The 576,716-nt window shown below is 42.2% G+C and overlaps 4 protein-coding genes across 5 annotated transcripts; 2 read left to right on the top strand and 2 right to left on the bottom strand.

Annotated features, from left to right (window-relative positions):
- Positions 1 to 44,953: 44,953 nt before the first annotated feature.
- On the top strand, positions 44,954 to 47,831 carry Rpl34 (ribosomal protein L34). 2 transcript variants are annotated; one of them, XM_038311352.1, is made up of 5 exons: positions 44,954 to 45,005; positions 45,989 to 46,062; positions 46,143 to 46,242; positions 46,503 to 46,606; positions 47,707 to 47,831. In XM_038311352.1, exons 2-5 carry the CDS (start codon positions 45,998 to 46,000, stop codon positions 47,789 to 47,791), a joined length of 354 nt encoding a protein of 117 aa, XP_038167280.1. In that variant the 5' UTR covers positions 44,954 to 45,005; positions 45,989 to 45,997; the 3' UTR covers positions 47,792 to 47,831. The 2 variants fall into 2 exon arrangements, with proteins under 2 accessions (XP_038167280.1, XP_038167281.1); XM_038311353.1 differs by lacking the exon at positions 44,954 to 45,005 and adding an exon at positions 45,023 to 45,193.
- Positions 47,832 to 70,021: 22,190 nt separating this feature from the next.
- Ostc (oligosaccharyltransferase complex non-catalytic subunit) lies at positions 70,022 to 86,070 on the top strand. Its single transcript, XM_038311398.2, has 4 exons — positions 70,022 to 70,229; positions 73,873 to 73,966; positions 77,515 to 77,712; positions 85,522 to 86,070. Exons 1-4 carry the CDS (start codon positions 70,091 to 70,093, stop codon positions 85,538 to 85,540), a joined length of 450 nt encoding a protein of 149 aa, XP_038167326.1. The 5' UTR covers positions 70,022 to 70,090; the 3' UTR covers positions 85,541 to 86,070.
- A 41,589-nt stretch (positions 86,071 to 127,659) lies between these two features.
- Positions 127,660 to 147,165, bottom strand: Etnppl (ethanolamine-phosphate phospho-lyase). The gene is made up of 13 exons (XM_038311168.1): positions 146,998 to 147,165; positions 144,024 to 144,142; positions 143,639 to 143,798; positions 141,860 to 141,934; positions 137,908 to 137,998; positions 136,593 to 136,709; positions 134,257 to 134,339; positions 133,526 to 133,751; positions 132,464 to 132,618; positions 131,336 to 131,425; positions 130,878 to 131,008; positions 129,101 to 129,168; positions 127,660 to 127,950 (listed from the first exon to the last, which is right to left on the bottom strand). The coding sequence occupies exons 1-13, from the start codon at positions 147,051 to 147,053 to the stop codon at positions 127,831 to 127,833; spliced, it is 1,491 nt and encodes a 496-aa protein (XP_038167096.1). The 5' UTR covers positions 147,054 to 147,165; the 3' UTR covers positions 127,660 to 127,830.
- A 29,117-nt stretch (positions 147,166 to 176,282) lies between these two features.
- Col25a1 (collagen type XXV alpha 1 chain) lies at positions 176,283 to 551,544 on the bottom strand. Its single transcript, XM_038310855.1, is given in 38 exon segments — positions 176,283 to 176,336; positions 178,374 to 178,451; positions 183,068 to 183,121; positions 184,149 to 184,175; positions 185,596 to 185,649; positions 192,158 to 192,211; positions 193,905 to 193,940; positions 198,120 to 198,146; positions 200,182 to 200,232; positions 200,830 to 200,892; positions 201,944 to 202,024; positions 204,325 to 204,369; positions 208,239 to 208,283; positions 209,063 to 209,086; positions 216,255 to 216,332; positions 217,359 to 217,403; positions 219,369 to 219,413; positions 220,162 to 220,230; positions 223,304 to 223,366; positions 234,400 to 234,444; positions 240,007 to 240,042; positions 240,447 to 240,479; positions 247,671 to 247,715; positions 249,512 to 249,538; positions 251,603 to 251,656; positions 265,379 to 265,423; positions 267,395 to 267,421; positions 283,201 to 283,236; positions 286,278 to 286,385; positions 287,060 to 287,131; positions 316,230 to 316,256; positions 316,405 to 316,431; positions 338,228 to 338,245; positions 367,890 to 367,897; positions 370,015 to 370,059; positions 550,196 to 550,240; positions 550,243 to 550,264; positions 551,248 to 551,544. Coding segments are annotated over 38 exon segments (2,010 nt in total).
- Positions 551,545 to 576,716: the final 25,172 nt, after the last annotated feature.

The raw sequence follows: 576,716 nt of genomic DNA, 5'->3' as shown, positions 1-576,716 counted from the left end.
TACTATGTAATGTAGCATGATTAACAAAAAAAAACTCAGAGACAGATATTGGGGTTCAACCTGAAGGTCAGAAAAGCAAAACAGTCAGTCACTGGCTCTTACCTCTACCTTAGTCCAAAATGGCGATCCTACCTCCAGGAATCTCAGAATGAGACTGTATGTGAGAGCTGTCTCTTGTCTTATATTCCTCTCTAGTCCTGGGATTAAAGGCCTGCACCACTACCACCGATCTCTACGGCAAGCTAGTGTGGCTACTGGGATTAAAGGTGTGTGTCACTACTGCCTGGTCTATAAGATTGATCAGTGCAACTGTTTTACTCTTTGAACTTCAGGCAAGCTTTATTTATTAAAATGTAAATCAAATATGAGTGTAATGTAATATCCGTCAGTCTCTCTTCACGCCCATGCCAGCAGCAGTCAGGATGTACCCCCATCCTGCCCCACCTGCTCCTTCCTCTCATCTCCTTGCTGTCCTGCCCATCATCACCTCTAACAGCCACTGCCAAGATCCTCCACTCAGCCAGGCATCATAGGGGAGCCAAGCCTCGGCTCCCAGAATGAGGTGGGAAAGGGAGCACAGGGTAGGGGGAGAGACCACACGCCACGTGGCTTGCACAGGCAGCCGTGGCATACCCATTCCTCCTGCTACTTACTAATCCAGGCATGGACAGACGGTGGAATGCTAACCGTCTAGGTGTGAGAAGAAGCCAGCCTTTGCCTGAAAAGGATAGGGCAGATAAGATTCAGAAGCCTCAAGCAAGCAAGATAGTTCAACTCTTAAAGGTGCTTGCTGTGAGCCTGAGGACCCAAGTTCAATCCCTGAAATCCACATTGTAAAAGGAAAGAATTGACTCCTGGGTGATGTCCTCTGACCTCCACACGTGTGCTGTGGCATGCATGCCTCCACCCCAAATAAACATAGAAAATGTAATGTATGTAATGTCTGTGTATGTATATATGTATGTATATATATAGTAAGCTCTTGGTGGCTATTAGCGCTAGGTGTGACCCTATGTGCTAGGTTGTAATGTGTTCTTTTCTTAGCATGGTACTTTGAAGTATATATATGTACTTATATATATTTGAGAACATATATTTATTCTTTTAAAAAGAAATCCTTTTCTCCCCACTGAATTTTATGCTATTCGCATATGAAGGCTAGAATCCTGCTGCCCTCTTGCACCCCATGGGGAGCTAACCGAAGAAATGAAGAATGACTGAGAAGGGGCTGAACTACTGAGTTAATAATGCCTCCCCCTACTGTTACAGAATGGTGGGGTTTCTCTGTGACAGTTGTAAACAGTCTCCCTGATACACAGGCAGTGCCTCTCAAAGGCGGATACATTAGACTTAGCGCAGCTCACTGGATTTTCACAAACCAGCTATGCCTATGTAATCAGCACTGAAATAAAACCAAACTATATTTTAAGTTTTAAAAAAAGAAACAACTAAAACTTACTTTGCCTAACAAATTGGCAATGATGAAAGTCTGATGGGCAATGCTTACATCATTTGCCCAAACCCTTTGCTACCTTTGTAAGACTGTTTTCATCCATCAGAAGCTACACTGACAGAGTGGGGGACAAACACTCTGCACAGCTCTAGAAGGGCAGCCTGCAAAGCGGCAGCCTCTTCAGGGTCCCTCCTGCCTCCTGCAAGGCAGTGACCCTCATCACTGTATTTCGCTGACTAGATGTAGGCATGGCTTAGGTAGGACATTGGAGCTTTGTGACAATCACAAAGAAACCATAAGAATCATAGGCAGACCAGACCTGGTGGTCCAGGCTTGTAACCCCAACTACTCAGAAGTTGAAGCCAAAGGATTGTAAGTTCAAGACCAGCCTGGGGAATTTGGCAAGGCCCTCTCTCAAAATAAAACTAAGGAAAGATCTGGGGCTGTAATTCTGTGGTAGAGCGCTTGTCTAGTGTATGGGAAGCTCCTGTTCAATGCCCAGTACAGGAGAAGACAATCTAGCCAATTATAGAAAGGATCTGAGAAGCAGCCTTCACTTTTACTTTTATTAGTATAGACCAATTACACACAGTAGGTTTCAACACGCCATCTTTGTACATGTATATACTTAGTCATCCCCATTGCTCTCTCTTATTCCCCTACCGTTGATCGATTTCCTCTTCCCAATTAGTCCCTCCTACTTTTACATTTGTTTTGTTCTGATGATTCAATGAAGTCCATTGCAGTTACTTACAGTAGCATGGCTGAGGTGTGGCATACAGCACCATAGCTAACATAGCACGGGTTACATCATTGAAGAAAATGTCTCTCTATCTCCCAGCAACTAAGAATTGCACAGAAATACTCAGGAAATGGTGGGCCTCATTAGCCCCTTTCCCTCCCATCAAAGGACGTTGGCAGGTGCCTTGTTGTGGAGGTGACCACAGTTGCTCTGATTCTAGGGTGCAGTGGCTTTATTGACAACAGAACTCAGCCTTCCATCCCTCCCTCTTCCTCAGCTCTTATATTCTTTCCACCCTTTCTTCTACAATGTTCCCTGAGCCTCAGAGGTGGTGATGTGGTGTCCCATGTACAGCTAACATTCAGCCATCACTTACTCTCATTGTGATAACCAGAGATCCTGTTACCTCGCTGATTGGTAGTATTGCTCACAAGGTCAGCAGTGAGCAAGACTTCATGACAATTCTCACCTCCCCGAACCGTCTAGCACCATGAGGGCTACCCAGCAAGAAGGAAGCCTCTAGCCTAGTTCCAGCTTGATTTATTTATCTGCGCATACTCAGACCAACACTTGTGGTGTCTTTAGCAATCCACTCGTACCATCTGATTCTGGTTGCCAGTCAAAAGCAACTAATCTGTGCTGGAGGTGGGGGGAGATGACCACAGGATCTCCCTAACCAACAACTCACAGGGTGGCAGTCCACGTTTGGCAATGGGATTTTCATTTAATAACCTATGGCCTCGGAAAATCTACTGATGCAGGATACCTCTGTCCAAACCCTTCTACTTTATATTACTTTTTAAATTAGCGTATCAAGTATCAGATTTCCTTTGTGGCCTTGGCACGCATTGTTAGTTTTAATTGACCCCTTGTCCTTTCCCCAATCTTTCTGTCCCTAACCCCACTAAAACCTTCTCATGACTAGTAAGCAATAGAAACTTTTGTGTTCTTATAGCTCACTATGAGAGGTATAACCTTGACTGTTTTCTTGGGATCCTAACTCTATAACACTAGGAAAAAGTGTTACTCCAAAATGATAGGAATGCCAGTGAGTGTGGAGGGCTAGGGGTGAGTGTGGAGAGTTAGGGGTGAGTGTGGAGAGTTAGGGGTGAGTGTGGAGAATTAGGGGTGAGTGTGGAGGGCTAGGGGTGAGTGTGGAGAGTTAGGGGTGAGTGTGGAGAGTTAGGGGTGAGTGTGGAGGGCTAGGGGTGAGTGTGGAGAGTTAGGGGTGAGTGTGGAGAGTTAGGGGTGAGTGTGGAGAGTTAGGGGTGAATGTGGAGGGCTAGGGGTGAGTGTGGAGAGTTAGGGGTGAGTGTGGAGAGTTAGGGGTGAGTGTGGAGAGTTAGGGGTGAATGTGGAGGGCTAGGGGTGAGTGTGGAGGGCTAGGGGTGAGTGTGGAGGGCTAGGGGTGAGTGTGGAGGGCTAAGAATGAGTATGGAGAGTTAGGGGTGAGTGTAGAAGGTTGGGGTGGGAGAATTGAGTAGGTGGAGTAAAGAGGGTGTTTCAGAGCCAGGAGATGATTACAATCATACAGTGATGAGTGCCTTCCACTAATTGATTTAAAACCTACACTAAACAGCACAGAGGCAGGCATATTGTAAACTATGAACTTTGGGGTGACAAGAAGAACATCAATTTTTGACATGGATGTTGTCAAACAGATCACTGCTACTGCAGGGAGACCGTGTGTGTGTATGTGTGTGTGTGTGTGTGTGTGTGTGTATAAATGAGTGTCTATAGATGTGCGTATGTGTGTATGCACATGTGTGTATGTATGTGTGTATGTGTATGCATTTATGTATATGTATGTGTGCATACATAGGTATGTGAGTATATGTGTATATGCATGTGTATATGTGTATATGTATATGTGTGTATATGCATGTATGTATGTGTATGTATGTGTATGCATGTGTGTAGGTTGGGAATATGAAAGAATGTCATACTTTATTTCTTGTACTTTATTACAAACTTAAAGCTGCTCTAAAAATAAGGCCTGCTTTTTAAAATATTCCTTTAACATAAAAATGTTATTATGAAACAGGGCCTTTTATTTATTTCCTGGTAAGATTAATGGGTAAGAGCTTAAATTGGACAGGCTCAAACTCCTGGCTTTGTCATAAGCCACTTAGGACCACAATAGCCTAAACGCTACCACATGCGTCTCTTACTAGATGGTTTCTTTCTGGCCACAGCCTACTTAGAGGTGAGTTTTTATCTGAAGCCTCACAGGTCCAGGCAAAATCAAACAGAGATGGCTTCAGTCACTCGCAGTGCTTGAAATATGTATTAGCCTTTCTGTATCCACAGGTGCCAGGCTAATTACTTACCAAGCAGGTGGAAATGATGCCCGTGAGGTGGTGGTCATGACAGAATGGATACATCAGTCCGGGAATGGCTGGTTGTTAGCCAGACTCTCAGAAGCATCTGGGGTGGATGGCTGCCTCACTCTCCGAGAAGGACTGGACCATCACGTTACAAATGACACATTTGCTACTGGAAAGATCAAAGGGTGTGTGAGGGCTTCTGCAGCTGGTCCCCTAGTTGATTTTCTGAGCATCGTTAATGAGCTGCAGGGAGAAATCTATCTTCTCTAGGGCTAGAAGGTCCCCACACGGAAAGGTTCTTGGAATTCCAGCACAGAGATTTAATGGAAGTGAGATTACTGGGGCTCTACAGGGACCTTCAAATTCCCCAGTTGAAAGGGGTATTTTTTATTGGCAATGATAGTGATTTTATGAGTTTTGCTAATTAGAAGACCAATTAAGACCTGCCTTAAACATTTTCAGATAAAACAGTAACATCTGGAGGTCAGATTGGGGTCTCTTGCCATCTCATTCCTCAGACGTGATGGTTACACCCCAGAACTTCCTATGCATTCATACATCTATGTAATAACAAGTTGCTTGTTTATACATTATGCTGCGATAGCCAGCTCTTCTTGGAATGCTTACTCGATGACAGAGAAGACAGGAGATGCCACGAAAAACAAACATCCGGGACTACAGTCAACCCAAGAAGTTAGAGTCTGATGTCGTAGATGTTCGATGAACCACAACCCTTCTTTTCCTGGGTCTCTCCGCTTTCAGGAGTACTTTGCTCCAGATCATCACAGTAGCCCATCTGAACTGCATCCGAACCTCATCTGATGAACCGCTGCAGTAGCCCATCTGAACCACTGCAGTAGCCCATCTGAAGCGCTGCAGTAGCCTTCTCATGATCTCTCTGCCTGTTACCCACGGAGCAGCTAGAGAGTTCGTCTAAAGACATAAACCTAACACCGTCATCCACTTATCAAGGACACCCCATAGCACGTGAAAACAAGACGGAACTCCTCACATGACCTTGAGTCGATGAGGATGTCCCTCTGTTTCCTGCTCACTCTCAGCCCCTCTCTCATGTCCCAGGCACAGCACTCAGCTCTTATGAGGCCTGGAATCTTCTTCCACCCTCTTCTTCACCAGGTTGATACCTCTATGGTCTCCAGCTCTCTGCTTCATCGCCGTTTCTTCAGGGTAACGTTTTCGTGTCTAACTGTACAAAACGTTGAGTTACTGCCCCTGTCGGCTGCCCCGCTGCAGGCTACACATCTGCTGGTCTGTTTTACTACCTCGTTTTCCCAGAAACTGACAATGCGCAGGCCCCAAGGCAAGAAGAGCTCTAGTGTTCTTGCTCTGTCAATTTATTTCCCAATAAGGAGACTTAATTTGCTAATAATGAAAATACCAGTGGAAGTGAGCCTTCTTGGCAGCGTTCTAATGCTCTAACTGGGAAAAGAAACATGGGCTCTGGCCCCTGGTAAAGGGGAGAAACAAAACGCTTCCCTGAACTTCACAGACTGCCTATATACACCACACCCTGGCTTTCCTGGGGACTCATTCTTCAAGGCCCAGACCTGGAGAGACAGAAATCACAAATGTGAAAAGGACTGACATCCTCTCTGTGAGATAAAAAGGTGACTTTTCAATCTTTTCTTTCTTTCTTTTTTAAATAGGATTTTAAGCCAAAGAAATATGCCAAAGCGTCTGTAGTTACTTTCCCATCCTCTGGCGCCCTCTATTGACAACTCGGTTGTGTGACCCCTTTCACCGCCCACAGAGGCAGGGTCTTTCAGTAGACCCACGATCATGGCAGCTTTAGTCTTTGGGGAAGTCTTATAGCTTTGCATCCAACCTGGTACAAGCGATTTCCTACAAGTGGGCTGTTATCCCCACATCATTAGGTATCTGCATTGGAGCCAGTGTTAGAATGCAGATAAAATCGCGCTAGACTTTCTAACTCTCAAAGTCGTAAGACAGTCTAGATGCTGTCTGCACAGCACGTCCTGCATAGAGCTGCTAACTCGGCTATTAAAGCCTAAGCAAAATCTAGAAAGAAAGGCAAGTGTAATATCCGAATGTAGTGTTCGTTTAAAAGGATTAGCATTTTCCAAATATCTTTGTTACAAACTGATCACTTTGTTCCAAACACATGACCCACTTCTCAGAGAAGAACGAAGAAGCCATTCTGTAAAGGTAAATATGTATGATTGTAATCAGAAATGTAATCGTAGTGCTAGAGACCTAATTTTTAAAAAAAGTTGAAAAACAAATCAAAGCAAATAAAATTATGAAAAATGACCTAAAATGAATTAAGTATATGAATCACTTTTTAGAGCTTTTTTTAAAACAAGAAACTCCCAGAACAGAACACAAGAGCCTTAAGACTGACCACTTTAAAGTTTTCCATGAGCCAAGGGAATTCTCCCACCGCCTGTGATGAGCAGCCACATCGAATCAGGAACTTGGGTTCCTAAATCTGAAATGCAGCCTATTTGGATGCTGAGATCTCCTCAGGTGGTAGAGAGTGCTGGGGCCAGAGGTTCTGGAAGCAAAAGTCAAGCTTCAAACTCACCCACTCCTGCTGCTAGCCTTGAAAGTGCCATTTCCTGGAAGTTTGACTTTCTGCAAGAGTCTAGCCCTCCTCAGGCCCAGGGCCCTCCCCGTCCACTGAGAGAAACTGCGGGGAAGGTAAAGGAATACTGTGTCTCATATGTCCAGTGCAGCGCTGACCAATCCAAGGATAATGAAAACACAGACAGCGTTTATACGTCTCTCTCCTTCCCTCCTCCTCCTTCCTTCCTTCCTTCCTTCCTTCCTTCTTTCCTTCCTTTCTCTTTCCATTCCTTCCTTCATTTCTTTCCTTCTGTTAATAGCTTTGCTCTGTTTTTTTTTTTTTTTTTGAAAAAGTGTCTCATTCTGTAGCCAGATTTGTAGCAATCCTCTTGCCTTGGCCTCTCTTCCAAGAGTTCAGACTACAGATTACAGGCATGAGCCAGCACCCCAAATGAAAGAGTTCTAGTTCTAGCAACTATGTTAGAAGATAATAGGAAGAGTAGGTGAGTATAATCTTAACATTTTGACTTTTCTTAATCTAGATATCCCATGATTTCAGTATGCAATCAATACAGAAATTACTAACAAGACATTTTATCTTTGTCAATCTGTCTTCAACATCTGGTGCGTCACTTAAACCAACAACGTGTCTCAATTTAGACACTGAATTGTGATGGAAGTGAGCATGACTCCACAGAAGCAATAACATTGGCTTGAATAGAAAAAATACCTTCTACCACGTTGGGTTTTTTTTTTTAATGAAAATTGAGTGAAATTTCAGATTCAGTTCTTTCATCTCTCACCACATTTGAAGCGTTCACTTGCTCCAAGAGGCTAGCAGCTGCCATGCTGGACCCGACAGGCCTAGCATGGTAGCTCACCTGGGCCTGCTTCCGTGAACGCTGGAAAGATCTCTCTGCTCTGGCTCCATTCCCCAGTAGGTACGTGACCTTGACAAACCATCAGCCTCACTGGATCCCGCATCTCTCCTCCAACTGAGATCCTTTCTCCTCTTTCTGTTTGCATTTCTCAACCTGCTTCACCACCCTTTAGTCCAGCCTCCTGCCCCAGTTTACAGGAGTGGGGGCACCCTCTGGATCTTTCTGAAGTATTAACAGCCTGAAGACTTAAGGGTACAGTCAGCACTACTAGCCCTGTCCCCAAAGAAGCTCCTAGACAAAGAATAAACTGTATAATGGGCTGTGTTTGAGCAAAGACTGTGAGACCGTATTGGACTTGTTATTAAAACTCATTATTAAAACAGTTGCTTTAATTTAGCCAATTCAGTTAAAAGTTCCTTGAGCCACCTGCTTGGCATCAACCCAATAGTCTATAACTAGAGAACAGAAATGGATCTATGCTGTGGGTTTCACTTGGGCATGGCCTAATGCCCTGGAGCAGTGGGTTCAAACTCACTCACCCATGCTTTGTGAATCAAGTTCTTAGTTATCAAAAAAATCAGCTAAGGGCAACGTGCTCACCTGGATACTTTTGGAGAACTGCAAAAACTCAGTTCTGGCTGAGGTGTGCCAGGCAGATGCCCACCTCTGAGTTGAAAGTCTATACAAAGCAATTTCCAGAGGAGGCAACGCAATCACTCACCTGATCTAAATGTTGCCCGTGGTCCTCAAAATAAACCGTTTCCACCTCAGTTACTAAGACCTAAAATTCACCTTTATTGCCCTTTAACTCTGAGAACCCAACCTCACTCTGCTAATGGTGGCCATAGACCTGTCTCTCTCCAAACTCCATCTAATAAATAAAGCCCTGGAGGACAAAGACATAGCTATAAATTTCACTAAGCCCTGAAACTACTTAGGGTTTCTCAAAATGCTAAAGTGTTTTCTTTCTGCCCCACATAGAAGCTATTCTCTGCGGTGAAACGGGACAGCGTCTCGAAGAAAGCATTTGATGAGCTAGCTGGTAAAAACACAGACATGATTAAAACAGAGGCAAAGCATCCACATATTGCTATTACCTTAATGATTAAAACATGCAGCTCATTAATTTAATCTGACAGTGGACCCTTTTGTGGGCAGACGATTCATATGTAAAGTCTTATTGCAGCTGAAGAGGCTTGGCCCATGCCAAGCCTGGCTCCCCAGTTTCTTTTATTAGCGAGAAGCCACCGGTACAATCCAAAATGATTAAAGCAATAGAGATTGAATTGCAGACAAAAAACTTCAGACTGGATCAGGGAGGGAAAATAAAACCCCAAACAAGTACAGAGCTCAAGGGACTCACGATCAAAACATTCAAGCTCCCATTTTTTTAAAGGCTGGAAAATTCAACATTCTCATTTATAACATGGTAGGGAAGACAAACTGACATCATCTATTAGCACACTGGTGCTATTTCTCTGGGAAGAATTCCTCCAGGGTCCCTAAAAGAGAACCATATCATCCCCGAATCTCAGTGCTGTAAGGGAGGCTAACAAAGATGCTCGCTCCAGTTCTCCTGAGCCATCGTTATTCTTTTTCACAATTTAAGACAAAAATCTTAAGCATTGTATAATCACCGGGTGATAATGGCAACTAAACATCTAATCATGAAACGAGCAAAATTACCGCAGCACAAAAGTTACGTGATAATTGTAAAAAAAAACATCAGATCTGTTTTCTCCATACATCTAATCGACTACAGGAATTTTTCTCAGTATTACTGTGCTTTTCTACAAAACAAAACAAAAAAAAAAATCCAATCCATCTTTCTCCTCAAGAATCAAAGAAAGTATATTCTTGGGCCAGTAATCTTTGTCTCCTTTGAAACGTCCATCTCAAACCATCCCTCAGTCTTCAGTAGAGCCTTGTCCGTTAAAATAGAGCTAATACTTTAGTGGGCACTGGACATCTGGTGAGCACGACATCAGGATCTAGGCACCCTCTGTCAGGCAACACCTTCACATCCCGCCCATCCACATGGAACTTCCTTAATCTAACGCTTGATAGAGAAAAACCACTGAGTGAGGGGCACAAACTTTATGGCATTTTTTTTTTTGATGCATCTTAAAAATGAGAGTAGGTCATATAAAAATAAAGCAACTTTTAACTGAACGGGACATTTCAGTCCTCAATGTTATGACCTGTTCTTTCCATGGAAAGGCAACCGTAACAAATGCAATATTAATTAGTCAAAATTATCTTACTACCGGTAAAAAGCTAGGTCTGTAGCTCAGCGGCACAGCTCTTGCCGTGCATGCAGGAGGCCCTAGGGTCCACCACCAATACTGCCACCACCTCAACCAATTTCATCTCCAGCAATAAAGAGATTAACAAAAATCTGCCAGTGGACTTTGTCTAGGGTCACCCTATGCTGTCTCTGTGTTCGTATGTGAGCTTTGCTTCTTCCAAGAAAAAGAAATAACTAAATGCCGACTCCATAGTCATTAGGTTTTTTAAGTTATAGGAGGGGTCTATCTCCTTCATGTGTCTCTGTGTGAGGACGTCAGATCCCCTGAAACAAAAGTTACAGACAGTTGTGAACTACCATGTGAGTGCTGGGAATTTAACCTGGGTCCTCTGGAAGAGCAGTCAGTGCTCTTAACTGCTGAGCCATCTCTCCAGTGCTCCATCAACACAAAAAATAATAGCTTTTTAAAAATATATTTAATTTTATTTCATGAGTATGGGTGCTTGTGTGAGGGTGTCAGATCCCTTGGAACTGGACAGCTGTGAGTTGCCATGTGGATGCTGGGAACTGAACCTGGGTCCTCCGAAAGAGCAGCCAGGGCTCTTAACCTCTGAGCCATCTCTCCAGTCCCTAAGAGTAGTGTTTAACACAAACACCTGTCACTGTTAATGACATCTTCACTGAAACATTCCTTACCACCTGCTTTTTAAGCTGTTTTACAATGTATTTATCAGGCCAGGCTTAAAAATTGGAACTTTTCATCGGGGACTAACAGAAATAGTTCAGTTACTGAAAATAGTGACTTCTTCATGCTGTACTGCCTGGGTATTTAAAAGACTTCAGTTAAACAAACTGTCTCGCTTAGCCTCCTTGGCAACAATTCAGCTTGCTCTGAGATGGTCAGAAGTCCCTAGAATGCTTTCGGTATGCTCTATCATGTGAGCTAAGTAGGTTGCCACATGCCACACAATCTTACAGTAATCAACCACTTTAAAAACATTTGAAGCTGCCTTGTGTTGTAGACCCAGCACAAATTGCCCTTATTTAAGAAGTAGCTGTCAATGTGTATTCAAAAATCCCATGAATTCTGTCATTGAAATTTACTGTAAAAATGATGTGTGTGTGTGTGTGTGTGTGTGTGTGTGTGTGTGTGTGTGTATTTTACCCAGTGTAACTTAGGACTATTTGAAAGTACATTTGCCCATACAATTTTCATCTTATTACTCTATTTTTTACATATAATAATAAAAGGAGTCATATAATAAATACCACAATTTAAAGAATCCCCATTAGCTGGACACAATGGTTTATATCTGTATGTCGTTTCAGCCCTTTGGGGGCAGAAGCAGGAAGATGGCTACAAATTTGAGACCAGCCTGGTCTATGTAGTGAGTTCTAGGCCATCCAGGACTACATGGGGAGACTATCCCCCAAAACAAAGAAAATTCAGATAAAAAAAAACTGAAAGTTTGCTATTTCATGTGACTGTGCCTGATATTTTCTTACCCAGAGGAGTTAGTGTGGGAAGTTTCTTCACAAGCAATTTGTACACCATAAACTACATCAGGATACAAGACATTTTGTACACACAACAACTACATCAGAACACAAGATGTTTAGCACACGCATAAACTAAATTGCTGATAGTGTTATCAAGATGTTCTTAAGATAAACTGAAACTCATTATTTCTATTGAATATTTAAATACCTTAAGATAAGTTAAATGCTTAAAAATGGGTCTTGGGCCGGGCGGTGGTGGCGCACACCTTTAATCCCAGCACTCGGGAGGCAGAGGCAGGCGGATCTCTGTGAGTTCGAGGCCAGCCTGGTCTACAAGAGCTAGTTCCAGGACAGGCTCTAAAAAAGCTGCAGAGAAACCCTGTCTCAAAAAACCAAAAAAAAGAAAAAAGAAAAAAAATGGGTCTTGGGCACTTTTATATATTATGACAATACCATATAAAATTGAGATAGGTTTTTAAACTCAGGGACTGGAGAGAGAATTCAGGGTTAAGGGCACCGGCTGCCTTCCAGAGGACCTGGGTTCCATTACCAAAACCCACATGGCAGCTGACAATTATCCATAATTCCATGGAATCCGACCCCTTCTTCTGGACTCCAAGGGCATGCGGCACACACGTGATGTACAGACATACACGCTGGCAAGACACCCGTATACTTAAAATAAAAAATATACAAACCTATAATATTAATTTCTCCATGTTCCTATTACAAATGGAAATCTGAACATTTTTATATTGCTGAAACAACTAACTTTTTAAAATTAAATGTTTGTTCATTTAAATATAGACAATCCAGTCATTGGCCATAACAACACAAAGATCAACTGACTGAAATATCAACTGGCTTATTGCGGAGGTTTTTATGTGTTTTTCTGCACAGGCTCCCTATGTAGCCAGCCTAGTTTTGAACTTGTGTCCTTCCTGCCTAGGCCTCCTGAGTTCTGAGATGCATTGTACACTTACATACCTAGGCTCCCAGCTGTGCTTAGAGCAAGAAAGATAACAGCCGGTCTTAGGCTGAGAACCTATATGGAGTCTATTTAGTAGCACAGAACTTGCTTCACCAGTCTGAAGAAGAGGGGTAAGGTAATCAGTAATTGTCTGTGTGGTGTGATGGGAAGAGGGTCCAGATCTCACCCCATCGAGCCCTGGGGGTTATTTTTCCATCAAATTCTCTGAATCCCTACGTGTTGAAAGCACAGTTCTTCTCTACCCACCGAGATGTTAAAAATGGCAGATGCTAACTTTAACTTAACTTTAATCCTGAAAGCTGAGGTGAATCAAATCAAGCATTACACAGTTTTTTTTCCTTCTTCTTCTCCCTGGCCTGTGTGACCTGAACCAGTTTTCAAAAGAACATCTCAGGAACCAATTTGAAGTGAATGCTCTGGCTTTTACTTTTTAAGAAGCTATGTATTTTTGAACACTTGACCCCACACAAAGCCTCAGCGAAACATCTAACGAGTCTCTGAACTGATATCTCATTCGCTTTAAGTTCAAGGCAGAAGTCTGACTTCCCACACCCTTGTTAATTATGAAACTTCGCTAACTTTTTTCCAGGACCCCAAGTACAAAAGGAAAACCCACCCACTGTATTACAAGTCTCTAAGGCAAATTTGAAGCAAACAAGGACCTAGAAAACTCAGCAGCCCCTTGCAGAATGACATATATCTCCTAAGCACCATAACTCCTAGAGCAAATCGTTTTAAATACCGCAGCCCGACAGCAATTGAGAGGCAAGGCCAAAGTAGAGCAACTGATAGGCTTAACGGCCTGTGGCGTGGCGGAAAAGGAGAGGAAAGCTAGATGAGATGCTCGCTCCATCCCGACACAATGCTGGGAGCTGGACAGTTACGAGATCTGGTTTCTCTAATCCTGCCCTGACTTCAAGCCTGTTACCGACGTTTCCGTTACTCCTCATGGCTCTTTCCCGTTCAGATGGAGGATAATAATAAACGGGCCTACTTCTCCCCCTGGGCTGAAGGTGGCGTCTAGCTGGCTTACTTCCTGTCTGGAGGGTATCCTTCAGCCAGGCTTCTTGGGAAGATGTGTCCATTAACTTTGGGAGATGAGAATATCCTTCTTGTCGGTTTAGTTAAAGGCTAAAACTAAGCTGAATACTTAAGTCACTTAATAGAGAGAAGCTTCTAGAAATAAAAGAACTTGGGAAACTGCTGCTATCTTTTAAAACGGAAGCTTTGCCAGGCTTTTGTCAAGAGCCTTCTGCGTTATCTAGCGACGCTTCTGGTTAGTAATTATCATTGGAAGCTAGTCATTTGATTTGATTAACCTGCATTCCCTCCCTTCCTTCTGACTTCCCTCCTGCTGGCTCTCCCTTCTGTCTCTCCTTTGCAGTCTTGTTAGACAGTCCATGCTTTCTTCATACCTGCCAGGCTCCAATTGCAGCCTCCCAAGTGCTGGAATCCCAGCCATGTGCCGCCATGCCCGGTTTAGACTGTATTTCCACACATCTTCCGTGTGGTTTTAAGGGGATACCAGTTATTCCTTTTTGACAGCTGCAAGTATGTGGTGATGTTGGAGCAGATGGCGCCACTGGTACCCAACTGCTCAAGGTAGACGCTCAATGAGTTAGGCAGGACTTGACTCACCATAGTAGATATGGGGCAATTTATTTTGTTTTGTTTTTCAAGACAGGGTTTCTCTGTTGCTTTGGGGCCTGTCCTGGAACTAAGTCTTGTAGACCAGGCTGGCCTCAAACTCACAGAGATCTGCCTGTGTCTGTTTCCTGAGTGCCGGGATTAAAGGCATGTGTCACCACCACCTGGCTATATGGGGCAATTTTGATGCCCAACTCACCTCCCAAATACTCATCTCTGTCTAGCAACAAGCATTTACATATGCTGAAATGTCAGTGGATGCTTCTCATACAGCATAGATGTGGCCTCAAACTGTTATATTAAAAATTAGGACTCTATAGCCGGGCGGTGGTGACGCACACCTTTAATCTCAGGACTGGGGGAGGCAGAGGTAGGCAGATCTCTGTGAGTTGGAGGCCAGCCTGATCTACAGAGCGAGTTCTGAGACAGGCTCCAAGGTTACACAGAGAAACCCTGTCCTAAAAGAACAAAAAGATAAAAATATAAATAATTAAAATAGAAAGTAGGTCTCTAAACAATAGTTGTCAATCTAACAGCCACTAGGATGTGCTTCTACTACACCTGGGCTGAAATACGGATGGAAGCATTTTTAGATGAAAAAGAAGCCCTGAAGACAAAAAGAAAAACTCATTTTGACTATTCATTTTGATTGTCTCTGTCTAGAGACCAGGGGAAAACACAATTAAAAGGAATTACAATTATCTGTGATTAGCATAAGAGAACCAAATTAATAAATCTCAATTGTCTATCTCAGAAATTAAGACTTAAAAGGGTATGCTGTCTAAACATAACATTTCATAGGGATACAAAAAGCCCAAGATTCATTTGAAAATAAAACAGGGGGAAAAAAAAGTCCATGGCAGACAAGCACGTGCAAACATAAGTCTGAAGGTTTAACCATCACATCTTTGCTCTCCTCTGCGCCCACACAGGTCGGATCTGAAATAGGCAAGAGGCAAGAAGTGACCCGGACTGCTGAGCTGGAGAGAGAAAGAGAAAAACAAAATCCAGACACAACCAATTCTTTAATAACTGATACCTGCTAATATGAGATTTTTGGTGACTCGCATATGAAAGCAGCCTCGGCGCTGAGGGGAGAAGAGGAGTAAAAATAGCGGCACGGCCAGCTTACAGGAAATGCTAAAAATATCACAAAGGGAAATCATGAACTAGAGAAGAGTGTGCCCCCACAAACACTTTGACTCTCGGGTAAAAGACAAGACCTCCGTCTGTTCTTTGTCTTTGGCCACTAACATCCAAGAGAAACATCACAGTGCATAAGACCCGCCAGAGTCAGATCAAGTCCAAGGCCAGTTTGAGCCTAGGCAAGACACGTGACTTCTCTGTGCCTGGGTCTTCTTCTCTGTGAAGTGTTGATGATGTGCTATCATTGTGATGCCCTGAGAAGGTTGAAATGAGCCGATAAATCCAACATCTAGAATAGTTCACAAGTAAGGAGCACACTTGAGAATCTGCTGTTCTTTCTGTTTGCTACAACTTGCTATAGGTCAGACTTAAAAGGAGTAGAATATTAAAAAGAAAACTAGCAGGGCGTGTTGGTGTGTTATCAATGTGTTTGTGTTTAAAACACTTTTTGAGAGTGTACTGATTTAATGTTGTAGCTATATTTCCCCAGACTTAGCAGCAGAACCAACACAAACCCATTTGCTTACAGAGGTGGAGGTCCAAAGCCCTAACTGGGTCTCACGAGGGCATTCCTTTTCATATAAGATAGAATCAATTTTCCTGCCCCTCCTAGCTTTTAGAGCGGTGGTTCTCAATCTTCCTAGTGTTATGACTCTCTAATATATTATTCATGTTGTGGTAACTCCAGAATAACTACTCCATATAACTGCCATTTTGCTACTGTTATGAATCATAATGAAAATATCTGTGCTTTCCCATGGCCTTAGGTGACCCTGTTGTTCGACCCCCAAAAGGATTGTGACCCACAGGTTGAGAACCACTGTTTAGAGGCTACCACATTCCTTACCTAGTGGCATTCTTTCATTGACAAGGCCAGCAAGAGCTCTCTCTACTGTGTAGCTCCAGCTCCAATGTCCCTGCAGGCAGCTGTACTCGCGCGCTCAGACTCACACAGAGACACACGCATATACAAAATTAAAAATACAAATAAATCTTCCAAAAAATAGCACCCATTCTTGAACTGAAGATCCTAAAGAAAGATATTTCTTCACTTTTAAAATTTACTTTTAGAGAGGAAAAAATACCCATCTTAACCAGCTTGAACTACTAAAAAATTAAGCACTCTAAGTTCAACGACACCAACTAGCTGTGCAGTCAAGGGCAAGTCTCTGGATTTCTCTTTACTTCCTTTTCTTAGTGTGGGTTCACTGGAGTTCAAAAGGAAAATGAGGCCCAGCCAAGTGAGAACAGGCAAGTCAAGAAGGAATCGGGAAAATGTGAGAAAGTTGAAATCCATGTACTATGAAGTTACTCTGAATCAGGTAGACCGATTATTGGTTTCTTTCAACCTGTCTAGGCATGCCAGCAGTTAAGAAGATAAGCTGGTCCACCGGAAAGAAGTTGGTAAAATGTAATACCAAGAGGAAATAAGTGGGCGTTTATTGTATTTTTCGAAATGTGCTGATCAAACCTGTCTTCACTTTCAAGTCTTTATTAGCAAATGATGACAAAACTCTAGGTGGTTCATTCACCCAAGCTCGAGGCTGCCGAGGCACCACATACAGGTTTACTTTCTTAGAATCGAACCTGTTTTCCCTCTTCCATCTTCTCCTCAATCCTTCTGGCTGCTGTGACGGCGAGTGTGACCTGAGAGCAGTATGGTCCACTAGGGATTCTTTGGGCTTATCCTATCCATTGTGCTTGGAAACTTCAATTTTTACAGTGCCACAGTGAAGGTCCTGGGAAGAAGATGCTTGTCTGCAGCAAAACCATTAGCAGATCACGAGCAAGGAAGCAGCTCTTGGATGAAGACAAAATGTGTCTAATAGATGAGAGGGAACACGAATGGCGTACCTGTCCCATGGAAGCTACGGCGCTGGAACAGTTAAGGCTAGAAACCAAGAAAGGGCGACACAAGGTGACTCTACAGTCACAAGCAGAATAAGTTCTTTCCTCTGCCTTGTCTTTATCTGAGTGGTTCATTGACAAAACTTATGTATTAAGAAAAGAAAAAACAAAGCCGGGCAGCAGTGGCATACTCTTGCAATCCCAGCACTTGGTATACAGAGTGAGTTCCAGGCCAGCCAAGGTTAATATTATACAGGAAAACCCTGTCTCAAAAAACCAAAAAGAAAAGGAAAAAAGCGCTTTCTCGAAGGATAGTATTAGAAAAAGAAATCATTTATGTTATTTAGCTTATTTTCCTGAGGTGGGCGTGTACAGCTGTGCCTCATGCAGACTGGTGAGGTCAGGGGTGGGTTTCTTGTTCAGATGGTTCGGGTGTGATCTTGGCCTTCAGAAGGGAATACTTTGCTCTTGTGTGTTTCATATACAGCTCCCAGTCAAAGCCTCCTTTATCTCTTTGCATTTGTTGAACTTTGTTGGACATCTTGTTCTCCAATGTTAAATGCTTACCTTACTATCCAAAAAAGGCGATTAGTCCGAAAGCCTTTTGGATAATAGCTAGAATAGAATTTAAAATTTTTTGGTTTTTGCTTTTTGATTGTTTCGTTTTGGTTCTTTGAGACAGGGTTTCTCCGTGTAGCCCTGACTGTCCTGGAGCTTACTCTATAGTTCAGGCTGGCCTGGAACTCACAGAGGTCAGCCTGCCTTGGCCTCCCAAGAGCTGGGATTAAAGACGGGCACCATTACCACATGACTGAAACTAAAATTTTCAACCATTAAGAGTTATTTAACAAATGGTCTAGGGAGTGGGCTCTGATGGGAAATGACTTTGAGTGTGACCCCCAGAATCCATATTTTAAAAAGAGGGTGAGGGATGAAAGGGTAAGCATGGTGTGCACTTCTGAACCCAATGCTGGGAAGCAGAGGCGGGAGGATGTCTGGGGCTCCTTAGTCCCCCAGCCTAGCCAACTTGTCAAGCACTAGCATATGAGAGACCTTGTCTCAAAATAAGATTGATGGTGATGTGTTTAATTATTTTTATCAATAAAAAGTCAGGAGTCAGACATCAGATTAAGAACCTGATTGAGCAGAGAAATAGTAGACCCACCTCAGTCTTCCCGTTCTTCCATCCTCCATCCAAAACAAAACCTGAGATCCTCCCTCAGCCCCTTACTACTTCCTGTTCCCTATCTGTCCTCAATCCTCCAAAGCCTCTATGGTTAATTTTGATTAGCTAGTGGCTAGCTCTGCACTCTGGCTCTAAGCAAGCTTTATTGTCTGAATACGATCAAAATATCATACGACAATGGTGCCTAAGTGACACACACACACACACACACACGCACACACACACACACACGCACGCACGCACGCACTCACACACAGATTTACTTAACAAGGAAGTGGTTTTTATCTCAAGCTTCATTTCAAAATCATTTTAAATTATTAGCTGCCATTGGTTTGTGTTCTCATAAAAGAAAGTATAACACAAGTACTCTAATTCAATCCTTTTTTTAAAAAAGTGTGTTGTGGGCTGGAGAGAGATGGTTCAGCACTTAAGATCACTGGCTGCTCTTCCAGAAGACCCAGGTTCAATTCCCAGTACCTCCATGGCAACTCACAGCTGTCTGTAACTCCAGTTCCAAGGGATCTGTCACCTTCACACAGACATACAGACAGGCAAAACACCAATACACATAAAGTAAATTTTTTAAAAAAAATCAAGTTTATTATTATGATAGTAAAGATTTTTAGGGTATCAGGATACTGATTTCGACAATTTGGACCCGCATGAGCATGTACTGACCTCAGAACTTGCTTTCTTGCCGTAGAGAGCACTGGTGCTTACATCTTACTAAATGACTAACAGGTATCCTCGCTTTAAATGATTTTTCTCCTGAAAGCCAAGGATAGGAGCATATTCCAGTTAGTTCATGGCTTCGTTTAATTGAATTCCACTTAAGGGAGCTTTCCGGCAAGTTTAAACGAACTGTGAGGCTCATTGGTGACAAAGTTAACCCTGGGGCCAGAAGGAACCCAGGCAGCGGCACTTTTCACAGTTGTTCCACTCGCTCACTGTCTGCCTGTTTCCAGGAAACCTGATTCCAAGCATGTCCTTTTATGTCTAAGAACCCAGCTCTGATTGTTGTCGGTGCTTTGGTGATAGCCTGGTGGCTTCTTTCAGTTGCTCAGAATTTCTCAAAAGAAGTTGCAATTCCCCCGAAGGGTTCAGTCTCTCCTGTCCACATGTGGGTGGGGCCTCCTTCTCTGAACAGTCCTTCTGATCCTTGGGCCTCGGCCTGAGTTACTGGGCTTGGCCTTACAGAAAGACTGTGTTTTAGTTCACTGGAAATTGGGTGCTCAGTTGCTTTCTTGTTCTTTTCTAAAAGCCAGCAAAGGATAGCTCAGAAAGCAAATTCGAGAAATTATCCCTCTGCTTTTAAATACTTGCTTCAAGTAGACGAGGTAGCTGGTTCCTCACAATATGAAATGCTCCTTCAATAAAAGCAAGAGACAGAAAAGGTCTCAGAACTGTCTTTGTCTGGCTCAGAAGCCCCCCCCCCCCTCTTTACTCCCTGGCTTTTGAGAAAGAGTATTTGTTCTCCTGCAATCTGAAATGCATGGGCCTAATTGGAATAAGATGTACTCCTTAAATGATGAAAATAAACAGTGATCAAAATAGATTTTTGTTATCCTGTGGGCATTGGGAGCTTAAATGCAAACTGCATGGCTGCAGTGTGGGGAATTAATTATTGGTAATTGAAGTTGTAAGCTTAATTCCCTGCTCACTTCAATGAAAAAGAATCCTTCTATTTAATATTGAAATAAGCACTGCTAACCCCATGATCCAGGACAGCACATATATTCAGCTATTGAGCAACGAGGATTGTTAAAACAGAACAGAATGGAACAAAACAAAACAACAAAAAAGCCTTTATCTTTTAAACACTGAATTGTAATTAGATAAAAACAAAAACATTGGGGAGAAGGGATAAACACATTAGCAAATACTATAACAGATGGCTCTGGCTACTCCTGAATAGATCCTGTTAGAATCTGCCAGTTAGAAAACCTATTTTGTATTCTAATAGGGATTTAAACCATCAAGAATATATAAGTACTTTCTGAGAACTTGTCATTGAAATGTACTGTCATATTACCGCAGAATGACCTGCTGGGCCAATAAATACTAATTCCCCTGTTCCAGCCAAGTGTTTCTGCTATCAGGCATATTCTTTTCTTTCTGAGATATGAATTGCTTCTTGCCCCATGTACTCACCTCCCCAAGATCTAGCCTCCAAGAAACGCCTCTGAATGCTCACACACGTGGCAACTTAGGTTGGAGGTCTTTTGTTACGACCATCTTCTGTGGCCACTTATATAATGATCAGAGGCTCACATAGCTGAGATGGAGGCAAGCATCCCTCTTCCACAGGTTTCATGGGTGCTTGTCTGCCAGAGCATAAACCCCAAGACAGCAGACAGTGTCTGTCTGGTTCCTGGGCAGCCTGGCAGAAAAGTTACTTGTCTTATTGCTATGATCAAATACATGGAAAAAAGCAGCTTAAGGAAGGAGGGGTTCATTCTAGCTCACAGTTTCAGGGTACAGTCCATCACGGCAGGAATGTTAGGGTAACAGGACCCTGATGTGGCTCATCACATGGTGACCACAGTCAGGAAGCAGAGAGCCATAAATGCTAGCAGCACGTACTTGCTTTCTCTTCTGGAAGGGGACCTGTACAATTAGGCAGTTATCTAGGTAATCACTCAAGGAATGTCTACAGACTTGTCTTTTTAGTGACTCCATGTGCTGGTTTGAATAGGAACAACTCCCATAGACTCTAGTGTTTGAATTCTTGGACCACAGAGAGTGGCACTATTAGGGGGTATGGCCTTGTTGGAATAGGTGTGGCTTTGTTAGAGGAAGCGTATCACTGAGGAAGTAGAGATGTGCTTTGAGATCTCAGACGCTTATGCCAGGCTCAGTAGCTCACAGATCTTTTCCTGTTGTCTGTGAATCAAGAGGTAGAATTCTCAGCTCCTTTTCCAGAACCATGGCTGCCTGTATGCTGCCATGTCCAACTATGATGATAATGGACTAAACCTCTGAAATTGTAAGCCAGACCCAATTAAATGTTTTCCTTTATAAGAGTTGTCATGGTCATAGTATTTGTCACAGCAATGGAAACCTTAACTTAGACACTCTGGATCCTGCTAAGTTGGCAATCGTTGTTAACCATCACACTTGGCATACAAAACTGTTGCTAGAGCCAAGTGTTGCCACCTCTCCCACTTATAATACTATCACTCAGGAGTTCAAGGCCAGCCTGGACAGAGTGAGTTTCAGCTCACTTGGGCTACAGAGCAAAATTCTGTCTTAAACAGGCCAGGAGGTGGTAGCACACACCTTTAATGCCAGCGCTCAGGAGGCAGAGGCAGGAGGATCTCTGTGAGTTCAAGGCCAGCCTGGTCTACAAAGTGAGTCCTGGGACAGCCAGGACTCTTACACAGAGAAACCTTGTCTCGGAAAGAAAGAAAGAAAGAAAGAAAGAAAGAAAGAAAGAAAGAAAGAAAGAAAGAAAGAAAGAAAGAAAGGAGGGAGGGAGGGAGGGAGGGAGGGAGGGAGGAAGGGAGGGACAGATTTTTTTCTTTCTGACTATTTCCAGGACACAGAATGTACTGTGGTCATATTCATCCACCCATCCTCTCTTCCCCCTCCTACTCCTGGTAGCCCTTTCTTACCAACTGTCCGTGACCTACTTTTATAGCTTACTTTTGTTTCTATGTATCTATGTAACTATCTATCTGTCTGTCTGTCTGTCTGTCTATCTATCTATCTATCTATCCATCCATCCATCTATCTATCTATCTATCTATCTATCTAAGTATCTATGTATTTATATGTATTTATCTCTACTGTGTGTGCCTCTGTGTGTGTGTGTGTGTGTGTGTGTGTGTGTGTGTGTGTGATGTATGTCACAGGTATGCATGTGACTGTGGAGCCCAGAAGAGGTCCCAGGTTTGTGAACTGCTTAACATGGATGCTGGGAACTGAACTCAGGTCCTCTAGAAGAGCAGTGAGCACTCCTAACCACTGAGCCATCTCTTAAGCCCTGTTATTTTTTTTTACTCTTAAAAATGATTGAGAGTAGTGTCATATGACTCATTGTTTCCTGTAGTTTGCATACGTTTTGGAGGCACCTTCCCTCTGAGCAACACATGGAGCCGCCTCAATGACGAATGACCACATCCCAGCCCTTGGAACGCTGGGGTGGATTCGTCACATATCCAAATCTAGCCTGCACTAAACTTTCCTTCCCCTGAGTCTAGCCTGCACTAGACTTCCCTTCTTCAAGGGCGGGGGTGGGAGTGGGGAGCAACACAAGAAAAATCTGTTGGAAACTTAGCTTTCATGTTATTTAACATTTATTTAAAAAAAAAAAACTTGGACATTGAAGTTCCCACAGCTGAGGTGGTATGAATTTATTCTCAGTGTAACCCATCACTTCTGACTGGTAACAATAATAAAATACCTTCTCTTTAAGTAGCCAGCCTCTGTGTCCGCAATGAGGCCCTGAGTGCTGGAAACCCACTATGGGTGGGCTCTGTGGGTCAAATACGAGTTATCAAACTTCAAAATCCCATACCAATTGTAAGCCCAGAACTTGAGTGAATTTTTGCTCCCTTCACAATCCTTTCCCTGCTGTCATGGGTAGAGGTTAAAGAAGACAGAAGAATCCTTCAGTTTTTACCTCTGTGTCCCAAAGCCTCTGCTTTGTTTTTCATCTTAAAAGATGCAAAAGTCAAAGTAAATGGCTTCCTGGATGAAAATGATTGGCTAAACCATGCATCTAATTTGCTCCTCTGCAAAATTCCAAGAATATGTGAATAAGGAGATTTTCTTTGAAAGGGATAAAGCCACGTGAACAAGAATACTGGAGTGCCTGACCTCTGGAAACCGTGTAGCTGATGGGCAGCGGCACTATACACCCAGTAAATGGTGCAAAGGGGAGGTTGATCATTGAAGAGGCTGAATAAGAGGGGTTAGAGGAGAACTGTTTCCGTAGGCTGGATCTCCAAATCTCCACTCACACTGTACAGAACTGGACAACTAGCCTTCCCACTTCCTTGGTATAAAGGTTTATTCTTAGGAGTAAGTACAGCAATGGACCTCGGGGCTGCAGGGCATAAGATGCGGTTGAAGGCTTGCACACTGTTTACCACCCCAAGCAGAAGAGCGAAGGATATTCTGTGTTAAAAGCTCTTATCCTTCCCCATCTCGCTCCAAGAATGTCAGCAGCCTGACTGTTATTTCCCTTTAGGAGATGGAAAGAGGCTGTTCTAGGAAATATATCAGCCCAGGAAGGGTTTTTAAATGGTGACTTCAGAAGAGTAACAACCAATAACCCTCTGCCATTCATGGACAGTGGCATTCAAAGTGGAAGAAGCCTGTATGTTCGGAGCAGTCAGCACCACTGCAGTCCAAGTGATTTCAATCCCTATCCACTTTATCTATTATTAATTTTTTATTTTTTGTTTATTCTTCTCTCATACATTACATCCTTGAAGAGTCCAAGAATAAGAAAATAAAAATGTAGATTCAAGAAATAGGAATGTAGAAATAAAGAAATGTAAAGTCATAAGCCTAAGAGAAAGAGAACAGACTGTCAGCAGCTTTTTCAGTAGCTTTAGGATTAACTATTAACAGTGGGTTATTCCGCTTTACAACCCATAGCTCTATTTACAAGGCCAGCAGATCTCTCTGCAAATGGAGAGCTAGCCTACAGATATGAGCAGAGTCAACTTTTAGATATACGAACTCTGTGTTACGCATTATCCCTATCTATGCAGAATACAATCTGTATGTATCTAAAGAACCTAATTAATCCAAAATAATAAAGAGTTCCTAAAAGTTTAAAGAAAGAAAACTGGAGTCAAAACTCAACAGAGTTATTGGAAGGTAAAGTTCAAAAAAGACCTAAAAATAAAAAAAAGACCCAACCTCTGAGCAGGCACTCCAGCAGGAACACACAGAAAAGAGTGGAAAACCACCAATAATCAAGTCAACCAAAACTGTGCAAGTGAAAGAGACGAGTTGCCAGATGGGAGAAGGCTACCAAGTGCCCCCAGAAAATGAGTTCAAAGACATCACTGGGGTGATCAAATGCTGAGGATCCATGGAAAATGAAGGGGGAGAAAAAATTACATAGGACCGAGAATCAGAATGCCTTTGGATCTCTCAACTGTAGAAAGACAAAGGAGATAAAATCCCCAAAGAAATAGGTTTAGTCAAACTATTAAATATATATGCTGAAAGAATAATATTGCGTACAGGAAAGAATGTAATTCCTATATGCTTTATTTTAAAGAACAAATGGACAAAGCAGTGAGAACTGGGCATGGTGGCACTTCCCTGTGGTCAGTCCCAGCACTCAGAAGGGTGTGTCTGAAGGACTGTGAGTTTGAAACCAGTTTGGCTTACACAGTGAGTTCAAGACAAGACATTGTTGAGATCCCACCCTACTCCCTGCAAAAAAAAAAAAAAAGCAGAATAAAAAAAGCATCAGATGCTACTGGTGAGGCTATTCTTCTGCCAAAATGAAATAACAAACAAACAAACAAAAACATTAAGCACTGTTATAAAGCATTAAACATTGGTTTATTGAGCACTTTGTTTCTGCTTTTGAACCTGTGTGGGAGAAGGCTGACTCTATGGGATACACTAGAATCACATGCCTAGTGGTTGTGTTCGACCAAAAAGAGCCACCAGCAAGAGATTCAAAGCCAGTGCGCCAATGATAGCCTAGGCAGTGTGGGATTACAAGATTCATGAGGCACTCATTGCATCCTTCATTTTTCCTACAGCATGCTTACACTCCTGATATGGGATTCCCCTCTGTATGCTGTGAATACCATTGGTTAATAAAAAAGTTATTTGGGGCCTATTGCAGTATAAAATAGGGCAAGGCAGGAATTCCAAGCAGATAGAGGAGGAGAAAGTAGGCAAAGTCAAGGAGAAGCCCTGTAGCTGCTGCAAGAGACAAATGCCCAACATCAGACAGAACCTTACTGGTAGGTTACAACCACATGGTGATACACAGATTAATAGAAATAGATTAATTTAAGATATAAGAGCTAGCTAGAAATATGCATAAGCTAATAGGTCAAGCATTGTTTTAATTAATGCAGTTTCTATGTGCTTATTTTGGGTCTGGGTTTCTGGGAACGAAGAAGCAGCCTCTGCCTACATCCCTTCTTCCCTCCCTCCCTCCTTCTCTCCTCTCCTTTCTCTATTCTTCCCCCTCTCTCTTTCCCCCCTCCCTCCTTCCCTTTCTCTCTTTCCCTCCCTTCCTCTATTCTTCCCTTTCTCTTTCTCTCCCTCCCTCCTTCAGTCCCTCCCTCCCTCCCTCATTTATCACTGGACCTCTCTTTGCTTTCCTCTTCCTATCTTTCAGTGACCAGTTTTTAAAGTTGTCTCCAAACCTGCATGCTGGCTCGGCAGGAAAAGGTACTTGCTGCTAAGTCTGATGACGTGAATCTGATCCTAAAGACCCATGCCATTGAAAGAACGAAGAGACTCTCACAAATTGTCCTCTGATTTCCACACTCAGGCAATACATAGAAATAAATAGATTAGTAAGCAAAGTTATTGTTTCCAGGGCTAGGGATGTAACTTAGTGGCAGAGTGCTAGTTTCACAAGTGTGAGACCCTAAACCCAAAGTCTAGTACTGAAAATGAAACAGAACAACCAAAAAATCTCCACAAAAAAGCTCACCCATGAAAAGGAAAATTGTGTCTAAAGAAAGACAATATTCCATATGAACTGCGGAGTTAAAAAAGTGTGTCCAAATTCTAGCTTTGGCACACAGTGAGTCACAGGCTGAACTTTCAATAACTGGTACATGCACTGAGGATAAACGAAAAACAAGATCTATCCAAGGAGATGCAGTAATTAAATTACTTTCAATTTCCCACTTCACAGACATAACCCAAAATACTGCTAGGTGGCCTCTGGAGAAGACTGGACCAGCCCCTGTTCCTCAGCACACCGTAAGGCTGCACATTCTACCTGTCTGCTTGTCCCTTGAAGAAAGCTATAGCTGGGACACTAATTTGAGCAAGGAAATGTGAATTGTATTGACTTATATTTCTTCAGTGTGAAAGCTTAAAGAGTCAATGTAAAATTTTATTTAACATTGGAAGTACTGGTGAGCCCCTATCTTTGAATTGGCTGCTTCTGATCTTATTCTATCTGTGTGTTTGTTTGTTTGTTTAATTTATGGACAAAGTCTCACAGTGCAGCCCTGACCTGGAACTCATAGACAAGGCTGGCCTCAAAGATCTGTCTACCTCTCCCTCACTGGAGCTGTAAAGACAAGTATCTCAATATAAGCATTCTTATTATTATTTTAAATTGTAGTTGTTTTTGCTATACCAAATGGGCTTGGTTTGTGGTTACTGAAAACGTGAAGTGAAGCTACCAAGATAGATAAATGGAAATTTAATCTAACTTAAAACTAAAGCAACATTTTAGTAAATTTATAATTCATATTGTTTTATCATGTAAGAGGTATTATTTTGCTATGGTGCAAATATAATTTATCATATTATTAATAAACACATTGTAGGAGGAGGGTCCGCTTGTTCATCCTGGCCGCCCAGCTAGCTTAGCCCAGAAATAACCACACAGAAACTGTACTAATTAAATCACTGCTTGGCCCATTAGCTCTAGTTTCTTATTGGCTAAATCTTATATTAGTTTAACCCATTTCTATCAACCTGTGTATCGCCATGTGGCAGTGCCTTACTGGGTAAAATTCCCAGCATCTGTCTCTGGTAGATCCACGGCGTCTCTCTGACTCTTTCCTTCTCCCAGCATTCAGTTCTGTCTTCCCCACCTACCTAAGTTCTGCCCTATCAACAGGCCAAGGCAGTTTATTCATTAATCAAGAAAAGTAACACACAGAGGGGACTCCCACATCAACACATAATCAGTGTATCCAGTGTTAATGGGTTGGTTTACTTGGATGTTTTTCTGGGTACTTACGTTATACTGTAAATTTATTTGACAATTGTGCTGGTTAGTTTTTGGTCAACTTGAGAGAAACAGATAGTATCTGAAGAGAGGGAAACTCAGCTGAGAAAATGCCTCCATTAAATTGCCCTGTAGGCAAGCCTGTGGAGCATATTTTAAATTAATAATTGCTATGGGAGCCTATTGTAAATGATGCCAGCTCTTTGTAGGTGGTCCTGGCTTGTACAAAACAATCAAGCTGAGCAGTTTATGGGGAGCAAGTCAGTAAGCAGCACCCCTCCATGGTCTCTGCTCCAGTTCCTGAATGCAGGTTCCCACCCTGAGTCCCCTCACCAAGGGGTAAGATGAAATAAACTTTCCTTCCCACGTTTCTTTTGGTCACGGTCTTTATCACAGCAATAAAAATCAAAGCAGGACAATTATTTGGGTAAAACAGCCTGAATTATAATGGTACCTATTTAAGCCTCAATTGAAAGGAGATTCCCTCTGCTGATCTCTGCTAAGCTTAAGCCTGCTGTTCACTATTTGCTCTGTCCTTGTTTCTGTTTCCCTTCCCTTGCTGTTGTGTGGCTGTCTTCTCCTGGATGAGAGGGAGGCTCAACAGGCCCACGGAACTCCTTAGAAACACAAAGACCATGGAAGAACCTCCCAGAGACTACACTGGCAATAGACAGCTGCTGAGGGAGATGAGGGTCTTCAGGGGCATGACTGCCTGCAGGCTGCACCGTGGCTTTTGTGAGTTATCATCCACGCTGTGGTGGGCTTTCCAGTGATGCAGGTACCCAACTCATCCACGTGCCTGGAACTAAGCACCTCCATGCTTCCCTAAAGAGCTCCACTAACAGCACTGGTTCACTAAGTCAGACGTGAACGGAATAGTTCTTTTGGTCTATCGTTGTCTTCTGTACCTGGGGTGTTCAGAAAAAGTCTACCATGAAAAGTCACACAATACCTGCCTTCCTGTGTCTGGGTTACCTCACTCAAAATAATGTTTTCTAGCTCCATCCATTTGCCTGCAAATTTCAAGATGTCATTATTTTCTTCTGTGTGTCTCCATTGTGTAAATGTACCACATTTTCCTTATGCATTCTTCGGTTGAGGGGTATTTAGGTTGTTTCCAGGTTCTGGGTATGACAAACAAAGCTGCTATGAACATAGTTGAGCACATGTGGCACGATTGAGCATCCTTTGGATATATACCCAAAAGTGGTATTCCTGGGTCTTGAGGAAGGTTGTTTTCTAATTTTCTGAGAAATCACCATACAGATATCCAAAGGGATTGTACCAACTTGCATTCCCACCAGCAATGCAGGAGTGTTCCCTTTACCCCACAACTTCTCCAGCATAAGTTCTCATCAGTGCTTTTGATTTTGGCCATTCTTACAGGTGTAAGATGGAATCTCAGAGTTGTTTTGATTTGTATTTCTCTGATGGCCAATGATGTTGGACATTTCCTTAAATGTCTTTCAGCCATTTTAGATTCCTCTGTTGAGAGTTCTCTGTTTAGGTCTGTACTCCATTTTCTTTGGATTATTTGTTCTTTTGATGGCCAGTTTCTTGAGTTCTTTGTATATTTTGGAGATCAGACTTCTGTCCAATGTGGGGTTGGTGAAGATCTTTTCCCATTCTGTAGGCTGCTGTTTTGTCTTGTTGGCTGTATCCTTTGCCTTACAGAAGCTTTTCAGTTTCAGGAGGTCCCATTTATTAATTGTTTTTCTCAGTGTCTGTGCTACTGAGGTTATATTTAGGAAATGGTCTCCTGTGCCAATGTGTTAAGTGTACTTCCCACTTTCTCTTCTATAAGGTTCAGTGTGGTCTCTATGTTGAGGTCTTTGATCCATTTGGACTTGAGTTTTGTGCATGGGAATAGATATGGATCTATTTTTATTCTTCTACATGTTGATATCCAGTTGTGCCAGCACCATTTGTTAAATATGCTTTCTTTTTTCCATTTGATATTTTTTACTTCTTTGCCAAAAATCAGGTATTCAAAAGTGTGTGGATTAATATCCAGGTCTTCTATTCAGTTCCATTGGTCCTCCTGTCTGTTTTTATGCCAATACCAGGCTGTTTTCAGTACTGTAACTCTGTACTAGGGTTTGAAGTCAGGGATTGTGATGCCTCCAGAGTTTTTATTGTAAAGGATTGTTTTGGCTATCCTGGGTTTTTTGTTTTTCTATATAAAGTTGAGTACCATTCTTTCAAGGTCTGTGAAGAATTTTGCTGGGATTTTGCTGGGCATTGCCTTGAACCTGTAGATTGCTTTAAGTAAGATTGCCATTTTTACTATGTTAATTCTACCTGCCCAAGAGCATGGGAGATCTTTCCACTTTCTGGTGTCTGCTTCAATTTCTTTCTTCAAAGATTTAAAGTTTTTGTCATACAAGTCTTGCACTTGTTTGGTTAGAGTTACTCTGAAATATTTTATGCTATTTGTGGCTATTTGAAGGGTGATATTTCTCTGATTCCTTTCCCAGCCCTTTTATCATCTGTGTAAAGGAGGGCTGCTGATTTTTTGAGTTAATCCTATATCCTGATATATTACTGAAAGTGTTTATATGTTGTAGAAATTTCTTGGTAGCATTTTTGGGGTCACTTATGTAAACTATCATATCATCAGCAAATAGTGAGAATTTGACTTCTTCCTTTCCAATTTGTATCCCCTTGATTTCCTTTTGGTGTCTTATTGCTCTAACTAGGACCTCAAGAACTATATTGAATAGATATGTAGATTGGACAACCTTGTCTTGTTCCTGATTTCAGTGGGATCACTGGGAGTTTCTCTCCATTTAGTTTGATGTTGGCTATTGGCTTGCTGTATATCACCTTTTATGTTTAGGTATGTTCCTTGTATCCCTGCTCTCTCCAAGACCTTTATCATAAAGGAATGTTGAATGTTGTACTTTGTTGAAAGCTTTTTCAGCATCTAATGAGATGATCATGTGGTTTTTATTTTTCAGTTTGTTTATATGGTGGATTATGTTGACAGATTTTTGTATGTTGAACCATCCCTAAATCTCTGGAATGAAGCTGACTTGATCATGGTAGATGATGGTTCTGATGTGTTCTTGGATTCAATATGCCAGTATTTTATTGAGTATTTTTGCATCGATGTTTATGAGTGATATTGATCTGTAGTTCTCTTTCTTAGTAATGTCTTTATGTGGCTTGGATATCAGGGTAGTTTTAGCCTCATAATAAGAGTTTGGCAGTGTTCTTTCTGTTTCTATTGTGTGGAACAATTTGAGGAGTATTGGTATTAGTTCTTCTTTGAAAGTCTTGTAGAGGGGCTGGAGAGATGGCTCAGAGGTTAAGAGCATTGCCTGCTCTTCCAAAGGTCCTAAGTTCAATTCCCAGCAACCACATGGTGGCTCACAACCATCTGTAATGGGGTCTGGTGCCCTCTTCTGGCCTGCAGGTATACACACAGACAGAATATTGTATACATAATAAATAAATAAATATTTTTTAAAAAAGTCTTGCAGAATTCTGAGCTGAAACCATCTGGTCCTGGGCTTTTTTTGGTTGGGAGACTTTTGATGACTGTTTCTATTTCTTCAGCAGTTACAGGTCTGTTTAATTTGCTTATCTGGTCTTGATTTAATTTTGGTAAGTGGTATTTATCCAGAAAGTTTCCATTTCCTTTAAGTTTTCCAATTTTGTGGAGTACAGGTTTTCTTTTTTTAAAAAAGATTTATTTATTTATTTATTATGTATACAACAACATTCCTCCCATGTATGCTTGCATGCCAGAAGATCTCATTATAGGTGGCTGTGAGCCACCATGTGGTTGCTGGGAATTGAACTCAGGACCTCTGGAAGAGCAGTAAGTGCTCTTAACCTCTGAGCCATCTCTCCAGCCCGAGTACAGGTTTTCTAAATATAACGTGATGATCCTCTGTATTTCCTCCATTTCTGTTGTTATGTCCCCTTTTCATTTCTGATTTTGTTAAATTGGATATTCTCTCTGTGCCTTTTGGTTAGCTTGGATAAAGGTTTGTCTATTTTGCTGATTTTCTCGAAGAACCGACTCTTTCTCATTGATTCTTTGTATTGTTTTCTTTGTTTCTATTTTGTTGATTTCAGCTCTCAGTTTGTTTATTTACTATATATGAAGTTCCATTACACAGATCTAGACTTTCCATTTTATTCCATTGCCTTGTTTCTACATAATATTCCCTTATAATAGTTCCACTTATTCCTCAACCTTATGCTAACCTAAAAATAGCAACTAAAATATCATATCCAAGAAGTTTTTATACTTTCCTCTTCATCTGCTACTTGGGTCTGGCTTTTTAAGTGGCATAAAAATATCCCAACCAAAACTTCTCTGGCTGCCTTTTCCCTAAGAGTGCTGTTCTTAGCAAAGCTTGAAGCACCGTGGAAGAGTGAAGTCTGCTGTGCTCACATCTGTGCTCTGTGGGAGTGAGCAAACCTCTGCCCGGCACCTGCTGCCACATCCACCGCCCATATCAGAGTGTTCTGCCCTCCACGGGAAGAGTCAGCTGAAGACAAAAGGCACAGTTTAAGAACCACACACTCTGAGCTACTAAGGCTTTATGACTGCCTTCAGTTGTAGGTTATACAGTTTGGTCCAGGCTAGCCTGAACTGCGCTGTGAGACCCTCCCCTTCCCTCCTTACCAACCCCCACCCAAAAAAATAAGAACCAGAACCAAGACAACTCTTCATTGAGGGAACAGGGGTTAGGTTCTCCAAGGAGAAGGGCTCAGCTGCAGTGGACTTCCTCTTTGAATCACTCCACTCGTGAGCCAATCTCTTTGTGAGCAGAAGTTCTACTAGCCCTGCAGGGAAGAGCCTGTCTCTCCTGCTTGTCACCCTTGCTTTCCTGAATCTCACCACATTCCATTGCCTATCCTCCAAGCAGTCCCACGTAGTTCCCCTTTGTTTCTTACACAAAGCTGACTTCTACTGTCTGCTACTAAGGAACCACAATACGCTTTTCTTCGTCTGGGTTGGTTTGTTCATCCCTCCCTGTCACATGTCACATGACACAACACAACTACTCATTGTTTGTTTTGGTTTGGTTTGGATTGAGTACTTACGGCAAACCTAAAATTAGAAGTGTTTAAAAGTTGTCGTTTTCCCCTACGTTTCGTAGGGCGTAAGAGTTAAGCCTGAAAATTAGGGCAGGCTAAAAGAATGAAACCTGCCAGCAAATAAGGCAGACAGGGAGGAATGACTGGAAAGAACATTTAGGGAAAGAAAGAAAAAAAAAAAAAAAAAAAAAAAAAAAAAAAAAAAAACCTGGCACTGTCAAATCTGGAGGGCTGGAAGAAACTTGGGGTGGGAAAACCATAGTGAATGGTCAAGACTTTAAGGATTCTTAATGTTTTTGGATAGGAGAATGATGGACTCAGCCAGATACAGCAGAAAGTCCCTCGAGAGGCCCTGCAGGAATGCTGAGGGAATGGAAGTTGGAGCATAAACAGCACAAGGAATTAACAAGACTAGTTTGATTTATTTATTTTATTTTATTATTCTATTGACACAAGGTTTCTCTACATATCTCTGGCTGTCCTGGAACTCACTATATAGACTAGGCTTGCCTCAGATTCACAGAGATCTATGTGCCCTGCCTCCCAAGTGCTAGGATCAAAGGTGTATACCACCATGCCCAGTTCTAGTATTTTGATTTCTTTAGAAAAAGTTAGTAAACTGGGAGTGGTGGTGTGTGCCTTTATGGTGTGCACCTTTAATCCCAGCACCCAGGAGGCAGAAGCTCAAGTCCAGCCTGGTCTATTTAGTGAGTCTCTTCTGTATAGACCAGCTATATGGTGAAACCCTGTCTTAAAAAGAAAAAGTAGAAAACATGAATAAATTATTACTTAGGTAATGTTTATTTGGAGTTGGAGTTAGGAGACACTAACGTGGTAGGGCGGGAATGAAAGCACAGGGAATTGTCAGCTCTGAGAGCCAAGGCATCTGTTGTCTTGTGGATAACCAGCCACTGGCACTGCCCTGATTAAAAACAAACAGACAAACAAAAAAGCCTCGAGTGCTTATGAATAAATGTCCAGACAAAGAACTGAATAAATTAAAGTATAAATTAGAGTAAGTAAGTAAGAGTGAGCTCTTAATTAAGGATTTCGGAAATGCTACAGACTTGCAAGCCCTACGAGAAAGACTTCTTCCTATACAATCTGTCAAAATGAATTTTCCATTAAGTTCTGCATTGAACTTGGAAATGATAAAACACATAGCACAGTCTCCACTCCTTCAGAGCATGCTGACTTTACCCACAAATGGGGTAAATCAGAGCACTAATCACATAAGATCGAAGATACCACATGGCAAAAAATAGATCAAACAAGCTGGATCTGATGGCAGCCACCTGCAGTACTAGGGAGGATCCGGCAGGAGGAATGCCCTGAAGTCAAGACTAGTCCAGGTAACAACGTGACCCAGGTCTGCCTGAGTCTCAAAGTGAGTCTCAAAAAAAAAAAAAAAAAAAAAAAAAAAAAAAAAAAAAAAAAAAAAAAAAAAAGAGTCTGTCTCAAAACAAAATAGGAAAGAAGAGAAAAGTAGACAAAACTAGCGGAGTATAAGAGAAGCTTTAGAAAAGCCACTTCTCAGGGAGTGGAAGAGTCACCAGCTCCGAAGATGCAGCGTGCACAACAGGCCTTGAGTTGCTGGTGGACTTCCCAAACTAAAGCCATTACCGGACGTGGGGAGCTGTGAACCCCCCAGATCCTGAATTTCTGGTAAACAGCTTGTAATGCTTGCAGCTACTCTGAGCACGAGACCCTCGGATGTTCCTGAGTGGTTTCTGGTGGGTTTGGCTCGGGCGTGGCTATCAGTTAAGGATCTCTTTCAAGGATGACCCGTGTCTCTGTCTCTCTGTCTGTCTTTGTGTGTTTCAATCTCCAGCCCTTGCCCAGTCCACAAATGGTATGGTAGCGCATAGAGCGCAGATGGGTGCGGTGTGCTACAGGATGGGAAAGGTGTGCAGGCACAGGGCACACTCGGGAAGACAGTGTGGTTCGATGAACAGATCTTGTGCTGGTGGGATGGCCCAAGTCAAGCAAGGCAGCACTTGCTGCCAAAAGCCCGATGACCTGAGTCCAATCCCTAGGACCCCCACATGCAAGGAAAAAACTGATTCCTAAAACCTATACCCTGACCTCCACACTAAATAAATATATGTAATCCAAACTATTTTTGAAAAGGACCTGGAATGCCAAGAGAGGATGGTGAGTATAGACAAGTCTAGCGTCATTGGAAAGATGATCCTCCGCTCAGGGATTATCTAGATTGGGTTCATTAAAATGGAGAGACCCATTGTAAATGTGAGCAGTGCTCCCATGGAATCTGAGACAGAAGAAAGAAAGAAAGAAAGAAAGAAAGAAAGAAAGAAAGAAAGAAAGAAGAGAGAGAGAGAGAGAGAGAGAGAGAGAGAGAGAGAGAGAGAGAGAGAGAGAGAAAGAAAGAGGGAGGGAGGGAGGGAGGGAGGGAGGGAGGGAGGGAGGGAGGGGAGAGAGAGAGAGAGAGAGAGAGGAGGGAGGGAGGGAGGGAAGGAGGGATGGAGGGAGGGAGGGAGGGAGGAAGGGAGGGAGGGACGCCAGCCTTCATCTCCTGCTTCCTGATTGCAGTTGCCATGTGACCAGCTGCCTCAAGTTCCTGCCGCACTGACTTTACGCCATGATGGACCACACCCTCTGTCCTCAGGTTTCTATTGCTGTTCTAAAATATCATGATCCAAAGCAACTTGAGGAGGAAAGAGTTTCTTTCGTTTCATGGTGTGTAGTTCATCATCCAGGACAGTCAGGTGAGGAATTCAAGGAAGGAAGCTGGAGGCTGGAGCTGATGCAGAGGCCATGGAGGAGTGCTGCTTACTGGCTTGCTCCTCATGGCTTACTCAGCCTGCTTTCTTACACACCCGGGGACCATCTGTTCAGGAGTGTCCCCAACCACAATGGGCTGGGACCTTTTATATCAATCATCAATTATTTGAAAAGATGCCTCAAAGGCCTGCCTATAAACCTTTTATAAATTAAGAGGCATCTTCTAAATTAAGATTAACTCTTGCCAAATGTCTAGGTTTGTATCAAGTTGACAAAGGACACTGACCAGGACACTGGGAACTGTGAGTCAGAACAAACCCTTCCTTCCTTCCTTAAATTGCCTTTGTCAGGTATTTGTCCCCAAAACAAGGAAAAGAAATTAATATACCCAGTTAATAGGAATCTGTGGTTAATTCTAAGTTTTTGAGGTCATCTAAGATTTCCGAATGGCAGTTACACAGCTAAAAACTGTTTGGGGGAGATAAGTTGGCCCATTTTGTCTGATATTGTCACACAAAACAGCCAAGGACCAGCAGCCTGGGCTCCCTCAGGATCTGACTGGAGATGCAGAATTATAGGCCTGCTCCACACCCATTGTCCCTGACCTAGGAATGAGCAGGATCTCCAGGTAGTTTTCATATTAAAATTCAAGATGCTCTTGTGTGGGATACTGTGGAGGGGAAACACCTGACCTGAGGAGACATGTGACAGGACTAAGGCACTTGGCGCGGAGAAGGTACTGAGGACACATGAAGACTCGGAGAGAGGCCAGAAAAAGTGGTCTCAAAGGACCCAGGGCCCCACAGGCATCTGCCACACTAACTCTTCCTGATCCCACTCTCTTGTCCATCTAGGCCACTGTTTCTTCCTGTCTCTCCTCTTCCTCAGCAAGTGCTGCTGATCTCTGCAGTCACCAGGAAGCCGGTGGGAAACCTGAATGAGGTGGGTCACGGCTTCTGTGGCGTCTGTGGCTGGAATAAAGAAATCACTACAGGGACGTGAAGAAGGACCAAAAGGAAAGTGCCTGACCTCTGTTACCACCGAGAGTGTCCCTCTGAGTGGAACAGGAAGCGAACAGGTGTGCGTGCAGGCGAGTGTGCAAACGTGGCTTCCCCAGCGTTTACTCTTCAGCTTCAAGAGAAGCCAGAGCTCTCCGAAGGGGGGAAAGTAAACAGCCGAGCACTGTGGCTCATTTACACTTCAAATATACTTTGAATCAGTTATTCCTCAATTAATCAAATAGCCGGCGCATTCCTAAAGTAGTATAAAGTGACACACTGTGTGAAATCAATTTTTCTTTCCAAAATCATTAAATCCAGTAGCCTGTGACTCTATCCCTGCTAATTCTGGTACCCATCCTTTCATCCTCCATTAACTTTGGCACGCCTAACAGGCTGTCAGGAATAATTTCCCAGGACGTAAATAATTCAGAAATTAAAAATTAATAAATAATAACAGAGAACTACTGGGAAATAGGCTGGGTCAATTAGCGCGCTCCACATTCTGTTTCTTCGCAGCAGGGGGGACAGCCACATTCGTTACTTGAATCTTTCCTTCGATTCCGAGGTCTGATTTACAGCTCTTCATTATTGGATCCAGTCAGACGCAATTACCTCCATCACTATCTCGGCTCCTAACTTCAAAGAAATGAACGTTTTCTCGTCGGCTTTTTTTCTCCTTGCAGCGGGCTCAGCTTGACATCCCTGGAACTTCTTCCACACAGACTAATTAATAAGTCTTCCACTTATCATATTCACTTCTCTCCTTTGATGTGCTACCTTAGTCAATCATCCCATTTAATTAGAATTGCAATGATAACTTTACTTATCTGGTGGCGAGATGTAAATTAAAATAACAGGACTTTAATTCTCTTTTGGATGAGGTTATGGCATTTTGGAAGAAAAAGTTTCAACACAAACATGATATTATGTACTTCTTCGTGTGGGGGTGGAGGAGCGTTCTGCAAAAATTATTTGACCTTTGTAACAAAATAGTATGGCTGTTGAGCAAGCAGCAGTGGAAATGAAGGCATGAGCGTCTTCTGCTGCAGCGTCTCCCATGAAAACAACTACCTTGATTTCCATAAAAAAAAAATTAGGCAAAGACACAGGTCTTGCTTTCCCCAAAGGCAGTGACTATTTCCAGGAGAAACGTAACCTCCCAAAGCCCAGGCTCTGCTCCATCAACACTCTTCCCCTGTTTACTGTGGCTGTGACTCTGCTAATTCCCAACATGATAGATTCTATGGTGCTTCCTTTACTTAGATGCCTCCAAAAAAGCCCCCAGGAAATGAAACAGAAACATTTGCAACAAGATATGATCGGGAAACTTGAAGCTGGGCAGTCAGACAGACTCAAAGGCAATAATCTTTTTCTAGATAACAAGCTAAGGCCAGAATTCATAGCGCACCTACTATGTGCCGACCTCGGTCTATGCCACACCCATCGTTCTCACAGGACGTCCACGATACAAAAGCGTCCACGCTCCAACAGAAACATAGACAATCTGTGAGGTTAACTTGCTTTCCTAAGGACACAAGGGTAGCACGAGAAGAGGAAGAAACTGAATCCATCAGCAGGAGAAAAGAGTTAAAGCCGGAGCACATACATTGAAGCTGTTATGCCCAAATCCGCGAAGTCCCCCAAAAGCCAACAAGGAGGCCGAGTCCTGTATGTAAAAGCAAAAAGCCTTTATTTTATGCAAGCTTGCAAACTTGGTCTCTCTGCATGCCCGACATATTGGAGTAAACAGAGAGCCCCTAGCTCAGTTAGAGTTGGCTTTTCATAGTGGTAAAGGTGGGGGTGAGGGGTTTCTGAGGTTCAGGACCTTTGATTAGCTGGCATTTGTCTAGGGGTGTCCTGGTGTGTGCTGGCAAGTGATTCTATCTGTAGTGGTTGGAACGTTAGGCATTTTTTTAGATGGTCTGTTCTTGGGTGGTGCTCAGGTAATCTTAATTTATGGTCCTTTCTGCAACCAGGTATTGCTTCAGGCTAAACTATTGAGTCTCAGGCCTCTATTAAATTTATTGATGGCTGAGTCCTATACTGGCAGGTGATAATGGTTGGAAGTAAAGAACTTCCTTTGGGTGATCTGTTCATTTTTAGCTTATCATGGCTGACTCCTACAGAAGCCTTCCATGATCTGCTTCCAACTCTTGGCCAAATTCCTGCTCTCTCTGGTATGTTAAGCCATCTGAAAGAAATCTCCTGGCATTACCACACATTGGCTTAATACATTTCCAATGGTTTAGAGACACAGGCAAAAATCTGGCATTGTGACATGTTTGTAAAATGGTCATGTGATTTTAACTAGCACACATCCATTTCTTATAAATAACAAGTAGAAAAAAAAACAAACAGTAGCCTGTGTGTATGTGTGTGTGCGCACACACACACACACACACACACACACACACACACACATACACTTTGGGATATGAAAATACAGTTTTCCCATGTTTTCTCAAACTGTTCTCTTCCAGGAAATAAAAATTTTATTTGCCATTGTTGGCTATTTTTTCTTAAGTTACTAACAATAGGAACATCAATGCGAAGTTTCCCGTAACTCTTCCATCCTTGTTCCTTCAGTCACCCCCACCTCCACTCTCTGTGACCATGTCCAGTTAGACAACAAACAGAGGTTACAGCGACCAACAGAAGCATATTTCATTAGCAAGAGACGAAACCATTGCACCAATGCTGTTTTGAAGCTAACCTTTGGGGGATTTCATACAGTTGTTCACTGACAATAGGACTTGGTTCATTTGCTACTTAAGACATGATTATTTAAATTAAAGCTAATTGGTTTCCTTACTCCCCTTTAGGGCTTTAGGCTCAGAAACATTTCTATTAGAAAAATCTAATTTGCTCTCAAATTTATATTTCTAAAACTTAGAATATTAAATGCTGGGATATTTTAACCCTTCGCAGGAAAAATGATCTCTCAATTCCACATTCCGGTACAAGCTAAAAAAGCCGATTGCATTAAAGACACAGTAACGCTTTCAGAGAAGGGTTCGACAAGGATCAAGAGAAGATTGGACCTCTCTTTGATAATATGTTTGAGAAAGAGAGAGAGAGACAGAGAGAGGGAGAGAGATTCTCAGTGTAACTGCCCTGGCTGTCCTGGAAGTAGCTGGCCTCAAAATAACAGTGATCAGCCTGACTCCGCCTCCCAAACACTGGGATTAAAGGTTTGCGCCACCACAGAAACTGTGCCCACACGGGTTGGGTGACACATTAGGCTGAATAATGTGGAGAGGTTGAAATGCTGCAAATCCTGAGCCCAATTATCTCAGAGCATCTTTAGCCCCCTTAATGGCCATTTATTTTCTTTCTCCGTACCTGACCTATCATCTTTGTGACCATTGGGTAAATCCTCTGTAATGTACAAACAGACCCCCAGTATCCACCGACCAAAGGGTTAAGAATACTGTCAGATGGTATCAGAGGCCTACAAGTCTTCCCCACATGCTGTCACCTGCCTGCCTGCCCAATGTGCCAACCAATGTGTTTGAAAAGCATATTGTCTTTGTTCTTTGAAAAGCTCATGTAATTGCTAGTTCAATGGAATGTGAACATTTGCAGAAATCTGCTGTGGCGTAATCTTTTTGTACACTATGAATATGCATTGCTCTCATTGGCTAATAAAAAGCTGTTTGACCAATAGCTGGACAGAAATAGAGTGAGTGTGACAACCAGACTAGGAGAATTCTGGGAAGAGGAAGGGCGGAGTAAGAGTCACTGGCAAACAAAGAGAAGCAAGATGAGACTATGGTACTTAAAAAAAGTACCAAGCCATACGGCTAGACACAGATAAGAATTATGGGTTAATTTAAGTGTAAGAGCTAGCTAGTAACAAACCTAAGAATTTACAATATAAGCCTCTGTGTGGTAATTTGGAAATGATTGCCAGGATGGAAAAACTCCATTTACAGAAACGGCATCCATTTTCTTACACTGTGCGCACTCATATTCGGCTCCAGAATAAGCCATCTCTTGTTCCTCTGATGTGAGAGCTGTTTCTTTCATCGATAGGCTCAATATGCTTTAAATTCTTTAAATGAAGATGTGCCAAAACAAGATCATCAAACTAATGACCTATTTTTAAATGATTATGCCCAATCAATTCATGTTTTCAACACATAAAATGTAATGCAGTAACATAACTGGCTACCCAGAAACAACCACAGTTACTAAAATAATGCACAGCTCTATGGCACACTACAGATGCTGGGCCTGTATTGGTACAAAAGGAAAAAGGTTCTACACTGAAAACTTTCCAATCTCCCTATCTCAATGAAAATAAACACAGTTCTACTTAGAAATAACATTAAAAATTTTATCTGAGGCTTGTTTCAAATAAAAGGCTCAGTTTTATATGTTCCCTCTCACCTCGCCTTAATTGACTCGATCACAACCCAGTCATTCATTTAAGAATTAGTGTAGGCCAGATGGAGAGCCTATGTCTTTTATCCTGCCAGAAGCAGGTAGATTGCTACAAGTTAGAGGCCAGCTTGGTCTATATACAGCTGCTCAGAGGAACTCTAAACAGTGATAAGAATAAAAAATAAGCTAGGTGGTGGTGGTACATGCCTTTAATCCCAGCACTTGGAAGGTAGGGGTGGGTGGATCTCTGAGTTCGAGGTCAGCCTGGTCTATGGAGGGAGTTCCAGGACAGCCAAGGGCTACATAGAGAAACCCTGTCTGAAAAAACCAAAATGAAAAAGGAAAAGGGAAAAAAAGAAAAGAAAAAAGAAAAATATAAATAAATAACATGAATGAATCTTACAAACATTAGGTTGAGTAAAAGAATCTAGGTAAAAAGAGATGTCATGTATATAAATAAGAGAAGGGGTTAGAGTCAATATCGTGTTGTCTTTGGAGAAAGAGGAAGGAAGAAGAGGCAGGGACACATTTGGAGTGTTGATCTTATTGTCTTGATGTGTGCATCGAAGTTGAGAATTTTCATGAAGGAACCTGCTTACTACTCATGTAAACATTTAAAGTTATTGCTTCTCCATAATGTTAGAAGACAAGGCTGGAGAGATGACTCAGCAGTTACAAGAATATGCTGCTCTTCCAGACGACTGGGTTCGATTCCCAGCAACCACATGGTGGCTCAATCCATCCCTGACTTCCATCCTAGGTGATTTGATGCCATCTTCTGGCCTTTGTGGGAACCAAATATGCAGACCAAGCACCCATACACTTAAAATAAAATGACCCTCAAGGGCTGTTTAAAGAATCTTCATATAAATTACTAGAGGCTATAGAGCAATTCCCCAAGATGACTGACAGTAAATATACAACCAATTACAATTCTAAATACAAGCAAAAAACTAGAATTAGTAAAGGGTACCATTAGAAATAAAGTTATTGATTACAAAGTTAATAAAATGTGGGGTGGATAAAGCAAAGATATTTGGCCATTGGACAGAAAAGAAAACCAGATCATAGATCAGTAGATGGAGGTAGCTTTGGCTGAAGACAAAGGTTACATAGTCAATGCTTGCAGTAAATATGCCATAATTGAAGTAGGAGAACTAAGAACTACATGTTGTCTTAGCTAAGGTTTCTATTACTATGAAGAAATACCATGACCACGGCAACTCATATAAAGGAAAAACATTTTATTCAGCGGCTCACATTTTCAGAGGTTTAATCCATTATCATCATGGTGCCACATGGTGGCATGCAGGCAGACACGGTGCAGGAGAAATATCCTACATCTTGGCTTGCAGACAACAGGAAGTGGTGTGACTTGTGCATATGTGAGACCTCAAGGCACGCCTCCGCAGTGACACACTTCCTCCAACAAGACCACACTTCCTAGTAGTGCCACTTCCTTGGGGATCATTTGCCTTCAAACCACCACAGGTGAAAAAGTTATATCCCTAGTCACTCTATGTAGAAAGAAAGAACTCCAAATGAATCCATGAATAGGTTTTATTGTATTTTAAAATAAGGTCTCAGGCTGACCTCAAATTTAGACTCCTCCTGCCTCAGCCTCAGAAATGCTGGAATTACTGGCATATGATTCCATACTTGGCTTCTATAAGACATTACATTATTGAAGATACAGGTGAAATACATGTTTACTGCTACATTATACACAACAGCCAAGATAGGAAAAGAACCTAAATTCCTCTAATAGATGAGTGGAGAAAGAAAGTGTGAGTGATACACACACATACACACACACACACACACACACACACACACACACGTGTCTTATTCAGATGTAAAGAAGAATAAAGGTACAGTATTTGCAGGGACATAAATGGAACTGGAGATTATATTAAGCAACATAAGCCAGAGTCAGAAAGACAAATATCACAAGTTTTCTCTCATATGTGGAATATATAATAAGGAAGTAGATAGGAACTAAAGGAAGGGGACATGAAAAGGTTATAAGGGAAAAGAAAATATTGCATATTTCCTTCCGTATGCAGAGTCTAGATGGAGTCATGTCTATACACCTGTTAAGAAAGCATAAGTTGGGAGGAAGGGGGCCAACAGAGGTAGGAGAGGGCAGGGCAGTGGTGGAACACACCCTTAATCCCAGCACTTGGGAGACAGAGACAGGTAGATCTCTGAGTTAGAGGCCAACCTGGCCTACAGGGTGAACTTCAGGACAGCCAGGGCTACGCAGAGAAACTCTGTCATGAAAAAAACAAAAGCCAAAAACGGGGGGAAGAAAGAAAGAGAGGGGCTGGAGAGATGGCTCAGTGGTTAAGAGCATTGCCTGCTCTTCCAAAGGTCCTGAGTTCAATTCCCGGCAACCACATGGTGGCTCACAACCATCTGTAATGAGGTCTGGTGCCCTCTTCTGGCCTGCAGACATACACACAGACAGAGTATTGTATACATAATAAATAAATAAATAGAGAGAGAGAGAGAGAGAGAGAGAGAGAGAGAGAGAGAGAGAGAGAGAGAGAGAGAGAGAGAGAGAGAGATGGTAGAGGAAAGAGGGTAGTTAGAGCAAAAATTAGTAAGGTACAATAGCATTTATATGAAATAGCATAATGGACCTATTATTTTATATGCTAACAAAAATTAATTTGATGAATTAATTTGAAGACGTAGGTGGTTCTTTTTTACTTTGAGACAGGGTTTCTCTGGGTAGTCCTGGCTTTCCTGGAACTCACTCTGTAGACCAGGCTGGCCTCTACTTCCTGAGTACTGGGATCAAAGGTGTGTAACATTACTGTAGTCCCAGCATATTTTAAAGAGGTTATACAATGTTTTTGTTTGTTTTTCTTTTTGTTTTTTGAGACAGGAGTTCTCTGTGTAGCTTTGTATCTTGTCCTGGAATTTGCTCTGTAGACCAGGATGGCCTCAGACTCACAGAGATCTGCCAGCTTCATCCTCCTGAGTGCTGAGATTAAATTCACCACCAGGCAGGAATTCTTTTTTTAAAAAAATAAGACACAAACTGCTCAAGTTCAAAGAGTGTTGAATTTGATTCCATTAAAATTAACTTTTATCAAAACCCCTTAAAAATTACACTAAAATATGTTAAACCCCAAATGTCCCACAGTCTGAACCAGAAAAGTATTTTAGATTCATCTTTTAGTTTTACAAAAATTGGCCGGGCGGTGGTGGCGCACGCCTTTAATCCCAGCACTCGGGAGGCAGAGGCAGGAGGATCTCTGAGTTCGAGGCCAGCCTGGTCTACAAGAGCTAGTTCCAGGACAGGCTCTAGAAACTACAGGGAAACCCTGTCTCAAAAAACAAAAAAAAAATTATAAAATAATATAGAGTAATTAATGCAGAGATGAGCAGAGAACTAAACAAATGAGATTAATAAAAAACAAATGAGGGTCTTTTGAGAATTTTATTAAGATTTTTGTATTTTCAGCAAAATTGATCAATAAATATGCAAATATAGATTGCAAGAGAAGAAAACTCACATAATAGGGTTAAGTATAGCCTGGGAAAATTACAACAGCAAGACCATTTTCTACTGCGATGGAAGGGCACTCACGGAGCTATATTAACAACGCGCCTTGTACAATGTAAGAGCTCCCACGGTACTCTGCCCAGCAAAGTCTCTCTAGAAATAATGAGATGGGATCTTAAGGAAATGTATTCTCTCAATAATTAATTCAAAAACTACGCTTATCTCTCTACATCAGACTTTATCTGATGCCTGCCACAGGGACAGATGGGACTCCTGAGTCTGAAGAACCCGGACGACAGGCTGGAGACTTATTTGAGAGCCAAGGGAAGGATAGAAGCAAGGGCACTTCATAACATTTTCCGTTTAAGAGACTTACGGACCTGCCCAAAATGATAGAAATTAGCAAATGCTCGCTTCAAAGTCTGTAAAGTTTGTGCTCTGCCTAAACGACAGAAGGAAGGGTTGAAAACGAGAAGGGCCCAGGTCACCTATGGGACGTGAGTAGAGTTTTACACCCAGGTCTAAGCACTCTAGGCTAAATGTGCCATAGCGCCCCTTTCAGGGGCGTGGGTCGGAGGACTGGGGAGGGGGGGTGCTCCTCTGTCTTTGACTTTTGCTTCCACAGAAACGCTCCATCTAATTTTTCGCCGGAAGTTCCTACGTAAGGCTAGAGAATGTGCCGCCTTGGGAAACCGCTCCAAACGTTCCCGCCCGCACAGCTTCCGCCGCGTCCGCGTCCGTACAACCGTACAACATGGTGGCGTCCTCTCCGACACGCCTGTTCCTCTGACACACTTCCTGTCCTGCGCAGTCCTACTTGACCTTTGCCCTCGCCCTCCCCTTCCTTTTCCTCTTCCGGGGACGGTGCTTAGAGGTATGGTGGCTTGTTTCTTCTCCGTGATGCCCCTGTTTACAATCCGCAGCCATCGGAGGAGTTAGGCGGGCGGGACGTCCAGGGGGGACAGTGCCGCAGCTGGCGTGAGGCCGAGGGGCGAGGAGAGGCGTGTGGCGGGCGCGTCCTCGGCTCGGTAGTAAAGCGCGCAGCGACGGCGGAGCCCTCGGGTAGGCGGCCGCCCCCCGGTTGATGTCTGTCCTGGTGGCTGATAGCGAGCGAGACACGATAGCAGGGATGGTGGCGGAGGCTGCGTTGGTGATGAAGACAGAGCTCAGTTAGCGGCCGTTTACATTGCGTTTCTGTGCGGGTTTGGGTCCCTTTAATGTCGGAAGACAGCTTAGCTTGGCTGATCTCGGCGGGCCGATGCCTGTGTTCCTTGGGGTAGCTCACTTTAGCACGAAGTTGCGTGGGCTTCTGCTGTTGCTGGTTGGAGGGTCGTTTATATACCGTGAACAGCTCGGAAACGGGGCCCACTAATAGATACACTCCTCGGGGATGCTGCTTTGGAACAGGACCTAGGTTCCCAACAGCATGTGCCAGTACCGAGGAGGGTGAAATGGTTGATGTTTTAATCCCAGCGGTAGCTGTGTGAACTAGGGGGAAATACGGCCTTAGAAGCCAGCAGCTGGCTCTGTATTGCCGAGGATTCACCTCGAGGGTCTCACTTGCTCTCACCCTGTAAATCGGTGTTTCTCCAACTTTCCTGGTTAATATTTTGCCTAGACACCAAAGAAACCGACTCTTTGAGGAAATGGGTCCACGGTCAGGGCTTAATCAACTCCGTACTTGATTCTCATCAGTAGGAAAGCCATTGATTAGTGATCTCTAAATGGATACAGTTCTTAAATGTGTAATTCTTTAGAATGCATGAATGTGTAAGTATGTAAAATGTGTTATTTGGTGATGCTTTCTAGTTGGACTCGGGTTTACAGTGAAAAGTTGTTTTTTGTTTTTAATTTTAGGCACTCAGAATGGTCCAGCGTTTGACATACCGTCGTAGGCTCTCCTACAACACAGCCTCCAACAAAACTAGGCTGTAAGTATTTTCTTCCAAATTTAAAATACCTGTTGTCGCCTTCTCTGTGACACTGAGCTGCTCACACCCTTCCTTCCTAGATCTCGAACCCCTGGCAACAGGATTGTTTACCTTTACACCAAGAAGGTTGGAAAAGCACCTAAATCAGCATGCGGTGTGTGCCCGGGCCGACTTCGAGGGGTGAGTGCCCTTCTGAGAGTTATAATACCTCGACGGGGAAGTGACTGTAGACAGCTAACTACTGAGATGACTGGGAATTGTTAAGTATCACACCTGCTGAAGACATAGGTCATTTTCTTTAATAACCAATGTGAGAAGTAGCTGAAGTGCTTTTCGGGGAAAGCAGTGGTCTGTTCCCTCTGTAGCCTAGTTTCCCACTTGTGGAAGTGTCTGTTTTTACTTAAGCACCCCAGAGTAATTGCGGTCATTTCATTACCCAGGTTCGTGCTGTGAGACCGAAAGTCCTCATGAGATTGTCGAAGACAAAGAAGCATGTCAGCCGGGCCTATGGTGGCTCCATGTGTGCCAAGTGTGTCCGTGACAGGTGAGTGGGGTATCTGAGCCACTTGTGTTTCTGTCGTACCGTGTGCCAGCCGTGGAGTCTTCCCTGGCCGCTGATAGATAGGTGTTAAAGAAAACACCTATATTCGGGTTGTGTCAGAATGTGGGGGCATCTATAAAATAGCTTTGGTTATTAGAGAAAAGACAGGAAAGAAATGGTGAATTCGTATTTGATAGTGGGCAGCTGGGGAGGAGACGGAACAGGTGAATTTAGCAAAGCTAAGAATTATTTAATAAACCAGAAACAGGCTACAACAGAGTAAATGGAAGCCATTCATGTAGCAAGATGAGGGTTTTTATAGGGGGAGAGGAAATGTGCTTGCTAGCCTTGCTTGCCTGATGCTGGCTGGGGGAGGGTTTGCAGGGGAGGGGGGACTAAGTCTTGGTTATTAGAAAGACTCTTGAGTGAGGGTGGTTGGAGAGCGATGATTGCTGAGCACGGGCTAACATGTGCACCTGGATGAATTTTCTGGGTGGGTTTTGGTGAAGAAACCAGTACTTGGGTTCAAGTTCAGATGCCTGGAAAGGGGCAGTGCCCTGAGTACCTGTAGAAAGACTGAGAAGATTGGTGAGGGGGATTTAGGGATGGGTGGAGTTTAAAAGAGAAAATTCATGTAGTTGGAGAAACTGGGGTGGCATTTGATTCCAAATTCCAAAACTGAATTACGGAAACAGAAAGGATATTCAAGACTGCTGTTTGACCTGGTACAGAAAGGAGATGGTGGCCTTGGCTCTGCTCTTTACCCCTGCATTCTAGTTTCAGCAGCTAGCTAAATTTTTATGGGAAACGTCATACACCCAGGACCACCACCTCAGGGTTGGCACTGCCTCAAACATTCTTGATTGAGCTTCCTTCTTCCTAGGAATAAGTTGTGTATGGGTTGGCTAAAACTAGCCAGCACCGCCCATTTTATTTATAGTTACTGTGAAGCAGGCAAGAGTAGGAATTAGAATTGTTATCTATAAAATGCCCGTGTAATCTCAAGCTGTGGGTGTTTGTACATTTCTCTAGGCTCTTGCTTTGCTCCATCTTACAATGATAATTTTCCGGTGTTAAATGATAATCGAAGTTTTTCTTCATAGGATCAAGCGGGCTTTCCTTATTGAGGAGCAGAAAATCGTTGTGAAAGTGTTGAAGGCACAAGCACAGAGTCAGAAGGCGAAATAAACGTGCGGCTTTTTTAATAAAGGTCAAGGCTTGGTCTGTGCTTCTGTTACGTGTGATTTGTTTAGCGGGAGGACTAATTTATACTTGGATGCGCTCTTTAAGGGAAACAGTACCTGGACTGGATGTCATGGTTGCTAGACTCTTGGGTAGTTCCGATCATTGGGAGTGGCTTGAGAATCGTCCCTCTCAATGCCACTTAGACCATTTCGTGGTATCTCTCACCCCACCAAACCAGAAACTTCTACCTGTAGACTATTTGGAGTGAAGTCTTTTAAAACTACTTAAATCCTCTTTTTAAAAAAGTTCTGGTATGGGCACTTTGAACACCCACTTCTACAAAAACCCTGAATAAATCTCAGATTTGAGTTTTTGTTGGATTTATAGTTCAGGTTTGTACATTGAAGTATGAGTTGCTAATGCTGGTTTGAACAAGTTTTTGAGGCTCTTAAATGCTAAGAGAACTAGCATGGGTCCAAGAGCCATACAAATCCTTTGGATTTCTTGATGTATTTCTTTTGTGTTGCCTATTGCCTCGTTAACTGGTGAGGTAGCAATATATCTACAGAGGGGTTTTTCATGGTAACTTAAGGTAAAAGACGGATCTGCCGCGGAGAGATGGTCACCATTTATGGGCAGTTGCTGTTCTTGAAGAGTTACTTAGGTCCCAGCACCCTCCTGGGAACTTAGAACTGCATCCAGTGGCTGTCATCTCCTAGCATTGGGTGCATGGGCTGCAATTAGAAACATCACTGCGTGGTGGTGGTGGCGGCATATGCCGCCTTTAATCCTAGCACCTGCAAGGCAGAGGTGGGTATATCTGAGTTCAAGGGCTACCAGGGCCATGCACGGAGACCCTGCCTCAACCCCTATCCAAAAAAAATTTTTTAGTTGAAATAAAATTATATAACTTCCCTCCAGCTCCTTCTCAAATTACCCTCTAGATAAAAGGGCAAGACTGAGCCACGCAATGGTGGCACACACCTTTCATCCCAGCTCTCAGGAGGCAGACAGGATCTTTTAAGTTCAAGGCCAGCCTCGAAAGCTAGTTCCAGAACAACCAAGGCTGTTACACAGAAACCCTGTCTGAAACCACCACCCAAAAAGAAGGCAGGGCTGGAGAGAGAAATGCTGTTGTAGAGGACCTGGGTTCTGAACCCTGCTCTTGGGGAGGTAAAGCTCATTAGCAGTTTGCAGACCGTTAACTGGGATCCCAGGAAGCTGACTTTTGAACAGAGTCTAAGGAGAGACCCCTTGGCTGTGTCTCCTTGCTGACAGTCCACCATTTTCCCTGACAGGTTCTTTCTCACCATCTCAAATGATGGGAACAAATACCTTTGCTGGAGTGTTTGGAGATGATGTTCTATTTCAAATGTGATGGGCACTGAGTTTGAGGACAGCCTGAGCTACATAGCAAGAACTCTGGAGCAGTTTGGGGGTGGTCTGGATCTGAGTGGCTTGAACGATAAGATAGCATAGGGTTCATTATTACCAATGTCACAGATAACAGATCCTTCAGATGCCCCAACTACCAGTTCTCAAAGCAGTTACCATGTATCAGAATTAGGACCTCTCAGTTTGAGACGTGGCTCAGAAAGTAAACTAGGCATGGCCTGAGAAGCCCTAGCACCAGTAAAAGCCAGACAATCTGATTTCTGTAGCCCCAGTTGTGGAAGCAGGAGGGCATGTGTAACTAGTGGAGAAAGATGCCAGAGGCTTATAGCCAGCCGGCGTAGCTAAAACAGGCTCCACATTTTAGCAAGTGGCCCTGTCTCCTGTGTTGGACAACAGCAGGATAATAGTATTAAAAGTGCACACAAGATAATTTAAATGAGAATAGAATAGCCTTGGCCACAGCTTAACTCCTCCATTAAATGTTTAAAGTTGATCACTTGTTCATTCATTTACAGGATAGTTTTTAAAAAGATTGACACCCAAAGTTCATAAACACAAGAAAGGAAATCCTCAGTTTGCTTACTGTCCAGAATCCATTATTCCATGTTAGGCTGAGCAATGTGACTGAACACAGGCTTTTTAAAAATTTTATTTTTAATGATAAGTTGGTTGGGGCAGGAGTATGTACATGTATATTTTCTGGCCTCAGAGCCCAGAAGCGTTGGAGTTATGAGGTGGGTGCTAGAAATCAAACTGAGCAGTACTAACCCTAACCCTAGTAGGTCCTGTCAAGGTCCAGCCAAATAAATAAATGGGTTAACAACTTTGAGTAAGTTACTGCATTAAAACACATAGTTTACAAGCGATTCACTTCACCTTTTCTAAATTACAAGTATTTATACTTCAAAACATCTTTGTAGACAGTTTGGAAAGTATGGGAAACGAAACATCTTTTTTGAGACAGGGTTGCTGTATTGCCCTGCCTGTCCTGGAACTCTCACCTGTAGACCAGGCTGGCCTTGAACTCACAGAGATCCACCTGCCTCTGCCTCTTAGGTGCTGGGATTAAAGGTGCGCGCCATCATGCCCCTGGAAATAAATAAATACCCTCTTATTTCAGTACTTAGATATTAATAGTGGATTTTTACCCTTCCATTCTGTTTGTAAGACAAACAGGATAATGAATAATTGAAAGCATAGTATGTGTGTAAATTTTCAGTTCTTTTCCACACAGAACTCAAATAACTGTTGAAATGCATGTTAGTGTCTTGGTATGGCCATAATTTAAATAATCCTTTTAGAAAATTCAAGCTAGTTGCAGTTTTAAAATCTGAATATTCATACATATTTAACTTTCTCACTTGAAATATCATACGTAAGATATCGTGGTGTAAATGGAGTACCAACGCTATCCAAGTCACCGAAGTGGATTTTTAACTGCTGTTTCAATTTGGTGGGGGTGGAGAAGTGGGGATGGGAAATCAAGTTTTTATTGAATCCAGTTCTGCGTGTGACAAAGCAGTCTTGACAGGCCCCTAAGAGGACATGTGAATGTAGTCAGTGGTTTTCTTTTCAAAGTCTAGTATTTCTCCTTCCGTTGAATTGCTTATAAATTCCATCAGAAGGTTGAGGGGGGTCTTTTACCCTTAAAAGCAGAGAAGTCTCCATCTGCTTAAGCAAATCAAGGTTGTTTTCAGCAGCTAAATATTAGTAACATGCCGCTGCCAGCCTACTGATTAGCTTGACAATGGCGACCAAGAGCCGCTTTGCTTTCCAACTGAAGCCAGTCACAGTCTGTGGGTTAAGGTGCTGCTTAATCCTGAATGTTAGTTTTTCTCTCGTGTGCATTACTTGGTCACTATTTTATGATGATTGGCATCATCACTGCCTCATCTTGGCTTGTGAAAGCAGTTGTGTGTCTCTGTCTCTGCAGCACTGATGGCAGTGTGAGTATGAAGACCCGGACAATGGCACATCCCACAGCCCTGGAGAGCTGGGTGAGGAGCATGGCACACCGCGCTGTCACCGGGTCTGTTACCAGTTTACAGAGGATGTGCTTAGATGCTCTGTTTCTTTGGTACTTACTTGAAAAATACATGCCCTTTTAAAAGGTGTAAATAGTTATTAATAACTTAATTCTGTAAATCTCTAGGTTTCGTTTTTTTTTGTTTTTTTTTTTTTTTTTTTTTTTTTTTTTTTTTTTTTGAGGGAGAAGGGCTATTTTGTTTTGTTGAGACAGTGTCTCACTATATAGCCCTGGCTATTCCCAAACTCAATATGTAGACCAGGCTGGCCTCACACAGAGATCATCCTGCATCTGCCCCCTAAGCACTGGAATTAAAGGTGTACACCACCATGCCAATTTTGAAAAAAGTCCCAAATTATTTCTTGAGTCTAGTTCTGTGTGTCTAAATGTAGGGGACAATAAGTCTCAGTTCTCTTTAAACAACAAATATTCAGTGTGGTGAGTGTTTGCTCTGTAAGTCAGGAATAGAAGACTTTACATTTTCATGAGTTTTTAATTCTTACTTGGTTTGGGCTGCTGGAAGAAGTTACCACATACCGGGTAATTTAAACAACAAACATTTGCTTCTCAAAGTTGAGGCTACGAAGTCCAGGGTGGCAGCAGATTTAGCATCTAGGAACCTTTTCTTCCTGGCTGGGTAATGGCCGTCTTTTTGCCGTCTCTGTTTGTAGTCAGAGGCTCATCCGATCTCTGTGACCCAGGTTCTCTGCATAGCTCGAGATCCTGACTATCCCTTTGGAAGTCTATTGAACACACACACATTGAGGACACATAGATACCTCAGCCTGTAATGCCTCCCAAGTTAAGATTTACAATATGATGCCGGACGGTGGAGGCGCATGCCTTTATTCCCAGCACTTAGGAGGCAGAGGTAGTTGGATCTCTGAGTTCGAGGCCAGCTTGGTCTACAAAGAGAGTTTCAGGACAGCCAGGACTGTTAAGAAAAACAAGAAAAAAAAAGATTTACAATATTGAATCAAAAACTGCTCTGGTCTTCCCAAATCCCAGCTGCCAGTCATAGCAGGATTTCTTGTGTTATTCTGGTGAGCATGAAGGATTATACAAATGGTTCCCACTTTGTAACCGGCCTTGGTGCGCTCGTTCGATTGACACCTAATAACTGCTAAGTGCTGTTGGGTAAATACTAGCACAGTAGCTGGTCTCGCTCTCTCTCTCACACATGCAGGAATGAAGGGAAAGCCCTGCTATATAACTAAGGAGTTCAATGGACAGGCAAAAGGCTTTTCTAAGGAATTGATATGTAAGTCCATGGTGAGAATAAGTAGTTACTAGCTGTGAGCAGAGCATCCAGACAAAGGAACTGACCTAGGCCAAATACCAGGAATCGAACAGCTTGCATAGAGATACAGTTAATTCAGGGCAATGCTATTCTTTCTGTGTTTACAGCTCCACGCCTGAAATGTGTGAACATTCCCAGTTACTAAGAAGAAACATGCCCGTCGCCATACAGAGTTTAATAAACGGCCACATCTGTAATGCTTTTTCCATCCCAAAGGAGATCAATGAGAAAAAACCTTGCTATACTGCTTATTTTAGCGAGGACAAAAATCCCCTTTGCGTTAGGGAATATTTAAATTACAAAAAGCCCTGGGTCATTTCCACAGTGGCCTCCTACAGTATGAAGGAGGGAAAGGATCAAATGTATTGACTGAATTCCCCTGCTGCTCCTCCCGCTTCTGTATGCCTTGGCCCGCGCCAACAGCCTGAGGGCTCAGCTCTCTCAACTCTCTTTAGGCTTGGAAATAAGCTTACAGCTTGACAGGCCCAAAGAACAAATGGACTTGAAGAGAATTCAGATATTAACTGCATTGGCGTTTTAGTCATGCAAAGACTGTCGGGCACATGGTGTCTCTCATACGTTTCAACTCTTCCATTGTAGAGTGAGAATAGCCATAGATAATGCATAAATGAATGGGCATCGCTGTGTTCCAATAAATCTTTATTAGCAAATGTGTGTAAGAATGGCCCACAAGTCACAGTTTGCGGGCCCCGTGACTCTGTGATCCTACTTCTAGTCATAGCTACTATCTGACATGATTGTCATAGCAACTGCATGATTGATTTCAACAGTCATAGTCTTGTTAGATCTCATCAGTCAGGGGACAGCAGAAATGAAAGGACTTCTTGCTTTCAGCCTTCTTAGCTTTTCAGGAGTCTTTGGAGTACACAGCACTGAAACAGGGGTGCAGCGCAATGACCAGCCTTCTTTGGCTTGCATACTCCTCACAACATTTTTGAAAAGTATTTAGACCCTGCAGATGAATAGAATGTCATCTAAAACTTCTCATTAGGATTTAAAATTGTGGGCTAGAGAGATGGTTCGGCGGTTAAGAGCAATGGCTGCTCTTCCAGAGGACTCGGGTTCAGTTCCCAGCACCCACATAGCAGCTCACAACTGTCTGTAATTCCAGTTCCAGAGGCAATGCACATGGTGGCAGCTTGAAAGACAATGGCACCCAAAGGCAGTGGCAGTATTAGGAGGTATAGCCTTGTTGGAGGAAGTGTGTCCAAGATTGTGTGGCTGTGGGGGCAGGCTCTGAGGTCTCTTTCCTCAAGTTTCCCTCGCTGTCAGTCAACTTCCTGTTGCCTGCAAGATGTGGCACTCTCAACTCCAGCAGCACATCTGCCTGCATGCCACTGTGCTCCCCATCATGATGATGATGGACTGAACCTTTGAAACAGTAAGGGAGCCCCACCCCCAATTAAGTGTCTTCCTTATGAGTTGCTGTGGTCATGGTGTCTCTTCACAGCAGAGCCAATGTTTGAACAATTTTAAAGTAAACCATTCCACCAAACTTTTATTATATCGAATAAAGCTACATAGTGTCTAATTTTTTTTTGTTTGTTTTCCAGACAAGGTTTCACTGTGTGGCTCTGCCTGTCCTGGAACTCACTCTATCAGCCTGGCCTCAAACTCACAAACATTCACCTCCTCCGCCTCCGGAGTGCTGGGATTAAGGGCCGCCTGGCCGTACTGGCTGTTTTTAAAAGATAGAAATGGACGGGCAGTGGTGGCGCACGCCTTTAATCCCAGCACTCGGGAGGCAGAGGCAGGCAGATCTCTGTGAGTTCGAGACCAGCTTGGTCTACAAGAGCTAGCTCCAGGACAGGCTCTAAAGTTGCAGAGAAACCCTGTCTCGAAAAACCAAAAAAAAAAAAAAAAAAAAAAAAAAAAAAGAAAGAAAGAAAGAAATGGACAGTTGTATATTATTCCCTTTTTTCAGACATACCACCATGGCATTTCCTCCCATAGAGTGTTAGCTGGCATGATTGCAAATTTCCTCCTCAGTAACTTTCACAGACAGGAGAATTAGAGAGCCACTGGGTCTTACCCACCCTGGTCCCATGGACAGAGGAAAGAATCACTGCCTCTTGGACTGGGTTCTTTCTGCTTCAGTCTCAAGGAACTCCTCAGAGTGACCCATTTCTTTGCGATTTGAGTTGGTAACAGTGGTGGGGATATTAAATGAAAATTATAGTCTCTCTCTCCCTCATTCTTCATCTTGCGTGAATTCGAAGGATCCTCAGTGTGAGCCAGGATAGCCTGCTGTGGTGCCTAATGTTTCTCTTCTATGTCAGACAGGGAAAGACAAGCTCTACCAGCAGCTTTTCCTTTCTTCACAATCATTCAGAAATTATAAGTGAGCCGGGCGGTGGTGGCACACACCTTTAATCCCTGGATTTGGGAGGCAGAGGCAGATGGATCTCTGTGAGTTCGAGGTCAGCCTGGTCTACAGAGTGAGTTCCAGGACAGGCTCCAAAGCAACAGAGAGAAACCCTATCTCGAAAAACAAAAACAAACAAAAAATTATAAATGATTGTGGGTTAACAATATAGACAAAAATCTCCTTAGCAGAGATTTCATGTCATTGGGGATTGACAATGAATGAAAAGGTGGGATAAATAAAATACATACTTCAGCCCACAAATGCTGTGGAGAAAAACGAAGCGGGTAGAGGACATGGAACAGAAGTGCAAGCATGGAGTTGCTGTCTAAGTGGGTCCACCTGGGACGGACACATGCAACCTGCTGGGCACGAGGAAGGAGCCGCAGTTCTAGCAGAGAACTGCCGGGAACAAGATGGCGCCACTTGGCTGAACTGGAGGCAGAGAGCGGTGAAAATGAGGTCACAGAATTCATAGTTCATAGGTGCTGGATTGTATTGGTCCTTAGGATTCCCTGTTAGGACCTACATGGCCTTCAGTCCCGGTTAAGAAAGCCTCTACTCTAGTTCCCATGCTTTAGAGGTTTTAGTTTTCTCCTGGACATACCTCATCCTGTAATCAGAGTCCAGGACACCCCAGGTTGCTGTGTGTTCCCTGTCTAGGCATGACCCCAGAAACTCCTGCCCTGGTCTCCCCAAACCCCTTCATGGTGTATCCTACTTCTCTGGAGTGTTACTCGAGAGGCTCGTGTTGTTGATGTCCTCACCTGAAGCCTGCCTGTGTGTGTTCGAGGGAGGTTGAAGGCATGCGGGTGTGTGCTAAACTATCCACACATCTGCAAATGAAGACCTTCGAGGTAGAAACCACCAGAGGTCTGGGAAAGTCAGGGCTACACAGGGAACAAGCTGCATCTATAACGCCATGTTTGGACAGTGAAATCTAAAGAGTTCTAGAAGTCTAATGCCAGACCCACCTTCAACACCGATGTCCAAGTGGTAGGCTGGAACTTGTCTTTGTGAACCGCTCATTGGCATGATTTAATGTAAGCATTTGACAGAAGGTGTTGTCCTGTATTTCCTTGCTCTGAGTCCCGCGGATGTCAAGGCAGGCCTGGGTTCTGGCTCCCGAATGGATGGGAAGCCATAGCGCCACATTGCCTGGAAGCAGCTGTCCTGATCCTAGATGCAAAGTTATTCATGCGCTGCCCTCAAACTGTGCGTCTCCAGTCAATTCACCACGGACCGTCAGATAATCTGCGGTTTCCTTTCTTCTGGAAAATAGAAGGAAAGTGGAATGGTCGTGAAACAGGCGATGGGAAGAAGAATTAACGCCATCTTCTTGGGGGAAACCAGTTTTCAGAGATGCTTTGTGGAATTTGAAAATCTAGAAATTGCTTTCTTTGAAACTGATAATCCTCCAGGGTCCCTTGGGCTATCTTAAGATAACCTGGCAAAGATAGTAGGTAACCCCACCTGAAGGACTCAGCTAGAATTAAGATAGTGATTACTCGAAGTTCGAAGGCCTGGAATAGAGTGTTGGCTCTGCCCCTGTTTCTGTCTGCTCGGCTGAGCCCCTCGTCCTGGCTGTTTGGGGTAGTGATTCCCAGCTTCCCATGTGTGCAGCCCTTGATAAATTTTACGGACTTGGTGGTGAATTGGATGTCGGCTGTGTCACAAGCACTGTCAGGGGCTCCAAGCTTTGACACAGAACCCCCTGGGAGTTCAGGTCTAGCTCCTGACAGATTAGCTTAGCCAGCGGGTCCAGCTAGGATAGCACCTGTGACACATTAGGGACATGTGCCAGACACTGATAGAATGTATAGTCAGTCCTGCTGGCCAAATTGTCCTGAGTCCATGACTTTCCAGCACCCAATGAGCTTTCTATGGCTGCTGTTTATTACCCAGGCCTTGGTAGACGCTATGTAAATAAAGGCACACAAAGAATTTTCAGAATGGTTTTAATAAATACTTAAATTTCTAAGAATGCAACCACTATTTTAAACTGAGGGAGATTATGGCTTTTTTTTTTTAACTAAACATTAATCTGGAGAAATCTAACATGTGGGGAAAAGGTAATAGTCCCTAAAACTTTGATCTCTTGCCAGGTAATCTGAGATTCCCAAATGTAAACAAATAAAATAAAAATGTAAATGCTGATTTGCATTTTAAAAAATTCTTTGGTGCTAGATATTGTTTTCCCAGAATCTGATTAATGATAAATTTGTTTGTAGCAGAATACAAACGTCTACCATATTTCGCCAAGAGCATCATGACCTGAGTTTTTTGCTTTTCTACAAGTTTGTGAACCTCTACTGTTGGCGACTGGAAAACATCAAAGGGTTTTAAGCCCATTTAAGATTTAGAAAGTTCCTTTGATGACTGAAGTGCTCGCTTTCACTCATTCAGCGAACATTGACTGCAGACTGGGGTGTGCGCATGCGCGTGTGCGCTAGGCACTGTGTTAGCACCTCTGCGGGGTGCGGGGAGAGGTTGGAAGCAGGCGAAGCCTCACTTCTCTCCTAGGTCCCTGGGTCCCCATGGTGCTCTGCTTCCACGCACTCAGGTACGGGAGGGACACGGTGCAGTGGTTAGAGCACAGGCTCCCTTTGCTCGCTCATCTGGCCTTGAGAAGTCACTTCAAGTCTGCGTTTTATGAGAATCCCAAATGAAAAAAAATTTTTTTCCAAGGTTGTCATAAGAATACTTGCCATCAGTTGGTAGTTCATAGATGTAACTTCTGGTTTCCCGGTTCCTTTGCCATCTCTCCTTAAAATCCTAAACTCAGAACACCCCTGCCATCAACATGTGTGAGTACGAGCCCGTGTGCTGCCTTAAGGACTGTTTACATTTCTAGTTTTATAAATCCTAGTGGTGGGGAGGGTGCTGAGTCTCTGGTAGAGAAGAGCGGAGCAGGTGAGGCTGGTAAGTCAATCGGTTCAAAGCCCGGCACCGCCTGTTCATAGAGACATGGGCAACAGAAAAGATGGACGCGCATGCATGAACATGCCCATTGAAGTACAAACAAAAGACTGCCCAGTGGTTACAAGCACTCGCACACTGCCTAACAAGTGCCTGTAACTCCAATTTCAGGGGATCCGACCCCCATTTCCAACCTCCATAGCACATGTATACACATAGACAAAATGCTCAGAAAACGGAAATGAATAAAATCTTTAAAAATAGATATCAGGGTTCAAGTTCAGAAGGACCACCACCTGAACTTCCGTTTTCCATTTCATAAATGTGAGCTTGACTATGTAGTCTGCAGTTTCACGCTTGGGAGATTGACTTTAGGAAATCCCTTAAGAGATGGTTGAACAAGATACATCTATATCCTCCCATCTAAGGCTCAGGGAAGAAGGGATGGAAAGAAAGAGGAAGGAAGGAAGCAAGCAAGCAAAAAGAAAGAAAAGGAAGGAAGGAAAAAGAAAGGAAGGAGAGAAAGAAAGAGAGGAGAGAGAGAGAGAGAGAGGACAGAAGAGGAGAGAGAGAGAGAGAAAGAGAGGAGAGAGAGAGAGAGAGAGAGAGAGAGAGAGAGAGAGAGAGAGAGAGGACAGAAGAGGAGGGGTTGTGAAAAGCTGCTGTGTGGCATAAGAGCCGTTACCATCATGATTCCACAGCAGGTGAGTGATCTTCCCTAGGCCTGTACAAGGCTGGGTGGCCACTAATCCTGGAAGGACTATGGAGCCCTACCCCTCCCTGCTGAACTGTTGGTGGATTCTGGAGGAGGAAGAGTCATTGCCTTCAGCTATGCATTCATATGGTGAGCCCATCAGGCACCCATGGACAGTTCCAAGCTCAAAGTCCATAGAAGCCCTGGTTAAACTCCGTGGTCACTACACAAAACAGATAACATGGATATAAAGAGGGGACTTGTAGGGAAGAGGGGGACTAACTGGTGCAGGGGAGAGAGGGAGGCTCGAAGGCGGGAGTAAACTGAGTGTAGACAGACACGTGAAATTGTCAAAGACCAAATTAATATGCATCATAGTTAAAAGAAATCAGACTCCAAGCTGGGCGCTTAGTGCTTTAACCCAAGCACTCGGGAAGCAGAGGCAGGCAGATCTCTGAGTTCAAGGCCAGCCTGGTCTACAGAGCTAGTTCCAGGACATCCAGGGCTACAGAGAGAAACCCTGTCTTGAAAAACCAAAAAATAAAAAATAAAAAAATAAAAATCAGACTCCTGGGCTAAAGTAAATCAATCAGAATCTCTAAAACTGACATTTGAACACATTCTCATCAAAGCTGGACCTTGGGCTGTCCTTCCACAAAGAAGGGAGTACGCATAGTTGTTTGGTGGAGATTTTCATCGCTTTTAGGCGATTCTGAAGACGGTTCTTACGTTCTCTGTCTCCGTCATCTGACCTATAGCTAAGGAGGAGATAATGAGGATTTTGGTGAAGCGGCTTCTGCTGTCCAAACCTGAGCTTGTGTGGTCAGGAGTTCTCTCTGTCATGATTAAAGGAACGTGACCATGTTGGAAATAAGCAAAAAGTCAGCTGATACCATCCAGATTCTGTGTCTTTGTGAGGGACTGTGGAAACACCACACACATACACACACACACGCGCGCGCGCGCGCACACACACACGCACACGCACACACCCACACCCACCCACACACACACGCACACACCCACACACACACACACACACACACACACACACACACACATGCACGCACACACGGAGTTGAAGTGCCAAGCTGTATTTGATTAGTTCTGGGCAGAAGCGCATTATGGCATCTGAAAGCCACGACTGGAGACATCTATTCTGATGGGCCTAATGTTCTGCGGGTTTCCTTTCAACTGAACTTGAGGGAAAGTACTTTGATATAATGTACATATGGAAATATTTTACGGCATTCTTAAAAAGTTAGATATTTCATTTAACATATATATAAAACATACTTTTCCTTCTCAGCGTGCCTAAGCACAGACAAATCAATGCCTTAAAGGGGCCTTCGTCATTTCAGCCAGCATAGTTTTGTTCTGTTTCTCTCTGTTGCTAAATAGACTTCAGTGTGTTTGGAAGGACTGGCTGACAGCCCTGGAGACAGGGTCTCTGCTCGAGGCTCCTGGCCGTCAGCAGCATCAGCAGCTGCTCAGATGCACCCCAAATTCTTACCTCTAGGAAGGTCTTTTCTGGAGGCGAGAAGGCGCTTTGATTTCCCGGCATCTCGGAAAGGTGCTGACGAGAGCGGCTGTGAGCGTGGCCTCCCCTTGGCAGGGACTTTCTTGTGCTGAGGCCGTTGTCATATTTCACATGTGCAGTGAAATTGCAATCTGGGTTTTAGTTCCAATTCTTTGAAAAGATTAAAGACTGTTCATTTAGATGCTCTTCCTAACCTTGGGGTAAAGTACGCCTTGGAAAGATAGCACTCAATCAAAAGAATCCATTATGCAGATGATAGGAGATGGCCTTCACCGGTCAGGTTTTTATCGTGTGTTTTAATGACTTTTTAAAAACACTTATTGTGTGTCTGTGTATGTCTGCATCTGTGTGCAAGTCTGTGAGCACACGCATGCCACAGCATACCCATGGTTGTCAGAAGACAACTTGTAGCAGTGGGCTCTCTGCTTCCACCTTGTGGGTTCCTACATATTAATTAAAAGATGTATTGTATTAAAAGATTAATAGAATTAGTCTTTGTGAAAATATTCAGTTGGCCAAAATTCGCCAAGCCCATTTTTAACATTTCATAAGTATATATGATTTTCAAGGCAGCTAGATAGATTTTTAAAAAAATCCTGGGTTTGATATTTTATTCATCTGAAAATGATGCTTTCAGGAGATTTTTCTTTCATCTTTAAAGGAGTAAACCATTTGCATTTTAAAGACAGACTTGAATGCCCCAGGAAGCAGCCTTTTCTATTTATGTTATGTTTAATTGCACTTATTTGATCACAGTATCGAGGCAAGTTTTTTAAAAATAAGTTTGCCTTTTTACTATGCTTGTGAACATAGTTGATGAATCTCAGGGTATCAAAAAATACGTTTGGCCAGAGTTGAACTGTGCATGACCGAGTCCTCGAAAAGAGAAAGCCTGCCCCACTGTGGCCAAAGAGAGGAATTACAAGTGGGACGTTCAAACGGTTGTTTGAATTACACCGTATGTGAGCACATATTTAAGTCTAAACTCTGAATGCTATGCATCAATACATTCCTCTCTTGACACTCCACTCTTCTCTCCTGCGGCGAGCGAACCCTGACCAGCAGGGAAAGATCACCACCGACACAGGATTCTTCTCTGATCACACTTTAATGAAGCGCTGCTTGGTTGAGGGAGAGCTGGAAGCAGGGGGCCCCGAGCCGGGCTGGGTGGCGGCTTATATAGAGGAGGACGGGGCGTGTCTACTGATTAGGTGACGTGGCAGAAAAGGATTGGTGGAAACCTGTTGCCAGGCAGATGTGGCGCGAAAAGTTCGCGCCACATACTTGTTTACTTTAGCCCTCGGCGCCATCTTGTAATGGCGAATGTAAGTGCGGCCGCCACAGTTCCCCCCTTTTAATTTTATGAAATTTAAAAGACAGTCAAGGCTGAGGTCAGAGGACCTTACCCTGAAAATGTAGACATGTCCCGTTTTTCTCAGGGATGGGAAAAATAAGCGGGACTACCCATATGCATAAGGTCATGATCTCCTGAGTGGATCTACTCAGTGCACTCTTAGGTGCAAAACCTCCTGTCCAGGACAACACATCCCCAGATTCAGGGGAACCTCATCGATCCCTCTTTCCGAGTGCAATGGCTCAATGGCCTTCGGGTGCAAAAGCAGGGATTAGGGTCAGGAGTCCTGTAAGATGCTGATCCAAGCTTGGGGGGAGTTACCGGCCTCCAAGGCTGCGAGGGCACGAGCAATGGCCACCTTTTCCCGTTTCCTTACCCGAATCAGCCTTAGAATCAGAAACAACGCCAATATCACTCCCGAAGTTAATATTAATCCTAGCACGCCAACCCCTGCCCATTCCTTAATATATGAAAAGGTATCTACCAGCCAATCTGTAAATTCCCCCAGCGAAACCATAGTCGCCTGGGTTTGATTCAAATTTTGTTCCTGTGCATCCACCTTTTTGCAAACTAAGTTCAATTGGCAACTATCAACAAAAAATTGTGGCAATATTGTGGACTCATTGTGAACAGGAATTGGAATGGGCCATGTACGGGCCACAGCCCAGAAATAAGATTCTTCAGATTCAACTGGAACCGGCAGGTTCACCAACAGGATCAGGAGCAGCAACATCTCCTTGCTCTTCGTCAGGCTGTTCCAGTGTTGTCACGATTCTTGTCAGTCTGGTAGGGATCCACACCGGATCTGGCCGATTCTGAGGAAAGACACAAACAGCTCCCCTTCGGGGAATCGAACCCCGGTCTCCCGCGATTAAAGCAGGTACCTGATCTTCCCTGCCCCCTGGAGACTGCTAGCATAGCAGCCGCTAGACCAGCATTAGTTAGAGGGCCGCCTATCTCTCGGCAGGCCTTAAGCCAAGCATCCAGTCCTTTATTTTTCCACGGCATGATGGCTCTCTTACATTCTTTAGTAGCCTGTTCAAACACTAACTGCTGAACCAAAGGCATGGCTTCTTCGGCTTCACCAAACACCTTCCCTGCGGCTTCCATCATGCGAGCCACAAACTCCGAAAAAGGTTCAGTAGGGCCTTGAATAATTTTAGTAAGGTTGCCCGTCACTTCACCTCTTTTTGGTATCATTTTCCATGCTCTTGTGTAAATTTCATTAATTTGTTGATATACCTCCACTGGATAGGCTGTTTGATTAGCCGTCCATTGCCCTTGCCCTAATAACATGTCTGCATTCCAGGGAGCTCGATTTGGCGTTTGCGCATTTACTCGAGCCTGAGTGTGAGCAGCTTCTACCACTATAGATCTATAATCTAGATATTGACCTGTAGAAAGGCATGCTCTAGCAATTTCCCACCAATCTGTTGGTGTCATAGCTCTGGTGGTCAACCGAGTCAGTAATGTGCGGGTATACTGCGCATTAGCTCCATAAGTCTTTGCCGCTTCCACTAAATCTTTTAACTCTTTATAAGGGACTGGCTCATGATATCTTTGTTGATTTTGATCCTCAAAAACAGGAAATACCACCACTGAAGGTGGATAATGCACAGCTAACTGCGCAAGAGTGCCCCTGTCGATGAAATGGCAGCTACTCCTGGGCTGCACGTAAGGAGGGGGAAACTCTCTAGTGGGCGCTTTTAGAGCTGGCCCATATCTCTCCTCCTCATAACGTGCATCTTCCTCCTCTAAGCTCTCCTCCTCTGCCTCTACCAGCTCTTCTTCAGCCAGCCGCAAGGCTGCGAATTCATCCAGCACTGGATACCGGGGAGGTGCTGAAGGTTTATTTATCTTAGGATCCTCTTTTTCTTTTATATCTTTCTTTTCTCCTTTTTTGTTCCTTATTACCGTGCACTTTTCTTCTGTATCCTCCTCTGTCTTTGAACCTGCTTCTGAAAGGCTGTCCTGGTGTCTTGCCAACATTTTCCTTCCTTCTCTTAACTCCTCTACATTTTTTCCGTCTTTCAAACAGGAGTGTACTAATCTCCAAAAAGGATAAGTCCCCTTCTTTAATTGCCCCTGTTCCTTTGCTGCCTCCAAATCTTTGCCTAGCTTTCTCCAGCAATGCAGATTTAGATCCCCAGACACCGCAAACCACGGCGCCATGCGATCAATATCCCCGACAATCACCTTTATGGTGGATTTCGAGATTTTCAATCCTCTCTCCTGTAGTAACCGCTGTATGGGATCTACAAAATCGCATACACTGGAGACAGACTGATCGTTGCCCATCTTTGCTCACTTTTCTACAAGAGGCTTACAAAAGGGCAGAAAAATCGCATTATCTGCTACGGACTTACTTTCGCTTTAGATGTTGCAGCAGAGACACTCCTCTCCTGGTCTATGACAACGGATAAAAATGCAAAAGGCATAAACCACTACAGCAAAAACAACCACTGCTAGTGCAAACCACAAAGGACTAATTCCTCCAAGAAGCATACCTAAGGATACTTACCGGCGCCGACCGCTTCGTGTGTAGAGTTCTGAATCCTTTTCGGCCCCCCGTGTGTGTCCGCCGAAGTTCCCGGGTTTCGGCACCAGCTGCGGCGAGCGAACCCTGACCAGCAGGGAAAGATCACCACCGACACAGGATTCTTCTCTGATCACACTTTAATGAAGCGCTGCTTGGTTGAGGGAGAGCTGGAAGCAGGGGGCCCCGAGCCGGGCTGGGTGGCGGCTTATATAGAGGAGGACGGGGCGTGTCTACTGATTAGGTGACGTGGCAGAAAAGGATTGGTGGAAACCTGTTGCCAGGCAGATGTGGCGCGAAAAGTTCGCGCCACATACTTGTTTACTTTAGCCCTCGGCGCCATCTTGTAATGGCGAATGTAAGTGCGGCCGCCACACTCTCCCTCCCAGGAGCCAAGTAGGACTTAAAAACACAGAAACTCAGCTTTGTACTTGGGCAGTTCCCTTTCTCTATTGAGAACCTTAGAATGCGAATGTCCGTGAGGCACAAGGGAAGGTCTCAGCCGCTTTTGGCCACGTCGGCATCAGCATTTTGACCATCCTTATAGGTTAGAAATCAAGCCGGGCGGTGGTGGCACACACCTTTAATCCCAGCACTCCGGAGGCAGAGTGGAGCTCCTGGACAGCCAGGGCTATACTCAGAGAAACCCTGTCTCCAAAAACGCAACCTGCTCCCGGGAATGACTGGATGGCTTAGATAGATAATATAGCACGGTTCCATGCACAGTGGACGTAAACACTGGTTGCCCTAATACCTCTGATTTTTCTGCTCTTTCTTTTTCTAAGCTGGGTGTGTGTGGTAGCACACTTGGGAAGTCTCAGCTACTTGGGAGCGTAAAGCAGAAGGATCAAAAGTTCAAGGCCAGTCCTGGCCACTGTCCTTACCTTGTCCTTATCTTGTTTCAAAAATTAGAGTGGGAGGGCTTGGGATGGCTCAGTGGATAAGAGCCCTGCTTTTCCAGAGGACTTGGGCGTCATTCTTAGCACCTATGCCACAGCTCACAACCGTTCTAACTCCCATTCCACGGGATCCAAGGGACACACATAAAGGCAGGCAAAGAACACGTATACACATAAAACAATATTTTAAAAAATTTAGAGATAACCCAGTGGGTAAAGACACACAGCACACATGTACATGTTTGCTCACACAGATAAATGTAAAATCAAAACTAAGAAGAATTTTTAAAAGGCTTGGGATGTAATCTCAGTGTTAGGGCCCCTTCTCTAGTATGTGGATAGCCTTCTCTGGCTGTGTTCAATTCTCAGTACTGCAAAATAAAAATATAATTTTCCAAGATAAATTTCCTCTTCTGGGTTGTGCCCCACATTTGGCTTTTGCCCTAGCACTGTGCAGTTACTTAAACCCTTCCTTCCCTCTTTTCAGACATCTTTAGTCTTTTCTTTTTTTTTCTTCTGTGATCATCCTTGAATTTATAGAAACATATCCAAGGCTTTCATCCTTAAACACCCCTCTCTGCTACCACTTCCGCTCTCTTTATTTATATGTACATACATACATTATACACATGTGCACACATACACATCTGTCTCCAGGTGTCATGAAGTCCATCATTATTTCAATTCATTTTTGCTTGTCTGTTTTTGAGGCAGGTCTTACTTTGTAGCTCAGGCTGGCTTTGAACTTTTGATGACCCTGTCTTAGCCTTGCGAGTGCTGGGATTACAGGCATAGGCCAACCACATCTATATCACTATCATCATTTTTCCCCTTTTTGTGAGACAGAGTTTCTCTGTGTAGCCCAGGCTGTCCTAAAACACTGTAGACCAGGCTGGCCTACACTGTAGACTCGGGGATCTTCCTCTCTGCCTCTCATGTGCTGGGATTAAAGGTATGTGTTCACTATCATTATTTTCAGTGTTCCCATCTGTCTTTTCCCATTCTGCAGTCTGGCTTCTGTCACCGTGCTGCTGACACTAACAGGTGAATTTACCAGATATTTATGCACACAGGGCACCTATGAAGGATTCAAATCTGTTTTCTAACTATTATAATACTGTGCACTTGGCATGTTCAATGACTGATGGTCACCAAGAGTGTTTTGTCAAATGCAGTAGCTTCTTTCTGTTTCACTTTACCTGATGTGTGGAAATTCTCTTCTGCGCCTTCTGCATGTCCGCACCTTTGGTAACCTTGTACTTTGTAGTGTCTTCCCTCCTCATCATGTGGGTGAGTCCCTCGGCGTCCGACCGTTGCTCTTTTCCTTCTCTTTTTAACTTTAGTCTGTGAACTTCCTATAATAATACTCCACATTGGGTAGATGTGTGTGGGCATTTTTTCCCCCCGGGAAAAGAGGTTTTCTTTTGTTTTTGTTTTTTTACCAGCTTCACAAGGATGTCTATGGCCCTTCAAAAGAATAAAACCAATCAAAACAAACTACCCTTCCAAAAAAGGCCAATGTGGTGGCACACACCTTTAATCCTAGCAGGTGGGAGGGGGAGGCAGGAAGATTCCTGAGGTCAAGGCCAGCCTGGTTTACAGAGTTCCAGGACAGTCAGGGCTACATAGAGAAACTCTGTCTCAAAAAAATCAAACAACCAAAAAACCATAAAAAATAATTTTAAAAATACAATAAATGAAAACAAAAAAGCCACACCCTATGCATCAACTCTATGTGGGTTTCTTCCTGTGCTAGTACAACCGCTGCTTTGGCTGGCCAAAAACTCATGATTCTCCTGCTTCAGCCTCCCGAGTGCCAAGAATACAGGCCACTGCACATGGCTGCAAAACAGTTGTTGCGGGCCAGAGTCATGTACTGGTTATCTTGGAGCCATCAGCACACACACATATACACACACAGAGAGAGGGGGAGGATGTAGGATGTTCTTCTGTATATGAGTTGCTTTTTTGGTTGATGAATAAAGCTGCTTTGGCCTATGGTAGGGCAGAATAAAGCCAGGCAGAAAATCTGAACAGAGATATAGGGAGAGAGTAGGCAGAGTCAGGGAGACACCATGGAGCTGCCAAAGGAGAAGGATGCCTACCAGTAGGCCACAACTTTGTGGTGATACATAGATTGATAGAAATGGGTTAATTTAAGATGTGAGAGTTAGTGAATTAAGAAGCCTGAGTCATTGGTTGAACAGTGTTGTAATTAATATGGTTTCTGTGTGATTATTCGAGTTGGAGCATCTGGGAAACGAGCGAGCATCCTGTGTCTACACCTAGGAGAGAGCTTGTCTCCAATACTTCCCCCCAAATGTGTGTGGAATGTATGGAAGAATAAATGGCGAACAGCACACCACCCAACCCCAGTGACCCCAGCTCTGGAGGGATGGAGAACAAAGTGTATCAGATCAGGCCAGTGTCTTCAGAGCTTGCTGGCAGTTTCCACAAAGCAAGCACCCAAATCCGACAAGAAGATGTAAGATACAAAGAAAAGAGACCAATGCCTACAACTCACTCTCCCATTCTTATCCAGTTACTTACTTCTCTCTAGATTGATGGACATTATGAAATTTGTTCAGTTTTGTGGAAACAGGAATATGGGGGGACCCAGAGGCAGGAGATGTCATCTCTGGACTAGTGATGGCAGAGATACAGAGCATGGGACAAACCGTGGCACATCAAGGAAGCCCAATCATTAGATGATACGCTGAAGGGCCCAAAGCTGTAGAAAAGGCTCGCTGACTGGTTCATTCAACACACAGGCCTACTCTGTGCCCGCCTGTGGAAAGTCTTGAGAATTCATTACGAAAGCAGACATTGTCCCTGAACTTAGAGGGACTGTGTTTTTGTTCGGAATAAATATCCACCCTCACTTGGCTATCAGCAGACCTCTACTCTACTGTACGATACTGTATCACGATACAGCCCACCTGTTCCTGGCAGACACAGCATTTACTCTCCAGCGGATGTGCTAACGTTAGGACCAGAAAGAGACCGCTATGTTACAACCTAAAAATTTTAATGCAAAAATTAACATGTAAATTACAAACAAACTAGGCAATACTTGCGATTTTGGAAAAAGCATAATTTATAATTTCATCAACGTTTTTGAACAAACGTTCAAAAACATTTGTTTTTATGTTTCTTGAGAGCAGTGTTTCCCAACCTTCCTAATGCTGTGACCCTTTAATACAGTTCCTCATGTTGTGCTGACCCCCAACCATGACGTTATTTTCATTGCTACTGTATAACTGTAATTTTCTACTGTTATGAATTGTAGTGTAAATATTTGATATACAGGACATCTGATATGTGACCCTGTAAGAGGGTTGAGACCCTCAGGTTGAGAACCATTGCTTTAGACTTTTTTTTTTCAGTGCACAGTGCCTGGAAAATCCATACAACCAATGAGTCAGTTCTCCACCCTTCCCCATTTTTATTTCAACCTTGTTGTGAGATCTATCGATTCCAGGAAAAATGAACTTTTATGGCATCAGATGTAGAGGTTCTATAGTATTACTCTGTTGACACTTCACAATACATTTAATCTATCCATTTTTCATAGTCTTTTAAAAATTGTGCTGACTAGGCTTTTCCTTTCAAAAATATGTTTTTAGATTTATTTTATTTGTTTTTGAGTGTTTTGCCTGTATGTATGTCTGTGCATTACATGCATATGTGGTGCCTAAGGAAGCCTCCATGTGGGTGCTGGGAATTGAACCTGGGTTCTTTGCAAGAACAAGTGCTCTTAACCACTCTTAGCCAACTCTCCAGCGCAATCCATCCATCTTCCTTCCTTCCTTCCTTCCTTCCTTCCTTCCTTCCTTCCTTCCTTTCTTCTTTTCCCTCTCCCCCTTCCTCCCTCCCCCTTTTGTTTTTTTGAGGCAGGTTTCCCTGTGTAGTCCTGGATGTCCTGGAACTTGCTCTGTAGACCAGGCAGACCTTGAACTCACAGAGATCCACTGCCTTTGCCTCCCAAGTGCTGGGGTTGAAAGGCATTCGCTAGCACCGCCCAGCCAATCCATCCATTTTCAACGAAGAATTATTAAAGTTTTAGAAATAAAGAGCAAATGGAAGTTTATTTCCTAGCTTAAAAAAATAATGTCTCTTAGAACTAATGATGCTTTTTGTGGCCCATACTAAAAAGCTTTGCAGAGGGCTGGCGTTTTAACTCAGTCTAGCATATGCGATCACTAGATTCGAGCCCAGCACCTAATAAAAAAGTTGAAGAAAGCAAAAATAATTCTGCAGTGAAAAGAATCTGTGCAACGTGACCCCAGCTTTGTGAGTTACTGAAATACAAGTAGACTACAGCTTGACTTCGCATCTATGTATACGTTTTAAAATAACATTTAATTTCACAGCAATATCATGCTTTCCCTAGAAATGCAATCCTCCTTTATAAAACTTAAATTTGCTTCCCACCCCCAAAGAGGAAAATAACATGTTCATTTTTGGGTGATAATCATTTTTTTTCCTTCTTTGCTATCTAATAAGTAGTGAAAGGCTGAATGTTATCAGCAAATTTTATTTTACATATTATAGAGGAGCAGGAGGCAGAAAGAGAAAAACTACTGCACAAACTGTGCACATTAAAATAAGGAAGAATAATGGGGGTGGCGAAAGAACTACATACAAATCGTTCAGAATGTAGTTTGTTCTGCCACAGTTTACGGTAGAAATGGACTGGATTTTTAAAAAATGGATAAAATACGACTCCGGCAATTATTGACAATTGTTACTATTGTCAGTACCGCTCTACTGCGAGTTGGGCTTTTTTCAAGCCCTAAGGGGAACCCCCAGTCTTAGAAAGAATCAGGTTCCTAAACTTTCCCATTCACCCTGCAGCTCTGGGACCCTAGAGCTTCCAGCAGCCAATCAGCTCCAAGTGTGTCGTAAGCAAGTGGGCGTGGCAGTGGGATGCGACTCCTCGTCTCTAGCTCGGCCACGTAAGACGCCTTGGATGTCCTGGAAGATGCATAATATCTAAGCTGTGTTTTTCAGCAAGAAAACGGAGTCTGACACCCTAATTCAGATTAATAAGATTATAAATTTTATTATATCCTATATATACCTTAGTAGTCCATTGTAATTTTTTTTCTTGAGTGGATGGTATGTCTACTTCTGACCTTTGCGGACCTGCGGTCCTCAACTGACGCACGCGCGAGAGCTGGGGAAGGCGGGGCGTGTTTCCGGGCAGCACGGGAGCCTGGAGGCCGGAGGGCTGGCTGTGCTGCCGCCGACATGGAGACTCTGTACAGAGTCCCATTTTTAGTGCTCGAATGCCCCAACCTGAAGCTGAAGAAGCCGCCCTGGGTGCACATGCCGTCGGCCATGACGGTGTACGCCCTGGTGGTGGTGTCTTACTTCCTCATCACCGGAGGTAACTCGGCCGTGATGGGTCGGGTGGGCGCTGCGGAGGCGCGTGGCGGCCGAGCCCGGCTCCGGCCGGGAAGGCAATGCCGAGCCCACGTCGGCCTGCAGGCAGAGCGGAGCTCTCTGCACGTCCTGCCCCGGAGAGAAGTGCTCTTTTTCTCTTTGCCTGCCCTCTCCCTCGAGGCTCCCATCCCGAGAGCCGAGTTGAATATATTGTCAAGCCCAGCTTGTTCTTTTTATTACTTAACTACGTCGGGCTCTTGGGAACATCATAATCGATTCCACTGTTTCCGTGGTCGGTCAAAAGGGTGTGGGACTTTGAAACTTCTCTCTTTGTGGTCCCTGGGACCTTGGAAGTGATCTGACGGCCAAACCCCAAGGTCTGGGGGTTGCTTTGTTTCCAGTCACGAGAACGAGAAAGCAATGTTATCGAAGCCACAGTTTTTGAGAAATGCATGAGATTGCAATTGAGGCTTGCAAAAAGATAGTACGTTTCAGAGGGCAGAAGTTGGGGGCTCAAGGAAAGCACCGCTTTTCGGTTTTCTGTCACCCAGTTTCCTCTGAAGTGGAAAATGCAAAGGGGTGTGGCCTTGCCTCCTGCTGAGTTGGCAGTCTGCTGTCTTCTGGTAGCCTTTGGATCGCCAGTTCCAGGATTTACTCAAGAGTGTGCTTTTGGAGTTTAGGGAATAGTGTACTTAGAAAATTAGAAAGATCTTAAGTTAGCAAGAGTAGTTCAACTTTTTGGGGGTGGCGGTGACAGTATGATTGCCATTTCATACCTACTTGTCTTTGAAGAGGTAGGAGACAGCCTTCACCTGTAAGCCCTGCCTAGCTTACGTTAACAGAAATGCTAAATGCCACTTTAAACAAGTATTTTTATAATTTATTTAACTTTATTTTATGCACTGGTGTGGAAGGGGTCACATCCCCGGGAACTGGAGGTAGAGACAGTTGTGAGCTGCTATGTGGGCGCTGGGAATTTAACTTGGGTCCTCTGAAAGAGCAGCCAGTGCTCTTAAACCGCCGAGCCATCTCTCCAGCCCTTGAACAATTTATTTTTTTTAAAAAGACATCTGGTGTGTCATTAGCATTAAGTTTTGCTCAGCACATTAAACAGTGAATACTGAATAAATGAAACAAAATGCATTTGGCTTTAAAAAAATAGTTTTCATTCTTGCCAGTCTGTTTCCTAATCCTATTTCCTTGGAGTGTTTTTTTGTTTTTCCTCAGCTTTCCATTGACTCTCATTTTTGTTATATAAATAGGGTTAGGGGATTCTTTGCTCTAACCACTGGGTCAGTGCAGAAAGGACACTGGTAGTGGTCAAGACTACATCTTGTACATTTACTGTTTGACCCCTGGAAAAGACAGTCTTCTGAAAACTGAGTATACCTCTATACAGAAACAGTGTTGCTGAGAATGGCAGGTGTTAACTGAGTTTCTGTTAGCTCATCGCTGGGGTAATTACCCTTCCCTCCCAGGGATGTAGTAGAGACATGTTAGGTGCCACACAGTTGCTTCCTCCTACATGGAGTGTCACTGAAGAGAAGAGTTGGAAGCGCCATTTCCATTCCGGTGTGTTTGCTGAAGAAATGGCCGATAAGCCTGAGTTTGAATGTTGGAAAGGGTTTACTAGGAAAGAACAGAAAGCATGGACAAAGTGTGGGACCAGGAGACCAGTGAGGTGGTTTCTGTTTACTTACATCAGGGCTTCCTAAACTTTCCCTCCTTTGTGATCCATTTGTGAGAAACTTTTGCACAACCCTGGTTGTGTGAAATAGGTGTTTAAAATAGACACACATGCCAAACTTTTACTGATAGTAACATAAAAACTTACTTTACACAAATAGTTTGGTAGACAGACAGTTGCACTGCTTCTTAAAACTGAAAGCAAACTCATATACTAATGAGATGGGTGTACTTACTTATTTTCACATAGAGAACCAAACCTTAGTTGAGTATTTGATCCTGGAGGATCTAGAGCATCTCCAGTGTCCTTCAGAGTTTAGTATTTTGGGTTTATAGTTGCCAGTGCTGGGAACATGTAGTGTGAAATGGAAAACGTGTTTAAGACCATCTCAGAAATTGTTGGGAATTCTGCCCTAATCTGAAGCTAAAGCTCATTTAACAATTTTTAAAGAAACTTAAACAGCAATATTAAAGACCAATACACAATACAGTCCGACAATACTAATCTGATACTTAGCATCATGCTTTAGGAGAGCAAACTTTGTGTTTATAATAATATATAGTAAAAACAACTGTAATCCACAGGGCACAGCAGTCTGGAGACCAAGCTCGGTTGTTTCAGGCTGTGCTTTCTGTCATTGCATAGTGTGGAACGTGCTTCGTGTAAAGTGCCTGTGCTGTGTTCAGAACCAGGGTTGTACGCACATGTGCAATTTAGAGCTCATCTTTGAGCTCACATGTCCACAAACCTTCCACTAATGGCATTTTGTCTGTTTCAATCCCCACTATTGTGTCTGTCCTGTGTTATAGTCCACAATTTAAGAGCTGTAGCTTAGGTTATAATGCTGGGTTGGGTAGCAGTGGTTTTAATTAGTCTTTTATCTGTCCAGTTTTGTTTTGTTTGCCTTTTAGCAAGTGATGTTATAAAATGGACCAGGTGTTTCTGGAAAGATGGTGACCGAACAGTTGTGGGACCAGGAGGCCACAACCCAGAGGTCATGGGCAAACTCAGCACTGTCGGGGGTGGCAGAGCTGGGCTAGATAGAGGGCTAGTTTGCTTAGTTCTTCCCAGGACTGTGTATTTAAGAAAGGCAGAAAGAGAATGTTAGGAGACTAAAGGAATGAAGAAGGATTGATGTAGGGAAAGAAAGCTTGGTAAGAGGGCTGAGAAGAGCTATCCAGAGAAATGAATGACCTTCCTGAGAAGGTGAGCAGGGGTGCTGTGAGGGAGGGACTCCTCATGTAGCTGAGTGAAAGGGGCAGTGAGTGTAGGTGCCAGGCTTTATAGGTTTGCCAGGGAGAAGGTAAGAGAATTGTTGATGCTTCTGTCAGCAGGGAGACAGGCCTGCTATTTCATAAGAAAAGCTGGAGTTGAGGCTTCGTAAGACAGAGTGTATACCCACAGTGGAAGTTGAGAATGTTACTGGACATTAGTGGTCATGATTAAATTGTGAGGTGCTGGGATTGACAGTAATGATCACTGGCTGAGAAGTCTATGACCCAGCACTCAGGAGACTGAGGCAGCCTGGGTTACACAGTGAGTTCAATGGCAGCTTCTACTACAGAGTGAGAACTCCTCTCAGCTAGCCGAAGAGAAAGAGCTAGAAGATTTCCTTAGGCCTCCCTCAGTTTACAGAAATAAATTCATGGATATGTGGCCGTATTTTGTGTGCTAAAGTAGATCCTTAGTATTAAATGTCCCTTCCTGTGCAGTCATTCCAGAGTATTAGCAGGGGTTCCTAAGTTCCCTTCATGAAACTGGCACCTCTTTGAGAGATAATATTGTTTAGATGTTCTAAAATGGTTTATCCAAAGATTAGAAGGTGAGGTGGATCTGATTTGATTATAATAATATAATCAAAGCAGCCTTATTTATGTAAAAATAATAAGCCCTATTTAAGTGTAATTAGAGGCAATGAAACCTGCAATCTTTGTTTTTCAAACTGTTGTCTTCTTTTTAGGAATAATCTATGATGTTATTGTTGAACCTCCAAGTGTTGGCTCAATGACTGATGAACATGGACATCAGAGACCAGTAGCTTTCTTGGCTTACAGGTAAAAGATAGCTGATGAACAGCTTGATGATGGGAAAGAAGGTTGCTGGGGCATGCTTAATTATTCAGTGCGAGAAAAATGAGCATGGTGGCACGTGCTTGTAACTCCAGCAGAGGTTCTCTGGTTTGGCAGCCTGGACTGCAGAGTGAGCTTAAGTTAGTAGTGAGACTCTGGCTCTCAAGAAACAAAAGTAAATAAAAATGAAGTACAATGAAAATGCTGTGGGACTTATCTGCATTTAGAAACACCTGTTTTGCTGAGGAGTGGTGGTGCATGCCTTTAATCCCAGCATTCAGGAGGCAGAGACAAGAGGCTTTCTGTGAGTTCGAGGTCAGCCTGGTCCATAGAGTGAGTTCCAGGACAGGCTCCAAAGACGGGAACGAATGCCTGTTTCAAAATGTGGAGTTCTTATGACAAAACTAAGCAAGAATGTAACAAAATAGAACTGTATTATTCATCTATTAGGTAGTTACATGTAGGGATGGCAAAATGGCTCAGCAGTTAAAAGCATTGGCTGTTCTTCCAGAGGTTCTGAGTTCGATTCCCAGCAACCACATGGTGTCTCAGAGGGATCTGATGTCCTGTTCTGCAGTAAAGGTATACAACATGCAGACAGAGCTCTCATAAATAAACCTTTAAAAAAAAAGTCAAGTGTATGTTATTGATTGGTATATCACCATCCTAAAGGACAGTTTAGAATCAAAATGACAGACTGTTCTAGGGTCAGCAAACCACAGTCGTTTTTTGGTAAGATTTTGTTGGAATTAGCAAATCCATTTATAATTACCATATAAACACCACACACTAATTGATTGTACCACTGCATTTGCTTATTTAGGCACTGGACACCAAATCTGGGGCCTCACATATAGGCAAGGAATGGCTGTTTATGGGAGTTATGTGGACATTTTAGAAAAGACATTTATAGACCCTGAATGTTACCGTTAAATAAGAAATATTATTTTGAGACCTTGTGGATTCCATTTCATCAGTGAAACAGCATTCTAGCTGAATCTGGTGCCAAATTGTGTTTTCTTTCTTTTTTAAAAGACAGTATTATCTTTTCAGTGAAATCAATTAGTTAATGAAAAATATCATATATGTTTTCTATAATACCTATTAATAACCATCTCTTTGGCAGAAAATTACTTTCTCTAAGAATTCAACATAACCATATTCCTGAAAAGTCAGATGTGAGCTATTGAGGTGGCTTAGCAGGTAAAGGCACTTGATGCCAATTTTTTTTTTTTTTTTTTTTTTTTTTTTTTTTTGGTTTTTCGAGACAGGGTTTCTCTGCAGCTTTTTTAGAGCCTGTCCTGGAACTAGCTCTTGTAGACCAGGCTGGCCTCGAACTCACAGAGATCCGTCTGCCTCTGCCTCCCGAGTGCTGGGATTAAAGGCGTGCGCCACCACCGCCCGGCACTTGATGCCAATCTTAGACGTGAGTTCAGTCCCCAGCACCCATGTAGTGGAAGAGGAGAACTGACTTCAAGTTGTCTTCTGACCTCCTCACGCATGCTATGGCACGTGCACCCCTAAACACATACATACATACACACACACACACACACACACACACACACACACACACACACATACACGGAACAGTAAAATGTTTAAAGAAAAGAAAAATCAGATATAAGCATATACACAAATTGACATATAAGGGTTTACAGATTGCTAGAGATGTTGTTGGGGTCATAGCATTAGTTTAGAATGTATGCCTTAGCTGGGTGGTAGAGGTGCACGCCTTTAGTCCCAGCACTTGGGAGGCAGAGACAGGTGCATCTCTGTATTCAAGGCCAACCTGGTCTATAAGAGCTAGTTTAGGACAGGCTCCAAAACTACAGAGAAACTGTCTTGAAGAAACAAAAACAAGAATTGTATGTCTTAAAAAGACCTTAAAATGAGAGATTTGTTAATTATTATGACTTCGAGAAACACAACAAATTCAAAATTTCTTTGCAGTTGATAGAATATTATTTGCTTGTAGGCAGGGTCTCACTGTTCAGTCCTGGCTGGTCTTGAATTCATAGAGACCCACCAGCCCCTGCCTCCTAGGGCTGGAATTAAAGGTGAGATTGTCAGGAAGTTGTGTGTACCCTTAATCCCAGAACTTGGGGGGCAGAGAGAGATACCTCTTGTGTTCAAGGCCAGCCTGGTCTATATAATGAGTTCCTAGACAGCCAGAGCTACATAGTGAGACCCTGTCTTGAAAACCAAAGTGTGATACAAGTTTAAATAGCATAACTTTGAAAAGTTAAAGTTCATTATGTATAAGGTGTTCAGCTTTTAAAATAACTAAATGTGTATTGATTTTCTAGACAGTTTTGTTAGTTGATTTTTTTTCTTTTCTTTTCTTTTTTTTTTAAAATATTTATTTATTTATTATGTATACAATATTCTGTCTGTGTGTATGCCTGCATGCCAGAAGAGGGCACCAGACCCCATTAGAGATGGTTGTGAGCCACCATGTGGTTGCTGGGAATCGAACTCAGGACCTTTGGAAGAGCAGGCAATGCTCTTAACCTCTGAGCCATCTCTCCAGCCCCATGATTTTTTTTTTTTTTTTTCCGAGACAGGGTTTCTCTCCAGCTTTAGAGCCTGTCCTGGAACTAGCTCTTGTAGACCAGGCTGGTCTCGAACTCACAGAGATCCTCCTGCCTCTGCCTCCCGAGTGCTGGGATTAAAGGTGTGTGCCACCACCACCCGGCTAGCTGATTTTTTTTTAATATTTATTTATTTGTTTGTTTATTTGTTTATTTATTATGTATACAATATTCTGTCTGTGTGTATGCCTGCATGCCAGAAGAGGGCACCAGACCCCATTAGAGATGGTTGTGAGCCACCATGTGGTTGCTGGGAATCGAACTCAGGACCTTTGGAAGAGCAGGCAATGCTCTTAACCTCTGAGCCATCTCTCCAGCCCCTGATTTTTTTTTTAAAAAAAGCCCTGTATCTTACTTATTTTATATATTCAATGCTCTATCTGCATATACACCTGCATGCCAGAAGGGGGCATCAGATTCCATTATAGATGGCTGTGAGTAACTATGTGGTTGTTGGAAATTGAACTCAGGACCTCTGGAATAACAGCCAGCGCTCTTAACCGCCGAACTATTTCTCCAGCCCCTGATAGTTAATATTTTAAAAACTCTTTAAGCCAGTAGATGACCAAGTTTTATTTTTTTTGATTTTTAATTTTTTTGTTTGGTTTTGTGATGCCTCGGTTAAGCCTTAAGTGTGCCTGTGCTAGCAAGTTCTGCCACTGAGCTATATTCCCAGCCAAGACAGGATTTTATCTATTTTGTTCATTGTTGTATTCCTAGAACCTAGAATGATACTTGATGGGATAAACCTATCAATAAATAACCTGTTGAATGAATGAGCAGATGAATAGCCAGAGGCATAATAAATAATTGTAAGGGTAGAATAAAATGTTAACAAAACTGTTTTAGCATCAAGTAGAAACAGGAATTTCAACCTAAAGGGAAAAACATTAATTTTCTAGTAACACTCGTTTGCTGTGCTGTGGTTTTCTTTTGCAGAGTGAACGGGCAGTATATTATGGAAGGACTTGCATCTAGCTTCCTGTTTACAATGGGAGGTTTAGGTTTCATAATCTTGGACCGTTCCAATGCACCAAATATTCCAAAACTCAATAGGTTTCTTCTTCTCTTCATTGGCTTTGTTTGTGTCCTGCTGAGTTTCTTCATGGCTAGAGTATTCATGAGAATGAAATTGCCGTAAGTAAAATAGTTTGTATAATAAGCGATTTAACTTTTGTTATGAATTGGTATAATAATTAATTAGATAGTATAAATTCATAGATTTAATTTAACACTCATTTAAAGGTGAAAAGTGTCCAGAACACTGATTTTTCTCAAGTTGTAACTATGGTTGTAACAAACTGAGATCAGTAGGTCTTCTTGGCTATCCCCATGCACATTCATGAGAAAGTCTAGTTCTGTTGCCTTAGCTGCACTGACTGGTGGTAGCTAGTTTTTCTGTGATGTGCCTTTTGGTTACTATGTCAGATTCCAGTAGGATTAGTGACAGTACGGATTTTCAAGCTACGGGTGGCTGCTGCTCTTTCATTATTGGTATAAGTTGCTTATTCCTAACCTGAAAAGCTAAAATTGTTGACAGCCAGCATGATAGGATGGTGGAAAATGCTTTATTTCATGCACAGAATTTGTATGAAGTTAACCCTTTGGATACATGGACAAGATACTTAAGACATAAATGATCAACCGGTTTGGTTTGGGCTTAAAGTTTTGCAGTGCTCGAGATCAAATCCAGGGGCATTGTTCATGTTAGGCAGTGTCTTACGGTTACTGTGCTGTGATGACCACAGCAACTTGGGGAGGAGAGGGTTTGTTTCACTTGCATATTACAGTTCACTGAGGGAAACCAAGGCAGAAACTCAAACCAGGCAGGACCTGGAGGCAGGAACTGATTACTGGCTTATCTCTCATGGCTTGCTCAGCTTGCTTTTTTATAGAACCCAGGACCACCAGCCCAAGCATGGCTCCACCCACAATGGTCTGGGCCCTCCCCCATGGATCTCTATTAAGAAAATGCCCCATTGGCTTGCCTACACTGATTGTATGGAGGTGCCTTCCTTTCAGATAACTCACTTTGGCTTGACATAAACTAGCCATGTCAGACAGGTCCTCTGCTGCTGAGCTACACCAGTTCCTATAGATGAATTTTATGTTTAGATTTAGATTCCCTCCCTAAGATATCTCTTTATATATACAAACATTAAACAGTCTGAAGTCTCAGTTGGGGAGGTGGCTCCACAAGGAAAGTGCTTGCTCCGGAAGTGAGAGGATTATGCCCCGAGATAACAACACACAAATTATATTCATTTAAACAGTGCTTGGCCCATTAGTTCCAGCCTCTTATTGGCTAACTCTCACATCTTGATTAACCCATTTCTAATAATCTGTGTAGTACCACGAGGTGGTGGTTTACCGGGAAAGATTCTAGCCTACATCAGTCTTGGGCCGAAGAATCATGGCGTCTAACTTACTTCCCTTCTTCCCAGCATTCTGTTCTGTTTACTCTGCCTACCTGTGCTCTGACCTATTAGGCCAAGCAGTTATTTTTTATTAATTAACCAATGAAAGCAACAGATAGATAGAAGACCCTTCTACATAAGACCTGCGTTCATCTTCTGAATCGCCATGTGACGAGCTGGGACGAAGACACACGTCTGTGCTTGTGATGCTAGGGAGGCAGACAGGCTGACATCTGGAGCTTATGCTGACTAGCCTTTCTGAGTTTTATACCCATGTGTACATGTGCGCACACACATAGGTACATACACATATGCCATACACACACTAAACAAAAGAAAAAATACCAAACACTTCTGGACCCAGGTGTTTTGGGTACAGATTTCAGCCTGCATTAAAACAGACAAACCAACCGAAACCATTAAGCCTTAGACAGGAAAGAAATATTGTCCCTTAAGATAGGAGAAAGGATTGCATTTTTAAATGTAGTTTCATTTAAAGATTTTTTTCCCTTTTCTTGAAAGTATTCTTTTCTCACATGTGTCCTGAAACAGTGTCCCCTCCCTCCTATCCAGATCCCCTCCCTTTCTGTCTCTCATTAGAAAAGAGCAGGCTTCTGAGAAATAATATTAAAACTAAAATAAGATAAAACAAAAGCTGTACACATTGAAGTTGTACAGGACTGACCAACAGAAGGAAAAGAGCCCAAGTGAAGGCCCAAGAATCAGAGGCCCGCTCGTTCACACACTCCCGAAGCCCATAGACAACTAAACTGGAAGCCGTAAAGACTGTAACTCAGAAAATTTTAAATGTTTTTGGAAGAAAGGTAAATTGGTTTTGTAGAAATATAATTCCAATCGAGGTTGTTAATTTGAAGTTTAGAAAAGTTTGCTAAAGAAACAAGTAGTTCAAGTTTAATTTGAAGTTGATAGAATTTTTCGTATATTTCGCTTTTACCTCTGGCAAGCCAAACACAATGATCTATTCAGTAATTTAACTTATTTTTTAATGAACTATATTAGGCATCTGTATTAGTTCCAGTTCTATTGCTGTGATAAAACACTGTGACCAAAGTAGTTTATGGCTCCAGAGGGTTAAGAGTCCCTGATGGTGGAGCATGATGGCCAGAGCAGAGAGCTGAGCTCAGATCAGAGAGCAGCTGCAAATGACACTGGTCCTCAGTGATGCGCTCCTTCCAGCAGGGCCACAGGTCTGAATACTGTTGTTTGTTTAGGACCAAAGTGTCCAAATGCCCACGACTGTAGGAGACATTTGTCATCAAACTCTCACAGCATCATGTATCAGCCATTCTAATTTTTAGTGTTTGAATTTTACAAGTTCATTTGTCCTGAGGCTTAATCTGTCCTCTGCCTGGAACATGCTTATCCTGGAGCCATATTCCCATGCCCTGCCTCTCACAAGAGTCTTTGCCAGCCGAGTATCTGTGCGGCTTGCAGTAGTCTCTGCAGGCTTCTGTCTGACTCCAGTCAAAGGGAACATTCTGACCACCGCCACCTTGTGGGAACGCTGGGCAGTTCAGCTTGTTTTTGTTCTTTTTTCTGCCTCTGTTAGAAATAATTGGCCATAGCCTGGTAGAGTCTGCTATTTATGGGAGAGACTGCTGTTTCCCATAGTATCGAGACATTTTTTTTCTAACCTTGTTGTGTTGGTGCACACCATTCTAGTACTTGAGAGGTAGAGGTGGACCAGCAGAAATTCAAGGCCAACCTCAATTATAGAGGTTTGAGGACTACCAGGGCTACCTGGGACTGTTTCAAAAAACAACAACAAAAATCTCAAAATCCTTTCTAAAGTGCTTAAAATTTATTGTTACCTTAAATATTTACACTCAGCAAATACATATTTTTTTTCATTTCTGAGCTATAATCTCAGTGTGTTAGCCAAGTTGTTTATAAGCTCATGAGCCTGAGTAATCCTCGTGCCTCAGGCTCCTGAGCTACCTGGAGTGCTGGCATCGGCTACCGCGTCCACTTTGTATCTGTTACTAGCAGGACGTTGTGAGCATGGGCTATAATTTTGCCTTTGTGCCTTGGGATGGTTTTCTATTTGTATTTATATGTAGTTCTGCTTTTTTGCTTTTCCTTCATGGCTTCTTTGTGAACGTCACTTCTCTTTGTCACTAGTGTGCTCCTATTTTACTTTCAGTCATTTTCCTTTTTTTCTTTTTCTTCTCTGCAGCTTTGGAGCCTGTCCTGGAACTAGCTCTTGTAGACCAGGCTGGCCTCGAACTCACAGAGATCCGCCTGCCTCTGCCTTCTGAGACCTGGGATTAAAGGCGTGCGCCACTACCGCCTGGCTTAAAAGTTTTATTTTAACAGAGACAGAGTAAATTGCACATATTTACAGAGTCCAGTGCAATACACACGCAGACACCTGTGCTGACACAGACACGTAGACATTGATGCTGACACACATGCAGACACTTGTGCTGACACACACATGCAGACGTTGATGCTGGCACACACACGCAGACACCTGTGCTGACACACACGCAGACACCTGTGCTGACACACACATGGACATACACATGCAGACGTCGATGCTGAGGAGTTATTAGGAGTCGCCAGCTGCCCTCTGTACTGGTCAGTCATACTCTCCACCCCTTCCGCACCCACACCATTTGGACTGCCATTTAGGTCGATCCTGGCCTAAAGAAAGTGTGGGTCTGTAGCCAGCCTTTTGGGTATTTAGGGTCCATGTCATTTGCTTCCACAAGTGGAGCTATGTCCCACAACCTAATGCTGTAAGAAGTCTGGCATGCAGGGCATTTCAGCAGGTAGAGTCTTGAGTCCAGTGCTCAGCTTTCACAGATGAGAGGAGACACTGATGACACAGGGCATTTGCATTGTTGTGATGGCAGTGCAGCGGAGGAAGCGGCTGGGGGATTCGCATCCTTTTGTGGGCTTGTCGCTTACCGGGTCTCAGAACTTGTTTCAGATCCCAGATCTACTCAGTACAGTTAGTAATGTACTCTAGGGACTGTCGGACTAAGGGGGAAAGTGTTTGATGTGCTTTGTTATTGGGAACAACCTAAGAGTTCTATTTCAAGTTGGAGTTTGACCTGTGTCAAAAAGAGATTAAAAAAAAAACCATTACTGCCTTTCAAAGGGAAGTGGGACTGTTGCCAGTACTCTGGAGAAGACAGTGGGATAGACACGGAGGTGCTGCTTAGTGCTGCTTCTGCTTCTGTTCTTTCTGGTGAGGTGATTTGGGCCGATTAGCAGCCCCATACAGCCTCCCGCTCTTAGCTATAGAATGAGAGTAGGACTGGCAGGACCGCTTAGCAGGTAAAGACTCCCTTGCTGAGTGATGAGCTGAGCTCCATCCCTGAAACTCAGTAGGTAGAAGGAAATAGAGGAAATAGTTCACCCCTTTTCGTTTCCTCTGACCTCCACATGTGTGCCATGGCATACACGCACACACACATGATACACAAATACTTGTGTGTGTGTGTTTGTTTTTGTTTTTGTTTTCCAAGACAGGGTTTCTCAGTGGCTATGGAGCCAGTCCTGGAACTTGCTCTGTAGACCAGGCTGGCCTCGAACTCACAGAGATCCGCCTGCCTCTGCCTCCCGAGTGCTGCTGGAATTGAAGGTGTGTGTGACCGCATGGCTAAGTTAAGTACTTTTTAAAATGTAAAATGAGAAACCATTTATTGTTGACCCAAAGCCTCATTCATATGTCTAGGCAGATGCTCTCTACTGAGCTACATCCCAAATTCAAAACCCTTGTAGGACTATTGCAAAGAAATATAATCATGTCATACTTTTGAAAACTCCTGTTAGTGCTAACATAGCCTAGTGCCTTCCTTAACACACACACACACACACACACGGGACTTAGTGACTGTTGAAATAATGGCTCCCTGAAGAGAAAAAAGATGCTTCTGTATTTTTAAAAAAATAAATTTATTTGTGTGTGTATGTGTGTATACATAGGGGCCTGTGCCATGGTACATGTATAGGTCCAAGGATAGTTTGTGGAATTGGTTCTCCCCTTCTACCCCGTTGGTCCCTGGGGTTGAACTAAGGTCATCATACTAGGCAGCAAGCTCTCTTACCTGTTGGACCATCTTGTTGCCCCCATCTGTTGTTTTTACTTTGATTGTATTTATCTGTAGAATTCTTATTTGCCTGGATATAAAAACTAAGGATTACACAATTATTTGGTCTGTAAGAAAGATCAGATAATTCTAGGAGTGGCCATGTAGTAAATGCATTCTAAGTTATTTATTTAGATTCTCTACCAAAACATACATAATAGTGGCTTATATGTTTTTCTAACATGCTATTTTTAGAGTATTTTATATTTCTTAATGTTCCCCATTTTTTAAAAAAGTTATTATTTTATGTGTATGGATATTTAGCCTACATGCATGTGTGTACCACGTGTGTGTCTGGTGCCTGTGAGGACAAAGGAAGGTGTTGGATACCCTGAAACTGGAGTTCCATGGTGGTTGTGAGCCACCATCTAGGTGCGGGAATAGGTTCTCTAGAAGAGCAGTTAGTGCTCTCACTGCCAGGCCATTTCTCCAGTCCAGCGCCCCACGCCCTAGTGTTTCTTAAGGTTTATAGCACACAAGCCTAGGCCACACGCTGCCTTCAGGAAGGAGTAGCACAATATTTAACTATCACCAGGTGGGGCTTTGAAGTGCATATTCACATCACACGGCAGAGGACAGGAGCCGGTCTCTATGAAGAGCCCCGCAAGTGGAAGTGGGTGCTGAGTGCCTTCCTGTGTCAGGTCCTCATGCAACCCTTCTGAAAACCATCCCGAGCTTTTCTGTGCTGTGAAAGTTACTTTCTTGTTTCTGTTTGAAAGCATCAGGCTCTATGGTAATGAATCAGTGTGGATACAAACTCGGGGCTCTTTTTATGTTATTCAGTCTGAGCATGTGTGGGGAGGGCTCTCAGTAGATTGGCCGGGCAGATCCTGAAGGAGGGAAGAGTGAGGCTTGCCTAGGTTGCATTGACTGCACATTGATCTAGAGTCATCAAACCCTTAGGTGTTGGTTGTGTGCACTGTAGTAAGCCTTCGTGAGATCTAATGCCTACTTTACAGGCAAAAATAACTCAACATGCTTGATGCTAGCAGCCTCTTACCAGGAATACCCTGTGCATCATAAACGCTTTCCGAGAGAATCCTCAGGTCTCCTGCAGTAACTCCACTTTATAGTTGAGGGGACTGAGTGAGGGTTAGCCAGGCTTACCCAGTGAGTGGTAGGAGCGTGTCTCATAGGGGTAGGCTCTGGAGGCCTCAGTGAGTGCAGGGTGTATTCAGTCAGTTGGTGGTGTGGGTAGTGTGTGTGTGTGTGTGTGTGTGTGTGTGTGTGTGTGTGATATATATATCACAGTCTGTGACTGCTTTCTGGAGACTTCCCACAGGGGCAAGACACCTCTGCAGTGGGGGCTCAGAGGCTCAGCTCCAGGCATGGTATCCCAACTCTTCCAGTGCCTTCTTTAGTAATGATGAGGGGCTTTGCAATTCAAGCCAGTTTCCATAAAAAGGTTTGTTTTTTGTTGTAATTTTGAGAGTCCAAAGATTGATTCTGATAGTTAGCTTTAGCTTTTATGTAGTTTTTTCATTTTCCTATCTTTTAGTATCTAATTAGTTTTTTTTTTTTAACCTCTATGGGGGCCTGCCTCCCAGCTCCCAAATTAAATACATGGAAACTAATTCTTCCCTATAAATGCCCTACCTTAGCTTGGCTTGTTTCTAGCCAGCTTTCCTTAACTTAAGTTGTCTCATCTGCCTTTTAAAGCCTGTAGGCTTTTGCCTTTCTTTCCTTCTTCCTCCATGGCTGCCTGTGTGCCTGGGTGTCTGGTCCCTGGTGTCCACCTCTCCTCCTTTTCTTGCTCCTTGCTCGCTGTTCCCTCGAGGCTAGATTTCTCCTCCTATTTATTTTCTCTGCCTGGCAGCCCCACATATTTCTCTCTCCTGCCTAGCTATTGGCTGTTTAGCTCTTTATTAGACCAGTCAGGTGTTTTAGGCAAAGTAGCACAGATTCACAGAGTTAAACAAATGCAACATAAAAGAATACAACATGCTGGGCGGTGGTGGCGCACGCCTTTAATCCCAGCACTCGGGAGGCAGAGGCAGGCGGATGTCTGTGAGTTCGAGGCCAGCCTGGTCTACAAGAGCTAGTTCCAGGCCAGGCTCTTAAAAAGCTGCAGAGAAACCCTGTCTCGAAAAACCAAAAAAAAAAAAAAAAAAAAAGAATACAACATATCTTTGCATTATTAAACAAATATCCCACATCATAAACGAATGTAACACATCTTAAACTAATATTCCAAACAAATTTTGTGTTATTTTGTGTATTGCTTTGTGATGTTAAACTTTGAGAGGGAAGAGTAACGGGAAGTTTGCCTATTTATTAGTGTGAACCAAGGGCGATGGTGAGTAGCAGCAGTGAGATTTGGGATTGTCATTTGATTTGTAGGAAGGAGGTGGGCTTTTTTGAATTATTGCTTTCTAGTCACTTTCTGTGTTTATGATTTATTTCTGCAGGGGCTACCTGATGGGCTAGTGCCTTTTGAGAAGAAACCAGTGAATCCTGGATTGGCTCCTGTTAGTGAAACTTTGAAGGCTGAGCCACCCCTTGTGCAGTGTGGAGAGGAGTGAGAGCTGAACAGCGCTGAGTGACAGACACCCTAGCAAGCATATGACAGCTAGGACTGGAATTGATGGTATCAGACAAGTTCATTACAGTATTTTTCTGATGACCTATTCTGATGTACCAACTATGTTAAGTGGCATTTTCTTCTTAGTTTTTTATTTCCTAAAGAAAATAGACTCCGTTTCTAAAACTTTGGTATTGAATAAAGTGATTATTTTTTACAATCCCCCTATCATTTTTTGGGCATGGTATTTCCGATTTTCAGAAATTAATACAAATCGAGAAGTATATCGTGAGATTGGACGACTGGTCAGTTCCTCCAGCGGTGCTTTGCCTTTAAACGGTGTGTGTGGTACTTTGCCACTTCAGACACATACGGGAGACTTTCCTGGACAATATGATGTACGAAAGGAGCATAAATAAATGATTTTTCTAATTAACATTTTATAGTGTGTGGTTTTTTAAAATTATTATTATTTTTATTACGTATACAATATTCTGTCTGTGTGTATGCCTGCAGGCCAGAAGAGGGCACCAGACCTCATTACAGATGGTTGTGAGCCACCATGTGGTTGCTGGGAATGGAACTCAGGACCTTGCTCTTACCATTGTGCCATCTCTCCAGCCCTAGTGTGTGGTTTTTGTTGTTTTGTTTTTGATACAGGATTTCACTATGTAGCTCTGTCTGGCCTGAAATTTTTTTTTTTTTTTTTTTTTTGGTTTTTCGAGACAGGGTTTCTCTGTAGCTTTGGAGCCTGTCCTGGAACTAGCTCTTGTAGACCAGGCTGGCCTCGAACTCACAGAGATCCGCCTGCCTCTGCCTCCCGAGTGCTGGGATTAAAGGCGTGCGCCACCGCCGCCGGGCTTGGCCTGAAATTTTTTATGTATATCAGTCTGCCTCTTCTTCCTGAGTGCTGAGATCAAATGTGTGCCACCAGAACCAGCTTAATTGAATTAACTTTTTGGTCTTTAAGTCCTTAAGTCTCATCTTGTGCTGTTCTTTAGTCATGCCCCAAATCTCTAACTATATTGTTAGCTATCAGTTCCAAAGGGTACCCTTATCCCTTTGACATGGGCAGTCAGCCTGGACTATAGGAGGATTTCTGGCAGTTAGATAAAAGCCATTCTTCCTCAGGAAGCTGTGAAGCCTGTTTCCATCTGCCAAAAAGAGTCGTTTCCCTGACCTCTTGCAGAAAAACATTTGGATCCATTAATAGAAACCTGAGGCTGGATATCAAAGCCCATACCAGCCTCCAGGCTCTCCGAGTCCCCAGTTCACAAGGACTTGTTACACATTTCCTGATCTCCTGTCCCCTGTACACCGCCCTCCTGTCAGTCTGCCTTTCTCTCAGTTTTCTCTCTTGCTCTGTTCTATTCTCTATTCCTTGTCTGCACTCTTTCCTTCCATGTTCCCACTTCCCCAGCCCTGCGTGTCCAGTCTTTCTCTGGATTCCTGCAGATGCCTCTGGGTGTAACCTTACCTCTGAAGGGTCTTTCTGGCTATTCCTTTACTGTGCCCATCGATAGGAGCATCAGGGTGCTCCCGAGGGAACTGTTCTACGTTCCCACAGATGCGCAAGCATGCTCTCGTCACGGCTGCGCAATGACAGTTCCCGTCACACACTGGTTTTCAGTACCTCCTGGAAATGGATGTATAGTTTTTCTGACCAGGTCTTCCAGTTCTCCAACAGGGCATGGCCTTTACTTCTCTCATAGCTCAATCCATTCTAATAAAATCTCTAAGTTTACACTAAGGTTTCTCCCTCAGTCGAGTCTCCCATGCCTTCCAGTTCCAAGGGTGGTCACTGGCTGTTCGTAAAGATGCATTCATTTATTCAGAAAACTTTGAGCACAGGATGAGTAAGATGGACAAAGGCTCCGCCCTCCAGAGCTGGCATTCAGTCATCAGTAGATCATAGTGTTTATGAGCTGTCAAGTACGCAGGTGCAACAGCAAAATTAGCCATGTGGACCAGTGAGGTGCGCAGAGGCAAGGGTGCCCGTGCTTTTAAACTGAGAAGGGAAAATGACCCATTGGTACCGATCAGAGTTCAGACCTGACTCGGAGTAGATGTAGTTTCTGTTTGCATGAGTCTTGGACCATCTCTTAAAACTTTAAGTGAGGTGGACAAAGTGACAGCAATACCAGGACCCCTTTCACCTACTGATGGAGTAATACGAGTTCCTACTATTTGCCACTAGGTGGTGCTACACTGTTGGTATATTTCAAAACCAACCCTTTCCGGGTAATTTTTAAAAAACGTACGCTTTTTTAAAGACAAGCTCTAGGCAGCACCGTGGTTGTTTCTGCTACATGCTGCAGTCTTTCTAGTGCGATCAGCCTGGACATAGAAGACTTATACATTTATTGAGTCAGAAAAGCACGTGCCAGGTAATGGACGATAGGAGGTGAAGAGGAAACCCTGCCCGGGCAGAACTTCAGTCTAGAGCTTGCCCAGGTTGAGATGCCTTGCTTCTGGAGCAAAGTCTGCTCTTTAGCGCTCCATAGTATCTTCCCTGAAGTTCGGAGTGTTAAAACACTTGGCAAAAGCGACTTACCTGGCTTTTATACTTGGGCTCTGCATTTCAGTACTGTGAGTTATTAGTCAGTGGGCCTGTATTTCAGCTCTTCCAATGACCAGCGTGCCACCTTCAGCAAAACACTTAGATTCTCCAAGCCTCATTTGCTTAGGGAACTGAAGAGCGTCATAGGGTGCTCTAAGAATTAAGGAAAGTGGTGCACACTTCCTGGTTGTGTTAGACGCTCTTTTAATACTGGTTCTGCGCTTCCCTGGAGCCAGGCTCCTCCTTGTTGCTATCCTTTTATTTAATATGTTTGTGCATTCTCCTGTGGAGGTGGGCACGGTGGAAATGTGCACTCACAGGCATGCGCGATAAATATGATCAACGGTAGAATGTCAGCTCTTATTCTTGCATGCCAGAAGAGGGCACCAGATCTCATTATAGGTGCTTGTGAGCCACCATGTGGTTGCTGGGAATTGAACTCAGGACCTCTGGAAGAGCAGTCAGTGCTCTTAACCTCGGAGCCATCTCTCTATCCCCCAAATATTTATTTATTTACTTATTATGTATATGTATACAATATTCTGTCTGAAGACCAGAAGAGGGCACCAGACCTCATTACAGATGGTTGTGAGCCACCATGTGGTTGCTGGGAATTGAACTCAGGACCTTTGGAAGAGCAGGCAATGCTCTTAACCGCTGAGCCATCTCTCCAGCCCTGCTCTTATTCTTATGCCCACCTAACAACGTTTTAGAGATTTATGCAGAGTGGGAAGAGTCTCTAAGCAGTGTGACACCACTTGACTTAAAGCCAAGGGCTGCCTGGTATAACGGATGATAGCCCCTCTTCACAGAGTTTGTCTTTGGAGCCCCTGTCAAGGAAGAACCTTCGCACATGCCAGCAAGCTATGGTTTGGCCACCGGTCCACCTCAGGACATTGTCTGCTCCGAGCAGAGGGTGAGCACCAGTCTAAACAACACTCAGGGTATGACCCCGTAAGTGCGCTGGAGAAGCTGTAATCCACTGTTTTATTTTAACCGGGATGATTATTGTTTCTAAACATCACTGTAACAATAGCTCATACCCACATGGTTTATACAAAGCAACCATCCTGATTCCCCTAGCTAGTGAAGTGTGCTTGCCCAGTGACTGATTTGATGAGAAGATGGGAGAAGTGTCGCCATTGTCAGTCCTGGGTAGTTTAGCAGACCTGGCAGCTTCTGCTTCCTGCCTCTTAGAAAGCCACTTCTCCGGATGTGCCCTCTGAAAACGCAGCTTCGAGATCATAAGAATCCCAAACCGCAGGAGAAGCCAGATGAAGCTGCTCCTGTCGACACCAGCCAAACTTGGAACTGACCGGCCCTCAGCTGCTGGTCCCAATGCCCGCACACAGCTGTCCTCTGACTGTGGCTGCGTGAGAATACTCAAGGGAGGATTGCCGAGTGGAGCCCAACTGGCTTGCAGAACTTGGAGTTAGGTTTAGGGGTGGCTTTTCTGCAGTGAGAGATGACAGGTGGAACCATTGCTTTGGCTTTGGGACTAAGAGGTGGTTGGAAAGTGGCAGGATCTTGAACTAGAGATGAAAAACAAATGGGAAAGACTCCCAGAAGACCGTTAGGGACCTGGAAAGACCTTGTGGGAACTCAAGGGCTGAGGATGGCGAGGAAAATGACCCTGGAGGCTGGAAGTATGGACCTTTGTTTTGCTAACTCTTTCTACCTTTGTTAATGTGGGAAACAGCTCAGAACTCGCTGGTCCAGTAGAAGAGTTCTGGCAGAAAGCACAAAGGGTAACTTTCTTCTAGATGAATTTGGTGGAATTTGAAAAAAGAGATGAGGTTAAGGAAGGGGTTTCTCTCTGTGCACAGAGGCGCACACCTTTAACCCCAGCACTTGGGAGGCCGAAGCAGGTGAATCTCTGAGAGTTCAAGGCCAGTCTGGTCTACATAACGAGTTCTAGGGCAGCCAGAGCTACTTAGTGAAACCCTGTCTTGAAAACAAACAAACAAACAACAAAAAGAAGTTGCCCAATTCCTGATTGTAGAGGCCAAGGTCCAGAACAGTCTTCAGGCCAATGAATTCACACTATTTTTCAAAGACTTCGTTGTTTAGTTTGTTGTAACTGTTGGCGCGCCACCATTTCTGTGTCCAACTCATGATGGTTCACGGGTCCTGGTTTCTTAGTCTCTTTCAGCGTATGAAGAACTTTGCTGTATGTTGTCTAGATTCTTCTCCCCACCCTGCTTCAGTGAGAGAGCCCCCACTGCTGCACAGTACCACAGGTGGTCACAGTCATCACTCCTTCCTTTCCAGCTGCAAGATGCCTACTGTTGCCTGGCTTGATGCTTTCGGTAGGTTCTCTCCTCTCTGTGTGGTGAAGTATTATGATTCCCTGTAAGGAACGAGCGTGTTAAACCAGAGGCACAAACATTAGCCATACTGAAAACACCCTTGGATCCTTCCTGTCACTCCTTGTCCTTTGCTTTAAGGAGATAACTAATATTATTATTTATTATTATTAATTTTTTTTTGGTTTTTCGAGATAGGGTTTCTTTGTGTAACAGTCCTGGGCTGTCCTGGAACTCTCTTTGTAGGCCAGGCTGGCCTCTAACTCACAGAGATCCACCTGCTTCTGCCTCCTGACAATAGCTAGCAATTTTTAAGCTGGAATCTTCAATAGGTGGATACTTTCATCTTACAAAATGCCAGTTTCATTATCTGTGTTACAGTCAATATTTTTCAGACTTTTTAGGGCTGTGATGCGATACTGGTTTGTCACTTTTGATCTGTAGATGACAGAAGTGACCCTGCCAATCTTTGTACTTATTTATTCTTCATTTTTTTTAACCAGGTATAGCATTTTCTGGTTTCTGTTTGCTGATGAATTGGCTTTCTACATTTTTGGGGGTTGTAAGAAGTTTGCGCAAGTGTAAAATCAGTGTGTTAGCTCAGTCGGTCTTTAATCTTTAATCTTTCCTACTCTCCTGATGCATCTGTTTTTCAGATGTTGCGGCTCAGTCCCATTGGACCAGCAGATGGCGCTCTTGACATCCGAATAGAATTTGAGTCCTATGGGGGCTCTTGATATCTGAATAGGTTAGGGGAGGCGGTTACTGATTGCTTACTGTGCACATTAGACTTTGACCTAGACATGATCTTTCAGCGGGTTCATATTTATGTAAGTATGTTCTCGGGCTCACGTCAATGATTGATTCTATGTGTGGGAAGGACTTCCTTGACACATTTCACCGCACAGGAGAAATGTCTCCATGGCGAATGAAACAGACAGTGATAGAGATACAGCCCAGGGTTAATTGTCAGTCTGATTCAGTGGCCCATGCATTCCAGGATCTCCTAGGAGATGAAACTCATTCTTCTAATCTGTAGAATTTTGGAACTGGGAAATACGTCTTATAACTATTATGATCATAAATGGGACACAGGAGCCAAGGAAATCCAACACATTTTAAAATCACATGTAAACTTATAATACTTACAGATGTTATCTTAAATATGAACACCATTAACCCATTCCACAGGTACCTTATATAATGCTTCCAAATGCAGATTTAAGGACCCTCAAACTTCATTTTCTCTGCTTTTCTCAATATTCCTGGTGGCTCTCCAGTATTGATTATTCTTCATAGGTAGCCACGATCAATTGTAAGGTGTGGGGCTATATTTCTGCCTAGGATTTCCAATAAATGCCCCGAGAGCTCCATTGAAGCTTCCAGCCCCACTTCACGGTGTTTTATCAAATGAAAACCAAGTCAGACGCTGAAGGTTCCCCCAAAGCTAGGGCAGGAATAACGCCCAGCGCTTGTTTCTAAACTTGGACGCATCGTGTTTCCCATGATGTCTGTCTCTTCACTGGGTGTCCAGAGGTTGAAAGGAACCTGTGCCGGTTGTTTTAACATATCCATCGTGTCTAGCCCCTGAGGGCTTCACGTCTAGCTGAGCACTGCACCTGGGCAGTATTTGGAGTAGACGGCAAAGACTGAGTATCCTTACAGACAGGCGTGCCTTTTCTTTCTTCCCCCACTGCCCGGTCCTCCTCTGCGGAAATGTCACATACCTGGTGTAGCTAAAGCAAAACTTTAAGAAGCGAATTTCCTTAAGAAGGCCGAGTGTTTCCCTCGTGCTGTTTCAAATTCATGCTGGACGTTTTCCTGGGAGCGGGTTAAGCAGTCCTTCGGAAGCCTGGGTGAATCAAGAGCAAAGCCGCCAGTCTTTCTTTGCATGGCGGAACCTAACACATTAAATGCAGAATTCTTCCTTTTTAAAGGCTTCATGGCTGGAAAGTTTTTTTTTTTTTTTAACTTTATTTAACTTTATTTCATGCGCATTGGTATAATGATGTCAGATTCTCTTGAATTGGAGCTACAGACAGCTGCAAGCTGCCATGTGGGTGCTGAGAATTGAACCCGGGTCCTCTGGAGGAGCAGTCAGTGCTCTTAACCACTGAGCCATCTCACCAGCCCTACTGGAAAGTTTTAACTTCTGTTTTAGGGTTACTATTGCTGTGATGAAACACCATGATCAAAGAAACTCGGGGAGGAAAGGGTTTATTTGGTCTAGGCTTCCACATCACAGTTTATCATCAAAGGAAGTCAGGACAGGAACTCAAACAGGGCAGGATCTCTACATCTGAGGCCAGTCTGGTCTGCACAGCAGGTTCCAGGCCAGACAGGGCAACATAAAAAGGTCCAACCTCAAAATAATAATAATAATAATAATAATAATAATAGTCAGTATTGAAGTAAGGTCAAGTGAAGGCCACCACCATTGTGGTTAGAGCAAAGACTCTGGGTTCAGACTGTAGCAGGATCAGATGCAGAGGCCATGGAAGGATGCTGCTTACAGGCTTGATCCTTGGGTTTGCTTAGCTTGTTTTCTTTTCTCTTTCTTTTTTGTTTTTCAAGATAGGGTTTCTCTGTGTAGTCCTGGATGTCCTGGAACTCTCTCTGTAGACCAGGCTGACCTCAAACTCAGAGATCCTTTTGTTTCTGCCTCCTGAGTGCTGGGATTAAAGGCGTGTGCCACCACCACTTTGCTCGACCACCAGCCCATAGATGGCACCACTCATAATGGCTATGGTTCTCAACCTTCCTAATGCTGTGGCCCTTTAATACAGTTTCTCATGTTGTGGTGACCTCCCCACCCAGAAAATTATTTTTGTGGCTACTTCATATCTGTAATTTTGCTATTATGAATCATAATACAAATATCTGTGTTTTCTGATGGTCTTCAGTGGCCCTTGTGAAAAGGGTCATTCAACTCCCCAAGGGGGTCATAATCCACAGGTTGAGAACCACTTCATAATTGGCTGGGTCCTCCCACATTAATCACTAATTAAGGAAATGCCATATGGGCTTGGCTACAGCCCAATCATGTGGAGGAATTCTCTCAGAAGACTTTAACCCGTGTCAAGTTGACCTAAGACTAGCCCGTTGAGGAAATGAGGCTCAGACAGGCTTTGTGATACTGTCTCTACTACAGCTACAGTCTGAACCCAGAGTCTTTGCTCTAACCACAATGGTGGTGGCCTTCACTTGACCTCACTTCAATACTGACTATTATTATTATTATTATTATTATTATTATTATTATTATTATTATTTTGAGGTTGGACCTTTTTATGTTGCCCTGTCTGGCCTGGAACCTGCTGTGCAGACCAGATTGGCCTCAGATGTAGAGATCCACTTGGCTCTGCCTCCCAAGTGCTGAGATTAAAGGCATGTACTACCATGCCAGCTTTGGTACTGATTTTTAAAAAGTCCACCAGAATGGAAAGATCAGTGTCTGAATCTGTTTTTTATTTAAAGTTCTACAAGCTTTCTCATAGCTCACTTCTAGCTATATCTCCATATTTACCCACTGTGCTGCTTTCTGTCTTTTATCATTTTGGTCTTACCCCTCTTTGCTTCTAAAAACACACCCAATGCTTAGTGTATAACACGGTGCTATATCTCCTACGTCTTAAAGCTTGGGCATTTAAGGTAGAATAGCTAGTGTTGACAGCTATAAAATTAACATAGTATGTGCCTGTCGATCTTCTCAGTACAACTTAGGTTTAACAATGGCCTTTATTTCATTGAAATTAAGAAAATGTTTTCATACAGTTTTCCTCTGAAAGCATGCTTGGTACAACTTAGGTTTAACAATGGCCTTTATTTCATTGAAATTAAGAAAATGTTTTCATACAGTTTTCCTCTGAAAGCATGCTTGGTTGAGTATAGAAGATGGCATTTACATACATGGGTTCCATTGCATAACAAAGCACCTATGCTGTCTTCAATAAGTTGAGGCACAACTAAAACAATATGCCTTTGAAGGTGGTTCATGTCTTCAACCCATGGACTTAAACTGAGAAGCTTTTTATTAAATAATGAGAATCCTGAACTAAGTCATTGCTATCTTAGATGATAGGCCAAGATTCTGCTGAGATGCTTGGGAACACCCAGCTCCCAGGCAGGTTTGGGTGTGAGCTCAGGGGATGTGTTTACGTCTATGGCAGATGGTCCACAGGGGACCAGAGCATAGACAGGGTAGGTCTGCTTGAACTGTGAGAGAAAAATCTCTCAAGCCAAGGTTCCCACACTCCTAGGATAGGCAGCCAGAAGACTGGCTTGGAAGGTGATTTCCAGAAAGGTGGAGCATCCCTCAGGCCCTTAGACATTGATAGGATCTCCTAATTCCCAGCATTTGAGCTTGAATCACCAATGATCTTTCATTTTATTGGTTAAGGTTTTGCACCTCTGGTTAATATCCTTCAGATAAAATCCACAGGATAAAATCCCAAGCCAACACTGCCCCCGTCTGCTCACTGCACCCACAATTCCAGTCTGGAGGCCTCACTCTCCCTCTTTTCCTGGATGGCTCATTCCCTTTCCTCTTTCAAATATTTGTTCAAAGAAGTAGTTTCTCGACGAGGCCCTCTTTTATCTGCCTTTGAGAAGCAAGACTCTTGTATTTCTCTCTGTAGCACTTGCCCTGCTTTCTTCTGCTGCAAAATTGGCTTCTTTATGTCGTTCATCGAGATTAAAACTGGAACCACGTGGAATCAAAGGTGCAGCCTAGTGTGGGGGACACAGTATGCACTCAGTAAATATTCCCTGCACGGCCACATTAAACTCCTCAGGGGCTGGTTAATTTGTTGAGGAGCCCAGGCTAGTTGGCACCATCTCTTCTTTGTGGTTTGATGACTGTCTTACTCACAGTTAGCTCCCTCCCCATCTAATGCTGGCAGTTGAACCTGGGACCCCACATGCTAGGTAGGTGCGCTACAGTTTCCTCATAAATTCTTGAACTGACTCTGAGTACCTGCATCCTCGATTTGATCTGCACAGCTCATCCCGCGGATAGCCTCTGGTGGCTCTCACATGTTTTCACTGTCTCCTTTATGTAGAGATGAGTGCAGTCGGTAGAGAAGCCACGGCTATGCAAGCCCCATACTAAACCAAGCCCCATAATAAACCACAGCACACACATCACTAGGTAAGGGCTTCTTTCTTCATCCAAAATGCTGTGTCATGTGAGATTTGATTTCACAGTAAACACGTTTTCAATGGATGGATCATCACCTACATTACTAGAGTCCACAAACATTTAGCGAATTGATGGACACACTGGTTTTTGTCACTGTTCGTGTTTTGTTCCGTTTTGTAACTTGGGTAACTTCTAAAACAGTGCCCGTCTCTGGAACTGCACCCTGTTTGCAAGTTAATAAGTTGGTCTGTTACTGTTTCATGGGTATTGGCAGAAAACTTGAGACTTCTGGGTCAAAGACAAAGGACTTTGTTACAGGGGAGTGAGCTGCATGGGGTTCCTGGCAGCAACACCCTCCTAGCCCCGCAGGGTTGAGATAGATGCTGTACACACAGGGCGATTGGTTCACAGCTGCAGAACCCTGACTTTAGCAATGCGCCCTTTCATGGTGAATGGGAGGCTGGGGAGACAACCCCACCTTTTGTCTGCAAGGAGATGTTATCTCATTCTTCATCTTGGTGGGCTGCGGACAGCAACCCTGAGAAATGGCCTGGGGGAAGAGCAGCCATGGCTTTACATGCCCAGCAAAAATGTGCAGGGCCCCTCAGAGGCTACAGCTGTCGTCTTTCCCTGTTAGACTCAGATAATTAGCCCTGGCATTAGTTCGCTCTTTGAAACCAGGCGGGACAGGCTCAAGTCCCTGCTGTATCCTTTTCTAGGGTGGGAATTTAAACAAATCTCTTAAATTCCCATCTATTGTCTCTTTTATGGTCCCGTTGATTGGTGGAGGATGACGAGTGCGGAGGGGCTGAGGTTATCCAGAGTTTTGAGGTGCCTGTCACCCCGACTTGCTCTGTTTACTGGGCTGCTTTCTTTTTCTTTTTTCTTTTAATATTTATTTATTTATTATGTATACAATATTCTGTCTGTGTGTATGCCTGCAGGCCAGAAGAGGGCACCAGACCCCATTACAGATGGTTGTGAGCCACCATGTGGTTGCTGGGAATTGAACTCAGGACCTTTGGAAGAGCAGACAGTGCTCTTAACCTCTGAGCCATCTCTCCAGCCCCTGGGCTGCTTTCTTGAACACTCATGTTGCTTCTCTTGGTGGGATGAGGGACACTTTGTGGATCCTGTGTCACAGGTTCCCAGGGGACTAGGTTTATCTCTTCCAAAGGATTCTGCTAATTGTGAAGTACTCGCCCAGGTGCAAGTGACAGGACAGAAAAAAATAGAAATCTTTATCTTTGTGGAGATTATATTTGAGATGAGGAGTTGTACCTCAAATCGATATATAATAGGAGTTGGGCTAACATTATGAAGAATCAGGTAAGGATATGGTGAGTGGAGGTACACCCAGGTCAAGCTTTTGACAAACACTGTGTGCTTTTGGGGTGAGTCTGAGCCCAAGGAGTGGCCATCCATGGCGTAGCTTAGGAGGAGCTACCTCACTGAGAGGCTTGGCATGAATGATTATGTATTTCATAGGAAGTGATGGAATATTCATGTTAAGTTATGATTTGATGCCACACCTGGGTGAAGCACTTTTCAGTCCTTCAAAGAATTTCTCAAGTCAAGGATGTAAGAAGAGCCCCTGAGGGACTGGAGAGATGGCTCAGTGGTTAGGAGCACTGACTGCTCTTCCAGAGGTCCTGAGTTCAATTCCCAGCAACCACATGGTGCCTTTCAACCATCTGTAATGAGGTCTGGCCCTTCTTCTGGCCTGCAGGCATACATGCAGACAGAACACTGTATATACAATAAATTAAATCTTAAAAAAAAAAAGGAGCTCCTGAAAAAAAAGGTGCTTTGCTGACTTCACACCTGTTCGTAACCCTTGTTCTCAATGTGACATTTCTCAGGGATGTTTTTTTCTCATGGAGAGATTCAAAGAGACCAAAGAGTTTGCAAGTGTGTACTAGATGAGCCATCTGGGCTTCCGATGACACCCTTCCCTTCCAAGAGAAGTGAGCACAGTCAAGTCTTAGCACCAAGGTCTCCATGTTCTGAATTCTGTAGTTCAGATGCTCTGATCTGAATTTATCCGCACGGGCTCTCTAAGGCCAAGGCGGCTCTGCAGGGACTGATGGGCAGCTTTTATCAAAAACTATCAGAAACAGAACACCTTTGGCTGTGTAAAATGAATCCACCATGTATGTGTTTAGTGGCAGTTGGCAGCAGCAAGCGAGTCAGAGAGAGAGAGTTCATAAAAGCTACAGACTCAGTGATGGGAGACAGTGGAGGTGACACCAGAGATGGCTGGGTGACCAGCCTACCATGTCCATGCTGAGCCTTTCACAGGGCTGATGAGTTTGCTGCTTGACTGCTAAGAACACTTTCTCCCTTTTCCTTGGTAACCAAGGCAACTTGATCACGGAGGCTGAAGGAGCCAAAAGTCCAGACTGCATGATGCTGGTATACTCCTGACTGAACAAGTCCTCTACAGTCAGGTCAGGTCAAGGACAGGAGCAGAGCAGAGACTGTCATTCTTTCCATGTTCTTTGTTCTAGGCCAGGACAAACCCTTGAACCTAGCTCAGCGAGGACTCCCCTGAGAATCATAGGAGCCCCCACTGTTGGGAGGCAGCGGATCTGAGCATTCCAGCAGACTTAGGTTTGGGATTTGATTCACAGCCCTGGAAGCTGCTCTGGAGCCTCTTTAAACAAAAAGCTTAAGGCTGCCTCCGAGATTGCTTTAGACATGAGAGAGTGTCCAGCTCAGGTTCCTGGCATGGCTTCTTCTGGCTGCACAGACCCCTTTGTAATTGAACTCACAAGGGAGAAGGAGGGAACAGGATAGAGTTGTGTTGCCCAGTTCTAGTCTGGAACTAAGTAAGACTGGCTTGTATTAGACAGGGAATAAATTATAGAAACTGATGTATTCTCTTGATATGTCTTCCATTTAGGTCCCGTTGAAAGGCAGGGTGACCTAAGTCAGTTTGCACACTTGGGAAGTGCAGCTACCTTTCCCGGCCATTGGCTTCCTCAGCAGCATAGAGGGTCAAATGTGGCCTCTGAAGTCCCAGTGGCAACAATCCCAGCCAGGGACTGCCACAGGGGAGAGGTCCTCAGGATGGATCAAATGTCATGAATATGAAACATTATATAAAGTTTATATAAAAAAATCAAGTTTTCACCAGAGTCTTGGAACACTGCTCACGTTCAAAGCAATCTAGAGGCAGCTCTCATTTTGAGATATGCTGGTGACCAGGGACCCTGCAAACAGGAGCAGCTCTTTAGAAGTTTTGAGGAGTCTAGGCTGCCATTTCAGAAAGCAGTTTGCCATTCTTAAAATCTCATTTCTTCTTGCCCATCTCCTTACTCTCTCCTCAGTGTTTTTATTACTGCTTGTCCATCATTGGGTTTGCAGTATTATGTTGAAATAATCTGCAAGTCTCTCTACTCTTCTAAACTTTGATGTCATCAAAAACAAAGCCTGGGCCACGTAACACGTGTGCACCCATCACCCTGTGCAGGGACCACATAGTTTCTATATGTTTGTTGAGAGCCGAATGATATGTAATTTGAATGTTGATGCTTACACTGACCCTAAGAGAGAAACTGGGAAGGAAGAGACTCACAGTACAGCCAGTTCTTTATAAACCTGATGAACTCCAATTAGAAATAAATGATCCATTGTCTATCAACTGGGGTTGGGTACAAAACAAAGAGACGAAATCCAGTCAAACTGATATCTGATATTGTTGGCTATCAAGAAAGGGACAAAATCCTATCTGCTTCTGTCAATTAGTTAACAGTGAGATTGGCACACATCCGGTGGGGAGCCAGGCTTCCCTGAGTTCATCCCCAGCTTCTTCAGGAAAAGATGTCAGCACATGATGCTGAAAAGCTGGACAGAGGGACGTCTAGACAGAGGGACATCTAGACAGGCTCTTCATCAACACTGCAAACCTGTGGGCCGTGGAGGTGGCCTAACCCGCAGCAAAGACAGACTTCAATACCACCAGAGGTTTCTGTTCTTTTAGTATCATAGCAATTATAATAGGCTCATCTATTATATTCCCATGTATTTGTTCACCTATTTAGCAGGTATGCACGGATTGTTTACTCTCTACCAGACACAGGCACGAGAAAATGAACATAGCTCACGCTGATTAAAAATGATCCTGGGCTGGAGAGACTGAGAGATGAAGTGCTTACATCGCAAGCTTGAGGACATGGAGCTCAAACTCCAGAACCCAGGGAAAAGTGCCAGGTGTGGTGCTCACCTGTACCAGTATTGGGGAGGTAGACCGAAGATTCCCAAGGCCGCCTGGACAGCTAGGCTAGCTTAGTTGCTGAGCTCCAAGCCAATGGGAGATTCTGCTTCAAAGGAAGCAGATGATATATTTTTTTTTCAGACAGGGTTTCTCTCTGTATCTTCTTCTGTCCTGGAACTCACTCTGTAGACCAGACCAGGCTGGCTTCAAACCCACAGAGATCCGCCTGCCTCTGCCTCCCGAGTGCTGGGATTAAAGGCGTATGCCATCATGCCTGCTGCAGATGACATCTTTCAGGTTGATACCTGGGGTTTCCCTGGGTCCTCTGCATACATGCACACACATGTGTGTGCACACACATGCACCTGCACATCTGGACACATAGAACAATTTGCTATTTTCATGAAACTTAAGGACAAATAATAAAAGAATGAAACTTGAAGAGGTATGATATGTGCCATAGACAAGGAGAAAAGGGAGGTTTGAGCTGGGGAAAGCAAAGGTTTCTGATAGGTGGTGGGAGGTCCATGACAGCCTTATGGAGAAGGGAACTCCCATGTAAGGGAATGAAGAAAGGAGGGAGCTTGGTTTGGAGCTATTTGGGAGTGAAGGAGGAAGAGGGAATCAGTGTGGCCTAGTGAGGACAAGCCAAGGAACAGGGAGGAGGCCAGCGTGGCTGGAGTTGTGTGACAAGGTGGTGAGTACAGAAGAGAGAATCCAGGATCCATGACAGTGGTCTGGCAGGATATAGCAATGACTGGTTTTTGCTTCAAATGTGAGGGGAGGCCTTGGAGTGTTTGAACAGAACAACTCGATGCATGCTCTAATAGTATCGGCTTGACTGGCCGTGGGAATATCCTGCAAGAGTGGTTGTGGGAGGCTAGCTGCAATAGCAGAAGTGAAAGCTGATAGGAATTTGGGCAAGGCAAGGGCTAGGAGGCAAACCAGAAGTGATCTATATTAGAAAAGAATCAATAAAGGAAACTTAGTTTGAATAGCTAGAAATTCGGAGGAAACCCAGGCAACTGTGATGCTCTGGAAGCCAAGTGGAGAAAGTAGGGAGGGGAGACTGAGCCACCATGTCACCTCCCCTGCCAGGTGAAGTAATATTGGGGCTGAGAAGTCACTAGGGTTATCAATGCTTATCAACGCTGCTGCAATCAAACTGACCTTAAGGAAGGCTGTTCCAGAATAGTGGAGGCTTAGGAGCGGAGGGAATACGTGGAATGGAATAGCAATACACGGAATGGAGTGGCAATACACGGAACGGAATGGGAGGAGAAGCTGGATCCATGACTCTACAAAAGGCTGTCAAGGACTTTTGCAAAAAGATGGAGAGAAATGAGTGTGGGCTTGAGGGGAGGGGAGGTTTAAAGAATTGTTTCTAGATGGACAAACAAGCAACACACATGTATGAGGGGACAATTGGACGGTACAGGTGACAATAAGAAAGGGTGAATGGCTCACCTGTCAACAGAGGGAGGAATAGGGGCAGAGTTCATGGTGGTGCAATTCTTCAAGAAAACAGGAAGCAAGCCTGTCTGCTCGGAAGGATGGAGGAAGAGCCGAGATTGCAGATGAAAGGAGACAACATCACGGAGCCTTTTCCTAAAAAAAGCAATAATCTCCCACTGGTGAAGAAGTTTAAGAACGGAGGAAGAGATGTAGGTAGAGATGGATGACAGTTGCTGAGGATTTCTTAGTTGGCACCGAAATACCAGAATGAGGGTAGAGCGATGGCTAAGGTTCTGCTATCAAACCTTTGAAAATTTCTGGAAACTAAAGACATTTTTAGAAATAGAGAATCCTTGTTATGGTAAGTATAACTATCTAAATGTAAATAAATATAGATAGTTGAGTTTACCAATTCTAACTTCTAGAATTCCATTCATCAAAATCAACAAAACGCTTACCAAAATGGGGATGATGAAAGAAACTGAATTCAAAAATTTTGATCTGAAAAATCAAAATGAAGAATTCTTATCTAACACACTGAGGGGAATGTCCGCTATTTTATAAGCACTGGAAGTCCTCAGTAATCATGCAATAACAATACTCACACGCTCTCAGCACTCCAGGAACTGCTGGGAAATTGCCTCATTAACCTTTATATTACCCTTGTGGGGTCGGCAAGAATTTGATGAGATTTCCATGCTCTACAGTAGGCAAATGGAGACAGGCAGATTTGAGGAACACTGTAGACATAGCTCAAATATAAATAAATCTTACATTGAACCCTGTGAGAGTCGTCAGCTTGGAGTATAAGAATGAGTTCAAGTCTATTAATCACGCCAGGATGAACCGGCCATTTTTAACCTGAAGCTTAGATTGCGAGACCGGAAGGTCACGTGAGAAGAAGTGGTGGGAGCAAAGGGAAAGGAAAATAAAATCTAGTGAGTGCTGTCTGTTGGGTCTTTTAAAATTGTCTGCATGGGGGTGCTGGAGAAGCCAGGACTCACTCCTGTAGTGAGGGCAATAATCAGGAGAACAATATGCAGACCGCGAGCCGAAGTTGAGTTCTTCAGTGGCTAAAACGAAAGGAGGGAGCGATAATCAGGCAGGGCCAGAGGATCTCATGTGAGGTACACAAGGGAAGTAAGGAGCCCGGATGTGCTGACTCCACGAAAGCTTGAGCTCGCTGGAAATCGTGTGGTCTTGCATTAGAGCGAGTTTGTGTTGGGCGGAGGAGGCTTAGGGAAAAATGATAACCTTCTAAAAACCCACTCAGTTGGACACACAATTGGCCGTCCACTAAAATGTGGCAGCTAACATTTTCTGAGAACGGGCTGTGTTCCAGACGCTCTTTTTTAGCTCCTTACCTGTGGCCACACAGTCCTTACTGTCTGTGAGCTGAGCCTACCACTCTTTGGTGCCGATTAATAAATGAAGGCATGGAAGTAAAGTGCCCTGCTCAAATTCGTTCTAATAATGCAGACCAACCATTTATACAGCACCTAGAAGACACCCAACAGATGCACACTCTCTGTTGAATCTGTAAGTAGACAAACAGCCTGGCATGGACCAGTGCAGGGGCGAGACCTGGACAGTGCTCACAGTGTTTGTTACGGTTTGGGTATGAAATCCTCCGCCCCAGACCCAGGCATCTGAGCCTGTTTTCCCTAGCTGGCGGCACTGTTTTGGGTAGTTACGGAATCGTTATAACTGTGGCTTAAGCAAGGAAGTGGGTGTGTGGGGTTGGGCCTTGATGGGGATATCTGCTTCCGCTTCCGGCTGGCACTCTCTCCTTTCTGGTCTACCAAGACGTGCAGAGCGGCCAGTGCATGCTTCAGCCACCAGACACGGAGCACCTCAGTTCTCATGATGAATAGATGGGATCCCCTGAAGCCAGGAACCAGAGTAAACCCTTCCTCCCTTGGGTTGTGCTGTCAGCTGTTTGGTCACAGTGGTGCCAGTGACTGATGCTGTGCTCAGGAATCTGATGAAATGTTCTACCATCCCTCACCCCTTTCTATTTTGTCTTTTTGAGACAAGGTTTCTCTGTGTGTATCACTGGGTGTCATGGAACTCACTCTGTAGATCAGGCTGGCCTCGAACTCACAGAGATCTGCCCTCCTCTGCCTCGCAAGTGCTGGGATTAAAAGGATGCACCACCGTTCCTGGCGCTCTGCCTGCTCGCACATCATCTTTCTTCCTCCTGGACTCCCCTTAGCTGCATTTCCATTGCTTCCCTCACGGCCCCGACTCCTTAGAGGTGGGTGCTTTCCAGTCTCTAAAACATCCTCATCTGTCCCTCCACCCACCAATCCTCAACCTTTCCATTCTCTCTTTGCCTAAAGGATCAAAACTATTAATAATCTTTCTTTAGCTCTTTTGCCCTCCAAACCTGCAAACTAGACCAATTCTTTTGAACAAAGATCAGGATTCCTTTTTTTTTTTTTTTTTTTTTTTTTTTTTTTGCACCTTACGTGGCACTTAAGCCATGTTTCCAGGGATCCTCCTTGGTTGCTGATTTTTTTTTACCCAGTTGGCCCTCTCTGTTACAGCCTTTGAGTAAGGAAAGGTGTTTTTGATTGCTTTTGGTGTGCACGTGTGTGTGTGTGTGTGTGTATGTGTGTATGTGTGTCTGTGTGTATCTGTGTATGTCTGTGTGTTTGTACCTTAGGTGCTGGGAGAGAATCTCAGGATCCACGCCTGCTAAGGCAGGTGCTATACACTGAGGCACACCCCTAGCCCACACAGTATGTGTGTGTGTGTCTCTGTGTGTGTGTATGTTTTTGTACTTTAGGTATTTAAGTGCTGGGAGAGAATCTCAGGATCCTTGCCTGCTAAGGCAGGTGCTATACACTGAGGCACACCCCTAGCCCACGCACAATGCTTTAATGAGTACTTTGTAGTTTGAAGATCTGGAAGGGGCTGGAGAGACAGTCCAGCAGTTAAGAGTGCTCAATGCTTTATTCTGAGGACTGGCGTTTGGATCCTGGTACCCATGCTCACTTGTTCAAAAATGCCTACAATTGCAGCTCCAAAGGATCCAGCAGCCTCTTCTGGCCTCCAAGGGCACTTGCACACATATGTGTGCATACACGCACACACATAAGTCATAAAAATAATCTTAAGAAAGAAAATATAGACAGAATGGAAATTCTAAAATTCTGTGGTAGAAATCTTGTCGAGATATAAAATAGCCATACAAATGACTATCCATAGATTTAGGTAGAGATAGAGTTTTGCTTTTTTTTTTAATATCTGTGAGACTAATAGCAATGACTTATTTACCTCCTCCTATTATGGTCTAGTGTGATTCTGCTAAACACTTTATTATTATTATCATTATCATTATTATTATTATGCCATTTATTGCCTCCAATGACCCTGATAGACAAGAAATCTGAAGACGAGTAGGTCCTTTGACGAATACAATAAACAAGCAGAGAGTCCGATGATTTCACCACAAATCCAAAACTGGAGCTTTCTGTACTCCAGCCAGTAACCATTCACTTTCTTCTGGTGAGAAAACTGGAAACGCTCCCGCCCAGTTCTCCCTGGGGGAGATTTCCCAGCAAACTCTGTTCTGACAGCAATGAAAGCCTCATTCACCCATTACAGTAATTATAACGTCTATTTCCTGGAAAGTTTGCAGCAAATTGAGCCCCACAGGCCCTGGGGTAAGATACATCTGAGTTCCGGAGGGCATGGGGGGAGCAGCACTCTGGCCTCCTTAGTACTTCTTGCAAACCAGGGATCGTGCGGTCTCAGGCCAACTCTCCACACTCACAGCCAGTGCTGGGAGGAACATGGGCATCAGCACACACCCCAACACCTCCCTGAACTCTGGATTTTAATCACCAGCATGGCTTCTGTGTGTAGATCAGCTCCCCTTTCTCATCGTCACAACGGCAGCCTCCTGCTTCGTAAAGGTAGGTCTCATTCATTTTGTCCCAGCAAATACCTTTCAAATGTCCCCAGACTGACTTCTAAGGGACAAGAGACATTGACTTCCCTGGTCTTGTTGGATGCCCAGCACCTAACTCTGTGCCTAACGCACAGTAGACGCTCAACATCTGTTGAAAGACTAGGTCATCAAACAGGAAAAACAACGAAAGGCCTTAAAGCATTGGCTCTGGTGGGTTTGGGAATTTTGCAAATATAAAATTTTAGACTCTGTCACAGATATTCAAAATAGACGGCCATGTCTGGGGTTGGGGGAACATACTGGCTAGTTTTATGTCAACTTGACACATGCTCCATAGAGTCACCTGAAAGGAAGGAGCCTCAGTTGAGAAGACGCCTCCACAACATTGGGTGCAGGCAAGTCTGCAAGGCATTTTCTTAATTAGTGATCCACGTGGAAGGGCTCGGGCCATCGTGGGTGGGCCTATCCCTGGGCTGATGGTCTTGGGGATATAAGGAAGCAGGCTGAGGGAGCCACACTAAGCAAGCCAGTGAGTAGCCGTCTTCCATGGTCTCTGCATCAACTTTTGCTCCCAGGTTCTGCCTTGTTTGAGTTCCCGTCCTGACTTCTTTCAGTGATGGACTTCAATGTGAAAATGTGAGCCAAATAAACCCTTTCTTTCCCAGTTTTTTGGTCACAGTGTTTTACCCCAGCAATGATACCCTAACTAGAACTGAAATTGGTACCAGAATTGTGGGGTGCTGCTGTGGCCGACCTGACGATGTTGTTTTGGGGAGGACTGTTGGAAGGACTTTGGAACTCTGGTCTAGAAAAGTCAGTGAGAGTTGAGAACTCAGTAGAATGTTCTGTAGGAACTTGGAAGGTAAGAACGTTGAGAGCCATGCAGATGATAGTGGCCTCACGGCTTGTAGGTTTCAGAGGGAAGCATAGACACTACTGGGCCGTATGTGTGAAAGATGCCATGGTGTTTGTTCAGCCGGAGCTGAAGAATCGGCTGTGATTAGCAAGAGATCAGAACCACTGAACTAAAATTGCTTTGCTGGGACAATGGATGCTGCTCAGCTGGGGCTGAGAATTATCTGGGATTAAGATGAGACCAGCATCGTTGAGGTGAAGTCTCCTGGGAAGTGTTTCCTCAGGGTCAGCACACAGGAGCTGTGTTCCAGAGATGGCCAAGGTTGTACCTCCTGCCGGCAGCTGAAATCGGCCACGTAAGAGTCATCCAGGTGGTTCTGGTTTTGAAGCATGAAGGGGTCGTGGAGGGCAGCTGCGCCTTGGCACTGCGTGGCAGGGCTGGACTCCTTGAATAAAGCTCGGGAGAGACTATTGGTGAAAGCACAGCTTAAGTCGGTGCAGAAGACCCCAGCATTTTTGAGATGGCATTACCGTGGGACAAGCACCAAGGACAACAGCAGGTGTGGCGTGGAGATGGTCCCAGCCTTGGAGCCAATCTGTGTACAGTAGAGGGAAGAGTCAGAGAAGTGACCCCAGCCCTTTGGAGGAGCCCAGAAGAGCATGGTGAGTGGATTCCAGACATTGGAAGCTGAATTACTTACAGTTTCAAGTTGGGTTTTGCTTTGATTTGATTGAGACTGTGCCCTGGTTCTTCCTTCTTGGAGTAAGACAGTATTTTGCTTTTTTTTTTTTTTTATTTTATAGGAACCATAGTTGATATTGTTTTCTAAAGGACTTTGAATTTTATCTATTTAATTTTTAAAAATTCGTGTATTTTTATGTTTATGGGTGTTTTGTCTACATACAGAAGAGGGCATTGGATCACATGGGACTATAGGTATAGATGGTTGTGAGCCACTATGTAGGTCCTGGCAATTGAACTCAGTACCTCTGGAGGAACAGCCAGTGATTTTAACTACTGAGTCATCTCTTCAGCCCAAAGACTTTGGATTTTGAAAGAGACTGGATATTTTAAAGAGACTGAATATATATAAAATATTGTTTTCTGAGATAGGTTTCTCTGTGTCATCTTGGAGGTCCTAGAACTAGCTCTGTAGACCAGGCTGGCTGCAAACTCACAGAGATCCATCTGCCTCTGCCTCCTGAGTGCTGGGATTAAAGGTGTGTGCCTCTACCACCTGGCAAGAAATAGAATTTTAAAGTTTTTGAATTTTTAAAGACTGTGGGACCTTTGAAACTTAGGTTGTACTGGCTGGTTTCATGTTAATCTGACACAAGCTGGAGTCATCAGAGAGAAGGAGCCTCAATCAAGAAGATCAGGCTCTACGCAAGCCTGTAGGCCATTTTCTTAATTAGTGATTCCACGGAGGAGGGCCCAGCCTATTGTGGGTGATGCCATCCCTGGGCTGGTGGTCCTGGGTTTTATAAGCAAGCAGGCTTAGCAAGCCATGGGAAGCAAGCCAGTAAGTGGCACCCACTCGTGGCCTCTGCAACACCCCCCTACGTTCCTGCCCTGTTCGAGTTTGTTCTTTCTTTAGTGATGAGCAGCAGCATGGAAACCTAAGCCAAATAAACCCTTTCCTCCCCAAGTTGCCTTTGGTCACAGTGTTTCGTCATAGCAATAGTATCTATCCATAACTAGGACTGGGGTTTTGTTTTTTAATGTCGGTGGAACTCGAAGGACATGAGGTCCCACGTTCTGTAGTTCACTGCCTTGGAGACAGGAATTGGTAAGGAGGAAAGGTTTGTTTCCAGTTTTTGTTGAAACTGGGGAGAGACGCTTCCCTTTCTCTGTAGCACTGTTGCAACTACAGAAAACTCAGCGTCAAGCTTGGGAAGCGAGCTCGCTCCTGCAGAGTTAGCCGAGAGTGCAGGTATTCAGCCCTGGGATACGGAGGGTACGGTGCGCCAGTGCCAGGGCCTTGGCTGTCAATCACAGCATGTGAGCACTGTTTCAGAGCCAAAAGAACTCCAGACATTTCTAGTAGGAGGGAGATCTTGGAAATGAGGCCCTGGGGGTTGGAATAAATACACTTCAGTACATCCTCCCGTGGGCCGATGGTTTTTTATTGAGCAACTACTGAAGTATTTCTGAGTTGCTGCCAAGCAATTATCCCTCCCCAACCCCCTGTACAACATTGCTTATATTGCTTCCAGGCTATCTGTAGGTTAATGCTCCTTTCATTTATTCGTATATTTGTTTGTTCATCTGCTCAACAAACACCTATTAAATGTTTATGATGGGTCAGTTGATCTATGTAGGTTTTTTTGGCTGGCTGAGGGAACGTTCCCTGCAATTACAGCCCTGGCTTGCTGGTCAGCTGTTTTCACTCAGCGTGACAAGCAATTTATGGTGATGGTAGAGGACTAGGGAGGAAGGAAAAGCAGGAAGAGGTGAGACTTGGCCCCTTGTCAATATTATGATACAGCTCTGCCTTTGGCAGTGTGCGAGCTCCGAGGGACTGTCCAGACTTCATTGCTGGCCATGAGTGTGGTTGGATAAAGTATGGTGTACTTTACTGGGGCTTAGGACTTACAATTTTTTTCCATGTATTTTTTGGTGGGGGTGGGTGGTGGGAAGGTGGGGGGTGAGCAGTATTATAGAGTTAGTTGTATCTCCTCCATTTTCACACATTAAAGGCTTGTTTGCCACCATGGAAGATGCCTGCCTTTAGACACTTTCTGGGGGAGCAAAAATTTCATTGCTTCCCACTTTAGCTTCCCAGCCACCATGAGCTACAAGGAGCACCTCCTTAGCCAGCTGCTGCCCACCACGATTCTGTGCCTCACTATAAGCCCAAAGACAACACGGCCAAGGTTCAGATGGACCCCCCTTCCCTCAAGCAGGGGTTCCTCTCTTTAGTGTGAGTCTTCTGATGATGGCCAACGTAAGGAATAGCCTAATTTCCAGTGCTTGCTTCCTGCTTCTGTGGGAAGACTCGTTTTGTCTTCATTACCCATTTGCCCTTGCCACCCTCCCCATGACTGCGTCTTTGTGTACAGCCCCTCTTGTTGGATTGCGCCATTATTAACCACAGTAAAGACACTAGCTGATCACAGGCTTTTGACCCTTGGCAGTTATCTGTGTGTGTGATAGTTATCTAGTTATCTCTGTTACTGACTTGGTTGGATTGGTATTCTCTAGGAGATACACCTCTGGTGGGTCTGTAAGGGTTTCCACCAGGCGGTGGCGGCTCATGCTTTTAATTCCAGCACTTGGGAGGCAGAGGCAGGGGGATCTTTGTGAGTTTGAGGCCAGCCTGGCCTACAGAGCTAGTTCCAGGACTGTCTCGAAAAAAACAAAACAAAACAAAAACAGATTCCAGAAAGGATTAACCCAGGAGGGAAGGCCTACCCTGAACATTCATTTTCTGTCTTTTTGTGTCTGTGTGTCTTTGTGTGTCTGTGTCTGTGTATACGTAACAACACTGTTATTGAGCATCAGTGGTTTATTTTTTTCCCTCAGGCGGGGGGTGGGGAAGAGAGCAGGTGGCTGCTCTAACCATTCCAAATGTTGTCTTTCCTCCTGTTCCTTGCTTTGCTTTTGTTTCTGTTAAGAGAGGGTCTTTCAATGTAGCTCTGGCTGGTCTACTATGCCACGTGCATTTCTGCTGGCCTTTAACACCCAACAATCCTCCTGTCTCTGTCTTCCGAGTGCTGGAATTATAGGTGGGCACCATCACACTCAGTTATCCTTTGCATTTGACAAGGATGAGTTCTAGCGTCCACACTGTTGATCGTAGAGAGGCTCTAGCGCACCTGAGCAGGAGACCATTAATGGGCCTCGCGAGAACTGTGATCGAACAACATTTGGACGGTCAGGGGAGGTTTACACAGGACAGGGCGCATGTGCCCACACTGGATAAACCTTTGCTGGAGGACTGGCAAGCAAATACTGAGTTATCATTAAGAAAAGAGGTTTGCTATCTATACTGTCCTTTAAGGAAGGAACAGAGACGCCAGGGCTGGTGTAGAGCTCTCTTTTGATTACTTTATATCTTATGTGGATGGGTGTTTTGACTGCAGGTATCTCTGTGCACCTGGTTCATGCCTGCTACACACAGAGGCCAGAAAGAATATGTCAGAGCCCCTGGGACCAGAGTCACAGAGAGAGCTGTCAGGTGGGGTGTGGGAGTCAAGTCTGGGTCCCCTGCCAGAAGGAGTACTCTTAACTGCTGAGCCATCTCTCTAACATCTCACCTTTATGGTGATACATCAGTGCTTGTCAACTGGGGGAATCATTACTCGTTCATTCTGAAAGGTACCCTTCAGCCTTAGACAAATTACACACACAGGATGGCCTACTAGCATTGTGACAGTCATTCACGACAGAACTATAAGGCATGGCACGCCAGCCTGTGTATGCGTGAATGCATGTCTATTCACATTTCTAATCCATTCTGTGGTCCTGTACAAGCTAGATACACACGTGTTTCCACGGTTTACTAATTGTGGTACAGGAATAATACATAAATGGGGAGAAAAATACTACTTATCATGTGACTATAACGAAGCAATAGATTTGAAGTACTTAGAAAAATGACCAGGAGAGTTCATAAAGACCCAGGATATCTTCACTTTCCTGTTTTATTACTAAGGAGCCAGACTTGGTCTCCGATGTTAACATCTGCAAAACTCTCATACATGCATACATACATACATACATATATATATTTAGTAAAGGGATCTCAATTGAGGATGAATTCTTTTTTCAAAATCTTCTCTCTTCACCCATTACCATCTACCAGGGCATATTAGAGCCACGGGCCACAGGTCCACTTTCTTTAGACTCAAGGACTGGGAAGGGGAGAAAGCCCTTTGCCAGTGTGGGACTCTGGCAGCAGGCTGGCTAAATGATAAACACTGAGAAAACTTCACTTTGCCCTACACCTAAGGTGATGAAACTAACAGATGGCAGGACATAACCTCACTGATGGTCAACATTGCTTGTGTACAGGACAGAGTGTGAGTACACAACCAACTGACCTGGATGTTGTCTCTCCCCTCTGGCTCTGACTCTAGGAAAGGGGGGGAAGAAATCAGCATTTTCTGATTGTCTGTCATAGGCAAACACTGAACCGTGTGCTGTTTGCCATGTTGTGTTTGCCATGTTTGCCAAAGTTGGGTCTGTAACACAGATATTAGCTCTGGGTAGATGTGGGAAAGTTGACGCTTAGCATTAGCTAAGGGGCTGGCGAGATAGCTCAGGGGATAATGTGCTTACCACACAACCCTGATGACTGCAGTTCAGACCCACAGAACCCACATAAGAGTCAGGCAAGCATCGTGAGACCCTCTGCTCCCAGCACTCATGAGGCAGAAATGGAGTCCCTGGGACACACTAGCCAGCTAGAATGGCCAATAGGTGAGCTCTGGATTCAACTGAGAAACCCTGCCTCAACATTATGAAGTAGAGAATGACTGACAAAGACCCTCACTGTGAACTTGGAGCCTCCAAATGCTTGTGTACACACACATCAACACTAATGCACACATACACATGTAAAAAAATTCTAGAAATCATATAGAACATTAATATACATCCTCATAAGTAATTCCTAATGTCAACCATCTAACTGCAATCAGACAAATTAAGCCAAGACTCTTTATTTATCTCACTTGTAGTCCTCCAAATCACGATTCCTTACTTCTCCTTAGCAGTGACCATGCCTCTGTCTTGTAGCAACCAATTTCTTGCTGCATTAAAGATTATCAACCCCCTTGGGGAGCCAAGGGAGCGCTGAGTGAACGTGTAATGAGTGGGTGAAATCCTGAGTGAATGTGTTTTGTTGACAGGGGCACAGCCATGTCAAGGGCCGATGCTTCAGACTCACGGAAATAACAAAGTCTTTCCTCTGGCCCAAGTTTGCCCAGTGTATGTCAGACTCCACCTGCAGCTTCTCCCTCACAGATGACTGCAGCCCAAACCCACATAAAAACCAGCCCGCATTGCTGGCAGCCTGTGTTCCCAGAACTCAAGAGGCAGAGTCCCCCTCTGACCCTCTATCAAGATTAGCTAACTCCTCCTTGTGCTGTACATAGTAAACCCACTGAGGTTCTGGGTTGTGGGGTAGTAGGGACCACTCCATTAGACTGAACACAGACCAGCTTTCTGTGTCTGTCTGTCTGTCTGTCTGTCCTAGCTTCATTCCTTTCCCACATAAGGCAGGTTTCCAAGCCTAAGCCATGTGGTGAGCCCCTAAATACAAATAGGTTAGTTTGTCGCTTTATGTAAATAGAATCATACTGTATCCGAACACACATGCGGCTTAGGCACACACATTCCGCCATTTCTCTGAAAGTGGATTTATACATTTAAAGTAAAAATCCTGCTGATGGACATTTGGACAAGGCAATTGTGAAACGTCTGCAGAAATGCAAAGGGCAGAGAATTGGTGAGATGAGGTAAAACATTAATAGAGTAAAACAGCCAGTCCTGCGTGATAGAAAACTTACGAGCCTTGCTAAGACAGCGCGGTGTTGTCTTAGGGCTGTGCAAACAGCCCAGTGGAACAGAATAGAATCCGAAGAAGACAAGTCAATATTCATATTTGATATGATACTACAGAGCTCCGGAGAGAAGAGGCCTTGTTATAAATGTTGCTTGGATGGCTCACAGGGAAAAAGTCCCTAATATGCAAAAGTCAGTCTTAAATGTAATACATATCCAAATGTGAAATGCTGTAAAGCTTTAAGGAAATATACTGGAGGGTATGTGCATGCGCGTGCACACAACACACACACACACACACACACACACACACACACACACACACACACACACACACACACACACACACACACACACACTGGGATCAGTGATCCTGGCTCTCTAATAGAGAAGCCACAGTACCCGGGAAGCTCAGCACACTCATTATATGCAGTTGAACAGGGAGACAGGTTTATTGCATACAGCTGAACAAGGAGATGGAGTTATAGCATACAGATGAACAAGGAAGCGGGGTTATTATATACGAATGAATAAGGAGGCGGGGTTATTCTATACAGATGAACAAGGAGGTGGGGTTATTCTATACAGATGAACAAGGAGGCAGGGTTATTCTATACAGATGAACAAGGAGGCAGGGTTATTCTATACAGATGAACAAGCAGGCAGGCTTAATTAATCTCAGTAGCAGCAGCCTCTGTAGTGGAACAGTCTTCAGGCCATCAACGTCTCGGGGAAGAAAGCTTTGGTGCACATCTTTTGACACACTATCAATATTTGCACAATGGCCAGGGGAAGGCCTTGCTATTTCCCATGGGCCTATGGCACTGGAGATCCTTGACATGGCTGTGCCCGTGTCAAACACTACACATTCACACAGGACTCCACCGACTCCCTACATCTAGGTGTGTGTATAGGTGGCTCTCTCTACCTGTGGTTCTACATCCATGGAGTCAACCGACCACAGATAATTTGGAAAAGGTTATGACTGCTCTGTTTAACCTTGGCTCTTAACATATTTCCTAAACTATGCAAGATAACAGCTAGCTGCAATGTAAATATAAATTTACATTGTATTAAGTGTCAAAAATAATCTTGAGATGCTTTTCACTAAGCAAGAGGACATCTACATGAAAAGACAAGGGCCACGATTATCTTCACATCTTGGAAGAACTCCCTTTGGATATCAAGGGGGTAACTTCATGATCCGAGGTCAGACAGAAGAGAGAAATTTTTCTCAAAACCAGATTTGATTGATTCCAAAGTCTTTGCTCTTTTGACTCCAACATGATGTCCCAGGACAGGTACCTCTGACCCACTGTGACATGCTTTGCGATCTGATTGTATCTGTGGGAGAAAACTAAAACAAGCCTATTTCTTCAGAGCAGATGCCCTCAGCATCATGACCATGAAATCCTATCCTCTGACTGTGAAATCATAGAGTACACTCAGTTCTGCTTCTTGAAGCTCAGTGCAGACGCACGGTGCCTTTGACATAATCCTGGGACTTGCCACGGTTGGTTGCAGGGCCCTGGGCCCTGTGTGTGGTTTGTTCTATTTCACATTGGATAATGTTCCAAAACTCAGGTGCAATTGAGACAAGGAAAAAGTACACAGAAAGTTGCAAAGATTTTTGTGAGCATGTTAATTGAAGATCCGCCAATTGATGTGACATCGAAGGGGAGCCTAGGACTTTGGGAATGCCAGTTTGCTTTCTTAGGTGCCTATTTTTTCCTATATCTCAACAATTTAACATTTCTGAGGTTGGTGGCCCTTTGTGGCATTTGTAGAACCCAACAACCATCTCTGGTCACTACTGGAGGCATCTTATAGATGTTTTTAGAAGGACTCTTCCATCTCCAGTTGACTTGGCTTATATTGATTCTGGAAAATAGATACAGACTAGGGGACCATGAAGGTGACACAGGGGTCATGAAGGGAGCTCATTTTGAGCCACTCTGTCTCTTTCAACCTCAATGCACAGGAGAAATTGCAGAAGTCCTCCAGCGAAGAAACACAGGACCTGAGAAAAAGAGGCTCCGTTTCCCTTCCTAGCTATGTAAATATGCTTTACCTACCAGCCAAAGAGCAGTAGATGGCTCACTGGCTTTAATGGTGAACTTCATCCTAGACAATAGAAACAGGCAGAGTAAATAAATAACCTTTTTGGCCAGTCACACTCTTTGAGTCCCACCCATCTTCCTAGTGTGTGCCCTAGTGTGCCTTAAGTTGTTGTGGTACACTGGTCAAGGTCACGTTCTGCCTTAGCTTTGTCCAAAGAATGAACAAGGCGTTGAAGCTGCCCCCTTCTCTCCAGATGGCTCTGACTCCAGAGCTCTGGGATCTCCAAGCTTCTCCCACTACTGCCAAACGACTATTTTCAGCAGGACAAACTGCTGCTGGCCTTTGACAACAGAAAGTCAAGCATTGCCATGTCCCACGATCATCCCTAGGATCCCCCGGAGACAGACAGAGAATCTATCCTGACACGAATGGATGAGCGCCCATTTTCTGAGCCCCGTGTGATAGTAATTGTTAAGAATAAAAGCGCCACGCTTCAGAGCCCTTCCTATTTTTACAACTGGTTCTTCCCGTTTTCTCAAGCTCTGCTGTCAGATGCCGTGGGGGCTTTTATATATGGAGGCCCTTAGCTGAGGGGGGCTCATGAAGAGAGCTGCAGGTGGCGGGTTAGGCTGCAAATAGGCCATCAGTTCTCAAAGTTCCCAAGGCAGCAGGCTTCCCCTCACCGCCTACTCTCTACTTATGGCCCAGTCCTTTAGATGTCTCTTACTCTGCTTCCTCCTGCAGTCCCCTCAGTGTAATGGAAAGGAGAAGAGGGAGCGAGATTTTCAGAAGGTGAGGATGCACACTGGGCTGTGGCGGGAGTTGAGGTCCTTACCTTCCACAATCCAATGCATATATAAATGCATAGCATATTTAATATGAAAATGATGCCACAATAATCTTAGCCCACTAATACTTATTCAGCACCTGTTTCAGAATAGTATCTGAAAATAGTTTTTAAAAAAGAATTTTTACGTTGTAAATTTCTCACACTTTCCTTCTTGGTTTCTAAATTGCCTGCATTCATGGTCATATTTGGGAAGCATTTTCAGATGGAGACATAGCTTAGTGTTTCTTGTTTGTCACATACAAGGCCCAACATCCACTCTCCAGCACTGCAAACACACAAACACATTTATTTGTTTATTTCTTTTTCTTCTCTTTCCTTTTGTTCACCTCCCCCAAGATTTCATTCTTTTTGTTTTGTTTTGTTTGTTTGTTTGTTTTTCGAGACAGGGCTTCCCTGTAGTTTCTAGAGCCTGTCCTGGAACTAGCTCTTGTAGACCAGGCTGGCCTCGAACTCAGAGATCCACCTGCCTCTGCAAGATTTCATTCTTTTTGACATAAACTTAACCAGATGTAGCCTGCAGATCCTAGTTTATCCTCCAAGAGACTTTGAAATTCTCCCAACATCACTAAGAAATAATCCACCAATTATGAGCAGTTTAAAAGCTAGATAATCAGATTCTATTTATAAATTTTTGAATGAAATTGCCAGCTATATTTTATATTTGTTTACTTATTTTGCAACTTGCTCTTTTTAGAAAAATTATTGATTTTATGAGTACAGGCATTTGCCTTTATGTTTGCTGTGCATCACAACTATGCCTGTTGCCTATGCGGGTGAGAAGACAGTGTCAGACCTCTGGAACTGGAGATACAGATAGTTGTAAGCTGCCATGTAGGTGCTGGGAATGAACCCTAGGTCCTTTGGAAGAGCAGCTACTGTTCTTAACTGCTGAGCTATAGAGAGTGTTTCTCTGTCCCACCAGCCAGCTCCCAAATAACAACATGGAGACTTATTGTTAATTATGAAACTCAGCCTATAGCTTCTCCTCCATCTGGTGTCTCTTCCCTTCTTCACAGAGTTCTCTCTGTCCACAGAAGTCCTGCCTAACCTCTTCCTGCCTAGCTATTGGTTATTCAGCTCTCTATTAAACCAATCAGAAGGCGCTTTGACAAAGACACACCTTCACAGTATAAACAAATATTCTGCAACACTGAGTGCTCTCTAACCTCTATCTCTCCAGCCTCCAAGTTTATTCTTCTTTTATTAAGAATTCCAAATATACACACAATTGCTTTAGTCAAATTCACCTCTCATTCCCTCCTTTCTAATACCACCCTATGATCCCCCATACCTTTCCATCCCTAATTCATGTGTTTCATTTTTAAACTCACTGAGTCCACTTCATTTGCCTGCATGTGCCAGGGTGTCGGGCCACCTCCTGGGGTGTGGGTATCCTCTTCTACGTCATGTCTCTGGAGCAAACTGACTTTCCCTTCCCCAGAGGTCATCAATTGCCAAGAGTGCCTCAGCTAGGGGTGAGACCTCATCTGTGCTGGGATTTTGGATGCCAGCTCTATTTTAAATTATCCCAACTGGAGAGTCCAAATTAGGTTTATATGCATACTATATGAATTATTTGGAAAGAAACTTTCTAATATGCTTGGTATATTTATAGTTATGAAATTATGCCTCTGAGGAAATGCAGAGGGGAGCTAGGAATAAAAATTAGCATATAGTTTAAATATTTAAGACGTACACAAAAAGGCCAATGATATTTTAATAAAAAGCTGTGATTGTACTTTCTTGCGAAGTCAGTGGAGTGATGCAGATGAAGGCAAGGATCTGGGGAAGAGATCTTTTTTATTCTGAAAGAGGCAATTTTGGAGGGACTCCCTCAGGTCCTTGTGCAAGTAGCTTAGTCCAAGCTGCTATTCTGCAGGGACGAAAAGTGCTCAGTTCTCTGCCCTTTGGAGCTGGTAGAGATGGAATCTCTGACTTGGTGCTGTGAGGAGGTGCTGGACACAAGAATGGGCAGACTGGACCTTCATTTTCTTTCCTTAAAGACACCTCTTTTTGACTACTACACATAGAAACAGGAAGACACCTCTTTTTGACTACTACACATAGAAACAGGAAGACACCTCTTTTTGACTACACATAGAAACAGGAGGTGAAGCTGGGACTTTTCAATTCTGCCGTTGATCTTATCACTTTCCGTTTACTTATACTAAATGATTTTTGAGTCAATTTGTGAACAGAGGAAGATAACTGAGAGTGGTCTTGGCTCCCTCTTTGTCAGTACCCCCAAAAGCCAATACTCAAACATAGGAAAACTTAAAGAAAAGTAAGAGGCTTTCTTGTTAAAACTGCTGGAGACCAAAACCCTCCTCTTCTTAGCAGTCTCGTGGAGAGTTTTGTCCTGCAAACCTTCCATGGAGGGAATCAATTGCTTACTATCTCGTTTGATATTGATAGCCCTAAGATTGCTACCAGATTTGCCCAACTTAGCCAAAGCTCAGCAAAGAAAAGTAGACACTTTGGAGAGTTCAGCTTAAAAGATGTTAGTTCAAGAATATTTCAAGTATCATGAAGAAACATGCTATAATGTGTTTCTCACTCATTTATTCACTCATATTTGTGCAATGATAGGTAAGTGTGCACCTATTAGGAAACACTGCCTTGCCCACTTCTTACTAGTTTAACAAATACAAAAGTTATCAGCTCATTTAACTGGAAAGTCCAGACAGATGGTAGGTTTTAGGGTTGAATTCAGCAATGCACTTTTCTTTATAAAAGTGTTGCCTTTAGCTTCTTGCTCTCTGTCTATGGAAGCTGCAGATACACACCCTCCTATCCCCGAGTTCTCACTGTGCCTTGTTCGCTTGGCCTGGACCAGGTGAGGTCAGTGGCCTGTGCACTATGTTGCAAGGAATGGAAAGTGCTGAGTGGGGAGGGGGAGGAGGAGGGGGAGGGACGAAAGGAAAGGCTGGAGAGATTCTGATGGTGCAATCGAAAGGCTCGTACTTTCAGGATGTGGGAAGGAGGAAGGCATACTGGATCAGCAGAGGGCAAATGCCCTGTAGAATGTCTTCCACTGTGAGGGAGATAAAAGCGTGACTCAGAGCACCTACTGTTTCTAAAGGCTCAGACAGAAAGTCTGGGGTTTCCCCAGTGACCGACTATCAGGGCTCTTCCCTCCAGCATCACCTAACTTTGAGGTCGTAATCAAAGCTCATGAAAGAGAGCGTTGTGGTGCTCTTCAGGACGCCATGACCACTACAACCTTGGAATGACAGCACTTACACAATGGGGGGCGGGAAGAGCACAATACATGTACTGAAACATGGGGGAGTGGAGAAAACCCAAAGCATCCCGAATGCTAACTCCTTTCATGGGAGTCCATTTGTTAACTCCATTCCTAACAACCTTCCCATTCTGCACATGGAAAGAAAAAAAAATAAAATATTATGTTCTTCTTTCCTAGGGTTCTCTTGTTTCAAGTTAGTTAGTCCTGTTTTTTTTTTTTTTTTTTTTTTGGGGAGGGGACATTCATTTGACTTGTCTGTTTCCTGGAAGCTATCACTGTGGTAGGATGAATAATGGCTCCCCAGAGATAGCCTCATTGGGAACCCCCAAACTGTGAATACTACACTATAAGGCACAGGCACTTCGCAGTTATGATTGACTGAATTAAGGATCTTGAGATTATCTTAGATTAACCTCCTGGGTCTAATATGGTCCTGGAAGTCATTATAAGGTAAGGCATGAAGGCCAAAGAAGGAGGAACTGGGATGGCAGACGGGGAAACTATAGCCATGACCTTTGGAGATGGAGGGAGTGGACCATGAGCCAAACTCCTCAGGTGGTCCGTCAGTGCTGGAAAAGACCAGAAAACCAATTCTCCCCTTGGGTCCCCACGAGTCAGCAGCCCTGGCAATTCCTTGCTTTGGAACCCCTTAGGATTCACTGCAGCCTAACTAACCTCTAGAATGCTCAGAGAACGGATCGGTATTGGTGGAAGCTACCCAGTTTGTGATCATTTGTGATAGGAGCAAAGGAAACTGGCATAATCCCTCTGCCATTTCCAGGCTTAGGTTCTGAGCTCTGCAGCTGCAGCAGAGGAATCTCTACAAAATGCCAATCTGTCTACTCAAAGCTTTGCACAAGTCCCTAACTCATCCAAAGGTAGTGGCCTTCTTTTATCTATTGAACTCTTTTTGGCGGGTTCGAGACAGTGTTGCTCTGTGTAGCTCTGTGTAGTGACATTTTGTTTGTATCTTAATAAAGCTTGCCTGAAGTTCAGAGAGTAAAACAGCCACACTGATCAGCCTTACAGACCAGGCAGTGGTGACACACACCTTTAATCCCAGTAGCCACACTAGTTCGCCACAGAAACCAGTGGTGCATGCCTTTAATACCAGCACTAGAGAGGAATATAAGATGGGAGGAGACAGCTGTCAGGCTCAGTCTCATTCTGAGATTCCCGCAGGCAGGATTACCATTTCAAACTGAGGTAGAGGTAAGAGCCAGTGACTGGCTGTTTTGCTTTTCTGACCTTCAGGTTGAAACCCAATTTCTGTTTTTTTTTTTTTTTTTTTTTTATTATTATTAATTATGCTACAGTCCTGGCTATCCTAGAACTCAGTCTGTAGACCAGGTTGTTCTCGAACTCACAAAGCTCCCCTACCTTTGCCTATCCCCTTCAACCCCGAGTGCTGGAATTAAAGGTGTGCACCACCACGCCTGGCTTCTCTGGAACTCTTCCTGCACCTGTTTTCCTCTCTCCTCTTCTTCCTTTGCCTCACATTCAAGACCCTGGAGTCTTTTGTACCTGCTCTTCTGTCTAGAGAGGGTGCCTATTCCTCTCTTTCTAGGGAATTCTCACTTCCCCGACATCTCCTGGACTATGAAGACTTCAGGATGAGTTACTTGTTCCCTCGTCAAAGTTCCTACAACATCTTGATGGTGTGTAGCACGTGCCACTCTGTGTTTCCACCGCGCTGTTCCCATCTGTTTCTCCTGGCAGGAGTGGAGACTCTGCAAGGGTCCAATCAGTATTTGCTGGAGGCTTGGATGATCGTTCCATGTCACCCCATCTTGTCTCCAGGTTTCTAGTCCGCCATGCCATTCTTCCTCCTCTCCGCTAGCATCACATGGTAGGCTTTGAAATGGTTTCTCAGGGTTGCCTTTCACTAATTGGCCTCCACCCCTGTCTCGGATTTCCATCTGGAGAATATGTTCCAGAGGTTTCTCATGGGAGACTCGGGCACGGAATGCCCACTTGGATCACAACCCTCGTATGTCTACATATAGATGTAGCAACAGCAGCAGCAGGGGCAGTCTCACTTGGTATTATTTTAACGGTGAAGATACAAGCATTTCAAAGCATGAGAAGTTAAAGTGAACATTGAGCTTTTATTATTATTATTGTTATTATTTTCAAGACAGGGTTTCTCCGGGTAACTCTGGCTGTCCTGGAACTCACTCTGTAGAGCAGGCTGGCCTCAAACCAAGAGATCCACCTGCCTCTGCCTCCTAAGTACTGGGGTTAAAGGCGTGCGCCACCACTGCGCTGTGAACATAGAGCTTTTTAAGTAATGATCTCAAAATACTTTCCAAAGAAAGCTATGGAAATGATCTGGTCCCGGGGCGCTTGTTGATTCGCAGCTGTCTCCAGTCCCGTCCCCCCCCTTTTTTAAATCTGGTCACTGAGGTTGTCTTTGGTAGCATTCTTTTGTCTCTGCCTCGTTCAGCTCCAGCAATCATCAAAATGGAAACCAGAAACACCAAGAAAGAGACGAGTCTCAAGAGTCAGAAATCAAAAGGGAAAAGTCTGTGTTGGGATATAGCTCAGTTTGTAGAGTCCCTGTCTAGCCTGCACAAAGCCCTGGGAAGCTAGATGTGTGTGGGCGTGTCTAATTCCAGCACTGGGGGACGCTGGCAAGAGGATCAAGGTCACTCGTCCCTGTAGAGGGAAGATGAAGAAGGCAGGACTGGACTAGAGAACCTGTCTGACAACAAAAGGGAGAATTATTAATTCAAAGATTGAATATTATCATGACGGGCTTCCAAATCATACACACAGGTACCTAGTTACACTGTCAGGTTTGTGAATCCTAAACTTAGTCTTTGAGGGAAAAAAAAATAAAAACTTTACTTGGTAATTTTAGAGAAACAAATGAACCTGGCTTGGGCATCACTTCTTGGTATACCTTGTGCAGGGTCCAGAATGAGCACAGATGGCTTTTTCATCTTCCTCCTTTCTATAACCCTAGCCCCAGGGCCGGAACTCAAGCGGGCTTCTACTATTGACAGTATCCGTGATGCTCTTTGGATCATGACTTGGCTGTGAAGGACCCTTCAAATGCTTGTGCTCTATAAAAGTTATAAATTTGATTGAGTCTCATGTCTCCAAGCAGCATGGTTGTGACAACAGCATCGGTCTCGCCTATTAAAGCAGATGCGGCTTCATCAAAAAGCATTAATTTGTTGGCACTTAGGCCTATCTACTTAGATAGGGCTATGGGGGAAACCTAGACTTGGCAATCGGTTCCTTTGAACTACTGAGCGCTCCCCGGGACTGTACACGTGGGCTTTGGGAGCCTCCTCTGATGAAAGCAGATCCAGTGAGGAGGTATGAGGGCTTGCATTGACATCCTTAAGGTAACTCTCAACCAGTGGGGAGGGTGAGGGATTCGGGATGGAGAGTAGGGAGGGTGGGGATGGGGGAGCAAAGAAACTCTCTACCTTGCCTCTCCCACAGTGGCTCAACTCCACAGAATTCGTTAGACGTACTCAGTGCTCCAGGGGATTTCACCCCACGATGGCCCCCTTCTTTCTAGCCTCACTTTCTTCACCTCCTTCCTTCTGTTTCCTGGGACTAGATCCAAAGCAAACCCTCTGCCCTAGGTTTTAGCTTCAGGATCTGCTTTTGGGTCAGCCGAGACTGTTTAAAACACATGGCTGCTCATTAAGGAAAATCAATACTGTTGTGTCTTGATTACGGGACAGAGAGAAGACAACTTTGTGCTCTACCATCATTTGGAGCCTTACAGACTGTCTTAATCACCTGGACACTCTTGGTTCTTCCCTCCCTGACTGGCAGTCTCCCGGTCTCCAGGGACCATTTCCATTGTCTACACTCCCTAACTATAGCCTGGAGACTCAGGATCAGACAGAACAGTCGTGGGGCGAGGTGATGCAAGCCTGCCATTGGTGGGGGGTGGGGGGAAGAAAGATTATTTTATTTCACTCTTGGATCGAATGGGGAAGCTTTAGAAAGACACATGGAAACAATTGAAAGCCAAAGACTTTATGTCTTCTTGGAGCAATGCATATTTATTCAAATTATAGTTGGATCCCATCATGATACAGGATTTTAGGAAAAAGTCTTGGGTTTCATTTTCAAAGTGATAGATTTCTTATATTGTATAGTTTTGGACAGAAACAAAATGACCTAGTTTGAGGGTTCAGTTAGAATTCTGTATTCTTCACAGAACATTTTCCCTACTGAAAACAGATTGATTCTTTTGTCCAAGGATCTCCACAGTTCTTGTTAACAGTGGTGAGTTCTTACATTTTCACGTCAAGACAGGCCTCAAGTGCATCACCCCCTACTAATACTTTAGGCTTTCTTTTCATCTATCAGCATGGCCTTGTCTTTCTTTTGTTTTTAACTTTAAACATCTGAAAAAAATCATTAACTTGACCTTCCTTTTGAATTAGCTTCGCCAGGGCCTCACTGCTTAGAATAAAGAGATTAAATTGATCTTGAGTTTGTCAAGCAGACTATGAACTTCAAATGCTGGGAAGGTCTGTCTTGCCTGAAGGATAGAATTTTCTGTACTCAAGAAGGTTGAGACTGAAGAACATGGACTCTCCAGTCGCTCGCTTTGACCTGAACAGGACGTAAGAAAACACCTAGCTCCACATTGCTCCAGTGAGGATTGGTTATGGGCAGAGCTCCTGAACGCCTCTGTACCAAGCTGGGATTTGCTGCCTCAGCCCTTCATAGCCTACATGGAGGTCTGAAGCTTTGCGGCAGAAACATACTTTATGAATATACTATGGACTGAATTAAGTATTCCTTCTAACTTTTATGCTGAGCCCCAATCTCTAAAGTGATGATATTTGTGAGGACTCTGAGAGATAATTGCGTCTAGATAGTCGGGAATGTGGGGACCCGTTGAAGGGATCAGTGCCCTCGGAGAAGAGCTTGCTGTCACTGTTTGAGTGAACACAGAGCAAGAACACAGCCATCAGTAAGCAAAGGGGAGCACATCCACCAGGACCGGATCTTGATGGCACTCTGTCTGATCTTGGACTTCTAGCACCCACAACTGTGAGCCAATTAACTGCTGTCAATTCTGCTTCCAGTCTGTGGTGTTATAGCAGCCCAGACCAACACACAAGCACCACTAGGAGCAAAGGAGGACTCAAATATTATCCTTTTTCCCTCGGAGCTTTTTTGACTTACAATTCTCCTGACAACTATAGTCCCTGGAACCAAGCATATAGGGACAACATATAAGAATGAAAAAGTTTGGGTTGCTTCCCAAATTTTTATGTTTGCCAGTTATGAACTATACTATCAATCTGTAAAGTCCTAGGGGAGTGGATATTTCTTTCTATAGTTGATACTTCAATAAGCCTGAATAAAAGAAAGAATAGCAATGATTGGTCGACAGTTTTCCACAAGAAAAGCTTGCCATTTGTTGGGTTTATCTAGTTTCAGAAAAAAATATTTAGAAGTAGCTTAATGTTTAAAACCCAGATGTCTGTTTCTTACCTCCCCTTTACAGTTGTTTTGGTTCTTTGTATTTAGTAAAGAGGAAAAAAAGAGAAAAAGGCCCATCCTTGAGGCTTTTACTTGGAAGTGGGTTGGTGCGCAATGGGTTTTGACATAATTCCCTAAGAGGGCTGTTGATCTGCCTAAGCTTAGTCTTTTTCAAAACTGCCAGACTGACTTTTGCAGAAATATATATTTATTCTTTTAAGTGTGCAATAGGTGCACACAAGAAATGAACATACACCCCTACACATACTCTAATCCATCTCCTAAGGGTCATTATAAATTCTTGCAAGCGATACAGACTAAATATATATATAAAAAGAGCGACTTTCCTAATGACTCATAATGTTATGGTTTACTCTTCCCACAATAAAACTGGGCAATAAACCCACCCACTTGGAATTTTTTTTCCTTCACCAAGCCACTACCCCTTACAGGCAGTTTCCTTTGACACACGATTCTCTTCCTCCAGTCTTTAACCCTGTATTTGTCAAAATATCAAGCAAGTTATGTAGGATGACGGTTAAGGATCTAGATACTTGAAATGAATATCTAAAGGGAACCTAAGATGTTCAGGAATCCAGATGTATACAACACTTATCGCTACTGTTGCTTCTGTAAAAAAAATACCAACTTCACCCACCAAATAATTCCTTGTTTCTCATAGATCCAATGTCTGACATTTACATAGATCTACTTTTGAGCTCTTTATTCCATGCCACCAGTGAACTGGTCTACCTTTGTGCTAGAGCAACCCTTGTCAGTGGCTAGAGCTAAGCCCGGGTTTCTCATCAGGCATTTTCCATCTTTTTATCTATGAAATGCTGTATAAGAACCTTGCTGCATTAGTTACTTTTGCTGTAACTGTAACAAAGTATTCTACGAAAGCTACTTCCTGAAAGAAGGAAGTATCTAACTTGGCTTATGGTTTAGGGGGACACAGTCGAGCATGGCGGTAAAGTTATGGCTGTGGATTGTGAGGCAGCTGGTCACAGGATTCAGAAAGAGATGAATGCTGGCATTTTAGATGGCTTTCTCCTGTCTCTACTTTTAAGTTTGATCTGAGGTCTCAGCTCATGGGGTTGTTCTGCCCACATGCAGGGTAGATTTTTCTTCCCAGTTAAACCTCTCTAGAAATGCCCTTCTAGACATACCCACAAATGTGTCTCCTAGGTGAGTCCAAACACAGTCAAGTTGAAAATGAAGATTAAGAACCCAGATATATCACTTTAAAAGATAACATTCCATACCTGGCCCCTAAAACCTCATAACAACTCATCTTATAAAGCAATACACATTTAGCTCATCTTGAAAAGCCTTCCAATCCTTAGTAGTGGCAACACCATTCATAAGCACAGATTCTAACAATCTCCTCTGGGCTCCAAAGCAATCTCTTATCTATGAGCCCACATAAAACACAATCAATTAGTTACATCCTATTGATGTTCCGTAGCACAGAATAGACGTCTAGCTCTCAAATGGAGTGATGGGGTGGGGGACTAGCAAGGAAATCAACAAATCTTACCTGTTAAATCTCACCTGTTGCTTCAGTGACAGGAGAAGCCCTGAGTGGCTACTAAGCAGTCTCCACCTTCAGTTCAACGGAACGAACCATCGTTGTGCCCCTTCCCACACAGCAGGAGAGTTGTTACCCTGGGACCAAGACTTCTTTATTAGTAGTGCCCAAAGTTGCAGTCATAAGATGCAGATGTTTTTCTAGTGGCTCAGATTAGTAGTGAGAACTGCCATTGTATTTGCACCCACTGATATTCACCCCCATGAATCCTGGCTACGGGAGAAATCCATACCATCACATACTGGTTACTGACTTGGGTCGTGCACTTACACCTAGAAGGTGTTTCCCCTGCTATGAAAGATGTTGCCCTCTAGCTGATACCGTAAAGGAATCTTCAAAAGTCCATTTCACTGTCCTTGCAACCAAGTTAGTTCTAGGTGATGAGCACAGGCCTTTTCTACACGTCACTTGCCGTGACCAGGTAACTCCTTAGCTATAAACAGTATAAATAGTGCATGTAAGATACTGTGCCAATGGTAACCGCAAATGGTAGCTTTAGTGGAAGAATTGCAGACAGGAAAAGAAAGGTCACAGTCAGAGTAACTGTCTCCTTTAATAAAACAAAGCTCTACTTTTGGTATAGTTGGAGGAGTGAACTTACTAAAGCAGCCTGCTACTAGGGCTCTGTCTGGTGCTGCAGGGAACTGTCAGACAGCGGATTAGCACTAAACTCCTAGCTTTGCTGGCTATAGCCAGATTGACTTTAGTGAGTGGAAATCCTAATGCTTAGCCTCCACATGGTCTGCAACCCTGCCATCGCTGTGTTCAGGAGCCTATTGGGCAAGGATAAAAGTGCCCAAATGATTGGTTTGGAACTCTGGAAACTGGTTTCTAGAAGAGCAATCTGTATGATGGAAATTCCTGAAAAAATTTTAAAGTTATTTTACAATATATTTTGTGTTTTTCCCCTCTCCCAATTCCTTCCAGACCTCCTCATCTCTCTACCCACACAACGTTATGCTCTCTCTCTCTTTTCACAAAATAAACAAATAAACAAAAACAACTCACACATACACACACACACACACACACACACACACGAAAATCAAGCCGGGCAGTGGTGGCGCACGCCTTTAATCCCAGCACTCGGGAGGCAGAGGCAGGCGGATCTCTGTGAGTTTGAGGCCAGCCTGGGCTACAAGAGCTAGTTCCAGGACAGGCTCTAAAGCTGCAGAGAAACCCTGTCTTGAAAAAAAAAAAAAACAAACAAAAAAATAAAAGTAAAAATAAACAAGCAAAAGACCAATAAGGAAAAAGCCAAAACAAAGCAAAATGGAACAAAAGGGTTTCAAAAAAAAAAAACAAAAAACAAAAAAACCCACTGAGTTCATCTTGTGTTGGCCAGCTACTCCAGGGCATGGCCCTGCCCTGGGCTGTGCTTAATACACCCAATGACACTCTCCAGGAGAAAGCTGACTTTCCCTTTGCCAGTGGGTATCAAGTGCAGATAGCTTCTTGGTTAGGGATGTGACCCTGTGTCTACCTCCCCCTCTCAGTGGACCCTGTCTGGCTTGAAGCTGAGCAGGTCTGGTACATGTTGCCACAGTCTTTATGAGCTCACATGTGTATTGGTCCCATATGTGTATTGTTTCTGGAAAGCATTGCTTCCTTAGAGTTGGCCAACTGTTTATTTTGATTTTCATTTAGAGTAACTTAGACTTGGCGTGTCCCATTTCAGTTCCCCCAGGGTGGCCAGTGACCAGGTTTCTCGGGGACCACTGACCTTTTCCTCCGCGCTCTGTGGTTCCTTTTGGAATGACTTTGATTTCATACTGATCTATACTGCTCGCTGCATTTTATTTTTATTTTTTTTTCTGCTTGCTGCATCTTATAGTCATCATCTTTGTTTATATCATCTTTTATTTTTATTAAAGTCCATATATTTTATATATTAACCAATTTAGAGTATTTCTCATGATTAAAATACTTTAATTACAGGATGACTAAGAGGTGGGATGCATCCACTCGCTCTCTTTATCCATGGATGTTTATCTGCCGTTTAATGCTCATCCTTCACCTCTTGAGTCTTTTGCTGAGCAGCGTGCGCTGATCTGAGCATACACCATTTCTTTTTCTGCTGTGGTTTTCCCTGGACTCGGTGGCGCCATGGTTGGGCTGTTCCATGTGGACTTCCTGCAAGACAGGCCCACAAAACTTCGGTGGACGTCCCCCTCTGCTATCAGCCAACCCCCTTCGTCTGAGTTAACAGGACACCCCCACCCCTAAGAAAACCCCAGGCATTTGAAAGACGATGGCGACATGGATTCCGAGACTCTGGACAAAATTTTATGCACGTGCAGTAACTCGACTGACTGGCTTCAGGGTGCCACTCCCTGCTGCGAACTCTTGTTTGTTCAAGCTGGTCAGTGAGTGCAGAGTGAATCCATTTTGCAACCATTATTCTGACCCAGATTTGATAAACTATTCCTGCCCTTTCAATAATAATGGATCCCTTGACTGGTTTGTGTTGTGTGAGGAGACAGAGGGTGTCTTGTTAGAAATTATTTGCTCTCCTTCAAACACCCCAATTTTTTTTTTTTTTTTTATAACCATGAAAAGGTCTTTGCTGACTGCGCTGGGTGTGCAGGCAGGTCCTGGGCACTGAATGTTCCCTTGCCATCTGAGCTATAAACAAATAACAAATTATGCAACAAAGCCTCTCAAGCTTTTGCTTTTCTGTTTCCAGGCCCGGGTGCTCTTTCTCACACCATGGGCAGCTCGGGAAGAAAATGGAAAAGCTTTCTGCTGGAAGCGCATCAAGAGCAGAAACTAGGCCACTCGGTGTCAGTGATTCCCCTGGGCTGCTGGCTGTTGTGGAAGCTTCCACGTGGCTCATTTCAGAACCAGTTCTTGTTGTTTCAGAACTAGGTTGCTAAGGCCTGTGTAGATGGTGAAGAGCATTGTGGGAACTGAATAGCATCATGGGAACCAGAGGCCATTGCAGGTGGCTTTCTGAGCCAACAGGAAAAAGCTCAGAGCAGATTAGTCTCTCCCTGTTTTTGAAATGAAATCTTTATAGGCCAGAAGAGGGAGGTCCTTTATTTATTTATTTATTTTATGTGAGAATAAACCTGTGAGAATGGTAATTTGGTTTCATTTCTTGCAAACGATACACCATTGGCTCTAGGAACTTAATTGTGCTCTCAGAATTGCAGTGATAACCTTAGTTTAGCAAAGCTGCTTTTGTTCTTAATAGTCCTTGTGCATTAAACAGAGCCATCCCATAATCCCCCAATGCTCTAAGCTTTTTCCTGAAAAAAAAAAGGGGGGGGGCACCTCTTACCTTTGTTCTGCAAACCGTATTCTCAGAGATCACCCCGTCACTCTTGGTTTCTGTAACTTCTTCTAAAACTAAATTAAAGAAGATACAGAGTTTGACCAGCATAATTAAAAATAGTGTCTAGGAATGTCCTTAGGAAGGAAGGACTGGAGAGGCAATGTAACGCGCTTAACAAATGTTACTATTCCAATTGCTGGCTTGCATCTTTTCAACCTTCTTTTATTGCGATTATTTCATGTGTATGGGTGTTTTGCTTGTGCATATGTTTGTGCACCAAGTATGTGCCTGGTGCCCTCAGAAGCCAGAGGGTGATGGATCCCTTGGAGGTTGGTGTTACAGATGGTTGTAAACCACTGGCTGGGTGCTGGAAATTGAACCCTGGTCTTTTGGTAGAGCAGTGGCCGCTCTTAACTGCTGAACCACCTCTCTAGGTCTAGTTTATGATTTGATTGTAGTTTTTTTGCTGTTAATTTGTTGGGGACATGCCACTGAGATTGCTTTACCTGTGTCTGGTTTACATAGTCAAGTTCTTCTGGGCTGCTAGTTATAACAGTTCAGTCTGAGTAGGCTCAGACTTGGTGACAGAGGGTTCTACTCTGTACTCTTCTACCTGATGCTGTGGGACCACAGGACACACCAGTTTGTGAAGATGTTTGACAGCGTTGAGTATGAGTGCGTTCTGAGTCCAAGGAGAGACCCTACTATGAACAGTAGGATGATATAGAAGTTTCCAAACATTACCGACCTACGATGTGTTGACTTGTGACTTCTCATTGTATTTTAATCCCAATGGTTGGGAACTGAGCAGAGAGGCTGAATACATATCTATATAATATGGAAAAAACTAAACAGCAATAAAAATGGGCTTACTATTTCAATAGTTCTAGGATTTCAACACTGTTTTACAGTGATTATTTACTTTCCAATACAATTTACATTTATAACAGAAAATAAATTAGTTCAGTTTTAGAATATGAAAGAACAGAAGATGAAATGCCCACGGTGGGTCAGAGATCTAGATGATAAATGTTGAAACCATTTTGATATTTGAGGATTTCTTGAAAACAAAAATAATTCAAAGTGAAATGATTCAGCATATGGCCAAAATTTGTTCATCTATACCTTGTGATTTTTATTAAAAACATTTCAGATCTCTTTTGTTTCCTTGGTTTGACTTTATTTGAACTGGGGTCTTTTCTGTGCAATCCAGGCTGACCTTGAGTCCCTTGCCTCACACCCTGTCATCTGAATGTTAGTTAGCTCGGCTTGTGGATGGGACCTCCCAGAGCAGGCTGATGCGTCCTTATCTCAATGGCTCAATGTGAAACCACGCAGTGTGAGCCCAGTGCAGACACACAGTTTGAAAAGCCTACTTATTGTCCACAGGAAAGAGAAATGGTTAACAAAACAGGGCGAGCTGAGCGTGATGGTGTGCACCTGTAATCCCAGCAACTCACAAGGCTGAGGCAGGAAGATCGTGACTCTAAGGCTAGCTTTGGCTACACAGTGAGACCTTGTCTAAAAAGCAAAACAAGTGCTGTTTCACAATTAACCAAACAAGCAATAGCAGCAATGTGCTAATTTACTAAAAACATACTTGGAGTTGTGTGACTATATAAATGGGAATGTTTGATTTAACTAAGGTCTACATAAGTTACTTCTGCAGTTACCTGATTCTAGTTTGAAGAGGAAGTTATCCATTTTATATTTTTCCTTGCGCCATGATCCTGCTGAATAGGAGGGAAGGGAAGGGAGAAGCATCTTTAAGATAGTGACCAACCTGTTAGGATGCCATCAAGGTGGTCCACCATGAACTTGGCATCTTCTTCTGTGAAGCACATGGGTGGCTTGATTTTGAGCACATTCCTGTGGGGGCCATCGGCACTGAGAAGCACCCCTTTTTCCTTCATCCTAATCAGTGGAGGAAAGGACCATGAACACATGCAGTGGGGATGAAGGGCCGTGAACACATGAAGTGGGGGTGAGGGGCCATGAGCACGTGCAGTGGGGGATGAGGGGCAGTGAGCATGTGCAGTGGGGGATGACGGGCAGTCAGCACATGCAGTGGGGGATGACGGGCAGTCAGCACATGCAGTGGGGATGACGGGCAATGAGCATGTGCAGTGGGGATGAAGGGCAGTCAGCACATGCAGTGGGGATGAAGGGCAGTGAGTACATGCAGTGGGGGGTGACGGGCAGTGAGCACATGCAGTGGGGGATGAGGGGTCATGAATTTACTTATAGATGACGTGTTGGGCTTCGGCTGTTGCAGGCGTCCTTTTCTCATGGTCTTTCACCAAATCAATGCCGATAAAAAGGCCAACACCCCTGAAGAAGAGAAAAGAGTCCGTATGTACTCTCTGAGCCCCGCACTATCACCAAATGACATTTAATACCAAACTAAGTTTGACATTAAGTGGAAATACAACTGATTTTAAGTAGCTCAAGATGCCACTAGTGTCACAGTTGCTTCTCATGTTTGAAGCAAGTTTTACCATCAGAGATTTCCTACCTCACTTAGTTTTATAAGAGGATCATACTTTAAACAATTGTGTTTATATGCATATATGTGTGTGTAGGGAATGCATGTGTACACAGGCATGTGTGTCCATTGCCTATGATGGCCAGAGGCCAGCCTCGGTGGTGTTAGTCAGGGGCCATCTCTCTTAACACAGAGCCTCTCCCTAGCCTGAAGCTTGCTGATTTAGATAGCCTGTGTGCACTACGGTTGCATGTGAACACCACTCACCTGCCGTGGTAATGTAGGTTCTGGGGACCGATTTTTACCTACTGAGCACATTCTCCAATCCTCAAACAACATTTGATGCCATTTAATTTCTCAGGGCACTCATTGCAAGTTTTTATAACTATCTATGAAAAATACCCAGCAATGGAGATAGCATTTTCCTCCTTATCCACAGATACTTGGAATCATCTGTTCTTTCTTCCTTTCCTGGGCTTAAAGTTATCCTAACTTTACATAACAAAAGCCTGCAATTTTAAAAAATATTTATTTATTCATTATGTATACAATATTCTGTCTGTATGCCTGCAGGCCAGAAGAGGGCACCAGATCTCATTACAGATGATTGCAAGCCACCATGTGGTTGGTGGGAATTAAACTCAGGACCTTTGCAAGAGCAAGCAATGCTCTTAACCACTGAGCCATCTCTTCAGCCCCCCAAAGCCTGCAAATTTGAGGAAAGATATGTACCCCAATGTTGCCAGGGTGGTCCCTGAGTCCTGGATTAATACCAACCCTTGCTCTCTCTGTTTCTCAATGTTCTAGAAACTTGAGTTCAAGCTTCCAAGTTTACAAGATTGTTATGGAGAAACAAATACGCACATGACGGTCGGTCAACCCACCTGATATCCCCTATCAAAGGGTGCTTAGCTTTCTGTGCCTTCAGTAGCTCAGTGAGGCAATTCCCCACTCTGACAGCATTTCCCTGAAGGTTTTCATTCTCAATTACATCCAGCACAGCCAGCCCAACAGCACAAGACACTGGATTTCCTCCATACTACAGACAAAGATGAGAAAACAACAATGGAATTGGTGATATTTCTTCATTCATGAGAAATTTGGCATTCAACATATGTCTGAAAAACAAAACCTATTTAATGCCTTCAGCAGTCCCCACAAAGGTTATTAAAGAGAAGAATGCTTATGTAAATGCCATGTATGTAAAATTTTTAACTATTTTCTTTTGTAATACTAACCTTTCAGGCTTAGACGACAAAATGATTTTATTCTGAGTGAAAATTTGCTTCTGGTATATTCTCTAGGATATGTTATCTAGTGTGAGGAACTTTAAGGGGTTTATTGGCTCATCCAAATAACAAGAGAAAATATTATATTGTGAATTAAAGATTCTGAAGTGTGGTTCAGTAAGGGAAATCAGTGTTTTTATCCTTAAAGAGCTGAGAGAAAACGGCTAAGCAATATTTTCTCTGCAAAACAAACTCTTTCTGTGCTTGGACCCTTGCTTTTGCTGCTGTGCACACGACAGTGACTCTTCCAACCTAAAGCATTTACTTCGGAGGATAAAGCCAAAGACAGCTTTCCAAGGGTCAACACCGAGTCTCTCTTATGAGAGTTGACAGACATTCACGGTACCAAGTCATCTAAAGCCTTCAAAGTGTTTGAGGAATTTCAACACAACACAAAATAAGGAAGATCATATCATCTGTTAATGAAACAACCCCCAAATATTAGCAGGAAATCTATCCTGACAAAATCTAAAAAGAATGTTATCAGAAGAGGAAAAGCACAGGGAAACAGTTCACAGGGAATCCAGTCTGTTGTGACTGAAGTCTGACAAGAGTATTAGAATCTAGGTATGCTGGTATCACGGAGCCCTTTCCTTTATTATCTAAGAATTATGCATTAATTTCCCCTCAGAATTAAAGCTGTGAACCAACACTTACTGTATTGAAATACTCTACGCCAGTGCTGCTGAAGGTTTCTGCAATTTCTTTGGTTGTCACCACACAGGCCATGGGGTGACCGTTGCCCATAGGTTTCCCCATGGTGACGATGTCTGGAATGAAGTCTTCGCCGTGCATTTGGAAGCTCCAGAAATGCCTCCCAGCTCTGCCAAAGCCTACTTGAACTTCATCAGCGATAAACACGCCCCCTGCCCTGCGAACATGTCTGAAAAGCAAAGATATATGCGGATGAGTGTCCCCAGCACTACCCAAAAAAGACTATTGAAAGCAGAGAAGTATTAACCCAAAGCCTCCGTCCGAGGACTCAAAACCATGTAGCAACATTACAGGCTAATCACAATTTCTAGACTAGATTTACCCCATATGGGATGTATGCTACTTTAAAGTAAGCTGTATTGCACATTCCACTTGGAGAGAGAGTTGGAGAAGTAGCTCTTTCCAGGGCTAATCTTCATGTCTACTAATTGACAAGGTGTAGCTATGGGCCAATGAGACAGGATGCCCAGCAGGAGCTGGGGTATACTTCTGCAGGCTGGACTATGTTAAACCCTGTATCTGCTGGATCTTGGTTAAGATCAGGGACATCCTAGAGTCCCAAGGCAGCAGGCAGACAGCAGCAGTTTTTTTTATCAGCTAATCTGGAAGTATGACCTTGTAGACTTGCCACAGTACCCTCAGTTTGACCAAGGATGCCCAAGTCAAGTACATACTCAGCCACTTTCTGGAAGTAGCCAGCTGGAGGAATAATTTGTCCACCGCAACTCTGCATGGATTCAGCAATAAAGGCGGCAATCTATACAAAAGAAGATGGGGGTCACAATCTTTACAAGATACCTACCCCCTAAAAAGTTTCCTATACGACAGGTTTTTATTTTTAAAGATTCATTTTTATTGATGTGTACGTGGGTGTTCTGCATGCCTGTTTTCTATGTTCTATGTACATGCAGTGCCCAAGGAGGCCAGAAGAGGGCACTGGATCCTCTGCAACTGAAGTTACAGAGAGTTCTTACTCTGTAGGTGTGGGAACCAAACCTGGGACTTGAGAGAACAAGCACTCTTAATGGCTAAGCCATCTCTACAGCCTCAAGGGCACACTATGGTAAAGAAGATTTATCTTTAACTTTATGCATGTGTGTGTACTTGTGTGCAGGTGTTGGAAGGCAATGAAGCCTTCCCCTCCTCGAGATGGAGCTGTAAGTAGCTGTGAATCATTTGGCTTTGGTGCTGGGAACCAAACCCCGGTCCTCTGCAAGAGCAGTGTGTGTTCTTGACGGCTGAGCCATCTTTCCAGTCCTTCGAGTAGGTTTAAAATGGCTAGAAACAGACCTGTGGTGAGTGCTACACAGTCTGCTATTTAAAAATAAAGGCTGCCTGTGGTGGAAGAGCGGTGATCTAAGTGAAGTCCTGGAATGGCAGGACCCCCCTGGCCCCACTGGCGGAAATGGAGGCGGTGTGAGGGGAGCCTAATTAAGGGGCAATCTTTTTTGTCAGGCTATGTCGAGTAAAAGTGACACGAACCTTTGCAAACTGATCGAGGTTCAGAAGGCATGGCCTTGGTGCCCGTTCCCTAGTTAGTAAACTAGGACGGCTTGAGGCTGGAGTCTGCACCAGGGGGAGCGGGCACACAGCCTGGGGCTCCACATGAGTGCTATGTTGCTATACCTCTAGGTCTGGATTTGAAGCAGGCTTTCCTCAAAAGTTAGGCCTCTCAACAGAAACTAGGGGAAGCATTCGGAGAAGGAGAATTTCAAAGAGGCAATCACTGACGGAAGAAGAGAAAGCTCAAAAAGGCATGAGGAAAGAAATTTAGAAAACCAAGTCTGCCTCCAGACTCCTACCAGCTGCCCGAACTGGGGTAAACTCTTTACTTCAGAGTTTAGTGTCTTAGCTCTAAAATGAGGCCGCTGGAGTCCAGAAATTTCTGTTCTAACCTTCCATGACATTACAAGCACAGCCAATATTTACAAGTGTATACCCCATATTTATTTTTTCATAGCTTTCAGCATTGGTAACACAGTGCCATCAAGTCCCAAACTGTGTAGCACTGATATTGGCAAAAACAAAAACCAAAACAAAACAAAACATCAAAACCCAACAATCACCTAGACCCTCCATTAGCAGCAGAGTCCATATTATTTTGCTGAGGCAATTTTTTTTTTTTTTTGAAAGCATCATTTACCATACGGAACCGCAGGGAGGAGACTTGGAAGATTCTATGGAAGGTAGAGCTTTAGGCTCATTTGCAGGAAGATGTCATAAAGGACATGAAAGGAAGGCAGGGGTGAGGGTGGCAGTGTGGAGGTAGGGGTGAGGGGTGGGAGAGCTATAGAAAAAAAGAATGGATCTCCTGTCATGAAGGCAAAAGAATTTTTTAATTCACTGGAAAAGGCAAATCATTTTTATTTAATGAAGTATTTGTATCGTCACGTCTGTGCCAAAAACCAGTTTAAAGGCTGCGTGTTGTCTAGTTGCATCTAATCTGCACCTGAGTAGCCCTGCAGTGGGTTAAGACTACAACACAAATCTGCGGACAGCGGGGTGAAGACCAAAGCATGAACTTCATTCCTGCCCTCGACAACTCCGGTGCTGTCTGGGAAGTGCAGGCCCTGGCTGGCAGAAAGGCCATTTTTTTCTGCCTTGGCATAGTGAGGAGGCGAGCCTCAGTTCTGTGGTTCCAGGAGCCCCCTAGCTCCAACAGCACCATCGCTCCTCTGAGGATCTGAGAGCTGGGACTGCCCCCGACACTGAAGCCCCTCTGCTGCTTTGCTTCCCCACGACCCTCACAGTTGGGAGAGCCTGGCTCTAGGAACCAGACCCTGTGCAGAACGTGGAGGATCAGAATTAGCCAGCAGCACTGGAGAAGTAGAATGGTTTTATATCTAAGATAACATTTTTCACTATGACAGTGTAACACCCAAACCAAGTGAAGATGTAACCGGCAAAGAACAGAATGGAATTTTCGATTTAATCCTTTTTCTTTTCTGTAGAGAAAACTATTATAACTATTTCCGTAAAAGATGTTAAAAGTGTTTCCCATAGTGCCCACCTTCCTTCCTTTGCTATGAGCGTCTTCAATGATTTTCTTCACTTCGTCTGCATAGGCTGTGGCTGCGTCTTCGTGGTCCTCTCTGTATTTCCCTCTGTAAGTATCTGGAGTTGGTGCCTAGAACATCAGATGATACAGTTTCTCATAATTTGCCTCTTGGACAAACTTGAAAACCAAGAGAGCATCTATTCTCCCCGCCCCCAGGGCATGTTGGAGAGTGGTTGTGTTGACCCAAGAACCCCCAGTGATTTTTATCTCTGTACATTTCTGAAGGCTCCGAAGAACTGACATCTTTGAATTGTGAGCTGGACCCAGACCCTCTAAATCAAAAATTTATTCCTATTCACATAGAAAGCAAATACAGATTGGCAGGTGCAATTACATTATATAAAAATAATAAGTGGAGACTGTACTAATGAATGTTTGTGAAACAAACTCAGGCTGTTAATTGTATCACAAACTATGATCACTTAGGAAACTTGGGTACCCTAGTGCTTATTCTTAAAGCCTTGAAATAATGCAGTGAGGTCTCTAAGAGCCCACTGACCCTCAACTAACACAACCATATGCAGTGAATTTCACTGTTTCCACAACTTGTCTGGCTTCTCTAGATGATGTAATATACCTTTAAAACAATTCATATTATTTACATAATTATGATTTATATAAAAATTTTAAATTTGTTTTTTAAAACATTTTGGTCATTCCTTGTGGATTTCATATCATGCAATTCTAATCCCACTCATCTCCCCATTTTTTCATATCTACCCTCTGCCCTTGCAACCTCCCTCCCCCAATAGAATAAACTTTAAAAGAAAAACAAAAAGCAAAAACAAAAGCAAACAGAACAAAACAAAGTCTTGGCGTGTGTGCCACGCCAAGCTGTAGCATGACACAGAAGTCACACAGTACACCCTGTAGCCCATAAACTTCGAAGTATTTATTGCAATGAGCCATTGGTCTGGTTTGAGGCCTCTGCTTTCTGCTTTCTGTAAATTATTTTTATGATAGTCGTAGAAACTCTTAGCTCTGGGTGTTGATCTAGTACTAGTAATTGGAAGAGTAAGTGAAGACCAGTGGGCACAAGAATAAAACAATAGCTGAGAAAAATCTCATCTGCCACTAAACTCTCCGTCACGATTCTCAGTGTGAGCCACATGCTGCCAGCACGTGGCCCTCTGAGGTCGGCACGTTACATGACCGCTCTAATTCTTAGTTTCTCTTCCATGGTTCCACTCTGCTCGCGAGGGTTGGGCTGGATGACAACAGACATTCTAGCCCCAGCATTCTGATGATAGGACTTGGGGATATTTACCACATGTACAAATTCCTTCTTGACATCTCTGCCCTTCTGAAACTTATAGGGACTGATCTCAATTAACGATGTCAGGTGACCATGGTAAGCACTGAAATGGAAAAGAAAAGCAATGGAAATTGTTCCAAGAAAGGTGTTTTCCATATGAAAGCCAGCATTGTATACCACTCTGTATTCGTCGTCTGGGGAGAATTTCCTTGCTGGCGCCATATATAACTGTATGACTGGATCTAGCCTTTCCTGGCATTACCAGGCTTTTGATATGTCCATTTTCTCTTATACATACAATGAAGTACATGAGAAATCTAATGTGTCCTCATAGGCAATTTTTTTATTACAGTAGGAAAATAAACATTTTTTAATTATATTGCTAAATTAGATTCTCTAAATTTGAGTGCTTTCATATCTTCATGCAATCCTGTGATTTGAGTTTTCTACCTTCTTTTTTGTTCCCTCCTTCCTTCCCTCCCTTCCTCCCCTCCTCACTTTTTCTTTTTTTGAGATGGGGTTTCTCTGTGAAACAGTCCTAGCTATCTGTGGCATTTTCTTTTCTTCTTCTTCTTTTTTTTTAATTTTATTTTTACATCCTAGCCAAAGATTCGTCTCCCTCCACTTTTCCAGTCCCCTGCTTCCCCCCATCCCCCATCCACTCTTCTTCCCCTGTTTCTCCTCAGATACAGGTAGGCATCCCATGGGTATCAGTCAGCCATGGTTTATCAAGCTGCAGTGAAAGCAGGTACCCCATCCTCCACTAAGGTTGGATGAGGCAATCCAGCAGGAAGAGTAGGTCTCCAAACTAGGCCACAGAGCCAGAGACATTCCCTGCTCTCACTGCTAGGAGCCCCATAATTATATACCGAAGCACTGACTATGGCTTTCCATTGGGATGCTGTCTGGTGGATGGTCTGTTGGAGACACTAAACTAACACTAGTTTTCTGGAAGAAAAACTTGGATTGAGTGGTGACTGAGTAGCTACAAAATACTTTTCTCTCCCTTAAGGCACAAACGGTGATGATATTCTTCTTTCTATTTCTTGCCCAGAAATGTAATCAGCAGATGTGGAGAGAAAGGTCTAAAAACCCATCCACAGATAATTCCAAATAGAGATCCTCTGGTCTAGGCCGTATAGGAAACTGCAAAAGCAGCAACAAAAGGAGGAGACTCTCATACCTGGAAAAATTATAAAGAATACGAAAAGGCAACCCCAAGGAATGATAACATCATAATTTTTTTGAGGAGATTCTCAAATCAACAGTGCCAATTAAGATACTTTACACCCATTGGATTAGCAGTTGGGAGAAACAGAAAGCTGGGTAGTATTGGGTTTGGTTAGACTTTGGAGAGGGGACCTTTCTTGTGCTGTGTCTGGAGTTGTAACCACACTGGAGACAAATATTAAAACCTTTAACAGCACTTTCATATACCTTGCTGCCCAGCCATCTTGTTTCTGGAATTTATCCCTAGGGAATTCTCAGAATGTCCTGTGGAGGATCATGTAGAAGGATTTCTGCTGGTGCTGGGAGCAGATGAAGTCAGTGCCTGTCACTGGGGGTGCTGCCCAGTGAGAACAGCACTGTTATAATACTGGAAGGCAACTCCCCACGTGGAGCCATGGGCATTGGCAGCATCTCAAGTCTGACCTGAGATGTGCTGTAGTGTAAAACAGACGGTGGACTTTTGATACTCAGTGAGAACAAAAGGAATGGAAGATATGTCAATGTAGTTTTTATGCTGATTACACATTAAAATGACAGCATGTTGGCTACCCCAAACTACTGGAAGATTTAAAATCCCATACATGGCTCACATTATGTTTCTATTGTCAGAACTGAGTTAGAGGAATGGAATGCATTTCAGGAATTCTGTTGGGATGAAACATGAAAAGAGAGATTGACAGTAACTTTGGTAAAGTAGATGCATGTAAGATAACATGTTTTACATGATGCAAAAAATGAAAGGACGTGGAAGTACATGTGTAGGTGTGTCTCTGTCTATCTGATAATTTCATTGGATAATTAATAAAGAAACTGCCTGGCCCATCTGATAGACCGGCCCTTAGGTGGGTGGAGTAGACAGAACAGGAAGAAGGAAGTGAGGTAGATGGCTCAGTCAGATGCCACGCCTCTCTTAAGTTAGGCAGACCGCCGTGCCTCTCCTCAGAGAGATGCCAGATGCGATGAAGCCAGCCACCAGGTCAAACATGCTGGATCTTTCCCGGTAAGACACCACTTTGTGGTGTTACACAGATTATTCGATATGGGTTAATCAAGATGTGAGTAAGAGGCTGAAAATAATGGGCCAGGCAGTATTTAAAAGAATAGTTTGTGTGTAATTATTTTGGGGCATAGGGCAGCGGGAAGCCGGCCCACAGCTCATCACTACATACATGCTAGTTGGGAAGAGGAAAGGGATCTGTGGAAGTGGGAGGGAGACAGGAGGGTAATGGTGGAGAACATGATTGGAAAACACATGCACATGTATGAAAATGTCATAGTGAAATCCATTATTATATATAGAGTTAACATGTACTAATAAAACATTTCAAATAGCATAAAATAGATTCTAAATATATTATAGTCTTCCATAGGTCCACAAGTATATAAATAAGTAAATAAATAAATATATGGTAAATACATTATTATATTTGTCCATAGGTGATGGAGGATGAGAATTTTATAAAAGAAACACCCCATCCCAAGTATGTTTACCTCCTATATACTGAACCTAAGAATATGTTTCATAGCAGAGGTCATTTTTTAGGTGTTTTGAGGACCACTCAATGAGGGCATTATTCTAGATCATCTGGGAGGATCCCACATAGTAACAAATGTCCTATAAGAGAAAGTAAGAGGCAGGAGCATGATGGAGATGTGGGGATCGAAGCAGAGGCTGAGTCAGGTGATGGCTGACTTTGAAGGTGAAGGCCTGGACTACAAGCCATGAGACACAGACATAAGACATGGGAGAGCCAAGAGTTCCCACAGATAACCCTGCTTTTAGCTCAGGGAGTCATTTTAGCTTTCTGACTTACAGAAACGATACAGATCACTGTGTATTATTTGAACCCATAAGTTTGTAGCAACAAATGAAGAAGCAACAGATAATGAATAATCCCATTAAGAGGAGTCTACATGAGGTCTGTATTTAATTCCTCTCTGTAGATTTGTGGGCATAATGTGAACCCATATGTGGCGGTGTGGAGGGGTATAAGGGGCAGACAAAATAATTTTTAAAATATTAGTAAATATGGATGCCAAATATCTTGTTTAAAAATTAGCAAATTCGTGTTCGAGAGGTAATAAGATCATTCGTAGCTATGAGCGAATAAAAGTACTAAAGTTTTAAATTCGCTATGAATTGCTGTCTTTAATATTAAGTACAGTGGATAATCCCAATAGTGAACTGAAGCAAATGTTTGGATTTTAAAGAAATTATTCTTACTTTTTTTTTTTTTTTGGTTTTTTTGAGACAGGGTTTCTCTGTAGCTTTGGAGCCTGTCCTGGAACTAGCTCTTGTAGACCAGGCTGGTCTCGAACTCACAGAGATCCGCCTGCCTCTGCCTCCCGAGTGCTGGGATTAAAGGTGTGCGCCACCACCGCCCGGCTTATTCTTACTTTTTAAAAATTTTAAAAATAATTGAGTTATGTGGAGGCAGCCGCAAGTGCAATTGTGTAAAATGTCAGCCCGGTTTTACATCAAGCCCACAAGGCTGCAGGCTTCAAGACGTGCAGGAAAGTCTCCTGCATTTTCAGGGGCTTAGAAAGCAAAATAGCCTCCGGACTCAAGCTAAGTTCAGCACCTTATTGTGGAATTTCAAACCACTGTTCCATGACTGCTCCATGACGCCCTCCTCCACAAGTGCCTGTGGTTTAGTATAGACAGGTTCGGTACAGATTGGCACACTTCTGGCTCTGAAGGGAAACCCTTGGAAACCCTGTGCCTAAGACTTACTGGTCAAGAGTGATCACATCCTGGTGGCCTCGGAACTGCCGTGCCAGGCGTAAGGCTAAGTCATTGGCTTCGGATCTATTGAGATAAGACAGAGAAGGGACAAGTGATAATCTTTTTTTAGTAGTTACGAAAATTGTAAGACGACCTTTATCCAGAAAAGCATAATGCAGAATTGAAGTTTCTTTCCCACTCCTTCTTGGTCACCCTAAGTTTTCAACATCATTCTCTCTCTCTCTCTCTCTCTCTCTCTCTCTCTCTCTCTCTCTCTCTCTCTCTCTCTCTCTCTCTCTCTCTGTGTGTGTGTGTGTTTGTTTTTGTTGTTTTTGTTTTTCTTTCAAGACAGGTTTTCTCTGTAGCTTTGGAGCCTGTCCTGGAACTAGCTGTTGTAGATCAGGCTGGCCTCAAACTCACAGAGATCTGACTGCCTCTGCATCTCGAGTGCTGGGATTAAAGGTGTGCGCCACCAACGCCCAGTTCAATGTCATTTTCTAACACACGTGTCACAGCCATGAAGGACTAAGACACAGAAGAAACCCAGAAAAATGACAGCCATGCTTCCCACTTCATGTAGCCGTACCAGTGATGACTAGTTTTTAAGGATCCTGAAAAGCCCATTGTATATCCTATCTAGGAGGGATGGAAGACCCTCTAGCCTGGCTGCCAATCCATGTCGCAGGGACTCATTATTTGATTAAGGAAAGAACATCATCGCGTTAGTCTACCTAGTTTAAGAGTCTAAATATACTCTCCTTACTTGGATAAACATCGCTCAAGGATTGCTTGTGATCAGCTGAGCATTTGCTTCTGTGTATTCTCACAATAATGCTGCAAGGCAAGTATTGCCATCTCCGTTTCTATGGGAACCAGAGCAAGGTTTACAGCTGATTGGACATATGGCCAGGATTTAAACAGACGCCTGGACGACTTTGAGACTATTATTTTTTTTTTGCAGGAAGTGTGCAGCATCACATGTGTTCTCTAATGACAGTGCTGCTTGGCACCCATTTCTCTTTGATAGTCTAGGATTCTCTAGAGATGACAAACACTATGCTTCACTTATAGAAGGCAAGAATGACTTCTAACAATACAGGAGATCTTCAAAGACCAACCACCTCAGTTCTTTCTAAAACAGCTCATTATAAAATACCGTATGGAAAAGTGAGTCACAGAAAAATCACACAAGCAGACATTATAGCTTTCTAAATAACAAATTCAATACATTTAGCCCTTTAAAAACAGGAATGCTGTATACTGCTTTCCTCAAACATAACTTCCAGCTCCACACATCCTTGGGCATGCATCTGTATACCATACTTTCTGATACCTGTAGAGTTATCCACAGGACGGGTACATAACCATTTACGCTTACAAAATTTAAAAGTTGGAATGTATCTTCACTTGAATTTCCTGATGTTTGTGTTAGGAAAATATGCTAAATTATTGTAGGAAAGCAAGGTAGTAAAAAAATCTTATGAAATTACTACTTGTTTAGTAGGGTCATTTATTTGCTGAGATCTGCATGTATGTATTCAAAGGACTATGTGAGCCTGCCATTTATATTGCACACTTTACTGAGTGACAAGATGATGTCACTCTATCCTTTTATGCTCGGAGTCTTGAAATAAACGATACAGAAAGGTTGGCTCCTAATCAAGGTCCCTTAATGAGTGGCAGAATTACCTTAATTTTTTTCTAGACATCTGTGTCACACCACGCATCAAAAGGAAAAGATATGCAGGCATAAACGGGGAGTGAGGATGCCAGAAACCAGACACGTACCCCGAATTTGTAAAGTAGCAAACGGAGAGCGTCTGTGGCAGGGTGGCTGTAAGGCGCTTGGCATACTCCACCATGTTGTCGTGGAGGAAGCGAGAATTCGTGTTGAGTAGTTCCATCTGTTTCGTCGCTGCTTTGACCACTTCTGGGTGGCAGTGTCCCACTAAAATGTAGGACATAAAGGAACAGTCAACAGCCCTAAGAGCTTGGGAGGAGAGGGGAATTTTGATGGAAAAGGAGAAAGGGGTTGGGTTCCTTTCTCCCCTCATTTTGCGGAAGCTTTCCCCTTTTAGGGCGACTCAGCCGAGGGACAGCTGACGTGAAATTTCCCGAGATGAATCAGGCTCCACAGGCATTTTCTCCAATGCTCTGCGCGCAGGTTGCTTACCGTGAGCCACATTGTTGATGCAGTCCAAGTACCTTTCGCCTTTCTCGTCAAACATGTACTGCCCCTGGGCTCGCATTATTTTGATGGGATCCGCAGCAAAGAAAACCTTGCAAGAGGGCCTAGACATAGGCAAAGGAAATACTTTGGTCCGGTCAGACAACGCACTATTTTTCCTTCTCCGTGGAGGTCAACCATCAGTTGAAAATTAAAACACATTTCAATTATAAGGGAAAGGGAAACAGAGCCCATGTGACCGCATCGTTTTTTCATTCTATATTAGTTTTGAATCCTTCCTCTTAATTTGCCGCTGGTGTTACTGCTCACATTTCTTTGTTAAAATATCCACAATTTAACAGCTCTGTTTACAGGTGCACGAATCAGCCTACTTAAAACTCAGCTTTCTTTGGGACATTTTATTCTACTGGAACAAAGTTGACCACCCTCACATAGGGTGATAACTATTAATTTCCTTATAATTTGGAGAAAGAGAGGAGGGGAAATAGGTGGTCTTACATGAGATAATATTTATTAACAGCAGTTTCTGACATCTCCTGAGAGCCAAGGTGGAAAGTACCTTTAAAAGGCACAGAGCTCTCTGCAGCCTGCAGCTCAGCTCTCAGTAAGACCCAAGGTTCTCGGTGTGCCTCTTAACTTGTAGATACAATCTAACTGTTGAGTTTAGGTCAGTAAGAGTTCTCCCTCTCTCTTTTTTTTTTAATTTTAGCTGATGCTGAAAAACAATATAAACTAGTCTACTGGTGGTGCCACATGCCTTTAGTCCCAGCAGTAGGGAGGCAGAAGCAGAAGGATCTCTGAATTCAAGGACAGCCTGGTCTACAGAGTGAGTTCCAGAACAGTCAAGACTATACAGAGAAACCCTGTCCTAGAGACAAAACAAAACAAAACAAAACAAAAAAACAACAAAAAACAAGAAAAACCTACATAAACTAGGAGATGGGCTATAGCTTTCTCATGAACTGCTTCTCTAACAGACATAAGTGCTAAGATCTAATCCTTAATATTGTACAAAAACCTACAGCAACTTTTACCATAGCTGTAAGTCCTTTTAAAGTTTGAGGTTACTCACTACTCCTGATAATCAAAACACTTTTAAACAGTTGCACATCACCTTAATAAATGTTGCAAAATCTCCACAAACCCCTAGGATATATGCAGAGTTCTTTTACATATACAAAAGCACCAAAATAAAAAGCATAGTTTTAGGCTTAAATGTCCATTGAGCCAAGATCAGAAACCTCAGTAACATTTGTGTTTGGCCATATATTATGCCATAAATGTTCATTGAAATAACCAAGAATTATGGGGGCTTATTTTGCTCACCAAAGCATCCCTGAACAAATGAATTTAAGTATTTAAGATGGGAAAGCCATTTATTTAATACAGGACAAATGCCACTCCAAATACATAAAAATCCTCTTTGTAGTATCTAGTTCTAAGTTATTTATAGTTAGTTATTAAGTTCCTTATAATTTGGAGAAAGAGAGAGAAGGGGGAAACAAGTGTAGGTATTACATGAGATAATTATTAAAACATTTAGCTGTTTCTGATATATCAGGTGTTTTGTTTCTGTTTTGTCTGAGACAGGGTTTCTCTGAACAGTCTTGGCCGTCCTGGAACTCACAGAGATTCGCTTGCCTCTGCCTCCCTACCGCTGGGACTAAAGGCATGCACCACTACCAGTAGACTAGTTTATACTAGTTTATATTGTTTTTCAACATCAGCTAAAATTGAGAGAGAGAGAGAGACAGAAACAGAGACAAACACAGAGAGAATTCTTGTGGACTCAAACTCAACAGTTAGATTGTATCTACAAGTTACAAGGCACACAGAGAACCTTGGGTCTTACTGAGAGCTGAGCAGCACGCTGCAGAGGGCTCTGTGCCTTTTAAAGGTACTTTCCACCTTGGCTCTCAGACTGTAAAATTCTCCCTTATCCCATCAATCCAATACTACTCTTCTCCTTTCACAAACTGCCATTTTCCCTCAGAAATTATGTTTCCAAATGAATCTAGTTTAAAATAAGGTGTCAATCAGTGAGTGGGGGAGGAACTTGGGCCACTGTGAGAGAGGTCTTCCTCTCCTAGACCTTTTAGAACCCTCCTGATGGAAGGGAGGAACTTTTGTACCAGAACCTGCTCAGCATTTCTGTCAGGACCACATTGCTTCTTTCCCTTATCACTTGGTCTGTGCATTGGCGACAGCACCAGGTACATGCGCACTATGGATAGCTGCTTCCACAGTGTTAGGGCACAGTCCGTATTGCCCTTAAAAAACCCATACACAAGATTATTATCTCACTCATTCTCATTTGCTCCTGGATTGCTGATACCATGACTTGACAGGGATGAATGAGCACGACACCTAGCTGGGACCAGAGTTCAGGCCAGTCTTTTATACACAGTTCTATTATTCACACATAACACGGACAAAACAAACGCCAGGAGAAGACAGTATTTAAAAATCGACGCGAGGACCCAGCTTAAGAAGAAGCTATAACGTGCCTGCGAAGCCCCTGCGTTTTATATAGGGGGTTTAAGTTTTCTGCTAGCTGCTGAAACTCTTTATTGCCTCACCAAACACACGGAAAAAGTTCACTTTAAACAGAGGCTGTCAGAATGTGTTTGTTTTCGGAGCCATCATCACTCAAATGATTTCTGAGTTCAGCTGTAGAGTTGATGAGCACGGAGGCGTGTTCTCCCCAGCCGGCTCGCTGCGCTCTTTTCCCAAGGCTGGACACCCGCTTTCAGGAGAGTGTGAGTTGGAGGAGCCAGCACCTCCAGCCACCTGCTGCCCCACCTCTGGGAGCCACAGAAAGCTCAGGTTGGGGCTTCTAGGAGTACGTCCTGGGCAGGCAGAACTCTCCTTCCAGAGCCCGGGGGTGTGGCGCTCTGTCTCTCCCACCCAGCTCCAACCGTTTGCCCTCTGCCCCTTTCTGCCCACTAAGGCTCCTTACCCGATGTGCTTGCCCCGCAGGGCCAGGGTGTCCTGTTTGCTATACAGCTCGCACATTGTCCTGCCCTTCCAGTGTGCCTGCCTCCGGAGGAGCCTGGGACACAGAGGATATATTTTCCTCCTGAGGTCTACTGCCCTGGGCGTCGGAGGTCACCGGTGGCATTAACCATCTAGGGTCATTCCCCTTTTAAATGTTCCCTGTCTTTGCCCTTCGCCAAGTCCCTCCCTCTCTCCCGCTCCCCTCCTCCACCTGGTGCCTGCCCGGCAAGTCAGCAGCCGGCCACCTCCGCACCTCCCAGTCGGACTGGCTCCAGTCCCTTCTCTGCAGGAGTCCCCTGCCCCTCCCCACCTTGTAATTCCATTTACCTTACCTTTTGTTTTCCTAACTTTGCCTGCTTCTGCTTTTCTTCCTCCTCTGCCTGTAAATTCTTGCTTTCTGCTTTCTTTTTAGTGTACTTGTATATTATCTTGTGAATCAAGCCTACCATTTACTGTACACAAATAACAAACAGGTCTTACACTCCCTTGTCACAAGACTGGGACTCAGCCTGTGCCTCAGATGGGGAGTGGTAGATCTGGTATTCTCAACATCTACTCTTTTGCTGTTGTTGTTTGTTTGCATTTGTTTTTCCGAGACAGGGTTGCTCTGTGTACTGGAACTAGCCCTGTAGACTAGGCTGGCCTTGAACTCACAGATCCGCCAGCATCTGCCCCACAAGTGCCGGAATTAAAGGTGGGCTGCCACCACTGCCCTACTCCAAACATCTACTCTTAGTAGTTCCAGGTAGACACACATTCAATCTCTGAAGTCAGGCTATTTCTTATCCCACATTCCCTCAGTTCCCAGTAGTGAACTTGGTACTCTTTCCTGCATCCCCCACCCCTAGGATGGTTTCTCATACTCATGGAATTTGAAGTTAAATACGAAGATTGATTGAACCTTAATTAAAAGTAACCACTGGGTCATAAATGACTTTTAGAACTAGAGGTTACCTTGTAGGTTCTGTTGATAAGAACCAAGAGGCCTTTAGGAAAGGAGCCAGCCTGTTCAAGGTTACACAGCTGCTTAGCCTGAAGCCAGGCTGTGGAGTTCCAGTTAATTCTGTGCTTTGGGAGGCCAGCAGAGAAAGCCTAATTTGTTTTAATTCGTCTAATAATCATTTGGGGAAAGATATTAATTTATACTAAAGTAAACCTAGGGCAATTTATTTTGCTCTCTTTCTCTTTCTTTCTTTCTCTTTCTTTCTTTCTTTCTTTCTTTCTTTCTTTCTTTCTTTCTTTCTTTCTTTTTCCTTCCTTCCTTCCTTCCTTCCTTCCTTCCTTCCTTCCTTTCTTTTTTTGTTGGTTTTTCAAGACAGGGTTTCTCTGCAGCTTTAGAGCCTGTCCTGGAGCTAGCTCTTGTAGACCAGGCTGGTCTCGACCTCACAGAGATCCGCCTGTCTCTGCCTCCCGAGTGCTGGGATTAAAGGCATGTGCCACCACTGCCCGGCGGCAATTTATTTTTCTAAGATAGGTGGAGGAAAGGAGCAAAGAACACCAGGGTATTTGGATGAAATCTCATGTATAATTTTGCTGTAATGTTGAAAGATGTTGCCTACTGGAGGCCACACCAGTAGAAGCCTTGAATGGCCATGCCCTTTCTGCGAACCTTAGGTTCCTTGATAGTCTCCATACTGTAAATCACGTTCTTTACACAATCTCTCAGAGTTTTGGGTTCCAAGTCTGGCTCATTCACGAGCTGGCTGAGCTTCTTCATATTTGGGGATCATATTTCTTAGTGTAAAAAAATGATCTCTCTCGGCTTTAAAGTAATGCAAATAAGTCTTAAATGAAGTCAAGACTTGGTGTATCGGAAGGAGAGTCCCAAGCCCCTTCCTTTTTGGTTACTTTGCATTCTTTCCCAGTGATCTGATGATTCTTTTGGCTTTTGATGTCAGCCATGTGCCAAGTTTACATCTGTCTGCCTACCCTCCCTGTCTGCCAGCTCTATGCCTTTCTTCTCAGTCCCAGGCTCACCCACTTCCTTTTCTGGCATCTTCATGTCTCCTAGGCATATCAGTCTCAGCTAGCTCCAAATGAAAGCTTTGTTCTACCATGCTGGGAGCTATTTTGAAGTCCTAACCATTGCTTTGGAAAATCTTGCTTTATCGGGCCTTTATTGGCTCACTTACTATCTAGCAAGAGCTCACCCTCGTCCAGAAATGATGTCCTGGAGGTGGGACGGTTAACCAGAGGGAGTAGCCCTGCTACTACTCTCAACCCCCTCCCTCCCCACCCGCAGAGGCGCCCTCACTCCCAGGGATTCAATAGCTCTGGCTCTGCTCTGTTCAGTGTACAAGCAGTAGACACAGGTAGTTACAGATTGACGTATGGGGCAGTCTGAGCCGAGATCTGCTGTGCCAGCATACAGCTCACACCTTAAGTTCACCTCTTTCTTTCCCCCTTTTTAATATGTCCATGAGCACATTTCAATTATGAATATAAACTTGGCTTGTCTTTCTATTAATTAACACCACTGTTGAAGGACAGAGTGATGAATAAATAATAAATTATTTAACAATGTCATAGCTTAAATGGCTTCAATTAATGATAGATGACCCCAAAGAATCAGACCAAGAAAGTGTAAAGAGTACTAGAAAATTCTGCCCCCATCCCATTCCTATATCAAATCATTTCCAAGCCATATCAAATGCATTTCAAAACCCTCTGCCCATGGCCACCTGCTGAAAATGCATCTGCATTTCTGTAATTTCCTTCCATGATTCCCTTCCTCTTCTGCATGGTGGTGGTGATGTCCCCTTCCTTACACCCCCCAGCAACTGCCAGTTTGCTTCTCCAGGCTCCTCTTGGACCGTTCCACACGAGTTTTAATGACCCTTTGTCAGCTGAGGACTTTGCCTTGGCTTCAGATTTCCGTTTAAATGTCACAGACAGCCTGAGAGAGGTCATTCTTGATGACCAAAGCCAGTTCTCAACCAATTAAAAAACAAAACCAAGGGTTCCCTCTCCCCTTTCCCTGCCATGGCCCAGGCTCTTTCCTCTTGATGGGTGTTGTTTTCTATTGGACCCCACTAGCACAGAGATTCCAACACAGTAGGCTTTGGTAAATCTGTATTCACTGACTGACTGAATGGATACACATTCCAATCCTTATAAAATAAAAGCGATTATGAGCCTCTACTTGTCCACTGGTCGTTTCTCAATACTTAGATTCATTATCTCTTATGAAGGGATACTTCATAAACTGTTGCTTTAACACACCATCATTGTTTAACTTATTTCACAACATGGAATATATAATATTAACTAAGTACAAAGGCCAGTCTCGAATCAAGAGCCAGCACAGAATGCACCCAAATCAAGGTGGATGAAAAGAGAGAAGACATCCAACCTCTAAAAAAGCTCTACCCAAAAGAGATTTCGTTTTGGGGGCACATTTCCCACCGTGTTTGCCAGGAATGCATGTGGCGATGCTCTTCCCCTCTCCAGGCTGATGATGTTAACCTTACTTGGGTCCTGACTGTGTTGGTTGACTGTCCCTATTTTTGAGTGAATCCTGACCTGAAGGTCACAGATTTCTCAATAGCCTAGGCTTGGCTAAATCAATTGTACATGTGTTTGAAAGGAGGGCTAGTCCGCCAAGCAGGAGACAATCAAAACGCCATTCAGCAGTCCGAGTGGCAGGTTTAAATTTTCATCTTGGTAAAAATATGCAAAGGTGGGTGAACCATTTGTGCGGAACAGCAGATTCTCTGGCATGTGACACGAGCCTCGCAGTGGAATGTGGTCATCCAGTAGTTCCTTGCCATCTCCCTTGACCTGCCTGGCCCTAACCTCTCTCTCTTGCACAAGGATGTGTCCTTTTGAAAACTGCCTATCATCTTCAACAAGTGCTGGGCGTGGTGGTTTCCTGGCGTGGCACACTTCCAGAGGGTCTTATGGCTCTGGGTAGCACACTGCAATTTGTGGGTTGTCTATCCAAGCTCTACCTGGCGTGAACATGGAAGTTACCTTGTGACTGACTATATTGCATAGATATGCCTGGTTCAGATCAGGAGGTGCCGGATAGATCAAAACTGTGTCCTACCCCTGGGAGCTCTGTAAAGAGGATATTCAACCATCAGTAGCATATATACCTAGTCCTATCAGTACTGGTTACTTCTTTTGGTTCCATGATCAAAATACGTGGATAGAAGCAATGGGGGGCAGGTTTATTTTAGTTCAGGATTTTGGTCCATCATGGTGAGGAAGCCTAGCAGTGTTCATGGCGAATGGATTGTGTGGGAGAGGGCCTCCTATTCTGGAAGACAGAATCAGGGCTTAGGATAATAACTTTCAAAGGCTTGACCCTAGTGAGCCATTTCTGCCAGTTACCCCTGACTTTTTTTTGTTTTTGTTTTTTTGTTTTTGTTTTTTTTTGTTTTTCGAGACAGGGTTTCTCTGCAGCTTTAGAGCCTGTCCTGGAACTAGCTCTTGTAGACCAGGCTGGTCTCGAACTCACAGAGATCCGCCTGCCTCTGCCTCCCGAGTGCTGGGATTAAAGGCGTGCGCCACCACCGCCCGGCTTACCCCTGACTTCTTAATGGCTCCACAGCCCTCAAAGTAGCAGCATCGTCTGGGGACCAAGTGTTTTAAACCGTGGTCCGTGGTGGGTTCAATCTAGATTCAAAACACTTCTTTTTCACCCCCTAAAACTGCAGGAGCCTGCCAGACTCGTGTGTAGGTGGTGCGGTTTGAGAGTCTGTAGGAAGGGTTATATTTTAAATACCGCACGTGTACCACGGTTCCTGATGGTGCAAGTTGCCTACCTGAAAGCCACATGCAAACTCCAGAAACAGATTGCTGGAGCCTCTGCTTTTCTCCAGATGAGACTGGGATCTGGAGGATAGAGACTACTTCTTGTACCAAAGGGGTACAGGATAGAGCACCGCAGTGAAAGTCGATTTGAGCTGAAGGCGTTTGAGAGTCGACAGAGGCCAGGACTTCCCTCACTGGCCAAAAGCAGAGCCTCCAAAAGGAACCCTGCCACCACACACTTCTCCAGGACCTTAGGACTAGAGAAGATCGACTCTTGTCCCTGCTCCTGAGAAGTCAGCACCAGGACCGGAGCTCTCAGGAGAGGCACTGTCACAGGCCATTGTATGTCCCTCCTGTCCTAAGGACCTATCATGTTCTCTATGGTCATTACCCATTCTTTTCTCTTTTTGTCTCCCGTTTCCTTTCTGCAATGTACATATATGAATGCAATTTCCCTCTCCTTTTTGTCAGTTTGATTCAAAGGCCCAAAGCACTAAATCTAAATGGGCAGAAGGAAACGTTTTCGTCTGTGACAGACAGCATCAACTTTTTAGAGCACAGGCTGGTAACCAGGACCTGTTTTTATATGGCCTATGAGCTAAGAATTATTTTTGCTTTCTTAGATGGTTAAAGAAATGAAATCGTATAAAATTCCGATGAAGTTTCATTGGAAGATAACCATGCTTCACGGCTTGTGTAGTGTCTGGCTCGCGCTGCCTCAAGTGGCATAGCTGGGTCATTGTAGCCTGCTAAGCTGGGAATCTAAGAAAGCCTACTTCTGCCCCATCAGTCCGCTCCTCCAGTTTCTCGAGCCTCTTCTGCTGTCCTGATTTCCATCTCGCTGTTTTGTCTGTACCCATTAGAACTAAGGTCCCAGAGGACAGAGCCCTTCTAGCTTGTTGTCCACCAAATCACTACCCTACAACATCACAGATAACAGCTGCTTGGTGTAAAGCAGTGGCCAGTATGTCTGTTCATTAAACACTTACCGTATGCCAATCACCCACGTCGAATCTTTCCATCCTGGCAATCACTCTGCGCTGGATTGTACCATTTGTGGCGTGCTTTGGTTTGCCCCTCCTCTGTTCGTATGTTGCAATTTTAACCCTCAATATGGATATGAATGTGACAGTGCAGATCCTTTTGACGTGTGAGGGGCTTATGTGCCAATCTTAAACTGACAATACTGTCAGTCAAAAATGGGTGGGGCATCCTTAGTCTATCAACATCACAGCTTAGCAACGCAGTGCACTGTGGGGTGTGGGCTGGTCTCTCCTGCCTGATCGCCAGGCTGTCTGGAAATTTCAGCTCGCTGTTGCTGTCTTCTTTATTAGGCAGAATGAACTCATATATCGCTAACTGGGGAAAACATGGCAATTCAGCGTACAATTTCTATTCAGTTGTCAAGTTGAAAATTTTTACTCTGTGCCACAGTGACTCAGGGCCTGTCTGTGTTGGAGACAGAGTCTTTACAGGGGTCAAATGGGGTCAATGGGAAGACTACTAATCTGGTCTTACAGATCTAGAAGACTTAGACACGGGCACACAGGAAACACCACGTAAACACACAGACAACAACCACCTTCAGGCCAGATTAGACAAAAGTCAACATGACCACACCTTGACGGTCTCAGATTTTACGAAGCCACAATGTTAAGAAAATGGGTTTCTGGCTGGGCGGTGGTGGTGGTGGTGCCCACCTTTAATCCTAGCACTTGGGAGGCAGAGGTAGGCAGATCTCTGAGTTTAACCTGGTTTATAAGAGCTAGTTCCAGGATAAGTTAAAAAAAAAAAAGAAGAAAGAAAATTGATTTCTATAATTTAAGTCACCCAGCCCATAGCATTTTGTGATGTTGGCCCAGCAAATAAATATACCACTGTTCAGTTTCCTTCTTCAGATGAGAAAAGTGGAGTGTATAGAGATGAAGTAGAACCTACAGTTAGTGCATAGAGAGCTAAACCTTGAACACTGGGAATGTGTCTCTTGTTTCTTAAAATCCATGCATCATGCTGCCTCTATGGAGGAGTAGACAGGAGTATGTCTGGGTGAGTAGATACACCAGGTAGATACAAACTTTCCTTCCCACTGCAGAATGTGTAAGATTCCCAAAGGACACAGTTAGATCACACCATGGTCCTCCTCCTCCTCCTCTTCCTCTTCCTCCTCCTCTCCATCCTCCTCTACCTCCTCCCCTCCCTCTTTCTCTCCTTCCTCCTCTCTATCCTCCTCTCCCTCCTCCCCTCTCTCTTATTCTCCCTCCTCCTCCCTCTTTTTCTCTCTCCTCTTGTACTTCCTCCTCTTCCTCTTTCTCTCCCTCCTCTCCTCCCTCTTCCTCTTCCTCCTCTCCCTCTTTCTCTTTCTCCTCCTCTCCCTCTCCCTCTTCCTTTCCTTCCTCCTTTTCCTCCCCTGCTTCTTTCTCCTTTACTTTCTTCTCTTCCTCCTGCTCCTCTTAGTGTCTCAATATTCTGATTGCAGCACAAGGGAGAACAAGGGTGCCATTATGAAGTGGAGTACTATGTACATATACTCAACAGCTGGGGCAATGTGTTCCCAGTCTGCTAGGATATGCATAACCAAATGAAATCTCTTTCAAAATCTGCCCTTTTTTTTTCAAGACAGGATTTCTCTGTGCTCTGTAGACCAGGCTGGCCTTGAACTCACAGAGAACCACCTGCCTCTGCCTCCTGGAGTGCTAGGATTAAAGAGGTCACCACCTTAAGTTTTATTTGTTGTATTTTTTTTAGTTAGTGTAAAAATATTGCTTTATAGCCGGGCGGTGGTGGTGCACTCCTTTAATCCCAGCAGAGGCAGGCAGATCTCTGAGTTCGAGGCCAGCCTGGTCTACAAGAGCTAGTTCCAGGACAGGCTCTAGAAACTACAAGGAAACCCTGTCTCGAAAAAAAAAAAAAACCAAAAAATTGCTTTATTGTTGTGATTTCATATACATGTCAATTTATTTTGTTTTTATTAATCTGTTTCCTTGTTACCCTTCCCCACCTTCCTCTGCCCCTTTTCTTTCTTTCCCACAAATAGTGTCTCCTTCTGCTTTCATGTATAATACTGTACTTCACAGTGTGTGTGTATGTGTGTGTGTACATGCATGTGGAGGTCAGAGGTCAACCTGCTGGAGTCATGTCTTTCCTTCTACCATGCAGATCCTGGGGCTGAATTCAGATCTTCAGGCTTGGTGGCAGGCTCTTTTCCCCTGAGTCACCTTGCCAGTCCTAGTACTGTACTTTGCAATGCTTCTTATTTTCCTTAGTAATAAAAATCCATGAGCATGCATGAGACCTGTGACCCTTATACCTCTTTCCCGCTTCCTGTTCTTTGTCGCAGTTCAGCCACACCAGCCAACAGCTGCATTCTCAGCTGTGAAGTGCTCTTGGCATCTCAGTCCCTGTCTCCATTGAATTCCATACCCCAGGCATCAGCTTGACCGAGGCTTGCTCATGGTGCCTTCACAGCACTATGGTACACATTGCCCTTCCTAAAAAGGTAGCACTTTTCATGGCTGGGGTTGGATAATAAATTACCTGCACCAGGGCTCAGTGATAGGATGTTCCAGGCCATCCATGAGTTTGATCCCCATCCCCAGCATCTTTCTCCCCCCCCGACAAACACACACACATATACATTCACACAAACATATACATACACTGACACACACACACATACCCACAATACACACACATGCATACACATACACACTCACACACATACACACATACCCACACATATACACACATACACATGCACATACCCACACATACCTATCATACACATACACGCACACACACATATACACATACACACATGCATACTCATATAAATATACACATTAACTCACATAATCTTATCATTAGTTGTTTATAACCAATTTTTTTTTTCTGCCTAGAACTGAAGTTCTACAGATCACAGACTGGGTCTGATCTTTTCCCATTGTATCCATGGTTCAAGTCCAGAGTCTGCCAGATCATAGATACTTAGTTCAGGATCCCAGTGTAGCGTTGTGCCTTTCTCAGGGTAAGCTTTTTTTATTTCTTTATAAATAATCAGGGTGCGCTATTAAACGCCAAAAGCATTCCCTGAGTTGACATGCTTAAGCTGACAAGAACAGTTAGCCAGAAGCAGAACTACATGCAGTAGGCAAAAAGCAAAGTTAGTCTATTTAGAGACTTTCCCAGACTTTGATAGATTAGGTATTTGTTTTCACCATGGCAGGTGATGCTGTCTCCGTGCTGAGTTGTATGGCCTGAATGGTACTTCCATCATGGAGTTAGTTGTGCTAAGGTCTGGGGCCCTGATAAACCATCTGCCTGATTGCTTTGAGTGACTAGTTAGTCTAATGTCCACTTGATATAAGCAATAGTCATTTGAGAGGAGGAAACCCCAATTGAGAAAATGCTTCCTGAAGATCATGCTGTAGACAAATAAGCTCATAGGGAATTTTCTTAATTCGTGACTGATGGAGGTGGGCCCATTCCATGTGGGTGTGTTAGTCTTAAGCTCTACAAGAAAGCAGGCTGAGCAGGCCATGAGGAAACAGTCCTTAAGAAGCATCCTTCCATGGCCTCTTCATCACCCTACCTCCAGGTTTCTGCTCAGTTTAGGTTCCTGCCTTGGCTTCCATCAGTGAACTGTGATTAAGGATATGTAAGCCAAATAAACTCTTTCCTGCTCAAGTTGCTATTGGTCATTGTATTTTATCACAGCGTTAGAAACCTTAAGATAGAGGTGTTCCTTATCTTATTGCTTACTGTTTTTCCTTTCTCTCTTCACACTGCCCAGTGAGTCTGCTAGCACTGGATATAGCTCTCGGTAGGTTTGAGGATACAAAATCATTTCTTTTCGGAAGAAGTCTATATTTGGGTGTTTTAGTCACATTGGACATTTTCTTTTTTCTTCTGGTTTTGGACTTTTTTTTTTTTATTCGTTTTAAGATAGGGTCTTATGTCATCTGGCTGACTTGGGGCTCAGTATGGGACGCAGGTTGACTTGGGACTTCCTATATGGTCCAGGCTGACCTTGAGTCCATGAACTTCCTGTCTAACAAATTCCCTTATTTTTGTGTTCTCCAGGTTTACCTAGTGCTTGTTTTCATCCATTTAGGTATAATGCATAAGCTCTTGGGAATCTGAATCTTTTTTTTTTTTGTTTACAGTGGTAGTAACATTTGTCCAAAATACTGCATAAATCTCTTTTCTGCTATTATAGCCAAGTACTAGAGGATCAATACTGTCTTAGTTAGGGTTTCTATTTCTGTGAAGAGATACCACGACCATGGCAACTCTTCTAAAGGAAAACATGTAGCTGAGGCTGGCTTACAGTCCAGAAGTTATGTCCATTGTCATCATGGTGGGAAGCATGGTGCTGAGAGTTTTACATCCAGATCTGAAGGCAGCAGGAGAGACTGTCACACTGGGCATGGCTTGGGCATCTGAGACCGCAAAGCCTGACTCAGTGACTTACTTCCTCCAACAAGGCAACACCTTCTAATAGTGCTATTCTCTTTGGGCCTATGGGGGCCATTTTCATTCAAACCACCATACATATTGTATAAGGAAAATTTTTATTTTAGCTAACAGCCCTGAAGGTTGAGGGACCACCTCTGGTGATGGATGGCCTTCTGACTGTGATGGTTGGGATGAGAAATATCCCCCATAATCTCAGACAGTGGAATACTTGGTCCATGTTTGGTGGCACTGTTTGGGTAGGTTTAAGAGGTGTGGTCTTTCTGGAGGAAGTGCGTCACTAGGGGTGGCTTTGAGGTTTCAAAGCCATGCACTCTTCTTGGTTCACTCTCTCTGCTTCCTGTGTAGTCTTTAAGATGTGAGCCGTATCAGCTTGCTGTTCCAGCAGCTGTGTCTGTCCACCGCCATGGTTCTCCACATAATGGTGATGGACTTGTATCTCTCTGGAACTGTAAGCCCAAATAAGCTCGTCCTTCTTGGTCATTTTTGATTACAGCAACAGACAAGTTACTAAGACATTGTTAGAGTCCCAGGCTAGCCCAGGGCCTCGCCTGCCAAGGAACAGTATGGATTTATCCTGTATGGATAGGCCCTGTGCTAGCTCCTCTTGGGTGCTCATATGTTCCAGGAGGACTCTTAGGTACTGGGATCCTCCTCCTTAGCATCCCTCTGACCTTGAGAGTCACCATGGTCCAGAGTCGTCCTCAACCTTAGGCTCAGGGGAGCCCTGAGTAACTGCTCTGCCAGTCTATCATTAATGCATCTTCGTCCCATTACCGTTACACAGAGGATTTAAATATAAATCACCCACTTACATAGACAAAACTCACCTGAAAGTATACCACAACATCTGTTAAACTCTAGTCAGAAAGTGGTCATTTGTTGAGGAAACTTCAACTCAGGGCTGAAATACCATTTTCTTCCATTTGGTTTTTCGAGACAGGGTTTTTCTGTAGTTTTGGAGCCTGTCCTGGAACTAGCTGTTGTAGACCAGGCTGGCCTTGAACTCACAGAGATCCACCTCCCTCTGTCTCCCAAGTGCTGAGATGAAAGGCATGTACCACCACTTCCTGGCCCTATGGTTGATTACGTTTTTGCAGATGGTGAGTACCTTGAAGGCAGGAACTGTGTGTCATTGGTCATACTCTGACATAATACATCTGCTCCAAACTGAGGAGTTTTCTACTCATGTAAAATAGAGAGTAAGTGGAAGAAATAGATAAAAACATGAAACAAATTTCATGTTTTGAAATCATTTATTTCAGGTGAATTTTTAGATCTTTCTGTCAATTTGATAATAGCGACTTTTATTGACATTATTTTTTAAAATGTATGAATATAATTCATTTAGTTTGGAACATTAAGGCTTCAGTAACCCTCAGGCAAGTCCTTCCTGCTAGCTTGACTGGGACACATATTTGTTTGTAATTTATTCATATTTAAAGCTTTAAATTGATGTACAAATCTTCATTTTAATTACTGCCCAGATTTCTGGATTCTATCAAGAACACTTTCTCCCTGAATTATGTACATATTAAGTCATATTCTAGTCTTGTTTTACTTGTACCTTGTTGTAGATACATTTTTTAAAATATATTTCTTTAGGGCTGGAGAGATGGCTCAGAGGTTAAGAGCACTGGCTGCTCTTCCAGAGGTCCTGAGTTCAATTCCCAGCAATCACATGGTGGCTCACAACCATCTGTAATGAGATCTGGCGCATCCTCTGGCATGCGGGCATACATCGAGGCAGAATGTTGTATACATAATAAATAAATAAATCTTTTAAAAAATATATTTCTTCAAAAACAGAGGATATCACTTATAAGATGTATATGCAGTGGAAATATATTTCAAGTGAATTAGATTCAAGGTCACTAGCTTAGCAGAAGAACTTGAAGATGTCCCAGCCCTGACCCCTATTATTTATTATGTGTAAGCTTAGGACCTCAGGCTCAGAGACTTTCAAGAATGTCCAGCTCCTCAAGGCATTCAGGGTCTGCCCTCTATTGGTAATCTGTGCACAGAAATGCTGCTTGTGGGCCGGGGAGCTAACTTAGTGCAGTGCTTGCCATGCAAGCATGCGGGTGGAGTTGGATCCTAGAACCTATATAAAAATGCTAGTCATGGCAGTGAGTGCTTGTAATTCTAGAGAAGGGGGAGTCCAGGGAGTCCTTGGACCTCACTGGTCAACCCACCTAACCAGATTGGCAAGTTCCAGCCAGCGAGAGACCCTGTCTCAAAGAGCAATGTGGATAGTGTTCAGGAGAATGACACCCAAGGTTGGCTGCTGGCATCTACATGCATACATATATACACACAGGTGCACACGCACAGGCATGTACACACACACACACACACATACACACACATACACCACGCACACAATATGCCATGTTTTAAAAAAATGTATTCTTTTAGAATTTTGTAGTAAGTTGAAATAAATTTTATAATAAATTTTATTGATTGATTGATTAGGCATAGTGTATGTTCAGAATAAGACTGTGTTGTTTCTAGCGTGAGATTTATAGTTAACCCAGGATGGGACTGAGGTGATGCAAAGCTCAAATAGAATAATCACGGGGTGTTTTCAGTTTTAGAATTAAGAGAATATTGTATTAGTGCTTCTGAAAATAGATCCCTGTAACCAAAACACCTACTATATTGTAAGTTAAAGAAGTGTTTCTTTGGGGCCACTGTTTCAGGGGTACAGCCTATGGTTGCCCGACCCCATGCTCTTGGGCACAGATCACTGTGGCAGAAGTGTGTGGTGGAGGAACTTCTTTTCCTCTTGGCTACAGAGAAAAGGGGTAAGGGCAACAGGAAGGGATACAGACAAGACATCCCCAGGGTGTGACCCCAGGGACCTAGAGCCCGTCTCTTGCAGGTTCCAGAATTTCTCAAGATAATGTCACCAGCATGGAGAGCAACCAAACAAGCATGGAGCCTGTGCGGGACATTTATACTCAAATGATTGCAGAGGTCTACTTGAAAACTCAAGCAATGGATTGGGGATTTTAACTGAAGGAGGAATAAAGTTCACCCCGTTTTTTTTGGTGTATTAAATACCTATTTTCATTTTTCTTAAAGGTGTTTCATCCTTTTCCTATGTGAAAACTCTCTAAGAATAGGTGAGTGTTGTTGTTAGCCATTAATGAGACACTGGATTTATTTATTTTTTAATTTTTGTTGAGGGAGAGAAAGTTATTAGAGCTCAAACCCAGGTCTCATACGCTGAGCTTGCCCTCTACCACTGAGCTACAGGCCCAGCACAAGTCTCTAAAATTTTTGAGCTACACAAATTTTTAGTTTATTGTGGATACACCAATTTTTATTCATTTCTAATTTATTAATTTAATCATAAATTTGTAATACAAGGTTATATGTTCATTGAAAGATTAAAATCTAGGTGAAATCCCTAAAATTAATATGCAAATATTTTAATTATGTACTTGACTTTTTATTTGTTATGATTTTTTTCACTTGGAATTAACTTATGTGCAAAGTCTTAGTGAGGAAAAAAATTTCATGTCTTTCTTCCTATGTAGAAGAAAACCAAATTTTAATGTATTTCTCTTTAGGAAGTAAATGGTTCAAGAGGGGGCTGCAACTCCCAGCTGGGTTTTATGTAGATATTTTCATCATTTAATAACTGTCTTTGGTGACCTCAATTTAAAAAGTGACTTACCTGCTTATCTGTTCTGGTTCATGGGCATAAACCTCGGTACAATCTGAAGGAAATGCATGTATCAGCTATATAAAATTTCTCATTAATCCAAGTGAGTATATAATTCCCTTTACTAGAAATCTCCAACTTTACATTCTTTTTTCAGTATGGGAGGTCAAACCTATGGCTTCACAAATGTCAGATGATCGTGTTACCACCACTGACCTATCCTATATATCCTATATATATCCTATATATATCCTATATACCCTTAGCAGTCAACACCCAGCTTTGTGGAAACACGTGTTATATGTTAAGCCTTTTGCTTTTCAAGTGATGGTTTAATCCCTGGACTGTTGTTATTCCAAGCTTCATGGCAGTTGGCTGGGTCTCATGATTTGGGAGTCAGGAAATCAAACTTCCCAAGGTGATTCTTGTGATGTCTCTTAGTTACTTTTACATTACTGTGGCAAGAGCCCATGACACCTGGACCAAGGCGATTTATCAAAGGAAGCATTTCGTTTGGGGCTCATGGTTCCAAGGGTCAGAGTCTGTGATCATTTGGTGAGGAGCATGGTAGCAGGCAGGTATGGTGCTGGAGCAGTGGAAGAGAGCTCACATCTTAGTCTATAAGCAGGGGGCAGAGAGCTAACTGGGAATGGCTTGGCCTTTTCAAACCCAAAGACTGCCCCAAGTGACACTTCTCCTTCACCAAGACCATATCCCCTGACCGTTCCCAAACTGTTCCAAGTGTTCAAATACATGACCTGTAGAGGCTATTCTCTACCAAACCACCACACCCACACCCCTACATTCTACTCTTTTTCCCCCTTCCTGTTATGAGTTAGATTGTGGTCCCCCTTCCTCTAAGATTTTTTGTTTTTTGTTTTGTTTTGTTTTTGGTTTTTTGAGACACGGTTTCTCTGTAGCTTTGGAGCCTGTGCTGGATCTAGCTCTTGTAGACCAGGTTGGCCTCAAGCTCACAGAGATCCACCTGCCTCCACCTCTTGAGTGCTGGGATTAAAGTTGTGCACCACCACTGCCCGGCCCTCTAAAGTGTTTGGAATGCTAATCTTGGTCATTAACTTGAATACTTCTAGCAGCAACTAAAACCCAAGCAGTTGAGGATTCCTTGGAGGAATATTTTGATTATTTGAGATATCATAAGAGCATGGTAAATATAAAAGTCACACCTTGATTATATAATGAGTTGTCTCCACTTTTCATTCTTAAACACACACACACACACACACACACACACACACACACTGAAAACAGGATCTCATTTAGTGAAGCTGACTCAGAACTCAGTACATATATGAAGATTTCTTTGACCTCCTGTTCTTCCTCCTTAAACCTTTAAAGATCTAGGGGATTGCAGGTATACTAGCAGGACTAGCTCTCCGTGTGTAGTTTAGAATGCTGAGAACATGCTTCTGTACCACAAGAGTGGTTCTTGCTGTCCCAAGACACAAAGGCTGTGTGTCTATGGGTCTTCTCCCACAAAATATTTACGTCTCTACATTATTTCACTTAATATTTATAAGTATATATATTTCCATAGATATTCAAATTTAAATGTTATTTGTATGTGTGTGCGCATGTGTGTTGGAAATGGAGCCAGAACCTCTCATCAGGCCAATGCTCTATCCTGAAGCCCCACCCCTATTCTGGTCTGTCTTTCAACTCTCAGTTCCTCTTGGAGGTACTGCAAACCAAACCTGGCCTTCTGCAAGAGAAGCAAGTGCTCTTAACCATGGAGCCATCTCTCTAACCCTGCATGAATCCCTTTGTATCATAGTTATACAGAGTGCAGCAGCAACCTTCACTATTAACTGCACAGACTAGGAAGATTTTGGTCATACAGTATCTACATTGTTTAGGCAGCAACCTTCACTATTAACTGCACAGACTAGGGAGATTTGGGTTATGCAGTATCTACACTGTATAGGCCTAAGTAAGTTAGACATGGTTCATTTGCTGATTACTTAAATTCATGCCACCAGTCTCAAAGAACAAGCAAGTTTTCTTTCGTAGGGTCTTCGGGAGGGAGGCAAGGCGGAGGAAAGGAGGAGGAGGAGGAGGCGGAGGGAGGGGGAGGGAGGGAGGAGGGAGGGAGGGAGGAGGGAGGGAGGGAGGGAGGAGGGAGGGAAGGGAGAGAAGAAGCCTCTCCGGCCTCCTCCTCCTCCTCCTCCTCCTCCTCCTCCTCCTCCTCCTCCTCCTCCTCCTCCACCTCCTCCTCCTTTTCACTGGGAACCTATCAGTGGTATTAGAAAAAATAAGCTAGCTGCATACAAACTGAAGGCACTACCTTTGGAGCGGGGATAGTGCCTGAGGGTTACCTAATGACTATGCGGCCCTGCTAGCTTTGCTTTAACCAAATTGCACATGCATTTATGAGATGTCAACCGTACTCTGGATTGCTAGGAAGTTATGGGGAGTCTTGCAGTCCTCTGTGAAAACAGTTTAGGATTTGACCTGCATTGTATATTGACAAAATTCTGTTCTATGGTTCAATAAACAACCAAGTCAGGAGAAGCTCATGACCTTGAGCTAAGTGATGAGAAACTTTGTCTTTATTAGTATCACAATGTGCAGCCCATCATCGTGCTGGCACTGTGATGCTGGGGGTTCTGGGAGGGTTCCAGCATGTGCCATGGCTGGAGTAAACTCTGGGAACTGGAGCTTGGCTCTGGCTGTGCAAGCAAGCATGTGGAGTGAAATGCCACAGGAGTCTTCTCTCCCAGCAGTTGGTTTTCAGTACAGCTGTCTTTGATAGCTTTTGCCTGAATCACTGATCCATGGCAGGCTTCTCTTTCTCCTACCAGTGGCTTACCAGTTTTGTATAATGAAGACTGTCAAGTGTCTTGGGAGGTAGTAACGTTACTTTTGAATTCAAGCTATTAGAAGCAAACTTGCTTACTCATTATACTGCGTGTCAGTTGTAGGGCTTAGCTCATTTACACAGTGTACTTGGATACCATTGGAGTAGGGATGGACTCAGTGAGATGCAAGGAACAGCATTCAGCTTTTAACGAGGGATGATTCTTTCTCAATATAGAACTTTTGCTTACTGCAAGAACTCTACTAAGGGGCTGGAGAGATGGCTCAGTGGTTAAGAGCACTGACTGTTCTTCTGGAGGTCCTGAGTTCAATTCCTAGCAACCACATGGTGACTCACAACCATCTGTAATGAGATCTGGTGCCCTCTTCTGGTGTGCAAGCATACATGCAGGCAGAGCTCTGTGTACATAATCAACCTTAAAAAGAAAACTCTGCTAAGGCTATATTTTGTTCTAAAGGCAGTAAAAGGAGCTGAGGACGTAGCTCAGCGGATAGAGGGCTTGTCTAGAATGTGTGAAGGTCTGGGTTCAATCCCCTAGCACCTTATAAACCGGGTCTCATAGTGCAATATCTGTAGCCCCAACCTTAAGAGGTGGTGGCAGGAGAATCAGAAGTTCAAGGTCATCCTTGACTATATAGCGAGCTCAAAGTCAGCCTGGGACACCTGAGAGAGAGCCTGCTTTAAGGGAGGAGGGAGAGAGAGGAGAATAGAGAGAGCTTGTGACCCTCTTCTGCACTAAGCACATATTTGAGCTAACCCATTGATATTTGTGTTCCATGCCACCTTGAATAAAGTAATTTCTTCATTTTCATTCTGTAAATGTAAAAATTGAAACTCATTGAGGTCAGGCAGATTGTCTTAGTAAGTGACGGAATAGCGGTTCAAACTCAGTCCCTTGGATTCTAGCGATGACATTGAAAGTCTGCTGGATGACAAGAAACTTTGCAAACATCAACTGAGAAGATTCTAGAAATAATTTATAACTAATATGAAAAGGGGAAAAGAAAGCTTACCTTAAAAGAAAATGATAAAAATTTAGAAATTTTCTTGCCTGAACATCTCAGAGAAAATCCACATTAAAAAGACTTTCATATCCAATGATGTTGGGATGAGAGGATAATGTTCTCAGACTTGGAAAGTTCTGGTTTCACAGTCTGCTATAAGAGTCATGCCTTCTTGGCTCTGTCACTCCTCCTCTCTTGATCTTTTCTCAACTGAAAATACTGACACTGTTGTTCACACCATCCGGATATAATAAGGTCATAGACAGGGTCGATAGAAAATTATTTAAAAAATAACAACTGTTAGAGAAAGAAGTTGATATTATTTCTCCTTGTCCCCAGTCATGGACGGAACTGCACGATCTCAGAACTGGAAGGAATGTGTTTGTTACAGTTTGGATCTGACGTGCCCTCCCTAAGGCTCAGGTGTTGAAGGCTTGGTTCCAATAGCGGCATGGTTCAGAAGCATGGCTTTGGGGAGGGGCTCTGTGTCAGTGGGTCAGTTAATCTATTTTAGAGAAGGCTTTGTCTGTGAATGGATAAGTGTGTGTGAATGAAGACATAAGGAGCAAGGCAGACAACCAACTTTCGTTCCCTGGGTCAGGTGGATGCAGTGGGAAGGAGCTATGAGACAATGGTCTCAGAGGCGCAGGCCAACACAGTGACAAGGCAAGAAATTATTGTTCTCAATAGAGGAAAGCTGCAATCTTTGCCTTGGGACACTTCAAGTTACTCAGGTCATTAAAGACAAAGGAGAACAGACTGATAGTTCTTCCAAGGGTCGGCCTTGGACCGAGTTCATGACTACCGCCTAGGAGCTATGAAAATGTAAATTCTCCAATTTCAGACCTACTGGGTCAAAAATGAAGCCATTTCACAAGGTCTCCAGTGATTCTGATGGATGAACTGGAGACATAGAGTGGGTCTCGAATTAAAGGAGAGGATGGCGACTAGAATGCCCAGTCTGTGGTGTTTGAAGGGATGGCGACCCTCACACACTGAGCAGAGATAGACACTTGTACCAGAACCAGTTTGTTCTAAGCCTTGATGGCCTCTAACTCACCCAGCAACCACCCCAAGCTCCTGATCCACAATGCACTGGGTCGACATGAGTATCGTTACTCCAGAATCTTGGCATCCAGATTGGCCTCTTCAAGAGGCAGATATTCAATTCCCAGGAATTGGAACCCTAACTCAAGTGAAACAAAGCACACGGTGGGTTGAATGCATATGGCCTTAGCCTTCCTTTCTGTCCTTCTGGCCTTAATTGCAAACTTTTCGTCCTCTCTGGCATCTTAGATGATGGTACACCAGCTTAGTGATATTACCCCAGCTGCATAGCACGTACTTGGACCTAGGAACAGTCATACCTTGTCTTCTTTTTTTTTTTTTTTTTTTTTTTTTTTTTTTTTTTTTTTTGGTTTTTCGAGACAGGGTTTCTCTGTGGCTTTGGAGCCTGTCCTGGAACTAGCTCTGAAGACCAGGCTGGTCTCGAACTCACAGAGATCCACCTGCCTCTGCCTCCCTTCCTTTAGTTTTAGGAACCACATCTATGTGGTTAATGATTACACATGTTAAATCCATAAACTACGCATGTTAAATCCATAAACTCCAGTGAGATTTAGCTTTGTTACTTTGGGCCTTATTTTTCATTTGTTGCTTCGGGTTCAAGCTCCCCCCCCCCCCACTATTTATTGGAGGAGACAAAGATATAGTCACTAGAAATTCAAAATGTGTTAAGTGGTGATAAACACAAGAGATGACAGGAGCACGGGAGTATCTCATCTTGGCAGGAAGGCCAGTTCCGTAAGTCGATGAGCAGCATGTCTTCTTCAGCTGGATCGCGGGCATGGGAATAGGGACAACTCCAGGCTCAAGAGCAGTGAAGGAACTGTTGACTAGTTTGTCATGGGAAAACTTTAGGGTAAGTGTTCCTGACCTACAAGACAGGATGCTATACACAGTTAGGCATGTGTGGTCACGTGGGCTTCAGAGTCTATACACAGGGTCCGCAAGAAAATGGGTGAGTACCGGAGGGTTTCACGCAAGAGATGGAGGGAGCGCAGCTAAAGTTCCCTGCAGCGCTGTCTCCAGCAAAGTTGCTTGAGCCCATGCTCTTGGGTTATAATGAGTTGCACTCTCAAAATTACAGCTCATTTCTAATGGTTTATATTTATTTATTTAGCGTGTATATGCCCACGCCACGGTGTGCGTGTGAAGGGCAGAGGAGAGCTTTTTGGAATTGGTTCTCTCCTTCTACCATGTGGGTTCTAGGGACTGAAGTCAGGTTGCTTAGGCTTGGTGGCAAGTGTCCTTCTGTTGACCTATCTCCCTGGGCTCTGAAGTTGTAATGGCATGGGGGTCGTCCAAAAGGCAATGGTCATGAGAAATCTCAGGTGGCTTTTTTTACACTTTCTTTCAAACATTACCCTCAAGATGAGACAGTATGAAACAAAGGGAAAGGGGTTATTAGTCTCAGGGGGTCTGCTTGGAATAGTCTTCTAAAGGACAGGAGAGGGTTGAGTAGAGTCTAGACTGAGTCTGTGTGTGTGGTGGGGGATGGAGAGAAGGGGTGGATCTGAGATTCAGGAGTTGTAGCATCAAAGCACAGTGACGGGATAAGCCATTGTTCCAAATAAATTAGCAGAATGGGTAGGCTACAAGAAGTGGGCATGTCCAAAGTGGCTGAAGTTTCCATCTCGTTTGCCTGGGTGGAGGGGAAAGTGGCTTCATTTCCTAGGATTTGCGAGTCTGGAAGAAAAGCAGGGGTGAAGGCGAATAGAATGAGCGCTTGTGGGGAGTCCAGGCAGACTACACAGCTACACGGCAGCTGGTCAGGAAGAGCTGACTCGCTCGTTCTTCATCCTGCAAATGAAGGAGCACTTCCAGGGAGAACAACCGGAAAAAGATGGAGATTGGAGCCTGAGGGTGGATAATTCGTGAGCAGGTGGAGGAGGAAGACCTAGCAGAGGGCATGGAGAAAGGGAAAGTAGGTGGAGAGGACAGGAGCACGGGGACTTAGTGTGTTGAAAAGGGCAACAGCAAGAAAGGAGTACCGGAAGGGCTTTGGCTTTTCAAATCACCGGTGCCTTGTGCAGGCATCCAGTCACGGGCCACGTGGTGCATTGGTGCCTCGTGCAGGCATCCAGTCACAGGTCACGTGGTAATGAGTATGCTGTGAAATTATATACTACACTCTGATGTGGTGATAGTGCAGGGTGGGGAGGGGAGGAACAGGTAACCCAGTGTGAGGTAACGTACATCATCCAGATAGGGAATTCAAGAACAAAGTGACTTTGGAGTGGAAGCTGAGTTTGGAAGCATTATTACATGACCCAGAAAGCATTCGTTAAAAAAAAAAAAATCGCCACACTACGGTGTGGTAAGAAAAGTAGTCAACTGTTTTGTTTGTCGACTGTTTCTAAATAAAAGAAAATAGGACAACAGTTCTCAGGAATATCATTAAAACTTTATAACAATACAATTTATTATTACTGTTTGGGTTAATATTGTAATAATTACACACTTTTTACATTATGAAAATAAGTCATAAATAGTGTAAAAATAATTCCGAAGATCAACTTCTCACAAGCTAGGAACCCTGAAAACAAGTTTTAAAAGTAAATTAAAAACAAATTAGAAAATGAACCCAAAGTAATTATCTCCAAATTGCAAATCAGAACCTTCACAGGCCGTTGAGTCAATAATGACAGTTGGAAAATTACAATTGAAATAAGAAATCAAATGGGAAAAATTCAATCTTTTAAATATTTACACTACCAAGACAATCAGGTTTGCACCATATATACAGTGAAAAGATACAACACATTATTAGAATAACCGAGAACATGAGACTGGCCCATGAAACATTGAAAAGCAAACCTACAAGGCAACACTTGTCATCCTACAAATACTTGTCCTTTTTTCCCATTTCCCTCTTACGATGCATTTATGTGAGTTTTTGGCAATATAAAAATAGCTGCACATAGAGATGAACTTTAAAATGTAAAAAATACAAATAAAAAATATAGTATTTCCAAAAGATAAATCAGATACATACATCTTTTTTAAATGTCCACCTTAATGAAACATTTACAACACAATGAAGAACTCCACCCAAACACCAACAATATGTGTGATATTCTTCAGGAACCCGACTCATGAGTGTTTCTGAGATATGTCAGAATATCCACTTATTTTGAGAAATGTTGGCATTTTCTTTGTTGTCAAGAAGTCAAGCATAACACGGTCCATCCTCTGTCTCCAAAAGTCTGCCAATAAGCGGAGTAGGCAGCTTATGCATGTAAATGCATTTTAGTGGAAAAAGAAGCCATTAAAATGATTGTTATTATAGAAGTAACCAAAACCCTAAATAATTTCACCAGCAACCTAAATTAGAGGAGTGCCTCTGGGTGAGAAGACGCGTTCAGAGAACAGAAGTAGGGACAGAGAGCCTTTATGTCCGAACACAGGTTGGCGGAATTTTAACTGGTCAGACCTCTCAACCCCTCGGAATCACAGCTAGCCATTTTTAGATTTTTGGAATGATAAGGCTCCAGGGAACCTTATGAGATAGTAGGACTTTTTGTTGTTGTTGTAAAAAATCATTAAATTCTATGTTTTGGTAAGCATTAAACATTAAAATAGTCCGAATACCATCAAGAAAGGGAGAAAATCAAAGTTTCAGATGTCAGCGTCCAAGTTTCCCATGACCACTTTCGAGAAGATGCTGAACTCTCAGACAAATATAGTGGGAGGGGGATTAAAATGTTATTTTTTTATGTTAAAGAATTCTTGGCACATTTCCTAAGTGACAAAAATACTAAGGACAGTTTCCCTAAAAGTACAGAATGGTGATCTGACCATTTTCTTAAGATAGCAGATACACACACAAAGTACACATATGCATACTGCCCATGAACACATCAGATACTCAGAGTATAAATCTAAAGCCAAGAACTCTCTATTGGTAGGAGTGAGAGACATTCCAATATTCTCCATAAAATAACAGGAAAAGGGAAAACCCTCCAAGGCTGCATTTGATAACGGGAAAGGAAAGCTGGGAGGGATTCAGGCATACGTAGGTACCCTACGTGTCGCGTGCAGACTTCTCTAGCACTGACTGTGCCAGGCAAGCTTACAGTGTGTAAGCTGAAAAGTGAGGGAACTCAAAAACAAAGGGAAATGAAAAGCGATAAAGGCATATGGTATATATAATGAACACAGGATAAGGGGCACCACAGAAGGCTGTTTTACATGAGGAAAGGCTAGTCACTGAACCACATTACAACAGATTCATGAACTTCAAAAATAGAACCACACAACAGCAGTGTAGGAATGCCATTAAACAGAAATAAAATTGCCCACAGTAGAGGTCGACTATCCATAGAGATAAAAAGGAAGGGTATTTCCCAGCAGCAACCGAGGCTAATGGTGGAGAGAGGCACCATGACAGTGGCAGCCTTCAAAGACGTTTGTCGTCTCTGAAGTCAAACCTGACCTTGACGTATTTCCAGTGAATGTCCCATACCCTTTTTTCTTCATTTCCCTAAAGAAGTCTTTACGAAAAAGAATGCAATCTATAAACATATGTATCAACACAATAATTCATTATTGATTCCTTTGGAAATTACTTGGTTTGATGACAAATGGACGAGCAAATATGTTTTCATAGTCCAAAGCTCAAGGTTAATTCATGGCGGGTAACCTAGCAATCCACCGAGCACAGGGAACTACCATTATCCTGTTGTTTGTTCCAAGGAAGTACAGAAATAGTTTACACGTTCCTTCAAATGTGCCTTACAAGGAAAACCCCAGTGCACTCACGCTGTGCAGTGTTTTTCTACAGGGGTCTGTCCAATACTTTAATGAAACTAGTTCAACAACAAAACCATCATTAGAATCTCTCTAAATTTGAAATAATGATCCCTCTCAATACCTCTTTCTAGTGGAGAAACAGAAAGGAAGATAGGAGGAAATATAGTCACCAGATTGTCTTCAAGATCCTATATACAGTTACTTTGTTTTTTGTTTCTGAAGGTAATGTGTCATCTTGGGCTCATTTTTTTTGTAACCCAAATGATTTAAGACGAATTGTTTCATTTATTGTGAATACCTTACCCTAAACGTATCATACAAGAAATTGTTAGAAACACTCTTCACTAAAAAAAAAAAAAAAAGCTGAATTGGCTTAGGAGTGTGGAATGTTATTAGAAGTATCACTAGATAGTCTGATCTACCATTTAAATTCTAATCTCAAAAATGACAAAGAAAAAAATGACATCATTTTGTATGACTGAGCATTTGGTTTCACGATATGAAAGACATCTTAAGATCTGTTTTGAAATTGTATCTTCATTGTTGTAAGCCTAAGCGTGAACTAATTTCCCTTCTGGTGGTGAAAATCTAAGCACTGAGCTCAAAATATTCCCAGAAAAATGACATTCAATCACCGAGGGAAATGAAATTCTCTAAGGGGCTGCTAGGATCACCGCTCCCACGGATGGTGCTTCTCCAGACTACCCTTCCACTTAGAATAAGTAATTTCAAAACATGCCACAAACTCAGCAAGGAATTGCCCAGTCTAAGTCTGCGTTGGTATGCTTTGAGCAAGTCTGTAAAAACAAGACCTTTTCTGGCAACTATATTGCAGGGTTTTCTGAGATCTCAGATTTGGTCTGTGGATAAGACAAACACTTAGAAATGTAAAAACAAAACTCGAGAAATAAACTTCAATATAGAAAAAAAACCTAGAAGAAGCAAGTTCATGCTATCAAATGTGATAAAATCTTGACTTTAACGTTGATAACAAATTTGTCAACGTCAATCAAAAAGTAGTGAAAATGCTTAATTGTCATACTTTATAATGAATTAAGTTAAAAAAAATGAAGACTTCCTATAATCTCTTCAATTATCTTAAACAAAAAAATGGAGATGGTAAAGGGTTATTTTTACTATTGGATTCAAATCATTACATGATTTGAAAACTTTTCTTAAAAATAACGTTTAAAAACCTATGAGGCCCAAAGTGAAGCAAACAGTTTCTGTTCCTAAGAAAACAAAAAGTATGAGAAAGAATGGAAACTGCAGTTTGTTTCTGGAACTTGTAAAAAAAAAAAAAACGATTGGTATGTGTCAACCCCAGAAGGAAGGGAGAGACGGACACTTTCTGGCTACCTTTGGTAGAGCCAGCACTAAGGATTCCCTGGCATTTGTAACTCAGCTTATTCTGTCCGATCCCTTCTCGGGACACGGTCTCTTCAGCAGCCTGAGCCCTGATGGCAAGTCTGCACCTTTCAATCTGCACGAACAGGGGCTTCCATTCCAAGGCTCTGCTGTCTCTGAAACACAGCTGCATTACCTCTGACTTTTTCCCAAAGTACCGAGATCAACACCCCTGGGAAGTCAGTTCATCTAGAAAAACAATTCCTGCCCCTCTGGATTTTCGTGGTTATAAATCTCCTTTCCAACTCAGTCACACGAAAGATAGCGCAGGATGCTGAACCGGGTCCTCTTCCGATGTCTTCACTGCCAAGCGCAGCCCAAGGAAGACAAGTGGCAGTAATCCACTTAACCCTTTGGTTCTTCAACCAAGGCGGTCACAGGAGCCCGCATTGTTAGGATCTGTGGATCTGACTGCAGCTCCCTCAAAATATAAGACCAACTGTGTGTGTGTTCTCCAGCAACTTATCTCTTTTTGGCAATGAGCCACGGTGTAACCCCCTTGAGATGACAAAAGGAACAAAGGCTCAGCTGTAGTCAGAGAGCTTCTGAGGCGGCATGCAAGCGTCTGAATTTGCACAAGCAGGGTTGTCACAGGGTCATGCTGGTTTTAGTCAGTTTCAGTAGGTGGGGTGGGCGCGAATGGGTGTTCCTAGGGAATGTGTGCTACATGTTCATAGCTTTGAGTCCGTATTTGGTCACGATTTCATGTAAACTATTTTATGGCACTTTCTGTCTATGCAATCAACAAGCTCCAAATAGGAAACTAGTGAGAGCAATCATTCTTTGTCGCTGATGTCCCTATAAATACGTATGTTCACATAAAACAGAGACACTGAGCTATACTATTTCCTGCGGCCTCCTCACTTCCATACACTGCCTAGTTTCAGGTGTGAGAAGAGATGGGCGTCTGGACTACTGTGAACAGGGAGAAACAGTGCTGGGGGAGCAGATCCCACACTTGGAAAATCTGTGAGTCACAGTTTTTCAACTATAAATATAACAGGTGGACCATTATATACACAACTTCATGCTTGGAAGGTTAGATTCATCACTGCAGAAAAACAGACAAGAGACATACGTGGAGTTAGTGTTTTTTTTGATAACGATTCCAAATTAACGATTATTTTGCAAATACTGGAAGAACCCTGTAGTCTTTTCTTTAGGTCAGCAAGCCAATTTGATCATCTGATGTTTCTCATATCATACTGTTTAAAACTCCAGTTTACCACGATTCTCATCTTAATTCCAACTCCCATTTTCCGATGGCCAACCAAGAACTTTATGAGAAGTGATTGTATTAGTCACTGTGCTGGGAAAGCAGAACACTGTGATTTTTATTACCGGTATGCTTCCATTACTATGCACGATGTCTCCAGGCATTGCAACATAACCTAATAATGGCCAAAGGGTCTAAGCTCAAAGGCATATTAACCTACAGCTTCCTGCATATAACACACGTGCATTTCCTAGTCATGGTCCCTTTGCCCTATAACTAGCCTTGCCCTGAAAGGCGCCTGACAAGACAAACCTGCCCGCTATCAGTTCCACTGTGACCAAAAAACACAAAACAAAACAAAATTCCCCCGAATCTTTGGCTCCTCATTTAGAAGGTCTTTCCAGAACCGCCATCAACTCAGACTAAGAAGCCGTTTTCATTGGGCAATTAGGTTACAGAGCAGATCTTAGAGACTTCTTTAGGATTTTGTATCATTTTGCTTTTTTTTTGGGGGGGGGACAGGGTTTCGCTGGATAGCTCAGGCTGGCCTTGAACTCACAGCGCTCTGCCTGCCTGCCTTCTGGGAGCTGGGACTAAAGGCATGTGCCACCATGTCTGGCGCTTCCTTTAGTTTTACTCAAAGAAAAATCAATGAGAAAAGTTTAATGCAGAGGGATGCGGGGTGACGGCTGCCTTCTGGCCCGACCTCCACAGCTAAGTCGCCCAGATTCCTCAATGAGTGCATTAATAACACTTTTTTTTTCTTTTTGTAAGAAAAACTGCGTAAGAATGAACCTGTCAATATTGGATCACGGGGGGGGGGGTCTATATGCAGTTGCTGGTTGATGGGGAGACATTGTTTTAGGTCTAGCCACTGTTAAGGTGCCCATCCTCCTGTGAACAATCCTGTAACTATGCTTCTCTAAGTGACCTAATGAAATTCATTAGACCATCAAAATAGCAGGGGGACTAGTTGGAAAGGAAATCAATGGGAGGAGGGGAGAGACAGGGGAAGGTAACGGGTGGGCGAATATGACCAAAATATACTAGATACATGTATGAAAATGTCATAATGGATCCATTATGTGTAATTAGTATATGCTAATAAGACACTAAAATGCCACAAATGTGTTTATACTGGATAGCCCAAATAAAACAGGACTAGCCAGAAGCCACCTACATGCTTTATTTATAATATATAAATAAAAAATTACTTGACTATTTGAGATATCTAAATTGTCTATCTAAGAAATCTGAGAAAATTTCCTTTTTCTGATTGTTTCATTGATATCAGGAGAGGGGAGATGTTGATTGGAGTTTATATGTTCTGTGTGGAGGTTCTAAGCAATACCAAAGTTTTATAATTGGGTTATTTTTCTTTGTAGAAGACGTCAGATTCATGAGATTCTCAATCTTATGTAGAATATAGTACCTATTTAATAGAAAGCTGAATATTTCTATGGACAATTCTAGTTCAATTACAGTATTTGTGTTACTACTGGGTTTTCATTTCAGGGGCTAACAAGATGAAAAAAGCCTTTTGCTTGTTCTATCTAGTTCGTCCTTACATCTATCTCTTTATGGAAAAGAAAATGATTTAGAATTGTCCCAGACCATAAGTGACTCCAAGTTTTAAGTGGTGCCCAGTGTAGGGGAAATGAACTGTTGGCATTTCTGGGTGCAGTGTGCTAATGACCAGCTTTAAAAAAATCTAAAAGATTTAAAAGATTACTGAATTACAGCGGAGAGGATAGAGAGCAAATGGCCATCCCTGCACAGGATGACATTACAATGTCTGTGCACAGCAGGTAAGCCAGCAAGAGGCTAGGGAAGGCTCTGATGAGGGGGATCTCTATCCAGAGACCCTCTTGACCTCAGATGCAGCTGAGTTAATTATCTGATAGGCTCAAAGGAGAACTGGGGAAGCTAATAAATAAAAAACGCTGCCACGAGAGAAGGCGTTTTTGTCCCCAGCTAAGTGTGTGAAGTTAGTTGAGAAAGCAAATTACAGATTTCCTGATGGTTGAGTTGCTGACTTGAGAGGCAACCAAGAACCCAATGTCTCCTCATGTTTCCACACTCTGGCTTACATAGTTTGTTCTAATTTTGCAAATGACGTGTGGCTGGCTACAATTACTGGATAAGCTACAAAGTATTGGAGATAAAATTTCAGAGCCATCGAAGCACCCTGGATGCTTCCCTTATCACATTGCTCTTTCTAGGCATTTCTTTGCCCTCCAGTGACCTGCACACTGGGGTCACAGCATCACTGTGTAAAGCGTCTTCACTCCCGGGGCAGTGCAGAATGCACAGAGTTCCATCTGTTTGCTTGAGATGCTACCGCTACTGCCTGATGTTTCTCCTTCCTAGCCTTGCTACCTACCAGCTTGTTGCTCTTGGAAGTTTCTTCATGTTTCCTAATTTCTATTACTCATGCGTGCACTACTGTACGGATTAATTAACACAATAGGGCATGGCATTTAGCCTTTGCGCACAGAAGGTTCTCTGGGTTGAGCCATTTGTACTGAATACATTCACAGTGATGATGGGCAGTCATATGATGAGGATTAAACAAACCAATATAAAGGATGCCAGCATAGACTTAAGCAGACACTACTAAATAAATCGAGACATGACTGATAAGTGTTGTGTTTATATTTTCTGCTTTCCCAGTTGTGTGACTCCTATGCACAGGGTTCGACCATATATTTGCATATTTGTCAATGCAACAGATACAGGGAAAATCACAATTAAAATAATTTTTAAACAATAGGAGGAAAGAGTTGATTGGCAGAGAGCCAAACAATCTTATCCTATATCGCGCCTTCCCATCACAAACAATGACTTTGAGGTTCCAGATTATAGTTTACCAAGATCATAGTTTGTTTTTGCCTATTGGTTTGGGTAGAAACCAGTTTAAACACATTCACCTAAAGATTGGCCAGAGCTGGCATATTTGCTTTGAAATACCCGGTTTTCAATAATGTCAAATGTAAAAGGTCTGTTTTGCAATGGAAAGGGCCTGGTCAAGATTAGGGTTTCTTTTTAGAAAAAAAAAAAAAAACCCTTAAGGCCTACCTACCTTTTGCCAGCAGCCAGGCATGGGTAATCCATCAGGTCCCTGGTTTTGAAGGGAAGAAAAAGAATTCCTTAGGCTCTTATAAGTAATCAGATGTAAGTCGACATGCCAAGAGACTTCAAAAATTGTTTCTATCAGGTGGTTTCAGTCATAGGCATCTTATACTAAGTAGTAGCTCATGATATTTTACCTACTGTTAGTTAAAATGAATGTAATTCAAATGCTTTCCAGACTGAGCACACCTCTAGAAAAGACGTGCGTACAGAAGGGCAGTGTCTAATGTTGAAAACAGAATGTACAAAGCGTAGTTGTCTCATGTGTTGCTCACAGGTACAGCTTTAGATAACACATCTGCACAGTGCATGGCACCTCTTAGTGCGCTGCTCACAGACAGAGCATTAGATAACACATCTGCACAGTGCATGGCACCTCTTAGTGCGCTGCTCACAGGCACAGCTTTAGATAACACATCTGCACAGTGCATGGCACCTCTTAGGGTGTTGCTCACACGTACAGCTTTAGATAACACATCTGCACAGTGCATGGCACCTGTTAGTGCGCTGCTCACAGACAGAGCATTAGATAACACATCTGCACAGTGCATGGCACCTCTTAGTGCACTGCTCACAGGCACAGCTTTAGATAACACATCTGCACAGTGCATGGCACCTCTTAGTGCCATCAGAACATCTCACAGTCATCTTTGCCAAATAAATCAGAGCATCATTTCCTTGGGGTCACTATGGACTATGGTTCGTGGCATTGGCAATCAATGGCAAAGCATTTCTATCTGAAGTTTATAGCTCTCCGTATGCCAGTGCACATTACAAAATATACTCATTTGGAACACGGCAGTCTGTCTGCATATTAAAGTACATGCCATCCATTGTGTTTATCAGCGCTTCTGTTGAGATTTTCAGAAGCCGGTGGACATTCCGAATGAAGGTTTCTAAATACTACAGAATGCATTTTAAGGTGGAATAATCTTCAGATACACATGAGACTGGAAGATGTGACATGTCGAAGGCATGCATTTCCCTCCGATGAAGGGGCTTATAAAATGTGGCTTATCAACACAAGCAAACAAAAGACAGAGTACTCTGTATTAACACATTCTAATTATCACAGTTGACTGAATAATATTTTTTCTATACACACAATCTCTTTAAAGACTCACAAAATATACATTTCTCTTTAATGAATCATGCTTATAACTGAAGAATTATGTGAGGTCATGCAGACCAAGTGGAACACGATGATAAAATGCTTTCTTTATACTCCTCAAAATATAATTACACTACCCTTTTTATTGTAAAAAAATCTAGCTTTGTAACATATTTGGGAGAAATTGGTGATGCCAGATTGGTACAAGGAAAAGGATCAGCCAGTAGAATTTTAGATTTTAGTATAAGGAGGATTTTGAGTTCATGCCAATGAAGGAGGGAGTTCTGTCTACTTCGGGAAAGTGAGTTTAACAGGGAGAGACCATTACATCGAAAAGGTTATGTGACAGAGAGGAGAGTTTGGGCTGCAGTCATTGGTCATCCTTAGATATGCAGGGCAGCTGCTTTCTTTCCTATGGTCTTGTAATAACGTTGCTTTGGATTGGTTAACTCCTGACTACAGAAGCTTCGTTATGTAGGTTTGGCCTTGTTTATGGCCCTGATAAAACTGTAATGGGAGAGACAAAACCATCTTTATTTCTTTCAGAGGAAAGGAACAAGTTAAGCAGGGTAATCGTCCAAACTTCTGGCCTACCAGTGCTTTTGCATCATGTATTTTTATCTAACTCATAAATAATCTCTGAATATTTATTGGATAAGTTAATATTCCAAAGAACATGGAGATGGACACGTCAGTAGTGAGAACAATGTTAGAAGATTAATTTACATTTGTTGATAACACATGCTTGCTCTCTCCCCTCTGCAGAGCCCAGGGAGAAGCCCGCTCATGCACATGCATGTAGTACGTTTATCATGTAAAGCTTACTCCAGAAAGAAGCACTTTACACTGATACAGACAAATATATAGTAAATAAAGGAATGGCATGCAGGATGGTAGGAAAGAGAAATACTGTACCAATTGGCAAGGGGCATCCAGCCCATCCAGGCCAGGCTGGCCTGGCTCCCCCTTTTCCCCCTTAACGCCACGGAATCCCTGTTTGTAAAGATTAACTCATAACGTTACTAATCCAAGAAGTCATTGTAGGCAAAAATCTGCTAAAAGAAGCAAGTAGAAGAAAATGTTGGGAGAGGAACAATTTAGAAGGACTTAACATGCAGAGATGGTTCTCATCATCATGACGAGGCCTTGTCAGGAGACCATAGCCTCCTCTGTGGAAGGGTATGCAATGGTGTTGGCCCTTCTTCACATCCTAGTCAGGCTCTAGCCTGTATGAGAGTTTAGAGACAGAGTAGCGAGAATGGCCGGCAACAAGATGAGGCACATCTGTGCATCCTGAGCACCCGTCTGCAGGTCCATGTTCAATGGCCCTCCTGGGAAGCTGCTGATACTGGTCCCTCTGGCCTGTTCCTCTCCCATCTCACCCCTCACACAAAACATCTGGAGACAGTTGCACGAGTTAGACATACCAACGGGCAGGGTGCATCTAATCCAGGAGCGCCCTGTTCTCCTTTCTCCCCTTTAGGCCCCTTTTTGCCTTTCTTTCCCTTTTCCCCCTGTGAATATAAGGGTTTAAATAAAAGACAGATTTTATTTGGGTGGGGTGTAGAATAAAAATGATTCAAAATATGGTTTAGCTAAGAATAGTCTGGAAGGGCATTTACCATTGTTTTCTGACAGAGAAGAGTGATACTATAAAAAAAACCTGCCATGGTGACAGTGGATTCTGGCAACAGAGTGGATCTATGGATCTGTCTGTCTGTCATCCATCTATCTATCTATCTATCTATCTATCTATCTATCTATCTATCTATCTATCTATCTATCATCTATCGATCATCTATCTATCTATCTATCTATCTATCTATCTATCTATCTATCTATCTATCTATCTATCTATCTATCTATCTACTCTAGTTCAACAAGAAGAAGGAGACCAAAAGGGCTGATGCATCAGAAAGGCAGATCAGTGCTGAATTTGAAAAAATGAAATTTATGCCCTGGCAATGTCGAAGCATGCATGGGCAGCCATATATATGGCAATTCTGTTGAACTTGTCCATATTGGGTTTTATGGTCAAAGTTGATGAGAATGACTGACCAGGTCTCTTCCTCAAGAGGGCACCAGATCTCATTACAGATGGTTGTGAGCCACCATGGGGTTGCTGGGAATTGAACTCAGGACCTTTGGAAGAGCAGGCAGCGCTCTTAACCATTGAGTCATCTCTCCAGTCCCAGATCAGTGCTGACTGCCACAATACTGGAGTAAAATGTGAATTAGGGATTTGTGCTGTGGATCTGGGAAAGATGGCGGGTATCAATGGTATGAAGCAGGTGGAGTGGGCGGTAATGGATACTCCACCTAACTGTGAGTACCTTTCAACTTGCCTTTCCTCTACTTATTTGTTAACACATGTTATCTGCACAGACTCAGAGGGAGAGAAGTTTTCTGTCTCTCCCAGGGATGTTCAATCAAACCCTATTTTACAGCTCTCAGTAATACCAGAACATTTTCTGGTATTAAAATGGGCTTTCATGGGGCTTCACTTTTTTCTTCCCAGCAAACATAAAAGAGAATACTCGACTTATTGAAAGTTTCAGGTGCTAATCCTCGGCGGCAGTGCTGACTGGAGAAACGGATATCTATAGACCTAGGCGGTCTTCTCCCATCTCTTGTAGACCCTGTGTCAGTGTTCACAGTGGTAAATGAGTTTCCAGCTCATAGTGCTGCAGATAGGAAAAGCAGTCTGGGCTCATTAAGATGAGGTAGGCAGGATAATTATACAGTGGGGATGTAGCTGTGGGAATTAGTATTTGGGAATCAAGGTCAAGGTTGTGGGGTGTCTGCATGGATCATAGGGATGGAGGAATTGAGGAAAGGAGGCAAAAGGAGGGGAAGGAAGGAATGCACCCCAGCTGTTTTACATTAACGTACACATCTACAAACATATAGACAGGGAGTTGGCGCCGTGCAGAATGCAGAAGATGATACATAGATACACACTTAAATGAGAGCATTCGCTCTACAGCCTGGATGGCAGTTACAATAAAACCGAACAGTCTTTGAAGCAAGCGGCATGAATATTCAAAGAGAAAAGACAGAACAACCCACACCACAGACATGTATGAGACGCCCATTCAAATTAAAGCACTCATTGTGACAGCGCGAGCCGAAGCTCCTCCTTGTTCCTCTCCCGTGTGCCAAAAACTTTGCGGCAGAAGGCTGGAAATCGAAACCACTTGGGCTTCTTGAATATAGGGGAACAAAACTCTGTGTGGTTTAGCTGTGCACGATGGAAGACAAAGACGTGACAGGAAAAGGTGAAAAAAAAAAGCAGGTATGGAAGAAATGGGTGATGCCTTCAGAAGCCCCCATGGAGACTCAGTACCATCCACCCCAAGTTGCTTCCAAACTATGACATGAACTGAAACTTTTTGCGTGTGCTCTGCCCTCTATGGAGCCATGGACCCATCTTTGAGTAGGTCTAACTGAGACCAGGCGTGTTGGTTAAGTGGAATTCATGATTTGATTGGCAAATGGGTTTAAGGTTAAATTCCATGATAGCAATGTTATATTTGTTGTTAAAAGTTTAGTGAGCAGCAAGCTTTGTGAAAGAGAGATACTAAAATAATACAATGTCAGTGTTATCAATCAACAGCTTGTGATGAAATAAAGTGTGTATCTATGTACCTATCACTGTGTGTATGAGCAGTTGAAATGTGATAATTATTGTCAATTTTTACTTCTTAGATCAAAGAAAAAGATACACAAACTTCTTAACACTTCAGAATCTGATTTTCCTGAATACAAATCTTCTAGGCATGGGAATATTTTCATATGGGCGATTATGCATTTTTCTGAGGATGGGATTGTGAGTTTGCGCTTTTATAAGCCACACTGATGGGAATTTCTCTTCTCGTGCACACACTCCTCCTCTTCAATGCAGGGCCGGGGAATGAACTCAGGGCTCTGCACATGCTAGATAAGGTCTGTACCATTAAGCCAATACTGGTGATTTCTAACTTCTTTAAAGATCATAAAATTTAATACCACGTGGTATTTTTTTGAGTAAGATTTTAGATTTGCACTACCCACTAGTATAAAATAAGTATAAAATAAGCAAATACACATAGCCTCTAAGACAATGTGCCTTGTGTCCAATGGTCCCGCACAAAACTGATCTCAAATCACATAAAGTTTGTAGCTGGGATTTATAATGTGAAAAAAAGAGAGAACTTTTTGGGCATACTTTTCCTTGTTTGTGAAGTGGGGAGGTAGGATGGTGGTATGAAGATGTCAAGGGTTATCATGTAGAAAGCTCTTGGGGAAAGGAATGCACACATGCTCAACATATGTGATGCCGTTGATGGCGGTGCTTTGGGATGACCGCTATGTAGACTCTTATCATTGAGAAAGTGAGAAGCTGAGTAATATAACTCTTTTTTTTCCCTAAGACAGGGTTTCTCTGTAGACTTGGACCCTGTCCTGGAACTAGCTCTTGTAGACCAAGCTGGCCTCAAACTCACAGAGATCCACCTGCCTTTGCCTCCTGAATACTGGGATTAAAGTCATGCGCCACCACCACCCGGCTGAGTGACTTAACTCTTAAAACATACGCAGTGGCTGCATGCCCTTTCTTTAGCATACCTCTTTTGGTCTTGCATCATAATCGGGAAGAGACTGTTCAAGAGAGTTTACTGGGTTTTAAAAAACAATGCATCGCTAAGTATATCAGGGTATGAATTAATTGAAGAAGAAGATCTGGTTTAAACTGGAATCATAAGGTACATAGTCAAACACATTAAGCTTTTCATTATTGAGTTTTTGTTGCTGTTTGTTTCATCCAATATAAAAACGTATTTGATTTACTACTAGATTAGAGACGATAGCAAGGAGAGAGAGAGAGAGAGAGAGAGAGAGAGAGAGAGAGAGAGAGAGAGAGAGAACAGAACTAAAGAGAAATGGAGAAAATGATGTTTAAAATTTAAAACCCAAACTTTTCTTTGGTTTATAAAATTATGTTGTTTGATATGGGCCCCGCTAACCTATGGAGTTGACTGATGGTTCCAAGAGATCTTCAGTACAACCCATTGAATAACCAATGTCTTCACTCAGAAGCCTACAACTATTGGCTTTACAGCTAACAGAGCAGCTTCTGCTTAGCGGGCATACTGTGGTCTCTGAGGCACAATGCTTGCCTTCTACCTCTGAATTTAAAAAATCAAAAGGTCCCATGCAGCAGTCTCTCTCCTAGGAATATCATGCACATAAATGAGATACTGGCCTGCAGGTGAGATGAAAGGGCCTTTGCCAAAATATCACTGGGGTTTGTGTGATGTGATTTTACTTCTGTGAAAAAATTTTCAATCCCCCTAGACATTACATTACAAAAATTGGGGTCAGGAAGTTGAAAGAATGTAGCTTTGATATCCAGGGGTTAGACTTTTCCTCCTATGCTGGATGTGCCCTCATTTCTAGCTGGGTAGCCTTCTTGAGTCCTCTTTGAAGACCCAATTCCTTAGATCAGCCATCTGTATGTTTTTGGAACACAGGACTGAGACAAGAAAGGTGTACGATGGGATCACACAGGTTCAGCAGCAGAGCAGACAGTGCTAGCAGAAACACGCAAGGTGCATGCTGGGAGAAGTCACCTTTTCTCCCTTTTCTCCCAGGTCACCCTTCTCGCCTCGAGGACCAGGGAAGCCCTAGGGGGTGGAAAGCAAACTCAAGTTATCCATTGGCGTGACTGTGGCAAGATCATATCAAAATCAACACCGCTGCCGCTACCACCACAGTGCACTGGTCTGCACTCAGATATAAGAAAGAACATGTCAATCTTTAGACTTACAAGGAACAGTAGCACTTAGAAACAGTACTCCCTACCATCTCAATGAGCTATGCAAGTAGGGTCCTTGCTTTTTTTTCTTCTCCTAACAACGCAGGAGAAAGAACACATGAATGCTAATTTGGATCCTGGCACAATTTACTGACTAGTGTGGGTTTGGGCAAGTCACTTACCTCTGCCCTTTAGTCCCTTGACTATAAAATAAGGTTCATGACTACCACACAGCTGTGGTGGATGCAAAGTGTCAGAACGTTGCCTGCACATAGCAGGTGCTCAATAAACGGCAACTACTGTAACTTCGTTACTCACTTGGTACGACAAGCAGCGACTGTTCCTAGGGGCATTTACTTTAGACAGTCTGTATTGTTATACAATCTTTTGGCATAAGAGAAAATGCACGTAGAGACTTAATGGCAAAAGAAAAAAGAACACCACATAACAGCTTTGACAAAACGCCATTCCCCAAAGGCAGCATATGAGAGGCAGACTGACTTGATACGTGGTTATTTTTTCCATAACTGGGTCGTACTGATGCTAAGCATCCTTAATTTAGGAAAGGATTTTGAGGTACCACTAACCAGTGTCAGGCTACTAATTTTATTTTAATTATTTTTCCTTTGTTTATGTTGTGCAAATACTAGTATATTTTATATTGCTATCTATGTGCACTATATATATATATACACAATATATATATATATATATATATATATATATATATATATATAGTATGCGTGTGTGTGTGTGTGTGTGTGTGTGTGTGTGTGTGTGGACGTGCATAACACATGCACAGACAAAATATTCTGTATTCTTGGTGTTCCCTGATGATGGAGACCATTGAATGTATCTCTTATAATTGGAGGACGTTTGCTGTGTAGATTACTTACATCAAGACCAGGCTCTCCATTTTTACCCTGCCAAAGAACCATAATAGCTACATTAGTGTTCCTGTGTTTCATCAGTAGGTTCTTGTTTAAGGCTGCTCTGGGCATGCAACATTAGTGTTAAAAAGACTATGCTAGAATTGTGGAAAAGTCTCCTTGATTAGTCAGATTTCTTCAAAAAAAAAATCAAGTGAGGGGACTGTTAGTTGAAGTTATGGGGCATGGGGGATTTAAATTCTTTACTGGGTTAAACAAGTAATTTTGCTCAAATTCTACGCTTGGTCAGACTTAGCTGATTATTAAGGAACTGCAAAACAAAACACAACAAAAAATGTTTAGTTGAGTTAAAAAGCACACCAACACTAATGAAAAATGTAAATCAATGTTCCTTTAGTTTGATAACTCAGTTAGCTTTTCAATTAATGGAGAACCTAAAAACTGTTTATCATTAAATATAGTTTGAATTTGGCTAGACAATCACCTTAAATATAAGGAGTGTGACCATCACAACTTCAGAAGCGGTTTATATTCCGAAGCTTTATAGGAGAGGAATTCCCAAGAGGGTTGGTCTGACTGTTTACACAAGAGGGTAACTTCACCCTAGCATGGTGGGAATGCGGGATCAGCCTATGCTCCGCCCAAAGTTCCCAACAGCTAAACTCGTTCCATTAAGTACACTTTGACATCTATTTCAAAGCGAGCACCTCGTTAAGCCCTGACATGATTGTGAATGAAGTTTGTTATCTGAGTTAATAAAAAGTCCACGGAAAGTACAGACAGGTTAAAAACCTAAAGGCAATACATGATACTTTGAGTCCTACCCTACGCAACTGACTGGAACCACAGTGCAGGTCATTTCTACAGAAACCTGCGGCCTCAGTTTGCTTGTGCAAGGTTCGGAATTTAGAAGACAAAACACAGCCAACCTTCTATGTTCTGAAGGCCATCTGTCCTCTCAGGGATTTAGACAGATCAGAAACACTGTCATCAGGAACAGCAATTCAATTTGGATCATAATTTCCACTTGCAAGATAATCTTTTGCTAATAGTCTATGGGAATAGACAAGAAATGAAGGTTGCTCTAAACGAAACTTTCCCATCCAAGTGACGTGAGTGACCCTTCAAGGGAGTGCCAGTTATGGATGCCCACTCAGAAGGCAAGGGAAGGGTGCCATCTGTCCGGCAGAACCGTGCTTTCCAGTTAGTTTTCTTTAGCCCCTTGTCTCTGATCTTCAATCATATGACATGCTTGGGTGTGTGTCTAAGTACAGGGACCATTTGAGACTGAGGATGACCTATCTGCAGTACAGAAGTCTCTGTATTGTGACTACTTGTTGAATTGCCTTTGCTCCTATAATGAGATTAGTGTGCCCACTAGGGAAGGGTTAACCATGTCAGTGGCAGGTCACAGGAGCATGCTGATGATGGCAACCACATCATATGAACTCACAGGCAGCCCATAGGGTCCTCTGGGTCCAGGTTCTCCCACAGCTCCCTTCTCTCCCTAAAATGAAAAAAATAAAAAGTTCCAATCATACACAGACTCTGACATCCCCATATAGCTCGCACAGAAAGCTGCCATTTAAGGGTTCTAACAGAATGTCAATGATTCGTACTCCTTTAAGATTGTAGTGACAGTCACCCACCATCGCAGATTTTACCAGATGACCATTGACAGGACAGGAGGAAGCTGCCACTGCCAGGTACGCTAAAGAATTCTTATGTGTAGAATGCTCTGCTTGGGTTCCTCTGCATTGGTGGAAAGTATTAATGTTTGTTTTAAGCTTAAGCTGTAGGTGCCTATCCCTCTTGAAATGTTTAGGGGTAGAGCTGACTTTGGATTTGATTGTTTGGGGACGAGGCACCACACAAACTAGAAAATACATTTATTTTAGACATGAATCCTGTACACACACCCTACATGTTTATTTTATACAGTATTATTTATTGTGCTTGTGTTTCTACTGCAATGTGTCATATGAGGCCAGGAGTAGAATTCCCATCTGTGTTAGTGCTTGAAGGGTTTTGCATTTTAGAGGATTCACAACTTGGACTGTAATGCCTTCTTTTTCGTTTTTTTAAATGTAACATTTCTTAAAAATCAAGTCTCTCTGCTCGGAGAAGCCCTTCTTTGATGACTCTGCCCATCCCCACAGCTGTCCGTCACTTCTGGCCCTCGCACTCTGTGAGGCACATACAGATGTTACCGTGATTTTCTGTCTGTGGTTCCAGCTTTGTTCCTATCAGTCACGTTTTAGAATAGTGCTCAGCGCATTAGTAAATCTTAGCTGAAGAAATTAACCACATTGGGTCAGGCATTGTTATATACATCTTGTTTTCTTTTTGAAAAAAAAAAAAAAAGATTGAACATTCTTTATGCCTTCAGTGAGCCCTTGGTGGGTAGACACATAGATATCGTCACCTACCCTAAGTGTGCGTGCGTTTAATATGGTAATGGTAAGTGATAATTTAGAATGCCTGTGAGGAATCAGGGTTATTGGAGGTGCTCTGTGAGTAGAAATAGCTTAATACAGATACAGATACAGTTTTCATTTAAGAGTGTTTTTGTGCTGCTTCTTCCAGACTAAGGCGCGTGTTATCATGTAGCACGAAAATGTCAGAGACAATGGTGATGCTTGCACCAGCACCTCTGTAGAAGGTTCTATCGCCCGTCTTTTATTGTGCCATCGGAGAGGCTTAAAGTTCAGTCCATATTTTTTTATGCGTGTGGCAGCCAGGTCTCCCTGAGAACTCTAGCAGCAGAGGCATGGGATACGCTTTTCCTTTTCTGTTCTCAAAGTTTCCATGTGAACAGATAGCAGGAATTACTAGCATTTTTCTTTTAAATTTCCGGAGTTGGTGAAGCCACTAACATGGTCAGCAAAAAGACACGCAGATTATAATAAGATCACCAGAGACGGACATCTTTAAGAATCTGAACTTTCACGGTCAACAAGGCAAAACGATAGCCTCCAGAATGGGAAAAGATCTTCACCAACCCCACATCAGACAGAGGTCTGATCTCCAAAATATAAAAGAACTCGAGCCAGGTGGTGGTGGCGCACGCCTTTAATCCCAGCACTCGGGAGGCAGAGGCAGGCGGATCTCTGTGAGTTCAAAGTCAGCCTGGTCTACAGAGTGGCCATTACAGCTAGGACTGATACACAGAGAAACCCTGTCTTGAAAAACAAAACAGAACAGAAAAAAAAAAAAAAAAAAAAAAAAAAAAAAAAACCACCTCGAGAAATTGGTCATCAAAAGAACAAATAATCCAGTGAAAAAAAAAGAAAAAAAAAATGGAGTACAGACCTAAACAGAGAACTTTCAACAGAGGAATCTAAAATGGCTGAAAGACACGTAAGGAAATGTTCAACTTTCTTAGTCATCAGAGAAATGCAAATTCTATCTTACACTTGTAAGAATGGCCAAGATCAAAAACACTAATGAGAGGTTCTGGGGTAAAGGGAACACTTCTGCATTGCTGGTGGGAGTGCAAGCTGGTATAGCCCCTTTGGATATCAGTATGGAATTTTTTTAAAAAATTAGGAAACAACCTTCCTCAAGACCCAGGAATACCACTTTTTGGGTATATATCCAAAGGATGCTCAATCGTGCCACAAGGACATGTGCTCAACTATGTTCATAGCAACATTGTTTGTAATAGCCAGAACCTGGAAACAACCTAAATGCCCCTTGATCAAAGAATAGATAAGGAAAACGTGGTACATTTACACAATGGAGTACTACACAGGAGAAAAAAAATCAACATCTTGAAATTTGTAGGCAAATGAATGGAGCTAGAAAAAAAACCATCATTTTGAGTGAGGTAACTCAGACTCAGAAAGACAATTATCATATGTACTCATTCATAAGTGGTTTTTAAACATAAAGCTAAGAAAACCAGCCTACAAACCACAATCCCAGAGAACCTAGACAACAATGAGGACCCTAAGAGAGACATATATAGATCTAATCTACATGGGAAGTAGAAAAAGACAAGATCTCCTGAGTAAATTGGGAGCATGGGGACCATGGGAGAGGGTAGAAGGGGAGGGGAGAATTAGGGAGGGGAGCAGAGAAAAATGTAGAGCTCAATAAAAATCAATAAAAAAAGAATCTGAGCTTTTCTTACTATTTTGTGTTTGCTAATAATGAAACAGCAATTGGCACTCAGGGCACTGGCCAGGCTGTCAATAAATTAGATTTGAATTTGAATTACACTTCTGACTCTTTCTGGTGGCAAGGCCCCCAGAACTTCAGGAACTGTCTCAATCCTTCTGTGCTTAGGTTATATCAGTTATAAGATAAGATAGTGATAAATATTCTATGAAAATTGTCAAGAAGATTAAATGTGACAGTAATACATGACATTATATAGTGTTAAATGATAGATGTCACAAGGGCTAGCTGCTATACAATTAAAGGGCATAATGGAAAGGGCTTTAAAGTATGCTAATTTAAAATAGACTTCTTTCTGATAGACTTGGCAGTGTTATTTATGAGTTTTTAAATGGTGTGTGGGTGTTATGTGTGTGTGCACACATGGGAGTGCATTACTGGTATGTTGGGAGTGGAGTTTAGAGGCAGGTTCACAGAAGTAAGCTAACTGGACATAGACTGGGTCTAGTCTAAACATTGCCATCAAACTTCCTTCCTACTTCCTCCCTGCCTCTACTGAGAACATTGGTTGCCTCGTTTTTAAAAGGAACAACACACCGTGGCTTATGTAAATGGAGTAAGCAGTCACAGCAGTACTTGGCTGCAGGCTTTCTCTTCTTGACTAGCCTGTCCCTCATAGCAGAGTACTGTGAGAAGGGGACCCAGTGAGCCCGTGCTGGTCAAGGAGGCTCTGGGGACACTCAGCTGAAAGTTCCTTGGAAGTTGGTTCCCATTAGAATTATTTCCCTTGTGAGGAGCCCTGTCCTTGGTACAAGTCGCCCTGAGTGACACCTGGACCAACAGCTAGGATTTTGGCTGGGTAGAAGCGAAGCTCACACTCCTCCTATGGCTTTTTGGTTATATGAAAGGCACATTTCTTTCTTGTTCAAGCCACATGGAGTTTGGATCTTTTCCTCAGCACCAAAGCACCAACCCCAGCAGTTGCATCTTGGACACCATCAGAAATGAAATATTAACCTAAGGATTTGAAAGTATAGTGTCCTCCCCTCCCCCATATTAAGGGGTTCCAAAAGAACATTTGATCCTCGCACACTTAAAACATTACAGAATTCTAAGGCCAGAGGAAGAATTCAGTATTCAAATCAAAACCACTAGTATGCTTTCGGCTCTGGAGGACAGACCCAAAGTGAAGTGGCTTGGAGGAGAAAGTGTGTTGTTTGATGTAACAGGTCAAAGAGGGCTCTAGGAGGGGCTTCAAGGGCCCGTCCTTTACCCAGATGAAGAAATCAGTGGAAGGCAGGGGGCACTGGGAGCTGCATACCGATGTGTCAGTCATGTATTAAGAAAGCTTGCATGCGAAATGCTTCGTTTCCTTTAGGCTGGCCGAATTTCATCCAGGCTCTTCAATTTGCATATCAGTACCACGGACTTGTTCTAGAATGCCAGCCTTGCCCATCCTTTCTGCTTTCAAATCGGAAACATCTGCAGGAGCTAGCCTCCAGATGGCACCTCCATTATCGGCGAGACCCACACTACGGTCTGGCTCTCTGTGCGCGAGGGCACACGTGGCATACTGACACACGATCCCGTTTGAGGGGACACAAGTGTGGCACTTCACACCGCGTGCACCTGGCTTCAGCTATGCCTTCACAAATTCTTAGAGATTTCATTTGCTCTGCTGGTTCATTCGGCACCAGCGCGGAGACCTGATACCCTTGAGACACGGCTAAGCTATCGGAAGTAGCAGCTGATTTACCAACCAGCAATCCCTCTTGAGCCCCAGGGCGCTTTGCCAACAGACCGCCTGAGCTTTGCTGCTCCAATTTTAGGATGGACCGAGTTTCTTCATCCAGTGCCTGGAAATGAATCTTTATTGCCAGCAGGACAATCTTAGCTTTGAAGTTTTTTTTAATGAAGCTGATTATCGGAAGTTGTTGGTTTGATCTTAGAAATAACAATAGTAGATTCAGATAATATATTCTTAGGGACTCATCTTTCTAGAACTTTCCTTGGATAAGGTCAGTCTTCACTGGGGAAGAGCCCATATATTTGTATTGGCTTTGGTCTTGTTCTCTGGCTATTTTTTTGCATAGATTTCTCTGTAATATAAACTCTTCAGATGAATGGAGATAGAGGTTTTCTTACTCAGCCATAAAGGGGAGGTCTCCATTAAACCCCTCCCCTCAGAAAACAGGGAACCCCATGGAAGAGGAGGCAGAAAGGGTGTAAGAGTCATAAGGGATGGAGGACACCAAGAATACAAGGCCCTGTAAGACAACATGAGCAGAGCTCATCTGAAGCCAGAGACTGCGACAGCACGCACAGGCCTGCACAAAGGTCTTTTGCATATATATTATGGCTTCCAGTTTAGTATTTTTATGGGATACTTGAGCATGCAGATGAGTGGGTCCTTGATTCTTGTGCCTTCTCTCGGGCTCTTTTCCTTCTGTTGGTTTGCCTTGTGCAACCTTGTTGTGATTGTTTTTGTTTTATCTTATTTTTTATTTTGTTATATTTTAGTATCACCTCTTAAAAGCCCATTTTTTTTTCTAATGAGAGATAGGAGAGGCTATGAGAAGGAACTGGGTGGAGTATAAGGGAGCAGACACCATAATCAGAACATATCATGTTAGAAAAGAATCTTTTTTTCTTCAATATGAGAAAAAAGAAAACAGTTGCTTCCGCTGCAGCATTATTTATATATTATGCATATACTTATGATCATTAATAAGAGTCTCTGCGATGATAAATCAGTTATAAGGCTATAGTCAATGTAGCAGAGCAGCGAGCAAAGGGGGTTTCTTTAAGTAGAAGTGTTTCTTTCACTCCCGAAGGATTGCATTGTGCACAGTTGCATCTCATAAGCAATTATTGCATGTATGAATTTACTTTACAGAACACAGGACTGGGGAATTAGGAGGCATGTCAGAGATATTGCTACTTACCTGGTCCTCTCTTTAGAAATCGAATTATCCTGGACTGATGAAAACTCTCATTTTAAGAAGACCACAAACTTGCACCATGGCAACATCATGCAATGCTCACATTCAGCACCCTTTCCTCACCTCGTAGAGTGTGTGGTAGGGAAATTGCTGGCAATTTTACACACATACATACATACAGACAGACAGACAGACACACGCACGCACGCACACACACAGACACACAGGCACGAGTCTTCCAAGGTGAAGAAAAGAAAAAGTGGGCTAAAAATTGAGAGAAGAGGTTCTAGACACACGAGCAGCTGCTGAGGCCGCTGCACATTTTTGTGTGTCAGATATTCATCTTCCCCTGAACGTCTATCTTTTTTTTCCTCTCCAAAGGATATGGAAGCATAGACTAGAACAGTGGGGTTAGTGAAAGGGTTTCATTTTATACTGCACTGAAATCATTTCCTTATGGCTATAGGAAAACAGGTCATTCTTTCACTCACAAAAGAAAAATGAGAGCACCGGTGACCGTGTGGAGAAGAATATTTAGGGAAAAATATGAGAATTTACTTGGAATGAATACAGTAGCTTTGTATTAAGATTATCAACCAGAATATGTAGTTCTAGAAATTTTAACTTCGTTGACTTTAACTTTCTGGATGAAGGCCCAATGAAAATATCTTCCTTATGGGTTAAGAAGGACTAATGGGAGCTATTTATTTTAGCTATGTAAATGTATGCATTGTTTTCATTAAGGCAGACTGATTCCATTTTATGCTGTATGGTTTTCTTCTCGTAGTCTTAGGACTCTGAATATAGCTTTGAATGGGCAATATTTTTTATTGAATACTAGATAGCTCCCCCCATCATTCCTGGACAATGAACAGTTTGAGATCATCTTGAAGCCATGATTTGTTTCCTCAGTGCTAAGCTTTAAGTGTGATAACCCAAAGAGAGACTTACTCTTTCTCCTTTGGGACCTGCAGGGCCATGGGGTCCTATGGGACCATCTGCACCCTAAAAAAAAGATAAAAATAAAATACTATGAGACCAGTGAGAGACAAGGATTGCAAGAAGAGGAATTCTGATTTACTCTGACTTATCTTAGAGAATAATGTCTTCAGATAACTTATCTGATTCTACAGCACTTTATTCTTGATGGTTTTTCATGCCAGTTATTTTTGAGAAATTCATGCAACAGGGATGAGACATCTAACTGCATGCTTCCACAAAGAGTATACACAAAATCTATATTTCATTCTTATTTATTTTATTTTAATTTATTTTTATCTGATGAAGCATCTTCATTTTTCTGTCATCATTTTTTTTACCAAATTTATTTTTTATTTTATGTGTACGTGTTGTGAGTACTTGCATGTATGTAGGAATATCATGTGTATGCAGTTTCCATGGAGGCCAGAAGAGGGCACCAGATCGCCAGAGCAGAGTTAGAGCTGTGGTGAGCCACCATGTGGGTGCTGGGAACTGAACCTGGGTCCTCTGCAGGAGAAGCCAGTGCTCATAACTGCTGAGCCACCTCGCCAGCCCTGCACCTCCATAATCGTAACCAGGAAAGTATAACCATCCTTTCTTTCTATGGTCTTTTCCCCAGGTCTGTTCTCCACAGTCACTGACACCCATGGCCAAAGCCTCAAAACTTTGTTTTTTAGTAATTTAAGTGGAAAACATATGAATGAGAATAGTGTTTAACTTTCGAAACAGCTTTCTGCAGCTCTATTGGGACAGCAGGGGCTCGTGAGGTATGAGGGTTGTTCTAGACTTTGCACATCAGGCAGGTCAAGCTACTCAATTGATATTATTTTTTTTTCTGCCACAGAAACCAATTATATCTGAAAGAATGTAAAAACTCTGGGGTCCAGTGGAAAATAATAACTGCCTGAAGAGTTGTAGAACTGAAAATTTTGATTCTTAAAAAAAAGTCATAAGGGTTATTTGCTCGATTGTCAGGAAGATCATGCTAATAGCAGTAAAGAGTGCAAAACAGTGTTCGCACATCCAAGGACTATTTCATTTCAGCTTGCCTAGCGTATTTCCATGGCTGTTCTGGCAGATTGTAGATTCTGATAGAATGTCTGGATAGGAACGAATTCAGAGTTTCAAATTCATTCTCTTGTTGGTGAATTCTTATTTATCTTAATCATGCTCTTATTGCTTCATCTCAAAGTTCACCTCCGCAGGGCTTCTAAATACTGACTGACTATGGCAAACATGTAAAAGCTGTGCTGCCCAAAACAAAAACAAAATGATAAAAATGATGGAGACACATGATGAACGCCATGAATAGGGACTTGGAGGTTCATTTTAAGGAAGAAATTATAATTTGAAGACGAACATAAATGTAAAGGAAAAACAAGTTAAATTCCTTATTTTCCCCATGCCATGGGGTTACAGGGAAGGTTTTATGAATTGTTTTAGGTTGTTAAGACACTGAAGGCAGTGGGACCCGGCATTCTTCTCTCTTAGTAAATATCCAGACTTGAACTTCTGAAGATGACCTGGCAGCTCACGCTATACTTTCGGGTTGCAACCCGTTCTCTGCCCCTCTTTCTCACTTCCTACCATCCTCATCTGCCTTTCCCTAGGTGACCCCTCAGCATCTGAGAAGACCCCAAGGAACGAAGGGGTCTTCCCCAGAGCACCCGATTCACATCCATGAAGCACGTGGGAGCAGGACGCGGGGCTGACTCACCCGGGATCCTGGCTTTCCGTCTAAGCCAGATGCTCCCTGTGTGATTGGGTTGGTGTCAGGGTTGGTGGGTGTGACACGAATGACAAGAACAGAGATTAGTACGAGGCACTGATGAACAAATGCAACACGTCAAGCAACATAATACACAGTCACGGGATTCTGGGATGAATATCACATCGCTACACATAGTTAGTTTAATAAAAATCACATGACAGTACATGCCCCCAGAGATGATGTCATTCTAGTGACATTTCTACCAGGAAATTCTCATCGAGAAATCTGGTGAGTGAGGTTTACACAGTGGGCTACAAACTCCTTGGGGCTCCTAGCTATGTGGCCACATGAAATTCATCTTCTAAAGACTATTATTCATGATATGTTTCTTTAGATTCTGAAGAGAAAGTAGTGGGAATCTCTGAAGACAGGGCCCCAGAGCTCTGACTACACTTGCTAACATGGCTTTATGGATGAAAATGCTGTGCTTTACTATATTGGGATGGTTTGATTTTATATGGATGCTATTTATGTTGTAGACCCAAAGTTCACATTAGTCGCCACTAGAGGGACTTCTAGGAACAAGAAAAAAAATGTGGGCTCAAGTTAAAATAAGTCCCAGTTTGTTCCTCAGTTTGATTCAAATAATCTTTATATATCTTTGATGTTTGCATGAGAAATGCATTAAAACATAATCTTCTCAGATTAATGCATGCTTTTCTTTATTTTCAGTTGAGGGCTACCCATCGGGGATGTGTGTGTGATACAATGGTGTGTGTGTGTGTGTGTGTGTGTGTGTGAGATACAATGGCACTTTCTCTGTTTGTTGCAAGAGTATCTGATTCTTCTTAACTAGGCTCTTATATAGCAGATCCCCAACACTCGTTACTTCAAAGATACAGACTATGACATGAACATTTAAGAAGATATTGTGTTAGCGCTTTCGAGTCTCTTGGCCAGGCTGGAGACCTCTCGCTCAGCTTCATATCTCAGGAGTAGTTAATAATAAAAAACGAAAGAAAAAAATCGATTCCAGGTGCCAGCAATGCCAACACATACATTTGGGATATTTTTAGTTTTTTTTTTTTTAAATTTAAAATTTCCTTCAGTATGATCCTGTCATGATCAATGCTATAACTACAAAATAGAGCTTTAGGTAGCAATGGTTATAAACAGTAGGCATTGTTGCTGCTTAATGATAAGCCCTTTCTGACTTTGTCACTATTATAACATTTGAAGATAGATGTTAAAGTGATATTTATATCTAAATCTTAATGGCATGTTGAAAAAATGGTATTTATAAAGATCACAAGATTCTGTATCTAATTGGGGTGCAGAGCTAATGGCTTTGTGAACATCTTGTGCTACGATCCATTGATCCAACTGGAACAATTTAACTGAAATTATAACAAAACTTATACGATTCACTTAGTAAGTAAATGTGTACAAAGCACTTGCTACGTGCAACTTAAAAGTCATGGGCTTTTGAGTGGACGTTAGTACTGAATGCACAGTACCCATGGGAATAATGAGATAGGTGACCACCAACGTTTTTATCTCACATCTCAAATATAGAACTATTTTCTGTTATTGGTCGTATGTCATATTTTATAAACATAACCTACAATATTATTTACTGACACTTATCTTCCTTTACTGAATAAATAACGCATTAAAAGCCCCAAATGAATCCAGTAGCTTCAATGATAATTTCAAAAAGTCTTTCAAGTTTTTGTGGGAAGAATATTGGCATAAAGTATATGAATGGGTAAAAATCCTTTTCATTATGAATGAAATCTTTACAATAGCAGAATACTTCTTCCATGCTATCTACTATTGTCCCATGAATCTCATAGCAGGGAATCTCCAAAACGGACAACACAAAACATACAGAACACAATGTGGCTGATTAATGGAAGGAGTCACAGCACTGACCTCGGCAATGGCCAGTTGCATACCTGCCACCAACCGAGAGCTACAGTTTCCAGAGACTCCAAGAAGATGAAAACAACGGAGTGAGGGTCTTACTGTATTAGACCATAAAAGTGTTTGGGAGAGATTTGTGAAATGATAAACATCGCTTTTGAGAAGAGACACTGGCAGATGTTGTCTGTCGGCCCCACAAGAGCAAGGTTGGCATGTATGGAATTGACGAGTGACAGAACATTTGTGGTGGTGTTTGTTATGGGGTCACCCTGAGACACGAGATCAAGACATCAGGGAAAGCGACACTGGGCTGTGCTCTGCTCTGCCATCCTGTGTGAACGTTTGAAGGACAGGACTCTCAGCTGTGAGCTAGCCACTGAGCAAACCAGCACTGTCACTTAGGGCAGAAATACAAATCTGAGATTTGCACCGAAATGGAAAGTTTTCTTTACTTACTGGAAGACCAAGGGGTCCTCTGTCACCCTTTTGACCTGGTTCACCCTTCAATCCTTTAACACCATTTAACCCTGGTTCACCCTAAATGCAAAAGCAAATGCCAATTTTGGTTGCTATCATGGGTGTTTAAACTGTGAGAGAAGAGACCCAGTCTCCGAAACCCCTGCAGATTCCAGTTTTAGGTGACGGCAGAGTGAGGCCAAGCTGGTGGTGCATCAGTTAATCACCTAAGCCAGAGTTTAATAAACTACAGATGGCAGATAATATTCCAGAAAGCAACGAAACTCAAGAAAGAGACGTGTTGAGTATCCCTAGAAGATGTATAACTGACGTCATGGATTTTGGAGTTCCAACTCGAGGAACTTAGTGTTGCATTGTTTTGACTTAGCAAATCAGAGACAATCAGAGCCGAGGATGCTGATGGGATCCGCCGGAAAACCCCATTCTGCTGGAATTGAAAACTGGAATCTGCAGGGCAGTGTTATAGACAGACATTTTAAGCCTTTAAGCATTTGAACTGAACACGGGAGATGCTGACGACCGATGTGATGCCGTGCTGGAAGTCCCCATTCCCTGACACTGCCAAGTCAGGTCCCTGCATGGATTAATCAATAGAGTTAACCACAAGCTGACAGTCCCAGAAGAGAATATGAAGATCACAGAACTTGAACATAGTTCCCCTAACTGTCTGCGCCATGTTAGAATGAAGGAAATAGAGTTTAACACGGGATGACATTACAAGAGCCCAGGGAAGTGGTAAATCCTCTTGACTCAGTTTAGGAAAAAGCCAGGGATATATAGCATGCTGATGGCCGTCAGCAATCACACGCTAGAGACGGAAAGTTCGGGCATGGCACTTTTCATTTGTCTGGAAAACATGGAAAGACTTGTGAAAGGAAGGTGACCTCACTGCATGAAGGTCACGCTCACATTGGCTGAAGGGAATTTTAAGTTGCGAAGTACTATCTGATCTGCCTGATGGTGAAAACCAGCGTGCTGCTAATTACGCAGAGTCTAGTGTCTCCTAACAGCTGCCTAGACAAGGATGCTCACCAGAAAACTCTGGGAAAACTGAAGTGGATGCACCCATGAGGCCATGCTATGCATTTGAACTTTCAGAGGCCCCCCACCCCCCTCCGGCCATTGTCACAGCATAGTAGATTTGAAGACACGAGTCTGTAGTGTAGTCACACTTGACCAAGTCTAATCCCGAGGCCACTGTGTCACTATCAGCAATGCACTGGGGGCCGAGGCTCAGTGGTCACTGTTCTAAACTTGAGATTCATGGCTTTGCACATGAGCGCATTTCTAGTGTGTGGTTTTAAGATGACGAGTAGGCAGCGCAGATTCGCGTGAATTTTGTGACATCATAGCTGACATAGCCCATCTTATTCTAGATAATGATCCACGGGAAGTGAAACATTGGAATGCTGGGTAGCCAAAGCAGGCAGGTACAGCAGTCACGTGTGGCAAGCAAGACCTTCAGTTGACAGAAAACACAGAACTACTGCCACCATAAAGACAGAGAGCTCCTGGCTTAGCCCGGGAATTTCATCAAGAGGCTTGTCATTGGCAGATTTTAATATACCACGTATTCTAAAAAACTTACATAGTGACAAGGGCAAAAGCAAAATGAGGAATGGTTTGTTTCCGGGTGATAGCATTTAAACTCATTCTGAGTCATGTTGCACTGTGAGCGTTAAACATCTGGATGCTTAAAGGCTTAAAGACTATCAACATTACTTGACAAATAAATAAGACAGGACAGACATGCTTCCGTCATGCTTGCCCATGACCATCAGGAAATAGAAATCAAATAATCAAGGGATTTGCTGGTACCTTTGGTCCAGGAAGTCCGTGGGGTCCCTAAAAATGGAAAGCAAAGCTTTAATTAAAAACTGACTCACCGCTTCCTTGTGGAAATGAGAATTATATCAAGTATAAAACGAGATGTAAGACAAGAATCTTCTTGTTTGTGCTATAGCCAGAGGCAGGTCAGTGGGATGTTATTTATTACCTACCAAATGTTCCTTCCAGCTCTTGGATTGCTCTGTAATAGGAAATTCATTAAGAGCAATTCTGTCTGTTAAAAGCCTATGAGAAGGGGGAAAGCTGCTGGGGTTTCCATGGAAGAAAAATTAGGCAAAAAAGAGAAGCCCTGTTTTGTCGTTACATTACAGGTACATCTCAAATTTCCATTTTATAACCTGGTGGAATGCTTGAGATGATTCATGAATTTTTATGGAATAGAGGTAGAATATAAAAGCCAAGAAAATTCAGGAAAAAAATTCTCTACAGTGTGAGTAGCAAGGAAGAAGAGATCTTTGTCCTGAAGTCCTCATCACCAAGGTGTTGAAGAACCTAAAGGAGACAAGAAGATGGCAGCCAAGCCTGGGAATCTGGAAAGTTATTCATCCAGCTTAAGATCAAAGAGGGCAAAGCGATATGATTTGGATTGCATTTATTGTTACAGAAATGAATCCTTTACAGCCCTTCTAATATTGTTTATCAAAGAAAGGACGTCATAATGGATGTATGAATCAGGTTAAAAAGAAAATTGTTTGGCAGAAAATACAAATATAGAAACTAATTATCAATTTAAATGAACTGAAGGTTATTGTGGATTGCTTTGAACTTTGAAAGAGATTCTAATAAGCTATTTGGGGAGATGCATATTTAAATATCCACCAGTGAAATAAAACAGAGGGAAAAATAGCTGTCCATGTTCCCTGAGCTATTTGTTACATCTGTCTACATTCGAGTAATGTTCTCCCTTTTGATAAGTTGCGGATAAATGTTTCCAGAAATGGGTTCTTATTATTGAGTATTCTTATCTCAAGATAATAATGGTCTAAAATTCCTTTGAGCTAATTAACCTTATCATTTGAACAGGATGTAGCCTTTTTAAAATTTAGCCTCTAACTTAAAGTGAAAAAAATATAAAAAGGCAAAAATCTGCCACTTGATTAATTCTTAATGTACTCTTTGGTGTTAAGAGAACAAGGTTAATGGAAGTTGTTTACCAAAGAAAGGAAGCAGTTAGCGAGACCTGGGTGACCAGGCTATCCTGTGGCTGGGATCCTACCCACCATGCTCTCTCTAGAGTGCAGCTGGAGTGAAGAGTAGCCACACTTGCTTTCATCTCCATTATTGATGTCTTCCGGTTTATGAGGACACCCGAGAGACGGGTGTAATGTTATAGCCTGCCTCGTTCCTCGCTGCGTCAAAAGCACTCGAAGCACTCTGCTGCCCACATTCTAGCCTAAGCAACTGTTGGTCCTCCAGCACTTAAGAGAATCACACTTGCTTCATAGCTGCCTTTCCCACTGGCAGCTCTACGGGGTCAGGAATGCTGCTTCCCCTGCCCACTGGGAGCCAACTGCAGCAAACACGGCCTGGCTCCATGAATTACCAGAAGAGTCATTAACACGGAAGGAGAAAGCTCCAACACTCTACGTTATCTGTGGACGCCAGCTTCCGTCTTTATCACAGTTTTTTTTTTTTTTTTTTTTTTTTTTTTTTTTTTTTTTTTTTTACAAACGTTCTAATTGGAGTGTTCAGGGAAGGTTCTCAAGCATCAAAGCTGCTTGGAAACCCTCTTCACTGGCTCGGTTAGTGCTTTTACTTGCTATTAACAGCCTACAGCAGTGACTGGATAAGACGATTTGCCATGTTCGTGAAGCATTGGAGTAAAGCTTGCCAGACCTGTCTCTCCTCGGCGCTTCATCTTTCTAACACACGTGTTTAGGGGAATGAAAGACAGCGCCGTAAAGCGGTCAAAGCACCTCACTTCTGTTCATTCCCCAGAGCGCAGTGCCAAGCAAAAGCCGGTGGTGTTCATCTTTTCTCCAGTAGCACGTGCACAGAGAAATGACCACATTCCAGGGAGAAGAAAACTTACCATGGGGCCAGGTGGGCCATGGGGACCTGGCGGGCCTGGTGGGCCTATGATCTGTGTGTCCAAAGAAGAAACACGGGTGTGGTTACTTCATATCGCTAAGGCAGTACAGCATGGGTCCTGTTCTAGGGCTCTGCTAATGCCATCAATAGTCACAGGAGAAAGGACCCTGAGAGGGGAGCTGGGCTTGATTCTCTGGCTTTAGAAACCCCTCTATGAGAATCAAGTAATTTCAAATACTACAATTGTTCTACAAAAACCCAGAGTAAATCAAAACAATATTAAAAGAAAAGGAAGCAACTGATTATTGAGAAATGCTATAATGCTGTGGCCGCTATTAAACCCTCGGTTATTTCACTAAGCACAAATGGGACTCTGGAGAAAAAGAGAATGCAAGTTCTTATTTCACGAGGCTTTCCCTATAAGCATTATGGGAAACCCATTGATTTTTTTTTTCTCCCGAGAGCTCTGAAAAACTGCTTCTAACTCAAACTTCTGAGATACACTGTCTCTTACTGTACCAGACCAACACGTATCAGTATAGTTTGATCCACCAAGTGAATGACTATTTCTATTACCCATTAGGCGTCTGGCACAGGGGGATCTAGGCAAATAATAATTCCATGTGAAGGGTCAGCCCCATGGACTTACAGAAGGACCCTGCGGCCCCGGCAACCCAGAGTCTCCTTTCTCTCCTTTTACTCCATTGGCACCCTACAAATAACCAGGAAGCAGATTTAGCAGGAAAGTTATTTCCAAGGTCTAACAGACAACTGGACTTTGGCTGCCTTGAATTTTTATATTCTGCAGATCATACATAAGAAGTTTTATCTTCAAGCACTTTAGTCCAAAGTGGTAAATATACTAAAATCCCTAGGATTATGAGTGCTATATAAAGCAAAATACAAAGTAAATAGAAACTAGGCTGAGCCTGATTTCACAGTATTAAATATACAGGATTATAAATGTTATTTTTTTTAACAGTGTGCTCACTTTAAATAGCAAAGGTGAGACTTTGGTTCCACTGACATTTATCTATAGTTTCTTCTTTAAAAACAGGTCAAAGATGCAGGCCTGGTGGCACAGGCCTGAGATCTTGGTTACTAGGGAAACTGAGGCAGAAAGATCAAATATTCAAGGTCGGCCTATGTTTCAGAGTGTGTTTAAGGCAGCCTATACAACTTTTTAACATAGAAAGTAAAAACAAAAGGATTTGAAATATAGTTCAGGGGTAGAGGGGCTCAGTTGGCAAGTAAGGGGCCCTAGGTTCAATCCCCAGTATCGGGCATAGGGTGGAAGAGGGGGGAGGGTAGGGAAACCTCTCTACTTTTTTCCTTATATTTCTATATTTCCCTAAAGTTTCAGAGAAACAGTAAGTCAGGGGGAATAAGCACTACCCCAAAGTATAGACATACAGACTAATCTATTCTTTAATGGTTCTAAAGCTTGAGATTTTGTGTTCTTTTAATTTCTTTATTGTTGCTTACTTTATGATAATTACTTGATTATACATATTGAAATTAAATGGCCAATTCTATTTGCTTTATTACTTTCTAAAGAAAATGATTCAGGAAAGAAACCATTTACTTTTTAATGTGGTTATACTTTAAAATTTTAGTGTCCCACTTGGAGAAAAACTAAGCAACGACACTTTGTTATTACAAAAATGAAAACAGTTTGGAAACCCCCGGCTGGGAGTGCAGATGAATGTACAATTCTTTCCTAGCCACTTATTTTAAGCAGAGCGCACAGAGTGTGAACATACCGGCAATCCAGGAAGTCCAATTCCTCCTTTTTCACCTGGCATCCCTGGGTCCCCCACATCTCCCTTGGCGCCTTTGAGACCCTACAAGTGACAGAGTTGGCAGGTGAGAAGCATAGTGACAGACTGATAGGCAGATCCTGGGGCCAATGGGATTCCAGATAAATCTGCCGAGAGGCCGATGCCTTTTGTTTTCCGGTATTCTTCTTATAGCCCCCTATACTGGATTTCCCCATGTAACAGGATGACGTTCTAGAGACCGCTTAAATACGAAAAACATGAACTTGGGATTTGGCACGATTTCTCCTGGTTTCATAAATTTGCTGGACAACTAATTGTATCCTACTAGTCCAGAAGACAATGTCATGACCGTAATTCTTAGCAGTACAGAAGACATGTGAACCAGGACTTAGTGTTATTATAAGAACAAAGATCCAAGTAAAGGTTCCCAGTTCCACACAGCCCTTCATACCTCTCTATTGTGTGCATAAGTTCTCTCTGCCATCAGTTTCCAGCACCAGTATGCAATCAATGCTTTAACACACTCAGCTTGCTCAGTGTTCCCTGTGCGGTTCTCATGACATCTCTACACGGTGAGCCAAATGCGGTTACTATTCTTTTAGAATGAGGGGACAGATATGTGGGTTTTGAATGCTAACAAATGTGAGTTATGGAACCATAACACTGAAATTAATTAATATTTTTCAGCATTTTCATCCTGGCAACCTTGTGGCAATCTGACCAGATGGTTGTGGTTACCATGGTAGGGGATTCACAAGCTGCACAGGCCTGCTCATCTTAGGAACAAGAACACATATTAATTTGTTAACCAGCTTTATACTGAGTTCAGAATCACATACTGGGGGAGTGGGGCAGTACCAGCAAAGATAAATATATCCTGCTGGTGAATCAGCAAGGCCAGTTGCTTTTAGGGATCTTATGACAGGGAAAAGCAACAAGGCCAATCCAAGAGGCTTAGTGGGAGAACAGGATCTTGCAAAGACAATAGAAAAAAAAACCCAGCTACTGTATATATTGTATATTTAGGTATATTCAGTATGTTATTATACAAGTCTAATTTGTTATCTTTAATTACTAACAATGGAGAAAGATTATCATCAATGTGACCTGATTGTTGTGGCAAATTGACTAAATTACCCTTTCTGTAATATTTGTTTAATGTGACATTATATGATCTCAATATCTAGCTCTGTTATTAAAAATAACTCTTCTCCTAGAGTTAAGTATTTTTTTTCATCTCATACTTTCTCCTGAAGAGTATATGATTGACTTTGTATCAAGAATTCCTTTGATTTCTTATCCATTAATTCAAGGTATTTCTTAAATATATTCAACTGCATTTTTTTCCATTCTCTGTATGGGCCTGAATATGACGATGGGCATCACATGTATGTTGGTGCTTGTGGAGGCCAGAGGGGGGCACCTGACACCCTGGAATTAGAGTGACAGGTGGTTGCGAGCTGCCTGGTGTGGATGTGGGGAACTGAACCCAAGTCCTCTGCAAGAGCAATGAATGCTTTCAACCAACAAGCCATCTTTCCATCCCTTGAGCCATTTTTTTTTTGAGAAAACAATGGAAGTCCATATAACCTCAAAGATTTTGAAACTAATCCTTGTGGTTTGATTCCTAATGCTGTCTGCATTCTCTTAGCAAAACCCTTAAAAGGCAGGGATGCCAAGCCGCAGCCGACATGCCAAGTCCAGTCTAGGGACTGATTTTATTTATGTTGAATTAAAAAAGTAAGACATGTTTAAAGAAAAGGACTCATGAAAGAGATAATATGCACCCACAAAACCTAAAGTATTTATATCACATTTTATAGAAACTTTAGCAGCCTCTGTGTTGAGGACACTCTGAAAGATATTGCTACAGTGGACAAAGCTTCACTTTTGTCTGATTTTTCAAAAGCTCTAGAAAATCAGGGGAAATCACTAAACAGAAAAAGGAGACATTCTCAAATGACTGTAGATAAGCAATACTATTATTTGTGAAAACTATGGCCATAGATTTTGATATTGAATTGCTTATATTCACCGAAAAAAAACCCAAAGTCAAACCTGAAGCTGTTCTTACTAATGTAGTGATTTCAGAGTCTAGTTACTAGACTCCTTTGAGGCAGATTGACAAGTCAGTAGTATCAAGCACAAAGCAAGAGTAACACATAGCTTTACATTTCTACCAACAACATTTTTATCTAATTTAGAACCAGTTGTACTTTTGGTTTTCAAGTGGAACAAATGACAGAAAAAAAGAGAGGGCATGCATCATCTATCAAAAGACATGACTTTTGGCTTTAAACCTATAGTAAAAGTAGTGATCAATAATGGTGCTTTATATAACTGTATAGATCTTGGAAAATTACCTGTTCTCCATCAACTCCGGGAATTCCTGGAGATCCTTGCTCACCCTGACAAAATAAAAAGGAAGAACTTGCCTGCATTTGTCACTGCTACAGAAGTCACGCTAGTTGGTAAAAGTACAGTTTGACTTTTAGCAAATACATTTTAACCCAAGAACGTGCTGGTACAGTACATATATCTACGCTAAGTGAAGGGATGATCTTTGAGAACTGTGTGTAATAATACTTTTGGTAGCAAGTAGTGACTGTCTTCACCTTTCTTCCGGTGTCCCATCAGTTCTATACGATTCAATGGCTGCCCACAGCCTACAGCAACACTTCTATGACTGTGTTACTATGTTTTCCCATAAGGGAGGAATCAGTATGGATTCTCTAATTTTCAGTAACCATCAAAATGTAACAGTCAAACCAAGAAAGACTAAAAGGCAAAGTCTGGTAAATTTATAGCAATATTTTAACTGGCATAATGTGAAACGTTCGTAATAGCTGTGAGTGTGCCCGGCCCAGAAAAGCTCCACTGGAGGATCTAAATAAATCAGATATCTTAATCCCCATGAAGTGACCTTCAGACCCTTTCCACTTCCTATACTCTGCTAGAAATGAAATAAATGAACTTTTAATAGTATGATTTAGTAGAATGTTTGACAAACTCAGAATACGGAGATTTATTTTTTTAAATGGAAGATGTTTAATTTAAAGCAAATCTAAACAACATGCGAGAGATTATTTAAACAATACATGCTTAGTCATTTTTTTTTTCAGATTTGAAGGATAACAGAGCAAAAACCCTTTGAAAGGGAAGGTATTTTTTATACCACTTAACTATCCATGTGGATGGTATTACAAGCCCCCATTTACCCTGTGCTAAGTGTGAAGACAGTTCTGGGTGTGAGCAAGTCCCTCACGGAGGGGTTTTCCCAGGTGCAGCCCCGAGGCTGTGTTTTCTAGGAAGGGTTTTTTGGTAATAGTGTAAAACCACAACCTTCCATCCGCTAGAGTTCCCTTTCCTGGGGGGGAAAAAAAAAACTTTTAAGAGCTGTAGGCCACAGCATGAAACCTGAGCTTTCAGTGTTTAAGGAAGGCAGGATCTTGTGGTTTCAAAGCAATGAAATAAAAAAAAGACCTTTTTTTTTTCGGATTTCCGGTTCTTTGTGGCAGTAGCAAAGTTTATTTTGCCACAAACAAGTCTGCTGAGGTTGGATGCACCCGGCTGAGCCCCGGCTTCATTCTGAGTCTGGATATCTGTCAACACTCTAGTCCAATCATTATAGCTTCGCTGAACTGTTACCTTTACACATGTGGACCAGGGAGGCTAAAAGAACAACCAGATTCATAGGTCTTCCATCACTCAAGTGTGGTTTGTAAGAGTTTTTTCATGTATGAAAAATGAAAACACCTTTTATTTGACACTGGACGGAGAAATTCCAGGTGACTAGACTACTGCCAGTCTGAGCCGGTGAAGTCCGGAACTGGGGATAAATCCTATGCTCGCCTCAGGGCATGCTGTGCTGTCTCCTAGTGACAGACACACCCACCTCAGCCATCCCAACTTCCTCAAGAAGGGGTCATGGGAAGTATAAAGGCCTGTCACGTCACACTTTAGTGCTAAGGCGCAGGGATGGGCGGGCTGAAGATGGCAGTATGGTGGGCAAGATGTCAGGTAGCGGGCAGGAAGTGGATGCGTCTCTGTAGCGGGCAGGAAGTGGATGCGTCTCTGTAGCGGGCAGGAAGTGGATGCGTCTCTGTTACCACATGTACCGATTTCCAGATGGGTACCGTCTCCCTGTCTTTCTTCAGTTTCCCCTCAAACCCATCTTGGACTTCCAGACTTAGAGGCCATTCCTATGCATATCCACCCCGCGGACTCTTTTTACAAAAAGATTTATTTTTATTTGCCTGCATGTATGTCTTTGTGCCGTGTGTGCCCCTGGTGTTCTCAGAGGTCGGGAGAGAGTGTCAGACACCCTGAGACTAGAGTAATAGATGGTTGTGAGACACCGTATTGGTGCTGGGAATGGAATCTGGGTTCTCTGGAGAGAGCAGTCGATGCTCTTAACCACTGAGCCATCAAACCCTAGCCCTCATCCCACACACTCTTCATCAGAGCGCTTACTCTATTAGCGGCCATGGCTTTAGGAGCCTGTCTCACACTCTGGGTTCTAGGTTCTTACTGGGATCTCACAGGTTCACATTGCAGGTTCAAAACCATATCAGAAAGTGAAGGTTCATAATTACCTCCTGGGCAACTGAATTAACAAGTGATCATAAGCGGGGAGATGAAAGGTTTAGTGAGACAGCGTTTTTAGCTGGGTAGCCCTTTTCATTTCTTTAAATCAAAACATGGCTGCCTTTGCTAGGCCTCGGTGCTGCAGAGATATCTTAGAAGCCTTGTGGGAAATGAAGTATGTATTTAGCTTTGGGGAAAATTCTGCTTCTTGAGATTTAGTTATGAGAGGAGATGAAGCAAGAAATTTCATCGGGTTTGATGCTACACGAAGGACCAGAGAGTCGCCAGGGCTCCTTCTACGTCTAGCCCAGATCAATAGACTGTTAAGGAAAGGGATCCAGGCAGAAGGCTCATCAGAGAGAAGCGCATTGAATGACCTATTTGGTGCTGTGCTTTCAGGGACAAGACTATGTAGAAAACTAGTTTAAAAAGTTTCATATCATACATTAATGTAATACGTGGAACATGATTCTGTTACACAAAAATATTTTGGTAATTAGGACCTATGCCCTGAATACATCTCACAAGGACAAGAACCTCAGAAATAGTTTACTTTATAGTCTTTCCATAGAGAAATAAACTTCTCTAACACCGGACATTTATTTTTAAGCATCCAGAGAAAGCACAAAAACTGACGTGTGCATGAATGTGTGTGTGTGTGTGTGTGTGTATGACAGGCCCAGCAAATAAACCAACCTAAGAAGCATAAATAAAAAATGAATTTCGAAACCACTTGAATCTCCTACAAGAATCCAATGACGAAAGTCGTATTTCAACACGCGTAGCTCAGCTCTGCAAAGCCAGAATCCCTGGACATGTGTTAATTGATCAAACATGGTTGAATGGCAGAGCTTTAGTTTGGGGGCGGGGGAGTAAAGCTAATACCACCAACAAAGCTGATGTATAATCAAGGACATTTCAGACTGCGCCGTTTGTGATCAGTGTGTTTCAAAACGTGTGACAGAAAGTCTGAATGCATGTAACAAAGAGAAGGCGTGTAAAACGTCTCGAGAATGACTCCTAAACCTGCCAGTCACTCATGAATGCATCATGGGAAGGCTCTCCTTGTCCTCCTCTTACAAAAGAATTGGACAAAAAGGTCTTTCTTAGTGGTAAGACTAAACGCGCATCAATCCTCACTTGTTTGAATATTTATCCTATCCTCTAAGACGTGTGGAGTGCTTCTTTACCTTTATAACTTTTATGAAACTTGGCCTTCCTTGTTTAATACTCTGTACTTTTCTCAGTGTCCTTTCCTAAATCTGTGTCATTCCGTTTCTCTCCCTCTTTCCTCATTTTCCCTCCTTCCTTTGGAGCTCTCCTTCTTCCTTTACTGGAGACTCCAATACTGTTTCTTTGTCCTCTCAAACAGGGTTTCTGACCTTGTTTCTCTAGGAATTTGGAAGACATATTTTATAAAGACATACATTTTTTTTTGTTTTGTTTTTCGAGACAGGGTTTCCCTGTAGTTTCTAGAGCCTGTCCTGGAGCTAGCTCTTGTAGACCAGGCTGGCCTCGAACTCAGAGATCCGCCTGCCTCTGCCTCCCGAGTGCTGGGATTAAAGGCGTGCGCCACCACCGCCCGGCAAGACATACATTCTTAAATAACTAAAACGCCATAAAATAAACAAAATAAAAACGGCATCTCTGCACTGTACATGATAAAGAGAGACAAGTAAGGAAGGATAACCTTTGGCCCTTGTAGTCCTTGAGGTCCAGGAGGTCCAGGGGGGCCCTGAAACAAGACAAGACACAGTTGAAAAACATAGCAAATATACACGTTAAAATGTCAGGCTTTAAAAACAACAAGCACACCACACAGCCCCATCATTTCTATCGTCATCAGATATGCCTAGATATTGACTCTCAGCATTTCATCAATTTCATGATGATAACAATTGCCAATCTGAGTTCTGAACTATCGGCACACTCTCCAAGTAACCGTACTACAGAAAAAGCTTTGGATTTGACAAGACAGTTGAATTTGCTGCCCTCTGTTCTGCCCACAACTTATGACTTATCTGATGTCACCTTCCACCCTTAGCTTCTCTCTCTCTTTCCTTTTTTTCTTTCTCTTTCTTCTTTTTTCTTTCCTTCCCCTTCCTACCCTCCTTCCCTCCCCCCCCCTTTCTCTTTCTTTGTGTAGTCCTGGCTGTCCTTGAATTTGCTCTGTAGACCAGGCTGGCTTTGACCTTACAGAGATCCAGCTGTCACTGGGTTGAGAGTTCTGGGATTAAGGGTGTGCACCACCATGCTCTGCCAAAGCTTTGATTTCTAAGCCACAAAAGATCAAACTACCTTATTCACAGGAGGTTAAAGTCTTAGAAAATGTAATTTTTTTTGACTTTCCCACAGAACAGACAGTAATTTAACTATGTCAAATGTTTTTAAAAGGTTAATAACATAAAGTAAACGCCAGATCAAACCAATTGCTACATTAGTACTATCTTGACCTGCATGCATCCGTACTAAATTCAAAGTCACGAACCACAGAGATCATGCAAAAGGAGTTACCGTGACAGTTAAGGTGGTAATCCTCTGTTGGGAAAATGGATCAACAAAGACAAGAGTTATCTATTTTGTATGTCAAAATAAGGTGACAGATTTCTGAAAAAAAATCCACTTCTAAAATATATTTTTGGCAAGTTAAGTGTCTTTTAAGTAACAGAGAAGCTACAGCAAAGATAATATCCTTCTTCAATACAGCATACCTATAAAGGGTTTGGAAACATTTTATTTTAAAAATTATAAGAAAACAAGGCATAAAAATTTTCATTTGCCTGATTTTTAAAAATTGACATAATTAAAAATTATATAGTTAAGTACATATAGTATATATAAGTATATAGTAGTGCAAAGGGTTGGTCAGTCTGGTTGTGAACTGTGAAATTTGCTATTGGTAAAAGCTCCATTCTAGATAGGATTCGATTAGGGAAAAGAAAAGTATCTTCTCTCACTCTGTTGTTCACTTTTTACATTATAATTGACCCCTTCTTATGTGCTATAACCAAAGAAACTGACATTGAGCTAATCTAGTGTGTTGAAGTGATAAATCCTTTAACAAAATATGTTGTCTCAAAGCATGGACTTCTAAAACATGATTCCTATTCTGTGATTTTGGTTATGTATTTAATATTTTATCATTTACATTTTGTGCCAAGAGCTCCACATGGCTTATTGAAACAATAGAAAGGAGTCATTTCTCTTTAGGGCTTTTGGTTACAGAGAGGCATTGTCTGGTGATATGTAAACCTGAGGGGTCAGTTTTAATGCCATCCCTTTGTGTTCTAATCTCTGATTCAAATCTTTGGTGCCGTTTTTATTATTGTTGTAAAAAATAAACTTTCACATTATCTATTTCACTCTAAATATCTTGATGATTCTTTAGTGACATAGTCACTAATGTCTGTTTGAAAACCCTGTGCTTGTATATGTGCTAATGACTCAAATTTGTATTGTATGATAATAGCAGCCAATGTGATTACAGTTTTAGATCATGCAGTAAAAAAGTTTGATGTTTCTGAGACAAAGGCAAAATGTCAACAAACTAAGAGCAAATTCTTATATCTCCCCAGAATTTTATGTTATCAGATGTATACAATATAAAATCATGTTTATGCTGTTTTAAATAGGTTTCTCTTGACACAATTGGATTTATAGCCCTGAGAAAGCTGTTTTGCTCCTAGGATGTAAATTAGTCATTTAGCAAAACAAAGAAATTACAGAGTAAAAAGAATTTCTTCACCATTGCCCTTTAATCATGTATTCTATTTTTAACTAGAAAGCAGAATTAATGAATTTTATGAAGGTCATCAGTTTTACAATTTGAATTCTCTCAGATTGTCTAACAGGGTCATATATAAATTCACATCCTCCCATAAATAGACACGTCTCACTTGTCCTTTTTCTTTAAAATGTTAATGCTAACACTTTTTAAAAAAATAACGAGCTGTATAATGAAAGAGTATCATCAGTGGCAAATGAGCTACTGGAGGAAGCAGAAATGATGTACCAACAGCTGCTTGAGAGCCCTCGACATTGTGAAGGTTCCATGTAGTTCAGAAGGGAGCAAGTGGTCACAAAAGTCAGCTAAGTTCACCAGCACACCACTTTGACCTCCTCCTGGAAGCAGCCATGCGAAGCTCACAGAGTCATCCTATGAGGTTGGCTTTTCAACGTTAAGGCTACATCATCCCAGCTGAACTCCCTTGTGAACACCAGTAATGATTTGAAAGCCAGAATTTTAGGAAGGGATGGAGAAAGGCCTGATATCCCAGGGAGACATGGTCTGAGATGAGAGGCGGGAGCTAACTGTAAATGTCCATCTTGTGCTTTATGCTTCATTTGGGGACGTTTGTATGAAAATCCTGCCCAGATTATAGGTTATTCTTCACTTTTCATGATGACGGGAGCTTAAACTCCCCTTTACAGAAGCAGACCATTACAGAAAGCCACGACTCATCAAATTGCAGAGCCCAAGTGGCCATCATGGTGGCCCAGCCCCAACTGCTACATATATAACCCAATTCTTTCACTTTAAGGCTCGGCAAGCAAATATCGACAAAGAGGGGACAGAAAGACTTTGAGAGGCAGGGGCCCTGGAAGCCTTCTGTGGAACTGTTCCTTCTAGCTATGACAGGGAAGCAGCACCTGTGAAATGTCAATAGCAAGGCTGCCTGAACAAGACCTGAGCAATTCCAGTGGTTGACAGCCCACTGAAGAAGGGAGAGAAACCCCAGGGCCCTCCTCTCCCAGATGAGGCAAGCAATGAACAACTTTCAAGAGAGTAAGAGTTAGCATTCCTCAGAGATACACCCCTGCTGTGGGACAATCTTTGTACACTGTAAATACGCATCACTCTCATTGGCTAATAAAGAGCTGACTGGGGGTGAAAGAGCCAGCCTAGGATGACACTGGGAAGAAGAAGGGTGGGGTCTCAGGAGTTGTGAGCAAGGTGCAGAGGAAGACAGAGACAAACATGGTATACTGAGATAATGAGCCATGTGGTAGAACAGAGATAGAAATAAGGGTGAATTAAAGTTGTCAGAATTATTAACAACTTCAAGCTACTGGCTGAGTATTTATAATTATTGTTAAATTTCTGTGGTTACTTGGGAGTGGCTGGTGGGACAGAGCTGACTGGTGATCCCAACCAAAAACTCTGTCTATAACCCCCTCCCAAGTGGTTCTCCTATACCAAGGGATCAACAGGCTGTGTTTATATTCATTCCTTTACAGGTAACAATAATTGTTAAAAAGAAGAGGCTGTGAATTTGGGAGGGTTTAGGAGGGGCTGTGGAAAGAGAAGAAATGGGAAATGATGCCAGTGTCTTTTAAATATATAAAATGAATCATGATCACAGTAAAGACAGTGTCACAGGTAAAAATCTTTAAATCTGACCTAGGAAACAGCTGTTTTTATTATTAATTGTGAATCTGGAGCCACCGCGAATCAACACAAAAGGCTAAGGCAATGCTTACACAAACCACATTATCTTTTCTTTCTATGGACCAACCTAATCTAACCATCTTTCCAACAGAATAAACACAAAGGAGTTATTTGGAAACAAGAACACAGATAGCACATGTTGGTGTGGGAAATGTGGACATTTCCCTGTGGGCAAGACGGGACTGGGAAGTCTGAGGAGTGCTGGGCAGGGCGAGAAGCTGGGTCAGAGCAGTTGAGGTAAATTCTCTTTTATGTTGCTTGGTGTCAAAAAGAAAAATCATGAGATGTGTTAGGTTTTAATTTTATGCCATAACTTCAGCTCCAGTCAAAAGGATGTAATCAGCAGTTTGTTCTGAGTATAAATTTTCTCATTCAACTACAAATGAATGGGTTAAAATTATAAATACTGAATTCAGAATGTCAATTATCTTAGGTACATAATACGCATAGTGCTTCAGCTATTTTATCTCCCACACTGGATACTGGCTACAGAGAAGAATCCAATTAAACTAGTATTGATATTTTTTTCATAATCTGAACTATTTCCTAGAATTACATAGTTCTAGTTTGAAGTTGCAACTGTAATACATTCATACCCATGCAGTCATTCTAGAGTGTTAGACAAAATGTTTTTTTAAAGGGCACAATAATAAAATAAGCATCGTCCATCACTGGTTAGAAATTGGGGAGAATAAAGGTTTATCAGTTCTTCCTCTAATGCCTTTCTGACTTAATTGATTGATCTTATTAAAGACTCTTAATCCACTAGAGTACTATGTCAGGAGGAGGATGAACAGATAGACATCAACTGAAAAATGACTCTAAATTCTTTAGAAACACAGCATATGGTTGACCCAACTGTAATATATCATGAGGTTTGGAGACAGTATAAAGTCATTGACGATGATGGATATTAACTGGATACTGTTTACAGTTGCATAGAACGCGAGATGGAAAAATAAAAAGACCCTGGAGGTGTGTATCCATTCATTTCAAGGAACAGCTGTCAGATGTCTTTCCCAAAATGTACAGTGCTTTCAGGAGCTCTTAAAAACCACCCTAAAGATAACACTGGATTTTATGAGCTCTCACATTTTGCAGACAAGGTTAGTGAAGCGTAGATATCTACTACGCTTTCCCTAAAATGACCCCGCTCCTAAGTGGTAGAAGGAAGAGTGAACCAGAAATGTCCACTTCAGTGTAAGTGTAGCCCATATGCTTCTTCATGCAAAAAAAAAAAAAGTGCTTCAAAAACCCTTCAAAACACTGTAGAAAATGCCGGTAATATGGGAGCATTTCTTGGCAGGGTAGAAAGTGGGTGCCCTTGTGATAGCTTAGATGAGAAATGTCCCCCCATGGCCGGATGTATTTGAATGCTTGGTCTCCAGTTGGTGGCACTATATGGGAAGGTTCTAGAACCTTTCCTAATGGTGGAGCCGTTAGGAGGAAGTACATCACTAGAGGAGGGCTTTGAGGTTTATAGCCCAGCCCAGCCCACCTGCATCCCTGTTCTCCCTCATTCCTGGGTATGGACACAACACTAATAGCATTGTCCTGCTCTTCTTTCATACTGTCATTGCTTTCACCATTTTTACCATGTCTGCTCTATCATGATGGATACCATCCCACTGGAACTATAAGCTAAAAGTTTCCCTCTAAGCTTTTTTTTGGTTTTGTTTTTGGGTCAGGTCGTCTACACAGCACCCTTTTCAGGTGGAGACAAGACCTATAAGGCACTGGAAGTAGTTTCGGTGAAATGTATAACTTTGCTAATAAATTTTGAGAGCTGTTCCTGTTTCACTATGTAAGTAAGAATTTTGAAAACATGTGGGTCCAAAAAAGCCTGCTTGTTCCTTGTCTCTGGCCCTCCGTATATAGTTACCAACTTGTAGGGGGAAAGGAAAACATTTAGAAAATTGGCTCAAGAATTTGACAATAACCCCAAGGTTACTGTTTATGTTTAAGCCACTTGTAATGAGGAATGCTAAATCAGTCAGTTGGCTGAATACACCATCCAATCCACATTTGTCCAAATAGGAAAGATAGAAATACAAAAGGCCAGTAGTGGTAGCAAAGCCCACAGAAAAGTACAGGTCTATGGAAATTAGACCACATTGATGACATCAAGAGGCTAGACATATTAAACTAGATATAAAATAGAGGAACTTAAGTATTTAGTTTGTTTTTAAGCCAAGCAATGATTTGTACATAGAAAGTACAATCATTCATCCAAGCACTAAATGCTAACTGTTCATTGCACATTTACAAATCTAGGCAACACAAACCTAAGACATATTTTCTGTTACCAAGAAACTTACAACATGGTAATGGAAAAACTAAAACCAATTATGTGATTAGAGAGTAATCGTATGTCACACTATTGGCCCCTGACTTTGAGGAAGAAGTCAGCTGGTGATAGCAGTATATTTATGGATCAGATTCAATGAACAAAAGAAAGGAAAAACAATAGGATGATCCTAGGCAAAGGCGATTTGTAGAGATATGATAGGAAATTTGTATTTCATAGGAAATGCAGAAAGTATCCCGGCAGAAGAGAGAGTACCAGAGAGCCTTAACTGATGACAGATGGAGGAGTTTGGTCTTGATTGCGTAGGCAACAAGTACTCTTGAAGAGATTTGAGGAAATCAGAGCAATCAAAGTAATGATAGCTTATGAAACATCAGCCTTAGAGACGTCTACTGGTTAGATTAGAGGGGCCGGAAGACAGCAGGGAGGCAGCATTGGCCACAGGACCCATACAGGATTAGATAGGAAATCACCAGGATGTGAACAGAATGAGCAGTGCTGAGATGAGTTTTGAGGAAGCTCCCGGCACGACACTGTAAGAGGGACTAAGAACAGTCGTGAGCTGCTCCTAACCTTCCGTCTCGAGCAATAGGAAGAAACACGGCATCATCAGTCGGTAGAAGTTAGTAAGATGTCAGCTAGAAGGTGGGAAAAGCACTAGTAGAACCGGGCATATTAATGGAAATCAGTAAGAAAAGATGTGGCCGTGGAGGAACTCTTCCAAACAGCTGGAGCCATACACAGGCTAGACCCCAGAAATGACTGAACTGTCAGGAAACAATTGCTACAACACAGACGGAGTAACTGGTCTACCTAAGGAAGATCAGAGACTTTAGGCTAGCAAAAAAGTCAGGATGCATAAAAGTGTGAAATACCAAAATAGAATGACTTCACTAGAGGGAAAGAATGAAAGAAATTAAAGCAGAAGGCCAGGTAAAGCATAAAGATTTTTTTTTTTAAAGGAAGGCAATTTGGTATACGTGACAGGAAAGTTAAGGGTGAAGATTATCATGGTCACCACTGGGTGACGAGAGATACTATACCACATGTGTATAAGCATGGGAAGGATGGCTAAGAAGCGAGAGTCACAAAGCAAGCCGCATGGACTGTTTTGTGAACTAGGTTTCACGGAATGAAAAGAAACAAATTGAAACATACAAACATATAGAAGGCCACTATTTGCCAAGGACTCTTCAAAGCATGAGTCATATCTTTAGCCATTTGCTACAGCAACCGGTGAGGTAGCTACTGCTAGTATCTTCATTTCAAGCAGGGAGAAAGAGAGGCACATGGCAGTGAAAGGACTGGCCAGGTCACATTTCTGGTGAGAAAGACAGTGGAAATCTGGACTCAAGCAGTTCCTGCTCAGCTCTGTAAAGTCCCCTGTTAGAGCAAGGAAGCAAACATTTGCCTAATCTAACACAATGTTTATACTTGATAAGGTTTAGGAGAATTTAAAATATAAGGGAAACAGAAAATCAGCAGTTTAAATTCCTACAAATTAAAGACAACTGGGGCCGGAGCTCAGAACGTGAGTGAGTAGGGAATGATGAAGAAAGAACGCACAGCGATGAATTCATGGACCCCTTGTGGTGGTGGCGTGAATGAGAATGCCCCCCCACCCCGTAGGCTCAGGCATTTGAACATTTAGTCCCCAGTTGGTGATGCTCTTGGGGGGCAGGGTGCTGAAGCCTTGCTGGAGAAAGTACACACTTGGCACATAGCCTCACTCCACTTCCGGTCTGCTCTCCGCTTCGTGTTTTCAATGGAAGATGTGAGCGCTCAGCTTTCTGCTCAGGATGCCATGCCTTGACGCAATTATGAACTCTGGTGTTTTGAAACCATAAGCTAAAATAAACTCTTTCTTCCATAAGTAGCAACAGAAGACTAATACACTTATCTCTGTGTGTCATACTCTGTGTGGCTTAGGGCAGAGGCTAGTCACTTGCCTGTAAGGCCTCGTGGAGGTTGCCATTGTAGTCTATGATCTCAGTAGCTCCTGGATCTCCCTTTTGCCCAGGTGGACCCTGTGACAAAAAACAAAGCAAGGGAAAGTCACGGGTGTGTTAGTCTCATCTACAAGATGGTGGCAAAAGAGGAGCAGCTTGAGTCCTCCCTGGCTGCTGCATACACATTTCATAATAATAATTAGGTTTAAATTTTGTCCATATTGTAAAGGAGAAAGATTACTTCTAACTTTCTGTCTATGTGAAACCAACTCCAAACACACCAGTTGATCTTTGTGTCTTGTGAAATACTATTGACTTTCTCCATATTTATTAAGGTAACCCTTAACCTCTTTTTTTTTGTTTTTTCAAGACAGGGTATCTCTTTAACTTTGGGAACCTGTCCTGGAACTAGCTCTTGTAGACCAAGCTGGCCTCGAACTCACAGAGCTCCTCCTGCCTCTGCTTCCCGAGTGCTGGGATTAAAGGCATGCGCCACCAGGGCCCATTCCCTAACCTCTCTCTACTCATCTACATATCATAGGTTGCTTCCTCATCCTCTAAGAAGAGAAAGCAATGATGAACAATGTTCTGTGGGGAAATTCTTGGCTTTCCCCATAAGAATCTTATCCCATACGCCCCAACTTATCTAAAACTAGAGGAAATGGAAGACCAGAATATCATACACCCACAAATATACCTCCCCCAATCCAGATCACAAGCACACTCACATCTCTGCATAGTATAGACTTTTATTCTCCCATTATACCTGCTGGCACAATTTCCATGACCTGTGTCCTAGTCCGCTGACTTTTCTGGAGAGTACAAATGTACAGACTAGCGCCTTGACTGAAAAATGGAAGTCTTACTAGCTGGGTAGCTGTGGGTTTCACACTGCTTTTTTTTTTCCCAGAATAAAGTTTGTTTATTGTTTGGTGAGAATCTCTACATAACCTGTGCCTGAGTAAACAAATAAGGACCAAGGGGAAGGCTATCAGCAGGAATAATCCCAGTCTACCAATAATGGCTGTGACTGTCCATTCAGATGCTTCTCACAGTTGCACCAACACGACCTCAAATCTGAGTTTAGACAAGAGGAACACTCACCCGGGGTCCCAGAGCTCCAGAGTCTCCTTTGTCTCCATGATCACCCTTTGCCCATGAAAAAAAGAAAAGAATGAATCAGCATCAGGGCCACCGCTGTAGGAATCCGTCACACCTAATGAGCTATTTGTACCACACAGCCGCGCTTTAGACACGAACTGAAGACATATGAAGCAAACATCACCACCACACTGTAAATGCCTCCTAAAGATGCCGCGGATGGGTAGTTAAATGTCCTCCTCAGAACACAGGGTGTGTTGGAACAGACAGGCTATGTACTCTCTGGCTAGGCTTTGCATAAGCAAAGCCAGTGATTTCTAGGGTACCCAAAGTAATATTTATCTTCAGAGTGAGCAGGGTTGCTTTCCTTTGAAGGGATGTGAATGAAAGGAAAAGGGCCAAGCCACTGTGGCATCTGTCCTCACGGAAGAAAACAGAGACAACTGGGACAAGAAGGAATGGAGAGATCATTTTAGGGAGAATGGGATTGTAAAGTCAGGCTAGACCTCCCTCTGATGACAATAGCTACCGGTAGCTACTTTAACACTCTGTGGGAGTTGACAGCAGTCAGCTAGACCAGGCTGGCCAGACTTCCTTTATCTTATCTCTCCCCTTCTCCTTCTCTCTGTCCTCTCTTTTCTGCTCTTCCCCATTTCTACTTCAAAGCAATAGGAAATCATCTCTGGAGTTTTATTTACGGTGTCATAACCCCACCCACAGAGACACCAAGAATAGACTACACACTCTCCAAATGATCAGAAGTCGAAAATGACAAGAGAAAAAAGTACTTAAATCTGTGTATATCTAAAGGTTCTTTAAATTAGCCTGAAACTAGAGCCCCCTTTCGATACAGAACTCACGGCATCTGTGGCTCTACATAGTTACATAAAACGGATAAGGAGCAGTGAGGATAAGGAGAAAGGGAGGTCGTGATTTCTCCCATGCAGGTCATACTAGTGGTATGGGCCATAACAATTAACTTCTCCGTGGATAGGGAATTAACAGCCTCTAATCTCTAGTCCCATTTTGTACCCTTCCATGCTATCAGCTAGTGGCATTTTTCAGTGACACTATATATGCTATTTCAGATAGTATAAGCATCATGACGAAGGGACAACTGCTATTGGTGGTGACATTTTATTTTGGTTATTATTTAATGTGTTTACATGTGCCTGCACTGTCCCAGCGAGTGTGCAGGGATCAGAGTACACCCTCAGGTGTCGGTGCCTGTCTTTCACTTAACGTGAAACGGGGTCTCTTTGTGTTTTCCACTATGTAAGCCAGGCTAGCCTCTGGGGGATCCCTTTTCTTTCCTTCTATCTTCTTTCAGGAGTGCAGGGATCACAGATGCTTGAGTTATTTTGTGGGTTCTGGGCACTCAAACTCAGAGCTTCACATTGTATAGTAAGAAGTTTTAGCCATGTTCTAGTCCTAGGGTATTGTTCTAACTCTCTGAATGGAGTCGCGTGACAAACCAAAGTATAACAGGAGCATTCGTCAACAAAAACAAAAACAGGGAATGAAAAATAAGAGTAAACAATTCATAAACTGTCTCTTTTCCCAAAGAAGCTAATCTCAGGAAACAGGACATACACCACCTCTTACAAAATAGTCTGAGGGTGGCTGGTGAATGGCTCAGCAGGCAGAGGCACTGCCACCATGCCTGAATACTTGAGTTACATCTCAGAACCCAAATGGTGGACTGAGAGATCTGACTCCCACAAATTACCCTCCAACCTCCATATTGTGTGTTGTGGCAGAAAGCACACACACACACACACACACACACACACACACACACACACAATATGTTAAAAAGGGACAGTCTTAAGGATAAGAGCAGACAACAACAAGGAAAAATAAGCCAAGTGTCTTGAGTTATAATCACAGGGACAAACCAAATGTAAGCCCTGAAGGAAAGGTTTCATCTACGACAGAACTCTTTGAGGAAGAGGCAAAAGACACATATCTTGAAGGCCCGAAGTCACATCAAAATGGTTATTGGTTACTGACCTTTGACCCCTTTGGGCCTCTAGCTCCTGATTCACCTTGTTTCCCCTATTGTAAGAGAGTATGAAGATGAGAAAGAGAATGACAGGGAAGATAAGAACAGTGGCTCAGAACAAAGAGGATCACGGACACACTTTATCTTAACAGCCCGTCACAGTGCCATATTATGCTGGTTATTTTAACACAGAGAATACGCGTTGCTGCGGCAGGAGCTCACTCCCTGGTCTCTGTCAATCTCTACCCGTTATGACTCTGAAGACTCTTTCCCATCAGTGTCTGGGGAGAGCTCTGTAAGTGACTCTCTGAGTCTCAACAGTGCTTCTGTGCTGAGAGTTCTTTCTCATCAGAGATTACATCACCCCTGTCTCCGAGAGGGGCTGGTTATTAGAGTATGACCACGTTAGTTTGCATAATGTTTAGGTAAATGGAGCTTGCATAGGCAAATAAATCCTTAGCACTAATATTTCCAAGGTGTCACACGCCATCAAGTTACCATGGAAACAAACACAGCCCTGGGCAGCGAGGGCTTTTCTCAGCCGGCTGTAACACACATTGAGCGATGGTGTGTTATATGACAGCAACTCTCCCTTTACGTTCAGATATGCTATTAAATTTCTTCACTGAGCTGCACAGAGTAAACAAGAAGAGTTGAACTGCAAAATTACTAGCCATCAGTGTGCATTTCAATGAGGTTCTTGTGATTTGGGTCGTTTCAGCATCGGTTGAAAGATTCTACAGCAAGAGGCATGCACCCCCAAACTAAAGACAGCTCTTCTCCAATGTAAGAAAAACTGACCTTTGGTCCTGGGGCTCCCGGGTCTCCTCGTTCACCTCTTCCAGGAGGCCCTGCCTCTCCACGTTCACCCTGTCACAAATTGCAGAATAGGTAAATAGTAGCCTCCCCATACCTGTTCCCCAGAGAGGAATACCGGAGTTCAAGAAAACCGAGGTAAACAGAGAGCCACTGCTCGTTCACAGCGGTACTGTGTTCGTCTCTGAACATGAATGACCCCATTCCATACACAAAACACTCTAAGGTTAATTTTGGTGCCATCTTGGGTGGGCTAAGGGGCACGTATGGGACTGCAGAAGCATTCTTAATGTTTTTATCAGAGTGTTTTCAGAGGAGATCACACAATGGTCAGTGACTGAGTCGATGGACAGAGAGGGGAAGGTTTACCCTTCAAATATGTGATTGCTGCCCATGTGGCTTCAGGATGGATAGAACAAAAGGCAGAGAACAGGCAAGCTATCTCTGTCCCTCTGGAGCATCTTTAGCTGCTCAGAACACCACAACCAGTTTACTGTTTTGAGGGCAAGACTAGCACCAGGCGCTGCATCTCAGACCTTCACCTTCTGCCAAGGAGTTTCTGTACCAGCTTCCATGATTCTGAAGCCATCAGACCTGGACTGAGCCATGCTACTAGGTTGCTTTTAGCTTGTACATAGCTGGCTTCTGTGGGACATCTTTGCCTCCGTAATCACATGAGCCAATTCTCCTAATAAACCCCTTCCTTAGCCACACACACACACACACACATACACACACACATCATATGGCATATATCTGACATATACATGTGGCATATATATGGATGCCATATATATATGGCTAGGTAGGTATATATGGTAGGTAAATACTCTCTCGCTGATGTATGTTCTGAGTCTCTAGAACACCCTGATATAAATATGTAATTCTGCCTTCTAATCCCCATTTTATAAATATGGAAAGAGTTTGATGAATGTCTGTTAGGTGGCTATGCAGATAAATGCAAAGACTTTAAAAGGATATCAGCATGGCTTCCTTGTCTTCTTCTTCCTACTCTTACTGCTCCTCCTCCTCCTTTTTTATTATTGAATGGACATCTATTTACATTGTGTAGCAAATTTTAAGAAATTCCAGGAAAATACATAGCACAGTGGGGAAGTTCCATACTTTATACTCTGACATACTGTTTTTTTTTTTTTTTTTTTTGTACTCTGACTGAAATTCAGTTTTTCTAGGCAGATGTAGCTTTGACGGCACCAGGACAGGTCCTTGGAACACGCCATTTCTACTACAGATTCTTAAGTGCCATTAGTCTCCTTCCTTAGGACATGTCTTCACTGCCCTGTGAGTTAGACACACCATTTTATTTTTCAGATCTCTTGTTAGGGGTACAAATTCAGACCATCTACAAAAAAATGGTAAAAGACCATTGTTGGGTCAAAATAGATCTTCAAATTGGAAATTTCCCCTTAGGACACAACTCTTGTTGAGATAGGCAATCCAGCTAACAAGTTTAGGATATTGCTAAAACTGGCTTTCTGTGGATATGCTTGCTTGTAGAAAGGTCACAGGGGCATCACATCTCCTCCTTCTCCAGAGTAAAGTATTTGTTTTCTAGAGTCATGATGAGGCCGTCATAACAGCCATTACTCTCAACTTTGTGGCTCTATGTCTGAGTCTCTCTCTTTGAAACTATGGAATAGTTTAACAGTTTGCTATTTAAAAAAGTATTTAGGGCCAGGCAGTGGTGGCGCAGGCCTTTAATCCCAGCACACAGAAGGCAGAGGCAGGAGGATCTTTGTGAGTTTGAGGCCAGCCTGGTCTACAAGAGCTAGTTCCAGGACAGGCCCTAAAGCTACAGAAAAGACCTGTCTCAAAAAACCAAAAAAAAAAAAAAAAAAAAAAAAAAAAAAAAAAAAAAAAAAAACCACCACCAACAAAAAGTATTTAGAGATAAATATCTCTACCAGCTGGGTTTCTTTTTCTTCCCCTGTCTAGCAAAAATATTCTACAGATGAAGTTCCCAATGGCTCCCCATGCTAGGACCCACCCTCCCTGTGTGGTAGTGGATATACTCCTCTGTCTGGCCACCTTCTCCTCTCTCCTGGCTTTAAGGCGTCAATCCCAATCAATATAACAGTTCTCATGTCAACAGACAATTCCTTTCCGCTCTGTCTCTGTATTTCCCTCTCAGAAAGGTCTATCTTGTGTGAATTTGTTCAGGCTAAAACAGAATTTCTTTAATGGGCTTGATAGCTTATTGTGTGAAAATGGGATTTCTTTGGAAAACAATTTTGCATAATCCTACAAGTTCCAGTCCCCTTAGGCAATGGATAGTTTCCGCTAGGATAAGAGTTATTTTCACTTGACCAGAGCAGAAATGAGGCCTACTCCATCTGAATAGACCATGACATATTTCTCTAACTATTGGAAATCACCCCTGGCCTATTTCTGCTGAACCCAGAACTCACCGAGGCCGAGTCTGCTGTGGCTTAAAAATAAATGAGTATAAGTGGGTGCCACTTTGTACCTTTGATTCACGGAGTCTGTCCTGAGCACAACTCCATCACCATTTATGTCTTACTGGGCAGACCAAGGGTGAACTCTGGACTTGCCTCTCTGTCTGCAGCCCTGTATTCTTTTTGCATGGCAACATACAGCTTTTGCTTTCAGGGTCCACTTTAAGGTTGCCAAATAGGACACTCAAAGATGGTTTTCATTACAGAATACTTCTGCACACATCATTTGGGGCAGATATGTTTTTGGAGTGAAGCATTTAAGAAATCTCTGTGACATCCATGGGGATGGGATTAATGTCCGATTTGCAAGAGCATCCTGGAATGGATGAGGAAGGGAAGAAGGAGTTGGTGAGCTCTGGCCCTCCTTTCTCTCAGCCACCTTTCCCTGTCACGGGGAAGCCAGTGGCATCACACTTAGGAATCCAGAGGGCAAACCTGAACGACAACTATATTCCACCCGCCCTTGGATGTGCTTAGAGCTTCCGGGATATAACTTCAAGCTACATGCCATTAATAGGTAGATCATGCTGCCTTGGTTCTAAGGCAAAAATATATGGCCATCCAAACAGTGGAAGAGTCCTCCCACTTTTTTTTCCTGCAGGGATGGCACAAATGTCAGAGAAAAAGGAGGGGCATAAAGGTCTACTTACTTTTGTTCCTGGTAACCCTGGTAAGCCTGGCTCTCCTTGAGGACCAATGAAGCCTGGTTCTCCCTTAAAAAAAGATGGGCATACAAGGCATTATTTATTTGACAGCACGCTCAGTTTTTCCTACTGTGGTTCTACTTCCTTGATTGCATACAAGTGTTCCAGCTGAGCTCAAACTACTTACTCTATGACGGTCATCAATGAAAAGAGTGGCGCTCCAGAGACGCTTTAGAAAGTGATGAAAATGTCTTTGTAATAACTCCTTCCCTCATCTGTCTGGTGTGTCTTGTCATTTAACACACAAAGGCCAATTGTGTTTGGGTGGATGCGGAGGGGCCTATAAGATGCCCTTCCTGTGTCCACAGCCTTGTGAATTCTCTTCCTCTTGAGTCAAGAGTGGATTCCCTATGTAAACCTGGTGAATAAGATATTCTGGGAATGATAGGATATTACATCTGAGTCTAAGCTGTAAAGAGTGGCTTCTTTCTGGGGGTGGATCTTTCCTGTATCTTCTCACTTGGACCACTGACTTTGAGGGGAGCAAACTGCCCTGCTTTGGGGTAGCCCTGTGGAGCTACCACAGTGTGAGGACTGAGGTCTGTCAAGAACTCAGCGAGGGAGCTTGGGAGTGGATTTTCCATCCCCTTAGAATCTTCTAAAGAGGACACAGCCCTGGATGCCTGCCTCATGGCAGTCTCTTCAGGGACTTAGAGGCAGAGCCACCTGCTCTGCTCAAATTCCTGCCTTTCAGAGACATAAGCCAACAGTTTTCAGCAGCTATTTCTAGGGTAAGGTGGTAGGCAATAATACATAGCTGATACAATGAATATGGCCAGGCGAGAGAATTAGTAATATTCAACCTGAAAGGAAAAGTCCCTCTTCTTGCCATACCTCTCAAACATTGTCTCTACTACCTGGAGGAAATTCATCTGTGGCGTAATAAAAGGTGCCCTGGTCTCAGGATAGATCTGTCAGGCCTTAGACTCCTTTGGGTTACAGGAATGCCAAGGGACTTCCTTTGTTGCTCGTAACTTGTCCCTTCCAACTACACATGAATTGCTACAAACAGGAGACACTAAGTGAGTCACTAATCTGATGGCTAGAAGGCTGGAATTTTCCATTTTATTTCATCACTTATGGGACAGGGAGAATGGCTGGAGGCTGAAGTCAATCACTAGAGGGTAGCCATTCATCAGTCATGCCATGGAATCCCCATAGAAACCCTAAATGACAGAACCAAGTAGACTTTCCAAGTCAGCAGACTCAATTACATGCCAGGAGGGTGGAGCGTTCGGATCCACAAGGACAGAGGCTTTTGTGGCCAGAGGTCTTCTAGACATTGCCCTATTCAGTGAGCCGTTTTCTTCAGCCTTTAGAATAAATGACAAGGGCAAGCGTGGCACTTTGTCGTCCTGAACTGTGACTCATTCTAGCCAATTCTTTAAAAAGGTTGTCCCGAAAAGTCCTAAATCCATAGCCATTTCAGAAAAAGTAGAGATAATCCCAGTCCCCTGAGAATTTGCTGCAGGCCACTAAACTGAAGTTAGTCTTGCAAGGTTGGTCCTGCAGACCTGTGACATCTGAGACTATGAGGGACAGCATCAGAACAGGACTGAGCTACGGCCCAAATTCAGTTGGCTTCTGAACCAGAAAGGTGGAGCCCTGGGGTTTGAAAAGAAAATACCTGAACTAGTGTTTACATCATCTTGATTATCCACCAAGTTTTATTTTCTTTTTAACTAGTCAAAGGAAACAAGACATATGGATTTAACCATTTAAAATGTAAAATACATAACAATTTAAAGCAAATCTCACAATGGTTCTGTTCTAATGCTTCCTGTTTTGTTTATGCTTGGACAATTTCTGGAAGAGTTATCAGTTCAATTGATTTCCCTCCAAATCAGCTGTCATGAACCTGTTTCATGGTGCTTGGAACTAAGCAGGAAGGCGTAGAGAGAGTGTTCTGAAGGCATGTTAAATTGTCTGCATCTATGTTTCGAACATGTTATAGAAAAGTTAGCTGGGAATTGAGAATAGAAGGATGTCATCACCGTGAAAGATTTCAGGTGACACACCACTCAGATTTAGTCTGACTTGGGCATCCCAAGGGTAAGGAAGTGAGGGTTGGGTCTCAGAACTGAAGTTGAGGGTAAGGTTATTTCCTATAGTCCCTTTTCTACTGGGTACCACAGTCTACCTCCTCCTGGAAGGGAAAACCTAGCAAAGGTGTCATACCTCAATATTTCAAAATAAAATTCTGAACTCAATTCAGAGAAATCATTTATAATTCTACCTTTAGCAAAATGATTTGATGTGTTATTTTATAAACAAAAACATTTATTTATAACTAAAACATTTAGTCCAATAGGGTAATATTTGACATGAATAGGTGTCTTCTCTCCACTTTCAAGAATGTGAATGAATGTTAAAGTCATTGGTCATGATGGATGTCCCAAAATTGTAATGTAGAGGTTGAATATTTACTTGTCAACTTGAACTCTTTATACATTTTCAAGCAAAAATAAAATGATCTCTTTAGCCAGTCAAGTGGAAGCTTCATTAAGCATACTAATACAAAGCAGAAAGGGAAGAAGACACAGAAATACAGTCCGTATTTGAGTTAGTGCTTAGTTTACGAAGAAGTCAAGCATGCGGTTGCATTTTCCACAAACAAGTCTTTGTTATCTCAGCAGTTAGATACAGGCATTTTTAATCTTCCTTCTAAAGATACATTAAATTCCCTTTAATAGATGATTCAGGGCAAAATTTATTTAGTTTCAAGAGATAAATTAAGCTGCAGACTTGATTTTTAGCACCGTTGTGCTTATTTATAGGTTTCAAAAGACTTTAGTACGATTAGTCTCTCATGACCACCACTCTAAGAGAGTATCTCTTGACACACCTCGTGTTCCAATGCGCTCAAGGCAAACCCTGCAGCGCTAGCTATAGGGCCTCAGGTTTGTGTCTACTTCCTCTGAGAGTGCCCAGTCATTTTAGGGCCATTGCTCCATCTTCCCTATCTTGTGGTGCAGTGGGGTGGGGACACTTACTGGTCTCTTCTCTCTCTCTCCCTTCCTCGCCCTTTCTCCTTTTAGTCTTTTGAGACAGGGTTTCACTGTGTAGCCCTGGCTGTCCCAGAACTTGGTCAACCAGGCTGTGCTCAAACTTAGAGATCCACCTGCCTCTGTCTCCCAGGAGCTGGGATTAAAGGCGTGTGCCACCACCTTCTCAAGCCTTTTAAGCTTACTTGTCTCCTGAGCTTATACTGGTTCTGACAGTTTTGGTTCCAAAAGTTTTTCTGGGAGAAACCCCAGCTCTCTCAGATGGTCTGAAGAGGGCTTAAAGGTCGGATGGTTTCACAATAGGCAAAGACATTTTGTTTGCTGTTGGCCTGAAGCATCTGAGTGTGAACAGCTTGTGATGTGGCTTCCAATTTTGGGTGGAGTCTAACCTTTAAGACATAAGCCACTCATGGAGCTTGGAGGTTATAGCATAGAAAACTAGCAACTCTATCTGAACAAGTTGTTAAAATAACCTTTCGTTGTACAATTGCCTATCTGAGATGTGTTAAATACTTCACACCGAACAAAAAATTGAGAGGACTGAATCTAGACGTGGAGAAGAGAATCCAGCTATAGTCTAAGCCAGGCATTAAAGAGATTTTTGGGGGAAAATCTTTATATACCAATATCATCCTTCTTACATATATTTCTGATCTTATTTGAAAAAATTCAGTTATATTTCATAAAACACACAATCTACAGTTTAATTTTGAACAAGAGATATTTTTGGCTGAAGTCAGTTTTCTTCAACTAACCCACCAATACCTATCCACCCCCCCCCCCCAAATAACCAACTCAAATATCTCAGTGTAACAGCAACATAAATGTGGAGTCTTCTGGATAAAAGTTAAAGAGCGAACAGACTAAGGAGCCGCATTAGCCTCTCCAGTCCTGTCCGCCAGCCAAGACACAAGGGCTCCCTTCTATATTATGAAAACACGAAGCAGAGCTGGCAAAAGCTTAGGAACGTGGCTTTTCTCAATGACTGCTGAAGATTTCATGAGGTCTTGGGATTCTATAATAAAATCTTAACTGACTTTCTAAGCACAGCAAGGGAATACTTCAGACAGTCTCTCCCTTCTAAATGGTCACTGTGATAGCGTTCAAAAAGGCGAGAAGAACCGGCACATACTTAGCAGGGTCGCTAGTTCAATGAAGGGAAGGAAGAAAGGGAGAGAGAGATAGAAAGAGAGGCAGTTTCATTTTCACAGAGATGGCTTTCCAGATGTTTCTAGATAGACTTCCAGAACATTCCATCCCTTAGGCAAAATGGTGGCCAGAAACTCCTAACTGATTAGTTCTTGCTTGTAGAAAAAATATCTGGCTTTTTATTTACTATTATTAGTTTTATTTTTATAAGTCATTATCAGTTAAAGAAGTGACATCATTTTCTTAACCTAAAACTTCTCTCTAGATCGAGTCTTGTTTTCTGTGATTTTTATTGTTTCTGAACAGATCTGATTTTCATTGTCCCCAAAAATAGTATAATGGAGTTTGAAAAATATGTGCTGGTTTGCCTGGGTGCTAAAAGCACCCCAAAATGTTGATTAATGTGTCTTGACACAGAATACATTAGCCATGCACTGTTCTTTTTGCTTAGAGGCTAATTAGAATTCAAGTCAGCATGATACCTGCTTTTGAGAATTACAGCAGTAACATTTATTATACCAAGAACTGTGTAAGGCAGTCAGTTTTGGTAATGACTGATTTCTAAAATTATTGAGGAGACAAAAAATGAGAAATAGTTTGTCCCGAAAACACTTATTACTCATAAGGATACAATATGAGTATAAATTAATACATTTTAAATGTTCTGTTGAAAATGAACTAAATAGTGAATTGATTTAAAACCCAGAAAAACCTGTCTTTTGGAGATTTTGTTTGTTTTTTTTTTTTTTTTAACAGAATTGCATCATGAAGGATATGCAGTGTAATTGTTGGAAGTTTCATTATGGTTGCTAAAACTCTCTGATTTCTTTTGCATGAGTTTCCTAATTGGACTCAAGTTACCCATGTCTTCAGGTAGTCTGTGCCAGCAGGAAGTAGTTACAAGCAAAAATAACACAGTGTGACCTGTCTGCTAAGGCTGTCTTATTTCCTTTCCTCTATGAATTAATTTTACATCCCTCCATCTATCTCTGCCAGTTTTGAGAGATGCCAGTGTTTCTGAGGACTGAGCTGCATTCATCTTCGTCAGATTCTGAAGACGCATTTGTTACTCACAGAGGACCAGGCCAGCACTCAATCCTGAGAGTGTCAAGTGAATGTCTCTGCCTCCTGTGAAAACAGATTTCAGGTCCGAGGGGATTTCATATGATGTGGGAGAGATGGTTACCACCTTAGACCCTTCTGCCTCTTTAACTTCTTGATCTGAATGTCAAATTTTCACTAATGAGGAAACCAGAGTAAAACCATTAAACTTCAAGGAATGGGAAACCATTAAAACATAGCTGCGACTTAAATAGCTTTTTATGATTTGATGTAATATCTGCTGTTAATATATCTCCTCCCTCCCACTTTGTTTTGTTTTTGAGACAAGGTTTCTCTGTGTAGCTTTGGAGCCTTTTCTGGAACTTGTTCTGTAGATCAGACTGGCCTTGAAACTCACAGAGATCCACCTGCCTCTGCCTCCCAAGTGCTGGGATTAAAGGCGTGCGCCACCACCGCCCAGCTAAAACCTGACTTCTTAATTTGGTAAAATCAGCTACTTCTATCCTTTGAACAAGAAAAGCAAGCACTGAAAATCTGAGAAAAGTATCTTGAGTTAGGCAACACTGACTAGAAAGTTCAGAACAGTAGCAGGATACAAAATCAACTTGCAAAAAGTCAGAAGCCTTCCTATATACAATATACAAAAAGTCAGTCTTCCTATGTACAAATGCCAAACACTGAGAAGGAAATTAGGAAAACAATACCATTCCCAAGAGCCTCAAAATATCTTGGAATAAGTTTAGTCAAAGAAAACAAAGACCCATACATTAAAAACTTTAAGACCCTGAAAAAGAAATAGAAGAAGATACCAGAAGATGGAAAGGCCTTCCATACTCATGGATTGGTTGGGTTAATATTATCAAACTCCTACAAAAAGCAATCTACAGACTCAATGAAATGTGCAGCAAAATCCCAATGCAATTCCTTATAGATACTAAAAAACATCTTAAATTTCATATGGAAATATAAAAGACCCAGGATAGTAAAATTAAAAAAAACAAACAATTAAAAAATACTGCTGCTATATCAGCACCCCGGATTTTACGTTTTACTATAGAGTTACAGTAATAAAAACAGCATGGTATTGGCATCAAAACAAACATATTGATTAATGGAATAGAATTGAGGACCCACAGATAAACCTAGACTCCTACAGTCAGATGCTTTTTTTTTGACAAAGAGGCCAATAATACACATTGCAGAAGAGGCATTTCAACAGATGGGCAAATACTGCTACTCAAACTGGACAGCAAGACATAAAAGAATGAGACTCAATTCTTATTTCTCACTCTCAGAAAACTAAACTCCAAATGGATCAAGGACTCCAGGATAAGATGTGTACCCTGTAGAAAGTAGTCACAGGAAAGGAATTTCTGAATATGATGCTAATGGTGCAGGCATTAAGACCAACAGGTAACACGGGACCACATGAAACTCAAAAGTGACTTTACGGCAAGAGATACCATTATTTGAAAGAGGTAGCCTAGAGAATGAGGAAAAATCCTGATCACCTAGACATCTATCAGATGGTTAGTATCTATAACATACAAAGAACTAAAACAGAACCCCTAAACATCAAGAGAACAAACAACCCAATTAAAAATGGGGCCTGGAACTATACAGAATTCTCAAAAGAAGAAAGATAAATGGGAGACTTAGTTTTGAAACTGTTCAACATCCTTAGCTATGTAAAAATACAAAACTACTTTGAGGTTTCATCTCACCCTAGTCAGAATGGACAAGATAAAAGGAAAACAAATGGTGACAAATGTTGGCACGGACAGAGGGGAGGGGAGACACTGACTCACTGTTGGCGGGAATGCAAACGGAAGTCAGTGTGCGTATTGCTGAAAAAGCTGGAAGCAAATTTACTACATGATCCAGCCGTACCACTTTTAGGCATTTATCCAAAGGACTCTAGAGTCCACTATGGAGATGCGTGCTCATTCCATGTTCACTGCTGCTTCATCCACAAGAGCTAGAAAGAAGACACAGTCTAGATGTCCATTAAGAGATGATGGATAACAGAAATGTGCTACATCCACACAGTGGAAAGTTATTCAGTCATCAAAAAAAAATTTACAGGGCTGGAGAGATGGTTCAGAGGTTAAGAGCACTGACTGCTCTTCCAGAGGTCCTGAGTTCAATTCCCAGCAACCATATGGTGGCTCACAACCCTCTGATCTGGCTCCCTCTTCTGGCATGCAGACTGAACACTGTGTAATAATAAATAAATATTTTTAAAAATTATGAGATTCTCAGATAAATGACCGGAACAGGAAACTTTATTCTGAATGAAGTAACCCAGGCCTGGAAGGACAAACATCACTGTGGGATGTGTCAAGTTGTCCTCTGGCTTTTCCCATGAACAGTCAGGAAGAAGGCTCACACAGCTTCTCTCATCTTCAAGCCATGTGCACCCTTGCCTTTTGCTCCTGGAATACACTCAGGAAGTAGGGAAAGTGGGTGTCCTTATTGTTTTTAACGGTCTTATTCATTCATCCCTTCAAAGAGGGATCCATAATTTGTATCTATGTAAAGCATGGCTAGATGTATATTCTCCAGGTTAAAATTATTTACACGAGGAAAGACTACCTTGAGCGGGTGCATAAGCAAAGCTTCCAGTATTCTGAGCTGTCCCACGAGAAGCAGTAACAGCAGTCATTTGCCATATGCTGGGGGAGATTTCAAGAGCTATGCACGCATTTGTTCATTTCATTCACACAGTAGAACTCTGTGCTCTGGTCACTGTTGGTTCTCATGAGAAAACCAAAGCACAGGAGAGATTCCAAATCTTGCCCTGGGTCACAGGACCAGTAAAGCTATGGTTTGGTTTGTTCTAGGGTTGTTAGTCAAAACTGCTTATTTATGAGGGAAATGGAACCATGAGAATGGGTCAACAATATATGTATATTTTTCAAAGTAAGTGTCTAGAATAAGATTTTCAAAAATAATAACCTAGAATCTTATGTTTTTATCTGATATCAGAAAAGGTAGGCACAATGCTTACTATCCTCTAAGATACTTGAAGGGAAAAAAAAAGACTCTTAACGTTTTTGAAAGCTTGTTCATAAAACTAATTTTCTAAGCTCAAATCTTACTCCAGAAGATCAACTTCTGCATGGTACATTGTACATAATTTAATTTTCCCAGCTGAACATCTTGACACTATATGAACCATGAATGCATGAAATAGGAATTCCAAATGCCTTCCACATGGCAAGAGGACTTTCAAATAGTGCAGGAAGCCTAAGAGCAACTTGAAATGAAGTCAGACCGGGTCCCAGTGACTTCCCCTATGCTCGCCTACAGTAATAGCACTTTCCTCAGAGTGGGCCGCTCAGGTGAGAGACAGATGGGTCTGCTGTCAGGGTTTAGGCACTTGGTTCATTTCCTGAGAGCCAGAAAAGGCATGTGGGGGGTGCTCATTAAGTTTCCAACTATTCCCCAAGAGCAACAGGTGGCGAAGCGAAGCATCTCTGGTACGTAGTGACTGCTTTCCTCTGTGTCCTAGACATAATGGCCAGCATGCGCATGCGCACGCGCACGCGCACAGGCTCTGCAGTCGTGGCAGATAAGGACACGAGTAGCAACAGGAAATATCTCCAAAGCATAAACATACACCCAGGCTAAGATCATGGCTGATGCTTTTGGTACCTCACGTCCTGTAGGTCACACAGAAGGGTTTCAATTTTTAAATCCTGGCTGCAACTTAAACCATGAAATGAGAATCAACCATCCTGTCATTTGCTACCTTCGCAGGAACGAAGCAAATTAAATGAGTAAGGAGCATCTCAAGTCAATGTACGGCCATCAAATATAAAATTTTAAGTCTATATTTATGAATAGACAATGAATACTAACCACCTTAAAGTGGCCTTAAATTGTTTCCCCCCAAATTATTTACTGATTATTATTTATTTATTAGTAGCACTTATTATAGTGTAAGGAAAGCTTATCTTTCATTTGAATTTGAGTGAGAAGACAAAACTTATTACACCAAAACCAGAGCTCATGATTTTGTCTTCAGCTCCAGACGGTGACCCAAGCATGGCACTGAGATGACCTAGAGAAACATCTCTAGTGAATGATGAAGGATTTTTATCAACTGGCAGTTTCTCAGCTCAGTCACCAGTCAGGCACGGGAGGGCCATACCAGAGCCCCACCACCTCAACAAAGGATTTCTAGCACTTCTCAGGCTGTGGGAACTTAAGCATTTCCTAGAGGTGGCGACTTACAATTAACCCTCCCAACCTGAGAACTCATGACCTTCTGAACAGGTCACGGGTGGCTGAAAAGATCATAGGAAAAGGCCAAGAGTCAGTAATGATGTAGAGTCAGCAGAGACATACAACACTGAAGTAAGACCAGGATCACAAATACAGTAGCTATCAAAAGCATTTATGTTTATGTGTATATTTATTTGTATTGTACTTGGGGAAAATAATGCTTTCATTCTTCTTTTCTTTTCATCAAGAGAGTGTCTAAAGCTCAGGGGAAGGGACAAGTCAGTTTCAGAGCACTGAGGCTTTCTTGAGCTGAGCCTACACCCTGATAGCCAGAGTTCTTGCTGTAGGGACTTTCCTGTCCTTCCAATGTCCTTTGTCTCAAATGTCTTCATTGTGACTTGTAACACCACCAGCTTCTCATTAACACCCAGCAGCATGTCCTTAAATCATTGAAAAGTTTATGATCTTGTCATTTATAAAAAGCTGTCATTTTTATGCTTGGAAGTTACTAAAGAGCAGTCATAAATTAACCCCGTAATATGCACTAGGATGTCATTCTCGCTAAGCAGAAAATGATAGGTAAGTGAATTTGACTCAACAAATATGTTTTAGAGTGTACTGTCTACCAAAGAGCCAAAGCATGCATTAAAAGCAACCTGAACTTTTTTTATAGTAATCTAGAAATAGCCAACAAATATTAGAACCAGAGTTTCTGACTGCCGACCTAGAAGACATGGTTTTTCTGTGTGTATTGATGACCTATATAATATTATAAGCACCCTAGGCATTTAACATTGTAGAATCATACTAACTTCAGTTAACACATTATAAAGTAGCACACAGTACTAAAGTATGAGCACTATTTTTAGAATAGAAGATATACTTGATTGCTCTCTTGTCTCTTCTGGGATATATATGAAGCTTATTCTCAAGGAATAACTATAGCTAAGATAATAGAGCATTAAGTCTTGTTGCTGTCATGGGAAAAGTCTTTTTTTCAAACAAAAACCATTTAAGTGGCTTAAGAATCTTTAAATCTTAAAACAATGTTTTAATCCTAAACCGTAAGCAACTATTTCAAAAGATGCATCCAGAGTTTATGTGGAAAGTGTTTGTGGCAGATCAAAACATTTTAGCAATGTGGTTTCAGTTTTTCAGCGGGACTGACTGACAGGAAGGGACAGCATGAGATCTTTAAGGGGCTGTGATAATGGTGAACCACATCCATGGTTGCCCAAGTGTGTGATTTATAGGTGCGCTAAGATGAATTCTGGTCAAAATTTGGTAGGACCTTAGGAATGAAGTCAAAAGTTAAAGGTAAAGAAACATCCTTTCTAGACTTTTAAAAACTTTGTATGATTTTACTTGAAATGCCATTTACCCTTATCTAACGGGCATAGTAAGGACGACAGTGAACTGTACAACCCGGATGGCAATGACCAACCTTAAACACCTGTGTGCAATTTGAATTTTAAAAACAAACTAATCAATTGAGATACATTCAGAATAGTTAATGACCAGTATTCACTCTTCCCCCCATTTTCCTCCAATGCGGGATACTCATAGTTCCATGAAGGTGGTCAGTGGAGTATTTACCTTGATCCCCGGGAGTCCAGGTAGTCCAGGCAGCCCTGGCTCACCCTACATAGGAAAATCACAATGCATTACAGAGCAACATGCACTCAGTCACAGGATCAGAGAAATACATGGCAAATGTCCCAGCTGAACAGTTTCTGCTAAGAGGAAATATAGACAACAGACTGTGGAGGGGAAATGGGTCTGCTGAGACCACTCAACTTGGGTCAACTCTCCATTCCAGAACTGTCTGACCACTTGGCAGATTTCTTAAGACGACTGGCCTTTTCCTGCAGTTCGCTGCCTACTGGCATCTCTATCAGATGGCATGAGAGAGTAGTGCAGGAGGAGAGACTGCATTTGTGACTCCTTTGGCCAAGGATTTGCTGGAGCTGCTTGCTTCAATAATGTGTCTTCTCCCAGGGCCCTCCCTGCTTAGATAATCAAGAGACTTGCATGAACAGATGGCCCCAGGAAAGAACACACATTAAGCATGTTGCTCACTTAAAAACATAGTAAGATTTCCTTTTCATTCCTGAAGGACGAGAAGACAAGCAAATGGTTAAGAATATGCTTCAGTCCAGCCTGTGTTCCTCACAATTGCTGGGTTAGGGTGACCTTGCTTAGCAGTGTTGGGCTAATGGTACCGCGCAGCTGTTCCTGAACACAGGTCAGAGATTAAGGATGCCTTGGGTAGGCACGCCGGAGACAGGCTAAACCCTCTCATTTTCACAGAATTGTCTCTGTTATTTTAAGCACAAGAGATTGCATTGCTTAAGAAATTCTCTTCAAGTCTACTACAAAAGAATAAAGGGATCAGGAGCAAATATGTTTGCCATGAAGTGTTGCCTGTTCTCTGTGGAAGCGACACAGAATCTAATACAATCATAGGGTGTTGTGATGGTCAGTCACGGAGATGGCAACCATTTCCCCAGAGGGAGCGGTACCAGGATGGTGGGAGGGGAGGCACGTTCTGTAGCCTAAATGCTCCCATAGTCTTTAATTTTTAATTACTTCATCACCACTGTGCATGCGTGCATGCCTACCACAGCTCCCGTGTGAAGGACACCTTTGTGGGTGTGGCTCTCTCCTTCCATGTCCGTGTGACTTCTGGGGATCAAGTGCAGGTCGTAAGGCTTGTGGAGGAAAGCACTTTGACCGCTGAGCCATTCTGCTGGCCTTTGAATAGGCCTCAACCCAAGGAACACCTACTGACAACAAGTGGATCTTCCATCTCCACTATCTGCCCCTTGTGATTACCAAGGGCTAGAATTTCTTCTCCATTATAACATTAAGCCTTTAGACATTTTATCAAGCTGAGTGATTAGACAAAGTGGGGGAGGCAATGGCTCCCTTGCTTCTTGTTAAAGGTACTTCAGGAATGCAAAAGAAAAGGCAGTCTGTGCAGAAGTGTGCATTTTAAATATGGCTACAATGAAATCAAATTAGAGAAGAAAGGAATGCTAACTTGCTTGTTATTCCACCCCAAGACCAGGTGCCAAGGTATATTAAACTTCACAGGGTTACACCACCATACATTGCCTTTCCTTTGTGCTTTCTCTTTTACCCTTTAATCAGTAACATTAAGAGGACCTAATAGAAAAGGATTTAATCCACATTTTACTGAAGGTTACCTTTTGCTTAAAAATAGTATAGTTTTTGAAAACACTAACTGCCTAATAATAATATTCAACCAATAACACTTGGGATTGTTTTTATTTTAAAAAGTCTCCCCCAACTCTTATGGTGATATTGCATCTGAAGCATGTGTGGAAATAAATAGGTTATAATATAATTTTCCATTAAGAATTCTTACCACTCAATTCTCTACCAACATAAAAGGACCACATAGATACTTTAAAAAAGAATTGATATGTACATGTATGCATGATTAACACATACAATGTTTTCTAATGAGAAAAATATTAAAAAGACATTACAGGATGATATATAAGATAATGAAATGTGTATGTCTGCATGTGGTTGGTCATAAATGTATGATTTGGTTAAATATCTCAGATATATATATATATATATATATATATATATATATATATATATATATATATAGCTATAGTGTTGAATGGTTTGTGACTTTTAACGTTCCAAATTTGTATTTACTTTCTGCTCTTAGCTAACATAATGAGAGATGGTAATATTATTAGTGCTCCCCTATGGAACACCTCTTCACAATTTTAGTAAGACATTTCTTTCTGCAGAATTCTTTATATTGTAGAAAGCTTGCCTTCCAACTAAGAGAAAGATTTTAGTTAACTTGGGCATCCTTGTCTACGTCATGGCTCAGGAGCCTCAGGAGCACAGTTAATGTGTTAGATGAGTCATAATTAAGCGTCAGCTTGTTATTTTATTATTTTATTTTATTCAAAGGGTTCTTGTTCAAGAGTTTCAACTGTACAGTTACATTATATATCTGATTTAATTACTTTTCCTTTTAACTCTCTATTCTCTGGTATGAGAAAGTCTTACTCCTCGGACTCTGTTAGAATGTTCTGGGTATATACAGAGCTCATTGGCAAGGGTCCCTTCTGATGGGGAATCAAGTGACAATGTTAAAATGTATACTTTAAGAGCTGGGGAAAGGTTAGAAAGGCAAGAACTATGTAGTGAAACACAATCCACACTTTCCAAGTCTATAGTGTCTCTACAAGCCTCCATGTAGCCCTACTGCTGAAGCCACAGAGAAAGCGTGATGAACTGAATCCTCCACTACTGTATCACTCCGGAGGAACACTGGACACGATCTCAGGCGGAAGGCCCGCCACTTGACTTGAGCCGTGTTGCACTTTGTACTTTTCTGGGAACACCCCTAAATTCGGGAACTAGTGTGCCATTGAACACTACTCACAGCTCTGCAGTGGTGCCAAAGACACCAGATGACATCCAGCACTGACTGTAAGCCAGGGTCAATTTGTCAGTTTCGACTCTAAGCAAACACGGAAATGCTGTTTCCAATGTTGGGGGAATTATTATCAAAATCTGATGTAGACAAAGGAAGTCAAATAATCGTAGGAAGGTGGGATTGTGTCAGAAGGTAGAATCTGAACTAAATATTAATAATAAGGATGCTGTTTCGGGCCATGTATTTGCCCAGATGAAAGCTCCTTTTGATGTCATTTACGTCTACTTTTTGATAAAATGTAAAGAAAACCCAGTGTTTCTGCTTCCAGGCTATACATGTCCATAATGAATCTAAGTTATCTTTATAATAATTATGATAATTCAATCTTATGCTAAGCAACTGAAGGTCAATTTGGTTCTTGTACTGTGGAAACAGTAGCACCTACACAAGTTTACTGAGATTTATTTTGGCTTGTGTTTTAGAGACACTTTGCAAGTGAATCCCCTCCTTTGCTTTAGAAAAAAAGACTGCCCATTTATTTATTCATATTCTCTCTCTCTCTCTCTCTCTCTCTCTCTCTCTCTCTCTCTCTCTCTCTCTCTCTCTCTCTCTCTCTCTCTCTCTCTCTCTCTGTGTGTGTGTGTGTGTGTGTGTAACTCAGAGGGCAACTTACAGGATTCAATTTTATTCTTCCACCATGTGGGTTCTAGGATCAAACTCAGGTCATCAGTGCTGGCAGCAAGCACCTTTACCTGCTGAGCCATCTCACCAGCCCCTCCCTTCCTTTGACTCTTGTTATGTAAGGCAGGTGGGTGTTGAATGCCAGGTCTTTCAGCTGCAGTTCTGAGTTCTGTGTTAGAGGCACATTCTACCAAGCCTGGTCCTACTGACATATTTCTTTCAGCAAATCACAGATTTGGAGGGCAATTTAAGAAAAATCTCTATCATCTAAAATCACATCATCTAAGATCAGTTGCTTTTTCAAAAGAGATGATGGCTCTTTTGTTTTTAGTAATTGCACAATTCTTCTTAAAAGGCCAGAGAGGGCTGTCTGCTATGATGCCCGTGATGAAGCCTGGGAAGAGGAACAATTAGAAGGTTCAGATATTCATCTTGTCAGTGCTTATCCTATAAGAGAAAAAAACATCACACATGCTGACAAGTTTGATTTTCTCAACGAAAAAAATCAGCACGAGGGGAAAAGCTGGACATGTTTGTGGGAAGCTGTTACCACTTAGAGGAGCCACAGAAAGAACACTGTGACTTTCTTCCAAAAGGTTTCTTTCCAAAAGGTACTTGAACTATTTCACTGGAACACACTGAAGAGTAATCTATGACTGACGTACGTATGACTGACGTACGTATGACTGACGTATGTATGACTGACGTACGTATGACTGACGTACGTATGACTGACGTACGTATGACTGATGTATGTATGACTGACGTACGTATGACTGACGTACGTATGACTGACGTACGTATGACTGACGTACGTATGACTGACATATGTATGACTGACGTATGTATGACTGACATACGTATGACTGACGTATGTATGACTGACGTATGTACATATGTGCTACTGACAAAAGGCCGAGAGGGCTGTTGCTCTAGATTAACTGGGAAGTAGAGGAAGAAGGCAATGCTGCAACCTATTTATCTAAAATATGTTCTATGGATTCTTGAGTTAAACTCGGAGCCTGAAGACCAAGAGACAGATCAGAGAAGGAGGAGTTGGACGAGCTCTGCTGGGCTCTCGTCTCACCTGCAGCAGAGCTGATGAACCAATACTCTGAGATTCTCAGTCTCAAGAGAAAAACAGTCATCCAATTAGAGAAATGTTAAAAGAACATGCAAACCTTCTCAGAAGTTACTTCCATCCAAGTGCTGAAACACAAGTTCTCTCAATGATGTCAAGAACACGGACCATACAGTAAGCTCTCAACTTTAGGTTCCAAACTACCTAATAGGGTTGATTATCTTTCTCTCTCTGCTAATGAGCTATGTTCTGTGTCCTAATTCGTATTTCTGTCTATAACATCAGCTACCACTGGACAAAGGAAAGGCCATAGTTTTAAGGACTGTGGCCTAAGGAATTCACATTTTCTTGTTGACTACAGTTCATCTGTTATGTAAGGTTCAGCTGTATTGGGCATTGAGACCCTGGTGCTCAGTTGAGACACTGCTAACATTTGTTTCCTGCCTCAGACCCAGATGAAAAATGAGCATAAATGCTCAGTGAAGAAGCACAGATGATAAATTTAATGTACCCGCAGCTCAGTTAGTGAAAGTGGTATGTGTAGCATTGCTAATTAAAATTTAGTTCTTTAAACAAATTTAGTTTCCATAAGGCGACATTCATGACACATGTTAGCAGGAAAGCATTGGCAAATTAATGGAGGTAGAGGTATATTTTAAAAGAACTGTCCATCATTCTCCATTGAGATTGTTTAGTATATACTTATTTTCTTCTCATGAAACACAGAAAATACAGAATACATTTAAGCATGCAAGGCAATGAGCTGGCATTCCAGTTCAGCTGAGATTTGCTAGTTTCAAACAGCTGAGTACATATAGACAGTGTCTGCTTTCACACTGCTGTGCACGGAATCAAGGCCTTTAAACAAGGAAAGCAAACAGCAACATTGTGCAAAGCATGAAACGTGTACCACAGTGTGACAAATGTTTCCATATTAGATGACAACGACGTGAAATACCGATCATAGAGAGATGCAAAGGACATACCTAGGATAGAGAGACATTACCTTTTGTCCTGGACGACCAGATTCTCCAGGTTCTCCCTGGCCAAAGAAAACCAAAGATGAAAAGGGCAGTCTTAGAAGAAACCTAGAAAACCACTAGGCCTTTGGCAGTTTGACAGTAATGATCCAACTGCCTACTTGATTACACACATTTTGTGTGCACCATTTCCTTGCTCTCCACCACACTACAATAAGGACACTGTTGTAAGTATTGTCTAGAACCCACATATAAAGATTTTATTTCTTGGAAACTAAGGACACATGGAAGAGAAAGTAAGCCCTCCTACTAAGACTGCCCGGGATTTCCCTGTTGTGTTTGGAAGCTGTTGTCAGGGAATTGGACCAGAGCTATAGCATCAGTGCTGCTAAACTGAAGAGACAGGGGGCTCATATAGTCACAGCCATGATTTCCAGGGCACAAACATGCACAAGGCTATAGTTACCTTAATTCCTGCAGCCGATGATCCTGGGTCACCCTAAAATGAAACCCGGGAGAGATTATGCCATAAGTACCGAGGCAACAATGCAAACGCCTAGGCAGCCATTACCCACATGGATGCTCAGAGGAACTCTATGTATGACCAAGGGACCTAAGTGTGGCCCCCAGTTCTTTGTCAATCAATAGGCCCAGCCATTAAATGATAACATCATGTAAGAGAAACCATGCCTTGCCTCAAATCATGGGTTTACTTTGAATACAAACCATGAAAAGATTATATTTCTTGAAGCAACTGAAAATACACAAACACGAAGCTATTTCCTTAATAGAATGCTAAAAATATATTCTGAGACGATGAATTTTAATTTAGGGATTTGAAGCTTTCAGTTTTCTTAGCTTCTGGGATTTATTAATGTCACGGGCTCTTTACAGGGAGTTCCTGCCCTTCTTGGTCTTTGGAAGGTCAAGGGACAACAGATGAAGTCAAAAGGTTAATGATGTTGAGTTGGCAGAAACCATGCTGTAGATCAGTGTGTCGCCACCATGAAGCAGGAGCATGCCTTTTCCTGCTTTGCCCTCATTGTACCGTAACTCAGTCACAGGATGACTAATGACTTCTGGGCAATGGGAATCCATGGAGGGGCTAAGAAAGTCTTGAGAGAGAATCTGACTTTTAACTTTTTAAAGAGATTAAGAGATTGTTTTTCCTTTGAGTGACTGTGGTCCAGGAGAACAGATTGGGGTAGCCCCAATTTCATGTTTCAACATGGAAACAGTTTCACGAAGTCTTATAGTATTACAGAGCAAAGAAAGTCATCCATCAAGGCAAGTTTAAGATGGACTGGTGGGTACATCAGAGAGGTGGCTACAGCAAGATGGGGGAAGCTTTTCTCAAGACCTCGGGTGCTACCTGACGACACAGTCTTAGCTCTGGGGCTGGTAGAAGGCACTGGTCTGCTAAGTTGATAGGTTCCAAAATGTTTTTTATCTGCAAGTCACAGGATGTTAGTTTTGAAATAGAGGTGGGGAAGAGATGGCCATTAGGGGGGAACCTGTCATTTTAAAAGACTGGGTTTGTCCAGATTTCATGGAGGATGGCTCCACTCCTAGAAACACACCATCATAAGGATAGGACCAATGCAGACCAGAGCACAGAGAAGAGGTGAGACTGTTACTTGTTTGTAAATGAGGCAGCAAGAGGCCTAGATTCTCAGCCTCATTCCAGCCCTCTCCCACCTAGGAACATGCAGGAAGGACTAAGAAAAGGAGGGGACTTAGCCATTTGTGACTGTCACGAAAACTGAAGGAGGGAGGCTAGAGTTGAGAGTCCCTAAGCTCTGTCTTGTGTACAAATACTCAAGTATCTCCAGGGCTCTGTTCCCTTGTTCTAGAGTCCAGAAGCTGCTCATCAATCTCTTTTAGAGACAGACACACAGACAGAGGCCTCAGGCCCCTGTGCACTGACCAGCACCTGACTCCTATCTTCATTTCCACTCCCATCCTCCCACGATGGTACCTCAGGTCTTGCTTTACATGATTCTCTCTCACAGAACCGTTCACCAATTCTCCCCATGGGGCCCACCGTGAGTACATCCTACTGTGTAGCTGTATACTTCATTTGTGTCTGGCACAGCTTGTGCTGTGATTGTCATTGGCGTTGCTTGTATATCTGTCTGTCCTGTTAGCAGACAGACAGCTGCATGGGAGCAGACTCCACATCCTGACCACAGCAGATGCTTTACACACACACACGGTGAACGAGTGAATGACCGTCTGAAAAACAATGTTTTCAGTCGGGTCAGCAGTCAAGGATCAAAATGAAAAGAGGCTTTCAGGAAAGGGGAACCAAGGGCTTAGGAAGAGGAGGAAATAGTAAATTTAGTTGGTTGAGGAAAGGAGTGCACATGTGAGTTTCTTTGACATCTGTAATTGCTATTACCCAAGGAAAAATTAAAACGTGGCTAAACAAAGAAGCGAGCTCTAAATATTGTATGAATGAGCCTGCTTGTCGCAACCATTAACATTCAAATGAGTTCCAAATGAGGGGTGAAATAAACGTGGTGAAGAAAATAATACTTGTTTCTATTTCTACTAAACTGAGTCTGGGAGCCATCAACATTAACGAACCGGTTTGCAATATTATGGATAACATGACCTTTATATTCATAAAAGCAATTTGACTTTGCAAAGCTCCATCTGTCTTATTTATGCCTTAAACTCCCATGCAGGGAAGGCTTTGCTACTTCCACTTAGAGGATGAGGAAACTGAAGTAGCTACAAGTGGAGCGAAGTGTGTGCTTCCTCAACTGTCCTTTTTTTTTTTTTTTTTTTTTTTTTTTTTTTTTTTTTTTTTTTTTTTTTGGTTTTTCGAGACAGGGTTTCTCTGCAGCTTTTTTAGAGCCTGTCCTGGAACTAGCTCTTGTAGACCAGGCTGGCCTCGAACTCACAGAGATCCGCCTGCCTCTGCCTCCCGAGTGCTGGGATTAAAGGCGTGCGCCACCACCGCCCGGCTTCAACTGTCCTTTTTATTAGACTAAGAAAAGGATTATTGGCTTATATCATTTTGACAAAGGGCCCTAAAGGCTAGAGAAGACAGGTAAATTAAAGGTAGTTCTTGTATTACCTCCAAGTTCTTAGTTAACTGCTTGTAGTTTATACAAGAGTGTTTGGCCAGCCTACTATATGTGACTAAAGACTAGGCTTTGTCCTCGGAGCAAGTGGATAGGAGGGAAAGGTCCACCATGGTTTATTTGTGGGAATATGAGAGGCTTAATTTGATGGACACCGCATACATTTATTCTCTCTTTAAAGATTCAGAACTGTGAAATCCCCAGGAATGTCTACAACTTTTAAGAGCAAGGCAACTTCTGGGAGGGATAATGTTCCAAGCAGCTGAAATCAAGCAGGGGATATTTATAACCCTATCCCCAAAGTTTAAGAGACTATAGGGTTAATGTGGGAAACAGCCTTCCGGCAATGGCTTACGTAGATGCCTGTCTTCATCAGTCAGTGGAGTAAGCCACAGATGGAGAAGTTCTGTGAGATAAATGAGCTGGGCTTTGCTGTTTTCTTGTTTTGTTTGGTTTTTCTCGAGACAGGGGTCTCACGATGGAGACTGGTCTCGAACTCAGAGAGATCCATCTGCCTCTCCCTCTGTCAAGTGCTTGGATTAAAGGCATGTGCCACGACATGGTGACTTTACTGTTTTTCACTTTTGGTCAAACACTGGTTTTGTATGCAATTGTTTTCAAATGCAGTACTCAGCGAGTAATTAAATATGCAGATGTTAATAAAGACAGAAGGAAGGATTGCAGGCTATCGAAACGTCCTGCCATCCAGTGAAAATATGAAGTTGTTCAAGATAAAAAAAAAAAAGGCTTTCCAAACAGTATTTATTATCTTGTAACAATGTTCTAAGAACCTGGATTAGTGCTGGGACTAGAACAGATTGGTACCATCCAAGCTGTTCGGTTGACTTTGGAGACAAGGGATGGAAATAAAAGCTAAAAAGTGATGTGCCCGGTGTCAGATTGACAAGGGGTGAAGCTGTGATCGTTAATTTTGTCAACCTGACAATACAGAATGGCCTGGGGAAGGAGTTTCAATGAGGAGTTGTTGAGATTAGGTAGAGTTTTCTTAACTGGGTTGAGGTAGCAAGACCCACCCTGGGTGTGGGCCTATTTCATGGGCTAGGCCTTGGACTACTCTAAGTGTGCATACACTAATTCATTGCTCTCTGCTCTTGACTGCACATGGAATGTGACCTCCCCACAATGGTGTACTGTAACCTCAAATTATGAGGCAAATAAACCCCTTCTTTCTCACTTTTGTAAAGAGATTTTTTGGGGGGAGGGGGTTCAGGGGATCTTATTGTACTAACTAGGGATAAAAGTAGGCAGTATCCTATGGGTTTGTGCATGTTTATTCCTTTGCTAGTGAGCTCTGTGTCCAGGTAATAAAGAAATTACAGTACAGAACAGTTAGGAGACTAAAGAGCTTCCTTCTCTAGGAAATGACTCGTAAATCCAAACTTCAAAAGATTGAAGAGTGAACAAAGCCAGAAAATGAAGACGTGGAGCTGGGAGGGGGAGGCCAGAAAGCAGGCTTCTAAACAAAGAATAGCTTGGGGCAGCGTTGGAGAGGACCAGGCGCTGACTGCCCTGGAGTGTCCCTTGACACAGTCCTCCAGGTGTGGTCTGTAAGACAGCTTGGTTGGTAAATGCAACTACGACATGCCTGGTGAAAGGCCAGATGCTTGAGTTCAAGATGGCGAATGAGAAGGCAGGGCATGCATAGGAATGAAGTCATGGGAACACAGGGAGGTAAGGGACAGGCAATCTGTGCCAAAAGCGTGACGATGGAGCTCTTGGCTCAGCCGATAACACCACACGGGGTACAGCAGTATGGTCCACCCATTCAGTGAGCTGTATAGATGCCCACTTGCAGTGGCTAAGAAATCTATTTGAACATTTGTTGGCGGAATTAACACCCCAAAGACTAGAATACAAAGCTTCCATAGGAACTTTCCATGTGATTGAAATCAGTCTTTGGCAGGTTATTCTTAAAACTGAGTGTACGGTTTTGCTGGCCACAGAGAAGCCCTCGCCCAGTCAGTGGTTTTATAGTTCCCAGCATTTCCAGACGACCAGCCTGGAAAGCCACAGACTGTAAAAATTGCTTTACCATCGGAAGGCGCTGAGTTGGATCAAAAGGGGAAAAAAAAGTCCATCTAAGTGAATCAGTCAATGACGTAATTTACTACATCAATAGCAGAAAAGAAGTTTAATTTTTTTTTTTTATTTTACTCCTCAAAGTTGGAAAGTGATGAATGAATTTCACATACTGACGACAAAGGCCACAAGAAGAGTGTTTCCAACATGCTGGGAACAAATTATATGACAGGAGCAGGAAATGTTTAAAAAACACATCAAAAAATATATTCCAATCACTACATTCTTGGGATGAATGCCTTGGGTCAGATTACATATTATACACACTACAGATTGCTATTTACAGCCCCCTGTTTAGGCCTACTGAAGGTTTATAGAATCGATTTCCGCTCTCGCTGAGGCATTTCTTGTACTTAATTTCAGCTGAGCAATAAAACTTTTTTGATAAAAAAGAAAAGAAAAACAACCATGTCGTTGATTTCAATTTCCACATGGTAGGAAAAGTTAGCATTTATTGAGAGTTTATGGCGTGTGAGTCAGTATGGCAACCGATTCGCATTGTGTATGAAGCCGAAACAACCTTCCTAGGAGACACTTGGGTCCTTTCAAAGAAAAAAAAACATTGTTTTACTGTTGCAAAAGTAAATTTCAAAACCCACGTGAGTGAAGAAACAATTGCTGGCCTATGTTCCAAAAACGAAGTTAAAAATAAAAAAATACAGCCTCTAAGGCATAAAATGCTCTATTTAAATTTGCATAGGTACAGTTCCCATTTTATATGTTTTTGTTGTTGTTTGAAGAAGCTGCCTTCTGTGTACAGTAGTTCCTTTGTTTTAAGCAAAGTTGGCTACTACCGTCAAATCTTGCTGTCTATTTGCAAGATTGGGCCAAGCATGGCTTTTATATTTTTAAATGGTTAAAAAAATCAAAATAACAATAATATTATATACAGGCAGATGACATAATATCAAAATCATCTTGCCCAGAAATATAATTTACTTTAAACATGGCCCTACTGATTATTTTTGTGTGTGTGTGTGTGTGTGTGTGTGTGTTGTCTGTGGCTTAATTCTGCTGCAAAACAGAATCATAGAGTTGTGCCAGAGACTACATGATCCACAAAGCCAAAAATATTAATTTATAAAACAAGCTTTCTTATCTCTGCTTTTAGAGAAAAAGATTTAAAAGATTTAGGCTAAATAAACCATCATCCAGATTCACATACCCAGGGGTTCAAACCCTGATCTGAGACCAGTCAGGAGTATCCACGGTTTTATTTCATGAGATACTTCCATGTCGTGTTTGACTACAGCTCGATATTTACACAATTACTACATCTCGATATTTACACACTTACTACAGCTCGATATTTACACATTTACTACAGCTCGATATTTACACACTTACTACAGCTCGATATTTGGAAGACAAAAAGGATGTAGCTTCAGCAGAGTTTCTGAAATAGGGATGGTCAGGGTAGTTCATAGAGCATAGACTTGCCAGCCAGCTCATGATGTAGATGAAGTTTCTGTTGTCTACACCACGGTGAAGAGTTATCTGGATCACACTGTCAATAGTGCTTAGGCCAACACACCCTGGTCTATAAGAAACTGAGACTCTGTCCTAAATTTAAACTGTTTCTTAAATACAAACAGTTGCTACTTAGTGACATTAATTTGTTTCTACCCTTTATGCCATATTTGTATTAATATTGATGAGACTGAGAAAGATAAGTTTCTATATATTTTATGAGCATGTTTTTATGACTACCCATTATCCATCTGTACAGTCATAATTTTCAAAGTGGATCAGCCTCACCCTCAACTGCCAGCCTGAGTGAGTTATCTTCCCATTCATCAGGTCCCTTGCTTGGCTTGCACTAACATCCACCTGCTCTGATTCTGTCTTCAGCTTCTAAAGGGGGATTTCTTCCCAAATCTGAACACATTACATAGATGCAGGAGAATACCTTTTGATGTCACCGTGTCATGGAGTCAGGGCTGTCAAAATGCAAACTTGAGCAAACACCATAATGACAGACTGGTTGAGACAAAAGAGAGGACACAGAGACAGACCAGGATGCATGCGCTATAAATGCTGATCAGTGTTCCAAAGACCAAGGAGGGAGGAGACAGAATGCAAGGGCTGTGGTACCCAGAGTTTTCTACATAAGCACCGCAATCAAGTGCTGTTAACTCGATACTAAACTTTTAAACTTTACCCTTGCTCACCATACACTTCCTTCTAAAACTAGGACGGACCAAGTCACTTGAGGGAGTCCCCTTCTAGGCCTCCCTATTCACACTGCCTCGTGAATAGGTGTGCTTACTGCTTGAGAAACCTACAGTTTTCAAGTAAATTTGGCAAATCATTTTGCTCTCAGAATATTTAAATTTGTGGATAGGATGTGGAACAGTCGCTTTTTATGAGACAAATATTGAACTGTTTTCTAGCTTGGGAGATTTCTCTGACCCGGTCTTCCAAAACTCCCAGCTTCATGCACAGTCAGTAATGTCCTTGCTCAAGCACACACCCTTCTGCATTTCACAAGACTGTACCTTTTCTCCTGCGTCACCTTTGGGGCCATTTTCTCCAGCATCTCCCTGAGAAGAGGACAAAGAGAGGACAAAGGGATACACTTAGAGATATATTGGTGACTTGAAACAGAGAGCAATCTCCTTTAGACACACTCTTGTTAAAAACCAGTGTAAATGTTCACAGAGCCAAAATACGTCTACTCGACCCGCTGACTGATGGCAATGCAATTACTTTTCTTACAATGAACATGGCTGAACACCTTTAACCACCATGCTATCAATACAAAGCTGTGACTTTCTGGTTAGCCATCTCATGGTTGATGTGGACACCAAGCTTTCTTCCTGCAGTCTCATTTTCCCCTCTGCCTGAAGGGCCCCATAGCAGGGCTTTCCTGGCACTTGCCTCGGGATGTCATGGCGCATCTGTTTGCTACTTCTGTGCCCTTCTTCATGATGTACAAGCCTGCCTCTTTTCTCCTCCTAGCTGTATAAATTCTACTTGTCTCCAAACCAACCAAGGCCCCAGGGCTTCCAAGTGAATTCCATGGTCTGCAAAGTCTATGGACTGTATATTTATCTACTTGGGGCTCCATAGACAGCAGTCAGAAAAAGGAACTTTTATATTTTTATTAGATATATTCTCTCCTAACTCACAGCAAACCGAGTTAGGGGAATGTGTGCTGCTTTGGTTACTTCCCTGCTCCTCCGGTGACATCTCCTTCCTGCCCACCAGGCAGGGCAAAGGGGAAAGGTTTTATCTCTGAGCTTTGCCCTGCTATACTCTGAATGCTTTTAGGCCTTATAGCATGTAAGAGAGGAAATGTCATGGATTTCAAATTCAGTAGAACAGAGTCCAGCCAGCCCTGGCACTCATGAGGCAAATGCAATGCTCTTTCTGCTGAGTTTCTCCTGGGTCATGGGAGGATAAGGGCACACTATGCAGCTGTAAGAACCAAGTCCCGTACCTCATACAGCATTTCAAATCATGCCAGCACAGTCTGAAAAACAGTCCTGGCTGTTGGAGGTCCCTGGGCCTCCGTGTTTGGGGCATTCCTATGCTGGGCTGCTCTTCTCTCTAGCTTTAGAGGAGATCATTTTTCTATCATTTCAACACCTCCACAAAGCTTAAGAGAAAAACCATTAGTGTGGTTTCTCAAGATTGAGAAAGTAGAAGAGATATATTCACTTTTCCCTCTAAAGTTCCATTTTCCATTTCAAATAAACATGAAATTAACCTGTCCAGGCTCCTGTTCACAGTGGCCAGCCAGGCAGCACCCCATCTAATGAACCTGCGATGGGTGCTCACTGGCACAGTTCCCTCTCCCTCCCCAATTTCTTCATGAAACAATTATTTACTGACTAATTTCAAGTTAGTTACCATGAACTGATTTGATACCCCAAAGCATACTGCGTCACATTACATACTCCAAGGCTGTGTTGATAGACAGAGATTCTTTATGGTATCTTTTTTAGACAACTGCTGCAGGTAAACATCTGTATCCCTTGACCTTTGACCCAGAGTTCCCATAGTTTCGGGATTAAAGGTGTGCGCCAACACTTCCTGTCAGAATGGGCTTTTACAGGGCTACGGGTTTCTGAAAGCCACTGTACAGCCTGGCATGCAGTGTTTGCCCTTCCCTTCTTCCTTCCAACCCCAAACTCAAAATTGATACAGAAGATAAAATAATATTTTCTCTTTCCACGATATGACAGTCTGAAAGACAAACGAACACTTTCCACTTATAACTCTCTGTCCATCCATCTGTCCGTACACCCACCATCCAGCCTCTCAGGCATCTAGTTCAGCTTGGGTGTAGCTCAGGAGAAGAGGGGAGTAATAAACAAAGCAGAACCATCCTTACCTTTTCTCCTTCTTTTCCAGGTTCCCCCTGAGCACAAAACAGAGATTGGGAGATATCAATGAAGAGCTAATAAAGCAACAGCCAACAAAGCAGATCCTGAACATACACAGACTGTACCAGGTGAAGTATAAAGGGCATTGTCTTTGGCTTTAGTTTCTATATGAAAACAAGTTGCATAAGTATCCAGAAGAATTGAGTACAGATATCAATGCCAACTTTAATCTTAAGTCATTTCTTCTATAAGGATAATGATATGTGCAGTAGAAATGGTCATCCAGGAATGGCTTGGGACATTAAGGGGGCACAGTGTGGCAACTCGTTATCTGTCTATACTCAGAGTCAATAAGGTGGGTGTTAGCAAGTCCTTCCATAAAGCTGTCTATTAAAGTATGTCCTGAAGCATGGTTATTTTAGGGCCAGCCCTTGGTATAGTTCTGAACTCCTTGGACATGATCATAAACCCTCAGTGCATAACTTAGACCCCTTGGCAAGATCATCAATTCTGTAACTGGTAGCAACTAATGGTTGCAGACCAAGATACCAGAGTGGAGCAGCCTTCATGAGTAAGGTTCCTGCCAGAAATGATGACCAAGAAAACGCAAGGCTTAAAATAGGAAACTATTATCTGAAAAGAATTACATTTTTCCCTCTCTCTAGGAAAGGGCAGGGGCCAATAGGGGATGCTCTAAAGTCCATACACCTTATGATGGTATTTCCTGATGGAGAGCTTGAGTAAACGTTGCCATGAGACCAGAGAGCTTAAAGTGTTTTAAGGAGGTTATTGTGGGAAAGAAGAAAACCAAAGTAAGAGAATGCAATTTAGAAGTCAGTTTGGAGACAAAGTTCTTTCCATTCTCTGGAATCAACTTGACCCCTTGGCTTTCTACATTTTTGGAGACCTTAACCCCTCAACATCTGTCCTGGTGGCCACATCGCCAGGCAACACAGGAAGAGAACTATGGATGCTCATTGAGAACTACCTCCTACTGCTGAGCTTTTTAATAAAGTGTAAGAAGAGGGCTGGATTCCCAGGAGGAATACTTTCCTTCTTCTTTAGGACAAGAAAATAAAAAGGCAGGTCCCTGAGTTTTAGGTCTGTCCGCAGCACCTAAACAGCAGTGCGCCGTGTAAAATCAGTTGACAGACATCTGTGGGTACAGACTCAGACTAGCACAGTTGATGGGATTAGACATCAGTTTTATACTTCAAGGGGTGTTCACTCATCAAAGGATTTGGGATTTGTCTGACTGCTTGGTTTAAACTAAACTGTCACCAATCTCTTTTGATTTAACGGATTCATTTGTTCTTCAAGAAACCAAGAAAACAGGCATTCCAAAAAATATCCTCATTACATTTTTTCCTTATTTAGTAATTCAAACTATATCCATTTTTAAATTCTAGACACACCACATCTTTATTCTGTTCTTCGTCTGACTAACTGGCCATGTTGTAGAGAAGCTGAAGGTGGCCAAACCTTGAGAAAAAGCTGTCTTGGCTGTATGAACATTATCTGTAGTGGGGCTTGCTAACATGTACGTTTGAGGAAGTATGACCATGACCTTTGTTTTCACAACTTACTAAGGGGTAAAATGTCAGTAGTCATTTTGAGGGCTTTCTTGTGCTATTTAATTATCTTACAAGAAATAGTTTTAAAAATTATATTATGGGTGTTTTCCTTGCATGTGCGTGTATCTGTGTACCCGTACCGTGTGTGCCTGGTTTCCTTGGAAGCCAGAAGAGAGCATGCATCTTCCGGGACTGGAGTTTCTTATGGAGCTATTATTGGGTGTCAAGAATTGAACTCTAGTCCTCTGAAAGAGCAATAGGTACTTTTAACTGCTTAGCCATCTCCCTGACTCACAAGAAAGATTTTAGACAATCACATCCCATTTCTTTTCTGCGTGTCTAATGCTACTGACAATCATGAGCATAATTTAGTCATTAGTTATAAAGTTCTAAGACTGCATATTATACCCATGACAAAAAGGTCTACCCAACTACAACCAGAAAGATAACTAACAGACTGTGGCAGCTTAACACTGTTTTGAAATTATGCAGTGGGTGACGGTGCTTGGCTTTATCTGTACCAACCTTTGGTCCTGGGAGTCCACTCTGCCCTGCTTCTCCAGGTGATCCAGGCTCACCCTCAAAAGAGAAGGCACACATTACTAAGCAACAGAAGCCAACCTAGCACACTGTAGAGATAATGAGAGGAGTTGGTCATCCTAGAATGTGCCAGAAAAACAGAGTTAAGGAACTATTAGAATAATTAGTCCCAGTGAGGTCCAAATTTTTACATACTTGAGAACAAAGTATTTAACTGGATTATTTTGTGTGTGTGTGTGTGTGTGTGTGTGTGTGTGTGTGTGTAGTCTTTTCATCATTAAGAAAGCTGAAGTGAGTTATCAATGGGGCTAAAAGCTAATATGGTTCTGGGTGTCATCCAATTGGTGCTTGTTGAAAGAATAAGGGTCCCTTGGCAGTGATAAACTCTCTTGGTGGAGAACTTTAAAGAGACCTATCAGCTCAGTGAAATAAAGACTAAATCATTAGATTTTTTCTTATTAAACTTAAAGTAGCATTTACAGATGTCTATTTTGAAAATACATATCCTTAACACCTACCTATCTGCTAATACACATTTGATAAAAAGGCAAAAATTAAAAATTAAAAATTGTGTTACAATGTTCTTGTGAAAGTAATGAAAACAACCAGACTTACTCCTCACAGTTGTACTGAAAGATTAGCTTTCATGAGAAAAGTAAGGGCTGTTGGGCTAGGAAACGGCCCTCTTTTAGGGGGATGGCGGATATAGCATCCTTCTGAACCAGTGATTGTTTTCCAAAAAGGGAAACAAAAATGTAACAGAAACAAGAGCAAAAGAATCCAAGCCCTGTGAAGTGCCCAGAAACAAGACACCGCGCCCCCTTCTGATGCTCCCATGTGGCTCACACTTCCATCCATCAGAACTCAATTTTCATCTATGGAACATTTCCCAGTGTCCTTCACTATGTGATTGACTTCCAGGCAGTTTTCTTCTTTCCACAGAGAAAAGTAAAGTTGCTTCTTAGCTGACTTCTTAAAGATGATGTTTATTTTCAGAGCAGTTTTGGGTTCACTACAAATTTAACTGATTTTGAAGACTGTTTCCCAAGTAACCTGAGGTCATTTTTGTGTTTTTTTTTCAGATCCATGTACATTAATAACATTAATAATAAATACTTCTACATTTGATTGATCTCATTGAATGTGTGTATGCATGTGCAAAGGCATGCACGCACACGCTACAGCGTATGTGTCAAAGTCAGAGGACAGCACGAGGGAATTGGATCTTTCCTTATCTTATGTGAGTTCCAGATATCAAACTCAGGTCATCAGACTTGGTGGGACTCACCCTTACCTGCTGAATCTTCTCACTGGCCATCAAGTAGTATTTCTTAATAGCCCCAATCTTCCACTCATTAACTCAATTATTACAAACTTCTATGAGGCAAGTTTTATTTTTATCTTAGCACTCTGTCTAGACTTATAGAAAACAGTCGAGATTTGTACTAGCCTGACCCAAGAGACTGGGTTGGAGGCGGGGGGAGAGGAACGAGATTGATTTATATTCTCTTCATCATTTGATTCATATGTCCCATCTACAAGTGGCTTTCCAGACGGCATAGAAACCCGAGGAAAATATAACCTACAGAAGGATATGGGTGTGTGGCTACCGGATAACCCAGGCCCGCGGAGCTTGCAGTGTCTTTCTCCTAGCAGGAAGAATTTCACTCTTGTTCTGCGGTGTAACCTCTAAAGTTGTGACCTGCTGGGAGAAATTCTGCTTCCCGCAGAAAGCCACATAACTGTAACTCTTGCCCTTTCTTTGGTAAGATGACAAAATTATTGACTTCCAATAATGAAGGACATTATGGGAAAGTTTCGATACGACATCATCGTGGCTACACAATCAGAAAAGAGCTACCGAGTCTGCCTTCAAAGACCCGGCAGCAGGATGCTCTAGTGTCATAACTCACGGCGTAATGCAGAGAGGATGCTGCAGGAACAATGTAAACTCTGTTTGACTTTCAAAGAATAACCATGGTAGCCAGAGACATTAAAACAAAACATGGTTAAAGCCCCAGATCCGGGAAAGACTCATGCTGAGATTTGAAGTGGGGAAGAAAAATATTGCTTAGGTGGCTGTGTGATGTTTTCCTTAATATATGAACCCCAAGGGACTAAACGTTGGACTCTCTCTCTCTTTCTTGTTCATGTTGCTAAAAAGAACCTTTAACAGAAGATGAAGCTAAGAAACCGGACTCACACCCTTTCTCTGTTTCATTTCATGCTGTCCTGTATCCATAGGCTCTTTTTCCTCAGCCTTACATATTTCTAAGCAGCTATCAGCATGTCCCATAGGATATTGTTATGAGTTTTTACCACCATGGACTTGTTTCTACAGGGCACTCATGATTACCTTATGAGTGGATTAGCTTCTATCAAAGTCAGGTCTGACCAATCTTTTACTCAATTCCACATTGCTGAACACTCAAGCTGTTAAAAATAAGCATCTCTAGAAATACAGTCATACTTTTCAAACAAGCTCTTTAATTAAGAAAAATTCCCTGGATTTATTTTGTCACCACTGGGGAAAATGTAAGGCACCAACTGCAAGCTTCTAAATGGCATTCTAAAGGGATTCTGAGTTTTCTTGGCATTTTAAAATTCTACTTTATGTGTATGACTGTTTGCATGTATGTCCATGTGTGCACCATGTGAGTGCCTGTGCCCAGAGAGGCCAGAAGAAGGCGCTAGATCCTCTGGATCTGAGTTACATGTGGATGTGAAACTCTATCCCGCTCCCCACAGCCGTATGGGTGCTGGGAAGCAAACTTCAAAAGCATCAAGGGCTCTTAATTGCCGAGCCATCTCTCCAGCGCACCCCTTTTTTCTTTTGTAGGCATTCATTTTTAAAAATTATCCACAGCTTTGTCAGTATTAGACATTACAACTTTAATTATTTTTTTATTTTTGGTATGTGCATGAGGGAGGGAGGGAGGGAGAGAGAGAGAAAGAGAGAGAGAGAGAACTAGTCCTAAGGTTGTCAGACAGATTATCCATCTTTTTCATATTTCTAGACACCATGGACATTCCATAGACAGTAATAAAGTAAAACAGCAGGGGACATCTGACTGAAAAGGTTTTCTCTGCTAGAGAGGAAATGTGAAGGTGATCCCTGGAATATCATCCACTTTCGTATTTACACTGCCGGTAGGCTGGACTGACTTCTCTGGCTCACTGGTTGCTTTCATTTCTTCTTAAACCACATTCTCTTGAGAATGCTCACCTAAAAGCTCACTCAAGGCTCTTACAATCACATCAGCTACTGCTACTCAACTGGAAGGCCGAATCCCGAAGGGTAGGAGGTGACATGGTTTTCTCACAGAGATGAGTGCTGAAGACATATAGCTGAAATAGTGCTCACCACTTCCTCAGTCAGTGGTTCCAGTCCCTCCGTGGGAACGAAAAGGAGTCATGGCTTTATATTTTTAGTATAATATAATTTCACTTTCATTGCATTATGTGCGTGTGTGTGCATGCGTGCGTGTGTGTGCAAGGCTAAAATCAAACATATTCAGAGGGGACAAGTGTTGAGAGGCAAGGAGGAGTGAAGAGGCAGCTGTGAGGTTAGAATTCAAGTCACCTCATTCCCATTTCTTGTAATCGAGCAGCTTGGATCTAAAAACTCACTCAATTTACCATGTTTCTTTTAGCATTAAACACTGGATTAGTGTTAGGGAAGTGTCCAGGTGGCTCCAAATATTTCTCCTTAAGGTCTAAGTCACAGGACAGATCTCTTGTACTTCTACAGGGCTCGGCATGTCTTCTACAATGAGGGGCTGGAGTCTTTGTTCACTGTTCCTGTAAGATCTAGTAGGACTATCATCACTAGTTGTTGGACTATAGATGTTACCCAGTAGATCATCGTTCCTCAGAGGTTGGATTAAATTTTGCTTCGAACCCAAATTCCCAGGCTTTGGAGTCCAGGCTTGCACATGTTTGCACGTGTTAGCCCTGATTTCCCCAAATTAAGATGTGCTGGCTAGTTCCTCTTCCTTGGTCTCCCTCAGCTGTCTCCCTCAGGCACTGGTAAGATCTGAACTGAGCACTGTGGGTACCTGGAGGAGGGTTCTTGTCACAGGCACAGTCTGTCTCAATCTTGCTGGCTTCTGGTTTCTCCCTCTTCCAGCTCACCTTCCTCCTCCCTCCCAGACCATTCCGGGAATTCAGCTTCAATGTGGATTAGTCCACAACATTCTTAGCTTCTACTTGACACCCAACACCTGTTATTTTCGTTTGCATTTTCTGGAGGCAAAGAAGGCTTTAGAACACGATGAAAGGAAAGCCAGAACCCTCATCCTAGACAATTAGATTTGGTTCTGCCTCAGAGGACTGGGCATCCCTGTAGGGGAGATTTGTCTTGTTTATCCCATCAGTAAACTTCTCCCATCAAATTAGAGACTCTGTCCTCCTTGGCAATGTGATATTAATTAGTGGAAAAGCAGACAGGTATGCCAGCCAGGAATTAAATTCAAATATGCTGCTTCGGATCATTTGTTGACATGGCCCTTAAGCTGATTGAAATAATAACTAAAGTAAACCTAGCAAGCTTAAGGGAGAAAATAATAAATGTCTAAAAATTACAAATATGTGAAAATGTATAATAAGCCACAGTAGACTAATAACTCCCCGTATGAGCTAGTTTTGGAAGAAGTCAGCTCATCAGTACCTTAGATTCTTGTGCTGCTAATTCAGAGAGGCATGTATGCAAGACAATTTGGAAGACAGTACTGGAAAGCAAAGGGATCAGTGTTTAGGAGGTCACCCAACATGGCTGGATTGCATTTATCTGGGTATACTTTACATACAAGAGAGCTATTGTTTGCCTGGAGCATATTAATGCACTTTGAAGACTCAGTTTGGATATATCCCCTGTTTACTGCTCCACATGAGAGGACCCTCTCCCTCCCTCCTCCCTAGCTCTCACCTCTCTCTTCTTGGTTCTCTCTGGAAAAAGCCATGGTGATTACCCCCCCCCCCAATAGCCAGCCTGTGAGCCCTGCAAGCTCTGTGCACTGGTGTTCTCCTGCAGCTACTACCTTGCTTCCCTCAGCTGCCTGTGCTCACACTTGTGAGTGTGGGTTAGGAAACAGGGTCAGGACATAAGAAGCAGGAATCCTCGCAGTTGTGATCAATCCCAGCACTTGAGAGGCAGAGGCAGGCAGATCTCTGAGTTCGAGGCCAGTCTGGTGTACAAGAGCTAGTTCCAGGACAGGCTGCAAAGCTATAGAGAAACCCTGTCTCTAAAAACAAGGAGGAGGAGGAGGAGGAGGAGGAGGAGGAGGAAGAAGGAGGAGGAGGAAGAAGGAAGGAGGAAGGAGAAGGAGGAAGGAGAAGGAGAAGGGGAAGAGGAAGAGGAAGAGGAAGAGGAAGAAGAAGAAGAAGAAGAAGAAGAAGAAGAAGAAGAAGAAGAAGAAGAAGAAGCAGCAGCAGCAGCAGCAGAAGCAAGCCCCAGCCACCTTCTACCCCCAGAGCAGGAAAGAGAGTGAAGCAGCGGCAAGAAAGAAAGATGAGAGATGAGGGCAAGTAGATCTTGGCAGAAAGCTTCAGATGCCAAAGCAGGCAGAGCCCAGGCCTGCACCATGCTGGACTTTCAAGCTTATGTGGCTTAAAGAAATGCCTGTATTCTTCCAGTGGGTACCTGATCCCTCTTAGACCAGTGGTTCTCAACCTATGAGTTGCGACCCTTTTGGGCGGGTCACATACCAGACATCCTGCAAATCAGAGATTTGCATTATTATTTATAACAGTAGCAAAATTACAGGGATGAAGTATCAATGAAATAATGTTGTGGTTGGGGGTCACACAGTGTGAGGGGCCGTACTAAAGGGATACAGCAGTAGGAAGGTTGAGAACCATCCCCTTAGACCTTGCAGCAGAATGCTCTTGGAAATCTTTTTCTTCTTCAAACACCCAGCTAAGATCTTCCCTCTTGAAGTGTTCTTTTCTTAAACTTTCTTTAAATTTATTTTTGTGTCTTTCATATCATGCATCTTGATCCCATCATCTGTCCCTTCATATCTGCCCTCTGTCCTTGCAACCTCCCCCCAAAATAAAATAAAATAAAACTTAAGGGAAAAATATGGGGGGGGGCTGGAAATCTCATCATGGTAGCTGTAGTGTGACACAGTGAGTCACACAGTAAACCCCTTTGTCCAGATGTCTTTACTTGCAAGTGTTCACTGCAAAGAGTCACTGGTCTGCTTTGAGGCCTCTGGTTTCTGCTACACTATCAATTCTGGGCCCTCACTGGGACTCCTCTTGGATATCCTGTTGTCTTGTATCATGGAGATCCTGCAGCTTTGGGTCCCTTCACATGCTCCTGCAGATCATAGATGGGTGAATGTTAGGATGGCAAACTTATAACCCTGGTTCTAGCCTGGGTAGTTGTAGGGTTGGTTAGTCTCCCCTGCCCTCACCCCTAGGGTGAGCTCTCCACCATTACCCTCGCTAGTTTACCCCATATAGCAATGAGCAAGGGGCGGGGCCAGTTCTCCTGCTTTCACATCCTCTGGGTGGCCTCTCCCACACCTCTGTCTTCAGGGCCAGCTCTACTGTCCAGGGAGGTGCAGGGGGCATCAAGTACTGAGACTGATGAGGGAGGGGTAGGGACAGGTCTCCTGCTCTTGTGACCTCAGGGGCAGCTTTCCCACCTGCTACAAGCAGCAAGGGGCAGGCATATGGCAGATGAGGGGCAGGGCTTGATCCCCCTTGCTCTCCACACCCTTGTCAATAGGCTCAGCTCTACTCTGCTGCCCCCAGAAGTTGCAGCCTCCACTTTCCCAAGTGCTGCAGCTGGTAAGGGGAGGGTCAGCTCCCTTGCACACCACAGGTGGAAGGGGCAAGGGGGGAGGACATCTTTCTCTCACAAAGTATTGTTCTGAAATAAATAAACATATAATTTGAGTGATATGCTTTTCTTCTTGAAAGAGACTCGTTTAATTATTAATAGAAAATTGAAATGATATGCTCAACTGGGAACAATTCTAAAGGTCACTGAAGCAGGGCAGAGCGAGAAATACTCCTTAATCAATGCATTTGGAGCACTCTGAGGTTTCTGAATTCTGAAGGCATTCATGACTCCAGCTTGAGGAACACAGGTTTTAAAACGGGAAATCACAGCCATTCCTTCCGTTATTCTCTCTGACTAACCTTTAAAGCCCATGCTTGACAAATTAGGAAGCCAAGGTTTCCAGAAATTCAAAGTCACACAAATACTGAGTATATGGTTTGTATCCACTTATCTTCTGCACTCTTGGCCTCTATTATGTGGTAGAAGCAGGGCCGCCTGGCTTTGAAGCTACTTTTTGCAAATAACACCCGTGTGGCAATGAGAAGACTCCTTACTCTTTCTCAGCCTGAGGGTCCTCATTTATAACTTAATTAATCACAGTGCCTACTTTATAGGATTACTATGAGGACTCTGAGCTGCTATGCATACAACATTTCAAACCACGTCTGGACGCTGATAGGCGGTGAATGATTCCAGGGATTAGACCATTCCTGTTCTCCCTACTGACCAGAGAAGAAAGTGCTGGGAGAAATGAAGGCTCCTATAAGTTATGCTGTTTCACATCTGGGTGATGGTTGCTGGCCCCTTGGCACCTGGGCTGGGGTAAAATCAAAGAAACTGGGTGGATGCTAACCCTGCTAGGATTTCCACACTAAATAATTTAACAACAGCTTTATTTTTTTTTAAATACAAATTTCAAAGTGAATCTATTATGTAGGGATAAGCACTAACGCTATAAGGGTATGTTTTGTGATTGGTTTAGTGGCAACGAATTTGGAGGAAAAATTCTCCACGATGAACATGAAACCCACAGTGGTTAAACACCATGTTTTAGACTCAGAATTCTAAGACCAAATGTGTCCATAATTTACCCTGCCCATACTGCAATACAGTAGTAGTTTCTCTTTCCCTTGTCAAGGCTTGTGAGATAATTATCCCCTAAAGCTACCCGAGGCCAGCATTCTCCATCCCTTCCTACCAGGCCAGGCTGCCCTGTGTTTCTCTGCCACAGTACTTAACAGCATGGCAACTTAACCGACTTTGGGATATTGCTTCTCTAAGTCTAGGTTCCCTCATCCCGGGAATTCCATGATGCCGGATACAGCTTTAATCTTAGAGCTCAAGCCACACCTGGCATGTGCAAGTGCTGAGTAACCAAATGACCGGAGAAAACAGTAAGTGACTCAGTAGACAGACGTCAGGAAAGCTTTGAAAAGGGGGCTCTTATAAAATTATATGTGCAATTTAATCATCTCTAGTGAGTCAGCATTTCTGTGTTCTCATCTTTAAAACAGAATTTTTTAAATTGAGATGTCGAGTAAGTGGGCTTCATGACGACACAATTCATTTAGATACAGCCATCTAGATATTCTGTTTTACCAAGCAGCCTGTGAACAGTTCTCCACCCCCCACCTCCACCCCACCCCCGCCAATCAATCCCTTAACTGGTTATTCTTCTTTGGTCCAATGTTTTCATCTATGAGACTGACAGTTAACATTCAGTTTTGGAGTAACATGCTTATATGAAGTTGAGGGGGAGCAATGGTTTAGAAGACAATATCCCTCTACAACATAGAAGTAGTCTCCTCTAAACAATTTAAAAGTAATTATGTAAAAGATGGGTTTATCTCTCGTTTCATTTAATGAGTTCAACTGAATGAGAAGTCAACCCAAGAGTGGAGTGAGCTGTATATGGGATGTTTGAAACTACAAAGCACACTAAAGGATGCAGTAATTTTATGGAAGAATGAGTAACGGGTAAATGAAGATGCTAACAAGAAAGGATGAGAGTTACCATGGCAACTATAGGGACAGTGATCTTAGGTCCTTGGGATTCTAATTTACCAAATCTCTAAGAAGACAGCAAATGCAGTAAATGTAATTCAATTCCCACTGTTAACTAATACAAGAAGTAAATTATTACAAGATAATTTCCATGAACCATAACCAATCCAGAATCAGAAATCAGCTTTTTTTTTTTCCTACTTTTACTTACTGGACAGTGACAGAAAGTCACAATTAAGTAGCTCATTGGCAAGTTCTGCTACAGGAAACTTTTAGGCTACAGCAAAGAGACCTATAACATACCGAAATCCTTCAAGAATTTAATTCAAAGTTGGGGGTGTGCGAGAGACAGAATCTTAGCTGCACACATGCCAAGCACACACTTAGTGCTGACCTACATCTTCAGGCCTTAATTCCTACTTTCAGATTGAAACAAGAATGACATTGTGTTTAATAGTTATACTGACTGGAGCAAGCACAGAATAGTGGGATCACTGTGAGGTTTAATTGTGTAGTCTTGAGTCAGTGGTTTGACCTTTGCAAGGCTGGAAGCTTCAATTTATCTGCTCTCTAAATATACTTACACTAAAAAATGCCATTGGAAGTATTTTGTGAAGACGAATGTCAGCTAAGAACTACGAGGCTCCTGGGTAAGAGATGAAACAGCATTCCAAATAGCTTGGCTACAAGCTAATGAAAATTTAATGTCACTTAAAAACCACACAGCTATCTGGGGCAGATTCATAGACGACACGTTGGTCTCATTTTTTTTTAACATTATGTTTTAAACTTGAAAAATAGGATCTAGAAAAGCCTTTGAAAGCTACAGTGGCCAAGATCATCTATATTCTTCTTGCTTTGGCAAGAATCCTTATGAACTCTGAAAAATACTAGATTTCATAGCAAAAAATAATCTGCTTTTAATCATGAAAACAATTGACACTTTTTTCTACTGATAAAGTGCAAAGGATTTTGGCTGAGATATACGCATGCTGGGCCTCTCATGTACCGTTTATCTATTACCAGATTTCTTCTTCCATGGCATTTGCTACTCAAATAAATTATTCTGGTCATGGGCTTATTTACTATGCTTGGTCCAAGTAAGATAAATATGTGAAAGAAAATTAAAACAAGGGGTTTTAAACAACACCTATTGTGAGTGTAGAATTTGAAAGAACTGATGTCCAAATATTCTAACAGAACTTTAAAAATTTCCGTAAATTCTGCTAACTGCTTCATCAGTTTAATGGCGATACCCTTTTCCTCCAGAGGGCCCTTCTTCAGAAACAGGGTTTAACTGAGCCCACGTGTTGCATTTGCCTGTTGCAGATCAATCACAGAACACAAGTAAAGTGTTCATTAGAGTTTTAACCAACAGGACCTACACAGGAGAATTACAAAACTTATTTTTGTGTCCAATGTCACTAGCAGCAATCGTTCATATTGTTGGTAGGGTTTTGAATGACGTCTGGCCTGTTTTGGCTCCTGGAAACCAGTGCAAAGCATGGGAAGCCATCTTTTCAAGTTGGGAACCAAAGGTGCCAGGAACTTGTTGAATGGGCAATGTGACAGGGATAACATTCTGGGGCCTGTGTCATTAGGGGACTTGGAGATAAAGCCACACAGCTCTTTCTCTTGTAGATAAAGATATACCTCAAGCCCAGAGAGGAAAGGTTCTTCAAAGAACAGACTATCACCTCCAGAGTTGGACATGTTAGCTAGCAGTGACTGTGCTTCTGAAGTAATACGTGACGTGTCCTCCTCCTCCTCCCCACGCTCCCATCGTTCTGACTACTCATTCTATACTGGGTGAAAGGTGGGCTGGGGAGATTCCAGCTTCCTGTAATTAATTTTCACCCTATGTTGACTATTAGGGGGGTCTTCTCTTTTCTTGAGTCAAAGTGCAGAGACTCCTAAAACATGTTAGCATAACTGCATGTTTTGAGCATCTATTAACATTGACTTTAGTTACCTTGTCTAGTTAGCACGATAAGGCCTCTTGCCTTTTATACCAGAGCCATAAGAATGTTGCATCGAGTTCTCAGACAAAGGCATGGAGCATTCTCTCTCAGGCTAGGAGGTAACGTTCTACCTCGCTGCCACCTTTCACAGGTATTCCTTTACAGGCTGACGCCAGGTGAGACTTTCATACCATGTCACTGCTATGTAAGCCTTTTTACTCAGTACAATATAAAGAATCGGAAGACCGTGACATAAATCCGTGTTACTTGGTCTTCATGAGTAACTGCATAGGTGGACATTACAAAGCTTACTTGATGGGCCACACCACTTGCACAGAACCTGGTACTGAAGAGTCACCTGCTGGGTACTAAGTGCATTATTCTTTCCACACCACACCGCAGCCTCCAATGGGCACTGACCTGTATCCATGGGACTATATCGGGATTATCATTAGCATTATTGAAAATAAGTAACAGGTACATAGCACAATAAGGAAATAGACATCCAGGTTGCTAATCAAAGTGACCGATATTTATTTTTACAAAATAAATGCAAAACTAAGTCACCATCACCAATTTTGACAACCTGAATGGCTTAGAAATGGTGTGGTGGGAAACAGTTTTCTTTGGCCCAACTCAACAGAAAACCATTTTTCCCTGTCTGGTTGTTATTTTCCAAATTTCTGATGGCTTAGAAGTCACACCTCTCTTACCTGTCATCAGAAAATGACTTTCTAGGCATCAAAAACACAACTTTGGAAAAAATGAAATTGTAACGTGGAAGAAAACATTTTCTTAGGTAATGACAGGATACTGAAGTTCTTTCAAGAAACTATGATGTCATTGTGAATGTTCTTCTTAGAAAAAGACATTCTAGAAGTTTAAGCCACTCAGACCCTCCAACCCAACTGTAGGATTATTGCCAGCTTTGCTCTTACTGTCACAGAGACTGGCTGTCCTGGTGGAGAAGAACCCTTCCACACTTATCATCCTAAAGATGATCTAGCTGCCATGACATTTTTAAGTACTAGTGAGGATTAAGGGGTGTCCTCCCCACAGTCTTTTAGTTCCAGGCCCAGGAAGTTGGAAAAATGAACTCTCACTGCCTTGTGCTCATATCTTTACAAATGTGGGATGCGGGCTTCCCACTGTTTTAGAGAAAACACATTTAAAACGCTGCGAAGATATATAGCAATACATAAAGCTGTGACTGTTCACTGCGGTTTCCTTGATAGGTAATTTAAACTCGGGACTAGGACAAGAGAATGTCACATTCCTGTCTCTTTCTAAGGAAATTGCGCATTTCCTTGTAAAAATAAAAAAATATGAAGTCTTCAAAAAGGCAGTTTTCAAGTTGTATTCTCTCAGGCTAAAGTTTTCTATAAATTTTCATGATGACTCTCAAAGGTGGACAGAGGAAAAACAAAACAAGGCAAAAGACAAAGCAAAATATTAAGCACGCATGCAAGTTTGGTCTTCACCAATGTCAAAAACATCCCAAGTTAAGCAACCTTCAAAACTTCCTTATAGCAAGTACTTTTTAAATTTTTGATCATGTTTCTTCTCTATGATATGCAGTTTTATAAAAAAGAAAGTCAGTCTTCTAACTTTTCCAGGATTGGGGAGAGGGGAGAAAAATGTACATTTTACTGGAGTGTAAATGGGGCCCTAGCATGGGCTATGGATGGGAACTCAGTATTTGGTTTATGTAGTAAGGGTACTATGAGCCTTGATGGGGAATATTAATTTTCCTTGGAATCTGAGTAATTCTGACCTGCCTCTTTGAAATACAGATCAATCAAACCTTTAGCTTTCCACTAAAATAAAATATAGGAATGGTTTAATAGTAATGACAGACACTTTTATAAAGGCTTTTAAATACTTTAATCCCTGCATGGACCTTTGAGGAAGCAACTGAGCTAGTCTCCTCATATGGAGGCAGAAAAGAAGGTCAGAGAATTTAAAGACTTGGACAGAATCTACACAGTATAGAAGTGCTGGGCTCCTATTCTTAGCTACTTTGTAGGTTGAAGAGGTCTTAAGAGAGAGAGAGGAAGATGGACAAGATGAAAAGCCAAGCTCAAGTCTGTTCTTTCAAGGAGAGCGGAGGTTCTTGTGGGATTTCAGAACTTGGTTCAGGGTACAGGGCTTTAGCATATTCTGGAAGCTGAGTAGATGAATCATACACTTTCTAAGGGCTGGGTCCAGGTATCAGAGGGAGACAGGAAAGTCCCAAGCTCAGCTTCCTAGACCCTGGTGATCTGGGCCAGCTCTGGGTTGTGTTAGCTACCACAGTAGCTTTGTTCATCTCTGTAGTGGTTCCAGACTAGAGATGTGGTAAGCATATTAAGGGCACAAATACCAGGCTTACCTGTGGGATAACATTAGATGCTTTCTCAAAATGATAATATGCTATGAAAATAAATAAACACATGCAAAGAGATGTGTGTGTATATGTGTGTGTGTGTGAGAGAGAGAGAGACAGAGGGAGAGGGAGAGTAAGAGGGAGAGGAAGAGGGAGAGAGAGAGAGACTTGTACTTTGATCCCCTTCATTATTAACAACACACCAGAAGTTAATAGTACCAGTGTGTGGAAAGCCTATTTCAATCCCAACTTTGCTTAACAGTGAAAAGAGCTTACTCTGTTTCAGAAGATTTTAATGCATTCTCATTATATAAATAACTTTTGTTAATCACAGAAATGTCACATATTAATTTACCCATGATCAGAACGAATGTTTGAATGTTAAGTACAGCCTCTCTTCTCTCCCCTACATGGTTACAACAACTTAACAAAATGGAACACATCCAAAACCCTTACAGTGGAAAACTTTCAGTTTGGGGATCACTGCTTCTTTAAAACCAACTCATCTGAACATCTGTTTCACGGCTTTCTCGTATTTGCAAACATACAAGCTTATTAATAACACCACACCCTAGAATGATTCTGTTACTCTAACAGTCTCCAAGTTATCCAATAAATGCTACAATCAGCAAACTCACCTTCTGCCCATTCATGCCCGGGGTTCCAGGTGCTCCAGGTGAACCCTAAGGAAGCACATAATTAAATTTAGTTAACATTATGATCACTATTTCAGTTCTAAATCTGTGCAGCGTTTGTTACGTCAGCCACAATGTTACATGACTAAAACATACTATAGCTCCCATACAAAAGGTTTTAAGATTGTGTTTTTTTTCTAGATTTTATCCTCTGTGTTCTAGTATTTAGTAATCTAGGCAGATCTTCATACTTTCACAGAGAGTAGAGATGACGTTTAATATTCTTTCTGAATACTCACTCAACTATGATGACGTAAAGAATCTCATATAAATTGGAAGCTGTAATATTCAGGAGGCCACATGACTCAAAATTTTCGTTTTAAAGACATAGATAATTTAGTTCCACCGGGAAAAAGCCAAGCCACAGCAGTGGCTCTTGAACTTGCCAAATTTATAGAACACAAAACAGAAGGTAATTAAAAAAAAAGGCAACTGATTACTACATGAGGACGCTATGCTGGAAACTGTAATTTGTTATATTCAGACCACTTTCCCTCTGGACTTCCAGGAAGCATGTTAAGTCACCTAAGTATTGATAAGGCTTCTCAAGTGGACCCAAGAGGGCATCACGAATCTTGTGCACTGACCCGAAACAACATAACTTCTGAATTTTGAAGCTGAAGATCCCTGCACATGTAAACATGAGCACGTATACCCACTGGCTAAGAATGAACAGTCGGTTGTGGATGGCTCAACAGAGGGTAGGAAAGCCAGTCACTACCTGAGACAACACAAGGCACCTAAGTATTAGTAAATATTTTCAAAAGGCAATGCCATTTCTCCCCCCCAACATGCACTTTAGGCTCTGGGAGAAGGTAGGTGTGTGTGTGTGTATGTGTGTGGACACATGTGCTTATTATTCTTAGTATAGAACAAGAAAATAGACTTTTAGTTATATGTTAAATTTCTTTTATAATAATGGAAGAATTTTTATTAAATAGGCATGATAATCATGACACTGTTCTAAAAAGAGCCCACTGGAGAAAACGTATATGCCAAACAAATTGAGCTGGCAAGTTTCTTAAAGCAGCCCATGATCCTATGGGTCGTGAATTAAAGATCTTGAAGCCCGGAGCCGGCATTTTATCCTGGTTGCACGTGAATCAGGCTAACTTTACAATTTCACACTGAGCTTTAATAGAGACATTATTATGAGGGACAAACTGTTCCGGCCTTCAAGAGGTCTCACAGTGCAGGGACTTGACTTGGTTTGAAGGATTGTGTTTCAACAGATGGCACATGCTTGGCACTTGATGAAGTCCAAAGATGAAGAGCAACCACTTTCCCACCTGTTACAACACAATTGTTTTCTGTGACTTGGACTTCCTCTCCCTCCCCGTTTGGGGTGGGAGGTTAGCAATGATGGCAAAAAGCCATCTCTCTGCTGTTGCTGTGTATTTGCTGCTAAACCATTGCTGTGTGATCTCAGAGTCCTAGATCCTCCCCTTTAAAATGGAATTTGGTGATGGCGGCTAAGACTGAAATTATAATCAGGAAGTCACTTTTCAGTTTCCCTCAGCCAAGGGAGACAGTGTGTGAGCCAAGCAGAGCAATGAATCAAGCAACAAGCATATCCTCTATTAGGGTCAGTTCTGTGGCCATTTGGCAGTTATATGGTTGACCAAGGCCAGCAATCAATTTGCAATGTCACATGATCCTTCATGTTGTAAATGCTGTCAGAATGTGTTACCAATATTTGAATTAAATATTCCATAACCTACAAGTTCGGCAGACAGCTCAAAAAGTCTTCTCTGGACTTACTGAACATTCTGCAATGGAGCAGAGTGGAAATCTAAGGCCCATTCTGCTGTGCCACAATAAAATGGTTTAGAAAGCAGAATACACAAAGGACACTAAACTCCTTTAGCATCGTTTACGGTCACTAATTCACCCGCTTCTCTTGCTCTCATTAGGCAAAGCAGCATAAGTACTTCCTTAACACTGATATATACATCCTACCTTTTGTCCTGGAGGCCCCAGAGGTCCCTAAAAGAGGAAAAACAATTCAATTAACACAATACCACTGCTATTTAAGCTTAGATGATCAGCCAGCCAACAATCAAAACCAAGTCATCCTATTCTGTAAGGTTCCCTTCTGCTGTACTAAAAAATGCTGAGAAGGAAAATTCTTGGTTGGAAATACAATATATATGTGTATATATTTCTCTTTTATAAAGAAAACAGTTGAGGTTCCAGTGCATTTATTGCTTGATGTTCCTGTGAGCTCTCTAGCAAATCAGTCTCATTTGGAGGGCCGGGGACATTGTTGCTGGAAGGAGTTAGAACGTAATACCACTCTCGAGAAAATGGACACATTACATGGTGCCTCCATTAGTACAGCCCTGGTAAGCAGACTGGCAAGCAAGGAGCCACAGAGAAGTATGTTGTGTTTTATTCTTTGGAAACGTAATCAAGTGACCTGAGCAAAATCTTGTTTACAAACTGGGGAGGCCAAGGCTAAAGGCAGCGCCTGGTGTGCACCCGAGAAGGGAACAGGGATGCTGCCAGCTCTTGTCAGACTGCTCTCTGAGAGGCAGGCAGACTGTAGAATTTAGCGAGATGAAGGGGAATGTTTACTTAGAAAATGCAAATGTGACAGTCATGAAATTAAGCAGTTCTCAACCACAAAGTCAGTGTTAGGATCTGTTGACTTAATTTAGATTACGGCAAGGTTTTCCAACAGCGGAAAAGAACACACAAAGCTACAACCTCATTTCTGACTCCTTATGTTTACTTTTAAATAAAGGTATCAGGCATTTTTGTTGTTGTTCTTCCTTAAGAAGCATATTTGATTTGGGTGTGTTTTAGTGACTGCAGAGAGGCCACTATTTACACAAGAGCTCTTCAGTGCATCATGCTCCCCGAGCAGCTTATTTTCATGTGGCGTTTCCATTAATCAACATCTGACATCCCTACTCTGTAACATAGTCTAAAACATGAGCACTATCATCAGGGGAAGACTGGGTCATGAATTTTTTTTTTTTTTTTTTTTTTTTTGGTTTTTTGAGACAGGGTTTCCCTGTAGTTTCTAGAGCCTGTCCTGGAACTAGCTCTTGTAGACCAGGCTGGCCTCGAACTCAAGAGATCCACCTGCCTCTGCCTCCCGAGTGCTGGGATTAAAGGCATGCGCCACCACCGCCCGGCTCTGGGTCATGAATTTTAAGAAATGAGCAGATAAGGTGTTTAGAAACATCCAGAGAACCTGTTCTCCCACTGCTGTTTTGAACAGCCCTCCCAGGAAGACTCATTTCCTCTATAATCAGCCCCGGGTTATTGAATGTAGGCTGGGTCATACCAACTCCTGGTCCTCCTTGACTTACTCTTTTGAACAACCAGAAATACCAACTGTGTTTCTAATCGGCTCGCTATCTGTGCATCTGCAGACATTCTTCCCACCCATCAGGCTCCCTCTCTTTGAAATCCTCCGTTTTAGGTTTTGGAGAGAAAATAGACCATCGGGTGTAAATCCCATCCAGATCACATCTCTCATCAACCCAAGCCCACACGGGCCTCAGAGGAAGAAGAACCCCTCCCTCCTCGCAAGGCCAGTTCATCAGGTAGACTCTGGAATCCATCCTTGCCTCTGCCCAGGGGGACCTTTCCAATCAATTACCCCTGCATCTGTATCAGCCTGCCCTTCCCCACCAGGTCTTTCCTGTTAGCACATAAACAGGCTTAATCATTTCCTCACTGGTGTAAACTGTTTGGGAAATGAACGTCAATGCTAAGCAAGGGCAGACATTGCAAAGCCGTGATAGGAAATCTGAGAAGGAAGAAAAGCCTTGGGTTTATCACTGCCCAAGATCCCATCTTCTCAAGAGTCTCTGGAGGGTTTCCCTTCCTGACGTGCTGGGGTCGGGAAGGAAACTCTGTGATGAGGACTGCACTGATTCAGTGGTTAGACAGAAGGATGTATATGTCTAATTCTCAAAGGCTGCATTCCCATTGTAAATCTAACTTTGCCCTTTGAAAAAACATCGTTCGCTAAAATTGGGTATCCCATTTCAAGGGAATATTTCAAATAAAATAAGGAAACTGTATATCAAGAATTGTAAGTGGAGACTAACAAACATGGCATTTTCTAATTTTATCTTTGTTGCATATTATATTAAATATTATTTGTCATATTAAATCAGAGATTTAGAAAGACTAATCATATAAAATTAGACTAGAATATTTTAATGCAATATTTAAGAAAAATCAAATAACCAAAGAAATTTAGTATATTTTCCATTAAGGTTTAGGAATCTAGTATTAATTTTGCAAACTCATAAAAGCAGTTCTTTAAGGTTTATTTATTTATTATGTATACAACATTCCTTCCCTGTATGTTTGCAAGCCAGAAGAGGGTATCAGATTTCATTATAGAAGGCTGTGAGCCACCATGTGGTTGCTGGGAATTGAACTCAGGACCTCTAGAAGAGCAGTCAGTGCTCTTAACCTTTGAGCCATCTCTCCAGCCCATAAAAGCAGTTCTTTAAGAAAAACATTAATTTTGAATTATGAATACACCTCTTATAGATTATTTGCAAGTCTTCTGCCAGGATATATTCTCAGTTACTAAAAAACGTACATATAGTTCTTAAATCTCACTGAAGGAAAAATGGTAGGGAGCCAAGGAGAGCACCATCCATTACCAGAAGGGAATCAGAAGTTGAGTTGAGTTGAATATAAGAGGTAGACATACTTTTGAGTAAGTAAACAAACACTTGGGCATATACATGCATACACATGCATATACACATACACAGAGTGAGAGAGATACACAGTTTCTTAAATGAGATTTTTCTTATGAATGTTTCAAATATGTTTAATTTGACAACACTGTTATATCTGTGAGAATGTAGGAATTAAATATAAATGTATAACTTAAGGTTTCCTGTTCAAAAACAATTTTGAAATTAAGGCATGTTGTTAGCAACTCGTTAAGACATGTGCATCTCATTAGCCTTGTTTCTGGTACAAATGTGAATTTACAAAGTAATAGGCAATACTGTAGACTCATTCATTAGCTCACGTAATCTTTGAAAACAGCTATTGCTTGTGGCATGCATATGTATGTGTGTCATGATGTATGTATATGAATAGGAATACATTCTAGGTTGTGTATGTGGAAGTGAGAAGGAAACTTGTGGGAGTCTTTTTTCTCCTCCCACGTGGGTTCTGGGACTTGAACTAAGGTGGTTAGGTCTGTGTACCTAGGCTTTTATCCGCTGAGCCAGCTTGCTGGTCCAACTTGTCTAACCTTGAACTTACACTTTCAGCCTGAATAATGGCTTGGATGAAGGATATCATAAATGCATTATTCACCAGTGAACCTAATGCTTCGTTTTATTGCTAACATGAGGATTCCAGTAGTTCAAGACTTCCAAAGTAGTTCTATATAGTGTTATACCAATAATTCAGTAAGTTTGGATAAGTCAGTTTCTAGAATAGAATTATAATCCATTTGGTCCATTTTTCTTAGTACAGCATTTCTTCTTAGACATTTTTCTTGGCAGGTGCATTTATACTTTGAGTATTTTTTTTTGTGCACAGTCAAAATGTAAATTTGTTTTTTCAAAATAATTCCTGCATGTTTTAAAATTAGAAACTATGTTATATATAGATTACCAACATAGTAAGGTATATTTCTTTAAGTTTAACTTAAGAAACTCAAGTATAATTTGAACTTTGAAATATCCTCATATCAGTATAGATTCTGAGTGAAATAAAATATATAGTTTTCATTGAAGGATTCTGTGTAGGGAAATAGTTTTATTTAAAGGATTAAAAGACATCAAACAATTCTGTGTGGAGTAGTACTATTATAATAATGTTAATGTATACATAGCTCATTATTTTATGTATACATTATTTAATATATACATAACTCATTATTTTTATGATCTGCCAGAAAATAGTACAGGGGATTATGCAAAACAAAGTTTAGAATGATTATAAGCAAGAATTATATAATATATTTGGTTGCCCTTTCTTGTTTCTTCAACTCTGCTAAATTCCACTCTAATGATATTTACAATATTCAAGTGAGCAAGTAAGTCAGACAAATATGATAATTCCCAAGGGAGTGACTGTCTTTAACCAAAGGCATGTTAGCTCAGGTCCGAGAGTCCCTTGACTCCCCCTGCCTAAGTCTATCAGGCTTGTCAGTGTGACTTTCTGGTCCTTCCCCTGTGCTGCACAGCTATGCCCATTCCGTAGTCCTTTGCTCCCTCCCTAACGTGACATCCATCTAATGGCCTTTTGTCTTCCTCGTCTTTCTGCACACTGCTGCCTGGAGATGCTTCCTGAACTGCTGTTTAAACACCTGTTGACAACCTCTGTAGCGATTGAGAAGAGGTCAGACTTGGATAGGAGTTGCAGCTTACCACATAAGCATCTCAGCAACCCTGGATGCTTGCTACCACTGGGGCTTTTATCTGATCCTTCCTCCTGCACCAACTTTGTAAATCGAAGTTTAGTGTCCTTGCCTTTGGGGTGGGTATGCCTCATCACTCTCCAAAGCACCATCATAACACGACTTTCTCATAGAATTAGCAATATTATTGCAATGCTACGGGTTATTGTGAATGCTATTCTTTTCACTCTGATTTTTTTTATTCTGCAGAACAGCTGGCCTGTAGTAGATCATTCAGTGAATTATGTTTGTGTTCATTCATCCATCTACTTACTAAATAATTAACTGCATGAGTATCAGGCAATGCTATAGGTGCTGGGAAGAGAGCAGTTAACAAGGCTAGCCATGACTACGTGGCCTCATGGGCTTCATGCACGTTCTCATGACTGTAGAAAGACAGCCAACACTCTGTCATATTCTGCCAGGAAATGAGTGCTAATGCAAAGAAGGGGAAGGGAGAGGTAGAGGGAGTGGATGTGTTAAAACCCGCAGCTCTATGATGGCTCCGTGGTCAAGTGACCCCTGAGTAGAGCTTCGTCAGGCAGACCAGACCTGGGGAATGGGAAGAATGCTAGCGGCAAGGGGACAGGTCCAAAGGCCCCAACTGAGGAGCATGTAAAGTTCCAAAGAATACTGGAGAACAACAGTTAGTAGGTGTTAGGAGGAGACGGGAAGTGGATAGAGAAGGTAGACAGAAATTTCATGATCTAGTCAGGACTTGGAAGAACAATGAGCTTCTTTTAACTATGATAAAAATTACAAGAGTGATGATAGTCATAGAAAACAGAGTCAATCCTCTTTCCCCTTTTTAAGCCTTAAGCATAGTGTCTCAGGGGAGGAACGACAAGCTTTTACTCTATTGCTTAAGTCATGTCAATGCGACTGGCTTATTACAGTAGCTCCCAAACTACTACAGTTATCAAATTCCTCCCAAGTGATTTCAATCCATAGTTTCTACAGAGCAATAAAGCAAAACTCATCTTAGTTACCCCGTACTGTGCAGGGTAGGACAGCAGCCGGAGGTCGCTAACGTAGTGCGGGAAGTCACACGGACAGTGGATAGAATTATCATTCCAAGATAGTCTTCAAAGCAGGCAGCCACGAAATAAGAGACTCTACAGGCAGCATGCACCAGCTAGAGTTCCTACTTTACATATATTTGAAAAAGCACTTTCATTGATGGATCACTGTTTGGGAAAAAATGAATTTCTCTGACCCTAACGGCATGAGCACAGATTTGACTAAGGCATTAATTGCTTAAACAGGATGCTGAGTTGCTAGACGATGTGCGTTAGGATGCCTCTTGGGAGATGTTTTAAAGCAAGTTCTGGTTGCCTGCTATTAGGAAATGATGTAGGGGGTGGACGCAGTTCCTGTTCTGTCCCTGATGGCTAACAGTAAAATCCAAAGCTCTGGAAGCTGCTGGTCAATGCTGGATACAAGAATATACAATCAACTTCTGTAGAAAAAAAAAGAAAAAGAAAAACATGGAGAAGAGGACAGAAGCCCAAAGTATTAAGTCATTGAGAAGGACTTACTTTTGACTTTAAAATGTCCCCTTGTTTTAATAAAAGGCAGCCAAAATAAAGGAAATATGTCATAAAGGTGATTCCAATGGGAAGAATCATGAGATGCGCATCATCTGTAACCATAAAACATAAGCCCTGGGCTTTCTCAGTGTGCTGGTGTTACAAAATTTCATCACAACTTTTGAGAGATAGTAATATACCTGGCTAATTGCATCTCAAGATCACAAAATTCATAATGTTGGTGTATAAAGAAGAAACGCACAAGGGCAATTCACCTCACTCAAGAAGCATTCTTTAAAGATTCGCTTCTCCAGACTTCAATCTCCTACTTGAAGACTATGAGACAGAAATTCTATCCACCATGGATGTCTGGAGTAGCATTCAAGGGATGATGTGCAAGATTTGGAGTTTATTGCTGATGGGGCAATAGCAAGATGGACTGTTGGGGAAAGTGTGGGATGCCAAGCGCTGCTGCTCTGGTACCCTCTACACAAAGGCAATGGTTTAGCAGTAGTTCTGTAGCGGTTTTCGGGGGGGGGGGGGGACGCTGGACAGAGACTGCTACACCTCAGTGCCACACATACCAAGTCTTTCATGGGCTCTGCTCTCTTCAGCCATATTTATTAATATTCCCATGAAGTTCATTTCCTTCTCCTTTTAGTTTTTATCTGAATTTCTTAATCACTTTTCTAGAACCCAGGGTCATGAGTCACATTCTTTGTGAGTCTTCTCCATGATGCCTAGGCAAACCTTGTTTTCTATTACATGCTAGTAGTTTTCAAATAATTATTCTTTAATAAACTTACATATGAAAATCTACTTAACCAAGTAAAAACTTCCTCAGGACATGTATTTTACATATTTGGGTCTTGAGGTAGTGAGGTAGTGCTTATTATAAATAATTACTTAAATAAATTGAAATATTAAAAAATCAAAAATTATATTTACTAGATACCATGATTCTAGCACTCAAAATGTAACACGACCAACAGGAAAGAGTTCTCAGTTCGGAAGCAGTTGTTAGCATTTAAGTATCTAGGATTTTTGTTTCTGTAGCATTTCTCCCCCAAAACTCCTATTATTTGAGAAAATTCCTCTCGAACTCACACCTTGTCAGTGGGATGACTTGGCGTCACATTTGTTCATGAGTGCTTTATGGCAAAGGGTCTAATGAGCAGTCATTTTTTAAAAAGAGCAAATGTCTCCTGACTGCCCCATCTCCTGTGTTGACCTATAGGGAAATAGGAAACTAGGGCAATTCATTTACTGGTATTTCTCAAAATCATGAGGCTGTGACCTTTCGAAGAGAGGTTGCTTACAGCCCAGGAAATTAAATAGGTGATACATTTTTCTCATCACTTGACAAAACCAGAACCCAAGATGAAAAATGGAGCATTGACTAGCACGGATAGATTAAAGGCAGATCTAAACATTTAAGCGTCTGTACTATCAGGTTTCAAAACAGAGGCCCTTTGGCCACCAGATACCCACAGCTAAATTAGTTCACTCTGTCCCTTCTAAATATTTAATAAATTGTTTCTTGGTGCTGAACCCAAAGTGGAAACAACCCCCGAAGAAAGAAAAATTAACAGGCTCCTCTGCCCTCTGTGATCACACATGCTTCCCTTGAGGAGTTTTATGGTTCATAAAGGCCCTATCACGCCACACATTTAGTAAAAAGAAATATTTGTATGCAGGGGCATCTAGGCTCTTGCCCTATTTAAAATCAGCAATGCTGAGAAACGCTGCTCTTAGAATCTGCATATCCTGTGACTCACAGATGTCTTGAATTTAAGAGTATAATATAGACTCGTGTGTGCAGGCCTGTTTTCTATCTCGGAAGGCCAGTGAGTCCTGTCTAGTGGAAGGTTTCGTGATGATGAAAACATTCTGTATTGCTTAATCCGACAGGGGAGCCACTAGCCACACATGGCCACTGAGCACCGGAAATGTTGCTAGCGGAGTTTTCAGAACTTACGTTTTAATTTTGATTTACTGCACCCGATTCTGAACTCGTCACATGTAGTTAGTAGACATTGCATCGGACACTGTGGATTTAGACTGGGAAGCCCGTGAGACTGTCACCAAGTGAGCCAGGGTCTAATGGTTCTGTCACTGTCTTTTCTACCAACCTGGCCACATTAATTATGCTACTTTTTAATCTGTAAAGGGCTAGGAGATTTCTAAGACTTCTTTTGATAGGTCTGACTTCAAAATAGCCATGTCCTGTGACTAGAAATAGATGTTTAGTTTCCCACGGTTCTCATGGCAACTGGTCCTTTAACCATATATAGTCTAAATAATCTGTAGAACATGAACAGAAAGTTACTGAAGAGAAGATACAATCTGGCGAAAACCAGTTGTGTTTATCCTATTTAATTCTACCCCTGATGAGACATGACACAGAGAGAAAAAAGAAAAAGCACAGTAATTTAGGTATCAGTACCTTATTAATATAAATGCCATTCATAATAAAGATATAATTCATATCAGTCATTCAGTTTAATACACATTCTAACAACAGCAACTAGTGTAAGGTGGGATAAGCGTTGCAAAACACAGCAGCAGGCAGTCCTAGCGTAGTGTGAGGGATGCGGAAGTACATGTGTGGCATGTACTTACTTAAAGGAGAAGCTAGAAGCAGAAGGTTACTTTTAAAAACCTCCTCTCAGATACTTGAAGCTCTAGACCTGAGGAAGAAGGCATTTTAAATCTCTCTTTCCTGGTTTAGGTCTCCCAGCTAGGAATCTGTGAGGCCAACCTGCAACCTCAACTGTCCAGACTCAGACTTTTTTATGAGGCATTTATATAAATGAAGAAACAAGGTACATCTATGCATTTAGTGGAAATTCTAAGATGGCAGGATTGCAGAGTTGGAAGCGAATTTATATCTTTCAGTAGTGCCATGTTCTCTGAATGGTGAATCTAAATTCTAGGTATTTTAACTATATTCAATATGTTATTTCAATATATTATATACAGGATTTTTGATGTTTAGTTGGAACCAGTATAAAGACATTTGCCATATAGATAATCACAGTCTAGAAGTCTTTAAGGAAAACCAAAATCAAGATGGTTTCTGTCACACAGTCTTTTAGATGGTTTGTACTTCAAACGACAGCTAAAACATCTTTCCGTCACATACTACACTAATGAGCCTCTCAGATACCTCGAGAAAAGTCTGTGCACCTAGGAATCAACAAAATCCCCTCGGAGTGAGCTACAGGAGGGGCCACTAGAGCAGCTGTGGACAAAGAAGGTATCACTTGTCTATTTTCTCCCGCCTTTTGGAATACATCACTGACTAGGAGCAAACACACCCAAGGAAGAGGGACTGACCCTGTGGGAAGGGGGTCTCACTTTCTCAGTCAGAGCCAAAGGAGTGGGAGAAGTCTACTGTGTTCTCCAGTGCCTATCATCTGCTGACCAAGAAAACAGGCAGATCAAAGTTCAGTTTACGAAACCTGTGGGTTCATCAGCTGTAGCACAGCCAGGCACTGTAACAGAAGATACTTGGAGCAAAGTCTCCATCTATTGCTCCTTTTAGATTCATTTTAATTGAGGCAGAAATGCTATGGATGCTTATGTTATCAACATACACATGAGCATTATTGGGCTCATGGAACTCAAATGTAATGACATGTTTATAAGCAAAATTAAAGCAAACTAAATTATCTACAAATTACTCAGGCACACGTGAGAATTTCGCTTTCATGGGCACCTTTTCCTGAATTCTTTGATGTCATTAAAACCCAGTGAGTGAAAATTAAAACATTTTTTATGATACAGAAAGTAAAGAGAAAGTGTGTTATGGAGCTCACATAAAACTGAGTAACAAACAGGAAGAAACAAAGAACTTCAGATCGGGGGAGGCAAGAGCCTAAGAAACCTCGGACACACACATTTTAGACCAAAGCATAGCATCCAGGTATCTAGGCTTACTGTCTATCACTATGATATAACACCAAGGCTGAAAGCAAGTTGGAAAAGGAGGAAAGGGTTTATGTCCGCTTACAGCTAATAATACATCATGAAGTGAAGTCAGGTTAGCAACTCAAGGTAGGAACCTGGAGGCAGCAACTGAAGCAGGGGCCATGGAAGAATGCTCCTTACTGGCCTGTTCAATGTGCTGTTTATACAACCCAGGACCTCCGGTACAGGGTAGCACCACCCACAGTGGGCTGCATCCTCCACATTAGCCCAGTCATTAATGAAGGAAATACCCCACAGACTTGTTTATAGGCTGGTAGAGCATTTTCTTAACTGAGGGTCCTTCTTCCCAGGTGACTCTAGCAGTGACAAGTTGACAAAAAGGAAGTAGGCACAGTAGGTTGTAGTTGGAGACAGCTCATTTGTTTCCTGGCCACTCCGGCCCAAACAGTCACACAGAGACTATATTAATTACAACACTGTTTGGCCTATTAGCTCAAGCTTACATTTCTATCAATCTGTGTATCACCACAAGGCTGTGGCCTACCTACCAGTTCTGGAGTATCCTTCTCCTTCAGCATCTACACGGCATCTCCTTGACTCTGCGTACTCTTTCTCTATATCTCTCCCAGCCTGGCTATATTCTGTCCTGCTATAGGCCAAAGCAGCTTTATTCATTAACCAATAAAAGCAACACATATACAGAAGGGCATCTCACATCACTAGGAAATAGGCATGGGTTAATAGGCATTAAAAATGCCATCCAGGACTAGAGAGGTGGCCCAGTTTGATTAAGAGCACTGGTTGCTCTTCCAGAGGACCTGGGTTCATTTCCCAGCAACCACATGGTGTCTCATGACCATCTATAGTGGGATCTGATGCCCACTTCTGGAATAAAGCTGTACATGCAGATAGAACTCTCATATATATGAGAAGAGGGCATATAATATATTAATGTTATTAATAAATATCTATTAAATACATAAGAAATCCTTTTAAAAGGACATCTACCTTTCATGTCACTAAGAGCATCTTCACTTGTCAAAGAAAACAAAAGCAGTAAGGGAATCTAAAGCAAAGATGCCATTAAATACAATTCCAATAACTATTTAGAAAGACTATTTGGAAGACAGATCTGGACATGACCTGTGCTAGATTTCAACCTTGTACACTTCCAGTTCTGACCAGCTCTTAGCTGAATGTTTGGTTTTATGGTATAGTGCGTGTTGGGGGACAGGATGAGGTGTCTGCTTTTATTTAGATATAGTGAAAAAATTTTAAGTTCCAGATTCTGTTTTTTAAAATCTCCCCAGAATGTCTCAGAAAGCCCAAAGGTCACATTTACAGACTAGATGCTGAGTGGGATTAGAGGGAAGTGGGCCTGGTTGAGCTTCAGGCTCCCCGCCCCCCGTTAATCTTCAGATGGTTATTGTGAATTCTAACAATCGTCCTGGATTATGGAAACTAAATCCCTACCTGACACACTCATAAACAGCTTTGTAGGTTGGTTTTCCGCGTCCTCATTTCACCATCAGAGACATTTGAAATTCATAAAGATCCCCCAGCGCATCGTTAGAACCCTCTTCTAAACAAGCACTACTGAGCCGCTCAAACCAACGGGGGGGGGCTATCCAAAGAGGAAAAGAGTGGCCCTTTTCACTGTGCTTTGTTTGAGCTGGCGGATAAGCAGTCACACCATGAAAAATTGATGATGTGATGGGATAAATGGAAGATGTGGTGACAACAAATAGAAGAGAGGCGACAGTACTTCCAATGACAGCATGGACAGGCTATACTGCCATTGATCTGGTAACCATTTTCCTAGAGCTGTCCTGGAGTCTTTCTGTGTGGCTGCTTACATTGCTCGACAGTTTCCTCAGGAGGAATACTGCTTATCTATGGGATTTCTTGTGGTTTCTGGGCATTTAATGGCAACACTTCACTTGCTGCTCATAATCCATCAAGATGCATAGAACAGCAACCACTATCAATAGTCTATGGATCTGTACAGAGGACAAAGACGACATCATACATTAGGTGCTTTCAAGCCAGCACGACCAAGGCACTGCACCCTTCTTCCTTCCAGATTTCTAGGTTAAAACACTGTGTGTACGTGTACATGTGAGCAAGCATGACACACACACACATGCACACACATATACACACAGAGAAACATGCAAAATAAAAACTGTAGAAGAGTTCTTGTCTCATGAAAATGACCACTCTGAATGCTGAACGTAGTGCCACATTCCTGTAATTCCCAAACGTGGGAGACCAGGCAGGCAGATCATGAGTGTGAAGCCGGCCTGAGTTGCAAAGTGATTTCTAGGCCAGCCTGGAAAATGGCAAGGTGGGAAATCCCAGACCAAACCAAGTTGAAACAAACAAAAATTCAAATATATTTCCAGTATTCTTTTTTTTTTTTTTTTTTTTTTTTTTTTTTTTTTTTTTTTTTTTTTTGGTTTTTCGAGACAGGGTTTCTCTGCAGCTTTAGAGCCTGTCCTGGAACTAGCTCTTGTAGACCAGGCTGGCATCGAACTCAGAGATCCGCCTGCCTCTGCCTCCCGAGTGCTGGGATTAAAGGCGTGCGCCACCACCGCCCGGCTCCAGTATTCTTTTTGAGATGGGTCAAAATGTACTGGAATCCTTTGTGTGAGCAGACAAGTATAAAACATACTAGCTCAGATTGCAGAGAAAATGAATTAAAGAGTTATGCTGCTTTACAAAAACAGACCCTGAAATGGACTCTTTTAAAGAACCAAATTCTCTAGCAATTTTAAAATAGGTTGATTCATGAGAATCTGATTCATGTAAAAAAAAAAAACTTCATGCATGCATCTGTTCTATAAATCCATACTCATCTATATTGTATAGAGGACAAAGAGTGATAATAACACATTCATATATAGTTCTCATTACATATTTTAAAGAGATTTCCACTAATTTATTGCATTTGTCTCTGTCAAGCTATTAAGGCAAGCAGAGACAGTGTTATTTTTTCCATACAGACGAGAAATCTAGGGGTTAAGTGACTTGCCCAAGGTCAGACAGGCACTCATTCATCCACTGTTCTGACTGATGGTGTTTTAACGGGGTAATAGAGGAAGTAAAGTTCTTCCTCCTATTTTTTTAACAGCTGTGAAGGCTATTAAAACAGAAGTAGATGATCTCACAAATATAATGCTGAATGAAAGAGTCCAGACACAAGTGTGGACATACTGTATGAGTCGATTAGTGTAAAATTCAAGTGCAGACAAAGCTAACTCATGATGACACTAGTCAGAACGGTGACTGTCTTTGGGATGGGGATTGGGGATGGGGGGGGAAGAAACTTTCTCACTATTGGTCTGAGTTGTACATTGCTTACATTCATTTGTGAATAATCACAGAGATGTACAACAGGTTTTAACCAGTTTGCATGTTAAAGAAACATTCACTTAAAGCAATAATTTACACTTTTGAAAGAGATCATCTATAAATTCGCTTTAGAAGATCATTAAGCCCATAAGTCTTTGGGACATTTGTGATTTCATTTACATTGCTTGACTGCATCTAGAAAACGAGACATGAACTCATCTGAAGACTTTAAAGAGAGGGGGAAAGGTTTATAGAAAAATAGGGCCAATATTTATCTGCATTTGAGGAAGTTTTTATATGAGTTGGGAAATAGAAGCACAGTGACATAACAATATAATTAATTTAGGGCTAGGCGAAACACTAATATTTAATGACTTAAATTAGAAATGGAGCCGGGCGGCGGTGGCGCACGCCTTTAATCCCAGCACTCGGGAGGCAGAGGCAGGCGGATCTCTGTGAGTTCGAGACCAGCCTGGTCTACAAGAACTAGTTCCAGGACAGGCTCCAAAGCTACAGAGAAACCCTGTCTCGAAAAACCAAAAAAAAAAAAAAAAAAAAAAAAATTAGAAATGGAAACAGCTTAGTGGGGGCAGGCACTTAGCTTATGTAAGGTCCTGGGTTCAAACTCTGGCACTCCAAGAACATAAATAAAAATAAAACTAGAAACTGAAGGAAAGTGAGATTATATATTGTTCATATACTCTATCTTGGAGAATAGACAGTTAGGGAAAGCAAGAATATAGTTCTCCAAAGCACCCGTTAAGTTAAGAATACTATATATGTTTAGGGTGCTGCATCAGGTGTCAGAGTGAGAAGTGGGGGCCAGAGAGAGATACATCTGCACAGCCTTGGGGTGCACAAGGGCTCCCGAGAATGCCGAGTAGATTTTGATATACGGATGAATAAAAGGAGTAGGTTTGGCTGATCCCCTAGGATAGAAATTATAGGTGCCTAAAACAATTTCAAAGTTTATAGCCTATTCTTCCAAGAATTCTTCTTCCACTCTGAAACTGCACCATACTACTCGTGATAAATGTTTTATAATTTTCTTTTTTAAAATAACCAATAAGGTTAAAAAAATCATACAGGGACTGGAGAGATGGCTCAGAGGTTAAGAGCATTGCCTGCTCTTCCAAAGGTCCTGAGTTCAATTCCCAGCAACCACATGGTGGCTCACAACCATCTGTAATGAGGTCTAGTGCCCTCTTCTGGCCTGTAGGCATACACACAGACAGAATATTGTATACATAATAAATTTTTTTAAAAAAAAAGAAAAAAGAATGTATTTTTAAAAAAATCATACAGCCGGTTAGAGCAGGTAGAGAGGAAGAGGTGGAGAGCAGGTTGAAGATGTGCCCTGTAGGCCTCAACAAGCTGACATGACTTTCATACACTGGCAAAGGATCAACAAATCACAAGTAAAAGTGACTGTTGTGTCCACACACGTTCACACAGCATCATTTCACCATGGGTTCTGCTTTTGCTGAATGATAGGAATCCCAAATTTCTCTCTGAGTGGAGCCCTTCAGCAAGGAAAGAAACACAAAACCAAAACCCGCCTCTTTCTATGACTGTACAGGGTTTTTTTTTTTGTGTGTGTGTGTGTGTAATTCTCAGCTGTCTTCCTGCCCCTCACCTTCCTGCCCTGGGGTTACAGGTTCAACACCAACTGGGGCTCTGAACTCAAGTCTTCATGCTCTTGCCCACTGAACTATCTAACTTCCCAGCCCAGCAGGTTTCTTTTAGAACTAACTGGCACATATCTGAATTTAACCTCTTTTACACTAAGCTGATTATGTCAGCTCCTCTGACCTGCTATAGCATCTTTCTTCTTATCTTTGGAACCTCTCGAGAAGAGAGAGAGATAGAGAGAGGAGCGAGCGGATAGAGAGAGTAGAAGCGCGTAAGAACGAACACCACCCCCCCCCCCCCCCCCCCTCTCTCTCTCTCTCTCTCTCTCTCTCTCTCTCTCTCTCTCTCTCCCTATTCCTCCACCCCCCACCCAGTATTGTTTCTAGGGATATACAGTTGTGGTAGTTTGAATGAGAATGGCCCCCATAGGCTCATGTATTTGAATACTCAGAACTCTTTGATAGGATTAGAAGGATTAGGTGGTGTGGCTCTGATGGAGGAAGTGTGTCACTGAGGATATGGTCTTTGAAACCTCAGGGTAGGCCCAGTTTCTCCCCCTCTTTCTCTTTCTCTGCTGCCTGTGAATCAGAATGTAGTTCTCAGTTCCTTCTCCAGCACCATGTCTGACTGCATGCTGCCATGTACCATGATGACAATAGACTAAGCCTCTGAAACTTTAAGACAGCCCCAATTAAATGTTTTTCTTGTTGTGGTCATGTTGAGTCTCCTCACAGCAACAGAACCCTTGTGATCCTTAGCATGTAGTAAGCAGAGACTGTTCTCTTCGAGCTTTCAGAAATTACTGTGTCTGTTACGGCTCATGCAAAAAGGTTGATTACTCACTCATTAACTTGACCATAGTTTTTAACAACCCAGCTTTCTATTAATTTTATTAAAAAATAAACTGAGATACGTACCATCAAGCCTTGTTCTCCTGGTTTCCCTGGTTCACCCTTTAAAAAAAATTAATAACGATCAGTCATTAGAAAGTGTTTAAAATTTTTCAGCTATCTTCTTTTCCTCAATACTTTCTTGGTCCTGTGAGTGTCAATTACATTTTTTTGAAAGATTAAATAGACTGTAAATGAGATAACAAAGCTGATAGTCCTTCTTTGACTGTATCTTATAAGCATTTTAGAGTTTAACAAGCTTGGTCTAGATCCTCATGTGCTCCCACACTGATACAAAGACAGAACCACTGCAGGCCAGAGAATCCCTTTTTCTATACTATTTAGTAGCAAAATGAGCAGAGGCTGATTTTGAATTTTGCTCCTTTGCATTAGTCAGACATGTTTATTAATGCTGATAGAGAATGTTCTGCTGTTTTGTGTGGCTTTGTTTCACAATGAACAGGTTAATATGAACTTGCTGTTGTGTTTTATTGTCTCACCATGTTGACAGCCTCTGGTTGCTGGTTTATAGAGATATGTGCCTGTAGTTCCAATATGCGTAGATGATGCTGGCCTTTCAAAAATCAATATTTTCCAGGTCACAATTTTTAAAATGTGTATTTATTTCTATTCTATGTACGTGTGTTGCCTACATTTATGCATGTGCACCAAGTGCACAGTACCCACAGAGACCAGAGGAGCACACTAGACCCCCTAGAACAGAAGTTAAAGGTAGGGGTGAACCATGTGCTGGGAACTAGTGCTTGACCGCTGAACATCTCTCCAGCATCTGTCTCACTTCTACAGAGAATTTTTTCTAGTGGTTATGATAGTATATGCAAAATACCTCGGAGCCATTATAAAAGACAAACTATCTATGGAATTCTTTAGTTTATTTGCACTTTGTGTAAAGGCCCCCATCACCAGAGGTTGGCATCTGCTGTCTTCTCAGTTGCAGTCAGCCTGACTTTTGAGGTAGGGCTTTCACTGGAGTTGAATTCCACTGATTTGGTTAGGCTGCGGCCAGCAAGCACCAAGAATACTCTTGCCTCTGCCTTCCCTATGATGAGGCTACGAACTTGATGTTGGGGGTTAGACTTTGGCCTTCAAGTTTGCATGGCACTCACCTACTGAGCCATCTCTCAGCTCCCTTATCTCTATCTTCTAATAATAACATCTAGCATACATTTGCTTCTTCTTCTATAATATATAATATTTGATGACCTAGCCATTTTTCTACCAATAACATGTTTGACTATTGTTTCTTTGTTTTGGTTCTTTTAAAAACAGATTTCCACACTGTTCTCTAGACTGGTAGAACTCACTGTGCAATCCATACTGGTTTTTAAAATGTATCCTTAAGAATATTTCTTTTGCAGAGGCAGGTGGATCTCTGTGAGTTCGAGGCCAGCCTGGTCTACAAGAGCTAGTTCCAGGACAGGCTCTAAAAAAGCTGCAGAGAAACCCTGTCTCAAAAAACCAAAAAAAAAAAAAAAGAATATTTCTTTTATGTATATGTATATTTGGCCTGCACACATGTCTGTGCACTATGTGTTTTCAGTGTCCTCAGAAGTCAAAAGGCAGCGCTGGATCCCTGTGGAAGTGGAGCTACAGACAGTTGTGAGCTTCCACGTAGATGCTCAGATGCAAATCCGGGTTCCACGAAAGAGCAGCCAGCGCTCTGAACTACTGAGCCATCTCTCCAGCCTGCACATGCTGGTCTTGAACTCAGAGCACTCTTCCTGGCTCTGTCTTGTGAGTGCGGCATCACAGGACTGAGGCCACACACCACCATGCTGACCAGCAAATGTTTTTAACTATTGGAGGACAGTGACTATGGTAACTAGCTCTCAGTAAGAGTTGTCCATCCTCCGAAGCCACTGAAGGCTCTCCCAGGAGCACCAGTCTAAGAAAATGTCAAACATTAAACAGGCAGGGTTAGGATGAATTGGCCACCTTCAAACGTTCAGGGAAAGCATCCCCAATGGGCAACTGAGTCTGTTCCTAATTTCCTATGAGCAGACACACAACCTTCAGAAAGGAACGTGGGGCTTTGGAGAAGATGCCAGCAAAAAGGGATAAAAGGCCCTGTATCTTCACACATGGATTAATTCTTAGAAAAGCGATACAAAAATATGCGCATTAAAAATGTCAAGACAACATACAGTAACATTAACAACCATGGCTGATCTCGATTTCCCCCACTGGGTTTTATTTTCAAATATTTCTACTTTGTTAGAAAATATTTTCATCTTTACCTATGAACTAGAACATCACTAATAAAAACAATTTAAACAATTTATTCAATAAAAGTTAACTCAGCAGCAAACTTTAATTTCTAGCCCTGGAATTACAATATCAACCCAGTCATTTTTTTTTTAATCTTGTCCAAATATTCCTTGAAATGGTTGGGTTGCATGGACCAAGTCATATCATTTATCAGTGCCCCATGTTTTTGTTATTGCTATAACTAATTCTAGTTTATTCTAGATCATTAAAAATGGTTTCTGTTGATAAGCCTCAGATGCACATGTCAAATGATACACGGTCACACCCTCTGGCGCTTAAGTCATTAATTTGTTATCATGAAACACTCTTAGCCAGGTCATGTGCAAGGGATCGATGTTAGAAAGCTCCACTTGCCTTCCATTAGCCATGTGGCGCTTTATTGTGTCCACTGTGGGCCTTTGAGAAAACAGGATTGATAGTTGGCTTCGTTTTTCTCATGAATAACCCACTTTACGCAAAGAGGCAGTTGCATACTCAATGGCAGGCAAGATACAGGCAAGATGGGGCGTTTCTCACTGCGTATGTCCCAAAGCTCACCTGAGATCCATCCAGGTACCGTCTTCAGGTCTCTGGCTCTTCTTGGGCCCAGATATGAAGTGAAACATTGCTGGAGGGCCCTTACCTCTCATCCCACCTCCCCAGCCTTCTCTGGTCACCAGAACTCTTGGCCCTACTGTCCCTTGTCACCTGTTCCCTCTCTCTCTCTCTCTCTCTCTCTCTCTCTCTCTCTCTCTCTCTCTCTCTCTCTCTCTCTCTCTCTCTCCCTAAACATGGAACAAAAATATTGGAGCACAACAATCCAGGAAGAAACTCACGGGTACTCCTGGCATCCCTCGGGGGCCATCCTTTCCTGTGTCCCCAGGTGGGCCTCTTGGACCCGGAGGGCCTGGGGGTCCTGGAGGCCCTGCTTGTCCTTGGTCACCCTGGAAGGGAGGAAGGGAATGAAGCAACAATAATCATGAGCGATTAACGTTCAGGTTGCATTTCAGCATTTTAAATTCATATTATCTATATTTACCCATAAGAAACCAGGCCACCATAAATATGAAGCTGACTGGCAAGCTACCTGTCAGCCAGGAGCAAGTATTTATTGTGGGAGAGCCAAACAGATGCTAGGAAAACCGAAGCAGCTCTCGTCCCCACAGCACGGCTCTCGGAGTGCACTGTTGATTACTGCATTCAGAGCCGAACAAAGCCCTGTTTAAGGGCAATGCTCTATAGGATACATCTATCCTGATCAACGGGTGGTTGCATTTTTTAGTTTGAAAATATATTTGTTCACAGAATCAATGATAAAGCATAGTGGGCTCCTGCTCCATTGCATAGTAGCTGTGTAATTTATCAGAGCCAGAGAGCTTGGGAAACGTGTCTATTGCTGATTGCAATTGAAGTTATCTTGATTTTTTTTTTAAAAAAGAACCAAACCAGGTGGCTTTCTATACTATAAGTCACCAAACACAACCCTATTCTGACATATTTACAAAGACACCCCCCACCCTCTGTGCGCCATGCGTAAGAGATCAAAGCAAAGCAGCTGTGCCCAGGACAGTACTTGAACACGGAGGAGAACACAGACTCCAGCAGGAAGCAGCACTACCTTAATCAGCCGCCGTTTAATGAGCTGCTGATCAGCAGAGAGAAAGCCATGATTGATCTTAGGAAACACCATCTGATCAGTCAGGTGAGGTCAAAGGTTGAAGTTCAGAGGTGAGAGAGTTGAGGGATAAGCGTCAGAAGGCCCCAAGAAAGAAATAAAGATATACACATTAGATTCATAATGACCATCCAATGAAAGAGAACTGGCACTCATGTCTGGCAGACCCTCGGCCTCTCTGGAAGAAAGACAGCCCTGAAATGGAATGAATCCTGGCTTTTGATTAGAATCGAGTACCTTTAGTACCCCTTCATTTGGATACCCCATCATTTGGGTGTTGGGGGGAGTATGTTTTAGTGCATCCACTCCCAGAAGCGAGTGAACCAGAATGACCTTGTATTCTGCACCCTGAGGAAAAGAGTCTGTGGACAGAGCACCAGTTCCAGTTCCGTCAGATTTGTCAACCAGCATAATGTGGCATGAACCAGGTATGGACACCCCAAGCTTAGAATCCTTAGAGTTACATGATTGGCTGGGAAAGAATCATAGAGCATTGGAATATGTATGAATCCAGCCACGGATATGAGACCGCCTTCTAGGAAGCCATGCTTCTGATTGTCGCTGTACACGTTTAACTTCATTATCTGCCTCATGAATGCACAAGAGGTTCTTTCTTAGACCACGTCTGACCTCCCTGGTACACTGGAAGTCCCACGTGCCCAGCTCAGTCACCTGGCAATAGGAGCAGAAGCTGGGAAAGCCCATGGACGGTTCTTGCTCACCCTTATGCTGATTGCGGTTCTGACCGAGTAAGCATGAATATCATTCACAAACCTTGACGGTGAGGATCTGATTGCTGTGCAGGGCAGCAACTGTGGGGAAGCCTGGCAGGCCCTATGAACGTGGCACAACACCAAAACAACACGACACAAAACGTCACACAGACATTTCACCGGTAGACAAACAAAAACAAGGTGCATGCATAAAACTTCCCCTTCCAGCTGAAGTTCTGAACACACTTTAACATATTAGACACAAGAGGCTTCCAAGAAAAACAGCCATTCTGTAAAGCATGGAATGGCCAGGCTGCGGACTCATTGTGATGGGATATGCATTCATGTGTACAGTTTGCAGCTCTTAATATTTCTGGAATCTTCTTTTTAAAGGGTTAGTGCAAACTGGGGATAACTGCAGACGTTGCTATGACAACATTCTACCCACTGGTATTCTGTTTACAAATTAGGACATACAATACATATAGCACACATATTAATTCTTTTATCAACAACAACAGTGAACAGAGTTTTATTGTCAGGTTGGAAGTATTCTTCGGAACAAACAGTTTGCCACATAAAATAAATGTTACTACCCAACAAATCAAAATTCCTCTCTGTACTCATGTGATGGATCTCGGTCTCTGCCTTGGTTTCAGGAACCTTTGTGAGGTAGTAGATGGAAATCTGTCTTTTATAATGTGTATGTCACGTCAGAGTGATTTACAATCACACTTTACAGTAATCGCTCTGTCACGTAGCTGTTCCAAAAGAATTTGACTGATCATCCAACCCCTAAAAACAGAAAAGTGGCTCCGGATTCCTTAGACAAGGAGAGTGGGGGGCGGGGAGGAGGCTACAGGGGCCAAGACTGCAGCCAGCGACATCGTTTTCCTCACAGTGGTACCAACTGGGGAAATCCGAAAGAAAAATTTTGACTTTGCTCCATTTCTTTTTTTAAAAAAAAAAAAACATTTGAAACTGAAGCCTTTTAGTCCCTTTTAAACTATAGAACGTGTTTACTATATAAGTTAATGACAGTCCAAGAATGGATGGCCTCAGTTTCCGCTGTCTGTTCTACCCTTCTGTTTGAGGATGTGTGTGTGTGTGTGTGTATTAGTATAATATTAATTATATTAGTGAGTGTATATATATATTGCTAAATAATATAATTAATACTATGCTAATATATATATATATATATATATATATATATATATATATATATACACACACACACACACACACACATACACTCATAAATAGGGTTAAAAACATTGCAACTCTTTGGCATTTGCTAATATATACATCCATTTAGTAAAGGTCAGAGATTGAGAATTTTTTTTTTTTAAAGAAAATCAAGTAAAATGAGGTCTGTAGCATGAAGATGTGCCTCAGTCCTATTGATTCAGCCTTTGGTCCTCACTGCTGAGTGCTCTGAGTTCTCAGGAAGCTAAGCAAAGGAGCCCTCACCCCTTGTGCCAGATCTGCTTGATAAGATATGAAGTGGCTGGGCGGGTTTGAGGTGACCTGTGTCGTCGTCTTCTCCCTACGTGAAGCATCGACTCTACACTACCTCAGAAATGCCACGAGGTGGAAAACAGATGTGTACCATTTGCTTTTGTTTTTACTGTGGAATATGAGTTTAAAATGTTATTAGATGGTAATGTGCCAGGATCTATCCATCTGTGACTCATTAGCCCTATATTACACAGTCAGAATTTTATATGTAAACCTCATATTTATGTAAGAGAGAACAAAACCAGATACAAACACGAAGTCTAGGAGGGATCAGAATCTTGATTAGTGGCGATAAATCACACTGTCACTTGAAGCATGATTATCTAACACAATAATTTTAAATTAAAAACCTTTTAACAGCACACATGGTAGGCCTTTCAAACGTTCAGAAATTTCAACATATAAATAAGTCACCTCTCGTATCCATATTTGAGCGGGACCAGATTGTCGCCTGAGCATATTTGCAGCATAGTCACACAAAAGCCCTAAGCTGGGTCACTTCTTGGTTTGGGCTTCCAGGGAGAGCTAAGAGGGAAGTGGCCGGGTAGCTCTGAAACCAGCAATCTACATTTGAAGCCCTTTATTTTGCATTACTAGCTAAGGTATCTCGGTCACATTAACTTTGAAGCGCTACCCGGTGGGATTAGAGCTGAAATTTAAAAGACTTCTAAAATGACCTCGGAGGTTATCTGTAACAGATTAAAAGAAAAGCACACAGAAGGGCCCTCTTAAATTCTAGCACGAATCTGTGCTTCTCAAAATGGGGGAAAGTGACCCTAAACGTTTAAGCTAGTTTTAATTAATAGTAAGCATATAAAAAATTTTACATTAAGGCTTTATTGTAAAGAATTTTCCATTAAAAATTATGCAGTAAAACTCACCCAAGTTTTTTTTTTAATGTTAAACAAGTATTGTTATATTATTATTATATTGGAGTAGAATGCATAAGTTTTAAGACGTGTTACCATTTGGGGGTGATACTGCATCCCACTGTAGAGGGCTTCATCTACTTTCCAGGCAGACTGTGCTTCTTACAGGACGGTACCAGAGCCTTGGTGCTGAGCACCCAACTTCAGGACCTGTCTTTCTATGCTAGCGATTTCTGGCTCCCCTAGCTGTTCATGCAGATGTGCACTCTTAGGCGGGCCATTTCCCAGCACTTGTCCCAGCCCTTTCGATAGTGAAACGCAGAGATCTCCCTCTGCTTTACGTCTCATACAACTTGCCTGCTACACAGATGGTTCAAGTGGGTGTGGGGGAGAAAAAGGTGTCTCAGAAAAACACGGTGAAAGAATCCAGAAATAAGCTGAAATGTTGGTATAATCTGAACATATTTTCACCCCTAAATATTTTGAATTCTTAAGAAACGAGATGAACACGTATGTAAATACAGGCTACCTCATGCATCCCACACTCACACCCGAGAGTGCAGACCCTCAAGGCATCCATTACTGCATTTTCCTGATGTGCAGTAGGTACCTTCTCAGTCATTGCTCTGCCTGCATCACACGAGGACGGCAAAACCCATTGTCCCCCTTTAGATAAACACACCCCTGTGCATGTTTACACGTACACAAATAGATAAGTCATGAGAAAGGCTCCTGATTACTTAGTAGCCATGAGGCCAAGATGCCATGATCATTTTAATTGTATATTCAGTAATAACAAGTATGACATCATTATGTTTTAGTGAGAAATTTTGTTTTGTCAAATATAGTTAATAAAGCACTGATAGAGACAGAAACGTCATCCTAGATGTCTACTTTCAGATTTTTAAATGTTCTAGTTTGTGTTTATGATCATTTATTTCTATTTGTTTTATTGATTAATACTGGAGAGCTTACAGACTGACAGCAGCACATAAGTAGCCTTTGTTGATTGCATTTCAGGTAGCACTCCGTGTGCCGCATCATAGAGATTTAATGGCAAAGAGGATCCCAAGCTCACAGCATTTAACACCTAAGAAAGTCAAAGAAAATAGGTGGGTGGGAACCATATGGATTGATAACTACTATGGTGGTAGACTCGGAAAACCAGAGCCAGGCACCTTGGCAAATATTTGTCATTCTAGCACATGGGAGTCTGAGGCAAGAGGATCCCAAGCTGAAGTTTAAGGCTAGCCAGGTTGGGCTGTTTGGCAAGACCTCATCTCAAATATAAGCAAGCAAGGAAGAAAGTATTAAAAACAAGTAGATGATCAATAAAGAGGAGTAAGATTTGTACCCACACCCAGGTGACATTGGTCTAAGAGTAGAACTGAAAACAGAGACCTAAGGAAGACCTTAGGAAGACCTGGTTCAGCTGGATAACTGTCATAGGACCAGGGCAGGGACCAATCAGTAGTTCCTGGTGCTGTTAAAGAATAAGAGTTCTCAACATTTGCTCCTTTCGTACAGAGAAGAGTGGGAATGGGGATTAGAGTGTGCTCACATGACTTAGCTGGAATAACAGAGAGGAGGTAGAGGGGATGCAGAGGTCAAGTGGGGGTTCGAGGCAGATGTTGCCCCAGATGTTGCACTGACATGGATTTGCTAAACTTGAACTGAGTAATGGGATGGTAATTGGATACGTTCATGAAAAAAGAAAGAGGCTTGTGTGTCCACGCTAGGCACGAGAGCGGAGGTGGAACTATTTGGGTAGAAAAGCAGACCAGCTGGGGGGCCAGGGGGCAAGAGAGGGCAATAGCTGGCGAATAAGCAAAACCCAAAGATATACATATGTGGAAATGTTGGGGTGGAATCCATTAAATTTAGGCTGATTAAAACACAAATAAGTAAATAAATAAATAAGATAGAGCTGAGATCAGGAGTCGTGTGGCCACATAAGTTATCTACGGGGACCATGGAGAGAATACAGATATGGGGAAGAGTTAAGACTTCAGGGATGAGCAGGGATGGGAGCAACCAAGAAGAGGTTTAATAACAAGTGCCTGCACCTGCAGGGAGAGGCTACCTTTCTTCACAAAAATTCTACTGTGTAAATGTCTCAAAATGAAAGGCACATGTACTTTTATGTTGCATTCTTCATTTGCTTTATAAGTGCGCATAAATGGTCCATAATGTGAACGAGCTAAGGATAGCACATGGGGCTGTATGAATAGATATGCAGGGGAAGATAAATATTTTAGCAATAAGGGATCAAGAGCCCTCAAAAGCAAACCATCTTATGGACGAAGCACCGTAAAGCATTTATGTTATGAAAAATAAGAATCTCTTGAGTTTTTCCATAACATATACTACAGTGACTTTGTTTGCCTGAAATACATCCAGCATTACAAAAATAGTCATTACGACGGGCACACATGTGCATAAGAAAAGATAAATATTCCTATAAGCAGATAAAAGGACTTCTAGCTAAGGGAGGCCACATGGAGAAATGCTTTAATAGAATGCAAAACCATGGAGGCCCAAGGATGACTTTGGTTTAACTAGGATGAGGCTGAAGCCATAAGACACTGCATGAAAGAAAGCTGCTGTCAAATTGCTCTGCAATGGAGTAGATGATGCAGCCCCTCTGTCCAAAAAAGAAAACCAACTAAAAGAAGAGAAAAGGCTAAAAGGGTTTCCCCGAACGACTACCTAACATGCCAGTAGGAACTGGTGAGGATCATAATCTATAACTTGTGGGAAAGACTTACTTAAAGAATATCAACTGTGGAAGGGACTAGTTTTCTACTCGCAAATATTTTCAGTTGCTCAAAAACGAATTTTCCATTTCACGGATAATCCAATTCTATTGTGTTTCATTATAAATATTAAGTCCAGCAACCTCAGTAATTAGGCCTTCTGTATGTGAGTGACAAGTGTGGATTTTAAATATCAAAGAGAGAGCAACGTAATCTCTACACTAAAAAACCTCTTTAAATTGCATAGTGATTAAGATGTCAACTAGAGAGAAAATACAAAGGGTCTCTGAATGCGCGGAGTGACGGCAAGGGAGTTATTCTGAAACTGCTCAGTGCAGAAACCGTCTAAGCGATATGAACGGAGCAAAAGACTCTACTAGTATAGAATCTCTTAAGAAGGGCCAAGGTTTGCTGAAAAGTATCCCCGAAAGACGTGATACCGAGAAACCCCATAAGAACAAGCAGGATTACAGAAAAGTGGTCCTGGCCTGAGGGTCGTGCAGAAGTACAGACACAGGAGGATGTCAGAGACAGAAAAACAACAGACTGGCACCGTGCAGAGAGGCACAGACATGGAAATCTGTATAAAACTTTATTAAAAGTTAGCTCTAATTGAGTCAGAGCTATTCTCTCCATATCAATTTCCAGAGCAGAATCCTGCATCAGAGTTTTAAATGGAAATTTAAAAAAAGTCAATGATGATAATAGTGATACTTCTGGCTGTCACACTGATGCTCCCTGTGTGCCAGCTAAGAAAACGCTCTTTGAATCCCCACACCAACCATTTGGCAGAAAAATGGCAGAGAAGTTAAGGGCTTTGCCCACCTAACTATAAGTATCAGAACCAAGATTCATGTCTTTGCATTTGGTCTGGGATACCCTTTCAACCATGAAGTTTTCCATAATTCTTTGCAGGCAGCCTCTGCATTTCCCTCCTGCCTTTTATTCATTCATTCATTCTAGAAGAATTTAATAATATTCTACCATAAGCAAGTGAAGGCTTTTGACATTGAAATTGCAGACATAAACGAGGCAGGCCTTCTCCCCGGCCTCTGCTGGGATGAGTTTTGCTATGCGTCTCCTCCTCTGCATCTTTCCTCTTTCCTCCACCCTACCTCTAGCCCCCTCCCCCCCCCCCCAGCTATGTTCTTCGCTGGCTCTCTGCTTACTTCCTCAATAAGGAAGCAGGGTGGTAAATCAGACTTTTGTACTAACATTTGTAGGGATTAAAAAGAATACCTTCAGGGTACTTGTAAACGGAAAGAGGGTGAGTGGATCTCAGCACAGACAAAGAAGATGACAGCAAGTCAGAAAGGTGGTGACAGCCAATGAAGAAGTGGCTGTGTGACAGTCCTAGAGGGACAGTTTGGAACACCCTTACACGAGAGTCTCTTGGCTGGAAGACAGCACAGAAAGCAAAAGACTATCTAGGTACACAGCTCAGCTATGATGCTGTGCCCGAGGGGCACTGAAAATGGATGAGGCTATAGTAATAGTTTATTAATGTCTTAGTAAATAAAGCTTGCCTGAAGATCAGAAGGTAAAGCTAGCCACTGGAGGCCAGGTAATGGTGTCACACACCTTTAATCTCAGGATTTGGGAGACAGAGGCAGATGGATCTCTGTGAGTTCAAGGTCACCCTGGGCTATGCAAGACCAATGCAGAAATAGATTCAGATGGTGATGGCTCACACCTTTAATCCTTGTACTAGGGAGCTACATGCCTTTAATCCCAGCACTAAAGGGGAATAATAGACAAAGGAGGAGACAAAGGCTCAGGGTTCAGTCTGCACTTGCTTTGATAGTTCAGCCTTGATAGAGGTAAGATTTTTCTAGTGGCTTGGCTGTTTTTCTTTTCTGACCTTCAGCTTGAACCCCAAATCTGTCTCTGGGTTTTTATTATTCGTGTTACACAAAGCCATGCCACTTTTCTAAAACAAAGTGTGGAGAATGATAACCCCCCCCACACAAACACACACACACACATCAACCAGGAATTGTGAAATAGACTAAGTGGAAGAGGAAAGTGGAGAAACCCCAAGGAGACTGGGGTTCATTTTTCGGTCAACTCAGAGAAGTTGAGGGTCAGATTTAGAAGTCAAGTTCCTACAGAAGAGTAAATAAGGTTTCTTATGGCATTTTTTAAAAAATGATATTCATACTTCAAAGTGGAGGATGATGATTTAACTGAAGATACGGGGGTGCATAGGACAAGAGCTAAGGTAGGCCACGTGGTAAGGGAGGACTTTATCGAGGTCTAGTCAGTTTAAGACTTGTCAATGGAAGTTCTTGAGACGCGTGGTGGTTACCGACTGACTCCATGGTCAAGATAACACTGAGAGCAAAAGAATATCCATCTCCCTCTTCTGATGGCATGCTGAGCTCCTCTGTGGAGCTCTAGGTACTCCCCCTTCAAGTTAAGAACTTGCTCTGTCCCTGGGGTAGGTTGGCGTACTGTCAACGAAGAGAGTTGTAGGATTCGGTGTGAGTTTAGACGGGCGAGAAGAGCACTCCCTCAGAAAGCAGCGTCCTTTACTAACAGCACAAGAAAGGATGGAGAGAGGAGCATTAACACAGACAGCAACTGACATGGGAAACATACTAAGCTGCTGCTCTTATTAGGGGAAGAAACAACCGTTAATAGCATTCAGTCTGGAGGAAGGGGGAAGGCTCTCAAAGGCATAATTTGAGATGAATGAAGGTAGGGATCAGGCATAGTCTTAGGGAAAAAGCCTGGAAGAATCTGATAGGCTGTGAATGTGGGGGGTTTTAAGAATACTTAAAGGAGAATTAGTGGGCAATAATAAGTGGGTTTAAGGAAGATAACAAACACTACCAGAGTTAGGAAAATCAGATTAAAAACCAAGTCTATATATACCCTGTAATTTCTTATCTGCAATTCCAAAATTCAAAATGGCTGAAGAGGAAATATTTTTCCTAAGCTTAGTGTTTTTCTTTTAAGTTTGTGCCAGATGTGTCCAGTGACAAAACCCTTCCTCAAACAGATGTGAGGCTGTTTCTGCCTGAAAGCCTTCCTAGCGTGAATACGCTCTCATCCCACTGAAGAACTCGCTGGCTGGATTACAGGGTGACAGCTCTCACCCAATATGCAGTGTATGAACACTACCAACTTCCTAGCTTCTCAATACTCTAAATTCTGAAACACATTGAACTTTGAGACTTGCAAGGGAGAGTGTAAACTTAGTACAAAATTGAAGACAAAAAAGGGAACTTGAACAGAATGGACGAGTATAGAACAAGGAATAAGTTTTGATTGGAGGCAATGAATTGGGATCTTTATTGTCAATAAAGGCCAGTCTGAGAGATGCCTAGCTTAAATTCATGACATGAGTTACATGTTATAATTTGTGCTAGTTTGGAACAATTTAGAAGAGATTTACTTTTTACTCTTTGGTTTTACATCTTAATTGTGATTGTCCTGATTAACAGTTTCATGGTATACATCTTTTACTTAATTTCTTAAATAATATATAATCACATTTATAATTAGCAGACATGAATGGTGCATCTCTGGTGCAACACTCTTGAATGCTAAATTAGAAGCAAGTGTTTAGTCTCTAAACAAAATACTCATCACCACGGCTGACTTTGTTTTGTTGTGCTGATGCTTAGAGAAAGGTTACAAGCTCTCATAGTATCAATACTACTCTGTAATTTGAAATAATGATTCTCAAGCACAAAAATTCAAAATCTGGTTGTTATAGTTGAGAGGTACAAGTCAGTGTATAATTTCTTTATGCAAAGAGGTGCATTCCTAAATAATGAAATCATTCCTATGATTTGAACTCTAAGTTAAAGAAGCTGTTATGCTCTACAGTAAAATTACAGTTTAAGACTTTCAGAAGAGAATGTTCTAAATTTTGGGAAACTATGTCTAATTCTTGTCATTATATAATATGTTGTCTTTTCCCATATTTCCTCATTTACCCTACCTTCCCATTCCCTTCCCCATTTAATCCTCCTATTCTAGTTTCCCCTTTATCTCTTTATAACATATTCTATTTCCCCTTCCTTAGAGGAGCTCAGTGACCTGCCAGCAAGGTACACTGGTGCAAAAGTGGTACAGATGTTATGAGAGTAACTAATCACTTCTTAAAAAGTGGACTTAAGGCCAACTCCATGATGTGGAACCCAACCTGATACTACTAAAGCAGCCAAGGACCTGACTCCAGATAGGAAAAGTGACAACTATTACTCTGCTGAAACAGCACCAATAAAATGACTTCCAATAACAAACATTCTGCTATAGCCACGGATCAGTGCACTCCTAAACAAAAAGCTGTTTGCAATTAATTTCTGCTGGGAGAAGGATAATCAGTTTCTTTCCATGGAGGATGTGCTAGATAGCTTAATGTCAACTTGGCACAAGCTAGTTGTTATCTTCAAGAAGGGAACCTCAACTGAGAAAATGCCTCGATAAGATCTGGCTATAGGCAAGCCTGTAGGACATTTTCTCAATTGGCGATTGATGTAGAAGGGCCCAGTCCATCATGTGTGGTGTTGGTCCTGGGTTCTGAAAAAAAAGGAGGCTGAGCAAGCCATGGGCAGAAAGCCAGTAAGCAGCACTCCTCCATGGCCTCTGCATCAGCTCCTGCCACCAGGGTCCTTCTAGGTTCTTCTTGCCTTGCATGAGCTCCTGCCCTCACTGCTTCTGTTGATGAACAGTATATGCAACTGTGAGTGAAATAAACCCTTTCCTCCCTAATTGCTTTTAGTAATTGTGTTTCATCACAGCAATAGTAATCCTAGGACAAGAGAGTCACCGGGTGTGTCAGCCATACTCCGGGGTAGGCCACATGCTCAGGACTAGTTGACCAGCACAAGGCAAACTCCATGTTTATGTGGATATGTATGTGTACTTTTTGTTTTCTTTTAATTATTTTTTGTCTGTTCATTTCCTTTTTCTCTTCTTTCTTGGAGTTGAGTGAGATGGGGAGGATCTAAGAGAAACTGGGAGAGGAGAGGCAAAATAATATGGCCAAAATATATAGTATGAAAACATTTAAGGAAAATAAGAAATTACAAGATGATGCAATTTCTACATTTTTGTTTTCATTTCCTGGTTGCATCTGATGGTGTTATTACTCTGTGGAAGAAGTATGGGTTTTATTTACATGAAGTAATATACCACACACTGGAATGTCTGTTCATTCAACTTTTAAATTCTTTGCATTTATGTATTGTGTGTTAGGGGGTGGGAGTAGTCCATGTCACAGTCAGTGTGTGGAGGTCAGAACAAATTTCAGGAGCCTAATCTCTTCTTACCACTTGGTTTCTGGGGATTGTCAGGCTTGGCAGGAAGTGCCTTACACTGAGCCAAGTTGCCAGTCATGCATTCAAATTTTAAAAGTGACATTAATTTGTATATATATTTTACTTGAAATAACTATTCTGATAATGTTCTAATTTTGCCTCAAATTCCTTTCAAATACTTCCTAACTTCAAGTATGTAAATGACAATAGTCCATACAACAAAGCCAACACTAAAGATGAAATCATCTTAGAAGTTGTTGAAAATGAGAGTCAAAGTTAAGCTTCATGTGCATTTTTGTTAAAATCAATTCTCCATTTAAATTTACTTGATGTTTCTTTAATCAAAGGGATGTGTCCATATGTGCCAGAAGCTACAGTTTTTCTTCCCATAAAATCATAAATTTTTGGTAAATGTTAAACAATTTATTTGCTTTATTTGCCAGTAAATAAAAAAAAGAACAAAGTGAATAACAGTGTTTCGCTTGAGTAAAAATGTTTTTTTTTTTCTGATGTCTTAAGACACATAGAAGCAGTGCCCAACTTACAAAATACAGATGGTTTTTCATGGAAGTTATATTTTTCTCCAACGGGTCTCTGATTTCAGGACCTACAAGTCACTAAGTTTACATGTTAAAAGCCAGGTGGCATCTGGGATACTTAGCTCGGGTACCAGTTCTACCACCTCATCAGCTACAACCGTTATGACTCCCATATGTGCCTAAGGAAAAACAAGACACAAGATGGATGTCTGTCATGTCCTGACTGAAAGGGATGCTTGTTTTTGCATGAGGCACTGCCGAGTTTTCTCACTGGTGACATGGGATGTTAGCAATTATGGAACACGGAGGGAAAAGGAAGAGTCAATCATTTTACAACTCTGGGATGAAGCTTCATAATGTCACATCCAGCCGAGGGGAAGCTTCACAAATATCAACTGTCCAGCTGCCCACATTTCTTGATTTGTAAAACACTGGTGAAAGGTATGCTGGGAAAGGGCCCGCCCCCTTCACTCCCATCACTTCAGGGTGACCTCTGCATCAGATATAAAGCAGGAGAAGAAAAAGGAAGTGGAAGTTCAACCAGACATGGATGTAAGGGAAAATCTTGAGAACAGAGAGATGAAAACTTTCAATCTAGAGCCAGAAAAAAATTAACGATAAAAAATGGGTTTGACGTACAGAAACAAATATGACTGTGGGTATGATAAACGCCCAGGAATGCTGGATGTGCTGAACTCCAAGGGAAGCGAAGCGACTAGAAGACAGACTCTCAGAATCACGTCTAGTCTAGATGGAAGGACTTTCAAAACAGTGAAGGTCACCTCCCAAGTTGGCCAACCATCCAGAGCATCTCCTACTTTTGTGGACAGTAGGAGAAGCAGAAGAAGAGAAAACAAAATCCAGGTGTGGCCGCTTACATTTGTATTCCTAGTTCTTGGGGGACTGGGGCAGGAGGCTGGCTTTGAGTTCTGGGCCAGACTGAGCTACAGAGTGAGATCCTATCTCAATAAAATGAACCAACAAAGGCAGATATGGAAGTATTTGGCAGATTGAGAAAGATTTATATTGACCTAAGTCACAGTTAGACTTGACAATTAAAGTGAATGCTTACAAAAGAAGCCCAGTTTAAATATTAAGGGATTTCCTGCTCTGTTAGGTAGACAAAAGTACATATGTGATTGGATTATAGCAAGGAGTCTGTTAAAAATTCTTTTACTGCTAAATTACAAGCCCTAAACTGAAAACAAATGAGAATTAGATTTGTAACTGGCTCAACTACCCACTCGGGTATCAGTTAATAACTGGTTATAACTTCATGACCCCAGTCCATGTTCCAACATTTGTGTTAATGAAAGGGACTGGCCTCTTAAACATGGGGACAGGAATGATACTGTTCTTCATTTGTCTGCCTATTGCTATAGCCATCTCCAATATCCAGAAAATGGGAGCAAAGAGGAGTGGAACATTGGTTGGACTTGGGAGTTAGAATACACAGGGGGCCATAACAAGATGAACAGATTGGAGTGGACCAATCGCAAAGAACTAAGAGCAAAGAACAGCACATGGGTGCAGGGAACAAGCTGCTAAAATGCAGTGGAGGAACTAGGACTTTGCAGTTTATGGTGGACATAACATCATATCATTCTGGACTGGGCTACCATGATGAGCAGGTACTACTTTACTCATGCCTGAATTGATGAACTTAATTTCTGGGCATTTACCTTTAATGGGGCATATTGCTTCAAAGAGGTTCTATTGGTATAGGAATATCTATGAAGAACAACCCAGAGGGTAACAAGGTACAGTACTGTAATAAATAGATAGTGGAGGACAGGCTTGAGGATATGAGAGGCATTTCAAACAGACATGGCTGTGCGGAGATCACAGAACACAGCTGCCCCCCCTCAGAAGGCATGTTCAGCTTATTCCAGGTTACCACATGCTGGAAGGCATAGTGCAGAAGGGTTAGACTACACACACCTAAGGATTCCCTTCCACTCTTCAACACCAGTGCTTCTAAAAAGCACTGCGCCGGAGACTGATGGAAGGCGACTCAGCCCAGAGGGCAGAACTAAAACCAGCTACCTTGGCAGTCAAGAACGGCAGACGTCAATTCAAAGTGGAAGCAAGATTTGTTAAGTGAATAGCTGAATTACTTCATGATATTTAGGACTGTCTTGAATCAGTATCAACTGCTTTCTAAGACAGCGAGTTTCTTGGCCCTGGGGATGTCTAAACAGAACTCGGGGACTGTAAACACTGAATTGATAGTGGTTTGCTATTGCTCAGCTGTGAAATGGGTTTGTGCAGTAATTATGAGTTTGACAGAGCAGCAAGTAAATGTCTCTTACCCATATTATCACCCACAACACTGCGCTCTAAATATATTGGCAACCAGTATGTACAGACTTTATTTTTTTGAGACAAGGTCTTGCTATGTATCATAGGCTGGCCTTGATCTCATGACCTCCTGTTTCAGCCTCCCAAGGGCTGGGATTACCAAGAACCTTTGCCCCTTCACCATTCTTTCAAAGTAGGGTGATCAAGACTTATCCCAAACCTTTACTGGCATTGACAAGTGACTTCTTAATTCTCAGAGAAGCTTCGTTGCCATTCCCATGTTAGCCTAATAGTGAGGTGAAACACATTTCACGCACACGAAACTCTTACTCTGTTTGCCATGTTTTTCTTAACTTTGTTAAGAAAATTCTATATGCCTTTCTTTCAAAGAAATCAGGTTTTAATTTATTTTTATATCAATGAGAACACAGAAAACAGTCAAACAGTACCAACCTAAATTAGCTCTTCCTTTTAATATTTGTCCTTACAGCTGTAAGGGACAATTCCAAACAACTTATGAACTTGTTTTTTATTAGTGCCCCCAAAAGGCAGTCTTGTTAGGAATGTTTATAACAGGAGATGTTTCCATTAATCCAACTATACAACCAGAACAGCAAAACTCCAGAAAACATGTACAATATATGAAAGCATGACTTTGTCAAGACATATACTGACTGGCATTGCTAGAGAAATTATTTGGCTCCAATAAACAGGCTTATGCAACTAATTCTATGTTATTGTTCTAAATATCCATAAACATCAGCTGTGACCAACACAGACATTTAAGCTGGATCATCCAAAGCAATAAACTAACATATTGTTAAGCAAAAATCCTCATAGAGGCTGAAATTTAGGATCATTTCTCCCAATTCTTGCATGCTTGCTCTTCAATGCCTATGATTATTCTGATTTTAAACATTCTAAGGACTAAAATTTATCATATTAATGTTGTTTGCTCGTTGTTTACTACCAGTCTATTCTGAACACGGCCTGAAATTATTTTTTAATTCTGCTGTTCTGTAACTTATATTTTAAACAAAAAAATCTTAAAAATAGTGTAAATTACTAGGAATCTTGAAACAAAATTAATGAGTTGAAGTAGCACTATTTTTAAATCTTTTTAATGAACAGACCAGGCTTTCTAATAAAGCAAACTCTAAGATATAATAGTCTGGTAGCAGTGCAAGACGTCTATGGGATTTTAAAGCAAATGCTATGTAAATTGTTTTAAAGGCAATGATGTAGCAGCTTTTCTTCAAAAACATGTGACTCGGCATCAGTGATTTTGACTGTTGTGATGCGTGCTGTCATCACAATGTCAGAAACAAACTAATCATAATAGCTACGATTTCAAGTTCCTCTGCAGGCAGAAGCATGCATTTTTAAAAGCCGGTATCTGTAAGCTAGAGTGCCTGCCCCATGTGAAGCACATGGACTGGACTCCCTTTGGCTTCTGCAACTCATAGTACGGAAGGAACTACATGGACCTGCTGGAGCTAGACCTTTCCATTTCCCAAGGGAAAAAAAAATCCAAAGGATTGAAATGTTAGCTATTAGTTTGGGTAGACCAAATCTGTTATCAGAATCTAGTCCACAGGTCCCCAGTTTGTAGCTTCTAATCTTCTCTCCAAGACTTACTACCTCAAAACAGAGAGAGAAGCGGACATAAAAAAGTGCAAAGATTCTACTAACAAAGACAAATAAAGACATTCAATTCCTTTCCTCCTGCACAGGCTGCACAGAAACACTATGTAAGTTGTGACAGTTTCTCAAAGTACAACCCAGTGGGCGCATGACATTTTATTTGACACATTCTAAACATCTTGAGTTGTTATAGCAGTTACCACGTAAAATTCTGGGCAGACAGTGTGACTTCAACTCTGCCTTCTTCCCTGACACATTTTATTAGAGCTGCGTGGCTCCAACATGGAAGTAATACCTCGGACCAGGGTAGAGTTACAGCATTAGCAGTCACCATGGTACCGGGGACATGACAAGCTGTCTCCGTTTCTGCTTTGTTTGACTTTTCTGCCTCAAAGTGTAAAATGGAGAGCGAAGTTGTAAATCGCTACATGAACTTTCGGAATAAGTCCAAAGTATTCACCAGATCTCCAGATAGTCATTCTTCCCACGACTCCTCTCAAATTATTATCCTTCTGCAATGGCACTGAGTAATTACGAATGACTACCCAACAAGATGGCAAGACTAGAGAGGAAATTTGCACTGAGTTGAAAAAGAAGAAGAAGGAATGGCCCCATAATGTGGCGCTCTGTGCTTTTCCAACGTTGACAGTCCTTCAGCGGTTTCACTTCGTCAGTATGGAAACTGTGTGTTTGTCTACATATGAAAATACAACTGGCATGCACACTAGGGTGAACCTTCCAATAGAAACAACCACTGTCTACTTGGCAGAGAAAGAATGAAAAGTAAAATGGGGACCAGTGAGGTGGGTCAGTGGATTAGGGTAGCTTCTGACAAGGCTGACGGTCCAGGTTTGAACCCCAGAGGAGGAAGAAGAAAACCAGTCTCTGCAAGCTGTTCTCTGCCCTTCACATGTGGACTATCACAAGATAAATAAGCATAAAAAAGTTAAAATGTTTTTTTAATATTTGCTTTCATCATCAAAATTATAGTGATTGTCAAAATGAACTATATTTTTTAAAGCAATAAAGACATAAGAGAGACATGGTCAGGGGTCTCTGCCATATGATGAACACCAGTCACACTAAAGAGGACACAACCAGAAATGCCTGACAGAGCTACACTACCAGCCCACAACTTTCCCAAGGATTTTCTTCAAAAAGAATAGGAGAGTCAAAACAACTTGAAGGCAGGACAGAATCAAGTATGAAAAATTACCCAGTACTACTGTAATATATGCTAACTGCAAGGGGTAAGCCAAAGCTTCTTCAATAACAGGAAGATTTTATTCTTTAAAGACTATTTGTATGCTGGCATATCAGACTTTTCTGATTTCCACAACCGTTGAGGAATAAGTGTGGAAAAGAACTGACTGTCTGAATTACGACTGCAACTTTTCTCTAACATGCAAACCAAGAGAAAGATTTGTGTCACAAAGACCTTAATGGATGTCAGCGAACTCCATTTGAAAGTCAGTGCCTCTCTTTGACATGACTGTTGGGAATGTTGACCGTGCAAAGGGAAGTTACCAATGGCTTTCCCAGAAGATTGGTGAGAAAAACTATGTATTGAATTATTAAAGGTTAATTACATTCTCTCTAGTCCTCAGATGCCACACTGAGTAGAAGAGGCTATTTTTTAAAAGTAGTTAAGGCTGATGCATCAAGTAACTGAGAAGAATTAATAAATGGCTTTAGCCATTCACCAATCTTTATGGGAATTAGAGTGTAGATAAGGCTAATTTCATATATGTATGGTCTTAGCGTGGGTGTATGTGAGTAACAGTTGTGGACAATTGTTTCACAAACACATCATAGACAAGTGCAATTAGAAGCAAAGAGCTTCACATGTGTGTACACAAAATATATGTATGGTCAGACCAGTTTCTGTTCACACACACCCACACACTGGTAAATGGTACACTGCCAAGGTCAATACTGGCATGTGATAAGGGTGAATGTTTGATTATTCCTAATACGAGAAGCAACTTGGACAACTTTCAAAAGACAAACACAGCCAATGAGGCCTTTCACTTAGAACGAAGGCATGTTTCCAGAAGTTTCCCTGGCTACTCTGGTTAGCCTCAGCTCCCTCAGTCATGCCCTTCACTCCTTCCTTCCTACTTCACCATGGCAAGAATGCCCCCTGGACAATCCCGGAAATCTCACAAGCTGATGACCCCCGTTCAAGGATGCTGGGTGACGTCAAGGTTCTGGAGAGGTAGTTCAATACTGGGCCATAATTAAAAGAGCATAGATAAGCAGATTAAGCCAGCTTCTAAAAATAATAATCCTAGCCAAAGGTCCAAAGAATAAAAACGTATTGGCACAACTGAATACATTTCTTCTTAATTAAGAACTGGATGATATTCTCCTTCCCTCCACCGCCAGTGGACAAATATTGACCAACCAGGCTGCCTATTGTTTTGAAGTGGGGCGGAGGGCAGAATCACCACCCTGGCACTTTAGGCTTTTTTCTTTCTGCTGCTCTACACTATGTCCCCTTGGCTTCCGGCTGGAACAGCATCATCACTGTGGATGGCGAGTCCCCCTCTTCTTGCTTCCTCTCTATAATTCCACTAGTTAAATTCTTATTCTAACAAAGTCCTGCAGGCCTGAAGTTGAATTACTTTCCTGGAAAGTGATCCATTTCATTAGGCTTTCGACACTTTGGATGCTAGTATTAGAGCCTGTTGTCTTTGTTTCTGAGGCAGGGAGGGTCTTGCTCTTTGGCACAGGATGGCCTCAAACTCATAATCTTCTCACCTCAGCCTCCTCAGATGTGGAGCAGAGACCAGTGCTACCACATCCTGCTTCAGTTTGCAGGGTTTTGAGGGCACCTTTCCATGCCTGACTTTTAGCAACAGATTCGTGCAATGTCCACAAGTCCATAAAGAATGAGTAAAACGCCCGGAAGCTTTCTTGGTATATGGGATGGAAGAAACAACATTCTAATGGTAGCAACAACACTTTCTATTTATAGCATTTGATTAGTAGCATTTGTGCTAACAAAACAAAACACAGTGAACCTAGCTAGGGTGAGGGGTTCCCCAATACCAACATTCAGGCAGCGGAGCTGAACAGCCTTGTCTCCTCACTTGCTCTAGCCCCCACACAACTGCATTTTAAGTAGGATCACGCAACTGACATCCCTCCCTACAAAGCCAGTCTTGTTTGCCACTCGTGATTTACGGACTGTGTCTGCTACAAGGGCTGCTGGACACATTAGTGCAGGCACGCGTATGAAAGGATGCGGCTGTCTGGCACTAAATGACTTTCCAGAGGCCCATCTCAGCCAGACCTACAGGAACCCCTCCTCTCCCCTCCGCAAGCGGCATTTGCTGGTGCATAAAGCCATCATTTGACCCATCCTGAAGGGAAGAATCCAGAACACGACCCACCCTCTGAGCCACATCTGTAAACAGAAACGGAAAGTTTCTGTTTCATACTTTCTTCTCTATTTGCTTGATTTGCTTCCAACGCTTCCAGTTCTAACCTAATTCTGTACTCGGGTTTGATGATAGAAGAGTGGTAGCAATCATATTAAAATAAATTGCTTGCATTTTCTGTCTGTAATATGGCCGTTTTCACTGATATTACTGGTTATAATTTGCACTTCATATTTTGTCCGTTTTCAACACAAGTTTAATACATTTACTAACAGCTACTTTCTCTTTCTAATATCAAAGTCACCAACTCAAAATGTATTCCCCCCCCCCACCTTTTATTACATTCTTCCGCTGTAGGCACTAATATAAGTGTTGATATTAATGTAGACATTAACTTCAATTTGTATGAGTTGGGAATCTTACATTGGAATTCAAGTGGAAATTAACTTGCTTAATAAAATCTTCTGGAGAGTCCTGTGGTTCAGAGGCGATCATTAACTATCCTTCACTGAGGAAGTCCTTAAATTATCTAACCTGTGTTTCACATGAAGTAGCTTTTGTAAGAATTCTAGTGAATGAAGCCTAAATGGAATAATTAAGCTATTATTAAGAGTATTACACATATACTCTTTCATCTAAAATCCTTCGTCATAGTCCGTTGTAAGAGTGTGAGCCGCTGCATGTCAGTCTGAAATCATCCAAAGGTTTGACACAAGCAGAGGTAAGGAGACCCCTGTGAGTGACGTAAGCAATGAAGGAACTGTTTGGACAGTGGACCCTGTCAAACGACGGTGACAGGAAGGTCACTGCGCAAAGGACATCCAGTGACTATTCATACTGCCCAGCAGCAGCATTTGGAAGCCTCTGCCAGAGGACGTGCTAGGGTTGAACTTTGGTTTCATTTTCTATCCCCATGGGCAATAGCAGAGCTTCCCACGAAGGCCTCACAGCCCACTGCTGTGCTGTTCTGCTAATGTGGGGATTTTGTGGAGTGTTATTCAAAACGTTGTAAACAAAATTAATTTAGGATTTGATGTGGGATGCTTGATTACTTGATGTATTTTGTAGGGAAAGAAAATACATAGATCTATCACATTAAAAAGGGACCAGCATTTATGTGTGTGCACACATTTTTATGTATGTATGTATGTATGTATGTATGCACAGCTGTGTGTGGGGGGGGTGCTCATGGGCACACATGTGGAGGCTAGAGGACAATATTGGAGGTCTTCCTCTGTAAGGGCCCAACATTTATTGTTGGAGACAGAGTCTCTCACTGAACCGGAAGTTCATGATTTCCACTAGCCTTGGAGGCCAAAGAGATCTCTGGCTCTTCCAGTCTCCACCCCCTGGTACTGGGGTCACAGGTCCACATAGACATGCTTGCTTTTCTATGGGTACTGGGGATTCAAACTCATGTCCTCTTGCTTGGACAGCAAGTACTCTTACTCACTGAGCCACCTCCTAAGACACCAAGGACCAGGATTTAAAGTGATATAGAATAGGTAACAATCACTTAAGTCTTTAATACCTACTTTTATTCATATTTGATGAGTCTAGTAATTTATCCAATAACCCTGGGACATAATTTATAAGACTGAATTCCAAGGACTATCCCTGTCTGTAAAACCCTGCAGAAATAATTATTTTTAACCGTGTCTATATTAGGGCAAAATGACAAACATTCCTGGGCTTAATTCATTATACAACTCTTATAGGTCTGATATAGGGTACAAAACACTTAAAAATACCTCTGATTAGAAAATAAAAAATTGCAAATGATAATGAGCTTGTGGTTTCCATGCCAACATCTGCTAAATCTGGAGAGCATTAAAATAATTTTTGCCCAATTTATTTCTTTTCATTATATTATATTCATTTTCTTGCATGGGTGATACGTGTGGGACCAAATAAGTAGTGTATTCATTAAGGCTATAGAAGAAGGCCAGGGTTAAAGAAATAAGAAATCAAATTAATATCCAAGCCTAAATGTTTTAGCAGAGCCAAAGAATCTGTTTAATCACCCCAGTCAATAAAGGTTAAGATAATAAAATAAACTTCTAAATGCTTTCTTTTGAGAGAGCTTAATCTGTCTTTCTGAAGAGTTTTTAAAGATGCTATCAGTTTTGATGAGGCTCAGATGGGATGAAAATTTACTCTGAATACACTGAGACAAGAGATGAATTTTATGAAAATACTTAAGCCGAGCTCCTGGGTGGCTTACTGAAAATTTGAAAGCTTAAGACTCATTTAAAAGCAGCTGTTGGCTGATCATGTTGAGGCCAATAACCACTAAATCTCTCTCATTTATCGGGCTCTGTGATACTTGGCAAGCTAGTGGTAGCCAGCTGACTAGATTAATATATAGTCAAAAGATAGCCGCACTCTATTTGTTAATTTTATTGCCTAACTTTGGTTAATAAAGCTGTTCCCTTTGCTGGCGAATATGCTCTCTTCATTTAAAATACTCAAATATTGAAACCGCTTTGCCTATTTTTAAAGAGAAAGAGAAAGAAATACACACGACTATCATAAAAACCTTGGGTATCATAATTCCTGTTGCCGTGGTTCATAATGAGAGCTGCAGACCTTAGGAATAGAGGGGGAGAAAGTACATTTTCCTGATGAGGAGAGATCATGGCAGCAGCCGTGGGTACAGATAAGGACGATGTAATGCCTAGAAGAGTCTTCTGCCCTCTCTCTGCAACAACGGAATCTCCTTACTGGTCAGGAAATGTCATTCCCTGTTTGCTAGGGAGGGGGCTCAGAATAAGAGTCAAATCAGTTCACAGTTCATGAGTGGCTTTAGGAAAAGGTCAAAGCAGTCTCCTCTCATCTGGCTACCCTGAAAAGGAGAAGAAATCCTACCAGTGTGAAGCATCCCCAGGGAGCGAGCGGGCATGCATAATTCACATGGAAGTACTGAGGAAAACCTAAGAATGGTACCACACAGGGGTGACTGGAGGTTGGGGGGGGTGCAATCCTGTGGTAGAGCACTCACCTTGAAGTGGGAATGGTACAAATATCTAGTTGCAGGACTGATATTTGATGTTATGACACCTGTGTGCTGATAGAGGCGGTGTCTGTCCACTCAGCACAGCCCAGAGGTAAGGACCTCTAGGACTCTCTCAAGCACCACTTAGATGACGACAACATGACCATGTTGCTTTGCCCTCACAGGGCACAAGGAATAATAATCAGCCATGACAAGAACTTAAAACAGATTTTTCATACATTATTTTATTAATCCATGTCCCTGTCAGAGCAAGAGGGATTGGTTCAGTTAGGATTTGATCTGTCAAACTCGGCCCTGGCCTGGGTTCGAGTTTAATTCCATCATCCTCTCCTTCCTGGCTGTCTTCCCTACCTAGTTCACTGAACTGGCTTAAGTGTAGAGATGATGGGTACAACATACCTAGTGTGCGAGTTACTTTTTGTATTGCTGTAACCAATCACCTGAACAACAAACAATTTAGGGTAGAAAACGACTCTCAGCTCGAGGGGATTCAGCTCATCACGACTTCCGGGAAGGCAAGGAGGCAGGAGTGTGAGGTGGCCAGCCATATTGTGTCCACAGTCAGGAAGCATAGAGAGGTGACTACTGGTGTTTATCTGGCCTCCTCCCCCTACCCGCCTTATTCATTCTGGGCTCTCAGCTCATGGGATAGTGACATCCACATCTAGGGTGAGTCTTCCTGCTATGGAATTCATGGATTCCCACCACTGTGTCTCCGGAGCCATTTTAACCCCAGCCGAGTTGAAAATAAGCATCATACCTAGAAAGCTTCTCAGCAATGTTAAAATGGGGCGATCAACAATCATCATTGTGTTGCTGGCGTACTGCTGGAGAGATTTGGCACTTATATTGGTTTAATAAAATGCTGATTGTGAGCAAGGAAGTCAGGACCGTGAAGAGTGAGTTTACCCATTGAGACGGTGGGACAGAGCTAACGGGAGACCACCAAGTCCAGTTGGAATGGGACTGATGGAACAGGGGACCAAACCGGACTCTCTGAATGTGGCTGACTGCGGAGGAGGACTGAGAAACCAAGAACAACGGCAATGAACATGACCACTACAGCATGGACGGGCTCACTGTGAGCCTTGTCAGTTTGGTTGCTCACCTTCCTGGACTTAGGGGGAGCTGGGAGGACCTTGGACTTAACATAGTGAAGGGAACCCTGATGGCTCTTTGTCTTGGAGATCGGTGGAGTGGGGGTATGGGTGGAAGGGAGGGGAGGGAAGGGGGAGGAGATGGAAATCTTTAATAAAAAAAAGGAAAAAAATAAAAAAAAAATAAGGAAAAAAATAAAATAAAATGCTGATTGGCCAGTAGCCAGGCAGGAAGTATAGGCAGGACAACCAGACTAAGGATGAAGAGAAGGGTGGAGTGAGGAGTCTCCAGTTAGATGCAAAGGGAGCAGGAAATGAATGTGCTGTGCTAACAAAGGTACTGCCAGGTGACAGAGCATAAATAAGGAATATGGGTCAACTTAAAATGTAAGAGCTAGTTAGCAATAAGTCTGAGTTACTCCACTGAGCGTTTTATAATTAATATAAACCTCTGTGTGATAATTTGGGAGGGCGGCTGCCAGGTATTTGGGAACTGGTGGGCAGGAGAGAGCATCCCATAACATTTTTTTTACTATTCCTAGTTCAGCTTCCATGCCTTTCAATTCCCCCACAGGCCCCTTACAGCAGGTCGGTCGCCCAAAACAGCAAAGCCACAGTCATTCTGTTTTGCGATACAGAGTCATGAGGACGAATGCAGAACAATTAAGCCAGTGCCTGCAAACTGACAGCAAGAGAAAGACCCAACTTGTCCCAGTAGCCTAGAGCCCTAACTTAAGATCATAACGTGTACAAATTGATTGAGGACTGACAGCATCTGCTAGCTCTCTCCTGGTTGGTAAGGAGAAATATGTGAGCTCCGTGCTTATCAAATAAAATCAGTTGGCATCGATGGCTGTTATAGTATACCTAAAATTGTAAGCTTGGATTTGGCCAATGCCAAAAGAGCCTACCTTTAAATCATATACCACCAACAGGATTCAAAAACAGCCCATTTCCTCCCATTTACACTGAAACAGTTGCAATTGGCGTCCATTTCTACTGCTTCACAAAAAGCATTCCCTTCTTGACCATGAATTCAAAACAGCAACCCCAGAAGCTTTATAAAGCTGCCGTTGTGGTTTCTGTTCATTGGAAAACAGCGTTGGCCTTTCTGCCTTTACTGTCTTTAATATGGTTCTAACCCTTGGTGGGTGTTGACACTCTGCAGTGCCCCCGGCTCTCCTTTGAGAACTCTGGAGCCGTTTCTCATCCCGTCCCTTCAATATGGCTGTTTCTAAGATGACCCCAGAGACATCTTCCCTTTACTTTTTCACAATCAAATTTTCTGATCCCGTGGTCTCACTCCCTGCCTGGATGGTTCACTTAGTGGTCTAGTTGTCCTCTCCAGCCACGGCCCCACCTCACAGGTCTAGTCTCATGTTCTCTTAGCTGCATTGTTCCAGTGAACTTTGTCACCAAGTCACAGATTCCGCTTAACTTCGCACTTAAATTTACTAAGTACCAAATCAGAAAGCTCAGCCCTTTTTTTTTCAGCTCTTATAGTCTATCAGCTCTGAGAGCTGTCAGCTCTCATAGCTGTGTTGAAGTTTCTTACCCTGTCCTTTAATTGTACTTCCAGACTGATTTTAGAACATAAAACCCTGTCCTTAGCAGCACATGTGTGTGTGTGTATGTGTATATGTATGTAACAACAATTAATTTAAAAAGAGACTATGAATTTGAAAAACAAAACAATACAGGAGGATTTGGAGAAATGGCAGGGAAGGGGAAATAATGTAATTATATTATAATTTCAAAAAATAAAAGATATAATTAAAAAAATTAACCTAGCCACATTATATCCATAGTCTCTTGTATTGGACCCAAATCCACATAAAGCTCAAATCTACCCCTGGCCCTATGTCCTAAGCTTTCTCTCTCATTAACTTTTTTTTAATGAGTGGCATCTTGCTTTTCCCTTCACAGGCCCAGGTTTTCACTTGGCATTTTGCCACCTGCTTATATAATAGTGTCACGACTCCCCCTCACTGCTCCTCCAAGCTTTAGGACAACTATGTGATCCAGTCTGAGCCATGAGACACAAGCAGACGTCTATGAGATTTATAGAAGAGAGTTTGTTTTCCTGATGCAGGCTTTATCCTTTGAGCTAATACAAAAGCAGAGGTGGCAGAGAGACATGAATGGGTGTTCTTACGTACATAAGAGAGAGGACTAAGATTCGCAGAGACTTTCATAGCAACACCATGGAATTATGTAATCAACACTGTCAACTGCCTTCTAGATCTCTATGATAAGAATAAGTCACACACTTCAGGTCCCAAGGCCATGTGCTTTGGTGTGGTGCTCCTCAGCTCACCAGCACAACACCTCACTGTCCAACTTCTGATTTGTGTGCCCCAGGTGGCCCTTTCCCTCCAGAAACACCTGCTATCCCAAGCAGAGTGTCTCAACTTCTGCTGACCTCTCCATCAGGAACAGACAACCCTTTTCCAGCCTGGATTCTTATGGGTTTGCCTTGGGTGACGGACAGAACTTTCCTGTCTGTTTGCTCTCTCAGTTCTCAGTTTATTTCACTACTGACACCCAACAGTCTAGGGATGCCGCACATCAATAAGAAATTGCAGAAACCTTCAGTGACTTTCTGTTGCCATGCAGGCAACATTCAACTTCCACAAAAAGATAGCTTTAATTAAAATAAACAAGTCTGATACTTTTCAATCTTTCACATGCTCTTAGCAAATGAAATGTCGCTGTTCTTTAAATGAATTCTTTTATTTTCCATGTGTATAATTTTTATAGTATTTTCACTCCCTGGAAGGTGTAATATTTTGTTTAATTTTGATTACTTTAAAAAGAGAGGCCAAGCCAGAGCTCAATGACCTTAACCAAAGTGGCTAGTGGTTTGCTTGAGGCAGTTTCTGGTGCACCCTAGATGGTCTTGACTTGCTGTGTAGTCAAGGGCTGCCCAGTGACACTTGGAAATGGAAGGATTTTCACTTTCCTAGTATCTCTTTGGGTAACCATTTAAGGGGTAGAATATACAACCACAGTGTTCTTAGTGGGACCCCCCGAGAGCCTACACTTCTTGAGGTGGCAAAACCCAGCAAAGATGTATCAAGTCCTTATTATTCTATGACAACCAAGTCCTCCTTCTGTACTCTATGGTGAGAAAGGACAAACTTTATAGCCATCAATCAAGTAAAGTAAATTACAAAACTCAGGATCACCTCAGGGTGATCACTGAATGGGAAGTGAGGGACGTTTTCCTCTGACTGTGACGGCTGTGATGAGATCTCAGCCAATAGGAGCTGAGGACAAGACACTGACATTGAGCTGTGCATGAGGGCCATGTAGAGGTCTGGGGAAAACAGAAAGTTGTGGCCTGAAGTTGGTGGGCAAAGAAGAACAGGGTGAGACGAGGTGGTAAAGGGCAACCTTAAGAGTCCAAAGGAGCCAACACAGCCATGTGCAACTTAACTCCAAGGCCTTATGCCAAGAGTACCCATGACCTGATTTACAAAGGAAAACGATCTCGCTGGCTGTTTGGCAGAAAATGCATCAGGGTCAAGAATGGAAACAAGATGAATTGGGAGATTATGTGAGATAGCAGTAGCTCAAATTCGGCGGTGCAGGGTAGGGGTGGGGAGAAAGAAGTGGATCCATTCATGGCCTCCATCGCATTCAGCAGAATGCTGTGGACACAGCAATGCTTGGTCTATGTGCCTTGACGTATGCTCAAGACGTCAAGAGCAGTGTTGTCTTCTTCGTTTCTGTACGTTCTTTTCCCTCCTGCTTCGATCCACATCTTGTGGCTTACTATACTGCTTTGCTATTTGGAGAAATGGAGCCAAGAGGGATTTTGTATTTCAGAAAAACACGGTGGCTACCGTCGTGTAAAGCTACCCGATAAAGAATACAAATCATAGTGGAGGGTCAGCGTGGAAATTATGCAAAGAAATAAATCATCTGAAACAAATGGAACAACATAGAAATCTAAATCTGTGATAAAACGAAAAGGGCAAAAACAGACATCTATATTATTTAAAGAAAATAAAATTATAGTCATCATGAGTTTGAGCCCAACATAGTGTGTAGCTAAGTAAATAAGAAATTCTCCAATAAACATTATCTGGAACACTATGCCTACACAGAAGACACGACAATCAATTTTCATTACAGTTGAAGACTTCTCCAGTTTTGATTTACTTTTTAGGGGTTCTTCCTTTGCTCCTTTTTATATTATATATTTCCCGATTAGTAAGCTCATCAGATATGACTACAATGGGCTGCGTACACAATTCTAGAACCCTATAAATGACCTGTTTGATCTTCAGGTAGCACTCATAAGAGAAGATGAGCTAAGCATGGGTTCCCATTGTCTTTGCATGCGCCACTTAGCACGCTGCTGCGAGAAAACAAGACCCCCAAACGCTAAATGGCGCCTGAATTGTGTGAAACTTGGCTCCAGCCAGTGTGAAAACTGGCTGAAGTCTGTACGAAAGGCTGTCTGGGTTTGTCAAAGTAGTTCGTGAACTTTGGCCAAACTTTCTCGGCTCCTAGTCCAAGACTCTGTTTGTAATGCAACACGAAACCACCGTGGATTTCAGGTGGTTGTCAGGTTTCACCTTGGAAATTTGGCCTAGCTTTTCTAATCAATCATCACTTTTAGTAACGATGAAAGCCAACACACCTTTCTGGGAAAGGAAGAGCTGAGCCCTGACTGATGACAGCTAGGCTGTGAACCGTCCCTGCACTTCCTCTGCCAAAGGAACACTTCTCAGAATGGAGACTTTCCCTCAGACCTGAGAGGCCAAGCGGAGGGATTCGGATAGTGGGTGTAGAAAGACGTGATACTCAATGCAGGGAGACCAGCCGCGTGAAATATCACCACCCACAGATCAAGGGGTTCTCATCTCGTCACTAAAGGCTACGGGTTCCATTCCATTCCCACCCATGACAGTAGATACCGTGATGCTCAGTGGTGTACCACCGATGAGGTTTTCGCTTGGAGGCAGATATCAACAGGATAACTGTCATGGAAGACCTGCCTGCTGGGAGGAGTCACTGTTTCGACGCAAAGCAGCTGAAGAATAGGAAGGAAAGCACCTTTACCCAGCTTTACGAAGCATGAGGTAAAATGAAGGCATAAACCTTTCCCATCTGCATCAACTATGTATTTTGAAAAAAATGCGCTCTGCAGTATGCATAAATTCAATAACTAAACGCAGTATATTTTACAGAGATACCTCCATAGTATCTGTTTTCAACCTGAGTATTTTAAATGTATGTTTCCACTGTATAAAAAAAAATTCTCTCTTCAACCAAATACTCGCTTTTGTGCATAGTGACATGAGAAAATTGAGAGGTATGTCTGAACAGAGCCACTACATCATTGGAACAGTATGTCTGAACATTCAAATAATGAGGCACAGATGTGAACCCAAGGACTTGGCACTACCATGGCAACAACAAAGCATTTGCCATTGGTTATGATGGTCGAAGGGGCCACATTTGAGCAGAGAAGAAACGGCCCTCCGCCCACAGTGCTAAATTGTGTTACACCTTTTATCTGCCTTACAAATCTGGAAAAACACAACAAACCCAGGCAAGCGCTATTCAAACTTACAAGGGAGAATAAATACATAAAATGCAAAAATATTTTTATCTATGCTAGAACGCAGTTATGCAATAGCCCGAGAAGTTTCATCAGAGGGAAATGCCAAATTCAAGAGAACACCACATGGCCTTTATGCTGCAAACCAATGTGTGCACATCTGAAGACCCCAACAGCCGCAGGAAAGGTGGCTGTTGGATGGCTCCAGGAGGCTCATTAACTGTAGAATGTTGTATTTGGAATCAAGCTACGATAATGCGCAAGATACACATATTCATTAGAAAGATACTTCTTGCTTATGGGTGGTTTGTCGAGTTTTTTTCGGCTGTTACTAAATCATGCACTACACAAAGGGGAAGGATAGTTGGGATGCTGTGAGCTGGAAAATCATTTCCCACCCAGGACAACAAGTGCATCACTTACCCGAGGCCCCTGATCGCCTTGTTCTCCCTGCAGAAAGCAAAACGAGATGACAGTTTTATCTACAATCCATACATGATGCTTGATTTTTTTTTTTAAAAAAAAGGTCTAAACACACACCACAGATCACACCAATATCGATTTCCAGTAAATTAGTTTTATTAATACATTTTCTCACCTTATCGCCTTTTGGACCAGGGGGGCCCTAGGGGGAAAAAAGAAAAAAAAAATATTAGCTTTAAAAGAAGTTGAGTAAATCTACCCAGTCAATTGAAACATTTATGTGAAATGCAGAGAGCCGTAGTTGTCAACAGGTTTCTCAAATTTAGTTTCTAAATTATAATTGTAATATAACTAGAAAAAGAAAACAGTAGGTGTGTATGCATGTGATACATCATATGGATCAAGTGTGCTAAAGACACTCAGTATACCCAAGCTACACTGGCAGGCAGGAACGCCTGCTCAGACCTGCCTTTGCCAACAGCCTACACCAATAGCCTCTCTTGATTCTGCTAGTAGAATCCAGCTGCCTTCATTAAGTACCTAAAGAAAACCATACAGCATTGCTGCCTGGACTGTTTTGTTCACAACCTGTGAAGGTCATCTATAATTGTGTGTGTAGCTGTAAGACTTGTTCTTACTGCTTTATAAATTCTATATTTGCTTATTTGTTATCCTGCTGGCGGACAGTAATTTGATTCTAGGAGTTGCTAGAGTCTTGGCTATTGTAAATTGCTGCTGCTAGGAATACCCTAATGTCAGGGTTTCGGTGAGACAACCAGTGTGCGATTCGTTGAGTGTGTATCTAAGGAAGGTTAGAGAGTACGTTCACTTTTACTTCGGTAGACACTCCCTAGTGGTTTCCTATGTTCCAGATCATCTCCAATGCTTGAAACTTTCTCCTTTTCATCTTACTTGTTCTTGTAGGGTATAGTAATTTAACTTTATTTTATAGTGCCCTAATGATAAACTGAGCACTCTTTTACTATATCTATTCAATATTTTACATTCTTCTCATAAAGAATTATCAGCTTTTGCCTTTGTTTCACTAAATTATTCTACCAATCTGTTAGAATGTATTATATATATGTACATATATATAATATATATATATTATATGCCACATATATGCATATAGAGATTTAGAAATCTTTACATATTCTGAATGTTTTTTGCTATCTGTGTTTGCTAGAAATATATATTTGCATGCTATGTTCTGATTTTACATTCTATTGAGATGTTCTTTGTTTAGAAAGTGGTAGTGCTGGTACTTGAACTCAGGGCCTTGAGAATCCATGCAAATGCTCCATTACTGAGCTACATTTCCAGTCCCTATTGGGGTATCTTCAATGAAAAGATATTGCTAATTTTAATAAAAGTCAGTATACCATTTTTTCTCTTTATTGTTATACATGCAATCAACTAAAGAAATCTGTAGCTATTGCACAGCTTGAGGAAGTCTGTCTGTTTATTCTACAAGCGAAAAGGTTTATTATTGCATCTTTCATATTTGAGTGTGACTTCATTGAGAACTGGTTTTACGGGAGGTGAAGTCAGGATGGTTTTTGTCCCCAGGTGGTTATCAAGTTAACTGAACACTGTTAACAGCAAATGGCATCTTTTCCCCATTGTGGTACCATGTTACCTTTTTCATAAATCAGGTGACCACATGTGTACATAACGTTTTCTCGGAGGAATTTCTTCTTGGTGAGAGCCTGCCTATTCTAGTAAGAAATACTCTTTCTAGAGGCATTAATTATGCTGTCTATTCTAATTCTTGATAATGAAGTCATGTTTTGTGGTTTAACACAGCCCAAGGAATTAGAATGTCTGTCTCATAATTATCTCCACTAACTTCATTTATAGTGAGGCCAGGACACGAACAAGCCTGGACAGGAAATAATGCTAGGGGTCTACTTATAGTGATATTTCATTTGTATTTTAACAAATAAGGCTTGCCTGAAGATCAGAGAGTAAAACAGCCCCACTGATCAGGCTGACAGACCAGGCTAGTAGTGACACACACCATTAATCCCAGTAACCACACTAATTTGCCATAGAAACTGGGTGATAGTGGTGCACGCCTTTAATCCCAGCATGAGAGAGGAATATAAGATGGGAGGAGATGGCTCCCAGACACAGTCTCATTCTGAGATTCCTGGAGGCAGGATCACCATTTTCGGACTGAGGTAGAGGAAAGAGTCAGTGGCTGGCTGTTTTGCTTTTTTGGGTCTTCATGTTGAACCCCAATCTCTCTCTCTGGGTTTTTGTTAATCATGCTACATTTATCAGAAGGGGCTCTGTCACTACCGGTAGGAACAAGAGACTCCTGCTCCAACAAAAATGTCACTTTCTAGTAAGTGTCAGCCACAGAGGAACAGCACCCAAGCCCTGCTCTCTTCACAGTTAACTTTGTGCTCCACTTTTGCATTCCCACATCACAAAGAGATCCATCTGCTTATTCTAAAGTAACAGCTTTATCATTGTCTGTTTCATATTTGCATTCAAATTCATTGGAACTGATTTTCTATACCATGTGGCTATCTGGGTTGTGTAGGTAACACGCCTTTCTGGTAAGATCTGCGAGGTTATCCTGAAAGCGACAGCAACAGAATCGTGCCTTGTATTTTGCATATTTTCTCATCAACAAGGATCTATGAGTTGTTGTTACATTTAATCTCCCCCCCCCAATGCAATGAAGAATTATGATAATCCTTTTAGAGAGGCCAAAAATGCAACTCAGATCTTTCCTATGTGGGGCCTCTTCGGAATGAGCTGTCCAGGATTTTAATTCATTCTGCATGACTTTAAATACCAAGACCATGGAGCACAGACATGGAACCTGATTCTCAGAATTGCCCATTTGTCTGGTGCCTGCTCTCAGCATGCGATTTCTGAACTGGCCCCCTCTGCACATCCCACGGCTACAAACACCAACCCTAAGGTCGTAGGTTCTAAATGAGGAAAAACGATGATAAAAGGCAGAGCAAGTTGCAGGAGATAGGGCTCAGATCATACAATTACCTTTATAAAATCCATTCCTCTTTATCCTCCACATAACTTTTTCAATGATTATGGGGAAGCTAAAAGAATTATATTTTTAACATTTTCAGTGAATGTTTAACGTACCTATTGATATTTTCAGTAAATAAAGCAGTGAGGAAATGAGAAGCACCAAAGCTAAGGATATATATATATATATATATATATATATATATATATATATATATATATATATCTCACAGATACTAATGCTGTAAAGGGTGAGTATTTGTTTTGTAGAGTACTGGAGAGCTAAGGGAAAGAGGAATGAGAGGAACTCACTACCAGAGTTGAAGCGAGGCAGTGGAGAATCCAGCCCTTATTTAAAGTAGCATTTTAACAAGCTGTATTTTGAACATACAATTGTTGAAAGTCTATTTAAAGTTTATCACTGTTCTAAGACATGGTTAAAGGATAAGGTAGGAGAGGCCGATCAAGGAAAATGTGGTGTCTACCTCCAACAAAACTAAACAGAGTCTTTTTTCCTCTTTCTTCCTTCCCTCCCTGCATCCCTCCCTCTCTTTCTTTTTCTTTCTTTCTTTCTTTCTTTCTTTCTTCTTTTGTTTCTTTCTTCTTTTCTTTCTTTCTTCTTTTCTTTCTTTCTTTCTTTCTTTCTTTCTTTCTTTCTCCTTTTCTTTTCTTTCTCTACCTTTCTTTCTTTCTCCTTCCTTCCTTTTCTTTCTTCCTTCCTTCCTTCCTCCCTCCCTCCCTCCCTTCCTTTCTTTCTTCCTATTTCTTTTTCTCTTTCTTTTCAGAGCTGAGGGCCAAACCCAGGGCCTTGAGATTGCTAGAAAAATGCTCCACCACTGACCTGCCCTAAATCCCTGTCCCCTAAGTAGTGTATTTCTAAAGTTATACACTTCATTAAGGTTAAGTAACAATGACTCCTAGAAAACCCAGGGACCTTCAAGTCAGCTCTTACTGTGGACCCTTACCCCACCTCTCAAAGGTTCCCCTCTTCACAGTTTTGTCTGACTTCCTAGTGAGATCTCAGAGGCTGGCTCCTCTAAAGGCATGCGATTTGGTTATGTGTGGCGTAACTGATGTCAAAGCTTGTTTGAAATGCCCCCACAATGAATGGGGAGCAAAAATGAATCTTCTAGAAAACCAATGGTCATTGTCAAATCCACACATGTTGACTAGAGCCAGAGCGCCCCGTGTAGAATGCCCAATCCATGGCTGCATCAAAAACCTGAGCAGCAAATACTGCTGCTCCCCAGCGGTGTTTCTGAGCAGAGAGCATGGCGTCCTGAACCTGCCAAGCTCAAGACAGCAACAAAACCAAGGTCACCCTCTACGCACAGCTGTGGTGGCTAGTCAGGACACGCCCCCCCCTCCTGTGCTCAGGGGTGACAGAGGATGCTTTCGTCTACTGGGACTGAAATCCTATTCTTTCTGAGTTGGGCCTCTTCACTGAGAAGATGGGCTCAATCTGATGAACCAGGAGGGCTATGACAGGGGACCATGTTTATAACTTCAGGAGCCAGGCTGCTTTTCCAAGTCAAAATACCACGGCACAAGGAGTTTGCTCTGATATCTCACCCTTTAAAGTTCAGTTTGGGTCATGGGCTCATTTTTGTCTGATCTCTAAAACTGGTTGTAAAACCCTTATTAGCACTAACTAAAAGACAAGCAGCAATACGAGTTAATCATTTCACTTACGAGGATTTGTTAAAAGAATTTTTATTTATGTGTACTGAGTGTTTTCCTGCATGCATGTATACATACCACATGTGTGCTTGGTGTCCACATTATGGACAGTTGTGATCAGCCGTGTGGGTTCTGGGAACTGAGCCTGGATCCTTTGCAAAAGCAGCCAATGAGCTTAACCACTGAGCTATATCTCTTCAGCCCTAACTTGAGAGTATTTGTAAATAACATTTTGTTGTCGCAATTATACTATCCTTAACAAAACAATAGTACACTATCAAAAGCCACATTTGCTGCTAAAACAAACCTAGGGTCAATGTAAAAGAAACATGTGGGACTGGCTGTGGGTCATAGCTTTGGGTAAGGCTTTTGGGAACAGGTCTGTAACCTGTCTGGAATGTTGCATACATCCCACTCATTTCTAAATAGTTTTGCATAATCAGGTTCAGTGACAGAAATACTGAAAGATGCTAATAAAGATTGTGTCTGTCATCACAGTCAGGTGGGAACACTTTTCAGTACGTTGGTTCTCAGCCTTCCTACTGCTGCGACCCTTTAATACAGTTCCTCATGCTGTGTGACCCCAACCATAAAATTATTTCATTGTTACGTCATAGCTATAATTTTGCTACGAATAGGAATGTAAATAAGTGATATGCGGGATATCTGACATGTGACCCCTACAGGGGGTTGCAACCCACAGATTGAGAACCACTGCTTTAGAGTGTTGTTAGAATTTAGCTGACCAAAGAAAGTATCGATCGATAGACGTCAATGACACACATGGCAAAGTAGTCCCTGTTCAAAAAGCGTTAAAATCATAATGTACAGTCATCACCTTTCTGAGTGTCTCAGCTTGCTGATGTGGGTCTTGTCTCATAACCCATTTTAGTAACCCCAAGTCTGTTTCTACCCAAATAACTGGAGTTTTAGCATATCTTATTGCCTATTTCCATAAACACCAAACTAAAAGCAAAGAGAGGCCTGGTGGAAGAGCTTCAGTAAATATCAGATGATGTTTCAATTTGCTTTAAACTGAATGTGGCTGAGAGAGAGAGTGTGTCATGGGGCCCGAGTGTCGCAATAGGAGCCCTTTATTCCTTTGAACTGTAAATTTCGCTTACTTTAAAATGGAAACAGTTTAATAACCATGGAAACAAAATTAAACTCTGTTGGAGGGAAAGGAGCATGTCCCAGGACTCCCAGGCAGGCAGGCACCACAGAAGAGGGGGCTGGTGACCTCTGCCCCTTAACATCATAGATAAGTTGATTTTTCAGTCTTGCAAGGTAACATGACTCTTTCTGATTAACCTTCTCATTACTGTAAAACTATGAGAGCAAACAGGCTCCATCCTCTGAGTGTTTATTGTTGTCAGCTGGTCAGCGCTCTCTGTATCTGTAGGAGGGGCAGGCTAGTATGGCTGAAATCAGCTGGATGAGCCTTGTGTCTCAGGACCATGGGAAGAGAGAAAGCGGGAGAGGCGGGGTTGAGAGGGAGCGCTGCGATTGGCTCTCTGAAGTTGGCCAGAGATAAAGGGGGAGTCAGGGCGTGCGAAGGCAAGAGAGGAGGACAGAACATGTGGAAGGGTGAGAGGACACCATGCTATCCCAGAAAGATGGCCCTCACTTGAGAACAGACGTGGAGCTGGGAGTGGAAACAGGAATAGCAGGAAAGAGGACTTGCAGAAGGCAGGTTGGCCACACTCTGGTGTCTGGTCCAGAGCCTGTCAGCAGCTTCAGGGAGGTACAGTGGGGTGTGTCTGCTCTGAGGGGCTCAGAGTGGGTGATGTTAGCAGTGGAGAGTTGTTCTCTTGGTCCCAGTGAGTGGTAAGGAAGTTATGAGACAAGGTGAGGCGGTAAGGCTCCACAGAAAATGGTAGACTTGGGAAACTGGACTGACAGGAGTGGATGACTGCCTGGACACAAGGGTCCTCTATGGACTCTTCATATGCTTAAAGAAGTCTGACATTATTGGAAAACTTAAAAGTTAAGTGAATTTGTAGAAAAACATTGGCCTAAGTTAGTTCAACTCAGGTGAAGAACTGTTCCAAGGCCAAGTGAATCCTATATAGTTTAAATCTGGACTTGGGGTTGCATTTTAAATCTAGAGTATTGATTGGCCTGATTGGAAATGGCAGTGTGGAAGGGGCACAGAGAACAAAAGAGAGAAGATGAGGGGAGAGAAGAAGGGAGGAGATGAGGGTAGGTAAGGAGAGGGGAGAGGAGGGGAGAAGAAAGGAAAGGAGAGGAGAGGGGAGGGGAGAGGACGAGAAGGGAGAGGGGAGAGGAGAGAGAAGAGGGGAAAAGATATGAGAAGAGAGGAAAGAGAGGCACACACATGAATCGATAGTAGTGGTCGTGGCACGACAATCTCTGTATAGTGCCCGGTCTGTGATCTTCAGCACATGGTGGTCACACTATGCCATGATCAAAATATTACCCATCGTGTATGTTAACATCTGGATATAGTATGTCTTCATTACATTTCCCTTCCTCTACTTCTTAAGCTGCAAACTGCATTAGGTTCCTGTATTTTAATACCTATCTTTGAAGGGGAAGATGCCAGCCTTCTACACCAGTGGTTCCCTTATGGAACAGCACAGCCCCAGTGAACCAGATGGCTGATCTAAGTCTCTCTGTGGGCTCAAGAGTTCTTGCGACAATGCTTTATTGATGCTTACTGTTTCCCAGGGAGGAAAGAGACAGGCATGTAGAATTGAGATGGTACCTCAACTATACTGATTGGAGACTTCTGTCTCCACACACACATATTTAATTGCCCACTCAGAAAGTGAGATACATACCTAAACCACATACTTGCAAGTTTATTTTTTGTTGTTGTTTGCTTATTGTTTTTGTTTTTCAAGATGGAGTTTTCTGTAGCTTTGGAGCCTGTCCTGAAAAGTAGCTCTTGTAGACCACGCTGGCCTCCAACTCATAGAGATCCGCCTGCCTCTGCCTTCCAAGTGCTGGGATTAAAGGTGTGTGCCACGACTGCCTGGCTATACTTGCAGTTTTTAGCACATTTCTGAAACCTCAGAAAATGACGTTTCAAATAACATTGACAATTGAGAACCTGAGAACTTGGTGCTTTGAGAACTGGGAACCCTAGCTAATTAGATGTAGTTATTTCTATATATGTATCTGATTCTGAGTAACATGTTTAATGGACTTAGCACCAATTTCCCCATAATAAAAATGAGAACCTGTTTTCTTTTGTATATGAAAACCTTGAATTCATGTATAAAGTTTTATTTTGTTAGGATATGCATGCATATGTATATAACTTGAGGATGTCTCTAATTGTTCTATTTTATGAAGTTTAATATAAAATCATTTTGATGGACAGACTTTAAACTTTACAAATAACTTGAGCTTGTAATACATAAATCTTTATTTTTTCCTGACATAGAATTGCACTGCCTAAAATCATAGATAAAATGTGTGAGTTTGTAACTTATAATTTCTTTTTTTAAAAAATGTTTCAGTAAAAAGTCAAAGGAAAATACAAGAGTATCCTGGAGGTGTTATTTTAAAGCTGAAAAATATCAAAGAAAAGTATCTTGGTGGTCAGGTTCTCAAGTCACAGATGTAGACGGAAACTCTGACTGAGGCACATGTGCAGTCTTGGGCTGGCCAATTAGTCTTGCTGCACTGGCTTCCTCATCTATTCAACACCCCTTCCCTGAATGAAACAAAGCAACTTATTAGTGTGTGACCTACCAGTGTTGGTGATTATTGACAACACACTGCAATATTACGCTTGATGGGAAACAAAAAGCAAACACTGTTTTTTTTTTCAGATACTTGAGGAACGAAGAAGGCAAGCATATAGAGCTTCCTAAAGGTAACACTAACCTTGGGAAACATCCCATGTGGATGGTGGCAATGTTTAGAGATAATATCAATTGAATATAATTGGCCTTTGAGAGCGGTTGCCAACCAAAACCAAACCTAACTTGCGGCCCCATTCCTTTAATAACTAAAGCTGAACTCCAGGCCCCAGAGATGCTCAGTCAACCCGAGCACAGAGTAGGTGCTCAATTAATTCTTGCCAAGCTGAAATGGGCGTATACGTGAGACAAAAAACACAATAAAATTCTTGGAGTTCAATGCAGCGGCATGGAAGGATGGAGATGGGAGAAGCCAACTCCATGGCAGGAGAGCCGTGGTTATGGCAACACCCAGCCCCACACAGCCTGGGTTGGGAATTATGGCAATAAGTGGGCTTGCAGCTTTCAACTTCACACCTTTCATTTTGCATTGAAGATGAAAGCCAAGCAGAAGGGGGTGGACAGAACCCAAAATGTAAAATATCCAAACCAGCCCTACTTGGTTGAAAACTAATTTTTACAGTTATTATTTCCTGGGCATTTTTCTGTGGTGAGACTGTAAGTACAAGGTCTTTTATGATGTCGGTTTGGGCCCGAAACAACAGACCGTGCGTGCCCGCGATCATTCCTAAATCACAAGCAGCTGCCGTAAGGAAGCAATTAATGGGCTCTAACACTTGAGGAAAATTTGGGGGGAAAAAAACCCCGAAACATTACAAGAGTTAAGACTGGTGTAGCTCCATGGCGTCAAGGGATTGTGTGACAGCGGGACTCGGGGCCATTTTCTCTGGCTTGCTTTTCTCAACCAGTATATGGACAGGACTGTTCTTGTCAATCAAACCCAAGATCCCGCTCCTGCCAGCATTGCTCTGTGCCTCTCAATGCTCTAAGACTGTGCAAATGCCTCTGACTTTGAAGGTGACTCCCCGACCCCTGCACCTTCTTTTCAAAAGGTTAAATAAAATGAACTGCATGGTGAAAGATTTGGAATTCCAAATACTGATTCTGTGGAAAGTAGAGGCTTGCTCCAGCTACTACAGAGTCCCCACTATTTTCCATCTAGAATAAGCTCTCCTGCGATACTCTCATTGTGTTCAGTAGGATGCAAGTGGATTCAGAATACACATTCAAATGGATTCAGATACAATTATCTCTTTATAGTTTTTGTTAGCATACAAATAATGGGTTCGTTATATAGCATTTCACATACGTACCTATATATCACTGTACCTCATTCGTTTGCCCACCCATTGCATTGTTCTTCCCAGACACACATCCCTGTTGGTCTGCTGCCACCCTCTCTACCTTCACAGTTTCTCTCTCCCTCTCTCCCTGCATCCCTGTCTCTATCTGTGTGTGCATGTATGTGTGTGGTTAAATCTGGATTCTGTAGAGTACACTTTCCTCTAAGCCCTGGGTTTAATTTATAACCATCTATTTCAACATGTTTCCTATATTCTGTCCAAACATCATCTTTGCTCAAGTGATTTAAGCCTTGTTTGTATGTCACCTGACTTCTTTTGCTTCATTTGTCAAATCGCATGAAGCAACAGAGATTTTATGAACTGCAACCAAACCCAGCGCAAGGGCCAAGTAGATAGAAGAATGAAAAACAACCCCCCAGGTTAAAAATGATTTAAAAAAAAAATTAAGAAACCCACACCGGTCAGGTGGGGCTGGGAGCCTGACTCTCAAGTCTTGGCTATGATTCTTGATTGACTTCCAATGTAAGTAGGAGCTCCCTCACGTTGGCTGATGGCCAACAGGACCACGGAGTTTTTCATGCGAGTGTTGATTCCCAGAGCTTCGTAGTTAGACTCTTCGTTCTCATCACGCTTCTCTCCAGGGACTGGATGGAAACCATCACACCTACCGACGTGCTCACCTCCGCCCCGCCCCGGTCCTAGCCATCCCTTTCCTCACTTGTCACTTCCAACCATGCGACCACCCCATCCCTTGGGTTCTCCTCCATCATCTTCAGGAGCACAAACGTTCCCTTTCCGGAAGCCAGGGGGAGGACACATGGCCTTCGCCCACGATCAGCTCCCGCCTACTATCAGCTCCTGCTCATATCCTATCTCCTTCCTTCCTGTTTCCATCAGCTTCCCTAAAGAACAGATTAGTTACACAAAGACGGGAAATTAGATTTAAGGAAAAAGGAAAGGTAGCAAGAAGTCATGTTTTTACATCTGGGCTCCAGAAAAAGCAAAAGAACACGAGTTAGAGGCCACGCTGTTCTTTGCAGGGAGGGCAATTCTTTCCATTGAGAGAAGAAACCTGAGCCATGGAAGGGAAGCCCCTGAGCCCTGGGAGGGGGATATCCTGGGCTAAACTAATCTAAATAAACTGAAGCCCAGGGGAGGAAGGGTTGACAAGACCCATCAGTGTTCACATCACCGAAATTTGTACTTAAAACTTGCCTTCTCGCCGTGCCCCCGCCACTGGCTATCAGATACCCTCTCAAGGCTCCATCCATTACCTGCCTTCCGTCCTCAGCCTCTCTCTAAGCGGCAGCCTTGCATCTTCAACTGCTCACCAGATGTCTGAGCCAAAACAGACCATCGCCGGCTCAGATTCCACTTTCTCAAACCTAGTCTCTTGGTGTCGGCTGCTGTGAGACCATTGTGATTCCTGGCTTTCCTATTTTTGTTAAGCACAGTACTCAACTACAAGCCTAAAATTCTGTGTTTGTGTCTGGCTGGGTAAACTACACCCAAAGCCCAGTCCTACAGATTTCACTTATACAGCTTCTCTTGAGTCTGCCCCATCTTTCTGTGTTAGTTACTAGTATCCTGTTCCTGGATAACCAGAACAGTTGATTACACAAGCTTCCCTGACCTTGACCCACTCTACCCGACATACTGTGGTCAAATCAGTATTTCTGGGTACACTGGTTCACAATGATAGTCCCAGCAATTTGGGAGGATGAGACAGAAGGATTAGTTGAGCCAAGGAGTTTGGCGTCAGCCTGGGTAACATAGTGAAATAAAACAATTCTTCTGCTCACATCATCCTCAGCTCAAAAAATTTCAGGGGACTTTTTCCCAGCCTATAATGGCAAACTCTAAGAAACAACTCTGAAAAGTTACAAAAACCATCAGGCAAAGTCTCCTCCTATACACCAGATTAATTCCTCTGAGCCACCAACCGACCAAGCATCGTGCAAGCTACGGAAGATGCCACCATTTAAAATAGACTTTTATAAAAATTGAACCAACTCTGCTACAGAAGGTAGGACAAACACTTAACTTCTCAGGTAGTAATTAGACCAATTCAGAATGTGGGATGTTCTAGAGAAAGCACAAACACTCTAGAGCAAAGTGATGTCGTGGGGCAAAGAAAAGGACAGAGGAGACCACTAGAGATTGAGACACTAAACCCTGAAAACCAACAATAGCTGTGTCCCAAGTGCAGACAGTTTTATAACGACTGAGATCTAGATTTGCCCTGGGTATTGATTTTATTAGAAACGTCACTGAGACGATAGCTATTAAATAGCTCATCCCAGACTCACATCAGGGCATGTGGATGAAACAAGCTGTGGGCATCACTTTAAAGCATGCTAGTAAAAATACCATGCATTTAGCAGGTTGGAGACTCTGGCTTCATGTCCTGGCATAAAATCATAGCAATTAATAAAAGGAAGAGATTCATTAGACAAGGTATTTCTCAAAATGGGCAATGAGTTTAAGGACATTTCTCAAACTTCTGAGACTATATGAAAATTACTGTGTGCAATTATGTAATTTAAATTTTTTGTTTGTTTTGCCTATGCCCACCTGAAACTTGTGACCCTCCTGCTTCAACCTCTCAACCACTGAGTTCCAGGTTTGTGCCCGGGTCCTCAGTCAAAACATCCTTTTTAAAGACCCGTTCAGATTCCTACCAAAAGAAATGTGAACTCCTGGCCGGAAATCTTAAGACACATCCTTGATAACCTGCTGTTAATTCTCCCTATAACCTGCCTCACTTGCTGTTTCCTGTAAGGATCCTCCCCCAGCCATTCTTGAACACCACCTAACTCTCTGAGTCTCCGAATCTTTGCTCAAGTCACTATCTCTGCAGAATCACCCGCTATTATTTTGTTAGGAAGTGCAGCAGCACACCATTGTTAAAAGCGATGGTGACCTGGTTACCTGAGCTGTGAAACTGGCTGGGAAAAGGTAAATGTATAATCTTGAGTTTTTGAAAGAAAGATGCTTTTCCTTGTAGTAAAGTCTTATCCCCCCCCCCACACACACCCCTAAACCCCTACTCACTGATGTCTTATCTTCTTCTTTCCTGAGTTTATCCAACTCTCCCTTGGACATTTTCTTTAACGATTCCTAAGCCCTTAAGCACTTGTGTGTATTTTATCACAGCTGACTAACTCTGCTGGGACTAGGGCTTATGTCTCCCTGAACAGACAGGACCCTTGATGGCAGGAGAAATATATGGAAAGCCTAACTCACACTGACTTTGGTGACCTGTATCTACCAGCACATGGCCATTGGCAAGATAGCTAACATGACAGAGCTTCGGTTTCTGTAAAATGGATAAAAGATAATTACCACCTATGAACTTTATCCATGAAAAACAATGGCTGATTGTACCCTGTTGAAAGTGGACAAGCAGGACACAAAGAAAGGTAACAGCTGGACTTTACCAAGACAGGGTAGGACAGCCCTTCAAAATTTCCTGCTTCTGAAAAGAAGTCTGTCAGATATTCTAGGCCTGTAAGCCAAAGATAGATGCCCCAATGTTACAGAAGAATCTAGAGTGACTGTCCAGACAACCTGATGTCCCTGTCGTTAGATAACACTTCACCCTCCTGGGGTCTTTGATGGAGTTGAAGACTAGATAGTTATAATTATAGTTTTCGTTAGTTATGACAAAAGCTAAATTAGGTACAAAAGTTTATACCCACAAACATAAGATAGATAATACAGTATTTTATCTAATTTGTCAAAAAACAAATGGATTGGATATTGTTATTATAATTCTTAATTACTGTTTTTGTTGCATATAATTTTACCATGTTAAAGTTAAAGCTTTTTTTAATTAGACAAAAAAAAGAAAAAGAAAATATTCAATGGATGTGTTAGCAGGTTTCATGAAACAGAAGTTCGACCTTATTAGAGCCAAAATTAGCATTTCACAAACAGCCTGGCTGTACTCAAGCAGCCCCTATAACCTCTGTGTCCTATCTATTCCCACTGGTTGTTTCTGAGGATCCACGTGAGTTTTCCACATGAATTCACAAATTTGAGTGTGTGCTCACAATACAGAAGCCGTGCCTTTCAGGGACGAGTCCAGTTTCTCATCTGTTGATTCATAACAATAGCTCAGAAAAATTGAGACTAACAGAAGCCACAGCAAGGAGACCTTGCTCAACTTCTGGGGAACAAAATGAAGCCTGCTGAGTATGAGTTTTGTTTTTTTTTTTTTCTTCCCTCATGGCTCTCATGAAGAAAACACTGGCAGGTATTTTAGGTCCTCGCCCACTTTTCCATGTGACTCTGCATTTCCATCTTTTTATTCAGCCCATACTTTCAATATCAACTTGCTCCTGGAACTATACCAGACACACCTGTGGACGCTAATCATTGACTGCCTCCCAGGAACCAGCGGCAATGCTCACATAGCTGACCACCTTGCTTAGCTTTCCCTGTGGGAATCAGCAGCAATGCTCCACATAGCTGACCATTTTGCTTAGCTTTCTTGGTGATCTTTCATCTGGGTCTTCTGCCTCATGGGGATTTCTTGATATTCTTCCCTCTCTCCATTTGTTGGAATTTGTAACTAATCTCTCCTTCTCCACAGACTTCTCTTCTCTACGAATTCCATTTCCAATGGCACCTCTTACTTGCCCAGTCTGTCCCTAAATTATCCTATTGCCTAATCTACATCTTCTGTGTTCACTATCCTGATCTCAGATCACTTGGTCCATCACCAAAACCTGGTCAATTTTTTTTCTGAGAAATTGCATGCTCTGTGTTCAGGATTCCATTGGCCTGGTGAGGGTTGTGGAGGTTGTGTGTTAGAAGGCTTTCTTTGGGAGGGATGGAGTCACATGCCAGCCTCCAGGCTTTATATATGTAGCATGAGCTGGGTGGCTGAATCTACCTACTCTTGGCTGAGCTGTGTATGCAGTGCACAGTTACACACACAGAGATGGTGGGTGCTGGGTATACAATGAGAGTAAAATCTCTCTCTGAAACTCAAAGAGCTCTACTACGCATTTTCCAAACTGCACAAAAGTCTAGGTAAGAGGTTTGGTATAAAGTGGATCATGACTCATCAAAAGAAAGTAATTGGTGATATGTATTTGCTGTGTTCATGGAAGAGACATCACCTTTGATTTGTATTTAATTCAATTTTTGCTTATTTAAAATTTTTCTTGTGTGTATATATGTGTAGTAAATGTGTATTCATGTGCAGTGTGTGCATGCATGTTCACACACTTGTGCTTGTAGAGATCAGAGGAGAATATTGGCTATTCTCTGTTCCTCCCTGCTTCTTCCCTCGAGGCAAACTATCAAAGTGAAACCTAGTGATCCTCAAGGTTCTGACCGCCAAAGGTGCTGGGATACAGGCATGTGCGCAGTAGCGCCTAGCGTTTTCCGTGGATGCTAAAGATTGGAAGGCATATCCTCATACATGTGAAATAAGCACTCTTACCCACTGAGTTATCTTCCCAATCCCTCAGTTCCACTTGTCTTTTTGTAAAAAAAAAATTTGTTGAGTGTGAGTTACTAAAATAGATTTATTCTGATTTGAGATACAAATCTAGCAGTAAATGGACTGGTCCCTAGGGAAGGAGGAGAGGGACGCACACTTGAAATACAAAGGCTGTTTTACTTAGCAAGGGAGTTAGAGCCCTGCATTCACTGTTAACCAAAGGGAGACTTTAAGAGATCTGAAACAGTTTAAGGCATGTTATGTCCCTGAACAATATTTTGAACAACTGTGTACATAATAGTTGGTTCTATAGGGAGACCTCTACGTGATAGCCATATCCAACAATAACGAATGTTCACAAACTTCACAACTTTAATTTATCCACAGTATCTACACACCTCGAGTCTATTATTTCCTTCTGTTGTCCAGCAGGTGAAGTGCCACCTGCACGGACAATATGTAGCAGTCTGGGGACATCAAGTCTTTCTGGCTGTGCTTTTGTTAGTGCTTATAGGAGAAGGAATTTACAAAGGCCTTTAATCATAGCACCTGTGTGTGCCATAGACTGTTTTGAGGGCGTCGTTATGTATTGCATCAAATCATTCTCCCTTTATACTGAGAAGCTGAGGCATAAAGTTAGAGAAATTGCTTCAAGTCACACCTCTAGTAGGCGGCAGAGAAGAATGTCAACTCAGGTGTTTGCCACCAGGGCCCAGAACTCTTTCCCTCAACTCCATCCAATGAGTTGCATATGCTGTTTGAAAAGCAGACTCCAGAAGGCTGCCATCTTCAGTAGATTTGTCAGGTGCATAAAATTATCATTAGGTGTGAATTAGCAAATATGTCTCTATTTAGGTAGAGTTTACTGGGGGGTGGGGGGGGGCTTGGAGTAGAAGTCAGTGACAGAGCACAGATTAGCATGTGCAACGCTTTGGGTTCAGTCCTCAGTACTAGAGAAAAACTGTATTATGCATTTTCTATCAACACTGTATGAAGAGACTGTGATACAAAAACAAGGTGCCCAGAGAATGATAATAGCTTCCACGGTATAAAGCAATACATAATCAGCGTGATTATTCCTGGAACATTGCAGGTTTTCCACATTAATTCAGGTGAAATGACAGGTAATGTGTTTTGGAGGAAATACCGCATAAAGTTGGCAGTAGAACTTCTTTAATTAATTTTGTTGGAAATAGTTCTATCTTCTACACTATTTAAATTTGCAAATGAGCATGCAAAAGAAAGACCATATGGTTTACAGTAAAATAAAGAAATAGTTACACCATGTATAGTCTTAATAATATAACCCATCTGGAATACTGTGAAGTCTTTCATGCCACAATACCAATGATACTTATATTCTCCAAATGCTAAAGCATTTGAACGTGTATTATTATTCTCTGTTATACAGCAACAATAAAATACACTTTGCAAGAGTATTGACTTATCCAGGTGATGATACATCACTGGTTTCACACTGCAGCGAGTGAAATCTGGGCTCTCTGCACACCCATATACATAAAGGCATGCACACATTTTTCAAATTTCTTAGAGAATGTATGTGCTCTCCTTTTGCCCCCAAATCAGACTATGTAAAACTGGAAAAAGCTGGGTTGAAACAAATATGAAATATGGGAATTGCTAAAGTGTTAGGTTAGAAGGAGCTTCATACATAATTTAAAACACGTGAAGAGAAAGTTAAATACTGCCCCCACAGTACAATATCTTACCCCAGCAAAATTCTTTATAGGGCATAGACAGCTTGAGTTTAGTAAATTCTAATAAAACCTTGCAAAATGACAATGATAATAATAGAACAAAGAGAAAGAACAAACAGGGACTCGGGGACAGAGGGAACAGTGACATCTTCAACTTCTTTCCAAGTCTATCTGCAGACAAATGGAGGCCGCTCACCTCCATGAGCAGTTGTCTGAAGGCATTTGCTTGTGGTTTGCTCTTACATTTTTTGCTCGCTGGGTAATACAGAATTACAACATGCGCAGCACTTTAGTGCTCAACATTCCTGAGGGAATTACAGCTACTTTATGTTCACATGCAACTCCGAAAAAAGAGTTATGGGGAGGGCTCTGAGAGACTCCAAGAAACGATATGCAGGAAAATGGCCTCAGGGTGAAAGGGGTAAAGACACAGAGGGAGAGCTGGGCTAAATTAAAAGTTGGTGTGTTTTGTAAAGAGGACAAGATAAAGTCCTGAGAATATTTTTTAATCCATTACTGTATGCAATGTGTGTTAAAATATTTATTTGTGGATGAATACTAATGTTTAAGCAATGTATTACTTTCTGTAATACTTTTGATTGTTAAAATCAAAGCCAAAGCTCTGAACTCTACAAATAAATCTCTATATGTACAATAAAGTGAGTCAGACGTAGAGGAAACTAAAGATGAAAGAAAGTGCAAGATCCTGAATTGAAGGTCATAAAATCTGTGAAGAAACAGAAAAGAGGGTCTGGAGAGATGACTAGGCAGTGAAGAGCACTGGTTGCTCGTCCTGAAGACCAGGGTTCAATTCCCAAGACCCATGTGCCAGATGCCAATCATCTGTAATTCTAGTTCTAGGGAATCTGATACCCTCTTCCGGCCCCCACAGGCACCAGGAATGCAAGTGGCACACAGATACATGAGCAGGTGTTTACCCATATGCATAAAATAAAATAATATTTTTTAAAAGAGAAAAGATGCTTAGAAATACTGACAAGGACCCAAAAGAGAATAACAAGATTCATTTTTCCTGAGTGCGTACCATGTGCATGTACCACATTTCACGCACAATACTTGAACTTTTACAACATGTGTAAGAAAGGCCATTGCCTTACCTATGAGGATAGTGTTACCCAGAGTGAAGGAGTAATTCATCCAGAAGGGAGGAGCTAAAAGTGACAGAGTCTGAATTGAACTTGCCACCTGTCTGAACGGAAGTCCACTCTCTCTCCTTTCAGCATGATGTACTGTAATAAAGTGCATAAATAACCTTCCCTGGGGATCTGGGAAGGAAGACCATCCCTTCAGTAAAGGAGAGGAAACACATCTTACTGAAGAAGCAGCGATGTGACGGGCGACTGTGTTAGGATGCGTGGACACGAGGCTTAAGAGGAAGCAGCCCCAATGAAAGGGAAAACAACAACACTTCGAAGAGAAAATGCAGATGGTTCAGTATGGTTTGAACGAAGCACAGAGTCCATAAAGAACTTCAGTAAAAATCAATGGAAGGTGAGACAACAGACCCAAACCAGGGCATTCTGTCATACTCTAGACAGAGAACACATCAAGGCTCAAAGGTTTGGCACCAGGAAATGGATATTATCGAAATCATGGTAGAAGATTTTATCTGGCCAACATAGGTGTTAGGCACCCATTGATTCCTCTTTACTTAACCCTCAGTTCCTCCATTTGGCGGGGAAAAGACAAGCATTTACCCTGTTGACTTGCCTACCTAGAGCATTGCGGGGGGGGGGGGATGGCAGTGGGGATGCTGGGAGAGATGTGGGAGAAAGAAGCTAGAATCCTGCCAGGTATTCTGTGAGTTAAAGGGATTTAGTCATCCCATCTGATATGAGCAGTGCCATTACAGATCAGGGTTATAGTCCTGACTTTGACACTAGGCAGGAGGAAGAGATGGTGGGAGACCTGGGACAAGGAGAGCAGCCTAAAAAGGGAATGGGGGTGGGAGTCAGCAAATGATTCAACAAGAATAAAGGAGCCAAGATCTGGACAAAAACCCACTATTCAAACTAAGGCCCAACCCAGTAGGACCATTCTTAGAGCAATGTATAGACCCCAAATCATCTGCAGGCAGGTTAAGGTTCATAAAAATCTCCTTTAATACCACATGTCTAGCTTGGGGTGCTCACGCATACAGAGAAATACTCATGGGTGGGGTCTAGGTCATTCTCAAAAGTGCTGGGTCTGGGTAGTTCAGAACCTTCACACTTCACAGATCAGTTTTCCAAAGAAGACATACAAATGGGAAACAGGTCTATGAAAAAGTGTTCAGTATCATGCAAACGAGATTATAATAAGAGTGCATGCCTCCACCTCTTAGGATGGATACAATCCAAAAGGCAAAGAGAGGATTTTGTGAAGATAAGGAGAAAAGTGAATTATTGCATTGTCGTTAGGAATGCAAAGCAGAACTATCATTACATAAACAGTGTGCCAGTTCTTCAGAATCTAAACACAGAATTATCATATGGTACTGTGTGTTGAAGATCTCTATACTCCCATGTTTATTATAGCAACTAAGATCTGGGATCTGGCATAATATCCATCAATAAATGGATGGAAAAGAAATGGGCTGTACACACACAATCGGTGATTTACTTAGCCACAGAAATGAAACACCACGGTTTGCAACAATATGAATGAGCCTGGAGGACAATATGTTCGATGAAATAAGCCACACACAGAGAGAGAAATGTTCTGTGATGGCACATATGTAGAATCCATTGCAGCAGAATAAAATGGAATCGGCCTGAGTATCTTAATGGATGAATAGAAAAATGTGGTATGTATATATGATGGAGTATCATCTGTCTGGAAAGGGAAGCTATTTCTCCATTGTGATAACATGGATGAATTTGTAGGATACTGTGATAAATGAAATCGGAGAAAACCAGACAGGGAGAGGCAAACAGTGTATGATGGTTTCAACTTGATTTGAGAAATTGTAAAGGCTTGACTTAAGAGAAGCATAAAACAGGGACAGCAGAAATAGAGACATGCTGGCAAGAGGCACCATCAGTGATCAGACGACAAGTTTTGAGACTTTAATCCTGCACTGGTTGGGGAAAGGCAGATATATTCACTTATTTAATTGTAATGATTGAACAAGGTATATGCCTATGAACTTAAGTTTTATACCTTGCATGTATTCAACATTATCAATGAAACAGTGTTTTATATGAATGCATTATCATATTCTGATGTAAGAGATGTGTACAATTTCTAAATGAAAAATAAAACAGAGAATAATCACAAAACAGAGATTGTATCTGTCTTATTCACCAGCACACCCTGATACTAGAATATGGGCCCCCTTTATCCCATATATAAGACTTCCTGAAGCAGATCAGAACTATTGGCATCAACACGGACACATGACTCAGAAATGAAGGGATCCCAACCGATGGCTAACCACACCAACTTCCTGTCTTTCGAGGTGAGGGTTCTGATGAATCCTCTGTGTCATTCCTCTACAAGGTGTTCGGCAGGGAATGGCCCCTCAGCGAACCCATGGACCCATCAGTTCACAAACACGGCTAGTTCCTGCTCTCCTCTACCCCAGCATCTTACTCCATGCCCTCACGGTGCACCCTAAGCCACTTCTCAAATGTTGAATCTCCATAAATCATACTAAAAACTGCTTTCTGATATTAGGAGAGGCGGCCTACACTAAGACAGAAGTCCCTGTAAGAGTTAAAATATTATTCTCTCTCCAAGTCAAAGCTCCTTTCATTACGCTGTGTTACCCTTTCCGGAAAGAACTGAGTGATGCGGGGCTTCCAGATTTAGATGCAGTCTTGATGTCTACTCCAGTCACCCTACTGTGCCATCCAGGTAAGTAATTTACTATAACCAAACACACATGCGTGTGTGCGCACATAGACACGCCCAGACACACACACGCGCTTCTCAGGACTGTTGTTGGCACTGAGGGAAACGGAGTATGAAAAGCAGTAAACCACCGTTTACTTTGTATGCTTCCCAACATAGAATAGCAAGTTCCAATTCTAAGAAGTCTAAACTCTCTTCTATGAATTCATTCTTTTAACGTTAACTAACTTGGACTCCAAGAGGAAAAGCTACAAATGATGAGGGCCTTCTCAGTATCAGTGTAAGTGAAAAGTCTAACTTTTCCCCACGGCTAAGTGTGAAAAGGAGTGCTGTAGTGAAATAAAGGTGGTTTTCTATTTGTATTATTACACAGCCGTATATATGGGGCTCAGAACAACTACAGAAGTGTTCACGTGACGCAGAACGAAGATTAACATATAATGAATAATTTGTGACACTGGCTACAAAGCTGTCACAAAATGGCCTAGCAGGAAACAATCAAGGGCGGAGGTGGCATTCAGTCCGTCATGGCGAAAAAAGACCGATAAGAACACAAGTGATCGCACTGCTTACGTCCAATGCAGTGTTTAAGGTCCAACCCTCTCAGTGGCCATTAGCACCCTACAGACCGAGGCAGTACTGAGTCTTTTGAATTGGAATTTGTTCCGCCATTTGCGAGAACTTATTTCATCTTTATCACTCTGTCCTTACACACTTTCCTCCACCTCTCAAAAACGGTTCATTTTCTTCAGTGAGATTCAGAGTTCAAAATATTGTCTGTTGGCCGCATTTGCGCTGACTTATAAATCACGTCCGCAGCCGTTGGTTTGTGTTGAAAATCGAGAGCAAAGTCAGTGTCTGTCTACACTGAATCAGAAGCAGCTAGCAGGATCACAGCGTAAATAAGAAGCCTGGATTCACAGCTGCTTTAGTATGCAATTAATCAGCATCTAATGCATGCCAGCCCACGCCCCTATGAACCTGATCACCCTGCCTCTGAAGTTCCAGGGCACTGGTTTGGGTCACTTAAGAGTTTCACTCTCTGAGAGGGCATATTGTTAAGTTGCCATCTGGCCCAACAGGTGAAGTGGCTCACACAACCCTGAAGAGGCCCCAGGGGTCACTCCCGGCCAATAGTTGGCCTACTAAGTAGTAGCCCAATTATCAGTTCATAGCTTCTCCACCAGGAAGTTTTTAGAAACTCCTAAATGGGAGTTAGTGGGTCAGAAAAGAGATCACTTACCTGGGGACCGGGCTGACCCTGAAATTGAAAAAGAAGAAAAACCAATTATAAAATTGGTGTTTACAATGAATATTTCCAATATACATTTCAATACAATGAAATTTAAAATAGTTCTAAACATTGTTAAAAGTATTTTTAAAGATAGTAATATTGGTAACTTCCTATTGGGTCTTAATATTTTGATCCTGTGGCACAAGGGTGATTGAGTGTGCTCCGGCATCTGACTGGGGAAGGAGGGTCAGGGAGAACCCCCCCCCCCCACACACACACACCACAGTAACGTGTGAACAGGACACTGATGTCACAAGTCTCCCGGCACACGGTTACTGACCTGCACATCCTGACATGGCAGAGCTGCAGCTACAAAAAGGAGACCCTGGCTTTCTCATTGCGCCAATGCTTTGAGTATTTGTTTTGTTTAATATCTTCCTTTTACTTTGTTAATCAAACCTAAGGACATTTTAAATAAGGCCTGCAAGGGAGGGATCTTCGGAGGCTTAAAATGCTCCCCTATCCCTCCAACACTCAGTAGATGATGTGACCTCTGGCCAATCTAACTCATTTAGAATGTCACTTTCTTGCTTAAGTGTGTAAATAATTCCAGAGAAAAATCAACTGCAAATAAAAGCACTGATGGCAGAGTGGGCCCATAAAATCTCCAGCTGAGACTAAAGGAAAGGTTACAGGATCTTCTAAAATAAGGAAATTGACTTCTGGGGTAAGATAGCAGAATAGACGCTAACTCCCTGTAAAGTAGTGCAAACGAGAATGAACCATATCCCAAAGAGAGAAAGAACTTCAGAAATCAGAGTGGGGCGGAGCAGGTGGCCGAGAAGGGAGAGATAAAAGATCCACCTGGAACTAAGGGAAGAGCACACAGCACCAGGCTCAGAGCTCTTGGGGCAACCCCTTAAAAGACACCCAGGCTGGTTCTGGCGACGACACTGGCAGCCTAACCTACAGTTGTCGAAAGTCTTGAATGTAGCGGGAGGTTCTCCCGAGACAGTGGCTTCAGGGGCGGGTCCGGCTATGTCTGAGAAGGCTATGGTCTTGAGAGGAGATCTATTAAAGACAGCTTCCCTGGGAGCCTGAGAAGTTGAGGGTTCTGGAACTAACCTGCCAGAGCCTCTAGGAAGAAGTGGGCGGCCAGTGGCAGTAACAGGCGAGGGGAGGGCTACACACAAAGTTCTAAGAGGGTCACGAAATGGGAGGCTCATTGGTGAAGGACCCTGGGGTTGGTGTTCCTGCCTTTTGTGACGGCAATGTCTTCTTTAGCAATAAGCTAAATAACTGTGATAACCTAAGACTCAGACTGCACTGACACCCTTGCAAACTTCTCCCTCTTTCAGGGCGTTCAGCACTGAGTAGGACCAGGCAGCTGCGGCACAAGCCACGCAGCGATAGTACTCAGTGTTCTACCTGCTTCCGTTCCCACGCAGTCCACTTGGGAAACCCCTTAGCTATGCAGATGGACACACTGCGCAGTCCCTGGAGTGAGGGCCAGTTGCAAAGCTAAGGATGCTTAGTGGTATTCGTGGTCTGCAAAGAAAGGAAGCTATGTGGTGTTGAGCAGGTGACTTCAGGCCACTCCAGGTTCAGCACCAGTTTGAGCAAGATCAAAAAGACGAGGCTCCAGCTTCAACCAACCACCCTTCTACCAGGCAGGACTGCAGGAAGATGCTGTTCCATGTGTTGGTTTTATGCTTTGGTGGGTTTTTGTTTTTGTTTTTGTTTCTTTTTGTAATCGTTTATTCTTTATTTTCCTTTTATATCTGTTTCTTACAGTATCACTATTATCTTTTAATTTTAGAAGCAGAACATAGGCTTAAACTCCTATGTTCAATTAGATCTGTGGCTTGAGAGGTCATAGGTCCCAGGGGACAATTTACTATTATTGTGCTAAATGGACAATACTAGTAAACTGACTGCCAGGGCCTTATTGCCATAATTGCATCTCTTAACCCTAATCAAAGAAGCTTCTATTTGAAGTAGATGGTGGTTAAAACAGAGACCCACAACTGGCCAAGGCACAGAAGAGAATAAGAAACTTAAGAATGCTCAACCCTAAATGGAACATCTAGATCACACCCTCTTCTCTCAAGGTCCACGGATCTTTGTGGAAGGACAAGCAAAAAGGCTGTGTGAGCTATGAACCAGAGGTGGCCCATGACTACAAGGAAATAGTGTTTTCTGGACACAAAAAGGCAACTACACATATGAACTCATAGTAGTTACTACAGCAGGCACAACATAGTTCAAGGTCAAGCAATACAAAATCTAAGCAGGGAGAGAGAAGGAAGATACAAAATCTCAGTCCTACCCAAGGAGCAACTGGCAATTGATAACATCTGGGAAAAATAGAGTCCGTTTTCTTTAAAGGTGTTGCTACTGGCAACTTGGCCACACAGAAATACTTGGGGAGCACAAGTTGGACAAGGGAGAGAACACAAGGGAAAGGGAGAGAACAAGAACTTGTGTGGGTGGAGAAGCAGGAGCAGCTCTGTAAGGAGTTCAGGGCATTGTGAATCTGGTTAAAGCTCATTCTACAAAATTCTCAAGGAACCAAAAAAGATAACCTTTAAAAACATCTAAAGTATCATAAGGAAGCAGTCTGTTTCATATAGAACACACCTTGATTTAACTATATATTTATTTATCTTCAAATAATTTTTCTCTGATATGAAAATAGGTATAAGTAAGCCAATGGATCTGATTCATTTTAATCTTTTTTATTATTTCAGTGAATTTGTGCTTTGCCAATTTCACACATGTATATGCAGCTCACTGAGCCTCCCATCGCTCCCATCTCCTTACCACCCCTTTCTCCTTCCTCTCTTCCTTGAGTTCCTTGAATTGGTAAACAGAGAAACTAAAACTCAGAGAAGAAAGCTGGAACTCACACTGAAAAGTCAGAATTTACCCCCAAACTAATCACAAAGCCCAAGCATTTCCTTCAGCCCTTCTGCCTTTGCCTCTAAAATATTTTTTTAATTTTTTTTTATTGATTTTATTGAGCTATACACTTTTCTCTGCTCCCCTCCTTTCCTCTCCCTTCCCCTTCAACCCTCTCTCCCATGGTCGCCATGCTCCCAATTTACTCAGGAGATCTTGTCTTTTTCTACTTCCCATGTAGATTAGATCCATGTATGTCTCTCTTAGGGTCCTCATTGTTGTCTAGATTCTCTGGGGTTGTGAATTGTAGACTGGTTTTCTTTGCTTTATGTCTAAAAGCCACTTACGAGTGAGTACATATGATATTTGTCTTTCTGGGTCTGGGTTACCTCATTTAATATGTTTTCTAGATCTATTCATTTGCCTGCAAATTTCGAGATGTCATTATTTTTTTTAAGCTGTGTAAATGTACCACATTTTCCTCATCCATTCTTCAGTTGAGGGGCATCAAAAGAACAAATTATCTAATGAAAAAAATGGAGTACAGACCTAAACAGAGAACTCTAAACAGAGGAATCTAAAATGGCAGAAAGACACTTAAGGAAATGTTCAGTATCCTTAGCCATCAGAGAAATGCAAATCAAAACAACTCTGGGATTCCATCTTACACCTGTAAGAATGGCCAAGATCAAAAACACTGATGGCAAGTTATGCTGGAGAGGATGTGGGGTCAAGAGAACACTCCTGAATTGCTGGTGGGAGTGCAAACTGGTACAGCCTCTTTGGATGTCAATGTGGCAATTTCTCAAAAAATTAGGAAACAACCTTCCTCAAGACCCAGCAATACCACTTTGGGGTATATACCCAAAGGATGCTCAATCGTACCATAAGAATATGTGCTCAACTATGTTCATGGCAGCATTGTTCGTCATTGCCAGAACCTGGAAACAACCTAAATGCCTCTACAGTATCTTTTAAGATTGTTTATTTTTATTTCATGCGAATGGCTGTTTGCCTGAATGTACAGATGGGCACCATGTGGATATCCTGTGCCTAAGGAGACAAAAGGAGGGAGTCAGATCCCCTGGAACTGGCCACAGAAGCTTGTGATAAACCATGTGTGTGTTGAGACCCTAACATGGGTGCTCTGAAATAGCAACAATTGCTCTTATCTGCTAAGCCACCTCTCCACCCTCTCCCTCTGGAAATTGAGGCTCATAGATGTTTGCAAAGTCCCTGACACTGACTCTGGTTAATTCTCTTTGAGCAAGGAGACTCTCTTCATCCGGACTGTCCCTGAGCAGCTACAGTGCACACCCTCCTCAAACACCTCAGTGACAAGTGCTTTCCCATACACTAGCCACCAAAGACACCCTTTAGAGTCTCCTTATGGCTTCTGATGGGTTCAATGAGAGACAGAGGAGATTCCTACCAGTGGTGGATAGTTGCCTGGCCCACTGTGGTGAAGATTTCTAGCAACTACCTATAAAAGCCAGACTTTTCATTCGGGTTTCTAAAACACACTCCAAAAGCGTACTTACAAATTATGGCTAACATTCCCAAAACCCAACCAGTTGATTTTTCTAAAATGAAATGAAAAGACTCTTTCTGCCCATGCAAATCATCAAAATGTTCCTACAAATCAAAGTTCGAATCAAGAAAAAACCAAGAGGCATGCCAAGCGAAACAGTTAAATCACAGAACTCCTGAAGTCAGGAGCCTGCCTGCAGAAGCAGAGAATACCCAGGCGCTGAGCTGGCTGATTTACTGTCTGGCAGCAGAGAGGGCAATGCTCCTGCCTCTGGCCCCAGCAGGAGGGAAGAAAAGGAGCCTGCAGGAGGAGCAGAGTCTAAAGAGCTAATCAGAAAAGGATGGTGGAGAGCAATCAGCCAGAAGCTGATGCCTGATGGAAGAGTCTTCCAAGGAAGCTGAGCATTTGGGGAGACAAGTAAACCACAATGAAGATGATAAATGAGCCAACCCATCACTGGGGTAGGCATTGTTACTTGAGGCAATTAAAGTGCAATGTCGGCTATTCTTTGTTGGGCTGTTATCACAATTACGGTTGGCAGAAAGTGCTAACAACTTTTCAAATCGACAAAGTCATTTGGGTTTCTGACTGAGGTAATTAGTTTCACTATATACTCTTTTTTTTTTAATAGATAAGAACTCTTGTCACTCCTTTCAAATGGTACAAAAGCTGTTGTTTTTTTTTTTTTTTTCATTTAACACATTCACAGATAGGGATACAAAAGTCAGCTTAAAACATGGTATTATTTTAGATATTGATTATGGTCGCAGACTCACAAGTATCTTTGATCAATGCGACAGAAAAACCTTCCAGCTACACAAGTTTAAGGCGATATTAGTACCAGGTGCCTCTTAAGCCTGCAGTGCACACGCTTGGACAGAAGGCTCGGTTTCCTTTTCAGGTGAAGACGCAGCATCTTACAGAGGAGTTCAGCTAAAGCTGCAGAGCCACAGAGCTCTGGATGGTGGCCGGCCTGTTCCTTCCAAGTGTCAGTGGGATTCTGGGAAGGAGCCTGTAGCTGTACGGAGTTGCCGGTCTACAGTGTGTGCTGGGCTTGTGAGCTAAGTTCTTAGCCACCTCTGTGCACTGAGATTGACCACATTTCAGTATCCACTCTGTCAAGTCCTCACCATTAATTGCCTTCAAAACAGCTGCTGAACATGTGTGAGTTAGAACTATTCAGACTGACCCAAAGGGGTTGACAGTGATCCTCCCCAAAATGCATTGAAAGGGCTGCTGTTATACTTTAAGGAGTTATATTTTCAAGAGCAGCTTCTTGATCTCCTGTTCCAGAAAGGCCTTGTGGGTTCTCTTCACTGCAGAATAAATGCATCTGCACTGCAGTGGGATCTTCTCCAGGAAATGAAGCTGGCACTCCGGTGCTCACAGACTACAGAGGTTCCAACCTAGACAAGTGTCCCTATGGATACCTGTGTGCCACCCAAGAACAAAACCTGAACAAAAACATCTCCCTTCCTTAAGACCACATCCACTTAATAGGAGGACTATCTGTCTAACTATTTTGCAAACTGCATTCTACAAATAAACATGGTGGCTTTGGTTGGCTATACAGTCAATAAGAAGAACTCACTCAACATAAATTTACAGAAAACTTAACATTGAAACTAGTATGCAAATGATATATTAGAGAGAAGCAACTGATCAAACAGGCCATCATAGGATATATATATATATATATATATATATATATATATATATATATATATACACACACACATCTTAAAACTGGTCTTGCAAAGGCAGCATAATCCATCAGTATCTGAACTGCATTTATATCAGAAAGCTCTTATACATTTGACTGAGCTAAACATTATTCCTAGTTTATAATGTCTGTCTGCCACCATACAGGGCCACTCCCAGTAGGTGGGTATTTCCTTCCCAGCAGTCACACAGTATGCCCAAGTAACAGTCCTTCAATTGGGTGGCCTTTGGTGGTTTTTCCACGAGGAAAGTCAAACTAGAGGAACACTGTTTCCCTTGCACCTCTAGAATTTCTCTTTTAAAGTTTGAGAAAGAAAGGAAGCAAGAAGGAAAAACTCTGAGCAAGTCAGTGGGACATTTTGTTCACTAATGGTTGACATGGGAAGCCCAGTCCACTGTGGGTGGTACCACCCCTGGGCAAAGGGTCCTGAGTCGTGTATGAAAGCCTTGGAAAGCAGTGCTCCTCCCTGGTCTCTGCTTCAGTTTCTGCCTCAGCTTCCTTGGATGATGGACCATCACTTGGAAGCATAAGATGAAATAAACTGTTTCCAAAAGGGAAAAGAGTATGTCGATGATTTTATAAAGACCATACATTTGAATAAGTTTCTCACATAATATTTGTCTTTCATAACTAAATGGCCACTTCATTTAAAATTTGAGTCCTACCTAAATAGGTTGATAGAGTCACTCCCATAATAGTTAAAAACATATTTTCTAACACAGTACTTTATTTTGCTCTTTTATGAATAAATGTTTGTATATGGAACATAAGAAATAGACAAATCTACTACACATATTTTGTCATCAAAACTTTCATGTAGGAACCAGTAGATGATCTTCATGCATTAATTTATATCACTAAAATGCATTGGCCTAATTGTCCATTGAAATTTATTCAGATCTTAAGTATTATAAATGTTTATATATTCCAGTATTCATACTTGGCTATAGTCCCAATTATTTCCTTATGACACAAAACTGAAAATACAGTTTTCTATAATTTTGAATTAGGTGTGTTTACATTATAGTATACCAAACACAGATTTTGTATTATCTAGAATAATTTGTTTAAAATATACATTTATTCAGACATTATTATAACTATCTAAAATAATGAGAAAAAGAAAGAAGAGGGAAGGAGGAGAAAGGTGAAGTGGGAGGAAGGAAGATAGGAAAAGAAAAGGGGGAGAGATGGGGAAAAAGTCCTTGCCTTGAGGATAGACTGTGGGTAATTACCTTGTAATTTTCTGGCCTTTTCAAAAGTCTATTTCCAGACTATAAAAGTATATAAAAGTGGTAACTTGATATCAATTCACCATGGAAAAATTTAAATGGGACCTTAATGAAGTTGCTATCCTTTCCCCCGACTACATCTATTTACACAAAGATCCTAGTCAGTATCTTGAATTCCAGTTTCTACCTTTCTTCCAATTCAGGGTGTTTCAATCATTCAGAAAAAAATAACACTGCAGGGAACACACATGAGATAGAACCTGCTTAGCTTAGCTTCCATAGCGTTAAGAGGGCATGCCTTTTAAAAGAACTCAAAAACAGTTTTTACCACCTCGCCAATTTCCATTACATTGTAGATGCTGAACAACCCTCTCCCCTTTCTGTTAAGTTTAGCAGCATCCGTAAAAGTGTGCCGTTTTTATTGCACCAGGTAAATAACTTAAAGTCCATTTACAACTGTCTCTCAAACTGCTGAAATTTATGTTCCTTCTCAATTCTAACTTCTGAATATCCTGCTAAAAGATGGACTTTATAAAACTCTTTACTATCCTAGATGTTTTGCACTAGTAAACGTGTACTAGCATATTCCTAGCACCTGAAGAGTGGATTAATTTATAATGCGTGAGTCACAGAATGATTATTGCAGTAAAGCAGAGCCCTGAAAGGAGAGTCTACTTCAAAACTGAGAAGAGGATCTTCAAGGCCAGAAGTGTACATCTAATGTTGATGCGGCGAAGATTGGAAATAACCAAAAATAGTCCTTTTATAATTATTTAAGTTTAATACAAAGGGAGATAAGGGAACTTACAGAACCAAGGGTCCAGCGGAGTGAGCGCGGGGCAAACGAACGGGGGGCCTTCCGGCTCCCCAATCCTATTTAAGGGGCATGGCTACCCCGCTGGAGCAGCCACGCCCCTGAACGCAGGGATTGGGCCAGCTGCCCCAACATAATGTCCTTCATGGTGGGACTGTATCAGTGTCTACAACTTCAGCACTACTAAAAGTTATCAAGAGCCTTATAATGTCTGTTATTGTCAGCCCTGCAAATAGGAGTCATTTCTACCATTTTAGAGTTGATCCGAATGAATTACAAAGAAGTTAGGCAGAGCAGTGACACAGTGTGTGAGTAAAACTGGGCTGTGAACATGGGGGGCTGGAACTCCTCCATTTTCATCTGTATCCTGGGACTAGCTAAACCAGGGGCTTGGGCGAGAACCCCCCAGAGACAGAAAAGAGCCATGAGTGGTCTGCAACCTTTCAAATTGGATACAAATTTACTGTTGCCAAGATCAGCTATCTTTACAATGTTGCATGAACCACACACTCTAAAGTGCCCCATGGATCCCGTAGGAAATCCTTCACCCCAGGGTAAGAATCCCTCAGTCAAAAAAAAAAAAAAAATCTGCCTAAAGGCAGCCTTATGTTTGCCAGGAACACCCTTTAATCCATCCTCAAAGGTCAACTACCTGGGCATCTAGTTCCCAGCCAAGGACACCCTGTATCAGCTTAAAGACTCTCTTCCGGTTGACTGTCAAAAACGTGCATCCTTTTCTGTCATTCTGCTCTTCTCTCTGCCTCACCTGCCTGCTACCCCTACCAATAAAAGGTCTTGGCAGTTTGATCCACAATAAACTTTTCTTTCTGCCAACAGAGTGGTTTAGTTTGGTTGTTGTTTTTTTTTTTTTTTTTTTTTTTTTTTTTTTGTGTGTGTGTGTGTGTGTGTGTGCGTGTGTGCCTTTGCTTATATTTTTTTCTCATTATTATGACAAACACCTAAAAATCAACTTAGAGAAGGGTTTATTTTGACTCACAGTTTGAGGGCACAGGTCACCATGGCAGGGAACAGATAGGCTAGAGCAAGAGACAGCTGGTCACCTTGTATCTACAGTCAGGAAGGAGGGGGTGGTGAATGTTAGCGTTTAGCTCCCCCTCCCCCTTGGTCTGGGACCCCAAGACACAGCACTGTGTTACCCTTGTTTATGGCAGGCCTCCCCACCTCAGTTAACTTAGTCTAGAAACTCCCCTAACGGACAAATCTGTCTCCTAGGTGAATCTAGCTCCTGGCAAGGTGACAATCATTTTAACTGTCAGTGACTGAACTGACAGTTAGGCGAGAAAAGGAAGACAAGAGTAAGTTCTAGAGATCTCAAGTAATTGTCCCCTGAAAGGTCACCGGTGAGTGACTGTGACTGGCTACCTAGGATAATGTGGTTACAAGGTTTTGGGCTTTAGAAAAAGCACAATGGGATGAATCAACGTGTGTGCAACAGGCAAAGAAGAAAGCATGTATGCCAATTGGGGTAGACAGTTTTAATAACTGCACACGAAGAAAGGAAGGGAATAAAGAGGATCTAGGCCTGGGGAAATGACTTGTTTCTGTGGTAAGGTTCCTGGTGCTGAAGGGGAGCTGGAGAGACATGGGTAGATACGGAAGGCAGAGTGTGCTCCCTGAGATGGCTTCTTGTTCCCAGAAGACATTGGCAGGAGAAATGGCAGGAAGGCACCATATAATAGGGGGAAATGGAGGAACCCAGGTCCTCTATAAAATGTCCAGCCAGCATTCCTTTCTCCTCCCATCCCGTGGGGATAAAACGGTTACTGTCCCTTTCTCTGCAGCTAGCTTTGCTCTTTCCCTAATGTTCATTACTCTTTTTCTCTTCCAGGGAATGCACTCCACGATCCTCTAAAAGACCACCAGGCCCCATAATAGATAGCTCTTGAAAATGTTTAAAAATAGACAGCAAACTATTAAATTGGGAAAAAAAGAAATGGCTTAGGGATCAAAATTAGTATGGACAAGAACACAAAAGGAAGATGCACCAGAGAATAAAGACTACAAAAGGAGACAGCCAAGAGGGCAAGGGGAGTGAATGCAGAGCCAAACTCAGATAGAGACAGAATAGAAAGCAACCATGCCCCAAACCTCAGAACACTCGGAAATGATTGTCTGTTGTGAGTGGAAAGAATGGGGTTGGAAATTTATTTGTCCACTTACTTAATAACCGTTATAAGCACTTACAGTGTGCCAGACATTGTAGAGATAGCAGACACCGAGTCAGTAAGATTGAGCACCTGCTATCACCCTTGTGAGGGAGGCCAGTTTTCAGGGAGCATTTGTAAATAACATGGCAGATGACTGATAAAAACTAAGCAAAAAGTAAATATTGTAAGAGGAAAAGCAGGCCAAGGACCAATGGGTGGGAGGGTGCCAATTAGTAGGGCGGCCGTGGGAGGACTGACCAGAGAAGAGGCAAAGGGAGGGGCGAGGGGAAGTGCCCACAGTGGAGTTCCTTGTAGAGGGTTGAGAAAGTAGCCTGCTGGCTGCCTGGACCGCGCGGTAAGTGACAGGAAAGGATGAGCCTGGGAGTAAAGGGAACAGGAAACAAGACAATTCAAGTCACAGTAAGAACCTGGCTTTAATCAGGGCGACAGAGGCAGAGAGGTTCGACCCAGGAAAGCATCATTGTGTTCAGTCTGCAAAGGGGCTGGACATTAGGAAGGAAGAGCAGCAAAGATAATGGTGTATACACACAGAGAGAAGCCAAGAGGCTTCTACTGCATTCAAAGAGACGGATAAGACAGACTGTGCCAGGTTATACATATCCAGAGAGAGAGAGAGAGAGAGAGAGAGAGAGAGAGAGAGAGAGAGAGAGAGAGAGAGAGAGAGAGAGATTTGTATAAGGTTTGTGAGTAGCTTGAGAGGTGTGAAAAGAAGGTTCCAGGAATGATCTGAAGGTTGACTAGAGTAGTTTTAAAAAAATGGGCATGTCCTTCTCTGGTGTGAGGAGGACCTTACATGGTAAGGCCAGAGGAGGTAGCTCAGTGGCAAGTACACAGCTAGAGTGTGCCAGGCTCTAGGTTCCAGACTACACACTACCAAAGAAACCATAAACAAAACACTGGAAAAGCTCTGTTTATCTTAAGAGATGTAACAACCACCTTTAAAAGTAATTGTGAGTGTAAGCAAACAAACCTGTAAGCTGCTTGAATCCGTCCGAATTTCCTTATTATCTTACATAATGCCTCTTAGTACATGGTGAGCTATCAGGGGATTTGCATAAGTACTCATTCCTGTATTCCCTATAATGAGGCCAAACAGACTTGCAGCCCAGAGGAAGCCTCCTCTTCTTGATGGCAGGAGCATCATGTAACTGCAGTATGGATGGAATGAATGTCAGAGAGGATAGTGCACACCTGAGCATTCAGGTACTTCCAATAGGATGGACTGACCCATGTCTCAGACTCTTTACTCCATCAAGATATGGACAGCCCATTTTGACCAAATAAAGTCATGGACAGAGCTAACCGGCAAATTCTTACTTTCAGGCTCTTTGCCCTGTTGCCTCTCTCCCTCACAAGAGGTTCTGAGCTGGTGACTTCTGGTGCTCCCTGATGACAACATCCATCAAAGATGAAGTACTTGCACTATTTCAAAACGCTTCACCTGTTGTCCTATAGCACAGAACTTCCCCTCTACCAGGCTGCCCAAACTCTCACTTCAGTCTTTGCTGACGCTGCCTTCTGCCCTAAATCACAAGCATTGGCTTCTTGTGGCTCCTCAGGAACCGCGCCCTCTGTAGACAGCAAACATTTCTCTGGGGCTTTGCTGCTGCTTCCATGGGCACCAGCAGTTGCTGTCCAGCCCTTTTCCAGAAACTCAAGCATCCCTCCCGGAGCTGACAAAACTCACCAGACACAGAATGCTCAAAAAGTTACAAGGTTTACAGGACACCTCCCCAGTGCTATAAAGACAGTAAACAATGCTTGAGGGAGAAGATTCCCTTTGATAGAACTACCTGCAAACTGTATGTCCCATGCCAGCCATGACCCCTGCCACTGAGCACCAGGGCTACAACACAGGCTTGAGTCATCAAAGGTCTTTCATATTCCATAGCCCTCACTTTTTATGTTTTACTGCCCAGTCTTTGGGTAGTGGAGGACTTATCATAAACATTTGTATTCTAAAAACTCATCCTTATATCATTTTTATTAAGCTCCTATTAAATTCCAGGCAAGAATTATGATAGAGAAACCAGGAAAAACAGGCCTGGTCACTTCAGCAGGGAGCTTATTATCACAGCACAGGGTGATACATTGCTTCCGATTCCTATCTATCCCAAGCCACTGGCGAACCTCGTTAACAAGGGTCGATTATAAAAAGTAATTAAAGTTCCCTCTTCTCAATAAAAAACTTTGTTGGTATTGAAAAATGAGCCACCTTAATTTATTTTAGAAGGAAACACTATACAATTAGTGATACCTAGATTAAATCAGATACTGTGCCGTCATCATTGAGAGCAGCATGAACACATTGCTTTTTTTTTTCTGTAATATAAATATCCTCAGAGGAGACAGGGAAAGTAGCTTAGGATTTTCATAGCCACTGGCTAATTTACCTCTATTGATGAGGCGCCACAGGTTCTTACTGAATGAGTCTAAGTAACTGCTAAAGGATAAAGGAAAGTGTTTGGTGAGCTGATGCCACAGCAGGATCCTAGTGTGCTAGGGAGAGAATTAAGCACAGGCTGCCATGCCTGAATGGCGTCATGTCCTGCCTGGGCATGGCTGACCAGCCAGCCCTGAAATTGTACAAATGAAAAGAAATAGGTTAAAATAGACATTAGTATTAATAATTGGTATGCATGAAGTAAATTAGGGGATCCCACCAGGTCTTTCTCAAGAGGTGGTAAAAACCTTTGGAAATAAAGTCTGCTAAAGGCATCTTTCCAAAGCCTTTGACAAGTCGCAAATCTCAGCCATTTTGTTTTTCACTGAAAGGAACTCAGAGGACAGTGGCAGTTTGGTTCACACACAACACATGCACATATACGCATGTACAGATACGCGTGCGTGCACACACACAAAGAGTGGATGCTGCAGGGAGCGTGAACTAAGACATAAGAGGTGTGGAATACAGCCTTTAAGGACAAAGGCAGCCCAGGGACCTGGCTGTGCCATTCAACGGAGGGAGGATTTGTCACCAATGTCAGAGGGCAGCTATAAGGTTCCAGGCTCCTTCAAATCCTGTGTGTATTCCCACAAGAACCATCCATCACAAACTGGAACCTGGTCCCCTTTGGGTAGTCATGTTGTGGGCAGGACGACTGAGAGGCTTCCCCAGACTGAAGACAGAGGTCATATACTTAACCCAAACCATGACTCAGATTTTCAAAAGCGTCAAAGAAACAATCAGTTTAGAGTTTCTTTGTTTTTTGTAAGAGAGTGGAATTTTGACCTATCTATTTTTCTGTTGTAGAAAAATGCCAAAGTTTCCCAATTGTTTTCAATAATTCCCTTTCATATGAAGCAGACAGGGAAGAATAATGAGGGATATTAAACCCAATTTTTGATAATCTTATAGAATCATGTTTCCTCTAACCTTAGTCTAAAAAGTATTTTATAGCAATATCCTAAGCACTCCTCATCCAGTCCTATGTAGCTGGGTAATAAATGTTCTCTCTTATACAAGTATTAACCTTGTCTAAATTATATTTGCATAGAAAAAGAACAGTCAACCAATGAAACAAAATAATACCAAATTATCCAACAATTTAAGCTCAATTCAATAGTAAAAAAATCCCCAGATTTTCTCCCAAGTCTATTATTTAGATTAAGGCAAAACAGAAATAACAAAAATGTAGAGATTTAACTCAAGTAGTTAAGAGATAACCAGGTAATTTAGGGATAATACTACTTAAAGAATAAGGAATTCTTTTATGGTGCTGTTCTGACCCTTAACTAAGTAAGACACATTCTCCATTGTAAAGTACTGCTTATAGCTAACTGAAAACTGAAAAACGTCTTTAGCTACACATTATTTCTTAAGAAACGAAACCTCCCTCCCTCCCTCGGAAACAGAAGGTACATTCTCCTATACCCAAGAGTCGCTCCAGAAAGGCCTAGATGAGAGGAACATGGACAACTGAAAATGGAACTTCTGGAAAATGTGCTCGTTACCCTTCAGTAGGTGGGGGATGAAGCTGTACAGCAGGTGTGGCCTAAAGACCTCATGAACAGAGCTGTCTGATACCTGCAACTTTCGGAACGATGTTCGCTAGAAGGGAATGAATTCAGATTCAGCATGCTGTGTGCCAGTGTGTCCCGTGCCTTTCCTTTCACCGGAGTGCTCCTGGGTCGGGGTTGTTGGGAGCAGTGAGACCCCAGATCCTGAATTTCTTGTAATCCCCTGATCTGAGTGCCTACAGCTGCTCTGAGCACAAGACCTTCAGGAGTTCCTGATGGCAGGAGAGTGGTTTCTGGTGGGTTTGGCTGGGGCGTGGCTATCTCTATATAATCTGCCCCTGAACACAATAAAGGGGGCATTCTTGTGTCGCTGTCTCTCTGTCTGTGTGTGTCTGTGTTTTCTAACCTCCAGCTCCTTGCCTGAATCTCGCAAACTGGGTGCCAGCGCACCGAATGCAGACACGGGGACGCGGTGCGTGGCAGGGTTGACACTGTACCTCCTCCTCTAGTTCCCATTTGAGAAGCACATTCAGTTTTCTGCCGTGAAAAAAATGAGGCAATAACCTAAGCTCTGTACCTAGGGCTCTTATCTACTGAAGTTTGTATAATTTGAGGGTTTTTCCATTGTTTGGAGATAAAATCTAAGGGAAAGACTCTTCTAAAAGACTTTTTTCCACTTAGCAGAAAAATTTGAGCTACCAGACATCCTGATTGAAGAGACAGTATGTCTTAGTCAAGTTATAAAGGTGCAATATTTTAAGATGTATTAAAGGAAAACATTTTATATCAAATATTAAAACTTAATACTTGGAGACTTTTAGCATTCCACTATGTGCATATACATACCTAGCACACATGCATATACATATTTGGATGCGTAAGCAAGGAGCTAAAGTTTTATATACATTTAAATAATTATACTATTGAGCTTCAAATGAAAGCTGTAACGGATGGAATAAAACCTTTAGCTGGTTTTAGTTATAATTTTAAAGTAGGTAGTTTGGACATCTATAATTTAAGAGGCTACTTAGATACCACTCACAGAGTAAAGCAATAGTTGTCTTTTTGTGTGTTTGTTTTGGTTTTTCAAGACAGGGTTTCTCTGTTGCCTTGGAGCTTTTTTGGAGCTAGCTCTGGTGTTGTGATGTAGATCAGGCTGGCCTTGAACTCAGAGATCTGCCTGCCTCTGCCTCCCGAGTGCTGGGATTAAAGGCGTGCACCACCACCGCCTGGCAATAGTTGTCTTCTTATGAGAGATTTCTCACAATGATTTTATAGTTGGCCACCTTTCACATATCCTGCCAGTCTATGAGAATATGGTGCATCAGAGAAACACCTCAGTCCTGGAAGGATGCTGACTCCAGTCTCCAAACAGAAACCTAATGTAAGCCATCCCTTGACTGTTTTCAAACAGTGCCCAGATTGATGCCTATATGTCCGTGAAGGCTAAATTGCTGATGGTGTAGTAAATGTATTAAAACTGACTGAAAGTCCCACCGGGGACTAGTTATAGGTTGCGACTATTCATTATAGCAATACAAAAAAATGAATTTCTAGTAATATTTATGTGAATGAAAGCTTTCTACTTCCTATTTTTAACAGAATAGGGTCCTAGAAAATTATGTGCTTTAATATCTAAGTGTATTGTCAGGCTTTTTAGAAAGTACTGGAAGTTCTGGGAACGAAAAGGGGAGAACTTCCTGTTCTATAAGTATGTTTTTGATGGCAAAATAAAAGCTTACCCCCACCCTCACATGGATTCAGGTCCTAGTTCACTTGCCTTGTGTTTTTTATTAGATATCTGCACATAGGAACTATGCGTTTCTATAACTACTTTCCTATAAATTATGATATTTGATATGAACTCAAGCAATTTTTCATTTTGCTCAAAAATTTCCAGGGATCTGAAATTGCCATCAGCTGGTGTATGATCATCAAGCTCTCTTCTGAATTCTATCAACATCACTAAACTTAAGTTCTAAAGGAAGGGGCATTTCCCCTCTAAAAGGGGAAGCAAATGCCTATGGGAAAATAACATTCTTAACAAATAAAACCCAGGGGACCCGGCCAGCAATATGAATAAATTCCCATCTTCCATACGACTCTCAAACCAATGTACAATACGTGGAGTCGGAAACAGTTCTTTTTCAACTCATGCCTTATAATGTGCAAGTCTGTATGAAGTGGCCATGCTGGCTCACTGGGTGTGGTTATTTATTGGTTAGAAGATTAACTTTAATATGCAAAGTAGATGGTTGGCTGGGGGTGGAGGGGGGCATCCGAATATATAATCCCCACCAATGAAAGTGGAAGTTTAGGTCATTTCCTATCCAGGGATATTCCTAGGGCATATTGGGTAATTGTCAAAGCATCTGAAAGGAACCAGCCAAGTTAATTAGTTCCACTCCAAGGGAGAATTCTTCACAAACCGGTTCCTATTCTGTGCCATGGATTAGAAGTCTAAAAGAAAGGCTACATATGGTGAAAGATATATACATTCAGCCATTACCACAGACAGGTAGTAAATTATCTGGGGGGCCCGCAGAGCACTCTGTAGCCTATTCTTTCAACTTCCCCCCCTCACCTGCGAAAAAGCCTGAACCTGTATGCCATTGGCTATTAATAATACTCTCTGAAAGCAAGCAAGTTGAAATTGTTCCCAAACTGCAAATCAATAGACCATGTATATATGTCGACTACTGTTGAATGAAATTATATATCAGATTCAAGGCCTGTATCTGCACTACGGGACTCAAGTATGCTTTCATGTAGCCTATAAAATCCGCAGGCTCTGGGCAGCACAAAGCTCTGAAATGCTTCTGTTTCCACTCCCAGAAGGATACCCTAATATAGAAGCAGTGAACGGAAGCCCCTGAAAGGAAGTCTGTGATATGAAATTTAAAATAATTGTTTTTAAATTTGTAGTTTCCAGATTGGGTTTCTACCATGCCTGCCAAACCTTCGCCTCCTTTTTTTTTTTTTTTTTCCTGTGGGCTTGTTATACAAATGTGGATTTCATTTATGTATTCACAGAAGGAAATGGTGATTCAGCCACTTTGTGGGTAATGCCTCTAGGTTTCTCCTCCGCCCGCAGACACAGGGAGGTGGAACGGGTCCTGGGCCAGGAGGAAGGAGACGGAGTACACAGTCGGGCAGTGTTGGGAAAAGGCAGCCCTGGCTTAGGGTACCGGCTCTGCTGGTGCCTCGGAATGGTGCCTTGCTTCCCTGGCCAGCCCCTGCTGCTTTCGAGCTGCCTTTATCCTGCCCCTCATGTGGCCTCTGTACAGCAGAACTACAGTTGCCTCTGCCTTCTTAAGCACGAGTTTCCAAATGCCAGTTGCACGGGAATGCTCAATCTTGAAATGTGTCACATAGGAGAGACCATCTTGTCACTGTTCTCCAAAAAGGGTACATGTGATTTATTCTCAATGAAGAGATCAAATATGAGCGTCCTGGCCATTGTTATCCACATGTCACTTAGAAGCCACGTACTCTAATTTTGTCTCCTTTCAAACTCTGAAGTAGAGTCATGGCTAGTGCTTCTGGCACCAAAGGATATTGTGAAGGCTGTGTGGGGCAAAACTTCACCAAGAGGGGCACCCAGTTAACATTATCCTTACAAGTATACTAACCTGACAGATAAGATGTAGCCATTGGAGCAATCATGGAACAACTAGATTGGGGCTAACCAGCTGCTTTACTACTGGATTGGCGGGCATACACATCTGGAGCTACATATCTGGCCAAAAACCTATAATTGGAGAGGTCATGGGCCCAGTGAAAGAGCATGCTACTGTTGGTTGTCTAAGTGAACATGAACATGCTGTAGAACTTAATTCTAAATATTATTTTTATACCCATAGAGTAGTTCTGGCCTCATCCTGGTACAGAGAAGTTCATTTATGTAGAGGGCTTCTGGTATCTAACATCCAACAATATATTGCTTTATTAGCCAAGAATGTTTTGCCAAGTCGCATGTGTGTATTGCACTTCTCAGTCGTAGTTTTTGAAGGTCATTAACATAGACTATGATGGCTGGACTAAGTCAAGGCATCCAGGAAGGAGGAGGAAGGGTTTACGGCGACAGAAGAAGAAAGCCACACAAGACACAGGCATATGTCCAGTTTGAGGCCTGGGAAGAAGTTTTAAAGGTGTCTGTTTGGAGACATCGGCGCCGCGATGATTAATGTTTTTGTGTTACGCTGGCAGGAGTGTGGCGTTCAGGCATTTGGTCAAACACCGGCTAGGTGTTATTGTGAAAACATTTACTAAGATGTGATTATAGTCTCTGAGTAAGTAACCTTATGACTCTCAATAGGTGGGTAGGCGTCAAACCAATTAAAGGCCTTAATAGCAGAAGTCAAGGTTCCCTGAAAAACAAAAACAAAAACAAAAACGCTACCTTACGAAATGTAGACATCTCATCTGAGGGTTCTGGGAAGATGGGTTAGTTAGTAAAGAAACTAGCTGGACAAGCATGAGGAACTGAGTCTGGATCCCCCAAACAGCATGCACACCAGGCCGTTGACACACCCCCAGATTTTCCACTTGCTAGCACCCACAACTTCATATGTCACTTCCACACAATAGCTCTATCTACTTAGATTCCCGCTGAATCTTTTTCTCTAGCAAATTCTAAGAGTCACCAAGCTCCCTTTATTAGATTGCATCTATTTTTTGTTTCTGATTTCACTATTCATTTTGCAGGACTATGTATACTCCAACCATGCCAGAGCTCCAGCACACAGAGAAAAATGTCCAAGCAAACCATCATGTTTGGTTAAAACAAGAGCCGGCACTTCTTGAAGTTGGTAAGTCCTTCTCTGCTCTGATACTGTTCCAGTTGTCCAAACTCAAAACAATATAAACGGAAATATGTGTCTCCAAAAAGATCTCTAGGGAGTGATCTTTAACTTATTCATCCATACTCTATGAAGCCACAAGCCTTCCAGGCACCTCATCTCAGGGGAAGCCCTGGATCACCTCTGTGATGGGTCATCTCCATGCAGCCTAGGTTGAGGAAATAGACCTAGATTAGAAAAGCACAGCTTTTGTGGGTTTTGTCTGTGCAAGTGTTTCTGAGAGGATTAACCAGAAGGGGAAGGTCTTTCCTGAATATGGACCATCCATCCCATACACTGGGAGCCCAGATGGAACAGAAGGATAAAAATGAGAAAACATCCTAGCAAAGACAATGCTCTCTGCTTGGCTGCCCTGCGGTGGACTGCTGTTCTCTACAATATTCACATTGCTGTGGCAATATTGTATAATAGCAATTTACAGGAGCGGGTTTAATCTGGTTCACTGTTTGAAGGTACAGGTCTACCTTGAAGAAGGCAGGGTGACACACTGCATCCACAGTCCGGGAGCAGAGAGACAATAGGGCTCAGCTCATCTCTCCATTTTAATCAGGCTGGGATCTAAGCCCAGGGAATGGTGCCACCCACAATGGCACTATTCCTCCCACCTTACTCAAACCTTCTTGGAAATGCTCTCACAGACCCACCCGTGTTTTCTAGGGTTATTCTAGACGAAATCAAGTTGAAAATAAACATGAGGCATCACATCTGCCTTATCTTCCCTGCTATCAAAGTAAAAATCTCTGAAAATTTACCAGAATTAAGAATTCACAATTAGTGAGATCTGGCAGTTATATCTGCACACACACACACACACACACACACACACACACACACAAAAAGCATGACTCAGACCTTTCCTTCTTTATTCTGCCCCAGCAGCCTGCACGGTATTTCCTAGTGTGATGCTGAGAGTCAGCATCACCTCTCTCTCCTCCTCCCCACTCATTCTGGCCACTCAGGTCAGCATATCTGCCTTGGTAATGCTACATAAACCTGCCCCACCCCTTTATCTCTTCAACTATCATCTTGTGCTATTCTGTTTCTCACAGAAATAATTATCCTAAGCAATGTCTTTCTTGCCCTTTCTCCTCTCTGAGGTCATTTTCCTCTGGCCATGTCTGCTCTGGCTAAACCCTCTGGAGACTGCACAGCGTTAGGCAAATGCCTTAGCCTGGCATGCAGGGTCCTCTGCTGTCCCTTCTTTTTCAGGCCTGTGTCCTCGCTCTTTCCCTCCTTGGGCTCCAGCCTCACTAAGTACACGTGTTGTTTATTTTCACAGATGTCATTCTTCCTTAAATCCAAAGACTTTTAAAAGTTAAATTCTTTGAAGGAAGCCACAACGAAGACAATTGCCTTGACCAAATCCAGATAAACCCTGGTTGCCCGCCATGCTCAGTCTGGACTGTTTGCTTCCCTGCTACTCTCAGGTGTGTTGTGAATATACCCCCTTTCCCATCATACTGCTTTTTCCCAGTAATATTGCATCCCTCCCCCCATAAAATCACTGTATTTTGTTCTCTTCTGGATTCTAAGGTCTCTGGAGACAAGGCCAGGTCTTACTTGCTATTTTACCCCCGGTACATAGCAAAGGGGAAGCCACACCCTGGATTCTCAGGACAGTCTTTTTTTTAAAAAAATATTTATTTATTATGTGTACAATATTCTGTGTGTATGTAATGGGGCACCAGACCCCATTACAGATGGTTGTGAGCCACCATGTGGTTGCTGGGAATTGAACTCAGGACCTTTGGAAGAGCAGGCAATGCTCTTAACCTCTGAGCCATCTCTCCAGCCCCTCAGGACAGTCTTGATAATTATCAACCACTACACTATCTTTTCTTTTTTTTAAGCTTATTTTTTAAATATTGCTTTATTCAAGTCATTTTTATGTTACGTAAATAAATCTCGTGGCTGATGTTCTACAAATGTCTCTCCTGGAGGTTTTCTTCTGGCTCCATTTATTATGTTGCTGCCACAATTACAAATTTATACATAAACAGATCAATTTTTTTAGACTTTTGCTTTAGGCTCCTGGTTGCAACTGTTTTCCCCATTCCAAATTAATTCTAAAAGATCCATTTGAGCCTTGTCAGTTTGGTTGCTCACCTTCCTGGACTTAGGGGGAGCTGGGAGGACCTTGGACTTAACATAGTGAAGGGAACCCTGATGGCTCTTTGTCTTTGGAGAGGGGTGGAGTGGGGGTATGGGTGGAAGGGAGGGGAGGGAAGGGGAAGGAGGAGGGGAGGAGATGGAAATCTTTAATAAAAAAAATGAGAACAAAAAAGTTCACTCAAGTCCCTATATTGTCCTGCTATACACAAATACGTAAGAGAAATGATGAGTCAAATGGAAAAGAGTGGATAATTATAATGATAAAATTTATGCTATGAAAAAAAAGATCCATTTGAATCTTTTTTTCTCAATAAATCTTAACTGAATCATTTAATATAAAAAATATAAGCATTAATTTTAGTACAGAATAGAACCTTATCATACCCTTTCTTCTTGATTCTTTTTTTAATCTCACTAATCTACTGCCAGATTTAAATTTTGTGTGTATGTCTTTTTTATTATTGATTTTATTGCGTTATACATTTTTTCTGCTTTCCTCCCTTCCTCTCTCCTCCCCCTCAACCTTCTCCCATGGTTCCCATGCTCCCAATTTACTCAGGAGATCTTGTCTTTTTCTACTTCCCATGTAGATTAGATCCATGTATGTATTTATTAGGGTACTCATTGTTGTCTAGGTTCTCTGGGATTGTGATTTGTAGGCTGGTTTTCTTTATTTTATGTTTAAAAACCACTTATGAGTGAGTACATATGAATGATATTTGTCTTTCTGGGTCTGGGTTACCTCACTCAATATGATATTTACTAGATTCATCCACTTGCCCACAAATTACAAGATGTCATTATTTTTTTCTGCTGTGTAGTACTCCATTGTGTAAATGTACCACATTGTCCTTATCGATTCTTCGGTTGAGGGGAGTTTGGATTGTTTCTAGGTTCTGGCTATGACAAACAATGCTGCTATGAACATAGTTGAGCACATGCCCTTGTGGAACAATTGAGCATCCTTTGGGTATATACCCCAAGGTGGTATTGCTGGGTCTTTAGGATGGTTGTTTCCTAATTTTCTGAGAAATCGCCACACTGACATCCAAAGGGGCTGTAGCAGCCTGCACTCCCACCAGCAATGCCGGAGTGTTCCCTTTATCCCACATCCTCTCCAGCATAAGTTGTAATTAGCACTACACTCTCTTTTAAATAAGCAGTTGAGCTAGCTATTAACAATCTTGTGGCATCCTTCTGCCTCTATATCCTTGTTTCTATTTTGACCATGAAGAAATATTTTTTAATATTTCATCAGAAACAAATGTTAGAAGTACATACTTTGAGAATAGCTTTTGGACATTAGAAAGTATAAAACAAGAAGTTTTATTTTAACCATGAGCAGGAAGATTTGTGAAAGTAAATGTGCATTAAAATCATTAATAATTTTGTAATGAACATTTAAGAAACCCGCAATGCCAGGTCCAGAGGAATATTACATTTAGTTAACATTGGTCAAATGTGTGTGGTGGCCCGGGGGCGGGTGCTTCATAGAGTCCGTGGAACCAGAACTAGGGCAGGTGCCATTCTTTGTGCAGGGCAATCCCAGCATTTTAAGCAGCTGCTCTGGAAAAATGGAGGCACTGAGATCCCCTTGGCGTGCACACGCTGCTGGGTATTATTAATGCTTAACCGCTCATGGGGAGCAACAATCATTCAAATCACTCATTCGACCTTGTTAAGAATATTACTTCCCAAACGTGTCTAAGCTGCTTTGCAAGTGCACTCAATTCTACAGCAGCTTTCTTGCTACTGATAGTTATTAGTGCACAAATCACAAAGTCACTTCCCTCATTTGTCCCATGAGATATCTACGTGTCTTCATAGTAGACAGTCCTAGGACCTCAGTCATGTGACTAAGAATTTGGTGACAAGAAAGCAAAACAGGAAGAGGCAACAGGACACCTCATCTGTTAGTGGCCTTGCTGTCAGAATGGTATGGTATGCATGGACTCCCACAATCTGACAGGTTTCCTTTTTAAATGTCTTTAGGAATTCTGAATGAGCTTGGGGTATATGTAGCTCTACACTAGAGTACTTGCCAAGAGTGAGGGGCTCGGGTTTGAGCTCCACAACTTAAAGAAAAAAAAAAAAGGTATGACTGCCTTGCTCTCCTAGTAATGGTTTAACTTAAAAGGCTCACTCTTTTAACGCCCCTTTTTCGTCTTTCCTGATTTGTTTGGCTTTTTCTTTGAGTCCATTTACCATTCTCTACATCCCCTGCAGTTATGTGAGTGACTGACTGGACCCTTGTTATGTTTCTGGGTAGAAGTGATGACGTCATATAAAGCATCCTGCCTCTCTAGTATTGGCGTGGAGCATCCCTCACTTGACCCTCAGCTCTTTCTTCATCTTCTGTCCAACCACAGGGAACCATGGGATATATTGGGAAGATGACCGAGTCTCTGCTGGTCTGAGTCCCTGTAAGAAGCACATCCCTCTACCATATACAAGGAATAGATATCCATTGTCGCAAACCAGTAAGCTCTCACTTCTTATTTGATATCAAAGCTATTGCCTTTCTCAAATAGACGGTATGCATAAATACTACACAGAAACATAAAGTTACAAAGAAAAATACTGCTGATACTTATATATCTATTTGTTCCTCCTCATTATAACACACACACACACACACACACACACACAGCCCTGATTTATCTCAGCTTAAATATGAGTTTGTAGCCTTTATGCCACCTCCACAGTTCCAAAGATCTGCTCTATCTGGCACTACAGCCTACATAAAGAAGAGCACAGAAATCATGTACACAAATTGGAGCTGAACTTTGTTATCTGTAACCTGAACCACTCATAAAAGCGGGGGATGCTGGGTTCTTAAGAGTTCACAGTTGTAGCCCCCTTTTATTGTATGTTGCAGGAGGCAAACATATATGCAAGAGACCAAACTGTGCAGGTTCGTTCTTATGTCAGTTCAACACAAGTCAGGGTCATCTGGAAAGAAGGAATCTTAATTGAGAAAACTCCTCCTCCATAAGATTAGCCTGTAGGCAAGTCTGTGGGGTATTGGTTAATGATTGACTTGGGAGGGTCCAGCCCACTGTGGGCAGTGCTACCCCTAGGCGGATGAGTCTGGATTGTGTAAGAAAGCAGGCTGGGCAAGCTATGTGGAGCAAGTCTGTAAGCAGTATCCTTCTATGGCCTCTGCATCAGCTCCTGTCTCCAGGATCCTGCCTTGAGTTGCTGCCAAATTTTTCCTGGATTGTGGACTACAAGCTATAAGATAAAAGCAACCCTTTCCTCTCCCAAGTTCATGTGGGCCATGGTGTTTTATATCAGTCACAGAAACCCTTAACTAAGACACACAATGAGACTGTTAACCATTTTTCTAACCCAACCAATAAGAAGCCTTTAAACATAAATTAACTGCCTGTGTTTTTGTTCCTTTGGATTGCTACAGTGAATATTGTGGTTATCTAGCTACCCAGGTATTTTTAACTGATACCACCTCCTACAAGACATATGGTTTTGTCTTCAGTCACCAACAGTGTCCTGTTAGAGGGAAGAGAGCGGTCACTAAAGGCGATGGTTAGAGTTCACTGTCAATGTGGCAGGATCTAGATTCGCTTGGGACATGGGCAGCTGAGCATGCGTTTGGGGGAGATGGGCAGCTAAGCGTGCATTTGGGGGCGATGGGCAGCTGATTATGTTCTAGAAAGTACTTAAGGTGACCAATACAAAACAACAGGGAGAGTAAGGCACAACAAGGAAGCTACGCGGTAACACTAAAACTCAACTTGCCTGAACATGTCTTTGGGCAACACGGAGGGAAGTGAGTTTTGACGAGAGATAGACCTGGGTTCAAATTCTACTTCTGCCTCCTGATTGATGTACACTCTAGGGCAAGTTATGTGATGGGCCCATTCCCCAGTTTCTTCCTTTGTAAAATGGGCAGACTCGGTCTTGGTCACACAGGCAGTAGGGAAACTGATACCCGAAACAGTGGAAACACGAGTGGTTGTTATCGCCTTACCGATAGCTGGAAAAGAATTGCTCTCGAATGAGAAATCCGAAGTTGTTTCTTCATTATGAAGTAGGGATGTCGGAGTTTTGCCTCCTAAAGTTCTTCAGAGATTTCGTTTCCTAATTCATCCACCACAGAACCGGCACAGTAAGCTTAGCTTGGCTTGGTCGGCCTTGCTCATCTGTCAGCAAGATTCTAACGTTCAAACTGAGTTGACAATTGCTGAAGGTGGAGGAACAAAAGAGGCCGTGCAACAGCATCGGATTGCACACCTCAGAGGGTTTAAGCGACCAACAATAACATCATATCTCTGTCAATCAAGAGCAATTATAGCGCTTGGTGGACCCATGCAAGTAAAACTGTCAGTTACAAAGGGGTCTCCTGACTCTTTCTCTGGCTACAGCTATTAGACCAGCTTGATTCTATGAGCTGTGGATATTTGTGTGGGACTTCCTTTTGGACAGAAGGATAGACTGTAAGACTGGGAGAGACATTTGCTTATTTTAAAAATCCTGATGTTATTCTCAGGATATATAGATAATACACACACACACACACACACACACACACACACACACACACACACCACACAACAGGGGCTGGAGATGGTTCAATTGCAAAGTGCTTGCTGTCAAGACCAAGGACCAGAGTTTGGATTCCACAACACACTTTAAAAGGCATGGGGGTGGGATAACCATCCCTTTGGAGGGGCAGAGGAACGAATTCCTGGAGCTCAATGGGCAGCTCAAATTGGTGAGCTTTGGGCAGATTGAGCAACCCTGTCTCAAAATCCAGCTTGATGGCAATGGAAAAAGATGTCTCATGAACTTCTGGCCTCCATTTATGGACATATAGATTATCTGCATGCATAGCATGTGCACACACACACATACACACAGATACAAACACACACGCACATGCTATAATTTCGTAGCTAGGATACACAATGGTCAGACACATCACTCTAGTGAATATAGTGGTTATGATCAGAGTTGGATGCCTAAAGCACCTGCATGGAGTTCCTTAGAGCAGGATTCTACAATGATACCTTCATGCGCAGATAGAAAAGCATACGAATAGAAAAGCAGACAGATCACATTTATAATCATAAAATGGCTCTATTTCAGCTGTTCATAAATATTTTTGTCAAAATGGATTAAGGCTTAACAGCTTACTGTGGAGTAATTGATATGTGAGCTCTAATTCAAGTTGCGTTTCAAGTCTTAAATTATAAATAACCTCAGTATACAAAACACAGACACTGACAAGGAAAGTGTGTGGTTATGCGTACCCACACATTCTAGTGTGTTACAGCTGAGTTTTCCAAAATACATCAAACGAAGATAAAAATGAAAAGTTGATAAATTTTACGATTAAGTACGTTTTTTATTTTGTTCTTCTCATTCTGAGAACATTACTTCAAGAGGGTAACAAGAACCAGTTACGTTCTAGCAAGAACAGAAGACAGTGAGATACGGCATCCTCCCCTGAGTCCGTCAACACATTGTGGATCACGGCAGTGTGCCCAATGCTGCCCTTTCTACTAACCGAGTAACTCTGACAATAAAATAAAGGACAGGAAAATGCAGAGCTAGATGCAAGGCCACGCCTTAAGCATTCTGTTCACAAGAAGCCCCAGCCCCCAGGAGGTCAGCAAGAAAGACTCCTGGAGTCCTGGAGGACCTCATTGCTGTAGGTTTTGAGCCAAGCATTGCCCAGCAGAAGCAAGACTATAATCTTACTGGAGTACATGAAAAATAACAGAATGAAAATGAAGGCCCTTGTGTTTAAAATGGTAACACACCTTGAGATCTACACAGGAAGTAGTTTCATACTTGTGGAGACAGCTGAGCACATTTTAAGGACACCAATTAGGGAAAGGAAATTTTTCTAAAAATAGGATTGTGTGAACGTCAGACTTTAATTCATGGAAAAGAATAAAAGAAAACCCACATATAAAATAAAAAAAATGATGCCTAAAATAGAAAATATAAGATCACCAGACATCAAAATTGCTGATAGTTGGATGTGTCTGTAGATAGGAAGAACATTGATAGGAAGTCTGCCTAATCATAACAGTGCCACTGTTCATTAATATTTATTCAGACCATAGTAATTGCCTATAAAGCTACCTATTCTAAAGGAAAATTACATGTAAGACAGATACTTCTTAGAAATCCTAGATGGAGGTTAAAAAATTGAGGGGCTTAACAGAATTTCATTATGAGATCATTTTAACCATAAGAGCCCCTGGCAGAGCAACACAAGCAACAAGATACAGCTCCATTGCATTGCATAGTTTATGTAGTTTTCTTCCCTCTTTTTTCCCCAACTTCTAATGTACCAGCTACCTTTCTATTGCTGTGATTAAACACCAGGACCAAAGGGGATTTAAGGAAGGAGTTTATCCTGAATTACAGCTCTAGAGAGATCAGAGTTCATCTTATGGGGAGGCGCGGCAGAAGCACGCAGTCTGACTCCTTCCAGCAAAGCTATACCTTCTACCTCCTCAAGCAATGCCACCACCTGGGGGGAAGGTGCACAGGCCTGAGCCTGTGGGGGACATTTCTCCTTTAAACTAAGTCTCATCTGATCCTTATGTGACCAGTTTGAACTGTTTCTTTCTTAGCATGAAAACACAGGATCACAACGTATGTCTGTGAAGTAGTTTGCTGCCCTCATCATGGCCTGTTTGAAATGAAATCAAGATAGCGTGGAGGGGAGGTCACGCTTGCTTTATAATGCAGCCATTTTACATTGACTTACCAAGCTTGTATTGTACATAATTATTAATGCCAGGGAATGTGATTTAACTATGGGCTACCTAACGGTCTGCGTCATAACACACTTAAAATTCATAAAGAATTAAGCATGAAGCTGAAATTATATAAAATCAGATGTATCCAATTGAATTTTAACTTCACAAGCCCTTGGCTATGCAGCCTTGTGGAATTAACCTCAGTGAACCTTAGGTTTCATCACTGGGCAATGGGGCTAGCAATATCAGAGAAACGGCATGAACAAACATGCAATTTGGTGTACAAAGTGCCTAGACAATTGCACACCAGATAGTTGAGATCTAATCAGTTCTTTCTTTCTTTCTATACAGTAAGGAAAGATACACAAAATCTTAAAGCAGAAAATCTGGGCTAAGAAATAGCACAAGCAAATAAAGGTACCATACTACATGCTGTTTTAAAGAATCAAGGAGGAAATACTTGCATCTTAAAGGTAACATCCTTGCAGAAATGAGAATTAACTTCTTGGTCTGACTGACAAATACAAATTCCACAGAGAGAAACCTTGAACACCTTACTCCCCTGGTAACCTTGGGAGTTTCCTCAGGGGCAGACATGTTTTGTTTTGAGTTTTAAAGACAGACACTTAACTATGAAGGCAGAGTCAAGGCTTCTAGAACTGGGCCATGCTGTCTACTTAGCATTGAGCAAGAGCAGATAAGTCAGTCACAGAAGCAAGATCATTGCAAACATGATTCATGGCCCATCCTTGAACATGGCAGGAAGACTGCAAAAGATATTTAGAAGCCAATGCTTCCTCTGAACAAGTCAACAAGTGTGTGTTAATCCCTCTCCCTGGACTATTCTGGCCTCAGATAAATTGGCAGTGTAGAGTCTGGGATGAGAAACTATCTCAAGGCTAACGATCGTTGCTACTGAAAAGGCCCAGTGCACAGTATAAACACCGGGGTCAGACAGCAGATAGCCAAGATATTACTCAAAAATGCATCGAGCACAAAGCTGACAAGATAATCTATTCCTGTGAGTGCAGAGCGGTTTGGAATGCCACAGCCATGACCTACGCAGGGAAAGAAAGGAGCACAAACTCTCCAAGGGCCTCCTCTCAGGCTCCCTATGCAGGCAGGGCTCCAACAGACTTCAAAGGGACTTTTGCCTAAGAAGGGAGGACCGGCCCCGGCGCCGCACAGGGGGTATCGCTTCCATGATCATGTTGCCATCTACATTTGGTGGACAAGCAAATCCAAATATCTCAGACACGAGTTTAAACAGATGGAAAAAGAAGTGTGAAATAGCTGGGAGACCTGCGTGCAAAAGAAACCTCAGGATTCCAGGAAAAAGACTCAAAACCAGGGGCTTCTTGTGTTACCCCAAAGTCTCAAGAGTGTATGACAACATAAAAAAATAAAGCCCACCCCCAAAACTGCATTCTACTGTAGTGCATGACGCAAATTTTTCTAGTAAAGAAATCATTTTCCACATTTAAACATTCGTAAAAGTCAATCACATTTTCCTAAATGAAGCTTCAACCATATCTGTTTTTAACAAGGTTTTAACATACGTGGATCCTGGTTAATGTAGAGAGCCGAACTCATCAGACTATACTTACAGGAGGACCTGTTGGGGGGGGGGTGAAAAAGAGAGAAAGAGAAATTAGTGAATGTAAATGTTAAAATCATTAATAGATAACAAATCATTATAACCACCAACACAATACTAAGGATATAAAGGGGACTTACAACACAGTGATTCCTAGATGTTTTCTTTACATCCCAGACTTGGAGATGACAGAAAAATAAATTTATGCCCAAACACAAATTGTGCATAGAATTTGGACAAACTGTCAGGTTCTCCAAAGCCTACTAATGTGCATCTGAGAGACCTGTGAATTTGAAATAAAACTACATAATACATGTGAGTCTAAGTAAAATATGAGCCAGGAGAATCTTGACTGCGTTTGAAGGCTATTCCAGAGACCTGAGCTTGATAAACACAGTCAAATCAGCAAAGCCTAACATCAGCCAAAGGCTTTCCTTGAAGAGCATCCTTTCTTCAATGCTTCCCGCAATACACAAAAGCCCAGGCCTAGAGTCTCTGTAGGTTTCTTTAAACCAGAGCCCAGGCAAAAACTGAGAGCATTTCTGTATTTCACGCACCATATGCTCTAAACGCCAACTCTCAGTGACTAGGCATTTGGAAGGTGATTTTTAGCTTGTCTATAGAACTTTGCACAAGTACACAATTTTCATCTTCCACCTCAATCTTTTGAAGAAGATTACTTTGGTGATTGCTTTATCATTTCTTCAAGACTACTTGGGGAGGGTGGAGAAAGGGGACCAGTGGGAGTGTGGGAAGCATGAGGTGGGGCAGAGATTGGTGGAGTCAGACAATGCGAACAAACTGTCATAACACATATGTATGAATATGCAAAAATGACCCATTGCTCTATGTGCTAACCTTAACATTTAATTTTTAAAGAGCTCTATTACGAATTCTGCCCAGCCATTTAGATTCAGGGTGGCCTAAGGCCAGCTTTTGAGAATACTCGGGAACCAGCAGCCACCCTCTCCAGCTGATGAATTTTCAGAGTCCCTTTCATGTTATCATCTTTTCTGAAAGGGAGAGGGGAAATGGACCATCCCAGATTCAGCCCACTGCCTGGTCTTCCTGACAGCGGCGGCTCCACTATTCCAACACCTGGCCAGTGATTGTCTTAAATATTGATAAAAACTAACACCAGAGAGTAGAGAATCCCACCTCAGAGTCATGGAGTCACCGTGAAAGGAAGGACTGATGTCCTCATGAGAAATAGCTCATGGCTATTGACCCGTCTGAAATCTTAGACTTCTTAGAGTAAGAGCAGTAACTGACCTCCCTCATTGCTATATCTTGATTTCAGAAATATCTTAATTTGGCCTTTTCTATTTTACTTTACCTATAGGAATTTTCCTGAAAGCACAAGCTACTGAAGTGAGAGTCAGGAGAAACGGTTGTTAATAGCCATGGCCATCTCAGTCAACTGCCCCATTTCCGCAATGACGTCACGGAAACCCTAGACAGACTAAGGATACTGCTCTAACCACCGTAGCTGACTCTAGGCTACAGCAGCAGACACCCACACCCTAGAGTCTGTAAGATATGGTGGAGCAGTATGACATACTATGCCCGCTGGATAAAATAATGGAGCTTTCCAGGGTGTCCTCCTTAAAGTGCTAAGACAGATAAATACCCCTTGGCTGGTCACCCAGAGAGAGGACACATGGCAATGTGGCCATATCATGTGTGGGTGAGAACTCCAACAAGAAACACAGGCCAGGTGGGTTGACTTTGATGGCCAAGCAAGTTAAAACAGGGGTGGGAGAGTCTGCAGTTAGAAGACATGATGGACAGCAGTTTGTCAATACTTCCTTCCTAGAGTTTGTTGATATTAGGGTCTATTCTTAAATTCAAAATCTAGACTAGAAGTGCCAGCCGGGCGGTGGTGGCGCACGCCTTTAATCCCAGCACTCGGGAGGCAGAGGCAGGCGGATCTCTGAGTTTGAGGCCAGCCTAGTCTACAAGAGCTAGTTCCAGGACAGGCTCTAGAAACTACAGGGAAACCCTGTCTCGAAAAACCAAAAAAAAAAAAAGAAGTGCCAAACATATGCACACCTTCCAACAGGGGAATGGTACCATTAAGGGGAAAAACCATATCTACTACACCAAAACTTTAGTAACGTGAGGCCATCACTTACCAGACTCTCCTCTTCGGCCTCTCTTCCCTCGTTTCCCTGGAGGACCTGAAATATAACAGATTATTTGTAGTATAGTTCCATGGTTTTGTTTGTTTGTTTTTTTTTTTTTTTTTTACTGGTTGTATAATGGCTGCTACATAGTTTCTCTGTCTCCACTCCCTGCTTTGCACCACCAGATTTAGGAAAGGGACTCAGGGCTTGTGAAGGTCAATACTTTTTCCAGCAAAGCTAAGCTCTATTTCATCCCCTCCGCTGGACTAGACAATCATCTACCAGAAAACACTACGAAGTCAGAATTTCTACTCATCCCATTTACATACCATCAATACAGAAAAGATTTGCTAACGCAAGGAGTTGAGGTGTCATTTTTCTGAAGGTCTCAAATTATAAGGACCAAATCTAAATAACTATTGTTTATCTTCAGTCGGGTTCAACAAGATTCTTCTGAAACTACTGGATAACAATTAATTAAACACATACACCAAAAGGAATATATTTGAAAGATATTTCTGTTAAATGTGAATGTGATGGAATTCCTTGATATCACCTGAATACGTTAATGACCCCACTAAGTGCATTGTGTGTATGTAAGTGGTTACTTTTAAGTTTGATTTTTCTATAGAGACAAAATCATTATCTCCTAACGAACAGTTAGCCTTAATGGTGATGCAATTCAAAAAGTAGAAAAACAAACAACAAATAAACGAAAACATCCTTAACCCTTTTATTTCAGTGAGTTGCCTATAAGGACAACCAAGTCAGTCTATATCAGACTTAGTGCATCGAATTCTAGCCAATTGCACTTGAAGACAGTGTTCTCAATTATATTACTTCTATCTGCATGTCCTGGGGTAAAAATAGCTCAAACTGAATTATGGCTCAAGTGAACAGAAGAGAGTAATCAGCCCACAGTGAGGACAGAGGGCTTATAATACTTGCTGGGAGAAAAAGCCAAGGAAAACAGAGTACTGCCTGCTGCCAAAAAAAAAAAAATGAACTGCTGAGTAGGGCTCATGGCTTCTAAACCCCAGAAAGTTCCAGAGACACGGCGACTGTCATCATGGGTCTGAGTTATCATCCAATCAGACGCTACCATGAGTGGTGGACACACTAGTGGGCCACCCAGCTTCTCTAGCCTCGCACAGAGTATATCCATTTGTGTTGATAGCAGGGTATATCACCAAGCTTGCCTATTCGGACCCCTATTTCTTGCATCTGTTTATTCTTTTCCTTTCCTATCCGTGTATCAAAATGGAGCTTAAAAAATATCTGGGTGCTCTCAGAAGACTTTTATACATGGATTTATTTGTATTTCATAAAAACTTTTACCTCTTATGAACAAGTACATCTTAGAAGTGTGGTCTCCAGGAGCATGAGAATTCTCGAAGTTTGTTAGAGAAAACACACAAAAACACCCTGATCAATGTCTGTGGGCAAACAGCCCGTAAACGATTCTCTTATTTAAACTTCTGCAGACAGAAAAAAATGGAGCTGTCAAAGCAAAGGAGAGAACTGGGGACTGAGCACTGGTCAGAGAGGAAGCAAGTAAGCAGTAGCTCTCAGATGCAGAAGAACTCCTGCCACTATCATGTGGGAGTAGGGAGGCCTGGAGGAGACATCAGTGCACACTGGGATGCTCCTCCAGGCATGCTGGATGCTCCTCCGGGCACTCTGGGATACTCCTCCAGGCACTCTGGGGTGCTCCTCCAGGCACTCTGGGATGCTCCTCTGGGCACGCTGGGGTGCTCCTCCAGGCACTCTGGGATGATCCTCCAGACACTCTGGGATGCTCCTCCGGGCACACTGGGGTGCTCTTCCAGGCACTCTGAGAGGCCCCTCCAGACATGCTGGGGTGCTCCTCCAGGCACTCTGGGATGCTCCTCTAGGCATTCTGGAATGCTCCTCCAGGCACTCTGGGATGCTCCTCCAGGCACTCTGGGGTGCTCCTCCAGACACACTGGGGTGTTCCTTCAGGCACTCTGGGGTGCTCCTCCGGGCACACTAGGGTGCTCATCCCTGGACTAGCACTCTAACAGCTGCAGCTGTTGGTAGGGAAGCACCTGCCTGTCCACAGAGGTGATGGCAGGTCATCCTTCTTGAACCACCTTCTTCATCTTCATCAGCCTAAACCAGGCTTTCCTTCAGATGTTTGGATTAATGTTATAAGCACACGCAGATCAATTTCAGAATCTTCCCCCACAGGCCTCCTAACTTGCTCACTTACTTGATGCCTAGAATTCCTTCAAGGTGGCCCAAAGCTTGTTGTTCCACAAATAGAATCAAGAGGTTTATACAGCAAAGGCCTGGCTAAAATGCACGCCCTCTCCGATCATAAAATGTCTTTGTGTCAACATACTCAGAAGCTTGTACTCAACTCAAACGGTTCCATACTGTGCTTGACAGTCAGAGCACCCTGGTTGCCTAGCTGGGTTGTAACTGTTTGGAGTCAAAAGTTTACCGGCAAAAGCGAAATTAGAAAGATCCAAATTTTGGTATGTTCTCTGTACAAGTACCCCTACAGCCAATACCATCTTCACTGTGTGTCCTTCACTCCACACTCAGTACTGCGACTTGTCCTGTTGCTGCTCATTGTTACACCCGCACTCTACAGACTGAGAGGCTCGACACAACCACCCGCAGAAATGTCCCAGGATGCTTCACTTCACCACTATCCTTCCTTGTATTTTGGAGGTTGGCTATTAAGGTTTATTCTCTGCCCCTGTCACCATGTGTGAGCAGTCAAATGTCATTGCTAGCAATTGGCCCAGAGCTGCTTGTTTTGTATTTAGAGAATATGACCCCTGGTCTATTTGGTACTTGCTAGCTTACTTCATAGCAAGTAAACATTTTAAATAAACAGTTCTTTTATTACTCATGTATTCACTTCCCTGGATTTTGTCCCACCAGGACTCTAGTCTTATACATTATTAGACTAATAAAAATATATAAATCAATAATCTGTCAGTACAATTGCTCACTGTATTTTAGGGTAGTTTTGCTTGATTTTCATTTGAGATAGTGCCTGGCTATATAGATTGACTTGGAAGGTGCATGCTATTTAGCCCAGGCTGGCCACAAATGCCTGTCCTCTTGCCTCAGCCTCCTAAATGCTAGGATTAGAGTATAATCCACAGCAACTGGCTGTACTTTAGCCATAAACAACCAACATGATGCCGCAAAGCTTCTATTTTTATGCCCTAAGTAGGTCATATGTTTTTAATAAGTTGTGAACATTTACAGTGTAAAATGGTCCTTTACGGTTAGAAAAGTTGTTCTCTCAAAGTGCTTAGAGAACTTTTTAAAATAAAATTTAAAAAGCCAATGTTTAATTTTGTGAATTTTTTAAAAAAGTGTTATTTTCAAATTTTTATAGGAAAAATTTGATGATTCCACATAAAACTTCTAAAACCTAAAATGTAAATTATGTTCACTGAAGACAGTTATTTGCTTTGTTTTGTTTAATGCGTGGGAGTATAGTTTGGTGGCAGAGTGCTTGCCCTACATGCAAAAAATCCTGGGTCTGATCTCTGCCTTCTCAAACAAATGCGACCCACAGAAGGTGTTAAGAGAGAGGAAAGAACCCTCGAGTGGTAAATAATTGTAGATTCATTAACAACAGACCACATAAAGTCAGCTGAGAGGTCAAAGGCATGGTTACCCTTTACATGTAAAATACGATACATTCTTGGAGGAGCATCCAAACCATTTTAAAAGTTGTTGGTCTGGAAGAAAATGGAACAGTTATTCCAGAACATACTTATTAGGTGAGTTCTTAAACAGCAATGATTCTTTTCTGGCAAAGGGAATTTTTATGTTTTTTTAAAAAACTATCAGAAGTATGACTCTTGCTTTACCTAGCCATTTTTAAATAAAGCAGGGATATAATAGTCATCATTTTAATATATGTAATATAATATGTTATATAATATGTAATTATTATGTATATTATTTATTATTATAAATAAATGCAGGGGACCTGTCATGACTGAGGCAAGTGTAGTTCTCACAGCTTTCCTACGAGAGGACTTCCATTTCTGATCAGTTTCTCTCCTAGATGGAGGTCAATGGTTCCAACCTCCTAGACTTCCAACCAGCCACTGCGATCTAACCTCAGGTTAATCAAAGCATTTCATGTTGACCCAGAATCAACTGGCATTTATAGATTGTATAGCTAGGAACACACACACACACACATGCACGCACGCACGCACGCACGACACCTGGAGACTCAGAAGAACATACTAAAAATGACTATGCAAATGAAAGAAAGAGATTCCTAAGCCAAGTGCAAGCAAACTTCTAAGGCTTCCATATAGATTTTTCCATCCAGATATGGAATTCCAGTAAATGATGGGTGTTTCGATCTTCAGATAATAAATATGGAGCATCCAGTAGAAAGACAGCAGCTTGCTGACTGGAATGGGGCCTTATGGAATGCAGTTATTATTTCTATCATTCTGTCCCCACAGTAACATGTTTCATTATTAAGCTACTAGAGTGCTTTGCTCCATGATCCTACAGGGGATTTATCATGACAGCTTTTTTCTTTGAGTTTCTAGCCACAGGGGAGAAAGCTGCAAGACTTCGTGGCAGAGGAGCAGGAAGCAGGCGGGCGTCTTTGTAGATACGTACCACCTAACAAGGGTGGTCACAAGTCTATTAACAGCCGTTTTTTTTTTTTTTTTTTTAAGGGTTCGTTACCAAGCTCCAGGAAGAGGAATTAGACAAGCTCTTTAGCTTACATTTCTAGTGGACTCTCTGGTAGCTGACAAAGGTTTTAAAGGGTTCACAAACAGAAAGAATGAACCAGAAGCACAATGGAGGGAGATAGTAAGTTGAGTTCTTTTGTTTTACAACGTGATTAGCATAAGACAATCCGGAAAATGGAGCAGGGTAACTAGGCCTTTGTACTATGATGCCCTGTGACATCAGAGAAAAAAAAACCTGTAAGGAAAATGTTATTACAATAAATACAGAAGCGAATGTGATGGTGTCTGAGCTCTCTCTCTCTCTCTCTCTCTCTCTCTCTCTCTCTCTCTCTCTCTCTCTCTCTCACACACACACACACACACACTTTCTTTCTGTCTCTCTCTCCCTCCCTCCCTCTCTCTCTCTCTCCTGGTTTTTAAATTTAGCAATAGGTAGGTGTCCAAGGATGGAGTCCTGTGAGCATTCTAAGTACTCGTGAGGAAACTCCAAGAAAACAAGAGTCTTGTGACATCAGCTCCTTCAAAACACAGAACTGTTCTTGGAATGTGCTTTCAGGCTCCATCCCAGGTGTAGCAGATAGGAGTGAGCTTACCTCAGCTGCTGCTACTCATGTGCCTCTATGGAAAATCATGTTTTTCCCCACACACAGCTTGTCCTTGTGATTATATACTTTACTCAGGGGACTCTTCTTAATTCATTGTCTGATGCTCTGAATAAAGTTGGCTATTGCACGAGCCTTTGGCCTCACTCTCTCAGGCTCACACCGACAACTAGAGTGTTAAACAGGTTCATTAGGGATCTTTTAAAACATAAAAGAAACCACCATAATTGAGATGATTAGGAAATACGCATAAAGTAAGTTTCTTACATAAAGTTCTTATGTAAATAAAGTTCAATAGAATACATTTTCACATATACTTTTATCTTGATCCCTGTTTGAGTGTTAACAAAAATGAAGAGATTGGGAACTTAATCCATTTTGACATGGCCTATATCCCATCCACATGCATATTTGTGAATATCATGACCTAATCAGGTTCAGTCATCTCCCACGAACAGACACCTCATTCTACAATCATTAATATGGAACAGTTAAGTTCTGCTGGTACGCTTTGAAGTTGGTTGTTAATACTAGCATGAGAAAGGATTACTATGAATATAATAAATCCTCTAGACATCTGACTGGAAGTTACTGTTCTCTGAATATATTATGCTAAAATAAACGTGGGCATATCAAAAGCAAGTCTTGAACTGTTAAAGTATTTGAAATCAAACTGTGAGCGGCTCATGCCATTAGCACTGCACGCGAATGTTTGGTTTGTTCCTAGGAAGACTGAAAGAATAACATTAGCTTGTACCTAACAGCATCATGATGCAAATGGCGATGTCATACCATAGTCACCCACAGGACAGAGGAGAAGCAGCACAGGAGAGAGGAGACCTCTTCACTTGACCCAGAAACAGTGTGTAAAGGGATGAGACAGCCTGGAGTAAGAAACAAACCCACCCAGCCCTGAGCACTGCCGCTAACCACGTAGTCACCGACAGAGGACTTAGATTTGCAATCGGGCTGGATGAGTGCTGGAAAGGCAGAGGTTCCTGAACCCTTCAACTTGAAGCTATTAGAAAATTCTCTGGGAAGTTACAGGAAGGAACTAAATATTGGCTACCTGGATGATGTCCTCAAGAAAGTCACGTGGTACAAAAACCAACAGGACAGCAAGGAGAGTTATGAGTCTTCCACAGAAGCTGAGGCATGTGATGATACAAGAAAGGGGGGATGCAATGAAGGTACTGAAGGTAATATTAGTCAAAATGAGTCAAAATGGTAGGTTTAGATGGGGGGGGGGGGAATCAGCAAAGGCAAACAGCAACAGGCTGTCTCCAAATAAGAGCCTTGTAACATTAAAATAAAATGTTGATACTGCGTGTACACACCAGTAAGTCCAACAAGACTTCCCTGTTATCTACACAAACATCAGGTGTCAGTCTTGGAAGCAGTAAGAGAACACTGGTATGTTAATACCAATTAAATTCCCTGCAGAGAGAGCTAGTTCCAGGACAGGCTCCAAAGCTACAGAGAAACCCTGTCTCGAAAAACCAAAAAAAAAAAAAAAAAAAAAAAAAAAAAAAAAAATTCCCTGCAGAGCATGGAGCTTTTTGTAAGACAAGAGGCACCAGCCTTTAGAGTAAAAAATGCATCTGTTCAGAGAACACTATTTTTTTATATATATTTGGCATATAGAGAAACTGAAGGTCAGTTTCATGAATATGGTTATGAATTTCTAGCCACTGAGTGGTATGAATATTTTAGCCAGTATATAACAACAAATCCTAAAACTGAGACCAGGTCAACTGAGATTCCATATCTCTTCCTCGTGACTAATTGTAATCCATGAAATCTTTTCAGGTATTTCCACCGACACATGGTACCTTGATTCAGAATTTCCACTAGAAATATCAATTTGAGCCATCTTTGAAATAAGAAAGCAGCAGCATCCTAGAAAACCAGACTCCATGTACCTTGCTGCTGTTGAGATTTACAGAATTGTATGCCTGTATTCTGCAAGATGGAAGGACTGTCCAGAACTCTGTGGTACCTGCAAACATCACGCTTCTTGAATGAACAAAGTCCATTTCCAGTAAACAAGCACACTTGTCTAGAGTGGCAGATAGCAAGTGTGGTTGTTTAAGAGTAGTAACCCACACAAATGCCAGTTCAGTTTGCTGACCTTCTGGCCAAGGGGCAAGTGTTTCATTCTACAGGCATAACAGTGATTGTCAGGGCCTGAGGAAGGAACAGGTAAAGGTGGTGAAGCAGAGAGCAGTAGTTAGAAAGCCAGTCAGGGCTCACAATGCTGTTAAAGATTTTTCAGGACTGTGGCCGGAAGTAGGGTGTGGGGATGAACAGAAGCAATTATCCTGCGCTTCCCGTGGGCTCGGCTAACCCCTTGGACTGATGGCTGCAGCTGAGAAATTCCAAAGGGATTGAGGAGGGGAAGTGCTCAGGCTATGATTGCAGGCACACAAATCCCTCTGGAGCCCTAATCATTCCCCCTGGGTATACGCAACCATGAAGCCCAGTTGTTTGATCTTAGGACACACTCCGCTCCCTCTTGGAGAAATGGGAGGCTCTGAGGAAGTAAGGATGCTTGGAGTCAGTAGTGTCACAAGTTGTAATGAGTAACAGTTGGCCTTTGGTCAGAAGTTATAACCGGACGGGGTAACTTCGTGTTCTAGGACAATGTAAACAACTGTCTTCTACATGCATTTTGTTGTGTTTATAGTGCTATGAAATATTGCTGCCGTGACCCAATAATACCAAACAGCTGATAATGTCCTTACATGCTTTCTCAATGTCTGTTCACATATAAGAATAAACTCCATTAATTCCATCCCAACTCTCCTATTAGGTAAAACAATCAAGCACTGAACACTAATTAGAAGAAACCAGGTCCAGATAACTATTAAACAACTTCTGTCTTCATATAAAGACTCTCCGATTTGGCCACCAGGAGTAGATATTGAACTATGATTGACAAGGCGTTCTTTAAAATGTCTGATTAGAAGGAGTCGCCGTTTGCCAGGATCTTTTTATTATTATTATTTCATAGCAACAATCAATGACAAAATGTGATTTGATCGGATTAAAAGCAGTACATAGCCACCCTTTGTAGTGTTGGGTGTAGTGCTGAACCCGCGTGCGCTGTCAGTCATGTAAATCCAGAGCCTGGAGCTGAGCGGAATACTATCAAAGTCTTCTTTGCGTGTTCCACCTGCCCGAGGGTGACACACAGATCATCTGATGTTAGCCCCAGCGACAGCTGCAGAAACTTACTCAGTGAAGTTAAAATAAGCAGCAAGCTAGAACTGCGGTGATAGAAATGCCTGGATGTCTCTCTCTGTCTCTCCATCTCTGTCTCTGTCTCTCTCTTTGTGGTGTGTGCATATGCACACATGTGTATAGGTACACATGAATGTAAGTGTGGAGACCAAAGGTCAACGTTAATGTCACTTCTCAAGAGGCATCTGCCTTGTTTTTGGAGAAATGGTTGGCTTCTCATTTGCCTAGAGTTCATCAACTACACTAGAATATTGAGTGCCACCAATGCCACCTGTCTCTGCCTTCCAGCTCTGGCATTATGGAGCACACCGCCACACGCAGCTCTTCTTGACAGATTCTAAACCTCATGCTTACGCAGCAGCACTTTGCTGCTGAACACTCTCCCTGGCCCCTGAACACTCACTTTTTAAAAAATGGAGTAAATGAAGACCAAACCCAGAGCTGTCTGTCACAAAGTCAGCCCCAAAGCACTGGTTGCTAGGCAGTTTGAGAATACACTATCACCCAGTCCCCGCCCCCATATAATGACCACCCTTGCCACTTTCCTGGAGCTGCTGGATCTCTACACAAAACAAGCACTAAAAGGAGTGCTTAGCCCATCAGAGCATCTCTGAAACTCCCAACCCTCAGCCTGTCTGAAGTATGATATCTATGATCTACTAGTGCCTATAATATACCACTTGGTAAAAATTCAGAATAGCACCGCCCCCATTCCCACAATCAGTGGAGTTCCTGTAACACCATACTGTATACTTATTTACAAGTCTGTCTCCAACTACTGTTCTCACACACTCGAGGACCAAGCGCCCACCCCATTTATCTCTGAGCCCGGGAGTCAAGGGAAGTGTGACAGCACTTGGTCACTGACGGTCTGCGAATCTGTGTCTATGAAAGGATGATTTCAAAACTGGATCTGATTCCATTGTGTCACTTGGAAGCTCTCAGACGGTGTCACTTTTATTCCTACACAGTGCTTGTGAGATCTTCTCAGGATTCCCCTGCACGTAAACATGGCCTGTCACATAGAAACCCAGAGATACCAAACTCCCAACCCCAACAGGGCTCTGGGCATCTGAGCTCTTGGTCTTCCTCCTACCACTTAAAGTACAAGGTCACATGAGACTACCCTATGGGGGGAAAAACAACAAAAGACAAAACAAAACACTAATGGTAAAAAAAAGTTTGGGGGCCCAGGTGTGATTCTGTACACCTTTAATCCCAGCACCCAGAAGGCAAAAGCAGGTGGATCTCTTTGCATATGAGACCAGCTGGTCCACCAAGGGAGTTTCGTGATAGCCTGGGCTACATAGTAAGACCTTGTCAAAAACAAAAACAAAAAAACAAAAAAGAAACAAAAAAAAACACCTCTTTCACCCTATTCACTCTAGTAACCATGTTTAGAATGTGTGTTTTTCAAATGTCCACACCTTTTGAGCACAAGCAATCAATGAGAAGAGAGCCCCTCACCCCCTACCATACCAGCTTAGATTAGGAATCTTTCAGTTCAAACATAGTACAAGTCTTTGAGTTTTAGAGAAAAAAAATGGCAAAAATATTTTTATCCTTACAGCATTCTAAAATTAGAACGCGACGGAGGTTCTTTCCCCCCAGTGGACGGTTCTCTTGCCAGAAAGGAACTTCTATTCGGTTTCACTGACGGCCATTTAGGACATGGGGAAGCACCGTAGGATAGTTTCTCTACAGGAGAATGTATTCTTCATGTTCCAGGGCAAAGTTGTTGTTTTCTTTTCCAGGGAGTAGTTGGTGCGCTGTGTTTAGGCCACACATGAAAGTAATCTGGTCCCCGTGAGACTGCCTTTGGCGGATGCTGCCTGTTTGGAAGCCAAGATTATGGTAATGATTTAAGAAGGAAAAGAAGCAAAGGGGAATAGAAGGAAGAGATGGAAGAAAGAGGATTAGGGAGGTGAAAACTTTCCCCAGTTCAGCTCAACAGAAAGCGCGTCTAGGAAAACCGAGTGGAGCCGCCAATCTCAAAGCCAAAGGCCCTGGGGTAGAGGAGCCGACATTGAGTATGCTTTAGCTGGAGGGACAAAAGGAACACCCAACTCAAAACCTGTGCTCCCAAGCTCATGTCACACTCTCCCACTCAACACCCAGAAGCCTGCGGGGACTTGTCCCACAGCTTTCGGTGGCTCCCCAAGACCAGCTGTGGAGGACTTCAGTAGCTTGGATGCAGGCCAGTTCAGCAAGCCCCATGCTGGATTTGGGAAACTAATCCCTTCCATTATTGCTTTTTCACAGGTGGACACCTGCCCTTTTCCTTTCCCAAGGCCTGATGACATATTAAAGGCCTCCCAAACTCAATAGTGCCTTCGGATCGCTGCGTCTGAAAGAAGATAAATGCGACCATGAAGCTCCAGTAATGAGTTAGCAGGATATTTAGTCTAGGGAACCAGCACTCGCAACAGATTGATCATTTGTGACAGGCAAGCTAAAAGGCGGGTGGGTGGGTGGGGGCAGGGAAAAACAAACGTAAAAATTTTAAAGTTATCTAATTGTCAGAAACAAGTTAACTTCTAATTATATATATATGTATGTATATATATATATATATATATATATATATATATATATATATATATATACTTATCATGAACTCAGTGGGTGCCTATTGGGCTACTGTCTAATCCCAACTCCATCAGCTATGTGATTCCTTCTAAATGTGGTTCCTCTGAGTCTCAGCTTGCTCATCCACAGACACAAGCCACCCAGTCTTTCTAACTGATCTTACACAAGCACAGGCTACAGATGACGAGGAAACCAGGAACGAGGTTGTGTTTTGACATAACCGACTCCCGGTTGAGGAAGCCATTTACGGTGCACAGTGAAATTATATATGAGGCACAGGGGTTGTGGCTAACTGCACAAGACATAGTAACCCCTTCCCTTGATAATTTTACTGCTCGAAGAATATTTCAATACTAAAGTTTCAATATTTTTATATTCTCCAGGAAAGCAACAAACATCCAAAATGGGGGGGAGGGAGGCTATTTAAAGCGAACGGTACTTAGTTTCTTGTAAAATTTGGTTGTCTTTCATGCCAACTTTAGATTGTTTATTCAAGTCAGAGCATCTGGGACTCAATCAACGAAGGGCTTCCCAGGAGCTGGGCCCTGCTAAAGATGAATGTCAGAGCACACGTGTGGCATAAGCGACGAGGAAATGCCGCTGGAGGGGAAGCAGAGCATTTACCGCGATCTCAAGAAGAGCTGGCTGAGCTGCAGGAGGTGAGATGCGTGTAGCTACCTATCCTCTTCTCCGGGACACACAGGGGACACCCGGGAGGGCGTTGGCTGGGAGCTCTGGAGATGGTGGGCTTCTGAAGATTTGAAAACACATTTTTCATTTATTTGTCTCATAAACAGACCTATGCAAATGTACCTGAAACAGATAAACATCGAAGGGAACATACTTAAAGAAAAATGAGGTAACTATGTCCTAGAAAATCTAGGAAATGCAAAGAAGTAGTTGGATAGGAATGCTTCACTTCTCCAACCTGGGCATTGTTGACATGGGTGTATTTGGACAGCCACAGGTTGACAAGCTTGCTTTACATGGGTGACGCCGTAATCCTTTAACGTCTCTCACCTTCAGCATCCTCAGGGCTCATCAGTTAGTCCCTTTGCTCTTAGTTAGTTGCTATCCTCAGCCATACTTGGTTAAGTAGATATTTCTTCTTAGAATGAATTAACAGTCCTCATAGATGAGGTAACTATGTCATAGTTACTCTTGAATGACTTGTTGAACACACAGTTGACGATGGTTAATGATATATTAACGTTCCTAGGCCTGGAGGGTTTTATTTTTTCATGCTATGGTCTGATTCCTTGGGGGAGGAGAATCAAACAGGTGACAACAGCTGAAGATGGCCAATGCCCTGTTCTGAGAGAACAGACACACATGACCCTAATCGGTTTGCGAAACATGTACACGAACTAACTTGCTGCTAGAAGTGCTAAGATTTCTAGTCCTGGTATGTGTGCCAGCATGTGGTTATCTCATTAATTTTGACGCTTTTAGTTAGCAGAAGAAAGAAGTTACCTCGCTCTACCTGCTATTTCTTCAAGCAGGACTCTAATTTACAGCTCTCCTCCCTGCAGGCAGCCTCGGCTTCTGTCTTTCCCGCAGGGTGCGTCCCGAGAGCAATGAGCAGTCTTTCTGTCCTTTTGGCTGGCATTTGAAGTCACTCTTATCACTAAGGCTTTCTTTCCTGAGTGGACTATAACCCAGACAGATCCCAGAAGTCCCAGATGGCGGGACTTCATGCTCTCTGCCATTACAGCATCAACACGGGTCTCTGTAGTCTAGTGACTGGTAGTGATTTCACCATGGCTGTCCTTTCTGAGGTCTGCACCACAGATTCACTCACATTCTCAGCTTGCAGGCCCTTCTGCATGCCCCCCCCCCTTCTTCCTGAAACCTTTGAAGACTCTGAAATGACAAACACCATGACCACTGCCCATCCCCAACCTCACCAAGATGTCTTATTTCTCAATACTTGATGTCGCAATCGGCACCACAGCTGCCAAGCTATTCCTTGGCCAGATGTGCTTCATCAGTTGCGTAACTCTATAGGGGGCCACATAAAACTTCAGCCTGCTCAGCTCTACCCCCACCACAGGCTGCCCTAAGGCAGCAATGCAGGGTGAGATTCAATGGCTTAGTCTCCACTTCCTCTATGTTCTATAGCTGGTACCTGCAAACAGGTATTATCAGCTGGAGCTTTTCTCTGATGACAGACTGCCGTCGGGGTAAGGTAGAGGGAGAAGAGAGAAGAGGGGATCGGAGGAGAAGAGCAGAAAGGAGAAAGGGAAAAGAGAGAGGGGGAGGGAGAGGCAGGCAGGGGCTGAAGAAAGGGGAGAAACCGATTGACCTATTAAGACCTTGTTCTCTTGCCTCGGAAGAAATAAGCCCCTTTAATACTATCTAACTCCTATCTGCCATTTCTGGGGCAAATCCTCCCTTGAAATCACTGTAGGATTTGGAAAGACCAGACATAAGCTCCACGATGGGGATCAAGAGGAATAGCGCATCATTAGAACCATCGGGAGGAATCTAAGTTCATCTTCTGAGCAGGCTGCTCCACTTGGTGAGTACTGGCTCAAAAAGAACTACGCTTAGTTGAGCAGATCTCCTTTAATAAGTGCCCCCTTGGACTGTGGCTTCATGGTACAGCATTTCACTGCTGATTGCCAGAGAGAGAGGGCTGAGCACTGACCCGCAACAGGACGCATCCTTCACACCACACTGCCACATTTTCTGTCTGTGTGGTCCAGATGATCGGTGTGCCTCTGCTCCTTCTAGCAGTAACTTAGAGAGGTTAAGATGCTATCACAACTTTCCTGGTTGCATTCCCTAGAGGCTGGGGAACACGCCATCCTTCTGGGTCTTCTCACAGATTACATCTTCAAGAGTCTATTATTTTGCTGTTCACTTTTGGATCTACCAGTTTTTCAATGTTATTCCCATGACGCCAATAACTACACCTGAAAATAGTACTTAAACAGAAACAAAAGAAAAAAGATGTAACCCCCCCAGTGAATTCATACATTGTTACACATAATTACTCCTTGAAGCAACTTGCTAAGATGGTAATGTCTCATGAACATTTGCACATATGTATCCATGACAAAGAAACACAGGATACAGAAAATACAATGTCAGGAAGATGGATGATTGAGAGTCTTAGTGACAGAGAAGGACCTTCTGAGTAGTCATAGTACTGTTCAGATGTCAATAGTATCCCACAGCATCAGGGCAGGACCGCCACAGCACAGAAGCCTTTCACAATCCACTGGACTTCTACTATCTATCGTGAATGCCCCAACTCCCTAGAACAGAGTGTCACCGCGAGTCTCATTATTGTTCCTTACAATGTAGTTTTCAAGAGACCGAATCACACCCTGAGTGATTACAACAAACTACATACTAAGTTAGTGGTCTGGATATAATTTAAAATGGGAAACATTTTCAACTCAGGTATACGTGCAAACGAACAAAAGGAATTAAAATGATTTCATAAATTTGGGATTATAGTAAAGACATGACCAGAATGATGTTTGATGGAAAAAGTGAGATTAGTATTATGTAATCTAAAAAGAATGATAAAATACATAAAAGGCTAAAATTAAACTTCAGTTTTCAGTTGCTAGATCTCTACAGTCGTGAAAAAGCACGTACTTTTGGGTTATAGCTCCCATCAAGATTTTCATTAATATTAATAAAATGTAACTCCAAAGGAAAAGGGGGAAGTAAAATAGGTAATAAATACATTAAGAATTTGAATGGAGATTTCATTTTCTGTGTATATTTTCACCCTCCACATAATCCATCCAGACTCAGTCAGTGGGACAAAGGACTGCTTACATAGTCACTTGAAGCCCAGACAACTGCCAAAACATTGTGTTTTGATGGACAATGTAAAACTTAAATATTTAAGCATTCATAATAAACATGTCTATACTCTAAACATCTCTCCGCATTGCCAAGGGTCGCATGGATTTGATTTTTCAGGTGTTTGAAACTGTGTAAACAGCGTCTGTTTTGGACTGCACAATACAAGTCTGACTGTCCGCAAGAGGAAGAGAACGTGCTTTCTCGCTGCACCGTCAATTTTCCTTAACCAGTGGAACCTATTGTGGGGACCAGGCCGTGTCCTGCCCTAAGTGACTCCATATGCTGTAAACGGTGACTCTTCAGCTGCCTCCTCCTGAGAGAGGCCACCTTACAGCTCCACTTAGGACAGAGAAGATGATCCTGCGCCCTGGTGGACATGAGGACACCATCATGTGTCTAGAACCCCTCACGAGGCGCTGACCATGAAAAAGAATTGCTAAAATTAGGGTGGTGCCATCCTGCAAATTCATCACAGTAAACTGGTACTGTCCCAGCACTTGGGAATATTAAAACCATGACAGGAAAAACCAAGCCTAAGAACCTAGACCTACCAGAGTGACAAAAATGTAATCCTCCTTCACTTGGCCACAATGGAGAGAGACACCTAACATTGCTACAGTGACAGGCCCACCCACCTGTCATCTGAGCACCAAGTGAGCAGGTCAAGGAATAGGACTGGCTGGGGAGTCCCGACTATCCCAGAGCATCAGCTCAGCTGGGTCTCACGACAGGCGCAGGTGACTGGGATTGTCATCTGTGGGGTCATTTGTTCACCAGGACCAGCCCCCGCTGCACCTTGCTTCTTTGCTCAACTCTGACCCCGTGGCCAGGCTCTACAGCAGTAGTGGTGGCGGCAGCACATGGTGTTTCCAGCACACTCTCATCTTGGGGTCACTGCTGCTTTCCGTCAAAGATTCTCGCATCCCTATCAATTTTCCTTAGCGTCTACCTCTCTATCTCTTTGAGACTTCTTGAACTCCACTGGGGCCTTCTTAGCCCGTCTTAGCCATCCTGTAAAATGTATAGATACATTTGTGTGGCATGTAAAGTGTGATCTGAGCGTTAATATTTGTAAATAAGATTGGAACAAAAAATGCTGCATTTACCTTGACTACCAAGGAAAGACTGACTACTTGGCAAAGTGCTGTCAGCTAAATGGCTGTACCTTGTGACCTTATTGTTATTCAAAAAATTCTAGTATTGTGGCAAGACAAATGTGTTCATCTATGTTTCTGGCATAGCATACTTTGGCTACTCATTGATTCATTAGTTAATTTAGCATTTATTGAGTGCTTATTATGTGCCTAACCCTGCTGTTTAGCAAAGCCATGAATGAGTGATAAAGACACCTTTGCATATCATCCCCACTAAGAATGCCAGTAATGTTAACAAGCAAGGTGTAAGGGCCTGCAGTGATCGCCGGGTCTAGAGCAGGTAGGTCATTAGGTAAACAATCGTGTACCCCACACAATAAATGTTCACGAGCTAAGTGAAAAGGAAAATTAGATAGGAAGCACTAAAGTCATGTAAAGAGAAACCCTCACAAACAGTGAAACTGGCAGCGCAAGCCTCAGTCCCAGCGCTCAAGGCAGTAGGCATGCAGGGCTCTGACTGCAAGGCTCATGCAGTCTACCAAGAGAGACCAAGCTTCACAGGAAAATGTAATCTTAGAAGAATTAAGTAGTGGGGGATGAGAGGTTGTTGTATGTGTAAACACACTGCACACAGGGCCAAGCAGTTGCTCAAGTGAACTTGGAAAAAAAAAAAAAAAAAAAAAAAAAAAAAACAACAACAACAACTACCAGTTTGTGGGACCCCTTTCCTGGCCTGTATTTCTGTAATGCTAAGACAAGCAGAACAGCCCCCATCTCTTATGCATCTTCCCACAAACACCCCCCCCACCCGTCCTATTTTAGAATAAAAAAACCAAGAGTATGGTTAATACCTCAGCAAATATTGACTACTGTGTTGACCAGTCACTGTGCCCAGAGGCAGCCTGGGAGTTTTAAATAGAGGTAGGTCTGTGTTAGGCTCCCAGATGCACACCAGCCTCCACCGCTTCCCAGACAGAACAATGGGCAGCCTTGATACACAATGTCAACTGTGTGAAGGGCAAGAATGTAACCATCTTACAACGGAAATGGACAAAAAGGCGAACCCCCTCAAGCGTTTTCAAACCGTGTCACAATCAATCCCGTTGAAAGCTGAGCTAAGAGCAAGTGCTGAAGGACGACCAGGAAGAAAAAGCAAAGCCTGCAATGTGAGAATCTTTGACAGACTCTACCGGGGCAGCCTCCCCACCCACTACGCCAAAGGTGACCAAAAAAAAAAAAAATAGTTCACATTCATAGAAGTCAGACAGATGTGTAGCCGACTCTTTGGTCATCACCTTTGAAGGCTCATTCTGGACAGCAAGAGAACGGCGGGATGGCGGGTGGGGAGGGGTGGGGGTGTCTGCTCATGGCAGCATGGGTGGTTTCTGCTCAGCTCTTCTCTCCTTAGATGATCCTGGATGTCACCATTCCCAGGGTCTATCCGCATTGCATCTTGCCTAATTATCTCTTAAATTTTTTTCAGTTTTTAGTTCATCTATCAGCTTTCTTGCACTCTTCCTGAGCTGCCTTCAAAAGGGGGACCCCACATTGTGATGACATCCCTCACAACTCATTTCAGATACTGCGTTGGGGGGGGGGGGTCTTCATTTTTTGTTTTGTTTTTCAAAGAAGAATGAGAGTTTGGCACTATTTAAAAGTAGCCCCTGACAGTTATGATTCTTCTTCCTGTCACCACAGGGCAGTTTTATCAGCCAAGCTCTTTTGGGGAGTTTTAATATGATTTATGTAATTTTTAAAATTATCACTATATTAGTCAGATATGCTCAAATCTGCATTTTTTTCCTGTAACTAAGTGAAATTAAGGACACCAAGAATTTGCACTATCGTAATAGTCATGCAGGGTTCTCTGAAATTTTATTTAAAAACCCAATAGAGCATGTTTTGAAAAATACTCAACATAAAACGATATTTTTTTGTTCTTCCTAGTATCAGATTTAAAAAATCTACAATCAACTCACGTGCAATTAATGATAACAATGTGGCCTATATGCACAATAGAGTATGGCTTAGTCATCAAAAAGAATAACTTCTTGTCATTTGCGACAACGTGGATAGAGGTGGAGGATTGATGCTAAGAGAATTAATTCGGGCACGGAAAGAAGTACCACGTGTTCTCATTCATCTGTGTAATCTAAAGAAGCAGACGGCAGAACAGTAGTTATCACAGAAGGGAGAGCGAGGAAGAAAACTTAGGGAAAGGCTGGCTATTGAGTAGTTAAGAGTCAGTCAGAGAAGAGTTCTTCTACTCCATCAATGGGGGGTTGATGATAGAGAAGGACAATTTACCATAGTTCTCAGAAGAGCTGAAAGAAGGGACTTTCAGTGTTTTCACCGTGATGATTCATGTCTGAGGAAAAGGATTAGCAAGTCTGATTTCAATATAACTAACTGTCGTCATCGATCCAGACATCACAGGGTACCCAATAAACACACACACACACAATGTGTTGATTTCAAAAATAAGCAAGATAGGACTGAAGATATAAGGACCTGAGGTCAGATCCACAGCACCTGTGTAAAAAGCCAGACAGGGCAGAAAGCATCTGTCATCCCAGTTCAGAGACAAGAGGCTCCCAGAGCTCAGTGGTTGGCCAGTAGCTGACCTGGGAGCCGTAGGTTTAGTGGAAGCTCTTGTCTCACAAACTAAAGTGGAGCACTGTAGAGGAAGGCATCCATAAGCACAAGGACAGGCATGTGTGCCTACACACATATTCATACACACACACACACACACACATGGATAAGTAAGCTAAGCACTTAAGCAAAGGAGACTAAGACTCTAGCAGATTCTGAGCAATCACCATGGTGGGCTCTAAGTCCACTGAAACAGTCCAGCTTCAGTGGGGTTTCTGAAAAGAGGAGAGTCGTCTCTAATTAAAATAGCCAAGTCAAAGGAAGGAAACCAGGGCCAGTCAGAAGACAGGAGTTGCACTGTGGACCAAGTTGCAATGGTGGAATGAGGGGCAGAGGCATCGCAGCAAAACTGTAGCTCTGCCTGGCAGAACACTCTTCTCAGCTGTCACAGAAATTTCAAGAGACTCCCAAGATGTTCACCAGTTCAATACCTGAGCCACCGCAGCCACTGTTCTGAGAACCAGAGCGGGGCTGGGGCCAGAGCACCCTAGGGAGCTTGTGCAACATGAGTTTTGTTTCTGCTGATTACGTGGCACCCAAGTGCTGAGAGCGAGGAGGAGGGGACGCATGTTTTCACTGGCTAGCTGACCGAGTCGTATGGTCTAGAAGAAGCTTAGCATTTCAGCCCAGATTGATGATGTAGGCTACAGGGCTTTCTTGGGAGGCCAAGGGAAGGCTCGTGTCAGACAGGATGGCTCATCCTGAAATACAATTTCACAATAATCCCAAGATGCAGACTGAACTAGAGCAAAGCCTTGCGATCTTTTAGGTGGATTTTCTTCTACTCAAGTGTTTTCATTAGTTCTTGGTGTCCAGACAGCATTTCCCAGGAGGATGGCTGAATGCCCTCATTGTTCTGTTGAAGAACACGCTCCGCCATTCACTATTAGCTACTCTGACCACACAAGATAGCGTTTAGCACAATTCAAAACCTTCTTAAGCTGACTTGGTCAATCTCTTTGAATTGATTCATACTTTCTCTCACTCGTTTTACAAAATAAAAGTTCCCTTTCTGAGACAGCAATATGCTAAGCACCGTGGAGGGGAAGGTAAAAGTTAACACAGTGTCCTTACCTGTGGAACTTCAGCATGCAGACAGAAAAACATAAACAGCCGTGCTGGGGCAGAGGGGGAGGTGGGGAGGACGGGGTGGAGGTACAACCAGCTCAAGCCCAGGGAGCTGAAAAGTGCATGTGTCCCACAGTTAAAGCCTGGCTTACAGCAGCAGCAGCTAGGTAAAGGCTATGCCACTTCACTGAATAGTAATTGTAATGGGCGTGATCGATCGGCGGTTAAAATTAACCAGACTAGCTTTAATATTTAAAAAATATTCAGCTTTAATAAAGGGAAGAAGGGAACTTACAAAACCAGGGTTCCAGCGATTTAGGAGCGCAGGAAAACAAAGAGAGGAAAAAACAAGCGCACAACCATGGTTTATAGGCTATTTGGGGCCCTGGGGGGACACACCCCACAAACAAGGTGACTGGCTGAGCTTCCCCATCAAATAATAATTCATAATAGAAGAAATATTTGATTTGCTTAGAGCAGAGTTTTCCAGGGTTTTAAAAGTGATGTACTAATTTTTGCATCACATATTTCCAGTGTTCCTAAAAACCTTTTTTTGTTTAATAGTAAAACAACTTTTTTTTTTTTTTTTTTTTGGTTTTTCGAGACAGGGTTTCTCTGTGGCTTTGGAGCCTGTCCTGGAACTAGCTCTTGTAGACCAGGCTGGTCTCGAACTCACAGAGATCCGCCTGCCTCTGCCTCCCGAGTGCTGGGATTAAAGGCGTGCGCCACCACCGCCCGGCTTAAAACAACTTTTTATTTATGCCACAGAAGAAATTTAAGCAAGTTACGCTATCTTAAAAAACACAACTAGCCCATTGGGAAAAAAAAAAAAACCCTTCCCGTTCCCCCACCCCAACCCGGCCTGCCCCATGCCCTCGGGAATCAGGAATTTAAGAGAAGTGGCTGAACAGACAACAGCTCTGTGGAACACTTCCATCCAGAGCGCTTACATGATAACTAGATTAATATTGTCTTCTTACAAAAAATATTTCTTCTCTTTTCTATTCAAAAACATTCGTAACCTTGATCACTTATTTTAAAAAAAAATTCATACAAAATTCAATATATTGAAAAATTGGTTTTCCCCATCTTGAACAGCACCATTTTATAAATAGCAGAAATTGATCAAGAGCAGACTGCCCACCTAGACAGAGCAGTCTTCAAATTATGCCCGGACACACAGTGGTATACTTCCCTTCCCTTCTTAAAAGAACTTAATATAAATATTTATACACACACACACACACACACACACACACACAGGAAAAATGCCCCAAACTAAAAATCTTAAAAAGTTGAAGTGAGTTTAAGTAAATGATGTTTCCAGAGGTATACCCCATCTGTTGAGATTAGACGCTATAGAAGCAACACTGAACAGGAATCAATGACCAGGAATTCAAACTCAGATTACAAATACGATAGACATGGGCCTCTACAGGAATCACCATCTCTCCGGTCAGCATTGCCTGTTTATAATACACAGTGAGTGGTTTATTCCAGAAAATGGCACTGGGCCAGCTTCTGTACATTGTCATCCCAATACTGTGCTTGCTACTGTCAGCATCAACACTACATTAACAGCTCACACCCATGTTTCAAATGCTGCCGGCCAAGCATGGTGCACACAAATCTTTAGTCACACACAGTGCTGGTGCTCTGCTTTACAGATAAGAACTTGAGACTTAGAAAAGATAAATATCTCATTTTTAAATCTTTATTTTGTGTATGAGTGTTATATCTGCCTACCACCTACATGCCATGTCATCCACAGAGGACGGAAGAAGATATCAGATGCCCTAGAAAGTTGGGAGCCGCCATGTAAGTGCCAGAACTCAGCCCGTAAAGTCCTTGCTATAGACGCAAAGCATTTGTGTTCAAATCATCAACACCCTTGTAAGAAGTCAGGTGTGGCAGGGAGCTCCTATAATCCCAATACAAAAAGCCCAAGTATCCTGGAGGAGCCCTGGCCATCAAATCTAGCAATCTGTGAGTTTAGCAAGAGATTCAGCAAGAGATTTCCTCAAAAAACATGGTAGAGGGCTACGGAGACACCAGAGCTCGACCTCTGGCCTTTACACGTGCATGTGCACACCCATACATGCCCACACCCATGCATGCCCACACACATACAGAAAACAAGAAATAAATGAATATATCAGTAAAATACATTTCCAGAACAGGTATCCCCAGATGAAAAGCTGTTAAGCTTCTATGCAAGAACAAGGGCTCAAATCACCACAAGCCTAGGAGAGCCAAATTATTAATTAACCAATGAAAGCAACAGATAGATAGAAGACCCACCTACATCACATTAGGGAGACACACAAAACTGATTCCACTGTGCTATTTTCAGAGTCAGTTTTGAACAGGATAATATTTTACTTCCTAAAAGCGAATCTCCCGCGGAATAGTACTGAATGAGCTGCACCATGCCACGAGAGGAGTAGAGCTCTGAAAACTGCGGCGTATGAAACAAGCCGACACAGCCACTTCCAAAACAAAACATTCCAAAGCACACACACAGCTTGAAAAATTCTGATTCCGTGATGAAAATTTCATAGGTCTCGCAAACAAAGCAGCATTCTTCTCGTCCTCCCCCCCCACCCCACCCCGGACGTTCTGAGAAACGGCCCCAGTATTCTGCCTATGACGGCAGGTCTACGAATTCCTGATTGTTAGGCCGACAACAGTCATCTGTGCTCTTTACTGCTGTACGTTAGCTTGTTTAGCTGCTGCACTTACATGCAAAAACAAAATAAATAAATAGTGGGATTATGCAGAGTTTAAAAGGAAACCTTCACTCTGGATATCGAGTGAGTCCTAAAGGGAACAAGGCAGGTCTCCTTACTCTGCACCTTCCATGCTGGTTCCTCTCACCTACGCACGAGTTTGACTAAGATGATGCAATACTTATTGTTTCAACACTAAAGGACTTTTTTTTTTTGCACATAAAGTGACAGAGTGGGCTTCCTGACAATCTTCAGCAAAGACAGAAAATAGGGAAACAAAAGAGATTAGCTTTCTTCTTCCTGGCTTTACATGTGATCCCCATCCACATTTTCTCCTCTACCTATTTTTTTTTTTTTTTTAGCAGTCGGTAGAAAAACAATTCAAAGGAAAAAGACAATGTGTTTTTAAAGAGATGCTAATCCACCCCATTTCTGGTTTTATCTTCTGAGAAACCCTCCTGAGCCTCTTCTGCTAACTCAGTCACCAAGGAGCGCTTAGAGTCCCCAAGTCCAGCTCCCTCCAAGTCACTTAGGCTTCTGTTAGTAAACATAGCCACTGCTGTCTCCACCACTGGACTGGAAGCTTCCTGAGGACAAGAGACGCAGCATTTTCTTTGATGCCTCGCACTGAATTCAAAACTTACTAATGTGTGCTGAAAGAAAAAATAACAGCAAAAGAAAAGCAAAAGTTTGGGTATGATTTTCCTAAATGAAAGCGGTGCTGTTGATGACATTCTTAGAAAGCTACAATTTGAAAGCTCAAATGCTCACGAAGGTAACAAGCTAGCTCCCAAAAAGGAGGAGTCCAAAACACAAAAAGCAATGCAAAAGAAAGCCGAGTGCCAGCGTCCCAGATGGCACAAACATGTTTATTTTCACATCACACATCCAATCTCCCGAGCGCTACAGGGGAGCCCACGCCACTTTTACAGTACCTCCATTTTCTGAGAATTTATTCTGGCATGTTATTATACCAGCAGGGCTATAACAAGAACCACACACCGGTTCGTACGCCCACCATCCATCCCATATCCCAGCACACACCGTAGGCCCAGCATGATCCACTCAGAATGCAAGACCTATCCCTCGCACTTTCTGTAAGTGGTTTCCACATCTGAAAGCTGCATGGTTGATTTCAGGGTTGTTTTATTTCATTTTGTTGTTTTCCCAGGGACATGCTGTTTAGTGTTCCTCAGTCTGTCAGATAATAGCAAATGGCATACTTTATACTTTTATTCGTGCCTTATTCTTTTCTGTATTTTGCTTCTTTTCCCCCCATCATTCTAAAATCTTCGTCAAGAGACTCAAGTAACCTTCCAAATTCAATGACATTTTCCCCCCTTCAGTTCCCCTTTTCAGGATTCATAATAGCACTTGACAAAATAGCAAAACATTTCAAGAAGCCACATTCAAGTAATCTGAGAGCCTGGGCTGAATCCCAGCCCCTCTGCAACGCTACTGCTAGTTCCTGCCTCGCTGTTATTCTTCCTTTCAGTACATTTTATGAAAAGATCACAAATGTGGTCACTGACGTGTTCTCAGACAGGGAACCGAGACAGTGCTGAATGAGATGGTCCAGATAACGTCAGAATGGAGACATAAGGAAGGGGACCGTCTAGCTTCAGTGATTTCAGGTAACCCTGGTTCTCGGCCCATGCTTGTCTGATCTCATCATTTCTGTCCTGGATACTGGCATACTTGTTCCCATACTTGTTCTCAAGGGTTTGAGAAGGTGTTGTTGCCTTCCTTCTCTCATAGATTCTGCAACATGGGCGTGATCATGTCTATTTTCCAGAATTCTGTATCCAAAATGTCAGGCTTTGCCGTGCAAGCTTGGCAACACGGTTTAGAGCCCACAGTAGAACATAGGCGTGGAGGTGCATATCTCTAATCCCAGCACTCCTGAGAGGAAATGGAAGCTAAGACAGAAGAGTCTCCTGGAAGCCCGGGAGCCAGCAGTCCTGGACCAAGCAGTATAATATCACTGACAAGACAGGTACTAACTCAGCAAGGTGGAAGGCAAGAACTGATCCCAAAAGTTGTCCTCTGACCTCCTCACATGCACCTCAGTCCACGAATGCCCATAATTCTCTCTGTGTGTCTCCCAGCATCTCTCTGTGTCTCTGTCTCTTTCTACATCTGTCTCTCTTTCTCATACAGAGAAATAGAAATACAGATGAATAATAAGAGCCAGTTTTGTGTCCTGCACAAGATGCCACCATATATTTCCAGTTATCTTCACAGACAAACACAGAATGTACCTGATGTACCATATAACGCGTGTCTCTTGAGTTCCAGGCCTACAAACCTTGACCACTCCCTTTCTCCCTTGTCTAATCTGCTATACATCTGGGCCCTATCTCTTCCTCTGGAAAGGTATTCTATCTCAATTTAAGTCTCAATTCCACTCACCCAGAAAACTTAGACTTCTAAATGAACTATGAGCTTCCAGGCTTTCCTTTCTCCAGTGCAACAATGCATCACTCATAAACAAATCTCCATTAAAGTCATCTCTGACCATATTTCCCACTGTCCAAAAAGCAAAAGGATAAGATGCAAAAATCAGAGCCAAACAAAAGCCACTTCAGACCAGCATTTGGGGGTTCCTTCAATATCTACCACTCTTCCAACCCTGTCCCTCCATTTCCTTTGTGTGTCTGGCATTTTGGCAAAATTGACTTAATCTTCTGTGTGTATACTCCGATCGACTATGTGGATGGTTCACTGTTAGCACCAAAAACACTGCCCAGAACATAACAGTACTCAATAAGGGATTAAGTGACAGTGTACAAGAATCCTTTACCCTGAAGACACATCAAGTACATTTTATAATGGGGGGAGGTTTACTGTAATGTTTACTAAATCCAGAGTCAAGTAAGCCAGTGAAGCAATGGGAGGGGACACTACTAGAAGAGCCTCAAGATGACTTTCTCCCTAAAAAAAACGTTATTAGTTTGTTGGATCACAATGCATTTTCTAGACTTAAAGAAAGATGGCAACTTGCCAAGACAGTTCCCAGTACTACATTTTTTTTTCCAGAAGAAATTCACTTCCTGCTTTTCTTTATTTACTTGAAAATGGGTGTTACCTATCAGAGTCGTTTGTCAAGGGCTGAACGGTTGCAGCATAACAAATTTGAACCTTTCATTATGAATAATGCATAATTAACATACCAGCCAAAAGATGCTGAGTGTTGGACTCAAAAAAACTCTGGTACCAAAAGAGAAAAGGAATCTTACTTGGTAAATTGAAACATATGTTGCATGTTTGACTCTCAACATCCATAAAACTGAAGGGAGAGATGCCAATTTGCCAATGATGATAAAGCTGGAAGAACAGTGCGGGAAAATCAGCCCCTCAGAGGGTATGTTCCAGATAATCTCTCTCCTATCTGTGCTTTAGATATGGTTTATGGGGAAATTTTTGCAGAATTTAAACCATGTAACACTAAGGATATTAAAAAAAATAAATAGCAAAGTTCCATAGGCTGTTCCTCTATTGGCATTCCTACCATTATCAGGGGGTTTTGGTGAACTGAACAATAAATCAATGCTATATCCTGTTTCATGCTTGACTCTTAGAATTTCTCTTTGACTATTAATAATTACCCATCAACTACTGGGTTATTCAAATAACTGAGGCTCACTCTTCTTGGAAGGGTCTCATTCTTGCTCAGAGAAGCCCAGGAAGGCAGACATGTCATTCTACCAAGCTCTCTTTACACACCTTTGGAGAAGTTGTTTAACATCTCTTTATGGTACCCAAAGCATTACCAAAACATCCCAAAGACGTTGAGTGACAAGACCTCTGACATCCTGTGTTATATGCTATGGTCCAGTCTGGGGCAGAAGAGAAACCGGGGTGGATGCACAGGGACTAACGGGACACCACTGTCTTCTAGTCTGAGTCCACGCCCTCCTACTCAGAATGCAAGTATGAGTGCAGTGAGGGCTGGAAACAGACCTGCCTGTCAATCACCTAGTGTGGAACAACATGTTCCGAGAAACCAGGAGAGGAACAACACTCATGTAATCCAGAAGTCACGGCTGAACCCTTGCCCTCAACAATGCTACTGTTAATTCATGCTGCTATGTTCCTTAATAAAAATGTCATAAGGTGATTTTGCTCGAGGAACATAGCATATACAGGAAACCTCAGGATTACATTAATCCTTCTAATGAGCAGAGCAATAGACAGAGCCTACTTCTAAAATAGAATAACGGTATTCCGCCCCCAATCCCTTTTCCCAACAATCCTCTACTCCCCCAGCAAAAGTGCACCAGACATGGGAACCACGCCTCGCGCATGCACTGAAATCCAGCTGCTTCTGTCATGATCCACACATCACTCTTGCCTGACACCAGAGGGAACCCCAGTTATATGCAAACTCCAGGAAACAGATGTCCTATGTGTGTTCTAGGCTCAGGGGTCCCCCTGCTATATTTGACCAATTTAGGCTACTGGGGAGCTACTGAGCTACTTACTCCACCACTTTGGCTCTGTTTCTTTTATTTCCATAAGCTCAATTTAACATTCCTCAAAACTCTTTTGCTCTCTGAATATTATGCTTCACCTGTATTTTTCTAGAATAATTATAATTCCCCTAATAATTTCAAATCGGGTCAAGTAGCTGCTGTGCACTGAGGCACGCATTGTTCTCTGATTATTATTGAAGCCTCATTCTAGCCACTATTCATCCCATTATGCTTTAAAATACTGTATAACTTGACTGGTATCCAAAAAAAGTTAGTATAGGAGCCATTTGATACTCTGAAACCTCTGTAGCAATGAGTAGGTTACAAGTTGCCTTTGTTATTGAAAACTTACCCTTTAAAAAACACACATACTCAAAACTGGGAATAATACTTCAGAAAGAACTGACACACATGGAGAGGAATATTTGACATTTCTCTTGTGCGTACATATCTTTTGTAGGTTTAATTCCTATTGCCCAATACTTGGGAGTGTCGGCTAATCACACAGAGGAGCTTCAGTGACTTAGCTTTACTTTCTATCGTGCCCTGGGCCCAGAACAATATCCTGTGTAGATGGCAAGAAGCTGGTGACAAACTAGGGAAGACACAAGCTCATAGTAACAGCTCTCATAAACCTCTTGAGGCTATATGTACACATACATCCTGAAATCTCACCATAGTTTCACAAATATGATGGGTCATCGATAATTATCAAAAATAGCACTGGTTTTGTTTCTACTTCTGGTAACCTTGCCATTTTCTTAAGTTTCAAAAATAAGTAGCAGACATGCATTGCTGTTTTGACTTTCCCAAATTTGAAGGTCTTGAATGGTAACTGATTATTCAAAAAAAAAAAAAAAAAAAAAAAAAGAGGAAAACCTGCTTCATTTTCTCAATTTCTGTTAAGAAAAAGACTAACTGAGCCGGGCGGTGGTGGCGCATGCCTTTAATCCCAGCACTTGGGAGGCAGAGGCAGGCGGATCTCTGAGTTCGAGGCTAGGCTGGTCTACAAGAGCTAGTTCCAGGACAGGCTCTAGAAACTACAGGGAAACCCTGTCTCGAAAAAACAAAAAACAAAAAAAAAAAAACAAAAAACAAAAAAACAAAAAAAAAAAAAAGAAAGAAAAAGACTAACTGTAACCCAAAGGGTGCAGGGACCAAGTAAGAGTCTACACCCACCGGGGTGAAACTGAACCGATGTTCGGGTGAGTGGTTCTGAAGTCTTCACAGAAGTCACGAGAACCAGCTCATATTTTAAAAGGACACAAGAAACAATAAATTCTTCAGACTTTCTAGAAGTGAGAGGGCTGGATTGTTCTCAATCCACACATATAAAACAGTTCCCAGTCTGCTCATAAAAATTTCGCTTTGAATATGGTTCATAATGAATATATGGTGTTATATTTCTTAACAGCCCTGTATTCTAAACACAGACATTATTAAACAAGACCAAATTTCACATTTTTAATTTTATTGGTCCAACACGGCAGCCTTTGAGCTACATGCACGAGCAGCCTTCACACAGGAGACTCCGTGGGGAGGACCCAGATGAGAGGCAGGAACGCTGTGTGATTTTCTGTTTTATGAAACCCTATGACTTCTGGCCTGCTCTGTGATGGTTCATACCTACCGTTCCAACTGCTCCAGCACTGTGCAAAGTCCCGTGTGTATCACTTACAGACACCACACAACACATGCCAACTCAGCTGCCCCGTTCAATTGAAACAGAAGTAATCACGGAGTGAACGATGATATCATGATATGTTTATAATGGTGCAACTTGGGGCTGGAGAGATGGCTCAGAGGTTAAGAGCATTGGCTGCTCTTCCAGAGGTCCTGAGTTCAATTCCCAGCAACCACATGGTGGCTCACAACCATCTGTACTGAGATCTGGCGCCCTCTTCTGGTGTGTGGGCATACATCGAGGCAGAATGCTGTATACATAATAAATAAATAAATCTTTAATGGTGCAACTTAGTTTTAACGTACTTTAGTTTCAGTGTTTTATTTTTACTTAACCTTAATCTTATTTTAAAAATTGAGATTCTTTACCAATATCTTGACTCCACCTTAAAGGTAAGTAATCTGCACCACCACCACCACCCGCCCCCCGCTCCAGATAGGATTCATTTACTTTAGGAAGAGAAGTCAGGCAGACCCAGAAAAACCCAGTTTCCTGTCACTTCAGTTGTGTAGAAAATATGAAAATTGAGACGCTTATGAAAACAAAGGACGTATGTCAGTAGTAGTGTGCTTGCCTGGCATGTGAAGATTCTGGATTTCATCCGCAGCAGATGAAGAAGAGAGGGGAAGAGGAAGTGAGAGAAAGGAGGAGGGAGGTGGAGACAGAGGGAGAAAGGGGAAGAAGGTGGTGGGAAATATGGGAAGGAGAAGGAGGGGGAAGATGAAGGCAGGAATTGGGTGGAGGGGAGAAGGAGGATGACAACCAGTGAGTTAAAATAAAGCTAATCTCTCAGTGTAGTCAAGGGCTGGCTATGGCATGTTAATTATTCCATTGAACCTCTGAGTACATCCAAGTTAAGACTCTCACTCTGCTAAAGTGGATGGTGTGTTTTGTATGCCTCGTTTGGCGGTTTGTAAACTCCTAGAGACAGTGACCGTATCCCATTCAACTTGGCCCCTTGAGTAACATAGTATCTACAACGTCAATAGTCAATTGCTGTTAACAAATGAATGGATGTGACCGGACACTATATATTTAGCAATCCTGTTAAGAACAAGGTATTGTTCCCATACATCTCTTATCCAAGCACTCTTGAGGCAGAAGGGTCATGAGTTCAAGGCCAGCTTGCACTACAAACACAGACCTTGGGACAAACAACAACAAAATACAATGGTGTTTCACTAGTCACTGATTTTGGGGAGTAAGCAATACTGTTTCCCCTACTCTCATGGGCTGTGCACTCAAATGAAAGAAATGGTAACAAACAAATAAGAAAAATACCCAGTAGCCCAAAAGAAATAATTCACACAGAATTAAAAGGGGGAGATATAGAGCAATATTTAAATTGTACCATCAATAAAAGTTCTCCTGGATATAGGTTAAGATACACATCACAAGGCTATAAGCAGGCTTCAGCCAGCCAAGCACTGGGGAAAGAGAACAACAGCACAAAGCCAGGTAGAATCTCGCACGTTCTAGTCACAGATCAAAAGACTGGGTGACTTGAGTCCACAAGGCAGTGGGATCAAATGTCCTCCTAGAGAGAAGTTAGGCTGCTTCCATAAGGTTTCCTGCAGTAAGTTAGTGTACAAGTAACACGAGAATGGGGCTAAACAGAGCAATTGTGCATCTAGTCAGGGTCAAGAGTCTCCAAATGGTCCCTTCATAGTCATTCCTTCACTTCATCACCCTGATGTGCCTTGATTTCCTTGAGTGCTTATCCTAACCAAATCAGACCATGTACACTTTTGTTACCTTTCTGCTTCCAGGAAGCTGTTCACGCCAGGACTGGAATTGTGTCCTGCCCACTGTGACTTCAGCTCCTAAAGAGCACATGGGAACTGCTCAGCACAGTTCTCTCTCTCCTCTCTCTCTCTCTCTCCCCCCCCCGTGTGTGTGTGTGTGTGTGTGTGGTAAGGGTGAAAAGAGGATCCATTTAGCTGTGTTGAGAGAAACACTCAGTGTAAGAAAGTTAATGTGGAAATATTCTATCTGACATCATGGAGACACATGATGACTACAGCCCACCTGGGCAGGTTGGTTTTCTCTCTCACCTTGAACTTCTTCACCTGTACCTGGACAGACGGGAGGTGGGTACACGGCAACACCTGTGTTCTTGGCTATGCCTATCTTCCCTCCTCTGCAGCGGAGGATTTAAAAATTCTCAGAAATAAGTTCTTATATCTGTGCTGACCTTGCTTACTGTCTTCTCATAAAACAATAAACAAACGAAAAACACCCAGTGGTCAAATTCACCTTCGGTTCCTGTTTAAGGAATTACAAAGGATAAGGTCGGGTTGACTTGAAGTGCCCAGGACAATTCACAGCTAGTGTGGGATGTATTTTGAGCTGTTTTCATATTTCAGAAGGGGATTTGCTGACCAGATAGAGGCTTTTCCAAAGATTCGATTCCCATGAGATAAACACGCAGTCTTACGAAGTCTGCATGAGTGCAACTTATGGAATGAATTACATGGAGATCTGAAGCGTTCCCACTCCAGATGCAATGCCTACACAAACGGGAAGGGGCTGCTTCGGCGCGACCTTCCAAGACAAAGGCATGCTTCCTGCAAATAAGCTCAAAGAAGTGCATTAAACACTCATGGTCACCTTGACCGGGTGGGTAAGTTTTTCCTAACTCCTTCTGTAGCAAGCCCGTGGTAACTTATACGTGCATTTAATCCAACTGTTCCTCCTTATTAACGAGCTTCCGTGTGCCTCCTCTATGGCCGACCTTCATGTGATAGTTTTCCCCTTCGTTATGACACTTAGAGGAAGCTACCTGTCATCATTCATTTTATTACATCTCTCAAACATTCAAGAAGCTGTCAGGAACCTGTGAAAACGTTTTCAGAGATTACGTTTAAAATATACAGTTCTTGAAACGATACCAAGCGGAACTAAGAACACTGCTTGGAGCTGAGACGAGGCACTATGCGAGGTCCATGTGTCTCATTAGGAATAATGTATTCATAAGCAAGTGCCATTTCTGTAAGGCGCTGAAACCGTTTTTGATGCTTTGGTTTCATACTTCTTGATCAGAATGCCAAACGGCATATCAGTTAGATGTAATACTTGGAGGTTTTATTTTCTGAATTACCATGAGGAACTCGGGCAGGTAATCACATCTAGTGGAGTAGCCTAGGAAACTGGCTCTTGGACTTTGCATGAGTGGCTGACATCTTTAAGGTATAACTAGGTCCATCACTGAAGTTAAACTGAGGTTGTTCGAGTTTTACAGACTGTAGGGAACATCTACAATGTCTACAGAGGATATTCCCAGGAAGTACCACCCTGAGCATAGCTTAGGTTTTATCCCCCCAGACAGGATCTGATATGGGATTTCCCTCTGTATGCTGTGAATAAAGAAGCTGCTTTGGCCAATAGCTTAGGCATATTCCTAATATAATTTCTAATATATAAATTATAGCTCTTTTATCTTAAATTAACCTATTTCTACTCATCTGTATATTGCCATTAGACTGTGGCTTACCAGTGCAGGCATTTTACTCCTTTGGCAGCTACATGGCATCTCCTTGACTCTCTCATTCTATCTCTTCCAGCTTGGCTATATTCTGCCCTGCTATAGGCCAGATAAGATAGATATTTATAATTATAGTTTTCCTTAGTTATAATAAAAGATAAATTTGATACCAAACTTTAGACTCACAAAGATAGATAATAAAGTATTATCCCTAATTTGTCAACTGTAAATGGACTAAATTTGTAACTATAATTCTTACTTAATAAAAACTTTGTTATATATAATTTTACTATGTTAAAGCTAGAACTTTCCTTTTTATTTAGACAGAAAGGGGAGATGATGTGGTATTCCCCTCTGTATGTTGTGAATAAAGAAGCTGCCTTGGCCTATAGCAGGGCAGAATATAGCCAAGCTGGAAGAGATATAGAGAAAAAGTAGGCGGAGTCAAGGAGATACCATGTAGATGCTGGCAGTGGTAAGCCACAGCCTAGTGGCAATACACAGATGAATAGAAATGGATTAATTTAAGATATAAGAACTATCTACGAATATGCCTAAGCTATTGGCCAAGCAGCATTGTAATCCATCTAGTTTCTGTGTGATTATTCGGGTCTGGGTGGCTGGGAAACAAATGTGCCATCTCCATTTACAAGAATCAAAGTCTGCTGATTTTCTCCTGTCTTTCCCACATGTAAGTGACAAAATACAAACTCGGCAAACCTCCTGGGGAAAGAAGAACATGTTAGTGTCTAGACAAAAAGCATTTGAAACCAACTCCTGCTGAGGTCCAGCCATTCGCCTGGCATCCAAGGGCTTGGATGCCCACACCCATAGTCTCCTTCCTGCTCTACCTATGCTGTAGTCATGACCTCGTTGTTCTGCCAGTGGTTATTTCTCTTGGAATTTGTGCTCAGGAATTTGACCATCATTATTCAAGATGTAACTCACTCGTTTCCCTAAGCGAAGTAAGTGCTTCCTCTGCTCTCAAAGCCGCAGCAGGCATATGCGACAATATTCTCAGTTATCATGCCTGTTTTCTGTGCTGTCCTTTGCTGGTGCTCAGTCACTTCTTCCCAAGATGTTGGTGTGTGTGGTCCTATACTGTTAGATATACCCACAACCCTTGACACGGTTCAGCACACAGGGCAGTAGAGCTTCCAAGAGTGCAGACCCCCTCCCAATAGCTCTTTTAAGGGCAGTTCCAGAACACGTCTTTCCTACCCTGCCCCCTAGTAAAGCACTGGTTCACGTGTCTGATGAGTAACTCTTTGGATGGGGAAAAAAAAAACTCGTCCAAGCCTGGTGTCCTTAACACTCCACTGTTCAGATGCAGAGGGAATCCATTTTAATCTGAAATAGGCCAGGACACATCACCACTTATTTTGAAGAGGTTGGCTGCCCTGCTCGAGCATGCAAGTGCAGGAGTGAGTTTTCCAAGATTCATTGAGACGTGAGCCAGCCCTGTATGCTCAGATTAGAACCAAGCCCACAAGGCTAAGAGACTCCAGCTCTTGAAACATTTATGACAAGCCGGTCAGGAGCGATGGCTGACAGCCCAAGGAAGTGGTAATGTGAGCCTGAGCTTTTCACCTTGAGGTGACCGGTTAAAAGTCAGCTCGGGAACCAACAAAAATATATAGCCCTCTAGTGCAAAAAAGCAAGCTCTTTGTGACCCCAAGAAGGTGACCGTAAGGCATGGGCTTCTCTCATTGGTGCCCAGTGAGACATGAGACAGCCACACAGCCTAAACATAGGATGAAATATACTCACTCCCCAAAGAACAGACTTCCCCTTCCAGACGACAGCAGAGACCCTACCTAGTCCCTCCCACACAAGCCCCCGTGACTTTTAAAATGCTTGTAACTCAATCATGGATTCAGCTTTTCTGATTTTTCAAGGTATAAATTTGGTAACTAAAGCAACAATGTCTATGATTCTACAGTTACACTGATGTTTGGGCACCATCACATTTTACCCCCAAATTTCTTGACTGTAGCTACAATGGAATGAGAAAGAATGTGCTGGAGCTGGAGAGATGGCTCAGCAGGTAAAAGCACTGGCTCCTCTTCCAGAAGACCTGGGTTCGATTCCCAGCACCCACACGGCCACTCACAACCCTCACAACTCCAGTCCCGGGGACCAAACCCTTTCTTCAGGCAGCCACAGATATCAAGTGTGCACGTGGTATGCAAACATACATAGAGGCAAAGCAGCCACACATTAACAAAGGAAGAAGAAAAGAAAAGGAACATTTGTGAATGAAGCAACCGGCCCAATTCTGCATCTACAGAACTGGGTGACAGTGACTATTTACAGACAACAGTAGGGACTATAAATGAGATATTGACGCAGACAAATGTGTTAACTACATGAACCACCTTAAAAGTAAGACCACAGCCCTTTGTTGATCCTCACTGGGAAGGTTACCCTGCACTTGAGTACGACATCCACTGCTAACCCCATAAAAACAAGATGACCAATCAAAGCACATATGAAACTCAGATGGTCAATGAGAAGAGAACATGATTTAAGTTCTTATTTTAAAAAAAGCCTCACCTATACAGCTTAAAATAAAGGTCTTGTGAGTTTCTTCTCCTGCCAGGAGGCCCCCTGTTGAGGGACTGGCTCAACCAGTTCAAGGCTAGATCAGGAAGTACTACACAACAGATGTGAGCCATCCTGTCCTTCAAACTCTTCAAAGACTTTTAAAATTCCTAGCCCTCAAGGAGAAGCTGGGCCCTGGAGTCCTGAGTCCTCCCCCCCCCCCACTACCACCCTACCAGACCCCTGTTTTGTGAAGCATCTTTCTCTCTGTGTGCCCACTGTGTTTTTCTTCCCCCTTTCTTCAACTGCTAATTCTTTTTTCTTTGTTTTATTTTACATACCAACCAGTTTCCACTCCCTCCTCTTCTCCTGTCCCCCCTCACCTCCCTTCTACCCCACCCCTTTCGCTCCTCCTGATTGTGTTCATTTGCTGTGTTCAAGATTTCTCTGCTGCTACCTGTCACTTTTTAGACTGCTCCTGCCTTTGGATTATTTAACCGACAGAAAACAAACTGGATCAAGACTGAAATATGTGAAGGGAAGAAATCAATATGGGGCGTTTTCCTTGGCCGTGCTCCACTCTGTGTTTTGAGGCAGAGTCTCTCACTGAACAAGAGCTCATTCGTTTGCCTAAGCTCCAAAGATCCACCTTTCTCTGCTCCTCCAGCTCATGTGAGGTAAGTGGTCTTTTATAATAAAAACAAAACAAAACAAAACAAAAAAAGAAACCCATGTGTTCTAGAGATCAGGACTCAGGTCTTCACACACATCATGTAGGCACTGTACCAGTCCCCGGGAAGGAACAAAAATTTAAAGCATGTCTTGAACTCTCAATGCAAACTGGGTAGATAATATTTTGGTCATTTCAAAATTATCCTTGAAAGTTTTCTTGACTTCTTTCAATTCAAAGTGATCTTTACTGATTTCACACCTCAGAAACAATGTTTCTAAAAAAACAAATAAATGTCTCTAACTTAGAATTTTAGGCAGAAAGCATTCTTGATAAATCAAAGAAACTAAATTCACTCCATTTTTTTTTTTTTTGGTATTTGTATATTCAAGGTTAGCACTTTCCATAAAAACAATACAGTTTCCAACATGCATGCTAAATGAACGGAGGCTCAAGTTTGTCTTGAGCTTTGTAAACCTTTCCACATATGCAAAATATCCTTCCCAAGGGGGACAGTGAGCAAGTGCTTCCTTTCCCTGCTGATAGTTGCAAAAAAAATACCATCCAAACCACAGGGCATGATGGAGAAGAGGTTTCTAGGGCTCACTAGCCAGACAAGTCTTCATTCAGGGCCTGCCAGCACTTCTGAGACTTAAGAGACAAGCCGTTGAGTTCAGCTTTCCTCATTTCCATTGCATTTGCTGAATTCTACCAGAAAAGAACCACGGAACACATCTACGACACCTTATTGAATGCTGTCATTCATTTGTATCATGTTTGGGGGTTTTGAAACTTTCCTACTTTAAAATAAATAAAGTTTTCAAGGGATTCCTCAAAGGAGTGTTATTCTCTGTTTGCTCATTGAGAAGCATTGCTTCCTTTCCTTGTCATTAGAAGCTGGACTCAGCGGATTCGGAATCATGCCTAGATCTGGACACAGCTTCTTACATTTGGCAGCTGACTATGCACTTTAACAGCCCATTTATTTCATTCAACATTAAGATACATTTTGGCAAAAGTTGTCACGCCACATGTTTGAAAATTAGGATTAGAGACATTTCATTAGTGGGCATGTGGACGGTTAATTTGTCAGTCTTTACCCAAAAGTCAAACTAAGCCTTCTTCAAGTCATTGGTTAAATTATACACACATTTAAAATTTGATTCGTCAAATACTTCAGCTAGTCAAACAGATTTTTCTACTGACAGACAAGATGAAATTAACCCAAATACGTACCGAGCAAGAATCGAATGATCACATTTCAACCTTGTCTACGGTTTCCAGTTTACAAAAAAATACTATTAATCTAAGTCTATTAACTGAAAACCCTTTGTTAATAATGTAGCAAAAGTAATGTCCATGATAAAACTACCCTTGGCATGCAGGAACAGGAGAGGTAGGAGGAGGACTGAGGGAGAGAGAACTGGGTGAGATAACTGGAATTGGGAGGCATCCCTGTGAAGAGTTAGAAACATGGTGCAGTGGACGCTCCCAGGAATGGACAAGAGTGACCTTAGTTTTAAGGGTAACTAAGACCGCAAGCAATGGGGGATACAGAGCTTGAACCAGCATCTCTGTAGCCAGGCAAGACTCCCAGTGGAGGGACTGGGATACCAACCCAGCCACAAAACCTTGGACCTACATTTGTCCTGCCTACAGATGTACTGAGACAAAGATGGCCCAGAAATTGTGGGAGTGATCAACTAATGATGGATGCAGAATGGGGTCCATGCCACGAGAGGAAGTTCACCCCTGCCACTGTCTGGAGGGCCAGGAACCAGAGGCTTTATAGGACAGTGACCTAGGATAGAACCAAACACAATCCCCACCAAAAAAAGTCAGTGATACCATCCCTAATGGCATTCTGCTATAAACTGGAAGACAGAAGCCTAGCGTAATTGTCATCAGAGAGGCTTTATCCAGCAACTGATGGAAATAGATGTCGGGACCCACAGCCAAACATTAGGCAGAGCTCAGGGAATCCTGAGAAAGTGGGGGAGAAGGATTGAAAGAGCCAGAAGAGAAAGGACACCACAAGAGAACCCAGAGAATCAACTAATCTGGGATGATAGGGGCTCAGAGAGACTGAACAGACAGCCAGAGAGCCGACATGGGTCTGACCTAGGTCCTCTGCATATATGTTATGCTTGTGTATCTTGACTTCTTGTGAGACTCCTAACAGTGAGAGTGGGGGCTGTCTCTGACTCTTTGGCCAGCTTTTGGGACCCTTTCCTCATACTGGATTGCCTTGTTCAGTCTTAATATGAAGGGTGGTGCTTAGTCTTATTGCAACTTGACATGCTGTGTTCAGTTGAGATCTAGGGGAGGCCTGCCTTTTCTGAAGAAAAATGGAGGAAGAGTGGATGGGGGGATGTGGGAGAGGAACTGTGGTTGGGATGCAATATATGAGAAAAGAATAAAAAACTTAAACTGTGAACAGCACAATGGTTTATTCAAATATTCTAAGTAAGGCATGAAAATGTCAATGATAGTAAATAGATGAATTAAGTGGTGCCCAATTATACAAGAGTCCAGTTTTCACTAGACTCTTTAGTCTACTTGACATCTATCAGAACACCAAGGATACTTTCTAAGAACGTTCTCCAACTGCGATAAGCCACTGGTATATGTAACTGTCTCTTAACTATATATTGCAGAACAATGGTGACATTTTGGTGCTCAGCTATGTCTGAAGGTAAATGAAAAGTCTCCACTGTTCTTCCATGGAAGAGACAGAAGGGTGCAAACCAAAAATGGTAGGAAACAGAGCTGCAGGTACTCAATTGACTTCTCAAGTGTATAGTGTGCGGGTTCAGCATGTATTACTATTGTGTCTCGGCCCAAAGTCCCAATCTCAAAAGGTCACTTCTCATACAATACGCAATGGCTCTCCTGAGGGAATTATGCCGGGGTCTCCAGCCAGAATGGGAATCAAGATGCTAAACAAAAGCTGTTGAGGATTCTGAGGAGGGAGTAGCCGTGCTCATGTTGATGGGAACGTCAGCTATAGCAGACAATCAGTGTGGAGTTTTCTCTGATTGCTAAATGATAACCTTTGACCTGGATGTTCAATCCCTGGGCATGTACTACATCCCACAACAGAGACACCTGTACAGCTATATTCACTGCTGCCCTCATCGTGATCTTTGGGAAACGGAATCCATCTCGATGCCCATCAACTGGTGACCCAATAAGAATTCAACTCGGCATGAAGAAAAAGTAAAACAAGATTTGCAAGAAAATGGAAAGAACTGGGAAATGTTCTGTATCAGTCAAGGTAACCCAGGCCTAAAAAGGGGAGTGATTTAAGTTCTCTCCTCCGTGGATCCTGCTCTGGACCTTTAGATTCCTGTGTGTAAGCAAGCTGGAGAAAGCATCTATAGATGCTGGAGAACAATAAAGAAGCATGAGATGGCATAGTGGAGAGGTCTTAGGAAGAGAAAAAGTAAAGCACACATAATATGAAAGCAGAGAGAGGACTTAGGCTAGAGAAGTCTAAATGGGGTGAAGGGTAGCGGACAAGTGGGGGTTGATCAACAAATGCTAATAGGGAAAAGCTAGAGAATTGTTTTATCTAACTAGAAGATATAATAAATATTTTAAAAGTTTGAACAGAGGTATTCTCTGAAAATGGGTAATGCTGCTCCCAGAAGCTGTAGGTTTTTAAACCAAAACACCCAAAGCAGGAGTGAAGTACCTCCATAAGAGTTTCCCAGGGGATCCTCAGAAGCTCCCAAATCAACCGAGCCACTGCCATTATTCTGATTCACCCAGCAGAACTAGACGACAAGATCCGACTGCTGAAGATTCCTCACACACTGGACACAGCACACGGATAAATCACACAGGAACTGAGATGTTTTCTACCCACCAGCCAGTGTTCATAGTACCAGCGGCTACGATGCTTTGCAAGGCTGTGGAACCTTGAGGAAGTGGGGTTCCCTGGAAGAAATGGGTTGCTGGGTCTTTTGGGTTACAGATGGCTGATGTCACTCTGCATCCTGATCACTGATGCCATGTAACCAAGCCACCCCAGCTGCCACAGCCCCACCTAGCTATCACTGCCATTCTTCCCCCACCACTCCAAAAATGGGCCAAAATAAACACTTCTCTTAGGATGTTTCTTTCTGGTGTTTCTCAGAGTATAAGTAGTCAACAGATTCCTGTCTTAGGGACAAACTTGTCTGTTTTGTGATTCATCTGCTTCCTCGAAGTTTTGATCTCTTAATGTGGCATTTAGCATCAGTGAGGTCATTTTGGTCTGCACTGGTCTGGTCTGGCCTGTTAGGGCCTAAGCATAGGAACTCAGTCCAAAACAATATCCTCCCATGACTTTGATTTTCCACTGCCAAGTAACGCATGCTAGCTGAAATGCTCGGTGTAAGCCACAAATCTCACTTTTTAAGGTGAAGGTAAACACTTGGAAGGGAACAAAGACAGATGACATACCCGATTCTAAAGGCCTCTGCAGCAGCGAGTTGTTTATATACTCTATGAACGCGTATCTAGGGGAAGAGGTTTACTGCTCTGAAAGCCCTTCTATAAGCCTTCCACTGTATGGTTTCTCAATTCATGGCGTGGACTTTTCCTTCGGCAGACAGAAGTGCCAAGCTCCCTACAATAATTTCTACTTTCTAAAACTTGAGCTGTCCAGTTGCTCAGCCTCCACAACACACAAAAGGCTGCTGGATAAAACAGAACACATCAGGAAGGTAAGGAACAAGATGGCCAACTCCCTAATGAAATGGTGTCAAAGCCATACTAGATAGTAACTAAAGACATAGACTTTTAAACCAAACTCTTGATTGGGTGAGACATCTACAAATGATTAAATCAAGAGTATTTGCTGCCGGGCGATGGTGGCGCATGCCTTTAATCCCAGCACTCGGGAGGCAGAGGCAGGCGGATCTCTGTGAGTTTGAGACCAGCCTGGTCTACAAGAGCTAGCTCCAGGACAGGCTCCAAAGCCACAGAGAAACCCTGTCTCAAAAAACCAAAAAAAAAAAAAAAAGAGTATTTGCTGTGTTTCTCAGCCTTCTATTTTCTTGTTTATCAACCGTGTCCTATAGCACACTCTGTTACAGTTTCATGTGTCTATGCATGTTCAGGTTGAACCCTGGGCCCTGGGAATGCCCCCAACCCATCCACAAGTATTAAATTTAATGAGTGCACTCCACATGCTGGCCCTCATTTTCAGAATGAAGGATAGCACTCATATTATCGGAATGGTAACACGGGAGAAAAACTGTGAACCCCACGTGGTAGCATAAATCTGTGTCATAGAAAAGATTTACTCAGGTCATTATTCTCTCCTGCCTTACATTCCGGTTACACAATTTCCATGACGAGATTGCTGCTGCCGTGACCTACGACACCGGCTCAAGCATCGTTTCTGAAAATGAACGGAAGAGGACCACCAATGGCGGGCTGCTAAAACAAAAACATCCTTGAACCAAAAAACCAAGATCTTTGTTCTTTTTCTCACCCTGGCACCTCATGTGCACACAGCTTAGCAGCGAGCAAGAAAGAAAGCAATGCCTGACAGTGTTATTTCTTAAATTTAGTTAGCCTTGAATTCTATAGGGGCATATCCTCCTGCTTATTGTTTAACTAAAAATCCAAAAAGAATAAGTATCTACTACCTCTTTACCCTAATAGCCTATTTGTATAAGGGATCCGCTGTTTTATCTGTATTTTAAGTGAGGATATATTTACTTAAGTGAGAAAATATTCATATCACACAGTAGAAGTTTTTTATTTTCTTCTGTTTTTGTTATTTGATCATCTTGCACTGTATGATACAAATGCCAATATTCATTTGTGGGCAGAGAAATCAATGACTTGTTTAGGTTATATTAATTTCAGTGTACAGCTCAATCCACAAAACATATAGATTAAAGGAAAATATAAATATATAGTAAAGACCTAAATGACTATTTCTAATCTAGACTGTTCTGGCGGGTTTTATGTTAACTTGACACAAGGCAGAGCCATCTGAAAGGAGGGAGTCTCAACTGAGAAAAATGCCTCCATAAGATCAGGCTGTAAGCAAGCTGTTGGGAATTTCCTTAATTAGTGATAAGGGCGGGTGCAGCCCATTGTAGTAAGGTCATCCTTAGGCTGCTGGTCCTGGGTTTTGTATGACAGCAGTCTGAGCAAGCCGTGTAAGCAGCACTCCTCCATGTCCTCTGTATCAGCTCCTGCCTGCTTGAATTCCTGTTCTAACTGCTTCCAGTGATGGCTATGGATGTGGAAACATAAGCCAAAAGAACCCTTCCCTCCCCCATTTTACTTTTGGTCATAGTGTTTCATTGCAGCAACGTAACTCTAAGACACTGGCCTACCCCGTAATAATGCGAGGAGCCACAGAGAGATTGGGTGGGAGCTATAAATTCAAAAGAAAAATGCGCTGAACAGCGAGGAAAGGGCTTCTCAGCAAGCCTGACTCCTCAAGCTTGGTCCAATCCCCAGAATCCACATGGTAGAAGGAGAGAATTGACTTTCCAAAAAGTTGTCCTGAATTAGACACACACACACACACACACATGTAAACAATGTTGGAGAAAGTCTTTTACGGTTTTACATGAATTTATATCCTTCTGCAAGAAGGCAGCGGGTATCAGTTATCCCAGGAGTCAAAGACCTGGGCCATCTCCCTGTCTCCTGTTTTCTTATCTTCCTCTCCACACGACACCACTTCCTTTAAGGAACCTATTAGAGGAAAGCCCTGGATCTAGCGCTTGCAGAGACACATGCTTCCGGGGACTGTTGGTCCCCACCACAAACCTTATGTGACTGCCATGGGACTGCTTGGAGCTATTCGAGTGAACCCCTACCCCGCACCCCACTTTTCCACTCTTGCAACCTACTGTTTAATTTCTTTTGATCAAAAGCTGTTATCACCATCACTTTGGATGTTTCTACATTAAAAGGAATGGCTCTCACCCTTCTAATCTTTCATTAAGGCAAGCTCTAAAAATCCAAATGGTAATTAACTCTTGCTTCTACTTAGTTAATTCATAACATATTCCCTCAAACTTTCAAATCACAAGCTGAAGATAGCTAGATTGCTCGAAACCGATATCAAAATTGTGGCCTGTGATCTGTCTCCAGGGTGACGCTCAGCTGACAGACTCCCAGAAAGCCTTGCTTTCTAACTGCTAATGCTTTGTAGACTACTGAAAAATATCCTCAATTGTCCTCCACATGCACTATGTTAGACCCCACTTCTTCTATACCTAGTTTTATCATTTTTCAAAATTACCTGCCCTCTACAAACTGTTAATTTTTAAGGAGTTTATCTCTTCCTAAGGCTCTAGTTGAATGGCAATCCTTTCAGACCTACAGTGTTAGCTCACATACTGCTTGTGATCCCAATAGTGACCATCTTGCAAGGACATATTTTCTAGACCCTCCCAATGTAACTCTCCCAAACTGAAATGTTCAGATTGTTGTTTAACTCTACCTCATCGCTCTCCATAAATGCCTTTACCCATTTATCATGCTCCTCTCTTCATCCTTGAATGTAATGGTAATATGTCTACCTAGACATAGGACATCTTTAACCATACCTTCTCTCATACACAGAATTGGACTCCAGAGCTTTCTAGTTTGGGGAGTGCATACATTTTCCTGTGTCTATGTGTCTTGGTCCAAGTTTTCTCCAGTCTCACCTGCACTGTGGCAACAGCATCCTCCTTAGACCCCATGACTCCAATCCCACCTTCCTTCCTCCACAGGAGCTCCAGAATGATCCTTCAATTGGCAAAGCTTAAAGATTCTTTCTTCTTCATCTCCAAGATCAGTTCAAAACCAAAGGTAGTCTACCAAGGCTTCCAAGTTGTTCCTGGCTACTGTTCCAGACTTCTCTAACCTCTGTGTATGCTTCCACATAAGGCCTTGCTCAAGCATGAATCACATTTCCTTGGGGCACTGTGCTGTGGTTTTTCAGTCATTCCCTTTCTATAGGGAATGTCTTCTCTTCCACCCCTCTGTACCCAGAAGGGCGGATGGCTCCTCAGCCAGTGTGAGAGCCACAGCTCAGGCCCGGGCTCCTGGTCTGACTGCATCCCACAGCCCTTTCTTCCCTAGACCAGAAAAACAAACAGAACTTCCTGGATTCCTTGGTTTGGGTGTTCACTGGGTCTTGCTTACAAAGTCTTCAGACCCTGCCCTGTCATCTCGCCCCATGGACCAGAGCTTGTCTGCACTCTGGATGACATAACACAGTGGTAGGTTCTGTCTAGCCAGCCGCACGCTTCTCTTGCCGCTCTTCTCAAAGACACGGCTTCCAGTCCAAAGTTCCCCGTAGTCGGGGGTGGGAGGTAACAGCTAGACATCCTAGTCAAATTCTCCTGGTCCCAAACATCTCAGCTCAATGGCTCTACCTCCTGCAGATTCCTCCCTCCCCTCCCCAGAGTTATCACCTCTTAGACTTTGAACACATTCTCATTATACACAACTCACATGGCAACTGTCTATTCTTCTTTACCATTAAGTGGCAAGTCCTTTAAAGAAAGAGTGTAGTATTTATTTATTTTATCACTAGTACTAAATAGTGTCCTGGAAAATCATAGATGACTGAGTGGAAGATGCTTACCCAAGGTCATTTTTTTTTTTTGGCAGTTGCTATTTACTTACTAAAGAAATTCACAGTTGGGAGACTTTCACATCTACTCCTTGTGACTCAGATTGTGGTGCCTCAGTCTTTTAGTTAATTTAATTCTGTTTGCCTGTTTTGCCTATTTTATTTTTATTTTCACTAAGTATCTAATGTGTCAATTAAAGAAGCCATAAATGACTGACCTGATTCAGTACTACTGACGTAGGAGTACAAATTGTTACACACTGTATTTTCCTCTGCCTATCAAGGAGCCTGGGTAATAACACCTCCCCCCACAGATGGCCTGAGTCATCTTCCCATCTCCCACACACCGTTTGTAAGTGGTCCACTGCCTCTCCAGGGACTGTATTAAAGGCACAGAGAATGTCTATTTTTCTTAACATGCATCAAGGAATTTTGTGCCTTTTCCAAGCTAACACTTGCCCTTCACAATAAACACACTGAATTACAGAATAAACTTCCCTACACTCTAAGCTCATCTTTGTTTGAAGTTTACTCATTGGCTTTTCATGGTGCCATTTTATAAACTGCTAGAGAAAACAAGTTATTTCTCCCATTTTGTTATTTAAAAATGGTGTTCATTCTTTATCTTTGAATGTATCTTATAAATTTATATTAAATAATAGAGAGTATTTACTTATTAACGAAATCCTCTAGAGACAAAACACAAGAGAATGATGGGGCATCCACAGCAAAATGACTTTTTGATGTAGCTTGAAAAGCATCACAAGCCAAGAGAGCTGAGAACCGAACTGTGTGTGACGGTGGCTCTCGGTCTTACCCTGAAAAGGCTTGTGCAATAGTCTCTGTACCGTCCTTTCTATTCTCATCCCACGTCTCTCAGAAGTGGAACTCTGCCAAGAATGCAAAAGCCTGTTGAACTCTGCAGCAGTATTACAGAACTGGCAACTGTCCACGAAGCCTCTAAGACAGACCACCAAATGCAGCCTCGCTTCGAGTGAGAGCCCCCTCTCTTGAGCTGCAGCCTGCCTGCATGCTGCTGGGGTGGCGGGTGCTTAGGGCCGCGTCTCCCACTTCTTTCCTTAGAGGCGAAGATCAAAATCAGGAGAGAGGGAAAGCAAACAACTGGTTTAGTAGCTCCGGCCAAACGGGAATGACCTCCTCTACAGATGTCTGTCCCTGATCTCCCAGGGACAAAGAATGTCTCCACAGCACGGGAAGAAAACGGCTTCTTTAACCCTCTGACGACAGAAACAAATTGTTTTGCAGTTCAAGGAAGAGATTTGTCACAAATGTGCAAACCAGACCCTGGATCCAGGACACTGTGCAGACCCGTAACATCACATTTTTAGGGAATTTGAAAGTGATCCTCTAATAACCCAAGAGATTTTTTTTTTTTAATGCGAAACTCTGTCTTGATGGCTTAGCTTGCTGGATTTGTGTGTGTGTGTGATCACAAACATAACTTTTAATGTTGTTATGGCATTTGCTGTAATTCTCAGCTCCTCCGAGGGAGGTTTATTTTTATACCGACATAGTTTGTGCAACGGCTAATTCTGTTATTGTTTAATGGACACTCTTAAGATCAAACATATTTAAATTACATAGCTGTTTATGGTAAATTGGGCAATAAAAAGGCTTGGTAACTGTGTCAACCATTCTGTGAATCACTGCTTTGATGCGATTTCCATAAAAGATGTCCTTATGGTAACCCTTCTCAAGCACTACACATTTTCATAAGCATTTCCATATGTATCTGAAGAAAGACAACATGTGCAGGAAGAAAAAATGAGCTCCAACTAAAAGATGGACCCAGAGTCCAAATCCTTGGCTCTTCCACTAAGCAAGTAAGAAATTAAATCAATTACATAAATAATATCCCTGGGCTCTAGCTCCTCAATCATATAATGAATATGATAAAGAAAACCTTATAAGAGCTGCATGAACATGAAGTGAGACAATATATTAAGCCACTCTCTAAAGGACAGGCATAGTAAGTGACCAATAATTTTATTAACATTATTTTTTGGTAAGAAAATAAAGGTAACCATGACAACAGTAAGTCAAGAATAAGACCCAAATATATCAAGAAATCAAAAACTGCTTTTATCGGATTTGTGTTAATTTAGTACAATGATAAGCTCTGTGTTTATCACCAAGTACAAGAGAAAGAAAATGAATTTTTACATATATATATATATATATATATATGCAGTATTTCTATGAGTTCATTAAAAACTAATTAACCATCTACCATGCATGGGCAGTATGGAGATAAATGGCATAGTTCCTGAGATCAGTAAGCTCATAATTCAGATAAGGGTTTAATTAACCGTATACTTGCAAAGCCAGGTAATTGTGAAATATGAACTTCGGATGGACATTCAACCAGATTTGAAGGAGAGGGCAGAATTGAAAGAAGGCGTCCCAAGGGTTCTGGCATCAAACTGAGCTTTGAGAGAACAGATTCTTCCAGGTGTAGAGGTGACGGCGAGGGCAGTAGTGAGTGGAATGTGCCATCTAAATGAAGGGGCGGTGGGTGAAAGCCACAAGGCCATCAAAACCCGTCTGTATCCTTGGAAAGTCAAACATGTCAGCCTTGCTCAAACACATTCACCAAGAATATTACGATGACAAGCAGGAATTCCACGTTGGCAGGTAATCAGAGCGTAAGGTTGCCAACCTTAGAGAACACAACCTTTTCTTGATCAGAGACATGTGCATGTTGGGTAGCAACTAAATACAGAAACCTAGAGGCCATAGTTCATTTTGAATTTATGCTGTGACGGGACTACAGCCTAAGAAAATTAGCAAGACAAGGAACATCTTCACTATGTAGGGGAAAGTGGGGACTGGAAGAGATAAGAGAGGAAGCAGCATTAGATGTGTATATGAAATGTGTATATGAAACAACACTAATTGCTTGAAACATTCAATATAATTCATCACAGCAGAAGGCCAAAGAAGAAAGAACACATGGTCATATCTGTAGATTTGGAAGAGGCACCTGATGGGAGTCAACACTCAGAAGAATACCCCCCACCCCTCACCCAAAATAAGAAAGGAATAAAAGTTCCTTAGCATCATAAAGATTACTCATGCCACTGAAACACATGCCTCAATCCTCACTATCCTAATTAACCATGCTAACCCAAAGCTTTTAGGCTAAAGAGAAAACCAACTATTCCTCTCACTACTGATCACCAATGCTAAAATTAGAACCCTGGCTAGTGAAGGTAGATGGAGACAAAGAGGAGAACGTGTTGGTACAGAAAATCTGAGAGAATAGACAAGACACAAAAGGACAGACTCTTGGAGCATTCCGCAAACCTGTAAGACACAAAGCTAGGATAGAAAAGTTCATTGCTTTCTAACATATCAAAAACAAAAAAAGAAGGAATTTGAAATCAAAACATTTACATTCTTAAATATAAAATATTTAATCAAATAACGAACAAAAGAGATATAAAATTTTTTATAAGATGGGGCTGGAGAGATTAAGGGCACTTGTTGCTCTTGCAGAAGTCCCAGGTTTGGTTCCCAGCAACCTCGTGGTGGCTCACAATTATCCATTAACTCCAATTCCAGGTGATCTTACATCCTCTTCTGATCTCCATAGGCACCAGGCAAGCACATGGTACACATACAAACAGGCATATAAAATACTCACACACATAAACATTTAAAAATTTTAATATTTATATGACACCTATGAAATTTAATGAAGGATATCCAGTAATTAAATAAGTAGAAAAATGTTCAATGTTCATGGACAAGAACATTTGATATTGTCACCATTGATGATTTGAGTTTGACAATAACTTGCAATTCAACATCAAACTCAAAATTCATGAAAGAAATAACTGATATTTTTTTCTCTCTCTGAAAGGCAACATACAGAAAAATGAGAAAACAACCCATATATGGGCAAACATTTGACAAAGACATCTGATAAAAGCCAGCTGTCCAAAATATGCAAAAAACTCCAAATCCTATCATTAAAAGATGAAGGAACTGATGTAAAAAAATCAATAAAACAGCCTGAGGAGATAGCTCAGTCCCTAAATACTTGCCACATGGCATACAGACCTGAATCCCATCCCCAGAACCCACATGAAAAGCTGGCCTTAGAAGCTCGTGCTTGTGAGCTCAGTGATGGAGAAATGGAAATAGGTTGATGCTTGGCTCTTATTGGCCAGCATAGTAAAAGGCCTTGCCTCCAAAAACAAGTGTGGACAACATCCTAAGGGATGACACCCAAGATTGACCTCTGTTATCCATCTACATATGTATGCATGGGCACACACACACACATGAGCACACACTCATGTGCATATAGACACATACCTAAAAGATGAGGAACAAAAGATCTAAAAAGACTCACCGCCAAAGGAAATGGCAAGACAACATACAAATAGATGTTCGGTGGCTAAGATGTTAGCATGACACAACCTAAATTGATGAGCTACCACTCTGCAGACATGGAAATCGACTAGGCAATATGGAAAAAAATTGTGGGCTATGAACTCAGAGAAACAAATGTAAATATGCATACACTTTTACGGACCTGAAAAATCAGTTGATTGCAAGGTGGGCCATGTGGATGGCAGACAGGATCTTTCTTTGCAATCAGCTTATTTGATGAGCTAAAACTTGACAACTGTATACTAACACAATAGAACTTCACATGAGAAATCAGAATTTTCAGTTAAGTCTGCTGTAAGGGTTATGAATTTATCCCCCAAACATACCTATTTTAGGGTCAAGGCACAGTGTATTCAAACATGCAACTTCTAACCATAACAATTCTAATAATAAAGCCAGGCAGTGGTGGCACACACCTTTAATCCCAGCACTCGGGAGACAGAGTAAGGTCAGCCTGGTCTACCGAGCTAGTTCCAGAACAGCCAGGGCTGTTAAAACAGAGAAAACCTGTCTCAAAAACAAACACACAAAAGAATTCTAATAATGCTACTCCTCCTTAAAAGCTAAATACCAACTATAAAAATAAACCAGTGATAGTGTTATCAAAGTTACTGCCTAAAAAGGTTTACTTTAAAAGTTAATCTGTAGAGCTTTCATAAATGAAATCTGATCATTCTATTAAATACGTCCCTTTTGTTTTTCATAAGTATTCTTTCCTTTTAAAACGTTATTTGAAAATTTCATAAGTAGATTTTTATCCTGTTCTTTCCTATAACCCAACTCCCCCTAAATTGTCCCCTTCTCCCTACCTAATCAACCCCATGTTCTTTTTTCTTTTAAAAAACAAAATGCAAAATTGGAAAAAAATACCACTAAAAAGCATGAGTTCTGATTTTTATTGGCCAAGCACTCCTGAGCACGGTGCCCTGGAGAGCAGTTGATATGTCCAGTGTCACCCCATCGAATAAGATGCCTTTTCCTTTCCCAGCAGCCATTATCTGGTGGGCTGTGCCTTTAAATATACCCTTCTGAAGGATTCCTAGTTATGCTATAAATCAGACAATCTGATCTATATTAAATCAGGAAATATATTCTGGGCCACACTAGTAATGCTTGTTAAAGGGATAAATAAATGTTAGGTTGATTTGATTAAATTCTTCCAAAAATAGAGGTTAGGTGATGCAATCAAACTAGAAATTATCTTTAGCTCTCATTCAACAAAAGGAATGTCATAACATGTTTACATTTGGACTAAAGATCAAGAGATAAGGTATTTCACAATTACAAGGAATATTCTCTTGGTGATACTGGCATTAGAAATGAAATTATTTCCATGCTTTTGTAAATAACCATGATACGTTTGTAATTTTAAGGCATTTGATGAGGCCAGCTGTTGTTCTTGGACATAATCCAGGGCACCACATTCATAACAGACTGCCTCAGTTTCCCTGAGAGTTCCTCCTTGCTTTCAAAGTTTCCATGCTCACTGACTAGCCTATGCCATGCATGTGCAAACAGCGGAGTCCATGACTTCAGGTACGGGGACAAAGTATGCATTCACTTCAGCTCAACTCCCTAGCCTTGCATTCTACACTAAACCCCTATATTATAGCTCAGGGAATGTTCTCTTAACCAAAAGAGAACTTGTATCATACAAAAGTTAAAATACGCAAGGACTCTGCCTTCTGTGGCTATTTTTATCGCGTTACAAGCACTGAGTTCACAATTTTATGTTGTTCAAGATGGTGGCTCTGAACCTTTCTGTCCCCTTTTTAATTATTGCTTTTAATTTTATGCACTAAGATAGTTATTTACCCCCTTCTTCCATGTGGTTTTTACATTTCACCCTCATTTGAATTCGAGGTTTTAATGAATGTCCTACAATGCAGTGTTCAGTTGCACCATGCAATTATGTGGACGATGGACTCGGGCTGCTGGACATCATTAGCTGTAATCAGCCTCCGAAGGAGAAGTTTGAAATACATGGGTTTGTGAAATTTTCCATTATGACTGTAACCTCTCGTTAATGATAAACATTTTATTTTTCTGGTCTAAGAAGCAACAAGAAAAGAATGTCATATGTAAAAAACATGAGCTTATGAAGAAACCCTGCAGTCTTGGCTCCATTCCCCTCCCATCATCTGAGCTTTCATTGCTAATGGAGAATGCATAATTCTCAGACCTGAAAACAAATTTTCATTCTACAGCAGGTACCCACAACCAATAAAAAAATGTTCCATTTCTCCTGCCGATTTACCCTAACTGATGAAAAGAAAGATTTCTGCCCAAAATTAAGTGACCAAAGCAAAAACACACTGCTCATAATGAGGGTTTATTATTATTATGGGAAAAGTAATTACACATTTGCCCTTCTTCTTTGGGTAGAAAAACAGCAACGTGATCATGCATCCACATGGCTCCCCCTTTTACCTCGCTGGGATAGCTCTGGCTAAATTTAACTACTTTAATACTTGGCTGACTGTCTAAGCCTACTTGTCGCATGTGTTCGTACAACTCCCAGAATTTAGAAGACAACAGAGCGCCACTGCCAACACTTTTCTTCTGATTTAACAACAAAAGAAAGCAGGAATGTAAGCAAGACACAATCCCACCTAACAGCGTTTTCTTTTCTAATATAATCTGTGTCTATATAGGAGACTCTCGTTCAGAATTATAAAAAAAATATGTATACACTACTTAAATTCTGTCACTACATGGTGTGTATGTGGAGTAACAAACTGCCATCCTTCAGGAAAGCACCCTTGGTGGTTAAAGTACCACTAACGAATATAAAGACCTTTTTCTGAGGCAATTCCTGTTATTCCAATCCTGTTAGTCTGCTCAGTGCACAGATTTATCCATAGATACAGAGAAAATTGCCTTCTCAGGAAACAATACCTATAAATCATAAGAACTGAGTAACAAGCACAGCTGGCGAGACGCTGAACACCCAGTTTCTTTCAATGGGTCCATTTTCATATTCCAAGTCAGCTCTGAATGAATCTTCAACACTCAAATTAAAATAGGCAATGCTAATACATCTTAACTTCTTACATCACACACTCATGACACACACACACACACACGTACCCATGCATACATGCACCCAAAGTCAATTTCAGTATTGTTCCTCAGAAGCCATCTCGTTTTGAAGTCAAAGCCTCTCAATGAACCTGGAAATCGCCTGCTATACTGGGCTTGGGGTGTGAATCCTAGGATCTGTCTATCTCTGCAAATCCGGCCGGGACTCCAAGCACAGTCCACCACGCCAGCTCCTTATATGAGCGGTGGTCATCCAATTCTGGTTCATAAAGTGCTGCCCAAGCCCTTTACCAGCTAAACCGTCTTGCCAGCCCCAAGAAACCTTTTTATTATTCAAAATACTTCTAGATTCCAAAATTGTAAACAATTACTTCACTTTTCTAAATGCCTAATGTTCAAGTGTGTGTGGCCACAGTCACTGGCTCAGAAAGGTCAGCTGCTGACAGGATAGACATGTCCTACCGTCTCATGATCAACACTACCAAGTCCAGCTCTTGGGAGAAGGGTGTTCTAACTGCTGAAGTTAATGCTAGGCACTGGAGCAGTTCACAGAGGAAATGGGTGACATGTGTCTTGTTTTTGAAGGTAGAGGACTCATAATTCGAAACAATAAAGGTGAAAAAAGAGGCAAATGAAACCTCAGCTCATGGCCACCCCCACTAAAAGGACGCATCCACAGGCTCTGTGACGATCCCTCTGGGCTCTGTGGCACTGTAGTATTCTTCTGTAGGGATTTACGATGCCACAACTTTTTATTATTTTGTTATTTCTTAATCCAGACTGAAAAACATTCTTGCTCGATAAATGTCGACCTTATGTCCCAACAAAAACCGTCTTTAAGAGTCAGCTTCACTCATTCTTAGCTACATTAGCAAGAACGCCAAGGAATAAGAACGCATTTGCCAGCAATGTGATTCCTATCTTAAATTCTTATCTGAAAACAAGAAGGTATGGTAAAATACTGTCCTAATCTTTAAGGTAACAACACAGGAAAAGCTCGTGGCCATATCACTGAGTCTTTGTCCTGGCTATTTTCTGTTAATGTGAAACAAGCTGAAGTTTTCTAAGAAGAGGGGAGCCTCAAGTGAGATCCTTCTGATATTCAGAAGGGAAGGGAAGTTACTGATACGTGGGTAACCTGTAGTTGAAACAGTATTCTGAAGTCAGAAAGATCTTTGGCTTGTGAGATACATAAACACAGCGTCCTCTTATAAGTTGGCTGGCTCCACATAAGACAGCCCAAAGGGAGGCCCAATATGTAAAAGGGATAAGGTGCTATGACCAACCTCAGGGGGCTGGTGTGAGGTCTCTATCGCTTGAAAAATAGTAGTTAAGAATTAACTATTATTCCTTCCGTGCGAGCTATTGTGGGTTTGCATTATGTATCTCTGTGCGATGTGCATGCAGTTAGCATAGAGATGTGGGGGAGATGTGGTCGTAACTGGCGTTTGAGTGGGGAACAGTATACAATACTGCTTCTGTATGCACAGCCAACTTAAATAGAAAGGTTCCCGACACAGTGTAAATGAAAGGGAGGCCAAACAGAACACGCAGTTCACATGTCGTTCTGGGGAGTTATTTTTACATCTTGTATAAAGAGCCTGAAATAGAATCAAAATTGTCAAAAATAAGTGATGAGAAATGGCAGAGTTATTCCCCGGTGTGCTTCCTCTGGAATCCTAAGAAATGTTATATTCTATTTTAGCAATCAAATCCCTACACCTTCAAAATTTTTTCCTACTCCCCTCCCTCCAACCCCACCCCAAAGATCAATTAGCTGTGTTCCAAATGGAGTTTGGCTTCTCTGCAACTAGGAAGGACTTGAATCCCTGTGGGCAGGTGGTTAGCCCTGCCTGGACAGAAGACGAGGAGGAGTAGAAACGGAGGCGTGAGAAAAACTTCTCTTTAGTGAAGTTCAAGTATTTTCTTCTTACCACCTCACTTCATCATTGGTTTCCTCACTAAAAATAACATGGCATCCTCTAACTAAAGAGGAAATCCATAATCCCACCACTTTACATCCGTTGTGAAGCTGGGAGCTAGAGAGGCTACCGCCGTTTCAAGGCATCTTTAGCTTTTCATAAAGACATTATAATATTTAAAAAGTTCAAAAGACATATGCTTAAAGTGCATTACCTTAAACTAAATAAAATGAGCCTTATGAAACATTATTTTGTCTCTTACATTTTGTTTATTTCATGGAGAATCACGGAATCATAGCATAAATACGCCTACTTCAGACATGACAGACTGTCAACTCTGAAGGCTTCCTCCCAATGTCAGAATCTTAAGCTGATGTAACCACCCCACTACCATCTTGATGTCCTACTGAAAGGGTTAGCTCCTTGGGAAATGGAGACAATGTGTTCTCTGTTCACTAGAAAACCCAAGTATGTCGAGTGTTGTAGCACACACCTTTAGTCCCAGCACTTTGGGAGGTAGAGGCAGGTGGATCTCTTGAGCTCATGGCCAGCCTGGTCTACAGAGTAATTTCTAGGATAGACAGGGCTGCACAGAGAACTCTATCTCAAAAAACTGGAAAAATTAATAAGTTAACTAAATAAAGTAAAAAAGAAAGAAAATTGCAAATACAACTTAATGCTCTTTACGAAATAACTTTAAAAGTATTTTTTCTTACCAGCAGTTGCTCTACACTGGTTTGAAGACATGAAGAGTGAAGAACAAAATTTGAATAACCCAAAGCCTTCGCTGGCATTGGCAGTAAGTACATTGTGCTTATGCAAAGTCTTGCTGATCTTTAACTCAGCATCAACTTTCAATACAAACTGCTACGACTTAAGTCAAAACAGGAACCGGCTTCTACTAAACAGCTGCTTTGCTTAAATTCGCAACACGGTTGATATAGGAAGTAAAAAATAAATAAATAAAATGAAGCTACATAAAACAGAAATCAGGGTTTCTTTTCCCCTTAAGCCAGCAGACTTAAGACCTGACTCAGGAAAAGGTATTCAGGAATAAGGTAGAGACCCATGGCTTACTGACAATTTTAGTTTGCTTGCTGCTGCTGCTGTGTTGGAACACTGACAAAAAAACACCCTGTAGAGAGAGGGTCCACTTCCACATCAACCTATAGTCCATCATGAAGGGAAGTTTGTGGCAGGTCCCTCTGTCTATGTGTTGCTTTTATTGGTTAATTAATAAAGACTCTGCCTTGGCCTGTTGATTAAAGTTCACAGTGTCTATCTCCAGCAGCAGCTCCGTGGCTTCTCTCTCCGCCTTTCTTCTCCCAGCATTCATTCCAGTTTTCCCCACCTACCTAAATGCTGTCCTATCAACAGGCCAAGGCAGTTTCTTTATTCATTAACCAATAAAAGCAACACATAGACAGAGGGACCTCTCACACCAGAAGTTGGTACAGGAACTCAAGCCAAAAACCGAAGCCGAGACTATGGAAGAACCCCACTTCCTGGCGTGGTCGGCTGCCTTTCTTATCTGACCTAGGGCCACCCACCCCAGGATGGCACCACACACAGTAGGCTGCGCCTTTTTTTACTGCTCAAGAAAATGCTCCACAGATGTGGTCCCCGGGCGATCAGATGAAGGCTATTCATCTGATCTGAGGCTCCCACTTCCCAGGTAGGTCAACCTGACAACCATAATAAACCAACCACACTGGCATACTGTCTGCCCTATGACTGAGACAGACACTCATTCAACACAGACTAAGCAGCTAAGGTTCTATTAAAGTCACAAAAGGCAGACAAATTAAAATGTGGCATTCTTAATACCTGTGATTCAGGCTGCAGGCTGCAACTGAAGGAGAAAGGGGTTCTTACCCTAACTTGGGGAGTTGGGGAAGGATAGTAAGAGAATGCTTCCCCAGGAGGGCCACTCTGGCTGGATTCTACAGTGCACCTGTGGGTTAGCCAGGTGAAGAGAAAACAGCTGAATTTGTGTCTGGAGGCAAGAGAGCAGGAACATGTTGGAAACCAGGAAGTCTGGTCCTCGCCTGGATGTCTGGAGTCTAGCCGGAATGGAAGATTGGCAGGACATGAAACTGGAGAGATGGGTAATTAGGTCCAGACATGCCGGCTGTGCATGGTAAGCGGCCCCTGAAAAGGCCACAGTAACCCCAGCTTCCATGGGCTTCAGCACCCTACAGCAGGAAGATCCTTGCCTCTCTTCTCACGAGGAGTTTACAGCGAGAGAAGCAGGATGTCGCATCTAAGGTTTGTGGCTCTGTCTCGGGTACTCACACTCATCCAAAGAGCTCACTCTGGGGACATTCAATTGCCACAGTCCTAGAAGCCCTTTGGATAGGCCCACGTGGTATCTATCCATCTGATGCCATTCATGTGAGCTTGTCAGCAGATTCCCCCTACATGCTGTCTTGAATTGCTTGCCAACGTGATGGACCCCTCGAATGCAGTTTGTAGAGAACATCAGTTGGAACTCCCCACTCATGCTCATACACTCAACTGTGAAATAATAACTACACTGTTTTACAGCAATGTGTTAACATTTCTATTCTAAGGATTTTAAGCAAAACAAAACAAATAGTTTCAGCTTGCAATTTTAAACACAGTGAAACTGTCTAAATGAACAAGGAAACGATAAGAAACTCTTACATATTTCAGCAAGCTAGTGACACAAGATTCTACTCCTAAATCTCAATCTGTCGTGCAAAAATGTCAGCAATCAACCTGAATAATGTCTTACTTTCATTTTTATCTTATCGTATTTTATTTTTTAATTTGGGTTTCACGAGATAGGGTTTCTCTGTGTAACAATCCTGATTGCCCTCAAACTCACAGAGATCCACCTGCCTTTGTTCCCTGAGTACTAACATTAAGGGGGTGTGTCACAGCTAGCACTACTTTAATTTTTAATATTTTAAAGATTAAAAACATAGAACTTGTGAATATTAATAAGGTGAATATGTAAAGGTTTTCATACATGAATATACCATGCTATGTTTAATTAAATTACTATATCTAGGTCCTCAAAATAGTATTATTATTTTAAGATAAAAAACTTTCAAAGAAACTGTAGACAATACAAAAATGGAGAGACATTCCATGTTCATGGATTAGAAGAACTAATATCACTAACATGTCCACAACAGCCAAAACAATCTTCAGATTCTGTGTAATTCCTATAAGTACCAATGATATTCATCAATGAACTACTAAACACTTCAAAAAATATTTAAGGAGACACAGAGATTGCCAAATATTCTCAGTTTTCTTGGGCAAAAACGAAATGTTGAATTATACTCCATAGCTTCAAAATCCACTCATGTATTGTTCCAGTCAAACAGCATGGAGCAAGAAGCTACAGCCTCAACTGACTCAACACCCACACCAAGAACACACCTAGATGAAAGAATGACGGACTTTTCAATAGATGGTGCTGGGAAAATTGATCTCCACATACACAAAAGTGTCACAGGGTTCGTACGTCCCAGTTCACAAACAGATCTACTCCAGACGGATGCAGGATACAAGCTGTGATATGGTCTTGCACTAGACATGAGAGGAGAGGAAAACTGAGGCAAAGCTTCCAGACACTGCTCTGTCTAGGGAGACGTCCCCCAGCCCAGCAAACTAAACCAAATGCATACAGACACAATTATGGCAAATTTAAAAGGTCCTTCACAGTAATAAAAACCAGCCAACCACAGAGACAACTTCCACAATGGGACATTGCAAGCTACCCCTCTGACCAAAGGGCAGTTAGCAAAACACAGTAGTAAAAAGACACCCAAACAACCCAACTGAAAAATCAACACTGGCTATGGATTTATACTGACATTTTTAAAAAGGCAATGTAAGTAGTCAACAGGTATAATCACCCCATAGCACCAACCACCAAGGAAATGCAAATCAGAGGATTAATGATATAGCCTTTTATTTGACCCAGTAAAATGGTGGCTGTAAAAAGACTAAAGAGAAGTGTGGTTAAGGGTGTGGAGAAAAAAACAACAAAACAAAACAAAACAAAAAAGGCCTCTTACAGCTCCTGGAGCTGCAAATTGGTACTACTATTGCAGAAAGCAGTATAGGAGATCCTCAAAAGCTTACAAAGGCAACCGCTAGCCACCAGACTGAGTACACTTCTAGGAGAAGGAAGTCAAGTGCAAGAGACACCTGTACGCCTGTGCAGCACTGTTCACAATAATAAAGAAATATACACAAGTCACTGTCCATCAATGGCCGGTAGATTAAAATGTGGGGTGCATATACACAGCAGAATAGTATTCCACTGCCCCAAAAGAAAGAAAGAAAGACTGTGAGTTACAGCAACGTGGGTAGAACAAAGGTTGTGTTAGAAAAAGCCAAGCACAGAAGGGCCAATGTCACAAGACCTCACTCCTGTGTGGAGTCTAAAGTAGTCTCTGTCGTTGGAAGTGAGGGTGTACTGGTGATTGCTGGAGGCCAGAGAGAATGGAGAGGGGAGAGGTGGTTACAGTGAGCCAGAAATATGTAGTTCTGTGAATTCCTGCACAGTAGACTGACTATGGATAACACTAATATATTGTAATATTTATATATGAATATACATATTTCCTAGAAATAATGTATCTCAAAAGTTAGGAGAAAGGATCTAGAATCCTGATTCATTTATTTAAATTTTACACTTTTCCCACTCCTTAATCTTCTTAATCTATTCCCCTCTGATCACTTACCTGAACCACTGGCAAAAACTGCCTGATCATTTCCCCATCAAAACTCCAGTATTATTCCAGTCAACCCTTAACCTGTTAACAAAGCTAAGAACATCACACCTGCATCAATTAACAGGAATCAATTGAAGCTATTATGAATCATAATCATGTGTCTGAGCCCACGCATGTGCCCATGGAAGTGTGTGTGTGTGTGTGTGTGTGTGTGTGTGTGTGTGTGTATTCGCATGTGTGCATGTGCAAGTGTGTTTCAGTGGCATGGCTCTACATACATCATCTCCCAAATGCAATTTTTCCTGGCACAAATTTAGCAGGTTTTCAAGGAAAAAAAATGTATGTACTTAGGATGGTAAATCAAAAGAACCTGCGCCATTAACTGGTCAATGTGGGAATCTGGCATCCACCTCACAGGAGACACGATGCCAACGTCCTCTTAATTGTTTCCATGGCTCTCCTATACAGGCTCCAATTTAGAGAAATTAAAACTAGAAGAAAAAAATCAGTTTTATGCTTTTTAATCAGGGAAGTCAAATGTATTTTAGAAAAAGTTTCCAGACTCAGGCTTCGCCAGAAAATGACTGCATTTACCAGCTTACACCTCTGCCTAGCACCTCCCAGCGCCGTGAAGTACTGCTCTGGGAGACGGGATTTTGTAGGGATGAAGAAAGAAGGCAAGATTGGTACCTGAGGAGCTATTAGCATTTCCAAAAGCATATACAAATTGCTCCTAGGTGAGACATTTAATTGTGGAGAGGAAACTGGCAATTAATTCACAGTCCTTTAAATGGTACCACTGTTTCAAGTACCAATGACTGATGAAATCCTTCTGCCAAGGAACAAACTTAAGAGTGTGGAGAGTTCTATCAGTAAGGAAAGGAAAAACCCCTTTCTTTGTCCTCTCAACTCCAGTGACCCCCATCTGTAGCATAAAAATACACAGAAGGTTCCAGATAAAACCCCAGCTTTTATTTAAAAGATGTAGCCACACTCTGGGACAGTTAATGGCAATTCAATATAAATTATTCTGAAATTCTCTTTTCACTGAGTAACTCTAATTCCTCATTCTTTGCATGGTTTCTGGTAAGTCTGTTGTTAAACTTTAGTACCAACCAACAAAACAGAAGGTAACACATTCTCTGAGCCACTGTGACTCATGCTTGTCCACTAGTCACCCCACAGGGACAGGGACAGTCATCCATCCAGAAGGTGATTTGAAAGCTGATGCCCATTCTTTTTCAAATTTGCTAAAAATGACGTCAAAAATTACTTTGTCACTTGTTAAATAAAGAAATAAATTCTCTATTAACATTCTGAGATGCTAGAATCACAAGGCCACATTCATCTTGTGGTAATCTTCGTTTGCAATTATTTCTGAAGTCTTAAACAAGTTTCCTTTTTTCTCTAATTAGGATTAGGAGAACCAAGAAGACTCTGACTGTTAAGTAAATGTGGTTTTTTTTAACATCTGAGAAATTGTGAAGTAATAATACCCCTAAAAATACCACGTAACATGAAAAATGCATTCATCTCCTCTTCGTAGTTTGTACTTCACTTAGAGGGTTCAGAATCATAAAAGCACCCGTGGAGCAGGGCTTAAAAATCATTAGAGGACAATATTTGTTTAATAGAAAGTGATGGCCTGAATGATACAATGTGTCGGAAATATCCTCCCATTAAATAGTAATTGAAGAAAAAGCTCCCTGGTTTTGCTTACTGGCAACTTTCACAAAGCTCCTCATTACTGAACTTTCCAACTTGGAAGCCAAGCTAAATAACAAGGAGTAATTTGCCAATTAGTACTTCCTGCTCTTTTCTCTTTATTCCTTAAACACCATTCAGGGGCTGAACCTGGTCAAACACTTTTAGCTTCAAAACAGCAACTGGAAGGATTGAATTTGCGTCTCTCCAAGGTGAAGCTGTCAAGAGGCAGAAGTGATGTATTCCATGTATCCCCCAGCAGCAACTCCCCTTCAGGACAGAGAGGCAGGGTTTCCACTCTGGCGGAATATGGGGCTTCCTTTTCTCATCTTCCCTGATTTTAATTCAATTACCGACCTCCAAACTTTACACTTCCAAAACTCCTGGACTTAAGAGTCTTGGATCTGTGTGTCCCCTGGAGACTGCACACATCTTCAGACCAAACTAAGTACATGTGTGTGTGTGTGTGTTGTGTGTGTGTGCATTCTAGAGATAAGTATTCTATAGGTGCATCACACAGAGACTGGAACAACCACTTAACCTCAAACTGTGGACTTGAGAGAGACTCAGAGCTTCTCTTCAGCTGGGGTGCCAGCGAGAAAAGGGTCAAATTACCTGCTCCACTAAAACCTTTAGCAACAGCTGTGTTTCTCAGCTGCACTTTCCTAATTTGTAACCTGAATTTGCATCTCAGCTTGTTACTCAATGTAAAACTCCCAATGATTAACATAACATAGTTTCAGACTTCAAAATTGCAAACACATTTACAGGTCAATACTGAACCCATGAAATCTATTCCTCTTCTCTTCCCTAAGCAAAGAGTGCAGACAGTACCAGGATTCCCCATCAGAGACCCACACACATCCGAAGAAGGCTTCACCTTGCTCATCCTGATTCTACCCTTGACTCTAAAGGATGTTCCTCTCAAACTAAGCTGGGCTCCTTGCTTTTTAAGTACTCATTTTCAAAATGTGTTGATAGTTTCCTTTGTAAAAAAAAAATCATCTAGGTCTGCTTTGAGAGTCTATTGAAAAATATGGCAGCCAAATAATTTCTTTTTGCATATTTAAATTTAATCTTAACATGAGCTGCATTGTTTAATGAATGGATTCTTTGGAAAGTTATCTCTAGAGAGAAAGGGCTCACTACTAGAAACAGTTCACCCAGGTGGGCCTCTACCCTTTTATTCTGGCTCTTAGGGGCAGGGATCTCTTACTCGCTAGGTGGTTATAAACAAGCCCAGAGAGTGTGTAGAGAAAGATGTCATCATCAGTATGAAGAACTTTATCCTCACTGTGATTGTATGAGATGATATTTAGGTAGTGGGAATATTTCAGTTAAAATAAACTTGATCAACGATAACGTACAGCCTTCGAATCTAGAACTGCAGCAATTTTTGCCAAGTATATGATTCCTCAAAAACTCAAGCCATAGAACTTCCCAGGTTAAAAAAAAAATCAGCCTAATAGAAATTAGATACCATAGCAATATTAAATAGTAACAGAGGTCAAGTTTCCTTATACATATATGCACTCAATTAATTCTGAGTATTACTTAAGATGCAAAAAGGGACAGTTTTGTTTCTTATCATCACAAAAAAATTCAAGGCCATTTCTCTACCACAATATCCATTCTACCATGTCACCCAGTGTCCAAGTTAGAAGCAGCAAGTCATGGAAATGCTCGTCTCTCCCGGTAGTGTGTCCTTGACAGTTCCGAGGTCTCACATGTACCTTTCTCTGCTCCACCCTGTCCCCTGAGTGATCACTGTCTCCCTGCCACCTGTCTCCTCAATTGCAGGCCCTGCTCCACACTGTTGTGATGGTAACTAGCATTTTCACTTAGCATTCTGGTTCTGTCAATCCTCTGTTTGCCAAGCTGTAGTGTGGTGGCCACAGTGTTCTGTGCCCTTCCCACCCTGGCTCTCACCTCTGGACAATTTCCTTTGCAATGCTGCACCCACAGCTGCTGTAGCCACCCCAGCTTCCTCATGACACCCAAGCACTATGCTTTCCGTTACGCTGAACTCCTCTCGCCCGCTTCCCTTCTCTCCTCTTCTCTACCTTACATGTTTCTAAACGTCTTCATCTGACCACATTTTAGAGGCCTTTCCTCAGAAACGCACAAGATGAGCCCCAGGATGGTACGTCCATCAGAGTATCTTCACCTGCATTTCATCTGCATTATACTTGCCTCTCCGTGGTGTGCTCCATCTCTGCTTCCACACATGCCTACTTTTACAGTTTTACTTTCCTTCAGAATTCATACCTGTAATAAGTACTCTATAAACATTACTGGAATTGAACCACACGGGACTGTGGCTTACGATATGCAATGATGTAAGAAACATTTCAAAAACAATTTCCTACTCGACCATTTGCTGTCATTAAAGTTGGAAATATTAATTTAAGAAATATGAACTTCAGTAAAGTATTGAAATACAGAGGAAACTGCATTATTTTATACCACTTAAAATAGATATTTCCGAGCACGTAAGTGTTGCACGTAGGTCATTTGATATGACATTACTGACAGGCAAGAACATATAAGGTTAGGAATTTTACTTTCCAAAGAAATCTTGACTTTCCTGAAAATCAAAAGTTAAAAACTAGCAGCAACATTTTAAAAATCCCTTAACATTAATTGATGGCAAGAATCCCTCCCTCAAGCCTGGCCCTGGCAATCACACAGATGTTGAAGATGCAATCTCACCTTCCTAGGCAATTCTTTTACTTGTCTTTTAATTACCCTGGAGCAAGTTAATGAGCCATTGATCCATAGACATCAGATTTACTTCAGATGATGTTCTCAACACATGCCTAGCTTTTTTTCTGATCAGATTATACCATGTAAATAAGTCAAGACTTCAGAAATACAGATCTAGCCTACCTAGGGAGGTCCTCATTATAACCAATTCTTATGCTGAAAATTTAAGACACTGGTTAGTTCCTAAACCTCCGTATCGACAATCTGATGTTCCCTAGCACTGTTCCGAGATAAAATTCATGTGTTTAGAACAGCTACTTCATGGCTGCCAGTCCTCCAAAGGGTGCTTTTTCAAGAGACAGTATTCTTTCAAGCAAAAGGAAGAGGCATTTTACCCTGCATTAAGGGGTGGGGGTGTGTGTGCTCATACTCAGGTGTATGTTTTTTTTTTTTTTTTTTTTTTTTTTTTTTTTTTTTTTTTTGGTTTTTCGAGACAGGGTTTCCCTGTAGTTTCTAGAGCCTGTCCTGGAACTAGCTCTTGTAGACCAGGCTGGCCTCGAACTCAGAGATTCGCCTGTCTCTGCCTCCCGAGTGCTGGGATTAAAGGCGTGCGCCACCACCGCCCGGTCTCAGGTGTATGTTTTAACTGAAAACACAAAATGAACAATAAACCTAAGAGTAGCAACTCTTAATGTTTATTGCAGTACAATACCACTGAGGGCAAGTTTAAATCTGCATGGTACAAATGGAGTCCAGAACCTACCTTTGAATTTTAATGGGCTCACCTTACACAAAATTACCAGCATATACAACAATGGCTTGTTGGGGAAATGCCAGGAATGCCAACTACAAGAAACCACAGCTCTGCGCTTTGAAGCAGTTACTGTTACTCTTCCTATGTTTTCTTACTATTGAGAAAGAGCAGTAGTTACTTTTTATATATCAAGGGCCCTGTTGTGCACCAAACATCACATACACTTTTGCTCAATTAGTCTCCCCTACAACCCTTTATGGTACGGGTTCAAGTACCCCATTTCCAGATGAAGCAGCAGAAGTTCAGGAAGTGCATAGCTGGATAACCTGCGGTATTGGAGGAAGGACCGCCTCATTCTGTACTGCTCTCACCGGCCCCGCCCCCTTGCCCACCAATGTACTTGAGCAAATGGAAATCCAACGAAGTAGCAAGATTTTTTTAATATTATTTTCAAACTAGGAAAACTGCAAGAATTTTTGACTATCCCCACTAAGATAACTCAAATCTGCGCGCGCGTGCGCACGGCACACACACACACACACACACACACACACAATGGATGAATAGCGATTAAACACTATTCAGTGAAAGCCTTCTATGTATGAGAATCTTTACCAACACAGCATAACTAATAACATCTGGTGTTCTACATTATTACAGCAGCACCTAAAGTTCTATCTCATAGTCCTTTACCACTGAGAACTCTTAAGAGCTCCACCCTCCCCCCCACACACACACTTCAGTTCTTTCCAAAGCTCAGGGGGAGACAGGATTGCCGACTAAGGGGGACTATGTGGTCTGACTATGGGGACATGACTGCGAGACACGCACAGAGTTAATGGAGACCTGATATGACAGCTGTTCGGCTCACACCTGAGGCCACTTCCTCCTCCCCCACAAGAATGGAAAGACATCACTGAAGAAGAGCTTTGAAGAGCGCCATCCTTACACGGATGCAAAGGAGACATGGATGTCAGCAGCAGAAAGTGACAGCCTCTTCCCTGAGGGGTTAAAATCCACCGCGTGTCAACTGGAACAAAGCCCCCAGCGAGGCTTTTTTTTCTAACTGAACTTACCTACTTCTGAGATTTTAATCAGGAAAAATTCTCTCTACCATTTAGGTTCTCTGTCTTCTTTCAATAGCCGACAACTGAGAAGGGCCTGGGAAACGTATCTTGAGCTAGCAAGGGGGAAATGATCCTATTATACCCTCTTCAGAGCCTCTATTGTTTCTTTCCCCCATATACTTGGATCGTTCTGACCACAAAGGAAGCGCTGATATCACTCAGAGCATTTCAAAGCAGGGCAAGAAAGACAGTCGTGGTGTTAAAGTATATTTATCATGCTAAATACAGAGTTCCTTTCTTAAACATCCCTGGTCAACGATACATAAGGCTGACCAAATTTTGCCATACTTCAAGATAAAGACTGATTGGCACTCTCGCAAAACAAATCCTTCCCTTCCGCCAGTATACTACAGAACCCAAGAGAGAGACAGACTTCTGTTGTCTTACTGCCCCACCCCCATCCTTTAGGCTGTAGGGGGAATAAAAGCAATACATATTACATATTTTGGTCTCCAATTTATCACTCCAATTTTCACAGTCATAAATTACTTCTCAGGCTTTAAAAACAACAGGATTTTTCAAAGGCACTGTAAGGTACTTGTATTCCAGTAACTAAATTCAGATGTATGAGGCAATTTTAAACTGTTATAAAAGCTTCCTGCTTCAAAGCTATCCAAAACAGAACCCTCGGAAATCTGAATACAAAAAAGTAATAATACTAATGTCAGAGAAACACGGTTAAACTTAACATTCTAAACCTATCCCTTCAAAGGTCCTGGAACACGGGAGGTAATCAATCAATGAACCAACGCTTAGAAGGAGTCTTAGATCATATCCCCTCATTGCCGGTCCATTTTTGTTATTCTAATGTCCAATGTAAATGAGCACAATCTAATCCATCACGCACTACCTTCATCAACAGAACATTCGCGTGTTCAAAGTTCAGTTGTGCGCGGTCACATAGAACTGATTTGGTTCGGCCAGGGGCCATTAAGGAAGGATGCTCAATGAGATGCACAAATGAGAAAATTAGCAAATGCTTCCGAGGAACCTGAATCATGACGCACAAAAGGCAAGAGAGAACAAAGGCAAAGCAAGGTGCTTCAGGAAAAGCCACAGATTTTGGGCACAAATCCAGACCCAAAACAAAAGCTGTCTGTTAGGTCCATGGCCAGGGTAGGGCCGTTTGTCAAAAGTCGGTAAGGAACAAACTCTAAGTGGCTGTCTTACGTGTCTCAAGAGGCAGTGCCGGCTGCTGCTGTCAGCTGCCAGTACCGGAGCTGCGACTGAAGGAGCTCTAAATTGAACCTCCTGAGAGCCAGTCCCAATTAGAAACGCATAAAGGAAGCAAGTTAGCCATGGCTCTCTGGGACCATGTGTGTCAGTGTCAACTCAAACAAAAAATGAAAGGGACTTTCTCAAGCACGTGGTCCATTCTAGATAAAAGCTAAGGACCTTTCAGACTCTGCTTTTGAAGTAGGCCTCCTTGGACCAAAAATGGGGACAACTCTCAAAATACTGAGAGCCAGCTTGATTGTTTTATTTTACAGGCCTGATGGTGAGCTTTGTGCAAACTGTGGCAAAATCCCAGCAGAGCAAGCTTTGTGTGGTATTCCAGAAAAATTAGCAAGATAAAAATGCTTAATTCTTAATAGTCAAAGTGCAAGCTATGAAAAGTATTCATCTGTTTATGATTTCAAACCTGGCTTCCTTTCTAAGTTCGTTGTCACTGGCAAGTCTTTTGGAGTTGTCTTGAATCCATGTTGGGTTGGTACGCTAACTACAAAGCAACTCACTTGCAGAGAAGTACAATGAGGGGCAGTTTGTAGGTTTCTGAGGGTAAAAGGGATGGAAAAGGAGGATAATTTTGGATTTCAATTGCAAGTCACCCAACTCAAGAAAATAACATACGAATCCACTCACTTGTACAGACGTCTTGAAGCCAGTGAACTAGAGATCAAGGGTTCTTAACTCGGACTCTGGCAAGGGCTTTAGTCCATTGAGATAACTTAAGAAGGTTTCCCTAAGAGCTTTCTTCTGAACATGTAGACTATAGCTTTCATTATTATCAAAGAACTCTCTGACCCAACAGACGTCAAGGGACGCATGAATATAAATCTGTAGACAGATGCTAGCTACGCTAATAGTAGAGCGCTCCCTTTATTTTCAACCTAAACTTGATAAACCCACAACAAAGTAGAACGGGTGAGTGCCCAAGGCTAAATGTGGAGCCACATACATCATGCCGGAATGTTTACCTGGAGTCAGTACTCTCTGAGGTTCAGGCTCTACCAAGTCCCAGAAATGGCAGAGTGACCAAAGGAGGAAGGCTGTGTGGCACAGATGAGCTCAACGGACGAAGAAATCAGGACAAAAGCCCACAAAATGAATTTGGACTCAACACAAATTACTAGGATTTTAAATATCATATTTTCAAAATCAAGGCCCATTGGAAAATATGAGTTAAGACAACCAAAATCCAAAGAGCACACTCGAGTAAGATCTTAACAATTTTCAATTAACTCTGCTTAGGAAACAACCCTCGGTAGATGACCTCCAGAGTACGGCAGAGTCAAGTTGCTCCATAATTCAGCCAGCAAAATAACTTCTGGGGCTTCCTGTGGGATTTCCCCCATTATATTCACCTGTGCTAGGTCAATAACGCCACCAGGGAACACTGGAGACAACGTGCACATAAAGAGATGGCAATAAATTCCCTTGAAGAGATGGCAATACATTCAAAACCATTTTAATAGTCTTGCTGCTCTTGATATGTATTGGTAGTTATAATCAGCTGGAGAAAATCTGAAAATCGTAGCAATTCCATTTTGGGTTTTTTTTTGTTTTTTTTTGTTTTTTTTTTTGTTTTTTTGTTTTTTTTTTTTTTGGTTTTTCGAGACAAGGTTTCTCTGCAGCTTTAGAGCCTGTCCTGGAGCTAGCTCTTGTAGACCAGGCTGGTCTCGAACTCACAGAGATCTGCCTGCCTCTGCCTCCCGAGTGCTGGGATTGAAGGCGTGCGCCACCACCGCCTGGCTCAGCAATTCCATTTTTAAATGCTAATCCCATGTTTTAAATGTCTGATGGGCTATTGGTAATGAGTACATCACCTAGCGTATGAAAAAAAAATAAATCTTTCACTAGTAGAGATGCCTGTTGGAGGAGCAGACACCAGCATAATAACCTGGAGCCAACCACACAGCCACTGCACAGCAAAACGTAGGTCGCTGCCCTGTTCCCAGCCCTGAGGTTCACGCAGGACCAAAGGCGTGAACATAGCAGATGTGTCACCACCGTCAGCGCAAAACCCCTCCGTGCTCTCATAGATAATCACGTGGTTGTAAACAGTCACTTATCAGACTAGAGAAAATTTTTAAAATTTAAAACTTAAATAGTAATCCTACGAGACCACATTTTCCTATGCATTTAAGTAAAAAGGGCTTTAGATTTCTTCATTACATTTTTCCAGTGCTTTGCTATGCCAGGTTATATGCATCTATATTTAAAACACAAAACAGGAGAGTTTTAGTTTATTTTTTTATGTTTGGGAATGAGGATGGGGGATAAACTATTTTTATTATAGTATTTACCAATCCACATGCCTTCCTACTAGTGGTACCATTTTACAGCCAATGAGGCTTGGGGAAAGGTTAAACAGATTAAGCATTTTCTCAGCAAGGTCTCCAACTCTCCCACTCAACAGTACTGATGCTATCAAAGAGATGCATTCTCCATATTATACAGTCATTCATTCAGGACATATTGAATATTCAGTACTTTTATCATAAGAAAGGCAAGGTAAAATAAACAGAAAATAAGAATTTGTATTTGCTCACTAAATAAATGTCTATTAAGTATCTACAATATACAAATCTGGGCTTCATAGATCCAAAAAAATGAATTATGGTCCTACCCTCAAGACTGTCTAAAAGGAGCCAGTGATGGGGACACAAGTTGGGATTAAGTGAGATCAGTAGATGAGGCAATATGTACTTCATCCCATGCCTCAGTGGTTTATAAACATTTTGCAGAGACTAAGCTTAATTTTTTAAAATGCGAAGACCATGAGTTAAAACTTTAGCATTACTTTTAAAACACACATGATAAAAGAAACAATATTGAAACTTATCACACTTGTCCCTAGTTGCCTACTCTATAAGCATCCAGTATTAACCCAGGAGTCCCCAGTGCTGCTTCACTGATTAAAGCAGACATAGCCTGCCAATGATTTGCTCGTGTGTCTACTGCATTTTATTATATAATTAATGTAGCAGGCATTTTAGCATTGCTAAAAGTCAATTTCTAAGAAGGTGAACGACCTGCCGACTATGGTTCTAGGACATAGGAAAATTAAGCTGGAGAGGGAATGGATGACTTTTCTTACCTGGCTAACCTTCATATGCTAGAAGATTCTAGCCAAGAACCTAGAGGAGAAAAGTCATCAGTAGTCTTACCCACCTATGAGTCCTTCAGGCTACAGTGAGATCAGGGAAAATGTGTTCTCTAGCACAATATTATGGGAGTAGCCAACAGCTTTCTGATTGGATCTAAGGCCTGATCCAGAGAAGGGAGCTCATGCCTGGTTCTGTAAACCAGGTAAAGAACCACTGGCCGGGGAGGCCATGGGATCAAGAGAAGAATCTACTACTATTATTTTGCTAAATAGTCATGCTGTCAAGCTGCCTTCTAAATCCTCATGTTTGTATCCACAGACTAATGATGTGTTTCGCCTTCATCAGAGAAGATTCTTGGTGCAGTTAATGTAGAAACCTGTATCTGGCCAAAGTGCTGACAATAAGTGATATCAAAGTTACTGGCCCTAGACAAAACAGCTATCACCTCATCCAAGACTCAGGAACTATCCCAGACATAGGGCAGAAAGAATGTAAGAGCTGGAGGATAGGAAGATGGGCTGCAAAGATGTCTCCGAATAGGCATAGCTATTGCATTCATGACCCTGGTGCAGCTGTGGTTATTTGCACGGGACATACACAAGATTAGGCCCATCGACATTCATCATGGATGGAGGAAGAAACATCCTGCCCCTCTCCGAGGAACTACTGCATCGTAGAGTTGTTGGAAGAGAGGATATCAGTTTCTCCAGTGGGGTAGCCACTGAGAAGTTGCACTTGCTCAAGTAAATAAACTCCCATCCATACTCAGGCAAGAACTCTAATTGAATTCTAATAACTACACAATAGAAGAAGACTTGGAAGTATTGGGGAGACGTGTTGAGAAGAGAGGTTCCAACAGAATATAGAAGGTGATGATCATTAAATAAGTATATATGAAATTATCAAATATTTTTCAATTAAAAATGTACCAAAATGTTTTTTAGCAAATCTTCACAATAGAGAAGACAGTAAGCAGCGACAAAATACAAGAGTTTTCCCAGTCGAACAAAGAAAATGGCAAGAAAAATTTTTAGAATATTCCAGAGTACTCATTTTAATTAAATCTAGAGTTCTTATCATGCAATTAGTTGACTATATTCCTCATCTGAGGAATTCAATAATCTCCGCACTGGCAATGGTGATTCTGGTGACAATTCTTAAAGTAAATAAGAAAACGGCTTATAGTTAAGTTTTCTATTTACTCAGAGGCTAGCATGGGAGTGAGGACACAGACAGGCATGCCTCTGCCTCTACCATTAGCTTCATTCTGAACCTATCATCCTTCCTGACATCTTTGCCTCTGCTGCATGAGCTTGCTCAAAACATCCAAATAACTACATTGGAGAACAGGTGACCAGGGAGTAGGAGGCAGGGTTCCTAACACAGAGTGGACAATGGAAAAGGGAAGGGGGAAGACATGGAGAAGCAGGTGGAGGGGGAAGGGTAGGAGTGGCTGTGATGGACAGCACTGATCTTGAGAAACTCGCCACACACGCTAAATGCAAGGGAGGGTCCTGAGTATGTGGCTGATGGTGCTCAAGGGGACAGGTTAGGTGTGTTGACATTGGGGACTGTCTCTGGCATTCTGGAGCAGCGGTGTGGACATCTCAGGGACCGCAGAAGAGACCATGAGATAACCAAGAGGGTGAAATGTGTGAAAACCGGTGAGCCCGTCAGCATCAGAAACAATCAGGAGAACTGGCATGAAAAAAACAAGGCAGCCATAGCACAAAGATTGGTAGAGGAGCAGGGAAACTGATGACCACAGTACACATATTACAAAATAAATGTTTGCCACCAAGGATTCCAAAGAGGCCAAAGTGTAAAGTAGCAAAACTTCGTAACTGTGACAAACCAGTTTCTCTCCGAAGATGTAAATAGTGAGACCAGAAAAGACAAAAGACACCCCACTTGGCAAAGAATGGTGTGACTGAGCCCTGACGAAAGCTTCAACTCCACTGCCAAACCCACACTGCATTTTCTAACTTGTGTTCTACCATAGACATTCATGTTACCTTTCTTACTTTAGAGGCATGGTGTGCCTATGAGTAAATAAAGGTCAAAGAAAAATAAAATTCCACCCTCACGTCAGGTCTTTAAACACAGAGCACGTGTGTAAAGTCGAAGTAAAAATATCTCTTTTGTTCCTTTTTAGAAAAGCTTGAATCAACAAAATAATGTCAAACAAAAATGTGAAGTTATAATTATAAACAGAGCAAACAATTAGAAGTGAAACTTGCCTTGGGTATTGGCCATGATTAACTCAAAATAGTAAATATTATTGCACCTATATAAAAGTCAGGATGTCTTAACACCAAAGGTAAAAAAAAAATGAGAGAGACAGAGAGATAGAGAGACAGAGACAGAGAGACAGAGAGATAGAGAAACAGAGAGAGAGAGAGGCAGAAGACATTGACTCATCTGGTGTCTGACATCTCAGTTTGCCCTGCTTCAACCTTGGTCCTGAATACACTCCCAGCATCTCACAAGTCCTCTTTGTAGGCACAGCCTCTCCATCTGCACAGCTTAGTGCATTAGCTCAATCCCCACAAGAGTGGCCTCTTGTTGGTCTCAGGGATAATCACCGAGCCCAAGGTCAACAGGAAGAGCTGCCTGCCCCAGTCACTGACCCCAAAGAATGGCCAGTGACCTGGGCCTGACCTGTGAGTGTGGAAAGGACTAGAGACTCTCACTGTGGTTGACTATAGTTCTGAAATAAAAGAATAAAGCCTCCAGATGCGCATCCTCCAAACCCCTTTAGGAAGTACACACAGCTAGTCCTCTCTGTCCTTGAGTTCTGTATCCCACGGTTCCAGTCAAATCCCCAACAAAACCCTGATGTAAAATAAGTATCTGTGCTGCCTGTGAATAGAAGCTCTTCTTGCCATTATTCCCTAAACAATATAACAATCTGCAAAGCAATTATGCTATACTGCTATAAGTAATCTAGAGATGATTTAATATATTGAGGAAATAAGCAGACTTCATGCAAACATTGGCCACTTGGATAAGGACTTGAAGCAAGCAGTTTGATATTTACAAGGGGGTCTTAGAATCAGTCTCCCATGTAGCACATAATTAGCATATTTCTTTTTCTTCCCCATAAATTTTGTTTTATAAATCTGAATATTGTTAAGTTCTAGATATTTTACATAATTTACTTGTGACTATTTGTAACAGGTTGCATATTACAAGTCTGACACATTTTAATACTACAGCATATTCTAGCTTGATGGTTGTCAGCCAGGGGCAATTTGGGAAGACACTCTCACATGTAGAGGGCAGAACTGTGTCCAGTGGATTAAAGCCAAACACAACAGTGCATGGCACAGTCATTCAAAGTATAGAATTATCTCACAGGAAACACCCCCAGTACCAGCAGCTCCTATGGTCCCAGAGCCAGGCTCCTGGCACAGTAGATGGACAAACAACAGATGCAGGCCTGCAAGGAGCTCTTTGACTAGCCTGGTAGCACAGGGCATGCAAGGAACCGGCATTCTGGCTGCTGCCTGATAGTGTAAGAGATGCAGCCCAGAAGTTCAGAGCTGATTGCCCCTCCAGGGACGTGAATTCACCTAAGTAATCCAAGGGCGTCAGTGGATAAATTCACTTTTCCTGCCTGCGAGAAGACTGCATCTCCTCTCTGATGATAGCCCGTGTAACTCCACATCTTTGGGAATGTGTTGTGACTCTCTGAACTGATGAAATACATCTGCTTAGGCACACCTTCCACTCGTCCTGCCTTGTGTGTTTCATGGGGGAGGGGTCTTCATTCTTCAGGTAGCAGTGGAGTGTGAGTTTATGGACCTAGGGAGGTAGCTCAGAATGCTGCATCCTTGCATGCATGAGAACATGCATTCAATCCTCGGAACCCACTTGAAAAGAATCTGGGTGTAGTGACAGATGCTTAAAATCCTAGTGTTGGTGAGACAGAAACAGGTGAATCCCCAGGACTCTAGGACAACTAGCCTATTTGGTGAGTTCCTGGCCAGTGAGAGACCCTGTATCAAACCAAAAGGGGAAGTATACAGTGCTTAGTGAAGAACACACACCCTTCTCCGACTTCCACATGCATTTGTGTACCTTTGAATGCTGCTATGTGCATGTATGTATGGGTATGAGCTCATACAAAGATACACATGCACGGTGGTGAACTTCTGCCTTGGGACTTGATCTCTGGCCATACCAAGCTAAAATAAAACGATCATACCTAGTAAAACAAGCTAAACTCAAATCCTAACCACACTAATTTTAAGTCTATTTGACCATACTCACCTCTGGATGTGTTATGTGCAATGTCTCCCTAGTGAGCAGTGCAGGATTGGTGTTGGTAGTTCAGCCCCAAATTACCTCTAGCTGGCACTACGACCTTGGCAAAAAGCCTGGGGCCAATCAGTTCTCCGGATTTTGCTCTATATAACTGGAGAGAATGCCAAATGGGATGAGAGAGATTTGAGGAGGAAGGAGCAGTGGGGAAACTAACGAAAGGAGACTAATTACAGGCCAGCCCTGTCCCCGCAGCAGGAAGTCCCTCCGCTAATGCTGTCCAGCAGCCCAGGAAGCCTAAACAGCATAAATGGGTAAAGGTGTTCGCTGATGGATGAAGCTTTAACTTCCCTGGCCGGTAACCGAAGTCAGACGCCGAACTAAGCACACCTGCAAGTCGGTTCAAGCCCACAAACCAGCTCCACATTCCTCAGCTCGGGTTCCTTAGGAGACACCACCTGTGTGTCTGCTCATCCAACCCGTTGGCTTCTGGTTCGGATCTGTCACAATGCACAGAAGAGTCATTTCTAATTACACAAGTAAAATAAATAATTCCTGGAGATTCCCTGGCCCTTGAGTGGCGAGCCCATGTGAAAGTGGTCTGCGCTGCTGATCGCAGACCAGCAAATTGCTTCAACACTTCTGCTAAGTAATTACTTAAGCCGAGATGTAAGGCCTGAGAAATATGGATTACCAAGTGGTATGGCTCAGTCTCAATTAGTGAAAATTGTGAGCTACAAAATGTCTCCTCCAGAAATGCTGGTGAAAGAGAATGTTATGTATTAGCAAACGCTTTTCTTTTGTGATTGAGCACACTGCGGAAGGAAGGCAGGACTGATTGGCTTGGCATATGCAAGAAATTTGGGGGAACACCCCCTCCACCCCTGATTCTTCGTTTTTCCTATTTACTTGACAAGAGAAGATACCAGCTTGCAAGGAAGTCAGCACAGACAAGCAATGACAGGATCCTGGATCCTTGAAAGAATGCCAGGAGCAGAGACAACTGACCCCAGCCGCTCCTGCACTGTGCCCTTCACCAGAATGTCACCTACGCAGGACAGACTTTTTTGTTAAGAGACAGTGTCAGGGGGAATTAATTCCTGACTATAATCCTGAGCCCACAATAATGCAATGAATTCTAAGATTCCTACGCCAGAGTATATGAATGACATTCAATTATTGACTTGGGGACAGATGCTCATCTCACTGTCCCTCTGTTTATTCAAATGGTGTCTGAGGACCATTTCAGTGAGTGGAGAAGACCAAATAAAACCACATAAAACATTCTTATATTGTTCTAGTATATGAAGCTGCATCTTGTTCTTAAATATTTTCAGCATGGGCAAAGCAAATTGGCTTTTGATATTAATTAGCAATAAGCAAGTTCATTCCAGTCTCTTTTTGAATTATTATAATGTGCTGTTTAGTTTGCCAGGATTTCCATGGTTTTCTATAATTCACTCATTACAGCCTAGTTGGGTACCTGCAGGACACACAACGCCAAAACCATTATTGAGTGGCTGAAGATTCCACAGCTGAGCTGAGGGGCATCCTTCAGATATTTTCAGCACAAACTGTAACCACCAAGTGAGGTCAGAAAAGTATCTCCACGTACGTCAAAACTGCCCATTCATGACTCACCAAAAATAAGAGAGCAAGAATATTTGTTACATGTTTTTATTTTTAACTCCAATAGTTGATATCATGAATTTTTTAAAGAAATTACAGATGTAATTTTCCAGAAGAAAAGATTGGCCACAACATCCCTATGGATTGAGTCCTACTTCTGCCAAGAGTCACAATCTAAAATCACTTATCAGAGTCAACCCAGCCCATCCATTCTAGAAAAACACATGAGAAGAAGTAAAATTAGTGCATGCATGTAAATGTTTTTAATCCTTAATGGTGCTTCTGGATGCTTTGTCATTGTTCAAAAATAACTAAGAGTTGTTAGTCTTGAGGGTATAAACATGTGAGAAAAATTATAATTCATGAACGTCTGGGCTGTCTCCATAACATCACTGCCTTTGCAAACAATGTCAAGGTAATAGAACTGATGGTGTGACTAGGTTCTAGGCAGAAGAAAGTGCATGTGATCAAACATCCACCATGGATATTGAGCCGAAGAGAGTGAGCCATCTAAACTACATGCATGTATAGTAAGTGACTCATTGAGACAGCTCACTTGCCACCACGACTGATGACCTGAGCTTTTTCCCTGCGAAGGAAAGGACATGCTTGGTGGAAGGAGGGGAAAGATCTCAGTACGCATTTGTCCACAATGGCAAACACAGCCTCCCTCCTCCACACGCACTCTGAGTAAATGATTATAGAGAGTTTTAGTCTAACTTGCGTAGCTGTTAGTTTTAAGAGATGCATTTTGGATTTCACTTTTACTTTAAACAATTTTGCGCAATAATCTGTTAGCTCATGTGTTCTGTTTAGGAATCAAACACACGTCACTGAGCTTTCAAATGAGCACAAGAGTGAGCTGAGTCCGTGTGAAATGCACCTTTACAGGTGATAAGGGAAACTAAAGGTTCTCAGTGGCACATCTGACATCCCCCGGTGGACGGGTGGCTTTCATTTGGCACATCTGTTACATCAATTGCCCAACCTCCTCCCGTTACTGCTTACATTTTTAAAACCCTAAAGCTTTTATTTTAAATTCACCTGGGGCTCCATAGCTCCTTTCTGCCAATCTAGCTACGGTCCTGTCACTTTTCTTTATGTCCTCAATCAAGCAAATGACATTTTCCTGCTTTGGTTTTAGCTAGGAATTCAATGGAACGTACTTTCTAAGAAACCTGGTATACACGCATCTCACCCTCCCCCATCCCCATTGTTTTTGGCTCACAGGCAGAAAGAAGCCATCTTCAGGGTGGTGTGGGGACTGGGTTCTGCCCGTGGACCTCAGGAAAGTGGCATTGCCTCCTGCAGACTAGAAGTCCAAATATTTCTTAAGAGGGCTTTCTGCTTCACTACTATTGAGTGGAGCCGCAGCTATAGTAAATCATATTTATATGGAAAAGACTTCCTGGCATCATGAGATCAAAGCCTCACTAAACTTTCAACACTGGGCCCTGTTACTTCTGTGCTGTCACTGACTATGAACCCAATATACAAATTGCTACACATGACTAACGGCTTTTTCAAGAAGTATAAATTCTGTTCTGAATCGATAGTGAGTGATACTAGATATCTCTATTGAATTCAGAATGTCTGTGGCAATTTTGTTTTCTTCTGGTAAGAGACAGGGAAGTCAATGAAAGGCTGAATAGCCATCTCTTGCTCTTGGTAGGAGATTGCTTCCAGAACTTCTGTTGGATACTGAAATCCATAAAAATGCAGGACCTTCTATAACACAGTTCAGGGGTTACATAGAACCAGCACACATCCTCCCATATATTTAGACATCTCTAGATTGCTTATAACATTTGATAGAATACAATCCTCTGGAAATAATATATATGTATAGTATTACTTTAAAAACAACGACCAGGGAGGTGACGAGAAGGCTCAGAAGCTGAAGGTGTCTACCACCAAGCGTGGTCATCTCAGTTCAATCATTGCTACTTGTTAAAAGGAGAGAACTTATTCCCATAAACTGCTGCCTGACCTCTATATACATGCATGGAAAGCCCCATCACATAAATAAGTATAATTTTTAAAAATTAAAAAATATTAAAATGAAAAGAAAATCTGAATAGAAAATAGGTCTACACATATTCAGTACACATGCAATTTTTTTCAAATGTTTTCATTCCATAATTTGTGGTATCTGAGGACTTGGAGCCCAAAGACATACCGGGCCAACTACAGACTGCAAGAACACTCCGTGTGAATTATGTGCCTCCAAAACTGAGACATTTATTTTAATCAAGTGTCTAGAGTATGGATATGCCCAGTGAGAACATTATTCATAACTTTTTAACATATATGCTCTTCTTGGATTTTACAAAGTGGAAGAAAATGAGAAGTTTGCCTTACTAGACAAGAGTTTGCGGGGGTAGGGAGGAGAAAAACCCTATAGGAATTTTGTAACATCTTAAGTAGGTTTAAATAATCCTTGAAATTGAACCAAACATCCATTTTATAAAACCCATCTTTCTCTCTCAAGAGTCCTATTCAGAAGAGCCTGTGTGCAAATCCTAGGCAATATATGACTGCCAAGTGAGGCAGGGGACACATCAAGGGTTTAGCCAAGTTCTCTCTGAGTTATGCCCCAGGACTTCCCTATGCTTTTGACCATTCCTTCTACCTGTGTAGCACAGAATGAAGAAATAGGGTTTTTTTTTTTCCTCTATGGCTACTTGAATGTGTCATGAACCAATGGGGATATTTGAGAAAGAAATGTCCTGTGCCAAGCACTGTCCGCAAAACCTATCATAATGTTTCCTCATGGTGGATGCAATTCCCCCTTGTAACTGTTATGGAAGTGGGAAGATTTGTACCTTGTTCTCTACTCTCGAACACCAACTCCCCTGTTTCTGCTCTCACCCTCCCTCCACTTTTGCCCTGAGCCATCTGTAAAGCACATTAGCTTGAGGCTGACCACCAGCACCACAGTAATCTTGGGTTCTACTCTTGGAAAAGACAGTTATATAGAGTCTCACCAGTTAGTGGGAAAGACACCCTCGGAAGTCAGAAAAAGAAACACAAGTAACAGGGTGCAAAGGAAAGGTGACAGTCACCTGGATTAGCACTTGAACAGAACAGTCTTGGAGAAGAGGGGAAGTGGATTGATGTTTCCTGGAACTAGAGAAACAATTTGGTCAAAACTTTCCACTCAGGGTTCTATTCAAAAATACCTTTAACTTCTCAACTTAGTAAGGTTGGATGGAGAGGATGTGTCAAACAGCATCCCATGATGCTTTGAGGTTGCCACGTCTGAGGATTCTTATGAAAAAAAAAAAAAAAAACGAATCAAAAAGGAGATCTGCAATAACTCCATGTTTCTCCTCAAGATGACCTGGCATCTTGATGAGAGATCAAACGCACTGTGGCAGCCCTTGGCAAAGCCTGTTTTCAAGACTATGTGATGCTTCAGCAATTGCATTTTCAATGCCTCTTCGCACCCCCCCCCCACGCCCCAGACTTGCTTGTAAACCCATTCTTCCTTGTAAATAACGACAGTGTTAAGTGAATTTACGATAGCACTCTTACCATCATGGGCTCAAGAAATACTATCAAATAAATAGAGCAATCAAAAGCCAGTAGTGGTGGGAGAGTGGGAATGTTTGTGAGTTCTCTTTGAAAATCTATGTATTTCTTTTGCTTCGTAGATTTTAAGTTATGGCTCTTTCTCTGACCTAGAGTAGGAAGAGATAAACATATCAACTACACCAACTGATTTTATGGCCTGCATCTTGCACGCGGGGCATACACATAAACAATAGCCCGGCCACTTAGTCATAAATGATTCATAAATTCATATTACTATTTGCCGTACATCCTTTTCTAACTTAAACTATACTTATGAAATTCCGATTCCTGTAGACATATATGACTCTCAAGAGTTGCTGTATGCCACATTTAAATTTCCTTGAAGGAAATTGGCACACAGTCCCGTGCCAAAATTTCCATATGGAACAAGACAAAACTAAACCAAGTTGTGGCTCACACTAATCTTAATTTTGGCCCCAAAAGTATTACAGTACTAGATTATACATTCTAGTAGTCGCCATTTTCACTGATTTTTAAAGCTATCTCCATCATTTCTGGGTGTGCATGCCTGGAGCACCCATGCACGCCATCCCCCACACCCACGTGTAGTGAGTAGCTAGCATGCCTTCCTGTGCACGGGTTCCTAGCCACTTTTTGTCAGTACCAGGCTGAGGACCATCTTGCTAAAAGTCTGATAACGGCATCCTCTTATCTAAAAGTCTACAAATCTTTCCCTCTTTGCAGGACACTTCTGTCTACCGTGGGATAAATTCCCCTCCACAAACTTATTCCCACGCTACCTCTCCTGCATCATCTACTATTCCATTCATTTACTTAGTGTTTCCTGACACACGCAATACCTCACTTCTGCCCAGATGTGCTCCTTAGGAAATCTTGCCCCGACATAATTTTTACATGGCTTAAAATTCCCTTGCCTCTATTCGCTGTCTGGAAACTTTCCTAAGCCAGCCTTCTCCAATTTAGTCAGGAATGGCTGGCAATGCTGTCAGGGTGATTTGTTCAGCATTGTTATGACATTTATTTGTGTGTTCTATGTTATGATTCAAACATTAATACAATGTGACTCATATTTGTCTATACTCCTGTCTCCTTTACTTGTTCTAGCTATATAGTCTCTGAGGGCAAAGACTAAGCCTTGATTATGTTTGTGTGTCTGTATACTCCTATCTGTCTATTCTCTCTCTGTCTCTCTGTCTCTGTCTGTCTCTCTCTCTTTCTCTCTCTCTCTCTCTCTCTCTCTCTCTCTCTCTCTCTCTCTCTCTCTCTCTCTCTCTCTCTCTCTCCCCAACTGTATAATGCTCAATGACAGCTGAATAAGTGAGTTTTCTAAATACATATTCAGACCAAGTTGACCCATTTGGGCTAGGTTGATCAGATTCTACTATTTTACAACCGTACAGACTTAGTTAAACTGAACCCACAGATGAAGCTGTGTGACAACTGAAATCTACCATCATGTTATATATAAAGTGTGCCTTTCTGTTATTATTTGTTTGGTGCTACATTTTAAAGGCATACTAATATTTCTCTCAAATGTGAAAGACTAAAACAGATAAATTGAAACATTTTCAATTTTGTTACAACCTATATCTCTTTGGTATCCATGTAGCCACAAGAGTTCCACAACTCAGTAATTTCAGGACTTATCTTAAAACCATGTTACTTCATGCATTTTTTATGTGAAAGTAGATTGTTTATGATAGATACATATTACCCACTCTGTTTATTAGAGAAGTCAATAAGATACACATTAGAGGATTTAGTATTTCAGTTCTGAGCACTAACTCGGAGCAGAATAAACATAACTTTCTAGGATGTATTGACCTGCAAGGATCGTGCATAAAGCTTGGTATTGTATCTCCCATAGGGGGGAAAATGTAAGCAAGGAGGAAATTAAACTCAAGAAATGAGACTGGTGTGATTAAAGTATTAGAATTGCAGATACGTTTTATTTACATTCTAAAATGTGTAATTCTTCAAGTGGGAAATATATTCCGGGTCTTTCTGAAAGTCTCCCATGATGGGCAGCTCTTACTGAGCCTTCTGTTTAATGCAGGAGAGAAGTGAGCTTTGTTATCCCCAGTGTAGGCTCCAGGACTCATGGGGCATTTTCAGGGATGAACCTTGCCGTTTGTTTGCGCATGCTCGTGCAACTCATTGACACAAAAATAAAACTGCCTCTGGGTAGTAAAAAGATTGGAACTCATTTCCACCTCTTGTCAATGGACTCAGCTTTTATTTGCAAAGCTAACGATCAAGCCCAGGGCCTTGCATTTGTGAGGAAAATTCTCTACCACCCAGCTGGATGGTGTGGTCCTTTAGACGTAGATGGATGAGAATCCCATGAATGGATAGGAGGACAAGAAGAAATGGAAGGAAAACTTAACTCAAATTTTTAATTAGACTAGAAAATGCTCCTTAAAATGAACACAGCACGATGGTATATATACTTGTAAATGATCCTTTGCAGAACTGCTTAGACATGGTAGCAAGCTTTTCAACACTGAGTAAGACAGTACTCCCCATCACTCTTGCCTAAATGTGCTTGGTGATCGCTTCCGGAGGCCCAACTAAACATGTTACTCTCCCATGAATGACCATTGTACGGTGCCAGCTCCCTGGATGCTGGAGACTGCTTTCTAGTTCCTGCGTATTTTATGGACTGGCACTTCCCACATGAGAGTTCCATGAAAAAAATTACAATTTTTCTTTCCACTGGTCTATCCTAGGATCCATGGTCAATGTCCAGTAAGCTATTACTGCTTATGTACTTTTTGCTTCATATTCCACACGCTTCACTTCATATTTTTTTTTTTTGGTTTTTTGAGACAGGGTTTCTCTGCAGCTTTTTTAGAGCCTGTCCTGGAACTAGCTCTTGTAGACCAGGCTGGCCTCGAACTCACAGAGATCCACCTGCCTCTGCCTCCCGAGTGCTGGGATTAAAGGCGTGCGCCACCACCGCCCGGCTTTCACTTCATATTTTATTGAGAGAATGTGAATCCTACCTAGATGCCTCACACGCTGTAGTCTTTGCCATTCATTCCAGCAGGAGGCCAGGTGAGCAGCCCAAGTAGGCTGGCAGAAGGCTGAAAGAGTCATCCCTTAGGCACCAGCAACAGCAAAGCCAGCCTCAGCAGCTAGGCCACGCCCATTGTCACCCCCAGTCTCTGGTCTCTCATCTAACTTTATTGACTTATGAACGTTAAATATGTGTAGAAATAAATATTAAATAAAACAATAAAATTAAGTAATAACATTAAACTGTGAATATTAAATACAGATACTAATAAACAAAATAGATTGGATGGTTGTCTCGCCACCTTCCACAACTTTCCACAGTGTGACCCTAAATCCATGTGAAAATATTTGGGACGGACTCCTCGAGGAACAAATCAGGTCATGAGGATGGAGTTCTCATGGATGTCTTTGGTGACTTCTTAGGAAGCTCCATCCAGTGAGGACACAAAACGGCAGCTACGTACAAACCAAAAGGACAACTTTCACCAAGAACCTGGTCCCATTGGCATTCTGATTGCAGGCTTATAAGGCGCTGGATTCTCTGAAAAATCTAAAATAAATTGCCTTACAAAATCGACTTACTGTATTGAGCTATGCAACCTAAGTTACAGTATAGGCTACTTTTATTTCCTCTCACTAAAACATAAAGAGAACCCTGTGGAGTAGGAAACAACAAGAGAAGGGCAGGGGATATAGCCTAATGGCAGAGCACTTGCCTGGCATACATGAGACCTAGCCCTAAAAAGGGAAAGAGTAGGGACTATTAAAAAATCCTGAATCAAAGTTCCTTATTTACACATATTTCTTTCCTGAGTTTTCCTAGTACTGTGCCTTATTCTCCCTTCAAAATCCAGTACTCCAGATTATTATCTAAAATTGCATTGGTATTTGATATGTTTGTAAAATCAGTGATGGTCTCGCAACTTGACAGTAGGCACGATGAAGACAACCCATTTCCTGCACACGATGAACACTGAGGATTCCCCTATAACAAAGCCCCTGCTTTTATGCTACACAGAAACAATGTGTGGAGTTAGCTGAGGTCCATAAAGACCAGGTTCAAAGTTGGCTTTGCCTCTGATGGAGATGGTTGAGTACCGTCCATGTTCAGCTCTCTGATCTGCCCACGTGACTCCTTTCTAGAAAGAGAGAGGAGTTTAAGGGCATGATATGAGTCACGATTGTAGGGAATCACATTCACTCAACCAGTAAGGTCTTTATGGTCTAGATCTGGTCAGTAAGTGCCCCATGGGTTCATGGGTTGGATGCTTGGTCCTACATGTGGTGATGTTAAGAAATAGCAGGGTCTTTCACACATGCAACCTAATAGAAGGTTAATAGGTCATTAGGCAGTGAGCAACCAGAGGGATTAACACAGTTACAACTGTTGGGGCCCAAGTCACTTGCTGGATTCCCATCACACCATGTGATTACATGCTTTTGTCATAAAGTTCCTTGTTGTAAGGCGATGTCACCAGGAGGGCCCCTGTCAGAGCTACCACCAAGCTGTTTGAATTCTTAGCCTCCACAACTAAAACTCTCTTCTTTATAAGTTGCCAGCCTCAAGCATTTTATTACAATAATAATAATGATAATAATAAACCGGACCAATAGATGAGTCTACAGAGGATAAGGACTTGTGTTGTTACGGAGCCAGAGGAATCTTGAGGAATGAATATAAAAGACAAGGCTTAAAACCTCATTTCTCAAGGTTGCAGAGATGGTTCAGTGGTTAAGAACGCTGGCTGCTCTTCCAGAGACCAAGGTTCAATTCCCAGAACCCACATGGCAGGTCACAACTGTCTGTAACTCTAGTTTCAGGGGATCTAACACCCTCAAACAGGCATACATGCAGGCAAAACACCAATCAATGCTCATAAAAATAAATTATTTTTAAAAATCTCATTTCTCTTTAAGGGGTTAGAACATGAAAGAATGGCTCTGGGCATTTTCAAGCCTAGTAAGGCCTGCAAGGTTGCCTCTTCCATCTACTCGCTGTGAGCCAAGCATCTACTGTGCCATGTGTTGTACTAATGGGTGGTGATGAGAACCATAGACAATAGAGTTACAGTCTTATCCTCCAAAGCTCACAGCCTAAGAGAAGAAACAGATACTTCGACAAGCGAATACATCCAAATGTGATCAAATAGAACAAGGATAAAGCAACTGGCAAGAACAGAACTCCACAGACAGGAGTGGGGGCAGGAAAACATGCCTGAGGCAGCAATGTCTAAGTTGGACCCTGAAGATGAATTTCATTGATTTAAGCCATTCTACAAATCCATGGCCTGACCATAATCTGATCCCTCATGCCTCCTGTGCGCCTAAGAATCCTGCATACAATAGACTGTAATTCATCTTGATTGCAATCCACCTTGATTTCACCACTTGGCATAAACCATTTCAACTTTCCAATTAATGACTATGTTCCTGTTTGTCCTATTGGCATAATAAAACCCAGAGCCCTCCCTCAGTGGGAAAAACTGGAAATTGTCTTTAATGAAGCTCAGTTGAATAAATTGCAGCTTAGGCTCTCTCTAACCACCGCGAGTAGCAATGTTTCGATCCAGCTGCCCCGCCTCTGCTGAGCATTCACTAAATCTAAAGTGAGGTGGGAGAAATTCAAGCCTACATCATAAACCTCATTTTGGGCTAAACAGTTCCAACCATTTCCTGGGCAGCAACCTATGAACATGAGACGTTGTGCAAAGGGTGAAATCAACAAGGCAAACTTCAAGGTGTGAAGCAAGCGTGGTTTGTTAGTTAATAAGCTCTCCTAGAGGCTTCGTTATAGGAAATGTTTTATTTCAAGCTTCTTTCATAGAAAGGTATCACTAGAAGTTGTCAGAGTTCTTAAAAGGGGACAAGGTAAAGACAATGCGTGAAGATATGTTTTTTTTAATAAATTCCCTATAGCTGGGCGGTGGTGGCGCACTCCTTTAATCCCAGCACTCGGGAGGCAGAGGCAGGTGGATTTCTGTGAGTTTGAGGCCAGCCTGGTCTACAAGAGCTGGTTCCAGGACAGGCTCTAAAGCCACAGAGAAACCCTGTCTCGAAAAATCAAAATAAAATAAAATAAAATAAAATAAAATAAATTCCCTATAGTCAGCTTCCTATGAGAAATATGGCATGGGGTACATTAACTGGTATTAAAGCAGAGTACAATTTCACTGTGTTTGAGAGGATATGAGGTTGCTATCTTTTTTTTAACAAGGAAATTAGTTAGTGATGGCTTCCTCGTGAGTTTCTCTCTGAGCCCCCCAGTGATAAACCTGAACTTGCAGAAATACCAGCACTAAAGTTGTAATTCTGGGATTCCTACCCAAGTAAGAACTCGGTGTGTTACAAACATGTCAAAATTACGTTCACTGCACTTAAATCTTTCATAAACTCAAGCACTGAACTATTGTCAGTTATGAACGTTATGTGTTCATCATTGCAGTTTATAGTGAAGTAAGTACGAGAAGCTGAATGCTGGGAGACACTAGACCATTGTCAGAATGCTAAATTCTGTCCGTGGACTAGTGTGGTGGCTAATCTTCGCCTGTTATCTGACTGGATTCCAGATTACCCTTATGGCATGCTTTGGAGCGTGCCTGTGAAGGCAGAGAAGTTTAACCAGGGAACGAAGACCAACCCTGAATGCGGGTGGTGCCATCTTTTAGACTAGGTGCCAGACTGAGTAAGAGAGGGGAAGGGGGGAAGTTAGCTGAGTACCAGCTCGCATCTCTCTTCCTCTTCCTGTGCCTAAGGAAAAGTCTGAGTCACACGATGTAATTGAGGTGCAGAGCTTATAGCTAAGGCTCTATGCGCTGCTTTGACACCCAGCAAAACCCAGGGAAGTCTAGATTCTTCAGGTCCCCCTTCCCATTCTTTTCCAGTAGAGAAAGCACCATCTCCAAGCAATCCTTTTAAATCATGGGACCAGAAACATCCCTGAGAACAGGTTTCAGTTCCCTGCCAGTTCAGTTATCCAAGCAAGACCACCTTAAGGGTCCCCATCTTGATATTCTGAAGCCTACGTCTCACTGTCTTGGGGCTGTTCATTGTGATCCCAAATGTATATCTACCTCTAGTTGGGAGGATAGCTAGCTAAGAAACTGCTGACCCTTTAATCTACCCAGTGTAAAAGTGCTGTATGCATAGCACACTGCCCCAAGCATCTCTCCTGCACATCAGACAGAAGGAGAGGCCGCTTCAACAGCAGCACTGTTGCCTGCTTAGAGCCAAGCTAAGCCTTTCCTTCACACAGATCATCATTTCAAAGCTTGGGTGCGTAGTTCTTGTGCCAGAAGAGCCTATGGAAGATTCTAGAAGCTTCTATTCATAGCAAACTCGTGAAAAGTGACACTGAGTTTCTAAGATTGCAAAGCAAATGTTTTGTATCAAATCCAGACCTATGGTTTTTTGTGGACTCAATATCTTTTCAATTGAAAACTTTACACTGAGAATGAATACACGTGACTCAGTGAGTATCCCGTATGAAGCAATAACTCTCTCTCTCTCTCTCTCTTTTAGGGAGGGGGTATTTACAGTTTACATAAGGAAAGGATGTCAAGAACAGAACATTCTGGATTAAGCATGTAGCCCTAAATCCAGTGAAGTTTGCTGAGAGTAAGAATAGAGACACACAGCAGAGAAGGAGACAGACACAAGAGTCTGTTTTCGAAGGTCAGGAACCTCCTGAAGCTACAGGAAGCTGGGACAGGCAATGCAGTCTCCTCACATGTAGATCAGGGACAAGTAAATGGCCTGTAGAACTATGAAGGACAAATGTCAGTGGATTTTTTTTTTTTTTTTTTTTTTTTTTTTTTTTTTGGTTTGGTTTGGTTTAGTTTTTGGTTTTTCAAAACAGTGTAGCAGCCCTGGTTGTCCTGAAACTGCTGCTACAGACCAGGCTGGCCTTGAACTCACGTAGCTCTACCTGCCCCTACCTCTCAATTGTTGGGATTAAAGGCGTGCACCACCACCACCTGGCCAACAAATGTCTGTGTTTTAAACCACTAAGATGCGATAATTCATCACCGAAGCTCAAGGAAACTGACAGAGATAAGCTATCTGTATACAAGTCTCCTGGTCCAGACAAATAAACAAGAGCAAGTTTCTAAGCCAGAAACCCACCGCCTCTCCCGTGCACACTAAGGATGGAATGGCACAGAGTCTCCTGACTTCGATTAGAAGTCCTATCTGTCGGGGCCTGGCTGTGTCAAGTGGGCACATCCCACCCACAGCCCTGTTTTCACAGCATCTGTGGAGTGGCAGGGTCTGGAGGGGAAAAGCTGAGGGCTTAATAACGGAGCAGAACAAACCCCGACTGCCATCCCAAAGCACCATCCATGCAGCTGTACATTCAGGGACCTCTGGGGAAACGTACCACTCAAAAACAGTAAACAGAAACCTTGCTACCCCAGGGACCAAAGTAAACGACAGCGTTTCTAGCCAATGGTCTTCTCCTCAAAGCAAGCCCCATTCCCGGACACTTCTCCATTTAATGAGGAACATTTCAGCCAAGGGCAGTGGGCACCATCTGCTATCAATACTGCTTGTGCACTTCCCAGCCAGGACAAGTTCCAGGCCAAGTTTATCTTGTGAGTTAACAGGAGGTGACAAGCCTGGCAGGGCAAGAATTCTCCCTGCACACTTGATCCAGCCTGGCTGACCAGCTCCATGCTAACCAGGGTATGCCAGAGCGCCCAAGAAAAACATTTTTGAATAATTTAAAATGAGATAGGGACTTGCCAGGCAATGGCAATCACTGTGGAGTTATGGCTCTGGTTGAATCTGCTTCTGTGGGTCCCTCTATGGCAAACATCAGCGAGTGCAAACTGCCTGCTCTCTAAATTCACCAAATAAATTATGCAAAAGAGCAAGGAGACATGTTAACCTTGGGGGGAGGGGAACACAGTGAAAGCCAAGCTAACCTAAGCTGCCATACTCTGAACAGGGCTTTAAACACAGTATTTAGGAACAAGTAAGTGTTAAGCACACGTGAATTACTGATTTTTCATCTTTGATAAGTAAAGGAAGATACTTACATTGTGGAGGTATTAATTACAATTTCTTACCGTAGTTTGGTTATCTATTTAAGCACATTTCTTCTTACAATTCTGGTAGTTAATGTTCTATCCTAGAAACAGCCCCATGCCAATTATTCAAATCAAGTATAACAAATACAAACATCTGAAACATTCCTAAAAGGAGGGATTGCCAAACAACTTTCCCCTAAGGATTCAAAACTCAGAAACTTCTCAACTTTGTGAGGTAAAGGCTTAGGATACGTGGTTCAAAGGTTTTGTTTTCTAAAACATGGGTCTTTTCGCCTTAATCCTGGAAAGTTAAGGGAAAAAAAATCATGGCCAGAACTTTTCATGTATATATAGCCTTGCATTGAGAGGACACTGAATTAAACATAGAGCCAAGTGATTCTGGCTTACATGTGACCTTGCATTTTTTCAGCTGTAATGAAGTCTATGGACAAATGGATCTCTCCAAGTCTCCATCTCTTCACCTAAACAATGGATTTCAAAAGACCTAGACAACTTATCTCCCATGAGCCTTCAGACTGAGGCCAAATAAACAATTTATATATGCGCATAAATGTGAGTGACATGACTTAATAGGAATGTACGATGCTATTCATTCAAACAGTACCACTAAGCAATAGAGTCACTCAAGGAATGCTGCCCTTCTAGTTTTTGAAATGAAAAAGAAAAGGCTATGAATGTAGCTCAGAACTGGAGTGATTGCCCAGCATATACAAGGACCTGGGTTCAAATTCCCAACACTGAGCAAAGCCCAAGGGGTAAATAAAAAAGGGGAAAGGAAGAGTTGTATAAAATACCTAGTACATTTATCTGCCATTGGCACAAGAATGCAGAAGAAATAATCCTCACTTCCTGTCTTGAAGGTGCCACTGACAGTAAGAGCTTCGAGGTCCCAAGTCACCACCCATTCTAGTAGATCAGCATCTCTGAGATTCCTCCAGCTGGCAGGAGCAGCACATCCTCTCCCAGGTCCCCACAGCCCTCCCTGCAACCTGTGGGAGCATGCCCCTGCCCTCCCCTTTGCACCTGACAGGACAGCTGTTGGGCAGCTCCCACCAGCGCTGCTGGGTTCAAGAGCCCTGTGCAGCTCAGCTATGCGTGTCCACCCCATCCTGCCCCGCAGTCATCCGAGACTCCTGCTATGCATTAGTCATCCCAAACATTTGCTCCTTGTTGGCGTTCTCTGCAGTTCAGAAGCCTAACTCCTGTGTAGGGGTTACCTAGCACACTGTGGCAGGGAATGGTGGTTTCCATGTAAGTGCCTAATCGTTTGTCTCAATTTAATTTACTCAGCTTATTGGAAATGAGCAGCCACAGAAACATTTCAACATCGGGTTTTATTGACGACTTCTGTGTTTTGGGTTACAAGTCTATTTTCTCACATCTCTGCCCGAACCAAGTCTGAAATTCTTTCAGCTGGGTTTCTGTTAATTTCAGCTGTTAATGTGGGGTCTAATATAGAATTTGGAAATCTGGGAATCTACTGGAAAAGTCTAAATTGTCTTTATTTTTAAGTAGATGTTTGGAAAATTCTGTTAGTTAAGAATTAAAATTTAATGGTAAACGCTTCTCTCACATCTCAAATAAATAGGATTTTCCAAGAGCAGAGCTGGCAAGCCAGCCAGATTATAAAGAGATTTGCATATTTTAATCATTGTGTTCTAGGACTTTTATCAACTAAATCCACACTGCAGCAAGCACCATGCTGTCTGGATAAAATAGTCACACTCCTCTTGGTATATATAAAGGTTAGAGGCATAAATCTATTCCGATAGTAGGTAAGATAGAGTAAGGCCTTCATTTTAATGTGTCCTGGAATTATTTGGAGGATAAGATGTGCAAGACGATTAAAATGCAGATAAATTGTTTTAAAGGGTTAATTAGAAAGTAGACACAAATGATCCCAATATAAGACCTTTGGCAACATTGTCTACAGTGGCTATAAAATACATATTTGATGGCTCAACTAATTTTGATTTTGAAAGCCACGCTTCCACAGGCTCTAAAGTCTCCAGCTCTGGTGACTACATACTGTCTAAAAGAAAAACAAAAACATACTGAGTCATTCATCCAGTAGAATGTTCTAGATAGCAACTGCTGGGCTAGTTATTTAACCCCTCGTTGTTTCAATTTTCTTGCCTGTTAAATGAGGCTATGTAGTGGTACCCACAACGTAGAACTGTTGTAATAACTGAGCAGTTCATGCCAAATACTTAGGGTGATGATGGCTTTGTATTATAGGGCACTGAGTAGTCAAAGAGTCAAAGTCAAGTTTCCTGTTAATAAGGTTCCCAACTGCTAGACCTACTGAGACCAACAGCCACTATTTGCAAGATGATGATGTTGGTCCCCAATGAAACAGCTGACCTGAGCTAACAGGGGTCCACCAACTCTAGCCTGACAGCAAGGGAATCAGTATAGGATCAAACTAGGCCCTCTTAATGTGGGTGACAGTTGTATGGTTGGGGCAGACTGTGGGGCCACTGGTAGTGAGATCAGGATTTATCCCTACTGCTTCTTCTGGCTTTTTGGAACCCATTCTCTCTGGAGGGATACCTCGCTCAGCCTAGATATAGTGGTGAGGGTCTTGGTCCTGCCTCAAAGCCATGTGTTAGATTTTGTTGACTCCCCATGGGAAAACTTACCCTCTCTGAGGAGTGGATAGGGGTGGGATGGGGGGAAGGTGGAGGGAGCAGGAGGAGAGGAGGGAGTAGGAACTGAATTTGGTATGTAAAATGGTAAAAGATAGTTTTTAAAATAAATTAAAAAAAGAAAAAAGAAATTAAATATAGCAGTTCCGTAAAACGTTACTTTGCCCATAAGAATGGCTAATGAAAGTAATATTAAAATTTTGATTTTTATATAAAGATGTATTGTCTGTTAAAATATTGGTATGTATGTTTTCAGATTAAAGACAAATAGCTGAGTGTCCAAAAGGATAAACTGCACTACTTTTAAATTTTTATAATTGACAAAAATTATACACATTATATATATATATATATATACATATTCATTGTCTACAATGTGTTTGTTCTACAAAACATACACATTAACTATCATCTCATATTTTTGTGGTAAGAATCCTTAAAAATTATTCTTTTAGCAAGTTTCAAGCTCACAATATATTAATTATAGGCACAATATTGTACAACAGATCTCATAAGCTAATTTCTCCTAACTGAAATTTTATACCCTGGCATCACCTCCCAGATGTCCCTCTCCGTGGCCCCAGCTCCCAGCAGCTACCATTTTACTCTCTGTTCCTCTAAGCCCAATTCATTTAACTTCCACGTATAACTGAGATCATTAAGTCTTCTTTATCTTCTTGTGTCTGCCTCATTCCACTTAACATAATACCCCCCAAATTCAGCCACATTATTGGAACAGCAGAATTTCCCTCCCTTTTGAATCAAGTGGTGACCCATTGTGTACAGGCACCATGTTTGCTTCCCCATCCACTTTCTCAGGGAATTCCAGATCACAGCTGTACCGTGGACAGCCCTGCAGGGAACACAGGAGGGAGGGTATCTCCTTCAACACGTTTGCATTAACCACCTTTCTCCATGCTCTGACAAATCCTTGCCAGAAGGGACTTCCGGGAGAAGAGGCTTATTTGGGAAAAGGTTAAGAGGACTCAGTCCACCACGGTGATTCTCTGGGTGTGGTGAGAGCTGGCCACTGGCCACACGGTGGTGAATCAGGCAGTAGAGATCTCATCTTTAGTGGCCTACAGCACCCTGTTAGGTCTCATGTCCCAGAGGTCCCACAATCTCCCAAAGTGGTGCCCCTAGTATGGGACCAGGTGCCCCAACACAAGAGCTGGTGAGGGGCATTTACTTCATGCCCAAACACAGCAATACTACAGACGACGATACCGTAGTTCCAGTTTCAATTTCCTGAGGAATCTCCATTCTGTTTGCTGAAAACAGCAGTGGTAATTTACATTTCAACTAATACTGAATTACCTTTGAGGGCCCCAGTTGTCTTCAGCTGCTTGTGGAGAGAACAGAGGATGAAATGTGTACAAGAGATTAGGTATGGTTCTTCATCACTAAATGCAAGAACCCAAGAGCTAAACCATGGTTTGATCGTACTGAACCCAATGGATGTGTAATAGTTATTTAATGAAATAGTCTTCATATGCAAACTGGGATGCATTTTAGTGGGAGGGTGTGTTTAGGGGCTTTAGGTTCTATTCCTGGGACCAAAAAAAGGAGAGAGGTTATTGTTTTAAAGAAGTCGCTATTAATGCTTTAGAGTAAACATCTGATAACTATGGTCAAAGTCTGGCCTGTTTTCCTGGTAAGCAAGCAAAACCGCCCTGACATAACACACAGCATTTTGTGAGATATGTAAAATTCCCCCAATTAAACACCACTGGAACAGCAGACATTTATAGATGTCCCTTATTTTCGGAGCAAGTGACTTAGGTCCCAGCACAAAACGATTAGAATGATAAACAGGTTTAGAGTTCTGGTGTCCACCCCAGCAGGTGCTGGGACAAATTGCAGGTTTGTAGCCAGGAAGTTCTTCATGTTCTAAGAGGAATGACCTGCCATTAGCGCTCAAGCGTCACGCTGCTTTTCTGAGAACTATAAAGGTCACAGCACAAAACACCAGAATCTGCTGACTTTATGCAAACCTTTCTTTGTCCTGCTTTGCTGCTGATTATTCCAAAACTTTTTTTTTTTTTTTTTTTTTTTTTTTTTTTTTGCCTGTGCTTTGGGACTATCTATCACGAACACTGCCCTCTTTGGTGTCATATGTCCAGTCGTTAATATTCACCAGCATCCTGATCGCAAGACAGTGAGGACTTGGGTCTTTGTTCCCATTCCTCCTCACATGGGAAACAAAGTCAAAAACAGAATGCGAAGACAAATGATGAAAGACAAGAGGAAGAAATAAAAGATGATGTCAAAAAGTCTGTACCTACGGGAAATGCTGACAGCAATCTCAAAGCTTCCCCCCCCCCTCCCCCCGCCCGCATCTCTAGCCCTGGGAGCAAAGGAGGACCACCTGTGACGAACAGAGAAGCAAAGCTGGGCTCCTCAGCTCCTAGGCATGCCTACCTTGGTTCTCTCTTTCTTCCTCCTCTTATTCATAACGAATTCAATAAAACTTCATTATGTAAAGAATTCACGGAACAGGCACAGGTTTTTATTTTCCAGCTCTGCAGAGGTCAGAACTGTGAGGAGGGCTTCAGATTCCCCCCTGCCTCTTGGAAACAACAGAGGCGAATGCACAAGCATGCAGTGTGCAATACAGCGTCCTAGCCATTAGGAATAAAATACTTAACCTGAAAGCAAAAATTTCAAGGAAGGTACAATGTACTTGCAGCTGTGTCTGCTGCCGTGGGTGGATTTTAGTGGCAGCTAAAATATTCCAAACAGCACCAGGGTTTCTAACTGAAATGGTTTGGAATGACCTGGGTTTTAAATTTAAATATTTATAAGTCCATATTACTAATACCTTTAACATAGAACCCGGATTTACAGTGAGACTGAGCTCCGGAAACTCCTTCAAGGGTCCTTTCACCAATGTCTTTGGAAGCCTGTTTCATGAAGAAAATTCTGCTGTCTAAAACACGTCATCCTAGGGAACACAATGTTATTATTGTCTGGTACTTCTGAGCTAGGAGAGCAACGTTCCTCTTCTTGGCTCTAGGTCTCGTGGCTGAGCAAGCATGTGGCTTTGTTCCAGGTAGACATTTTCAAGGAATTTTGCTTACAAGGAGGCACTAAACCAGGCACTTTAATTAATATTCATGTTTACTTTGATACTAGAGAAAGCTAAGGGTTCTATTGGCAAGGATGGACTCTCCAATAAATCCACGTTCTCTCCGGAGAGTTCCACTCTGGGAAGAGAGTGAGATGCATTAACACTCCATTAATATCTTCCTTGGAAGCATTCATTTATCTCCTCATCATTTCCTGAATCTGCCCTGAAATGCTTGTGCTGGCATCCAACAAAAGGAGCCTGTCCAGAGCCTAATGAAGTGCGAGGCACCAAGGTAAGAAGCAAGGCCGCTGGGCTGGCTCCTAGCAGGATGCACAATGGTACTTTCTCTGCTATATTTAGCTCCAAAGTCATGGTCAGTAGCCCTGACTTAAGGAACAATCTGAAAGAACTTCCAAGTTCCGAGGCTGCCTGAATAAGCCAATCAGCGTTCTATTTTCTAAGTCAACATAAGCCAGTCACTGAGGTAATTTCCATTTGTGAATACTTCCCTGCCGTGATTGGCTTCCTCGGTGACATTCTAGAATCACAGAAAGAGGGAAAGAGATCTCTCAGGCCACAGCTAGCAGCTTCCCTTCGACTGCAACAGCCACCATATTTCTGCCAAGAGGTCCCTGGGCAGAGATGAGGAACTCAGGGCCTCGGCAGGAAGCTCATTCCTTATTCAACAGCTCAGGCAATTCCAAAGTTCCTTTCTCGGTGGAGATTAAGCCCTTCTGTGGGCAAACCTTGCATCTTGATCCTGACTCTGCCCTCTGGGGCCTCAGAAAAACGATGACTCAGTGGGGAAATTTCACTGACATAAGCTGCTGCGTTGTTCCCCAATGCAGCATCTTAGATAAGAAGAAAGTTTTGTGAGCAGTAAAGACTCTTGTTCTGTGTAAGGAAAGTCATGCTTAAAGCCTGTTTAAAAAGTATTCATATTCTTGTCTATGCTGATTTAATGACTGAAAATAACAGTGGTACACCCTCCAAGGTCTCTCCTTACCAAGGACTGAAGAACACTTGCCTGTGATAGTTTCACTTGCACTAAGTAAACAATCCTTAGGCTAATTATGACGGCTGTCATGTACTGAGTCCTTACACATAAACATCACTGTGTGGGGGCACTTCATGCAACAGTCCTGAGGCATAGCATTCTATAAATAAGAACACTCTTGGGAAGATTAAACGCCATGCCCCAGGGCCATAGAAGCAGGAGGTGATTAAAAACTTCAGGCCTACCCAACATTTACCCTAAAATCCATCAACTCTATAAAACTAAACTTCTGTACACCTTCTTCAAATAAAGAATTTACATACCCCCACAATACATACTCTAGATGATAAGACGTATCTGTAGGTCTGTTATGCTGAATGTATTCCTCCAAAATTAATATGCTGCAGCCCCTCTGGCCTGCATGTTTTTGGAGACAGGCCTCTAAAAAGGACGGAGCTCAAGTGAAGTCAGGGGAGCAATTAGCTCCTGGGTTTAGCATCGAAGGAAGAGCCAGCAGCTAGAGGGAGTCCAATGCCAGACAGAGAGACGTGCCTCCTGCAACCGAACCCAGTGGACCTTAATCAGGACAGTGTCCAGCTCCAGAATCTGAACAAGAGAAACATCTGCTACGTAAGCCGCTCAGCTGATGTCTGGCAGCCTGACTTCAACAACATAGGTTCTTTCTGGCCTTTGCGAAAGTCTACCGAATACAGGGAAGAACAGCAAAGAAGCCTCTCTCTTGTCGAGACCTGCCCTTGTTCTCCTAGCTTTCTATCTCCTGGCAAGAGCAAGGAGAACCTCAGCCGCGTCTCCTCCTCACAGCCCACCGCTGACTGTCTGCTGCAGAGAAACTACTTCCATCCTTTTTTTGGTCATCTCTGTCGCACAGAAAGACCAGGGAACATTGGAAGTGAGACTCATCGGTAGCAAGAACAAAACCCTCCTAATTATGTCGTTGCTTCCTTTTCCTCGGATTCTTGTTACTTCTTTAACTTTTTAATTAAAAAAAAAATGGGCTGGAGATAATGGCTTAGTGGTTAAGAACACTGAGTTTGGTTCCCAGCACCCACATGGTGGCTCACAGCCATTAACTCCATTTCTAGGGGCTCTAACACCTTCTGACCTCAGTAGACACAAGAAACTCATGTTGTGCATGGACATCCACACAGGTAAAATACACATATATGATAAATAAAAATTTTATATGAAGAAAAATGATGTAAATGGCAGAAAATTCCAGAAAAGAAAAATAGAGCTAAGTTTAAAGGTAATTTTACTTGTGAAAGCATGCCAGATTTAGCTTGCTTTTCGTTTCATTTGTGTGTGTGTGTGGTGTATGCATAAATGCTCACATATGTGTGGGCTTGTGTATGTGTGAGCAGAGTGAGTGTTTGTGTGTGCGAAGGCCCTGGCAGGCATTTTCTCCCATCACTTCTTACCTTATTCGTTCATGGCAGAGCCCACCTTTACAGCCAGTGTCACTAACCAGCTGGCTCTGGATCTCCTTCCACTCTCTTTAGAGTGACAGGTGAGCCACACCCACCCAGTATCCACACCCGTTCTAAGGACCCCAACTCCCATCCCTCTTGCTTGCATAGTGACCATTACCAGCCGTCCTACCTGCTGCCAAACTCAATCTCTTTATCGTGTTCTATATTGCCCGTGAAAGCATCCTGACACAATTTAAAGGGGGAACATGGAATCTCAAGGATCCAAGAGAGTTCTGGTAGTTTCAATAATTCTAAGAACGCAAAACACACACACACACACACACACACACACACACACAATCACCAAACACACAAGAACCCTCCTAACATTTGCTCTTCCAGGAACTCCACTCCAGGCTGGTAGTTCACTCCGCCCTCTGAAAATAGGACATGACCGCTACATCAAGAAAACTAAACGCAGTCTCTCCCGCATGAGAACAATCCTAAGTCCCTCAAAACTGTGGGAAGAGGAAGCATTTATATAATGTTTGTGGTCTGTACACAGTCTGCTCCCAGGAGCTCATTTGATTAGAGACTATTTCTGAGAAAGGCCCAGGTCATGAACTGACATCGGTACATACTTTACTGTCTTCTGGAGCCAAAAAACCGGCCTCAAACTGTGCTCATCCATCTCACGAATGGAAACTGCTGATAGTCTACAGAAAGAGGTGCAAACAATTGAGAATGAAGCAATGTAATTCGATCAGCGTTAGGGAAAACCTTTAAGGTACAACAGTGGGCAATCACTGGCATTCTGTATGGGAAAATGCAGGCCTGGCTCTATCATTTTCAAAGCACTTGGTGGAAGACAAGCTGTATAAATTGTAGTAGGATACTATCACTTTTTTAAATAAATAGGGCCCTGTGTTTCTTCTCTCTCCCTCCACACATATACACATATATTTATAAGTCATACATGTCCTATATACATATACATATTCATAAATACACACACAAATATATACATATATGTGCTTATATATTTCACATATCTTATCATAGTTCCTGTGGAGATTGGCTTCAGGATGCCCCCTGGATACCAAGATACACAGATGCTCAACTCTCTTATACAAAATAGCTGTCAGAACAGCAGTCAGAATATTGTCACATAATCAATGAATTGTCTCTCAATGGTAACATCTAATACAATGTAAATATTACATGTAGCCGACATGCTGCATTATTCTAAAAGCTCTGTACATACTTAAGATACAACTTGTTTCTAGTATTTTCAATCAACAGTTGAGTCTGTGGCTATGGAACTTAGAGCTATGGAGAGATGAATGTATGTGCTTAACAGCAAAGCTACAGTCTCCAAAATGCATCCTTGGAAAGCTACATCATTACATGACTACCCATCCCAGCTTGTGCAGGTCAGTCCTTTAACGTGCCCTTTGGATGCAGGGAAAGATGATGCCAACATGAGAAGCCTGACACTCCTGATGGAGCATCATGGCAAAGTCTCACCTTCCATATCTCACAGTCCTTAGCTCCTTTGCTTGTTACTAGGCTGGAGGTCTTGAAGTCAGCGAGGAAAGCTGGGTGCCCTCAACAAGGCTGGCATTTGGAGCTCAGAGTGGTATCTTTTCATCCGCTGCCCATCATGAAGAGGCCCAGGGACAACCCGAAATCACAGCTTTAGAAGGACACACAGCCTATCGCTCTGAGGACGGCAGCCTCTTCGGCAATCTCCTGTGAAGTTGTTAACATACACCAGATCGTTCTCCCAGAGCAAAGCATACAGCTTGCCGGTGCAGCAGACAGAAATCAGTGTTTTCAATAAGCACACAAAACCATGCTACTTGGTTTTGTTTACATCAGTTCCAGGCATTAGGAAAACAATTACTTTCACAGTCATTCAGCGATGAAATAAAATTATGCATTTGCCCATTAGGTTGGAAAAAACACATTTCTTGTGGGAAGCCAAGAGGGACAATACAAAGAGGGGAGTGTTGCTGTTTGACTACAGTGACAAATGCAACTGGCTGAGGCTGTGAACCCCAAACTTTTATTTTCCCTCCCCTGTGGGCCACAAAGAGTTGGTACTTGTCACCCACAAGACAAGGCCATACAAAACAAAGAGAGCTCAGCAGCTTCTATAGACAACTGAGGGCTTAGCAACCCACTGTATTCAGCCACATTCCCTCAAAGCCTGTCTTCTCAACCAATCACATTTGGCTTCAAGGACACCCCCACTTATTTTGAGGAACACTTTCAGCCTCTGGTCTTCAGCCATTTGTATTTGAAGTCATTCCTGAATACTCATAGCAGTAAGAACTGGGAAGAACAATTGTGAAGGACACTGCAGTGGTCTACATTTTTAAACCATACCAGAATTTATCAAACCCAAGCAGGGCAGCAGAGAAATGTCATCTAATTCCCTCTGTTGGAGTTGCTATTCTACCAACTATCTAAAGGCACCATGGGAAACACAAGATTCAATCTCTATGCTAAAAGAATTTATGCACTGGAACCAGAGATAAGAGTCACCGAAATTACTATAATCACGGGAGCCTGGGACCACTTCTCGAGAAATAAAACTAAATGCAGTAAGAATAGTGGTCAGAGGGAAATTAATCCTACCAAGGAGAGTCCGAGGGCTCCCTAAGTTAAATAACTGCTTGAGCTGAGTCTTAAAGGGCAGAGGGAATGAGAAAGGGATGGGAGAAGCTAAGACAGAAACAATCCCATCAGCAGGAGTTGAGACAGCAAACCTGGGTGGGACAGAACAGCCTGAGTGGATGCTCGGAAATCCAATGCTCAGGGTGCCATGTCAGCTAACAGTGACCAGGATGTCACCAATCAGAGTAGATCTTTCTTTAAGAGATTAATCCATGGTAGTACATAGAATAAGGTGGGAGAACAAAGGCAGAAAGCCTACAGGGGAGGGGAAGAACTGCAATAACTCAGGCAAAAAGTAGGAAGTTGGCTAAAGCTTATCAGTGGGAACAGGCAATACTACAGACTGGTTACTGTCTTCTCCCCCAAACTCATGTGGAACTTGACGTCCCGAGTATCTGAGATTGTGTCTGTTTGAGGGGTGCAGAGATGGGGTTTTTACAAGGTAAGTGAGTTCAAATGAGGTCACTGGGTTAGATCCTAATCCGATTTGGCTAGCATCCTTATAAGAAAATGGAACTTGAACAGAAACAGAAAAGGACTGTGGGAAGGCAGACGGAGCAGATGGCCATCCACAAGATCAAGAGCTTAAAAGCACCAAACGGATGACACCCCAAGCCTGAACTTCTACCCCCAGGTTCATGAGAAAATAAATTTCCGTTGTTTGAGATCTCATGTGTGTGACACTTGGCTCTGATGTCCCTGAACATGTCTCTGATCTCCAAGACAGATCTGTGAGGCTGTCGGGAATGCCAAATGACAGTAAAACTAGGAAGTCAAAGTCATCCAGACCGGTTCTGACTGCCATGGCATCTTTAAGGGGGCATATTTAGAAAACTTGAAAAAGCTGGCTTAATGAAAAGTAAACCAGTTTTTTTTTAAGATATTAAATTTGAGTTCTCACGGGACATACGTGCAAACACATACGTGCTTATGTGGCAAAAACTGTTGGGGACTATGCTAAACATTAGGGCCATCCTGTAGAGGTGGAAGCTGGCATCAGGAATAGACAAAGTTGGTCAGGATGATGATGAAGGGTGAGAAAGGAGATTTAAAGGCACACAGGAGAAGTACCACATCTCCTAAGACCAACAGACAGGCAGGGGTGGCATGAAATGACTGCTCAGAACTCACAGCTGTCTGGCATCAAGGCTTTGCTCTGCTAGGGCCTGGAGCACAATTCCCAGCACACAGTGTTAGGCATGCTGGGTACTCTCCGTGGAAAGACCTCAGATCTCTCTACCCTCTGCCTTCCTTCCCCAGCCTCTTTCTCTTCAGGAAGAAAATCTTAAAACCAGAGTGCCTCTTCCACAAGAGTGGGTATCCATTTATGGGCATTCTCGAATCATGAAAAGCAAAGACAATGTGTTATACTTTCATTCCTTAGAATGGGTCATGTCCTTCGAATGCATGAGGAAAAGAATCACCCCCACAGAGGTAAATCACAAAGCCACAAGCAGCTCTTCTTTACACTCTATTCTGCTGCTGCAGTGACTTCAGTCAGAGAGCTCTAACCTCTCTGAGCCTGTGTTCACCTCACAGAGTAAGGATTCTAACAGGGACCTTCCTGTTACTCCTGGGGAACACTCACAGTTGAGCCCCAACAGGCACTAACTATAACCATGTTTCCAAAAATTGAAGGCAGCAGCCTTTGCTTGGATCTTATTTCAGAATATGTAGAATCAGCTGGGCTACACCTCCAACAAAAAGCCAGAAATCACAGTCTTCAGATATGATTGCCTTGAGCTTTCTCAACACTGGGGGAACCACCAAATAGGGAGGAACGATCATTGAGACGTCAAGACACTGTTGATGAACAAGATTTATGACTCACACCATTTCCACTTTTGACAATGAGCACTTTGTGATAAGCCCTAAGGTGACTATGTAAACTTATCAAGGACTTCAGCTACTTCAGAGTCCTTCATGATGGCATCTCAGTTGTGTGGATAAGAAGGAATGGCATAACTAGAATAAATCATTGACTCTTTATCCTGCTGGAAAGGTCAACAGACTGTAAACAGAAAACTGTGGTGTCATAAAAGTTAACTGCATGCATATCTTGTCTCTTTAGGGGAGAGATTATTTCTTCCACAGTGTCACACCCTACTCCATTCTAGTGACATCACTGCACACCCCAAAGTTCTCTATAGAAGTTTGGAATCAATCGTCACCCATTTGATTTGGGGAGAGGCCTGGATTTAGACAAAGTTCACTGATTCACTGCAAAAATATTGAGTTTCCATTTCAGACGTATTTGAGAGCCTGGGGAGAACACGATGAGAAGGGAGAGGCCATCCACCCATGCAGCACATAGAGAGTAAGGGGAGAAAGATGTATCATCAGGAATTGTATGCTCAATTACAACAACAGTTTGGGACGAGTTACTGCGCAAACTCTTTCCTTTGGTTTCATCAGTCATCTGAGCTACATATTCTGTTCTCTCCAAGAGTATGAAAACATGCAACAATACCCCCTGGCAGAGTACAACAATGGACCCAATTCTCCGTAGCTCCCAATACACATGCACGTTATGCAAGGTAGCTTTTCAACTCCTCCCAGCAAAGAGAATGAGTATTTCTCTGCATCTTGTCTAGATGCATCCATGTGGCATGCTTTAGCCAACAGAATACTGGGAGATATAACGTGACCCATACACTCCTCAAAACATTGCTGTGCACACGTATGCTTGGGCTGTCATTCTTGCACTTTTTTTTGGGGGGGGGGTTCGAGATAGGGTTTCTCTGTAGCTTTGGAACCTATCCTGGAACTAGCTTTTGTAGACCAGGCTGGCCTCAAACTCACAGAGATCCACCTGCCTCTGCCTCTCAAGTGCTGGGATTAAAGGTGTGTGCCACCACCACCTGGAAATTCTTACACTTCTAACATTTCCACGAGAACATGCCAGGCTGAGCTTACCGGTCCCAGAAAGAGAGGTAGGTGGAGCAGAATAATATCAGTTCTTTCCTCTAGACAAATACAGTATAGATGTGTATAACTCCAGCTTCCCCAAGAACATATAACCTTGATTAAATTTTTTTATTTTGTCACTGAAATGTAGCTGCTTGGTACATCATGTTCTTTTTGTTTGTTTGTTTTTCGAGACAGGGTTTCCCTGTAGTTTCTAGAGCCTGTCCTGGAACTAGCTCTTGTAGACCAGGCTGGCCTCGAACTCAGAGATCTGCCTGCCTCTGCCTCCCGAGTGCTGGGATTAAAGGTGTACGCTACCACCGCCCGGCCTTACATCATGTTCTTTAGAGCAACCACTGAAGCTGATACAAATATCAACTATATACACATACTTTATCTTAGTAGATCTCAATTTGTCCATCTGATAGAATAGGCATTTCATATACAGAAAAAACCCTAATGCATTAGGAAGTGCCTAAATAGATTATTACAACTTCCAAACACACAGTCTAAGAAAGTAAGCCCAATAACCTGAGTAGCATGAACACAAGAGCCAAGTCTCCCTCGCATTACCAGACTTTGCCAAAACGAGGTTAATAACTTAGACCTAAGACCTTGCTAAAACTTTACTGCTTTCCAAACTGTCACACGGAACAAACCATGACACACAGAAGCCAAGGCAAACAAATAAAATTTGCATTTTATTGCATCTCACATGCTGTAATGTGTTCAAACCTACAAGCACCCACCAAGAAGCACTCAGGATGTTTGCTTTTGAAAACAAATTCATAACAAGAATGGAGTACGGAACGAAAATCATCTCAACAAGTTACCCCATATGGTTCCCATTTTTCTGTGTGCTGCAGAGGAAGTAAATGCGGAATAGTAGGCTTGGCTCTCAACAAGAGGACTTCCAGCTATTCTTTTGTATTTCATTCCCACAGTCTGGTGCTATTCTCTGCTCTGCCCATGAAACAGCAACAAAAATAAAAGAAGCGATCTACTGAGTCAATGTTGACTCTTTCCCTCCTGCAATGGATTTGGACTCCTGCTTCTTCTGCCAAGAGGCTCTCAGTGGACTGTACACACTATTCTGGCATCAGCCGACGAAGTCACTGTACAGAGAGAACTATGACAGAGAGCTGAGACCTTTGGCAGTTTACCCTTGCAACATCAAAAGGACACTGAACCAGCTGCCCTTCCTGTCACTGTAGAGTTCATAGTGTATATCTGAAGGAGTTTCTGAAGTATGCTAAGAACAAAGAAATTTTTCTCATAGTTTCTTGCATATGAAAGACTAAAAACATTTCATACATTATATCATAAATGTATATACACCTGTATATATAAAAATATATTAATATGCATGGATCCATACTGTATTTGTTATATGCACTGATTCTAGAATAGCTACAGTACATAACAGAAAACATCTTAAGTACTCCTGGTCAAAAGTGATAGCTATTTGTAGAAGAGTTAATTAGGTCAGCACAAAACTCAACTCCAAATGGATCAAGGACTTCAACATAAGATCCAACATCCTGAATTTGTTAGAGGATAAAGTATCCCTATGGGTATGGGTACAGGAAAGGATTTCAGAACAAGACCCCAGTAAAGCAAGCATTATGATCAACAATCAATAAATGGGAACTCATAAAAAAGGGAAACTGTATCATCCTGCGTGTGTTTAAATTGGAGTAGTAATAGAAATCAGTAGGGGACCATTGGTGGGGAGCTCAAGAGAAGGCAGACTGAAGGTAGGTGGTATGAAGGGGTAAAGGGTGAGAATAGAAGAAGAAGGGTAAAATGGTGTGGAAGATGGGAAGACAGAGTAGAGAAGAAAGCATAGGGGAAAGGAACACTAAAGACCTTTGAGATACCATATGGAAACCTACTATTGTAGAAGCTTCCTAAAAGATAGATAGATAGATAGATAGATAGATAGATAGATAGATAGATAGATAGATAGATAGACAGACAGACAGATGGAAGGATGGACAGATAGACAGATGGATTCAGTGCTGCTACAGGGGGACAGTACCTCTACCAGACAGGATATGCCATCAAACAAAAAGCCCATTGTCGGGTATGGTTTATCTCTTTTCTATCTGTGGGCCAGTAAGGTTGCAAAGACTCCCCTCCATAAAGGAGCACTATGCAGGCTGTTTCTAAATTCCTTTACCAGTCAATGTACTAGGCCAACAGATAAACACAGCATGTTTGAGGTTAGTTATAATTACTGGTTTAATACTTTACAACATACAGAGTGCTGCTACAGATTGAACGAGAGTGATTTGGCAGGTAACGGATTACACAGTATTTTGTGTGCTCCGAAACTGAGCCACTCACAAGTCTCAGCAGGCTGTCACACTGAGATTGCACACTGAGATCACTGATAGCACGCATGGACCTGCAGCTGTCATGGTATCCAGCTTCACCCAGCACATTTTCTCAAACATGCCCCTCCGTGACGAGACTTTCAGTTCTTCATGGGCTGTGCGCATCTTCAAAGCAATTATTCCTTGTGCTTTCCTCCGTCAATGCTTGCCTTTCCCTTCGCATCTTTTCGGTTTTGTCTTAGCCTGTTTGTTTGAAGGCTGGACACAGGCTCTGGCGGTGCTAACCTTTGTGGACTTTTAGTTTAGCCCGTGTAAGACCAGAAAGGCTCTCTTAGAAACCACTCGTCTCCTCTAAGCTCCCCAAAGTGTTTTATTAACGTCATACTACCTATTCACACCCGCACAACCCCAAGGTACAGCTATTAATGCTCAGAACACCCCACTTTTATCTCACCAGCAGTCTTCTTCTTGACATTTAATTTTAATTCTCTTTAAGTGTTCCCTTGGAACACTTCAGAACAGCATGGCGGGGTGGGGGCTGCTCTTCTTCTCTCTAATTTACTGATCACCAGGTAAAACTCAATGAGCAGTAAAATCTCCCAGAGTGTCTGATGAAGTACATAGAGGCCATCAGGGACGGGGATGTCACCCACCGTGACACCTCAACTTTATTCTGCGCCCACACAGGAGCCCTGCCCTCTCACAGTAATAGCTACCGTGTTATGGGCAAATCGGTTTCAGCTGCAGTGAGAAATATTTCAAAATCCATTAACTACGACTCCTGTCATGCCCACACTTAAAATGGTTTACGGTTTAAATCCCTTAATAATGCCGTCAGTGTCTGGGTGCCTCCCTCGGGACTCCTAATATGAACATTTGTGAAGAAACCGCCAGGTTCCTGGGATTAGTCTGGATGGGGAACCCAGACTGAAAAAGGACAGCTCTTCCTCTGTGCACGAAACACTTCCCTGTGTCGGATTTATAAACCACAGCTGCAAACTGGCTGTACACTAAGGACATGTGCCCTGCAGGGAACGCAGGAGGATCTGCACACAATGCCGGGACTTTTAGCCTGAGAATCCGAGCTGCGGACGGGAACATGGGCCTCTGCATCATCTCTTCTCGGCCTCTTTTCTAGAGCTTTTGTCATTTGAAAAGGAGATTACCCAGGACTCCTAGGGAATATAAAGTCTTTAGTCAACCGACTCGAATAAAAGTGTCTTCACGAATTTTATCATTGCTAACTTTGATTTTAAAATGATAACTGATAAAAATGTAATGTACTCATTCCCTATCGCCCCCATCATCACACACATTTCTGGTACATAAATAGAATCGCGTGTCTGGAAATAGCTTTGTAAGTGGAAATGAAATATGTTTGACCCAATTTTTGCCTCCAAGGCAAGGTTGGAATGCAGGATTGTTTTTCTAAAGAAAAGAAAAACTAATGCCTAACTTTTTATAGACATAAACACCAATATTCTGATAACTAGGAAATCAGCCTAACAGTGCAAATAAGGCACTGCCTAGAGGAGCCTTAGGAGTATTTATATTCGTTCTGATTTAGCTTTCCCTCCTGGAATAGTATGACTATACTTCCTCATTCCTTAAAAAGTAGCATGGTCATGTGACTCAAGTTGGCCAGTGAAATGTACGTTACAGAAACTGAAAGCCACGTGGAGTTGAAAGCTTCAAAAGCTAGTGTGCAACTTGCTGTGATGTTTTCCTTGGCCAGGGTCACTGAAGATGCTCAGGATGAAGGCTGCTCCATTAGTCGACCCCCCCCCCCAAGTAACACTGAAGAGTCAAACTCTTCCAGCTGCCCTTACATAACATACACAAAGTATCACCAAGACATGTCTTAGTCACTTTAAGCTGTTGAGATCTGGGCACTAAGAAGAATATGGAATGATTTAGCCTGGACTAATTGATATATGTCTTCGTATATTAAAGAACAAATCTTTCTAAAGGGCAGATACATTGTTCAGTAATGGCTCACATCTGCTGGCTTATTCAGGGCAGAACTTCCTAAAATGGTCACCTGTTCCATCTGCTCTCACATGTGACACCTTTGATTTAATAATACAGAGTAGAATCTATACTGCAAGTTTTACTATTGCACAGTTGGAAGGTGGGCTCATTGTGTGTTTTAAGATGTTTCTCTTCCGACAATATGACTGTCCAATGCAAAATATCAAGGAGCATAGGAAAAAAGTGATGGGCTCACTTAGAAACACATCATTAACTATCCTAATAACTTAGCTATTTTGCGAGTCTCAATGAGATCATTAGAGTACACAATGCCAGTAATAATATCCAGGAAAGAGACTGGATAATGCTTAGCCATTAAAAAGTGGTCCTCAACCTGGGGGCTCAACCTCCAAAGACCATCAGAAAACACAGATATTTATGTTACAATTCATAACTGTAGAAAAATTAGTTATGAAATAGCAACAAAATAATTTTATGGGTGGGGTCATCACAGCATGAGGAAGTATGTTAAAGGGTAGCAGCATTAGGATTGTAAGAACCACTTCTGTAGGCCAATCACAGTGTTTATGTCTCACAGTAGATACTGTTTTCCCCAGCACTCCTGTGCTGTCAACTGTTGGCTTTTCTGTGTCCATTTTCTCCTTGATTTGGTACTCAGCCCTTCACATTTTAGCTGGACACAGAGTTGCCTGTATCTAGGTCTTTTCCCAACCTCTTCTGAACCTAGGTCCAGACATGCAACTACATCTTGTCCAACAGACTGTGGATTCAGCTTGAAATGTTGGATTATGGTTTGTGCACTTGGAATTTGAAATGTTTTCCACATCTTCTCCCCATCCCCACTGATGATAAAATAAGGATTGTCACCTGAGACCGTAAAATGGAAAGCCTACAATCTCAAAACTCTATTTAAAAAAAGAAAGACCCTGCGTTCTTGCTACTGTCAAGCTGTCAGCCACTCTGATCAGTTGCCCTGGCTCATGGCAGACTATATGGACTCCCATATTGACTGTCATTGTAGTTCCAGATTTTTCTGTTGCCTCAAAAAAAAAAAAAAAAAAAAAAAAAAAAAAAAAAAAAACAAAAAAAACAACAACAAAACCCTGGATCCTATCTAATAAAGTTTCACCTAACACTTCTTCAACTATAACTCAAAGTCTATTGACAATACAGTTAATTTACCAAACACCTTTTCTCCAGAGTCCAACTTTTTCTGTAACTTTACACCACTTTTCCCCACACCAACTCCGACATAACAATGCTTTAAGGTTGGCTCAACTCCAGATTCCATGACCAAAGCACTCACGTCAGGCTGCTTCCCCCAGAAAACAACATCTGGTTCTGTTTCATGCTGCTAGGCAAGTGAAACTCCCAGTTTTTAGGGATTAAGATTATTTTAACTCATTCTTCAGAACAAATTCTTTTTCATTCATAGTCCTTTCAATTCAGAAACACGCAACACGTAACGCATAGGATATAATAGAAACTTGGCTTTCATTAAAGTTCCTTTGGTACAAAACAGTTGCTATCCTCCCACTGATTACAATGCCTCCGTCATCCCTATCTTTCTTGTGTTCCAGTAAGTTGAGATGTTTGTGAGTTTTTTTTTCATCTATTGGGAAAGAAAACTACACTAAACACCAGCATTATGTGGTGCTCTGGTTCCTTCCTGCTCCTGGTCTTCTCTCTCCATGAGCAGGAGATAATTACACCTGCCGCAAGCTACTTCTCCCGGGTGTTATGAAGATGAATGAGATGATCTCCATGCTGAAGCATCCTGTGCTTTTAGAAGAGACCAGTCTAGCCAAACCTAAGCTGGTATAATTCCTCATAATGTTTTCCAGGAACTGTCTGAGTACCCCAGAGAGGTCATTACCTACAACAAACTTTTGGCACTAAAGGACCACCTTTCTAACACAAATTTCATGCTGTGCACCTGACAGCACTTTTCCATTAATTGTGGGCAAATCAGATGCTGATTTGGTCATCTCCAGTCTGCTAAAATGATCCAGATTTAAAATTAAAAAAAAAACCTTCAATTTCTTGCACCAACTGAAAGGAAAGAAAGCTCTCTAACTCACAGGCATTTCACTTGACAGGTAACTGGGAGACCCATTTCAATCAACTTCAAATGGAAAGCAGATTTGGCAAGAACCAGGAAGGGGATAAAGTGGGGAAAGGAAAGCCCCTGTGGCCCACTGACAGCTCCCTCCTGTCTACTGTCTGCTATAATACATCAGGGATCCCAGAGGACTAGCCAACTGGCTGAACCGTGCCTTGAACTCCACCAAATGAGAGTCTTCTAGTTGGCACTCCGTAGGTGTGTGCTGAAACTTGCTTTAGGTATCTAATGTTGGAAGAAAATGAAGATACAAGAATTAATAGTTGTAAACAAAACAAAACATCCATGCAATTTTATTAATCTGCAGTCTTTAGCTTGGCATGCTACACTTTGGTGACCCTGGTTAGTGCCCTGCTAGGCCTCATGCTGGGATTAACCATCAGACTTCTCTGCTTTATGGTAAAGCACCCAAGGGTAGTTACATTCTCTGTGGTGTCTTACAACGTTGCCAAGCTAAGAAATCAGCAATTGGGAGCGGCAGCTGCCTCCATAGCCTGCTGAGTGTGCGTGGGCCACAGCTCAGTCCAAGTGCCCTGTATCCAATCAACAATTAACTCTGGGGGATGCTTTCTTATCTTGCCAGTCTTCCTGGAATAGAGCCCCAGTGATGTCAGGCAAGAACACAGCCCGTGTGAATTGCAAAAGATTATTCTGATCCACTGGACAGTTCTTTGCAATTCTGTGTCGCTTGTCCCCAAGGCTTCTTCTCATTGACAAAACACTTACAGGGGTCAGGTGTTGAAGGTCAACTTTCATTGAAATTTCTCAAAATGGAATTCTGATTGCATGTTTGGAGACAGCTAGTTATATGTTTAGATTAGGCTGAAGAAAATTAAAACGGCAAATGAACCGTTGCTCTGATGTGATCATTCATCATTTCGCCACGTTCAAAATCTCTACTAATCCTTTTGCGGTGAGTTGGTGACTAGTGACAATCCCGGCTATTGTTCATTTAAAACGCACCAGGATTTCAGGAGAAGTTAAAAACCCAAGCCAAAAATGTATGCTTAGTTTAGAACTCTAATTCCTCCAAATATGCATTTAGAGCTAGGTTGCAATTTAGTCTAAATCTACACACCACACGCTACCTTATCAGTTAAAGCACACTCTAGTGCAGAACTGTTGGACATTGTCACAAAGGCTTGCAGGACTCTTTCGTCTCAGTGCAAAGGTGACAGGCCTATGGTAGGAAAATGCTGGTTCTGCATTCCACAACCCTCTCAAACGCCAACCAAACCACTGGGATGCCTTTCCGTTTTCTGGAGCAGGAAAGTGTAACCACGCTTTTCCTAGTGACGGGATACTGGCAGTCCTGCTGTTTAACAGCCGTACAGAAGCTGCCCTGCGTGAATTCATTCTGTGGCCCTCTGCTGATTATACTATTATGCACAAAGCTAAGAAAACCAACCCAGGGGGATGGTCAAATGGTGTGGTTCCTCCATTTTATTTCTCATAGATGAGTCTAGGCAAAGCACAGCTTTTACTGGATGAACAGCTTCTATCACCTACATAACATTCGTGCTTCCAAATACAGGAAACTCAGGACACCAAAACCAGTAAAGGTGCTTCTCACACTATCATTTTTGCTCACATTTGCTCTTTTGCCAAACACTGAAATGTTTCCTCTCAGGAGACACTGGGCCACATGCTGAAGGTTACACCATCACCTGGTGCGTCCACTAGAACCCTGAGACCCAGGAGGGAAGAGGTTTTCTACAAGACAGAGATTTTTGATAAATAAGGAAATGGTATATTTTTTTATGTCATTCAGGTAACTGGATAACAGGAATGACTCCAAAAGTTAACCTGGCATAATCTTTACATAAAGTAAAAGAATAAAAAATAAAACCTCCCATGTAGCCTTTTATTAAAGATAAAGACTTGTGTTACAAAGAACAGCAATAAATACTTCATTTCCATGGCAAAGAGGAAAGGGTACCCCCTCTCTACACAGCTTTACCCTTCATAGCAAACTGGATTTCCTGAAAACTAAGGGACAGAAAACAGTAAGTCTAACAGAAATATGACAAGCAGAAGAGAAAATGGCCCCCTTTTCGCTCTGCTTTCTCCATACCCATTGATAAATATAAACCAGACTATTTCTTAAAATTATGTATATTGCTGTGAGCACTGACTGAAAATGGAGAACTGAACATGATATTTCATTACTGCAGATGACAATACCCACGCATCTTCCTGCTTATCTGAGAGTTTTGTGGATAGAGCTCTTCACAGATCAGCTAGCAGGTACCTGTAGTTAAGGCAATATGACTGAGTAAACATTGACAACTGTGTTTAACTACCTAAATGATAATTCCATGTGACAAAGGATGGCCACAAAGCAACGGGTGCACACTGCCCCCCACATACTCAGAATACGCGAGCATCGATTTCAGTTTCCAAAAGCAGGTGAGACTAATCATATAACAATACCGAATGGCAGAGGCTTTATTTTTATTGTACGGAACAGCTGATCGGAGATCATCCCAGAAGGTAATGTTCCTGGCATGCTGGTTTTGATGGTAGCTAGTAACGTCATCGAGAAAAATCTCATCCAAATCACACAAAGACGTTAAACTATAAGATAAAGCAAAAGGCTTAGCAATATGTTTTCTTTTCAGATATGTGGCAACAAGTTTTACTGTCTTTCAGAAAAAAAATATACAGGATTGATGAAATACAATCAAAAATGTTTTTGGTGTAACATCATTAAATCTCTTTTATTTTCTTTCAAAAGCCTTTGTAAAGGAAGATCATTATCCTTACAATGAAAACTACAGAATTTCCATACAATGTATCTAATCCCCAACTCAGAGTGTGTTCCTAGGCTCCTCCAAGGCTCTGCTTTCAATAGAAACACCTGTTCTCCTGAATATACTGCGAGACAATGGATGGCATTTTTTCAGACATTAATTTCAGTTTTGTTACAGCTCTGAGATGAACCAATTTAGGCAAGGGAAAGAAAAAAATTTCAACATAAAGGAGAGAAACCACAACCCAAAAAGCCACCTTCAGAGCTAAAGCTTCAGATAATGGCATAATTACGGGAAGAAAGTGCAAGATACAGGGGAGAAGTTTAAATCTCCAGCTCGGCCGGGCGGTGGTGGCTCACGCCTTTAATCCCAGCACTCGGGAGGCAGAGGCAGGCGGATCTCTGTGAGTTCGAGGCCAGCCTGGTCTACAAGTGCTAGGTCCAGGACAGGCTCTAAAAAAGCTGCAGAGAAACCCTGTCTTGAAAAACCAAAAAAAAAAAAAAAAAAAGAAAGAAAAATAAAAAAAAATAAATCTCCAGCTCGGGTTCACAAACTATAGTAATCCACATTGAAATTTTCGTAAGTTGAAGGAAATGGCCTAGAACCTCTTACGGTCTTGTCTCTTTCAAGGACACACTCTTTTTTCTTAAATTCTCAAAATTCATCTCTGTTCCAAACATGGAATATGGTAGTGACGTCATTAGTCATGCCTGTCCCTCTTTATTTTTATTTATTTCTAATTTTCATTACATACACAGCCTTCGGCTTCATGGCATTTTCAGACGACCTTTTGTGTGGCTTTTACTCTTCCATCTTAGCCCCACCTTCTTTCCCCTTCTGCTCCTCCTCACCACCCACCCCACTTCCTTTCCCTTTGCAGGGCAGATTAGATCCTATTGCCTCCTTCCTCGAGACTGTTTCCCCAGCCAGCCTCACCCACAGCAAGTTCCCACTACTTATAAATTTTACACGGTAGGGCAAGTTCTTCTCCTGCCCAAATGGAAGCTGAATCAAACTTCCTAATCACCCCTAGAAAATAAGAATGTCTACGCTGCCTTTCACTTACCGAGGTCTCAATCTATATCTAGTAAGACAGTCCTCTTATTAATTAAGGTTATCAATGTCACTCCTGGTCCCAGCTACTTCAACTAGACAAAGTCAACCATGTGGGAAGAGGATCCCTGTCTAGCCACCTCCTAGTCTGCCTACTGTCTGCTCATTTGGAATCTTTGGGATGATGCTGAGAGTAACAGATGGTGATGCCTGCAGAGGGGCGATCAGAAGCATCAATGTTCTTGCTGAGATAGAACTGTCGTAATGGGTATCCCATTCTACAAGCCTAGGATGTGCTTTTAAAATATTTTAAATATTTAACTTTAAAAGATCATTTAATTTTTTAAGTTTTATGATTTAAAAACCCTTGCAAATAAATAAAAACATCAAAGTCAGCTAGGTCCAAAATCTATATAATACAAATAAATAAAAACATCACATATCACAGTAACTAGATCCAAAATCTATATAAGGAAACTTGAAGATATTGGGAATAATGAGAGACTCTTTTTTATCAGCGAGCAGGTTTCTAATGACACCCCCAGCCTTGCAGATCCTCTGACTATGCCAAACACTTTGCTGCGGGCTTTTTAAACCTCTTCCTTAGTCTCAGGGAAGACAAGCATCTCACTGGGGCTTCCACCTGCTCTTCAGCCATCAGGCAACACAGAAGGGTATCTGGTATTCCTTTGCATGGACTGAGCATGAAGAATACCACAGAGGTAAAAGAGATAGAGGTTTTCATGTCTATCAAACATTTACTTGCTTCTGGCTTGACCTTGGAGAGATTTACCCTGGGCCTCATTTTCTTCTTCTACAAAAGTTATGCGCTGTTTTAACATTCTAATGGGAACTTCCTCATCATGACATAAAGACATTAATAGCAGGAAGCCCTACTAGAATAAGGAGCAATGATGGCCAGGGTATGTTGCTGCGATCTAACGAGCCTTTTGTGAAGTTAGAGAGCGGTTTAAGAGAATAATTTGTCACTATCTTTCATGATCCTGCAGCCTTAGCCGGACGCTCTTCCTCACAGCCACACATGAAGGTAGGCTTCAGCGTTTGAAGAGTTAACTGGGCTGGACATCTGAGAAAGCTCACTCACCTAGTTCTCAGATTCTAGCTATCAGAGGAGTGTTCCCTGGCACTGCCACTTAAACTACACCCCAACTCTCAGCAAGGGCTGACATTCTCAAGGCACACATGCCAAGTTTTGGAATGAAGCACCCCAATAGCAAGCATTTGAAAGAGGAGAGCGCACTCATTATTAGCCTCTGAAATAGCCTCTGAAGCACAACAGCACCGAGTCTACCACATCCTCTGGGCTGGGAGAAATCAAGGCCAGGCTGGAGTAAAGGGAAGGGTAGAACAAGCCTTCACCTTTTGATATGAAGAGAGGCATGTGTCAGTTGCTTTTCTGTTGCTGTGTTAAAACGCCATGAGCAAAAGTGATGGAAGGTTTTTCGTTTTTGTTTTTTTTGTTGTTTTGTTTTTTTGCTTGCCTTTGCAGATCACCAGAGTGGATCATGGTGGGGAAGGCCTGGCAGAAATGCAAAGCTGGCTGGTTACATTTTCATCCACACACAGAAGCCAAAGAGAGAGGAAGAAATGGGCTGAGACAATAAACCCTCAGAGTCTGCCCACCAGACTCTTTCTCCTTTCTCTAGAAAGCCTCCATCTCCTACAGTTTACATGACTCCCCAAACACCAACTGGAGAGCCTGTGTTCAAATCCACGAGTCTATGGGGGTCTCATGTACTTCTGTGTGAATTTTAAAATTCTCATTTCTTATTCAAACCACCACTTATGTCCCTATCAAAAGAGAAAGAATTGTTTACAGGACCACAGAAAGCATAGGGTGGGAAGTCTGAAGATGCAATAAAAACAGTACTATGGAGTTCTCTAAAAAGAGATGCACAGACCAAGGCATACAAGACCAAAAGATTACCATTTTTTTGTCTTTAGTTTTTCCTTTAATTTCCTTTAAACTTGGGAAAGAGACAAGGGTGCTAACCATCTCCACTCTTGTTCAGTATAGTACTAGAAATCCTAGTAACAAGAGAAAAATAAAAAAGATACAAATAGCAATGAATAGAATCAAAATATTTTTATTTACAGGTGGTATCTCCCTATACCTTGGATACTTTATCACTTCCCCAGAAAACTGTTAGACCTGATACATACTCTCAGCAAAAGAAACAGGATACAATATCAACATTAAAGAGTCAGCAGTTTTTCTATGTACAGATAACACATTTGCTGAGAAAAAAATCTGTGGGGAGTTCCACTCACAATAGCTTCACAAATAAATCAATAAACACCCAGGAATAAACTTAACCAGGTTGGTGACAAATCTCTGCAATGGATACGTCTATACACTGAAGCCCTCAGATGCTGGTGAGACATCTAATGCTCATGGAGAGGGAGAACCAATGTTGGGAAAATTAACTTTCAACACAATCCCTACCCAGCTCTTGATGATGCTCTTTACAGAATTAGAAAAGGTAATCCTGGGCCTGGAGAGGTGGCTCAGGGGTGAGGAGCACTTGCTGCTCCTGTGAAAGACCCAGATCAATCCCAGGCTCACAACCATCGGTATCTCCAATTCCAGGGGAGCTGACACCAGGCACACACTTGTATGTGCATATGTATATGTATATATATATATATATATATATATATATACATATACATACCGGCAAAATACTCATATACATAAAATAAAAATAAATGAGATTTTTAAAATGATTTTAACATTCACACAGAAGTACAAGAGACCCTGTACAGCCTAAGCAACGCTGAACAAAAAGAAGAATGCTGGAGGGATCTCATGCTTCACTCTCTGTTAGGCTCGTACGGCACAGCAAAAACAGACAATAGCACAGAATAAAAGATCCAAAACCAAACCTACACGGTTACGCCAGATGTTTAAAATGAGAGTCAAATACACCAGAGAAAAAGCCTCATCTGCAAACGGTGTTCGAAAAACACATAAAAGCGTGACACAAAGACCCATATTTCTTACACAGCCCAAGAGTTAATTCCAAAGGAAACAAAAACTTTAATCAAAGTCCTAAAACTTCACCACAACCAGAGCAAAACTACTTCAAGGTAAAGATACAAGCAAAGAGCGGGGTGGTGGTGGCGCACGCCTTTAATCCCAGCTCTCGGGAGGCAGAGGCAGGCAGATCTCTGTGAGTTCGAGACCAGCCTGGTCTACAAGAGCTAGCTCCAGGACAGGCTCTAAAGCTGCAGAGAAACCCTGTCTTGAAAAACAAAAAACAAAAAACAAAACAAACAAAAAAAAAGATACAAGCAAAGGCTATCTGGAAATGGCTCTAATATCTGAGTCTAGAAAACAACCTCAAAACATGGATGCTTGGGATACAGGAAGGGTGGATATGGGAGCAGGGAAGCATATATCTTAATTTAGGGAGCCACCTGAGGGTTGTCAAGAGACTTGACCCTAGAGGGGTTCCCAGGTTTCCAGGGAGATGCCCCCAGTTAGTTCCTTCGGCAGCTGAGGAGAGGGAGCCTGAAAAGGCCAGTTCCTATAGCCATACTGATGAATTTCTTGCATATCACCATAGAACCTCCACCTGGCGATAGATTAAGAAAATGACAGAGCCCCACATTGGAGCACCGGACTGAGCTCCCAAGGTCCTGATGAGGAGCAGAAGGAGAGAGAACATGAGAAAAAAAAGTCAGGACCGTGAGGGAACCTCCACCTGGCGATAGATGAAGAAAATGACTGAGCCCCACATTGGAGCACTGGACTGAGCTCCCAAGGTCCTGATGAGGAGCAGAAGGAGAGAGAACATGAGAAAGAAAGTCAGGAACGTGAGGGGTGCGTTCACTCATGGAGACGGTGGGACAGAACTAATGGGAGATCACCAACTCCAGTTGGAATGGGACTGATGGATCATGCGACCAAACCCGTCTCTCTGAATGTGGCCAACAGTGGGGGCTGACTGAGAAGCAAAGGACAATGGCGCTGGGCTCTGATTCTTCTGCATGGACGGGCTCTGTGGGAGCCTTCTCAGCTTGGTCGATCACCTTCCTGGACCTGGGGGGAGTTGGGAGGACCTTGGTCTTAGCATAGAGTAGGGAACCCTGATGGCTCCTTGGCCTTGAGAGGAAGGGAGGGGAGGTATGGGTGGAGGGGAGGGGAGGGAAGGGGGAGAAGGAGGGGAGGGAAGGGGGAGGAGGAGGGGAGGAGATGGAAATTTTTAAATATAAAAAAATAAACCATGAAAAAAAGAGAATAAATAAATAAATAAATAAATATGAATATGAACGTAGAAAAAAAAACATGGCAGATGAGAATACAGGAAGCTAAAAAGCTGCTGTACAGAAAGGGAAATGACCACCAGCGAGAAGGCGGCCCTGCAGAATGGAAGAGAATCCTGCCAACTACAGACAGGCAGAATTAACATCTAGTCAACACACAAAAGAAATATTGCACATCCATGTTTATTTTGCCACTATTCACAACAGTGTGGAAATAAAAACAGCCTGGATACATAGGAATACGTCTCCATATGTGGTGTATGTACATAATGGAATTTGATTCAGCCACAACACAAAATGAAATTGTGGTATTCGCAGGAAAATGGATGGAACTGAAAATTATTATGTTAAGTGAAATAAGCCAAACTCAAGGAGAAAATATTGAATGTTTTTTGTCATATGTAGAACGTAGATTAAAATTTGTGTGTGTGTGTGTGTGTGTGTGTGTTTGTGTGTGCATGCGCTCGTGCATGTGTAGTGATGTGGGGTAGGTCATCAAACAAGAAAAAGATCATGAAGGGAAAGAAAGATTATATGGAGAAGAAAATAAAAGAAGATAATGGGATTATTATATACATGATCATTCTAGGAAAACTAACAATAGAAACCACAGCAATCTACATTGTTTTATGCAAAATTTAAAAGAATAAGAAAATACCTGGATTACATCTTCTTAGAAACATCTAATGAAAAATATTTTACTATTGTTAAGATAAATATATTACCAAACAATAGAACTTTGATATAAAGTTGATCACAACAGTAACTCCAGTCCCAAGAGCTCCAAAGTCTGCTTCTGCCCTCTATGGTACTGTGCTCACATGCACAAACCCTCACAGAACACAGAATAAAACTGAAATCTTTAAAAATATGTAAAATAAAATCTGCCCCCAAAGTAGAACCCTGCAGGAGAGCTAATTGGAAAAAAATCGTGTCAATATGAAATAAAACACACATCAGAAAAGCAGCAAGAAATCCTCTTCCTTCTGCTCCAGGAAACTGAAGCCCATCAGAGCTGCTGGCCTGGACTCAGAGATGCCAGACAAGGCACTAACTAAATGCCAGTGAGTGTCCTGGTATCCCTTCCACCCTGCCGTGGCTGGCACATCAGAGGAGAAAGACTGTGCCAGGTCCCATTCTGGTTAAATCTGGTTTCAGATTAAAAACACACACACTCTATATGTTTCTCTTTAATGTGATACACAAGAAAATCCAACTACACCATAATCTACCTGGGTCTAGAGACTCTTCTCTCAGCTTGATGCATCGCTTTGTGATCAACATTTAGCTCAGCAAATTTTTATTTTTCTACACTGAGGAAATTTATAGTTATAAAAGAACTTTTAAATCCTTTGGCAGATTCATACACCTTAAATTAAACAATTGTTGGAAGATATGGTCTCTGGGAAGTTGGGGTGATAACTGGGGTCATTTTTAGGGAGCTACTCCACCAACTTGGTCTGTCTTCTACAAAACAAACATTTGTTTTCTGAAAGCACACGATTTTCTTTTTCATGTCATCCTAGAAGCTAATAAACAAACCATCAAACAAAATGAAGTTTACACTAACTTTCATGGTTCACATGTGGGCTGTGTCGATCACAATACTTTGCAGAAAAAATATTGTTGCAGAAGTAACCTTGGAGCATTTAAATCCAAGGATAATGCATAGCTGCTATGCGGGGTAATCACTGCCTACAGGAAAAACTTTAACCTCCCTAGTGAATTGTATTCCACTCTTCCGCCTAAAGATCGAGAGGAAAGATCCACACAGAGGGATATCTAAACTCAGCCCCCCATATACTAATCAACACAACTCACCATGGGGGAAATGTTTACAGAGCTATTTCTCTAACAAATTACATCAATAGGTCAATAAGTACTTGAAAAAAAGGGTCAGTACCCTAAGAATGCAAAGTGCAGTGATCACAACAATTTAGATTCTCTCCTGTTCTTGGAAATAGCTGCTTTGATATACAGTGCCACCAGAATTTTAAAATAATAGTAATAATAATAATAATAGTGTCTATACAGTCACATACAAAGTGATTGCAGCAATTGGGTTACTCTTTTATATTTCGTTGAAACAAGATTTGACTTTCTTCATTTTGACATTTGAATAATAATCTTATTTATTCCTTTGGTTGTAAATTAGTATGTTTATTTGAAATATGCCAAATGCAAGTATAACTATGTGTCAGATTGTGCAAATCCTTTTTTGTAGTCACTTAAGTATTAAAAAAAAACCCTAAGGAAAAGATACTAGCAATATGCTAATTTAGCATCCAGAAACATTGAAACTTTTAAAAGTATGAAGCCGCAGAGGACAGGAGCCTCAAGCTGGCTTATGTGGAATGTGACAATCCACAGTTCTGATTACATACAAATCACATGGAAGCACCTCATTCCCATAGCTGCTTAATGACGAACCAGCTTTGTCATTCTGCCTCCGAGCCTACCCACCTACGTCTCTACTGTATTCATCTCTTCCTTAGGAGGGTTGTACTGGTCCCAGAGGGGTCATCCTGATGGATAACTGACAGCAGCCCACGTATCGACTCCACAACACATGGTACAAGCCCTGCTCAGCTGTCAGGAATTAGAAGATGGCTGCTCACATTTAGGACAAATTCTGGCGTCTGGTTTTTTTTTTTTTTTTTTTTTTTTTTTTTTTTTTTTTTTTTTTTTTTTTTTTTTTTTTTTATTTCACAGGAGGTAATCTGAGACCCCCACAAAAGGGTTCTGATGGAGGAGTCATGGCTTACAGCTAGACCGCTGGTGTGGAGCATCACGGAAGATTAAAATTCTACACAATCAGTTGTCTGCTCTTCTTGCTCTTCAGCTGAGCCAGCTTGACTCTCTGGGGCAGCTTTGAGAGAGCAGCCCCAGGAAGACCTTGAGCTATCAATTCTGTGCAAGCTCAGGACAATCCAGCTTCTGTTTAGACAGTGATATAATCTGTCATCCTTCTGCGTCCTTCTTCAAATAACGCAGTCCATTTTCTCAGTTCCCATGCCAGAAACCACAGAAGCAGCCTAGCTTCGGGAGCACGTTAAAAAATGTGCTTACTTTTGAACTTCCGTTGATTAAAGCCTAACATATATATCACCAACTTTCATCCTCTGCTCACAAATAAACAGATAAATAACTAAATTTCACCCTTCTGAAGAAGTGTGCGTGGATATGCAACCCCTGTGCTCTTTCAGGGGAAAAAGAAAGAGACCAATCAGCTTCCACTATTTCTATGAAAGTTTTCAACTTAATGATATCACACTGAACTAATTTTTTTGAAATTTAAAAATACTTTATTCAGTCATCCAAGTCATACAATTTCTCCTGTTTTATCCATTGATTCTTTTTCGTTGTTTTTATTGAGCTATATAATTTTCTCTGCTCTCCTCCCTTCCTCCCCCTCCTCTTCTACTCTCTCCCATGATCCCATGCTCTCAATTTACTCAGGAGATCTTGTCTTTTTCTACTTCCCATGTAGATTAGATCCATGTATGTCTCTCTTAGGGTCCTCTTTTTTATCTAGGTTCTCTGGGATTGTGAATTGTAGGCTAGTTTTACTTTGCTTTATGTCTAAAAGCCTCTTTTGAATGAGTACATATTATATTTGTCTTTTTGGGTCTGGGTTGCCTCACTCAATATGATGTTTTCTAGATCCACCCATTTGCCCACAAATTTCAAGATGTCATTATGTTTTTTCTGCTGTGTAGTACTCCGTTGTATAAGTGTACCACATCTTTTTTATCCATTTTTTGATCGAGGAGCATTTAGATTTCCAGGTTCTGGCTATGACAAACAATGCTGCTATGAACATAGTTGAGCACATGTCCTTGTGGCATGATTGAGCATCCTTTGGGTATATACCCAAAAGTGGTATTGCTGGGTCTTGAGGTAGGTTGTTTCCTAATTTTCTGAGAAATCACCATACTGATTTCCAAAGTGGTTGTAGCAGTTTGCACTCCCACCAGCAATGGAAAAGTGCTGAACTCTATACTTCAAGCCTAAAATAGATTTTTGGGTTACCACTATAGTGATAATTCTTCCTGTATTATCTTCTCTGATATTCCAAGGGAGGTCCTACTTAGAATGCCTGAGCCCGGTAATAACTGTCTTATCAAATCCTGTTTCCTGCACTAGAAATGTGCTCCAGGGATGTAAGGCTGGTTATCTACAGACCACCAACAGCTGTTCCAAACTTCTAGCTAACACAAACTCCCTGGGAATGGTGCTATGGGCCTCACCTGAAGCTTCTGCAATTATGAACACAAGTTCACCAGGCCGAAAGGTTTGATTTTATAAATATACATATATAGAATTACCAAATCACAGTACAACAAATGGAAAGAAACTGTGCAGGGCGTCTACAAATCCTGATTTACAAGTGATGAAACAGAGGCCACAGAAAACTGTTTGCAGCTACATACACGTGGCTAGGTTTCTTTCTAGGCAAGTGCACTTGCCACCAGTTCACACTGTTGCTCCCTTCTCGAGGGCATGTGCTTGGGGGAAGTTCTGTCAGTGGTCACAGGGAATGAGGAATTTTTGTTTCTAGAAATATAAAGAAGATTGAGAACAAACATTGTAAGCCTTCTTGCTACCAGGTTTGAGCCCCCACCTCCAAACTTAGCTACCCCACACACAGACCACCGTTCTCTGTGACACCACACAACATGAAAAAAAAATGTGAGTTTTGGTTTGCCTGTTTTAGCTACCTGTGGTTATTTTCATTTCCTTCTGACACATCCCATGAGCTGAGGGAGCTCATGCGTCCTAGGGCAATCATAGGACTACTGCCTGAAGGAAAATGGATGTCCAATAGCTGTCATTTTGATGTCATTTTGATGTCTTCTTAAGCTCACCTTCCACATGTCAGTATGCAATTATGAAAGGCCAATTTAGAACCCAATAAATCAACTTAGTTGGTACCCTGCTAGAGAAAGGAGTGATGCTAGAAACAGTTGCATATTTGTTTCCATGCTTACTATTAACTAAAATCTGCCATGTTTATTTGTGTCTGGATTCAATAATATGATGGAAAATCTTTATGAATGATTCATTTTCTAGGCAGAAATTAAGCTAGAAGGTATGAAGTGTCACAGCCATAATTTTAATCTAATAAAGGCAATGAGTCCATATCATAGCCACTGATTGTTTCTGAGGTCCCCATCAATTGGGTCTTTGTATATTCTCTATAGGGGGAAAAATCACACACAGACAAAGAGAGAGAGAGCTCACTATGAAAAAAAATCCCTGATTTCTGGAAGACATTTAGTATGATGTCAGCCATGTGAACTGTGGTTCTTTTATTTGTTCATTACATTTTATTTCAAAGATTAACTGATTTTGCTTGTTGGTGAACCCATATTCTGAATCTGCAGATTTCCTGAGATTATGCAGACATCCAGTTCAGTTTAGGTATTTGTGGTTTATCTCAGCTGATGAGATATTCAGAAACAGCCCCGCAGCGCAGAGTCCTATGAACAAAAGCGATTCAAACTAGACACAAAGACTATCTGAAAGATTTGCACCAGACACTCCGTGGTTCATCCCACGGAATGCAAAGAATTTTAATGGCATTTTAAATGAAGATTTGAAGGTTACATTAATTCTATCATGCATCAAATATAGTGATATCCTGACGACCATACACTTAGTTCTACTGTACTCAGTAGAAAACACATAGAAACATGTTCCAGTATTGCAATCAAATTCAACCTCAAAGAGAAAACTTTGATCAGATAATAGAACAAGGCTCCAAAACTACTTTATTGAAATTTAAATTCTAGAAACTAAATTCAAATTCCTTTAAAACAGATGGAAGCAATTTTCTCTCTTTAGTTATCAAACGAAACGTGATTTATTCCCTGTTATATTGTTCTTTTACTGTCCTCGATGTCCTGTTGTTTATGAGGTTTCTGCCTTATAATTCCCCTGGAAAGAATGTCAGTAGACAAACATCTTACTGGTATACATAGGTAATTTTCCTTAAAGTTTTACAGCTTAAATGTAGAGCCAAGACTGAGCAGTATGTAAGCCAAACGTGAGAGTGAATATCTAGAACAGAAACTTCTCCAAAGGCAGATTTCCTAGCCCAGCCCACGTCTCATGCATATCAAGGACTAAATAATTAGTAGAGGAATGATATGGATTCTTTGGCAAAGATTAAAGCCCTACAATGTCCTTTGAATGAACATATTTTCTCTGGAAATGAGGCAGTTTCAAAACCTTCAAGTCTGTCTAATTACCAATTTAAATAGAATGGAAGTTCATAGTTTCTCAATAATTCTACAAGTGTAGACTCAGCTTTTAAGATTCATACCTGTAGGAGTCACTTTCTGTGAGTAAGCTCATCTGAAATGGCAATGAGTTTCATCAAAGTGCAGGCTTGCAAGAGGATTAAAAAATACGTAGAAACACAGCAAGCTTTTGCTGACTTTGAAATACATTGTGGAATTGCTTTCCTGTTAACTATTCAAAACAGATATTCATGCATGTCATAACAAGAGATGGGAGCTAGAAAGAGGCATAGGTACCAAACAACTCTGTTAATGTTTCTAATTAACCAGCGCTATTTGTAACATCACACCGAGGGCACCACAATGTTATTAAAGGACCAACTTCACACTTTCACTGTTAAAGGTGCTGAGCCCTTGTCACTGAGACCCTAGCTCTCCTAGCTGTTCTCGTATTGATCCCCCTACCAAGTACATGAACTCATAGTGTATTGAAAATGTAAACCCTTTACCCTTTCATATTATTGTTACATTAGTCTTCCTGGGTGTTATAACTTGTAAGACCTTTATATCCCTCTCAAAAATAAAATAAACTTCTCATGCAGACACAGAGATGAGCGAGTATCGTTAGCCATTCCAACCCTGAAGGTAGTGGTGAGCTTTTCACGGGGTGTGACTTTCCGTATAATGGCCACAAATACTTCAAGAGGCTCTAACGCAGTCTTCAAAGGAAACCAAACATTAAATTATTACTCATAACTGCATACCTATTGCCATGTTTTATATTCACACACAATGCTTCCAATCACTTTATTCTTTTCTTCCAGGAGAGGTGGGCAAGGTACGAGGTCTCCTTACGTAGTTCTGGGGGACCTAGAGCTTTCCATGTAGACCAGGCTGGCTTCAGATTCAGAGATCTGCCATCTGCTCCATTGCAGGGGTTAAAGGCATACACAAGCACACACAGCCAAATTACTTTATTCTTTAACCTATATCCTAATAGTAACAGTTGAACAATTTTATTTTTAAAAAGCTAGCTTCCAGAGCAACTTGACAGCCTACAAGCTCGAATTTGTAATATATTTTGGGCAACTATAAATTACTTATAAGAATTTATGTTGGCAATAATTATTATTTGGCTATTTGTGTTTTTTTAACAACTAACTCAATCATTAATAGAACATTTCAATTGTTCAGTGTATAAACCTTACCTCCCTCCACTTTAATGCTGAAGGTAGGATTTAGAAACCTCACCTCACACACTTAGTCAACTGTTTCCTCAGCGACTCAAGAGAGTTTAAGAAGGTCATGTTGTCTTCACAGCTATAAACCAGACATATTCCCAAAGGAGGTTGTCAGTCCTGGGCTCAAGATTAAATAAATCTACACAGCTGAATGCAAAAAAAAAAAAAAAACCCTATTGTTTTAAATAACTCTCTGCTACACAGATTGCCTACAAATCTACTTTATTGTTTCACTAGCTATATTGTATGAATCTGGGAAGAAATGGAGTTACTTTCATTAGCTTTAAACAATGGTTGGAATCAAATTGATTTCCTAACAACAGCTATGAGCTTTTGTGCCTGTGTATAAAGGAATTCAAAGGCCTGACTGGATCTCGGAAGCTGATTCTTTTCCTTCAGCTGTATCCCATGTAAACCAATGCCAAAGAAACCAAGATGTTGGTTAACGTTTTATGGTCTCTGGTTGCTCTTCTTTGCCTACCACAAAGAACCCACCGCTGAAGATACAACACATATGGTGGCAGCACATAAAACAATCAAGCTGGAAAGGAACTAGAAACTTCCTCTCTGGTAGCTAGCGTTCATCATCCCGAAAGGCGCTATACATGGCACTGGGGAAGGAAGGTCAGCTGGTATATCGAGCAGTAGACCCTGCATGCTGTAACACTGACCTGCTGGGAAAATATGCCCACAAACACAATAATGGCATGCCTATTATGGGGGCTACTGGTTTCTGATTTGAGGTCTGCTCTACAAGAAGAAGTCCATGCTGGTTACTGCAGGCCTGCTCAAAAGCCCATGGTTTAAGCATTCCACGGGCCCTTGCGTGGTAATGTAACTGTTGCTTTGCCCAACAGGTATAATGTCAAAATGCCTTCTACGTAGTTAATGTTTATACCCACAGGCTAGTGCTGTGCTCAGTCTTTTGGAGACTCTTTTCGCCGTAGGTAATAGTCAAGGCAGAGACTCATGACCAGTCCAAGTGCTGAGAAGAGATGCTAGCTGATTGCCCAACCCTAACTGAGACATCTCTTTCAGCCCCTCCAAGGCTCAAAGGACATCTTGGAAGGAGAAACAACTGCTCTAAGAGACAGAGGATGGGGAGAGCACTGTGAGATGCTGTCCTGTGGACACGACATGGCCACTGCACTCACGACCTCAGAGTAGCTGCTCTTACCTGCTCGACAACTGTACAAGAGCAAGCCAGTCGATGATTCCAGCAGGGATGAGGTGGGGATTCATGAGGAGCAATTAATCTCTGGGGAAGGGGGAGTCCTTTTCCTCTATTGGTGTAGCCACTAATAGGTTGGGTAGGAGAATGCATGTAGCTCTACTCAAGCTCAGTGGACTATGGGAAGGAAGGGAAAAAGCAAGGGAGGAAGAGAGGGAAGGAAGGAGGGAGAGTGAAGGAGGGAGAGAGAGGAGTATGTTTGGGGGACAGATGGGAATGGGAAGTTGGAGGGGTAAATAATCAAGACACATTATTTCTATGTACAAATTTTTTAAAAGATAATCGTACTATAATCCACAGACCCAGAGAGGCTAAGAAACAAGGAGCACTCAATGCAGGATGCATGGCTGTCTTTGGGAAGGGGAACTAGGATAGATTTTTGTAAGTGAACTGGGGACAAGTCGCTATGAAAACAAGAGAGATTGGGTGGGAGGGAGGGAGAGAGGGAGAGTACTGAACTAAATATCGACGCTCTTGTTCTACCAATTCCAAAGGAGGATTCTCAGTCTGTAATGTACAGGAGTTGTCTTTTAAAAAACACAGATACCTGAGTCATGCTCCCCCCAACTCTGACTGAGTCACAGTGAGATGTGTCCCTGTGGAATCTGCTATGCTCACAGCCTCCGCTGATCATGGTGTAAATGGCCTTGGAACCACACTTTAAGGGACAGAACAATCAGTTTACATGGCCACCCTAGCTAAATGACCACATCAGTACGTTCATGACAACTGCTTCTAAAAATAACCCACAAAGAACTGTTCTCAGTAAACTGAATTTGCAATGTTTTATGAAAAGGTCCATTTGTGCTCGATGGCTTTCTCTTGCCATGATAGAGCAAAGCCAACCTGGGGAAAGGGGGTTATTTAAGATAAGATCAGGTCACAGTCCATAATTGAGGGAAATCACAGTAGGATCTCAAACAAGTGCAGAGGCAAAAACCAGGAAGGAAAGCTGTTTGCTGGCTTGTTTTCCATTGCTTGCTCAGCTCAGATTTCTTATGTAACCCAGAACCACACGCCTAGTGGTAACTTTGCCTACAATGGGCCAGACTCTCCTTCGTCAATCACTAATTAGGAAATTGCCCCCACTGACATGTCTACAGGCCAATCTGATGGAGGCAACTGCTCAACTGGGGTTCCCTCTTCCCATGTGACCTCTGTGTGTGCCAGATTGATGAAAACTAACTGGTATAGCATTGGATTTCTGGATGTAACAGCAAGCTATGTTCAATTATTAATTATGCCTCGCCTTCTGTCAGCATCAAGGAGAAAGCTACAGGTCTTCTCTTCCTTCTTTTGCCATTAGAGCGAGGAAAGATGGCCTTCAGGGAGGCCTTCCTTGTATGTGAGAACAATCCTAGCAATCCACAGGATCTTTCCTAGTCAGAGGCCACTGGCCGCTCACAGCACAGTCCAGGAAAGTTCTCGGTGTTGCTGCAGAATTCTTGATAGGCCAGTGGCTACAATGTCTACAAACATGCTCTTCATTCATGTTAGCTTATGAATGGTTTTCCCTTGCATTAACTGCATTATCCTTTATACAAAAAAACTCTCTGGAGAAACTCAACTGCCTAACAGACTGCAATGTTTGTTTCTGTACAATGATACAGTATAAGCCTAAATACGTACTGAAATTCAGAAGTAAGGATGACACAAAATGCTCAAGGAAAATTCTAGAAAAAAAGATATCAAAGAAAGAGAGAGAGAGAGAGAGAGAGAGAGAGAGAGAGAGAGAAGAGAAGAGAAGAGAAGAGAAGAGAGAAGAGAAGAGAAGAGAAGAGAAGAGAAGAGAAGAGAAGAGAAGAGAAACTTAAAGAACCTTTAAGCTATGGGGCACATCCTGCCCCCATGAAATCTGTGCTCCTAAATAGCTGACTTAGAACAATCCTACCTATTCGGGAGGCATTGCACTGTGGCTCCACTGTTATTTATCTTTGTTATTCTTTAAAACAGTAGTTTGCACAGTAACATAAACCTTGGACTTGCACATTGAGCCTCTGCACCAGGGGGAAATCAAGGGTGAAGCTTTTGTAGGCCCCTGGCCCTGTGTTCATTAACCGTTCAATACATAACTGTTTTCTGTGTGTCTCTCTTACTTTAAAACACATTATGTAATATGTTTGGTTGATTTGCTAACATGGAACTCACCACCAGGAACATGATTTAACTAGGACCTGAGAATGCTTATCTAACACATAGACCATCTCTGTAAGGTGCAGTCTGTAAGGTTTCCTGCACTTTGAACGCACTGGAAAGCTTCCCAGCGCTGAGCCTGGGACTATTTCAACAGTCCAACCACCAACAGTAAGCACAAAAAAAATTAAAACTCACGGCACTAGCTGGGTCTCAAAAGGAACATTGTTTACAATATCAGGCCTGAGCCATGAAGGCAGAGTGTAATCCTGTTGAAGCGTTACACAATTCAGATTTTTGTGCTACTTCACACATCTGGTCATTGCTGTGGAAAGTGTCTTAAGTATTGACTTGAATTTACAGATAAATTGTTTCAGGTAGGCACGCTGTGAGTATAGAATTAAGGAGTAACAAAAACGGTCCTTTCCTTATCACATTGTGATGTGATCCACAATGTCAGCCATGCCAACGGAGTGAAATCCCTATCTAACACTTGCGACACACCACCCAGCATTTTCTAAGGTCTTCTTCTGCCATATAATGCTGCCATAAAATTTACTACTGTGCTATAAATATTGTAGTCTGTACCATTTAGTGATTATCTCTCCTACCTTATGAAAATCGCCAGCTGTTACATTTCATCAGACTTCTCTGATGCTGCCTTAGTTAGGTCATGTATGTCTAGGATTGGGAATGTTTAAGAACACAGAGAATGCTGTAAAATTTATCAATGGTATAGTAATAGCCACATGAGGGTGTGTCTATGCCAAAGATCCTATCTTAGAAACATTTAATCAAAAAAACTTAAACAATGAGAAAAGTAAATTCCAATTCTACAAATCCATAGCACGTGCACACGCGCGCGTGCGCACACACACACACACACACACACACACACACACACACACATACACACACACAAATGCAGTGGAAGCCAGGCGGTGGTGGCGCATGCCTTTAATCTCAATACTCAGAAGGCAGAGGCAGGCAGATCTCTGTGAGTTCAAGGCCAGCCTGGTCTACAAGAGCTAGTTCCAGGGTAGGCTCCAAAGCTACAGAGAAACGTTGTCTTGGAAAAAAAGCAAACAAAAAAATTCCAGTGGAAATTCTAGAAGTGGTTGTCTAGGAGAAGTTCTAGAAGTGGGTGTCTAAGAGGGGTTCTAGAAGTAGGTGTCTAGAAGTTCTAGAAGTGGGTGTCTAGGAGGCTCAGCAGGTAAGAGCACTGGCTGCTCTCCCAAAGGACTCAGGCTCAATCCCCAACACCCACACAGTGGCTCACAAACTGAACTCCAGTTCTAGGGCATCCATCTGGCCCTTCGTGGCAAGGTGCACACATAGCACACAGACAATCAGGCAAAACACCTACACATATAAAATAAAAATAAAACTTTCAAAAAGAAAGTAGGTATCTATCATGTAAAATAAAAACTCAAAAAGTCCTGAAGGAAGATGAGGCTGATGGGTACCTTCAAGTGAGACTCATAAATACCAGTTACATTCCAGGTCTTCACACCCACGGAATGCACACACTTCACCCCCTCTCCTGTGGAAAGCTGTTCTCTAGACTTAAAAGTCTAAAAATCAAAAGTTGAAACTTTAATTCCTTAGGTCAGCATCCTCGTTTATACATCTAAGGTTTTTCTGCCCCTGCTGTCTCATTTTACACTAATCTCAAGCTGCGCCACATTCTTGTTTGTGGCGTGTGATATTATATATCAAAGAAGACAGAAATTCACAGAGAAATCCAGGAAAGACAACTGCAGCGAGACGGTGGCTTTCTCTACAACAGGAAGTGTGCGGCCAAAGATGAGATGCAAGGGACATTAGGACAAACACCAGTTCAGACGACGGTAAACTCTGTCTGGATCAGCCAAGCTACATGGGATTTTCCAAACTGGTTTATTAGTACATCTTGGCATAAATGACTCTATGGCTGAGAGGCAACCTAGCACAGTGGAAAAGCATGGGCTTGTGAGTCACAAAAAGTTGACTCAAAACTTAGCTCTCCTAGTTATTAAACATGTGATCAGGAAATGGCTGACTTTGTTTCCCTTTGTGCAAAGCAAAGCTATTCTTATACAAAACTAAACACATCTTACTGTTCCCATTAGCTGACACCAACTCTGTTTCCATGTGATTGCTCAATGCATGTTTCTTTGGCAGTGGATAATGTTTAAGAAATCTGATGTCACTGTCTTACTCCTTGGGGTATCCCAGACAGCACCAAAACATCCAAATATTACTTGTATTAAGCTCAGGAGTATCTAGCTTTAGCTGAAATCAATTTGTAGAGTAAACAGGTATGAGTAGGAAAACATGCCTTGACGTCTTCTCTATGAACATCAATGCTTTGCCAACAAAGCTCCACTATGAACAAGAGAACATAACATGACCCATGCATGCTACCATTTCCCTTTGGACCTGCGGTACGATGCTCTAAATTTATCACGCAATTCAATTTTCTAACGTGATGTGCCAAAGGGGGCAGGGGCGGCGTTATGTGCTACTGTTTCAGACAATAAGCAATACAAGATGGTGTTAGATACTGAGCCGGAAAGTGCTGGTGCCAAACCGCACTTCTGTGAGCTCTGACTGAAATTCTGATTTAGGTTTTGGATATGCGGTGTCAAATAAAACTGTCTTCAGTGGGAGGACTTTTATATTGAACTATGCTAATAGTTGTGTCATCATTTCAGTGCACTTGGGCAGCTACCAAAAAGACATCAATAACCTTACCCAATAATTACTTCTCAATACAAGCCTGCATTCTGTGTTAGCACGCATGTGGAGAGAGGGCCCATTGAATTGTGCCGAAGCTACATTCACCGAATGCGATTTTCTCGGAGATACACTCAAGTCACCTCGGTGGCAAACCATGCAATTTGCCCCCCGGGCCAGAAGGAACAATACATTATAAATCAGTGTCTCATTTTACTATAATCACCTCCTTAAAATAGCTGCAACTGGATCAATGTCTGAGATTGTCTTTTATTATGCTCACGTTCCCCCCAGCATCAGAAAACACTGACTGGCAGAGGCGGAAGAGCAGCTGGCTCCACGGATCCCAGAGAAGAATGTCCTGACAGCAGTCCAAGAATGTCTGATGCGCTTCGCAAGAGTTCTGGTCTAAAATTTCAAAGCCACATCAAGAAGCGGTAATTGCACTCTGAGCTGGAAAAGAGGAAGTCTGGGCTCCTGGGATGAGAGCACATGTGGACACGTTAGGGGGACTTGCGCCTCCCCAAATAGGACTATCACCTGCACACCACGATTTCAAGGACCTCAGGCCATGGTAGTAATTTAGTTGATGGACAGGCCATAACACTGTTCTAGAAAGCACTCCAATTCACTTAGCAAGATGACAGAATGTGCTGCTAACGAATGGGTACTCGCTCTTACAATTAACTACCTAAAAATATATTGCTTATGCTGGCTTCTTTTTCTTTTTTTGTTTTGTTTTTTTTGTTTTTCGAGACAGGGTTTCCCTGTAGTTTCTAGAGCCTGTCCTGGAACTAGCTCTTGTAGACCAGGCTGGCCTCAAACTCAGAGATCTGCCTGCCTCTGCCTCCCGAGTGCTGGGATTAAAGGCGTGCGCCACCACCACCCGGCTTCTTTTTCTTTTTAAGACAGGGTCTCACTGTGTAGCTCTGGATGGCTTGGAACACCTTATAGACCAGGCTGGCCTTGAACTCACAGAGATGCACTTGCCTCTGCTTCCTGAGTTCTGGGTTTAAAGACGTGTGCCACTGCAGCCAGCACACCCACCATTGGATTTCAAGACGGCCAAATAAACAAAGGCATGCTCTGTCCCTCTTGTTCTTTGCCAGTGGCACTTGGGGCGGGGGGGTCTCTCTGTTTCACCCTAACTCCCATAGGCATTCTAGTGCAACTAGTGAAAAATTGTCTCATCTTGTGAGCATCGGGAAACAACAACATTGGTAAGCGGCTTTCTTCCTGACTCTATGAAGAACCATACTCACTGCCATGGGCTTGAGAAAGTTCATTGCAAGAGCACTGGATCAATCCCGAAGCCCAATCCTAACTAACATGAGCTAATCGTGGACCATTAGTCACATGATTCAGATTCCGGAGACATGACTCACTCATCACAAGAGCTAAGGTCATAATTACGACACTGATCCACTTCTCTGAGGGACTGCGAATAATGAGCAGGAAATGATGTTCATCATGCCCAGCTCTTCACGATAGGATGGTCTGAAGTTGGAAACTATTAGAAGCTTCCAGGGGCCAAAGTGTGCAGTGTACTATACTGAATAGCACTTGATAGGTCCAGACCTGTCACTGTTTCCTAGCAACAAAATAACCAAAGTTTTGCACATCACAGCCATTGCTTCCAAATATAACCGTGAACTCGACAAGGTCTCCAGCTTGGGTAGCAATACAAAACAGAATGCTTCTCAGCTTCAAATGCATGCTGCTTTCCTACCTACACACTGTTCTCAACAACCAACCCATTGCCTCACTATTTTTCAAGGCACTCCATTCTAAGCTGATTACATTACAGGTGAAAAGGGATGGGTAGAAGCTCCTATGGATGGATTGTTTTGTGGTATGACCATGGTAATGTTCTTTGCTCGTCAAAAAGTATCTTTGGATGGATAAAAATGAGAGCAGGAACGAAGTGCTGGGTAAGAGTCTCAATTGCTGTGTCAGCTTTTGAGAAACATGTTTTCTACTGCAAGATTGTACATTCTCATCATAGAGTAGCTCGGACAGCACGGGCTTTACTCTACAACACCCTCTATCTCCAGATGTTTAAACTTTGCTAACTGTGGAATTTTCTTCTCTTTGCCATCAATTAATTAATATGAGTGTCAGGGAGGGATAAGCCTGGGTCAGTTTGGTTTGCTTGGGGTTTGAAACTGACTCATTTATTCCCATAGTCATTCCTATCTTTCCTTCCCTCCCTCCCTTCCTCCCTTACCATCTTGAAAGAAACCAAATTGCCCAAATTCCTATTGGCAGCCACCTCATTAACTACAGAAGATAAAAAAAAAAAAAACTCACTTGGAAATAAATACACCAGAGACTTCAAAACAAATTATGAAATAAAGACCTCTATAAATTGACTCCCCCATAAAGGGAATAAGAAAACTGCCAAAATTTGTCCAAGTTAACTTCTTCAGAATTCTGGTAACTGGTCAATGGCTGCAGCACGGAAGCGATGTCCGCTCAAACGAAACAGTATGACTGTTTTTAAGAAGATGAAGTTTTGAGTTTTAGCTCATCTTCCTCCCATCCTCCTCTTCCCGCCTCTGTTATAGTATTGTTATCATCAGCCTTGAAACCAAAGAAGCTGTAAAGCCCAAGAATGGATGGTTCACCAGAGGGACTCCCAGAAAGTTCCAGTGTTCAACACCCAGGCTCATTACCTATCTGGCAGCATCCTGAAGAACTTGCTCTCTGGGCTGTCTTTCTCTGACCTGACTCACACACGACTAGGTGAAAAAGCTGTATCCAAGGACAGTTGTTGGGAACAATCAGCAGCAACTGTTCAATGTCATAGCTGTCTATGGCAATGATACCAGTAGGGGATAACAAGAGGATGACCAAGGAAAATGAATAAAAAAATACAGTTAATGTAATATCCTTGGCTATAAACGTATTTCTGTAGACATAGTTGACTATCTGCATGTGTAGTCCTATGTATCCATCCAGGAGAGACCTGGGCATGACATAATCTTTCACATCTGTCTGTGAAGCAATGCACGAGCTAAAAGTGGGGGTTAAGACAGAACTATACAATGCCACATGTACACAGGGGCCATCAACAAGAGTGGAGGACTTACTGGTCCAAGGCATTTAAGAAGATCTGTCCAATCATTAGCTGTCAATTAAAGTAAAGGATCCGCCTCCAGAGCAGCGTGTGGCAGCACAGACTCCACCATAGATGATCACAGATTAGGAACAAAACACTAGCAAAGCCTCATCTATGGTGCGCATTGCGCAGCAAAGTCTGAGTGCAACTTCTCGTGTGACACAGATTCTGTAGGTGGGTGCAGTTTTAACCTCCCCTATAGCAATGATATTCAGCATTTATGGATAGCAAAGATAGGTCTAAGTATAACCTCAAAATAGCACGTGTTAGCAATTAGCACACGGCATAACCATTTTCATGGTGGGGATTGCTCCATATTTCTCCATATCTCCCAGTAACCAGGAACAATGACTTTACTACGGTGAGTTAACATGTAGCATTAATTGCTTGTGCGTTATTTATACTTTGAAACTATTTAGTAGAGTTTTTAATGAAATGATTTGAACATTTCCAATCATAAAATCGAAGTTGCATCCTCATGTGAAATGACAGTCTGAAGATCACCATGACTGGTGCTAGAGAGATGGCTTCACTGGGGAAGAGCCCTGGTTATGCAAATGTGAGGATCTGAGTTTGAATCCCTAGCACCCACAGAAAAAGCTAGGTACAGTTGCATGTGGATGTACCCCACGATTGGAGGCTGGGGACAAGCAGATCCTGGGAGCTCATTAGCTGGCTTTCAGTTCAGTGAGAGGCTCTTTCTCAAGGGAATAAGGCAGAGAATGATAAAGACACTCAACATCTTCTTCTGCCTGCTCCTGCAAGAGCACACACAACTGAATACTCATGTGTATGCATCACACACACACACACACACACACACACACACACAAACACGCACACATGTAATCACTTGAATTTTTTCTACAGTATAACTTGGGAGAATCACTTCAGTTCACAAAGAAATTTAAATAAATAAGGTATCTTCACTAAGGTAGAACTTCCATTATGCATTTATAAAACCTAATGTTACATAAAAAATTCAATATATATGCTGAAGAAAGCCAGAAATATTTATAAGAAGCTAAGACTGATTTTTCTCTAAATGAAAACTGTTTTTTTGAATTGGGGGGTTTGCCTTAAATATTCCCTAAACACTCGTGGGTTCTCTAGTTCATTCTTTTTTTTTTTTTTTTTTTTTTTTTTGGATTTTCGAGACAGGGTTTCTCTGCAGCTTTTTTAGAGCCTGTCCTGGAACTAGCTCTTGTAGACCAGGCTGGCCTTGAACTCACAGAGATCCGCCTGCCTCTGCCTCCCGAGTGCTGGGATTAAAGGCGTGCGCCACCACCGCCCGGCCCTCCAGTTCATTCTTAAAAGCACTTGTAGAACTTGGGGGTGCAACCACAAATAGCCACTTCCTCCAAGAAGAGCTCTGGGAAATTAGGAAATCATGCCCGGCAAAATCATGCCTGGCAGACAAGTGCAGCACAGATACAGTCAACCTCTCGGCTCCAATCACACCAATCTCTAAAAGGGCATTTTATTCTGAGTCCTCTCTAGCTCAGGAATATCTAGAAATGTCTTGTTATGTGTTGTCCCACAATGTATTGAAATAATTTCCCTGGGATTTGAGAAAGTTCTTTGGTTAAATCTTTTCTCTAGTGGTTACATTTTCTTGCGCATGGATGGGGTGGGTGAACATGCACGTGTGGATGCCTGAATATGTAGGATTTGGCACAGAAATGGTGTCATGCCAATATCTGAGTCAGCAGCTCAAAGCAATGCCATCATTGCTGAGTGCATAATGCACATTCTTAAGCTCTCAGGAACAAACATATTATTAATACCTGTAAAAATATACTCTCTTTCAAGTGCCATCACCTGGCATCATCTGTGGGTCAAGGACTTCCAGTGCTGCCCTTCCATTTGGACAGGAATTTTTCTCTGTTCTCAGGGTTCTCTACCAGAGTCTGCATACAGTTGCTGGCCAGCAATATCAAAGGATTTTGCTGCTTTCTATGGTCAGAGGCAACGATGCCCCAGGGACCGTGGAAGTCCACCTTCAAACCTTGATGTTGCCACTTCAGCTAGTGACTTAACCTTTCTCTGCTTCAGTTCCCAAAGCTGTGAAACAGAGGACAATATCAATAGTGCCCTGGAGATCACAGGAAGGATAAAATGAGATGGCATGGTAAATTGTCTTCCCGGGGGTTTGATAAACCTTTCAATTCAACCCCTGCCACTGGAATCACTGCACATCCTTCCATCTTTTTAGTGAGGTGTGAAACTTTTCTAAGACAATGATGGGCAAACAAATAACTCTAGGGCAGCTCTTCCTTCTTTTTCCTGAGGTTAATTTGTTATTTCTTATTCATTTCAATTCTCCCACAACCCTCCACAGTGCCTCTTACACTTGTCAAATGATCATATATTACCTTGGTGTTCAGCCTGTTGACACACACACACTCACACACACACATACACACACACAAAAACATGGGGACAAAAGAAAAGAAGGCCTTTCTGGGACCCAAAGGTTTTGTTCACTTTTGGGTTTTCTGTTGTTTCGGTTTTGATCTTTGCCTATGAACTTGAAGACTGAGATATGCCATGATCACAGTAAGCTCACAGTCCACAAACTCATCGCATCCAGGGGACTCCAATCATCCTTGCCATCCTTTGAAGGGACTCTCTCCCTTTCAGCTCTGCCAACACACCTCGCTTTTGCCTTGCAATGCCCTTCTTTCTCTCCAAAGTGCCACACAGGGGGGATGGTATTCAGCACCCGTCTCTTCATTTTCAGCCTCTTTGTCCAAACCCTAAGCTAACAACAGACACCTTATTTTAATAATCAAGAATGATTGTAAAAATTTCAATAAGTCGTATATACACGCGGGGATGATGAGCTTCCTTTCTGTATTTTACTGAATCCTTCATCATTTCACTTGTTAGCTGCTCAATGGGGATGGTAGCACAGTCAGATGTTAACTCAAAGCTATGAAACTCTCGCCTGACTCCTTCCCCCACATAAAAGGATAAACGAATCAAGTAGATACCACGGTTCCCATGGTGGTACTCTTTTAGCCCCCAACATGCTTGGCAATCCAGGTGGTTTTAATTAAAAGCAAGGGGTTCCTAATTTATAGCACAGGAAACATTTAGAATTTGCTGTTGAAGTCGAGTTAGTAGAACCTAGCAACCCCAGCCTCACCCCCAGTCAGCTACCTCCATGCCTTTAATTCGTCTGTACAGATTCCTGATGTGTTCATAGGTCTTTTTTATTACAAGTATAAGACCCTTCTGTTGTGCTTTAATGGGGAACAAGAGTTGACAGAAAGGGACCATACCCCCGCTTCACTTTTCTCGACTTAGGCTGCATCAAGCTTGTAGCGGGAGCCGAATGCGAGCACACTGGAATATGACTGCCTACGCGATACAAATAGAGGAGCGTCACCTCTCACAGACACCACGTCGTCTAGCTATGACATCAGTGTCCGAAATTTTCATAGAGTGCCATATTGCTTTCCTGGTACACGCTTCGCCATCCTGTTTTTCTACAAACACTCCAGGAGCTGCTGTTTTTTGCAGCCACGTTTCCTGTACTCCATTGAAGTCTTTGACTAGAAGTCAGTTCCACCAACCATGCTTCCAGCAGCCTAGCCTGCTGGGAAGGATCCAGTCTCGTTTTTCAAAAATTCAAACAGCCACACTGGAGTTAGAACTTTAACATATACGCACTCACCTTAATTCCTTCCAATAAACATACATACACGCCAACCCACAATTGGTCTAAGTTTTACAAGAAATTAGTGGATGAAGCTGAAGGTCAAGTTAAGGAACGGTGATTGTACAGTCTGGGAGACTAACCGACATTCATGTTCTAATGATGGAGATTGGACTGGACAATCTGAGTAGACCAGAAATCACACACTATCTTAGATGTCTCTCCTCTCTTACATAGACCTCACATTCCATGTCAAAGGGCCCTTCATATCGATATCACTTGCATAGGGATATGAATGCTTTTATGAAAATAGCAGTGGCGGCAAGCGGCTCACATTTTATCGGTAAGATTTCTATTTCTAGGATCCTAGAGGTTTTCTTTATGCATAACTGGTATCCTAATTTGCTTTCTATTGCCGTGACGAAACACGGACCAAAAGCAACATGGGGAGGAAAGCGTTTATTTCAGCTTCCAGCTTCGAGTCCATCATGCAAGGAAAGCTGCGCAGGCGCTCACGGCAGGGATCTGAAAGCAGAAACCCACGCAGAGGCCGCGGAAGAACACTGCTTCCCGGCTTGCTCCTCCTGGAGCTGCATTCCGGTAATCTTGCTCACTCCAGGACCAGGAGCCGTGGCCTGGACCACGGCACATCAGCCGTCAGTCAAGAGAATGCTCCATAAGCTTGCTTACAGGCCAACGGGAGTGTTTTCTCAGTTGAGTCTCCCTGTTTCCCGATGATGCTTGTTTATCACTGGGCACAAACTAGCCAGCCGAATAGGTGTTTGTGTTTTGCTTCTTAGGCTCACCTTATGTTTCACTTATTCTGGTTATCTAAAGCCAATCAGTATCTATCAACCCAAGTGGTTCTTTCTGTGTCTGCAGATGTGAGAACTGGCAGCCACTCCTGGAGCAAACGCCTAGTTTTTCCTGCTTGCTGACATTGACCATCACTCCCCAAACTTCTGCGCCACTCCTTTAGACTTAACCCTCTAACACGGTGGTTCTCAACTGTGGGTCACAGCCTTACGGGGGTCACATAAGCCATCAGAAAACACAGATATTTACATTACGATTCATAACAGTAGCAAAATTACAGTCATGAAGCTGCAACAGAAATAACCTTAGGGTTGGGGCTCACCACAACATGAGGAACTGTGTTAGGGTCGCAGCAGTAGGAAGACTGAGAACCGCTGCTCTAATGCAACCACAGCTTTCTGCACTCCTCCTCGAGCTTCCTTCACTATGCTATAAAGAGCCGTTTCTAAATACATTTCAAAAATCTTTTCTGATAAAACTAGGCAGCTGAAACTATTCCTTCAACTATTCATTCTGCTGATAAACTGAACAAAAATGATCTATATGTGGGGGAAAAAAGAAAATAGAAACTAAAAGGAATAGCTCTTTTCAACACTGAGGCTTCCTCTCTGAGCCCACGAGTCTTCATGCCATCAATACATTAGGAAGACATCCCTGTGCAAGCCTGGAAAGCGAGGGTACAGGGCAGCTCGGCTCTAGGGACTAGAGTGTCCTGTGCATCCATGGCGAGAGCTTAGGAAGGACGCGATGGCTACTCCAGACCCTAAAAGGGTCAGTCTGGAAATCTGAACCCAACGATGAAGCTTCAGATTTGATTCTGGGAAAGTGGCGAAGAGGCACAAAGATGATTAAAGCGCTGGAATGACATCTACCGGGAGAGATGAAAGGAACTGGGGTTCTTCTGTGTGGTAAAGGGACACTGGCGGGAGAGGGAATGGCATTCTTGAGGTATTTGATCAGTTGTTCTCGTGAGCAGATGGTCTCTGTGATGAGGGTAGGACCAAAGCCTTAAATTCCAGGAGGAAGGACTTCAGTTAGAGCTAAACGGATCTCTTTGAAAGGGGTGCTGTTTAATATTGAAATGGAAAATTCACTCTAAAGCCCTTAAATCTGACCCAGATTACTATCCTCCTGTCACGGGGAGCAGTGGCAGTGAAAGAAAGAAGGGGGTGAGGCCTCCCAGCAGCCAATCTATTACCTATACAAACTGTGTTGAAAATCATTTAAAAATGGAAAATAGGTAAAAGAAAACCTAATGTTTTTGATTGACTTCTCTTTTCATAATCAGTAGCTTAGGTAAGAGATTACCAGAGACAATGAAATTAGACAACAAGGATTTAAAAGTTCCGACAGATGGATCACCTTCCTACATAAAGGGTTCCCTGGCCCTCCACAGAGCCACCCTAGGCTCCACTAACCACCCACACCCTGCGTTGATCTTACAATAGTACACACACACACACACACACACACACACACACACACACTCCACCCTCTCCACCTGTTCTAGACTAAGTAGTGAGATATAGGAAGAAAGAAAACAGTAGAAAATTTTCCTGATCATGAAAAAACAGCCCTAAAATAGATACTAACTCCCACAATCAAGGTATATTGAAAACGTACAGAAAAAAAAATTGATTCTCCACTGTGGATTATTTTTCCCTTTTGAATATCACTGTATTGATATCCATTGAAACACTAAGAGTGTTAACTAATAATATCCACTGAGTCCCAAAATCTATCAGACAAGCACTCTGTGTCCCCATGTAGCTCTCCCACTGATGTGCTGTGTTCAAAACTTGCTGACGGAATCCCTCTTCCCTCTCCCACTGCAGTTAACTAATGGTTTCAAAAACTTTGGCAAAGTGGAGATAAAAGCGGTTGTGGCTTCCTAGGTGCACATTATTACACCTTAGTTCACAGACAGCAGTGTTACTCTACAGTCCTTGTCATCTTCAGCTGTGCTACACATGCCAGCATCTGATCTCACGCTTACACGGTATCCTGAGATGCAGAATACACGCCAGGATCGCACGCTTACACAGTATCCTGAGATGCAGTATACACGCCAGGATCGCATGCTTACACAGTATCCTGAGATGCTGTATACACGCCAGCATCTGATCTCACGCTTACACGGTATCCTGAGATGCAGAATACACGCCAGGATCGCACGCTTACACAGTATCCTGAGATGCAGAATACACGCCAGGATCGCACGCTTACACGGTATCCTGAGATGCAGAATACATGCCAGGATCACACGCTTACACGGTATCCTGAGATGCAGAATACATGCCAGGATCACACGCTTACACAGTATCCTGAGATGCAGTATACATTCCAGGATCGCACGCTTACACAGTATCCTGAGATGCTGTATACACGCCAGCATCTGATCTCATGCTTACACAGTATCCTGAGATGCAGAATACATGCCAGGCAAGTGATCACATGCTTACATTTATCCTGAGATGCAGAATACATGCCAGGCAACTGATCACACGCTTACACCTATCCTGAGATGCAGAATACACACCAAGATGGCACGCTTACACGGTATCCTGAGATGCAGAATACACGCCAGGATCTCACACTTACACAGTATCCTGAGATGCAGTATACACGCCAGGATCGCATGCTTACACAGTATCCTGAGATGCAGAATACATGCCAGGATCACACGCTTACACAGTATCCTGAGATGCAGAATACATGCCAGGATCACACGCTTACACAGTATCCTGAGATGCAGTATACATTCCAGGATCGCACGCTTACACAGTATCCTGAGATGCAGAATACATGCCAGGCAACTGATCGAATGCTTGCACCTATCCTGAGATGCAGGATCCTCAGAGTAGGCATCTTTTTTGACTTGAGTGATTTGATTACAGCTACATTAACAATATGGCTCCACAGCTAAGTACTTAAACCACAGACACTCAAAATTGAGTGTGGAGGCAACACAGTGCCCCATGGTATTTGAGGAAGGGCATGACACAAACTGAAAAGGGCTTCCCAGGAATCCTTAGGCCTACGACAATGGAACACACAGCCTGTGGGACTTAAGAAATCCTTTCCATCCAGATCGGCCAATTTCAGATCTCAGTATTTGTATTATCTCTATTTAAAGAGCCATAAATTCAAGAATCAACTAATAGCCTTGGTTTCCTTATTTTATCAGATTTTTCTGTGTATTGCACTATATCCCACAGAAATAAAACAAAATTTGGTAGCTGAGAAGCTACCATATCTTAGGAAGAGGCCAAGTGACATTTTTATGACATTTGTTACCAAAATCAAGATCATTTTCAGAGTGAAGGGGGCCCCTTTACTAATGACACCGGCACAGTGAAAACCCGAACTCTCCTGGGTGAAACAGAAAGAACGCCACAGGTCAGCATGGTTGGCTTTGTCACAGCTGAACACAGAACTCTACAAAATCTCCAGAGATGTGGCCCTCTGGGTTAGGATTTACCATTCAGGAGATAACTGGTGGCAGTAAAGGCAGGGAAAGACAGTCTATTCTGGAGGTCAAAATGTCTACTGAGAATAACAACTTAGACAAGCTAGCAGTGACAGAGACCTCACCTGAAATAACCAGTAGGAGTAACCCATGACATACATGGTACATAGCAGTGGGAGAAAAGATAAAAGAAACAGATTCTGATGCATGAGAAATGCAACCAGGAGAGAGATTTCCCTGGGATGCAAGGGCTGGAGTCGCTGCAGAATAATTCATAGCTGTTTTATGAACTCACTACTCAGTTTGGGTGCTGAGAACCTAAAGAATGTTGGTGGTCACAAACACAAAGTCTCAGATGAGCACGTAATCTACCTAACCTGCAGTGCATGGCAAGACAGACTCTTAAAGAAAAAGAGACAGAAGCATTATGGTAAGAAGTGCAGCACAGAAGTAGATAGAACTTCAGCTACTACGGCTTTGGCTTCAGCTACATTGGCACCATCAGCTAGAGACAAGCATGTCTCTACCCGGTGATCATTAGTCCTAAGGGCTGGGGTCAGGGTTAGCTTTGCTGATGGGGAGGTCAGGGGCCAAGAAAGGGATGCAGAAGCTGAGGCTGGACTGATGGTGATTGTTTTGTTAGTATCTGATCTGTTGGTGCTCTTTTTTTCTTAATACAAAAACTATTTTTCTGGAAAAGCATAAATAATACCCCAAAGGAAGAGATTACTAATAATCAAGCCGGGCGGTGGTGGCGCACGCCTTTAATCCCAGCACTTGGGAGGCAGAGGCAGGCAGATCTCTGAGTTCGAGGCCAGCCTGGTCTACAAGAGCTAGTTCCAGGACAGGCTCTAGAAACTACAGGGAAACCCTGTCTCAAAAAACCAAAAAAAAAAAAAAAATACAAGCATCAAAAGAGATGGTTATTGTGTTATAACTATGAACATAGATGCTATCACAGCATATATTTCAAGTTTCTCAGGTTGCTTACTAACATTTTCAAACAGTGATGAATGGATGGACAGATGAGAAAGAGCTCATGAGTCCCTACCCTTCCCTAAGGGACTACGGACAATTGACAGTGGCTGGGGGAAAAAAAGTGTCACTTTCTTCAGTAGTGTAGCCACTAATAAGTTGCCCATTCTCCAATAAATAACTTCTCAACTGTCTGTGCTCACAAAGCAACCCTACACAACATGAAAGCAGGAAGACTTGTTGGGAAGGAGAATTTCAGTACAAGTGGAGGAAGATGAAGGAGAATAATCAATGAGAAAATAACTAAAATTCACTATCTCTACACACATGCACACACACACATTCACACACATGAAAGTGTCAAAGCCTAAAAACAAAATACAAAGTTTAACCATAAAATGATGATTCTAATGACCAACATTCCAGCTGTCCTCAAGGTGCTATGTGCACGCGCCAACATCTAAACATAAAATTAGGCGAACAATTGTTTATGCGGTGTCAATTACATTAGCTCTAGAGAGCTGCTGATGCCAGTGTTGGGCAAATCAAGCAAAGGTAAGCTCTAAACATGAGATGGTTTGCACATTCATCAAAGAGATTCTAGTCACTGGATATTCAAATGTGAGAACAGCAAATGGTCCTCTAGTCAGTGATGGGTGTTATCATACCATAGCTCTCAGGGCATTCTTGTCCTTTCAGGGATGGTTATAGCTTGTGAACTTCTCTATTGAGTTTATGCCAATTAGCATATATATTATAACTGAATCAAAATCTTGCTAGTCAGCATTTATCCATTGCCACCAATGCTATCCAGCTAAACCAAGCCAGAGTACAAGTCACCTTCCAGCTGCCGAGCTCCCACCCTCTCATTCCCTGCAAAGAACCATCTGCCAACCAGGTCACTGACAATCCTGCTCCCTGGTGAACAGCCGAGAAGCGACAGATGAGTGAAGTAGCCAAGCAGCACCTTACACTATTTCTCAGGGAAAGAGCCTAATGGTCAATGTTTATGCGAAGATACAGACAAAGAAACTAAGTAGGTAAAGCCCTTGATAAGTGGGCCATCACTGCTCAAGTAAGCTCCTGGACAAATGTTTTCTATTGCTTTTATGACATCATCCATAAGAAACAGAGTCAGCCAGAGGTCATCCCGGCAACTATGTGATATGTGCACTTACTCAGCACACATTTACTAAATACCTATAAGACTTTGTATAAGGACCAGCATCTTTGCTAATTCTTATGCCCTGGTAGAAATCTTCCTAGTATTTCTTTGCTCAAATAGAGCCAGACCTTTACAAGAGCACAATTCAAATGCCAACCCCTCTGGGGAGGCTTTCCAAAACTCCCTTGGTAAATGTAGCAGCCTCTTTCTCTCAACTCTCACGGCACTCTCTTTGTAGCTCCTCTGAAGGGCAAAAATGAGCACACATTGTAATTGTGTACTTCATCCACTTCTAACAGACTGCAAGTAACTGAAAACCAAGGTTCGTATCGCGACAGCATCCCATTATCTTCCTATAGCCCAGAGCTTCATGTAGTTCCTTGTAAAGAAAGTGTAGTAGTGAACACCATCTCCTGTGTGCTTTGGCCTAATATAGATCAGAAGCTTGATGATGAACACACTGTCTTAGCCTCTCAGCCACAACCGATTTTAATATCTAAAGGCAAAGAGAAAATAAACAAAAAAAGCATATACAAAGGCAAAATAGTAAGATTACAACTTCTCTAACAAAAATACTGAACCTAGCATGTTTTAATCAAGATAGAACTTCATCCTTGCTTGCATTAAAGCCTTCTAAAAGGAAAAATTACTACAGCAAATATTCATGACCTACTTAAACTCTCAAGGTGAACTGTTTTGAAGTTCTTTAGAACATTAATTACTGCAAAATCGTATGGGTTAATTAAAAGAGACCCAGTGAGATTTCTACTTTTCCATTAGCAACAGAACAGCTGTAATCAAGGAAACTAGGTTATTGTATTTCTGACAATATTTAAAATTGTACTTACTTATGATCTATAATTCATAAAATTTGCTTATTTGCCTCTTGCTGTTTCAGTGTTCAGGTTTATCAGTGAAACCTGATGGTTTGCAAATATAGTGAATCCATATGGATTATATGAAGGAAGTACATTGGAGGTAGGACTTTAAATCCTTTTGATGTGTTTGATAATGAGAATGAGGAAGAGGAGAAGGAAGGAAGAGGAGAATGAGGAGGAAGAGGAGAGAAAAATCAGTAGTAGAGGGTGCTATGTAGTTAAAAGAATGAGCAAAGAGCTTGGAGACCTGGATCCTAGGCCCCGTACTCATATTGCTCTGTGCTCTGAGCAAATAATATAAACTTCACTCTCTTCTGAAAAATCAAATAATGCCTACTGGAAGTTTTACTCTAAAACAAGGTAACAGTAGCCTCAATATTTATCAGTGTGAATTTTAGAGAGTCAGAGTAGTTGAAGCAACATTAAAACCCTAAGATACAATATTTGGGGGAAGGTAAAATTACTCATTGCATGTATTAGTCAAGGTTTACCAGACAAAGAAAACCAAAGAAGTACATGCACAGAAATAATAACACACATATGTACACATGTATGCATAAACACATGCATGTGAAAATGAAGATTTATTGCCTCATATAACTACAGAGGTTAAGAAGTCTCAAATCTCAAGATCTGTAGTCAGCAAACCTGAAAAGCCAATTATTAGTCCTAAGGCCTGACAGCCAGAAGAACTGATCCTGTAGATAGCTGTCTGGGTTGCAGCCTAAACGCAGGAAAAAAAAAAAGATCCTTTTACAGAAGTGGGAAATGAACTCTGCCTTCCTCTACTATCTTGTACTATTGCAATGGATGGGATAAGATTCACTCAAATTGTGATCTTTGATCAGTCTAGCAATTCACATGTTTATTATCCAAAAACATCTTTACCGACACACCTTATAAAACACTTAATCGAGTATTAGGGCACATCAAGTCAAACTGATATGTCATATTAAACATTAATCAACTCTTGTTAACCTGTACCCAACTTCTTAAACTGTCCTTACCCTGCAAAGACAGATGAGAGCAAGATTATACTTCTACCTAATATAATATCTATCCTACATATAAACAAAACACGCTCACCCTTCTTCAAGGGGAGATACAGTCCTTGTGCATTATTTCCATCTGACTAACATTCCATAATTTAAATGCTAAAGGTAAAATTAACAATATTTAATACTTTAATACAAAATTAATATATCTTATGCCACATGATCAGAGAGTTTGAGAAGAAAGTGCTTAATTTATTTATGCAAGTATATTAATAAAGAAATAAAAAGGTGGGGTTGAAGAGTTTGCTCCAAGTTTAAGAGCATTGACTGTAGTGAGGAGGCAACGGACTGCATTTCCACCAGGCTCCCGGCCGCCTGGCTAGCTTATGCCCTGAAATAACAACACACAAACTGTATTCATTTAAACACTGCCTGGCCCATTAGATTCAGCCTCTTACTAATTTTCACATTTTGCTTTAACTCATATTTAATAATCTGTATGCCACCACAAGATCGTGGCTTACCGGGAAAGATTCAGGATGTCTGACCTGGCGGCTGGCTCTATCGCGTCTGACCCAGAGAGGAGAGGCAGGGCAATTGCCCGAGGCATCTGCCTCACTCCCAGCATCCTGTTCTGTCTACTCCACCCACCTATGTTCTAACCTATCAGGCCAAGCAGTTTCTTTATTAATTAACCAATGAAACAGCAGATAGAAACACTCCTACATCAACTGACTACTCTTCCAAAGGATTCAGGTTCCATTCCAAGCATCCACATAGTGAATAAGAGCCATCTTTAACCCTGGTTCCAAGGGGACCCTACGCCCTCTTCTGGCCTCCTTAAGCACTACACACATGTGCACAGATACATATGCAGGCAAAATGCTTATACACATAAAATAAAATTTAAAAAAAATATTATAAAGAAATAAAAAGGAAATACCAAGGGCAACTATATTTTTTACTCCTCAAAGCTGGGTATGTATCATTCTTTTCTTCCACCATTGTGCATTCCCTTTACTCCAACAACCATGCATGTTAGCTAGATGGAGGATTTCTGCCCAATAATGTGAACCAGATTATCACATCTGAAGGGATGAAGAAGTACTAGCTGAACCAGGTGGTTGTAGTTTTCCACTGCTCTTGATCCCAAGGCAGACTAACACTGAAAGATACCCAGAAGACCTCCTTCATTCCATACATCATGAAATAACCTTCCCATTTCCTTTTGGTAGCCAAGGACCATCCAGCCCGCTCATCATTTCCCTTTGGTAGCCATGAGCCATCTACCCGACTCATCACAGTGACAGCTGCCTTTGACCGTTGATTCAGAGACACAGGGAATGGAAAGCAGCGGTTAACCCCCCAGTTAAATGGAATCGTTGTGGTTCTGTGTCTCTTGGTTGAAACATTCTCGGGGGTGCAGGGGCCTCTAGGTCAGCAGAACACAAGGTCAGGAGAAAAGGAAGCAACACTTTTGTTAGTGGGTCACTAGTAGTAACAGTAACATTTAGCTTCTTCAGACCACGCTCGATGTCAAGCCTGTATTAAACATAATGGATAGGACACAAGAACAAATATAAATAAAGGATACAGCGATGGAACTGTGGGGGCTGTGAACTCCCAAGAGTCACAGTTAGCAAGATGAAGATCAAGGAAAATGGTAGCATCATTTGAATCTGTCCCAAGGCCTCAGAATGAGAAGAACTAAAAGTAGAAGTTGACAACCTGCTTGTCTAAAAACAGAAGACTCATGACCCAATTGAAGAGTCCAAGCAGGAAGAACACATTTATCCCGGCTCTAAACTTTGAATCGAGGCAATCCTTTTCAATGGGATGAATGAGGCCCAGATGCATGAGGCAGAGTAAACTGCTTTAGACAGTCAACTTTTTAAAATGATACTATACCATACCCAGCAACGGCTTATATTTATGGGATAGTTTTAAGATAGAATCTGTTTAAAGAACAAAAGAACTAAAGCCCCTGATAAATTCCAGCAGCAAGCTAAGTGCCAATAGAGCTGTGAAGGGCTGTGCGCTGTGTCTTTCTCCAATGTTGTCGCATTCAATAGTCACAAGGGGTAGCATAGCTCAAACGCGCTTTCGTTCTCAACCCTTTACCTTGACAACAGTACTACAAGGTAAAGTATTGTTATTATTGTTATTGCTGTCTATTCACCGACTGAACACAAAAGAGGCTGAAGGAGAATTGAACAACTCATTTAAAGTTATAAACCCAGCCAAGCTCCTCAGCAGTCTCCCAGGTCTGCCTTTGCATAACAGCAGCAGCAGGGTTCTGTGGATACGTGTGCCAGGATTTGTAGGAATTTATGTGTATACACATATCTTCATTTGTTTAGCTTAAATATTGCATGGATGACCCTCATTTTCACTAACCCCGGACTATATACTTCTAGGACACAAGAACAAGGCTATATTTGCTTTTCCATCTCCTACAATGTTTATATAATGTTTGTTTTGCTTAAATTGAGCTAACGTCAATGAAATCTCTCTAATAAGACTGCCTATTATTATTTCTTAATCAATGTAATTGAAAATGACATAATGCCCTACAGGGAGATTTATTTTTGATTTTTGACAATGTCTTCAAACTAAAATGTTTTCAGCTCTCTAGGGCTGAGGACGTAGCTTTGTGGTTTAGCATTTGTCTAAAATGCACAAGTCTCTGGATTCTAGCATCAGCACCAAAAAACAAGACTCCTACATCTCTTGAGGAAAAATAAAAATAAAAAGGGTGAAGCAATATTTGTTAAGGGACATGAGCACTGTGCTAAGGGAGTTGTTAAAATTATCATAGTACAAAAATAAATCACTCGCAAATGCAAGATTAGTAAAATGTCACCCATCATGAATGAACTGGAGACACTAGACCAAAAAAAATGTGCTGTACTGTGAACTCTGACAGTTAAAATTTTAAATAAAAGCTTGTTTCAAAGGGAAAATGTCTCTTCCTTTTGGAATTTTCATTTGAAGAAATTTGCCACTGGGAGCAATAAAAAAATAACTTCTGAAACCTCACAAAAATTCAGTTTAGCTGCAATGAAAAACAACTCCCTTATAATATTTAAATTCCTATGCCTTGACGATAGCTCCTTACTCTCCTGATTCAACTAAAGCTTAAATCTTAAAACCTGTCACATGACTAAAGCAAATCCAGACACCACTGAAGTTGAAAATTTGAAAGCTCACAGGCCTTGTGGCTTAGGCTCTTTGCAAATGCATTAACTGTTGCCCCAAATCTATGGCTAGTACCTTAGTTGGGGAACTCATGCCAGGAAGGAGAATGGACTGGATGCTGGTGGTTAGAAGACAATATGGAGAAGTCTAGAGATGCAATCCCTTGCCTCCTGTCTGCATGAGACCTCCCCAATGAGAACCACTGACTGCTCACCTCTCCACCCAAGCACTTATTTTAAAGTGCCAAACTTCTATAAAGCTTTTCATTGTTTTCCCCTGTTAAATTAAAAAAAATGTAAGGCTCTGATGAAAAGTCAAGCAGATACGGTGACTTGAATAACAATGGCCCCATAGTCTCATAAATTTGAAGGTTTAGTCATCAGGGAGTAGACTACCTGAGAAAGATTAGGAGGTGTGGCCTTGTTGGAGTAGGTGTGGCTTTGCTGGATTTAATGTGTCACTGGGGCAGGCTTTGAAGTTTCAAAGTCCAAGCCAGGCTCGGTGGCTTTCTCTTCCATCTGCCTGCAGATCCTGTAAGACTCTGAGCTACTGCCCAGGACCGTGCACACTGCCATGATCCCTGCCATGATGACAATGGACTAAACCTCTGCAAGTGTAAGCCAGCTCCAATGCTTTCTTTTTTAAGAATTGCTGTGGTCATGGTGTCTCTTCACAGCAAGAGAATATTGACTAAGACAGAAATGATGACAGATGAGCTCACCTCAAAGCAGAGACCTGAAGCTGTTTTCCTGTCCCATACCTATCTCCCTTACCATCACACGCTCTAAAACAACTTACTCTGGTTCTGATACACACAGCCTCAAATCTCTTCTGCTCCGTTGTTATGTGACTGAGTTAAAGTCAAATGAGTTATCTTCAGAAGATCTCAGAGGAGATTTTTGAAGCTCCAGCTGGAGTTTGGAAGGGAGAATGTCCAGTTCTCATACCATCTAGCACCAATATAGAGGTCACCACCTTCTGCATGAATACAGAAAGGTTTCCAATCATTTGCAAAATAAAACTTGATTGGTAACTAAGCAGTGAGAAGCTTTGCTTTGTTTTCATTTAGAAAATTCGGATAGCATCTATCTCAGGTGACCAGCCAATTGCAGTTGACTTGGTCATAACCGACCCTGGAGATATGGCTCAAACCAAGGGTGATGCCCCCAATAGGAGATAAGTGAATGGGGTGTCAATAGAACACATACTCCAGAAGTATCCATTTCGCTCAGATATTTAAACCATGGTTGAATTTTGTGGGCTTAAATTATGTTCAATTTATTTTGTAAAAAGTATGGAGCAGAAAAAAACAATTGTGGATATGATTGTCATTTAGTAACAAGTCCTACTACTGCTGTCTTTCCAGTTTCCCAAAAGCCTCCTTTCTAGACCCATGGTGATGTGATTTTATTCCTTTGGGGACTTTAATGGTGAGTGGTGACGATTCCAGGATTTAAAAAGACCTAGGTTTGTCACCATCATTGCTAGGAGTCAGGGTGAATCCTTACAAGTCTCCAGGCCTCAGCCTCCTCCTACTCTTCATGCTGACACTGGAAAATGGGTGCTAACTGTCCTCACCACAAAATGATAGTTATGTGAAATAAAGCATATATTAATTAGCTTGGTTGAACCATTCCATGGTGTGTATATATTACCACATACAAATACACATACACAAACACACACACATATCAAAATGTTACAAATGAGAAATATGTAAAATTTACATGTCAGTTTTAAAATACATAAGCAAACTTGAAAAAAATTATACTGGGTAGAGTTCAAGAAAGAAACCTGAACCAGGGGCAAATTTCATGTGGGTAATTTGCCAATCCTTGACAAGAACATAGCTGACTTGACCTCAATAACTCAGTCTCCCTTAGCAAGTTTACCAGGCCTCGCCTGTCTAACACACTGACCGGTTCTCCTGAGTAATTTAGCTGAGGCTCACTCACCAAAAAAGGGTGCCTCGTATCATTCTGTATGAGTCAGTGTTTTCCTGAGATGGTTTTTTTTTTCTCAATAGCATCTGTATAATCAAATTAAATTCCTACTCTAATTGCTACATAAAAAGATGAAGCACTATATCATTCATAACATCTGTACAAATAAAATATCTAGATATGTAAGAGGGGTGGAAAATTTGCATTTCATAGATCATGTTCCCACAGCTTGTCTTCATACTGTGCTTTGGAGTCCAACCTGAAGATAAATTTCCAGCCCCAATCTGAAGATCATTTCACATAAAACCAGTTTATTGTTTCATCTCTTTAAAGTTCATATCTTATTCTTAGAGTATTAATTCATTCCATATTTAAAACATAAAGTCAAACACTGTGCTAGTTATCCATGAAGGATGATCATTTATAGTTCACATCTGGTAGGAAACAGAAAGTTATAACTATGTGTATTAATGTGGGAAGAGTCCCCATTAGGAAAGCAACCTGAACTAAAAAAGAAATATTTACCCAGAAGGAAATGGGACAAAAAAAGCAACTGAAAATTGTCAAGAGAGTAGAGTGTTTGGAGCCTTTTCCTTCGGCTCATTTAGCGTTCCTAATAACTCCATTAAGTAAGTATTGTTCTCATTTATACACAAGCAAAATAGCAACAAACACATTATTATTCTTCAATTCATGCGGTCTTATTGATATCTAGGGAGAGCTCTGTCCCCCTCCATGAGGAGGTGCAGCGTCTGGATTAACAGTAACTGAATAGTTTATCCAGTCTATAAAGACCTGGATAGTCTAGGTCTGCATCCGGGATTCAGGAGACTAAGGCAGTAGGATTGGGATTGTCACATGTTCAAAGCCAGCCTGAGCTCCACGGTGCAATCCCTTTCACAAAAGAAAGGGGGTAGGGAATAATAATATGACTGTGTGAAATAAAAGAAATGGCATCCTTGATGGAGACCGAAGAGTTATGTTTAAGAACGCTGAAGGGGAGAGACTTGAGAAGAACAGAACCAAAATGCGATGCTATGGAAGGAAAGAGAATTTCGGGGTAAGGATGATGGGAAATGCTAAGCATTAGTGAGTTTACCGTGAGGACAGACTGACCATCTGCTAATGAGCTTGCCATTTGCCACAGAAACAACTCTAAATCATCTACATTCTCCCTCAGCAATGAGTAACAGCTCAGTTTGCGTTTTCCCGTCTTCCTTCCTTTCCCTCTCGCCACCCGTACCCTACAGGAAGCTCTGGTTCTCTGCTAAGCAACCACAGCAGCTGAGCGTGTAGTCTCGCCTTTGTACCTTGGACAAACCATACTTCCCATGCTCCAGGCTTGGTCTCTCAAAGACTCATGAGCATGTTATTACTCTGGCAGAATTTAGAGTGCTTTGGCACTAGCCGTACCAAAGTCATCTTTGTGGTCTTTTCTTCCCTGGCGTGGCCCTAAGTCAACTCCATGAGCTATTCTGTGCCTCAGCTTATCATCTGAAAATGGATACGAAGAGTATTAACCTATTATCCTAAGAAAATATGTGAAATACTTGAGATGATGTCTTCACTGTTAAATGTGTCCAGTAATATCAACCACCATTATTATATTAAAGACAATTCATCATATCCTTTCAGATAACTATTGTATAATGCATTAATACCAATGTTCACAATAATAAATAGTGGCATTGGCACGGAGACGCAAGTCCAATTGATGTGGCTCTAAGGCTATACTTGAACCACTTGTGCTATGACTATAATACAGGACTGTCCAATTTCTGCCTCTCGAGAATATCAAATGCTTGTTCTTTCCTCAGTTTCAAAGATCCCTTTTCATTTTCAAGCGACTGGGTTGTTAAGTAGGATTCATTCAAAACTCGGCCCTTTCAGGGCATCCTCTCTGAACTGTCAAGCCAGGGTTTATTATGGGCTATGGTTTTGATTTCATTTATCCTTTCATCTTCCCACTTTTTATGTGGCACTTACCGTTTACGGTTGAGTAACGTTTTATCATTGCTCTAGTCTTAGTCCCATTAATGTTCTATGCATTCCCTTCTGGGGGGGGGGTAGTGGGGGTGGTAGACGTGCAATGCTTTTCTGCGTGCAGGTGTAGTGTGTCTTTGTGTACACGTGTATCATGGAGGCTATGAGACAACCTCAGGAGTCATTCTTCCTCAGGCCCTCACTCCCTTTTGTTTTCTTTGAGGACCCTCTCTCGCTAAGATGCTGGCGGCTGGTCCAGGGAGGCTAGGTTACCGAATGCCAGTGAGCCCCAGAGATCCTCCTGTCTCTACCTCCCCGTGTTGGTATTACAAATGCAGGTCCCACACACTTGTATTTTTACACTTGATGTTAGGGATTGAACTTAGGTCCTAATGTTTGGATGGCATACATTCGTTGCCTATCTCCCCAGCCCATACATACTGCTTTCAGGCATATAAGCTCCTTATGTTTCATTCTCCTGGCTAATGCCATGTGGGCAAGAACTCCCTCCTCCTCTGTGCACCTTCCCCCTAGTCTAATAGGGCTTTCCATAGTGTCAATGCGGATATCTGAATGGAGGTCATTGATTACCCATGTGCACACATGGTATTCATGTGTGAACAAAGAAATCAGACTGCTTTTCAGAGAAGAGGTTTTCAAATGCTAAAACCATCTTTGCACAAAAAAGATATGTCACAAACTTCAGAAAATTAATTTTCATTAAAATTCTATGGATTCAAAGCAGCATCTGTGCCTTACAAATAGATCATTGATACTTGTTAGTTACTAGGAAAAAAATGAGGTTTCATTGCCATGGTGACAAAAAATGTGGGTACAGGAGAGCTATAATTCCATCACCGTTGACTACCAGCATTTCCTTTTCCTAAATCTTTAGTTTGATTTAATTGGTAAAGCTCAAAGGTTAGGTTGATTAATTTTTTCTGGCTCTAGTGCAATAAGAATGTCATGTTAAATTACAGCAGCAGAGTCTCACCCACAGCTTCAGGTGTCCCCAAACCTAGAGCCAAGATCCCCCACACACACCAAAAATGAATTCAGACATATGACATGCACTCATGTTTATACTTCTAAGTATTTATATTCACGTAAACAATACTTAGTGTACACAAAGACAAACGGTTACTATTTGCAGTTTTCATAGCTACCTGGGGCATCTTTCTCCATTAAGCCCATTTAAGCGATGCTAGTTTCAAAAGAACAAAAGAATAATAGAAGGGAATAGAAAAAGCAAGACAGCCAGAGGCTGGCCTGACATTCATTCACCACCCATGTCACGGGAGTCCTAAAATAAAGAGTTAGTGTATGGCTAACAGGAGATGAACGAACTCTCCTGGAAAAAAAAATGTCACTTGGTAAGCCAGAATTCCGCTTAGTGACCCACTTTAATGAAGTACAGAAATTCCGAGAGGTGAGAAATCCGTTCTTATGTTTAACTGGGCTTTCTTATTCAAAGGTGCCTGTGTTCTCAACACCAGTGTTTTGAAGGTGGAGTCTTTAAAGTGCTTGCCTTACTCTAAAGATTTTCAAGTATCTTTGATTCTGTGAGCACCAGACAAAAACAGGCTGGAGAAAACTATAAAAATGCTTTCATTAAGTTGATTGCATAATTGAGAGAAAACTACATGTCAAAACGAAAAGGAAGAACAATGGGTCAAATTTTAGACACTGGGTTTGGAAGGAAAGCAGTAAAGATTTTGAAACTTTGGAAGTAAATACTTCGTATATGAACAGCTAATATTGCTTTTAATAATCCTATTCTTCCCCTTCCTAAGAAAGTCTTGTCTTGAAGATACGCTATTCTGCTTTTTCAAAACTGTCTGGCCAGTTAGCTCAGTTGGTCAGTGTGGTGACCAAAAATTCTGGTTTTTAAGGGGTACGGGCTTATAGAATGGATAGTCATGGTAAAGACAGAGAGGTGTTGAAATGACGTCTAATAACAATATTAATTGCATAGAAGGTGTTACAAAAGATAACATTTTTACAATTTCTCTCATTGCTTTTGTCATGGTATTTTAACACAGCTACAAAAAAAAAAAAAAGATGCTAAGTTAGGCCTTGTGGCTGAAGGACTGTGGGAAGACAAGGGATGGTGTCACTCCAGTCTGAACTGGTTTCATTTTGGAGGGGACTCACTGGTTGTGGTACACCTCGTGGGCTGGAAGAAAGCGGTGAGAAGGAGAGAGCCATCCGGGGATACCAAGGGATCCAGGCTAGAAGGCTAATGTGAAACAGAGGACCAAGGGGAGGACTTGAGGGGAACCCCCAGGGATTGGCAAGTGAAGAATCACTAAGGGGAAGGATCGAGAACAGTGTTAAAGAAAGCTGTTGGGAATCATGGACCACCATTTGCTTAGGGAGGGGGAGAGCAGATTAGGTAGGGAGTGCTATGACTCAATCCAAGGCATTTTGAATTTGAATTTGAGAGAGCCACTGAAAGATACCAGGGCTTAGGATCCAAGAGAAGTCTCTCGGAGATTTCAAGTCCCATGGCATCATAGCAATTCCAGGTCTACAATCCTACACAGGTCCACAATTCAATCAATAAGCTCTGGCTTCTGTTATTCTGGATCACATGATTCTACCCCTGATTGCAGATAATTTTTTAACTTGATTGGATTTTTATAGAGCCCAGTGTCACCTGGAGAGTAAACGTTTTTCAATATAGGCCCATACTTGCTAACTAAAGGTCAAGATGTAGACCCCATCACTTCTAATCTTCTCTACTCAGAATGTCCTCTTGCAATAAAGAAAACTGAAGTTCAGGTCCAAGTCCATGGATCATGTTCTTGTTCAGACAGAGCTGACATTTCCAATTTTAACCATGTCACCGAGATGGAGAAAGTCATGATTTAGTAAGCTGAGCGGAGCTCACTGATCGTGCAGCATTTAATTAGAAAATGCTGAAGTTTTCAGAGCCAATATATGTTCTATCTGTTCCTTGTTCCTGATCTCATCCATTAACCCCTCTGTTAACAGAACTGAAGCAACACAGAATACTCAGTAACATGCTAAGTCTGGATGTCAGGCATCCTATGTCCAACCACAATTTTAAAAAGCATCTTAGGATGTCAAACAATGTTTGAAGGTGCCTCTTTAGTGGTTTTCAACCAAGAGTAGCATTTTCCTTATGTCTTTACCTCTAAAATAAATATATAATTAAGACAACAAATACTTATACTACATATACTATGCCAAATAACAATATACATTAAGCAGATAGAATGTCTGCATTCTTAGGTCATTGAAAACTGCTTAGAAGTGGGGCCTGGTGGTGCTTAATCCCAGAACAAGGGATTAAGGCAGGGGCAGAGGCAGGTGTGAGTTCAAGGCTAGCCTAGTCTACTTAGCAAGTTCCAGAATAACTGGAGCTACACAATAGAGAGAGATCCTGTCTCAAAAAAAAAGGAAGGAGAAGGGGAAGGAGAAGGAAGAGGAGGAGGAAAAGAAAGATTGGGCAGAATGCAAATTTACTGGCATACTTTTTTTTCAGTACTGGGAATCACACCCAGGACCTTAAGCATGCTAGTCTAATCCTTGGGCCGCCAAGTCTGGTATATACCTCTAAAGCAAGAGACACTACTACCAGCCCAGACCTAAGCATTTACTTGGCTTTCTCATTTCTTCTCATATATACATAGTGTTCTCCGCTCAGCCCCTCTGCCCACCCTACCCATCCTTCCGGGTACAAACATGATCACCAAACATTTCTTTAACATGTTTTTATAGGGTCTTCTTTTCAGGAGTAACAAATGTAAAGGTTACATGTAACATTAGTGTCACATAAGATAAGTGTGAGCTTGAGTAATCAAAGAGAAATTCTAGAGTGGAGAAGCAGCCCCATGTTCCAGAATCACCTAGCCATCACCAAACAGTGCTGCCTGAGTTCTCCAGGAGGCCCAAGACAAAGACCTGCCTCCTGAGATGTTAGGAGTCCTAAAAGTTATGTGATTCTCTTCTAATTAAAAACATTTTAGAAAAGAACAATAAAGGGGCTGGAGGGATTGCTCAGCAGCTGAGAACACACGCTACTCTTACAGGGACCCAGGTTAGGCTCCCAGAAGCCATATCAGGAGACCCATACCCAGCTTTATCTCCAGCTTCAGGGATCTCACACCCCCTTATGGATTCTGTGGGTACTGCACTCACACATGCACATACCCACAGAGAGACACACATATGCACATACAAACAAAATAAATGTTCACAAAGACAAAGTACAATAAAACTGAGCTATGGCGAATGCCTAACAATCTCAGTGACCCAAGAGGCTGAGGCAAGAGAACTGTTTGAATCTATTAGTTAAAGACTAGCCTGAGCAACACAATGAGAAGCCTACTCCCTAAAACTTAAAGCAAATTTCCCGTAAGTCGGGTTTAATCTTCTATCTAATCATCATTTGAATAAAATCTTTCTAGGAGAGAGATAAGAGGTTGGAGCACTGGGTGCTCATGCAGGAGACCTAGGTTCAGTTCCTAGCACCCATAAGACAGTCCAAAACTGTCTGTGACTCCAGATCCAGGTGATTAACATCCTCCTCTGGCCTCCATGAGCACCACACAAGGCACCTACATACAATTCACATACATACATGCAGACATAAACTCAGACACATGATAAAACAAATCTTTTTTATAAAAAAGCTTGTTTTGAAACAGTGTTTCCTTTCTATTCAATCATATTTTTAAAGATCCAGAGTTCCAAAAGAGAAGCAAAATTACAAAAATTAGAAAATATTCCAGTTAAAAGAAAATGTTCAATGCCACTATTCAGAACAAAGCAGAATTCCACTGTGGATTTCCCGCATAACAATCTAATGGGAACTTAACTCTTTGCTTTCTCCAATTAGTACAAAGCTGTACTGTATACAGCCTATCTTATCGATAACTGTATAAACTAGGCCCAAGGGAGCACTCACTAGAATATGACCTTTCCTCTAATGATTTAATGGAACCCTTAAGGTTTTGGGTTAGTTACATTCATTCATCAAGATCACTTTTACTAGTAGGGGGGTAAATTTGCACTTATAGGAGAAAATTATTTGAGAAAAAATCTAATTTAGTTTACCGTACAACCTATACGACAATAAAATCGCTTTAAAATCTAACTTTTGGAAGAAAAGTGCATGTGATTTCAGTGTATAAGAAAGAAAAACTAAGCAATGTTATTTTCACTGCAGGCAACCGCCGAAGTGGGAAGATTTGGATTGACTTAATAAAGTCCATAATAATTTAAGCATTTTTCTTTTTTGTTTTCCCTTCAGGATATTGCTAGAGAAAAGTATTTATGTCTGACTTTGTAGACAGTTCTTAGAATTGTAGTTTAATGCTGTAAATTGCTTTCAAACTGTGAGGTTAGAAAATGGTGACCATTAATCTGGTTTTATCAAGCACCTCGGTGTGGCTGGGGAGGACAGGAGTGAGATCAAATCCATAGATGGAAAAGCTTCAGTTGGTAGAGACCAGAGAGCCCTCTTCGCAATGCTGACAGATACAGAGCATGCTCAAAAAAAGTATGTGCTCTGCAAATGACCCCAAAGCCCCACAATTGGAATATAAGCATCCCAGTTCAAAGTGTACTGCCATTGGGCCTTTGACCTTTCTCCAGTTCCAGCCTACTTAAACTCTCTGAACACCTTTCTCCCTTAAATTCTCTTCTCTTGCTAGCCATGTGTCTCTCCCTGTCAAAAAGCCTTGTTCAGAAACACAAGAACCAAAATTCCTATCCAGTACCCACTGAGGGGAAACAATGAAACACCGCACGCATAGACCTCCTCCAGAAATGTCTCTAAAGACATCAGTCTCCGTGATTTCCTCGAGAAGATAAACAGTTTAGATAGGGGTGGGCTGGAGAAATGCTTCCTCGACACTTTTCTATTTTCATTTGCAAGTGACCTGGGATCCCATGCAAATCAATGCATTGCTCAGCCCTCAGTATAGAAGCTCCTTGCAGCAGAGGATAAAGTCACACAAAGGCCCACACCACACTGAGGCAGCACGCAGATGGGAGAGATTTTGGAGCACTCAGCCCTCGCTGGGATGTCTTTATCATGCCCTTCCCCCTGGAAGCTCAGGGATTTCTGAGTGCAGCGAGGAAGGAAAGACAAGGTGGATGGCTTCAAGGAAACGTCATTTTCCAGACCCAATAGGACTGACGCACATATGAAGTCAGAGACGGCTACAGCCTGTACAAGATGCTCACAAGTTCAAGCTGACAAAATCCCAGCACAGAGAAGGGGAAAGCGGTCACAGAGTCCCACCCCTAGTCAACAATGGAGGAGCATCTTCAACCACACTCCAGAGCAGGCAGGCTATGCTCAGGCATAGTAGGCCAACACAAGTTGGATTCCTTTTTTTCTTCTTCTTTCTTTCTTTCTTTTTTTTTTATTAGAGAGAAAGAGCACAAAGTTGTGTGGGTAGGGAGAGAATCTAGGAGATACTGCATGATTGGAAAGAATACAATAAAACATACTTGTATGGAATTCTCCAAGAATAAATTTTAAAAATAAATAAGGAAGAGAACATAGAATAGGAAAGATAAATCCAATGAAAAGAAAATATCAATAAAAAATGACAAGACAGTCTTAAATGACTTTGTGGAGGTAAAGACACATGCAAACAATTCTGTCATTAATGATAAAGAGAGATTAGGGGACAATCATGGTAACTGCCTATGTTTGAAACATAAAGAATAAGTGCTAATTAGAACTTCTTCCATAATGCTCCAGGAAGACCAATCCCAATGCCCTGATGTCTGCAGAGTGCAGGCTGGAGGAAGGTAGGAGTTAGCTCAGCAGGAGAAACTGCCCAGTTTCCAAACTCCAGCCTCCAGAGCTGCCCATTCCCAAGACGACTCTCTCCCCTCAGGAGCCTTTCGTGGGTTCCTTGGTGCACAGTTTTCTTACTGCTGCCACCCAGGTGCCCACCACCAAAAAAATCAGGAGACAGGTCTCTCTCCTGGAACTTTCTGGAAATCGCCCTCCAGCACAATCTCCAGTGACTGTTTGGTGATTCTTGGAACACAGGGCTTCTCCACGCTAGAATTTCTCTTTATGTCATGCTCACACTTGTCCTATGTGACACTAATGTTGTATGTAACCAAGCATTTCTGTACAAAATTACCATAATAACTATCATACTTCTGTCCCTGCGTTAGACACTAGAAAACCCAGGGTACCCAAGTCTCTCATTAAAATTTAGAATATGACAATAATAATCTAATACTGACCAACATAATTATATTTTATTAACTACCTTCTTATGAGCGATTACTGTACGAAATGCCTGCCACACATTGCTTCTCATTCTTAGCAAGTATAATTTTTATTTTAGAGATGAGGAAACAGAGCCTTAGAAGGGCTTAGGAACTCACCAAACCAAAAAGGTGATAAACAGTGGCGTTAGACTTCCAACCAACTCTTTCTGGTTAAACCTAAGCTTCTTCCACTGGTCCCACCAATGCTACTTCAAAGCTACTCCAATGGCACTTCAATCAAAAACTGGCATTATTTTGCATCGACTATGCCTATTATACTTTTTTATATACTGATACTCAAAAGCATTTAAGTGAAAAACTTCTATGAACGTGGAAAGGTAATATCAAAATATAAATGTACTGAATGTCAATGAAATCATGCCAGCCCAAACCACCCAATTTGATAATACACGAAATTCTGTTTTACCCAGCTCAAAAGTATGCAAAACTTCCTTTGGTCTTCTTTCTCTTCGACCTTATATAAGCATTTATTAAAAAGTCTTTCCCCTGCTAAAATAAATTAGGTGAATATAGTACTAGATAGATCGCCCCCAGAGATCAACTATGTCAACTTCAACTTTGTCCTCACAGTAATGTGAAAATCCCACCTACCATCTTGGATTTGGCTCTTTAGGACCCAAGATTTCCTAAGCCTCTGTAATTCGTTACATTAAATATTACTGACTGTCAGTCATATGCCATGAACTAGGCGAGGAGAAATTAAACCAGCATTTTCCCAGGGAGTACTTTATATAAAAAAACATCAGCCTTCAACACCAAGCTTATTTTTCATACTAATGGGTTTCTCCTTTTTACTTCAAATCTCTAAACATGGAGCTTTAAGAATTGGGGTGGGGAAGAGAATAATTTTACAGTAATTCATCCTATACTTTTTCTAGAATTGAAGGAAAAAAAAAACCGCGAATCTTTCAAGAACTCTAACAGTATTTTTTATTGTAAACCTATTTTTGTACAATTGACATTTAGAATATTTTTTTTGCAAGTTGGTAAATTAAGACTAAGCCAGGCGGTACATGCCTTTAATCTCAGCACTCTGGAGGCAGAGAGCAGATGGATCTCTGTGAGTTCAAGTCCAGCCTGGTGTAACAGATGTGAGTTCCAAGGCAGTCAGGCAGTTCACAGAGAAACTCGATCTCAAAAAAAAATAAATAAGTAAAGACTGGTGGCACCCATAACACTAGTCTTGGGAGGTGGAGCCAGGAAGATTCAGATGTTCAAAGCCAGCCTCAGCTACATAGCAAGGTAGGGACCAACTCGGGGTACGAGAAACCCTGACTCAAAAAAAAAAAAAAAAAAGAAAAGAAAAGAAAAGAAAAGAAAAGGAAGAAAGAAAACAAGGGATCTCCTTCCAGATTAATATGTACACTTGCTAAGTGCTGTTATTGAAATCAATCAAATGGATTTACATGGACAAAGTCTAAGGTTAGACTATACTTTAGAAGTCATGTGACCCAATTCCGTATTTAATGGACATAGAAGAAAGATTATTATGAGAGTGGTAACTGTGGCTAGCCCCAAGTTTTCCATTGTAACATTCTGTCATTTATATGACATTTTTTTCCTCTTCAACTTTTCATAAGGGCCTCTAAAAGAGAGTTTTTAATTAAATGAACACTAAGCAGGTGCTACAGATGAGACACTGGAGACGCTAGACACTCCCAGAAATAACTGATAACTATTGAGATATAAATTATTTCTATCGTATTTTCTATGGAGAGCACTATATCATGTCCTCACAGCACATCTAGATATACCTGGAAGATCAGAGGGATAGGAGGCTTATCGTTTGAACTTGACATGTGGGCAGGTCGTAAAGGATGGGGAGGCGTCTGCAAGCCAGAGAGACAGTGCAGAACACTCCAGACAGAGGAAACAAAGCAGGAAGAGAGAGCAGGTCTCAGGAAATCAAAACTTCCTGAGGCTGAACGCTGCTCTGTGCTGTGACCAGTGGAACAGGAAAGGCAGGTTGTGGCCCACTTGGCCTCCTTCCAGAAAGCAGAGGAGGCAGAACACAGATCTGCATTTTAGAAGCATCCTGGTGTATGTCCTGTAAAGACGCATCAGGGACAGAAGGATGGGAAGGGGCAGACTATATATCTGTATGAAGTCCATGACAAAGGGGATGAAGACAAAGAGCCTATTACTCGCCACATGTAATATTACTTTATAATCTCCCGTAGCCACAGGCTCTCCAAACTGCCACGTGCTCCCCAAACTGTCTGAATTACTAGATAGAAGTTTTTCCATAAAATGTAATGAGATCTCTAAATTAAAAATCAATTGTGTAATAAACATAGCCTCCATTTTATTAAGTTAGAGCCTGATAACTGAACATTTAAATTTAGCTCAAATGAGCTAAAGTGGCGGACAGAGACTTCTATAATCCCCTGCTTTAAACCACCAAAGTGGCACTAAACTATGAGAAAATTGAGCTGCCAAATCATAAATTAACAGGCAGAAAAACATTCCTCCTGCCACAAGAGAAGATGCAAGTTATCAAAATAATGTGTACCCTAGGGTTGTCACTTCTGAATGGGTACATCTGACCCCATGGTTTCCAATAGTAACCAAAGTGTTAGCAACCACTTGTCTCCGCTGTCTCTAATGCTAATAATCATTACAGACCAGCAGAAAACCCATCCTTATACAACTGGACAAAGAAGAAACCATCACCTCTACCCTGGGAGGATGGTGTCATCTCTGAGACCTGACTTCTTTTGGATAAGTGTCCAGAGGAATGAAATGGAATAATTCCTATGAGCTCGATTACACGCTGCAAAGAAATGTGGCGATAAGAGAAAACATCTTTGAAGGGGCACTTCATATGTGGCAGAGCAGAATTACACGACACGCCAAGGCTCAGGTTCTCGCCTGAGAATTCAGCACACACAAAGTCGGGACCACCCATGTTAAAGCTGTGTGTTTCAGTGTATTTCTTTGTCTGTACAATGTGCCATCTGAAATATTTCAAAGCGTCTTTTACTTTCCTGTCAATCAAATGTTCTAGTTATCCCTTAACTAAAAACATATTCCTAACCAAAAGTTCTAAGTCTAACTTCCCTAACTCTTCCATTAGGAATATTCTAATTTACTCTTTACAGATTACTTCCATCTCAAATTTTTAAGCTCTTAGGCGCACTAAAACATAACAAAAACTGAAGAGAACACACGATTTCATAGGGCCCTAATAAATCAACAGTTACTGTTTTAGACTAATTTACAGAAAGAAAAATCATTTTTACAAACTGATTTAGTCTCAGAAAGTGTATTCCCTTCCATATGAAGAACACATAATATTCTTTCATGAAATGTTTTATAATAATATTGTCAAGTATCTGAAAAATAAACTCAATTATCCCAGAGAACAGAGAGATGCATTTTAAAATTCTAAATACTTGATCACCCGTCTAAAAACAGTGTAAGGATTCAGAGAAATTCCCTCTAATGTTAAACTAAAATCATCCCACAGAAGTTGAGGGTGGAGTGCTGGGGACCAGAGGCTAGGCAGGGTGGGTGTGGGGAGGGGGAGATGGGAGGGGAAGCTAGACCAATTGTTACAAAGTTATAACTAGAATAAAAACTTGTGACATGTTGTTACATACTAGAGTAACTGTAGACCACAGTTAATCATTGCACCTTCAAAAACCTGACAGAAAATATATAGGAAGTTTTAAACCATCAAGAAATAATAAAGGAACAGATAAGCACATTTAATTTGAAAGTATTTATGACATAAACATATTTCTAAGTATTGTATGTTATCCTACTAATATTAATAATTTTGGATTTTACATTAACCAAACTTAAATAAAAATGTTATAAAAAATAAAGTTCAATTCTATATGTAACATTCTTGAAAAGACTAATGAGAAACTAACATTGTATATAACCTGAAAATAATTGCTAGCTTCAATCAGGTAAATTAGTATAATTGGTACTTAAATAGACTGGCTCAAAATAAAGTTAGAATGCTTAAGAATGCTATTGGTACATTATATCACAAATCTTCTGATCTAATACATTGCGATTAACTTTATGAAATTTTCACTATGTGTTAGCACAGCAAAACCCACTGGTTATAAATTATCACAAATAATTAAGACCCAGAGGTGTTGGTTGTTGAACTTTCCTTTGGCTGTCTTTTACACACAAAATTGTTTCTGACAAAGAAGGCCTTTAACACAATGGCCCTCTGTACAGAACCAATCTTTTACCCCTATCTTTTTCTGTCACTCTGCAAAAGGACAGTCTGGGCCCACCAGCGAAATGTCTGAAACTAGTGGCACTGAGCAAATGTCACACCAGTGGGTCTGTCTTAAAAAAAAAAAAAAAAAAGTGTTGCTCACTTCATGATGCTGTCACTCACATGGTTAGGAAGCAAGTACTGGATCCATTGTGCATTGTGCGTAATCTCAAATGGAGAAAGCCAACTGTCCTTTCCCCTAATAAAGGAAGCCCTATGAGGTGTTCTTATGGACCATTAAATTTCTCTTCAACAGGCTTTGGACTGACAGTTGTCTGACACGAAAAGCTCATTGCAAACCACACTTTTTTTTTATAAGATTTAGACTAAGATGATCAACCATGTCCTAATGAGAAGACTAGTGTGTTTGGGGCAAAAAGGGTCACAGATCTAAGTGACTATCATTGTACCACCTAGTCACATGGAATAGAGGACAAGGGACATGGTCAACCCTAGAGTGTGCAGAAACGCCTTCAGGAAAGAGAGGACCAGGGAGCAAATAGGCTTCCAATCGGAAACAAGTGCCCTTTAATGGCATCAGATATCTTCCCAACGAGTTGAATACTCCTACCTCCTTTTCCTACAAGGAATGTTAACAAACATAACCATTTCCACTCAACCCCAGGCAGTTTTTAAAATAATGCATGATGCTGGTTTTCCCTAGGCATGCTTGTTTAAAAGGCAAACACTGGGTAGATTTGCAGAGTTATAACAGCCCTAGAATTTGTCAAACCACCAACCTGATGTCAAAATGCCAAGAGCATACTATCTTAGGCCAGAAGTCACATGACCACTTGCCTTCCTGTCATCCTTCCTCAAACATAACCACACGTCAACCGAGTGAGCAAACGGCATTGCTCATGGTTAATCCCAATCTGTTCTGCAAAGTTTCCCCTGACCCACTCTTCTACACTCTCAGAACTGACCACACTTCATTATTGTTGCATGAGAAAATTTTACTCACAAGCAAACATCACAGGAATCATTCAGAAGAGATCAAACAGCATTTCTATCTATCCGTCCCTCATTCCACAGTGCAACAGATGAAATTTGAACCTAACTGGTTGTAGTGGTTTTAAAAAGGACCCCAAAGAGAATGGCATTAGTAGGAGGTATGGTCTTTCTGGAGGAAGTACATCACTATGGAAGTAGGTGAGGTCCTCTATGCTCAAGCAAGGCCCAGTGACACAGTTCACTTCTAGTTGCCTGTAGGTCAAAATGTAGAACTATCAGTTCCTTCCCTGGAACCACCATCACAAAAATAATGCACTAAACCTCTGAACTGCAAACCAGCCCCAATTAAGTGTCTTCCTTTATAAAAGTTTGCTGTGGTTATCATGTCTCTTGACAACTAGTAGTACGTCTTATCGTCATTATAATGCAACTTTCCTTGAATATTTTCTCATTTTTACTTTTTTTTTCAAGGCAGGATTTCTCTGTAGCTTTGGAGCTTCTCTTGGAACTCGCTCTGTAGTCCAGGCTGGCCTCAAACTCACAAAGATCCGCCTGTCTTTGTTTCCCCAGTACTGGGATTAAAGGCGTGCATCACCACCACCCCAGCCTTTTCTCACTTTTAGAACTTCAATAAGTGCTACTGTTTTAACAAACTTGAGCTAAATGAACACATTGGTCTAAGCCACCTCCTTGAAGCAGTCCAGCAATAGAATAGAATATGATCTACATTGCCTAAGCCCAGTATAACCTACTAGGCAGACAGCTAGCACGCACATAACTTTGCAAATGCATGATGATTGTATCCTGTCTAGCATTCACATTTCCTATAGGTAGAAATAGCATACTGAAATAAGAAAACCTTGGCAGTCTCAAAAAAGTCTAGCCTTAAGCTATTAATTTTATTGAATTGAGTCCTATAATTCCTAGGGAAATGTTTTATATGTTTTTCCTGTAACAAGTCTATTCCTAGAGCCCACGAGCTCTTTCCCAACTCTTGCAGTATTCTGAAGAACTGAAGGCCTATTAAGCATGTAATGCATTTCTTTTGGAAATTTATAATATGCTACAAAGATTTGAGGTTTGACTAATTGGGAGAAAAACTGTCTTCCATTAAGAGTGTAGGTAAAATAAGAAAATTATCCCCATAGAACTTTCCAGCTTCATTTACATTTATGGAGAATTTGAGAACTTGAACATGACATCAATTTCCCATAATGGACAAATCTTGTCAAAAAAAATTAAGCATCTTACTATATTTTCCAGATATTGGAAGTACCACAAACTTCTTTGTAGCCTACAGAATTAAAATTTCTAAGATTCCAGATGCTCATAGCCTAGCGAGTAGTTACACTTTTTCTCGAGGCTGCATCCTCATATAAAGATACAAGGTATCACTACTCTCAGGCCTCTTCCCTGGGGGCACTAAACTTCAATCATGAGACTTGCCTTCTTGCTCAGTCACTTCTGAGAGCCTGAGCTCTTCATATCAATGCCCTGGGGATTAAGGGTCAACAATATGACTCCAGCATGATAGAAACATTCATACCATAGTAGGAAATGAACTAACCCCCTACTTTGTTCTGACTTGCAATTCTCTCAATTTCTGCCTTACTTATACAGCTAAGTCTAAGCTTCCAGTGAGGGTTGTTTTTTGTTTTTTTGTTTTTTTTTTTTTTGCAAGGATCAGGAAATGCAGGATATTTCATGTTTAGACAGTAAAAGAGAGAGAGAGACATTAAATTTTTTTTCCTAATGTACCTTTCACTTAACCAGAAGAAAATTACAAATTTCCAAAAAGTCAAGCCAATAGAAGCTAAAAGCTCAGCAGGCAAATGTGGTAGAAAGCTTCTATCAATTGAGTGGTTACCCCTCCCTTTAACTTCTCAAATGTGTATTTGATAATTGCTAAACTGGTTATTTCCAAGAAAATCAACTTAAAGCTTGCAGGCAGCCAGTTAATAGGAAGCAATGCTAAGCAACGATCCTACACAGGAACATTTTAAAGGTTGTGCCTTTATCTTATAGCCATAGAACTTCTGCTAGTTACAATGCTAAATTTTCTTCCTTAAAAACACCCTGAGAACAGCAAGTGTACTCTTTTGATTACAGTCCATGTTAATATTGCCATAATGTTAACACAACCCCCAACTCATCTACTGCTGGCAAAGGTCATCAACACTCCAACTAACAAGCAGCAGAAAAACCTACTTTCTGGGAAACATGATTATGCAAACGGTATTTTTGCTCCAAGTTTGTTTTTAAAGCTAGTCCAACCCTCGATGAAATCATCTTTTTTTTAATATGAACAATAAAGTTCCCACTGAGCAATCCTTCAGCTCCTCTACAACACTCAGTAGGATGCTGATGGATTTACAGCTCGGCTTTAAATCCAACTCCCTAAATGTAAGAAGAAACAGAAACCCGAGATCCTACAAAGCCTTCAAGACTAAACCACAAGAATGATTATTGAAATTAAAACTCACTTTTGCACTTAGCCAGTTATATTTTCTCCTGTATACAAAAGGAAAGCAATCAGAAGACAGAAGATGGAAATAAAGTAAGATTGGAGGGGAGAAAAAGACAATGTTATTCCTATTACCTCAGTAGTTTTGACATACGGATTTTGACACAAAAGGGTTACAAGAATGGGGCAGACTTGGGGGAATTTTATTAATGTGTATTCATTATACACAGTCACGTGTTTTGCTATGGACTGTCACATGCATCTATCACCTTCTTTACTCACGTTCATCCCCCAGCACTTCTCTCCGGCTGGAATCCGCCTGCCCCAGGGTCGCCATTCTAACACGTTATATATGTATGTACAGTTTAAATCTAGATCCCATACATGAAGGAAAACAGGGAGCGTTTGTCTGAGTTTGGCTTATTTCTCTCAGCACAATGATCTTCAGTTCAATCCATTTTCTATTAAACTGCTTAAATTTTACTCTGCTGTGTATAGACACATTTCTTCACACATCTGTTAGTGGAAATGTTTCCATGGTTCTAGGCTAGTTGCTGCAAACTATACAGCAATACATGAAAATCCGTGGGACTTAGAGTCTTTCACACCATAGCTGCACCAGCTTTTCAATTTTTTATATTATTATTATTAGAGTTGTGTGTGCATGTGTGTGCACAAATGCATGAGTGAGTCACAATACAAGTGTAGAGAAGTCCAGAGGACAACTTTCAGCATCCAGTTCTCCCTTCCAGAAATCAAACTCAGGCCATCATCCTCTCGCGGTGTGTGTTTTCACCCCCAGAGTCATCTCACCCCCTTGGATAGTTCACTACAGTTTGTGGGTGCTGTAAAATCAGTACCTTCGCTCTCTCACTGAGAACAGTTTAACTGTATGTGTTGTGGGATGAAAACACTCGCAGCCTTTGGTCCCCAGTTACGCTCCTAGGAGACTGCAGCCATACACACAGACTGAAGTATTTATTAGATGATCTATTGAGAAGTGACTGACAGAAATACTGAGTAACCAGGTGTGGTAGCACATGGCTTTCAACCCAGCACTCAGGATGCAGAGGAATGAGGATTTCTATGGGGTCCAGGCCATCTAAGGTCACATAGTAAAACTCTATCTTTAAAAAAAAAAGTGTAAATGTGTAAGAAAAAGAAAAAAACAAATTATTAAATTGTGATAATTCCCATGACTATGATACAGATATTACTGAGGTTTCCACAGTACGTATAATACTACCTTTAGAAACGAGAACGTTGCCATTCTTTATTATTCACCTTATTAAAAGTGCGGTTTGCTGTGTTCTCTAGATATTTCTTCGAAGCTTTCAGCAAATGCATTTGTTCAAAATTCACTAAGTTACCCGTTACTAGATTGCTTGATTCAGACACCATGTAAAAGGCTTTGATGTAAATCAAATACTTAATGCATCAAATTATTCCACTTAATACTTACATTCTATTTCTGTTGCTCCACATGACGAAGCACCGAGGAAACAAAGGATGAAAAGCACATATTTTAAAAAAAAAAAAAAATAGGCCATCTATTCTGAAATGTATCTCAAGGTAAATTGAATGCATTAACTCCGGAAGATAATTGTGTTGAAGCCAAAGAACGTTACATGAAGTGTGCTAATGCATTCTTAATCAAAAATAAAAAAAAAATGTGTATAATTGATGTGGGGAGCCTCTGTGGCTGAGCTACACACTGAACTAAGGGCTAAAGTCTGGCCTCTAGACCAGACTAAATATGCACCAAGGCTTGCTTTCTTTGGCAAAGTTCCTAGACAAGTTACCTGAATGCATTTGAGTTGATCTTACACTTAACCTGACAGCAGGACTCCCTAATCGAATGCTCCCCACACCACAGCCTCGCCTTTGAGTTTTGCCCATTGTGATCAGTTCCGCTGGAACAGCAACTCCAGCACTCTACATGTTGTGTGTGTCCTTCTCCGCCTTCAAGCTGTCCTTCTGCTAACAGGGAAACACTTGACTGCTCTCCAACAATCTCAGCTAAGTTCTCCAAGCCTCTTCAACAGTTCTCAGTGTATTTCTGTGGGAGACCCTATTTATCAGCACATGGAACACCTTAATCCTAGCCACATTGTTTTATGTGAAAGGAAGCATGTGCTCCATTTACATCGTATTCCCCGTCTTCACAGATTCACAGTAAACAGATTGCTTATCTTGCTCATCGCAGTGAGGCTCTCACTCATTCGACCTTGAAGGATTTTTTTTCTTCATAAACATTTGTTGATATGAAAAGCCAATGGTCTTCTGAGGAACACAGTTAGGTAACATACAAAAAGAAATGAAGTGAAGTTATCAGAGGTTTACAGACAAGCCCAGGGTGCTAATGAATAGATTCACGACAATACAAAGGCCATGAGAGAAATCCCTGGATCCATCCACCTCACTGCCACCTCTCTGGCTCTATCAGAGTGATTCTCCACATGTGGGTCATGACCCCTTTGGGGACTGAATATCAGATATCCTGCAAGTCAGATATTTATATTACAATTCACAACAGTAGAAAAATTACAGTTATGAAGTAGCAATGAAAATAATCTTCCGGTTGGGGGTCACCACAATTTGAGGAACTGTATTAAAGGGTCACAGCCTCGGAAAGGTTGAAAACCACTGATGGAGCATTTTACCATAGCAACTGGAAAAAAAAAAATCACTTGATCCATTTTTTAGCAAATTCCCAAGACATGTGAAACCAAAAGCAGCTGGAAGTTTATTGAATAATCATGATTCCAATATATCCTGACAAGGCTAGACTTGGGTTTTATAAATAGATGGAAATTCAGATTTAAAAAAGTCTCAATATGCCCTCCTGCTCCCCACCCTCAGAAAATTCTGTAAAATAGAGTACAGAAGCCAAGGTTGAGCACCATATACTAATACTAATACTAATAATACTAATACTAATACTACGGTGTGGGGGCATTTTCTTCAAGGTAATCTCCACTCTTGATAGAATTACCCACCAGCAAGACTCTAACCACATTATACAGAAAGAACTGGGATTTTCCTTCTCTCTACACTATTTCCTAAAGAAGACAAATTTTTTGTAGACTATGGAACAAATATCATTATATGAGCCAAAAAATTAAATTTATAGCAGAGTTGATAAGCGTATTGTATTCACTCTGTTGCTCGATATAATCAGTGGAGGATGTAAATCAGGAGCATGGCATTGAGACACTTACAAATCACTTTCAGAGCATAAGTGGTTGCTCACAAAATCTATTATGACTAAGGAGTGCGCCATTACACTTTGGTCTTCCCAGGTGTTTTAATCAGACATTTATATTGACCACCGTGACAGCTCCAGATGGTTCCCTGGAAGTACAGAAAATGGAGAAGGAAATCGCCCAGGCGTGCGTATGTCCAAAAAGCACAGGACCAGTGGCAGCTCTTCCATTCCATTGTTGGAACACTTTAGTCCCTAAGCACAAGAAGCCGAGTCTTCAGGGTGGTTTCTACTTGAAACAAATGGTTAGGATTTGAAAGCCACTTATGTAAGCCGAGCCTGATGGTGCAGACACAGCAATCCAGCACCTGTACGGGCTTAGCATGTAAACTAAACTACAAGGAACTGTCCTTTAAATAACCGGGTTTTGAGCAAACAATGAGAAAGCTACCCAGTATACAACTCCAAACCGCTAACATGGAAGAACATGCGATAAATAGTCATTACTGCTGTGAGCAGTACCATGGGATTCGGCTTTGCTTCCCTAGCCTGCCCTTGAAGTGTGCTTCCTGTCTGGTGTTTCAGAAATGTAGGGGGAAACATTTGGACTCCAGAAGAGACGTTCACGCCAGTGACTTTCTGATTGTCTGACTCTTGATTGTCCAGAAGGCATCCTATAACTTGTAAGGTAAGATGTAGATAAATAATATCAAAAGTAAAAATAAACTCCTGTCTAACTAGATAACTTTCCAATGCAAATGACTCCTTGTTTCACTGTGACAAATCTGTTCTGCCTCCACTTACACATCCATTCCCAATTCCTGAACTATAGGTGTCTGTAAACTTTCCTTTGGATGGTTATGACATCTTATTAATTCCTCCCTTAATGAGCTGAGATCCTTAATCCATGTTCCTTTTATGTCAGTATAAAAGGGATAATTTTCCCCCATTTTTTTGAAAATTATCATTTCACACTTTTGAGAAAACTGGGAATGTCATTGCTGTTCGATATTGATGTTCCTTGATTAGTACTCCTGAGTTGAATCATAAATAAAGCTGTTTCCAGGAAAGGGTAGAGGCTCGGGGACCAGAGGATGACCAAGGCCATCAAGAAGGAATGAAAGAATGAAAGGGGAGGAGCTAGAGAAATGGGTTAAGAGTATTTAGTGCTCTGACAGAGGACCAGGATTCAGGTCCCAACACCCACATGGCAGCTGACTACCTCCAGCAACTCCAGTTCCAGGGGATCTTACACTCTCTTCTGGCCCCTGCAAGCCTTGCACTCAGACACACACACACACACACACACACACACACACACACGATGGATGGATGGATGGATGGATGGATGGATGGATGGATGGATGGATGGCTAGATAAATGAAGAATAAGCTGAAGAATGCAGGAGAGAGTCTACTTATGCTAGCAGGAGAGAGAGAGAGAGAAGAAATGGAGTGGCCTGACCAGAATAGGGAGCCAGGTCTTCTGTCTTTGTAGTTCTGGTGGACATGTGTGCTGTTCCAACCAGCAGAGACTATCCAGGTACCACCATTCCACCGCAGACCCTGTCAAGAGGCATCTCACCTCTGCCTAGGCATGTTGTTTTGTGCTTACTCTAGTCCCAGAAAGCTAGCTACAGTTATTCATCTCATCACATCTCATAAGCGTGAAGCCAGTGTAACTGTTTCAAATGCTAGTACACATGATTACAGTTAACAGAAGTGCAGACTGGTAACAGATTGAAAAAATGATGACGAAGGTGATATGATACACATCAGGCGCTATGCAACTGATTATAAAATTCCATCTGTCTGGGCTTTCTTTCTGACGATTGATGGTGGGAACAAGGGTTTTCTGCTGAAAAAAAAAATGAAGGTTTAGAGTAAAACATACTCTGAGTCTAAATCATTGTGGGTTTACATAGAAGATGCAAAATATAACCCCGATCTCTCAATCCATGTATATCCTCTACTATAAAAGTAAATTAGCCATTTTTATATTCAAGAAAATGGCAGCATAAATTTACCAGTACGCATTTGTCATTCCTCACTCAGAACTTGATTGCAGAAACAACCCTGATACTCAGGAAAACAACCCTTAGAAGTAGTTAGAATTAGAGCCTTAAATACTCGTCACAGAAGGAAACCAAATACAGAACGTACAAGACTAAGTTTCTTTGCGGATGTCATTTCTCAATGCTACAGGTCCTCTCTTATTAAAAACTTCCAGCTGCATCACATGAATTGTAGGGAGCAGGCTTACTGTTTAAGCTGTGGGCACTTAAAATCTAACAGCATCGCAACTGGGGAAGCGAAGTTCAGAGATAATGGTTTGGTTTGCGTTTTCTTTGTAGGTCACGATGCCTTTATTTGGCATCGATCTTTCTAGCCTTCCTTACTTAATCGCTGTCGGGTCATCTTTGCTGTTTTCTAGATAGCTGACTTCTCTACATAAAGCAGCTGGCTAAAAAATAAAACTTATCCTCTCATCTAGAGATCCTTGAAGTTCATAGTTTGAGACTTATGCTATCAAGAGAAAAATTGCTCAGCTCTGACTTTTACAGTTCTACTGCATGTCCTCAAGACTGCTGGGGGAGGCGCTGTACTCAAACAACTGCCCATAACCTGGTGCCTCATGCAACAGTGCTGATGCAGCGGGCACTCAGTTCAAAGGCAGGGGAGGATGGTCTCTATTCCATTTCCCTCTTGCAAGCGCTTGTTACAATGGGGGCTAGAGACGGATGGATGCTTTCTCTGTGCATGCACTGAAAATCTCACCCATGATTAGATAAATACTTGCTGCCTTCTAGAGATTCTTCCTGTCATCCTTGGAGTCTACAACCCATGTTAGTATGTAAATTCCAATGAATAGTAATGTCTCGTCCAACAACTCCTCTATATAATTTAACGCCATCATCTCTAGAAAGGTTTCTAGTGTAGAATCTGGAGGGTGACATTCTGTGTTGACAGTGCAGTATATTCTAAACAAAGAGCTGACATGGTAACACTTTCAGTCATTTGTCTAATAAGGTCCCATGAGTCCTAAGGTTAGTTATGGAATATATACTTTTAACTATGCAAAGTGTGTTACATTTGTTAATGATGCATAAGCATGCTTAAGCAATGTAAAGATGTGTTGCTTTGCCTGCCTAAGGCACCTGATTGGCCAAGTAAAAAGATAAACACCAATAGCTAGGCAGTAGAGGGATAGGCGGGGGCTGGTGGGGTAGAGAGAATATGTAGGAGGAGGCATCTAGGATAGAGAGAGGAGAGAGAAGGGAGATCAGGGGAGAAAGACGGGAATATGCCCAGGGCCAGAAGCCAGGCAGCCACCAGACAGACAGACACAGAGTAGGACATATGGAATAAAATGAAAAAAAAGAAACTGAGACAAACATAGATGAAGAGAAACAGCTAAATAAGTGATAAAGAGCTAATTGGGATAAGCATAAGGGCACACATTCATAACTAATAAGTCTCAATATCATGATTTGGAAGCTTGTGGGTGACACCCCCCCCCAAAAAAAAACTGTTACAAAGATTCTTTGGAGATTCCCCAGGGGGCCCCATGAGGAAAATGGTGAGCAACAGAAAGTTTTTATTCTTATATTTAAAATGTGGAGACTAGAGAAGGAACCCAGGGGCTAAGATGTGCACCTTCTCTTGCAAAGAACAGGACTTCAGTTCCCAGCACCTACACTAGGCAGCTCACACCTTCCTGTAACTCCAGCTCCAGGAGATATGACACAGTCTTCTGGTCTCTATGGGCAGTCACATGTATGTGCACGCATGTGCACACATGTGCGCACACACACTCATGAATAAATCTTTATAAAATGGGCAGACACTTTAGTTTGTTTTTAACTGTACTAGGGTTTGCGTAGGTGTACATGTGTATGAGCATGTGTGTTATGTAAAGATGAGTCAGAAATAGTTTTGTAGAACCTGAACTAAATGTTGTAAAGAATGATAGGCATTCTTATAATGTAGAAGACTGAAAGTCTTAAAATCTAAATTATTAATAATCAAATGAACATAATTTTAGCATTTTAGCAACTAATGCCACTGTCTACTAAACATGCCCCTATGGGGAAAAGGATGATAGAGTAAGGAATGAAATGTGAGGTACAATAAGGAATGTGTCAATTCTCACATGTTCATCTCAGGCTGAGGCGGACACTCCAGAGACAGTGACATCAGAAGCATAATAGCAATCCCAAATTATTCTGAGCCTATGAAATCTGAAGCTAAAAATCCCCATTTGACAACTTCAATTAAATTTGGTTCATTTTTTTCTAAATATTAGATACCAGCCCAAAGATCAGAGCTGTGAACCTATCTACTTAGCAGTCAAACTCTGCCTGAAATAAACGTGAAATTGGGGGCTAGCAACACAGCTCAGTTAATAGGGGTGTTTCTAATATGCATCACACAAAACCCAATGTAATCTCAAATGTAATAAGATACTTCAGATCTTAAAGAGGTCCTTACTTCCTCCACTAATCTTTTTAATTGCAAAACACAGACGTCAAGGAATGGAGGTCCGCAATGAGTGTAACTGGGAAAGGAGACTGCAGAATGGGCTATGGGGTGGGGGTGGGTGGGAGGGCTGCTATTCAACTCAGTTCCTCCTCCTTGTGGTCACTAAGAGGAGGTGCTTGTCCACCTCTTGGTGTAACTTCTTCACAGGAATTCTATCCTCCAGGTGACCTACAGAATAGTCATTTGAAAGAAATTAGAAGACCAGGGAACAGTGCTCACTTCTACCCTCCTTAGAGAGTTTCCTTAGCATCCCACACTTAGCATTACTCCTTTCTTTATAAAGCCACATTTTAAGCAGTTTTTTTTTTCCTATGTAGAACTGCAGAACAAATCCCAAGAGATACCAATAAATATCCATGTCTGGAAATCAGGCATTTGAGCAAACCGCAGTCTTTCTAAACACAAATGAGGGGGAGGGGTGAAGAGCGTTAAATATTGCGGTACGTAAAACCACGGCACGAAATTTCACCCATATTGGCAAACCGAGGAGGTTGGGAGCCTCTGTGTTTAGACCAGACTGACTCACACCTTGTTTTCACATTCTCAGCTTCCATCAAACTACCAAGTAATGTTTATAAAGGCGTAGGAGGGAACGAAAACACTTTTTCAATGGTCATTCTTGGACGGCTTCCACTCCAGATAGCAGCTGATGCTACTTGGGTAAGTGTCTAGTGGGATGACCCTGGGGCAGGAAACGCCTACTCTCTCCCTCCTCCCCCACCCCCCACCCCCCGCAGAGCATTCCAGTCCTGATTCTGGCAGGTCTCCTTGCATGCTCCCCCCTCTACCTAATCCTGATGCTGATCAAAACATTCCTTCTCCATTCCAGACCTAGCCTGCCAGTCAGACTCTGACGTCATCAGTAGCGTGTGGTTGCTTCTGCACAATGACAAAGCAGTCGGAAGGCAGAGTAAGTCATCGCAGCCCTAAGAGAGGACTTGTTCCCACTCATTCTCGCTAGGATGAGCAAGAGTGAACTGGACTCTGTGAAGAACTGATACCTTTCTCTCTGATAAACTCCCAGATAAAGAATATAAAGAAATAGCCTGTCCGCTTACAGACAAGACCAGAAAACAAGACGTTCAACACGAGAGTGCTACTTCAAGAGGTTGATTTGTCCTTGGTCCCTTTCACTGGGGCATTTTGCCAGCTGTCACTACAAGACCAACTGAAAGTGCCACACCCAAACTATTGTTCTCATTAGAACCAAAACAATTTAACATGAATGCCTGGGGGCACTGGCATGTCACACTGTGCTGTTTCGCCTTACAAGAGAAGAATGTCTGTCATTCTCATTAAATAATATTTAAGCATTTGCATTCATGGTCTACAAAACGGCTTCTGCTGCTCCTTTATATGACTAGGAGCTATGCATTGCGACTCTCCTCTCCCTTAATGTACTCCATTTGTTGTATGGCCCTCTTTTTTAAAAGGGGTGGGGGTGTAGCCTAAATGAAATATCAGCAAAGAAATAGTTTCCCATACTTTATCTAAGAAAGGTAATCTAAGGGTTCTTCTGAAACCACAGGAAATGATGTCCTTCAGCCAGACACCTGTGTCTGTGTCACTATGTTAGCAACAGGAGTTTCCTCAATTTGCTTACGCATGCTCCCGTTTCATATATAGCCTTTCCATAGAGGTGGAAGGTATTCAGGGACCTCAGAGAAGATCTACTGCTCTAACCTCTTTCCGTTTGGCTGCCTGCCCACCCCCACTCTCTCTCAGCTCATCCATAGAAAGCTCTTCCACAAATATCCCTGACTTATCCATACTTTTATGTAAGTCACCGAGAGAGAACCCAAGACAAAATTCTATCCACAGAATGCGCCGACTTACTCTCTCATCTTAAGGTCAAGTTGTTACAGAAGCCAAGACCCAAATGCCAGACCGATCTTCCAGGTCCCGCTACTGCTAAGTCAACTGTTCTGCTAACCAGAGCTTTGATGGAGATTTTTTTTTGTTGTTGTTGTTGTTGTTCATTATCCTGGAGTTTCCTCCAAAGCAAAATCTTCTAACTAAGCTTCTCTCGAGTTCACGAGTGAAGTCAATGTGAGCTGTCAGGAGACAAAATGATAAAGCTAGACTGTAGTGGATGATGGCCCAAATATAAATCTATTACAGACCTTAAATGGGTGAAATATAAATTATACCCTCAGTAAAGCTACTAAAAATAAGTCTGAAAATGAGTCAGATAGGTAAGCTATCTATAAATATCTGAAACCAAAACTTCAAAGATACTTTTGACTATCCCATGCCCAAGTAAGCCCTAGCCCTGTGGACTTTACTCCCACTTCACACCTAAAATATCCAAAGTTCTCCCTGTAGTGTTGATAAAAATAAACTTAAAAGAGACGATGTAAATATCTGTAAAAAACCAAATGTTTCTGGTATAGCAACAAGAGAAACTCAAGTATGATTATCTGTGTGCATGATCTACATACATATCTGCTCAATTAACCGTAGTTCTAGTTCAAAGCTTCTTGTTAGACACTGGGCTCCCAGCAAGCACCTCATAGATTCTTTTTTCCACCTATATCATGTAACTCTGTGCACTAGAATTAGATAGCAAGGGAAATAACAGGTTTAAGGGTCTGGGCTCAGCGGTGTAGCTTATTGTGAAGTGTTTGTAGAGCATTGAGGCAAAAAGGTACAAAACACACCCACTAAAACATCAGATTGTTTACAAATACCATCTCCCTTATGAGAAAGGCTTTTGTGTGTGCGTGTGTGTGCGTGTGTGTGCAAATGTGCGTGTGCTTGAATGTGTGTGTATATATGTGTACATGTAATGTTTATATGTGTACTGTGTGTGTGTTTGTATGTGTGTGAGTGTGTGTGCTGTTTTCAGATGAGGAAGTGGAACATATTTGGTTCTTTAATTCACCAAGGTCAAGGTCACACATTATCAGTAGGCAGATCCAGAATTCCAGTCGGGAGATATTCTGCTCTGAAAGTTCATTTTCTGTGCCTCATTAGATCTTGGACTTCCTGTTCCCTCCGATACACAACATGAACCCTCACCTTGGCTTTAGTACGTTAACTATTTTCCCCAGCTTCCTCATCTATAAAAGCAGATTGCTTGCAATTGACTCTCCAAGTTGCTATGAAAATCAGAGGACATCTCTTATATTCAAAAACTATTCTATAAACAGCTCATCATTCTCCCAATACCCCCTTTCCTGTGAGAAAAGCAAACCAACCAGCTTCAACTGTTATTACTTCCCTACAGCCCACCTGGAGAAACCCGACGCAAACCGTGGCCTAGCAAGGGCCCTTGGGAGTGAATACAAACAACACAGCATTACTTTTATCACGGCCAGCCTTTGGCTCTGTTACTGAGACTGTCAACAGAGTGTCAACTTCAAGGGGTGGGCATCTGTCCACAGGAACTGAGCTGAGGTCACAGACTTGTCTAGCCCTGTCCTGCTAACCGCTGTCATTGTGACTACTCTCAGCCACTGTGAACCATGGCTAGAGCCACCCCAGGTGGGAAGTGCTGTGTCCCCTCCTAGTCCTTGGCTGGCCCGCTCATCCCCTAAGACAACATCTCACTGACCATACTTCACAATCGTTCTCATCCAGGATGTAGCGTCTTTATTTTTAGAACGCCTGATGGTCATCCAAGCAGCAGGGCGTGCTTCCGGACAGTGATGATCTGGTTCTGTGCACTGGGGAGGCACACACACCTTCCCAGTGTTGCTGCTCCGGAAGCCAGGTAAAAACTGATGTGATGTGGGGCTCTAGTGGTGATGAGGAGGTAAAGCAGCTGTTACAGAGAGCCAACCCAGGCTGTGGCCAGAGGAGGGGAAGCCTAGGAAATCCCATTTAAATTCTCGTGTTATAATGGAAAACGCTCCCGTGTAATCTTCCAAGATAACATAAGTCCAACTCTAAATGTGGTAGCTTTCTCCCAGATCCATGATAATTTAGGTTGCATTAGACATCACGAGCGGTGACGTCTTCCCGAAAATAGAATGCTGGGCTCTAGACATCACTTCTCAGCACTGTACCAAACTAAGTGAGAATTCGGCGAATTAAACACTAACTCTTTAAACAGAACTAACAAAAGCATTGCGTACCAAAAGGCCTGGACCCTAAGGAGTGTGCTCAGTGACTCTCAATACCAGGTGTCTTAGAATTTAAATAATCTCAAACAGTGATGAGGTGTTAATCCTCTGCTGGAAATTGGCTTCCTTAAATATCTGACTTCGGAGTCTGCACCAACTCAAAACAACTAAGAACAAAAGCTACATGTTCAAATGCTAAACTCCTTCTCGATCTTCTTCTAACATAAGAGGTAACCTCAATTTCAAATATTCATATATATTTTTTCACATATAATATAAATTTACAATATTCACATATTATATATTTATTATACTAGATATAATATATAACATATATGTATTTCCCCTGTGTACTGGGGCGGTTAGGCCTAGGGTCTCACAAATGCTAGGCTAGTGTTCTAAAGCTCAGCTACATCAAGGTATCCAAACTTTTTTTTGTAGGCTTTTGATTTTAAGACTGTCTTTAGTTATAGCCCAGGCAGGCACTGAACTTGCAATCCTCCTGCCTCAACCTTCTGCATAGCTTGAAATAGAGGTCTTCACCATCATTCCAGCAGTGCTTTCCTAATCGAAAGCGTTTATTTGAAAAAATACAGTCCCAGTATGGTGAACAGTGTAACTGGACATATAATCGCTGTGCCATAGGACCAGTGAGGTAGATCGTGAGGTAAAGGCACTTGTCACCAAGCCAGATGGCCTGGCTTTGATCCCTGGGATCCACTTGGTAGAATTACAAAGCTAACTCCTGCAAGCTTTCCTCTGACTTCACACACACACACACACACACACACTAAATGTAATTTGTAAAAAAGTTTTTTTTTAATGTGTATGTTATACAACCCGGTGTTCATATTTTAAACTTATGTGTAAAGATGGCAACTGTGTTTGACTGTGTCAAAAACTAATTCAGGATATTAAAAAGATAAAGGAACTAGTCTTCCATATACAGTCATGTACTTCTTAACAGGGAGAATTGTGTTAGACAGTTTCATACACTGCACTTCATAAACTGGAATGACTATAATATCAATATATGATGTACATCTTATAAGACCTCTATTCTATACCGTGTGATCTCTCATTGACCAAATGCAACTAGGCAATAACTATCTACATAAATAACTAAGTATCATATTCTTGAACATTATATAAAATGTGAAAGTCACTTTGCATGCCTGATAAATTGCATGCCTGATTAAAAAAAAAAAACACTGAATGTTCATAAATACATTAAGGTGTTTATCTGAAAAAACATTAACACTCGTGGGGTTTGATGACCATTATCCAAGATCTTTTAAATTGACAAATCTACAGATAATAATCTACAGATACAGAGTCTCAGGGATCTGTGAAAAGAATTACAATTACCCTGGCTAGAAGGGGTGTAGGGTGCTACTCACCGATACCTCTCTTCCCCATCCTCTTAGGTACCGCCATTAACATAGTTCCCTCAAACTGCACAGCAGATAACTGTAAAAAACATGAGGACCCATCCTGAAAGGCCGTTGAGAGTGTGCAATCATTTGTAATGGGAGTTCAAGATGAAGAATATTCTTAGTTTTGTCTTCTGCTATGGGGCAAGACAGAGAGCCTCTTTGATAGGACAGAACACGAGCCAGTGAGGAAGGATAGGTGATTTGCATGTATAGCTATATACCAAAGGCAGGCAACAAACCTGCCACGATGTAGCATTAGACACCAGGGATTTCAGAATCTAAGAGTTCAACAGACATTTTCACACACATATGCGCGCGCGCGCACACACACACACACACACACAAATGATACCGTTTAATAAGATCGTGGGAGACTTCCAATCTGTGACTCTAAGAACTGTCTTTGTATATCATATTACCTATATTATCCATGGTAGTCATATCTAGCTTCCTCGTTTTACAATGGCAGATCTTAGTATCCTGCACAAAATAATAGGGGGGGGGGGGGTTGGCGCTCTTTTGAACTGAGACATGCTGGTTTTATTAAAGCAGGTTGGGCCTGCATTCTTTCTTTACTATTATTACAGGTAGACTTGACAGCACAAGACTGTGTGTGTGTGTGTGTGGTGTGTGTGTGTGTGTGTGTGTGTGTGCAACGTGTGCATGTGTGCTTGTTCTGCTGTGGAGGAAACATTGTTAAACGAGCTCTGTTTACCTGCTGGGCAGTTGCACTCTGAAGGTGCTTCTCTGGCGATCCTTATTTAGCCATGTGTTCATAGGATTTCTGTGGGGAAAGCAGAGGTATTAGCACAATCATCAGTAGCGCTGACGAGAACTGGACTCTTAGGGACTCTCTGGCTACATGCCTGATTCCCCAGCATTCGATAGCTTGCATAAGGAATATTTTACATACGTACTTGGACTCTAATCAAAAAGTAACCGTATCCAAGTCCTAAAATAAGACAGTGACCACTGACGTTGGTAGCAGGATTGCAGGGTTTGGATAATATCTTTCTCGAGTCTCCACCACCTTCTCCTCCGACCCAAACATAGGCAGTCAGTGCAAAGCCTGGCAGTGGAACACCGCAGGTCTGAAGATAAGGGTGGGCCCATAGCACACTTGTGAATAGCAACTGCTAAACAGCCTCTCTATTGGAAGTAAATTCCTCAAAAAAAGCCCCTAACTTGAGTTGAACCGAGCCTTGAAGATAATGTGTTTCCTTTCAACTCTCAGCGTTAATGGCTCGGCATTCTTCAATACCTGCACAGCATCCTTTGCCAATAGAAACTTTTTAAGTGTTCGAACATGAAAAGATTCGAAGGGTGAAATTTATGACTTTGGCTCTGTATAGAATTGTTTCACTTGAAAGTGATTATCGTTTGTATATTAATAGCACTTTCTAACCTTTACCTGGGAAGGAGATAGGAGATCTTATGTCCTAACGAATATTCTCCGTAGAACTGAGAGACAAGAGGTTCCAGAAAACTAAAAGAAATGAAATGCTTGACCCCACACTCCCACTACCCAGGCCACCCTTCCCTCTTTTAGACCTCCATACATGTTTAGCATGTAAGAACTGCGGAAGAGTGAGGGAAGGGTTCAGCTACAGACTCGGTATCAATCAATATTCAAGCTTCTTAAGACATACTCGGTACCGACAGTCAAACCAACTATGCAGCCAGTAAGGGATGAAGTTAGCCCTGCACGCAGGACTCACACCTGTGCCAAACAGTATCCACGTGCAAAATACCCCCAACCTTTCACACCTGAGCCAAGAGACGCTCCACTTTCTCCTGAACCATAGCCTTCAGCTCATCCATGATGTCAGGCAGCGGACGAAAGGAAGGGGTTCCTTTGGCAGATTCAAGAGCGGCAATCCTCGCCTGGAGGTCGTTGGTTTTCACCCCAAGGTACAAGCAAAACACCACCGCAACCACTGACAAGAGGGTCGCCAGGGCCGCGCACGAAGCCATGGTGCCGGCACAACGCTGTCCCAAGGAGCGCGGATCTTCTAATCCGGGCTCTCGTCCCCCTCCTTTTCCTGTGAGCTTCTTCACCAACATCGTGGCGGGGTCGCCAGTCTCCGCTACGCCTTCCACCCTCTACCTCCTCTAATAATCTTAGAAGGAGAGGAAGGGCCGATTCCTCCTAAGTTCAGTCCCTGCGGCTGCACAACTAGTTGGTGGAGTCGGAGCCCCGGGTCAGAGGTGGACCTGAGATTGGCTCGGCGTCCGGATCAGCAGGCGTGGACCATTCTGCTGATTCTCCCCTTCCAGCTGAGAGTAAAGAGGACCCTCTGGCCGGGGGTTGTGTGGCGCCGGGGGTCACAGCTAAAAATCAAACCCACCAGGGCAGCTCTTCTGACCCCTCAAGATCCGACACCTCCTTAGTGGTCCCCCGCGCAGAGGCGCAGGGTTCGCGGGTCCCTTTCCCTGCTCTGACCTGTTGCGTCTGCCTGCCTATCTCTACCTATTCCGGGGCTTTCCACGGGCCGTCCTGTCTCCCACCTGGATCAGTTCAAGGCCGAAAAGAAAAAGAAATGTAGAGGGACGCGGGGAGAGCGCGGTCCCCGAGAGGTGGCAGAGGGATAGAGGAAAGAGAAGAACCGAACGACCCAAGCAGCAATCGCGAGCCGCGAGGCCCCAGAAGTAGCTCCGAAGCCTCGCGTGTGCGAGCCTTAAATACCCCGGGATGCTCGTGTGTGAGACAGTGCGCGCGCGCCTCGAGCACAGCCCGCCCCCTCCCGCAGGAGCCTCCTTATTAGCATAATATATTCACCTTCGCCCAGCCCGCCTGGACCCACGAGAGGGCGCGGGTGGGAGCGGAGCGGGAGGTCCCTATTAGCATGATATATGCAAATAGCTTCAGCAGCCGCCGTGATTGGAGAGGAGCTTGGAGACCCTTCCCCTCCCGCCACCGTGTAACTTCAGCGTCCCCTAAGGCCACCTCTCCGGCCTTAGCCAGGGGCCGAATCGAGGTCTGCTGCTCAGAGCGACTTATACCGGCTTAGCCCAGCGCCCCCTCTTTATTTGGGTTAAAAAATGGAGGAATGGCCTCCTGGAGGGGAGAACGGGAGCAGAACGCTCCAGCTCTCCAGCTCCTCACTCAAAAGCAGCCGCAGGAGCTCCTCCATGTAACCCTAGAGTGACGTTTTCCCTCCTCCTTCAGTTCTTTCCCACATGCCCAGAGGCAAAGTGTCTGGCTGACGTCTGCAGGGTACCTTCCCCACTTCCCTTCCTTCCCACGCCTTGCAGCAGATTCTCCAAGCGACAGGGGAAGCTTTCTCGCCCCTCCCCCGTTTCCTCTTGTCTTGATGCTGTTTCCCCCCAGCTCTGGGTTCCTACTCTATACTAGGGTGCTAATGTGTTTTCCTGATTCCCTGGTTTGTGGGATTGAAAGGGGGAGTGCTTGAGGCACACGTTTCTCAGGATTTAAGAAAGAGCAAAGAATGAAGTCAATTTTTCCTCTTCCTTGACTCTCAGCTTGCTCTTCCCTCTGGATGAAATTACAAAGTCTTTAATGGGATTATCCCCCCCAAAATTGATAACAAGTAGTATTTTTGCATCCAATTGACTTAAATAACCCTTAACTCTAACCTCCCAAAGACCTTCCTCATTACCTTCTCATCTTAAGAAACTCTGTGTGTTTTTCCTATCCTCCTCAATTTAACCACGCTAACCTCAACAAGTTGCTCACTACTGTAATCAGTGAACCAAAATACTGTGCTGAGCAGTGCTTTCTCCGTGTGCAAACTGAAAGTGCCAAGGGAGAGCCGGGTAAAGACAGGACAGCAGCTGAAAGTCTGTTCTAGACAGGACAGGGATGCTGTACCTATGAAGTCTCAACAAGTAAGTGGTTGCCTAAACAGGACCTAAGACCTGAACCACATCACCAGTCAACAGGCCAACCTGGATGGGGGAGCTTGCACAAGGTACCAGCAATCAATGGCTGCTGGAGAAAAAACAGTTTTTTTTTTTTCAGAGACCAACCCTAAGTGGTCATCTTCAAATTCATATACATCTGAGAAACACTAAATGGACTCAGTAGGGTGTGTGTGTGTGTGTGTGTGTGTGTGTGTGTGTGTGTTGGGGACTGACCCAGACTAAGTCTGTTCTCCACCACTGAGTTATACCTCCAGCCCAAATTTTGAATATGTCAGTTCTTTCCATATCCCATTTAACCTCCATTGCTTAGTTTGTTTGTTTGGTGGGTGGTGGTGGTAGTGCTGCTGGTGTTTAACAAACCTTTTTTTGGCCAGGCCTTTCAATGTTTGCTCACTCCTTGAGTCCCTCCCGTATTATGCTATCTTTCCTCCTGAGTGTACTCTCCCCAGTAGAATTCCTATTTATCATATTTTAGCTACTGAGCAATACATGTATATACTGAACCCAAACCTCCTGTGTCTCAAATCACACAGCCAACCATTTGACATTCATAGATCATTGATAATTACAACTTAACCTATGTTATTCCTCCAAGCTCTGCTCAGTCCCCATTTTCCTGCTCAGTAGGAGCCGTCCTGACTTCTTACCCTCCTCTCCATGCTTCCCTAAATTCCTTCAATGCCTCCGTCATCCTTAGACTGTAGACCTTAATGTCTCAGATGTCCCTGCCTTGTCCCTGCCATCTTACCAAATGCATTGCTCATGCTGTCCCTCTGCAGATCAGTTTCTAGAAATATGCAAAGAGAATAAAGGTCTTTCGGTTCAGACAGGCACAGTTTCCCACTCCGATGCCAATTTTCCATTTTCCATTCTGATGCCAACAGTAGGGCACACAGTCCTTATGGATGATGTTGTGTTCTGTGGAAGTTGGCCGTGAGAGGGTCCTTCAGCATCTCTCCTAAGCTCTTAGAATGATTGGAACTCACTGGAGAGATGGAGTTGGAATTCTGTGGATTTGAGGCCTTTATCCAGAGGATTAGGTTTGCTTTATGTCTCTGGTGGGCGTGATATCTCAGAAACGTGCCAGCCATTAGCACTAAGATTTCAAGACCCAGAAGGTTCTCTGCATCAAGCTCAAAGAATGCATGGATCAACAAGGCTGTGTGCTCTGAGCCATGTTGTTCTATAGAGTTGACAGAACATTGTTGCTTTAACTTCTACATGGAGAAAGATACAAGAAAAGGTTAAAATAGCTCTAAAAATTCTATGGTTCTGCTGACGCCAATTTGCCTATGACTCGTATCAGTACCAGCAAAAGGCAAACAGCTGGTTGATGATCAGGACTATGAGGCAAAGAAGAATACTGTGCACATGTATACAACACACACACACACACACACACGGGGGTGGTGGGGGGGTAGGTGCATGCCCCAAGCTCCACAGTCTGTAAGTGGCCAAACATTTGTAGATGAAGTTAAAGATCTTAAGATGGAAAGATTTTCTATGAAACATAAGAGTCCTTATAAAACAGAAGCAGAATTTCAGAGGGAGAAGAGGTATGTCAACAGGAACAGGGGTTCTGGGTGCAAATACTGTCTTTGAAGATGGAAGAGGGCTAACGCCTCTATTCTAGAAGCAAGAAGGAGTAAGTGGGTTCTCCTCTACAACAGCAAAAGGAAAGCAGCCCAGCCAACACCTGGAACGGAGGAACGCTGACCACCAGAACTGTAATTACTGGTTTGTTTTGTTTTGTTTTAGCTTGCTAAGTTTGTAGTTATATATTCTGATGACAAAATAACAATAATCAAAGTCACAAGGAAACAGTCTTTATCTGTACAGACAGCATCAGAAGTTGCCCTGGAACCACCCTAAGACCAAAAAGGCTAAGAAGTCATGCGATACTGAATTCCTACATCCCCAAGGATTTATGTGTTGTCTCTACGTTGGTGTATTGCCTACGAAAAACTCAAGAATTCCTACATCCCAAGGATTTGTGCAAAATAAATGTGTTCTGGTTTTTTTTTTTTTTTTTTTTTTTTTTTTTTTTTTTTTTTTTTTTGATGCCTCATGGAACGAGGCAGTAACAGTCACTCTCCCCCATGTTCCTATTGACAGAGCCAAGACGCTCACCCAGAACTCGTATAACTGCTGGAATTGCCGACACCAATCTTCAGGTCATCGGGTATGAGGAACAAATAAGACCTCTGACCCACAGGCATGGCGGGAAGATAAAATGAAAAGGAAAGTGACTGGGAGCAAAAGCAACAAGACAGAAGAAATGGGTTGGATGAACAATGAGTTACTTTATAATTTAAGAAGGTATGAACTATTCCCCCAAGCCTCAAGCAGCTGATTGATAGTATGTGTAACGCATAGAAGTAAGAAATCTGCACATATTTCAAATTAGAACTGCTCACATACATTTAGAGAGATTATTGACATATGAGAGTTGCTTGGATAATCCTATTTTTTTTTTCATGCGGGTATAATTACATTCTTTTAAAGAAGACTTCAGTTTGGGTTTAAAATACCTTCCAACATCATTAACTCTTGAGGCTAAATTTCTAGAACCCTGGCTTTGGCCACTGTTGCCAGCAAATTTATCCAGCCGGAGCACACATACCCAGGGATTCCTGCCTTTCTCTGCACACCCGCACCACCTGTTGTAACCTCTAAGTGTCTTAATAAAGAAAATGATGGAATAAATTGCACATGGCATCACGTGCCGCTCTTAAAAACTTCAGAGGAGAGCATGGGCCCACACGGTCACATGCCTCGCAGGAAAGCAGCTTCACAAAGAGAGCAGAGCAAGCTGGAGAGAGTTGAGAGGACGGAAGCTTACAAGACATCGCTCCTCTCAAGCCAGGCAAGTTTCAATAAATCACAAACAAATTATAAATATCTTTCAGGGCAGACCAGTAGAAAAGACGTTACTTGGCTCCGAGTGACAGCTGAAAAATTCCCTTTCAGGCAGATCAAGGAACTGATCCCATTTGCACAAGCCCGGTTAAGCAAGGGGCTTACAGCTGTATGAACCCAATAATCTGGGCGGTGCCTACCCTCTTGGTTCCCTGGGCTCTGTGAATCCAGTGTTCACTTTGTTGTTTTGTCGCGTTTGGAGGGAGGGAATTCTCTTCTTAAAGTTTAAATCGCCACGTATTAAACCTACCTGATGGATTTTTTTTCTCCAAAATTCACCGGTTACATTGCCGAGGAAAGCAAGGGCACGTGTTTTGTCATACTTACTAACTCATCCTTTTTATGTGATGCCATACGAACAGACATGCTCGTGTCATTGAGCCAGCCCACGGCTGAGAGCCCAGAAATCAAGGACATTACCCAGTCTTGCCAATTAATAGTTGAGAGGCTGAGAATAAGTGACTTAGCTTCTTTGTACTTGGGTTTTCTCCATCTATAAAATAAGGATACTAATTCACTAACCATGAGGATCTTAGACTGGGAGAAAATGGCATAGGAGAAAAATGTGCGCAGAGGCATACCATAATGGTAGGCATTAAGTGGAGTAGATGCTTTGGTTCTTATTGACACTACCATTCTTCTCATTTGAAAGCACCAGTGTACCTAACCACACACACTGGAAGGCAGGAGCAATACCCAGGCTTACACTGATTTTTTTCATTCCTATACCACGATTTCAGTCCTACTTCAGTTTAAACGAACAGGGTAGCCTCGGGGCCACCTTCCAGTTGTTGGATCATTTGAGATATTCCCTATGCCAAACAACTCTTGGTATATCATACATCATTTTTGATCTGTTGCACCCAGTCTAGGACGTAATACAAATAAAAGCATGCATTATATGTTCTAAAACGTTTGGCATTTTTTGCTCAACATGATTTTGGAATTTACCCATGGTTATGGGACTTGCCCTTTTATATGATACAGCATTTTCTTTTCAATTGTTGTTTTACAGTTTTTTTGTTAACTTGTCAGTAAGCTCTTGGATTGTTTCTAATATTTTTCTATGTGGTTAATCTATGAGCATTCATCCATGTATCTTTTTTAGTCTGTGTATTTTAAAAGTATAAATAATCATTTCGTGTATAAATAAAAAATTCGCTAAGACTTCTTGCAAAGAACAAGCTGGGAATATAGCTCTTTCAGACAGCAAAATATTTTACAGTGCACAGTAATCAACACAGTCTGCTACTGTGTAGGGTCAGAAATTAAACAAGAGAGCAAAAATAAAGAAGCCTGAAGACAGGCCTGCATGTGAACAACCAATTCCAGTGGCAGAGAAGGGACCCTACAGAGCAATGAGAAAAAGACAGTTTTCTATTAATTATTTTGCATAAAGGAAGAAAATGAAATTGAATCCTTTCTTCAAGGAATATATACATATTAAGCAGAGAAAGTTTATAAACAGAAACATAAATGATAATCATATTTAAAAATATCTAGAAGATAGCAGGAAAATATCTTTGTGATCTTTTTTTAAGGCAGGGTTTCCTAAACAAGACACATGAGCAACTAGCCACAGACGGAGTGACTGACAAACTAAAATACAATAAATTTAAGTCTCCTACTTTTAGATTTTGGGGGTGGGGTGTCAAGACAGGATTTTTCTGTGTGGCCTTGGCTTTCCCGAAACTTGCTCTGTAGACCAGGCTGGCCTTGAACTCAGAAATCCACCTGCCTCTGCCTCCTGAGTGCTGGGATTAAAGGGTGTGTCACCACCACCTGGCTAGTTTTTTTAGAAAGACTGGAAATGAATAAAATGATAAACGATAGAATTAAGGGAAGATATTTACAAAACATAGAAGAAGAAAAAAAAACTATCATCCAGAACATGTAAAAAAAGAAAAAAGAAAAGAAAAGAAAAAAGAAACACTCCAGAGAGAGAATGAACCAGAAAAGCGAAGCTATGACACGGGAACAATGCGAGAAATTGGAGTTCTCACCCACGTTGCATGGGAATTTGCAGAAGCGCTTTAGAAAACTGTTGAACACAATCTGGAAAAACCAGCACGCAAAGCATTGTGGGGAGTGTTTGGAATGAGTAGCAAAAGTCTGAGAACCTAGAACAGTCTGGTAAATAGATGCCTGGTGGTCTTAAGTGGAGGCTTTAGGTGAACGGTGATGAGGAAGATGTCACTGTGGAGAGGTGAACATTGTGACTCTGCAGCCTGTAGTAACAAAGAAAGGAAACAAGACCTAAGATTTCCATTCAGAGTACTGAAGGTACCAATACACTATCAATACAACCAATACCAATATAACCAATGCCGGCTGTCTACAGTAAATATAAAAGGAGGTCACTAAATAAAAGAATGGCTGTTAAAGAGAAGGAAGCTAAGAATTGCTGGGACTAAAGTTCCCAGGTCCTACAGGGTTCCCAGGTTCCCAGGTCCTACAACCAACAGTAACAATAAGAAACCGACTTTTGAGTTCAGGAGGAGAGAAATGAGAGATCTTGATAGAGGGTGCCACTATGGGGTTAGGGAAAAACCTGGTGCTAGGGAAATTCCTAAAAATCCACAAGAAGCATGACCCCAGTTAAGACTCTTAGCAACAATGGAGAGAGTGCCCGAACTGGCCTCCCTGTGTAATCGGGTTGGTGAATACCCCGACTATCATCAAAGTACCTTCATCCAGTAACTGATGGAACCAGAGGCAGAGATGCACATCCAAGCTCCAGGTGGAGCTCCAGAAATCCAATCGAAGAGAGAAAGAAGGGAATATTTGAACAAGGGAGGTCAAGATCATGATGGAGAAGTCTACAGTGACAGCTGAACCAAGCTCAGGAACTCTAGACTGACAGCTGTAGAGTCTCCATGGGACCAAACCAGGCCCTCCATATGTGGGAGTCAGTGGTGAAGATTGGACTATCTGAGGGGTTCTGGGCAGTAGGACCAGGATCTATCTATCCCTGGTACATAAGCTAGCTTGTTGGAACCTATTCCTTATGGTGGGATGCCATGATCAGCCTTAATACATGGGAAAGAGGCTTGGTCCTGCTCCAACTTAATGTGCCAGACTTTGTTGACTCCCATTAGAGCCCTTACCCATTGAGAAGAGCAAAGAGACAGGTGGGGGAGGGTGGAAGAGAGGTGAGGAGAAACTGGTTGGAATGTAAAATGAAATTTTAAAAAATAATTTGCTTTTTTTCTTTTTTTTCTTTCTTTCTTTCTAAAAAAGAAAGAAATGCTTTTGAAGCTGGACATGGTGACACATGCCTGAAATCTAAGCTATTTCACAGGCTGAGGCAGGAAGAGCACAAATTTGAGGCTAGCCTGGGCAATTTGAGTTCACGACTTAAAATGAAAAAGAAAAACCACAGAAAAGACTCAGGAACAAAATCAAATCTGGAGCCTTTCCATAAACAAACAAACAAACAAAAAAACAAAAAACCCTGAGAAAATGGAGTGGAGAGTCCTTTCTTCAGAACTGAGAAGACTCTTTCTTGATGCCTCAGAAAACTGCCTAGTTCACAGAACTCCCAGAAAGCTTACCTCCTGTCCCTCAGATGGCTCAGCCAAAGCCCAAGGCAGAGCGGCTTACCTCAGGAAAGCAAATGCCAATGAGACACATTGTGAGGCCAACAGTTCCCTAAGAAAACTCTGCTAACAAAAATCCTACAGCTGAAAGGACTGGGAGGGTGGGGGAGCAAGAGACTTTTCCAGCTAAACCTCTACATCCAGGAAGCATCTGGAAAAAAACTGTGGAGCTGCAAAGACAAGCTATCTTTCATGGGAAGAAAGAAAGCTTGGCACACGGGGGAAAGGGAAGGTCAGGAGGCAGAGCCAAGAGCTACAGAAACATCATTCCCAGAAAAGAGCAGGCCTCAGTCCTCACCAACGCACTTAGAACGTTTGCTCATTTGGGTTCCTCCTTCGGGCCTCTCCGTCTTGAGGTAGCCTTTTCACGCCTCGTCTTCTCACATGGCGTCTCAGCCATGTATCCAGGAACAGGGTCAGAGAACAGTGTTGTTTCCACAGAATGCCAGGGATTGAAGCAAGCCACGCGGCTACCCTTCTTCTTCTTTCAAAGAAGAGGACTAGGCAGACACAGATGCAGGGGCTGGAATCCCCTGGGGACCATCAACATGACGAACAACCACAGAAGGGAAGTAGAGTCCAAAGTATGACAGACAACCAAGCGATGCCCAGACAAACGGATGATAGATCCCAGGAGATCTGCTGTGGGTAGGACCTGCACAGCAGCAGGGTGTGAGATGGGAGGGAGCGGGTACAAGAGTGCGGTGCCTCATAAAACATGATCACAATGATTGGTGACAGCAAAGCCTAGGGGAGCGCTCCTCAGCCCTGGTGGCATATTAGACACCTACGCCGCAGCCTCTCAGCTCGTTGCACGAGGCTGGAAGTGGTCTGTCATTGGCAATACTTAAAAGTTCCTTAAATGGTTTTAATTGGGAGCTAATTCTAATGCGGAGCTCACTTCTGAAACCCACTACTCTATAAAATGACCTTAGATATAAATGGTTAAAATGAACAATAAGGTGTAATTGTTGAGAACAGAGATAAAGGAGAATGCACATCCCACTACAATCACCGTCTCTATGAACACTGAAACCAGAACAAATGTTTTGAGAGAAATATTGTGGCATACGCCCAGAACTCGGGGATTAAAAACAGGGGTGAGTGACCCCAGGCTTCCAGTTTGCACAAGAGCCAACCGGAAGGAATACGGGCATATAGCAGGAAAATATATTTGCGGGGAAACTTTCAGAATCGTAGTGAAAATAATATAGAAAGACCATGACCGGGACAACTGGATATTTAGATACAAAAGAATGAACTTGGCTCCTGTTTCATAACCCAATGTAAAATTAACTCAAAGTAATCAAGAAGTAAAGAACGCAAATTACAAAGTACTTAAAGGGGGGGTAGCGATATGGCTCAGAGGTTAAGAGCACTGGCTGCTCTTCCAGAGGTCCTGAGTTCAATTCCCAACAATCACATGGTGGCTCACAACCATCTTTAATGAGATATGGCTCCCTCTTCTGGTCCAGAGGCATACATGCAGGCAGAACACTGTATACATAATAATTAAATATCTTTTTTTTTTTAAAAAAAAAAAGTGCTGGCTGTTATTCTGGAGGACCTGAGTTTTGTTCAAGTTCATGCCAATAGTGCTCACACATACATGCAGGCAAAGCATTCATATGTGTAAAAACAAAATAATGAAAGTATTTTCAAAATTTCAAATTTTCAAAATTCTGCTTTGGCTAGTGTTTTCTTAGATTCAACACCAACCAAACAAGCAATAAAGGGAAAACACTGGATAAATTGACCTTTATCAAAGTTAACACCTTTTATATTCCAAAGACTGTCACCCGAAACAACCTTCGAAGTGTGAGTGAAGGTCCCAAAGCATGTGTCTGAGGAGGGACCTGCATCTAGAAAAACACCAAGAGTTTCAAAGCCTATATAACAAAAGCACAACTCAATTTTAAAGTAGACACAGAGGGGCTAGAAAAGTGGCTTAGAGGTTAACAGCACTTGCAGCTCTTCCAGAGGACACAGATTCAAATCCTAGCATCCATTTGGAGTCTTACAACCATCTGTAAGCCAAGTTCTGGGTTCTCTTCTAGATTTTTTTTAAATAATAGTACACAATAATAAAACTATCAAAAACAAATAACACACAATTGATGCAATCTGACCTCTATACAGAACAGAGAATGACAATAATCATTAAGGTGTGATATATTTGTGAATAAATACACTGATGGAAGCCCTCTTCTAAATTCTATGGGTGGTGCACATACAGACAGACAGACAAAATAACTAATATAATTAAAATAAATGAATCATTTATTATAGGGTTTAATCCTTTAAGTTTAAAGAATTAAATCTTTTTTAAAAAAAACATTTCGGTGTGGGACTAAAGAGATGTCTTAGCAGCTAAGATCACTGGCTCTCCTTCCAAAGAACCTGAGTTTAACTCCAGCACCACATGGCAGCTCACAGATGTCTGTAACTCCAGTTTCCGGGGATCTGACATCCTCTTATGGCCTCTGTGGGCCCCAGGCATGCAAGTGATGCACAGACATATATGCAAACAAAACACGCATACACATGAAATGCTCCTTTAATTTTTTTAAATAGGCACAAAATTGAACAGACCTACCCCCCAATGAAGATACACAGGCAGTTTAGAAGTATAAAATATCCATTGACTGGACAGAAATGTAAAACAAATTGCAATAGAACCCATTTCACACTGACTACAATTCCTATGGACAAAAAGATGTATCATTACCACCCAGCGTCAGAGTCCGAGCTGATAAAACAAAACACTGCAGAATAAGTAGCCCAGCAGCAATTCCATTTCCTTCTGTTGCCTCACATGGCAGAAGGAGCCATGGGATACCTCTGGGATCTCTTGTACAAGAAGGGAAATCCAACCATGAGGGGTGTTCCCTCCTGACGTAATTGCGAGGGGACCCACCTCCTAATACCACCACCCAGATCAAACGCTGATCCTGCATGACCCAGCAGTGCTGTCCCCAGGTGTATACCCAAAGGAATTAAAAACAAGAAACTCACGTCTATACAAGAATGTGCACATGTGTTTTTATAATAGCAATGTTCACAGTAACCAATCGGTGGGAACAGTGCAAATGGCCATGGAGCGACGAATGAATGAATAAGATACAGGGTGTCCACTCAATGGGAGTTATTAAGCCATAATAGAGAATGAAGAACTTTATATACAATGTTTCTTTGGGGAGTTTTTGTTTTTTGAAATATTTTTTAAATTAATATAGTAATGATTGCACAGCCCTACAAATGTAGCAAAAACATCGGCCAATACAATTTAAAGAGATCATTTTATAGTATATGAGTTATATCCCAGTGAAACTATTCCAAGATAATACACAATATATTGTTTAGAATACAAGGCTAACTATAGTAAACAAAACTTGGATACATTTGGCAGTTCCTTAAAAAGTTAAATGTTAAGCCAGGTGGTAGTGGCACATGCCTTTAATTCCAGCACTTGGGAGGCAGAAGCAGGCAGATCTCTGTGAGTTCAAGGCCAGCCTGGTCTTCAGAACTAGTTTCTGGACAGCTAGCTAGGGCTGTTACACAGACGAACCCTGTCTCAAAAAAAATTAAATGTTAAATTGTCATATAATCCAGCAATTCTACATATATATATATATATATATATATATATATATATATATATATATCCTTAAGAGAGACCGAAATATATGTAAGACTGCACAGGAAGTTGTTAATTAATATTAATTCCAGCATTATTATATTACATGAAAAAAGGGAAAACTAAACCAAAGACCCATCAATGAATGGATGGATAAAAAAATGCTCTATATACATAACATGTAATAGTGTTTAGTCATAAAAATGCTGGCAAACATTCCAACCTAGATGAATCTCAAAAACACCGTGCCAAGTGAAAAGGCCAGACCCAAAGGGCCACATGTCACGAGACTATTTCTTCTACCGTCTCTAGAATAGGCAGGTCTATAGGAACAGAGAGCTGATTGGTAGTTTCCAGGGAATGGGGGAGAGGAAGAAGGGAGGAATGACTTATGGGCATGAGGTCACTCCTCTGAGTTGATGAAACATTTTGAATCTAGAAAGAGGTGTTAATTGTGCAAAACTGGTAGTGCATTAAAGGACTCTGAATTGTGCATACTTTATAATTGCTAGCTGTGTGTCGTGGGAATTCTATCTCAATTCAAAATTTCTGACTATAAAATCTCTACTTATACCAGCTATCCAACAACATAAGTTAGGAAGCTAAATCATGGTAACAGTTTTTTAATGCCCTCATGTGATTGGATATATAACGTGCAATCAGTTTATAGTAGTGGTTCCCAACCTTCCTAACGCTGCAACTCTTTAATGTACTTCCTCATGTTGTGGTGACCCCCAATTATAAAATTATTTCACTGCTACTTTGAAACTGTAATTTTGCTACTGTGATGAATTGTAATGTAAATATCTGATATGCAGGATATCTGATATGTGATCCCTGTGGAAGGGCCGTATGAAACCCTCAAAGGGGTCATGATCCCCAGGTTGAGAACCACTGGGGAAATAACTTTAAAGCAGATCTTCCTCAGTTCCCCCAATGGGCTGTATGTGACATGATCTCCTGACCCTAAAGCGACTGTTATTAAAGACAGAAACGCTTTGTGTGAGATGCATGTTGACGTTGATTATCTGAGGTCTCACTTCTGTCCTTTTCTACAATTAGTGGGGTGTTAGCTAATTGTGAACGGATCGCACTGGTTCTTACTCCTGCCCCTCTTGTCTGGATCTAAAATGTCATTCAGAAAACTCCTCAAAGCAAGTTAGCATTGGACAGACACCTATGGTGGAATATCAGTTTACAATGTGCCGCAACCATTTGTGCTGTGGGATATTTGTGCAAAGATGTGTTGTTTCCCTTTTATGTTGCATTTGTTTAACTCTGTAAAGCTGTGCTACTTTGCCTAAAACAACTGACTGGTCTAATAAGGAGCTGAGTGGCCATTAACTGGGCAGGAGAGGGATAGGTGGAGCCGCCTGACAGAGAAAATAAACAAGAGAAATCTAGGCTGGAAAGAAGGGGGAGGAACAAGAAAAGGAGGAGAGGAGGGTGCCAGGGACCAGCCACACAGCCACACAGCCACACAGCAAGCCACAGTGTAAGAAGGAAAGGAGGGTTATAGAATAAAGAAAGGTAAAAAGCCTGAAGACAAAATGTAGATGAAAATTGTGATAATTTAAGTTAGAAAAGCTGGCTAGAAACAAGCCGCTCTAAGGCTGGGCATTCATAAGTAGGAATAAGACACTGTGTATTTATTTGGGAGCTGGGTGGCGGGCCTACAAAGAGTTTTAAAAAAACTACAGAAACCTCTGCAAACGGCTAGGGCATAACATCAGACAGACTTAGGCAGTGGGCTGCAGATAAACACCCAGGCGGAAGGTATATTGTACCTACCACATGAATTATGTCTTCAAGTCACCCACTTTATAGACCTCATTACATGTCCGGCACCTGAGTAGGAATCATCTCTTTGACTTGGGAATCAGGATGTATGATAAGATTTGTGGTAGGTACAGCTTAGTCGTTTGTGGCCAGGCTCCACTCCTGTTGTCATAGTAACAAATCCACTTAGATAGCCAGCCGCACACAGCTGACTTCACAGAGTTCCTAGGATGACTAGTGGTGTTGCTTTTCAACAACCTGCTCAGAGGCCTAAACCCAAGCACCAAGTGGGGTCTTGTGACACCCAGTCTCAAGCACAACCTCTAGCCCACCTTGTCGTTCTCACCTTTTACTCACACACACACACACACACACACACACACACACACACACACACACCAACATCATACACACATCAACATCACACATACCAATATCACACACAAACCAACATCACACAATACACACACCAACAAACACACACACATACAGCACACACATACATATACACCAACATCACACACACACATACATATACACACACACCAACATCACACACACACATACATACACACACACCCCAACATCATACACACATCAACGTCACACATACCAATATCACACACAAACCAACATCACACAATACACACACCAACAAACACACACACCTACAGCACACATATATACATATACACCAACATCACACACATACACACACCAACATCCACACACACACACCAACATCCACACACCAACATATGCACATACCAACATAATTCACACATTAACACCACACATACCAACATAAACACACACCAACATCACACACACACATACATCATTATCACACCAACATCACACACACACATACACATACCAACATACACACACACCAACATCACACACTGGTGCCTCTCTGGAATGTAGGAAGTCATACAGCAGCGGTGAAATATGCCTTTTATAGAGCAGGCCTGAAAAACGACTTATGGAGGCTCCGGGAAATGGGCTCTGACACCCTTTGTAGGGTTCCACTGCCTAGAACCCTGGGCATGGCTGGCATGGAGAAGTGCTACAGAGTTTATTCCCCTGGCCCAGTGGAGGGGCACAACTGGAGGGGTCCAAATAGGACCCTGGAAAGGCCAGGCCCAGAGCATAAGCAAGTGTGATAGACTCAGGCTTGATGTCCAACACTCTCCCCAGCTTTAAACAGCTCTGTAAGCATGGCTGAAGAATCGTTTCTCTTTGGAGCTCCTTCATTAGAATGAGGTATGAGGAAAGGGAACTGAACTGGAAAGACTGGTCAGTATCTTGTGAGAGAAAGGGATATGGCACATGAATATTTTGCCCTCACATGTCTGACTTCTGAGACCCCCCAAGGCCTCTGCAATAAGGCTTATTAGGATGTCAGTATATGATGGAATGCTCCCCTCGTCTCAAGACAATTCTTTACCATCTTCTTAGATCTTGGGTATTATTAATAAAATGTCTTCTGTATTTCCCCAGCCATGATAGGCTTTAAAAAAAAAGTTGGACTGACTTGCAATCAACTGTCACTGAAAATAGAAATCTCAAAATTGCCTTGAGATATGTGGAGTTTGGGGAATCAAGCCTGGGGAATGGACCCCAAATGAAGCATTGAGTTTCCTTTCGGAGTGCATTCCTTAACACACATTGTCTGACTGGTACCTGACAAACACTGCACCGTGTCAAGCATCGTAGGAAGCCACCGAGAGGGTGCAGACAGACAAGAAAGGCAAGGGGTACCCTTAAGACCATCTGATCCTAAGAAGGAGGTGAGTGAGTGTACATTTAAAAAAAACAGTGGGAGATAAACATAGTGTACACCGCTTTTATCCCAGCACTCAGGAGGCAGAGGCGGCAAATCTCTGCGATAGAGGTGATGTAGCCGGGGCTGCACTAAGAACCTCTGTCCTGAGAAACAGAACAAAGCTAAATGAACACAAACAAGAGTCAGGAGAGATGGGGTACAGAAAACGAACAGAGCCTGCAAGCATCCAGGCAGCCTCCCAGTTACAAACCGAAACAGAGATGTCATGTTTTGCAAGGACTATAAATCAAAGGTCTCAAAATCGCAGGCCACAGACTGGAGTCAACCCACAGAAGAGTTTGGTTTGGCCCACGCAACAGCTTTAAAAATAGGATTTCCCATAAAAAAAAAAAAAAAAAAAAAAAAAAAAAAAAAAAAAAAAAAAAAAACCGGATTTCCATCTTCTGTAAGTCAGAAGTCCTGGCAATGTCCTCCCTGCCAATTGGCAAGCCTCAGCCAGAGCTGAACTGAGCAGCCCTCCTCAGGGAGGACCTCATTTTTTTTTCAAGTCACCACATTCCCCTTCAGGCCCCCCTCAAACTCCCCACATCCCTCACACCCAGCATGGGTCACTTTCCAAATCTAATGAAAAGCGCTGTTTAAATGTAGCTTTCTAGCCTTTCCCCTTGGAACCAGGATACTAAGATCGGACCTTGATGTCCTCATAACCCGCCCCATACACAGTTCACCCCACTTCCCTAGATGAGGCCTCACCACCACCTTTGCTCATTTGAGAGTCCTCTGCAAGCGCATTTAAGTGTAGGGCCTCTGCGTGCTCGCTCTGTCCCTCACTCAGTAGGGTCAGAGGGAGAGCCAGCCCCTGGAACACCCTTCCCAACAGTTTTTCTTCCAGACGCTTGGGAGGAGAAGCCACAAGAGTTCTGTATCAGCTCAGGGTTCAGGCATTGTGTCCTGGCCGTCGTGGTGTATGTTGGGTGCTGAGTATCGGGTTCTCAAATTGCTCCTCCAGTCTTTGGGGTACATTCAATCCTCTGAAGCTGACCGTTCCTCACTCAAGGAATACTCGCAGTTCAGCCCGGAGGCACAGAAGGAGTAGGCGCTATGGTGTAGGAGACAGGCAGGCCTGGCTGGAGAGTCACACAGGATCTGAGCATTGTGAAGGTTCTTTGGTTAACTGGTCAGTCACTGGAGGAAGAACTTGTGGAACCATGGGAAGACCAGAAAGGCTTTGTTTACGGGGGTTAATGATTAGAAATACTCTACACTATGCTGACGTCACCACAGCTTCTGTGACTCTAGCAATGAACTCTGTCCTTTTATCTGTCTGACCTCTCATCAGGACCAACAGAGGTGTCCCTTACAGCAGACGGTCAGGAAATAGAATAATCCATCTGGCCATGGTGGTACACATCTATAACCTGTTGTTGGAGACTGCTTGTTCGTTTCCCAGCTGCCAGGACACAAATAATCACACAGAAACCGTATTGGTTACAACACCATTTGGTCAATGGCTTATGCATACTTCTAGATAACTCTTACATCTTAATTAACCCATTTCTATTAACTGTGAATCACCCTGAGGCTGTGGCCTACCAGTAAGGTTCTGGTGGGCAGATGGTGTCTTTTGCCTTCAGCAACTACATGGCATCTCCCTGATTCTGCCTACTTTCTCTCTATATCTCTGTTCAGCTTTCCTGCCTGGTTTTACTCTATTAAGCCATTGGCCAAAGCTGCTTCTTTAATAGCCATTGGTAATAAAACATAAACATAGCATACAGAGGGAAATCCCACATCAATAACCCTGTACTCCAAAGGTAGAGACAGGAAGGTCATGAGATCAAGGCCAGCCTGGAGACACACAAGAAGATTCTGTCTCAAAAGGAAGTCAGATTAAACTGGCTTTGAACTGTAGTTATTCCTCTCTGCTAAGTGCCTTTTCTTCTGAGTTTCAAGGCAGGTATACAGATCAATCTAGATAATAAATATGAAGTTTGATACATATCAAGTACACAATAACTATTAGAGTTTTTAATGTATTTTGTTTTATTGGTATTTGCTTACTTGTATGTCTGTGTGAGGGTGCTGGATCCTAGAGTTACAGATAGTTATGAGCTGCCATATGGGTGCTGGGAACTGAACCCAGGTCCTCTGGAAGAGCAGCCAGTGCTCTGAACCGCTGAGCCATCTCTCCAGCCCCATAGCTTTTATTACCACTGTACTATGTAGTGCCATGGACTAACTGTTCGCACTCCCCCAAAAGCCATCTGTTGAAACCTTAACCCTCAGAAGGACGATATTAGGGTGGGTCTTTAGGAAGGTATAGGGGCAATGGAACAGAGACTCCATAAGAGGCCTCAGAGACCTACCTCTTGCTCTATGTGATAACACACCAAGACCAGAGAGCCAGCCATACCCAGACAGTGAATACTGCAGAAACTTAACCTTGAACTCTCTTCTAGGAGAGAGAAATCAGTACTCCTGCTTACAATTAGCGAATCATTAAGTATGGCATTTCTGAACATTCTTTTCATATCCTTGCAATAATAAGAAACAAAAGATGAGCGGGTGGACACACTGTCACAGCCTGATCTACATGGAGAGGTCAGACTATGGTTTGGGAAATTGGGAATGGCATGGTTCCATAGGACTAAACGACTTAGGAATAAAGGTGAGCATTGCCGTTTTCTTCTTGAGTCTTTTCAGAGACTCCCTGTCTCCAGGATTTAGATCCTGAACAAGAGTCCTCTAAACTCCAGCAGGGCTTAGCAGGCCCGTCTGCATACTTTGTGACCCACAGCTCACAGCTCAGCTTGGGTAGCCTAGCCTCCTTGCATCTGATCTTGGCTTAACCTGGTTGTTATCTGAGTCAAACTCAGGTCCCCTCGGGTCTTTTGAATGTTGGTCTCTACTGTTATTTATCGCAACCCAGGGCTCCATCTGTTCCCCTAAAATGATCCAGACTGGATGCACCGGCCACACCCCACACCTGTCTTCTCTTCTTGCTAAGGCTCCCTCCCAGCGTTATTCCTTTGTGGAATGAGTTCCCAGATTCCACAGGGATTATATTCATTTGTGAGGGGAGGGTAAGTTTTGTTTCACAGAAAACTGGTCTGAGAATGTAGGTCAGGGGTGGAGTATGTGCCTACTGCATGTGATGCTCTGACTTCCACATCCAACATGAATGAGAGAAGGGGGAAGGAGGAGGGGAATCATAAGTGTGGAACTCTGTCAGTTTTACGTAAGGAACACCTCTGCATAACCCATACCCAGACTAGGAAACACACTCTCTTACCCTTCGCCACTGGAGAATTTTGAGTTTAGCTTCAGTTCATCCTTCCTAATGATACTGAGGTCTCTTTGTCTGACTTCTCTGCTCAAACTCTGTTCAGATGATCCACTCATATTTTTACATTATTAACATTCATGTTTATTTACACAGTATTGCATCATTTGTCTACTCCTTATTATTTGTCTTACTATTATTGGAAATGTGGGTTGGATTCGGGGTTTGGTTTGGTTTGATTTCATTATTAAAAATATTTTTACCATAGCACACCTGCTCTAGACTTTTGCTAACTACATATTTTTGATGCTAGGGGACCTAGGAATGAGTCAGCAGATTCATATGGCTTGCTTTAGTGTTATTTGCTTTTAATGGATGCTTCATGTTTTCATCCATTTTCTGTTACTATAACAGAAGAACGGAGACTGGTTAACTTATAGAGAGAGCAGGCTTATTTAGGCTCGCAGTTCTGAAGCAGGGAAGCTCATCTAACGGGGGCCCCTTGACACCTCCCAAGTGAAGCAGGTGGCATCTTACCATGAGGGGACATACAAGAGCCTAGAGAGGGCAGAGGCATAAGAAAGGGAAGAGAGCAGACGACCCTCTTCACAACAACCTGTTCTGGAGTGCTAACCCTTGAGACTCAATCCAGTCTATTTAAAGGCCCCACCACCAACCCCAGTTACACTGATAGCATCTTTCTTTCAACGTCAATTTGGGTAAAGACGAAATGTGAATTAAAATGTAGTATTGCCAGAGAGCTTTTCAAAGTGTCTGCCACAGTGTACACAGTGGCACAGAGGTACCCCGCATCGTACTTCTCACCAACAGAGTATTAGAGGGACCGTTGAGGCAGTGGCGGAGGTGGGGGTGTGGGGTAGATGTCTCAGAGTTAGGGTGTGATGGGACGAGAGAAGGCGATGGAAGCATAAGTGTGAACACAGTGCAATGGTGTATGTGTATGAGAATTTAATGTAACCCAATGCTTTGCACAATAACTAAAAATTAATTTTAAAAGGAAGAAATGCAAAAAAAATAGAAAGAAAATAATGAAGAGTCTTAATTCCTTCGTCGGGGGTGCACAGCTCAATCCCTTCCAGGCATGCTCAGTCTTCAGCTCTCCACCCCCACCTTCCTACTGAGAAGTGTTTACATGAAAATTGAATACTGCCTTATACAGACTGTCTGTAAGGAGCTGGCACTGCACCACACATGATGAACTACCCTTAGGCTCCCATCCTGAACTTTCCACGGAGCAGTGTGACGGTAAGGGTAATGGCACAGGCATGCAGTCCCAACTCCCTCTGTTACCTGGCGCCATGCTAGATATGTGCAGATTTTGTAAGCCTGCCATTTAAAAAAAAAAAAAAACTTGCCATATTCTAACCTGAAAATATTAAGAACTCTTTGAAATAATTTGAACTTCCGCAAATAGGCATCATGCAGCGTTTTATTCCAATAAGAACTATGACTTCAGCATCAGAGTATTGGAAACATTGCGGCGCGCAGATTAAAGCTTGTTGCCAGTGTATGATACCGAGACCCTCTAAGGTCTGATTCTAATTAAATCCATCCGAGAGAAACCCACTCACAGCCTCCTTCCTAAATGTAGTTCCTTTTACTAGAAAAGGGATCACGTAAATTCTTAGGTATTCAATCCCCTTACTAAGGCACTTCCCAGGACTAAATGCACTTTTTATTTTTTAAAAGCAAAAAATAGCGGATGGATGCAGCACTCCGTTTTTTTCAAAGCCACCTTTGTGCTCACGTGGTCTTCATCACTGAAATGTTTGAGCCCCTACTTAACTCATGAGGAATTGTGAGGACGAAAGTAGAGGATTACAGCATGTCTGCCTCCAAACAGCACGGAGCTTAGAGACGTAATGCCTGCTCACAGGGAACTGCGGAAAGAGAATGCCTTGATCTTATATCTCTCTGGGATAAGGATCCTATTGTTCTTTTCAACAGGCAGCAAAGAGATATCAGAATAATCTTCCAGAAAGATCTCTGTCTCAGCTGAGAGATTCCCGTCACTGGTTTGGGCAGCACTGTGCATTTCTGAAAAGAAATCTGGGACTAGGGATGGCACACGGAGTTGGAGTACGGGTGTTCACTGTGTGCAAGACCCAAACTTCAGCCGCCAGATCAGAAAAGTGTGTGTGTGTGTGTGTGTGTGTGTGTGTGTGTCCCATTTTGTAAGAAAACAAAGCTATGTGTTTCTGTATGAGTTTCTCCCCTTCCTCTCTTCTTCCCTCCCTCCTCCCCTCTCTCCTTCCCTTCATCTCTCCTTCCCTCCCTCCTCCCCTCCCTCCTTCCCTTCATCTCTCCTTCCCTCCCTCCCTTCCTTCTTCACTCCTTCTCTCTTTTCCTCCTCCACCAAGAAATCTAAGTAGCACATTTGAATTCCTTTTGTAACTCATAATCAATTTAAATACAAATTATAAACCGTGTACAAAGGGTCAGTATGATTTTTTTTTAGTCTTTTGAAAAAAGAAAAACATGTTGTGCCATTGCATTAAAGTTACATGCGTTTCTCGCAGACAACTGTATGTCTGTTTGCCTCCTAGGCTGCCCTTCGTGCTTTTTAATTGACTTCTCCTAGACTTCGTCAGTCATACGTACACGAGCCACTCTGTGCTCCCCTGAGTCACACGTTCAGGTCCTATTAACACTAATGGAGTTTATGTGTGCACTCGCTGGGGAGAATAAGCCCCTTAAACACCTTTTTAATGGAACAGTTTTCTTTCTTTCCATCCCCTTTCACGTGCCTCACATTGGACTTTTTCTTACCCATCTGTGCTCCCAAACAATGCCATTCTGATTTCTTTTTCAGCTCTGACGCTTTATTCTTTATTGAACTCTGGCGCTGAACGTGGACTTGACTTCCCCTCTTTAATTGGCCACTTTTGGAAAAGGCAGTATGACCAAGTCATTACTACTGTGTCTCAGAGTGAAACCCAGGTTGGTTCATTCCAGTCCTTTACTTTACAGCAAATATATTTAATACACAGACTGTTTTTTATCCCCCCCAAAAGCCCTCCTAGCCAGAAGCTAATTAAGTACGAATACATATTTACCTGAGGCTAAAGATCTCTATTCCTTCACATAACATGGAAATAATAGGCACATTTTTAGACTCTCACTTTATAATGTTTTCATTTGTTTGCGTGTTAAGGAGGAGGTTTTTTTTTTTCCATTTTAAGTGCCTATTACATAGAACTTCAGCAAAAGTGGTCTGAATTTAGACCCAGAAAAGTAGCAGAACAGACGGTATCTGAGGAACTATAAATCCAGATGATTGTAAACTCCCATGCATATAAGAACAATCATATTTTTGTTTAGCTCGTAGCAATGCATTTATTGTTCTTTATTGTTCTTGTTACAGCTGATTGATTGGAGTTACAACCCAGGGCTGTTTTCTTTTCTCCTTTGTAAAGTGGGAGACGGCTGAGCCTATGGACCCGAGCGGCTAGTCAGAGAACATGAAATGTTTCTACTCAACTCTTCAATTACATGAAGTATTTTGGTTTGGGGAATATATCAATAACTATTTGTGAAAATGGGTATTCAAGAACATCTATTTATAAAATGGAATGTGATTGAAGGATGAAGGGAAATTCAATCAATGAAATCTAATTCTAGAATTTAATTTACTCTTCTATGACAAAGAGAAATCTACAGCCAGGGTATAATTGACCAACACACACCATTAAATCCCAGCCCTTAGTAGGCAGATCTCGGTGAGTTTGAGGCCTGCCTGGTTCACATAGTGGAGGTTGCCCAGGACAACCAGGACGACATAGTGAAGACCCGTAACTCAAAAACAGAGAAGGAGAGAGAGAGGGGGGGGGGGGAGGGATGGAGTTGAGGGAGGGAGGGGAGAGGGAGGGAGAGATGAGACCGGTGAGGGAAACGATCTTAAGTATATAGTAGTAGGATAGTAGCAAATAATACACATAAGAAAGATTGATTTCTCCCTATTTGGTCAATGGAATTTGAGTCTTAACCTGCCAGTCCTTTTATTCCTATATTCTATCTCATAAATAACAGAATAAAGCCAACCTCACCTGGATTAGTCACACCATCTGAGGTAAATTTCCGTCTACATTAGGAAGAAACTGACATTCTGATATAGTCTGAGAATTAGTGAATAAGATGATCAATTAGAGACCTGATTAGTCTGTGTAGAAAGAAACAAGGATAAACATTTACAAAGTGAGTTTCACCTTTAAAAAAAATCATGCAAGATGGGAGCCCAAATCATTGCCTCCCAGTATCAAACTGTTGATTTACCTTAAAACGTTATCTAAATATGTAAGTTGGCTGTTCCCGGCCAGGACCGGCTCCAAGATAGAAGGCATGGAACTGCAAGTGTGTGGAATGGGGGAAAGCGTGGCTGCTTTGGATGAGGACATGTAGAACTTTGGGGGAAACCCTGAGGACACACCCCATACCATGAATTTCAGTGAACTGAATAAATTGCTAGAAGGTTGCCTTTCTCTGGCCCCCACTCACCCCATGTACCTCAAGCCTCTCAACCCTGAAAATCCATACTATACTGAACTGTTCAATACAGAATGGGGTCTACCTACTCACATGGGACTTAAACATTTACGTCTTAAATACAGGCATATGATAATGTGGACTTTATGAAAACCTGAATTCACATTGAACATGTCCGCGTTTACAACATTTGAAACCTCGATTACTAGTTGAAAGGTGAACGCAGCAGTGAGGAGGGATCCAGCCCCTCTTGGGTGACCTTGACTCAGTTTCCCACTCTTGCCATTCCTGCCCCTGTTCCCTACTCTTTCCAGCTACCTTTTCCTCACAGATGACAGGCATGAGCATGGGCACCTGTGACCATATGGCCACTGTGCATGGGAAAAAGACAAAAAAACTCTTTAGTTCTTTGGATTTTTTTACTTCAAGCTTTTGCATGACCTCATTATTTTGACATTAAATTTTGCATTAGTGCAGTAAAACAGCTCTTCATATACTGCAGTGATATAAAAAGTGAGGAAGGATAATAGAGTTCATGAAAGCTGACTTTATGTTCTCTGACTTTCAAGGTTGGAAAATTTTAACTCTGCAAAAAATGCATTTACACACTTTTCTCATTAATGTATTTTCCATTATGTCTAATTTATTATGGAAATCAAGTCTTTATCAGAATAATTAATCAGATCTAATAGTCAGAGGAACATTCTGGTGCTGTTATGCTTAGTGCCCTAGCATACAAAGGTGAGCATTATGTGTGAAATACGGCGTTTGGTGGGCACTCAATCAGAAAATCTTTTAGATTGGATGTGCTATTCTCTTAGAGTTGAAAGGGGACTATAATGAAATAATGGCTTTTAACATTAGCTTCTCAATGACTCAGGAGGTAATGTGGGCCAGAGCAGAAACAACAGCACGCAACAGAGCAAATGACGGATTATGTGGGATTTGAGCAGGAATGCCAGACAGAGACCCTCTCCCAGCATCTCTTCTGACGGCCAGAAGTACGGCCCACTACCCTTGTCATCTAAGATTCTCCTTGGGTGAAAACCTATGCCGGTTCCCCAAAACCTCGACTACAGTTGCAGTGGGAATCCCAGGTGCTGGGTGAAGCACTATCCTCCCAAACTAGCAAAACTTCTAAAACTTTGACCAAGCTTCACCTACTTGGTCAAATCCTCCTTTCCTAGAGTTCCAACACATCTCTTTGCAGCCTTCTCCAAAGTGTGGCTTGCTGGAGCAGGTGTGGTCTTGTTGGAGAAAGTGTCACTGTGGAGGTGGGCTTTGAGGTCTTCTATATGCTCAAGATACCACCCAGCATGGGAGACCACTTCCTGTTGCCTGCAAGTCAAGGATGTACGGATCTCAGCCCCATCTCCATCACCCACCGGTCTGCATGCACACCAGCTATGTTGCACAGTGATGATAACGAACTAAACCTCTGAACTGTAGCCAGTCACCACAATTAAATGCTCTTCCTTATAAGAGTTGTCACAGATCATGGTGTCTCCTCACAGCAAAAGAAAGCCTAACTAAGACAGTGTGCGACTTTTGGCCAACTTCTCTTGTGTTTCTATTTCCTCATCTGGCAAATGGCAGTAATAAAGCACCTAGTTCATATGATTCTGTGAACATTAACAGGCCTATCCCATGTAACAGAATCACGAGTCAGGCCATATGGAAAACACTCTGCAAATGCATGTATTACTGAGTAGGCTGAACTCAGTGCCCCACACTGCTACTCTACCCCAACACACACATCACACACACCACACACACCACACACACGAGTTCTTTCAAACACAATATTAAGAATGAATTTCTTTTTTTCTACCCAGGGATGAA

Source organism: Arvicola amphibius, chromosome 14, assembly GCF_903992535.2.
Source record: "Arvicola amphibius chromosome 14, mArvAmp1.2, whole genome shotgun sequence".
Taxonomy (NCBI): Eukaryota; Metazoa; Chordata; class Mammalia; order Rodentia; family Cricetidae; genus Arvicola; species Arvicola amphibius.
Note: the sequence above shows the minus strand (reverse complement) of the source record. Positions and strands in the feature narration are given on the sequence as shown.

What these genes read in the sequence shown, in the direction of transcription:
- Ostc (XM_038311398.2), top strand. Translation starts at nt 70,091, where the DNA reads ATGGAGACTCTGTACAGAGTCCCATTTTTAGTGCTCGAATGCCCCAAC. An exon ending in TTACTTCCTCATCACCGGAG is followed by an intron (nt 70,230 to 73,872) that starts GTAACTCGGCCG and finishes TCTTCTTTTTAG; the next exon opens with GAATAATCTATGATGTTATT. An exon ending in GTAGCTTTCTTGGCTTACAG is followed by an intron (nt 73,967 to 77,514) that starts GTAAAAGATAGC and finishes TTTCTTTTGCAG; the next exon opens with AGTGAACGGGCAGTATATTA.
- Rpl34 (XM_038311352.1), top strand. Translation starts at nt 45,998, where the DNA reads ATGGTCCAGCGTTTGACATACCGTCGTAGGCTCTCCTACAACACAGCC. An exon ending in GCCCGGGCCGACTTCGAGGG is followed by an intron (nt 46,243 to 46,502) that starts GTGAGTGCCCTT and finishes TTCATTACCCAG; the next exon opens with GTTCGTGCTGTGAGACCGAA. An exon ending in GCCAAGTGTGTCCGTGACAG is followed by an intron (nt 46,607 to 47,706) that starts GTGAGTGGGGTA and finishes TTTTCTTCATAG; the next exon opens with GATCAAGCGGGCTTTCCTTA.
- Etnppl (XM_038311168.1), bottom strand. Translation starts at nt 147,053, where the DNA reads ATGTGCGAGCTGTATAGCAAACAGGACACCCTGGCCCTGCGGGGCAAG. An exon ending in GATGTGATCACTCTTGACCA is followed by an intron (nt 137,999 to 141,859) that starts GTAAGTCTTAGG and finishes TTTCCATTTCAG; the next exon opens with TGCTTACCATGGTCACCTGA. An exon ending in CTCATAGCAAAGGAAGGAAG is followed by an intron (nt 134,340 to 136,592) that starts GTGGGCACTATG and finishes TCTTTTGTATAG; the next exon opens with ATTGCCGCCTTTATTGCTGA.